The following is a 576,716-nucleotide window of genomic DNA, read 5'->3' on the forward strand; positions in this document are numbered from 1 at the left end:
GACCGCCACCGCTCTTCCAAGGGGCATTTAAACCGTCTTCTTAAGCTACTGCGACCTGCATGTCTCTTCCAAGGGGCATTTAAACCGTCTTGAAAGCTACTGCGACCTGCATGTCTCTTCCAAGGGGCATTTATACCGTCTTGTTAAGCTACTGCGACTAGCACGTCTTTTCCAAGGGGCATTTAACCCGTTTTGTTAAGCTACTGCGACGTGCACGTCTTTTGCAAGCGATCATTTAAACCATCTTGTTAAGCTACTGCGACCTCCACCGCTCTTCCAAGGGGCATTTTAACCGTCTTATTAAGCTACTGCGACCTGCGCGTATCTTTCAAGGGGCATTTAAACTGACTTGTTAAGCTACTGCGACCTTCACCGCTCTTCCAAGGGGCATTTAAACCGTCTTTTTAAGCTACTGCGACCTGCATGTCTCTTCCAAGGGGCATTTAAACCGTCTTGTTAAGCTACTGCGACTTGCACGTCTTTTCCAAGGGGCATTTTAACCGTCTTGTTAAGCTACTGCGACCTGCACGTCTCTTTCAAGAGGCATTTAAACCGTCTTGTTAAGCTACTGCGACTTGCACGTCTCTTCCAAGGGGCATTTAAACCATCTTGTTAAGCTACTGCGACCTCCACCGCTCTTCCAAGGGCATATAAACCGTCTTGTTAAGCTACTACGACCTGCACGTCTCTTCCAAGGGGCATTTAAACAGTCTTGTTAAGCTACTGCGACTTGCACGACTTTTCCAAGGGGCATTTTAACCGTCTTGTTAAGCTACTGCGACCTGCACGTCTCTTTCAAGAGGCATTTAAACCATCTTGTTAAGCTACTGCGACGTGCACGTCTCTTCCAAGGGGCATTTAAACCATCTTGTTAAGCTACTGCGACCTCCTCCGCTCTTCCAAGGGGCATTTAAGCCGTCTTGTTATGCTACTGCGACTTGCATGTCTCTTCCAAGGGGCATTTAAACCATCTTGTTAAGCTACTGCGACCTCCACCGCTCTTCCAAGAGGCATTTAAACCGTCTTCTTAAGCTACTGCGACCTGCATGTCTCTTCCAAAGGGCATTTAAACCGTCTTGAAAGCTACTGCGACCTGCACGTCTCTTCCAAGGGGCATTTATACCGTCTTGTTAAGCTACTGCGACTTGCACGTCTTTTCCAAGAGGCATTTAAACCGTCTTGTTAAGCTACTGCGACCTCCACCACTCTTCCAAGGGGCATTTAAACCGTCTTGTTAAGCTACTGCGACCTGCGCGTCTCTTCCAAGGGGAATTTAAACCATATTGTTAAGCTACTGCTACCGCCGCCTCTCTTCCAAGGGGCATTTTAACCGTCTTGTTAAGCTACTGCGACCTGCACGTCTCTTTCAACGGGCATTTAAACAGTCTTGTTAAGGTACTGCGACTTGCACGTGTTTTCCAAGGGGCATTTAAACCGTCTTGTTAAGCTACTGCGACCTTTACCGCTCTTCCAAGGGGTATTTAAACCGTCTTGTTAAGCTACTGCGACCTGCATGTCTCTTCCAAGTGGCATTTAAACCGTCTTGTTAAGCTACTGCGACCTGCACGTCTCTTCCAAGGGGCATTTAAACCATCTTGTTAAGCTACTGCTACCGCTACCGCTCTTCCAAGGGGCATTTTAACCGTCTTGTTAAGCTACTGCGACCTCCACGTCTCTTTCAACGGGCATTTAAACCGTCTTGTTAAGCTACTGTAACCTCCACCTCCTTTCCAAGGGGCATTTAAACCGTCTTGTTAAGCTACTGCAACCTGCACGTCTCTTCCAAGGTGCATTTAAACCGTCTTGTTAAGCTACTGCGACCTGCATGTCTCTTCCAAGTGGCATTTAAACCGTCTTGTTAAGCTACTGCGACCTGCACGTCTCTTCCAAGGGGCATTTAAACTGTCTTGTTAAGCTGCTGCGACCTGCATGTCTCTTCCAAGGGGCATTTAAACCGTCCTGTTAAGCTTCTGCGACCTCCAAGTCTCTTTCAAGGGGCATTTAAACCGCCTTGTTAAGCTACTGCGACCTGCACTTCTCTTCCAAGGCGCATTTAAACCGTCTTTTTAAGCTACTGCGACTTCCACGTCTCTTCCAAGGGGCATCTAAACCGTCTTGTTAAGCTACTGTAACCTCCGTCACTTTTCCAAGGGGCATTTAAACCGTCTTGTTAAGCTAATGCGACCTGCACGTCTCTTCAATGGGGCATTTAAACCGTCTTGTTAAGCTACTGCGGCCTGCATGTCTCTACCAAGGGGCATTTAAACCGTCTTGTTAAGCTACTGCGACGTGCACGTCTCTTCCAAGGGGCATTTAAACCATCTTGTTAAGCTACTGCGACCTCCTCCGCTCTTCCAAGGGGCATTTAAGCCGTCTTGTTATGCTACTGCGACTTGCATGTCTCTTCCAAGGGGCATTTAAACCATCTTGTTAAGCTACTGCGACCTCCACCGCTCTTCCAAGAGGCATTTAAACCTTCTTCTTAAGCTACTGCGACCTGCATGTCTCTTCCAAAGGGCATTTAAACCGTCTTGAAAGCTACTGCGACCTGCACGTCTCTTCCAAGGGGCATTTATACCATCTTGTTAAGCTAGTGCGACTTGCACGTCTTTTCCAAGGGGCATTTAAACCGTCTTGTTAAGCTACTGCGACCTCCACCGCTCTTCCAAGGGGCATTTAAACCGTCTTGTTAAGCTACTGCGACCTGCGCGTCTCTTCCAAGGGGCATTTAAACCATATTGTTAAGCTACTGCTACCGCCGCCTCTCTTCCAAGGGGCATTTTAACCGTCTTGTTAAGCTACTGCGACCTGCACGTCTCTTTCAACGGGCATTTAAACAATCTTGTTAAGGTACTGCTACTTGCACGTGTTTTCCAAGGGGCATTTAAACCGTCTTGTTAAGCTACTGCGACCTTTTCCGCTCTTCCAAGGGGCATTTAAACCGTCTTGTTAAGCTACTGCGACCTGCATGTCTCTTCCAAGTGGCATTTAAACCGTCTTGTTAAGCTACTGCGACCTGCACGTCTCTTCCAAGGGGCATTTAAACCATCTTGTTAAGCTACTGCTACCGCCACCGCTCTTCCAAGGGGCATTTTAACCGTCTTGTTAAGCTACTGCGACCTCCACGTCTCTTTCAACGGGCATTTAAACCGTCTTGTTAAGCTACTGTAACCTCCACCTCTTTTCCAAGGGGCATTTAAACCGTCTTGTTAAGCTACTGCAACCTGCACGTCTCTTCCAAGGTGCATTTAAACCGTCTTGTTAAGCTACTGCGACCTGCATGTCTCTTCCAAGGGGCATTTAAACCGTCTTGTTAAGCTACTGCGACCTGCACGTCTCTTCCAAGGGGCATTTAAACTTTCTTGTTAAGCTGCTGCAACCTGCATGTGTCTTCCAAGGGGCATTTAAATCGTCTTGTTAAGCTTCTGCGACCTCCAAGTCTCTTTCAAGGGGCATTTAAACCGCCTTGTTAAGCTACTGTAACCTCCGTCACTTTTCCAAGGGGCATTTAAACCGTCTTGTTAAGCTAATGCGACCTGCACGTCTCTTCAATGGGGCATTTAAACCGTCTTGTTAAGCTACTGCGACCTGCACGTCTCTTCCAAGGGGCATTTAAACTTTCTTGTTAAGCTGCTGCGACCTGCATGTGTCTTCCAAGGGGCATTTAAATCGTCTTTTTAAGCTACTGCGACTTCCACGTCTCTTCCAAGCGGCATCTAAACCGTCTTGTTAAGCTACTGTAACCTCCGTCACTTTTCCAAGGGGCATTTAAACCGTCTTGTTAAGCTAATGCGACCTGCACGTCTCTTCAATGGGGCATTTAAACCGTCTTGTTAAGCTACTGCGGCCTGCATGTCTCTACCAAGGGGCATTTAAACCGTCTTGTTAAGCTACTGCGACGTGCACGTCTCTTCCAAGGGGCATTTAAACCATCTTGTTAAGCTACTGCGACCTCCTCCGCTCTTCCAAGGGGCATTTAAGCCGTCTTGTTATGCTACTGCGACTTGCATGTCTCTTCCAAGGGGCATTTAAACCATCTTGTTAAGCTACTGCGACCTCCACCGCTCTTCCAAGAAGCATTTAAACCTTCTTCTTAAGCTACTGCGAAGTGCATGTCTCTTCCAAAGGGCATTTAAACCGTCTTGAAAGCTACTGCGACCTGCACGTCTCTTCCAAGGGGCATTTAAACCGTCTTGTTAAGCTACTGCTACAGCCACCGCTCTTCCAAGGGACATTTTAACCGTGTTGTTAAGCTACTGCGACCTGCACGTCTCTTTCAGCGGGCATTTAAACAGTCTTGTTAAGCTACTGCGCCTTGCACGTCTTTTCCAAGGGGCATTTAAACCGTCTTGTTAAGCTACTGCGACCTTTACCGCTCTTCCAAGGGGCATTTAAACCGTCTTGTTAAGCTATTGCGACCTGCACGTCTCTTCCAAGGGGCATTTAAACAATCTTGTTAAGCTACTGCTACCGCCACCGCTCTTCCAAGGGGCATTTAAACCATCTTGTTAAGCTACTGCGACCTGCACGTCTCTTCCAAGGGGCATTTAAACCCTCTTGTTAAGCTACTGCAACCTGCATGTCTCTTCCATGGGGCATTTAAACCGTCTTGTTAAACTATTGCGAACTCCACGTCTTTTCCAAGGTGCATTTAAGCCGTCTTGTTAAGCTACTGCTACCGCCACCGCTCTTCCAAGGGGCATTTTAACCGTCTTGTTAAGCTACTGCGACCTGCACATCTCTTCCTAGGGGCATTTAAACTGTCTTGTTAAGCTGCTGCGATCTGCATGTCTCTTCCAAGGGGCATTTAAACCGTCTTGTTAAGCTACTGCGACCTCCACCGCTCTTACAAGGGGCATTTAAACGGTCTTGTTAAGCTACTGCGACCTGCACGTCTCTTCCAAGGGGCATTTAAACCGTCTTGTTAAGCTACTGCGACCTGCATGTCTCTTCCAAGTGGCATTTAAACCATCTAGTTAAGCTACTGCGACCTGCACGTCTCTTCCAAGGGGCATTTAAACCATCTTGTTAAGCTACTGCTACCGCCACCGCTCTTCAAAGGGGCATTTTAACCGTCTTGTTAAGCTACTGCGACCTGCACATCTCTTCCTAGGGGCATTTAAACCGTCTTGTTAAGCTGCTGCGATCTGCATGTCTCTTCCAAGGGGCATTTAAACCGTCTTGTTAAGCTACTGCGACCTCCACCGCTCTTACAAGGGGCATTTAAACCATCTTGTTAAGCTACTGAGACCTGCACGTCTCTTCCAAGGGGCATTTAAACCCTCCTGTTAAGCTACTGCAACCTGCATGTCTCTTCCAAGGGACATTTAAACCGTCTTGTTAGGCTATTGCGAACTCCACGTCTCTTCCAAGGTGCATTTAAACCGTCTTGTTAAGTTACTGAAACCTGCACATCTCTTCCAAGGGGCATTTAAACCTTCTTGTTAAGCTACTGCGACCTGCACGTCTCTTCCAAGGGGCATTTAAACAGTCTTGTTAAGCTACTGCGACCTCCACCGCTCTTTCAAGGGGCATTTAAACCGTCTTGTTAAGCTAATGCGACCTGCACGTCTCTTCAATGGGGCATTTAAACCGTCTTGTTATCTACTGCGGCCTGCATGTCTCTACCAAGGGGCATTTAAACCGTCTTGTTAAGCTACTGCGACGTGCACGTCTCTTCCAAGGGGCATTTAAACCATCTTGTTAAGCTACTGCGACCTCCTCCGCTCTTCCAAGGGGCATTTAAGCCGTCTTGTTATGCTACTGCGACTTGCATGTCTCTTCCAAGGGGCATTTAAACCATCTTGTTAAGCTACTGCGACCTCCACCGCTCTTCCAAGAGGCATTTAAACCTTCTTCTTAAGCTACTGCGAAGTGCATGTCTCTTCCAAAGGGCATTTAAACCGTCTTGAAAGCTACTGCGACCTGCACGTCTCTTCCAAGGGGCATTTAAACCGTCTTGTTAAGCTACTGCTACAGCCACCGCTCTTCCAAGGGACATTTTAACCGTGTTGTTAAGCTACTGCGACCTGCACGTCTCTTTCAGCGGGCATTTAAACAGTCTTGTTAAGCTACTGCGCCTTGCACGTCTTTTCCAAGGGGCATTTAAACCGTCTTGTTAAGCTACTGCGACCTTTACCGCTCTTCCAAGGGGCATTTAAACCGTCTTGTTAAGCTATTGCGACCTGCACGTCTCTTCCAAGGGGCATTTAAACAATCTTGTTAAGCTACTGCTACCGCCACCGCTCTTCCAAGGGGCATTTAAACCATCTTGTTAAGCTACTGCGACCTGCACGTCTCTTCCAAGGGGCATTTAAACCCTCTTGTTAAGCTACTGCAACCTGCATGTCTCTTCCATGGGGCATTTAAACCGTCTTGTTAAACTATTGCGAACTCCACGTCTTTTCCAAGGTGCATTTAAGCCGTCTTGTTAAGCTACTGCTACCGCCACCGCTCTTCCAAGGGGCATTTTAACCGTCTTGTTAAGCTACTGCGACCTGCACATCTCTTCCTAGGGGCATTTAAACTGTCTTGTTAAGCTGCTGCGATCTGCATGTCTCTTCCAAGGGGCATTTAAACCGTCTTGTTAAGCTACTGCGACCTCCACCGCTCTTACAAGGGGCATTTAAACGGTCTTGTTAAGCTACTGCGACCTGCACGTCTCTTCCAAGGGGCATTTAAACCGTCTTGTTAAGCTACTGCGACCTGCATGTCTCTTCCAAGTGGCATTTAAACCATCTAGTTAAGCTACTGCGACCTGCACGTCTCTTCCAAGGGGCATTTAAACCATCTTGTTAAGCTACTGCTACCGCCACCGCTCTTCAAAGGGGCATTTTAACCGTCTTGTTAAGCTACTGCGACCTGCACATCTCTTCCTAGGGGCATTTAAACCGTCTTGTTAAGCTGCAGCGATCTGCATGTCTCTTCCAAGGGGCATTTAAACCGTCTTGTTAAGCTACTGCGACCTCCACCGCTCTTACAAGGGGCATTTAAACCATCTTGTTAAGCTACTGAGACCTGCACGTCTCTTCCAAGGGGCATTTAAACCCTCCTGTTAAGCTACTGCAACCTGCATGTCTCTTCCAAGGGACATTTAAACCGTCTTGTTAGGCTATTGCGAACTCCACGTCTCTTCCAAGGTGCATTTAAACCGTCTTGTTAAGTTACTGAAACCTGCACATCTCTTCCAAGGGGCATTTAAACCTTCTTGTTAAGCTACTGCGACCTGCACGTCTCTTCCAAGGGGCATTTAAACAGTCTTGTTAAGCTACTGCGACCTCCACCGCTCTTTCAAGGGGCATTTAAACCGTCTTGTTAAGCTACTGCGACCTGCACGTCTCTTCAAATGGGCATTTAAACTGTCTTGTTAGGCTACTGCTACCGCCACCGCACTTCCAAGGGGCACTTTAACCGTCTTGTTAAGCTACTGCGACCTGCACGTCTCTTTCAAGGGGCATTTAAACTGTCTTGTTAAGCTACTGCGACCGCCACCGCTCTTCCAAGGGGCATTTAAACCGTCTTCTTAAGCTACTGCGACCTGCATGTCTCTTCCAAGGGGCATTTAAACCGTCTTGAAAGCTACTGCGACCTGCATGTCTCTTCCAAGGGGCATTTATACCGTCTTGTTAAGCTACTGCGACTAGCACGTCTTTTCCAAGGGGCATTTAACCCGTTTTGTTAAGCTACTGCGACGTGCACGTCTTTTGCAAGCGATCATTTAAACCGTCTTGTTAAGCTACTGCGACCTCCACCGCTCTTCCAAGGGGCATTTTAACCGTCTTATTAAGCTACTGCGACCTGCGCGTATCTTTCAAGGGGCATTTAAACTGACTTGTTAAGCTACTGCGACCTTCACCGCTCTTCCAAGGGGCATTTAAACCGTCTTTTTAAGCTACTGCGACCTGCATGTCTCTTCCAAGGGGCATTTAAACCGTCTTGTTAAGCTACTGCGACCTGCACGTCTCTTTCAAGAGGCATTTAAACCGTCTTGTTAAGCTACTGCGACTTGCACGTCTCTTCCAAGGGGCATTTAAACCATCTTGTTAAGCTACTGCGACCTCCACCGCTCTTCCAAGGGCATATAAACCGTCTTGTTAAGCTACTACGACCTGCACGTCTCTTCCAAGGGGCATTTAAACAGTCTTGTTAAGCTACTGCGACTTGCACGACTTTTCCAAGGGGCATTTTAACCGTCTTGTTAAGCTACTGCGACCTGCACGTCTCTTTCAAGAGGCATTTAAACCATCTTGTTAAGCTACTGCGACGTGCACGTCTCTTCCAAGGGGCATTTAAACCATCTTGTTAAGCTACTGCGACCTCCTCCGCTCTTCCAAGGGGCATTTAAGCCGTCTTGTTATGCTACTGCGACTTGCATGTCTCTTCCAAGGGGCATTTAAACCATCTTGTTAAGCTACTGCGACCTCCACCGCTCTTCCAAGAGGCATTTAAACCGTCTTCTTAAGCTACTGCGACCTGCATGTCTCTTCCAAAGGGCATTTAAACCGTCTTGAAAGCTACTGCGACCTGCACGTCTCTTCCAAGGGGCATTTATACCGTCTTGTTAAGCTACTGCGACTTGCACGTCTTTTCCAAGAGGCATTTAAACCGTCTTGTTAAGCTACTGCGACCTCCACCACTCTTCCAAGGGGCATTTAAACCGTCTTGTTAAGCTACTGCGACCTGCGCGTCTCTTCCAAGGGGCATTTAAACCATATTGTTAAGCTACTGCTACCGCCGCCTCTCTTCCAAGGGGCATTTTAACCGTCTTGTTAAGCTACTGCGACCTGCACGTCTCTTTCAACGGGCATTTAAACAGTCTTGTTAAGGTACTGCGACTTGCACGTGTTTTCCAAGGGGCATTTAAACCGTCTTGTTAAGCTACTGCGACCTTTACCGCTCTTCCAAGGGGTATTTAAACCGTCTTGTTAAGCTACTGCGACCTGCATGTCTCTTCCAAGTGGCATTTAAACCGTCTTGTTAAGCTACTGCGACCTGCACGTCTCTTCCAAGGGGCATTTAAACCATCTTGTTAAGCTACTGCTACCGCTACCGCTCTTCCAAGGGGCATTTTAACCGTCTTGTTAAGCTACTGCGACCTCCACGTCTCTTTCAACGGGCATTTAAACCGTCTTGTTAAGCTACTGTAACCTCCACCTCCTTTCCAAGGGGCATTTAAACCGTCTTGTTAAGCTACTGCAACCTGCACGTCTCTTCCAAGGTGCATTTAAACCGTCTTGTTAAGCTACTGCGACCTGCATGTCTCTTCCAAGTGGCATTTAAACCGTCTTGTTAAGCTACTGCGACCTGCACGTCTCTTCCAAGGGGCATTTAAACTGTCTTGTTAAGCTGCTGCGACCTGCATGTCTCTTCCAAGGGGCATTTAAACCGTCCTGTTAAGCTTCTGCGACCTCCAAGTCTCTTTCAAGGGGCATTTAAACCACCTTGTTAAGCTACTGCGACCTGCACTTCTCTTCCAAGGCGCATTTAAACCGTCTTTTTAAGCTACTGCGACTTCCACGTCTCTTCCAAGGGGCATCTAAACCGTCTTGTTAAGCTACTGTAACCTCCGTCACTTTTCCAAGGGGCATTTAAACCGTCTTGTTAAGCTAATGCGACCTGCACGTCTCTTCAATGGGGCATTTAAACCGTCTTGTTAAGCTACTGCGGCCTGCATGTCTCTACCAAGGGGCATTTAAACCGTCTTGTTAAGCTACTGCGACGTGCACGTCTCTTCCAAGGGGCATTTAAACCATCTTGTTAAGCTACTGCGACCTCCTCCGCTCTTCCAAGGGGCATTTAAGCCGTCTTGTTATGCTACTGCGACTTGCATGTCTCTTCCAAGGGGCATTTAAACCATCTTGTTAAGCTACTGCGACCTCCACCGCTCTTCCAAGAGGCATTTAAACCTTCTTCTTAAGCTACTGCGACCTGCATGTCTCTTCCAAAGGGCATTTAAACCGTCTTGAAAGCTACTGCGACCTGCACGTCTCTTCCAAGGGGCATTTATACCATCTTGTTAAGCTAGTGCGACTTGCACGTCTTTTCCAAGGGGCATTTAAACCGTCTTGTTAAGCTACTGCGACCTCCACCGCTCTTCCAAGGGGCATTTAAACCGTCTTGTTAAGCTACTGCGACCTGCGCGTCTCTTCCAAGGGGCATTTAAACCATATTGTTAAGCTACTGCTACCGCCGCCTCTCTTCCAAGGGGCATTTTAACCGTCTTGTTAAGCTACTGCGACCTGCACGTCTCTTTCAACGGGCATTTAAACAATCTTGTTAAGGTACTGCTACTTGCACGTGTTTTCCAAGGGGCATTTAAACCGTCTTGTTAAGCTACTGCGACCTTTTCCGCTCTTCCAAGGGGCATTTAAACCGTCTTGTTAAGCTACTGCGACCTGCATGTCTCTTCCAAGTGGCATTTAAACCGTCTTGTTAAGCTACTGCGACCTGCACGTCTCTTCCAAGGGGCATTTAAACCATCTTGTTAAGCTACTGCTACCGCCACCGCTCTTCCAAGGGGCATTTTAACCGTCTTGTTAAGCTACTGCGACCTCCACGTCTCTTTCAACGGGCATTTAAACCGTCTTGTAAAGCTACTGTAACCTCCACCTCTTTTCCAAGGGGCATTTAAACCGTCTTGTTAAGCTACTGCAACCTGCACGTCTCTTCCAAGGTGCATTTAAACCGTCTTGTTAAGCTACTGCGACCTGCATGTCTCTTCCAAGGGGCATTTAAACCGTCTTGTTAAGCTACTGCGACCTGCACGTCTCTTCCAAGGGGCATTTAAACTTTCTTGTTAAGCTGCTGCGACCTGCATGTGTCTTCCAAGGGGCATTTAAATCGTCTTGTTAAGCTTCTGCGACCTCCAAGTCTCTTTCAAGGGGCATTTAAACCGCCTTGTTAAGCTACTGTAACCTCCGTCACTTTTCCAAGGGGCATTTAAACCGTCTTGTTAAGCTAATGCGACCTGCACGTCTCTTCAATGGGGCATTTAAACCGTCTTGTTAAGCTACTGCGACCTGCACGTCTCTTCCAAGGGGCATTTAAACTTTCTTGTTAAGCTGCTGCGACCTGCATGTGTCTTCCAAGGGGCATTTAAATCGTCTTTTTAAGCTACTGCGACTTCCACGTCTCTTCCAAGGGGCATCTAAACCGTCTTGTTAAGCTACTGTAACCTCCGTCACTTTTCCAAGGGGCATTTAAACCGTCTTGTTAAGCTAATGCGACCTGCACGTCTCTTCAATGGGGCATTTAAACCGTCTTGTTAAGCTACTGCGGCCTGCATGTCTCTACCAAGGGGCATTTAAACCGTCTTGTTAAGCTACTGCGACGTGCACGTCTCTTCCAAGGGGCATTTAAACCATCTTGTTAAGCTACTGCGACCTCCTCCGCTCTTCCAAGGGGCATTTAAGCCGTCTTGTTATGCTACTGCGACTTGCATGTCTCTTCCAAGGGGCATTTAAACCATCTTGTTAAGCTACTGCGACCTCCACCGCTCTTCCAAGAAGCATTTAAACCTTCTTCTTAAGCTACTGCGAAGTGCATGTCTCTTCCAAAGGGCATTTAAACCGTCTTGAAAGCTACTGCGACCTGCACGTCTCTTCCAAGGGGCATTTAAACCGTCTTGTTAAGCTACTGCTACAGCCACCGCTCTTCCAAGGGACATTTTAACCGTGTTGTTAAGCTACTGCGACCTGCACGTCTCTTTCAGCGGGCATTTAAACAGTCTTGTTAAGCTACTGCGCCTTGCACGTCTTTTCCAAGGGGCATTTAAACCGTCTTGTTAAGCTACTGCGACCTTTACCGCTCTTCCAAGGGGCATTTAAACCGTCTTGTTAAGCTATTGCGACCTGCACGTCTCTTCCAAGGGGCATTTAAACAATCTTGTTAAGCTACTGCTACCGCCACCGCTCTTCCAAGGGGCATTTAAACCATCTTGTTAAGCTACTGCGACCTGCACGTCTCTTCCAAGGGGCATTTAAACCCTCTTGTTAAGCTACTGCAACCTGCATGTCTCTTCCATGGGGCATTTAAACCGTCTTGTTAAACTATTGCGAACTCCACGTCTTTTCCAAGGTGCATTTAAGCCGTCTTGTTAAGCTACTGCTACCGCCACCGCTCTTCCAAGGGGCATTTTAACCGTCTTGTTAAGCTACTGCGACCTGCACATCTCTTCCTAGGGGCATTTAAACTGTCTTGTTAAGCTGCTGCGATCTGCATGTCTCTTCCAAGGGGCATTTAAACCGTCTTGTTAAGCTACTGCGACCTCCACCGCTCTTACAAGGGGCATTTAAACGGTCTTGTTAAGCTACTGCGACCTGCACGTCTCTTCCAAGGGGCATTTAAACCGTCTTGTTAAGCTACTGCGACCTGCATGTCTCTTCCAAGTGGCATTTAAACCATCTAGTTAAGCTACTGCGACCTGCACGTCTCTTCCAAGGGGCATTTAAACCATCTTGTTAAGCTACTGCTACCGCCACCGCTCTTCAAAGGGGCATTTTAACCGTCTTGTTAAGCTACTGCGACCTGCACATCTCTTCCTAGGGGCATTTAAACCGTCTTGTTAAGCTGCTGCGATCTGCATGTCTCTTCCAAGGGGCATTTAAACCGTCTTGTTAAGCTACTGCGACCTCCACCGCTCTTACAAGGGGCATTTAAACCATCTTGTTAAGCTACTGAGACCTGCACGTCTCTTCCAAGGGGCATTTAAACCCTCCTGTTAAGCTACTGCAACCTGCATGTCTCTTCCAAGGGACATTTAAACCGTCTTGTTAGGCTATTGCGAACTCCACGTCTCTTCCAAGGTGCATTTAAACCGTCTTGTTAAGTTACTGAAACCTGCACATCTCTTCCAAGGGGCATTTAAACCTTCTTGTTAAGCTACTGCGACCTGCACGTCTCTTCCAAGGGGCATTTAAACAGTCTTGTTAAGCTACTGCGACCTCCACCGCTCTTTCAAGGGGCATTTAAACCGTCTTGTTAAGCTACTGCGACCTGCACGTCTCTTCAAATGGGCATTTAAACTGTCTTGTTAGGCTACTGCTACCGCCATCGCACTTCCAAGGGGCACTTTAACCGTCTTGTTAAGCTACTGCGACCTGCACGTCTCTTTCAAGGGGCATTTAAACTGTCTTGTTAAGCTACTGCGACCGCCACCGCTCTTCCAAGGGGCATTTAAACCGTCTTCTTAAGCTACTGCGACCTGCATGTCTCTTCCAAGGGGCATTTAAACCGTCTTGAAAGCTACTGCGACCTGCATGTCTCTTCCAAGGGGCATTTATACCGTCTTGTTAAGCTACTGCGACTAGCACGTCTTTTCCAAGGGGCATTTAACCCGTTTTGTTAAGCTACTGCGACGTGCACGTCTTTTGCAAGCGATCATTTAAACCGTCTTGTTAAGCTACTGCGACCTCCACCGCTCTTCCAAGGGGCATTTTAACCGTCTTATTAAGCTACTGCGACCTGCGCTTATCTTTCAAGGGGCATTTAAACTGACTTGTTAAGCTACTGCGACCTTCACCGCTCTTCCAAGGGGCATTTAAACCGTCTTTTTAAGCTACTGCGACCTGCATGTCTCTTCCAAGGGGCATTTAAACCGTCTTGTTAAACTACTGCGACTTGCACGTCTTTTCCAAGGGGCATTTTAACCGTCTTGTTAAGCTACTGCGACCTGCACGTCTCTTTCAAGAGGCATTTAAACCGTCTTGTTAAGCTACTGCGACTTGCACGTCTCTTCCAAGGGGCATTTAAACCATCTTGTTAAGCTACTGCGACCTCCACCGCTCTTACAAGGGGCATATAAACCGTCTTGTTAAGCTACTACGACCTGCACGTCTCTTCCAATGGGCATTTAAACAGTCTTGTTAAGCTACTGCGACTTGCACGACTTTTCCAAGGGGCATTTTAACCGTCTTGTTAAGCTACTGCGACCTGCACGTCTCTTTCAAGAGGCATTTAAACCATCTTGTTAAGCTACTGCGACGTGTACGTCTCTTCCAAGGGGCATTTAAACCATCTTGTTAAGCTACTGCGACCTCCTCCGCTCTTCCAAGGGGCATTTAAGCCGTCTTGTTATGCTACTGCGACTTGCATGTCTCTTCCAAGGGGCATTTAAACCATCTTGTTAAGCTACTGCGACCTCCACCGCTCTTCCAAGAGGCATTTAAACCGTCTTCTTAAGCTACTGCGACCTGCATGTCTCTTCCAAAGGGCATTTAAACCGTCTTGAAAGCTACTGCGACCTGCACGTCTCTTCCAAGGGGCATTTATACCGTCTTGTTAAGCTACTGCGACTTGCACGTCTTTTCCAAGGGGCATTTAAACCGTCTTGTTAAGCTACTGCGACCTCCACCGCTCTTCCAAGGGGCATTTAAACCGTCTTGTTAAGCTACTGCGACCTGCGCGTCTCTTCCAAGGGGCATTTAAACCATATTGTTAAGCTACTGCTACCGCCGCCTCTCTTCCAAGGGGCATTTAAACCATCTTGTTAAGCTACTGCTACCGCTACCGCTCTTCCAAGGGGCATTTTAACCGTCTTGTTAAGCTACTGCGACCTCCACGTCTCTTTCAACGGGCATTTAAACCGTCTTGTTAATCTACTGTAACCTCCACCTCCTTTCCAAGGGGCATTTAAACCGTCTTGTTAAGCTACTGCAACCTGCACGTCTCTTCCAAGGTGCATTTAAACCGTCTTGTTAAGCTACTGCGACCTGCATGTCTCTTCCAAGTGGCATTTAAACCGTCTTGTTAAGCTACTGCGACCTGCACGTCTCTTCCAAGGGGCATTTAAACTGTCTTGTTAAGCTGCTGCGACCTGCATGTCTCTTCCAAGGGGCATTTAAACCGTCCTGTTAAGCTTCTGCGACCTCCAAGTCTCTTTCAAGGGGCATTTAAACCGCCTTGTTAAGCTACTGCGACCTGCACTTCTCTTCAAAGGCGCATTTAAACCGTCTTTTTAAGCTACTGCGACTTCCACGTCTCTTCCAAGGGGCATCTAAACCGTCTTGTTAAGCTACTGTAACCTCCGTCACTTTTCCAAGGGGCATTTAAACCGTCTTGTTAAGCTAATGCGACCTGCACGTCTCTTCAATGGGGCATTTAAACCGTCTTGTTAAGCTACTGCGGCCTGCATGTCTCTACCAAGGGGCATTTAAACCGTCTTGTTAAGCTACTGCGACGTGCACGTCTCTTCCAAGGGGCATTTAAACCATCTTGTTAAGCTACTGCGACCTCCTCCGCTCTTCCAAGGGGCATTTAAGCCGTCTTGTTATGCTACTGCGACTTGCATGTCTCTTCCAAGGGGCATTTAAACCATCTTGTTAAGCTACTGCGACCTCCACCGCTCTTCCAAGAGGCATTTAAACCTTCTTCTTAAGCTACTGCGACCTGCATGTCTCTTCCAAAGGGCATTTAAACCGTCTTGAAAGCTACTGCGACCTGCACGTCTCTTCCAAGGGGCATTTATACCATCTTGTTAAGCTATTGCGACTTGCACGTCTTTTCCAAGGGGCATTTAAACCGTCTTGTTAAGCTACTGCGACCTCCACCGCTCTTCCAAGGGGCATTTAAACCGTCTTGTTAAGCTACTGCGACCTGCGCGTCTCTTCCAAGGGGCATTTAAACCATATTGTTAAGCTACTGCTACCGCCGCCTCTCTTCCAAGGGGCATTTTAACCGTCTTGTTAAGCTACTGCGACCTGCACGTCTCTTTCAACGGGCATTTAAACAATCTTGTTAAGGTACTGCTACTTGCACGTGTTTTCCAAGGGGCATTTAAACCGTCTTGTTAAGCTACTGCGACCTTTTCCGCTCTTCCAAGGGGCATTTAAACCGTCTTGTTAAGCTACTGCGACCTGCATGTCTCTTCCAAGTGGCATTTAAACCGTCTTGTTAAGCTACTGCGACCTGCACGTCTCTTCCAAGGGGCATTTAAACCATCTTGTTAAGCTACTGCTACCGCCACCGCTCTTCCAAGGGGCATTTTAACCGTCTTGTTAAGCTACTGCGACCTCCACGTCTCTTTCAACGGGCATTTAAACCGTCTTGTTAAGCTACTGTAACCTCCACCTCTTTTCCAAGGGGCATTTAAACCGTCTTGTTAAGCTACTGCAACCTGCACGTCTCTTCCAAGGTGCATTTAAACCGTCTTGTTAAGCTACTGCGACCTGCATGTCTCTTCCAAGGGGCATTTAAACCGTCTTGTTAAGCTACTGCGACCTGCACGTCTCTTCCAAGGGGCATTTAAACTTTCTTGTTAAGCTGCTGCGACCTGCATGTCTCTTCCAAGGGGCATTTAAATCGTCTTGTTAAGCTTCTGCGACCTCCAAGTCTCTTTCAAGGGGCATTTAAACCGCCTTGTTAAGCTACTGCGACCTGCACTTCTCTTCCAAGGCGCATTTAAACCGTCTTTTTAAGCTACTGCGACTTCCACGTCTCTTCCAAGGGGCATCTAAACCGTCTTGTTAAGCTACTGTAACCTCCGTCACTTTTCCAAGGGGCATTTAAACCGTCTTGTTAAGCTAATGCGACCTGCACGTCTCTTCAATGGGGCATTTAAACCGTCTTGTTAAGCTACTGCGGCCTGCATGTCTCTACCAAGGGGCATTTAAACCATCTTGTTAAGCTACTGCGACCTGCACGTCTCTTCCAAGGGGCATTTAAACCGTCTTGTTAAGCTACTGCTACTGCCACCGCTCTTCCAAGGTACATTTTAACCGTGTTGTTAAGCTACTGCGACCTGCACGTCTCTTTCAGCGGGCATTTAAACCGTCTTGTTAAGCTACTGCGCCTTGCACGTCTTTTCCAAGGGGCATTTAAACCGTCTTGTTAAGCTACTGCGACCTTTACCGCTCTTCCAAGGGGCATTTAAACCGTCTTGTTAAGCTACTGCGACCTGCACGTCTCTTCCAAGGGGCATTGAAACCATCTTGTTAAGCTACTGCTACCGCCACCGCTCTTCCCAGGGGCATTTTAACCGTCTTGTTAAGCTACTGCGACCTGCACATCTCTTCCTAGGGGCATTTAAACCGTCTTGTTAAGCTGCTGCGATCTGCATGTCTCTTCCAAGGGGCATTTAAACCGTCTTGTTAAGCTACTGCGACCTCCACCGCTCTTACAAGGGGCATTTAAACCCTCTTGTTAAGTTACTGAAACCTGCACATCTCTTCCAAGGGGCATTTAAACCGTCTTTTTAAGCTACTGTGACCTGCGCGTCTCTTTCAAGGGGCATTTAAACTGACTTGTTAAGCTACTGCGACCTTCACCGCTCTTCCAGGGGGCATTTAAACCGTCTTTTTAAGCTACTGCGACCTGCATGTCTCTTCCAAGTGGCATTTAAACCATCTTTTTAAGCTACTGCGACCTGCACGTCTCTTCCAAGGGGCATTTAAACCGTCTTGTTAAGCTACTGCGACCTGCACATCTCTTCCTAGGGGCATTTAAACCATCTTGTTAAGCTACTGCGACCTCCACCGCTCTTACAAGGGGCATTTAAACCATCTTGTTAAGCTACTGCGACCTGCACATCTCTTCCAAGGGGCATTTAAACCGTCTTGTTAAGCTACTGTGACCTGCGCGTCTCTTTCAAGGGGCATTTAAACTGACTTGTTAAGCTACTGCGACCTTCACCGCTCTTCCAAGGGGCATTTAAACAGTCTTTTTAAGCTACTGCGACCTGCACGTCTCTTCCAAGGGGCATTTAAACCGTCTTGTTAAGCTACTGCGACCTGCACATCTCTTCCTAGGGGCATTTAAACCGTCTTGTTAAGCTGCTGCGATCTGCATGTCTCTTCCAAGGGGCATTTAAACCGTCTTGTTAAGCTACTGCGACCTCCACCGCTCTTACAAGGGGCATTTAAACCATCTTGTTAAGCTACTGCGACCTGCACGTCTCTTCCAAGGGGCATTTTTAAACCCTCTTGTTAAGCTACTGCAACCTGCATGTCTCTTCCAAGGGGCATTTACACCATCTTGTTAAGCTGCTGCGACCTGCATGTCTCAACCAAGGGCCATTTAAACCGTCTTCTTAAGCGACTGCGACCTCCACCGCTCTTCCAAGGGGCGTTTAAACCGTCTTTTTAAGCTACTGCGACCTGCATGTCTCTTCCAAGTGGCATTTAAACCATCTTTTTAAGCTACTGCGACCTGCACGTCTCTTCCAAGGGGCATTTAAACCGTCTTGTTAAGCTGCTGCGACCTGCATGTCTCAACCAAGGGCCATTTAAACCGTCTTCTTAAGCTACTGCGACCTCCTCCGCTCTTCCAAGGGGCATTTAAACCATCTTGTTAAGCTACTGCGACCTGCACGTCTCTTCCAAGGGGCATTTAAACCGTCTTGTTAAGCTACTGCTACTGCCACCGCTCTTCCAAGGGACATTTTAACCGTGTTGTTAAGCTACTGCGACCTGCACGTCTCTTTCAGCGGGCATTTAAACCGTCTTGTTAAGCTACTGCGCCTTGCACGTCTTTTCCAAGGGGCATTTAAACCGTCTTGTTAAGCTACTGCGACCTTTACCGCTCTTCCAAGGGGCATTTAAACCGTCTTGTTAAGCTACTGCGACCTGCACGTCTCTTCCAAGGGGCATTGAAACCATCTTGTTAAGCTACTGCTACCACCACCGCTCTTCCAAGGGGCATTTTAACCGTCTTGTTAAGCTACTGCGACCTGCACATCTCTTCCTAGGGGCATTTAAACCGTCTTGTTAAGCTGCTGCGATCTGCATGTCTCTTCCAAGGGGCATTTAAACCGTCTTGTTAATGTACTGCGACCTCCACCGCTCTTACAAGGGGCATTTAAACCCTCTTGTTAAGTTACTGAAACCTGCACATCTCTTCCAAGGGGCATTTAAACCGTCTTGTTAAGCTACTGTGACCTGCGCGTCTCTTTCAAGGGGCATTTAAACTGACTTGTTAAGCTACTGCGACCTTCACCGCTCTTCCAAGGGGCATTTAAACCGTCTTTTTAAGCTACTGCGACATGCATGTCTCTTCCAAGTGGCATTTAAACCATCTTTTTAAGCTACTGCGACCTGCACGTCTCTTCCAAGGGGCATTTAAACCGTCTTGTTAAGCTGCTGCGACCTGCATGTCTCAATCAAGGGCCATTTAAACCGTCTTCTTAAGCTACTGCGACCTCCACCGCTCTTCCAAAGTGCATTTAAACCATCTTCTTAAGCTACTGCGACCTGCACGTCTCTTCCAAGGGGCATTTAAACCGTCTTGTTAAGCTACTTCGACCTGCACGCCTCTTTCATCGGGCATTTAAACTGTCTTGTTAAGCTACTGCGACCTGCATGTCTCTTCCAAGGGGCATTTAAACCGTCTTGTTATGCTACTGCGACCTGCACGTTTCTTACAAGGGGCATTTAAACCGTCTTGTTAAGCTACTGCTACCGCCATCGCTCTTCCCAGGGGCATTTTAACCGTCTTGTTAAGCTACTGCGACCTGCACGTCTCTTTCAACGGGCATTTAAACTGTCTTGTTAAGCTACTGTAACCTCCACCTCTTTTCCAAGGGGCATTTAAAACGTCTTGTTAAGCTACTGCGACTTCTACCGCTCTTCCAAGTGGCATTTAAACCGTCTTGTTAAGCTACTGCGACCTGCACGTCTCTTCCAAGGGGCATTTAAACTTTCTTGTTAAGCTACTGCTACAGCCACCGCTCTTCCAAGGGACATTTTAACCGTGTTGTTAAGCTACTGCGAACTGCACGTCTCTTTCAGCGGGCATTTAAACCGTCATGTTAAGCTACTGCGCCTTGCACGTCTTTTTCAAGGGGCATTTAAACCGTCTTGTTAAGCTACTGCGACCTTTACCGCTCTTCCAAGGGGCATTTAAACCGTCTTGTTAAGCTACTGCGACCTGCACGTCTCTTCCAAGGGGCATTTAAACAATCTTGTTAAGCTACTGCTACCGCCACCGCTCTTCCAAGGGGCATTTAAACCATCTTGCTAAGCTACTGCAACCTGCACGTCTCTTCCAAGGGGCATTTAAACCCTCTTGTTAAGCTACTGCAACCTGCATGTCTCTTCCAAGGGGCATTTAAACCGTCTTGTTAAACTATTGCGAACTCCACGTCTCTTCCAAGGTGCATTTAAGCCGTCTTGTTAAGTTACTGAAACCTGCACATCTCTTCCAAGGGGCATTTAAACCTTCTTGTTAAGCTACTGCGACCTGCACGTCTCTTCCAAGGGGCATTTAAACAGTCTTGTTAAGCTACTGCGACCTCCACCGCTCTTTCAAGGGGCATTTAAACCGTCTTGTTAAGCTACTGCGACCTGCATGTCTCTTCCAAGGGGCATTTAAACTGTGTTGTTAACCTACTGCTACCGCCACCGCACTTCCAAGGGGCACTTTAACCGTTTTGTTAAGCTACTGCGACCTGCACGTCTCTTTCAGCGGGCATTTAAACTGTCTTGTTAAGCTACTGCGACCGCCACCGCTCTTCCAAGGGGCATTTAAACCGTCTTGTTAAGCTACTGCGACCTGCATGTCTCTTCCAAGGGGCATTTAAACCGTCTTGAAAGCTACTGCGACCTGCACGTCTCTTCCAAGGGGCAATTATTCCGTCTTGTTAAGCTACTGCGACTTGCACGTCTTTTCCAAGGGGCATTTAAACCGTTTTGTTAAGCTACTGCGACGTGCACGTCTTTTCCAAGGGGCATTTTAACCATCTTGTTAAGCTACTGTGACCTGCGCGTCTCTTTCAAGGGGCATTTAAACTGACTTGTTAAGCTACTGCGACCTTCACCGCTCTTCCAAGGGGCATTTAAACCGTCTTTTTAAGTTACTGCGACCTGCATGTCTCTTCCAAGTGGCATTTAAACCATCTTTTTAAGCTACTGCGACCTGCACGTCTCTTCCAAGGGGCATTTAAACCGTCTTGTTAAGCTGCTGCGACCTGCATGTCTCAATCAAGGGCTATTTAAACCGTCTTCTTAAGCTACTGCGACCTCCACCGCTCTTCCAAGGGGCATTTAAACCGTCTTGTTAAGGTACTGCCACCTGCACGTCTCTTCCAAGGGGCATTTAAACCATCTTGTTAAGCTACTGCTACTGCCACCGCTCTTCCAAGGGACATTTTAACCGTGTTGTTAAGCTACTGCGACCTGCACGTCTCTTTCAGCGGGCATTTAAACCGTCTTGTTAAGCTATTGCGCCTTGCACGTCTTTTCCAAGGGGCATTTAAACCGTCTTGTTAAGCTACTGCGACCTTTACCGCTCTTTCAAAGGGCATTTAAACCATCTTGTTAAGCTACTGCGACCTGCATGTCTCTTCCAAGGGGCATTTAAACCGTCTTGTTAAGCTACTGCGACCTGCACGTCTCTTCCAAGGGGCATTTAAACCGTCTTGTTAAGCTACTACTACCGCCACCGCTCTTCCAAGGGGCATTTTAACCGTCTTGTTAAGCTACTGCGACCTGCACGTCTCTTTCAACGGGCATTTAAACCGTCTTGTTAAGCTACTGTAACCGCCACCTCTTTTCCAAGGGGCATTTAAAACATCTTGTTAAGCTACTGCAACCTGCACGTCTCTTCCAAGTGGCATTTAAACCGTCTTGTTAAGCTACTGCGACCTGCAAGTCTCTTCAAAGGGACATTTAAACAGTCTTGATAAGCTGATGCGACCTGCATGTCTCTTCCAAGGGGCATTTAAACCGTCTTGTTAAGCTACTGCGACCTCCAACGCTCTTCCAAGGGGCATATAAACCGTCTTGTTAAGCTACTACGACCTGCACGTCTCTTCCAAGGGGCATTTAAACCGTCTTGTTAAGCTACTGCGACTTGCACGTCTTTTCCAAGGGGCATTTTAACCGTCTTGTTAAGCTACTGCGACCTGCACGTCTCTTTCAAGAGGCATTTAAACCGTCTTGTTAAGCTACTGCGACTTGCACGTCTCTTCCAAGGGGCATTTAAACCATCTTGTTAAGCTACTGCGACCTCCTCCGCTCTTCCAAGGGGCATTTAAGCCGTCTAGTTAAGCTATTGCGACCTGTATGTCTCTTCCAAGGGGCATTTAAACCATCTTGTTAAGCTACTGTGATCTGCACGTCTCTTCCAAGGGGCATTTAAACCGTCTTGTTATGTTGCTGCGACCTGCATGTCTCAACCAAGGGGCATTTAAACCGTTTTCTTAAGCTACTGCGACCTTCACCGCTCTTCCAAGGGGCATTTAAACCATCTTGTTAAGCTCCTGCGACCTGCACGTCTCTTCCAAGGGGCATTTAAACCGTCTTGTTAAGCTACTGCTACTGCCACCGCTCTTCCAAGGTACATTTTAACCGTGTTATTAAGCTACTGCGACCTGCACGTCTCTTTCAGCGGGCATTTAAACCGTCTTGTTAAGCTACTGCGCCTTGCACGTCTTTTCCAAGGGGCATTTAAACCGTCTTCTTAAGCTACTGCGACCTTTACTGCTCTTCCAAGGGGCATTTTAACCGTCTTGTTAAGCTACTGCGACCTGCACATCTCTTCCTAGGGGCATTTAAACTGTCTTGTTAAGCTGCTGCGATCTGCATGTCTCTTCCAAGGGGCATTTAAACCGTCTTGTTAAGCTACTGCGACCTCCACCGCTCTTACAAGGGGCATTTAAACCCTCTTGTTAAGTTACTGAAACCTGCACATCTCTTCCAAGGGGCATTTAAACCGTCTTGTTAAGCTACTGTGACCTGCGCGACTCTTTCAAGGGGCATTTAAACTGACTTGTTAAGCTACTGCGACCTTCACCGCTCTTCCAAGGGGCATTTAAACCGTCTTTTTAAGCTACTGCGACCTGCATGTCTCTTCCAAGTGGCATTTAAACCATCTTTTTAAGCTACTGCGACCTGCACGTCTCTTCCAAGGGGCATTTAAACCGTCTTGTTAAGCTACTGCGACCTGCACATCTCTTCCTAGGGGCATTTAAACCGTCTTGTTAAGCTACTGCGACCTCCACCGCTCTTACAAGGGGCATTTAAACCATCTTGTTAAGCTACTGCGACCTGCACATCTCTTCCAAGGGGCATTTAAACCGTCTTGTTAAGCTACTGTGACCTGCGCGTCTCTTTCAAGGGGCATTTAAACCGTCTTTTTAAGCTACTGCGACCTGCACGTCTCTTCCAAGGGGCATTTAAACCGTCTTGTTAAGCTACTGCGACCTGCACATCTCTTCCTAGGGGCATTTAAACCGTCTTGTTAAGCTGCTGCGATCTGCATGTCTCTTCCAAGGGGCATTTAAACCGTCTTGTTAAGCTACTGCGACCTCCACCGCTCTTACAAGGGGCATTTAAACCATCTTGTTAAGCTACCGCGACCTGCACGTCTCTTCCAAGGGGCATTTAAACCCTCTTGATAAGCTACTGCAACCTGCATGTCTCTTCCAAGGGGCATTTAAACCATCTTGTTAAGCTGCTGCGACCTGCATGTCTCAACCAAGGGCCATTTAAACCGTCTTCTTAAGCGACTGCGACCTCCACCGCTCTTCCAAGGGGCGTTTAAACCGTCTTTTTAAGCTACTGCGACCTGCATGTCTCTTCCAAGTGGCATTTAAACCGTCTTGTTAAGCTGCTGCGACCTGCATGTCTCAACCAAGGGCCATTTAAACCATCTTCTTAAGCTACTGCGACCTCCACCGCTCTTCCAAGGGGCATTTAAACCATCTTGTTAAGCTACTGCGACCTGCACGTCTCTTCCAAGGGGCATTTAAACCGTCTTGTTAAGCTACTGCTACTGCCACCGCTCTTCCAAGGGACATTTTAACCGTGTTGTTAAGCTACTGCGACCTGCACGTCTCTTTCAGCGGGCATTTAAACCGTCTTGTTAAGCTACTGCGCCTTGCACGTCTTTTCCAAGGGGCATTTAAACCGTCTTGTTAAGCTACTGCGACCTTTACCGCTCTTCCAAGGGGCATTTAAACCGTCTTGTTAAGCTACTGCGACCTGCACGTCTCTTCCAAGGGGCATTGAAACCATCTTGTTAAGCTACTGCTACCGCCACCGCTCTTCCAAGGGGCATTTTAACCGTCTTGTTAAGCTACTGCGACCTGCACATCTCTTCCTAGGGGCATTTAAACCGTCTTGTTAAGCTGCTGCGATCTGCATGTCTCTTCCAAGGGGCATTTAAACCGTCTTGTTAAGCTACTGCGACCTCCACCGCTCTTACAAGGGGCATTTAAACCCTCTTCTTAAGTTACTGAAACCTGCACATCTCTTCCAAGGGGCATTTAAACCGTCTTGTTAAGCTACTGTGACCTGCGCGTCTCTTTCAAGGGGCATTTAAACTGACTTGTTAAGCTACTGCGACCTTCACCGCTCTTCCAAGGGGCATTGAAACCGTCTTTTTAAGCTACTGCGACCTGCATGTCTCTTCCAAGTGGCATGTAAACCATCTTTTTAAGCTACTGCGACCTGCACGTCTCTTCCAAGGGGCATTTAAACCGTCTTGTTAAGCTGCTGCGACCTGCATGTCTCAATCAAGGGCCATTTAAACCGTCTTCTTAAGCTACTGCGACCTCCACCGCTCTTCCAAAGGGCATTTAAACCATCTTGTTAAGCTACTGCGACCTGCACGTCTCTTCCAAGGGGCATTTAAACCGTCTTGTTAAGCTACTGCTACTGCCACCGCTCTTCCAAGGGACATTTTAACCGTGTTGTTAAGCTACTGCGACCTGCACGTCTCTTTCAGCGGGCATTTAAACCATCTTGTTAAGCTACTGCGACCTGCACGTCTCTTCCAAGGGGCATTTAAACCGTCTTGTCAAGCTACTGCTACTGCCACCGCTCTTCCAAGGGACATTTTAACCGTGTTGTTAAGCTACTGCGACCTGCACGTCTCTTTCAGCGGGCATTTAAACCATCTTGTTAAGCTACTGCGACCTGCATGTCTCTTCCAAGGGGCATTTAAACCGTCTTCTTAAGTTACTGAAACCTGCACATCTCTTCCAAGGGGCATTTAAACCGTCTTGTTAAGCTACTGTGACCTGCGCGTCTCTTTCAAGGGGCATTTAAACTGACTTGTTAAGCTACTGCGACCTTCACCGCTCTTCCAAGGGGCATTGAAACCGTCTTTTTAAGCTACTGCGACCTGCATGTCTCTTCCAAGTGGCATGTAAACCATCTTTTTAAGCTACTGCGACCTGCACGTCTCTTCCAAGGGGCATTTAAACCGTCTTGTTAAGCTGCTGCGACCTGCATGTCTCAATCAAGGGCCATTTAAACCGTCTTCTTAAGCTACTGCGACCTCCACCGCTCTTCCAAAGGGCATTTAAACCATCTTGTTAAGCTACTGCGACCTGCACGTCTCTTCCAAGGGGCATTTAAACCGTCTTGTTAAGCTACTGCTACTGCCACCGCTCTTCCAAGGGACATTTTAACCGTGTTGTTAAGCTACTGCGACCTGCACGTCTCTTTCAGCGGGCATTTAAACCATCTTGTTAAGCTACTGCGGCCTGCACGTCTCTTCCAAGGGGCATTTAAACCGTCTTGTCAAGCTACTGCTACTGCCACCGCTCTTCCAAGGGACATTTTAACCGTGTTGTTAAGCTACTGCGACCTGCACGTCTCTTTCAGCGGGCATTTAAACCATCTTGTTAAGCTACTGCGACCTGCATGTCTCTTCCAAGGGGCATTTAAACCGTCTTGTTATGCTACTGCGACCTGAACGTTTCTTACAAGGGCATTTAAACCATCTTGTTAAGCTACTGCGACCTGCACGTCTCTTCCAAGGGGCATTTAAACCGTCTTGTTAAGCTACTGCTACCGCCATCGCTCTTCCAAGGGGCATTTTAACCGTCTTGTTAAGCTACTGCGACCTGCACGTCTCTTTCAACGGGCATTTAAACTGTCTTGTTAAGCTACTGTAACCTCCACCTCTTTTCCAAGGGGCATTTAAAACGTCTTGTTAAGCTACTGCGACCTGCACGTCTCTTTCAACGGGCATTTAAAATGTCTTGTTAAGCTACTGTAACCTCCACCTCTTTTCCAAGGGGCATTTAAAACATCTTGTTAAGCTACTGCGACCTCTACCGCTCTTCCAAGGGGCATTTAAACCGTCTTGTTAAGCTACTGCGACCTGCACGTCTCTTCCAAGGGGCATGTAAACCGTCTTGTTAAGCTACTGCTACAGCCACCGCTCTTCCAAGGGACATTTTAACCGTGTTGTTAAGCTACTGCGACCTACACGTCTCTTTCAGCGGGCATTTAAACCGTCATGTTAAGCTACTGCGCCTTGCACGTCTTTTTCAAGGGGCATTTAAACCGTCTTGTTAATCTACTGCGACCTTTACCGCTCTTCAAAGGGGCATTTAAACCGTCTTGTTAAGCTACTGCGACCTGCACGTCTCTTCCAAGGGGCATTTAAACAATCTTGTTAAGCTACTGCTACCGCCACCGCTCTTCCAAGGGGCATTTAAACCATCTTGTTAAGCTACTGCGACCTGCACGTCTCTTCCAATGGGCATTTAAACCCTCTTGTTAAGCTACTGCAACCTGCGTGTCTCTTCCAAGGGGCATTTAAACCGTCTTGTTAAACTATTGCGAACTCCACGTCTCTTCCAAGGTGCATTTAAGCCATCTTGTTAAGTTACTGAAACCTGCACATCTCTTCCAAGGGGCATTTAAACCTTCTTGTTAAGCTACTGCGACCTGCACGTCTCTTCCAAGGGGCATTTAAACAGTCTTGTTAAGCTACTGCGACCTCCACCGCTCTTTCAAGGGGCATTTAAACCGTCTTGTTAAGCTACTGCGACCTGCATGTCTCTTCCAAGGGGTATTTAAACTGTCTTGTTAACCTACTGCTACCGCCACCGCACTTCCAAGGGGCACTTTAACCGTTTTGTTAAGCTACTGCGACCTGCACGTCTCTTTCAGCGGGCATTTAAACTGTCTTGTTAAGCTACTGCGACCGCCACCGATCTTCCAAGGGGCATTTAAACCGTCTTGTTAAGCTACTGCGACCTGCATGTCTCTTCCAAGGGGCATTTAAACCGTCTTGAAAGCTACTGCGACCTGCACGTCTCTACCAAGGGGCAATTATTCCGTCTTGTTAAGCTACTGCGACTTGCACGTCTTTTCCAAGGGGCATTTAAACCGTTTTGTTAAGCTACTGCGACGTGCACGTCTTTTCCAAGGGGCATTTTAACCGTCTTGTTAAGCTACTGTGACCTCCTCGTCTCTTTCAAGGGGCATTTAAACTGACTTGTTAAGCTACTGCGACCTTCACCGCTCTTTCAAGGGGCATTTAAACCGTCTTTTTAAGCTACTGCGACCTGCATGTCTCTTCCAAGTGGCATTTAAACCATCTTTTTAAGCTACTGCGACCTGCACGTCTCTTCCAAGGGGCATTTAAACCGTCTTGTTAAGCTGCTGCGACCTGCATGTCTCAATCAAGGGCCATTTAAACCGTCTTCTTAAGCTACTGCGACCTCCTCCGCTCTTCCAAGGGGCATTTAAACCGTCTTGTTAAGCTACTGCTACTGCCACCGCTCTTCCAAGGGACATTTTAACCGTGTTGTTAAGCTACTGCGACCTGCACGTCTCTTTCAGCGGGCATTTAAACCGTCTTGTTAAGCTACTGCGCCTTGCACGTCTTTTCCAAGGGGCATTTAAACCGTCTTGTTAAGCTACTGCGACCTTTACCGCTCTTTCAAAGGGCATTTAAACCATCTTGTTAAGCTACTGCGACCTGCATGTCTCTTCCAAGGGGCATTTAAACCGTCTTGTTAAGCTACTGCGACCTGCACGTCTCTTCCAAGGGGCATTTAAACCGTCTTGTTAAGCTACTACTACCGCCACCGCTCTTCCAAGGGGCATTTTAACCGTCTTGTTAAGCTACTGCGACCTGCACGTCTCTTTCAACGGGCATTTAAACCGTCTTGTTAAGCTACTGTAACCTCCACCTCTTTTCCAAGGGGCATTTAAAACATCTTGTTAAGCTACTGCAACCTGCACGTCTCTTCCAAGTGGCATTTAAACCGTCTTGTTAAGCTACTGCGACCTGCAAGTCTCTTCAAAGGGACATTTAAACAGTCTTGATAAGCTGATGCGACCTGCATGTCTCTTCCAAGGGGCATTTAAACCGTCTTGTTAAGCTACTGCGACCTCCAACGCTCTTCCAAGGGGCATATAAACCGTCTTGTTAAGCTACTACGACCTGCACGTCTCTTCCAAGGGGCATTTAAACCGTCTTGTTAAGCTACTGCGACTTGCACGTCTTTTCCAAGGGGCATTTTAACCGTCTTGTTAAGATACTGCGACCTGCACGTCTCTTTCAAGAGGCATTTAAACCGTCTTGTTAAGCTACTGCGACTTGCACGTCTCTTCCAAGGGGCATTTAAACCATCTTGTTAAGCTACTGCGACCTCCTCCGCTCTTCCAAGGGGCATTTAAACCATCTTGTTAAGCTACTGCGACCTGCACGTCTCTTCCAAGGGGCATTTAAACCGTCTTGTTAAGCTACTGCTACTGCCACCGCTCTTCCAAGGGACATTTTAACCGTGTTGTTAAGCTACTGCGACCTGCACGTCTCTTTCAGCGGGCATTTAAACCGTCTTGTTAAGCTACTGCGCCTTGCACGTCTTTTCCAAGGGGCATTTAAACCGTCTTGTTAAGCTACTGCGACCTTTACCGCTCTTCCAAGGGGCATTTAAACCGTCTTGTTAAGCTACTGCGACCTGCACGTCTCTTCCAAGGGGCATTGAAACCATCTTGTTAAGCTACTGCTACCGCCACCGCTCTTCCAAGGGGCATTTTAACCGTCTTGTTAAGCTACTGCGACCTGCACATCTCTTCCTAGGGGCATTTAAACCGTCTTGTTAAGCTGCTGCGATCTGCATGTCTCTTCCAAGGGGCATTTAAACCGTCTTGTTAAGCTACTGCGACCTCCACCGCTCTTACAAGGGGCATTTAAACCCTCTTCTTAAGTTACTGAAACCTGCACATCTCTTCCAAGGGGCATTTAAACCGTCTTGTTAAGCTACTGTGACCTGCGCGTCTCTTTCAAGGGGCATTTAAACTGACTTGTTAAGCTACTGCGACCTTCACCGCTCTTCCAAGGGGCATTGAAACCGTCTTTTTAAGCTACTGCGACCTGCATGTCTCTTCCAAGTGGCATGTAAACCATCTTTTTAAGCTACTGCGACCTGCACGTCTCTTCCAAGGGGCATTTAAACCGTCTTGTTAAGCTGCTGCGACCTGCATGTCTCAATCAAGGGCCATTTAAACCGTCTTCTTAAGCTACTGCGACCTCCACCGCTCTTCCAAAGGGCATTTAAACCATCTTGTTAAGCTACTGCGACCTGCACGTCTCTTCCAAGGGGCATTCAAACCGTCTTGTTAAGCTACTGCTACTGCCACCGCTCTTCCAAGGGACATTTTAACCGTGTTGTTAAGCTACTGCGACCTGCACGTCTCTTTCAGCGGGCATTTAAACCATCTTGTTAAGCTACTGCGACCTGCACGTCTCTTCCAAGGGGCATTTAAACCGTCTTGTCAAGCTACTGCTACTGCCACCGCTCTTCCAAGGGACATTTTAACCGTGTTGTTAAGCTACTGCGACCTGCACGTCTCTTTCAGCGGGCATTTAAACCATCTTGTTAAGCTACTGCGACCTGCATGTCTCTTCCAAGGGGCATTTAAACCGTCTTCTTAAGTTACTGAAACCTGCACATCTCTTCCAAGGGGCATTTAAACCGTCTTGTTAAGCTACTGTGACCTGCGCGTCTCTTTCAAGGGGCATTTAAACTGACTTGTTAAGCTACTGCGACCTTCACCGCTCTTCCAAGGGGCATTGAAACCGTCTTTTTAAGCTACTGCGACCTGCATGTCTCTTCCAAGTGGCATGTAAACCATCTTTTTAAGCTACTGCGACCTGCACGTCTCTTCCAAGGGGCATTTAAACCGTCTTGTTAAGCTGCTGCGACCTGCATGTCTCAATCAAGGGCCATTTAAACCGTCTTCTTAAGCTACTGCGACCTCCACCGCTCTTCCAAAGGGCATTTAAACCATCTTGTTAAGCTACTGCGACCTGCACGTCTCTTCCAAGGGGCATTTAAACCGTCTTTTTAAGCTACTGCTACTGCCACCGCTCTTCCAAGGGACATTTTAACCGTGTTGTTAAGCTACTGCGACCTGCACGTCTCTTTCAGCGGGCATTTAAACCATCTTGTTAAGCTACTGCGACCTGCACGTCTCTTCCAAGGGGCATTTAAACCGTCTTGTCAAGCTACTGCTACTGCCACCGCTCTTCCAAGGGACATTTTAACCGTGTTGTTAAGCTACTGCGACCTGCACGTCTCTTTCAGCGGGCATTTAAACCATCTTGTTAAGCTACTGCGACCTGCATGTCTCTTCCAAGGGGCATTTAAACCGTCTTGTTATGCTACTGCGACCTGCACGTTTCTTACAAGGGCATTTAAACCATCTTGTTAAGCTACTGCGACCTGCACGTCTCTTCCAAGGGGCATTTAAACCATCTTGTTAAGCTACTGCTACCGCCATCGCTCTTCCAAGGGGCATTTTAACCGTCTTGTTAAGCTACTGCGACCTGCACGTCTCTTTCAACGGGCATTTAAACTGTCTTGTTAAGCTACTGTAACCTCCACCTCTTTTCCAAGGGGCATTTAAAACGTCTTGTTAAGCTACTGCGACCTGCACGTCTCTTTCAACGGGCATTTAAAATGTCTTGTTAAGCTACTGTAACCTCCACCTCTTTTCCAAGGGGCATTTAAAACATCTTGTTAAGCTACTGCGACCTCTACCGCTCTTCCAAGGGGCATTTAAACCGTCTTGTTAAGCTACTGCGACCTGCACGTCTCTTCCAAGGGGCATGTAAACCGTCTTGTTAAGCTACTGCTACAGCCACCGCTCTTCCAAGGGACATTTTAACCGTGTTGTTAAGCTACTGCGACCTACACGTCACTTTCAGCGGGCATTTAAACCGTCATGTTAAGCTACTGCGCCTTGCACGTCTTTTTCAAGGGGCATTTAAACCGTCTTGTTAATCTACTGCGACCTTTACCGCTCTTCAAAGGGGCATTTAAACCGTCTTGTTAAGCTACTGCGACCTGCACGTCTCTTCCAAGGGGCATTTAAACAATCTTGTTAAGCTACTGCTACCGCCACCGCTCTTCCAAGGGGCATTTAAACCATCTTGTTAAGCTACTGCGACCTGCACGTCTCTTCCAATGGGCATTTAAACCCTCTTGTTAAGCTACTGCAACCTGCGTGTCTCTTCCAAGGGGCATTTAAACCGTCTTGTTAAACTATTGCGAACTCCACGTCTCTTCCAAGGTGCATTTAAGCCATCTTGTTAAGTTACTGAAACCTGCACATCTCTTCCAAGGGGCATTTAAACCTTCTTGTTAAGCTACTGCGACCTGCACGTCTCTTCCAAGGGGCATTTAAACAGTCTTGTTAAGCTACTGCGACCTCCACCGCTCTTTCAAGGGGCATTTAAACCGTCTTGTTAAGCTACTGCGACCGGCATGTCTCTTCCAAGGGGTATTTAAACTGTCTTGTTAACCTACTGCTACCGCCACCGCACTTCCAAGGGGCACTTTAACCGTTTTGTTAAGCTACTGCGACCTGCACGTCTCTTTCAGCGGGCATTTAAACTGTCTTGTTAAGCTACTGCGACCGCCACCGATCTTCCAAGGGGCATTTAAACCGTCTTGTTAAGCTACTGCGACCTGCATGTCTCTTCCAAGGGGCATTTAAACCGTCTTGAAAGCTACTGCGACCTGCACGTCTCTTCCAAGGGGCAATTATTCCGTCTTGTTAAGCTACTGCGACTTGCACGTCTTTTCCAAGGGGCATTTAAACCGTTTTGTTAAGCTACTGCGACGTGCACGTCTTTTCCAAGGGGCATTTTAACCGTCTTGTTAAGCTACTGTGACCTCCTCGTCTCTTTCAAGGGGCATTTAAACTGACTTGTTAAGCTACTGCGACCTTCACCGCTCTTTCAAGGGGCATTTAAACCGTCTTTTTAAGCTACTGCGACCTGCATGTCTCTTCCAAGTGGCATTTAAACCATCTTTTTAAGCTACTGCGACCTGCACGTCTCTTCCAAGGGGCATTTAAACCGTCTTGTTAAGCTGCTGCGACCTGCATGTCTCAATCAAGGGCCATTTAAACCGTCTTCTTAAGCTACTGCGACCTCCTCCGCTCTTCCAAGGGGCATTTAAACCGTCTTGTTAAGCTACTGCTACTGCCACCGCTCTTCCAAGGGACATTTAACCGTGTTGTTAAGCTACTGCGACCTGCACGTCTCTTTCAGCGGGCATTTAAACCGTCTTGTTAAGCTACTGCGCCTTGCACGTCTTTTCCAAGGGGCATTTAAACCGTCTTGTTAAGCTACTGCGACCTTTACCGCTCTTTCAAAGGGCATTTAAACCATCTTGTTAAGCTACTGCGACCTGCATGTCTCTTCCAAGGGGCATTTAAACCGTCTTGTTAAGCTACTGCGACCTGCACGTCTCTTCCAAGGGGCATTTAAACCGTCTTGTTAAGCTACTACTACCGCCACCGCTCTTCCAAGGGGCATTTTAACCGTCTTGTTAAGCTACTGCGACCTGCACGTCTCTTTCAACGGGCATTTAAACCGTCTTGTTAAGCTACTGTAACCTCCACCTCTTTTCCAAGGGGCATTTAAAACATCTTGTTAAGCTACTGCAACCTGCACGTCTCTTCCAAGTGGCATTTAAACCGTCTTGTTAAGCTACTGCGACCTGCAAGTCTCTTCAAAGGGACATTTAAACAGTCTTGATAAGCTGATGCGACCTGCATGTCTCTTCCAAGGGGCATTTAAACCGTCTTGTTAAGCTACTGCGACCTCCAACGCTCTTCCAAGGGGCATATAAACCGTCTTGTTAAGCTACTACGACCTGCACGTCTCTTCCAAGGGGCATTTAAACCGTCTTGTTAAGCTACTGCGACTTGCACGTCTTTTCCAAGGGGCATTTTAACCGTCTTGTTAAGATACTGCGACCTGCACGTCTCTTTCAAGAGGCATTTAAACCGTCTTGTTAAGCTACTGCGACTTGCACGTCTCTTCCAAGGGGCATTTAAACCATCTTGTTAAGCTACTGCGACCTCCTCCGCTCTTCCAATGGGCATTTAAGCCGTCTTGTTAAGCTATTGCGACCTGTATGTCTCTTCCAAGGGGCATTTAAACCATCTTGTTAAGCTACTGTGATCTGCACGTCTCTTCCAAGGGGCATTTAAACCGTCTTGTTAAGCTGCTGCGACCTGCATGTCTCAACCAAGGGGCATTTAAACCGTCTTGTTAAGCTACTGCGACCTCCACCGCTCTTCCAAGGGGCATTTAAACCGTCTTGTTAAGCTACTGCGACCTGCACGTCTCTTCCAAGAGGCATTTAAACCATCTTGTTAAGCTACTGCTACCGCCATGCTCTTCCAAGGGGCATTTTAACCATCTTGTTAAGCTACTGCGACCTGCACGTCTCTTTCAACGGGCATTTAAACCGTCTTGTTAAGGTACTGCGCCTTGCACGTGTTTTCCAAGGGGCATTTAAACCGTCTTGCTAAGCTGCTGCGACCTTTACCGCTCTTCCAAGTGCCATTTAAACCGTCTTATTAAGCTACTGCGACCTGCACGTCTCTTCCAAGGGGCATTTAAACCGTCTTGTTAAGCTACTGCTACCGCCACCGCTCTTCCAAGGGGCATTTTAGCCGTCTTGTTAAGCTACTGCGACCTCCACGTCTCTTTCAACGGGCATTTAAACCATCTTGTTAAGCTACTGTAACCTCCACCTCTTTTCCAAGGGGCATTTAAACCGTCTTGTTAAGCTACTGCAACCTGCACGTCTCTTCCAAGGTGCATTTAAACCGTCTTGTTAAGCTACTGCGACCTGCATGTCTCTTCCAAGGGTCATTTAAACCGTCTTGTTAAGCTACTGCGACCTGCACAGCTCTTCCAAAGGGCATTGATATTGTCTTTTTATTCCACTGCGACATCCACCACTCTTGCAAGGGGCATTAAAACCAACTTGTTAAGCTACTGTGACCTCCTCATCTCTTCCACGGATCATTGATATTGTTTTTTTAATCCACTGTAACCTCCACCACTCTTTCAATGGGCATCGATATTGTCTTTTTATTCCAATTCGACCTCCACCATTGTTCCAAGGGTCATTGATATTGTCTTTTTAATCCACTGTGTCCTCCACCACTCTTCCAAGGGGCATTAAAACTATCTTTTTAAGCTATTGTGACCACCATATCTCTTCCACGGGGCATTGATATTCTCTTTTTATTCCACTGTAACCTCCAACACTCTTCCAAGGGGCATGGATATTGTCTTTTTATTCAACTGCAACCTCCACAACTCTTCCAAGGGGCATTGATATTGTCTTTTTAATGCACTGAAACCTCCACCACTCTTCCAAAGAGCATTAAAACCAACTTATTAAGCCACTGTGACCTCCACGTCTCTTCCAAGGAGCATTAAAACTTTATGGTTAAACCAAAGTGAACTCCACATCTCTTCCAATTGGCATTGATATTGTCTTTTTATTCCACTGTACCCTCCACCACTCTTCCAAAGGGCATTGAAATGGTCTTTTTATTCCACTGCGACCTCCACCACTCTTCCAAGGGGCATTGATATTGTCTTTTTATTCCACTGCGACCTCCACTACTCGTCCAAGAGTCATTGATATTGTCTTTTTATTCCACTGTAGCCTCCACCACTCTTCCAAGGGGCATTGATATAATCTTTTTAATCCACTGCGACCTCCACCACTCTTCCAAGGGGCATTAAAACCATCTGGTAAAACCACTCTGAACTCCACAGCTCTTCCAAAGGGCAATGATATTGTCTTTCTATTCCACTGCGACCTCCACCACTCTTCCAAGGGGCATTAAAACCAACTTGTTAAGCTACTGTAACCTCCACATCTCTTACACGGGGCATTGATATTGTCTTTTTATTCCACTGTAACCTCCACCACTCTTTCAATGGGCATTGATATTGTCTTTTCATTCCACTGTGACCTCCACCATTATTCCAAGGGACATTGATATTGTCTTTTTAGTCCACTGCGACCTTCACCAGTCTTCCAAGGGGCATTAAAACCGTCTTTTTAAGATATTGTGACCTCCACATCTCTTCCACGGGGCATTGATATTGTCTTTTTTTTCCACTGTAACCTCCAGCACTCTTCCATGGTGCATTGATATTGTCTTTTTTATTCCACTGCGACCTCTACCACTCTTCCAAGGGGCATTGATATTGTCTTTTTAATCCTATGCGACCTCCACCACTCTTCCAAGGGGCATTAAAACCATTTTGTTAAGGTAGTGTGACCTCCAAGTCTCTTCCTAAGGGCATTAAAACCGTCAATTTAAACCAATCTGAACTTCACAGCTCTTGCAAGGGGCATTGATATTGTCTTTTTATTCCACTGTAAGCTCCAACACTTTTCCAAGTGGCATTGATATTGTCTTTTTATTCCACTGCGACTTCCACCTCTCTTCCAAGGCGCATTAAATCCGTCTTGTTAAGCTACTGTGACCTCCACGTCTTGTTCACGGGGTATTGATATTGTCTTTTTATTCCAATGTAACCACCAACACTCTTCCAAGGGGCATTGATATTGTCTTTTTATTCCACTGCGACCTCCACCAATCTTCTAAGGGGCATTAAAACCATTTTGTTAAGGTAGTGTGACCTCCAGGTCTCTTCCTAAGGGCATTAAAACCGTCAATTTAAACCACTCTGTACTCCACAGCTCTTGCAAGGGGCATTGATATTGTCTTTTTATTCCACTGTAGCCTCCACCACTCTTCCAAGGGGCATTGATATTGTCTTTTTAATCCACTGAGACCTCCACCACCCTTCCAAGGAGCATTAAAACCGTCTTGTTAAGATATTGTGATCTCCACATCTCTTCCACGGGGCATTGATATTGTCTTTTTATTTAACTGTATCCTCCACCACTATTCCAAGGGGCATTGATATTTTTTTTTTATTCCACTGTAAACTCCACCACTCTTCCAAGGGGCATTGATATTGTCATTTTATTCCACTGTAACCTCCACCACTCTTTCAAGGGGCATTGATATTGTCTTCTTATTCCACTGCAACCTCCACCACTCTTTTAAGGGGCATTGATATTGTCTTTTTAATCCACTGCAACCTCCACCACTCTTCCAAGGGTTATTAAAACCGTCTTGTTAAGCTACTGTGACCTCCAAGTCTTTTCCATGGGGCATTGATATTGTCTTTTTATTCCACTGCGACCTCCACCACTCTTACAACGGTCATTAAAACAGTCTTGTTAAGCCACTGTGACCTCCACGTCTCTTCCAAGGGGCATTAAAACCGTCAGGTTAAACCACTCTGAACTCCACAGCTCTTCCAAAGGGCATTGGTATTGTCTTTTTATTCCACTGCGACCTCCACCACTCTTCCAAGGGGCATTAATATTGTCTTTTTAACACATTGTGACCTCCACCACTCTTCTAAGGGGCATTAAAACCGTCTTGTTAAGCTATTGTGACCTCCACATCTCTTCCACGGGGCATTGAAATTGTCTTTTTATTCCACTGTAACCTCCACCACTAGTCCAAGGGTCACTGATATTGTCTTTTTTATTCCACTACGACTTCCACCTCTCTTCCACGGGGCATTTAAACCGTCTTGTTAAGCTACTGTGGCCTCCACGTCTCTTTCACTTGGCATTGATATTGTCATTTTTTTCCACTCTTACCTCCACCACTCTTCCAAGGGGCATTGATATTGTCTTTTTATTCCACTGGTACCTCCACCACTTTTCCAAGGGGCATAGATATTGTCTTTTTATTCCACTGCGACCTCCACCACTGTTCCAAGGGACACTAAAACTGTCTTGTTAAGCTACAGTGACCTCCAATTCTTTTCCACGGGGCATTGATATTGTCTTTTTATTCCACACAGACCTCCACCACTCTTCCAAGGGGCATTGATATTCTCTTTTTAATCCACTGTGACCTCCACCACTCCTCCAAGGGGCATTAAAACCGTCTTGTTAAGCTATTGTAACCTCCACATCTCTTCCACGGGGCATTGATATTGTCTTTTTATTCCACACCGACCTCCACCACTCTTCCAAGGGGCATTGATATTGTCTTTTTAATCCACTGTGACCTCCACCGCTCTTCCAAGGGGCATAAAAACCATCTTGTTAAGCTATTGTGACCTCCATATCTCTTCCACGGGGCAGTGATATTGTCTTTTTATTCCACTGTAACCACCACCACTCTTCCACGGGGCATTGATATTGTCTTTTTAATCCACTGTGACCTCCACCGCTCTTCCAAGGGGCATAAAAACCATCTTGTTAAGCTATTGTGACCTCCATATCTCTTCCACGGGGCAGTGATATTGTCTTTTTATTCCACTGTAACCACCACCACTCTTCCACGGGGCATTGATATTGTCTTTTTATTCCACTGCGACCTCCACCACTCTTCCAAGTGGCATTAATATTGTCTTTTTAATCCACTGCGACCTCCATCACACTACCAAGGGGCATTAAAACCATCTTGTTAAGCTACTGTGAACTCCACGTCTCTTCCAAGGGTCAATAAAATCGTCTGGTTAAACCTCTTTGAAATCCACAGTTCTTCCAAGTGGCATTGATATTGTCTTTTTATTCCAATGTAACCTGCACCACTCTTCCAAGGGGCACTGATATTGTCTTTTTATTCCACTGAGACCTCCACCACTTTTCCAAGGGGCATTGATATTGTCTTTTTAATCCTCTGCGACCTCCACCACTCTACCAAAGGGCATCGAAACCATCGTGTTAAGCTACTTTGACCTCCACGTCTCTTCCTAGGGGCATTAAAACCTTCAATTTAAACCACTTCGAACTCCACAGCTCTTGCAAGGGGCATTGATATTGTCGTTTTATTCCACTGTAACCTCCAGCACTAGTCCAAGGGGCATTGATATTTTCTTTTTATTCCACTACAACTTCCACCTCTCTTCCAAGGGGCATTTAAACCGTCTTGTTAATCTACTGTGACCTCCACGTCTCTTTCAAGGGGCATTAATATTGTCTTTCATTTCAACTGTAACCTCCACCACTCTTCCAACGGGCATTGATATTGTCTATTTATTCTACTGCGAACTCCACCACTGTTCCAAGAGACATTAAAACTGTCTTGTTAAGCTACAGTGACATCCAATTCTCTTCCTCGGGGCATTGATATTGTCTTTTTATTCCACTGCAACCTCCACCACTCTACCAAGGGGCATTGATATTGTCTTTTTAATCCACTGTGACCTCCACCACTCTTCCAAGGGGCATTAAAAGCGTCTTGTAAAGCTACTGTGACCTCCACGTCTCTTCAATGGGTATTAAAACCATCTGGTTTAACCTCTCTGAACTCCACAGCTCTTCCAAGGGGCATTGATATTGTCTTTTTATTCCACTGCGACCTCCACCACTCTTCCAAGGGGCATTAAAACTGTCTTGTTAAGTTACTGTGATCTCCACATCTCTTCCACGGGGCATTGATATTGTCTTTTTATTCCACTGTAACCTACACCACTCTTCCAAGGGGCATTGATTTTGTCTTTTTATTTCACTGCGACTTCCACCACTCTTCCAAGGGGCATTGATTTTGTCTTTTTAATCCATTGCGACCTCCATTACTTTTCCAAGGGGCATTAAAACTGTCTTGTTAAGATACTGTGACCTCCTCATCTCTTCCAAGGGGCATTGAATCCTTCTGGTTAAACCATTCTGAACTCCACAGATCTTCCAAGGGGTATTGATATTATCTTTTTATTCCACTGAGACCTCCACCACTCTTCCAAGGAGCATTGATATTGTATTTTTATTCCATTGCGTCTTCCACCACTCTCCCAAGGGGCATTAAAACTGTCTTGTTAAGCTGCTGTAACCTCCATGTATATTCCACAGGGCATTGATATTGTCTTTTTATTCCAATGTAACCTCCACCACTCTTCTAAGGGGCATTGATATTGTCTTTTTAAACCACTGCGACCTCCACCACTCTGCCAAGGGGCATTAAAACAGTCTTGATAAGCTACTGTGACCTCTACGTCTCTTCCAAGGGGCAATAAAACTGTCTGGTTAAACCATTCTGTACTCCACAGTTCTTCCAAGGAGCATTGATATTGTCTTTTTATTCAACTGTATCTTCCTCCACTCTACCAAGGGGCATTGATATTGACTTTTTATTTAACTGCGACCGAGACCACTATTCCAAGGGGCATTGATATTGTCTTTTTAATCCACTGCGACCTCCACCACTCTTCCAAGTGGCATTAAAACCATCTTGTTTAGCTACTGAGACCTCCACGTCGCTTCCACGGGTCATTGATATTGTATTTTAATTCCACTGCGACCTCCACAACTCTTCCAAAGGGCATTGATATTGTCTTTTTAATCCACTGCGACCTCCACCACTTCTCCAAGGGGCATTAAAACAGTCTTGTTAAGCTACTGTGACCTCCACGTCTCTTCCAAGGGGCAATAAAACCGTCTGGTTAAAACACGCTGAACTCCGCAGCTCTTCCAAGGGGCATTGGTATTGTCTTTTTATTCCACTGTAACCTCCACCACTTTTCCAAGGGGCAATGACATTGTCTTTTTATTCCACTGTGAACTCCACAATTCTTCCAAGGGGCATTAAAACTGTCTTGTTAACCTGCAGTGACCTCCACATCTCTTCCACTGGGCATTGATATTGTCTTTTTATTCCATTGTAACCTCCACCACTCTACCAAGGGGCATTGATATTGTATTTTTATTCCACTACGACCTCCACCACTCTTCCAAGGGGCATTGATATTGTCTTTTTAATCCTCTGCGAACTCCACCACTTTTCCAAGGGGCATTAAAACCGTCTTGTTAAGCCACTGTGACCTTCACATCTCTTCCACGGTGCATTGATATTGCCTTTTTATTCCACTGTAGCTTCCACCACTCTTCCAAGGGGCATTGATTTGTCTTTTTATTCCACTGTGACCTCCACCACTCTTCCAAGGAGCATTGATATTGTATTCTTAATCTTCTGCGACCATCACCACTCTTCCATGGGGCATTAAAACCGTCTTGTTAAGGAACGGTGACCTCCTTGTCTCTTCCAAGAGACATTAAAACCGTCTGGTTAAACCACGCTGAACTCCACAACTCTACCAAGGAGCATTGATATTGTCTTTTTATTCCACTCTAACCTCCACCACTCTTCCAAGGGGCATTGATATTGTCTTTTTATTCCACTGCGACCTCCACCACTCCTCCAAGGGGCATTGATATTGTCTTTTTATTCCACTGCGACCTACACCACTCTTTCAAAGGGCATTGATATTGTCTTTTTATTCCACTGTAACCTCCACCACTCTTCCAAGGGGCATTGATATTGTCTTTTTAATCCACTGCGACCTTGGCCATTCTTCCAAGGGGCATTAAAACCATCTGGTTAAACCACTGTGAACTCCACAGCTCTTCCAAAGGGCATTGATATTGTATTTTAATTCCATTGTAACCTGCACCTCTCTTCCAAGTAGCATTGATATTGTCATTTTATTCCACTGCGATCTCCACCACTCTTCCAAGGGGCATTAAAATCATCTTGTTAAGCTACTGTGACCTTCAAGTCTCTTCCAAGGGGCATTAAAACCGTCTGGTTAAACCACTCTGAGCTCCGCAGCTCTTCCAAGGAGCATTGATATTGTCTTTTTATTCCACTGTAACCTCCACCACTCTTCCAATGGGCATTCATACTGTATTTTTATTCCACTGTGACCTCCACCACTTTTCCAAGGGGCATTTAAACTTTCTTGTTAAGCTACTGTGACCTCCAAGGCTCTTCCACGGGGCATTGATATTGTCTTTTTATTCCTCTGCGACCGCCACCTCTTTTCCAAAGGGCATTGATATTGTCTTTTTAATCCACTGCGACCTCCACGTCTCTTCCAAGGGGCATTAAAACCGTCTGGTTGAACCACTCTAAACAACACAGCTCTTCCAAGGTGCATTGATATTGTCTTTTTATACCACTGTAATCTTCACCACTCTTCCAAGGGGCATTGATATTGTCTTTTTATTCCACTGCGACCTCCACCACTCTTCCAAAGGGCATTGATATTGTCTTTTTAATGCACTTCGACCTCCATCACTCTTCTAAGGGGCATTAAAACCGTCTTGTTAAGCTAATGTGACCTCAATGTCTCTTCCAAGGGGCATTAAAATCGTCTGGTTAAACTACTCTGAACTAGACAGCTCTTCCAAAAAGCATTGATAAAGTCTTTTTATTCCTCTGTAACCTCCACCACTCTTCCAAGGGGCATTGATATTTTCTTTTTATTCCACTGTAACCTTCACCACTCTTCCAAAGGGCATTGATATTGTCTTTTTATACACTGTTACCTCCACCACTCTTCCAAGGGGCATTGATATTGTCTTTTTATTCCACTGTGACCTCCACCACTCTTCCTAGCGGCATTGATATTGTCTTTTTAATCCACTGCGACCTCCACCACTCTTCCAAGGGCATTACAACCATCATTTTAAGCTACTATGACCTCCACGTCTCTTCCAAGGGGCATTAAAACCGTCTGGTTAAACCACTCTGAGCTCCACAGCTCTTCCAAGGAGCATAGATATAGTCTTTTTATTCCTCCGTAACCTCCACCACTCTTCCAAGGGGCATTGATATTGTCTTTTTATTCCACTCCGACCTCCACCACTTTTCCAAGGGGCATTAAAACAGTCTTGTTAAGCTACTGTGACCTCCACATCTCTTCCACGGGGCATTGATGTTGTCTTTTTATTCCACTGTAAGCTCCACCACTCTTCCAAGGGGCATTGATATTGTCTTTTTATTCCACTGCGACCTCCACCACTCTTCCAAGGGGCATTAAAACCGTCTTGTTAAGCTAGTGTAACCTCCACGTCTCTTTCACGGGGCATTGATATTGTCTTTTTATTCCACTGTAACCTCCACCACTCTTCGAAGGGGCATTAAAACAGTCAATTTAAACCACTCTGAACTCCACAGCTCTTGCAAGGGGCATTGATATTGTCTTTTTATTCCACTGCGACCTCCACCACTCTTCCAAAGGGCATTAAAACCGTCTTGTTAAGCTAATGTGACCTAGACGACTTTCCCAAGGGGCATTAAAACCGTCTGGTTAAACCACTCTGGCGTCCACGTCTCTTCCACTGGGCATTGATATTGTCTTTTTATTCCATTGAAACCTACACCACTCTTCCAAGGGGCATTTGTATTGTCTTTTTATTCCACTGCGACCTCCACCACTCTTCCAAGGGGCACTGATATTGTCTTTTTAATCCACTGCGACATCCACCACTCTTCCAAGGGGCATTAAAACCATCTTGTTAAGCTAATGTGACCTCCACGTCACTACCAAGGGGCATAAAACCGTCTGGTTAAACCACTCTGAACTCCACAGCTCTTCCAAGGGGCATTGACATTGTATTCTTTTTCCACTGGGACCTCCACAACTCTTCCAAGGGGCATTCATATTGTCATTTTATTCCACTGCAACCTCCGCCACTCTTTCAAGGGGCATTGATATTGTCTTTTTAATCCACTGCGACCTACACCACTCTTCCAAGGGGCATTAAACTGTGTTGTTAAGCTACTGTGACCTCAACGTCAATTCCATGGGGCATTGATATTGTCTTTTCATACTACTGCGACCTCCACCACTCTTCCAAGGGGCATTGATATTGTCTTTTTAATCCACTTCGACCTCCATCACTCTTCCAAGGGGAATTAAAACAGTGTGGCTAAACCACTCTGAACTCCACAGCTCTTCAAAGGGGCAGTGATATTGTCTTTTTTTTCCACTGTAACCTTCACCACTCTTCCAAGGGGCATTGATATTGTCTTTTTAATCCACTTCGACCTCCATCACTCTTCCAAGGGGCATTAAAACCGTCTGGTTAAACCACTCTGAACTCCACAGCTCTTCAAAGGGGCAGTGATATTGTCTTTTTTTTCCACTGTAACCTTCAGCACTCTTCCAAGGGGCATTGATATTGTCTTTTTATTCCACTGCGACCTACACCACTCTTTCAAAGGGCATTGATATTGTCTTTTTATTCCACTGTAACCTCCACCACTCTTCCAAGGGGCATTGATATTGTCTTTTTAATCCACTGCGACCTTGGCCATTCTTCCAAGGGGCATTAAAACCATCTGGTTAAACCACTGTGAACTCCACAGCTCTTCCAAAGGGCATTGATATTGTATTTTCATTCCATTGTAACCTGCACCTCTCTTCCAAGTAGCATTGATATTGTCATTTTATTCCACTGCGATCTCCACCACTCTTCCAAGGGGCATTAAAATCATCTTGTTAAGCTACTGTGACCTTCAAGTCTCTTCCAAGGGGCATTAAAACCGTCTGGTTAAACCACTCTGAGCTCCGCAGCTCTTCCAAGGAGCATTGATATTGTCTTTTTATTCCACTGTAACCTCCACCACTCTTCCAATGGGCATTCATACTGTATTTTTATTCCACTGCGACCTCCACCACTTTTCCAAGGAGCATTTAAACCGTCTTGTTAAGCTACTGTGACCTCCAAGGCTCTTCCACGGGGCATTGATATTGTCTTTTTATTCCACTGCGACCGCCACCTCTTTTACAAAGGGCATTGATATTGTCTTTTTAATCCACTGCGACCTCCACGTCTCTTCCAAGGGGCATTAAAACCGTCAATTTAAACCACTCTGAACTCCACTGTTTTTCCAAGGAGCACAGGTATTGTGTTTTTATTCCACTCTAACCTCCACCACTCTTCCAAGGGGCATTGACATCGTCTATTTATTCCACTGTGACCTCCACAACTCTACCATGGGGCATTGATATTGTCTTTTTATTCCACTTTAACCTCCACCACTCTTCAATCGGGCATTGATTTTGTCTTTTTATTCAACTGCGACCTCCACCACTCTTCTAAGGGGCATTGATATTGTATTTTTATTCCACAAGGACCTCCACAACTCTTCCAAGGGGCATTCATATTGTCATTTTATTCCACTGCAACCTCCGCCACTCTTTCAAGGGGCATTGATATTGTCTTTTTAATCCACTTCGACCTCCATCACTCTTCCAAGGGGCATTAAAACCGTCTGGTTAAACCACTCTGAACTCCACAGCTCTTCAAACGGGCAGTGATATTGTCTTTTTTTTCCACTGTAACCTTCACCACTCTTCCAAGGGGCATTGATATTGTCATTTTATCCACTGTAACCTCCACCACTCTTCCAAGGGGCATTGATATTGTCTTTTTATTCCACTGCGACCTCCACCACTCTTCCAAAGGGCATTGATATTGTCTTTTTAATTCACTGCAACCTCCACCACTCTTCCAAGTGCATTACAACCATCTTGTTAAGCTACTGTGACCTCCACATCTCTTCCAAGGGGCATTAAAACCGTCTGATTAAACCAATCTGAACTCCACAGCTCTTGCAAGGAGCATTGATATTGTCTTTTCATTCCAATTAAACCTCCACCACTCTTCCAAGGGGCATTGATATTGTCTTTTTATTCCACTGCGACTTCCACCACTCTTCCAAGGGGCATTAAACTGTCTTGTTAATCTACTTTGACCTCCACGTCTCTTCCACGGGGCATTGATATTGTCTTTTTAATCCACTGCGACCTCCACCACTCTTCCAACGGGCGTTAAAATCATCTTGTTAAGCTACTGTGACCTCCATGTCTCTTCCACGGGGCAATGATATTGTCTTTTTATTCCACTGCGACCTCCACAAATCTTCCAAGGGGCATTGATATTGTCTTTTTATTCCACTGCGACCTCCAGCACTCTTCCCATGGGCATTGATATTGTCTATTTAATCCACTGCAACCTCCACTACTCTTCCAAGGGGCATTAAAACTGTGTTTTTAAGCTACTATGACCTCATCGTCAATTCCATGGGGCATTGATATTGTCTTTTTATTCCACTGCGACCTCCACCACTCTTCCAAAGGGTATTGATATTGTCTTTTTAATGCACTTCGACCTCCATCACTCTTCCAAGGGGCATTAAAACCGTCTTGTTAAGCTAATGTGACCTCAATTTCTCTTCAAAGGGGCATTAAAACCGTCTGGTTAAACTACTCTGAGCTAGACAGCTCTTCCAAGGAGCATTGATATAGTCTTTTTATTCCTCTGTAACCTCCACCACTCTTCCAAGGGGTATTGATATTTTCTTTTTATTCCACTGTAACCTTCACCACTCTTCCAAAGGGCATTGATATTGTCTTTTTATGCACTGTTACCTCCACCACTCTTCCAAGGTGCATTGATATTGTCTTTTAATTCCACTGCGACCTCCACCACTCTTCCTAGCGACATTGATATTGTCTTTTTAATCCACTGCGACCTCCACAACTCTTCCAAGGGCATTACAACCATCATTTTAAGCTACTATGACCTCCACGTCTCTTCCAAGGGGCATTAAAACAGTCTGGGTAAACCACTCTGAGCTCCACAGCTCTTCCAAGGAGCATAGATATAGTCTTTTTATTCCTCTGTAACCTCCACCACTCTTCCAAGGGGCATTGATATTGTCTTTTTATTCCAGTGCGACCTACACCACTTTTCCAAAGGGCATTGATATTGTCTTTTTAATCCACTGCGACCTCGACGCCTCTACCACGGGGCAATGATATTGTCTTTTTATTCCACTGCGACCTCCACCCCTCTTCCAAGGGGCAATTATATTGTCTTTTTTTTCCACTGTAACCTCCCCCACTCTTCCAAGGGGCATTGATATTGTCTTTTTAATCCGCTGCGACCTTCGCCATTCTTCCAAGGGGCATTAAAACCATTTTGTTAAGCTACTGTGACCTCCACGTCTCTTCTAAGGGCATTAAAACCGTCTGGTTAAACCATGCTGAACTCCCCAGCTCTTTCAAAGGGCATTGATATTGTCTTTTTATTTCACTGTAACGTCCACCACTCTTCAAACGGGCATAAATATTGTATTTTTATTCCACTGCGACCTCCACCACTCTACCAAGGAGCATTAAAACTGTCTTGTTAAGCTACTGTGACCTCCACGTCTCTTCCTCGGGGCATTGATATTGTCTTTTTATTCCACTGCGACCTCCACCACTTTTCCAAAGGGCATTGATATTGTCTTTTTAATCCACTGCGACCTCCACCACTCTTCCAAGTGGCATTAAAACCGTCTTGTTAAGCTACTGTGGCCTCTATGTATCTTCCACCGGGCAATGATATAGACTTTTTATTCCACTGCGACCTCCACCATTCTTCCAAGGAGCATTGATATTGTCTTTTAAATCCACTGTGACCTCCACCATTTTTCCAAGTTGCATTAAACCCGTGTTGTTGAGCTACTGTGACCTCCACGTCTCTTCCACGGGGCATTGATATTGTCTTGTTATTCCACTGCGACCTCCCCAACTCTTCCAAGGGGATTTGATATTGTCTTTTTAATCCACTGCGATCTCCACCACTCTTCCAAGGGGCATTAAAACCGTCTTGTTAAACTACTGTGACCTCCACGTCTTTTCCAAGGGGCATTAAAACGATCTGGTTAAACCACACTGAACTCCACATCTCTTCCATGGGGCATTGAAATTGTTTTTTTGTTCCACTGTAACCTCCACCACTCTTCCAAGGGGCATTGATATTGTCTTTTTATTCCACTGCGAACTCCACCACTTTTCCAAGGGGCATTAAAACCGTCTTGTTAAGCCACTGTGACCTTCACATCTCTTCCACGGTGCATTGATATTGTCTTTTTATTCCACTGTAGCTTCCACCACTCTTCCAAGGGGCATTGATTTGTCTTTTTATTCCACTGCGACCTCCACCACTCTTCCAAGGAGCATTGATATTGTATTCTTAATCTACTGCGACCACCACCACTCTTCCATGGGGCATTAAAACCGTCTTGTTAAGGAACGGTGACCTCCATGTCTCTTCCAAGAGACATTAAAACCGTCTGGTTAAACCACGCTGAACTCCACAGCTCTACCAAGGAGCATTGATATTGTCGTTTTATTCCACTCTAACTTCCACCACTCTTCCAAGGGGCATTGATATTGTCTTTTTATTCCACTGCGACCTCCACCACTCCTCCAAGGGGCATTGATATTGTCTTTTTATTCCACTGCGACCTACACCACTCTTTCAAAGGGCATTGATATTGTCTTCTTATTCCACTGTAACCTCCACCACTCTTCCAAGGGGCATTGATATTGTCATTTTAATCGACTGCGACCTTGGCCATTCTTCCAAGGGGCATTAAAACCATCTGGTTAAACCACTGTGAACTCCACAGCTCTTCCAAAGAGCATTGATATTGTATTTTCATTCCATTGTAACCTGCACCTCTATTCCAAGTAGCATTGATATTGTCATTTTATTCCACTGCGATCTCCACCACTCTTCCAAGGGGCATTAAAATCATCGTGTTAAGCTACTGTGACCTTCAAGTCTCTTCCAAGGGGCATTAAAACCGTCTGGTTAAACCACTCTGAGCTCCGCAGCTCTTCCAAGGAGCATTGATATTGTCTTTTTATTCCACTGTAACCTCCACCACTCTTCCAATGGGCATCCATACTGTATTTTTATTCCACAGCGACCTCCACCACTTTTCCAAGGGGCATATAAACCATCTTGTTAAGCTACTGTGACCTCCAAGGCTCTTCCACGGGGCATTGATATTGTCTTTTTATTCCACTGCGACCGCCACCTCTTTTCCAAAGGGCATTGATATTGTCTTTTTAATCCACTGCGACCTCCACGTCTCTTCCAAGGGGCATTAAAACCGTCTGGTTGAACCACTCTAAACAACACAGCTCTTCCAAGGTGCATTGATATTGTCTTTTTATACCACTGTAATCTTCACCACTCTTCCAAGGGGCATTGATATTGTCTTTTTATTCCACTGTGACCTCCACCATGCTTCCAAGTGGCATTAAAACCGACTTGTTAAGCTACTGTGACCACCATGTCTTTTCCACAGGACACTGATATTGTCTTTTTATTCCACTGCGACCTCCACCACTCTTCCAAGGGGCATTGATATTGTCTTTTTAATCCACTGCAACCTCCACCACTCTTCCAAAGGGCATTAAAACCGTCTTGTTAAACCACTCTGACCTCCACGTCTCTTCCACTGGGCATTGATATTATCTTTTTATTCCATTGAAACCTCCACCACTCTTCCAAGGGGCAATGAAATTGTCTTTTTATTGCACTGTGACCTCCACCACTCTTCCAAGGGGCACTGATATTGTCTTTTTAATCCACTGCGACATCCACCACTCTTCCAAGGGGCATTAAAACCATCTTTTTAAGCTAATGTGACCTCCACGTCACTACCAAGGGACATAAAACCGTCTGGTTAAACCACTCTGAACTCCACAGCTCATCCAAGGGGCATTGATATTGTATTTTTATTCCACTGGGACCTCCACAACTCTTCCAAGGGGCATTGATATTGTCATTTTATTCCGCTGCAACCTCCACCACTCTTTCAAGGGGCATTGATATTGTCTTTTTAATCCACTGCGACCTCCACCACTCTTCCAAGGGGCATTAAACTGTGTTGTTAAGCTACTGTGACCTCAACGTCAATTCCATGGGGTATTGATATTGTCTTTTTATACCACTGCGACCTCCACCACTCTTCCAAGGGACATTGATATTGTCTTTTTAATCCACTTTGACCTCCATCACTCTTCCAAGGGGCATTAAAACCATCTTGTTAAGCTAATGTGACCTCAACTTCTCTTCCAAGGGCCATTAAAACCATCTGGTTAAACCACTATGAACTCCAAAGCTCTTCAAAGGGGCAGTGATATTGTCTTTTTATTCCACTGTAACCTTCACCACTCTTCCAAGGCTCATTGATATTGTCATTTTATCCACTGTAACCTCCACCACTCTTCCAAGGTGCATTGATATTGTCTTTTTATTCCACTGCGACCTCCACCACTCTTCCAAGGGGCATTGATATTGTCTTTTCAATTCACTGCGACCTCCAACACTCTTCCAAGTGCATTACATCCATCCTTTTAAGCTACTGTGAACTCCACATCTCTTCCAAGGGGCATTAAAACCGTCTGATTAAACCACTTTGAACTCCACAGCTCTTCGAAGGAGCATTGATATTGTCTTTTTATTCCAATTAAACCTCCACCACTCTTCCAAGGGGCATTGATATTGTCTTTTTATTCCACTGCGACCTCCACTACTCTTCCAAGGGGCATTAAAGCCGTTTTGTTAATCTTCTTTGACCTCCACGTCTCTTCCACGGGGCATTAATATTGTCTTTTTATTCCCCTGCGATCTCCACCACTTTTCCAAAGGGCATTGATATTGTCTTTTTAATCCACTGCGACCTCCACCACTCTTCCAACGGGCATTAAAACCATCTTGTTAAGCTACTGTGACCTCCACGTCTCTTCCACGGGGCAATGATATTGTCTTTTTATTCCACTGCGACCTCCACAAACCTTCCAAGGGGCATTGATATTGTCTTTTTAATCCACTGCGACCTCCACCACTCTTCCAAGGGGCATTAAAACTATGTTGATAAGCTACTGTGACCTCAACGTCAATTCCAAGGGGCATTGATATTGTCTTTTAATTCCAATGCGACCTCCACCACTCTTCCAAGGTACATTGATATTGTCTTTTTAATGCACTTCGACCTCCATCAATCTTCCAAGGGGCATTAAAAGCGTCTTGTTAAGTTAATGTGACCTCAATGTCTCTTCCAAGGGGCATTAAAACGGTCTGGTTAAACCACTCTGAGATCCACAGCTCTTCCTAGGAGCATTGATATAGTCTTTTTATTCTTCTGTAACCTCCACCACTCTTCCAAGGGGTATTGATATTATCTTTTTATTCCACTGTAACCTTCACCACTCTTCCAAAGGGCATTGATATTGTCTTTTTATACACTGTTACCTCCACCACTCTTCCAAGGGGCATTGATATTGTCTTTTTATTCCACTGCGACCTCCACCACTCTTCCTAGGGGCATTGAATTTGTCTTTTTAATCCACTGCGACCTCCACCACTCTTCCAAGGGCATTACAACCATCATTTTAAGCTACTGTGACCTCTACGTCTCTTCAAAGGGGAATTAAAACCGTCTGGTTAAACCACTCTGAGATCCACAGCTCTTCCAAGGAGCATTGATATAGTCTTTTTATTCCTCTGTAACCTCCACAACTCTTCCAAGGGGCATTGATATTGTCTTTTTATTCCAGTGCGACCTACACCACTTTTCCAAAGGGCATTGATATTGTCTTTTTAATCCACTTCGACATCGACGTCTCTACCATAGGGCAATGATATTGTCTTTTTATTCCATTGCGACCTCCACCACTCTTCCAAGGGGCATTGATATTGTCTTTTTTTTCCACTGTAACCTCTCCCACTCTTCCAAGGGGCATTGATATTGTACTTTTAATCCACTACGACCTTAGCCATTCTTCCAAGGGGCATTAAAACCGTTTTGTTAAGCTACTGTGACCTCCACGTCTCTTCCAAGGGCATTAAAACCGTCTGGCTAAACCATGCTGAACTCCCCAGCTCTTTCAAATGGCATTGATATTGTCTTTTTATTTCACTGTAACGTCCACTACTCTCCAAACGGGCATTGATATTGTCTTTTTATTCCACTGCGACCTTCACCACTCTTCCAAGGAGCATTAAAACTGTCTGGTTCAGCTACTGTGACCTCCACGTCTCTTCCACGGGGCATTGATATTGTCTTTTTATTCCACTGCGACCTCCACCTCTTTTCCAAAGGGCATTGATATTGTCTTTTTAATCCACTGCGACCTCCACCACTCTTCCAAGGGGCATTGATATTGTCTTTTTATTCCACTGTGACCTCCACCACTGTTCCAAAGGGCATTGATATTGGAACAGAAGGAGAGAGTTGAAAGTGTTAAATAGCTGTTTAGGGTTGTGAGATAGGGAGGATATGAGAGATGAGAAGTAGGTTTGTTTTGCTGTAGTTAGTGCGGACTTGAAATTAGTGAGGGATTGCTTGAATGCGATGAAGTGTTCGATGGAGTGAGACCTTTTCCATCTCCGCTCCGCAACCCTGCAGGCCCGGCGCAGTTCTTTAGTAAGTTTAGTGTGCCAGGGTTGCCTGTTGAATGTGCGAGATGTGGAGTGTGTGAGAGAGGCGATCGAGTCTAGAGCTGCAGCTATTGTGGTGTTATATGAAGCAGCAGTAATGTCTGCATCGTGTAAGGAATTTATGTCTGTAAGAGGGAGGAGGGATTCAGAGAGTGAGTGTAAGTCAAGATGTTTGAGATTTCTGCGAGGGTATGCAAGTTTGTGGAGTGGGGATTGTTGCCCCGGGGAGGAGAGAGAAGAGAATGTAAGTAGGCTGTGATCAGAGAGAGGGATGGGTGAGTTAGAGAGGTTAGATAGGGAACAGAGGCGGGTGAAGATGAGGTCCAGTGTGTGGCCATCCTTGTGGGTGGGTGTGGAAGACCATTGAGTGAGTCCGAAGGAGGAAGTGAGAGATAGGAACTTAGAGACAGACGAGTGGGAAGTGTTAATGGGGATGTTGAAGTCACCCATTATGATAGTGGGGATGTCAGTGGAGAGGAAGTGAAGCAACCAGGTGGTGAAGTGGTCTAAGAAGGTGGTGGCTTGCCCTGGGGGTCGGTAAACGACGGCCAGTTGGAGGTTGGAGGGGGAATAGATGCGCACACAGTGCACCTCAAAAGAGGGGAGTGTAACGGAGGGTGGCAGTGGGATTTGGGTGAAAGCGCAGTGTTCTGATAGGAGAAAACCTACGCCTCCGCCATGTTTGCCGTTGGGGCGGGGTGTGTGGGAAAGGTGGAATCCGCCATATGAGAGTGCAGCTGGGGAGGCTGTGTCAGAGGGGGTGAGCCAGGTTTCAGTGATGGCGAGGAAGGAAAGTTTGTTTGCAATGAAAAGATCGTGGATGAAGGAAAGTTTGTTGCAGACAGAGCGAGCGTTCCATAGAGCTCCTGTTAGAGCAACTAAGGGAGTGGGGATTGGTTGGATGGGTATGAGGTTAGAAGGGTTGCGACAGTTTGTGGAAGGTCGTGGATAGGAGGAAGAAGTAACTGTGGGGATATGGCGAGGAGGACCAGGATTTGGAGAGATATCTCCAGCAATGAGGAGGAGCAGAGAAAGTGTTAGCAGGTGGGAGCAAGAGAGAGCATGAGGTGGCTGTCTGTGTTTGGAGATCTAGGATTGAATGTTTAGGAATAATTTGGAGGAGGAGGTGAGATGAATGGGGAGGATGGAGGGAGATATGAAGAGTTTCTTACTAGATGTAGGGATTTGAGTGGTTACTAGAAAGTGGAGGACTATAGAGGAAAAAGTGAGAGCTAACAGAAACATAGTTAAAAGAGAGTAAGTGGTCAAAGTGTTGGTTACCTGACTCCTGCCCTGACTAACTGCCTCTGAAATAACTGCCACTTATCTCCGAAGCCACTTTGCACAAGAAGACGCGTGCACACCCCAGCACAGGTGCACCCGTTACAGAGCTTCTAAATATATAGGGCACATTAAACTATCTGGTGAAGGGCATTGTGGGAGCTGCATATGGCTAAATTAGCAGCGGGTCGTCTCACCAGGAGATGGTTGGGTAATCAAACACAGAGCTAGGACTCTAGTCTCTGCAGTTTAGCACCTCTAAAAATCAGATAAGATCTATAGTGGGGAAGGGACAGACATATGTGAGTATTGAATGGAGTCGGACAGATAATGCAGAGAAGTTATGCAGAGCATGTACCAGTGAGGTGAATCAGCAAAGCAGAGCATTAGATTACAGCAGACACAGCAAGCAGAGAAGTTATGCAGAGCATGTACCAGTGAGGTGAATCAGCAAAGCAGAGCATTAGATTACAGCAGACACAGCAAGCAGAGAAGTTATGCAGAGCATGTACCAGTGAGGTTATTCCACTGCGACCTCCACCACTCTTCCAAGAGGCATTAAAACCGTCTTGTTAAGCTACTATGACCTCCACGTCCCTTCCACGGGGCATGGATATTGTCTTTTTATTCCACTGCGACCTCCACCACTCTTCCTAGGGGCATTGATATTGTCTTTTTAATCCACTGCGACCTCCACCACTCTTCCATGGGACATTGATATTGTCTTTTTATCCCACTGCGACCTTCACCACTCTTCCAAGGAACATTGATATTGTCTTTTTTTTCCACTGTAACCTCCACCACTCTTCAAAGGAGCATTGATATTTTCTTTTAATCCACTGCGACCTCCACCACTCTTCCAAGGGGCATTGATATTGTCTTTTTATTCCACTGCGACCTCCACCACTCTTCCAAGGGGCATTGATATTGTCTTTTTAATCCACTGCGACCTCCACCACTCTTCCATGGGGCATTGATATTGTCTTTTTAATCCACTGTGACCTCCACGTCTCTTCCAAGGGGCATTAAAACCGTAAATTTAAACCACTATGAACTCCACAGCTCTTCCAAGGAGCACTGGAATTGTCTTTTTATTCCACTCTAACCTCCACCACTCTTCCAAGGGGCATTGACATTGTCTATTTATTCAACTGCGACCTCCACCACTCTTCCAAGTGGCATGAAGACCATCTTGCTAAGCCACAGTGACCTCCACAACTCTTCCATGGGGTATTGATATTGTCTTTTTATTCCACTGTATCCTCCACAACTCTTTCAAGGGGCATTGATTTGTCTTTTTATTCCACTGCGACCTCTACCACTCTTCCAATGGGCATTGATATTGTCTTTTTAATCCACTGCAACCTCCACCACTCTTCCAAGGGGCATTAAAGCCGTCTTGTTAAGCTACTGTCAAGTCCTTGTCTATTCCACTGGGCATTGATATTGTCTTTTTATTCCAATGTAACCTCCACCACTCTTCCAAGTGGCATTGACATTGTCTTTTTATTCCACTGCGACTTCCACCTCTCTTCTAAGGGGCATTGATATTGTCTTTTTAATCCACTGCGACCTCCACCACTCTTCCAAGGGGCATTAAAACCGTCTTGTTAAGCTACTGTGACCTCCACGTCCCTTCAACGGTGCACTGTTATTGTCTTTTTATTCCACTGCGACCTCCACCACTCTTCCAAGGGGCATTGATATTGTCTTTTTAATCCACTGCGACCTCCACCACTCTTCCAATGGGCATTAAAACATTATTGTTAAGCTGCTGTGACCTCCACGTCTCTTCCAATGTGCATTAAAATCGTAAATTTAAACCACTTTGAACTCCACAGCTCTTGCAAGAGGCATTGATATTATCTTTTTACTCCACTGTAACCTACAGCACTGTTTCAAGGGGCATTGATATTGTCTTTTTATTTCACTACGACTTCCACCACTCTCCCAAGGTGCATTAAAAACATCTTGTTTAGCTACTTTAACGTCCATGTCTAATCCACGGAGCATTGATATTGTCTTTTTATTCCACTGTATCCTCCACCACTCTACCAAGGGGTATTGATATTGTCTTTTTATTCCACTGCGACTTCCACCTCTCTTCTAGGGGGCATTGATATTGTCTTTTTAATCCACTGCGACCTCCACCACTCTTCCAAGGGGCATTAAAACAGTCTTGTTAATCTACTGTGACCTCCACGTCTCTTCAAAGGGGCATTAAAACCATCTTGTTAATCTACTGTGACCTCCACGTCTCTTCCAAGGGGCAATAAAACCATCTGGTTAAACCACTCTGAACTCCACAGCTCTTCCAAGGGGCATTGGTATTGTCTTTTTATTACACTCTAACCTCCACCACTCTTCCAAGGGGCATTGACATTGTCTTTTTATTCCACTTCGACCTGCATCATTCTTCCAAGGGGCATTTATATTGTCTTTTTATTCCACTGCGACCTCCACCACTCTTCCAAGGGGCATTGATATTATCTTTTTATTCCACTGAGATTTCAACCACTCCTTCAAGGAGCATTGACATTGTCTTTTTAATCCACTTTGACCTCCACCACTCTTCCAAGGGGCATTAAAACAGTTTGTTAATCTACTGTGACCTCCACATCTCTTCCAAGGGGCATTAAAACGGTCCATTTAAACCACTCTCAACTCCACAGCTCTTGCAAGGGGCTTTCATATTGTTTTTTATTCCACTGTAACCTCCAGCACTCTTACAAAGGGCATTGATATTGTCTTTTTATTCCACTGCGACTTTCACCTCTCTTCCAAGGGACATTAAAACCGTCTTGTTAAGTTACTGTGACATCCACGTCTCTTTCACGGGGCATTGATATTGTCTTTTTATTCCACTGTAAACTCCACCACTCTTCCAAGGGGCATTGATATTGTCCTTTTTTCTACTGCCACCTCCACCACTCTTCCAAGGGGCATTGATATTGTATTTTTAATCCACTGCGACCTCCACCACATTTCCAAGGGGCATTAAAAATGTCTTTTTAAGCTACTGTGACCTCCACGTCACTTGCAATGGGCAATAAAAACGTCTGGTTTAACTACTCTGAAATCCACTGCTCTTCCAAGGGGAATTGATATTGTCTTTTTAATCCACTGTTACCTCCACCACTCTTTCATGGGGCATTGATATTGTTTTTTTATTCCACTGCGACCTCCACTACTCTTGCAAGGGGCATTGATATTGTCTTTTTATAACAATGTAACCTCCAGTACTCGTCCAAGGGGCATTGATATTGTCTTTTTATTCCACTGCAACTTCCACCTCTCTTCCAAGGGGCATTAAAACCGTCTTGTTAAGCTACTGTGACCTCCACGTCTCTTTCACGGGGCATTGATATTGTCTTTTTATTCCACTGTAACCTCCACCACTCTTCCAAGGGGCATTGATATTGTATTTTTATTCCACTGGGACCTTCACCACTCTTCCAAGTGGCATTGATATTGTCTTTTTAATCCACTGCGACCTCCACCACTCTTCCAAGGGGCATTAAAACCGTATTGTTAAGCTACTGTGACTTCCACGTCTCTTTCAAGGTGCATTAAAAGCGTCAAATTAAACCACTCTGAACTCCACAGCTCTTGCAAGAGGCATTGATATTGTCTTTATATTCCACTGTAACCTACAGCACTCTTTCAAGGGGCATTGATAATGTCTTTTTATTCCACTACGACTTCCACCACTCTCCCAAGGTGCATTAAAAATATCTTGTTTAGCTACTGTAACGTCCATGTCTATTCCACGGGGCATTGATATTGCCTTTTTATTCCACTGTATCCTCCACCACTCTTCCAAGGGGTATTGATATTGTCTTTTTATTCCACTGTGACTTCCACCTCTCTTCTAAGGGGCATTGATATTGTCTTTTTAATCCACTGCGACCTCCACCACTCTTCCAAGAAGCATTAAAACAGTCTTGTTAAGCTACTCTGACCCCCACATCTCTTCCAAGGGGCATTAAAACCGTCCGGTTAAACCACTCTGATCACAACTCTTCCAAGGGGCATTGATATTGTCTTTTTATTCCACTGTAACCTCCACCATTCTTCCAAGGGGTATTGATATTGTCTTTTTAATGCACTGCGACCTCTACCACTCTTCCAAGGGGCATTATTACCATCTGGTTAAACCACTCTGAACTCCATAGCTCTTTCAAGAGACATTGATATTGTCTTTTTATTTCACTGTAACCTACACCACTCTTTCAAGGGGCATTGATATTGTTTTTTTATTCCACTGCGACCTCCACCACTCTTCCAAGGGCCATTAAAACTGTCTTGTTAAACTACTGTGACCTCCACGTGTTTCCCACGGGCATTGATATTGTCTTTTTAATCCACTGTGACCTCCACCACTTTTCCAAGGGGCATTAAAACTGTCTTGTTAATCTACTGTGATCTCCACTTCTCTTCCAAGGGGCAATAAAACCATCTGGTTAAACCACTCTGAACTCCACAGCTCTTCCAAGGGGCATTGGTATTGTCTTTTTATTCCACTCTAACCTCCACAACTCTTCCAAGGGGCATTGACTTTGTCTTTTTATTCCACTGCGACCTCCATCATTCTTCCAAGGGTCATTGATATTGTCTTTTTATTCCACTGCCACCTCCACCACTCTTCTAAGGGGCATTGATATTGTCTTTTTATTCCACTGCTACCTCCACCAGTCTTCCAAGGGGCATTGATATTGTCTTTTTAATCCACTGCGACCTCCACCCCTTTCCAAGAGGCATTAAAAACGTCTTTTTAAGCTACAGTGACCTCCACATCTCTTCCAATGGGCATGGATATTGTGTTTAAATTCCACTGTAACCTCCACCACTCTACCAAGGGGCATTGATATTGTATTTTTATTCCACTGCGACCTCCACCACTCTTTCAAAGGGCATTAAAACCATCTTGTTAAGCTACTGTGAACTCCACGTCTCTTCCACGGGGCATTGATATTGTCTTTTTATTCCACTGCGACCTCCACCACTCTTCCTCGGGGCATTGATATTGTCTTTTTAATCCACTGCAACCTCCACCACTCTTCCATGTGGCATTAAAACCGTCTTGTTAAGTTGCTGTGACCTCCACGTCTCTTCCAAGAGGTATTAAAACCGTATGGTTAAGCCATGTGAACTACACAGAACTTCCAAGGGACATTTATATTGTCTTTTTATTCCACTGCGACCTCCACCACTCTTCCAAGGGGCATTGATATTATCTTTTTATTCCACTGAGATTTCAACCACTCCTTCAAGGAGCATTGACATTGTCTTTTTAATCCACTTTGACCTCCACCACTCTTCCAAGGGGCATTAAAACAGTTTGTTAATCTACTGTGACCTCCACATCTCTTCCAAGGGGCATTAAAACGGTCCATTTAAACCACTCTCAACTCCACAGCTCTTGCAAGGGGCTTTCATATTGTTTTTTATTCCACTGTAACCTCCAGCACTCTTACAAAGGGCATTGATATTGTCTTTTTATTCCACTGCGACTTTCACCTCTCTTCCAAGGGACATTAAAACCGTCTTGTTAAGTTACTGTGACATCCACGTCTCTTTCACGGGGCATTGATATTGTCTTTTTATTCCACTGTAAACTCCACCACTCTTCCAAGGGGCATTGATATTGTCCTTTTTTCTACTGCCACCTCCACCACTCTTCCAAGGGGCATTGATATTGTATTTTTAATCCACTGCGACCTCCACCACATTTCCAAGGGGCATTAAAAATGTCTTTTTAAGCTACTGTGACCTCCACGTCACTTGCAATGGGCAATAAAAACGTCTGGTTTAACTACTCTGAAATCCACTGCTCTTCCAAGGGGAATTGATATTGTCTTTTTAATCCACTGTTACCTCCACCACTCTTTCATGGGGCATTGATATTGTTTTTTTATTCCACTGCGACCTCCACTACTCTTGCAAGGGGCATTGATATTGTCTTTTTATAACAATGTAACCTCCAGTACTCGTCCAAGGGGCATTGATATTGTCTTTTTATTCCACTGCAACTTCCACCTCTCTTCCAAGGGGCATTAAAACCGTCTTGTTAAGCTACTGTGACCTCCACGTCTCTTTCACGGGGCATTGATATTGTCTTTTTATTCCACTGTAACCTCCACCACTCTTCCAAGGGGCATTGATATTGTATTTTTATTCCACTGGGACCTTCACCACTCTTCCAAGTGGCATTGATATTGTCTTTTTAATCCACTGCGACCTCCACCACTCTTCCAAGGGGCATTAAAACCGTATTGTTAAGCTACTGTGACTTCCACGTCTCTTTCAAGGTGCATTAAAAGCGTCAAATTAAACCACTCTGAACTCCACAGCTCTTGCAAGAGGCATTGATATTGTCTTTATATTCCACTGTAACCTACAGCACTCTTTCAAGGGGCATTGATAATGTCTTTTTATTCCACTACGACTTCCACCACTCTCCCAAGGTGCATTAAAAATATCTTGTTTAGCTACTGTAACGTCCATGTCTATTCCACGGGGCATTGATATTGCCTTTTTATTCCACTGTATCCTCCACCACTCTTCCAAGGGGTATTGATATTGTCTTTTTATTCCACTGTGACTTCCACCTCTCTTCTAAGGGGCATTGATATTGTCTTTTTAATCCACTGCGACCTCCACCACTCTTCCAAGAAGCATTAAAACAGTCTTGTTAAGCTACTCTGACCCCCACATCTCTTCCAAGGGGCATTAAAACCGTCCGGTTAAACCACTCTGATCACAACTCTTCCAAGGGGCATTGATATTGTCTTTTTATTCCACTGTAACCTCCACCATTCTTCCAAGGGGTATTGATATTGTCTTTTTAATGCACTGCGACCTCTACCACTCTTCCAAGGGGCATTATTACCATCTGGTTAAACCACTCTGAACTCCATAGCTCTTTCAAGAGACATTGATATTGTCTTTTTATTTCACTGTAACCTACACCACTCTTTCAAGGGGCATTGATATTGTTTTTTTATTCCACTGCGACCTCCACCACTCTTCCAAGGGCCATTAAAACTGTCTTGTTAAACTACTGTGACCTCCACGTGTTTCCCACGGGCATTGATATTGTCTTTTTAATCCACTGTGACCTCCACCACTTTTCCAAGGGGCATTAAAACTGTCTTGTTAATCTACTGTGATCTCCACTTCTCTTCCAAGGGGCAATAAAACCATCTGGTTAAACCACTCTGAACTCCACAGCTCTTCCAAGGGGCATTGGTATTGTCTTTTTATTCCACTCTAACCTCCACAACTCTTCCAAGGGGCATTGACTTTGTCTTTTTATTCCACTGCGACCTCCATCATTCTTCCAAGGGTCATTGATATTGTCTTTTTATTCCACTGCCACCTCCACCACTCTTCTAAGGGGCATTGATATTGTCTTTTTAATCAACTGCGACCTCCACCACTTTTCAAAGGGGCATTAAAAACATCTTTTTAAGCTACTGTGACCTCCACGTCACTTCCAATGGGCATTAAAACAGTCTGGTTAAACCACTCTGAACTCCACAGCTCTTCCAAGGGACATTGGTATTGTCTTTTTATTCCACTCTAACCTCCACCACTCTTCCACGGGGCATTGAAATTGTCTTTTTATTCCACTGCGACCTCCACCATTCTTCCAAGGGGCATTAAAACTGTCTTGTTAAGCTACAGTGACCTCCACATCTCTTCCACGGGGCACTGATATTGTCTTTAAATTCCACTGTAACCTCCACCACTCTACCAAGGGGCATTGATAATGTATTTTTATTCCACTGCTACCTCCACCATTCTTCCAAAGGGAATTGATATTGTCTTTTTAATCCACTGCAACCTCCACCAGTCTTCCAAAGGGCATTAAAACCATCTTGTTAAGCACTGTGACCTCCACGTCTCTTCCACGGTGCATTGATATTGCCTTTTTATTCCACTGCAACCTCCACCACTCTTCCATGTGGCATGAAAAAACCGTCTTGTTAAGCTACTGTGACCTCCACATCTCTTCCAATGGGCATTAAAACCGTATGGTTAAACCAATCTGAACTCCACAGATCTTCCAAGGGGCATTGATATTGTCTTTTTATTCCACTGTATCCTCCACCACTCTTCCAAGGGGCATTTATATTGTCTTTTTATTCCACAGCGACCTCCACCACTCTTTCAATGGGCATTAAAACCATCTTGTTAAGCTACTGTGACCTCTACGTCTCTTCCACGGGGCATTGAAATTGTCTTTTTATTCCACTGCAACCTCCACCACTCTTCCACGGGGCTTTGATATTTTCTTTTTATTCCACTGCGACCTCCACCACTCTTTCAAGGGGCATTAAAACCGTCTTGTTAAGCTATTGTGAACCTCCACGTCTCTTCTACCGGGTATTGATATTGTCTTTTTATTCCACTGTAACCTCCACAACTCTTCCAAGGGGCATTGATATTGTCTTTTTCTTCCACCGTAACTTCCACCACTCTTCCAAGGGGCATTGATATTGCCTTTTTATTAAAATGTTACCTCCACCACTCTTCCACGGGTGCAATAAAACCGTCTTGTTAAGCTACTGTGACCTCCACGTCTCTTCAAGCGGCATTAAAACTGTCTAGCAAAACCACTCTGAACTCCACAGCTCTTCCAAGGGGCATTGATATTGTCTTTTTATTCCACTGTAACCTCCACCACTGTTCCAAGGGGCATTGATATTGTCTTTTTATTCCACTGTAACCTCCACCACTCTTCCAAGGGGCAATGATATTGTCTTTTTACACCACTGTAACCTCCACTACTGGTGTTGAGCGATACCTTCCGATATCAGGAAATATCGGATCGGATTGGATCGGGCCGATACCCAAAAAGTATCGGATATCGCCGATTCCGATACCGGAAACCAATGCAAGTCAATGGGACACAAATATCGGTATGAAAATAAACCCTTTCTTTCCCTGTAGGTTAATTCTACATGAAGGAAAACAACTAACAATAAAGTAGAATGTATTGGTGGAGGTGGTTGCCCCAATCGATGGGAACAGTGCTCACAGTGAAACATGAAAAGCCGGCAATGCACCAGCGGCATACACCGGTACCCGACAATTTAGAACAGAAAGAATAGAGCTTCACACATAGATTAGATAGATAGAAACATGTCAGTCACATATATATGAAGTACAGTGACAATGTTGCTTACTGTACTTGTCATTTAGTGTAAAGGATTTATTTAAAAAAATAACAGTGTTTTCATGCACCGTCTCTTTAAAAAAGCCGGCCGGCAATTCAGCAGCGGTACCCGATAATTTATAACAGAAAGAATAGAGCATCACACATAGATTAGATAGATAGAAACATGTCAGTAACATATATATGAAGTACAGTGACAGTGTTGCTTACTGTACTTGTTATTTAGTGTTAAAATAAAGGATTTATTAAAAAAAAAATTGGCGTGGGGTTCCCCATAATTTTAGGCTCTAGCGGCGGTTAAGCAGACTGCTGGGGCAGGTGTTTGAAGCCTGGGAAGGGGGTAATACCCACGGAGCTTCCCAGGCTACTAATATCAGCCCCCAGCTGAATACCTAGCCTTTACTAGCTATTAAAATGGGGGACCCCCGCAAAAAAATGACTTGGGGTCCCCCCTATTTTAATAGCTAGCAAAGGCTAGTCAGACAGCTGGGGGCTGATATTAATAGCCCAGGAAGGGTGCCATGAATATTGGCCCCCTCCCAGTCTAGAAACACCAGCCATCAGCTGCCCCAGAAATGGCGCATCCATAGGATGCGCCAATTCTGGCACTTAGCCTCGCTCTTCCCATTGCCCTGTAGCAGTGGCAGTGGGGTAATAGGCCTGGGGTTGATGTCAGCTTATAATGCCAGCTGACATCAAGCCCAGGTTAGTAATGGAGAGGCGTCTATAAGACACCCCCATTACTAACCCCATAGTCAAAGTTAAAAAAAAAACACAAACACCCAGAATAAAGTCCTTTAATTGAAATAAAGACACAATTCTTTATTGTTCTAAATTAAACCATACTTACCATCACGCCCATTCCAGCTGAAGCCAACGATCTCCTGCAATAAAAGAAAAATAATAAAGCAACCTCATCCTTACCTTTCCATGGTTCCCAGGACAGCTTCAGCTCTGCTACATCGAGATGACAGGCTGGACCGCAGCAGAAAGCTGCCATCCAGCCTGTCATCCCGCAGACACTGCGAAGCGCAGGCATGCTTGCGCTCCTCAGTGTCTGGCTTTGACGGCATCCAGATAAGCCGACAATGAACTCAGCTCACCTCATGCACGTCACTGACAGCGTGGGAGAATTCTCCTGCGCATGAGGTGAGCGTGAGAGACTCGGCTCATCTGGATGCCGTGACAGCCTGACACTGAGGAGCGCAAGCATGCCTGCGCTTCTCAGTGTCTGCGGGATGACAGGCTGGATGGCAGCTCGATGGTATAGCTCCCCATAGGTGGAGCTAGGTCTCAGGGCAGCGTATGCAGGGGGAATGCAGGACAGGCGAGACCCAGCTGGGTCAGAGCAAGAACGGAAACGGACACAGTAGTCACTTCAGTACCTTTTACTGGAGGAAATTCAGGCACATCCTGGAGCACTGTAGGGTGAAGGTTGCATATCAGGATCCTCCCCAATGAGCGGGTGTAGGGCCTCCTGTTTCTTGCCTCTGCGCAGTAAGTTTCTGACCTGCCTGGAGCTAGGCCTAACTTTGTCTCTGTCCTGCGCTGGCTGACCTTGTGGTAGGGCCTTCTCTTGAAGTTCACGCTCCCAGTATGCGGGGCCTAAGCGTCTCCTGGCTCTGTTACGTATCAGCACCTTAGCGATCCTGGGACTTGTAGTTCTCCAGGGATTCCGGTTATGCCTTACTGGGTCATAGAGATCCCGGTAAGCTCGGATCCGGTGTCCGGTAAATGCTTCGGGGTGAGCTGGTTAAGCTCCTCTGCCCCTTATGTACTAACTCGCCACTCGCCTTCGGCCTACTCGGGCCCTCAATAGGCTATACACACTAACGGCAGCTTGCCGCGCTTCACCGATCTTATGACGCCGGCACACCTTAAGCTCTATCTGGGCTCCCTGAATCTAGCTAGCAGGAGCCTCGTGCTCCACTGCTGAACTATTAACTGAGTTCTCTAGACTAGACTGAGCTCCACTGCAGACTGACCTCTCTTAGGCTTCTCTACTGCAGGAACTCTTCAGAGGAACTGAACTGCCTAGCTCCACCTTCCCTATTTATATCCCTAACGGGCTCCCTCTGCTGGTCTGAGGTGGAAGGTGGAGATGTGTGAATGTTTATGGGGGCCTCTTGTGGAGGATTCCATCAATACACTCTTCTAGGATCTGTGATACCAAGCGCAGCGGGGCGTCACAGATGCTATTGACGACGAGGTTAGGTTGCGCCTTCCTGGACAGAGACGGAGTACTGGAAGCACGTCAACAACTGCATCCTCAACCACAACTCCGCCTCTAACCACAAGTCGTAGTGGCTCTTCAGGTCGCATGGGCTCTAAGCCTTGCATAGCCTGGGCATTTATTCAGATCGATAAGGATGACCCAACTCGTGTTATCTGTAATATTTGTCACCAAAAGCTAAGTAGAGGCCAAAAAATCCATAGTTTGAGTACTTCATGCATGTACCGTCACATGGATATGAAGCATAAGTTGCAGTGGGAAGCTCACTGTGCTACAATGTGGCCTAGCAGGCTGGGCCAACCACCGTCTGCCCCATCTTGTGCATCCGCGGCCTCTTCATCCTCTGTGACTGGGGGGACAGCAGTCACACATGTTTTTGGACGCAGACCTGCCACCTCTTTACCTGCAACAGCCAGTGTGATTGGCAGGTCGTCAGTTCATTGGGAAGTGGAAACACCTGCTGGTGTTGAGAGCTCTCTTGCAAGGGGCATTGATATTGTCGTTTTATTCTACTGTTTCCTCCAGCACTAGTCCAAGGGGCATTGATATTTTCTTTTTATTCCACTACGACTTCCACCTCTCTTCCAAGGGGCATTAAAACCGTCTTGCTAAACTACTGTGACCTCAAAGTCTCTTCCACGGGCCATTGATATTGTCTTTTTATTCCACTGAAACCTCCACTACTCATCCAAGGGGCATTGATATTGTCTTTTTTTTCCAATGTAACCTCCACCACTCTTCCAAGGGCCATTGATATTGTCTTTTTATTCCACTGCGACCTCCACTACTCGTACAAGGGTCATTGATATTGTCTTTTTATTCCACTGTAGCCTCCACCATTCTTCCAAGGGGCATTGATATTGTCTTTTTAATCCACTGCGACCTCCACCACTCTTCCAAAGGGCATAAAAACCATCTGGTTAAACCACTCTGAACTCCACAGCTCTTCCAAAGGGCATTGATATTGTCTTTTTATTCCACTGCGACATCCACCACTCTTGCAAGGGGCATTAAAACCAACTTGTTAAGCTACTGTGACCTCCTCATCTCTTCCACGGATCATTGATATTGTTTTTTTAATCCACTGTAACCTCCACCACTCTTTCAATGGGCATCGATATTGTCTTTTTATTCCAATTCGACCTCCACCATTGTTCCAAGGGTCATTGATATTGTCTTTTTAATCCACTGTGTCCTCCACCACTCTTCCAAGGGGCATTAAAACTATCTTTTTAAGCTATTGTGACCACCATATCTCTTCCACGGGGCATTGATATTCTCTTTTTATTCCACTGTAACCTCCAACACTCTTCCAAGGGGCATGGATATTGTCTTTTTATTCAACTGCAACCTCCACAACTCTTCCAAGGGGCATTGATATTGTCTTTTTAATGCACTGAAACCTCCACCACTCTTCCAAAGAGCATTAAAACCAACTTATTAAGCCACTGTGACCTCCACGTCTCTTCCAAGGAGCATTAAAACTTTATGGTTAAACCAAAGTGAACTCCACATCTCTTCCAATTGGCATTGATATTGTCTTTTTATTCCACTGTACCCTCCACCACTCTTCCAAAGGGCATTGAAATGGTCTTTTTATTCCACTGCGACCTCCACCACTCTTCCAAGGGGCATTGATATTGTCTTTTTATTCCACTGCGACCTCCACTACTCGTCCAAGAGTCATTGATATTGTCTTTTTATTCCACTGTAGCCTCCACCACTCTTCCAAGGGGCATTGATATAATCTTTTTAATCCACTGCGACCTCCACCACTCTTCCAAGGGGCATTAAAACCATCTGGTAAAACCACTCTGAACTCCACAGCTCTTCCAAAGGGCAATGATATTGTCTTTCTATTCCACTGCGACCTCCACCACTCTTCCAAGGGGCATTAAAACCAACTTGTTAAGCTACTGTAACCTCCACATCTCTTACACGGGGCATTGATATTGTCTTTTTATTCCACTGTAACCTCCACCACTCTTTCAATGGGCATTGATATTGTCTTTTCATTCCACTGTGACCTCCACCATTATTCCAAGGGACATTGATATTGTCTTTTTAGTCCACTGCGACCTTCACCAGTCTTCCAAGGGGCATTAAAACCGTCTTTTTAAGATATTGTGACCTCCACATCTCTTCCACGGGGCATTGATATTGTCTTTTTTTTCCACTGTAACCTCCAGCACTCTTCCATGGTGCATTGATATTGTCTTTTTTATTCCACTGCGACCTCTACCACTCTTCCAAGGGGCATTGATATTGTCTTTTTAATCCTATGCGACCTCCACCACTCTTCCAAGGGGCATTAAAACCATTTTGTTAAGGTAGTGTGACCTCCAAGTCTCTTCCTAAGGGCATTAAAACCGTCAATTTAAACCAATCTGAACTTCACAGCTCTTGCAAGGGGCATTGATATTGTCTTTTTATTCCACTGTAAGCTCCAACACTTTTCCAAGTGGCATTGATATTGTCTTTTTATTCCACTGCGACTTCCACCTCTCTTCCAAGGCGCATTAAATCCGTCTTGTTAAGCTACTGTGACCTCCACGTCTTGTTCACGGGGTATTGATATTGTCTTTTTATTCCAATGTAACCACCAACACTCTTCCAAGGGGCATTGATATTGTCTTTTTATTCCACTGCGACCTCCACCAATCTTCTAAGGGGCATTAAAACCATTTTGTTAAGGTAGTGTGACCTCCAGGTCTCTTCCTAAGGGCATTAAAACCGTCAATTTAAACCACTCTGTACTCCACAGCTCTTGCAAGGGGCATTGATATTGTCTTTTTATTCCACTGTAGCCTCCACCACTCTTCCAAGGGGCATTGATATTGTCTTTTTAATCCACTGAGACCTCCACCACCCTTCCAAGGAGCATTAAAACCGTCTTGTTAAGATATTGTGATCTCCACATCTCTTCCACGGGGCATTGATATTGTCTTTTTATTTAACTGTATCCTCCACCACTATTCCAAGGGGCATTGATATTTTTTTTTTATTCCACTGTAAACTCCACCACTCTTCCAAGGGGCATTGATATTGTCATTTTATTCCACTGTAACCTCCACCACTCTTTCAAGGGGCATTGATATTGTCTTCTTATTCCACTGCAACCTCCACCACTCTTTTAAGGGGCATTGATATTGTCTTTTTAATCCACTGCAACCTCCACCACTCTTCCAAGGGTTATTAAAACCGTCTTGTTAAGCTACTGTGACCTCCAAGTCTTTTCCATGGGGCATTGATATTGTCTTTTTATTCCACTGCGACCTCCACCACTCTTACAACGGTCATTAAAACAGTCTTGTTAAGCCACTGTGACCTCCACGTCTCTTCCAAGGGGCATTAAAACCGTCAGGTTAAACCACTCTGAACTCCACAGCTCTTCCAAAGGGCATTGGTATTGTCTTTTTATTCCACTGCGACCTCCACCACTCTTCCAAGGGGCATTAATATTGTCTTTTTAACACATTGTGACCTCCACCACTCTTCTAAGGGGCATTAAAACCGTCTTGTTAAGCTATTGTGACCTCCACATCTCTTCCACGGGGCATTGAAATTGTCTTTTTATTCCACTGTAACCTCCACCACTAGTCCAAGGGTCACTGATATTGTCTTTTTTATTCCACTACGACTTCCACCTCTCTTCCACGGGGCATTTAAACCGTCTTGTTAAGCTACTGTGGCCTCCACGTCTCTTTCACTTGGCATTGATATTGTCATTTTTTTCCACTCTTACCTCCACCACTCTTCCAAGGGGCATTGATATTGTCTTTTTATTCCACTGGTACCTCCACCACTTTTCCAAGGGGCATAGATATTGTCTTTTTATTCCACTGCGACCTCCACCACTGTTCCAAGGGACACTAAAACTGTCTTGTTAAGCTACAGTGACCTCCAATTCTTTTCCACGGGGCATTGATATTGTCTTTTTATTCCATACAGACCTCCACCACTCTTCCAAGGGGCATTGATATTCTCTTTTTAATCCACTGTGACCTCCACCACTCCTCCAAGGGGCATTAAAACCGTCTTGTTAAGCTATTGTAACCTCCACATCTCTTCCACGGGGCATTGATATTGTCTTTTTATTCCACACCGACCTCCACCACTCTTCCAAGGGGCATTGATATTGTCTTTTTAATCCACTGTGACCTCCACCGCTCTTCCAAGGGGCATAAAAACCATCTTGTTAAGCTATTGTGACCTCCATATCTCTTCCACGGGGCAGTGATATTGTCTTTTTATTCCACTGTAACCACCACCACTCTTCCACGGGGCATTGATATTGTCTTTTTAATCCACTGTGACCTCCACCGCTCTTCCAAGGGGCATAAAAACCATCTTGTTAAGCTATTGTGACCTCCATATCTCTTCCACGGGGCAGTGATATTGTCTTTTTATTCCACTGTAACCACCACCACTCTTCCACGGGGCATTGATATTGTCTTTTTATTCCACTGCGACCTCCACCACTCTTCCAAGTGGCATTAATATTGTCTTTTTAATCCACTGCGACCTCCATCACACTACCAAGGGGCATTAAAACCATCTTGTTAAGCTACTGTGAACTCCACGTCTCTTCCAAGGGTCAATAAAATCGTCTGGTTAAACCTCTTTGAAATCCACAGTTCTTCCAAGTGGCATTGATATTGTCTTTTTATTCCAATGTAACCTGCACCACTCTTCCAAGGGGCACTGATATTGTCTTTTTATTCCACTGAGACCTCCACCACTTTTCCAAGGGGCATTGATATTGTCTTTTTAATCCTCTGCGACCTCCACCACTCTACCAAAGGGCATCGAAACCATCGTGTTAAGCTACTTTGACCTCCACGTCTCTTCCTAGGGGCATTAAAACCTTCAATTTAAACCACTTCGAACTCCACAGCTCTTGCAAGGGGCATTGATATTGTCGTTTTATTCCACTGTAACCTCCAGCACTAGTCCAAGGGGCATTGATATTTTCTTTTTATTCCACTACAACTTCCACCTCTCTTCCAAGGGGCATTTAAACCGTCTTGTTAATCTACTGTGACCTCCACGTCTCTTTCAAGGGGCATTAATATTGTCTTTCATTTCAACTGTAACCTCCACCACTCTTCCAACGGGCATTGATATTGTCTATTTATTCTACTGCGAACTCCACCACTGTTCCAAGAGACATTAAAACTGTCTTGTTAAGCTACAGTGACATCCAATTCTCTTCCTCGGGGCATTGATATTGTCTTTTTATTCCACTGCAACCTCCACCACTCTACCAAGGGGCATTGATATTGTCTTTTTAATCCACTGTGACCTCCACCACTCTTCCAAGGGGCATTAAAAGCGTCTTGTAAAGCTACTGTGACCTCCACGTCTCTTCAATGGGTATTAAAACCATCTGGTTTAACCTCTCTGAACTCCACAGCTCTTCCAAGGGGCATTGATATTGTCTTTTTATTCCACTGTGACCTCCACCACTCTTCCAAGGGGCATTAAAACTGTCTTGTTAAGTTACTGTGATCTCCACATCTCTTCCACGGGGCATTGATATTGTCTTTTTATTCCACTGTAACCTACACCACTCTTCCAAGGGGCATTGATTTTGTCTTTTTATTTCACTGCGACTTCCACCACTCTTCCAAGGGGCATTGATTTTGTCTTTTTAATCCATTGCGACCTCCATTACTTTTCCAAGGGGCATTAAAACTGTCTTGTTAAGATACTGTGACCTCCTCATCTCTTCCAAGGGGCATTGAATCCTTCTGGTTAAACCATTCTGAACTCCACAGATCTTCCAAGGGGTATTGATATTATCTTTTTATTCCACTGAGACCTCCACCACTCTTCCAAGGAGCATTGATATTGTATTTTTATTCCATTGCGTCTTCCACCACTCTCCCAAGGGGCATTAAAACTGTCTTGTTAAGCTGCTGTAACCTCCATGTATATTCCACAGGGCATTGATATTGTCTTTTTATTCCAATGTAACCTCCACCACTCTTCTAAGGGGCATTGATATTGTCTTTTTAAACCACTGCGACCTCCACCACTCTGCCAAGGGGCATTAAAACAGTATTGATAAGCTACTGTGACCTCTACGTCTCTTCCAAGGGGCAATAAAACTGTCTGGTTAAACCATTCTGTACTCCACAGTTCTTCCAAGGAGCATTGATATTGTCTTTTTATTCAACTGTATCTTCCTCCACTCTACCAAGGGGCATTGATATTGACTTTTTATTTAACTGCGACCGAGACCACTATTCCAAGGGGCATTGATATTGTCTTTTTAATCCACTGCGACCTCCACCACTCTTCCAAGTGGCATTAAAACCATCTTGTTTAGCTACTGAGACCTCCACGTCGCTTCCACGGGTCATTGATATTGTATTTTAATTCCACTGCGACCTCCACAACTCTTCCAAAGGGCATTGATATTGTCTTTTTAATCCACTGCGACCTCCACCACTTCTCCAAGGGGCATTAAAACAGTCTTGTTAAGCTACTGTGACCTCCACGTCTCTTCCAAGGGGCAATAAAACCGTCTGGTTAAAACACGCTGAACTCCGCAGCTCTTCCAAGGGGCATTGGTATTGTCTTTTTATTCCACTGTAACCTCCACCACTTTTCCAAGGGGCAATGACATTGTCTTTTTATTCCACTGTGAACTCCACAATTCTTCCAAGGGGCATTAAAACTGTCTTGTTAACCTGCAGTGACCTCCACATCTCTTCCACTGGGCATTGATATTGTCTTTTTATTCCATTGTAACCTCCACCACTCTACCAAGGGGCATTGATATTGTATTTTTATTCCACTACGACCTCCACCACTCTTCCAAGGGGCATTGATATTGTCTTTTTAATCCTCTGCGAACTCCACCACTTTTCCAAGGGGCATTAAAACCGTCTTGTTAAGCCACTGTGACCTTCACATCTCTTCCACGGTGCATTGATATTGCCTTTTTATTCCACTGTAGCTTCCACCACTCTTCCAAGGGGCATTGATTTGTCTTTTTATTCCACTGCGACCTCCACCACTCTTCCAAGGAGCATTGATATTGTATTCTTAATCTTCTGCGACCATCACCACTCTTCCATGGGGCATTAAAACCGTCTTGTTAAGGAACGGTGACCTCCTTGTCTCTTCCAAGAGACATTAAAACCGTCTGGTTAAACCACGCTGAACTCCACAACTCTACCAAGGAGCATTGATATTGTCTTTTTATTCCACTCTAACCTCCACCACTCTTCCAAGGGGCATTGATATTGTCTTTTTATTCCACTGCGACCTCCACCACTCCTCCAAGGGGCATTGATATTGTCTTTTTATTCCACTGCGACCTACACCACTCTTTCAAAGGGCATTGATATTGTCTTTTTATTCCACTGTAACCTCCACCACTCTTCCAAGGGGCATTGATATTGTCTTTTTAATCCACTGCGACCTTGGCCATTCTTCCAAGGGGCATTAAAACCATCTGGTTAAACCACTGTGAACTCCACAGCTCTTCCAAAGGGCATTGATATTGTATTTTAATTCCATTGTAACCTGCACCTCTCTTCCAAGTAGCATTGATATTGTCATTTTATTCCACTGCGATCTCCACCACTCTTCCAAGGGGCATTAAAATCATCTTGTTAAGCTACTGTGACCTTCAAGTCTCTTCCAAGGGGCATTAAAACCGTCTGGTTAAACCACTCTGAGCTCCGCAGCTCTTCCAAGGAGCATTGATATTGTCTTTTTATTCCACTGTAACCTCCACCACTCTTCCAATGGGCATTCATACTGTATTTTTATTCCACTGTGACCTCCACCACTTTTCCAAGGGGCATTTAAACTTTCTTGTTAAGCTACTGTGACCTCCAAGGCTCTTCCACGGGGCATTGATATTGTCTTTTTATTCCTCTGCGACCGCCACCTCTTTTCCAAAGGGCATTGATATTGTCTTTTTAATCCACTGCGACCTCCACGTCTCTTCCAAGGGGCATTAAAACCGTCTGGTTGAACCACTCTAAACAACACAGCTCTTCCAAGGTGCATTGATATTGTCTTTTTATACCACTGTAATCTTCACCACTCTTCCAAGGGGCATTGATATTGTCTTTTTATTCCACTGCGACCTCCACCACTCTTCCAAAGGGCATTGATATTGTCTTTTTAATGCACTTCGACCTCCATCACTCTTCTAAGGGGCATTAAAACCGTCTTGTTAAGCTAATGTGACCTCAATGTCTCTTCCAAGGGGCATTAAAATCGTCTGGTTAAACTACTCTGAGCTAGACAGCTCTTCCAAAAAGCATTGATAAAGTCTTTTTATTCCTCTGTAACCTCCACCACTCTTCCAAGGGGCATTGATATTTTCTTTTTATTCCACTGTAACCTTCACCACTCTTCCAAAGGGCATTGATATTGTCTTTTTATACACTGTTACCTCCACCACTCTTCCAAGGGGCATTGATATTGTCTTTTTATTCCACTGTGACCTCCACCACTCTTCCTAGCGGCATTGATATTGTCTTTTTAATCCACTGCGACCTCCACCACTCTTCCAAGGGCATTACAACCATCATTTTAAGCTACTATGACCTCCACGTCTCTTCCAAGGGGCATTAAAACCGTCTGGTTAAACCACTCTGAGCTCCACAGCTCTTCCAAGGAGCATAGATATAGTCTTTTTATTCCTCCGTAACCTCCACCACTCTTCCAAGGGGCATTGATATTGTCTTTTTATTCCACTCCGACCTCCACCACTTTTCCAAGGGGCATTAAAACAGTCTTGTTAAGCTACTGTGACCTCCACATCTCTTCCACGGGGCATTGATGTTGTCTTTTTATTCCACTGTAAGCTCCACCACTCTTCCAAGGGGCATTGATATTGTCTTTTTATTCCACTGCAACCTCCACCACTCTTCCAAGGGGCATTAAAACCGTCTTGTTAAGCTAGTGTAACCTCCACGTCTCTTTCACGGGGCATTGATATTGTCTTTTTATTCCACTGTAACCTCCACCACTCTTCGAAGGGGCATTAAAACAGTCAATTTAAACCACTCTGAACTCCACAGCTCTTGCAAGGGGCATTGATATTGTCTTTTTATTCCACTGCGACCTCCACCACTCTTCCAAAGGGCATTAAAACCGTCTTGTTAAGCTAATGTGACCTAGACGACTTTCCCAAGGGGCATTAAAACCGTCTGGTTAAACCACTCTGGCGTCCACGTCTCTTCCACTGGGCATTGATATTGTCTTTTTATTCCATTGAAACCTACACCACTCTTCCAAGGGGCATTTGTATTGTCTTTTTATTCCACTGCGACCTCCACCACTCTTCCAAGGGGCACTGATATTGTCTTTTTAATCCACTGCGACATCCACCACTCTTCCAAGGGGCATTAAAACCATCTTGTTAAGCTAATGTGACCTCCACGTCACTACCAAGGGGCATAAAACCGTCTGGTTAAACCACTCTGAACTCCACAGCTCTTCCAAGGGGCATTGACATTGTATTTTTTTTCCACTGGGACCTCCACAACTCTTCCAAGGGGCATTCATATTGTCATTTTATTCCACTGCAACCTCCGCCACTCTTTCAAGGGGCATTGATATTGTCTTTTTAATCCACTGCGACCTACACCACTCTTCCAAGGGGCATTAAACTGTGTTGTTAAGCTACTGTGACCTCAACGTCAATTCCATGGGGCATTGATATTGTCTTTTCATACTACTGCGACCTCCACCACTCTTCCAAGGGGCATTGATATTGTCTTTTTAATCCACTTCGACCTCCATCACTCTTCCAAGGGGAATTAAAACAGTGTGGCTAAACCACTCTGAACTCCACAGCTCTTCAAAGGGGCAGTGATATTGTCTTTTTTTTCCACTGTAACCTTCACCACTCTTCCAAGGGGCATTGATATTGTCTTTTTAATCCACTTCGACCTCCATCACTCTTCCAAGGGGCATTAAAACCGTCTGGTTAAACCACTCTGAACTCCACAGCTCTTCAAAGGGGCAGTGATATTGTCTTTTTTTTCCACTGTAACCTTCAGCACTCTTCCAAGGGGCATTGATATTGTCTTTTTATTCCACTGCGACCTACACCACTCTTTCAAAGGGCATTGATATTGTCTTTTTATTCCACTGTAACCTCCACCACTCTTCCAAGGGGCATTGATATTGTCTTTTTAATCCACTGCGACCTTGGCCATTCTTCCAAGGGGCATTAAAACCATCTGGTTAAACCACTGTGAACTCCACAGCTCTTCCAAAGGGCATTGATATTGTATTTTCATTCCATTGTAACCTGCACCTCTCTTCCAAGTAGCATTGATATTGTCATTTTATTCCACTGCGATCTCCACCACTCTTCCAAGGGGCATTAAAATCATCTTGTTAAGCTACTGTGACCTTCAAGTCTCTTCCAAGGGGCATTAAAACCGTCTGGTTAAACCACTCTGAGCTCCGCAGCTCTTCCAAGGAGCATTGATATTGTCTTTTTATTCCACTGTAACCTCCACCACTCTTCCAATGGGCATTCATACTGTATTTTTATTCCACTGCGACCTCCACCACTTTTCCAAGGAGCATTTAAACCGTCTTGTTAAGCTACTGTGACCTCCAAGGCTCTTCCACGGGGCATTGATATTGTCTTTTTATTCCACTGCGACCGCCACCTCTTTTACAAAGGGCATTGATATTGTCTTTTTAATCCACTGCGACCTCCACGTCTCTTCCAAGGGGCATTAAAACCGTCAATTTAAACCACTCTGAACTCCACTGTTTTTCCAAGGAGCACAGGTATTGTGTTTTTATTCCACTCTAACCTCCACCACTCTTCCAAGGGGCATTGACATCGTCTATTTATTCCACTGTGACCTCCACAACTCTACCATGGGGCATTGATATTGTCTTTTTATTCCACTTTAACCTCCACCACTCTTCAATCGGGCATTGATTTTGTCTTTTTATTCAACTGCGACCTCCACCACTCTTCTAAGGGGCATTGATATTGTATTTTTATTCCACAAGGACCTCCACAACTCTTCCAAGGGGCATTCATATTGTCATTTTATTCCACTGCAACCTCCGCCACTCTTTCAAGGGGCATTGATATTGTCTTTTTAATCCACTTCGACCTCCATCACTCTTCCAAGGGGCATTAAAACCGTCTGGTTAAACCACTCTGAACTCCACAGCTCTTCAAACGGGCAGTGATATTGTCTTTTTTTTCCACTGTAACCTTCACCACTCTTCCAAGGGGCATTGATATTGTCATTTTATCCACTGTAACCTCCACCACTCTTCCAAGGGGCATTGATATTGTCTTTTTATTCCACTGCGACCTCCACCACTCTTCCAAAGGGCATTGATATTGTCTTTTTAATTCACTGCAACCTCCACCACTCTTCCAAGTGCATTACAACCATCTTGTTAAGCTACTGTGACCTCCACATCTCTTCCAAGGGGCATTAAAACCGTCTGATTAAACCAATCTGAACTCCACAGCTCTTGCAAGGAGCATTGATATTGTCTTTTCATTCCAATTAAACCTCCACCACTCTTCCAAGGGGCATTGATATTGTCTTTTTATTCCACTGCGACTTCCACCACTCTTCCAAGGGGCATTAAACTGTCTTGTTAATCTACTTTGACCTCCACGTCTCTTCCACGGGGCATTGATATTGTCTTTTTAATCCACTGCGACCTCCACCACTCTTCCAACGGGCGTTAAAATCATCTTGTTAAGCTACTGTGACCTCCATGTCTCTTCCACGGGGCAATGATATTGTCTTTTTATTCCACTGCGACCTCCACAAATCTTCCAAGGGGCATTGATATTGTCTTTTTATTCCACTGCGACCTCCAGCACTCTTCCCATGGGCATTGATATTGTCTATTTAATCCACTGCAACCTCCACTACTCTTCCAAGGGGCATTAAAACTGTGTTTTTAAGCTACTATGACCTCATCGTCAATTCCATGGGGCATTGATATTGTCTTTTTATTCCACTGCGACCTCCACCACTCTTCCAAAGGGTATTGATATTGTCTTTTTAATGCACTTCGACCTCCATCACTCTTCCAAGGGGCATTAAAACCGTCTTGTTAAGCTAATGTGACCTCAATTTCTCTTCAAAGGGGCATTAAAACCGTCTGGTTAAACTACTCTGAGCTAGACAGCTCTTCCAAGGAGCATTGATATAGTCTTTTTATTCCTCTGTAACCTCCACCACTCTTCCAAGGGGTATTGATATTTTCTTTTTATTCCACTGTAACCTTCACCACTCTTCCAAAGGGCATTGATATTGTCTTTTTATGCACTGTTACCTCCACCACTCTTCCAAGGTGCATTGATATTGTCTTTTTATTCCACTGCGACCTCCACCACTCTTCCTAGCGACATTGATATTGTCTTTTTAATCCACTGCGACCTCCACAACTCTTCCAAGGGCATTACAACCATCATTTTAAGCTACTATGACCTCCACGTCTCTTCCAAGGGGCATTAAAACAGTCTGGGTAAACCACTCTGAGCTCCACAGCTCTTCCAAGGAGCATAGATATAGTCTTTTTATTCCTCTGTAACCTCCACCACTCTTCCAAGGGGCATTGATATTGTCTTTTTATTCCAGTGCGACCTACACCACTTTTCCAAAGGGCATTGATATTGTCTTTTTAATCCACTGCGACCTCGACGCCTCTACCACGGGGCAATGATATTGTCTTTTTATTCCACTGCGACCTCCACCCCTCTTCCAAGGGGCAATTATATTGTCTTTTTTTTCCACTGTAACCTCCCCCACTCTTCCAAGGGGCATTGATATTGTCTTTTTAATCCGCTGCGACCTTCGCCATTCTTCCAAGGGGCATTAAAACCATTTTGTTAAGCTACTGTGACCTCCACGTCTCTTCTAAGGGCATTAAAACCGTCTGGTTAAACCATGCTGAACTCCCCAGCTCTTTCAAAGGGCATTGATATTGTCTTTTTATTTCACTGTAACGTCCACCACTCTTCAAACGGGCATAAATATTGTATTTTTATTCCACTGCGACCTCCACCACTCTACCAAGGAGCATTAAAACTGTCTTGTTAAGCTACTGTGACCTCCACGTCTCTTCCTCGGGGCATTGATATTGTCTTTTTATTCCACTGCGACCTCCACCACTTTTCCAAAGGGCATTGATATTGTCTTTTTAATCCACTGCGACCTCCACCACTCTTCCAAGTGGCATTAAAACCGTCTTGTTAAGCTACTGTGGCCTCTATGTATCTTCCACCGGGCAATGATATAGACTTTTTATTCCACTGCGACCTCCACCATTCTTCCAAGGAGCATTGATATTGTCTTTTAAATCCACTGTGACCTCCACCATTTTTCCAAGTTGCATTAAACCCGTGTTGTTGAGCTACTGTGACCTCCACGTCTCTTCCACGGGGCATTGATATTGTCTTGTTATTCCACTGCGACCTCCCCAACTCTTCCAAGGGGATTTGATATTGTCTTTTTAATCCACTGCGATCTCCACCACTCTTCCAAGGGGCATTAAAACCGTCTTGTTAAACTACTGTGACCTCCACGTCTTTTCCAAGGGGCATTAAAACGATCTGGTTAAACCACACTGAACTCCACATCTCTTCCATGGGGCATTGAAATTGTTTTTTTGTTCCACTGTAACCTCCACCACTCTTCCAAGGGGCATTGATATTGTCTTTTTATTCCACTGCGAACTCCACCACTTTTCCAAGGGGCATTAAAACCGTCTTGTTAAGCCACTGTGACCTTCACATCTCTTCCACGGTGCATTGATATTGTCTTTTTATTCCACTGTAGCTTCCACCACTCTTCCAAGGGGCATTGATTTGTCTTTTTATTCCACTGCGACCTCCACCACTCTTCCAAGGAGCATTGATATTGTATTCTTAATCTACTGCGACCACCACCACTCTTCCATGGGGCATTAAAACCGTCTTGTTAAGGAACGGTGACCTCCATGTCTCTTCCAAGAGACATTAAAACCGTCTGGTTAAACCACGCTGAACTCCACAGCTCTACCAAGGAGCATTGATATTGTCGTTTTATTCCACTCTAACTTCCACCACTCTTCCAAGGGGCATTGATATTGTCTTTTTATTCCACTGCGACCTCCACCACTCCTCCAAGGGGCATTGATATTGTCTTTTTATTCCACTGCGACCTACACCACTCTTTCAAAGGGCATTGATATTGTCTTCTTATTCCACTGTAACCTCCACCACTCTTCCAAGGGGCATTGATATTGTCATTTTAATCGACTGCGACCTTGGCCATTCTTCCAAGGGGCATTAAAACCATCTGGTTAAACCACTGTGAACTCCACAGCTCTTCCAAAGAGCATTGATATTGTATTTTCATTCCATTGTAACCTGCACCTCTATTCCAAGTAGCATTGATATTGTCATTTTATTCCACTGCGATCTCCACCACTCTTCCAAGGGGCATTAAAATCATCGTGTTAAGCTACTGTGACCTTCAAGTCTCTTCCAAGGGGCATTAAAACCGTCTGGTTAAACCACTCTGAGCTCCGCAGCTCTTCCAAGGAGCATTGATATTGTCTTTTTATTCCACTGTAACCTCCACCACTCTTCCAATGGGCATCCATACTGTATTTTTATTCCACAGCGACCTCCACCACTTTTCCAAGGGGCATATAAACCATCTTGTTAAGCTACTGTGACCTCCAAGGCTCTTCCACGGGGCATTGATATTGTCTTTTTATTCCACTGCGACCGCCACCTCTTTTCCAAAGGGCATTGATATTGTCTTTTTAATCCACTGCGACCTCCACGTCTCTTCCAAGGGGCATTAAAACCGTCTGGTTGAACCACTCTAAACAACACAGCTCTTCCAAGGTGCATTGATATTGTCTTTTTATACCACTGTAATCTTCACCACTCTTCCAAGGGGCATTGATATTGTCTTTTTATTCCACTGTGACCTCCACCATGCTTCCAAGTGGCATTAAAACCGACTTGTTAAGCTACTGTGACCACCATGTCTTTTCCACAGGACACTGATATTGTCTTTTTATTCCACTGCGACCTCCACCACTCTTCCAAGGGGCATTGATATTGTCTTTTTAATCCACTGCAACCTCCACCACTCTTCCAAAGGGCATTAAAACCGTCTTGTTAAACCACTCTGACCTCCACGTCTCTTCCACTGGGCATTGATATTATCTTTTTATTCCATTGAAACCTCCACCACTCTTCCAAGGGGCAATGAAATTGTCTTTTTATTGCACTGTGACCTCCACCACTCTTCCAAGGGGCACTGATATTGTCTTTTTAATCCACTGCGACATCCACCACTCTTCCAAGGGGCATTAAAACCATCTTTTTAAGCTAATGTGACCTCCACGTCACTACCAAGGGGCATAAAACCGTCTGGTTAAACCACTCTGAACTCCACAGCTCATCCAAGGGGCATTGATATTGTATTTTTATTCCACTGGGACCTCCACAACTCTTCCAAGGGGCATTGATATTGTCATTTTATTCCGCTGCAACCTCCACCACTCTTTCAAGGGGCATTGATATTGTCTTTTTAATCCACTGCGACCTCCACCACTCTTCCAAGGGGCATTAAACTGTGTTGTTAAGCTACTGTGACCTCAACGTCAATTCCATGGGGTATTGATATTGTCTTTTTATACCACTGCGACCTCCACCACTCTTCCAAGGGACATTGATATTGTCTTTTTAATCCACTTTGACCTCCATCACTCTTCCAAGGGGCATTAAAACCATCTTGTTAAGCTAATGTGACCTCAACTTCTCTTCCAAGGGCCATTAAAACCATCTGGTTAAACCACTATGAACTCCAAAGCTCTTCAAAGGGGCAGTGATATTGTCTTTTTATTCCACTGTAACCTTCACCACTCTTCCAAGGCTCATTGATATTGTCATTTTATCCACTGTAACCTCCACCACTCTTCCAAGGTGCATTGATATTGTCTTTTTATTCCACTGCGACCTCCACCACTCTTCCAAGGGGCATTGATATTGTCTTTTCAATTCACTGCGACCTCCAACACTCTTCCAAGTGCATTACATCCATCCTTTTAAGCTACTGTGAACTCCACATCTCTTCCAAGGGGCATTAAAACCGTCTGATTAAACCACTTTGAACTCCACAGCTCTTCGAAGGAGCATTGATATTGTCTTTTTATTCCAATTAAACCTCCACCACTCTTCCAAGGGGCATTGATATTGTCTTTTTATTCCACTGCGACCTCCACTACTCTTCCAAGGGGCATTATAGCCGTTTTGTTAATCTTCTTTGACCTCCACGTCTCTTCCACGGGGCATTAATATTGTCTTTTTATTCCCCTGCGATCTCCACCACTTTTCCAAAGGGCATTGATATTGTCTTTTTAATCCACTGCGACCTCCACCACTCTTCCAACGGGCATTAAAACCATCTTGTTAAGCTACTGTGACCTCCACGTCTCTTCCACGGGGCAATGATATTGTCTTTTTATTCCACTGCGACCTCCACAAACCTTCCAAGGGGCATTGATATTGTCTTTTTATTCCACTGCGACCTCCACCACTCTTCCAAGGGGCATTGATATTGTCTTTTTAATCCACTGCGACCTCCACCACTCTTCCAAGGGGCATTAAAACTATGTTGATAAGCTACTGTGACCTCAACGTCAATTCCAAGGGGCATTGATATTGTCTTTTAATTCCAATGCGACCTCCACCACTCTTCCAAGGTACATTGATATTGTCTTTTTAATGCACTTCGACCTCCATCAATCTTCCAAGGGGCATTAAAAGCGTCTTGTTAAGTTAATGTGACCTCAATGTCTCTTCCAAGGGGCATTAAAACGGTCTGGTTAAACCACTCTGAGATCCACAGCTCTTCCTAGGAGCATTGATATAGTCTTTTTATTCTTCTGTAACCTCCACCACTCTTCCAAGGGGTATTGATATTATCTTTTTATTCCACTGTAACCTTCACCACTCTTCCAAAGGGCATTGATATTGTCTTTTTATACACTGTTACCTCCACCACTCTTCCAAGGGGCATTGATATTGTCTTTTTATTCCACTGCGACCTCCACCACTCTTCCTAGGGGCATTGAATTTGTCTTTTTAATCCACTGCGACCTCCACCACTCTTCCAAGGGCATTACAACCATCATTTTAAGCTACTGTGACCTCTACGTCTCTTCAAAGGGGAATTAAAACCGTCTGGTTAAACCACTCTGAGATCCACAGCTCTTCCAAGGAGCATTGATATAGTCTTTTTATTCCTCTGTAACCTCCACAACTCTTCCAAGGGGCATTGATATTGTCTTTTTATTCCAGTGCGACCTACACCACTTTTCCAAAGGGCATTGATATTGTCTTTTTAATCCACTTCGACATCGACGTCTCTACCATAGGGCAATGATATTGTCTTTTTATTCCATTGCGACCTCCACCACTCTTCCAAGGGGCATTGATATTGTCTTTTTTTTCCACTGTAACCTCTCCCACTCTTCCAAGGGGCATTGATATTGTACTTTTAATCCACTACGACCTTCGCCATTCTTCCAAGGGGCATTAAAACCGTTTTGTTAAGCTACTGTGACCTCCACGTCTCTTCCAAGGGCATTAAAACCGTCTGGCTAAACCATGCTGAACTCCCCAGCTCTTTCAAATGGCATTGATATTGTCTTTTTATTTCACTGTAACGTCCACTACTCTCCAAACGGGCATTGATATTGTCTTTTTATTCCACTGCGACCTTCACCACTCTTCCAAGGAGCATTAAAACTGTCTGGTTCAGCTACTGTGACCTCCACGTCTCTTCCACGGGGCATTGATATTGTCTTTTTATTCCACTGCGACCTCCACCTCTTTTCCAAAGGGCATTGATATTGTCTTTTTAATCCACTGCGACCTCCACCACTCTTCCAAGGGGCATTGATATTGTCTTTTTATTCCACTGTGACCTCCACCACTGTTCCAAAGGGCATTGATATTGGAACAGAAGGAGAGAGTTGAAAGTGTTAAATAGCTGTTTAGGGTTGTGAGATAGGGAGGATATGAGAGATGAGAAGTAGGTTTGTTTTGCTGTAGTTAGTGCGGACTTGAAATTAGTGAGGGATTGCTTGAATGCGATGAAGTGTTCGATGGAGTGAGACCTTTTCCATCTCCGCTCCGCAACCCTGCAGGCCCGGCGCAGTTCTTTAGTAAGTTTAGTGTGCCAGGGTTGCCTGTTGAATGTGCGAGATGTGGAGTGTGTGAGAGAGGCGATCGAGTCTAGAGCTGCAGCTATTGTGGTGTTATATGAAGCAGCAGTAATGTCTGCATCGTGTAAGGAATTTATGTCTGTAAGAGGGAGGAGGGATTCAGAGAGTGAGTGTAAGTCAAGATGTTTGAGATTTCTGCGAGGGTATGCAAGTTTGTGGAGTGGGGATTGTTGCCCCGGGGAGGAGAGAGAAGAGAATGTAAGTAGGCTGTGATCAGAGAGAGGGATGGGTGAGTTAGAGAGGTTAGATAGGGAACAGAGGCGGGTGAAGATGAGGTCCAGTGTGTGGCCATCCTTGTGGGTGGGTGTGGAAGACCATTGAGTGAGTCCGAAGGAGGAAGTGAGAGATAGGAACTTAGAGACAGACGAGTGGGAAGTGTTAATGGGGATGTTGAAGTCACCCATTATGATAGTGGGGATGTCAGTGGAGAGGAAGTGAAGCAACCAGGTGGTGAAGTGGTCTAAGAAGGTGGTGGCTTGCCCTGGGGGTCGGTAAACGACGGCCAGTTGGAGGTTGGAGGGGGAATAGATGCGCACACAGTGCACCTCAAAAGAGGGGAGTGTAACGGAGGGTGGCAGTGGGATTTGGGTGAAAGCGCAGTGTTCTGATAGGAGAAAACCTACGCCTCCGCCATGTTTGCCGTTGGGGCGGGGTGTGTGGGAAAGGTGGAATCCGCCATATGAGAGTGCAGCTGGGGAGGCTGTGTCAGAGGGGGTGAGCCAGGTTTCAGTGATGGCGAGGAAGGAAAGTTTGTTTGCAATGAAAAGATCGTGGATGAAGGAAAGTTTGTTGCAGACAGAGCGAGCGTTCCATAGAGCTCCTGTTAGAGCAACTAAGGGAGTGGGGATTGGTTGGATGGGTATGAGGTTAGAAGGGTTGCGACAGTTTGTGGAAGGTCGTGGATAGGAGGAAGAAGTAACTGTGGGGATATGGCGAGGAGGACCAGGATTTGGAGAGATATCTCCAGCAATGAGGAGGAGCAGAGAAAGTGTTAGCAGGTGGGAGCAAGAGAGAGCATGAGGTGGCTGTCTGTGTTTGGAGATCTAGGATTGAATGTTTAGGAATAATTTGGAGGAGGAGGTGAGATGAATGGGGAGGATGGAGGGAGATATGAAGAGTTTCTTACTAGATGTAGGGATTTGAGTGGTTACTAGAAAGTGGAGGACTATAGAGGAAAAAGTGAGAGCTAACAGAAACATAGTTAAAAGAGAGTAAGTGGTCAAAGTGTTGGTTACCTGACTCCTGCCCTGACTAACTGCCTCTGAAATAACTGCCACTTATCTCCGAAGCCACTTTGCACAAGAAGACGCGTGCACACCCCAGCACAGGTGCACCCGTTACAGAGCTTCTAAATATATAGGGCACATTAAACTATCTGGTGAAGGGCATTGTGGGAGCTGCATATGGCTAAATTAGCAGCGGGTCGTCTCACCAGGAGATGGTTGGGTAATCAAACACAGAGCTAGGACTCTAGTCTCTGCAGTTTAGCACCTCTAAAAATCAGATAAGATCTATAGTGGGGAAGGGACAGACATATGTGAGTATTGAATGGAGTCGGACAGATAATGCAGAGAAGTTATGCAGAGCATGTACCAGTGAGGTGAATCAGCAAAGCAGAGCATTAGATTACAGCAGACACAGCAAGCAGAGAAGTTATGCAGAGCATGTACCAGTGAGGTGAATCAGCAAAGCAGAGCATTAGATTACAGCAGACACAGCAAGCAGAGAAGTTATGCAGAGCATGTACCAGTGAGGTTATTCCACTGCGACCTCCACCACTCTTCCAAGAGGCATTAAAACCGTCTTGTTAAGCTACTATGACCTCCACGTCCCTTCCACGGGGCATGGATATTGTCTTTTTATTCCACTGCGACCTCCACCACTCTTCCTAGGGGCATTGATATTGTCTTTTTAATCCACTGCGACCTCCACCACTCTTCCATGGGACATTGATATTGTCTTTTTATCCCACTGCGACCTTCACCACTCTTCCAAGGAACATTGATATTGTCTTTTTTTTCCACTGTAACCTCCACCACTCTTCAAAGGAGCATTGATATTTTCTTTTAATCCACTGCGACCTCCACCACTCTTCCAAGGGGCATTGATATTGTCTTTTTATTCCACTGCGACCTCCACCACTCTTCCAAGGGGCATTGATATTGTCTTTTTAATCCACTGCGACCTCCACCACTCTTCCATGGGGCATTGATATTGTCTTTTTAATCCACTGTGACCTCCACGTCTCTTCCAAGGGGCATTAAAACCGTAAATTTAAACCACTATGAACTCCACAGCTCTTCCAAGGAGCACTGGAATTGTCTTTTTATTCCACTCTAACCTCCACCACTCTTCCAAGGGGCATTGACATTGTCTATTTATTCAACTGCGACCTCCACCACTCTTCCAAGTGGCATGAAGACCATCTTGCTAAGCCACAGTGACCTCCACAACTCTTCCATGGGGTATTGATATTGTCTTTTTATTCCACTGTATCCTCCACAACTCTTTCAAGGGGCATTGATTTGTCTTTTTATTCCACTGCGACCTCTACCACTCTTCCAATGGGCATTGATATTGTCTTTTTAATCCACTGCAACCTCCACCACTCTTCCAAGGGGCATTAAAGCCGTCTTGTTAAGCTACTGTCAAGTCCTTGTCTATTCCACTGGGCATTGATATTGTCTTTTTATTCCAATGTAACCTCCACCACTCTTCCAAGTGGCATTGACATTGTCTTTTTATTCCACTGCGACTTCCACCTCTCTTCTAAGGGGCATTGATATTGTCTTTTTAATCCACTGCGACCTCCACCACTCTTCCAAGGGGCATTAAAACCGTCTTGTTAAGCTACTGTGACCTCCACGTCCCTTCAACGGTGCACTGTTATTGTCTTTTTATTCCACTGCGACCTCCACCACTCTTCCAAGGGGCATTGATATTGTCTTTTTAATCCACTGCGACCTCCACCACTCTTCCAATGGGCATTAAAACATTATTGTTAAGCTGCTGTGACCTCCACGTCTCTTCCAATGTGCATTAAAATCGTAAATTTAAACCACTTTGAACTCCACAGCTCTTGCAAGAGGCATTGATATTATCTTTTTACTCCACTGTAACCTACAGCACTGTTTCAAGGGGCATTGATATTGTCTTTTTATTTCACTACGACTTCCACCACTCTCCCAAGGTGCATTAAAAACATCTTGTTTAGCTACTTTAACGTCCATGTCTAATCCACGGAGCATTGATATTGTCTTTTTATTCCACTGTATCCTCCACCACTCTACCAAGGGGTATTGATATTGTCTTTTTATTCCACTGCGACTTCCACCTCTCTTCTAGGGGGCATTGATATTGTCTTTTTAATCCACTGCGACCTCCACCACTCTTCCAAGGGGCATTAAAACAGTCTTGTTAATCTACTGTGACCTCCACGTCTCTTCAAAGGGGCATTAAAACCATCTTGTTAATCTACTGTGACCTCCACGTCTCTTCCAAGGGGCAATAAAACCATCTGGTTAAACCACTCTGAACTCCACAGCTCTTCCAAGGGGCATTGGTATTGTCTTTTTATTACACTCTAACCTCCACCACTCTTCCAAGGGGCATTGACATTGTCTTTTTATTCCACTTCGACCTGCATCATTCTTCCAAGGGGCATTGATATTGTCTTTTTATTCCACTGCTACCTCCACCAGTCTTCCAAGGGGCATTGATATTGTCTTTTTAATCCACTGCGACCTCCACCCCTTTCCAAGAGGCATTAAAAACGTCTTTTTAAGCTACAGTGACCTCCACATCTCTTCCAATGGGCATGGATATTGTGTTTAAATTCCACTGTAACCTCCACCACTCTACCAAGGGGCATTGATATTGTATTTTTATTCCACTGCGACCTCCACCACTCTTTCAAAGGGCATTAAAACCATCTTGTTAAGCTACTGTGAACTCCACGTCTCTTCCACGGGGCATTGATATTGTCTTTTTATTCCACTGCGACCTCCACCACTCTTCCTCGGGGCATTGATATTGTCTTTTTAATCCACTGCAACCTCCACCACTCTTCCATGTGGCATTAAAACCGTCTTGTTAAGTTGCTGTGACCTCCACGTCTCTTCCAAGAGGTATTAAAACCGTATGGTTAAGCCATGTGAACTACACAGAACTTCCAAGGGGCATTTATATTGTCTTTTTATTCCACTGCGACCTCCACCACTCTTCCAAGGGGCATTGATATTATCTTTTTATTCCACTGAGATTTCAACCACTCCTTCAAGGAGCATTGACATTGTCTTTTTAATCCACTTTGACCTCCACCACTCTTCCAAGGGGCATTAAAACAGTTTGTTAATCTACTGTGACCTCCACATCTCTTCCAAGGGGCATTAAAACGGTCCATTTAAACCACTCTCAACTCCACAGCTCTTGCAAGGGGCTTTCATATTGTTTTTTATTCCACTGTAACCTCCAGCACTCTTACAAAGGGCATTGATATTGTCTTTTTATTCCACTGCGACTTTCACCTCTCTTCCAAGGGACATTAAAACCGTCTTGTTAAGTTACTGTGACATCCACGTCTCTTTCACGGGGCATTGATATTGTCTTTTTATTCCACTGTAAACTCCACCACTCTTCCAAGGGGCATTGATATTGTCCTTTTTTCTACTGCCACCTCCACCACTCTTCCAAGGGGCATTGATATTGTATTTTTAATCCACTGCGACCTCCACCACATTTCCAAGGGGCATTAAAAATGTCTTTTTAAGCTACTGTGACCTCCACGTCACTTGCAATGGGCAATAAAAACGTCTGGTTTAACTACTCTGAAATCCACTGCTCTTCCAAGGGGAATTGATATTGTCTTTTTAATCCACTGTTACCTCCACCACTCTTTCATGGGGCATTGATATTGTTTTTTTATTCCACTGCGACCTCCACTACTCTTGCAAGGGGCATTGATATTGTCTTTTTATAACAATGTAACCTCCAGTACTCGTCCAAGGGGCATTGATATTGTCTTTTTATTCCACTGCAACTTCCACCTCTCTTCCAAGGGGCATTAAAACCGTCTTGTTAAGCTACTGTGACCTCCACGTCTCTTTCACGGGGCATTGATATTGTCTTTTTATTCCACTGTAACCTCCACCACTCTTCCAAGGGGCATTGATATTGTATTTTTATTCCACTGGGACCTTCACCACTCTTCCAAGTGGCATTGATATTGTCTTTTTAATCCACTGCGACCTCCACCACTCTTCCAAGGGGCATTAAAACCGTATTGTTAAGCTACTGTGACTTCCACGTCTCTTTCAAGGTGCATTAAAAGCGTCAAATTAAACCACTCTGAACTCCACAGCTCTTGCAAGAGGCATTGATATTGTCTTTATATTCCACTGTAACCTACAGCACTCTTTCAAGGGGCATTGATAATGTCTTTTTATTCCACTACGACTTCCACCACTCTCCCAAGGTGCATTAAAAATATCTTGTTTAGCTACTGTAACGTCCATGTCTATTCCACGGGGCATTGATATTGCCTTTTTATTCCACTGTATCCTCCACCACTCTTCCAAGGGGTATTGATATTGTCTTTTTATTCCACTGTGACTTCCACCTCTCTTCTAAGGGGCATTGATATTGTCTTTTTAATCCACTGCGACCTCCACCACTCTTCCAAGAAGCATTAAAACAGTCTTGTTAAGCTACTCTGACCCCCACATCTCTTCCAAGGGGCATTAAAACCGTCCGGTTAAACCACTCTGATCACAACTCTTCCAAGGGGCATTGATATTGTCTTTTTATTCCACTGTAACCTCCACCATTCTTCCAAGGGGTATTGATATTGTCTTTTTAATGCACTGCGACCTCTACCACTCTTCCAAGGGGCATTATTACCATCTGGTTAAACCACTCTGAACTCCATAGCTCTTTCAAGAGACATTGATATTGTCTTTTTATTTCACTGTAACCTACACCACTCTTTCAAGGGGCATTGATATTGTTTTTTTATTCCACTGCGACCTCCACCACTCTTCCAAGGGCCATTAAAACTGTCTTGTTAAACTACTGTGACCTCCACGTGTTTCCCACGGGCATTGATATTGTCTTTTTAATCCACTGTGACCTCCACCACTTTTCCAAGGGGCATTAAAACTGTCTTGTTAATCTACTGTGATCTCCACTTCTCTTCCAAGGGGCAATAAAACCATCTGGTTAAACCACTCTGAACTCCACAGCTCTTCCAAGGGGCATTGGTATTGTCTTTTTATTCCACTCTAACCTCCACAACTCTTCCAAGGGGCATTGACTTTGTCTTTTTATTCCACTGCGACCTCCATCATTCTTCCAAGGGTCATTGATATTGTCTTTTTATTCCACTGCCACCTCCACCACTCTTCTAAGGGGCATTGATATTGTCTTTTTAATCAACTGCGACCTCCACCACTTTTCAAAGGGGCATTAAAAACATCTTTTTAAGCTACTGTGACCTCCACGTCACTTCCAATGGGCATTAAAACAGTCTGGTTAAACCACTCTGAACTCCACAGCTCTTCCAAGGGACATTGGTATTGTCTTTTTATTCCACTCTAACCTCCACCACTCTTCCACGGGGCATTGAAATTGTCTTTTTATTCCACTGCGACCTCCACCATTCTTCCAAGGGGCATTAAAACTGTCTTGTTAAGCTACAGTGACCTCCACATCTCTTCCACGGGGCACTGATATTGTCTTTAAATTCCACTGTAACCTCCACCACTCTACCAAGGGGCATTGATAATGTATTTTTATTCCACTGCTACCTCCACCATTCTTCCAAAGGGAATTGATATTGTCTTTTTAATCCACTGCAACCTCCACCAGTCTTCCAAAGGGCATTAAAACCATCTTGTTAAGCACTGTGACCTCCACGTCTCTTCCACGGTGCATTGATATTGCCTTTTTATTCCACTGCAACCTCCACCACTCTTCCATGTGGCATGAAAAAACCGTCTTGTTAAGCTACTGTGACCTCCACATCTCTTCCAATGGGCATTAAAACCGTATGGTTAAACCAATCTGAACTCCACAGATCTTCCAAGGGGCATTGATATTGTCTTTTTATTCCACTGTATCCTCCACCACTCTTCCAAGGGGCATTTATATTGTCTTTTTATTCCACAGCGACCTCCACCACTCTTTCAATGGGCATTAAAACCATCTTGTTAAGCTACTGTGACCTCTACGTCTCTTCCACGGGGCATTGAAATTGTCTTTTTATTCCACTGCAACCTCCACCACTCTTCCACGGGGCTTTGATATTTTCTTTTTATTCCACTGCGACCTCCACCACTCTTTCAAGGGGCATTAAAACCATCTTGTTAAGCTATTGTGAACCTCCACGTCTCTTCTACCGGGTATTGATATTGTCTTTTTATTCCACTGTAACCTCCACAACTCTTCCAAGGGGCATTGATATTGTCTTTTTCTTCCACCGTAACTTCCACCACTCTTCCAAGGGGCATTGATATTGCCTTTTTATTAAAATGTTACCTCCACCACTCTTCCACGGGTGCAATAAAACCGTCTTGTTAAGCTACTGTGACCTCCACGTCTCTTCAAGCGGCATTAAAACTGTCTAGCAAAACCACTCTGAACTCCACAGCTCTTCCAAGGGGCATTGATATTGTCTTTTTATTCCACTGTAACCTCCACCACTGTTCCAAGGGGCATTGATATTGTCTTTTTATTCCACTGTAACCTCCACCACTCTTCCAAGGGGCAATGATATTGTCTTTTTACACCACTGTAACCTCCACTACTGGTGTTGAGCGATACCTTCCGATATCAGGAAATATCGGATCGGATTGGATCGGGCCGATACCCAAAAAGTATCGGATATCGCCGATTCCGATACCGGAAACCAATGCAAGTCAATGGGACACAAATATCGGTATGAAAATAAACCCTTTCTTTCCCTGTAGGTTAATTCTACATGAAGGAAAACAACTAACAATAAAGTAGAATGTATTGGTGGAGGTGGTTGCCCCAATCGATGGGAACAGTGCTCACAGTGAAACATGAAAAGCCGGCAATGCACCAGCGGCATACACCGGTACCCGACAATTTAGAACAGAAAGAATAGAGCTTCACACATAGATTAGATAGATAGAAACATGTCAGTCACATATATATGAAGTACAGTGACAATGTTGCTTACTGTACTTGTCATTTAGTGTAAAGGATTTATTTAAAAAAATAACAGTGTTTTCATGCACCGTCTCTTTAAAAAAGCCGGCCGGCAATTCAGCAGCGGTACCCGATAATTTATAACAGAAAGAATAGAGCATCACACATAGATTAGATAGATAGAAACATGTCAGTAACATATATATGAAGTACAGTGACAGTGTTGCTTACTGTACTTGTTATTTAGTGTTAAAATAAAGGATTTATTAAAAAAAAAATTGGCGTGGGGTTCCCCATAATTTTAGGCTCTAGCGGCGGTTAAGCAGACTGCTGGGGCAGGTGTTTGAAGCCTGGGAAGGGGGTAATACCCACGGAGCTTCCCAGGCTACTAATATCAGCCCCCAGCTGAATACCTAGCCTTTACTAGCTATTAAAATGGGGGACCCCCGCAAAAAAATGACTTGGGGTCCCCCCTATTTTAATAGCTAGCAAAGGCTAGTCAGACAGCTGGGGGCTGATATTAATAGCCCAGGAAGGGTGCCATGAATATTGGCCCCCTCCCAGTCTAGAAACACCAGCCATCAGCTGCCCCAGAAATGGCGCATCCATAGGATGCGCCAATTCTGGCACTTAGCCTCGCTCTTCCCATTGCCCTGTAGCAGTGGCAGTGGGGTAATAGGCCTGGGGTTGATGTCAGCTTATAATGCCAGCTGACATCAAGCCCAGGTTAGTAATGGAGAGGCGTCTATAAGACACCCCCATTACTAACCCCATAGTCAAAGTTAAAAAAAAAACACAAACACCCAGAATAAAGTCCTTTAATTGAAATAAAGACACAATTCTTTATTGTTCTAAATTAAACCATACTTACCATCACGCCCATTCCAGCTGAAGCCAACGATCTCCTGCAATAAAAGAAAAATAATAAAGCAACCTCATCCTTACCTTTCCATGGTTCCCAGGACAGCTTCAGCTCTGCTACATCGAGATGACAGGCTGGACCGCAGCAGAAAGCTGCCATCCAGCCTGTCATCCCGCAGACACTGCGAAGCGCAGGCATGCTTGCGCTCCTCAGTGTCTGGCTTTGACGGCATCCAGATAAGCCGACAATGAACTCAGCTCACCTCATGCACGTCACTGACAGCGTGGGAGAATTCTCCTGCGCATGAGGTGAGCGTGAGAGACTCGGCTCATCTGGATGCCGTGACAGCCTGACACTGAGGAGCGCAAGCATGCCTGCGCTTCTCAGTGTCTGCGGGATGACAGGCTGGATGGCAGCTCGATGGTATAGCTCCCCATAGGTGGAGCTAGGTCTCAGGGCAGCGTATGCAGGGGGAATGCAGGACAGGCGAGACCCAGCTGGGTCAGAGCAAGAACGGAAACGGACACAGTAGTCACTTCAGTACCTTTTACTGGAGGAAATTCAGGCACATCCTGGAGCACTGTAGGGTGAAGGTTGCATATCAGGATCCTCCCCAATGAGCGGGTGTAGGGCCTCCTGTTTCTTGCCTCTGCGCAGTAAGTTTCTGACCTGCCTGGAGCTAGGCCTAACTTTGTCTCTGTCCTGCGCTGGCTGACCTTGTGGTAGGGCCTTCTCTTGAAGTTCACGCTCCCAGTATGCGGGGCCTAAGCGTCTCCTGGCTCTGTTACGTATCAGCACCTTAGCGATCCTGGGACTTGTAGTTCTCCAGGGATTCCGGTTATGCCTTACTGGGTCATAGAGATCCCGGTAAGCTCGGATCCGGTGTCCGGTAAATGCTTCGGGGTGAGCTGGTTAAGCTCCTCTGCCCCTTATGTACTAACTCGCCACTCGCCTTCGGCCTACTCGGGCCCTCAATAGGCTATACACACTAACGGCAGCTTGCCGCGCTTCACCGATCTTATGACGCCGGCACACCTTAAGCTCTATCTGGGCTCCCTGAATCTAGCTAGCAGGAGCCTCGTGCTCCACTGCTGAACTATTAACTGAGTTCTCTAGACTAGACTGAGCTCCACTGCAGACTGACCTCTCTTAGGCTTCTCTACTGCAGGAACTCTTCAGAGGAACTGAACTGCCTAGCTCCACCTTCCCTATTTATATCCCTAACGGGCTCCCTCTGCTGGTCTGAGGTGGAAGGTGGAGATGTGTGAATGTTTATGGGGGCCTCTTGTGGAGGATTCCATCAATACACTCTTCTAGGATCTGTGATACCAAGCGCAGCGGGGCGTCACAGATGCTATTGACGACGAGGTTAGGTTGCGCCTTCCTGGACAGAGACGGAGTACTGGAAGCACGTCAACAACTGCATCCTCAACCACAACTCCGCCTCTAACCACAAGTCGTAGTGGCTCTTCAGGTCGCATGGGCTCTAAGCCTTGCATAGCCTGGGCATTTATTCAGATCGATAAGGATGACCCAACTCGTGTTATCTGTAATATTTGTCACCAAAAGCTAAGTAGAGGCCAAAAAATCCATAGTTTGAGTACTTCATGCATGTACCGTCACATGGATATGAAGCATAAGTTGCAGTGGGAAGCTCACTGTGCTACAATGTGGCCTAGCAGGCTGGGCCAACCACCGTCTGCCCCATCTTGTGCATCCGCGGCCTCTTCATCCTCTGTGACTGGGGGGACAGCAGTCACACATGTTTTTGGACGCAGACCTGCCACCTCTTTACCTGCAACAGCCAGTGTGATTGGCAGGTCGTCAGTTCATTGGGAAGTGGAAACACCTGCTGGTGTTGAGAGCTCTCTTGCAAGGGGCATTGATATTGTCGTTTTATTCTACTGTTTCCTCCAGCACTAGTCCAAGGGGCATTGATATTTTCTTTTTATTCCACTACGACTTCCACCTCTCTTCCAAGGGGCATTAAAACCGTCTTGCTAAACTACTGTGACCTCAAAGTCTCTTCCACGGGCCATTGATATTGTCTTTTTATTCCACTGAAACCTCCACTACTCATCCAAGGGGCATTGATATTGTCTTTTTTTTCCAATGTAACCTCCACCACTCTTCCAAGGGCCATTGATATTGTCTTTTTATTCCACTGCGACCTCCACTACTCGTACAAGGGTCATTGATATTGTCTTTTTATTCCACTGTAGCCTCCACCATTCTTCCAAGGGGCATTGATATTGTCTTTTTAATCCACTGCGACCTCCACCACTCTTCCAAAGGGCATAAAAACCATCTGGTTAAACCACTCTGAACTCCACAGCTCTTCCAAAGGGCATTGATATTGTCTTTTTATTCCACTGCGACATCCACCACTCTTGCAAGGGGCATTAAAACCAACTTGTTAAGCTACTGTGACCTCCTCATCTCTTCCACGGATCATTGATATTGTTTTTTTAATCCACTGTAACCTCCACCACTCTTTCAATGGGCATCGATATTGTCTTTTTATTCCAATTCGACCTCCACCATTGTTCCAAGGGTCATTGATATTGTCTTTTTAATCCACTGTGTCCTCCACCACTCTTCCAAGGGGCATTAAAACTATCTTTTTAAGCTATTGTGACCACCATATCTCTTCCACGGGGCATTGATATTCTCTTTTTATTCCACTGTAACCTCCAACACTCTTCCAAGGGGCATGGATATTGTCTTTTTATTCAACTGCAACCTCCACAACTCTTCCAAGGGGCATTGATATTGTCTTTTTAATGCACTGAAACCTCCACCACTCTTCCAAAGAGCATTAAAACCAACTTATTAAGCCACTGTGACCTCCACGTCTCTTCCAAGGAGCATTAAAACTTTATGGTTAAACCAAAGTGAACTCCACATCTCTTCCAATTGGCATTGATATTGTCTTTTTATTCCACTGTACCCTCCACCACTCTTCCAAAGGGCATTGAAATGGTCTTTTTATTCCACTGCGACCTCCACCACTCTTCCAAGGGGCATTGATATTGTCTTTTTATTCCACTGCGACCTCCACTACTCGTCCAAGAGTCATTGATATTGTCTTTTTATTCCACTGTAGCCTCCACCACTCTTCCAAGGGGCATTGATATAATCTTTTTAATCCACTGCGACCTCCACCACTCTTCCAAGGGGCATTAAAACCATCTGGTAAAACCACTCTGAACTCCACAGCTCTTCCAAAGGGCAATGATATTGTCTTTCTATTCCACTGCGACCTCCACCACTCTTCCAAGGGGCATTAAAACCAACTTGTTAAGCTACTGTAACCTCCACATCTCTTACACGGGGCATTGATATTGTCTTTTTATTCCACTGTAACCTCCACCACTCTTTCAATGGGCATTGATATTGTCTTTTCATTCCACTGTGACCTCCACCATTATTCCAAGGGACATTGATATTGTCTTTTTAGTCCACTGCGACCTTCACCAGTCTTCCAAGGGGCATTAAAACCGTCTTTTTAAGATATTGTGACCTCCACATCTCTTCCACGGGGCATTGATATTGTCTTTTTTTTCCACTGTAACCTCCAGCACTCTTCCATGGTGCATTGATATTGTCTTTTTTATTCCACTGCGACCTCTACCACTCTTCCAAGGGGCATTGATATTGTCTTTTTAATCCTATGCGACCTCCACCACTCTTCCAAGGGGCATTAAAACCATTTTGTTAAGGTAGTGTGACCTCCAAGTCTCTTCCTAAGGGCATTAAAACCGTCAATTTAAACCAATCTGAACTTCACAGCTCTTGCAAGGGGCATTGATATTGTCTTTTTATTCCACTGTAAGCTCCAACACTTTTCCAAGTGGCATTGATATTGTCTTTTTATTCCACTGCGACTTCCACCTCTCTTCCAAGGCGCATTAAATCCGTCTTGTTAAGCTACTGTGACCTCCACGTCTTGTTCACGGGGTATTGATATTGTCTTTTTATTCCAATGTAACCACCAACACTCTTCCAAGGGGCATTGATATTGTCTTTTTATTCCACTGCGACCTCCACCAATCTTCTAAGGGGCATTAAAACCATTTTGTTAAGGTAGTGTGACCTCCAGGTCTCTTCCTAAGGGCATTAAAACCGTCAATTTAAACCACTCTGTACTCCACAGCTCTTGCAAGGGGCATTGATATTGTCTTTTTATTCCACTGTAGCCTCCACCACTCTTCCAAGGGGCATTGATATTGTCTTTTTAATCCACTGAGACCTCCACCACCCTTCCAAGGAGCATTAAAACCGTCTTGTTAAGATATTGTGATCTCCACATCTCTTCCACGGGGCATTGATATTGTCTTTTTATTTAACTGTATCCTCCACCACTATTCCAAGGGGCATTGATATTTTTTTTTTATTCCACTGTAAACTCCACCACTCTTCCAAGGGGCATTGATATTGTCATTTTATTCCACTGTAACCTCCACCACTCTTTCAAGGGGCATTGATATTGTCTTCTTATTCCACTGCAACCTCCACCACTCTTTTAAGGGGCATTGATATTGTCTTTTTAATCCACTGCAACCTCCACCACTCTTCCAAGGGTTATTAAAACCGTCTTGTTAAGCTACTGTGACCTCCAAGTCTTTTCCATGGGGCATTGATATTGTCTTTTTATTCCACTGCGACCTCCACCACTCTTACAACGGTCATTAAAACAGTCTTGTTAAGCCACTGTGACCTCCACGTCTCTTCCAAGGGGCATTAAAACCGTCAGGTTAAACCACTCTGAACTCCACAGCTCTTCCAAAGGGCATTGGTATTGTCTTTTTATTCCACTGCGACCTCCACCACTCTTCCAAGGGGCATTAATATTGTCTTTTTAACACATTGTGACCTCCACCACTCTTCTAAGGGGCATTAAAACCGTCTTGTTAAGCTATTGTGACCTCCACATCTCTTCCACGGGGCATTGAAATTGTCTTTTTATTCCACTGTAACCTCCACCACTAGTCCAAGGGTCACTGATATTGTCTTTTTTATTCCACTACGACTTCCACCTCTCTTCCACGGGGCATTTAAACCGTCTTGTTAAGCTACTGTGGCCTCCACGTCTCTTTCACTTGGCATTGATATTGTCATTTTTTTCCACTCTTACCTCCACCACTCTTCCAAGGGGCATTGATATTGTCTTTTTATTCCACTGGTACCTCCACCACTTTTCCAAGGGGCATAGATATTGTCTTTTTATTCCACTGCGACCTCCACCACTGTTCCAAGGGACACTAAAACTGTCTTGTTAAGCTACAGTGACCTCCAATTCTTTTCCACGGGGCATTGATATTGTCTTTTTATTCCACACAGACCTCCACCACTCTTCCAAGGGGCATTGATATTCTCTTTTTAATCCACTGTGACCTCCACCACTCCTCCAAGGGGCATTAAAACCGTCTTGTTAAGCTATTGTAACCTCCACATCTCTTCCACGGGGCATTGATATTGTCTTTTTATTCCACACCGACCTCCACCACTCTTCCAAGGGGCATTGATATTGTCTTTTTAATCCACTGTGACCTCCACCGCTCTTCCAAGGGGCATAAAAACCATCTTGTTAAGCTATTGTGACCTCCATATCTCTTCCACGGGGCAGTGATATTGTCTTTTTATTCCACTGTAACCACCACCACTCTTCCACGGGGCATTGATATTGTCTTTTTAATCCACTGTGACCTCCACCGCTCTTCCAAGGGGCATAAAAACCATCTTGTTAAGCTATTGTGACCTCCATATCTCTTCCACGGGGCAGTGATATTGTCTTTTTATTCCACTGTAACCACCACCACTCTTCCACGGGGCATTGATATTGTCTTTTTATTCCACTGCGACCTCCACCACTCTTCCAAGTGGCATTAATATTGTCTTTTTAATCCACTGCGACCTCCATCACACTACCAAGGGGCATTAAAACCATCTTGTTAAGCTACTGTGAACTCCACGTCTCTTCCAAGGGTCAATAAAATCGTCTGGTTAAACCTCTTTGAAATCCACAGTTCTTCCAAGTGGCATTGATATTGTCTTTTTATTCCAATGTAACCTGCACCACTCTTCCAAGGGGCACTGATATTGTCTTTTTATTCCACTGAGACCTCCACCACTTTTCCAAGGGGCATTGATATTGTCTTTTTAATCCTCTGCGACCTCCACCACTCTACCAAAGGGCATCGAAACCATCGTGTTAAGCTACTTTGACCTCCACGTCTCTTCCTAGGGGCATTAAAACCTTCAATTTAAACCACTTCGAACTCCACAGCTCTTGCAAGGGGCATTGATATTGTCGTTTTATTCCACTGTAACCTCCAGCACTAGTCCAAGGGGCATTGATATTTTCTTTTTATTCCACTACAACTTCCACCTCTCTTCCAAGGGGCATTTAAACCGTCTTGTTAATCTACTGTGACCTCCACGTCTCTTTCAAGGGGCATTAATATTGTCTTTCATTTCAACTGTAACCTCCACCACTCTTCCAACGGGCATTGATATTGTCTATTTATTCTACTGCGAACTCCACCACTGTTCCAAGAGACATTAAAACTGTCTTGTTAAGCTACAGTGACATCCAATTCTCTTCCTCGGGGCATTGATATTGTCTTTTTATTCCACTGCAACCTCCACCACTCTACCAAGGGGCATTGATATTGTCTTTTTAATCCACTGTGACCTCCACCACTCTTCCAAGGGGCATTAAAAGCGTCTTGTAAAGCTACTGTGACCTCCACGTCTCTTCAATGGGTATTAAAACCATCTGGTTTAACCTCTCTGAACTCCACAGCTCTTCCAAGGGGCATTGATATTGTCTTTTTATTCCACTGCGACCTCCACCACTCTTCCAAGGGGCATTAAAACTGTCTTGTTAAGTTACTGTGATCTCCACATCTCTTCCACGGGGCATTGATATTGTCTTTTTATTCCACTGTAACCTACACCACTCTTCCAAGGGGCATTGATTTTGTCTTTTTATTTCACTGCGACTTCCACCACTCTTCCAAGGGGCATTGATTTTGTCTTTTTAATCCATTGCGACCTCCATTACTTTTCCAAGGGGCATTAAAACTGTCTTGTTAAGATACTGTGACCTCCTCATCTCTTCCAAGGGGCATTGAATCCTTCTGGTTAAACCATTCTGAACTCCACAGATCTTCCAAGGGGTATTGATATTATCTTTTTATTCCACTGAGACCTCCACCACTCTTCCAAGGAGCATTGATATTGTATTTTTATTCCATTGCGTCTTCCACCACTCTCCCAAGGGGCATTAAAACTGTCTTGTTAAGCTGCTGTAACCTCCATGTATATTCCACAGGGCATTGATATTGTCTTTTTATTCCAATGTAACCTCCACCACTCTTCTAAGGGGCATTGATATTGTCTTTTTAAACCACTGCGACCTCCACCACTCTGCCAAGGGGCATTAAAACAGTCTTGATAAGCTACTGTGACCTCTACGTCTCTTCCAAGGGGCAATAAAACTGTCTGGTTAAACCATTCTGTACTCCACAGTTCTTCCAAGGAGCATTGATATTGTCTTTTTATTCAACTGTATCTTCCTCCACTCTACCAAGGGGCATTGATATTGACTTTTTATTTAACTGCGACCGAGACCACTATTCCAAGGGGCATTGATATTGTCTTTTTAATCCACTGCGACCTCCACCACTCTTCCAAGTGGCATTAAAACCATCTTGTTTAGCTACTGAGACCTCCACGTCGCTTCCACGGGTCATTGATATTGTATTTTAATTCCACTGCGACCTCCACAACTCTTCCAAAGGGCATTGATATTGTCTTTTTAATCCACTGCGACCTCCACCACTTCTCCAAGGGGCATTAAAACAGTCTTGTTAAGCTACTGTGACCTCCACGTCTCTTCCAAGGGGCAATAAAACCGTCTGGTTAAAACACGCTGAACTCCGCAGCTCTTCCAAGGGGCATTGGTATTGTCTTTTTATTCCACTGTAACCTCCACCACTTTTCCAAGGGGCAATGACATTGTCTTTTTATTCCACTGTGAACTCCACAATTCTTCCAAGGGGCATTAAAACTGTCTTGTTAACCTGCAGTGACCTCCACATCTCTTCCACTGGGCATTGATATTGTCTTTTTATTCCATTGTAACCTCCACCACTCTACCAAGGGGCATTGATATTGTATTTTTATTCCACTACGACCTCCACCACTCTTCCAAGGGGCATTGATATTGTCTTTTTAATCCTCTGCGAACTCCACCACTTTTCCAAGGGGCATTAAAACCGTCTTGTTAAGCCACTGTGACCTTCACATCTCTTCCACGGTGCATTGATATTGCCTTTTTATTCCACTGTAGCTTCCACCACTCTTCCAAGGGGCATTGATTTGTCTTTTTATTCCACTGCGACCTCCACCACTCTTCCAAGGAGCATTGATATTGTATTCTTAATCTTCTGCGACCATCACCACTCTTCCATGGGGCATTAAAACCGTCTTGTTAAGGAACGGTGACCTCCTTGTCTCTTCCAAGAGACATTAAAACCGTCTGGTTAAACCACGCTGAACTCCACAACTCTACCAAGGAGCATTGATATTGTCTTTTTATTCCACTCTAACCTCCACCACTCTTCCAAGGGGCATTGATATTGTCTTTTTATTCCACTGCGACCTCCACCACTCCTCCAAGGGGCATTGATATTGTCTTTTTATTCCACTGCGACCTACACCACTCTTTCAAAGGGCATTGATATTGTCTTTTTATTCCACTGTAACCTCCACCACTCTTCCAAGGGGCATTGATATTGTCTTTTTAATCCACTGCGACCTTGGCCATTCTTCCAAGGGGCATTAAAACCATCTGGTTAAACCACTGTGAACTCCACAGCTCTTCCAAAGGGCATTGATATTGTATTTTAATTCCATTGTAACCTGCACCTCTCTTCCAAGTAGCATTGATATTGTCATTTTATTCCACTGCGATCTCCACCACTCTTCCAAGGGGCATTAAAATCATCTTGTTAAGCTACTGTGACCTTCAAGTCTCTTCCAAGGGGCATTAAAACCGTCTGGTTAAACCACTCTGAGCTCCGCAGCTCTTCCAAGGAGCATTGATATTGTCTTTTTATTCCACTGTAACCTCCACCACTCTTCCAATGGGCATTCATACTGTATTTTTATTCCACTGTGACCTCCACCACTTTTCCAAGGGGCATTTAAACTTTCTTGTTAAGCTACTGTGACCTCCAAGGCTCTTCCACGGGGCATTGATATTGTCTTTTTATTCCTCTGCGACCGCCACCTCTTTTCCAAAGGGCATTGATATTGTCTTTTTAATCCACTGCGACCTCCACGTCTCTTCCAAGGGGCATTAAAACCGTCTGGTTGAACCACTCTAAACAACACAGCTCTTCCAAGGTGCATTGATATTGTCTTTTTATACCACTGTAATCTTCACCACTCTTCCAAGGGGCATTGATATTGTCTTTTTATTCCACTGCGACCTCCACCACTCTTCCAAAGGGCATTGATATTGTCTTTTTAATGCACTTCGACCTCCATCACTCTTCTAAGGGGCATTAAAACCGTCTTGTTAAGCTAATGTGACCTCAATGTCTCTTCCAAGGGGCATTAAAATCGTCTGGTTAAACTACTCTGAGCTAGACAGCTCTTCCAAAAAGCATTGATAAAGTCTTTTTATTCCTCTGTAACCTCCACCACTCTTCCAAGGGGCATTGATATTTTCTTTTTATTCCACTGTAACCTTCACCACTCTTCCAAAGGGCATTGATATTGTCTTTTTATACACTGTTACCTCCACCACTCTTCCAAGGGGCATTGATATTGTCTTTTTATTCCACTGTGACCTCCACCACTCTTCCTAGCGGCATTGATATTGTCTTTTTAATCCACTGCGACCTCCACCACTCTTCCAAGGGCATTACAACCATCATTTTAAGCTACTATGACCTCCACGTCTCTTCCAAGGGGCATTAAAACCGTCTGGTTAAACCACTCTGAGCTCCACAGCTCTTCCAAGGAGCATAGATATAGTCTTTTTATTCCTCCGTAACCTCCACCACTCTTCCAAGGGGCATTGATATTGTCTTTTTATTCCACTCCGACCTCCACCACTTTTCCAAGGGGCATTAAAACAGTCTTGTTAAGCTACTGTGACCTCCACATCTCTTCCACGGGGCATTGATGTTGTCTTTTTATTCCACTGTAAGCTCCACCACTCTTCCAAGGGGCATTGATATTGTCTTTTTATTCCACTGCGACCTCCACCACTCTTCCAAGGGGCATTAAAACCGTCTTGTTAAGCTAGTGTAACCTCCACGTCTCTTTCACGGGGCATTGATATTGTCTTTTTATTCCACTGTAACCTCCACCACTCTTCGAAGGGGCATTAAAACAGTCAATTTAAACCACTCTGAACTCCACAGCTCTTGCAAGGGGCATTGATATTGTCTTTTTATTCCACTGCGACCTCCACCACTCTTCCAAAGGGCATTAAAACCGTCTTGTTAAGCTAATGTGACCTAGACGACTTTCCCAAGGGGCATTAAAACCGTCTGGTTAAACCACTCTGGCGTCCACGTCTCTTCCACTGGGCATTGATATTGTCTTTTTATTCCATTGAAACCTACACCACTCTTCCAAGGGGCATTTGTATTGTCTTTTTATTCCACTGCGACCTCCACCACTCTTCCAAGGGGCACTGATATTGTCTTTTTAATCCACTGCGACATCCACCACTCTTCCAAGGGGCATTAAAACCATCTTGTTAAGCTAATGTGACCTCCACGTCACTACCAAGGGGCATAAAACCGTCTGGTTAAACCACTCTGAACTCCACAGCTCTTCCAAGGGGCATTGACATTGTATTTTTTTTCCACTGGGACCTCCACAACTCTTCCAAGGGGCATTCATATTGTCATTTTATTCCACTGCAACCTCCACCACTCTTTCAAGGGGCATTGATATTGTCTTTTTAATCCACTGCGACCTACACCACTCTTCCAAGGGGCATTAAACTGTGTTGTTAAGCTACTGTGACCTCAACGTCAATTCCATGGGGCATTGATATTGTCTTTTCATACTACTGCGACCTCCACCACTCTTCCAAGGGGCATTGATATTGTCTTTTTAATCCACTTCGACCTCCATCACTCTTCCAAGGGGAATTAAAACAGTGTGGCTAAACCACTCTGAACTCCACAGCTCTTCAAAGGGGCAGTGATATTGTCTTTTTTTTCCACTGTAACCTTCACCACTCTTCCAAGGGGCATTGATATTGTCTTTTTAATCCACTTCGACCTCCATCACTCTTCCAAGGGGCATTAAAACCGTCTGGTTAAACCACTCTGAACTCCACAGCTCTTCAAAGGGGCAGTGATATTGTCTTTTTTTTCCACTGTAACCTTCAGCACTCTTCCAAGGGGCATTGATATTGTCTTTTTATTCCACTGCGACCTACACCACTCTTTCAAAGGGCATTGATATTGTCTTTTTATTCCACTGTAACCTCCACCACTCTTCCAAGGGGCATTGATATTGTCTTTTTAATCCACTGCGACCTTGGCCATTCTTCCAAGGGGCATTAAAACCATCTGGTTAAACCACTGTGAACTCCACAGCTCTTCCAAAGGGCATTGATATTGTATTTTCATTCCATTGTAACCTGCACCTCTCTTCCAAGTAGCATTGATATTGTCATTTTATTCCACTGCGATCTCCACCACTCTTCCAAGGGGCATTAAAATCATCTTGTTAAGCTACTGTGACCTTCAAGTCTCTTCCAAGGGGCATTAAAACCGTCTGGTTAAACCACTCTGAGCTCCGCAGCTCTTCCAAGGAGCATTGATATTGTCTTTTTATTCCACTGTAACCTCCACCACTCTTCCAATGGGCATTCATACTGTATTTTTATTCCACTGCGACCTCCACCACTTTTCCAAGGAGCATTTAAACCGTCTTGTTAAGCTACTGTGACCTCCAAGGCTCTTCCACGGGGCATTGATATTGTCTTTTTATTCCACTGCGACCGCCACCTCTTTTACAAAGGGCATTGATATTGTCTTTTTAATCCACTGCGACCTCCACGTCTCTTCCAAGGGGCATTAAAACCGTCAATTTAAACCACTCTGAACTCCACTGTTTTTCCAAGGAGCACAGGTATTGTGTTTTTATTCCACTCTAACCTCCACCACTCTTCCAAGGGGCATTGACATCGTCTATTTATTCCACTGTGACCTCCACAACTCTACCATGGGGCATTGATATTGTCTTTTTATTCCACTTTAACCTCCACCACTCTTCAATCGGGCATTGATTTTGTCTTTTTATTCAACTGCGACCTCCACCACTCTTCTAAGGGGCATTGATATTGTATTTTTATTCCACAAGGACCTCCACAACTCTTCCAAGGGGCATTCATATTGTCATTTTATTCCACTGCAACCTCCGCCACTCTTTCAAGGGGCATTGATATTGTCTTTTTAATCCACTTCGACCTCCATCACTCTTCCAAGGGGCATTAAAACCGTCTGGTTAAACCACTCTGAACTCCACAGCTCTTCAAATGGGCAGTGATATTGTCTTTTTTTTCCACTGTAACCTTCACCACTCTTCCAAGGGGCATTGATATTGTCATTTTATCCACTGTAACCTCCACCACTCTTCCAAGGGGCATTGATATTGTCTTTTTATTCCACTGCGACCTCCACCACTCTTCCAAAGGGCATTGATATTGTCTTTTTAATTCACTGCAACCTCCACCACTCTTCCAAGTGCATTACAACCATCTTGTTAAGCTACTGTGACCTCCACATCTCTTCCAAGGGGCATTAAAACCGTCTGATTAAACCAATCTGAACTCCACAGCTCTTGCAAGGAGCATTGATATTGTCTTTTCATTCCAATTAAACCTCCACCACTCTTCCAAGGGGCATTGATATTGTCTTTTTATTCCACTGCGACTTCCACCACTCTTCCAAGGGGCATTAAACTGTCTTGTTAATCTACTTTGACCTCCACGTCTCTTCCACGGGGCATTGATATTGTCTTTTTAATCCACTGCGACCTCCACCACTCTTCCAACGGGCGTTAAAATCATCTTGTTAAGCTACTGTGACCTCCATGTCTCTTCCACGGGGCAATGATATTGTCTTTTTATTCCACTGCGACCTCCACAAATCTTCCAAGGGGCATTGATATTGTCTTTTTATTCCACTGCGACCTCCAGCACTCTTCCCATGGGCATTGATATTGTCTATTTAATCCACTGCAACCTCCACTACTCTTCCAAGGGGCATTAAAACTGTGTTTTTAAGCTACTATGACCTCATCGTCAATTCCATGGGGCATTGATATTGTCTTTTTATTCCACTGCGACCTCCACCACTCTTCCAAAGGGTATTGATATTGTCTTTTTAATGCACTTCGACCTCCATCACTCTTCCAAGGGGCATTAAAACCGTCTTGTTAAGCTAATGTGACCTCAATTTCTCTTCAAAGGGGCATTAAAACCGTCTGGTTAAACTACTCTGAGCTAGACAGCTCTTCCAAGGAGCATTGATATAGTCTTTTTATTCCTCTGTAACCTCCACCACTCTTCCAAGGGGTATTGATATTTTCTTTTTATTCCACTGTAACCTTCACCACTCTTCCAAAGGGCATTGATATTGTCTTTTTATGCACTGTTACCTCCACCACTCTTCCAAGGTGCATTGATATTGTCTTTTTATTCCACTGCGACCTCCACCACTCTTCCTAGCGACATTGATATTGTCTTTTTAATTCACTGCGACCTCCACAACTCTTCCAAGGGCATTACAACCATCATTTTAAGCTACTATGACCTCCACGTCTCTTCCAAGGGGCATTAAAACAGTCTGGGTAAACCACTCTGAGCTCCACAGCTCTTCCAAGGAGCATAGATATAGTCTTTTTATTCCTCTGTAACCTCCACCACTCTTCCAAGGGGCATTGATATTGTCTTTTTATTCCAGTGCGACCTACACCACTTTTCCAAAGGGCATTGATATTGTCTTTTTAATCCACTGCGACCTCGACGCCTCTACCACGGGGCAATGATATTGTCTTTTTATTCCACTGCGACCTCCACCCCTCTTCCAAGGGGCAATTATATTGTCTTTTTTTTCCACTGTAACCTCCCCCACTCTTCCAAGGGGCATTGATATTGTCTTTTTAATCCGCTGCGACCTTCGCCATTCTTCCAAGGGGCATTAAAACCATTTTGTTAAGCTACTGTGACCTCCACGTCTCTTCTAAGGGCATTAAAACCGTCTGGTTAAACCATGCTGAACTCCCCAGCTCTTTCAAAGGGCATTGATATTGTCTTTTTATTTCACTGTAACGTCCACCACTCTTCAAACGGGCATAAATATTGTATTTTTATTCCACTGCGACCTCCACCACTCTACCAAGGAGCATTAAAACTGTCTTGTTAAGCTACTGTGACCTCCACGTCTCTTCCTCGGGGCATTGATATTGTCTTTTTATTCCACTGCGACCTCCACCACTTTTCCAAAGGGCATTGATATTGTCTTTTTAATCCACTGCGACCTCCACCACTCTTCCAAGTGGCATTAAAACCGTCTTGTTAAGCTACTGTGGCCTCTATGTATCTTCCACCGGGCAATGATATAGACTTTTTATTCCACTGCGACCTCCACCATTCTTCCAAGGAGCATTGATATTGTCTTTTAAATCCACTGTGACCTCCACCATTTTTCCAAGTTGCATTAAACCCGTGTTGTTGAGCTACTGTGACCTCCACGTCTCTTCCACGGGGCATTGATATTGTCTTGTTATTCCACTGCGACCTCCCCAACTCTTCCAAGGGGATTTGATATTGTCTTTTTAATCCACTGCGATCTCCACCACTCTTCCAAGGGGCATTAAAACCGTCTTGTTAAACTACTGTGACCTCCACGTCTTTTCCAAGGGGCATTAAAACGATCTGGTTAAACCACACTGAACTCCACATCTCTTCCATGGGGCATTGAAATTGTTTTTTTGTTCCACTGTAACCTCCACCACTCTTCCAAGGGGCATTGATATTGTCTTTTTATTCCACTGCGAACTCCACCACTTTTCCAAGGGGCATTAAAACCGTCTTGTTAAGCCACTGTGACCTTCACATCTCTTCCACGGTGCATTGATATTGTCTTTTTATTCCACTGTAGCTTCCACCACTCTTCCAAGGGGCATTGATTTGTCTTTTTATTCCACTGCGACCTCCACCACTCTTCCAAGGAGCATTGATATTGTATTCTTAATCTACTGCGACCACCACCACTCTTCCATGGGGCATTAAAACCGTCTTGTTAAGGAACGGTGACCTCCATGTCTCTTCCAAGAGACATTAAAACCGTCTGGTTAAACCACGCTGAACTCCACAGCTCTACCAAGGAGCATTGATATTGTCGTTTTATTCCACTCTAACTTCCACCACTCTTCCAAGGGGCATTGATATTGTCTTTTTATTCCACTGCGACCTCCACCACTCCTCCAAGGGGCATTGATATTGTCTTTTTATTCCACTGCGACCTACACCACTCTTTCAAAGGGCATTGATATTGTCTTCTTATTCCACTGTAACCTCCACCACTCTTCCAAGGGGCATTGATATTGTCATTTTAATCGACTGCGACCTTGGCCATTCTTCCAAGGGGCATTAAAACCATCTGGTTAAACCACTGTGAACTCCACAGCTCTTCCAAAGAGCATTGATATTGTATTTTCATTCCATTGTAACCTGCACCTCTATTCCAAGTAGCATTGATATTGTCATTTTATTCCACTGCGATCTCCACCACTCTTCCAAGGGGCATTAAAATCATCGTGTTAAGCTACTGTGACCTTCAAGTCTCTTCCAAGGGGCATTAAAACCGTCTGGTTAAACCACTCTGAGCTCCGCAGCTCTTCCAAGGAGCATTGATATTGTCTTTTTATTCCACTGTAACCTCCACCACTCTTCCAATGGGCATCCATACTGTATTTTTATTCCACAGCGACCTCCACCACTTTTCCAAGGGGCATATAAACCATCTTGTTAAGCTACTGTGACCTCCAAGGCTCTTCCACGGGGCATTGATATTGTCTTTTTAATCCACTGCGACCTCCACGTCTCTTCCAAGGGGCATTAAAACCGTCTGGTTGAACCACTCTAAACAACACAGCTCTTCCAAGGTGCATTGATATTGTCTTTTTATACCACTGTAATCTTCACCACTCTTCCAAGGGGCATTGATATTGTCTTTTTATTCCACTGTGACCTCCACCATGCTTCCAAGTGGCATTAAAACCGACTTGTTAAGCTACTGTGACCACCATGTCTTTTCCACAGGACACTGATATTGTCTTTTTATTCCACTGCGACCTCCACCACTCTTCCAAGGGGCATTGATATTGTCTTTTTAATCCACTGCAACCTCCACCACTCTTCCAAAGGGCATTAAAACCGTCTTGTTAAACCACTCTGACCTCCACGTCTCTTCCACTGGGCATTGATATTATCTTTTTATTCCATTGAAACCTCCACCACTCTTCCAAGGGGAAATGAAATTGTCTTTTTATTGCACTGTGACCTCCACCACTCTTCCAAGGGGCACTGATATTGTCTTTTTAATCCACTGCGACATCCACCACTCTTCCAAGGGGCATTAAAACCATCTTTTTAAGCTAATGTGACCTCCACGTCACTACCAAGGGGCATAAAACCGTCTGGTTAAACCACTCTGAACTCCACAGCTCATCCAAGGGGCATTGATATTGTATTTTTATTCCACTGGGACCTCCACAACTCTTCCAAGGGGCATTGATATTGTCATTTTATTCCGCTGCAACCTCCACCACTCTTTCAAGGGGCATTGATATTGTCTTTTTAATCCACTGCGACCTCCACCACTCTTCCAAGGGGCATTAAACTGTGTTGTTAAGCTACTGTGACCTCAACGTCAATTCCATGGGGTATTGATATTGTCTTTTTATACCACTGCGACCTCCACCACTCTTCCAAGGGACATTGATATTGTCTTTTTAATCCACTTTGACCTCCATCACTCTTCCAAGGGGCATTAAAACCATCTTGTTAAGCTAATGTGACCTCAACTTCTCTTCCAAGGGCCATTAAAACCATCTGGTTAAACCACTATGAACTCCAAAGCTCTTCAAAGGGGCAGTGATATTGTCTTTTTATTCCACTGTAACCTTCACCACTCTTCCAAGGCTCATTGATATTGTCATTTTATCCACTGTAACCTCCACCACTCTTCCAAGGTGCATTGATATTGTCTTTTTATTCCACTGCGACCTCCACCACTCTTCCAAGGGGCATTGATATTGTCTTTTCAATTCACTGCGACCTCCAACACTCTTCCAAGTGCATTACATCCATCCTTTTAAGCTACTGTGAACTCCACATCTCTTCCAAGGGGCATTAAAACCGTCTGATTAAACCACTTTGAACTCCACAGCTCTTCGAAGGAGCATTGATATTGTCTTTTTATTCCAATTAAACCTCCACCACTCTTCCAAGGGGCATTGATATTGTCTTTTTATTCCACTGCGACCTCCACTACTCTTCCAAGGGGCATTAAAGCCGTTTTGTTAATCTTCTTTGACCTCCACGTCTCTTCCACGGGGCATTAATATTGTCTTTTTATTCCCCTGCGATCTCCACCACTTTTCCAAAGGGCATTGATATTGTCTTTTTAATCCACTGCGACCTCCACCACTCTTCCAACGGGCATTAAAACCATCTTGTTAAGCTACTGTGACCTCCACGTCTCTTCCACGGGGCAATGATATTGTCTTTTTATTCCACTGCGACCTCCACAAACCTTCCAAGGGGCATTGATATTGTCTTTTTATTCCACTGCGACCTCCACCACTCTTCCAAGGGGCATTGATATTGTCTTTTTAATCCACTGCGACCTCCACCACTCTTCCAAGGGGCATTAAAACTATGTTGATAAGCTACTGTGACCTCAACGTCAATTCCAAGGGGCATTGATATTGTCTTTTAATTCCAATGCGACCTCCACCACTCTTACAAGGTACATTGATATTGTCTTTTTAATGCACTTCGACCTCCATCAATCTTCCAAGGGGCATTAAAAGCGTCTTGTTAAGTTAATGTGACCTCAATGTCTCTTCCAAGGGGCATTAAAACGGTCTGGTTAAACCACTCTGAGATCCACAGCTCTTCCTAGGAGCATTGATATAGTCTTTTTATTCTTCTGTAACCTCCACCACTCTTCCAAGGGGTATTGATATTATCTTTTTATTCCACTGTAACCTTCACCACTCTTCCAAAGGGCATTGATATTGTCTTTTTATACACTGTTACCTCCACCACTCTTCCAAGGGGCATTGATATTGTCTTTTTATTCCACTGCGACCTCCACCACTCTTCCTAGGGGCATTGAATTTGTCTTTTTAATCCACTGCGACCTCCACCACTCTTCCAAGGGCATTACAACCATCATTTTAAGCTACTGTGACCTCTACGTCTCTTCAAAGGGGAATTAAAACCGTCTGGTTAAACCACTCTGAGATCCACAGCTCTTCCAAGGAGCATTGATATAGTCTTTTTATTCCTCTGTAACCTCCACAACTCTTCCAAGGGGCATTGATATTGTCTTTTTATTCCAGTGCGACCTACACCACTTTTCCAAAGGGCATTGATATTGTCTTTTTAATCCACTTCGACATCGACGTCTCTACCATAGGGCAATGATATTGTCTTTTTATTCCATTGCGACCTCCACCACTCTTCCAAGGGGCATTGATATTGTCTTTTTTTTCCACTGTAACCTCTCCCACTCTTCCAAGGGGCATTGATATTGTACTTTTAATCCACTACGACCTTCGCCATTCTTCCAAGGGGCATTAAAACCGTTTTGTTAAGCTACTGTGACCTCCACGTCTCTTCCAAGGGCATTAAAACCGTCTGGCTAAACCATGCTGAACTCCCCAGCTCTTTCAAATGGCATTGATATTGTCTTTTTATTTCACTGTAACGTCCACTACTCTCCAAACGGGCATTGATATTGTCTTTTTATTCCACTGCGACCTTCACCACTCTTCCAAGGAGCATTAAAACTGTCTGGTTCAGCTACTGTGACCTCCACGTCTCTTCCACGGGGCATTGATATTGTCTTTTTATTCCACTGCGACCTCCACCTCTTTTCCAAAGGGCATTGATATTGTCTTTTTAATCCACTGCGACCTCCACCACTCTTCCAAGGGGCATTGATATTGTCTTTTTATTCCACTGTGACCTCCACCACTGTTCCAAAGGGCATTGATATTGGAACAGAAGGAGAGAGTTGAAAGTGTTAAATAGCTGTTTAGGGTTGTGAGATAGGGAGGATATGAGAGATGAGAAGTAGGTTTGTTTTGCTGTAGTTAGTGCGGACTTGAAATTAGTGAGGGATTGCTTGAATGCGATGAAGTGTTCGATGGAGTGAGACCTTTTCCATCTCCGCTCCGCAACCCTGCAGGCCCGGCGCAGTTCTTTAGTAAGTTTAGTGTGCCAGGGTTGCCTGTTGAATGTGCGAGATGTGGAGTGTGTGAGAGAGGCGATCGAGTCTAGAGCTGCAGCTATTGTGGTGTTATATGAAGCAGCAGTAATGTCTGCATCGTGTAAGGAATTTATGTCTGTAAGAGGGAGGAGGGATTCAGAGAGTGAGTGTAAGTCAAGATGTTTGAGATTTCTGCGAGGGTATGCAAGTTTGTGGAGTGGGGATTGTTGCCCCGGGGAGGAGAGAGAAGAGAATGTAAGTAGGCTGTGATCAGAGAGAGGGATGGGTGAGTTAGAGAGGTTAGATAGGGAACAGAGGCGGGTGAAGATGAGGTCCAGTGTGTGGCCATCCTTGTGGGTGGGTGTGGAAGACCATTGAGTGAGTCCGAAGGAGGAAGTGAGAGATAGGAACTTAGAGACAGACGAGTGGGAAGTGTTAATGGGGATGTTGAAGTCACCCATTATGATAGTGGGGATGTCAGTGGAGAGGAAGTGAAGCAACCAGGTGGTGAAGTGGTCTAAGAAGGTGGTGGCTTGCCCTGGGGGTCGGTAAACGACGGCCAGTTGGAGGTTGGAGGGGGAATAGATGCGCACACAGTGCACCTCAAAAGAGGGGAGTGTAACGGAGGGTGGCAGTGGGATTTGGGTGAAAGCGCAGTGTTCTGATAGGAGAAAACCTACGCCTCCGCCATGTTTGCCGTTGGGGCGGGGTGTGTGGGAAAGGTGGAATCCGCCATATGAGAGTGCAGCTGGGGAGGCTGTGTCAGAGGGGGTGAGCCAGGTTTCAGTGATGGCGAGGAAGGAAAGTTTGTTTGCAATGAAAAGATCGTGGATGAAGGAAAGTTTGTTGCAGACAGAGCGAGCGTTCCATAGAGCTCCTGTTAGAGCAACTAAGGGAGTGGGGATTGGTTGGATGGGTATGAGGTTAGAAGGGTTGCGACAGTTTGTGGAAGGTCGTGGATAGGAGGAAGAAGTAACTGTGGGGATATGGCGAGGAGGACCAGGATTTGGAGAGATATCTCCAGCAATGAGGAGGAGCAGAGAAAGTGTTAGCAGGTGGGAGCAAGAGAGAGCATGAGGTGGCTGTCTGTGTTTGGAGATCTAGGATTGAATGTTTAGGAATAATTTGGAGGAGGAGGTGAGATGAATGGGGAGGATGGAGGGAGATATGAAGAGTTTCTTACTAGATGTAGGGATTTGAGTGGTTACTAGAAAGTGGAGGACTATAGAGGAAAAAGTGAGAGCTAACAGAAACATAGTTAAAAGAGAGTAAGTGGTCAAAGTGTTGGTTACCTGACTCCTGCCCTGACTAACTGCCTCTGAAATAACTGCCACTTATCTCCGAAGCCACTTTGCACAAGAAGACGCGTGCACACCCCAGCACAGGTGCACCCGTTACAGAGCTTCTAAATATATAGGGCACATTAAACTATCTGGTGAAGGGCATTGTGGGAGCTGCATATGGCTAAATTAGCAGCGGGTCGTCTCACCAGGAGATGGTTGGGTAATCAAACACAGAGCTAGGACTCTAGTCTCTGCAGTTTAGCACCTCTAAAAATCAGATAAGATCTATAGTGGGGAAGGGACAGACATATGTGAGTATTGAATGGAGTCGGACAGATAATGCAGAGAAGTTATGCAGAGCATGTACCAGTGAGGTGAATCAGCAAAGCAGAGCATTAGATTACAGCAGACACAGCAAGCAGAGAAGTTATGCAGAGCATGTACCAGTGAGGTGAATCAGCAAAGCAGAGCATTAGATTACAGCAGACACAGCAAGCAGAGAAGTTATGCAGAGCATGTACCAGTGAGGTTATTCCACTGCGACCTCCACCACTCTTCCAAGAGGCATTAAAACCGTCTTGTTAAGCTACTATGACCTCCACGTCCCTTCCACGGGGCATGGATATTGTCTTTTTATTCCACTGCGACCTCCACCACTCTTCCTAGGGGCATTGATATTGTCTTTTTAATCCACTGCGACCTCCACCACTCTTCCATGGGACATTGATATTGTCTTTTTATCCCACTGCGACCTTCACCACTCTTCCAAGGAACATTGATATTGTCTTTTTTTTCCACTGTAACCTCCACCACTCTTCAAAGGAGCATTGATATTTTCTTTTAATCCACTGCGACCTCCACCACTCTTCCAAGGGGCATTGATATTGTCTTTTTATTCCACTGCGACCTCCACCACTCTTCCAAGGGGCATTGATATTGTCTTTTTAATCCACTGCGACCTCCACCACTCTTCCATGGGGCATTGATATTGTCTTTTTAATCCACTGTGACCTCCACGTCTCTTCCAAGGGGCATTAAAACCGTAAATTTAAACCACTATGAACTCCACAGCTCTTCCAAGGAGCACTGGAATTGTCTTTTTATTCCACTCTAACCTCCACCACTCTTCCAAGGGGCATTGACATTGTCTATTTATTCAACTGCGACCTCCACCACTCTTCCAAGTGGCATGAAGACCATCTTGCTAAGCCACAGTGACCTCCACAACTCTTCCATGGGGTATTGATATTGTCTTTTTATTCCACTGTATCCTCCACAACTCTTTCAAGGGGCATTGATTTGTCTTTTTATTCCACTGCGACCTCTACCACTCTTCCAATGGGCATTGATATTGTCTTTTTAATCCACTGCAACCTCCACCACTCTTCCAAGGGGCATTAAAGCCGTCTTGTTAAGCTACTGTCAAGTCCTTGTCTATTCCACTGGGCATTGATATTGTCTTTTTATTCCAATGTAACCTCCACCACTCTTCCAAGTGGCATTGACATTGTCTTTTTATTCCACTGCGACTTCCACCTCTCTTCTAAGGGGCATTGATATTGTCTTTTTAATCCACTGCGACCTCCACCACTCTTCCAAGGGGCATTAAAACCGTCTTGTTAAGCTACTGTGACCTCCACGTCCCTTCAACGGTGCACTGTTATTGTCTTTTTATTCCACTGCGACCTCCACCACTCTTCCAAGGGGCATTGATATTGTCTTTTTAATCCACTGCGACCTCCACCACTCTTCCAATGGGCATTAAAACATTATTGTTAAGCTGCTGTGACCTCCACGTCTCTTCCAATGTGCATTAAAATCGTAAATTTAAACCACTTTGAACTCCACAGCTCTTGCAAGAGGCATTGATATTATCTTTTTACTCCACTGTAACCTACAGCACTGTTTCAAGGGGCATTGATATTGTCTTTTTATTTCACTACGACTTCCACCACTCTCCCAAGGTGCATTAAAAACATCTTGTTTAGCTACTTTAACGTCCATGTCTAATCCACGGAGCATTGATATTGTCTTTTTATTCCACTGTATCCTCCACCACTCTACCAAGGGGTATTGATATTGTCTTTTTATTCCACTGCGACTTCCACCTCTCTTCTAGGGGGCATTGATATTGTCTTTTTAATCCACTGCGACCTCCACCACTCTTCCAAGGGGCATTAAAACAGTCTTGTTAATCTACTGTGACCTCCACGTCTCTTCAAAGGGGCATTAAAACCATCTTGTTAATCTACTGTGACCTCCACGTCTCTTCCAAGGGGCAATAAAACCATCTGGTTAAACCACTCTGAACTCCACAGCTCTTCCAAGGGGCATTGGTATTGTCTTTTTATTACACTCTAACCTCCACCACTCTTCCAAGGGGCATTGACATTGTCTTTTTATTCCACTTCGACCTGCATCATTCTTCCAAGGGGCATTGATATTGTCTTTTTATTCCACTGCTACCTCCACCAGTCTTCCAAGGGGCATTGATATTGTCTTTTTAATCCACTGCGACCTCCACCCCTTTCCAAGAGGCATTAAAAACGTCTTTTTAAGCTACAGTGACCTCCACATCTCTTCCAATGGGCATGGATATTGTGTTTAAATTCCACTGTAACCTCCACCACTCTACCAAGGGGCATTGATATTGTATTTTTATTCCACTGCGACCTCCACCACTCTTTCAAAGGGCATTAAAACCATCTTGTTAAGCTACTGTGAACTCCACGTCTCTTCCACGGGGCATTGATATTGTCTTTTTATTCCACTGCGACCTCCACCACTCTTCCTCGGGGCATTGATATTGTCTTTTTAATCCACTGCAACCTCCACCACTCTTCCATGTGGCATTAAAACCGTCTTGTTAAGTTGCTGTGACCTCCACGTCTCTTCCAAGAGGTATTAAAACCGTATGGTTAAGCCATGTGAACTACACAGAACTTCCAAGGGGCATTTATATTGTCTTTTTATTCCACTGCGACCTCCACCACTCTTCCAAGGGGCATTGATATTATCTTTTTATTCCACTGAGATTTCAACCACTCCTTCAAGGAGCATTGACATTGTCTTTTTAATCCACTTTGACCTCCACCACTCTTCCAAGGGGCATTAAAACAGTTTGTTAATCTACTGTGACCTCCACATCTCTTCCAAGGGGCATTAAAACGGTCCATTTAAACCACTCTCAACTCCACAGCTCTTGCAAGGGGCTTTCATATTGTTTTTTATTCCACTGTAACCTCCAGCACTCTTACAAAGGGCATTGATATTGTCTTTTTATTCCACTGCGACTTTCACCTCTCTTCCAAGGGACATTAAAACCGTCTTGTTAAGTTACTGTGACATCCACGTCTCTTTCACGGGGCATTGATATTGTCTTTTTATTCCACTGTAAACTCCACCACTCTTCCAAGGGGCATTGATATTGTCCTTTTTTCTACTGCCACCTCCACCACTCTTCCAAGGGGCATTGATATTGTATTTTTAATCCACTGCGACCTCCACCACATTTCCAAGGGGCATTAAAAATGTCTTTTTAAGCTACTGTGACCTCCACGTCACTTGCAATGGGCAATAAAAACGTCTGGTTTAACTACTCTGAAATCCACTGCTCTTCCAAGGGGAATTGATATTGTCTTTTTAATCCACTGTTACCTCCACCACTCTTTCATGGGGCATTGATATTGTTTTTTTATTCCACTGCGACCTCCACTACTCTTGCAAGGGGCATTGATATTGTCTTTTTATAACAATGTAACCTCCAGTACTCGTCCAAGGGGCATTGATATTGTCTTTTTATTCCACTGCAACTTCCACCTCTCTTCCAAGGGGCATTAAAACCGTCTTGTTAAGCTACTGTGACCTCCACGTCTCTTTCACGGGGCATTGATATTGTCTTTTTATTCCACTGTAACCTCCACCACTCTTCCAAGGGGCATTGATATTGTATTTTTATTCCACTGGGACCTTCACCACTCTTCCAAGTGGCATTGATATTGTCTTTTTAATCCACTGCGACCTCCACCACTCTTCCAAGGGGCATTAAAACCGTATTGTTAAGCTACTGTGACTTCCACGTCTCTTTCAAGGTGCATTAAAAGCGTCAAATTAAACCACTCTGAACTCCACAGCTCTTGCAAGAGGCATTGATATTGTCTTTATATTCCACTGTAACCTACAGCACTCTTTCAAGGGGCATTGATAATGTCTTTTTATTCCACTACGACTTCCACCACTCTCCCAAGGTGCATTAAAAATATCTTGTTTAGCTACTGTAACGTCCATGTCTATTCCACGGGGCATTGATATTGCCTTTTTATTCCACTGTATCCTCCACCACTCTTCCAAGGGGTATTGATATTGTCTTTTTATTCCACTGTGACTTCCACCTCTCTTCTAAGGGGCATTGATATTGTCTTTTTAATCCACTGCGACCTCCACCACTCTTCCAAGAAGCATTAAAACAGTCTTGTTAAGCTACTCTGACCCCCACATCTCTTCCAAGGGGCATTAAAACCGTCCGGTTAAACCACTCTGATCACAACTCTTCCAAGGGGCATTGATATTGTCTTTTTATTCCACTGTAACCTCCACCATTCTTCCAAGGGGTATTGATATTGTCTTTTTAATGCACTGCGACCTCTACCACTCTTCCAAGGGGCATTATTACCATCTGGTTAAACCACTCTGAACTCCATAGCTCTTTCAAGAGACATTGATATTGTCTTTTTATTTCACTGTAACCTACACCACTCTTTCAAGGGGCATTGATATTGTTTTTTTATTCCACTGCGACCTCCACCACTCTTCCAAGGGCCATTAAAACTGTCTTGTTAAACTACTGTGACCTCCACGTGTTTCCCACGGGCATTGATATTGTCTTTTTAATCCACTGTGACCTCCACCACTTTTCCAAGGGGCATTAAAACTGTCTTGTTAATCTACTGTGATCTCCACTTCTCTTCCAAGGGGCAATAAAACCATCTGGTTAAACCACTCTGAACTCCACAGCTCTTCCAAGGGGCATTGGTATTGTCTTTTTATTCCACTCTAACCTCCACAACTCTTCCAAGGGGCATTGACTTTGTCTTTTTATTCCACTGCGACCTCCATCATTCTTCCAAGGGTCATTGATATTGTCTTTTTATTCCACTGCCACCTCCACCACTCTTCTAAGGGGCATTGATATTGTCTTTTTAATCAACTGCGACCTCCACCACTTTTCAAAGGGGCATTAAAAACATCTTTTTAAGCTACTGTGACCTCCACGTCACTTCCAATGGGCATTAAAACAGTCTGGTTAAACCACTCTGAACTCCACAGCTCTTCCAAGGGACATTGGTATTGTCTTTTTATTCCACTCTAACCTCCACCACTCTTCCACGGGGCATTGAAATTGTCTTTTTATTCCACTGCGACCTCCACCATTCTTCCAAGGGGCATTAAAACTGTCTTGTTAAGCTACAGTGACCTCCACATCTCTTCCACGGGGCACTGATATTGTCTTTAAATTCCACTGTAACCTCCACCACTCTACCAAGGGGCATTGATAATGTATTTTTATTCCACTGCTACCTCCACCATTCTTCCAAAGGGAATTGATATTGTCTTTTTAATCCACTGCAACCTCCACCAGTCTTCCAAAGGGCATTAAAACCATCTTGTTAAGCACTGTGACCTCCACGTCTCTTCCACGGTGCATTGATATTGCCTTTTTATTCCACTGCAACCTCCACCACTCTTCCATGTGGCATGAAAAAACCGTCTTGTTAAGCTACTGTGACCTCCACATCTCTTCCAATGGGCATTAAAACCGTATGGTTAAACCAATCTGAACTCCACAGATCTTCCAAGGGGCATTGATATTGTCTTTTTATTCCACTGTATCCTCCACCACTCTTCCAAGGGGCATTTATATTGTCTTTTTATTCCACAGCGACCTCCACCACTCTTTCAATGGGCATTAAAACCATCTTGTTAAGCTACTGTGACCTCTACGTCTCTTCCACGGGGCATTGAAATTGTCTTTTTATTCCACTGCAACCTCCACCACTCTTCCACGGGGCTTTGATATTTTCTTTTTATTCCACTGCGACCTCCACCACTCTTTCAAGGGGCATTAAAACCGTCTTGTTAAGCTATTGTGAACCTCCACGTTTCTTCTACCGGGTATTGATATTGTCTTTTTATTCCACTGTAACCTCCACAACTCTTCCAAGGGGCATTGATATTGTCTTTTTCTTCCACCGTAACTTCCACCACTCTTCCAAGGGGCATTGATATTGCCTTTTTATTAAAATGTTACCTCCACCACTCTTCCACGGGTGCAATAAAACCATCTTGTTAAGCTACTGTGACCTCCACGTCTCTTCAAGCGGCATTAAAACTGTCTAGCAAAACCACTCTGAACTCCACAGCTCTTCCAAGGGGCATTGATATTGTCTTTTTATTCCACTGTAACCTCCACCACTGTTCCAAGGGGCATTGATATTGTCTTTTTATTCCACTGTAACCTCCACCACTCTTCCAAGGGGCAATGATATTGTCTTTTTACACCACTGTAACCTCCACTACTGGTGTTGAGCGATACCTTCCGATATCAGGAAATATCGGATCGGATTGGATCGGGCCGATACCCAAAAAGTATCGGATATCGCCGATTCCGATACCGGAAACCAATGCAAGTCAATGGGACACAAATATCGGTATGAAAATAAACCCTTTCTTTCCCTGTAGGTTAATTCTACATGAAGGAAAACAACTAACAATAAAGTAGAATGTATTGGTGGAGGTGGTTGCCCCAATCGATGGGAACAGTGCTCACAGTGAAACATGAAAAGCCGGCAATGCACCAGCGGCATACACCGGTACCCGACAATTTAGAACAGAAAGAATAGAGCTTCACACATAGATTAGATAGATAGAAACATGTCAGTCACATATATATGAAGTACAGTGACAATGTTGCTTACTGTACTTGTCATTTAGTGTAAAGGATTTATTTAAAAAAATAACAGTGTTTTCATGCACCGTCTCTTTAAAAAAGCCGGCCGGCAATTCAGCAGCGGTACCCGATAATTTATAACAGAAAGAATAGAGCATCACACATAGATTAGATAGATAGAAACATGTCAGTAACATATATATGAAGTACAGTGACAGTGTTGCTTACTGTACTTGTTATTTAGTGTTAAAATAAAGGATTTATTAAAAAAAAAATTGGCGTGGGGTTCCCCATAATTTTAGGCTCTAGCGGCGGTTAAGCAGACTGCTGGGGCAGGTGTTTGAAGCCTGGGAAGGGGGTAATACCCACGGAGCTTCCCAGGCTACTAATATCAGCCCCCAGCTGAATACCTAGCCTTTACTAGCTATTAAAATGGGGGACCCCCGCAAAAAAATGACTTGGGGTCCCCCCTATTTTAATAGCTAGCAAAGGCTAGTCAGACAGCTGGGGGCTGATATTAATAGCCCAGGAAGGGTGCCATGAATATTGGCCCCCTCCCAGTCTAGAAACACCAGCCATCAGCTGCCCCAGAAATGGCGCATCCATAGGATGCGCCAATTCTGGCACTTAGCCTCGCTCTTCCCATTGCCCTGTAGCAGTGGCAGTGGGGTAATAGGCCTGGGGTTGATGTCAGCTTATAATGCCAGCTGACATCAAGCCCAGGTTAGTAATGGAGAGGCGTCTATAAGACACCCCCATTACTAACCCCATAGTCAAAGTTAAAAAAAAAACACAAACACCCAGAATAAAGTCCTTTAATTGAAATAAAGACACAATTCTTTATTGTTCTAAATTAAACCATACTTACCATCACGCCCATTCCAGCTGAAGCCAACGATCTCCTGCAATAAAAGAAAAATAATAAAGCAACCTCATCCTTACCTTTCCATGGTTCCCAGGACAGCTTCAGCTCTGCTACATCGAGATGACAGGCTGGACCGCAGCAGAAAGCTGCCATCCAGCCTGTCATCCCGCAGACACTGCGAAGCGCAGGCATGCTTGCGCTCCTCAGTGTCTGGCTTTGACGGCATCCAGATAAGCCGACAATGAACTCAGCTCACCTCATGCACGTCACTGACAGCGTGGGAGAATTCTCCTGCGCATGAGGTGAGCGTGAGAGACTCGGCTCATCTGGATGCCGTGACAGCCTGACACTGAGGAGCGCAAGCATGCCTGCGCTTCTCAGTGTCTGCGGGATGACAGGCTGGATGGCAGCTTTCTGCTGCGATCCAGCCTGTCATCTCGATATAGCAGAGCTGGAGCTGTCCTGGAAACCATCGAAAGGTAAGGATGATATTGCTTTATTATTTTTCTTTTATTGCAGGAGATCGTTGGCTTCAGCTGGAATGGGCGTGATGGTAAGTATGGTTTAATTTATAACAATAAAGAATTGTGTGTTTATTTCAATTAAAGGACTTTATTCTGGGTGTTGTGTTTTTTTTTAAATACTTTACTATAAATTTATGGCGGTCATGTCTAATATTGGCGTGACCCCATGAATTTCGGACTTAGGGCCAGCTGATAATGCCAAGCTGGCCCTAACCCCTTTGTTACCCAGTGAGCCACCGCACCAGGGCCCTGGATGAGTTGGGTACAGCGCCAGAAGATGGCGCTTCTATGAATGCGCCATTTTCTGGGGTGGCTGCGGACTGCAATTTGTAGCGGGTGGAGCCCAGAAAGCTTGGGCCTCCCTGCGCTGCAGATTCCAGCCCCCAGCTGCCTAGTTGTACCTGGCTGGACACAAAAATAGGGCGAAGCCCCACGTTTTTTTTTTTTTTTTATTATTTCATGAAATAATTAAGAAAAAAAGGGCTTCCCTATATTGTTGTGTCCAACCAGGTACAAATAGGCAGCTGGTGGTTGGGTGCAGCCCGTTGCTGCCTGCTGTACCTGGCTGGACACAAATATAGTGCGAAGCCCCAAGTCAATTTTTTTTAATTATTTCATGAATTACCTGAAATAATTAAAAAAAAATTGAAGTGCACCCAACCACCAGCTGCCTATTTGTACCTGGCCGGACACAACAATATAGGGAAGCCCTTTTTTTCTTTATTATTTCATGAATTTCATGAAATAATTTAAAAAAAAAATACTTGGGGCTTCGCCCTATTTTTGTGTCCAGCCAGGTACAACTAGGCAGCTGGGGGCTGGAATCCGCAGCACTGGGAGGCCCAAGCTTTCTGCCCCCCCCCCTGCTGCAAATTGCAGTCCGCAGCCACCCTGGAAAATGGCGCGTTCATAGAAGCGCCATCTTCTGGCGCTGTACCCAACTCATCCAGGGACCTGGTGCGGTGGCTCACTGGGTAATAAAGGGGATAGGGCCAGCTTGGTATTATATGCTGGCCCTAAGCCCGAAATTCATGGGGTCACGCCAATATTAGACATGACCGCCATGAATTTATAGTAAAGTATTTAAAAAAAACACAACACCCAGAATAAAGTCCTTTAATTGAAATAAACACACAATTCTTTATTGTTCTAAATTAAACCATACTTACCATCACGCCCATTCCAGTTGAAGCCAACGATCTCCTGGAATAAAAGAAAAATAATAAATAAACATCATCCTTACCTTTCCATGGTTCCCAGGACAGCTCCAGCTCTGCTACATCGAGATGACAGGCTGGATCGCAGCAGAAAGCTGCCATATAGCCTGTCATCCCGCAGACACTGAGAAGCGCAGGCATGCTTGCGCTCCTCAGTGTCAGGCTGTGACGGCATCCAGATGATCCGAGTCTCTCACGCTCACCGCATGCACTGGAGAATTCTCCCACGCTGTCAGTGACATGCATGAGGTGAGCTGAGTTCATTGTCAGCTCATCTGGATGCCGTCACAGCCAGACACTGAGGAGTATAAGCATGCCTGCGCTTCTCAGTGTCTGTGGGATGACAGGCTGGATGGCAGCTTTCTGCTGCGATCAAGCCTGTCATCTCGATGTAGCAGAGCTGAAGCTGTCCTGGGGACCATGGAAAGGTAAGGATGATGTTGCTTTATTATTTTACTTTTATTGCAGGAGATCGTTGGCTTCAGCTGGAATGGGCGTGACGGTAAGTAGAGTTTAATTTAGAACAATAAAGAATTGTGTGTTTATTTCGATTAATGGACTTTATTGTGGGTGTTTGTGTTTTTTTTAAATACTTTACTATAAATTCATGGCGGTCATGTCTAATATTAACGTGACCCCATGAATTTCGGGCTTAGGGCCAGCTGATAATACAAAGCTGGCCCTAACCCCTTTATTACCCAGTGAGCCACCGCACCAGGGCCCTGGATGAGCTGGATACAGCGCCAGAAGATGGCGCTTCTATGAACGCAACATTTTCTGGGGTGGCTGCGGACTGCAGTTCGCAGCAGGGGGGGGCCCACAAAGCTTGGGCCACCCTGCACTGTGGATTCCAGCCCCCAGCTGCTTAGTTGTACCTGGCTGGACACAAAAATAGGGTGAAGCCCCACGTATTTTTTTTTACTAATTTCATGAAATTCATGAAATAATTAAAAAAAAGGGCTTCCCTATATTGTTGTGTTCGGCCAGGTACAAATAGGCAGCTGGGAGTTGGGGGCAGCCCGTTCCTGGATGCTGTACCTGTCTGGCATACAAAAATATGGCAAAGCCCACGTCAAAATTTTTGGGAAAAATTAATTAAAAAATAAATAATAATTTAGGGACTGCATCTTTATTAACCCCTCAAGTGTCACTTAGTGTTAAAATAAAGGATTTATTAAAAAAAAATTGGCTTGGGATCCCCCATAATTTTAGTCTCTAGCGGAGGTTAAGCAGACGGCTGGGGCAGATGTTTGAAGCCTGGGAAGGGGGTAATACCCACGGAGCTTCCCAGGCTACTAATATCAGCCCCCAGCTGAATACCTAGCCTTTACTAGCTATTAAAATGGGGAGACAGCCCAAAAAAATTGACGTGGGGTCCCCCCTATTTTAATAGCTAGCAAAGGCTAGGCAGACAGCTGGGGGCTGATATTAATAGCCCAGGAAGGGTGCCATGAATATTGGCCCCCTCCCAGGCTAGAAACACCAGCCCTCAGCCGCCCCAGAAAAGGCGCATCCATAGGATGCGCCAATTCTGGCACTTAGCCTCGCTCTTCCACGCTGCCCTGGTGCGGTGGCAGGGGGTAATAGTGGTGGGGTTCATGTCAGCGCCAGCTGCCGTGAAGTCCAGGTTAGTAATGATGGGCGTCTATAAGACACCCCCATTACTAACCTAAAAAGTGTTAAAAAGAAAAAACACACACTACACCCAGAAAAAAATAATTTATTTGAAATAAAACACACCATTTTATTTAATTCTTAGTTTACTAAAAAAAAATAGTTACCTGTCCACGTTCCTGCGCTGATCTCCCATGCACAGCTGTCACATCTGGAGATGGTGACAGCTGTGCATGGCTGCTGTAAGCTCACACTTGCGGGAACACGTCCGCTCCCGGCAGCGGGAGCCACTGACTGAGGTCACCGGAGTGCATTCAGTCAGCGCAGCTCCGGAAACCTCCTTTACGGCACTGCTGTACCGTGGGAATTTCTCATGGTACAGCAGGGCCGTAAAGGAGCTGACCGGAGCAGCGCTGCCTGAACTCCGGCGAACCCGCTTATGCAATGACGGGGCTGCTTTAAGGCCCCGTTATTGTAGCGGCGGCAGCGGTTTAGAGCGGTCACATTTTATGTGGCTGCTCTAAACTGGAGATCTTCGTGGGACACTTGTGGACTACTACGGAGGGGTAAGGATAAGGTTGTGGTTTATCATTTTATATTTTATTACAGGAGATCAATGGCTTCGGGGAATTAGGTGTCTAGGTGAGTATAGGTGTAGTTTTTTATTTTTTACTTTATTTTAGGTGGCGATCGGCGGGGACAGGTAATGTATAAACTAATTTATTTTAGGTAACCACTGGCCACCAATGAAATGTATTTAAAATTTATTGGGGACCAACAACCCCCCCAAAAAAATATGGGGGCCTAAATAAAACATGTATAGGGGCAAAAATAGAAAACTATGGGGGACAAAATAACATATGGGCCAGTTTAAAGGGCAATTTAAATAGCAGGATCAGGCTGATGGGAACTACTGCTCCCATCAAGCTGATCCTGCTGGCACGAGTGGACGGGGGACAGACATAGGCCGATGGGAGTAGTAGTGTCACATCGACCTATGTCTGCCTGCGCACACAAATCGCGCACACATCACGCACACATCGCGCACTCATCGCGCACACATCGTGCAGACACCGCGCAGACACCAATCATGACCGGTCTGATGGTCTGGGAGGTGAGGCTGACCTGTGCGGCCGTGGGAAAGTTCATGTGAGTTCATGCAATGCAGTCAAGGATGAACTCACACGAACACTCTGAGGGCACCGCGGCTACTTCAAATGAACAGCCGATCAGCATCACCTGATACCTCAGCTGTTCACTTGAAATAACCGGCGGGAGAGCGCTGCACAGAACGGGACAGCCGGCGGTGAAGTCTTTTCACTGCCCACTTCCCGGCCCGGATCCTTCGCTCCCCGCTCCCTGGTGCTGCGCTCCCCGCCCAGTCCTAACTTACGATCGGGATGGGAGGTGGCGAGGGGAGCGGAGGATCGGGGTGGTAGGCTGCGGGGAAGCAGTATGGGGCTGTGTGATTGTTTAAAAGCCGGCGGCTATTTACCGCCCGCCGGCTTTTAAACAATCAGGAGAAATCTGGGATGGCATTCTGATGACAGGCTGGATCGCAGCTGAGCGCTGATATCCAGCTTGTCATCCTTCAGAGACAATGCAGAGCGCAGGCATTATGGATACTTCCGATTCTGGTATTCGATATTGTAAAAATATCGGAACTCAGTATCGGAACTCCGATACCGCGAATATCGGCCGATAACCGATATTACAGTATCGGAAAGCTCAACACTATCCACAATTCTTCCAAGGGACATTGATATTGTCTTTTTATTCCACTGTAACCTTCACCACTTTTCCAACAGGCATTAAAACCGTCTTGTTAAGCTACTGTGACCTCCACGTCTCTTCCACGGGGCATTGATATTGACTTTTCATTCCACTGCGACCTCCACCACTCTTCCAAGGGGCATTGATATGGTCTTTTTAATTCTCTGCGACCTCCACCACTCTTCCAAGGGGAGTTAAAACGTCTTGATAACCTACTGTGACCTCGACGGCTCTTCCACGGGGCATTGATATTATGTTTTTATTCCACTGCGACCTCCACCACTCTTCCAAAGGGCATGGATATTATCTTTTTTAATCCACTGCGACCTCCACCACTCTACCAAGGGGCATCAAAACCATCTTGTTAAGCTGCTGTGACCTCCACGTCTCTTCCAAGGGACATTAAAACCGTCTGGTTAAACCACTCTAAACTCCACTGCTCTTCCAAGGGGCATTGATATTGTCTTTTTATTCCACTATAACCTCCACCACTCTTCCAAGGGGCATTGATATTGTCTTTTTATTCCACTGCAACCTCCACCACTCTACCAAGGGGCATTAAAACAGTCTTGTTAAGCTACTGTGACCACCACGTCTCTTCAACGGGGCATTGATATTGTCTTTTTAATTCACTGTAACCTCCACCACTCTTCCACGGGGCATTGATATTGTCTTTGTAATCCACTGCGACCTCCACCACTCTTCCAAGGGGCATTAAAACCATCTTGTTAAGCTATTGTGACCTCCACGTCTCTTCTACAGGGCATTGATATTGTCTTTTTATTCCACTGTAACCTCCACCACTCTTCCAAGGGGCATTGATATTGCCTTTTTATTAAAATGTAACCTCCACCACTCTTCCAAGGGGCAATAAAACCATCTTGTTAAGCTACTATGACCTCCACGTCTCTTCCAAGCGGCATTAAAACTGTCTGGTAAAACCACTCTGAACTTCACAGCTCTTCCAAGGGGCATTGATATTGTCTTTTTATTCCACAGCGAACTCCACCACTCTTCCAAGGGGCATTGATATTGTCTTTTTATTTCACTGTAACTTCCACCACTCTTTCAAGGGGAATTGATAGTATCTTTTTTAATCCACTGCGACCTCCACCTCTCTTCCAAGGGGTATTAAAACCATCTTGTTAAGCTACTGTGACCTCCAAGTCTCTTCCACGAGGCACTGATATTGTCTTTTTATTCCACTGCGACCTCCACATCTCTTTCAAGTGGAATTGATATTGTCTTTTTATTCCACTGCGACCTCCACCACTCTTCTAAGGGGCATTGATATTGTCTTTTTAATCCACTGCGACCTCCACCACTCTTCCAAGGGGCATTAAAACAGTCTTGTTAAGCTACTGTGACCTCCTCGTCTCTTACAAGGGGCATTAAAACAGTCTGGTTAAACACTCTGAACTCCACAGCTCTTATAAGAGGCATTGATATTGTCTTTTTATTCGACTGTAACATCCACCACTCTTCCAAGCGGCATTGATATTGTCTTTTTATTCCACAGCGACCTCCACCACTCTTCCAAGGGGCATTGATATTGTCTTTTTAATCAACTGCGACATCCACCTCTCCTCCAAGGGTCATTAAAACTGTCTTGTGAAGCTACTGTGACCTCCACGTCCCTTCCACGGGGCATTGATATTGTCTTTTTATTCCACTGCGACCTCCACCACTCTTATAAGGGGCATTGATATTGTCTTTTGAATCCACTGCGTCCTCCATCACTCTTCCAAGGGGCATTGATATTGTCTTTTTAATCCACTGTGACCTCCACGTCTCTTGCAAAGGGCATTAAAACCGTCAATTTAAACCACTCTGAAATCCACAGATCTTCCAAGGAGCACTGGCATTTTCTTTTTATTCCACTCTAACCTCCACCACTCTTCCAAGGGGCATTGACATTGACTATTTATTCCACTGCGACCTCCACCACTCTTCCAAGGGGCGTTAAGACCACCTTGTTAAACTACAGTGACCTCCACAACTCTTCATTGGTGCATTAATATTGTCTTTTTATTCCACTGTAACCTCCACCACTCTTCCAAGGGGCATTGATTTTGTGTTTTAGTTCCACTGCGACCTCTACCACTCTTCCAATGGGCATTGATATTGTCTTTTTAATCCACTGAAACCTCCACCACTCTTCCAAGGGGCATTAAAGCGGTCTTGTTAAGCTACTGTCACGTTCATGTCTTTTCCACGGGGCATTGATATTGTATTTTTATTCCACTGTAACCTCCACCACTCTTCCAAGTGGCATTGACAATGTCTTTTTATTCCACTGCGACTTCCACCTCTCTTCTAAGGGGCATTGATATTGTCTATTTAATAGAGATGAGCATTGTTCGACTCGAACTGTTCGCCAATCTCAAATTCGAGCTGTTTTGGGCGATGTTCGAGCCGTTCGGCGAACACGAACGATTTGAGAAAAATTCGGCTGTTCGAGGGTATGTTCGATAACTGTTCGTGCACCAAAATCATAACTGGATTTTTTCTCAGTAATGATGAAAATTAAAGTTAATACGCAGTTTGAGTGTACAGCGGGGTGGGGGGAGGGGCAGGGGATAGATCTCTGCAGGAATAATGAAGATCTCCATTTTTTTTTCTCTTTCCCGCATTTGCAGTGGGGAGGTGCAGTCTGTCAGCCTATCAGCAGCGCACACACGGAGCGAACTGCTGTTTTTCACAAAAGCAAGGGCATGTGTCATTGGCAGTGTATGTCACATGTCCTTGCCCTATAAGACCAAGCCATTTTCCCCGTCGCCACCATTTTCTCACTGCTGCAGCTGCGTGTTAGACGGCACCGCTGTTGCTGTGTGCGCTATACCTTGTTAATTTCAAGCCAATTTTCGCACAAATCTACAGATAGCTTGGGAGTAGGGAATAGTTGTGATTGCAGTCCTTTTAAGGATGAGGTTACAGCATTTCCTATGACTTTTATCAGGCAGGTCTGTGCTCTTAAATAGATAGGTTGTGGGAGTAAAGACTAATTGTAATTGCAGTCTTTTTCTGGACTAGGTTACATCAGTTCCTATCAGTTTTTGCCAGGCAGGTCTGTGCCAGTGCTGTGCAAGTTTTTTTCACAGCATTTGGCTGAATCTAGCAAAGCTAATCCTTTTTGGCCTATTGCAGAGTGTGTTAGTCAGTGGAGTAGCCTATCTGTGTTGCAAGATATACCACCTGTGTGTAGAATACCAATTTTTTTACTGCAGCTAGTGAAGTAAAATCTTTTGGGCATAGCATCATTCTATTAGTCCATCTATACTGACCTCCATCAGGTTGCAAATTGAATATAATTTTTTTCTGCATCTAGCTCTGAAAAAATATTTGGCCTTCTAGAAGTGTGTGGGACTTTCTCTATTAGTCCACCTATACTGACCTCCATCAGGTTGCAAATTCAAAATAATTTTTTGTCTGCATCTAGCTCTGAAAAAATATTTGGCCTTCTAGCAGTGTGTGGGACTTTCTCTATTAGTCCATCTATACTGACCTCCATCAGGTTGCAAATTAAAAATAATTTATATCTGCATCTAGCTCTGAAAAAATATTTGGCCTTCTAGCAGTGTGTGGGACTTTCTCTATTAGTCCATCTATACTGACCTCCATCAGGTTGCAAATTAAAAATAATTTATATCTGCATCTAGCTCTGAAAAAATATTGGCCTTCTAGCTGTGTGTGGGACTTTCTCTATTAGTCCATCTATACTGACCTCCATCAGGTTGCAAACTGAATATATATTTTTTCTGCATCTACCTCTGAAAAAATATTGGGCTTCTAGCTGTGTGTGGGTCTTGTTCTATTAATCCATCTATACTGACCTCCATCAGGTTGCAAACTGAATATAATTTTTTTCTGCATCTACCTCTGAAAAAATATTTGGGCTTCTAGATGTGTGTGGGACTTGTTATATTAGTCCATCTATACTGACCTCCATCAGGTTGCAAACTGAATATAATTTTTTTCTGCATCTAGCTCTGAAAAAATATTTGGCCTTCTAGCTGTGTGTGGGACTTTCTCTATTAGTCCATCTATACTGACCTCCATCAGGTTGCAAATTCAAAATAATTTTTTGTCTGCATCTAGCTCTGAAAAAATATTTGGCCTTCTAGCAGTGTGTGGGACTTTCTCTATTAGTCCATCTATACTGACCTCCATCAGGCTGCAAATTAAAAATAATTTTTATCTGCATCTACCTCTGAAAAAATATTTGGCCTTCTAGCTGTGTGTGGGACTTGGTCTATTAGTCCATCTATACTGACCTCCATCAGGTTGCAAACTGAATATAATTTTTTTCTGCATCTAGCTCTGAATCGCTACAAATTCCAGATGAGGCACAAAAACAGCAGGTGCTTCAACGGATATCAAGTGCTCCTTTAAGTGGGCTCTCCTCCACATCAACTTCAACATCACAAATACTCCAGTCCTCAAAGGTGTCACCCCAATCGCACTTGCTTCCTCACAGCTCCCAAATCTCCAGCTGCCCGTCTGAGTATGAGGTAGAACAGATGGTTGAGTCTGCAGAGCTGTTTACTCATACTATAGCCTGGGAATCAGAGGTCGACTCCAGCGCTTCTGTGAATCCAGACGAGGAAATGATCTGCACTGATGCCCAGAATCTTTATGAGTCGGATCCAGGACCAGACTCAGAAGGTTCTGACCATAATGTAGACCCTCATTCCCAAACTGTAACTCCTGTTGGTGGAGACAATGAGGAAGACGATGATGAGACTCAAATACCTGATTGGAGCGACAACTTTAGTTTTTTGTCAGGGCAGGAACAGGTTGGCTCTGAGGACGACGGGTGTGATAACGCACAGGGTGATGATGATGAGGTTGGAGATCCCACTTACTGTCAACCCACAGTCAGCCAAGAGATGAGGTCAGCAGAGGAGGTGGAGGAAGATGCTAGTGACGACGAGGTCAGGTTGCGCCTTCCTGGACAGAGACGTAGTACTGGAAGCACGTCAACAACTGCATCCTCAAACACAACTCTGCCTCTCACCACAAGTCGTGGTGGCTCTTCAGGTCGCATGGGTGCTAAGCCTTGCATAGCCTGGGCATTTTTTCAGATCGATAAAGATGACCCAACTCGTGTTATCTGTAACATTTGTCAGCAAAAGCTAAGTAGAGGCCAAAAAATACATAGTTTGAGTACTTCATGCATGAACGGACACATGGACATGAAGCATAAGTTGCAGTGGGAAGCTCAGTGTGCTACAATGCGGCCTAGCCGGCCGGGCCAACCGCTGTCTGCCATATCTTGTGCATCCGCGGCCTCTTCATCCTCTGTGACTGGGGGGACAGCAGTCACACCTGTTTTGGGGCGCAGACCTGCCACCTCTTTACCCGCAACAGCCAGCGTGATTGGCAGGTCATCATTTTCTTTGGAGGTGGTAACACCAGCTGGTGTTGAGCGCTGTCCGACATCGATAGCACCATCTTTGGATCAAGGCAACCTAACATGTCCGCCTGCATCTTCCTCACAGACCGGCAGTTTGCCGGGGACACCCTTATCAACCCCGTCTAAGCACAACAGCCAGCCCTCGGTCCCTCAGATGTGGACAAGTAAAAGACCATTTCCTCCTAGCCATGAGAAAGCTTGGAGGTTGAATTTCACCATCTGCAAGCTCTTGGCTACAGAAATACTGCCTTTCCGCCTGGTGGACACAGAGGATTTTCGAGACCTTATGTCCGTCGCAGTGCCCCAGTACCAGATGCCCAGTCGTCACTACTTCTCAAAGAAAGGTGTGCCTGCACTCCACCAGCATGTCGCACACAACATCACCGCTTCTTTGAGAAACTCTGTGTGTGACAGGGTGCATTTCACTACAGACACTTGGACGAGTAGGCATGGACAGGGGCGTTACATGTCGCTGACTGGGCACTGGGTAACTATGGTGACAGCAGGACAAGGGGCTGCTGTCCAAGTCTTGCCGTCCCCACGAGTTTTGCGTCAATCCTCTTTATGTCAAAGTTCCTCCACTGCTTCTGCCTCCTTAACCTCCTCTCGGTCTTCCACCTGCACCCAAAGCCTGTCTGGTCATGCCACAAGCTTTCTAACTGTGCAGAAGGGATCCTGCACACCTCCTTACTATGCTGGCAGTAGGGCTCAACGTCATCAGGCGGTTTTTACTTTGAAATGTCTGGGAAATGTGAGTCACACAGCTGAGGAGTTGTGGTCAGCTCTGGGGAACCAATTTCATGAATGGTTGTCTCCACTGGACCTGAAACCAGGGAAGGCCGTGTGCGACAATGCTGCAAACCTGGGTGCGGCCCTTCGCCGGGGCAATGTCACACACGTGCCTTGTATGGCTCACGTGTTGAACCTGGTTGTCCAGCAATTTTTAGCCCACTATCCCAGACTAGATGGCCTTCTGCAGAGGGCACGGTCGCTGTGTGCTCACTTCCGCCGTTCGCATCCCGCAGCTCAGCGACTTACATCTCTACAGAAGTCGTTGGGCCTGCCACTTCACCGGCTAAAATGCGACGTGCCTACCCGGTGGAATTCAACTCTGCACATGTTGCAGCGACTGTGGCAGCACCGAAAAGCCCTGGTGCAATACGTTCTGACGTATAGCCTGGGCCAACGAGATCCAGAGGTGGGGCAAATCACGCTGGAGGAGTGGTCTCAGATCAGGGACCTATGCACCCTTCTGCATAGTTTTGAAATGGCGACGAAGATGTTTAGTGCTGACGATGCCATTATCAGCATGACTATTCCGGTGATTTACATGCTGGAGCACATGTTAAACAGAATTCGGAGTCAGGTGGTGGCACCAGAGGAGGTGGAGGAAGTAGAGGAGGAGGAGTTGTATGCGGAAGGGCTAACATCTGCAAGGTCCAGACGGTCGGCAGCACCAAGGAGGCAGGCATGTGAGGGTGGGGGAGATGGTTTTACCAGGGCGCATGGTAGCAGCCAAACTAGTGAGGAAGGTGCAGGAGCCCAGGAAGGAGTGGAGGACGAACTGATGGAAGACTCATCAGACGAGGGAGACCTTGATCACATTTCTGTTGTGCGAGGTTGGGGGGAGAGGACAGAGGAAGGAAGCATGATTGTTACCTCGCCACCAACACAACAGGGACTTGGTGCTCCTGGATGCGCAACACACTTGAGTGCCTTCTTGCTGCACTACCTGCAACATGACCCTCGAATTGTGAGAATTAGAAATAATCCTGACTACTGGGTTGCCACACTGTTAGATCCCCGGTACAAAAGTAAATTTGCAGAAATTATTCCTGCCATAGAAAGGGATGCACGCATGCAGGAGTATCAGCAGAGACTGTTGCAGAATCTTACATGTGCTTTTCCACAAAACACCAGTGGTGCACGTAGTGAATCTCACAGTTCCAACTTGCCAACCGTGGGACCGTCAAGTGTTCAGCACTCAAACCGTAACAGAACCACAGTATCTGCTGGTAACATCAATTTTGCGGAATCATTTCACCACTTTTTTAGCCCATCCTTTGCAAGGCCACAGGAGACAAGAAGTCTGACACATAGTCAACGCCTAGAGACGATGGTACAGGAGTATCTCCAAGTAAACATTGAAGCCATGACTGTGTCACTGGACCCTTGCTCTTTTTGGGCTTCCAATCTGGATAAATGGCCGGAGCTAGCCACTTACGCCTTGGAGATCTTGTCATGCCCCGCAGCCAGCGTTCTGTCTGAACGTGTGTTCAGCGCTGCTGGTGGTGTGCTGACAGATAAGCGCACGCGGCTCTCCACTGATAATGTAGACAGACTCACGTTCATAAAGTTGAACAAATCATGGATCCGAAATGACTTTTCTACCCCTGTGTCATCCTGGGGAGAGTAAAAGCTTGATGATTGGTTAAAATCACCCTACCAACCGTTTTAAGCTTTCAAATTACTAATCATGTTTATCTGTATCTTGGCTGGAAAATAATTTGGGCTTTGTAGCAGTGTGCAGCACTGATTCTATTAGGCCATCTATAATAAGCTCCACCAGATTTAAAATTACTAATCATGTTTATCTGTATCTTGACTGGAAAATAATTTGGGCTTTGTAGCAGTGTGCAGCACTGATCCTATTAGGCCATCTATACTAAGCTCCACCAGATTTAAAATTAATAATAATTTTTAGCTGCATCTAGCCCGGAAAATAATTTTGGGGCTCCGAGATGCGCAAGACACATAAGTGCCTTCTTGCTGCACTACCTGCAACATGACCCTCATATTGTCAGAATTTGAAGTAATCATGACTACTGGGTTGCCACACTCTTAGATCCCCCAAACTTTTCGATCAACCTTTTCATTTTAATAAAGACCAAAAAAATGGTCATTTTTGAAATTATAAGCATTAGCAGGTTATTAGAAACTGAAATCAAACAGTTTTCAACTCAAAACTTTATTCTAGGTGATGTTACATTTTCACATAGGACCCCTTGTTCAAAAGGAGCTTCTGAACTCTCTCGTCCATTGAATTTGTCAGGTTTTGAATGGTTTCTGCTTCAATTGTTTTGCATGAGGACAGAATACCCTCCCAGAGCTGTTGCTTAGATGTGAACTGCCTCCCGTCATCATAGACACTCCTTTTGATGATGCTCCAGAGGTTCTGAATGGGGTAGAGGTCAGGGGAGCATGGGGGTCACACCATAAGTTTGTCCCCTTTTATGCCCATATCAGCCAGAGATGCAGATGTTTTATGTGCAGCATGAGATGGTGCATTATCATGCAAAAAAATGATCTTGCTGTGAAATACACGGTTCTTCTTCTTGAACCATGGCAGGAAGTGCTGTTTGAGAAAATCCACATACATTATGGAGTTCATCTTTAGCGCCTTCAGGGATCCTAAAGGGGCCGACAATCTCTCTCCCCATGATTCCAGCCCAAAACATTACTCCACCTCCTCCTTGTTGGCGCTGTAGCCGTGTTTGCGTGGGGTGTCCATCAACCAGCCATCCTCCTCCACTCCATCCATCTGGACCATCGAGCGCTGCACGGCACTCATCCGTGAACAAAACAGTTTTGAAATCAGTCTTCATGTAATGTTTGGCCCACTGGAGCTGTTTCTGCTTGTGTGAAGTGGATAGAGGAGGTCGACAGGATGGCGTATGCACAGCTGCAAACCTCTGAAGGACCCTGCATCTTGTTGTTCGGGGGACGTTGGAGGCACCAGCAGCTTCAAAAACTTGTCTGCTGCTATGACAAGGCTTTTTTGCCGCTGCTCTTTTAACCTGACGTAATTGCCTGTAGGAAAGAGTCCTCAATTTGCCCTTATCAGCACGCACACGTGTGTACTGTGAATCAGCTACATACTTCTTGATTGCCAAGACACTTCATCCTGATCATCGCACAATGTTGATTGTAGTCATGCCTTGACCTAAACACTCCACAATTTGTTGCTTCTCAGCAGCCGACACATCCTTTTTCTTTCCCATTTTGGCAGAAAATGTAGGCTGCTTAATAATGTGAGACAGCCTTCTTAAGTAGTCTTGCCTTTCATTGGACACACCTGCCAAACTAATTAGCCCAGGTGTCTGCAATTGCTTACAGTGATATAAAGAGCCCTGACACACATCACCATCAATGAGTTTAACTGACAAACAAACAAATTCTTCCCTTATCACTCCTAAACACTTTTTGCATAATAATTTGGAACACAGTGTACATGTGCTTTTCCACAAAACACCAGTGGTTCACGTAGTGAATCTTACAGTTCTAACTTGCCAACCGTGGTCTGTATGGAGTTGTTCAATAAAGGGCCCAAAATTAAGATAACATAGATGGGAGAGGTCTCTATGAATAGGAATTCCTAAGTATTTGATACCCTGTGAGGGCCAGGCAAAGGGAAAGTTAGACTGGATGGAATCCTATATGGATTTGGGGAGGGAGACATCGAGGGCCTCAGACTTGATTGATTTTAAAATTTGACCATGTAACAAAGTGATCTATTTCAGCCATAACAGCATGGATGGATATATGTGATTGAGTGATATATACTAGGACATCATCAGCAAATAGAGAGCACTTGTACTCGGTGCCTCCCACCTCAATCCACCTAATATTGGGGTTATGGCGAATTGATGAGAGCAGGTGCTCCGTCACTAGGATGTATAAGTGAGGGGACAGAGGACATCCCTGCCTTGTCCCATTGGTGATTGTGAAAGGTGATGAAAATGTTCTGACACACCCCCTGGGCCTTGGGACACCTGGAGCCGGACCCTTTTTGGTGGATGCTGGTGGTTGTAGTCTTCGTGGCGGCGACCCGGTTCCGTGGCTCAGGGTGGTCAAACCAGTGGCGGAACTATTTATGTGGTTTTGATGTTTAAATGTCCGACTACGCCACCCGTGGATTGCGGTCAGAGTGAACCGCCACTGCAGGGCAGACCGCTGAGGCTGGTGTTGTGGGTGCAGCAGAGCGTAGCATAACTCCCCACGGGAGGAGTATAGCCTCAGGGCAGTGTATGCGGAGGATGGGGGTGATGGTGCAGGGCAGCAGCAGTAACGACACGGAGTCAGTGATGCAGTCCAGGGCCTTTACTCACAGTTCTTATTATCCAGACCACGTCTGCAGGTAATGGCTGCCCACGTCGTACTGTGCTCACCAGGTGAGGGGCTCAGACAACTCCCAGATAACTTTGGAGCGCTTCACAGGACCCCCTTTGTGTGTCCTTTGTCTGGCCTTTCTTACCAACGCTTCTGTCCGGCTGCCTTGGGCCTCCTCTTGGTAAACTTGGCACCAGTTTCCCTGACCCTATGTGGTGCCTTCCTAGCGGGTGTAAATGTCACAGCCTCCGGTTTCTAGCTGAGGGTCGTTTCCCGCCTCCACTAGTTTCAGGGACCGGTCTCCCCCTTTGGCCTGACCCCTCTACGCAGGTGGATTCGGGCGTGCGGTGGCGACTCGCCCGTCCGCACCCCTGAGATCCCTTCGTTCCTCGTTCCTGGAGCCTTCTCCGCTCCTCTTCCTTCCTTCTCCCTCTTCCAGGCCTGGGCCTGTGTTACTAGGCCCGCCTCCGGAGCAGAGCTCATGCAGAGCCCCTGCTCCCTGTCACTTCTGCTCAGACTTCTCTGCTCTGAACTAATATGGTGCCCACCTTTTATACTCCCTTATCAATGCACCCAGGAACTGCTTCCTCCCTGCTCCTGCACTACAGGGTTCCCCTTCCTCAGTGTTCCCTCCCCCCACTCCAGCCAGGGTCAGTGACTGTCGTGCCCATCTCAGGGGCATATTGGTCTCCCTGCCCCACGGCAATGTGGTGTAATGCATGCAGGTGTCGGGGTCCTGATCCACACTCCATCCTTACCTGAGAGTGAGATATCACACCTCTGGGTGAGGTGCAATACCTCTGTAGCAAACGAGCCCTCATTTATCTTCAGCCTAGGTGACGTATTGTGATACAGGGCCGTGATTTTGGCTATAAAAGGGTCCCCTAGACCCCTACCCCAAGCTTTTTAAGAGAATCATATATGGCGTGCCAGGAGACTCTATGAAATGCTTTCTCAGCATCCAACGAGAGTATATAATTACAAATTTTTAACTGCATCTAGCCCAGGAAATACTTTGTGCCTAGTAGCAGTGTCTGCTAGTCAGCGGATTATCCCGGCTGTTAAGCAAGCTACACCACCTGTAGTTTGGACACTTAATTTTTTCAAAGGAAATGCTTCGGGACCACGGGATACTCAGTGAAGAGCATCAGGAGGCACCCCAAGGCATAGGGGCTGGGACTGGCAGTAGGATGTCTTGCGGTGGACAGCCGAGCTCGATCCTTATAAAAGCTTTTTAACTGCAGCAGCTTTAGTGGACGCTACTGGAGCTGGAATTACGCGGCTGCTGGCATGAGACTTGCCCTCCAATAGATCCTTGTAAATGGATTTAAAGTGTATTCATTCAAATTAGAGAGACAATTTAAATTAAAAAGCTTAGAGCTGCCTCCACCACAGGGGGGCTCGCTCGACCCACCAGCGGACAGGCACCAGTATTGGGAGAGGGGGGCTGGCCGTGAGGGTTCACCACGGCTCTGGCACAAACCCGGCGACACGGAGGTGGCACGGGCAGGAGCGGACTGAACGTGTCGGCTTCTCACTTTTTGGATTTTAGAAGCGCATGACATGCCTATATCTGTGTCTCCCCCTCCTTTTACTCCTCCACCTCTTTTCTTTTCGCATGACTATATGTACTTGTCACTTTTCCATGTGTTAGTTGTGTCTTCTGAGCAGTTTGTCAGCTTTTGGACACCTTTGAAGGTGTTTTCTATGTGTTTCTATGTGTTTTTGTTTGCCTGCCATTGGTTTTAACGGTGTTCGAAGGTGTTCGACGAACAGTTCGATGAACAGTTCGGCGAACCGAACCGAACTCGAACACTAGGGGGTGGCTCAACACTACTATTTAATCCACTGCGACCTCCACCACTCTTCCAAGGGGCTTTAAAACAGTCTTGTTAAGCTACTGTGACCTCCACTTCTCTTCCAAGGGGTATTAAAACCGTCTGGTTAAACCACTCTGAACTCCACAGCTCTTCCAAGGGGCATTGATATTGTCTTTTTATTCCACTACGACCTTCACCACTCTGCCAAGGGGCATTAAACCGTCTTGTTAAGCTACTGTGATGTCCACGTCTCTTACACGGGGCATTGATATTGTCTTTTTATTCCAATGTAACCTCCACCACTCATCCAAGAGGCATTGATATTGTCTTTTAATTCCACTGTAACCTCCACCACTCTACCAAGGGGCATTGATATTGTCTTTTTATTCCACTGCGACCTCCACCACTCTTCCAAGGTTCATTGTTATTGTCTTTTTATTCAACTGTAACCTCCACCTCTCTTCCAAGAAGCATTTATACCGTCTTGTTAAGCTACTGTGACCTCCACGTCTATTCCACGATGCATTAAAAACTTTCTGGTTAAACCACTGTGAACTCCACAGCTCTTCCAAGAGGCATTGATATTGTCTTTTTATTCGACTGTAACCTCCACCAGTCTTCCAAGGGGCATTGATTTTGTCTTTTTAATCCACTGCGACCTCCATTACTCTTCCAAGAAGCATTAATACCATCTTGTTTAGCTACTGTAAACTCCACATCTATTCCACGGTGCCTTAAAACCTTCTGGTTAAACCACTGTGAACTCCACAGATCTTCCAAGGGGCATTGATATTGTCTTTTTATTCCACTGTAACCTCCACCACTCTTCCAAGGGGCATTGATATTGTCTTTTTATTTTACTGCGACCTCCACCACTCTTCCAAGGGGCATTAATATTGTCTTTTTATTCCACTGCGACCTCCACCACTCTTCCAAGGGTCATTGATATTGTCTTTTTATTCCACTGTAAACTCCACCACTCTTCCAAGGGGCATTGATATTGTCTTTTTATTCCACTGCAACCTCCACCTCTCTTCCAAGGGTCATTAAAACCATCTTGTTAAGCTACTGTGACCTCCAAGTCTGTTCCACGAGGCATTGATATGGTCTTTTTATTCCACTGCGACCTCCACATCTCTTCCAAGGGGAATTTATATTGTCTTTTTATTCCACTGCGACCTCCACCACTCTTCTAAGGGGCATTGATATTGTCTTTTAATCCACTGCGACCTCCACAACTCTTTCAATGGGCATTAAAACAGTCTTGATAAGCTACTGTGACCTCCACGTCTCTACCAAGGGGCATTAAACCATCTGATTAAACCACTCTGTACTCCACAGCTCTTCCAAGAGACATTGATATTGTCTTTTTATTCGAGTGTAACCTCTACCACTCTTCCATGTGCATTGATATTGTCTCTGTTTTCCACTGCGACCTCCACCACTCTTGCAAGGGGCTTTGATATTGTCTTTTTTATCCACTGCGACCTCAACCACTCTTCCAAGGGGCATTAAAACCATCTTGTTAAGCCACTGTGACCTTCAAGTCTCTTCCAAGGGGCATTAAAACAGTCTGGTTAAACCACTCTGAGCTCCACAGCTCTTCCAAGGGGCATTGACAATGTCTTTTTATTCCATTGTAACCTTCTGCACTCTTCCAAGTGCATTGTTATTGTCTTTTTATTCCTCTGCGACGTCCACGACTCTTCCAAGGTGCATTAAAACCGTCTTGTTAAGCTACTGTGACCTCCAAGTTTCTTACACAGGGCATTGATATTGTCTTTTTATTCCAGTGTAACCTCCACCCCTCTTACAAGGGGCATTGATATTGTCTTTTTATTCCACTGTAACCTCCACCAATCTTCCAAGTGGCATTGATATTGTCTTTTTATTCCACTGCGACGTCCACCACTTTTCTAAGGGGCATTGATATTGTCTTTTAAATCCACAACTATCTCCACCACTCCTCCAAGGGGCATTAAAACAGTCTCGTTAAGCTACTGTGACCTCCTCGTCTCTTCCAAGGGGCATTAAAACAGTCTGGTTAAACACTCTGAACTCCACAGCTCTTACAAGAGGCATTGATATTGTCTTTTTATTCAACTGTAACATCCACCACTCTTCCAAGCGGCATTGGTATTGTCTTTTTATTCCACTGCGACCTCCACCACTCTTCCAAGGGGCATTGATATTGTCTTTTTAATCAACTGCAACCTTCACCTTTCTTCCAAGGGGCATTAAAACCGTCTTGTGAAGCTACTGTGACCTCCACGTCCCTTCCACGGGGCATTGATATTGTCTTTTTATTCCACTGCGACCTCCACCACTCTTCCAAGGGGCATTGATATTGTCTTTTTAATCCACTGCGACCTCCACCACTCTTTCAAGGGGCATTGATATTGTCTTTTTAATCCACTGTGACCTCCACGTCTCTTCCAAGGGGCATTATAAACGTCAATTTAAACCACTCTGAACTCCACAGCTCTTCCAAGGAGCACTGGTATTGTCTTTTTATTCCACTCTAACCTCCACCAATCTTCCAAGGGGCATTGACATTGTATATTTATTCCACTGCGACCTCCACCACTCTTCCAAGGGGCATTAAGACAATCTTGTTAAGCTACAGTGACCTCCACAACTCTTCCATGGGGCATTGATATTGTCTTTTTATTCCACTGTAACCTCCACCACTCTTCCAAGGGGCATTGATTTTGTCTTTTTATTCCACTGTGACCTCTCCCACTCTTCCAATGGGCATTGATACTGTCTTTTTAATCCACTGCAACCTCCACCACTCTTCCAAGGGGCATTAAAGCCGTCTTGTTAAGCTACTGTCACGTCCATGTCTATTCCACGTGGCATTGATATTGTCTTTTTATTCCACTGTAACCTACACCACTCTTCCAAGTGGCATTGACATTGCCTTTTTATTCCACTGCGACTTCCACCTCTCTTCTAAGGGGCATTGATATTGTCTTTTAAATCCACAACTATCTCCACCACTCTTCCAAGGGGCATTAAAACAGTTTCGTTAAGCTACTGTGACCTCCTCGTCTCTTCCAAGGGGCATTAAAACCGTTTGGTTAAACACTCTGAGCTCCACAGCTCTTACAAGAGGCATTGATATTGTCTTTTTATTCGACTGTAACATCCACCACTCTTCCAAGCGGCATTGATATTGTCTTTTTATTCCCTGCGACCTCCGACACTCTTCCAAGGGGCATTGATATTGTCTTTTTAATCAACTGCGACCTCCACCTCTCTTCCAAGGGGCATTAAAACCGTCTTGTGAAGCTACTGTGACCTACACGTCCCTTCCTTGGGGCATTGATATTGTCTTTTTATTCCACTGCGACCTCCACCACTCTTCCAAGGGGCATTGATATTGTCTTTTTAATCCACTGCGACCTCCACCACTCTTCCAAGGCTCATTAAAACAGTCTTGTTAAGCTACTGTGACCTCCAAGTCTCTTCCAAGGGGCATTGATATTTTCTTTTTATTCCACTGTAACCTCCACCACTCTTCCAAGGGGCATTGATTTTGTCTTTTTATTCCACTGCGACCTCCACCACTCTTCCAATGGGCATTGTTATTGTCTTTTTAATCCCCTGCAACCTCCACCACTTTTCCAAGGGGCATTAAAACCGTCTTGATAAGCTACTGTGACCTCCACGTCCCTTCCACGGGGCATTGATATTGTCTTTTTATTCCACTGCGACCTCCACCACTCTTCCAAGGGTCATTGATATTGTCTTTTTAATCCACTGCGAACTCCACCACTCTTCCAAGGGTCATTAAAACCGTCTTGTTATGCTACTGTGACGTCGACATATCTTCCAAGGGGCAATAAAACGATCTGTTTAAACCACTCTGAACTCCACAGCTCTTCCAAGGGGCATTTGTTTTGTCTTTTTATTCCACTCTAACATCCAACACTCTTGCAAGGGGCATTGCCATTGTCTTTTTATTCCACTGCAACTTCCACCTCTCTTCCAAGAGGAATTAAAAGCTACTGTGACCTCCACGTCTCTTTCACGGGGCATTGATATTGTCTTTTTATTCCACTGTAACCTCCACCACTCTTCCAAGGGGCATTAATATTGTCTTTTTATTCCACTGGGACCTTCACCACTCTTCCAAGTGGCATTGATATTGTCTTTTTAATCCACTGCGACCTCCACCACTCTTCCAAGGGGCATTAATACTGTATTGTTAAGCTACTGTGACCTCCACGTCTCTTCCAAGGTGCATTAAAACCGTCAATTTAAACTACTCTGAACTCCACAGCTCTTGCAAGAGGCATTGATATTTTCTTTTTACTCCACTGTAACCTTCATCACTCTTCCAAGAAGCATTAAAACCGTCTTGTTTAGCTACTGTGACCTCCATGTCTATTCCTCGGTGCCTTTAAACCTTCTGGTTAAACCACTGTGAACTCCACAGCTCTTCCAAGGGGCATTGATATTGTCTTTTTATTCCACTGTAACCTCCACCACTCTTCCAATGGGCATTGATATTGTCTTTTTATTTTACTGCGACCTCCACCACTCTACCAAGGGGCATTAAAATTGTCTTTTTATTCCACTGCGACCTCCACCACTCTTCCAAGGGTCATTGATATTGTCTTTTTATTCCACTGTAACCTCCACCACTCTTCCAAGGGGCATTGATATTGTCTTTTTATTCCACTGCGACCTCCACCTCAATTCCAAGGGGCATTGATATTGTCTCTGTTTTCCACTGCGACCTCCACCACTCTTCCAAGGGGCTTTGATATTGTCTTTTTATTCCACTGCGACCTCCACATCTCTTCCAAGTAGAATTGATATTGTCTTTTTATTCCACTGCGACCTCCACCACTCTTCTAAGGGGCATTGATATTGTCTTTTTAATACACTGCGACCTCCACCACTCTTCCAAGTGGCATTAAAACAGTCTTGATAAGCTACTGTGACCTCCACGTCTCTTCCAAGGGGCATTAAACTGTCTGATAAGACCACTCTGTACACCACAGCTCATCAAAGGGGCATTGATATTGTATTTTTGTTCCACTGTAACCTCCACCACTTTTCCTATGGGAATTGATATTGTCTTTTTATTTTTATTATTATTATTTATTATTATAGCGCCATTTATTCCATGACGCTTTACATGTGATAGGGATATACATAACAAAAGCATTTACATAATCTTAACAAAACGAGTCAGCGACTGGTACAGGAGGAGTGAGGACCCTGCCCGCGAGGGCTCACATTCTAAAAGGGATGGGTGAGGATACATTAGGTGAGGGTAGAGCTGGTCGTGCAGCGGTGGTTACAGCAGGTTGTAGGCTTGTCGGAAGAGGTTGGTCTTCAGGTTTCTTTTGAAGGTTTCCACTGTCGGCGAGAGTCTGATATGTTGGGGTAGAGAGTTCCAGAGTAGGGGTGATGCACGGGAGAAATCTTGTATACGATTGTGGGAGCAGGAGATAAGAGGGGAGTAGAGAAGGAGATCTTGTGAGGATCGGAGGTTGCGTGCAGGTTATTACCGGGAGACTTGGTCACAGATGTATGGGGGAGACAGGTTGTGGATGGTTTTGTATGCCATGGTTAGAGTTTTGAACTGGATTCTCTGGTCAATGGGGAGCCAGTGAAGAGATTGACAGAGAGGAGAGGCCGGGGAATAGCGGGGGGACAGGTGAATTAGTCGAGCAGCAGAGTTTAGGATAGATTGGAGAGGCGCAAGAGTGTTGTAAGGGAGGCCACGGAGCAGGAGGTTGCAGTAGTCGAGGCGGGATATGATGAGGTCATGCACTAGTGTTTTTGCAGAGTCTTTGCTGAGGAATGCACGGATCCGGGAGATGTTTTTGAGTTGGAGTCAGCAGGAAGTGGAAAGGGCTTTTGATATGTGGCTTGAAGGAGAGATCAGAGTCCAGGGTTACTCCAAGGCAGCGAGCTTGTGGGACTGGGGAGAGTGAACAGCCATTGACGTTGATGGCTAGGTCAGATGGAGGATGTGAATGAGAGGGTGGAAATATGATGAACTCTGTTTTATCCATGTTGAGTTTTAGAAATCTGTCAGAGAAGAAGGATGACATGGCGGACAGACATTGTGGGATTTGGGTTAGTAGGGAGGAGATATCGGGTCCAGAGAGGTAGATCTGTGTGTCGTCAGCATAGAGGTGATACTGAAAACCGTGAGACTCTATGAGCTGTCCCAGGCCAAAGGTGTAGATGGAGAAGAGCAGAGGTCCTACAACTGAACCTTGGGGACACCGACAGATAGGGGGCGATATGAGGAGGTGGTGCGTGAGTGGGAGACGCTGAATGTCCTATCTGTTAAGTATGAAGAGATCCAAGATAGAGCCAAGTCCGTGATGCCAAGAGATGAGAGAATCTGGAGTAAGAGGGAATGGTCCACTGTGTCAAAAGCAGATGACAGGTCCAGAAGGAGGAGGATGGAGTAGTGTCGCTTGGATTTGGCATTTAGTAGGTCGTTGGTGACTTTGGTCAGGGCAGTTTCAGTCGAGTGATGCGGTCGGAAGCCAGATTGCAGGCGGTCGAAGAGGGAGCAGGAGGAGAGGTGGGAGGACAGTTCAAGGTGGACATGTTGTTCTAGTAGTTTTGAGGCAAAGGGGAGGAGTGATATGGGACGGTAGCTAGTCAGAGAGGAAGGGTCAAGGGAGGGCTTTTTGAGGATGGGTGTGATTGCGGCATGTTTGAAACATGAGGGGAAGACACTGGTTGTTAGTGACAGATTGAAGAGGTGGGTAAGGGTTGGGATGAAGACTGTGGTGAGGTTAGTGATGAGGTGGGATGGGATTGGGTCAAGTGCGCAGGTGGTGAGGTGTGATTTGGAGAGTAAAGAGGAGACTTGACCTTTTGTAATGGTGGAGAAGTGGGGTTTGGAGGATGAGGGTTGAATAGATATGAGGAGGGGTTGTGTGGACTTTAGGCAAAAGTTTTTTCTGATGGTGTCAATCTTCTGTTTGAAGAATGAGGTAAAGTCGTCGGCTGAGATGAGAGAAGAGGGAGGAGGTGCTGGGGGACGAAGGAGAGAGTTGAAAGTGTTAAATAGCTGTTTAGGGTTGTGAGATAGGGAGGATATGAGAGATGAGAAGTTGGTTTGTTTTGCTGTAGTGAGTGCGGACTTGAAATTAGTGAGGGATTGCTTGAATGCGATGAAGTGCTCGATGGAGTGAGACCTTTTCCATCTCCGCTCCACAACCCTGGAGGCCCGGCGCAGTTCTTTAGTAAGTTTAGTGTGCCAGGGTTGCCTGTTGAATGTGCGAGATGTGGTGTGTGTGAGAGGGGCGATTGAGTCTAGAGCTGCAGCTATTGTGGTGTTATATGAAGCAGCAGTAACGTCTGCATCGTGTAAGGAATTTATGTCTGTAATAGGGAGGAGGGATTCAGAGAGTGATTGTAAGTCAAGGTATTTGAGATTTCTGTGAGGGTACGCAAGTTTGTGGAGTGGGGATTGTTGCCCCGGGGAGGAGAGAGAAGAGAATGTAAGTAGGCTGTGATCAGAGAGAGGGAGAGGTGAGTTAGAGAGGTTAGATAGGGAACAGAGGCGGGTGAAGATGAGGTCCAGTGTGTGGCCATCTTTGTGGGTGGGTGTGGAAGACCATTGAGTGAGTCCGAAGGAGGAAGTGAGAGATAGAAACTTAGAGACAGACGAGTGGGAAGTGTTAATGGGGATGTTGAAGTCACCCATTATGATAGTGGGGATGTCAGTGGAGAGGAAGTGAAGCAGCCAGGTGGTGAAGTGGTCTAAGAAGGTGGTGGCTTGCCCTGGGGGTCGGTAAACGACGGCGAGTTGGAGGTTGGAGGGGGAATAGATGCGCACACAGTGCACCTCAAAAGATGGGAGTGTAACGGAGGGTGGCAGTAGGATTTGGGTGAAAGCACAGTGTTCTGATTGGAGAAAACCTACGCCTCCGCCATGTTTGCCGTTGGGGGGGCGGTGTGGGAAAGGTGGAATCCGCCATATGAAAGTGCAGCTGGGGAGGCTGTGTCAGAGGGGGTGAGCCAGGTTTCAATGATGGCGAGGTAGGAAAGTTTGTTTGTAATGAAAAGATCGTGGATGAAGGAAAGTTTGTTGCAGACAGAGCAAGCGTTAACATAGTTAAAAGAGAGTAAGTGGTCAAAGTGTTGGTTACCTGACTCCTGCCCTGACTTACTGCCTCTGAAATAATTGCCACTTATCTCAGAAGCCACTTTGCACAAGAAGACGCGTGCACACCCCAGCACAAGTGCACCCCTTACAGAGCTTCTAAATATATAGGGCACATTAAACTATCAGGTGAAGGGCATTGTGGGAGCTGCATATGGCTAAATTAGCAGTGGGTCGTCTCACCAGGAGATGGCTGGGTGATCAAACACAGAGCTAGGACTCTAGTCTCTGCAGTTTAGCACCTCTAAAAATCAGATAAGATCTATAGTGGGGAAGGGACAGACATATGTGGGTATTGAATGGATTGGGACAGATAAAGCAGAAAAGTTATGCAGAGAATGTACCAATGAGGTGAATCAGCAAAGCAGAGCATTAGATTGCAGCAGACACAGCAAGCAGAGAAGTTATGCAGAGCATGTACCAGTGAGGTGAATCAGCAAAGCAGAGCATTAGATTACAGCAGACACAGCAAGCAGAGAAGTTATGCAGAGCATGTACCAGTGAGGTGAATCAGCAAAGCAGAGCATTAGATTACAGCAGACACAGCAAGCAGAGAAGTTATGCAGAGCATGTTCCAGTGAGGTGAATCAGCAAAGCAGTGCATTAGATTACAGCAGACACAGCAAGCAGAGAAGTTATGCAGAGCATGTACCAGTGAGGTGAATCAGCCAAGCAGAGCATTAGATTACAGCAGACAAGGCAAGCAGATAAGTTATGCAGAGCATGTACCAGTGAGGTTATTCCACTGCGACCTCTACCACTCTTCCAAAGGTATTGATATTGTCTTTTATTCCACTGTAACCTCCACCATAGTTCTAAGAGGCATTAAAACCGTCTTGTTAAGCTACTGTGACCTCCACGTCTCTTCCACAGGGCATTGTTATTGTCTTTTTATTCCACTGTGACCTCCACCACTCTGCCAAGGGGCATTAAAACCGTCTTGTTAAGCTACTGTGATGTCCACGTCTCTTCCACGGGGCATTGATATTGTCTTTTTATTCCACTGTAACCTCCATCACTCTTGCAAGAGGCATTGATATTGTCTTTTTGTTCCACTGTAACCTCCACCACTCTTCCAAGGGGCATTGATATTGTCTTTTTATTCCACTGCGACCTCCATCACTCTTCCAAGGTTCATTGATATTGTCTTTTTAATTCACTGCGACCTCCACCACTCTTCCAAGGGGCATTAAAACCGTCTTGCTAAGCTACTGTGACCTCCACGTCTCTTCCCAGGGGGCTCTAAAACCGTTTGGTTAAACCGCTCTGAGCTCCACAGCTCTTCCAAGGGGCATTGACAATGTCTTTTTATTCCATTGTAACCTTCTACACTCTTCCAAGTGCATTGATATTGTCTTTTTATTCCTCTGCGACGTTCACGACTCTACCAAGGGGCATTAAAACCGTGTTGTTAAGCCACTGTGACCTCCAAGTTTCTTACACAGGGCATTGATATTGTCTTTTTATTCCACTGTAACCTCCGCAACTCTTCCAAGGGGCATTGATATTGTCTTTTAAATACACTGCGACCTCCAACACTCTTTCAAGAAGCATTGAAACCGTCTTGTTAAGCTACTGTGACCTCCACGTCTATTCCATGGTGCATTAAAACTTTCTGGTTAAACCACTGTGAACACCACAACTCTTCCAAGGGGCATTGATATTGTCTTTTTATTCAACTCTAACCTCCACAACTCTTCCAAGGGGCATAGATATTGTCTTTTTATTTTACTGCGACCTCCACCGCTCTTCCAAGTGGCATTACTATTGTCTTTTTATTCCACTGTGATCTCCACGTCTCTTCCAAGGGGTATTGACATTGTCTTTTTATTTAATTGGAAACTCCACCACTCTTACAAGGGGCATTGATATTGTCTTTTTATTCCACTGTAACCTCCACCATTCTTCCAAGGGACATTGATATTGTCTTTTAATTCCACTGTAACCTCCACCACTCTTCCAAGGGGCATTGATATTGTCTTTTTATTCCACTGCGACCTCTACCACTCCTCCAAGGGGCTTTAAAACAGTCTTGATAAGCTTCTGTGACCTCCACGTCTCTTCCAAGGGGCATTAAAACCGCATGGTTAAACCACTCTGAACTCCACAGCTCTTCCAAGAGGCATTGATATTGTCTTTTTATTCAACTGTAACCTCCACCGCTCTTCCAAGGGGCATTAAAACCGTCTTGTTAAGTTGCTGTGACCTCCACGTCCCTTCCACGGGGCATTGATATTGTCTTTTTATTCCACTGCGACCTCCACCACTCTTCCAAGGGGCATTGATATTGTCTTTTTAATCCACTGCAACCTCCACCACTCTTCCAAGGGACATTGATATTGTCTTTTTATTCCACTGCGACCTTCACCCCTCTTCCAAGGAAGATTGATATTGTCTTTTTTTTCCACTGTAACCTCCATAAACTCTTCTAAGGGGCATTGATATTTTCTTTTTATTCCACTGCGATCTCCACCACTCTTCCAAGGGGCAACGATAATGTCTTTTTAATCTACTGCGACCTCCACCACTCTTCCAAGGGGCATTAAAACCGTGTGGTTAAGCTACTGTGACCTCCACGTCTCTTCCAAGGGGTATTAAAACAGTGAATTTAAACCATTGTGAACTCCACAGCTCTTCCAAGGGGCATTGATATTGTTTTTTTTTCCACTGCTAACTCCACCACTCTTCCAAGGGGCATTAAGACAGTCTTGATAAGCTACTGTGACCTCCACGTCTCTTCCAAGGGGCATTAAACCGTCTGGTTAAACCACTCTGTACTGCACAGCTCTTCCAAGGTGCATTGATATTGTCTCTGTTTTCCCCTGCGACCTCCACCACTCTTCCAAGGGGCTTTGATATTGTCTTTTTTATCCACTGCGACCTCCACCACTCTTCCAATGGGCATTAAAACCGTCTTGTTATGCTACTGTGACCTCCACGTCCCTTGCACACGGCATTGATGTTGTCTTTTTATTCCATTGTGACCTCCACCACTCTTCCAAAGGGCATTAAAACCATCTTGTTAAGCTACTGTGACCTCCAAGTCTCTACCAAGGTGCATTAAAACCGTCTGGTTAAACCGCTCTGAGCTCCACAGCTTTTCCAAGGGGCATTGACAATGTCTTTTTATTCCATTGTAACCTTCTGCACTCTTCCAAGTGCATTGATATTGTCTTTTTATTCCTCTGTGACATCCTCGACTCTTCCAAGGGGCATTAAAACCATCTTGTTAAGCTACTGTGACCTCCAAGTTTCTTACACAGGGCATTGATATTGTCTTTTTATTCCACTGTAACCTCCACAACTCTTCCAAGGGGGATTGATATTGTCTTTTTATTCCACTCTAACCTCCACCAATCTTCCAAGAGGCATGGATATTGTCTTTTTATTCCATTGCGACCTCCACCAGTCTTCTAAGGGGCATTGATATTGTCTTTTAAATCCACAACGATCTCCACCACTCTTCCAAGGGGTATTAAAACAGTGTTGTTAAGCTACTGTGACCTCCACGTCTATTCCAAGGGGTATTAAAACCGCATGGTTAAACCACTCTGAACTCCACAGCTCTTCCAAGATGTATTGATATTGTCTTTTTATTCAACTGTGACCTCCACGTCTCTTCCAAGGGGCAATGATATTGTCTTTTTATTTAATTGGAACCTCCACCACTCTTCCAAGGGGCATTGATATTGCCTTTTTATTCCACTGTAACCTCCACCATTCTTCCAAGGGACATTAATATTGTCTTTTTATTCCACTCTAACCTCCACCACTCTTCCAAGGGGTATTGACATTGTCTTTTTATTCCACTGTGACCTCCACCACTCCTCCACGCGGCATTAAGACCATCTTGTTAAGCTACAGTGACCTCCACAACTCTTCCACGGGGCATTGATATTGTCTTTTTATTCCACTGCGACCTTCACCACTCTTCCAAATGGCATTGATATTGTCTTCTTAATCCACTGCGACCTCCACCACTCTACCAAGGTCATTGATATTGTCTTTTTATTCCACTGCGACCTCCACCACTCTTCCAAGGGGCATTGATATTGTCTTTTTAATCAACTGCGACCTCCACCTCTCTTCCAAGGTGCATTAAAACCTTCTTGCGAAGCTACTGTGACCTCCACGTCCCTTCCACGGGGCATTGATATTGTCTTTTTATTCCACTGCGACCTCCACCACTCTTCCAAGGGGCATTGATATTGTCTTTTTAATCCACTGCGACCTACACCACTCCTCCAAGGGGTATTGATATTGTCTTTTTAATCCACTGTGACCTCCTCGTCTCTTCCAAGGGGCATTAAAACCCTCAATTTAAACCACTCTGAACTCCACAGCTCTTCCAAGGAGCACTGGTATTGTCTATTTATTCCACTCTAACCTCCACCACTCTTCCAAAGGGTATTGACATAGTCTTTTTATTCCACTGCGACCTCCACCACTCTTCCAAGCGGCATTAAGACCATCTTGTTAAGCTACAGTGACCTCCACAACTCTTCCACGGGGCATTGATATTTTCTTTTATTCCTCTGCAACCTCCACCACTCTTCCAAGCGGCATTGATATTGTCTTTTTAATCCACTGCGACCTCCACCACTCTTAGAAAGGGCATTGATAATGTCTTTTTAATCCACTGCGACCTCCCCCACTCTTCCAATGGCATTAAAACAGTCTTGTTAAGCTACTGTGACCGCCACGTCTCTTCCAAGGGGCTTTAAAACCGTGTGGTAAAACCACTCTGAATTCCACATCTCTTCCAAGGGGCATTGATCTTGTTTTTTTTTTCCACTGCAACCTCCAAAACTCTTTCACTCTTCCAAGGGGCATTGATTTTGTCTTTTCATTCTACTGCGACCTTAACCCCTCTTCCAATGGGCATTGATATTGTCTTTTTAATCCACTGCGACCTTCACCACTCTTCCAAGGGGCAATAAAACCGTCTTGTTAAGCTACTGTCACGTCAATGTCTATTCCACGGGGCATTGATATTGTCTTCTTTTTCCACTGTAACCTCCACCACTCTTCCAAGGGGCATTGATATTGTGTTTTTAATCCACTGCGACCTCCATCACTCTTCCAAGAAGCATTGAATCCATCTTGTTAAGCTCCTGTGACTTCCATGTCTATTCCACTTTGCATTAAAACTTTCTGGTTAAACCACTGTGAACTCCACAGCTCTTCCAAGAGGCATTGATATTGTCTTTTTATTCCACTCTAACCTCCACCACTCTTCCAAGGGGCATTGATATTGTCTTTTTACTTTACTGCGACCTCCACCACTCTTCCAAGGGGCATTAATATTGTCTTTTTATTCCACTGTGACCTCCACGTCTCTTCCAAGGGGCAATGATATTGTCTTTTTATTTAATTGGAATCTCCACCACTCTTCCAAGGGGCATTGATATTGCCTTTTTATTCCACTGTAACCTCCACCATTCTTCCAAGGGACATTAATATTGTCTTTTTATTCCACTGTAACCTCCACCACTCTTCCAAGGGGCATTGATATTGTCTTTTTATTCCACTGTAACCTCCACCACTCTTCCAAGGGGCTTTAAAACAGTCTTGATAAGCCTCTGTGACCTCCATGTCTCTTCCAAGGGGCATTACAACCGCATGGTTAAACCACTCTGAACTCCACAGCTCTTCCAAGAGGCATTGATATTGTCTTTTTATTCAACTGTAACTTCCACCACTCTTCCAAGGGGCATTGATATTGTCTTTTTTTTCCACTGCAAGCTCCACCACTCTTCCAAGAGGCATTAGAACCGTCTTGTTAAGCTACTGTGATCTCCACGTCCCTTCCACGGGCATTGATATTGTCTTTTTATTCCACTGCGACCTCCACTACTCTTCCAAGGGGCAGTGATATTGTCTTTTTAATCCACTGCGACCTCCACCACTCTTCCAAGGGACATTGATATTGTCTTTTTTTTCCACTGCGACCTTCACCCCTCTTCCAAGGAACATTGATATTGTCTTTTTTTACCACTGTAACCTCCACCACTCTTCTAAGGGACGTTGATATTTTCTTCTTATTCCACTGCGACCTCCACCACTCTTCCAAGGGGAATCGATAATGTCTTTTTAATGCACTGCAAACTCCACCACTTTTCCAAGGGGCATTAAAACCATCTTTTTAAGCTATTGTGACCTCCACGTCTCTTCCAAGGGGCATTAAAACCGTCAATTTAAACCACTCTGAACTCCACAGCTCTTGCAAGAGGCATTGACATTGTCTTTTTATTCCACTCTAACCTCCACCACTCTTCCAAGGGGCATTGATTTTGTCTTTTTAATCCACTGCGACCTCCATCTCTGTTCCAAGAAGCATTAAAACCGTCTTGTTTAGCTACTGTGACCTCCACGTCTATTCCACGGAGCCTTAAAACCTTCTGGTTAAACCACTGTGAACTCCACAGCTCATCCAAGGGCAATTGATATTGTCTTTTTATTCCACTGTAACCTGCACCACTCTTCCAAGGGGCATTGATATTGTCTTTTTAATTTACTGCGACCTCCACCAATCTTCCAAGGGGCATTAATATTGTCTTTTTATTCCACTGCGACCTCCACCACTCTTCCAAGGGTCATTGATATTGTCTTTTTATTCCACTGTAACCTCCACTACTCTTCCAAGGGGCATTGATATTGTCTTTTTATTCCACTGCGACCTCCACCTCTCTTCCAAGGGGCATTAAAACCATATTGTTAAGCTACTGTGACCTCCACGTCTCTTCCACTAGGCATTGATATTGTCTTTTTATTCCACTGCGACCTCCACATCTCTTCCAAGTGGAATTGATATTGTCTTTATATTCCACTGCGACCTCCACCACTCTTCCAAGGGGCATTAAAACAGTTTTGATAAACTACTGTGGCCTCCACGTCTCTTCCAAGGGGCATTAAAACCTTCTGGTTAAACCACTCTGAACTCCGCAGCTCTTCCAAGAGGCATTGATATTGTCTTTTTATTCGACTGTAACCTCCACCACTCTTCCAAGGGGCATTAAACCATCTGGTTAAACCACTCTGTACTCCACAGCTCTTCCAAGAGGCGTTGATATTGTCTTTTTATTCGACTGTAACCTCCAAAACTCTTCCAAGGGGCATTGAAATTGTCTCTGTTTTCCACTGCGACCTCCACCACTCTTCCAATGGGCATTGATATTGTCTTTTTTATCCACTGTGACCTCCACCACTCTTCCGATGGGCATTAAAACCGTCTTGTTATGCTACTGTGACCTCCACGTCCCTTCCACGGGGCATTGATATTGTCTTTTTATTCCATTGCGACCTCCACCACTCTTCCAAGGGACATTAAAACCGTCTTGTTAAGCCACTGTGACCTCCAAGTCTCTTTCAAGGGGCATTAAAACTGTCTGGTTAAACCGCTCTGAGCACCACAGCTCTTCCAAGGGGCATTGACAATGTCTTTTTATTCCATTGTAACCTTCTGCACTTTTCCAAGTGCAAAGACATTGCCTTTTTATTCCTCTGCGACGTCCACGACTCTTCCAAGGGGCATTAAAACCGTCTTGTTAAGCTACTGTGACCTCCAAGTTTCTTACACAGGGCATTGATATTGTCTTTTTATTCCACTGTAACCTCCACCACTCTTCCAAAGGGGATTGATATTGTCTTTTTATTCCACTCTAACCTCCACCAATCTTCCAAGAGGCATGGATATTGTCTTTTTATTCCACTGCGACCTCCACCAGTCTTCTAAGGGGCATTGATATTGTTTTTAAATCCACAACGATCTCCACCACTCTTCCAAGGGGTATTAAAACAGTTTTGTTAAGCTACTGTGACCTCCACATCTATTTCACGGTGCATTAAAACTTTCTGGTTAAACCACTGTGAACTCCACAGCTCTTCCAAGGTGCATTGATATTGTCTTTTTATTCTACTCTAACCTCCACCACTCTTCCAAGGGGCATTGATATTGCCTTTTTATTTTACTGCGACCTCCACCACTCTTCCAAGGGGCATTAATAATGTTTTTTTATTCCACTGTGACCTCCACGTCTCTTCCAAGGGGTATTGATATTGTCTTTTTATTTATTTGGAACCTCCACCACTCTTCCAAAGGGCATTGATATTGTCTTTTTATTTCACTTTAATCTCCACCATTCTTCCAAGGGATATTGATATTGTCTCTTTATTCCACTGTATCCTCCACCACTCTTCCACGGGGCATTGATATTGTCTTTTTATTCCACTGTAACCTCCACCACTCTTCCAAGGGGCATTGATATTGTCTTTTTAATCCACTGGGACCTCTACCACTCCTCCAAGTGGCTTTAAAACAGTCTTGATAAGCTTCTGTGACCTCCACGTCTCTTCCAAGGGGCATTAAAACCGCATGGTTAAACCACTCTGAACTCCACAGATCTTCCAAGAGGCATTGATATTGTCTTTTTTTTCAACTGTAACCTCCACTACTCTTCCAAGGGGCATTGATATTGTCTTTTTTTTCCACTGCGACCTCCACCACTCTACCAAGGGGCATTAAAACCGTCTTGTTAAGCTACTGTAACCTCCACCTCCCTTCCACGGGTCATTGATATTGTCTTTTTATTCCACTGCGACCTCCACCACTCTTCCAAGGGGCATTGATTTTGTCTTTTTAATCCACTGCGACCTCCACCACTCTTCCAAGGGGCATTGATAATGTCATTTTAATCCACTGCGACCTCCACCACTCTTCCAAGGGGCATTAAATCCGTCTTGTTAAGCTACTGTGACCTCCACGTCTCTTCCAAGTGGCATTAAACTGTCAATTTAAACCACTCTGAACTCCACAGCTCTTGCAAGAGGCATTGATATTGTCTTTTTATTCCACTGTAACCTCCATCACTCTTCCAAGGGGCATTGATTTTGTCTTTTTAATCCACTGCGACCTCCACCACTCTTCCAAGGGGCATTGATATTGTATTTTTAATCAACTGCGACCTCCACCTCTCTTCCAAGGGGCATTAAAACCGTCTTGTGAAGCTACTGTGACCTTCACATCCCTTCCACTGGGCATTGATATTGTCTATTTATAACACTGCGACCTCCACCACTCTTCCAAGGGGCATTGATATTGTCTTTTTAATCCACTGCGACCTCCACCACTCTTCCAAGGGGCATTGATATTGTCTTTTTTTTCCACTGCGACCTCCACCCCTCTTCCAAGGGGCATTAAAACAGTTTTGATAAACTACTGTGGCCTCCACGTCTCTTCCAAGGGGCATTAAAACCTTCTGGTTAAAGCACTCTGAACTCCGCAGCTCTTCCAAGAGGCATTGATATTGTCTTTTTATTCGACTGTAACCTCCACCACTCTTCCAAGGGGCATTAAACCATCTGGTTAAACCACTCTGTACTCCACAGCTCTTCCAAGAGGCGTTGATATTGTCTTTTTATTCGACTGTAACCTCCACCACTCTTCCAAGGGGCATTGAAATTGTCTCTGTTTTCCACTGCGACCTCCACCACTCTTCCAAGGGGCATTGATATTGTCTTTTTTATCCACTGTGACCTCCACCACTCTTCCGATGGGCATTAAAACCGTCTTGTTATGCTACTGTGACCTCCACGTCCCTTCCACGGGGCATTGATATTGTCTTTTTATTCCATTGCGACCTCCACCACTCTTCCAAGGGACATTAAAACCGTCTTGTTAAGCCACTGTGACCTCCAAGTCTCTTTCAAGGGGCATTAAAACTGTCTGGTTAAACCGCTCTGAGCACCACAGCTCTTCCAAGGGGCATTGACAATGTCTTTTTATTCCATTGTAACCTTCTGCACTTTTCCAAGTGCAAAGACATTGCCTTTTTATTCCTCTGCGACGTCCACGACTCTTCCAAGGGGCATTAAAACCGTCTTGTTAAGCTACTGTGACCTCCAAGTTTCTTACACAGGGCATTGATATTGTCTTTTTATTCCACTGTAACCTCCACCACTCTTCCAAGGGGGATTGATATTGTCTTTTTATTCCACTCTAACCTCCACCAATCTTCCAAGAGGCATGGATATTGTCTTTTTATTCCACTGCGACTTCCACCAGTCTTCTAAGGGGCATTGATATTGTTTTTAAATCCACAACGATCTCCACCACTCTTCCAAGGGGTATTAAAACAGTTTTGTTAAGCTACTGTGACCTCCACGTCTATTTCACGGTGCATTAAAACTTTCTGGTTAAACCACTGTGAACTCCACAGCTCTTCCAAGGTGCATTGATATTGTCTTTTTATTCTACTCTAACCTCCACCACTCTTCCAGGGGCATTGATATTGCCTTTTTATTTTACTGCGACCTCCACCACTCTTCCAAGGGGCATTAATAATGTTTTTTTATTCCACTGTGACCTCCACGTCTCTTCCAAGGGGTATTGATATTGTCTTTTTATTTATTTGGAACCTCCACCACTCTTCCAAAGGGCATTGATATTGTCTTTTTATTTCACTTTAACCTCCACCATTCTTCCAAGGGATATTGATATTGTCTCTTTATTCCACTGTATCCTCCACCACTCTTCCACGGGGCATTGATATTGTCTTTTTATTCCACTGTAACCTCCACCACTCTTCCAAGGGGCATTGATATTGTCTTTTTAATCCACTGGGACCTCTACCACTCCTCCAAGTGGCTTTAAAACAGTCTTGATAAGCTTCTGTGACCTCCACGTCTCTTCCAAGGGGCATTAAAACCGCATGGTTAAACCACTCTGAACTCCACTACTCTTCCAAGGGGCATTGATATTGTCTTTTTTTTCCACTGCGACCTCCACCACTCTACCAAGGGGCATTAAAACCGTCTTGTTAAGCTACTGTAACCTCCACCTCCCTTCCACGGGTCATTGATATTGTCTTTTTATTCCACTGCGACCTCCACCACTCTTCCAAGGGGCATTGATTTTGTCTTTTTAATCCACTGCGACCTCCACCACTCTTCTAAGGGACATTGATATTGTCTTTTTTTACCACTGTAACCTCCACCACTCTTCTAAGGGGCATTGATATTTTCTTTTTATTCCACTGCGACCTCCACCACTCTTCCAAGGGGCATTGATAATGTCATTTTAATCCACTGCGACCTCCACCACTCTTCCAAGGGGCATTAAAACCGTCTTGTTAAGCTACTGTGACCTCCTCGTCTCTTCCAAGTGGCATTAAACTGTCAATTTAAACCACTCTGAACTCCACAGCTCTTGCAAGAGGCATTGATATTGTCTTTTTATTCCACTGTAACCTCCATCACTCTTCCAAGGGGCATTGATTTTGTCTTTTTAATCCACTGCGACCTCCACCACTCTTCCAAGGGGCATTGATATTGTCTTTTTAATCAACTGCGACCTCCACCTCTCTTCCAAGGGGCATTAAAACCGTCTTGTGAAGCTACTGTGACCTTCACATCCCTTCCACTGGGCATTGATATTGTCTTTTTATAACACTGCGACCTCCACCACTCTTCCAAGGGGCATTGATATTGTCTTTTTAATCCACTGCGACCTCCACCACTCTTCCAAGGGGCATTAATATTGGCTTTTTTTTCCACTGCGACCTCCACCCCTCTTCCAAGGGGCATTAAAACCGTCTTGTTAAGCTACTGTAACCTCCACCTCCCTTCCACGGGTCATTGATATTGTCTTTTTATTCCACTGCGACCTCCACCACTCTTCCAAGGGGCATTGATATTGTCTTTTTAATCCACTGCGACCTCCACCACTCTTCTAAGGGACATTGATATTGTCTTTTTTTTCCACTGTAACCTCCACCACTCTTCTAAGGGGCATTGATATTTTCTTTTTATTCCACTGCGACCTCCACCACTCTTCCAAGGGGCATTGATAATGTCATTTTAATCCACTGCGACCTCCACCACTCTTCCAAGGGGCATTAAAACCGTCTTGTTAAGCTACTGTGACCTCCACGTCTCTTCCAAGTGGCATTAAAGCGTCAATTTAAACGACTCTGAACTCCACAGCTCTTGCAAGAGGCATTGATATTGTCTTTTTATTCCACTGTAACCTCCACCACTCTTCCAAGGGGCATTGATTTTGTCTTTTTAATCCACTGCGACCTCCACCACTCTTCCAAGGGGCATTGATATTGTATTTTTAATCAACTGCGACCTCCACCTCTCTTCCAAGGGGCATTAAAACCGTCTTGTGAAGCTACTGTGACCTTCACATCCCTTCCACTGGGCATTGATATTGTCTTTTTATAACACTGCGACCTCCACCACTCTTCCAAGGTGCACTGATATTGTCTTTTTAATCCACTGCGACCTCCACCACTCTTCCAAGGGGCATTGATATTGTCTTTTTAATCCACTGTGACCTCCACGTCTCTTCCAAAGGGCATTAAAATCGTCAATTTAAACCACTCTGAACTCCACAGCTCTTGCAAGATGCATTGATATTGTCTTTTTATTCCACTGTAACCTCCACCACTCTTCCAAGGGGCATTGATTTTGTCTTTTTAATCCACTGCGATCTCCACCACTCCTCCAAGGGGCATTGATATTGTCTTTTTAATCAACTGCGACCTCCACCTCTCTTCCAAGGGGCATTAAAACCGTCTTGTGAAGCTACTGTGACCTTCACATCCCTTCCACTGGGCATTGATATTGTCTTTTTATAACACTGCGACCTCCACCACTCTTCCAAGGTGCACTGATATTGTCTTTTTAATCCACTGCGACCTCCACCACTCTTCCAAGGGGCATTGATATTGTCTTTTTAATCCACTGTGACCTCCACGTCTCTTCCAAAGGGCATTAAAATCGTCAATTTAAACCACTCTGAACTCCACAGCTCTTGCAAGATGCATTGATATTGTCTTTTTATTCCACTGTAACCTCCACCACTCTTCCAAGGGGCATTGATTTTGTCTTTTTAATCCACTGAGATCTCCACCACTCCTCCAAGGGGCATTGATATTGTCTTTTTAATCAACTGCGACCTCCACCTCTCTTCCAAGGGTCATTAAAACCGTCTTGTGAAGCTACTGTGACCTTCACATCCCTTCCACGGGGCATTGATTTTGACTTCTTATTCCATTGCGGCATCTACCACTCTTCCAATGGGCATTGATATTGTCTTTTTAATCCTCTGCAACCTCCACCACTCTTCCAAGGGGCATTAAAACAGTCTTGTTAAGCTACTGTGACCTCCACGTCTCTTCCAAGGGGCATTAAAACCGTCTGGTTAAACCACTCTGAACTCCACAGCTCTTCCAAGGGGCATTGATATTGTCTTTTTATTCCACTGTAACCTCCACCACTCTTCCAAGGGGCATTGATTTTGTCTTTTTTTTCCACTGCGAACTTCAACACTCTTCCAATGGGCATTGATATTGTCTTTTTAATCCCCTGCAACCTCCACCACTCTTCCAAGGGGCATTAAAACCGCCTTGTTAAGCTATTGTGACCTCCTCGTCAATTTCACGGGGCATTGATATTGTCTTTTTATTCCACTGCGACCTCCACCACTCTTCCAAGGGGCATTGATATTGTCTTTTTAATCCACTGCGAACTCCATCACTCTTCCAAGGGGCATTAAAACCGTCTTGTTATTCTACTGTGACGTCGACTTCTCCTCCAAGGGGCATTAAAACTATCTGGTTAAACAACTCTGAACTCCACAGCTCTTCCAAGGGGCATTTGTATCGTCATTTTATTCCACTCTTACCTCCACCACTCTTACAAGGGGCATTGACATTGTCTTTTTATTCCACTGCGACCTCCACCACTCTTCCAAGGGGCATTGATATTGTGTTTTTATTCCACTGCGACCTCCACCACACTTCTAAGGGGCATTGATATTGTCTTTTTAATCCACTGCGACCTCCACCGCTCTTCCAAGGGGCATTAAAACAGTTTTGATAAGCTACTGCGACTTCCACATCTCTTCCAAGGGGCATTAAAACCGTCTGGTTAAACCACTCTGAACTCTACTGCTCTTCCAAGAGGCATTGATATTGTCTTTTTATTCGATTGTAACCTCCACCACTCTTCTACGGGGCATTAAAACCGTCTTGTTAAGCTACTGTGACCTCCACGTCTCTTCCAAGGGGCATTGATATTGTCTTTTTATTCCACTGTAACCTCCACAACTCTTCCAAGGGGCATTGATATTGTCTTTTTATTCCACTGTAACCTCCACCACTTTTCCAAGGGTCATTGATATTGTCTTTTTATTCCACTGTAACCTCCACCACTCTTCCAAGGGGCATTGATATTGTCTTTTTATTCCACTGCGACCTCCACCTCTCTTCCAAGGGGCATTAAAACCATCTTGTTAAGCTACTGTGACCTCCACGTCTCTTCCACTAGGCATTGATATTGTCTTTTTATTCTACTGCGACCTCCACATCCCTTCCAAGTGGAATTGATATTGTCTTTTTATTCCACTGCGACCTCCACCACTCTTCCAAGGGGCATTCAAACAGTTTCGATAAGCTACTGTGACCTCCTCGTCTCTTCCAAGGGGCATTTAAACCGTCTGGTTAAACCACTCTGATCTCCACAGCTCTTCCAAGAGGCAATGATATTGTCTTTTTATTCGACTGTAACCTCCACTACTCTTCCAAGGGGCATTAAACCATCTGGTTAACCTACTCTGTACTCCATAGCTCTTCCAAGAGGCGTTGATATTGTCTTTTTATTCGACTGTAACCTCAACCACTCTTCCAAGGGGCATTGAAATTGTCTCTGTTTTCCACTGCGACCCCCACCACTCTTCCAAGGGGCTTTGATATTGTCTTTTTTATCCACTGTGACGTCCACGACTCTTCCGATGGGCATTAAAACCGTCTTGTTATGCTACTGTGACCTCCACGTCCCTTCCACGGGGCATTGATATTGTCTTTTTATTCCACTGTGACCTCCACCACTCTTCCAAGGGGCATTAAAACATCTGGTTAAACCACTCTGTACTCCACAGCTGTTCCAAGAGGCGTTGATATTGTCTTTTTATTCGACTGTAGCCTCCACCACTCTTCCAAGGGGCATTGAAATTGTCTCTGTTTTCCACTGCGACCTCCACCACTCTTCCAAGGGGCTTTGATATTGTCTTTTTTATCCACTGTGACCTCCACCACTCTTCCGATGGGCATTAAAACCGTCTTGTTATGCTACTGTGACCTCCACGTCCCTTCCTCGGGGCATTGATATTGTCTTTTCATTCGACTGCGACTTCCACCACTCTTCCAAGGGGCATTAAACCATCTTGTTAAGCTACTGTGACCTCCAAGTCTCTTTCAGGGGGCATTAAAACTGTCTGGTTAAACCGCTCTGAGCTCCACAGCTCTTCCAAGGGGCATTGACAATGTCTTTTTATTCCATTGTAACCTTCTGCACTCTTCCAAGTTCATAGATATTGCCTTTTTATTCCTCTGCGACGTCCACGACTCTTCCAAGGGGCATTCAAACAGTCTTGTTAAGCTACTGTGACCTCCAAGTTTCTTACACAGGGCATTGATATTGTCTTTTTATTCCACTGTAACCTCCACCACTCTTGCAAGGGGGAGTGATATTGTCTATTTATTCCACTCTAACCTCCACCAATCTTCCAAGGGGCATGGATATTGTCTTTTTATTCCACTGCGACCTCCACCAGTCTTCTAAGGGGCATTGATATTGTCTTTTAAATCCACAACGATCTCCACCACTCTTCCAAGGTGTATTAAAACAGTTTTGTTAAGCTACTGTGACCTCCACGTCTATTCCACGGTGCATTAAAACTTTCTGGTTAAACCACTGTGAACTCCACAGCTCTTCCAAGGGGCATTGATATTGTCTTTTTATTCCATTCTAACATCCACCACTCTTCCAAAGGACATTGATATTGTCTTTTTATTTTACTGCGACTTCCACCACTCTTCCAAGGGGCATTAATATTGTTTTTTTATTCCACTGTGACCTCCACGTCTCTTCCAAGGGGTATTGATATTGTCTTTTTATTTAATTGGAACCTCCACCACTCTTCCAAGGGGCATTGATATTGTCTTTTTATTCCACTTTAACCTCCACCATTCTTCCAAGCTACATTGATATTGTCTCTTTTTTCCAATGTAACCTCCACCACTCTTCCAAGGGGCATTGATATTGTCTTTTTATTCCACTGTAACCTCCATCACTCTTCCAAGGTGCATTGATATTGTCTTTTTAATCCACTGGGACCTCTACCACTCCTCCAAGGGGCTTTAAAACAGTCTTGATAAGCTTCTGTGACCTCCACGTCTCTTCCAACGGGCATTAAAACTGCATGGTTAAACCACTCTGAACTCCACAGCTCTTCCAAGAGGCATTGATATTGTCTTTTTTTTCAACTGTAACCTCCACTACTCTTCCAAGGGGCATTGATAATGTCTTTCTTTCCACTGCGACCTCCACCACTCTTCCAAGGGGATTTGATAGTCTTTTTATTCCACTGCGACCTCCACCACTCTTCCAAGGGGCATTAAAACCGTCCTGTTAAGCTACTGTGACCTCCACGTTCCTTCCACGGGGCATTGATATTGTCTTTTTAATCCACTGCGACTTCTACCACTCTTCCAAGGGGCATTGATATTGTCTTTTTAATCCACTGCGACCTACACCACTCTTCTAAGGGACATTGATATTGTCTTTTTTTTCCACTGTAACCTCCACCATTCTTCTAAGGGGCATTGATATTTTCTTTTTATTCCACTGCGACCTCCACCACTCTTTCAAGGGGCATTGATAATGTCTTTTTAATCCACTGCGACCTCCACCAATCTTCCAAGGGGCATTAAAACCGTCTTGTTAAGCTACTGTGACCTCCACGTCTCTTCCAAGTGGCATTAAAACCGTTAATTTAAACCACTCTGAACTCCACAGCTCTTGCAAGAGGCATTGATATTTTCTTTTTATTCCACTGTAACCTCTACCACTATTCCAAGGGGCATTGATTTTGTCTTTTTAATCCACTGCGACCTCCACCACTCTTCCAAGGGGCATTGATATTGCCTTTTTAATCAACTGCGACCTCCACCTCTCTTCCAAGGGGCATTTAAACCATCTTGTGAAGCTACTGTGAACTTCACATCCTTTCCACGGTGCATTGATATTGTCTTTTTATAACACTGCGACCTCCACCACTCTTCCAAGGGGCATTGATATTGTCTTTTTAATCCACTGCGACCTCCAACACTCTTCCAAGGGTCATTGATATTGTCTTTTTAATCCACTGTGACCTCCACGTCTCTTCCAAGGGGCATTAAAACCGTCAATTGAAACCACTCTGAACTCCACAGCTCTTCCAAGGAGCACTGGTATTGTCTTTTTATTCCACTCTAACTTTCACTACTCTTCCAAGGGGCATTGACATTGTCTATTCATTCCACTGCGTCCTCCACCACTCTTCCAAGGGGCATTACGACCATCTTGTTAAGCTACAGTGACCTCCACAACTCTTCCATGGGGCATTGATATTGTCTATTTTTTCCACTGTAACCTCCACCACTCTTCCAAAGGGCATTGATTTTGTCTTCTTATTCCATTGCGACCTCTACCACTCTTCCAATGGGCATTGATATTGTCTTTTTAATCCACTGCAACCTCCACCACTCTTCCAAGGGGCATTAAAACAATCTTGTTAAGCTACTGTGACCTCCACGCCTCTTCCAAGGGGCATTAAAACCATCTGGTTAAACCACTCTGAACTCCACATCTCTTCCAAGGGGCATTGATATTGTCTTATAATTCCACTGCGAACTTCACCACTCTTCCAATGGGCATTGATATTGTCTTTTTAATCCCCTGCAACCTCCACCACTCTTCCAAGGGGCATTAAAACCGCCTTGTTAAGCTACTGTGACCTCCACGTGAATTCTACGGGGCATTGATATTGTCTTTTTATTCCACTGCGACCTCCACCACTCTTCCAAGGGGCATTGATATTTTCTTTTTAATCCACTGCGAACTCCACCACTCTTCCAACGGGCAATAAAACCGTCTTGTTATGCTACTGTGACGTAGACTTCTCCTCCAAGGGGCATTAAAACCATCTGGTTAAACAACTCTGAACTCCACCACTCTTCCAAGGGGCATTGACATTGTCTTTTTATTCCACTGCGACCTCCACCACTCTTCCAAGGGGCATTAAAACCATATTGTTAAGCTACAGTGACCTCCACATTTCTTCCCCGGAGCATTGATATTGTCGTTTTATTCCACTGTAACCTCCACCAATCTTCCAAGGGGCATTGATATTGTTTTTTTATTCCACTGCGACCTCCTCCACTCTTCCAAGGGGCATTAAAACCGTCTTGTTAAGTTACTGTGACCTCCACATCTCTTCCAAGGAGCGTTAAAACCGTCTGGTTATACCACTCTGAACTCCACAGCTCTTTCAAGGGGCACTATTATTGTCTTTTTATTCCACTGCGACCTCCACCACTCTTCCAAGGGGCATTGATAATGTCTTTTTATTCCACTGCGACCTCCACCACTCTTCCAAGGCTCATTGATATTGTCTTTTTAATCCACTGCGACCTCCACCACTCTTCCAAGGGGCATTAAAACCATCTTTTTAAGCTATTGTGACGTCCACATCTCTTCCATGGGGCATTGATATTGTCTTTTTATTCCACTCTAACCTCCATCACTCTTCCAAGGGGCATTGATATTGTCTTTTTATTCCACTGTAAACTCCATCACTCTTCCAAGGGGCATTGATATTGTCTTTTTATTCAACTGTAACCTCCACCACTCTTCTAAGGGGTATTGATATTGTCTATTTATTCCACTGTGGCCTCCACCACTCTTCCAAGGGGCATTCATATTGTCTTTTTAATCCACTGCGACCTCCAAAACTCTTCCAAGTGGAATTGATATTGTCTTTTTATTCCACTGCGACCTCCACCACTCTTCCAAGGGGCATTAAAACAGTTTTGATAAGCTACTGTGACCTCCTCGTCTCTTCCAAGGGGCATTAAAACCATCTGGTTAAACCACTCTGAACTCCACAGCTCTTCCAAGAGGCATTGATATTGTCTTTTTATTCAACTGTAACCTCCAACACCCTTCCAAGGGGCATTAAACCATCTGTTTAAACCACTCTGTACTACACAGCTCTCCAAGAGGCTTAGATATTGTCTTTTTATTCGACTGTAACCTCCACCACTCTTCCAAGGGGCATTGAAATTGTCTCTGTTTTCCACTGCGACCTCCACCACTCTTCCAAGGGGCTTTGATATTGTCTTTTTTATCAACTGTGACCTCCACCACTCTTCCGATGGGCATTAAAACCGTCTTGTTATGCTACTGTGACCTCCACGTCCCTTCCACGGGGCATTGATATTGTCTTTTTTTTCCATTGCGACCTCCACCACTCTTCCAAGGGGCATTAAAACCATCTTGTTAAGCTACTGTGACCTCCAAGTCTCTTTCAAGGGGCATTAAAACTGTCTGGTTAAACCGCTCTGAGCTCCACAGCTCTTCCAAGGGGCATTGACAATGTCTTTTTATTCCATTGTAACCTTCTGCACTCTTCCACGTGCATTGATATTGCCTTTTTATTCCTCTGCGACGTTCACGACTCTTCCAAGGGGCATTAAAACCGTCTTGTTAAGCTACTGTGACCTCCAAGTTTAGTACACAGGGCATTGATATTTTTAATCCACTGTAACCTCCACCACTCTTCCAAGGGGGATTGATATTGTCTTTTTATTCCACTGTAACTTCCACCAATCTTCCAAGGGGCATGGATATTGTCTTTTTATTCCACTGCGACCTCCACCACTCTTGTAAGATGCATTGATATTGTCTTTTAAATCCACAACGATCTCCACCACTCTTCCAAGGGGTATTAAAACATTTTTGTTAAGCTACTGTGACCTCCACGTCTATTCTATGGTACATTAAGACTTTCTGGTTAAACCACTGTGAACTCCCCAGCTCTTCCAAGGGGCATTGATATTGTCTTTTTATTCTACTCTAACCTCCACCACTCTTCCGAGGGGCATTAATAATGTTTTTTTATTCCACTGTGACCTCCACGTCTCTTCCAAGGGGTATTGATATTGTATTTTTATTTAATTGGAACCTCCACCACTCTTTCAAGGGGCATTAAAATTGTCTTTTTATTCCACTGTAACCTCCACCATTCTTCCAAGGGACATTGATATTGTCTCTTTATTCCACTGTAACCTCCACCACTCTTCCAAGGGGCATTGATATTGTCTTTTTATTCCACTGTAACCTCCACCACTCTTCCAAGGTCATTGATATTGTCTTTTTAATTAACTGGGACCTCTACCACTCCTCCAAGGGGCTTTAAAACAGTCTCGATAAGTTTCTGTGACCTCCACTTCTCTTCCAAGGGACATTAAAACCACATTGTTAAACCACTCTGAACTACACAGCTCTTCCAAGAGGCATTGATATTGTCTTTTTTTTCAATTGTAACCTTCAACACTCTTCCAAGGGGCATTGATATTGTCTTTTTTTTCCACTGCGACCTCCACCACTCTTCCAAGGGGATTTGATAGTCTTTTTAATCCACTGCGACCTCTACCACTCTTCCAAGGGGCATTAAAATGGTCTTGTTAAGCTACAGTGACCTCCACAACCCTTCCACGGGGCATTGATATTGTCTTTTTATTCCACTGTGACCTCTACCACTCTTCCAAGGGGCATTGATATTGTCTTTTTAATCCACTGCGACCTCCACCACTCTTCTAAGGGAAATTGATATAGTCCTTTTTTTCCACTTTAACCTCCACCACTCTTCTAAGGGGCATTGATATTTTCTTTTTATTCCACTGCGACCTCCACCACTCTTCCAAGGGGCTTTGATAATGACTTTTTAATCCACTGCGACCTCCACCACTCTTCCAAGGGGCATTAACACCGTCTTGCTAAGCTACTGTGACCTCCACGTCTCTTCCAAGTGGCATTAAAACCGTCAATTTAAACCACTCTGAACTCCACAGCTCTTGCAAGAGTCATTGATATTGTCTTTTTATTCCACTGTAACCTCCACCACTCTTCCAAGGGGCATTGATTTTGTCCTTTTAATCCACTGCGACCTCCATCTCTCTACAAAGAAGCATTAAAACAGTCTTGTTAAGCTACTGTGACCTCCTCGTCTCTTCCAAGGGCCATTAAAACCGTCTGGTTAAACACTCTGAACTCCACAGCTCTTACAAGAGCATTGATATTGTCTTTTTATTCGCCCATAACATCCACCACTATTCCAAGCGGCATTGATATTGTCTTTTTATTCCACTGCGACCTCCACCACTCTTCCAAGGGTCATTGATATTGTCTTTTTAGTCAACTGCGACCTCCACCTCTTTTCCAAGGGGTATTAAAACCGTCTTGTGAAACTACTGTGATCTTCACATCCCTTCCACGGGGCATTGATATTGTCTTTTTATAACACTGCGACCTCCACCACTCTTCCAAGGGGCATTGATATTGTCTTTTTAATCCACTGCGACCTCCACCACTCTTCCAAGGAGCATTGATATTGTCTTTTTAATCCACTGTGACCTCCACGTCTCTTCAAAGGGGCATTAAAACCGTCAATTGAAACCACTCTGAGCTCAACAGCTCTTCCAAGGAGCACTGGTATTGTCTTTTTATTCCACTCTAACTTCCACCACTCTTCCAAGGGGCATTGACATTGTCTATTTATTCCACTGCGACCTCCACAACTCTTCCAAGGGGCATTAAGACCATCTTGTTAAGCTACAGTGACCTCCACAACTCTTCCATGGGGCATTGATATTGTCTTTTTATTCCACTGTAACCTCCACCACTCTTCCAAGGGGCATTGATTTTGTCTTTTTTTTCCATTGCGACCTCTACCACTCTTCCAATGGGCATTGATATTGTCTTATTAATCCACTGCAACCTCCACCACTCTTCCAAGGGGCATTAAAACAGTCTTGTTAAGCTACTGTGACCTCCACGTCAATTCCACGGGGCATTGATATTGTCTTTTTATTCCACTGCGACCTCCACCACTCTTCCAAGGGGCATTGATATTGTCTTTTTAATCCACTGCGAACTCCACCACTCTTCCAAGGGGCATTAAAACCGTCTTGTTATGCTACTCTGACGTCGACTTCTCCTCCAAGGGGCATTAAAACCATCTGGTTAAACAACTCTGAACTCCACAGCTCTTCCAAGGGGCATTTGTATTGTCTTTTTATTCCACTCTAGCCTCCACCACTCTTCCAAGGGGCATTAACATTGTCTTTTTATTCCACTGCGACCTCCACCACTCTTCCAAGGGGCATTAAAACCATATTGTTAAGATACAGTGACCTCCACATTTCTTCCACGGGGCATTGATATTGTCTTTTTATTCCACTGTAACCTCCACCAATCTTCCAAGGGGCCTTGATATTGTTTTTTTATTCCACTGCGACCTCCACCACTCTTCCAAGGGGCATTAAAACCGTCTTGCTAAGTTACTGTGACCTCCACGTCTCTTCCAAGCAGCGTTAAAATCGTCTGGTTTTACCACTCTGAACTCTACAGCTCTTCCAAGGGGCACTGTTATTGTCTTTTTATTCCACTGTAACCTCCACCACTCTTCCAAGGGGCATTGATATTGTCTTTTTATTCCACTGCGACCTCCTCCAGTCCTCCAAGAGGCATTAAAACCGTCTTGTTAAGCTACTGTGACCTCCACGTCTCTTCCACGGGGCATTGAAATTGTCTTTTTATTCCACTGTAACCTCCACCACTCGTCCAAGGGGCATTGATATTGTCTTTTTATTCCACTGCGACCTCCACCACTCTTCCAAGGGGCATTGATAATGTATTTTTATTCTACTGCGAGCTCCACCACTCTTCCAAGGCTCATTGATATTGTCTTTTTAATCCACTGTAACCTCCACCACTCTTCTAAGGGGCATTGATATTTTCTTTTTATTCCACTGCGACCTCCACCACTCTTCCATGGGGCATCGATAATGTTTTTTTAATCCACTGCGACCTCCACCACTCTTCCAAGGGGCATTAAAACCGTCTTGTTTAGCTACTGTGACCTCCAAGTTTCTTCCAAGGGGCAATAAAAACGTCTGGTTAAACCGCTCTGAGCTCCACAGCTCTTCCAAGGGGTATTGACAAGGTCTTTTTATTCCATTGTAACCTCCACCACTCTTCCAAGGGGCATTGATATTGTCTTTTTATTCCACTGTGACCTCCACCTCTCTTCCAAGGGGCATTAAAACCATCTTGTTAAGCTACTGTGACCTCCAAGTCTCTTCCACGAGGCATTGATATTGTCTTTTTATTCCACTGCGACCTCCACATCTCTTCCAAGTGGAATTGATATTGTCTTTTTATTCCACTGCGACCTCCACCACTCTTCCAAGGGGCATTAAAACAGTTTTGATAAGCTACTGTGACCTCCACGTCTCTTCCAAGGAGCATTAAAACCGTCTGGTTAAATCACTCTGAACTCCACAGCTCTTGCACGGGGAATTGATATTGTCTTTTTATTCCACTGTAACGTCCACCACTCTTCCAAGGGGCATTTATTTTGTCTTTTTAATCCACTGCGACCTCCATCACTCTTCCAAGGGGCATTAAAACCATCTTGTTAAGCTACTGTGACCTCCAAGTCTCTTTCAAGGGGCATTAAAACTGTCTGGTTAAACCGCTCTGAGCTCCACAGCTCTTCCAAGGGGCATTGACAATGTCTTTTTATTCCATTGTAACCTTCTGCACTCTTCCACGTGCATTGATATTGCCTTTTTATTCCTCTGCGACGTTCACGACTCTTCCAAGGGGCATTAAAACCGTCTTGTTAAGCTACTGTGACCTCCAAGTTTAGTACACAGGGCATTGATATTTTTAATCCACTGTAACCTCCACCACTCTTCCAAGGGGGATTGATATTGTCTTTTTATTCCACTGTAACTTCCACCAATCTTCCAAGGGGCATGGATATTGTCTTTTTATTCCACTGCGACCTCCACCACTCTTGTAAGATGCATTGATATTGTCTTTTAAATCCACAACGATCTCCACCACTCTTCCAAGGGGTATTAAAACATTTTTGTTAAGCTACTGTGACCTCCACGTCTATTCTATGGTACATTAAAACTTTCTGGTTAAACCACTGTGAACTCCCCAGCTCTTCCAAGGGGCATTGATATTGTCTTTTTATTCCACTCTAACCTCCACCACTCTTCCGAGGGGCATTAATAATGTTTTTTTATTCCACTGTGACCTCCACGTCTCTTCCAAGGGGTATTGATATTGTATTTTTATTTAATTGGAACCTCCACCACTCTTTCAAGGGGCATTAAAATTGTCTTTTTATTCCACTGTAACCTCCACCATTCTTCCAAGGGACATTGATATTGTCTCTTTATTCCACTGTAACCTCCACCACTCTTCCAAGGGGCATTGATATTGTCTTTTTATTCCACTGTAACCTCCACCACTCTTCCAAGGTAATTGATATTGTCTTTTTAATTAACTGGGACCTCTACCACTCCTCCAAGGGGCTTTAAAACAGTCTCGATAAGTTTCTGTGACCTCCACTTCTCTTCCAAGGGACATTAAAACCACATTGTTAAACCACTCTGAACTACACAGCTCTTCCAAGAGGCATTGATATTGTCTTTTTTTTCAATTGTAACCTTCAACACTCTTCCAAGGGGCATTGATATTGTCTTTTTTTTCCACTGCGACCTCCACCACTCTTCCAAGGGGATTTGATAGTCTTTTTAATCCACTGCGACCTCTACCACTCTTCCAAGGGGCATTAAAATGGTCTTGTTAAGCTACAATGACCTCCACAACCCTTCCACGGGGCATTGATATTGTCTTTTTATTCCACTGTGACCTCTACCACTCTTCCAAGGGGCATTGATATTGTCTTTTTAATCCACTGCGACCTCCACCACTCTTCTAAGGGAAATTGATATAGTCCTTTTTTTCCACTTTAACCTCCACCACTCTTCTAAGGGGCATTGATATTTTCTTTTTATTCCACTGCGACCTCCACCACTCTTCCAAGGGGCTTTGATAATGACTTTTTAATCCACTGCGACCTCCACCACTCTTCCAAGGGGCATTAACACCGTCTTGCTAAGCTACTGTGACCTCCACGTCTCTTCCAAGTGGCATTAAAACCGTCAATTTAAACCACTCTGAACTCCACAGCTCTTGCAAGAGTCATTGATATTGTCTTTTTATTCCACTGTAACCTCCACCACTCTTCCAAGGGGCATTGATTTTGTCCTTTTAATCCACTGCGACCTCCATCTCTCTACAAAGAAGCATTAAAACAGTCTTGTTAAGCTACTGTGACCTCCTCGTCTCTTCCAAGGGCCATTAAAACCGTCTGGTTAAACACTCTGAACTCCACAGCTCTTACAAGAGCATTGATATTGTCTTTTTATTCGCCCATAACATCCACCACTATTCCAAGCGGCATTGATATTGTCTTTTTATTCCACTGCGACCTCCACCACTCTTCCAAGGGTCATTGATATTGTCTTTTTAGTCAACTGCGACCTCCACCTCTTTTCCAAGGGGTATTAAAACCGTCTTGTGAAACTACTGTGATCTTCACATCCCTTCCACGGGGCATTGATATTGTCTTTTTATAACACTGCGACCTCCACCACTCTTCCAAGGGGCATTGATATTGTCTTTTTAATCCACTGCGACCTCCACCACTCTTCCAAGGAGCATTGATATTGTCTTTTTAATCCACTGTGACCTCCACGTCTCTTCAAAGGGGCATTAAAACCGTCAATTGAAACCACTCTGAGCTCAACAGCTCTTCCAAGGAGCACTGGTATTGTCTTTTTATTCCACTCTAACTTCCACCACTCTTCCAAGGGGCATTGACATTGTCTATTTATTCCACTGCGACCTCCACAACTCTTCCAAGGGGCATTAAGACCATCTTGTTAAGCTACAGTGACCTCCACAACTCTTCCATGGGGCATTGATATTGTCTTTTTATTCCACTGTAACCTCCACCACTCTTCCAAGGGGCATTGATTTTGTCTTTTTTTTCCATTGCGACCTCTACCACTCTTCCAATGGGCATTGATATTGTCTTATTAATCCACTGCAACCTCCACCACTCTTCCAAGGGGCATTAAAACAGTCTTGTTAAGCTACTGTGACCTCCACGTCAATTCCACGGGGCATTGATATTGTCTTTTTATTCCACTGCGACCTCCACCACTCTTCCAAGGGGCATTGATATTGTCTTTTTAATCCACTGCGAACTCCACCACTCTTCCAAGGGGCATTAAAACCGTCTTGTTATGCTACTCTGACGTCGACTTCTCCTCCAAGGGGCATTAAAACCATCTGGTTAAACAACTCTGAACTCCACAGCTCTTCCAAGGGGCATTTGTATTGTCTTTTTATTCCACTCTAGCCTCCACCACTCTTCCAAGGGGCATTAACATTGTCTTTTTATTCCACTGCGACCTCCACCACTCTTCCAAGGGGCATTAAAACCATATTGTTAAGATACAGTGACCTCCACATTTCTTCCACGGGGCATTGATATTGTCTTTTTATTCCACTGTAACCTCCACCAATCTTCCAAGGGGCCTTGATATTGTTTTTTTATTCCACTGCGACCTCCACCACTCTTCCAAGGGGCATTAAAACCGTCTTGCTAAGTTACTGTGACCTCCACGTCTCTTCCAAGCAGCGTTAAAATCGTCTGGTTTTACCACTCTGAACTCTACAGCTCTTCCAAGGGGCACTGTTATTGTCTTTTTATTCCACTGTAACCTCCACCACTCTTCCAAGGGGCATTGATATTGTCTTTTTATTCCACTGCGACCTCCTCCAGTCCTCCAAGAGGCATTAAAACCGTCTTGTTAAGCTACTGTGACCTCCACGTCTCTTCCACGGGGCATTGAAATTGTCTTTTTATTCCACTGTAACCTCCACCACTCGTCCAAGGGGCATTGATATTGTCTTTTTATTCCACTGCGACCTCCACCACTCTTCCAAGGGGCATTGATAATGTATTTTTATTCTACTGCGAGCTCCACCACTCTTCCAAGGCTCATTGATATTGTCTTTTTAATCCACTGTAACCTCCACCACTCTTCTAAGGGGCATTGATATTTTCTTTTTATTCCACTGCGACCTCCACCACTCTTCCATGGGGCATCGATAATGTTTTTTTAATCCACTGCGACCTCCACCACTCTTCCAAGGGGCATTAAAACCGTCTTGTTTAGCTACTGTGACCTCCAAGTTTCTTCCAAGGGGCAATAAAAACGTCTGGTTAAACCGCTCTGAGCTCCACAGCTCTTCCAAGGGGTATTGACAAGGTCTTTTTATTCCATTGTAACCTCCACCACTCTTCCAAGGGGCATTGATATTGTCTTTTTATTCCACTGTGACCTCCACCTCTCTTCCAAGGGGCATTAAAACCATCTTGTTAAGCTACTGTGACCTCCAAGTCTCTTCCACGAGGCATTGATATTGTCTTTTTATTCCACTGCGACCTCCACATCTCTTCCAAGTGGAATTGATATTGTCTTTTTATTCCACTGCGACCTCCACCACTCTTCCAAGGGGCATTAAAACAGTTTTGATAAGCTACTGTGACCTCCACGTCTCTTCCAAGGAGCATTAAAACCGTCTGGTTAAATCACTCTGAACTCCACAGCTCTTGCACGGGGAATTGATATTGTCTTTTTATTCCACTGTAACGTCCACCACTCTTCCAAGGGGCATTTATTTTGTCTTTTTAATCCACTGCGACCTCCATCACTCTTCCAAGAAGCATTAAAACTATCTTTTTTAGCTGCTGTGACCTCCACGTCTATTCCAGAAAGAAATGCTTATTAAATGGAAAGAGGGAGGCATATCTAAAGAAGATTATAATGCAGTCTGCAGATCCTGCAGGGCACGTATCAGGTTAGCTAAAGCTGACAATGAATTAAGGCTTGCAAGAGATGTCAAAAGCAATAAAAAAGGATTTTGGGGGTATGTCAAAAGTAAAAGAAAAGTCAAAGATGCTATAGGATTTTTACAGGATGAAAATGGAGAAATGGTAAGAGAGGATGTTGAGAAGGCCGAACTTTTTAATTCCTATTTTGCATCTGTTTTCTCTCAGAAAGAAAATGTAACATCAACTGATCTTCACTGTCCTTTTAAAGGAATAGAGGAATCCAAGTTATCTGTAAACAGAAAGATTGTGAGGGAATATTTAGCTAACATAAATGAGTTCAAGTCACCAGGTCCAGATGAATTACACCCCAGAGTACTGAAGGAGATCGTAGAAGAAATTTTAGAACCACTCTCCATAATCTTTGAAAATTCTTGGAGAACAGGAGAAGTCCCAGAAGACTGGAGAAGAGCAAATGTTGTTCCTATCTTCAAAAAGGGGAAGAAGGTGGACCCAGGGAACTATAGGCCGGTGAGTCTGACTTCTATACCAGGAAAGATCTTTGAACAAATTATTAAACAACATGTATGTAAGTACCTGGATAAGAATGAAGTGATTAACCAGAGTCAGCATGGGTTTGTAACTAACAAGTCATGTCAGACTAACTTAATTTCCTTCTATGACAGAATCACTGACTGGGTGGATCAGGGAAATGCTGTAGATATAGTATATCTTGACTTCAGCAAAGCATTTGACAAAGTATCTCACACCATCCTTATTGAAAAAATGACCAAATATGCAATGGACCAGGCAACTGTTAGGTGGATTCATAACTGGCTTAGTGATCGGACTCAAAGGGTGGTTGTAAATGGCTTCACATCCAGCTGGATGAATGTCTCAAGTGGGGTACCACAGGGCTCCGTCCTGGGACCTGTATTGTTCAACATCTTTATCAATGATTTAGATGGAGGAATTGAGGGTAAACTGATTAAATTTGCTGATGACACAAAGCTAGGAGGGATAGCTAATACTAGAGAAGAGAGAGAGAGGATTCAAAAAGACCTAAATAAACTGGAGCAGTGGGCAGCAACCAACAGAATGGTTTTTAACAGGGAAAAATGCAAAGTACTACATCTGGGCAATAAAAATGAAAAAAGCATATACAGAATGGGAGGAATAGAGCTAAGCAACAGTACATGTGAAAAAGACTTAGGTATACTAATAGATCATAGACTGAACATGAGTCAACAGTGTGATGCAGCAGCAAAAAAGGCAAATACAATTCTGGGATGTATTAACAGAAGCATACAGTCTAGATCACGTGAAGTCATTATGGGTCTTTACTCCTCTTTGGTCAGACCTCATCTGGAATACTGTGTACAGTTTTGGGCACCACATTTTAAAAAAGACATAGACAAACTGGAGCAAGTTCAGAGAAGAGCGACCAGAATGGTGACTGGTCTGCAAACCATGTCCTATGAGGAACGGTTGCAGGATTTGGGAATGTTTAGCTTGCAAAAAAGAAGACTGAGAGGAGACTTAATAGCTGTCTACAAATATGTCAAGGGCTGTCACATTGTAGAAGGATCATCTTTATTCTCATTTGCACAAGGAAAGACTAGAAGCAATGGGATGAAACTAAATAGGAGGAGACACAGATTAGATATTAGAAAAAACTTTTTGACAGTTAGGGTGATTAATGAGTGGAACAGGCTGCCACGAGAGGTGGTGAGTTCCCCTTCAATGGACGTCTTCAAACAGAGGCTGGACAGACATCTGTCTGAGATGATCTAGTGAATCCTGCTTTGAGCAGGGGGTTGGACTAGATGACCCAGGAGGTCCCTTCCAACTCTACCATTCTATGATTCTATGATTCTATGATTCTATGATTCCACGGTGCCTTAAAACCTTCTAGTTAAACCACTGTGAACTCCACAGGTCTTCCAAGGGACATTGATATTGTCTTTTTATTCCACTGTAACCTCCACCACTCTTCCAAGGGGCATTGATATTGTCTTTTTATTTTACTGCGACCTCCACCACTCTTCCAAGGGGCATTAATATTGTCTTTTTATTCCACTGCGACCTCCACCACTCTTCCAAGGGGCATTGATATTGTATTTTTATTCCACAGCGACCTCCACCTCTCTTCCAAGGGGCATTAAAACCATCTTGTTAAGCTACTGTGACCTCCAAGTCTGTTCCACGAAGCATTGATATTGTGTTTTTATTCCACTGCGACCTCCACATCTCTTCCAAGGGGAATTGATATTGTCTTTTTATTCCACTGCGACCTCCACCACTCTTCGAAGGGGCATTAAAACAGTCTTGATAAGCTACTGTGACCTCCACGTCTCTTCCAAGGGGCATTACACCGTCTGGTTAAACCACTCTGTACTCCACAGCTCTTCCAAGAGGCAATGATATTGTCTTTTTTATCCACTGCGACCTCCACCACTCTTCCAATGGGCATTAAAACCGTCTTGTTATGCTACTGTGACCTCCACGTCCCTTTCACGGGGCACTGATATTGTCTTTTTATTCCATTGCGACCTCCACCACTCTTCCAAGGGGCATTAAACCAGTCTTGTTAAACCGCTCTGAGCTCCACAGCTCTTCCAAGGGGCATTGACAATGTCTTTTTATTCCATTGTAACCTTCTGCACTCTTCCAAGTGCATTGATATTGTCTTTTTATTCCTCTGCGACCTCCACGACTCTTCCAAGGGGCATTAAAACCATCTTGTTAAGCTACTGTGACCTCCAAGTTTCTTACACAGGGCATTGATATTGTCTTTTTATTCCACTGTAGCCTCCACCACTCTTCCAAGGGGCATTGATATTGTTTTTCATTCCACTGTAACCTCCACCAATCTTCCAAGGGGCATTGATATTGTCTTTTTATTCCACTGCGACCTCCACCACTCATCTAAGGTGCTTTGATATTGTCTTTTAAATCCACAACGATCTCCACCACTCTACCAAGGGGCATTAAAACAGTCTTGTTAAGCTACTGTGACCTCCTTGTCTCTACCAAGGGGCATTAAAACCGTCTGGTTAAATACTCTGAACTCCACAGCTCTTACAAGATGCATTGATATTGTCTTTTTATTCCACTGTAACCTCCACCACTCTTCCAAGGGGCATTGATTTTGTCTTTTTATTCCACTGCGAACTCCACCACTCTTCCAATGGGCATTGTTATTGTCTTTTTAATCCCCTGCAACCTCCAATACTCTTCCAAGGGGCATTAAAACCACCTTGTTAAGCTACTGTGGCCTCCACGTCAATTCACGGGGAATTGATATTGTCTTTTTATTCCACTGCGACCTCCACCACTCTTCCAAGGGGCATTGATATTGTCTTTTTAATCCACTGCGAACTCCACCACTCTTCAAAGGGGCATTAAAACCGTCTTGTTATGCTACTGTGACGTCGACTTCTCCTCCAAGGGGCATTAAAACCATCTGGTTAAACAACTCTGATCTCCACAGCTCTTGTCTTTTTATTCCACTCTAACGTCCACCACTCTTCCAAGGGGCATTGACATTGTCTTTTTATTCCACTGCGACCTCCACCACTCTTCCAAGGGGCATTGAAACCATATTGTTAAGCTACAGTGACCTCCACATTGCTTCCACGGGGCATTGATATTGTCTTTTTATTCCACTGTAACCTCCACCAATTTTCCAAGGTGCATTGATATTGTTTTTTTATTCCACTGCGACCTCCACCACTCTTCCAAGGGGCATTAAAACCGTCTTGTTAAGTTAATTTGACCTCCACGTCTCTTCCAAGGAGCATTAAAACCATCTGGTTATACCACTCTGAACTCCACAGTTCTTCCAAGGGGCACTATTATTGTCTTTTTATTCCACTGTAACCTCAACCACTCTTCCAAGGGGCATTGATATTGTCTTTTTATTCCACTGCGACCTCCACCAGTCCTCCAAAATGCATTAAAACAGTCTTATTAAGCTACTGTGACCTCCACGTCTCTTCCACGGGCATGGAAATTGTCTTTTTATTCCACTGTAACCTCCACCACTCGTCCAAGGGGCATTGATATTGTCTTTTTATTCCACTGCGACCTCCACCACTCTTCCTTGGGGCATTGATAATGTTGTTTTATTCCACTGCGACCTCCACCACTTTGGAAGTGCATTGAGGTGAAGGGTACATTGCTGGAAAAGGAAAAAAAAAAAAAACTCTTTAAATCTTAGTTTACGATTGTGAACGAGCTGCGTATGTCCGGAGCTTAAGTGCGAACGAAAGTAAGTGTGTGACTTGTTTTTCTGTGAAGAGGTATTGGGAATCCTGCAGAAAATACCTCTGTGAATTGCGGTGAGTGCTGCATTGTGACCTGCTGAGTGCTTTTCTACCTGTTTAGATTTATTGGGCTTTTTAACACCTATTTTCTCACTACAGTTTTAGTTTCTTAGTTTACTACCTGTGTATTTAAGGGTTAACTACATTGCACTAAAATCCTGAGGTGTAGATTTACTCACAAGGGGTTAATTAAGGGGAAGGGGTCATAATTAGGGTTTATAAGGGGCAGCTTGTTGGGCATCAAGTCCTTTGGAAGTGCATTGAGGTGAAGGGTACATTGCTGGAAAAGGAAAAAAAAAAAAAAACTCTTTAAATCTCTTAGTTTGCGAGTGTGAACGAGCTGCGTGTGTCCAGAGCGTAAGTGCGAACGAAAGTAAGTGTGTGACTTGTTTTTCAGTGACTTTGGATTCAGGGAGTTTGGAAGGGAGGACTTAGGACTGAATTGCTGACTTTATTTCATTCTTTCTTTACTTTACTTTTTACTTAATTAATCCACCTGACCTACTTAGCTGATTTCCCCGTCCATACTTGATAATTAATTGATCCCCCGTCCATACTTAACTGATCCCCCGTCGATATCTAATTGATACACTTGCACATCCCTAATTGATCCCCGTCCATACACCTATATATAAATAATTGCGTTTTGTACTTGTATATATATACTGACTGTATCCCCATATTTAGAATGACGTCCATGTTGGCCGGAGCCGTGCAGTGTACATCTTGCGCAATGTATGCATTCTGTGAGCAACCGCTCGAGGATCCATACTGCTGCGAGAGATGTGAGCATACCATGCACTTGGAAGCCCAAATTCTGGATCTAAGTGCTCAGATAGTGATACTGAGGAGCATCGACAACATGGAACGAAGTTTTCTGCTCACCGAGCAGACACTCAATGGGTCAATACTGGGGGTGGAGCATAGAGGGGAAGTGCAGGCTGGACAGGCAGGGAGCTGGATAACAGTTAGGAGGGATAGAGGGAAGAAGTATAGGAAGGCTGGTTCAGAACCGGCATTATTGGAGCACGACAGATCCTCTGACCGCCGGGGGAGTGTATGCTCCAGTAATGAGGGGGAGGGGGGAAGTGTAGGGCAGGCAAGACAGGTTCTGGTAGTGGGTGACTCTATTATTAGGGGGACAGACAGGGCAATCTGTCACAAAGACCGGGATCGCCGAACGGTGTGCTGCCTCCCTGGCGCTCGAGTTCGGCACATCGTGGATCGGGTTGACAGGTTACTGGGTGGGGCTGGCGAAGACCGAGCGGTCATGGTCCACATCGGCACCAATGACAAAGTGAGTGGTAGATGGAGGGTCCTTAAAAATGATTTCAGGGACCTAGGTAGGAAGCTTAGGGCAAGGACCTCCAAGGTAGTTTTCTCAGAAATACTACCAATCCCGCGAGCCACACAGGAGCGCCAATGGGAAGTTAGGGAGGTGAATAAGTGGCTAAAGAGTTGGTGCAAGGCAGAAGGGTTTGGGTTCATGGAGAACTGGGCCGACTTCGCGGTCGGCTACAAGCTCTACCGTAGGGACGGGCTGCACCTCAATGGGGAGGGTGCAGCGGTGCTGGGGAAGAAGATGGCTAATAGGTTGGAGGAGTTTTTAAACTAGAGACGGGGGGGGGAAACCAAGGAAATAGGTGGGATGTGAGGCAAGCAAGGGGGAAGGGGAGAAGTGAATATAATGAGGGTGGAGAGGGGGGTGGGGATAGTACAGTTAGATCGTTAGAGAAGAATAGGATGCTAAATAACCCCAAAGTTTTATCTTGCATGCTGACCAATGCAAGAGGCCTGACCAATAAGGCGGATGAGCTGCGGGCGCTTATATCGGAGGAGAGGTATGACATCGTAGGTATAACAGAGACTTGGCTAGATGATAGCTACGACTGGGCGGTAAATTTATTAGATTATAGTTTATTTAGAAGGGACCGGAAACAGGGGAAAGGCGGAGGAGTCTGCTTATATGTAAAGTCATGTCTAAAACCCAGACTAAGGGAAGATATAGGAGAGGGAGAAGAGGGGGTCGAGTCCATGTGGGTAGAGATAAAGGGGGCAAAAAATAATAATAAAATATTACTGGGGGTCTGCTATAAGCCACCAAATATAACAGAGGAGAATGAGAAACTGCTATTAGGACAAATAGACAAAGTAGCAAAAAATAATGAAGTGATTGTAATGGGGGATTTCAACTACCCGGATATTGACTGGGAAACTGAAACCTGTAGATCTCAGAAAGGAAAAAGGTTCTTGACAAATATTAAGGATAATTATCTCTCCCAACTAGTGCAGGAACCAACGAGAGGGAAGGCCGTGTTGGACTTAATATTGACTAATAGGCCTGATAGAATAACTGAGGTACAGATAGGGGGGCACCTAGGTAATAGCGATCATAATATTATCAATTTCAAAATGCCCTTCAGTAGGGTTATCAATAAGGGAACAACTAAAACATTAAACTTTAGGAGGGCGAAGTTTGATCAGCTGATAGAAAACCTTCAACTTATTGACTGGGACAAAGTACTTAATCAATGGATACGAATAGTAAATGGGAAACCTTCAAAAGAATTCTGAATACTCAGTGCGAGAGGTATATACCGTATGGGAATAAAAGGGCCAGAAATAAGAGGAAACCAATATGGTTGAACAAGAACGTAAAAGGGGCGTTAAATAGCAAAAAAGAGGCATTCAAGAGATTAAAACAGGAAAACAGTAAGGAGGCACTAATGTGTTACAAGGAAAAAACGAGAACCTGTAAAAAACAAATAAAAATAGCGAAGGAGGAAACAGAGAAACGTATTGCTAGGGATAGTAGATCAAATCCCAAACTGTTCTTTACGTATATAAATAGTAAAAGGATTAAATCGGATAATATTGGACCGATAAAAAGTGATGAAGGCAAAATCATAGAGAAAGATGAGGATAAAGCTAATCTATTAAATAATTTTTTTTCGACAACATTCACAAAGGAAATAGAACTAACAGGAGAAATGAGAAGTGACAAGCTTAATCCTCCACTAAGTATGACAAATCTAACCCAAGTTGAGGTACAGAAACGCCTCAGTAACATTAAAATAAACAAATCACCAGGACCTGATGGCATACACCCACGGGTACTAAGGGAACTAAGTAATGTGATAGACAGACCGTTATATCTTATATTTAAGGACTCTGTTGAGACTGGGTCTGTACCACTTGATTGGCGACAGGCGAATGTAGTGCCAATGTTCAAAAAGGGAGCGAAAAGTGACACCGGAAACTATCGGCCGGTGAGTCTGACGTCCGTTGTGGGCAAAATTTTTGAAAGCTTCATTAAAGAGGCAATTACGGAGCATCTTGATGCTAATAATCTTTTAATCCCGAACCAACATGGATTCATGAGGAATCGCTCCTGCCAAACAAACCTGATTGACTTCTACGAGGAGGTTAGCTCTCGAGTAGATCAGGGGGAACCAGTGGATGTCATGTATCTCGACTTCTCAAAAGCGTTCGATAGCGTGCCACATAATAGGTTGGTATACAAAATGAGAATGATGGGGCTGGGGGAAAATGTCTGCAAGTGGGTAGCTAACTGGCTAAAGGATAGAAGGCAGAGGGTGGTTATAAATGGAATATTCTCAGAATGGGTAAGCGTCACTAGTGGGGTACCACAGGGGTCTGTACTAGGCCCAATGTTATTTAATATCTTTATTAACGACATAGTCAACGGGATAAATAGTAAAATATCAATATTTGCAGATGACACAAAGTTATGTAAAACAATTAATACAAAAGAGGACAGTGCAGACCTACAGAGGGATTTGGATAAGCTGGGTAGGTGGAGCATTAAATGGCAAATGAGGTTTAACGAGGAGAAATGTAAGGTCATACATATGGGAAGGAAAAATGGAAGTCACCAGTACTCACTGAATGGGAAATCATTGGGGAATTCAGAGATGGAGAAGGACTTGGGCATCTTGATTGATAGCAAACTAAATTGGAGTGCCCAAAGTCAGGCCGCTGCTGTAAGGGCAAACAGGGTAATGGGATGTATCAGAAGAGGTATAGCTGCAAAGGATGAGAACATTGTTCTTCCACTGTACAAAGCACTGGTCAGACCACACTTGGAATACTGTGCTCAGTTATGGGCCCCAATATATAGAAAGGATATAAATGAGCTTGAAAAGGTACAAAGGAGGGCAACAAAATTAATAAAGGGAATGGAGGGACTGCAATACCTAGAGAGGTTGGCAAAACTAGGACTATTCAGCCTGGAAAAGAGAAGGTTGAGGGGGGACAAAATAAATGTGTACAAATATGTTAGGGGACAGTATAGAGATCTTTCCCGGGATTTGTTCAAAAGGAGGGATATTACGGTAACAAGAGGGCACTCACTAAGACTGGAAGAGAAAAGGTTTCAGCACCAGCATAGGAAGGGGTTCTTTACGGTAAGAGCAGTGAGAATATGGAATTCACTGAGTGAGGAGACGGTAATGTCGGATTCACTACACCAGTTCAAGCGGGGACTGGATGCATTTCTAGATACCAGGCAGATTTCAGCATATACTTATAAATAAAATAAAATAGTAGGTTGATACAGGGATTTATTCTGACTGCTGGTTTCAGAGTCGGGAGGGAATTTTTCCTCAGGTGGAGATTGGCTAAATCATTTGGGGTTTTTGCCCTCCTCTGGATCAACTTTAGCAATTACAGAACTAACAGGTCGAACTTGATGGACGCAAGTCTTTATTCGGCTTTACTAACTATGTAACTATGTAACTATATAAAACCTTCTGGTTCAACCACTGTGAACTCCACAGCTCTTCCAAGGGGCAATGATATTGTCTTTTTATTTTACTGCGACCTCCACCACTCTTCCAAGGGGCATTGATATTGTCTTTTTATTCCATTGCGACCTCTACCACCCTTCCAAGGGGCATGAAAACCGTCTTGCTATGCTACTGTGACGTCGACTTCTCTTCCAATGGGCATTAAAACCATCTGGTTAAACCACTCTGAACTCCACAGCTCTTCCAAGGGGCATTTGTAGTCTTTTTATTCCACTCTAACCTCCACCACTCTTCCAAGGGGCATTGACATTGTCTTTTTATTTCACTGCGACCTCCACCACTCTTCCAAGGGGCATTAAAACCATATTGTTAAGCTACAGTGACCTCCACATCTCTTCCACGGGGCATTGATATTGTCTTTTTATTCCACTGTGACCTCCACCACTCTTCCAAGAGGCATTAAAACCGTCTTGTTAAGTTACTGTGACCTCCACGTCTCTTCCAAGGAGCGTTAAAACCGTCTGGTTATACCACTCTGAACTCCACAGCTCTTCCAAGGGGCATTGTTATTGTCTTATTATTCCACTGTAACCTCCACCACTCTTCCAAGGGGCATTGATATTGTCTTTTTATTCCACAACGACCTCCACCAGTCCTCCAAGAGGCATTAAAAACGTCTTGTTAAGCTACTGTGACCTCCACGTCTCTTCCACGGGGCATTGAAATTGTCTTTTTATTCCACTGTAACATCCACCTCTCGTCCAAGGGGCATTGATATTGTCTTTTTATTCCACTACGACCTCTACCACTCTTCCAAGGTGCATTGATAATATCTTTTTATTCCACTGCTACCTCCACCACTCTTTCAAGGCTCATTGATATTGTCTTTTTAATCCACTGCGACCTCCACCACTCTTCCAAGGGGCATTAAAACCGTCAATTTAAACAACTCTCAACTCCACAGCTCTTGCAAGGGGCTTTGATATTATTTTTTATTCCACTGTAACCTCCAGCACTCTTCCTAGGGGCATTGATAGTACCTTTTTAATCCACTGCGACCTCCACCACTCTTCCAAGGGACATTGATATTGTCTTTTTATTCCACTGCAACCTTCACCCCTCTTCCAAGGATCATTGATATTGTCCTTTTTTTCCACTGTAACCTACACCACTCTTCTAAGGGGCATTGGTATTTTCTTTTTATTCCACTGCGACCTCCAACACTCTTCCATGGGGCATCGATAATGTTTTTTTAATCCACTGCGACCTCCACCACTCTTCCAAGGGGCATTAAAACCGTCTTGTTTAGCTACTGTGACCTCCAAGTTTCTTCCAAGGGGCAATAAAACCGTCTGGTTAAACCGCTCTGAGCTCCACAGCTCTTCCAAGGGGTATTGACAAGGTCTTTTTATTCCACTGCTACCTCCACCACTCTTCCAAGGGTCATTGATATTGTCTTTTTATTCCACTGTAACCTCCACCACTCTTCCAAGTGGCATTGATATTGTCTTTTTATTCCGTTGCGACCTCCACCACTCTTCCAAGGGGCATTAAACCCTCTTGTTATGGTACGGTGACCTCCAAGTCTCTTCCAAGGGGCATTAAAACCATCTGGTTAAACCGCTCTGAGCTCCACAGCTCTTCCAAGGGGCATTGACAATGTCTTTTTTTCCATTGTAACCTTCTGCACTCTTCCAAGTGCATTGATATTGTCTTTTTATTCCTCTGCGATGTCCACGACTCTTCCAAGGGGCATTTAAACCATCTTGTTAAGCTACTGTGACCTCCAAGTTTCTTACACAGGGTATTGATATTGTCTTTTTATTCCACTGTAACCTCCACCACTCTTCCAAGGGGCATTGATATTGTTTTTTCATTCCACTGTAACCTCCACCAATCTTCCAAGGGGCATTGATATTGTCTTTTTATTCCACTGCGACCTCCACCACTCATCTAAGGGGCTTTGATATTGTCTTTTAAATCCACAACGATCTCCACCACTCTTCCAAGGGGCATTAAAACAGTCTTGTTAAGCTACTGTGACCTCCTCGTCTCTACCAAGGGGCATTAAAACCGTCTGGTTAAATACTCTGAACTCCACAGCTCTTACAAGAGGCATTGATATTGTCTTTTTAATCCACTGCGACCTCCACCTCTCTTCCAAGGGCCATTAAAACCATCTTGTGAAGCTACTATGACCTCCACGTCCCTTCCACGGGGCATTCATATTGTCTTTTAATTCCACTGCGACCTCCACCACTCTTCCAAAGGGCATTGATATTGTCTTTTTAATCCACTGCGACATCCACCACTCTTCCAAGGGGCATTGATATTGTCTTTTTAATCCACTATGACCTCCACGTCTCTTCCAAGGGCATTAAAACCGTCAATTTAAACCACTCTGAACTCCACAGCTCTTCCAAGGAGCACTGGTATTGTCTTTTTTTTCCACTCTAACCTCCACCACTCTTCCAAGGGGCATTGACGTTGTCTATTTAGTCCACTGCGACCTCCACCACTCTTCCAAAGATCATTAAGACCATCTTGTTAAGCTACAGTGACCTCCACAACTCTTCCATGGGGCACTGATAATGTCTTTTTATTCCACTGTAACCTCCACCACTCTTCCAGGGGGCATTGATTTTGTCCTTTTATTCCACTGCGACCTCTACCACTCTTCCAATGGGCATTGATATTGTCTTTTTAATCCACTGCAACCTCCACCACTCTTCCAAGGGGCATTAAAGCCGTCTTGTTAAGCTACTGTCACGTCCATGTTTATTCCATGGGGCATTGATTTTATCTTTTTATTCTACTGTAACCTCCACCACTCTTCCAAGTGGCATTGACATTGTCTTCTTATTCCACTGCGACTTCCACCTTTCTTCTAAGGGGCATTGATATTGTCTTTTTAATCCACTGCGACCTCCACCATTCTTCAAAGTGGCATTAAAACAGTCTTGTTAAGCTACTGTGACCTCCTTGTCTCTTCCAAGGGGTATTAAAACCGTCTGGTTAAACCACTCCGAACACCACAGCTCTTCCAAGGGGCATTGATATTGTCTTTTTATTCCATTTTAACCTCCACCACTCTTCCAAGGGGCATAGATTTTGTCTTTTTATTCCACTGCGACCTCCACCACTCTTCCAGTGTGCATTGTTATTGTCTTTTTAATCCCCTGCAACCTCCACCACTCTTCCAAGGGGCATTAAAACCGTCTTGTTAAGCTACTGTTACCTCAACGTCCCTTACACGAGGCATTGATATTGTCTTTTTATTCCACTGCGACCTCCACCACTCTTCCAAGAGGCATTGATATTGTCTTTTTAATCCACTGCGAACTCCACCACTCTTCCAAGGGGCATTAAAACCGTCTTGTTATGCTACTGTGATGTCTACTTCTCTTCCAAGGGGCATTAAAACCATCTGGTTAAACCACTTCTCTTCCAAGGGGCATTTGTATTGTCTTTTTATTCCACTCTAACCTCCACCACACTTCCAAGGGGCATTGACCTTGTCTTTTTATTCCATTGCGACCTCCACCACTCTTCCAAGGGGCATTAAAATCATATTGTTAAGCTACAGTGATCTCCACATCTCTTCCACGGGGCATTGATATTGTCTTTTTATTCCACTGTTACCTCCACCAATCTTCCAAGGGGCATTGATATTGTTTTTTTATTCCACTGTGACCTCCACCACTCTTCAAGGGGCATTAAAACCGCCTTGTGAAGTTACTGTGACCTCCACGCCTCTTCCAAGAAGCGTTAAAACCATCTGGTTATACCACTCTGAACTCCACAGCTCTTCCAAAGGGCATTATTATTGTCTTTTTATTCCACTCCAACCTCCACCACTCTTCTAAGGGGCATTGATAGTGTCTTTTTATTCCACTGCGACCTCCACCAGTCCTCCAAGAGGCATTAAAACCGTCTTGTTAAGCTACTGTGACCTCCACGTCTCTTCCACGCGGCATTGAAATTGTCTTTTTATTCCACTGTAACCTCCACCACTCGTCCAAGGGGCATTGATATTGTCTTTTTATTCCACTGCGACCTCCACCACTCTTCCAAGGGGCATTGATAATGTCTTTTTATTCCACTGCGACCTTCACCACTCTACCAAGGCTCATTGATATTGTCTTTTTAATCCACTGCGACCTCCACCACTCTTCCAAGGGGCATTAAAACCGTCTTGTTAAGCTATTGTGACCTCCACATCTCTTCCACGGGGCATTGATATTGCCTTTTTATTTAACTATAACCTCCACCACTGTTCCAAGGGGCATTGATATTGTCTTTTTATTCCACTGTAACCTCCATCACTCTTCCAAGGGGCATTAAAACCGTCAATATAAACCACTCTGAACTCCACAGCTCTTGCAAGGGGCATTGATATTGTCTTTTTTTTCCAATGTAACCTCCAGCACTCTTCCAAGGGGCATTGATATTGTCTTTTTATTCCACTGCAACTTCCACCTCTCTTCCAAGGGGCATTAAAACCGTCTTGTTAAGCTATTGTGACCTCCACGTCTATTTCACTGGGCATTGATATTGTCTTTTTATTCCACTGTAACCTCCACCACTCTTCCAAGGGGCATTGATATTGTCTTTTTATTCCACTGGGACCTTCACCACTCTACCAAGTGGCATTGATATTGTCTTTTTAATCCACTGCGACCTCCACCACTCTTCCAAGGGGCATTAAAACCGTATTGTTAAGCTACTGTGACCTCCACGTCTCTTCCAAGGTGCATTAAAACCGTAAATTTAAACCACTCTGAACTCCACAGCTCTTGCAAGAGGCATTGATATTGTCATTTTATTTCACTGTAACCTACAGCACTCTTTCAAGGGGCATTGATATTGTCTTTTTATTCCACTACGACTTCCACCACTCTCCCAAGGTGCATTAAAAGCATCTTGTTTAGCTACTGTAACGTCCATGTCTGTTCCACGGGGTATTGATATTGTCTTTTTATTCCACTGTATCCTCCACCACTCTTCCAAGGGGTATTGATATTGTCTTTTTATTCCAATAAGACTTCCACCCCTCTTCTAAGGGGCATTGATATTGTCTTTTTAATCCACTGCGACCTCCACCACTCTTCCAAGAGGCATTAAAACAGTCTTGTTAAGCTACTGTGACCTCCACATCTCTTCCAAGCGGAATTAAAACCGTCTGGATAAACCACTCTGAACTCCACAGCTCTTCCAAGGAGCATTGATATTGTCTTTTTATTCCACTGTAACCTCCACCATTCTTCCAAGGGGCATTAAAACCATCTGGTTAAACCACTCTGAACTCCATAGCTCTTTCAAGAAGTATTGATATTATGTTTTTATTTCACTGTAACCTCCACCACTCTTTCAAGGGGCATTGATATTGTCTTTTTATTCCACTGAGACCTCCACCACTCTTCTAAGGGGCATTAAAACTGTATTGTTAAGCTACTGTGACCTCCACGTGTCTTCCACCGGTCATTGATATTGTCTTTTTAATCCACTGTGACCTCCACCACTTTTCCAAGGGGCATTAAAACCATCTTGTTAATCTACGGTGACCTCCACGTCTCTTCCAATGGGCAATAAAACCATCTGGTTAAACCACTCTGAACTCCACAGCTCTTCCAAGGGGCATTGCTATTGTCTTTTTATTCCACTCTAACTTCCACCACTCTTCCAAGGGGCATTGACATTGTCTTTTTATTCCACTGCCACCTCCCTCCTTCTTCCAGGGGCATTGATATTGTCTTTTTATTCCACTGCCACCTCCACCACTCTTCCAAGCGGCATTGATATTGTCTTTTTTATCCACTGCAACCTCCACCACATTTCCAAGGGGCATTAAAAACATCTTTTTAAGCTACTGTGACCTCCACGTCACTTCCAATGGGCATTAAAACCGTCTGGTGAAACCTCTCTGAACTCCACAGCTCTTCCAAGGGTCATTGGTATTGTCTTTTTATTCCACTCTAACCTCCATCACTCTTCCAAGGGGCATTGACATTGTCTTTTTATTCCACTGCGACCTCCACCATTTTTCCAAGGGGCATTAAAACTGTCTTGTTAAGCTACAGTGACCTCCACATCTCTTCCACCAGGCATTAATATTGTCTTTAAATTCCACTGTAACCTCCACCACTCTACCAAGGGGCATTGATATTGTATTTTTATTCCACTGCGACCTATACCACTCTTCCAAAGGGCATTAAAACCATCTTGTTAAGCTACTGTGACCTCATCTTCTCTTCCACGGGGCATTGATATTGTCTTTTTAATCCTCTGCAACCTCCACCACTCTTCCATGTGGCAATAAAACCATCTTGTTAAGCTACTGTCACCTCCACGTCTCTTCCAAGGGGCATTAAAACCGTATGGTTAAACCAATCTGAACTCCACAGATCTTCCAAGGGGCATTGATATTGTCTTTTTATTCCACTGTATCCTCCACCACTCTTCCAAGGGGCATTGATATTGTCTTTTTATTCCACTGCGACCTCCACCACTCTTCCATGGTGCATTAAAACCGTCTTGTGAATCTACTGTGACCTCCACTTCTCTTTCAAGGGGCATTGATATTGTCTTTTTATTCCTCTGTAAACTCCACCACTCTTCCAAGGGGCATTGATATTGTCTTTTTATTCCACTGCCACCTCCAATACTGTTCCAAGGGGCATTGATATTGTCTTTTTAATCCACTTCGACCTCCACCACTTTTCCAAGGGGCATTAAAAACGTCTTTTTAAGCTACTGTGACCTCCACGTCACTTCCAGTGGGCATTAAAACCGTCTGGTTTAACTACTCTGAACTCCACTGCTCTTCCAAGGGGGCATTGATATTGTCTTTTTAATCCACTGTTCCCTCCACCACTCTTCCAAGGGGCATTGATATGTTTTTTTTATTCCACTGCGAACTCCACTACTCTTCCAAGCGGCATTGATATTGTCTTTTTAATCAACTGCGACCTCCACCACTCTTTCTTTCAAGGGCCATTAAAACCGTGTTGTTAAGCTACTTTGACCTCCACGTCAATTCCACAGGGCATTAAAAGCGTCAATTTAAACCACTCTGAACTCCACAGCTCTTGCAAGGGGCATTGATATTGTCTTTTTATTCCACTGTAACCTCCAGCACTCTTCCAAGGGGCATTGATATTGTCTTTTTATTCCACTGCAACTTCTACCTCTCTTCCAAGGGGCATTAAAACCATCTTGATAAGCTACTGTGACCTCCACGGCTCTTTCACTGGGCATTGATATTGTCTTTTTATTCCACTGTAACCTCCACCACTCTTCCAAGGGGCATTGATATTGTCTTTTTATTCCACTGGGACCTTCACCACTCCTTCAAGTGGCATTGATATTGTCTTTTTAATCCACTGCGACCTCCACCACTATTCCAAGTGGCATTAAAACCGTATTGTTAAGCTACTGTGACCTCCAAGTCTCTTCCAAGGTGCATTAAAACCGTCAATTTAAACCACTCTGAACTCCACAGCTCTTGCAAGAGGCATTGATATTGTCATTTTATTCCACTGTAACCTCCACCACTCTTTCAAGGGGCATTGATATTGTTTATTTATTCCACTGCGACCTCCACCACTCTTCCAAGGTGCATTAAAACTGTCTTGTTAAGCTACTGTGACCTCCACGTGTCTTCCACGTTGCATTGATATTGTCTTTTTAATCCACTGTGACCTCCACCACTTTTCCAAGGGGCATTAAAAACGTCTTGGTAATTTACTGTGACCTTCACGTCTCTTCCAAGGGGCAATAAAACCATCTGGTTAAACCATTCTGAACTCCACAGCTCTTCCAAGGGGCATTGGTATTGTCTTTTTATTCCACTCTAACCTCCACCACTCTTCCAAGGGGCATTGACATTGTCTTTTCATTCCAGTGCGACCTCCATCATTCTTTCAAGGGGCATTGATATTGTCTTTTTATTCCACTGCCACCTCCACCACTCTTCCAAGCGGCATTGATATTGTCTTTTTAATCCACTTCGACCTCCACCACTTTTCCAAGGGGCATTAAAAACGTCTTTTTAAGCTACAGTGACCCCACCTCACTTCCAATTTGCATTAAAACCATCTGGTTAAACCATTTTGAACTCCACAGCTCTTCCAAGGGGCATTGATATTGTCTTTTTATTCCACTCTATCCTCCACCACTCTTCCAAGGGGCATTGACATTGTCTTTTTATTAAACTGCGACCTCCACCATTTTTCCAAGGGGCATTAAAACTGTCTTGTTAAGCTACAGTGATCTCCACATCTCTTCCACGGGGCATTGATATTGTCTTTAAATTCCACTGTAACCTCCACCACTCTACCAAGGGGCATTGATATTGTATTTTTATTCCACTACGACCTCCACCACTCTTCCAAAGGGCATTGATATTGTCTTTTTAATCCACTGCGACCTCTGCCACTCTTCCAAAGGTCATTAAAACCTTCTTGTTAAGCTACTGTGACCTCCTCATCTCTTCCACAGGGCATTGATATTGTCTTTTTATTCCACTGCAACCTCCACCACTCTTCCATGTGGCATTAAAACTGTCTTGTTAAGCTACTGTGACCTCCATGTCTCTTTCACAGGGTATTGATATTGTCTTTTTATTCCACTTGAACCTCCAACATTCTTCCAAGGGGCATTGATATTGTCTTTTTATTCCACTGAGACTTCAACCACTACTTCAAGGAGCATTGACATTGTCGTTTTAATCCACTTCGACCTCCACCACTCTTCCAAGGGGCATTAAAACACTCTTGTTAATCTTCTGTGACCTCCACGTCTCTTCCAAGGGGCATTAAAACCGTCAATTTAAACCACTCTCAACCCCACAGCTCTGGCAAGGCGCTTTGATATTGCTTTTTATTCCACTGTAACCTCCAGCACTCTTCCAAGGGGCATTGATATTGTCTTTTTATTCCACTGCGACTTTCACCTCTCTTCCAAGGGACATTAAAACCGTCTTGTTAAGCTACGGTGACATCCACATCTCTTTCACGGTTCATTTATATTGTCTTTTTATTCCACTGTAAACTTCACCACTCTTCCAAGGGGCATAGATATTGTCTTTTTATTCCACTGCCACCTCCACCACTCTTCCAAGGCGCATTGATATTGTCTTTTTAATCCACTGTGACCTCCACCAATTTTCCAAGGGGCATTAAAAACGTCTTTTTAAGCTACTGTGACCTCCACGTCACTTCCAATGGGCATTGATATCGTCTTTTTATTCCACTCTAACCTCCACCACTCTTCCAAGGGGCATTGATATTGTCTTTTTATTTTACGGGGACCTCCACCACTCTTCCAAGGGGCATTAATATTGTCTTTTTATTCCACTGTGACCTCCACGTCTCTTCAAGGGGCATTGATATTGTCTTTTTATTCAACTGTAACCTCCACCACTCTTCCAAGGGGCATTGATATTGTGTTTTTATTTTACTGCGACCTCCACCACTCTTCCAAGGGGCATTAATATTGTCTTTTTATTCCACTGCGACCTCCACCACTCTTCCAAGGGTCATTGATATTGTCTTTTTATTCCACTGTAACCTCCACCTCTCTTCCAAATGGCATTAAAACAGCATGGTTAAACCACTCTGAACTCCACAGCTCTTCCAAGGGGCTTTGATATTGTCTTTTTATTCCACTGTAACCTCCACCACTCTTCCAAGGGGCATTGATATTGTCTTTTTATTTTACTGCGACCTCCACCACTCTTCCAAGGGGCATTAATATTGTCTTTTTACGCCACTGCGACCTCCAAAACTCTTCCAAGGGTCATTGATATTCTCTTTTTATTCCACTGTATCCTCCACCAGTCTTCTAAGGGTCATTGATATTGTCTTTTTAATCCACTGCGACCTCCACCACTTTTCCAAGGGCCATTAAAACCGTCTTGTTAAGCTACTGTGACCTCCACGTCCCTTCCACGGGGCATTGATATCGTCTTTTCATTCCACTGCGACTTCCACCACTTATCCAATGGGCATTGATATTGTCTTTTTAATCCACTGCGACCTCCACAACTCTTCCAAGGGACATTGATATTGTCTTTTTATTCTACTGCGACCTTCACCCCTCTTCCAAGGAACATTGATATTGTCTTTTTTTTCCACTGTAACCTCCACCACTTTTCTAAGTGGCATTGATATTTTCTTTTTATTCCACTGCGACCTCCACCACTCTTCCAAGGGACATCCATAATGTCTTTTTAATCCACTGCGACCTCCGCCATTCTTCCAAGGGGCATTAAAACCATCTTGTTAAGCTACTGTGACCTAGACGTCTCTTCCAAGGGGCATTAAAACCGTTAATTTAAACCACTCTGAACTACACAGCTCTTGCAAGAGGCATTGATATTGTCTTTTTATTCCACTGTGACCTCCACCACTCTTCCAAGGTGCATTAAAACTGTCTTGTTAAGCTACTGTGACCTCCACGTGTCTTCCACGTTGCATTGATATTGTCTTTTTAATCCACTGTGACCTCCACCACTTTTCCAAGGGGCATTAAAAACGTCTTGGTAATTTACTGTGACCTTCACGTCTCTTCCAAGGGGCAATAAAACCATCTGGTTAAACCACTCTGAACTCCACAGCTCTTCCAAGGGGCATTGGTATTGTCTTTTTATTCCACTCTAACCTCCACCACTCTTCCAAGGGGCATTGACATTGTCTTTTCATTCCAGTGCGACCTCCATCATTCTTTCAAGGGGCATTGATATTGTCTTTTTATTCCACTGCCATCTCCACCACTCTTCCAAGCGGCATTGATATTGTCTTTTTAATCCACTTCGACCTCCACCACTTTTCCAAGGGGCATTAAAAACGTCTTTTTAAGCTACAGTGACCCCACCTCACTTCCAATTTGCATTAAAACCATCCGGTTAAACCACTCTGAACTCCACAGTTCTTCCAAGGGGCATTGATATTGTCTTTTTATTCCACTCTATCCTCCACCACTCTTCCAAGGGGCATTGACATTGTCTTTTTATTAAACTGCGACCTCCACCATTTTTCCAAGGGGCATTAAAACTGTCTTGTTAAGCTACAGTGATCTCCACATCTCTTCCACGGGGCATTGATATTGTCTTTAAATTCCACTGTAACCTCCACCACTCTACCAAGGGGCATTGATATTGTATTTTTATTCCACTACGACCTCCACCACTCTTCCAAAGGGCATTGATATTGTCTTTTTAATCCACTGCGACCTCTGCCACTCTTCCAAAGGTCATTAAAACCTTCTTGTTAAGCTACTGTGACCTCCTCATCTCTTCCACAGGGCATTGATATTGTCTTTTTATTCCACTGCAACCTCCACCACTCTTCCATGTGGCATTAAAACTGTCTTGTTAAGCTACTGTGACCTCCATGTCTCTTTCACAGGGCATTGATATTGTCTTTTTATTTCACTTGAACCTCCAACATTCTTCCAAGGGGCATTGATATTGTCTTTTTATTCCACTGAGACTTCAACCACTACTTCAAGGAGCATTGACATTGTCGTTTTAATCCACTTCGACCTCCACCACTCTTCCAAGGGGCATTAAAACACTCTTGTTAATCTTCTGTGACCTCCACGTCTCTTCCAAGGGGCATTAAAACCGTCAATTTAAACCACTCTCAACCCCACAGCTCTGGCAAGGCGCTTTGATATTGCTTTTTATTCCACTGTAACCTCCAGCACTCTTCCAAGGGGCATTGATATTGTCTTTTTATTCCACTGCGACTTTCACCTCTCTTCCAAGGGACATTAAAACCGTCTTGTTAAGCTACGGTGACATCCACATCTCTTTCACGGTTCATTTATATTGTCTTTTTATTCCACTGTAAACTTCACCACTCTTTCAAGGGGCATAGATATTGTCTTTTTATTCCACTGCCACCTCCACCACTCTTCCAAAGGGCATTGATATTGTCTTTTTAATCCACTGCGACCTCCACCAATTTTCCAAGGGGCATTAAAAACGTCTTTTTAAGCTACTGTGACCTCCACGTCACTTCCAATGGGCATTGATATCGTCTTTTTATTCCACTCTAACCTCCACCACTCTTCCAAGGGGCATTGATATTGTCTTTTTATTTTACTGCGACCTCCACCACTCTTCCAAGGGGCATTAATATTGTCTTTTTATTCCACTGTGACCTCCACGTCTCTTCAAGGGGCATTGATATTGTCTTTTTATTCAACTGTAACCTCCACCACTCTTCCAAGGGGCATTGATATTGTGTTTTTATTTTACTGCGACCTCCACCACTCTTCCAAGGGGCATTAATATTGTCTTTTTATTCCACTGCGACCTCCACCACTCTTCCAAGGGTCATTGATATTGTCTTTTTATTCCACTGTAACCTCCACCACTGTTCCAAGGGGCATTGATATTGTCTTTTTAATCCACGGCGACCTCTACCACTCCTCCAAGGGGCTTTAAAACAGTCTTGATAAGCTTCTATGACCTCCACGTCTCTTCCAAATGGCATTAAAACAGCATGGTTAAACCACTCTGAACTCCACAGCTCTTCCAAGTGGCTTTGATATTGTATTTTTATTCCACTGTAACCTCCACCACTCTTCCAAGGGGCATTGATATTGTCTTTTTATTTTACTGCGACCTCCACCACTCTTCCAAGGGGCATTAATATTGTCTTTTTACGCCACTGCAACCTCCACCACTCTTCCAAGGGTCATTGATATTCTCTTTTTATTCCACTGTAACCTCCACCAGTCTTCTAAGGGTCATTGATATTGTCTTTTTAATCCACTGCGACGTCCACCACTCTTCCAAGGGTCATTAAAACCGTCTTGTTAAGCTACTGTGACCTCCACGTCCCTTCCACGGGGCATTGATATTGTCTTTTCATTCCACTGCGACTTCCACCACTTATCCAATGGGCATTGATATTGTCTTTTTAATCCACTGCGACCTCCACAACTCTTCCAAGGGACATTGATATTGTCTTTTTATTCTACTGCGACCTTCACCCCTCTTCCAAGGAACATTGATATTGTCTTTTTTTTCCACTGTAACCTCCACCACTTTTCTAAGGGGCATTGATATTTTCTTTTTATTCCACTGCGACCTCCACCACTCTTCCAAGGGACATCCATAATGTCTTTTTAATCCACTGCGACCTCCGCCACTCTTCCAAGGGGCATTAAAACCATCTTGTTAAGCTACTGTGACCTAGACGTCTCTTCCAAGGGGCATTAAAACCGTCAATTTAAACCACTCTGAACTACACAGCTCTTGCAAGAGGCATTGATATTGTCTTTTTATTCCACTGTGACCTCCACCACTCTTCCAAGGTGCATTAAAACTGTCTTGTTAAGCTACTGTGACCTCCACGTGTCTTCCATGTTGCATTGATATTGTCTTTTTAATCCACTGTGACCTCCACCACTTTTCCAAGGGGCATTAAAAACGTCTTGGTAATTTACTGTGACCTTCACGTCTCTTCCAAGGGGCAATAAAACCATCTGGTTAAACCACTCTGAACTCCACAGCTCTTCCAAGGGGCATTGGTATTGTCTTTTTATTCCACTCTAACCTCCACCACTCTTCCAAGGGGCATTGACATTGTCTTTTCATTCCAGTGCGACCTCCATCATTCTTTCAAGGGGCATTGATATTGTCTTTTTATTCCACTGCCACCTCCACCACTCTTCCAAGCGGCATTGATATTGTCTTTTTAATCCACTTCGACCTCCACCACTTTTCCAAGGGGCATTAAAAGCGTCTTTTTAAGCTACAGTGACCCCACCTCACTTCCAATTTGCATTAAAACCATCTGGTTAAACCACTCTGAACTCCACAGCTCTTCCAAGGGGCATTGATATTGTCTTTTTATTCCACTCTATCCTCCACCACTCTTCCAAGGGGCATTGACATTGTCTTTTTATTAAACTGCGACCTCCACCATTTTTCCAAGGGGCATTAAAACTGTCTTGTTAAGCTACAGTGATCTCCACATCTCTTCCACGGGGCATTGATATTGTCTTTAAATTCCACTGTAACCTCCACCACTCTACCAAGGGGCATTGATATTGTATTTTTATTCCACTACGACCTCCACCACTCTTCCAAAGGGCATTGATATTGTCTTTTTAATCCACTGCGACCTCTGCCACTCTTCCAAAGGTCATTAAAACCTTCTTGTTAAGCTACTGTGACCTCCTCATCTCTTCCACAGGGCATTGATATTGTCTTTTTATTCCACTGCAACCTCCACCACTCTTCCATGTGGCATTAAAACTGTCTTGTTAAGCTACTGTGACCTCCATGTCTCTTTCACAGGGCATTGATATTGTCTTTTTATTCCACTTGAACCTCCAACATTCTTCCAAGGGGCATTGATATTGTCTTTTTATTCCACTGAGACTTCAACCACTACTTCAAGGAGCATTGACATTGTCGTTTTAATCCACTTCGACCTCCACCACTCTTCCATGGGGCATTAAAACACTCTTGTTAATCTTCTGTGACCTCCACGTCTCTTCCAAGGGGCATTAAAACCGTCAATTTAAACCACTCTCAACCCCACAGCTCTGGCAAGGCGCTTTGATATTGCTTTTTATTCCACTGTAACCTCCAGCACTCTTCCAAGGGGCATTGATATTGTCTTTTTATTCCACTGCGACTTTCACCTCTCTTCCAAGGGACATTAAAACCGTCTTGATAAGCTACGGTGACATCCACATCTCTTTCACGGTTCATTTATATTGTCTTTTTATTCCACTGTAAACTTCACCACTCTTCCAAGGGGCATTGATATTGTCTTTTTATTCCACTGCCACCTCCACCACTCTTCCAAGGGGCATTGATATTGTCTTTTTAATCCACTGCGATCTCCACCAATTTTCCAAGGGGCATTAAAAACGTCTTTTTAAGCTACTGTGACCTCCACGTCACTTCCAATGGGCATTGATATCGTCTTTTTATTCCACTCTAACCTCCACCACTCTTCCAAGGGGCATTGATATTGTCTTTTTATTTTACTGCGACCTCCACCACTCTTCCAAGGGGCATTAATATTGTCTTTTTATTCCACTGTGACCTCCACGTCTCTTCAAGGGGCATTGATATTGTCTGTTTATTCAACTGTAACCTCCACCACTCTTCCAAGGGGCATTGATATTGTGTTTTCATTTTACTGCGACCTCTACCACTCCTCCAAGGGGCTTTAAAACAGTCTTGATAAGCTTCTGTGACCTCCACGTCTCTTCCAAATGGCATTAAAACAGCATGGTTAAACCACTCTGAACTCCACAGCTCTTCCAAGGGGCTTTGATATTGTCTTTTTATTCCACTGTAACCTCCACCACTCTTCCAAGGGGCATTGATATTGTCTTTTTATTTTACTGCGACCTCCACCACTCTTCCAAGGGGCATTAATATTGTCTTTTTACGCCACTGCGACCTCCACCACTCTTCCAAGGGTCATTGATATTCTCTTTTTATTCCACTGTAACCTCCACCAGTCTTCTAAGGGTCATTGATATTGTCTTTTTAATCCACTGCGACCTCCACCACTCTTCCAAGGGCCATTAAAACCATCTTGTTAAGCTACTGTGACCTCCACGTCCCTTTCACGGTGCATTGATATTGTCTTTTCATTCCACTCTAACCTCCTCCACTCTTCCAAGGGGCATTGATATTGTCTTTTTATTTTACTGCGACCTCCACCACTCTTCCAAGGGCATTAATATTATCTTTTTATTCCACCGCGACCTCCACCACTCTTCCAAGGGTCATTGATATTGTCTTTTTATTCCACTGTAACCTGCACCACTCTTCCAGGGGCATTGATATTGTCTTTTTATTCCACTGCGACCTCCACCACTCTTCCATGGTGCATTAAAACCGTCTTGTGAATCTACTGTGACCTCCACGTCTCTTTCAAGGGGCATTGATATTGTCTTTTTATTCTTCTGTAAACTCCACCACTCTTCCAAGGGGCATTGATATTGTCTTTTTATTCCACTGCCACCTCCAACACTCTTCCAAGGGACATTAAAACCGTCTTGTTAAGCTACGGTGACATCCACATCTCTTTCACGGTTCATTTATATTGTCTTTTTATTCCACTGTAAACTTCACCACTCTTCCAAGGGGCATTGATATTGTCTTTTTATTCCACTGCCACCTCCACCACTCTTCCAAGGGGCATTGATATTGTCTTTTTAATCCACTGCGACCTCCACCAATTTTCCAAGGGGCATTTAAACCTTGTTTTTAAGCTCCTGCGACTTGATCGTCCCTTTCGATGGGCATTTAAACCATCTTGTTAAGCTAGTGTAACCTCCACCACTTTTCCAAGCGGCATTTAAACCATCTTATTAAGCTACTGCAACCTGCACGTCTCTTCCAAGGGGAATTTAAACTGTCTTGTTAAGCTACTGCGACCTCCACCTCTCATCCAAGGGGCATTTAAAGCGTCTTGTTAAGCTTCTGCGACCTGCTCGTCTCTTCCAAGGGGCATTTAAACCGTCTTGTTAAGCTTCTGTAACCTCCACCACTTTTCCAAGGGGCATCTAAATCGTCTTGTTAAGCTACTGCGACCTGCATGTCTCTTCCAAGGGGCATTTAAACCATCTTGTTAAGCTACTGCGACCTGCACGTCTCTTCCAAGGGGCATTTAAACTGTCTTGTTAAGCATCTGCGACCTGCTCGTCTCTTCCAATTGGCATTTAAACCGTCTTGTTAAGCTACTGCGACCTGCAAGTCTCTTCCAAGGGGCATTTAAACTGTCTTGTTAAGCTACTGCAACCTCCACCACACTTCCAAGGGGCATTAAAAGCGTCTTGTTAAGCTTCTGCGACCTGCACGTCTCTTCCAAGGGGCATTTAAACCGTCTTGTTAAGCTACTACGACCTGCAAGTCTCTTCCAAGGCGCATTTAAACCGTCTTTTTAAGCTACTGCGACTTGAACGTCTCTTCCAAGGGGCATTTAAACAGTCTTGTTAAGCTACTGTAACCTCCACCACTTTTCCAAGGGGCATCTAATCCGTCTTGTTAAGCTACTGCGACCAGCACGTCTCTTCCAAGGGGCATTTAAACAGACTTGTTAAGCTACTGCGACCTGCATGTCTCTTCCAAGGGGCATTTAAACCGTCTTGTTAAGCTACTGCGACCTGCACTTCTCTTCCAAGGGGCATTTAAACCATCTTGTTAAGCTGCTGCGACCTGCATGTCTCTTCCAAGGGGCATTTAAACCGTCTTGTTAAGCTACTGTGACCTCCACCGCACCTCCAAGGGGCATTTAAACCGTCTAGTTAAGCTACTGCGTCCTGCACGTCTCTTCCAAGGGGCATTTAAACTGTCTTGTTAAGCTACTGCGACCTCCACCTCTCATCCAAGGGGCATTTAAAGCGTCTTGTTAAGCTTCTGCGACCTGCTCGTCTCTTCCAAGCGGCATTTAAACCGTCTTGTTAAACTTCTGTAACCTCCTCCACTTTTCCAAGGGGCATCTAAATCGTCTTGTTAAGCTACTGCGACCTGCATGTCTCTTCCAAGGGGCATTTAAACCATCTTGTTAAGCTACTGCGACCTGCACGTCTCTTCCAAGGGGCATTTAAACTGTCTTGTTAAGCATCTGCGACCTGCTCGTCTCTTCCAATTGGCATTTAAACTGTCTTGTTAAGCTACTGCGACCTGCAAGTCTCTTCCAAGGGGCATTTAAACTGTCTTGTTAAGCTACTGCAACCTCCACCACACTTCCAAGGGGCATTTAAAGCGTCTTGTTAAGCTTCTGCGACCTGCACGTCTCTTCCAAGGGGCATTTAAACCGTCTTGTTAAGCTACTGCGACCTGCAAGTCTCTTCCAAGGCGCATTTAAACCGTCTTTTTAAGCTACTGTGACTTGAACGTCTCTTCCAAGGGGCATTTAAACCGTCTTGTTAAGCTACTGTAACCTCCACCACTATTCCAAGGGGCATCTCAACAATCTTGTTAAGCTACTGCGACCTGCAAGTCTCTTCCAAGGGTCATTTAAACCCTCTTGTTAAGCTCCTGCGACATGCACGTCTCTTGAAAGGGGCTTTTAAACTGTCTTGTTATGCTACTGCGACCTCCACCTCTCTTCCAAGGGGCATTTAAACCGTCTTATTAAGCTACTGCAACCTGCACATCTCTTCCAAGTCGCATTTAAATCATCTTTTTAAGCTACTGTGACTTGAACTTCTCTTCCAAGGGGCATTTAAACTGTCTTGTTAAGCTACTGTAACCTCCACCACTTTTCCAAGGGGAATCTCAACAGTCTTGTTAAGCTACTGCTACCTGCACGTCTCTTCCAAGGGGCATTTCAACAGTCTTGTTAAGCTACTGCGACCTGCATGTCTCTTCCAAGGGGCATTTAAACCCTCTTGTTAAGCTCCTGCGACCTGCACGTCTCTTGAAAGGGGCAATTAAACCCTCTTGTTAAGCTACTGCGACCTGCACGTCTCTTCCAAGGGGCATTTAAACTGTCTGGTTAAGCTACTGCGACCTCCAACTCTATTCCAAGGGGCATTTAAAGCGTCTTGTTAAGCTTCTGCGACCTGCACTTCTCTTCCAAGTCGCATTTAAACCTTCTTTTTAAGCTCCTGCGACTTGATCGTCTCTTCCAAGGGGCATTTAAACCATCTTGTTAAGCTACTGTAACCTCCACCACTTTTCCAAGGGGCATTTAAACCGTCTTTTAAGCTACTGCGACTTGCACTTCTCTTCCAAGGGGCTTTTAAACTGTCTTGTTAAGCTACGGCGACCTGCATGCCTCTTCCAAGGGGCATTTAAACCGTTTTGTTAAGCCTCTGCGACCTGCACGTCTCTTCCAAGGGGCATTTAAACCGTCTTTTTAAGCTGCTGCGACCTGCATGTCTCTTCCAAGGGGCATTTAAACCATCGTGTTAAGCTACTGCGACCTCCACCGCTCTTCCAAGGGGCATTTAAACCATCTTGTTAAGCTACTGCGACCTGCACGTCTCTTCCAAGGGGGATTTAAACCGTCTTGTTAAGCTACTGTGACCTGCACGTCTCTTCCAAGGGCCATTTAAACTGTCTTGTTAAGCTACTGCGACCTGCACGTCTCTTCAGGGGGGCATTTAAACCGTCTAGTTAAGCTACTGCGACCTGCACGTCTCTTCCAAGGCGCATTTAAACCGTCTTTTTAAGCTACTGCAACTTGCACGTCTCTTCCAAGGGGCATTTAAACTGTCTTGTTAAGCTACTGCGACCTGCAAGCCTATTCTAAGGGGCATTTAAACCCTCTTGTTAAGATACTGCGACGTGCACTTCTCTTCCAAGGGGGATTTAAACCGTCTTGTTAAGCAACTGCGACCTGCTCGTCTCTTCCAAGGGGCATTTAAACCGTCTTGTTAAGCAACTGTGACCTGCATGTCTCTTACAAGGCCAATTTAAACCGTCTTGTTAAGCTACTGCGACCTGCTCGTCTCTTCCAAGGGGCATGTAAACCTTCTTTTTAAGCTACTGCGACCTGCATGTCTCTTCTAAGGGGGATTTAAACTGTCTTGTTAAGCTACTGCGACCTGCACGTCTCTTCCAAGGGGCATTTAAACCGTCTTGTTAAGCTACTGCTACCTGCACGTCTCTTCCAAGGCGCATTTAAACCGTCTTGTTAAGCTACTGCAACCTGCACGTCTCTTCCAAGGGGCATTTAAACCGTCTTGTTAAGCTACTGCTACCTGCACGTCTCTTCCAAGGGGCATTTAAACCGTCTTGTTAAGCTACTGCGACCTGCAAGTCTCTTCCAAGGGACATTTAAATTGTCTTGTTAAGCTACTGCAACCTCCACCACACTTCCAAGGGGCATTTAAAGTGTCTTGTTAAGCTTCTGCGACCTCCTGGTCTCTTCCAAGGGGCATTTAAACCGTCTTGTTAAGCTACTGCGACCTGCAAGTCTCTTCCAAGGCGCATTTAAACCGTCTTTTTAAGCTACTGTGACTTGAACGTCTCTTCCAAGGGGCATTTAAACCGTCTTGTTAAGCTACTGTAACCTCCACCACTATTCCAAGGGGCATCTCAACAATCTTGTTAAGCTACTGCGACCTGCAAGTCTCTTCCAAGGGTCATTTAAACCCTCTTGTTAAGCTCCTGCGACATGCACGTCTCTTGAAAGGGGCATTTATACCCTCTTGTTAAGCTACTGTGACCTGCACGTCTCTTCCAAGGGGCATTTAAACTGTCTTGTTATGCTACTGCGACCTCCACCTCTCTTCCAAGGGGCATTTAAACCGTCTTATTAAGCTACTGCGACCTGCACATCTCTTCCAAGGCGCATTTAAATCGTCTTTTTAAGCTACTGTGACTTGAACTTCTCTTCCAAGGGGCATTTAAACTGTCTTGTTAAGCTACTGTAACCTCCACCACTTTTCCAAGGGGCATCTCAACAGTCTTGTTAAGCTACTGCTACCTGCACGTCTCTTCCAAGGGGCATTTAAACAGTCTTGTTAAGCTACTGCTACCTGCATGTCTCTTCCAAGGGGCATTTAATCCGTCTTGTTAAGCTACTGCGACCTCCACCGCTCTTCCAAGGGGCATTTAAACCATCTTGTTAAGCTATTGCGACCTGCATGTCTCTTCCAAGGGGCATTTAAACCGTCTTGTTAAGCTACTGCGACCTGCACTTCTCTTCCAAGGGGCATTTAAACCATCTTGTTAAGCTGCTGCGACCTGCATGTCTCTTCCAAGGGGCATTTAAACCGTCTTGTTAAGCTACTGTGACCTCCACCGCACCTCCAAGGGGCATTTAAACCGTCTAGTTAAGCTACTGCGTCCTGCACGTCTCTTCCAAGGGGCATTTAAACTGTCTTGTTAAGCTACTGCGACCTCCACCTCTCATCCAAGGGGCATTTAAAGCGTCTTGTTAAGCTTCTGCGACCTGCTCGTCTCTTCCAAGGGGCATTTAAACCGTCTTGTTAAGCTTCTGTAACCTCCACCACTTTTCCAAGTGGCATCTAAATCGTCTTGTTAAGCTACTGTGACTTGAACGTCTCTTCCAAGGGGCATTTAAACCGTCTTGTTAAGCTACTGTAACCTCCACCACTATTCTAAGGGGCATCTCAACAATCTTGTTAAGCTACTGCGACCTGCAAGTCTCTTCCAAGGGTCATTTAAACCCTCTTGTTAAGCTCCTGCGACATGTACGTCTCTTGAAAGGGGCATTTAAACTGTCTTGTTATGCTACTGCGACCTCCACCTCTCTTCCAAGGGGCATGTAAACCGTTTTATTAAGCTACTGCGACCTGCACATCTCTTCCAAGGCGCATTTAAATCATCTTTTTAAGCTACTGTGACTTGAACTTCTCTTCCAAGGGGCATTTAAACTGTCTTGTTAAGCTACTGTAACCTCCACCACTTTTCCAAGGGGAATCTCAACAGTCTTGTTAAGCTACTGCTACCTGCACGTCTCTTCCAAGGGGCATTTAAACAGTCTTGTTAAGCTACTGCGACCTGCATGTCTCTTCCAAGGGGCATGTAAACCGTCTTGTTAAGCTACTGCGACCTCCACCGCTCTTCCAAGGGGCATTTAAACCCTCTTGTTAAGCTCCTGCGACCTGCACGTCTCTTGAAAGGGGCAATTAAACCCTCTTGTTAAGCTACTGCGACCTGCACGTCTCTTCCAAGGGGCATTTAAACTGTCGTGTTAAGCTACTGCGACCTCCAACTCTATTCCAAGGGGCATTTAAAGCGTCTTGTTAAGCTTCTGCGACCTGCACTTCTCTTCCAAGTCGCATTTAAATCTTCTTTTTAAGCTCCTGCGACTTGATCGTCTCTTCCAAGGGGCATTTAAACCATCTTGTTAAGCTACTGTAACCTCCACCACTTTTCCAAGGGGCATTTAAACCGTCTTTTAAGCTACTGCGACTTGCACTTCTCTTCCAAGGGGCTTTTAAACTGTCTTGTTAAGCTACGGCGACCTGCATGCCTCTTCCAAGGGGCATTTAAACCGTTTTGTTAAGCCTCTGCGACCTGCACGTCTCTTCCAAGGGGCATTTAAACCGTCTTTTTAAGCTGCTGCGACCTGCATGTCTCTTCCAAGGGGCATTTAAACCATCGTGTTAAGCTACTGCGACCTCCACCGCTCTTCCAAGGGGCATTTAAACCATCTTGTTAAGCTACTGCGACCTGCACGTCTCTTCCAAGGGGGATTTAAACCGTCTTGTTAAGCTACTGTGACCTGCACGTCTCTTCCAAGGGGCATTCAAACCGTCTTGTTAAGCTACTGCGACCTGCACGTCTCTTCAGAGGGGCATTTAAACCGTCTAGTTAAGCTACTGCGACCTGCACGTCTCTTCGAAGGCGCATTTAAACCGTCTTTTTAAGCTACTGCAACTTGCACGTCTCTTCCAAGGGGCATTTAAACTGTCTTGTTAAGCTACTGCGACCTGCAAGCCTATTCTAAGGGGCATTTAAACCCTCTTGTTAAGATACTGCGACCTGCACTTCTCTTCCAAGGGGGATTTAAACCGTCTTGTTAAGCAACTGCGATCTGCTCGTCTCTTCCAAGGGGCATTTAAACCGTCTAGTTAAGCAACTGTGACCTGCATGTCTCTTCCAAGGACAATTTAAACCGTCTTCTTAAGCTACTGCGACCTGCTCGTCTCTTCCAAGGGGCATGTAAACCTTCTTTTTAAGCTACTGCGACCTGCATATCTCTTCCAAGGGGGATTTAAACCGTCTTGTTAAGCTACTGCGACCTGCACGTCTCTTCCAAGGGGCATTTAAACCGTCTTGTTAAGCTACTGCTACCTGCACGTCTCTTCCAAGGGGCATTTAAACAGTCTTGTTAAGCTACTGCTACCTGCACGTCTCTTCCAAGGGGCATTTAAACCGTCTTGTTAAGCTACTGCTACCTGCACGTCTCTTCCAAGGGGCATTTAAACCGTCTTGTTAAGCTACTGCGACCTGCAAGTCTCTTCCAAGGGGCATTTAAACTGTCTTGTTAAGCTACTGCAACCTCCACCACACTTCCAAGGGGCATTTAAAGCGTCTTGTTAAGCTTCTGCGACCTGCTGGTCTCTTCCAAGGGGCATTTAAACCGTCTTGTTAAGCTACTGCGACCTGCAAGTCTCTTCCAAGGCGCATTTAAACCGTCTTTTTAAGCTACTGTGACTTGAACGTCTCTTCCAAGGGGCATTTAAACCGTCTTGTTAAGCTACTGTAACCTCCACCACTATTCCAAGGGGCATCTCAACAATCTTGTTAAGCTACTGCAACCTGCAAGTCTCTTCCAAGGGTCATTTAAACCCTCTTGTTAAGCTCCTGCGACATGCACGTCTCTTGAAAGGGGCATTTATACCCTCTTGTTAAGCTACTGTGACCTGCACGTCTCTTCCAAGGGGCATTTAAACTGTCTTGTTATGCTACTGCGACCTCCACCTCTCTTCCAAGGGGCATTTAAACCGTCTTATTAAGCTACTGCGACCTGCACATCTCTTCCAAGGCGCATTTAAATCGTCTTTTTAAGCTACTGTGACTTGAACTTCTCTTCCAAGGGGCATTTAAACTGTCTTGTTAAGCTACTGTAACCTCCACCACTTTTCCAAGGGGCATCTCAACAGTCTTGTTAAGCTACTGCTACCTGCACGTCTCTTCCAAGGGGCATTTAAACAGTCTTGTTAAGCTACTGCTACCTGCATGTCTCTTCCAAGGGGCATTTAATCCGTCTTGTTAAACTACTGCGACCTCCACCGCTCTTCCAAGGGGCATTTAAACCATCTTGTTAAGCTATTGCGACCTGCACGTCTGTTCCAAGGGGCATTTAAACCCTCTTGTTAAGCTCCTGCGACCTGCACGTCTCTTGAAAGGGGCAATTAAACCCTCTTGTTAAGCTACTGCGACCTGCACGTCTCTTCCAAGGGGCATTTAAACTGTCTTGTTAAGCTACTGCGACCTCCACCTCTATTCCAAGGGGCATTTAAAGCGTCTTGTTAAGCTTCTGCGACTTGCACTTCTCTTACAAGGCGCATTTAAACCTTCTTTTTAATCTCCTGCGACTTGATCGTCTCTTTCGATGGGCATTTAAACCATCTTGTTAAGCTACTGTAACCTCCACCACTTTTCCAAGGGGCATTTAAACCGTCTTTTAAGCTACTGCGACTTGCAATTCTCTTCCAAGGGGCTTTTAAACTGTCTTGTTAAGCTACGGCGACCTGCACGTCTCTTCCAAGGGGCATTTAAACCGTCTTTTTAAGCTGCTGCGACCTGCATGTCTCTTCCAAGGGGCATTTAAACCATCGTGTTAAGCTACTGCGACCTCCAACGCTCTTCCAAGGGGCATTTAAACCATCTTGTTAAGCTACTGCGACCTGCACGTCTCTTCCAAGGGGGATTTAAACCGTCTTGTTAAGCTACTGCGACCTGCACGTCTCTTCCAAGGGGCATTTAAACCGTCTTGTTAAGCTACTGCGACCTGCACGTCTCTTCGAAGGCGCATTTAAACCGTCTTTTTAAGCTACTGCGACTTGCATGTCTCTTCCAAGGGGCATTTAAACTGTCTTGTTAAGCTACTGCGACCTGCAAGCCTATTCTAAGGGGCATTTAAACCCTCTTGTTAAGATCCTGCGACCTGCACTTCTCTTCCAAGGGGTATTTAAACCGTCTTGTTAAGCAACTGCGACCTGCTCGTCTCTTCCAAGGGGTTTTTAAACCATCTTGTTAAGCAACTGTGACCTGCATGTCTCTTCCAAGGCCAATTTAAACCGTCTTGTTAAGCTACTGCGACCTGCTCGTCTCTTCCAAGGGGCATTTAAACCTTCTTTTTAAGCTACTGTGACCTGCATGTCTCTTCCAAGGGGGATTTAAACCGTCTTGTTAAGCTACTGCGACCTGCACGTCTCTTCCAAGGGGCATTTAAACCGTCTTGTTAAGCTACTGCTACCTGCATGTCTCTTCCAAGTGGCATTTAAACCGTCTTGTTAAGCTACTGCTACCTGCACGTCTCTTCCAAGGGGCATTTAAACCGTCTTGTTAAGCTACTGCGACCTGCATGTTTCTTCCAAGGGGAATTTAAACAATCTTGTTATGCTCCTGCGACCTGCAGTTCTCTTCCATGGCGCATTTAAACCTTCTTTTTAAGATCCTGCGACTTGATCGTCTCTTCCAAGGGGCATTTAAACCATCTTGTTAAGCTACTGTAACCTCCACCACTTTTCCAAGGGGCATTTAAACCGTCTTGTTAAGCTACTGCGACTTGCACGTCTCTTCCAAGGGGCTTACAAACTGTCTTGTTAAGCTACTGTGACCTGCATGTCTATTCCAAGGGGCATTTAAACCGTCTTGTTAAGCCTCGGCGACCTGCACGTCTCTTCCAAGTGGCATTTAAACCGTCTTTTTAAGCTGCTGCAGCCTGCACGTCTCTTGAAAGGGGCATTTAAAGCCTCTTGTTAAGCTACTGCGACCTGCACGTCTCTTCCAAGGGGCTTTTAAACCGTCTTGTTAAGCTACTGCGACCTGCATGTCTCTTCCAAGGTGAATTTAAAGCGTCTTGTTAAGCCTCGGCGACCTGCACGTCTCTTCCAAGTGGCATTTAAACCGTCTTTTTAAGCTGCTGCAACCTGCATGTCTCTTCCAAGGGGCATTTAAACCATCTTGTTAAGCTACTGCGACCTGCACATCTCTTCAAAGGGGCATTTAATCCGTCTTCTTAAGCTACTGTAACTTGAAAGTCTCTGCCAAGGGGTCATTTAAACCATCTTGTTAAGCTAATGTAACCTCCACCACTTTTCCACGGCGCATTTAAACCGTCTTGTTAAGCTACTGCGACTTGCACGTCTCTTCCAAGGGGCATTTAAACCGTCTTGTTAAGCTACTGCGACCTGCATGTCTCTTCCAAGGGGCATTTAAACCGTCTTGTTAAGCCTCTGTGACCTGCACGTCTTTTCCTAGGGGCATTTAAACAGTCTTGTTAAGCTGCTTCGACCTGCATGTTTCTTCCAAGTGGCATTTAAACTGTCTTGTTAAGCTACTGCGACCTCCACCGCTCTTCCAAGGAGCATTTACACTGTCTTGTTAAGCTACTGCGACCTGCATGTCTCTTCCAAGGGGCATTTAAAACCTCTTGTTAAGCTCCTGCGACCTGCACGTCTCTTGAAAGGGGCATTTAAACCCTCTTGTTAAGCTACTGCGACCTGCACGTCTCTTCCAAGGGTCATTTAAATTGTCTTGTTAAGCTACTGCGACCTCCACCTCTCTTCCAAGGGGCATTTAAAGCGTCTTGTTAAGCTTCTGCGACCTGCACGTCTCTTCCAAGGTGCATTTAAACAGTCTTTTTACGCTACTGTGACTTGAACGTCTCTTCCAAGGGGCATTTAACCCTCTTATTAAGCTCCTGCGACCTGCTCGTCTCTTGAAAGGGTCATTTAAACCCTCTTGTTAAGCTACTGCGACCTGCACATCTCTTCCAAGGGGCATTTAAACTGTCTTGTTAAGCTACTGCGACCTCCACCTCTCTTCCAAGGGGCATTTAAACCGTCTTTTTAAGCTACTGCGACCTGCACGTCTCTTCCAAGGGGCATTTAAACTGTCTTGTTAAGCTACTGCGACCTGCATGTCTCTTCCAAGGGGCATTTAAAACCTCTTGTTAAGCTCCTGCGACCTGCACGTCTCTTGAAAGGGGCATTTAAACCCTCTTGTTAAGCTACTGCGACCTGCACGTCTCTTCCAAGGGTCATTTAAATTGTCTTGTTAAGCTACTGCGACCTCCACCTCTCTTCCAAGGGGCATTTAAAGCGTCTTGTTAAGCTTCTGCGACCTGCACGTCTCTTCCAAGGTGCATTTAAACAGTCTTTTTACGCTACTGTGACTTGAACGTCTCTTCCAAGGGGCATTTAAACCCTCTTATTAAGCTCCTGCGACCTGCTCGTCTCTTGAAAGGGTCATTTAAACCCTCTTGTTAAGCTACTGCGACCTGCACATCTCTTCCAAGGGGCATTTAAACTGTCTTGTTAAGCTACTGCGACCTCCACCTCTCTTCCAAGGGGCATTTAAACCGTCTTTTTAAGCTACTGCGACCTGCACGTCTCTTCCAAGGGGCATTTAAACTGTCTTGTTAAGCTACTGCGACCTCCATCTCTCTTCCAAGGGGCATTTAAACCATCTTATTAAGCTACTGCGACCTGCACATCTCTTCCAAAGGGCATTTAAACCGTCTTATTAAGCTACTGCGACCTGCACGTCTCTTCCAAGGGGCATTTAAACTGTCTTGTTAAGCTACTGCGAACTGCACGTCTCTTCCAAGGGGCATTTAAACTGTCTTGTTAAGCCACTGCGACCTCCACCGCTCTTCCTAGGGGCATTTAAACAGTCTTATAAAGCTACTGCGACCTGCAAGCCTATTCCAAGGGGCATTTAAACACTCTTGTTAAGCTACTGCGACCTGCACGTCTCTTCCAAGGGGTATTTAAACTTTCTTGTTAAGCTACTACGACCTGCATGTCTCTTCCAAGGTGCATTTAAACCATCTTGTTAAGCTACTGTGACATACTCGTCTCTTCCAAGGGGCATTTAAACCGTCTTGTTAAGCTACTGTAACCTCCACCACTTTTCCAAGGGGCATTTAAACCGTCTTGTTAAGCTACTGCGACCTGCACGTCTCTTCCAAGGGGCATTTAAACCGTCTTGGTAAGCTACTGCGACCAGCAAACCTATTCCAAGGGGCATTTAAACCCTCTTTTTAAGCTACTGCGACCTCCACCGCACTTCCAAGGGGCATTTAAACCGTCTTGTTAAGCTACTGCGACCTGCACATCTTTGTCAAGGGGCATTTAAACTGTCTTGTTAAGCTACTGCGACCTGCACGTCTCTTCCAAGGTGGATTTAAACCGTCTTGTTAAGCTACTGCTACCTGCACGTCTCTTCCAAGGGGTATTTAAACCATCGTGTTAAGCTACTGCGACCTCCACCGCTCTTCCAAGGGGCATTTAAACCATCTTGTTAAGCTACTGCGACCTGCACATCTCTTCCAAGGGGCATTTAAACCATCTTGATAAGATACTGTAACTTGCACGTCTCTTCCAAGGGGCATTTAAACTGTCTTGTTAAGCTACTGTATCCTCCACCACTATTCCACGGGGAATTTAAACCGTCTTGTTAAGCTACTGCGACCTGCACGTCTCTTACAAGGTGCATTTAAACCGTCTTGTTAAGCTACTGCAACCTGCATGTCTCTTCCAAGGGGCATTTAAACCGTCTTGTTAAGCCTCTGCGACCTGCACTTCTTTTCCTAGGGGCATTTAAACAGTCTTCTTAAGCTGCTTCGACCTGCATGTTTCTTCCAAGTGGCATTTAAACTGTCTTGTTAAGCTACTGCTACCTCCAGCGCTCTTCCAAGGGGCATTTAAACTGTCTGGTTAATCTACTGCGACCTGCACGTCTTTTCCAAGGGGCATTTAAACCGTCTTGGTAAGCTACTGCGACCAGCAAGACTATTCCAAGGGGCATTTAAACCTTCTTGTTAAGCTACTGCGACCTGCACACCTCTTCCAAGGGGGATTTAAACCGTATTGTTAAGCTACTGCGACCTGCTCGTCTCTTCCAAGGGGCATTTAAACCGTCTTATTAAGCTACTGCGACCTGCACGTCTCTTCCACGGGGCATTTAAACTGTATTGTTAAGCTACTGCGACCTGCAAACCTATTCTAAGGGGCATTTAAACCCTCTTGTTAAGATCCTGCGACCTGCATGTCTCTTCCAAGGGGGATTTAAACCGTCTTGTTAAGCTAATGCTACCTGCACGTCTCTTCCAAGGGGCATTTAAACCTTCTTGTTAAGATCCTGCGACCTGCATGTCTCTTCCAAGAGGGATTTAAACCGTCTTGTTAAGCTACTGCTACCTGCTCGTCTCTTCCAAGGGGCATTTAAACCGTCTTGTTAAGCTACTGCGACCTGCTCGTCTCTTCCATGGGCATTTAAACCTTCTTTTTAAGCTCCTGCGACTTGATCGTCTCTTCCAAGGGGCATTTAAACCATCTTGTTAAGCTACTGTAACCTCCACCACTTTTCCAAGGGGCATTTAAACCGCCTTGTTAAGCTACTGCGACTTGCACGTCTCTTCCAACGGCTTTTAAACCGTCTTGTTAAGCTACTGCGACCTGCATGTCTCTTCCAGGGGGCATTTAAACCGTCTTGTTAAGCCTCTGCGACCTACACGTCTCTTCCAAGGGTCATTTAAACCGTCTTTTTAAGCTGCTGCGACCTGCATGTCTCTTCCAAGGGGCATTTAAACCATCGTGATAAGCTACTGCGACCTCCACCGTTCTTCCAAGGGGCATTTAAACCATCTTGTTAAGCTACGGTGACCTGCACATCTCTTCCAAGGGGCATTTAAACCGTCTTGTTAAGCTACTGTAACTTGCCCTTCTCTTCCATGGGGCATTTAAACCATCTTGATAAGCTACTGTAACCTCCACCACTTTTCCACGGGGCATTTAAACCGTCTTGTTAAGCTACTGCGACCTGCATGTCTCTTCCAAGGGGCATTTAAACTGTCTATTTAAGCTACTGCGACCTGCAAGCCTATTCTAAGGGGCATTTAAACCCTATAGTTAAGATCCTGCGACCTGCCTGTCTCTTCCAAGGGGGATTTAAACCATCTTGTTAAGCTACTGTAACCTCCACCACTTTTCCAAGGGGCTTTTAAACCGTCTTGTTAAGCTACTGCGACTTGCACTTCTCTTCCAAGGGGCTTTTAAACTGTCTTGTTAAGCTACTGCGACCTGCAAGTCTCTTCCAAGGGGCATTTAAACAGTCTTGTTAAGCCTCTACGACATGCACGTCTCTTCCAAGGGGCATTTAAACTGTCTTTTTAAGCTGCTGCGACCTGCATGTCTCTTCCAAGGGGCATTTAAACCATCTTGTTAAGCTACTGCGACCTCCACCGCTCTTCCAAGGGGCATTTAAACCATCTTGTTAAGCTACTGCGACCTGCACATCTCTTCCAAGGGGCATTTAAACCATCTTGTTAAGCTACTGTAACTTGCACGTCTCTTCAAAGGGGCATTTAAACCGTCTTGTTAAGCTACTGCGACCTGCACGTCTCTTCCAAAGTGCATTTAAAAAGTCTTGTTAAGCTAATGCGACCTGCATGTCTCTTCCAATGGGCATTTAAACCATCTTGTTAAGCCTCTGCGACCTGCACGTCTTTTACTAGGGGCATTTAAACTGTCTTGTTAAGCTACTGCGACCTCCACCGCTCCTCCAAGGGGCATTTAAACTGTCTTGTTAAGCTACTGCGACCTGCACGTCTCTTCCAAGGGGCATTTAAACCGTCTTGGTAAGCTACTACGACCAACAAGCCTATTCCAAGGGGCATTTAAACCCTCTTGTTAAGATACTGCGACCTGCACATCTCTTCCAAGGGGGATTTAAACCGTCTTGTTAAGCTACTGCGACCTGCACGTCTCTTCCAAGGGGCATTTAAACCGTCTTGTTAAGCTACTGCGACCTGGTCGTCTCTTCCAAGGGGCATTTAAACCGTTTTGTTAAGCTACTGCGACCTGCACTTCTCTTCCAAGGTGCATTTAAACCGTCTTTTTAAGCTACTGCGACCTGCACGTCTTTGCCAAGGTGCATTTAAACCGTCTTGTTAATCTACTGCGACCTGCACGTCTCTTCCAAGGGGCATTTAAACCCTCTTGTTAAGCCACTGCGACCTGCACGTCTCTTCCAAGGGGCATTTAAACCGTCTTGTTAAGCTGCTGCGACCTGCATGTCTCTACCAAGGGGCAATTAAACCATCTTGTTAAGCTACTGCGACCTCCACCGCACTCCCAAGGGCCATTTAAACCATCTTTTTAAGCTACTGCGACCTCCACCGCTCTTCCAAGGGGCATTTAAACCATCTTATTAAGCTACTGCGACCTGCACGTCTCTTCCACGGGGCATTTAAACTGTATTGTTAAGCTACTGCAACCTGCAAGCCTATTCTAAGGGGCATTTAAATCCTCTTGTTAAGACACTGCGACCTGCATGTCTCTTCCAAGGGGTATGTAAACCGTCTTGTTAAGCTACTGCTACCTGCACGTCTCTTCCAAGGGGTCATTTAAACCGTCTTGTTAAGCTACTGTGACTTGCACGTCTCTTCCATGGGGCATTTAAACCGTCTTCTTAAGCTACTGTAACCTCCACCACTTTTCCAAGGGGCATTTAAACCGTCTTGTTAAGATACTGCGACCTCCACAGCACTTCCAAGGGGCATTTAAAACGATTTGTTAAGCTACTGCGACCTGCATGTCTCTTCCAAGGGGCATTTAAACCGTCTTGTTAAGCTACTGCGACCTCCACGTTTCTTCCAAGTGGCATTTATACCGTCTTGTTAAGGTGCTGTGACCTGCATGTCTCTTCCAAGGGGCATTTAAACCGTCTTGTTAAGCTACTGCGATCTCCACCGCACTTCCAAGGGGCATTTAAACCGTCTTGTTTAGCTACTGCTACCTGCTCGTCTCTTTTAAGGGGCATTTAAACCTTCTTTTTAAGCTACTGCGACCTGCATGTCTCTTCCAAGGGGGATTTAAACCGTCTTGTTTAGCCATTGCGACCTGCACGTCTGTTCCAAAGGGCATTTAAACCGTCTTATTTAGCTGCTGCGACCTGCATGTCTCTTCCAAGGGGTATTTAAGCCATCTTGTTAAGCTACTGCGACCTGCATGTCTCTTCCAAGGGGCATTTAAAGTGTCTTGTTAATCTACTGCTACCTGCACGTCTCTTCCAAGCGGAATTTAAAGTGTCTTGTTAAGCTACTGCTACCTGCACTTCTCTTCCAAGGGGCATTTAAACCTTCTTTTTAAGCTACTGCGACCTGCACGTCTCTTCCAAGGGGCATTTAAACCATCTTGTTAAGCTACTGTAACCTCCTCCACTTTTCCAAGGGGCATTTAAACCATCTTTAAAGCTACTGCGACTTGCACTTCTCTTCCAAGGGGCTTTTAAACCGTCTTGTTAAGCTACTGCGACCTGCATGCCTCTTCGAAGGGGCATTTAAACCGTCTTGTTAAGCCTCTGCGACCTGCACGTCTCTTCCAAGGGGCATTTAAACCGTCTTTTTAAGCTGCTGCGACCTGCATGTCTCTTCCAAGGGGCATTTAAACCATCGTGTTAAGCTACTGCGACCTCCACCGCTCTTCCAAGGGGCATTTAAACCATCTTGTTAAGCTACTGCGACCTGCACGTCTCTTCCAAGGGGGATTTAAAACGCCTGGTTAAGCTACTGTGACCTGCACGTCTCTTCCAAGGACCATTTAAACCGTCTTGTTAAGCTACTGCGACCTACTCGTCTCTTCCAAGGGGCATTTAAACCGTCTTGTTAAGCTACTGCGACCTGCACGTCTCTTCCAAGGGGCATTTAAACCGTCTTTTTAAGCTACTGCGACTTGCACGTCTCTTCCAAGGGGCATTTAAACTGTCTTGTTAAGCTACTGCGACCTGCAAGCCTATTCTAAGGGGCATTTAAACTCTCTTGTTAAGATCCTGCGACCTGCATGTCTTTTCCAAGGGGCTTTTAATCCATCTTGTTAAGCTACTGCTACCTGCACGTCTCTTCCAAGGGGAATTTAAACCGTCTTGTTAAGCTACTGCGACCTGCTCGTCTCTTCCAAGGGGCATTTAAACCTTCTTTTTAAGCTACTGCGACCTGCATGTCTCTTCCAAGGGGGATTTAAACCGCCTTGTTAAGCTACTGCTACCTGCACGTCTCTTCCAAGGGGCATTTAAACCGTCTTTTTAAGTTACTGCGACCTGCACGTCTCTTCCAAGGGGCATTTAAACCATCTTGTTAAGCTGCTGCGACCAGCAAGCCTATTCCAAGGGGCATTTAAACCATCTTGTTAAGCTACTGCGAACTGCACATCTCTTCCAAGAGGGATTTAAACCGTCTTGTTAAGCTACTGTGACCTGCACGTCTCTTCCAAGGGGTATTTAAACCGTCTTGTTAATCTACTGCGACCTGCACGTATCTTCCAAGGTGCATTAAAACTGTCTTTTTAAGCTACTGCGACCTGCACGTCTCTTCCAAGGTGCATTTAAACCGTCTTGTTAATCTACTGAAACCTCCACCACTTTTCCAAGGGGCATTTAAACCGTCTTTTTAAGCTGCTGCGACCTGCATGTCTCTTCCAAGGGGCATTTAAACCATCGTGTTAAGCTACTGCGACCTCCACCGCTCTTCCAAGGGGTATTTAAACCATCTTGTTAAGCTACTGAGACCTGTATGTCTCTTCCAAGGGGCATTTAAACCGTCTTGTTAAGCTACTGCGACCTCCACCACTTTTCCACGGGGCATTTAAACCGTCTTGATAAGCTACTGCGACCTACACGTCTCTTCCAAGGGGCATTTAAACTGTCTTGTTAAGCTACTGCGACCTGCAAGCCTATTCTAAGGGGCATTTAAACCCTCTTGTTAAGATCCTGTGACCTGCATGTCTCTTCCAAGGGAGATTTAAACCGTCTTGTTAAACTACTGCTACCTTCACGTCTCTTCCAAGGGGCATTTAAACCGTCTTGTTAAGCTACTGCGACCTGCTCGTCTCTTCCAAGGGGCATTTAAACCGTCTTGTTATGCTACTGCGACCTGCACTTCTCTTCCAAGGCGCATTTAAACCTTCTTTTTAAGCTCCTGATACTTGATCGTCTCTTCCAAGGGGCATTTAAACCATCTTGTTAAGCTACTGTAACCTCCACCACTTTTCCAAGGGGCATTTAAAACGTCTTGTTAAGCTACTGCGACTTGCATGTCTCTTCCAAGGGGCATTTAAACCGTTTTTTTAAGCTACTGCGACCTGCACGTCTCTTCCAAGGGGCATTTAAACCATCGTGTTAAGCTACTGTAACCTCCACCACTTTTCCAAGGGGCATTTAAACCGTCTTTTAAGCTACTGCGACTTGCACTTCTCTTCCAAGGGGCTTTTAAACCGTCTTGTTAAGCTACTGCGACCTGCATGCCTCTTCCAAGGGGCATTTAAATCGTCTTTTTAAGCTGCTGCGACCTGCATGTCTCTTCCAAGGGGCATTATATCATCGTGTTAAGCTACTGCGACCTTCACCGCTCTTCCAACGGGCATTTAAACCATCTTGTTAAGCTACTGCGACCTGCACGTCTCTTCCAAGGGGGATTTAAACCGTCTTGTTAAGCTACTGTGATCTGCACGTCTCTACCAAGGGCCATTTAAACCGTCTTGTTAAGCTACTGTGACCTGCTCGTCTATTCCAAGGGGCATTTAAACCGTCTTGTTAAGCTACTGCGACCTGCACGTCTCTTCCAAGGCGCATTTAAACCGTCTTTTTAAGATACTGCGACTTGCACGTCTCTTCCAAGGGGCATTTAAACTGTCTTGTTAAGCTACTGCGACCTGCATGTCTCTTCCAAGGGGCATTTAAACCGTCTTGTTAAGCTACTGCGACCTCCACGTCTGTTCCAAGGGGCATTTAAACCGTCTTGTTAAGCAACTGTGACCTGCATGTCTCTTCCAAGGCCAATTTAAACCGTCTTGTTAAGCTACTGCGACCTGCTCGTCTCTTCCAAGGGGCATTTAAACCTTCTTTTTAAGCTACTGCGACCTGCATGTCTCTTCCAAGGGGGATTTAAACCGTCTTGTTAAGCTACTGCTACCTGCACGTCTCTTCCAAGGGGCATTTAAAACGTCTTGTTAAGCTACTGCGACCTGCATGTCTCTTCCAAGGTGCATTTAAACCGTCTTGTTAATCTACTGAAACCTCCACCACTTTTCCAAGGGGCATTTAAACCGTCTTTTTAAGCTACTGCGACTTGCACGTCTCTTCCAAGGGGCATTTAAACTGTCTTGTTAAGCTACTGCGACCTGCAAGCCTATTCTAAGGGGCATTTAAACTCTCTTGTTAAGATCCTGCGACCTGCATGTCTTTTCCAAGGGGCTTTTAAACCATCTTGTTAAGCTACTGCTACCTGCACGTCTCTTCCAAGGGGAATTTAAACCGTCTTGTTAAGCTACTGCGACCTGCTCGTCTCTTCCAAGGGGCATTTAAACCTTCTTTTTAAGCTACTGCGACCTGCATGTCTCTTCCAAGGGGGATTTAAACCGCCTTGTTAAGCTACTGCTACCTGCACGTCTCTTCCAAGGGGCATTTAAACCGTCTTTTTAAGTTACTGCGACCTGCACGTCTCTTCTAAGGGGCATTTAAACCATCTTGTTAAGCTGCTGCGACCAGCAAGCCTATTCCAAGGGGCATTTAAACCATCTTGTTAAGCTACTGCGAACTGCACATCTCTTCCAAGAGGGATTTAAACCGTCTTGTTAAGCTACTGTGACCTGCACGTCTCTTCCAAGGGGTATTTAAACCGTCTTGTTAATCTACTGCGACCTGCACGTCTCTTCCAAGGTGCATTAAAACTGTCTTTTTAAGCTACTGCGACCTGCACGTCTCTTCCAAGGTGCATTTAAACCGTCTTGTTAATCTACTGAAACCTCCACCACTTTTCCAAGGGGCATTTAAACCGTCTTTTTAAGCTGCTGCGACCTGCATGTCTCTTCCAAGGGGCATTTAAACCATCGTGTTAAGCTACTGCGACCTCCACCGGTCTTCCAAGGGGTATTTAAACCATCTTGTTAAGCTACTGAGACCTGTATGTCTCTTCCAAGGGGCATTTAAACCGTCTTGTTAAGCTACTGAGACCTCCAACACTTTTCCACGGGGCATTTAAACCGTCTTGATAAGCTACTGCGACCTAAACGTCTCTTCCAAGGGGCATTTAAACTGTCTTGTTAAGCTACTGCGACCTGCAAGCCTATTCTAAGGGGCATTTAAACCCTCTTGTTAAGATCCTGTGACCTGCATGTCTCTTCCAAGGGGGATTTAAACCGTCTTGTTAAACTACTGCTACCTTCACGTCTCTTCCAAGGGGCATTTAAACCGTCTTGTTAAGCTACTGCGACCTGCTCGTCTCTTCCAAGGGGCATTTAAACCGTCTTGTTATGCTACTGCGACCTGCACTTCTCTTCCAAGGCGCATTTAAACCTTCTTTTTAAGCTCCTGATACTTGATCGTCTCTTCCAAGGGGCATTTAAACCATCTTGTTAAGCTACTGTAACCTCCACCACTTTTCCAAGGGGCATTTAAAACGTCTTGTTAAGCTACTGCGACTTGCATGTCTCTTCCAAGGGGCATTTAAACCGTTTTTTTAAGCTACTGCGACCTGCACGTCTCTTCCAAGGGGCATTTAAACCATCGTGTTAAGCTACTGTAACCTCCACCACTTTTCCAAGGGGCATTTAAACCGTCTTTTAAGCTACTGCGACTTGCACTTCTCTTCCAAGGGGCTTTTAAACCGTCTTGTTAAGCTACTGCGACCTGCATGCCTCTTCCAAGGGGCATTTAAATCGTCTTTTTAAGCTGCTGCGACCTGCATGTCTCTTCCAAGGGGCATTATATCATCGTGTTAAGCTACTGCGACCTTCACCGCTCTTCCAACGGGCATTTAAACCATCTTGTTAAGCTACTGCGACCTGCACGTCTCTTCCAAGGGGTATTTAAACCGTCTTGTTAAGCTACTGTGATCTGCACGTCTCTACCAAGGGCCATTTAAACCGTCTTGTTAAGCTACTGTGACCTGCTCGTCTATTCCAAGGGGCATTTAAACCGTCTTGTTAAGCTACTGCGACCTGCACTTCTCTTCCAAGGCGCATTTAAACCGTCTTTTTAAGATACTGCGACTTGCACGTCTCTTCCAAGGGGCATTTAAACTGTCTTGTTAAGCTACTGCGACCTGCATGTCTCTTCCAAGGGGCATTTAAACCGTCTTGTTAAGCTACTGCGACCTCCACGTCTGTTCCAAGGGGCATTTAAACCGTCTTGTTAAGCAACTGTGACCTGCATGTCTCTTCCAAGGCCAATTTAAACCGTCTTGTTAAGCTACTGCGACCTGCTCGTCTCTTCCAAGGGGCATTTAAACCTTCTTTTTAAGCTACTGCGACCTGCATGTCTCTTCCAAGGGGGATTTAAACCGTCTTGTTAAGCTACTGCTACCTGCACGTCTCTTCCAAGGGGCATTTAAAACGTCTTGTTAAGCTACTGCGACCTGCATGTCTCTTCCAAGGTGCATTTAAACTGTCTTGTTAATCTACTGAAACCTCCACCACTTTTCCAAGGGGCATTTAAACCGTCTTTTTAAGCTACTGCGACTTGCACGTCTCTTCCAAGGGGCATTTAAACTGTCTTGTTAAGCTACTGCGACCTGCAAGCCTATTCTAAGGGGCATTTAAACTCTCTTGTTAAGATCCTGCGACCTGCATGTCTTTTCCAAGGGGCTTTTAAACCATCTTGTTAAGCTACTGCTACCTGCACGTCTCTTCCAAGGGGAATTTAAACCGTCTTGTTAAGCTACTGCGACCTGCTCGTCTCTTCCAAGGGGCATTTAAACCTTCTTTTTAAGCTACTGCGACCTGCATGTCTCTTCCAAGGGGGATTTAAACCGCCTTGTTAAGCTACTGCTACCTGCACGTCTCTTCCAAGGGGCATTTAAACCGTCTTTTTAAGTTAATGCGACCTGCACGTCTCTTCCAAGGGGCATTTAAACCATCTTGTTAAGCTGCTGCGACCAGCAAGCCTATTCCAAGGGGCATTTAAACCATCTTGTTAAGCTACTGCGAACTGCACATCTCTTCCAAGAGGGATTTAAACCGTCTTGGTAAGCTACTGTGACCTGCACGTCTCTTCCAAGGGGTATTTAAACCGTCTTGTTAATCTACTGCGACCTGCACGTCTCTTCCAAGGTGCATTAAAACTGTCTTTTTAAGCTACTGCGACCTGCACGTCTCTTCCAAGGTGCATTTAAACCGTCTTGTTAATCTACTGAAACCTCCACCACTTTTCCAAGGGGCATTTAAACCGTCTTTTTAAGCTGCTGCGACCTGCATGTCTCTTCCAAGGGGCATTTAAACCATCGTGTTAAGCTACTGCGACCTCCACCGCTCTTCCAAGGGGTATTTAAACCATCTTGTTAAGCTACTGAGACCTGTATGTCTCTTCCAAGGGGCATTTAAACCGTCTTGTTAAGCTACTGCGACCTCCACCACTTTTCCACGGGGCATTTAAACCGTCTTGATAAGCTACTGCGACCTACACGTCTCTTCCAAGGGGCATTTAAACTGTCTTGTTAAGCTACTGCGACCTGCAAGCCTATTCTAAGGGGCATTTAAACCCTCTTGTTAAGATCCTGTGACCTGCATGTCTCTTCCAAGGGGGATTTAAACCGTCTTGTTAAACTACTGCTACCTTCACGTCTCTTCCAAGGGGCATTTAAACCGTCTTGTTAAGCTACTGCGACCTGCTCGTCTCTTCCAAGGGGCATTTAAACCGTCTTGTTATGCTACTGCGACCTGCACTTCTCTTCCAAGGCGCATTTAAACCTTCTTTTTAAGCTCCTGATACTTGATCGTCTCTTCCAAGGGGCATTTAAACCATCTTGTTAAGCTACTGTAACCTCCACCACTTTTCCAAGGGGCATTTAAAACGTCTTGTTAAGCTACTGCGACTTGCATGTCTCTTCCAAGGGGCATTTAAACCGTTTTTTTAAGCTACTGCGACCTGCACGTCTCTTCCAAGGGGCATTTAAACCATCGTGTTAAGCTACTGTAACCTCCACCACTTTTCCAAGGGGCATTTAAACCGTCTTTTAAGCTACTGCGACTTGCACTTCTCTTCCAAGGGGCTTTTAAACCGTCTTGTTAAGCTACTGCGACCTGCATGCCTCTTCCAAGGGGCATTTAAATCGTCTTTTTAAGCTGCTGCGACCTGCATGTCTCTTCCAAGGGGCATTATATCATCGTGTTAAGCTACTGCGACCTTCACCGCTCTTCCAACGGGCATTTAAACCATCTTGTTAAGCTACTGCGACCTGCACGTCTCTTCCAAGGGGGATTTAAACCGTCTTGTTAAGCTACTGTGATCTGCACGTCTCTACCAAGGGCCATTTAAACCGTCTTGTTAAGCTACTGTGACCTGCTCGTCTATTCCAAGGGGCATTTAAACCGTCTTGTTAAGCTACTGCGACCTGCACGTCTCTTCCAAGGCGCATTTAAACCGTCTTTTTAAGATACTGCGACTTGCACGTCTCTTCCAAGGGGCATTTAAACTGTCTTGTTAAGCTACTGCGACCTGCATGTCTCTTCCAAGGGGCATTTAAACCGTCTTGTTAAGCTACTGCGACCTCCACGTCTGTTCCAAGGGGCATTTAAACCGTCTTCTTAAGCAACTGTGACCTGCATGTCTCTTCCAAGGCCAATTTAAACCGTCTTGTTAAGCTACTGCGACCTGCTCGTCTCTTCCAAGGGGCATTTAAACCTTCTTTTTAAGCTACTGCGACCTGCATGTCTCTTCCAAGGGGGATTTAAACCGTCTTGTTAAGCTACTGCTACCTGCACGTCTCTTCCAAGGGGCATTTAAAACGTCTTGTTAAGCTACTGCGACCTGCATGTCTCTTCCAAGGGGAATTTAAACCGTCTTGTTATGCTACTGCGACCTGCAGTTCTCTTCCATGGCGCATTTAAACCTTCTTTTTAAGCTCCTGCGACTTGATCGTCTCTTCCAAGGGGCATTTAAACCATCTTGTTAAGCTACTGTAACCTCCACCACTTTTCCAAGGGGCCTTTAAACCGTCTTGTTAAGCTACTGCGACTTGCACGTCTCTTCCAAGGGGCATTTAATCCGTCTTGTTAAGCTACTGTAATTTGCAAGTCTCTGCCAAGGGGCATTTAAACCATCTTGTTAAGCTACTGTAACCTCCACCACTTTTCCACGGGGCATTTAAACCGTCTTGTTAAGCTACTGCGACCTGCACGTCTCTTCCAAGTGGCATTTAAACCGTCTTTTTAAGCTGCTGCAACCTGCATGTCTCTTCCAAGGGGCATTTAAACCATCGTGTTAAGCTTCTGCGACCTCCACCGCTCTTCCAAGGGGCATTTAAACCAACTTGTTAAGCTACTGCGACCTGCACATCTCTTCCAAGGGGCATTTAATCCATCTTGTTAAGCTACTGTAACTTGCAAGTCTCTGCCAAGGGGCATTTAAACCATCTGGTTAAGCTACTGTAACCTCCACCACTTTTCCACGGGGCATTTAATACGTCTTGTTAAGCTACTGCGACCTGCACGTCTCTTCCAAGGGGCATTTAAACCGTCTTGTTAAGCTACTGCGACCTGCATGTCTCTTCCAAGGGGCATTTAAACCGTCTTGTTAAGCCTCTGCGACCTGCACGTCTTTTCCTAGGGGCATTTAAACAGTCTTGTTAAGCGGCTTCGACCTGCATGTTTCTTCCAAGTGGGATTTAAACTATCTTGTTAAGCTACTGCGACCTCCACCGCTCTTCCCAGAAGCATTTATACTGTCTTGTTAAGCTACTGCGACCTGCACGTCTCTTCCAAGGGGCATTTAAAACCTCTTGTTAAGCTCCTGCGACCTGCACGTCTCTTGAAAGGGGCATTTAAACCGTCTTGTTAAGCTACTGCGACCTGCACGTCTCTTCCAAGGGGCATTTAAATTGTCTTGTTAAGCTATTGCGACCTCCACCTCTCTTCCAAGGGGCATTTAAAGCGTCTTGTTAAGCTTCTGCGACCTGCACGTCTCTTCCAAGGCGCATTTAAACAGTCTTTTTACGCTACTGTGACTTGAACGTCTCTTCCAAGGGGCATTTAAACCCTCTTATTAAGCTCCTGCGACCTGCATGTCTCTTCCAAGGGGCATTTAAACAGTCTCGTTAAGCTACTGCGACCTGCATGTCTCTTCCAAGGGGCATTTAAACAGTCTTGTAAAGCTACTGCGACCTCCACCGCTCTTCCAAGGGGCATTTAAACCATCTTGTTAAGCTACTGCGACCTGCACGTCTCTTCCAAGGGGCATTTAAACCGTCTTATTAAGCTACTGCGACCTGCACGTCTCTTCCAAGGGGCATTTAAACCGTCTTATTAAGCTACTGCAACCTGCACGTCTCTTCCACGGGGCATTTAAACTGTATTGTTAAGCTACTGCGACCTGCAAGCCTATTCTAAGGGGCATTTAAACCCTCTTTTTAAGCTCCTGCGATTTGATCGTCTCTTCCAAGGGGCATTTAAACTGTCTTGTTAAGCTACTGTAACCTCCACCACTTTTCCAAGGGGCATTTAAACCGTCTTGTTAAGCTACTGCGACTTGCACGTCTCTTCCAAGGGGCTTTTAAACCGTCTTGTTAAGCTACTGCGACCTGCATGTCTCTTCCAAGAGGCATTTAAACCATCTTGTTAAGCCTCTGCGACATGCACGTCTCTTCCAAGGGTCATTTAAACCGTGTTTTTAAGCTGCTGCGACCTGCATGTCTCTTCCAAGGGGCATTTAAACCATCTTGTTAAGCTACTGCGACCTGCACATCTCTTCCAAGGGGCATTTAAACCGTCTTGTTAAGCTACTGCGACCTGCACGTCTCTTCCAAAGGGCATTTAAATTGTCTTGTTAAGCTATTGCGACCTCCACCTCTCTTCCAAGGGGAATTTAAAGCGTCTTGTTAAGCTTCTGCGACCTGCACGTCTCTTCCAAGGTGCATTTAAACAGTCTTTTTACGCTACTGTGACTTGAACGTCTCTTCCAAGGGGCATTTAAACCCTCTTATTAAGCTCCTGCGACCTGCACGTCTCTTCCAAGGGGCATTTAAACAGTCTCGTTAAGCTACTGCGACCTGCATGTCTCTTCCAAGGGGCATTTAAACAGTCTTGTTAAGCTACTGCGACCTCCACCACTTTTCCACGGGGCATTTAAACCGTCTTGATAAGCTACTGCGACCTACACGTCTCTTCCAAGGGGCATTTAAACTGTCTTGTTAAGCTACTGCGACCTGCAAGCCTATTCTAAGGGGCATTTAAACCCTCTTGTTAAGATCCTGTGACCTGCATGTCTCTTCCAAGGGGGATTTAAACCGTCTTGTTAAGCGACTGCTACCTGCACGTCTCTTCTAAGGGGCATTTAAACCATCTTGTTAAGCTACTGCGACCTGCTCGTCTCTTCCAAGGGGCATTTAAACCGTCTTGTTATGCTACTGCTACCTGCACTTCTCTTCCAAGGCGCATTTAAACCTTCTTTTTAAGCTCCTGATACTTGATCGTCTCTTCCAAGGGGCATTTAAACCGTCTTGTTAAGCTACTGCGACCTGCACGTCTCTTCCAAGTGGCATTTAAACCATCGTGTTAAGCTACTGTAACCTCCACCCCTTTTCCAAGGGGCATTTAAACCGTCTTTTAAGCTACTGCGACTTACACTTCTCTTCCAAGGGGCTTTTAAACCGTCTTGTTAAGCTACTGCGACCTGCATGCCTCTTCCAAGGGGCATTTAAATCGTTTTGTTAAGCCTCTACGACCTGCACGTCTCTTCCAAGGGGCATTTAAACCATCGTGTTAAGCTACTGCGACCTCCACCGCTCTTCCAAGGGGCATTTATACCATCTTGTTAAGCTACTGCGACCTGCACGTCTCTTCCAAGGGGGATTTAAACCGTCTTGTTAAGCTACTGTGATCTGCACGTCTCTTCCAAGGGCCATTTAAACCGTCTTGTTAAGCTACTGCGACCTGCTCGTCTCTTCCAAGGGGCATTTAAACCGTCTTGTGAAGCTACTGCGACCTGCACATCTCTTCCAAGGCGCATTTAAACCGTCTTTTTAAGCTATTGCGACTTGCACGTCTCTTCCAAGGGGCATTTAAACTGTCTTGTTAAGCTACTGCGACCTGCAAGCCTATTTTAAGGGGCATTTAAACCCTCTTGTAAAGATCCTGCGACCTGCACTTCTCTTCCAAGGGGGATTTAAACCGTCTTGTTAAGCAATTGCGACCTGCTCGTCTCTTCCAAGGGGCATTTAAACCTTCTTTTTAAGCTACTGCGACCTGCATGTCTCTTCCAAGGGGGATTTAAACCGTCTTGTTAAGCTACTGCTACCTCCACGTCTCTTCCAAGGGGCATTTAAACCATCTTGTTAAGCTACTGTAACCTCCACCACTTTTCCAAGGGGCATTTAAACCGTCTTGTTAAGCTACTGCGACTTGCACGTCTCTTCCAAGGGGCATTTAATCCGTATTGTTAAGCTACTGTAATTTGCAAGTCTCTGCCAAGGGGCATTTAAACCATCTTGTTAAGCTACTGTAACCTCCACCACTTTTCCACGGGGCATTTAAACCATCTTGTTAAGCTACTGCGACCTGCACGTCTCTTCCAAGTGGCATTTAAACCGTCTTTTTAAGCTGCTGCAACCTGCATGTCTCTTCCAAGGGGCATTTAAACCATCGTGTTAAGCTTCTGCGACCTCCACCGCTCTTCCAAGGGGCATTTAAACCATCTTTTTAAGCTACTGCGACCTGCACATCTCTTCCAAGGGGCATTTAATCCGTCTTGTTAAGCTACTGTAACTTGCAAGTCTCTGCCAAGGGGCATTTAAAACATCTTGTTAAGCTACTGTAACCTCCACCACTTTTCCACGGGGCATTTAATCCGTCTTGTTAAGCTACTGCGACCTGCACGTCTCTTCCAAGGGGCATTTAAACCGTCTTGTTAAGCTACTGCGACCTGCATGTCTCTTCCAAGGGGTATTTAAACCGTCTTGTTAAGCCTCTCCGACCTGCACGTCTTTTCCTAGGGGCATTTAAACAGTCTTGTTAAGCTGCTTCGACCTGCATGTTTCTTCCAAGTGGCATTTAAACTGTCTTGTTAAGCTACTGCGACCTCCACCGATCTTCCAAGGAGCCTTTAAACTGTCTTGTTAAGCTACTGCGACCTGCACGTCTCTTCCAAGGGGCATTTAAAACCTCTTGTTAAGCTACTGCGACCTGCACGTCTCTTCCAAGGGGCATTTAAATGGTCTTGTTAAGCTACTGCGACCTCCACCTCTCTTCCAAGGGGCATTTAAAGCGTCTTGTTAAGCTTCTGCGACCTGCACGTCTCTTCCAAGGCGCATTTAAACAGTCTTTTTACGCTACTCTGACTTGAACGTCTCTTCCAAGGGGCATTTAAACCCTCTTATTAAGCTCCTGCGACCTGCTCGTCTCTTAAAAGGGGCATTTAAACCCTCTAGTTAAGCTACTGCGACTTGCACGTCTCTTCCAAGGGGCATTTAATCCGTATTGTTAAGCTACTGTAATTTGCAAGTCTCTGCCAAGGGGCATTTAAACCATCTTGTTAAGCTACTGTAACCTCCACCACTTTTCCACGGGGCATTTAAACCGTCTTGTTAAGCTACTGCGACCTGCACTTCTCTTCCAAGTGGCATTTAAACCGTCTTTTTAAGCTGCTGCAACCTGCATGTCTCTTCCAAGGGGCATTTAAACCATCGTGTTAAGCTTCTGCGACCTCCACCGCTCTTCCAAGGGGCATTTAAACCATCTTTTTAAGCTACTGCGACCTGCACATCTCTTCCAAGGGGCATTTAATCCGTCTTGTTAAGCTACTGTAACTTGCAAGTCTCTGCCAAGGGGCATTTAAAACATCTTGTTAAGCTACTGTAACCTCCACCACTTTTCCACGGGGCATTTAATCCGTCTTGTTAAGCTACTGCGACCTGCACGTCTCTGCCAAGGGGCATTTAAACCGTCTTGTTAAGCTACTGCGACCTGCATGTCTCTTCCAAGGGGTATTTAAACCGTCTTGTTAAGCCTCTGCGACCTGCACGTCTTTTCCTAGGGGCATTTAAACAGTCTTGTTAAGCTGCTTCGACCTGCATGTTTCTTCCAAGTGGCATTTAAACTGTCTTGTTAAGCTACTGCGACCTCCACCGATCTTCCAAGGAGCCTTTAAACTGTCTTGTTAAGCTACTGCGACCTGCACGTCTCTTCCAAGGGGCATTTAAAGCGTCTTGTTAAGCTTCTGCGACCTGCACGTCTCTTCCAAGGCGCATTTAAACAGTCTTTTTACGCTACTGTGACTTGAACGTCTCTTCCAAGGGGCATTTAAACCCTCTTATTAAGCTCCTGCGACCTGCTCGTCTCTTAAAAGGGGCATTTAAACCCTCTTGTTAAGCTACTGCGACCTGCACGTCTCTTCCAAGTTGCATTTAAACAGTCTTGTTAAGCTACTGCAACCTGCATGTCTCTTCCAAGGGGCAATTAAACAGTCTTGTTAAGCTACTGCGACCTCCACCGCTCTTCCATGGGGCATTTAAACCATCTTGTTAAGCTACTGCGACCTGCACGTCTCTTCCAAGGGGCATTTAAACCCTCTTGTTAAGCTCCTGCGACCTGCATGTTTCTTCCAAGGGGCATTTATCATGTCTTGTTAAGCTACTGCAACCTGCACTTCTCTTCCAAGGGGCATTTAAACCCTCTTGTTAAGATCCTGTGACCTGCATGTCTCTTCCAAGGGGGATTTAAACAGTCTTGTTAAGCTACTGCTACCTGCACGTCTCTTCCAAGGTGCATTTAACCGTCTTGTTAAGCTACTGCGACCTGCTCGTCTCTTCCAAGGGGCATTTAAACCGTCTTGTTAAGCTACTGCGACTTGCATGTCTCTTCCAAGGGGCATTTAAACCATTTTTTTAAGCTACTGCGACCTGCACGTCTCTTCCAAGGGGCATTTAAACCATCGTGTTAAGCTACTGTAACCTCCACCACTTTTCCAAGGGGAATTTAAACCGTCTTTTAAGCTACTGCGACTTGCACTTCTCTTCCAAGGGGCTTTTAAACCGTCTTGTTAAGCTACTGCGACCTGCATACCTCTTCCAAGGGGCATTTAAATCGTCTTTTTAAGCTGCTGCGACCTGCATGTCTCTTCCAAGGGGCATTATATCATCGTGTTAAGCTACTGCGACCTTCACCGCTCTTCCAACGGGCATTTAAACCATCTTGTTAAGCTACTGCGACCTGCACGTCTCTTCCAAGGGGGATTTAAACCGTCTTGTTAAGCTACTGTGATCTGCACGTCTCTACCAAGGGCCATTTAAACCGTCTTGTTAAGCTACTGTGACCTGCTCGTCTATTCCAAGGGGCATTTAAACCGTCTTGTTAAGCTACTGCGACCTGCACGTCTCTTCCAAGGCGCATTTAAACCGTCTTTTTAAGATACTGCGACTTGCACGTCTCTTCCAAGGGGCATTTAAACTGTCTTGTTAAGCTACTGCGACCTGCATGTCTCTTCCAAGGGGCATTTAAACCGTCTTGTTAAGCTACTGCGACCTCCACGTCTGTTCCAAGGGGCATTTAAACCGTCTTGTTAAGCAACTGTGACCTGCATGTCTCTTCCAAGGCCAATTTAAACCGTCTTGTTAAGCTACTGCGACCTGCTCGTCTCTTCCAAGGGGCATTTAAACCTTCTTTTTAAGCTACTGCGACCTGCATGTCTCTTCCAAGGGGGATTTAAACCGTCTTGTTAAGCTACTGCTACCTGCACGTCTCTTCCAAGGGGCATTTAAAACGTCTTGTTAAGCTACTGCGACCTGCATGTCTCTTCCAAGGGGAATTTAAACCGTCTTGTTATGCTACTGCGACCTGCAGTTCTCTTCCATGGCGCATTTAAACCTTCTTTTTAAGCTCCTGCGACTTGATCGTCTCTTCCAAGGGGCATTTAAACCATCTTGTTAAGCTACTGTAACCTCCACCACTTTTCCAAGGGGCCTTTAAACCGTCTTGTTAAGCTACTGCGACTTGCACGTCTCTTCCAAGGGGCATTTAATCCGTCTTGTTAAGCTACTGTAATTTGCAAGTCTCTGCCAAGGGGCATTTAAACCATCTTGTTAAGCTACTGTAACCTCCACCACTTTTCCACGGGGCATTTAAACCGTCTTGTTAAGCTACTGCGACCTGCACGTCTCTTCCAAGTGGCATTTAAACCGTCTTTTTAAGCTGCTGCAACCTGCATGTCTCTTCCAAGGGGCATTTAAACCATCGTGTTAAGCTTCTGCGACCTCCACCGCTCTTCCAAGGGGCATTTAAACCAACTTGTTAAGCTACTGCGACCTGCACATCTCTTCCAAGGGGCATTTAATCCATCTTGTTAAGCTACTGTAACTTGCAAGTCTCTGCCAAGGGGCATTTAAACCATCTGGTTAAGCTACTGTAACCTCCACCACTTTTCCACGGGGCATTTAATACGTCTTGTTAAGCTACTGCGACCTGCACGTCTCTTCCAAGGGGCATTTAAACCGTCTTGTTAAGCTACTGCGACCTGCATGTCTCTTCCAAGGGGCATTTAAACCGTCTTGTTAAGCCTCTGCGACCTGCACGTCTTTTCCTAGGGGCATTTAAACAGTCTTGTTAAGCGGCTTCGACCTGCATGTTTCTTCCAAGTGGGATTTAAACTATCTTGTTAAGCTACTGCGACCTCCACCGCTCTTCCCAGGAGCATTTATACTGTCTTGTTAAGCTACTGCGACCTGCACGTCTCTTCCAAGGGGCATTTAAAACCTCTTGTTAAGCTCCTGCGACCTGCACGTCTCTTGAAAGGGGCATTTAAACCGTCTTGTTAAGCTACTGCGACCTGCACGTCTCTTCCAAGGGGCATTTAAATTGTCTTGTTAAGCTATTGCGACCTCCACCTCTCTTCCAAGGGGCATTTAAAGCGTCTTGTTAAGCTTCTGCGACCTGCACGTCTCTTCCAAGGCGCATTTAAACAGTCTTTTTACGCTACTGTGACTTGAACGTCTCTTCCAAGGGGCATTTAAACCCTCTTATTAAGCTCCTGCGACCTGCATGTCTCTTCCAAGGGGCATTTAAACAGTCTCGTTAAGCTACTGCGACCTGCATGTCTCTTCCAAGGGGCATTTAAACAGTCTTGTAAAGCTACTGCGACCTCCACCGCTTTTCCAAGGGGCATTTAAACCATCTTGTTAAGCTACTGCGACCTGCACGTCTCTTCCAAGGGGCATTTAAACCGTCTTATTAAGCTACTGCGACCTGCACGTCTCTTCCAAGGGGCATTTAAACCGTCTTATTAAGCTACTGCAACCTGCACGTCTCTTCCACGGGGCATTTAAACTGTATTGTTAAGCTACTGCGACCTGCAAGCCTATTCTAAGGGGCATTTAAACCCTCTTTTTAAGCTCCTGCGATTTGATCGTCTCTTCCAAGGGGCATTTAAACTGTCTTGTTAAGCTACTGTAACCTCCACCACTTTTCCAAGGGGCATTTAAACCGTCTTGTTAAGCTACTGCGACTTGCACGTCTCTTCCAAGGGGCTTTTAAACCGTCTTGTTAAGCTACTGCGACCTGCATGTCTCTTCCAAGAGGCATTTAAACCATCTTGTTAAGCCTCTGCGACATGCACGTCTCTTCCAAGGGTCATTTAAACCGTGTTTTTAAGCTGCTGCGACCTGCATGTCTCTTCCAAGGGGCATTTAAACCATCTTGTTAAGCTACTGCGACCTGCACATCTCTTCCAAGGGGCATTTAAACCGTCTTGTTAAGCTACTGCGACCTGCACGTCTCTTCCAAAGGGCATTTAAATTGTCTTGTTAAGCTATTGCGACCTCCACCTCTCTTCCAAGGGGAATTTAAAGCGTCTTGTTAAGCTTCTGCGACCTGCACGTCTCTTCCAAGGTGCATTTAAACAGTCTTTTTACGCTACTGTGACTTGAACGTCTCTTCCAAGGGGCATTTAAACCCTCTTATTAAGCTCCTGCGACCTGCACGTCTCTTCCAAGGGGCATTTAAACAGTCTCGTTAAGCTACTGCGACCTGCATGTCTCTTCCAAGGGGCATTTAAACAGTCTTGTTAAGCTACTGCGACCTCCACCACTTTTCCACGGGGCATTTAAACCGTCTTGATAAGCTACTGCGACCTACACGTCTCTTCCAAGGGGCATTTAAACTGTCTTGTTAAGCTACTGCGACCTGCAAGCCTATTCTAAGGGGCATTTAAACCCTCTTGTTAAGATCCTGTGACCTGCATGTCTCTTCCAAGGAGGATTTAAACCGTCTTGTTAAGCTACTGCTACCTGCACGTCTCTTCTAAGGGGCATTTAAACCATCTTGTTAAGCTACTGCGACCTGCTCGTCTCTTCCAAGGGGCATTTAAACCGTCTTGTTATGCTACTGCTACCTGCACTTCTCTTCCAAGGCGCATTTAAACCTTCTTTTTAAGCTCCTGATACTTGATCGTCTCTTCCAAGGGGCATTTAAACCGTCTTGTTAAGCTACTGCGACCTGCACGTCTCTTCCAAGTGGCATTTAAACCATCGTGTTAAGCTACTGTAACCTCCACCCCTTTTCCAAGGGGCATTTAAACCGTCTTTTAAGCTACTGCGACTTACACTTCTCTTCCAAGGGGCTTTTAAACCGTCTTGTTAAGCTACTGCGACCTGCATGCCTCTTCCAAGGGGCATTTAAATCGTTTTGTTAAGCCTCTACGACCTGCACGTCTCTTCCAAGGGGCATTTAAACCATCGTGTTAAGCTACTGCGACCTCCACCGCTCTTCCAAGGGGCATTTATACCATCTTGTTAAGCTACTGCGACCTGCACGTCTCTTCCAAGGGGGATTTAAACCGTCTTGTTAAGCTACTGTGATCTGCACGTCTCTTCCAAGGGCCATTTAAACCGTCTTGTTAAGCTACTGCGACCTGCTCGTCTCTTCCAAGGGGCATTTAAACCGTCTTGTGAAGCTACTGCGACCTGCACGTCTCTTCCAAGGCGCATTTAAACCGTCTTTTTAAGCTATTGCGACTTGCACGTCTCTTCCAAGGGGCATTTAAACTGTCTTGTTAAGCTACTGCGACCTGCAAGCCTATTTTAAGGGGCATTTAAACCCTCTTGTAAAGATCCTGCGACCTGCACTTCTCTTCCAAGGGGGATTTAAACCGTCTTGTTAAGCAATTGCGACTTGCTCGTCTCTTCCAAGGGGCATTTAAACCTTCTTTTTAAGCTACTGCGACCTGCATGTCTCTTCCAAGGGGGATTTAAACCGTCTTGTTAAGCTACTGCTACCTGCACGTCTCTTCCAAGGGGCATTTAAACCGTCTTGTTAAGCTACTGCTACCTGCAGGTCTCTTCCAAGGGGCATTTAAACCGTCTTGTTAAGCTACTGCGACTTGCACATCTCTTCCAAGGGGCATTTAAACTGTCTTGTTAAGCTACTGTAACTTGCACTTCTCTTCCAAGTGGCATTTAAACCGTCTTGTTACGCTACTGCGACCTGCACTTCTCTTCCAAGGCGCATTTAAACCTTCTTTTTAAGCTCCTGATACTTGATCGTCTCTTCCAAGGGGCATTTAAACCATCTTTTTAAGCTACTGCGACCTGCATGTCTCTTCCAAGGGGCATTTAAACCGTCTTGTTAAGCTACTGCGACCTGCACGTCTCTTCCAAGGGGCATTTAAACCATCGTGTTAAGCTACTGTAACCTCCACCACTTTTCCAAGGGGCATTTAAACCGTCTTTTAAGCTACTGCGACTTGCACTTCTCTTCCAAGGGGCTTTTAAACCGTCTTGTTAAGCTACTGCGACCTGTATGCCTCTTTCAAGGGGCATTTAAATCGTTTTGTTAAGCCTCTACGACCTGCACGTCTCTTCCAAGGGGCATTTAAACCGTCTTTTTAAGCTGCTGCGACCTGCATGTCTCTTCCAAGGGGCATTTAAACCATCTTGTTAAGCTACTGCGACCTCCACCGCTCTTCCAAGGGGCATTTAAACCATCTTGTTAAGCTACTGCGACCTGCACGTCTCTTCCAAGGGGGATTTAAACCGTCTTGTTAAGCTACTGTGATCTGCACGTCTCTTCCAAGGGCCATTTAAACCGTCTTGTTAAGCTACTGCGACCTGCTCGTCTCTTCCAAGGTGCATTTAAACCGTCTTGTTAAGCTACTGCGACCTGCACGTCTCTTCCAAGGCGCATTTAAACCGTCTTTTTAAGCTACTGCGACTTGCACGTCTCTTCCAAGGGGCATTTAAACTGTCTTGTTAAGCTACTGCGACCTGCAAGCCTATTCTAAGGGGCATTTAAACCCTCTTGTTAAGATCCTGCGACCTGCACTTCTCTTCCAAGAGGGATTTAAACCGTCTTGATAAGCAACGGCGACCTGCTCGTCTCTTCCAAGGGGCATTTAAACCGTCTTGTTAAGCAACTGTGACCTGCATGTCTCTTCCAAGGCCAATTTAAACCGTCTTTTTAAGCTACTGCGACCTGCTCGTCTCTTCCAAGGGGCATTTAAACCTTCTTTTTAAGCTACTGCGACCTGCATGTCTCTTCCAAGGGGGATTTAAACCGTCTTGTTAAGCTACTGCTACCTGCACGTCTCTTCCAAGGGGCATTTAAACCGTCTTGTTAAGCTACTGCTACCTGCAGGTCTCTTCCAAGGGGCATTTAAACCGTCTTGTTAAGCTACTGCTACCTGCACGTCTCTTCCAAGGGCCATTTAAACCGTCTTGTTAAGCTACTGCGACCTGCATGTCTCTTCCAAGGGGAATTTAAACCGTCTTGTTATGCTACTGCGACCTGCAGTTCTCTTCCATGGCGCATTTAAACCTTCTTTTTAAGCTCCTGCGACTTGATCTTCTCTTCCAAGGGGCATTTAAACCATCTTGTTAAGCTACTGTAACCTCCACCACTTTTCCAAGGGGCATTTAAACCGTCTTGTTAAGCTACTGCGACTTGCACGTCTCTTCCAAGGGGCATTTAATCCGTATTGTTAAGCTACTGTAATTTGCAAGTCTCTGCCAAGGGGCATTTAAACCATCTTGTTAAGCTACTGTAACCTCCACCACTTTTCCACGGGGCATTTAAACCATCTTGTTAAGCTACTGCGACCTGCACGTCTCTTCCAAGTGGCATTTAAACCGTCTTTTTAAGCTGCTGCAACCTGCATGTCTCTTCCAAGGGGCATTTAAACCATCGTGTTAAGCTTCTGCGACCTCCACCGCTCTTCCAAGGGGCATTTAAACCATCTTTTTAAGCTACTGCGACCTGCACATCTCTTCCAAGGGGCATTTAATCCGTCTTGTTAAGCTACTGTAACTTGCAAGTCTCTGCCAAGGGGCATTTAAAACATCTTGTTAAGCTACTGTAACCTCCACCACTTTTCCACGGGGCATTTAATCCGTCTTGTTAAGCTACTGCGACCTGCACGTCTCTTCCAAGGGGCATTTAAACCGTCTTGTTAAGCTACTGCGACCTGCATGTCTCTTCCAAGGGGTATTTAAACCGTCTTGTTAAGCCTCTCCGACCTGCACGTCTTTTCCTAGGGGCATTTAAACAGTCTTGTTAAGCTGCTTCGACCTGCATGTTTCTTCCAAGTGGCATTTAAACTGTCTTGTTAAGCTACTGCGACCTCCACCGATCTTCCAAGGAGCCTTTAAACTGTCTTGTTAAGCTACTGCGACCTGCACGTCTCTTCCAAGGGGCATTTAAAACCTCTTGTTAAGCTACTGCGACCTGCACGTCTCTTCCAAGGGGCATTTAAATGGTCTTGTTAAGCTACTGCGACCTCCACCTCTCTTCCAAGGGGCATTTAAAGCGTCTTGTTAAGCTTCTGCGACCTGCACGTCTCTTCCAAGGCGCATTTAAACAGTCTTTTTACGCTACTCTGACTTGAACGTCTCTTCCAAGGGGCATTTAAACCCTCTTATTAAGCTCCTGCGACCTGCTCGTCTCTTAAAAGGGGCATTTAAACCCTCTAGTTAAGCTACTGCGACTTGCACGTCTCTTCCAAGGGGCATTTAATCCGTATTGTTAAGCTACTGTAATTTGCAAGTCTCTGCCAAGGGGCATTTAAACCATCTTGTTAAGCTACTGTAACCTCCACCACTTTTCCACGGGGCATTTAAACCGTCTTGTTAAGCTACTGCGACCTGCACGTCTCTTCCAAGTGGCATTTAAACCGTCTTTTTAAGCTGCTGCAACCTGCATGTCTCTTCCAAGGGGCATTTAAACCATCGTGTTAAGCTTCTGCGACCTCCACCGCTCTTCCAAGGGGCATTTAAACCATCTTTTTAAGCTACTGCGACCTGCACATCTCTTCCAAGGGGCATTTAATCCGTCTTGTTAAGCTACTGTAACTTGCAAGTCTCTGCCAAGGGGCATTTAAAACATCTTGTTAAGCTACTGTAACCTCCACCACTTTTCCACGGGGCATTTAATCCGTCTTGTTAAGCTACTGCGACCTGCACGTCTCTGCCAAGGGGCATTTAAACCGTCTTGTTAAGCTACTGCGACCTGCATGTCTCTTCCAAGGGGTATTTAAACCGTCTTGTTAAGCCTCTGCGACCTGCACGTCTTTTCCTAGGGGCATTTAAACAGTCTTGTTAAGCTGCTTCGACCTGCATGTTTCTTCCAAGTGGCATTTAAACTGTCTTGTTAAGCTACTGCGACCTCCACCGATCTTCCAAGGAGCCTTTAAACTGTCTTGTTAAGCTACTGCGACCTGCACGTCTCTTCCAAGGGGCATTTAAAACCTCTTGTTAAGCTACTGCGACCTGCACGTCTCTTCCAAGGGGCATTTAAATGGTCTTGTTAAGCTACTGCGACCTCCACCTCTCTTCCAAGGGGCATTTAAAGCGTCTTGTTAAGCTTCTGCGACCTGCACGTCTCTTCCAAGGCGCATTTAAACAGTCTTTTTACGCTACTGTGACTTGAACGTCTCTTCCAAGGGGCATTTAAACCCTCTTATTAAGCTCCTGCGACCTGCTCGTCTCTTAAAAGGGGCATTTAAACCCTCTTGTTAAGCTACTGCGACCTGCACGTCTCTTCCAAGGGGCATTTAAACAGTCTTGTTAAGCTACTGCGACCTCCACCGCTCTTCCATGGGGCATTTAAACCATCTTGTTAAGCTACTGCGACCTGCACGTCTCTTCCAAGGGGCATTTAAACCCTCTTGTTAAGCTCCTGCGACCTGCATGTTTCTTCCAAGGGGCATTTATCATGTCTTGTTAAGCTACTGCAACCTGCACTTCTCTTCCAAGGGGCATTTAAACCCTCTTGTTAAGATCCTGTGACCTGCATGTCTCTTCCAAGGGGGATTTAAACAGTCTTGTTAAGCTACTGCTACCTGCACGTCTCTTCCAAGGTGCATTTAACCGTCTTGTTAAGCTACTGCGACCTGCTCGTCTCTTCCAAGGGGCATTTAAACCGTCTTGTTATGCTACTGCGACCTGCACTTCTCTTCCAAGGGGGATGTAAACCTTCTTTTTAAGCTCCTGATACTTGATCGTCTCTTCCAAGGGGCATTTAAACCATCGTGTTAAGCTACTGCGACCTCAACCGCTCTTCCAAGGGGCATTTAAACCATCTTGTTAAGCTACTGCGACCTGCACATCTCTTCCAAGGGGCATTTAAACCATCATTGTTAAGCTACTGTAACCTGCACCACTTTTCCACGAGGCATTTAAACCGTCTTGTTAAGCTACTGCGACCTGCATGTCTCTTCCAAGGGGCATTTAAACTGTCTTGTTAACCTACTGCGACCTCCACCGCTCTTCCAAGGGGCATTTAAACTGTCTTGTTAATCTACTGCGACCTGCACGTCTCTTCCAAGGGGCATTTAAATCGTCTTGGTAAGCTACTGCGACCAGCAAGCCTATTTCAAGGGGCATTTAAACCCTCTTGTTAAGCTACTGCGACCTGCACATCTCTTCCAAGGGGATTTAAACTGTCTTGTTAAGCTACTGCGACCTGCACGTCTCTTCCAAGGGGCATTTAAACCGTCCTGTTAAGCTACTGCGACATGCTCGCCTCTTCCAAGGGGCATTTAAACCATCTTATTAAGCTACTGCGACCTGCACGTCTCTTCCAAGGGGCATTTAAACTGTATTGTTAAGCTACTGCGACCTGCAAGCCTATTCTAAGGGGCATTTAAACCCTCTTGTTAAGATCCTGCGACCTGCATGTCTCTTCCAAGGGGCATTTAAACCATCGTGATAAGCTTCTGCGACCTCCACCGCTCTTCCAAGGGGCATTTAAACCATCTTGTTAAGCTACTGCGACCTGCACATCTCTTCCAAGGTGCATTTAAACCGTCTTGTTAAGCTACTGTAACTTGCACTTCTCTTCCAAGGGGCATTTAAACCGTCTTGATAATCTACTGTAACCTCCACCACTTTTCCAAGGGGCATTTAAACCGTCTTGTTAAGCTACTGCGACCTACACGTCTCTTCCAAGGGGCATTTAAACTGTCTTGTTAAGCTACTGCGACTTGCAAGCCTATTCTAAGGGGCATTTAAAACCTCTTGTTAAGAACCTGCGACCTGCATGTCTCTTCCAAGGGGGATTTAAACCGTCTTGTTAAGCTACTGCTACCTGCACGTCTCTTCCAAGGGGCATTTAAACCGTCTTGTTAAGCTACTGCGACCTGCTCGTCTCTTCCAAGGGGCATTTAAACCGTCTTGTTATGCTACTGCGACCTGCAGTTCTCTTCCAAGGCGCATTTAAACCTTCTTTTTAAGCTTCTGATACTTGATCGTCTCTTCCAAGGGGCATTTAAACCATCTTGTTAAGCTACTGTAACCTCCACTACTTTTCCAAGGGGCTTTTAAACCATCTTGTTAAACTACTGCGACCTGATAGTCTCTTCCAAGGGGCATTTAAACCGTCTTGTTAAGCCTCTACGACATGCACGTCTCTTCCAAGGGGCATTTAAACCGTCTTTTTAAGCTGTTGCGACCTGCATGTCTCTTCCAAGGGGCATTTAAATCATCGTTTTAAGCTACTGCGACCTGCACATCTCTTCCAAGGGGCATTTAAACCATCTTGCTAAGCTACTGCGACCTGCACATCTCTTCCAAGGGGCATTTAAACCATCTTGTTAAGCTACAGTAACTTGCACGTCTCTTCCAAGGGGCATTTAAACCGTCTGGTTAAGCTACTGTAACCTCCACCACTTTTCCACGGGGCATTTAAACCGTCTTGTTAAGCTACTGCGACCTGCACGTCTCTTCCAAGGTGCATTTAAACCGTCTTGTTAAGCTACTGCGACCTGCATGTCTCTTCAGAGGGGCATTTAAAGCGTCTTGTTAAGCCTCTACGACCTGCACGTCTTTTCCTAGGGGCATTTAAACAGTCTTGTTAAGCTGCTTCGACCTGCATGTTTCTTCCAAGTGGCATTTAAACTGTCTTGTTAAGCTACTGCAACCTCCACCGCTCTTCCAAGGTTCATTTAAACTGTCTTGTTAAGCTACTGCGACCTGCACGTCTCTTCCAAGGGGCATTTAAACCGTCTTGTTAAGCTACTGCGACCAGCAAGCCTATTTCAAGGGGCATTTAAACCCTCTTGTTAACCTACTGCGACCTGCACATCTCTTCCAAGGGGGATTTAAACCGTCTTGTTAAGCTACTGCGACCTGCACGTCTCTTCCAAGGGGCATTTAAACCGTCTTGTTAAGCTACTGCGAGCTGCTCGTCTCTTCCAAGGGGCATTTAAACCGTCTTGTTAAGCTACTGCGACCTGCACGTCTCTTCCAAGGTGCATTTAAACCGTCTTTTTAAGCTACTGCGACCTGCACGTCTAGTCCAAGGTGCATTAAAACCGTCTTGTTAATCTACTGCGACCTGCACGTCTCTTCCAAGGGGCATTTAAACCCTCTTGTTAAGGCACTGCGACCTGCACGTTTCTTCCAAGGGGCATTTAAACCGTCTTGTTAAGCAGCTGCGACCTGCATGTCTCTTCCAAGGGGCATTTAAACCATCTTGTTAAGCTACTGCGACCTCCACCGCACTTCCAAGGGGCATTTAAATCGTCTTGTTAAGCTACTGCGACCTCCACCTCTCTTCCAAGGGGCATTTAAACCGTCTTATTAAGCTACTGCGACCTGCACGTCTCTTCCACGGGGCATTTAAACTGTATTGTTAAGCTACTGCGACCTGCAAGACTATTCTAAGGGGCATTTAAACCCTCTTGTTAAGATACTGCGACCTGCATGTCTCTTCCAATGGGGATTTAAACCGTCTTGTTAAGCTACTGCTACCTGCACTTCTCTTCCAAGGGGCATTTAAACCGTCTTGTTAAGCTACTGCGACCTGCTCGTCTCTTCCAAGGGGCATTTAAACTGTCTTGTTAAGCTACTGCGACCTGCACTTCTCTTCCAAGGCGCATTTAACGCTTCTTTTTAAGCTCCTGCGACTTGATCGTCTCTTCCAAGGGGCATTTAAACCATCTTGTTAACCTACTGTAACCTCCACCACTTTTCCAAGGGGCATTTAAACCGTCTTGTTAAGCTACTGCGACTTGCACGTCTCTTCCAAGGGGCTTTTAAACCGTCTTGTTAAGCTACTGCGACCTGCATGTCTCTTCAAAGGGGCATTTAAACCGTCTTGTTAAGCCTCTGCGACCTGCACGTCTCTTCCAAGGGTCATTTAAACCATCGTGATAAGCTACTGCGACCTCCACCGCTCTTCCAAGGGGCATTTAAACCATCTTGTTAAGCTACTGCGACCTGCACATCTCTTCCAAGGGGCATTTAAACCGTCTTTTTAAGCTACTGTAACCTCCACCACTTTTCCATGGGGCATTTAAACCATCTTGTTAAGCTACTGCGACCTGCAAGCCTATTCTAAGGGGCATTTAAACCCTCTTGTTAAGATCCTGCGACCTGCTCGTCTCTTCCAAGGGGCATTTAAACCGTCTTGTTATGCTACTGCGACCTGCAAGCCTATTCTAAGGGACATTTAAACCCTCTTGTTAAGATCCTGCGACCTGCTCGTCTCTACCAAGGGGGATTTAAACCGTCTTGTTAAGCTACTGCTACCTGCAGGTCTCTTCCAAGGGGCATTTAAACGATCTTGTTAAGCTACTGCGACCTGCTCGTCTCTTCCAAGGGGCATTTAAACCGTCTTGTTATGCTACTGCGACCTGCATTTCTCTTCCAAGGCGCATTTAAACCTTCTTTTTTAACTCCTGATACTTGATCGTCTCTTCCAAGGGGCATTTAAACCATCATGTTAATCTACTGTAACCTCCACCACTTTTCCAAGGGCATTTAAAACGTCTTGTTAAGCTACTGCGACTTGCATGTCTCTTCCAAGAGGCATTTAAACCGTCTTGTTAAGCCTCTACGACATGCACTTCTCTTCCAAGGGGCATTTAAACCATCTTTTTATGCTGCTGCGAACTGCATGTCTCTTCCAAGTGGCATTTAAACCATCGTGTTAAGCGACTGCGACCTCCACCGCTCTTCCAATGGGCATTTAAACCATCTTGTTAAGCTACTGCGACCTGCACATCTCTTCCAAGGGTCATTTAAACTGTCTTGTTAAGCTACTGTAACTTGCACGTCTCTTCCAAGGGGCATTTAAACCGTCTTGCTAAGCTACTGTAACCTCCACCACTTTTCCACGGGGCATTTAAACCGTCTTGTTAAGCTACTGCAACCTGCACTTCTCTTCCAAGGTGCATTTAAACCTTCTTGTTAAGCTACTGCGACCTGCATGTCTCTTCCAAGGGGCATTTAAACTGTCTTGTTAAGCCTTTGCGACCTGCACGTCTTTTACTAGGGGCATTTAAACAGTCTTGTTAAGCTGCTTCGACCTGCATGTTTCTTCCAAGTGGCATTTAAACTGTCTTGTTAAGCTACTGCGACCTCCACCGCTCTTCCAAGGGGCATTTAAACTGTCTTGTTAAGCTACTGCGACCTGCACGTCTCTTCCAAGGGTCATTTAAATCGTCTTGGTAAGCTACTGCGACCTGCGAGCCTCTTCCAAGGGGCATTTAAACTGTCTTCTTTAGCTACTGCGACCTCCACCGCTCTTCCAAGGGGCATTTAAACCATCTTGTTAAGCTACTGCGACCTGCACGTCTCTTCCAAGGGGCATTTAAACTGTCTTGTTTAGCTTCTGCGACCTGCATGTCTCTTCCAAGGGGCATTTAAACCATCTTGTTAAGCTACTGCGACCTCCACGTCTCTTCCAAGGGGCATTTAAACTGTCTTGTTAAGCTGATGTGACCTGCATGTCTCTTCCAAGGGGCATTTCAACCGTCTTGTTAAGCTACTGCGACCTCCACCACACTTCTATGGGGCATTTAAACAGTCTTGTTAAGCTACTGCAACTTGCACATCTCTTCCATGGGGCATTTAAACCGTCTTCTTAAGCTACTGTAACCTCCACCACTTTTCCAAGGGGCATTTAAACCGTCTTGTTAAGCTACTGCGACCTGCATGTCTCTTTCAAGAGGGCATTTAAACCGTCTTGTTAAGCTACTGCGACCTCCACGTCTCTTCCAAGGGGCATTTAAACCGTCTTGTTAAGCTGCTGTGACCTGCATGTCTATTACAAGGGGCATTTAAACCGTCTTGTTAAACTACTGCGACCTCCACCGCACTTCCAAGGGGCATTTAAACCGTCTTGTTAAGCTACTGCGACCTGCACGTCTCTTCCAAGGGGGATTTAAACCGTCTTGTTAAGCTACTGTGATCTGCACGTCTCTTCCAAGGGCCATTTAAACCGTCTTGTTAAGCTACTGCGACCTGCTCGTCTCTTCCAAGGGGCATTTAAACCGTCTTGTTAAGCTACTGCGACCTGCAGGTCTCTTCCAAGGCGCATTTAAACCGTCTTTTTAAGCTACTGCGACTTGCACGTCTCTTCCAAGGGGCATTTAAACTGTCTTGTTAAGCTACTGCGACCTGCAAGCCTATTCTAAGGGCTATTTAAACCCTCTTGTTAAGATTCTGAGACCTGCACTTCTCTTCCAAGAGGGATTTAAACCGTCTTGATAAGCAACGGCGACCTGCTTGTCTCTTCGAAGGGGCATTTAAACCGTCTTGTTAAGCAACTGTGACCTGCATGTCTCTTCCAAGGCCAATTTAAACCGTCTTGTTAAGCTACTGCGACCTGCTCGTCTCTTCCAAGGGGCATTTAAACCTTCTTTCTAAGCTACTGCAACCTGCATGTCTCTTCCAAGGGGGATTTAAAACGTCTTGTTAAGCTAATTCTACCTGCATGTCTCTTCCAAGGGGCATTTAAACCGTCTTGTTAAGCTACTGCTACCTGCAGGTCTCTTCCAAGGGGCATTTAAACCGTCTTGTTAAGCTACTGATACCTGCACGTCTCTTCCAAGGGCCATTTAAACCGTGTTGTTAAGCTACTGCCACCTGCATGTCTCTTCCAAGAGGAATTTAAACCGTCTTGTTATGCTACTGCGACCTGCAGTTCTCTTCCATGGCGCATTTAAACCTTCTTTTTAAGCTCCTGCGACTTGATCGTCTCTTCCAAGGGGCATTTAAACCATCTTGTTAAGCTACTGTAACCTCCACCACTTTTCCAAGGGGCATTTAACCGTCTTGTTAAGCTACTGCGACTTGAACGTCTCTTCCAAGGGGCATTTAATCCGTATTGTTAAGCTACTGTAATTTGCAAGTCTCTGCCAAGAGGCATTTAAACCATCTTGTTAAGCTACTGTAACCTCCACCACTTTTCCACGGGGCATTCAAACCGTCTTGTTAAGCTACAGCGACCTGCACGTCTCTTCCAAGTGGCATTTAAACCGTCTTTTTAAGCTGCTGCAACCTGCATGTCTCTTCCAAGGGGCATTTAAACCATCGTGTTAAGCTTCTGCGACCTCCACCGCTCTTCCAAGGGGCATTTAAACCATCTTGTTAAGCTACTGCGACCTGCACATCTCTTCCAAGGGGCATTTAATCCGTCTTGTTAAGCTACTGTAACTTGGAAGTCTCTGCCAAGGGGCATTTAAACCATCTTGTTAAGCTACTGTAACCTCCACCACTTTTCCACGGGGCATTTAATCCGTCTTGTTAAGCTACTGCGACCTGCACAACTCTTCCAAGGGGCATTTAAACCGTCTTGTTAAGCTCCTGCGACCTGCATGTCTCTTCCAAGGGGTATATAAACCGTCTCGTTAAGCCTCTGCGACCTGCACGTCTTTTCCTAGGGGCATTTAAACAGTCTTGTTAAGCTGCTTCGACCTGCATGTTTCTTCCAAGTGGCATTTAAACTGTCTTGTTAAGCTACTGCGACCTCCACCGATCTTCCAAGGAGCCTTTAAACTGTCTTGTTAAGCTACTGCGACCTGCTCGTCTCTTCCAAGGGGCATTTAAAACCTCTTGTTAAGCTCCTGCGACCTGCACATCTCTTGAAAGGGACATTTAAATCCTCTTTTTAAGCTACTGCGACCTGCACGTCTCTTCCAAGGGGCATTTAAATTGTCTTGTTAAGCTACTGCGACCTCCACGTCTCTTCCAAGGGGCATTTAAAGCGTCTTGTTAAGCTTCTGCGACCTGCACGTCTCTTCCAAGGCGCATTTAAACAGTCTTTTTACGCTACTGTGACTTGAACGTCTCTTCCAAGGGGCATTTAAACTCTCTTATTAAGCTCCTGCGACCTGCTCGTCTCTTGAAAGGGTCATTTAAACCCTCTTGTTAAGCTACTGCGACCTGCACGTCTCATCCAAGGTGCATTTAAACAGTCTCGTTAAGCTACTGCGACCTGCATGTCTCATCCAAGGGGCATTTAAACAGTCTTGTTAAGCTACTGCGACCTCCACCGCTCTTCCAAGGGGCATTTAAACCATCTTGTTAAGCTACTGCGACCTGCACGTCTCTTCCAAGGGGCATTTAAACCCTCTTGTTTAGCTCCTGCGACCTGCATGTTTCTTCCAAGGGGCATTTAAACTGTCTTGTTAAGCTACTGCAACCTGCACGTCTCTTCCAAGGGGCATTTAAACCCTCTTGTTAAGATCCTGTGACCTGCATGTCTCTTCCAAGGGGGATTTAAACCGTCTTGTTAAGCTACTGCTACCTGCACGTCTCTTCCAAGGGGCATTTAAACCGTCTTGTTAAGCTACTGCGACCTGCTCGTCTCTTCCAAGGGGCATTTAAACCGTCTTGTTATGCTACTGTGACCTGCACTTCTCTTCCATGGGGGATTTAAACCTTCTTTTTAAGCTCCTGATACTTGATCGTCTCTTCCAAGGGGCATTTAAACCATCTTGTTAAGCTACTGTAACCTCCACCACTTTTCCAAGGGGCATTTAAAACGTCTTGTTAAGCTACTGCGACTTGCATGTCTCTTCCAAGGGGCATTTAAACCGTCTTGTTAAGCTACTATAACTTGCACTTCTCTTCCAAGGGGCATTTAAACCGTCTTGTTAAGCTGCTGCGACCTGCATAACTCTTCCAAGGGGCATTTAAACCATCGTGTTAAGCTACTGCGACCTCCACCGCTCTTCCAAGGGGCATTTAAACCATCTTGTTAAGCTACTGCGACCTGCACATCTCTTCCAAGGGGCATTTAAACCGTCTTGTTAAGCTACTGTAACCTCCAGCACTTTTCCACGAGGCATTTAAACCGTCTTGTTAAGCTACTGCGACCTGCATGTCTCTTCCAAGGGGCATTTAAACTGTCTTGTTAAGCTACTGCGACCTCCACCGCTCTTCCAAGGGGCATTTAAACTGTCTTGTTAATCTACTGCGACTTGCACGTCTCTTCCAAGGGGCATTTAAATCGTCTTGGTAAGCTACTGCGACCAGCAAGCCTATTTCAAGGGGCATTTAAACCCTCTTGTTAAGCTACTGCGACCTGCACATCTCTTCCAAGGGGGATTTAAACCGTCTTGTTAAGCTACTGCGACCTGCACGTCTCTTCCAAGGGGCATTTAAACCGTCTTGTTAAGCTACTGCGACCTGCTCGCCTCTTCCAAGGGGCATTTAAACCATCTTATTAAGCTACTGCGACCTGCACGTCTCTTCCAAGGGGCATTTAAACTGTATTGTTAAGCTACTGCGACCTGCAAGCCTATTCTAAGGGGCATTTAAACCCTCTTGTTAAGATCCTGCGACCTGCATGTCTCTTCCAAGGGGCATTTAAACCATCGTGATAAGCTACTGCGACCTCCACCGCTCTTCCAAGGGGCATTTAAACCATCTTGTTAAGCTACTGCGACCTGCACATCTCTTCCAAGGGGCATTTAAACCGTCTTGTTAAGCTACTGTAACTTGCACTTCTCTTCCAAGGGGCATATAAACCGTCTTGATAATCTACTGTAACCTACACCACTTTTCCACGGGGCATTTAAACCGTCTTGTTAAGCTACTGCGACCTGCACGTCTCTTCCAAGGAGCATTTAAACTGTCTTGTTAAGCTACTGCGACCTGCAAGCCTATTCTAAGGGGCATTTAAAACCTCTTGTTAAGATCCTGTGACCTGCATGTCTCTTCCAAGGGGGATTTAAACCGTCTTGTTAAGCTACTGCTACCTGCACGTCTCTTCCAAGGGGCATTTAAACCGTCTTGTTAAGCTACTGCGACCTGCTCGTCTCTTCCAAGGGGCATTTAAACCGTCTTGTTATGCTACTGCGACCTGCACTTCTCTTCCAAGTCGCATTTAAACCTTCTTTTTAAGCTCCTGATACTTGATCGTCTCTTCCAAGGGGCATTTAAACCATCTTGTTAAGCTACTGTAACCTCCACCTCTTTTCCAAGGGGCTTTTAAACCGTCTTGTTAAGCAACTGCGACCTGTAAGTCTCTTCCAAGGGGCATTTAAACCGTCTTGTTAAGCCTCTACGACATGCACGTCTCTTCCAAGGGGCATTTAAACTGTCTTTTTAAGCTGCTGCGACCTGCATGTCTCTTCCAAGGGGCATTTAAATCATCGTGTTAAGCTACTGCGACCTGCACATCTCTTCCAAGGAGCATTTAAACCATCTTGTTAAGCTACTGCGACCTGCACATCTCTTCCAAGGGGCATTTAAACCATCTTGTTAAGCTACTGTAACTTGCACGTCTCTTCCAAGGGGCATTTAAACCGTCTGGTTAAGCTACTGTAACCTCCACCACTTTTCCACTGGGCATTTAAACCGTCTTGTTAAGCTACTGCGACCTGCACGTCTCTTCCAAGGTGCATTTAAACCGTCTTGTTAAGCTACTGCGACCTGCATGTCTCTTCAGAGGGGCATTTAAACCGTCTTACTAAGCTGCTTCGACCTGCATGTTTCTTCCAAGTGGCATTTAAACTGTCTTGTTAAGCTACTGCAACCTCCACCGCTCTTCCAAGGTTCATTTAAACTGTCTTGTTAAGCTACTGCGACCTGCACGTCTCTTCCAAGGGGCATTTAAACCGTCTTGCTAAGCTACTGCGACCAGCAAGCCTATTTCAAGGGGCATTTAAACCCTCTTGTTAATCTACTGCGACCTGCACATCTCTTCCAAGGGTGATTTAAACCGTCTTGTTAAGCTACTGCGACCTGCACGTCTCTTCCAAGGGGCATTTAAACCGTCTTGTTAAGCTACTGCGACCTGCTCGTCTCTTCCAAGGGGCATTTAAACCGTCTTGTTAAGCTACTGCGACCTGCACGTCTCTTCCAAGGTGCATTTAAACCGTCTTTTTAAGCTACTGCGACCTGCACGTCTAGTCCAAGTTGCATTTAAACCGTCTTGTTAATCTACTGCGACCTGCATGTCTCTTCCAAGGGGCATTTAAACCCTCTTGTTAAGACACTGCGACCTACACGTCTCTTCCAAGGGGCATTTAAACTGTCTTGTTAAGCTACTGCGACCTGCATGTCTCTTCCAAGGGGCATTTAACCTGTCTTGTTAAGCTACTGCGACCTGCACGTCTCTTCCAAGGGGCATTTAAACCGTCTTGTTAAGCAGCTGTGACCTGCATGTCTCTTCCAAGGGGCATTTAAACCATCTTGTTAAGCTACTGCGACCTCCACCACACTTCCAAGGGGCATTTAAACCGTATTGTTAAGCTACTGCGACCTCCACCTCTCTTCCAAGGGGCATTTAAACCGTCTTATTAAGCTACTGCGACCTGCACGTCTCTTCCACGGGGCATTTAAACTGTATTGTTAAGCTACTGCGACCTGCAAGCCTATTCTAAGGGGCATTTAAACCCTCTTGTTAAGATACTGCGACCTGCATGTCTCTTCCAAGGGGGATTTAAACCGTCTTGTTAAGCTACTGCTACCTGCACTTCTCTTCCAAGGGGCATTTAAACCGACTTGTTAAGCTACTGCGACCTGCTCGTCTCTTCCAAGGGGCATTTAAACTGTCTTGTTAAGCTACTGCGACCTGCTCGTCTCTTCCAAGGGGCATTTAAACCGTCTTGTTATGCTACTGCGACCTGCACTTCTCTTCCAAGTCGCATTTAAACCTTCTTTTTAAGCTCCTGATACTTGATCGTCTCTTCCAAGGGGCATTTAAACCATCTTGTTAAGCTACTGTAACCTCCACCTCTTTTCCAAGGGGCTTTTAAACCGTCTTGTTAAGCAACTGCGACCTGTAAGTCTCTTCCAAGGAGCATTTAAACTGTCTTGTTAAGCTACTGCGACCTGCAAGCCTATTCTAAGGGGCATTTAAAACCTCTTGTTAAGATCCTGTGACCTGCATGTCTCTTCCAAGGGGGATTTAAACCGTCTTGTTAAGCTACTGCTACCTGCACGTCTCTTCCAAGGGGCATTTAAACCGTCTTGTTAAGCTACTGCGACCTGCTCGTCTCTTCCAAGGGGCATTTAAACCGTCTTGTTATGCTACTGCGACCTGCACTTCTCTTCCAAGTCGCATTTAAACTTTCTTTTTAAGCTCCTGATACTTGATCGTCTCTTCCAAGGGGCATTTAAACCATCTTGTTAAGCTACTGTAACCTCCACCTCTTTTCCAAGGGGCTTTTAAACCGTCTTGTTAAGCAACTGCGACCTGTAAGTCTCTTCCAAGGGGCATTTAAACCGTCTTGTTAAGCCTCTACGACATGCACGTCTCTTCCAAGGGGCATTTAAACTGTCTTTTTAAGCTGCTGCGACCTGCATGTCTCTTCCAAGGGGCATTTAAATCATCGTGTTAAGCTACTGCGACCTGCACATCTCTTCCAAGGAGCATTTAAACCATCTTGTTAAGCTACTGCGACCTGCACATCTCTTCCAAGGGGCATTTAAACCATCTTGTTAAGCTACTGTAACTTGCACGTCTCTTCCAAGGGGCATTTAAACCGTCTGGTTAAGCTACTGTAACCTCCACCACTTTTCCACTGGGCATTTAAACCGTCTTGTTAAGCTACTGCGACCTGCACGTCTCTTCCAAGGTGCATTTAAACCGTCTTGTTAAGCTACTGCGACCTGCATGTCTCTTCAGAGGGGCATTTAAACCGTCTTACTAAGCTGCTTCGACCTGCATGTTTCTTCCAAGTGGCATTTAAACTGTCTTGTTAAGCTACTGCAACCTCCACCGCTCTTCCAAGGTTCATTTAAACTGTCTTGTTAAGCTACTGCGACCTGCACGTCTCTTCCAAGGGGCATTTAAACCGTCTTGCTAAGCTACTGCGACCAGCAAGCCTATTTCAAGGGGCATTTAAACCCTCTTGTTAATCTACTGCGACCTGCACATCTCTTCCAAGGGTGATTTAAACCGTCTTGTTAAGCTACTGCGACCTGCACGTCTCTTCCAAGGGGCATTTAAACCGTCTTGTTAAGCTACTGCGACCTGCTCGTCTCTTCCAAGGGGCATTTAAACCGTCTTGTTAAGCTACTGCGACCTGCACGTCTCTTCCAAGGTGCATTTAAACCCTCTTTTTAAGCTACTGCGACCTGCACGTCTAGTCCAAGTTGCATTTAAACCGTCTTGTTAATCTACTGCGACCTGCATGTCTCTTCCAAGGGGCATTTAAACCCTCTTGTTAAGACACTGCGACCTACACGTCTCTTCCAAGGGGCATTTAAACTGTCTTGTTAAGCTACTGCGACCTGCATGTCTCTTCCAAGGGGCATTTAACCTGTCTTGTTAAGCCACTGCGACCTGCACGTCTCTTCCAAGGGGCATTTAAACCGTCTTGTTAAGCAGCTGTGACCTGCATGTCTCTTCCAAGGGGCATTTAAACCATCTTGTTAAGCTACTGCGACCTCCACCACACTTCCAAGGGGCATTTAAACCGTATTGTTAAGCTACTGCGACCTCCACCTCTCTTCCAAGGGGCATTTAAACCGTCTTATTAAGCTACTGCGACCTGCACGTCTCTTCCACGGGGCATTTAAACTGTATTGTTAAGCTACTGCGACCTGCAAGCCTATTCTAAGGGGCATTTAAACCCTCTTGTTAAGATACTGCGACCTGCATGTCTCTTCCAAGGGGGATTTAAACCGTCTTGTTAAGCTACTGCTACCTGCACTTCTCTTCCAAGGGGCATTTAAACCGACTTGTTAAGCTACTGCGACCTGCTCGTCTCTTCCAAGGGGCATTTAAACTGTCTTGTTAAGCTACTGCGACCTGCACTTCTCTTCCAAGGTGCATTTAAACCTTCTTTTTAAGCTCCTGCGACTTGATCGTCTCTTCCAAGGGGCATTTAAACCATCTTGTTAAGCTACTGCGACTTGCACGTCTCTTCCAAGGGGCTTTTAAACCGTCTTGTTAAGCTATTGCGACCTGCATGTCTCTTCAAAGTGGCATTTAAACCGTCTTGTTAAGCCTCTGCGACCTGCAAGTCTCTTCCAAGGGTCATTTAAACCATCGTGATAAGCTACTGCGACCTACACCGCTCTTCCAAGGGGCATTTAAACCATCTTGTTAAGCTACTGCGACCTGCACATCTCTTCCACGGGGCATTTAAACAGTCTTGTTAAGCTACTGTAACTTGCACTTCTCTTCCAAGGGGCATTTAAACCGTCTTGTTAAGCTACTGTAACCTCCACCACTTTTCCATGGGGCATTTAAACCATCTTGTTAAGCTACTGCGACCTGCAAGCCTATTCTAAGGGGCATTTAAACCCTCTTTTTAAGATCCTGCGACCTGCTCGTCTCTTCCAAGGGGCATTTAAACCGTCTTGTTATGCTACTGCGACCTGCAAGCCTATTCTAAGGGACATTTAAACCCTCTTGTTAAGATCCTGCGACCTGCTCGTCTCTACCAAGGGGGATTTAAACCGTCTTGTTAAGCTACTGCTACCTGCAGGTCTCTTCCAAGGGGCATTTAAACCATCTTGTTAAGCTACTGCGACCTGCTCGTCTCTTCCAAGGGGCATTTAAACCGTCTTGTTATGCTACTGCGACCTGCACGTCTCTTCCAAGGCGCATTTAAACCTTCTTTTTTAACTCCTGATACTTGATCGTCTCTTCCAAGGGGCATTTAAACCATCATGTTAATCTACTGTAACCTCCACCACTTTTCCAAGGGCATTTAAACCATCTTGTTAAGCTACTGCGACCTCCACCGCTCTTCCAGGGGGCATTTAAACCATCTTGTTAAGCTACTGCGACCTGCACATCTCTTCCAAGGGGCATTTAAACTGTCTTGTTAAGCTGCTGTAACTAGCACGTCTCTTCCAAGGGGCATTTTAACCGTCTTGTTAAGCTACTGTAACCTCCACCACTTTTCCACGGGGCATTTAAACTGTCTTGTTAAGCTACTGCAACCTGCCCTTCTCTTCCAAGGTGCATTTAAACCTTCTTGTTAAGCTACTGCGACCTGCATGTCTCTTCCAAGGGGCATTTAAACTGTCTTGTTAAGCCTCTGCGACCTGCACGTCTTTTACTAGGGGCATTTAAACAGTCTTGTTAAGCTGCTTCGACCTGCATATTTCTTCCAAGTGGCATTTAAACTGTCTTGTTAAGCTACTGCGACCTCCACCGCTCTTCCAAGGGGCAGTTAAACTGTCTTGTTAAGCTACTGCGACCTGCGCGTCTCTTCCAAGGGTCATTTAAATCGTCTTGGTAAGCTACTGTGACCTGCAAGCCTCTTCCAAGGGGCATTTAAACCCTCTTTTTAAGCTACTGCGACCTGCATGTCTCTTCCAAGGGGCATTTAAACTGTCTTCTTTAGCTACTGCGACCTCCACCGCTCTTCCAAGGGGCATTTAAACCATCTTGTTAAGCTACTGCGACCTGCACGTCTCTTCCAAGGGGCATTTAAACTGTCTTGTTTAGCTTCTGCGACCTGCACGTCTCTTCCAAGGGGCATTTAAACCGTCTTGTTAAGCTACTGCGACCTCCACGTCTCTTCCAAGGGGCATTTAAACCGTCTTGTTAAGCTGATGTGACCTGCATGTCTCTTCCATGGGGCATTTCAACCGTCTTGTTAAGCTACTGCGACCTCCACCGCACTTCCATGGGGCATTTAAACAGTCTTGTTAAGCTACTGCGACTTGCACATCTCTTCCATGGGGCATTTAAACCGTCTTCTTAAGCTACTGTAACCTCCACCACTTTTCCAAGGGGCATTTAAACCGTCTTGTTAAGCTACTGCGACCTGCATGTCTCTTTCAAGGGGGCATTTAAACCGTCTTGTTAAGCTACTGCGACCTCCACGTCTCTTCCAAGGGGCATTTAAACCGTCTTGTTAAGCTGCTGTGACCTGCATGTCTATTACAAGGGGCATTTAAACCGTCTTGTTAAACTACTGCGACCTCCACCGCACTTCCAAGGGGCATTTAAACCGTCTTGTTAAGCTACTGCGACCTGTACGTCTTTTTCAAGAGGCATTTAAACTGTCTTGTTAAGCTACTGCGACCTCCACCGTTCTTCCAAGGGGCATTTAAACCGTCTTGTTAAGCTGCTGTGACCTGCATGTCTCTTTCAAGGGGCATTTAAACTGTCTTGTTAAGCTACTGCGACCTGCATGTCTCTTCCAAGGGGCATTTAAACCGTCTTGTTAAGCTACTGCGACCTTCACGTCTCTTCCAAGGGGCATTTAAACCGTCTTGTTAAGCTGCTGTGACCTGCATGTCTATTCCAAGGGGCATTTAAACCGTCTTGTTAAGCTACTGCGACCTGCACGTCTCTTTCAAGAGGCATTTAAACTGTCTTTTTAAGCTACTGCGACCTGCACGTCTCTTCCAAGTGGCATTTAAAGCGTTTTGTTAAGCTACTGCGACCTGCACATCTCTTTCAAGGGGCATTTAAACTGTCTTGTTAAGCTACTGCGACCTCCACCGCTCTTCCAAGGGTCATTTAAACCGTCTTGTTAAGCTACTGCGACCTCCACGTCTCTTCCAAGGGGCATTTAAACCGTCTTGTTAAGCGGCTGTGACCTGCATGTGTATTCCAAGGGGCATTTAAACCGTCTTGTTAAGCTACTGCGACCTGCACGTCTCTTCCAAGGGGCATTTAAATTGTCTTGTTAAGCTACTGCGTCCTCCACCTCTCTTCCAAGGGGCATTTAAACCGTCTTATTAAGCTACTGCGACCTGCACATCTCTTCCAAGGGGCATTTAAACCGTCTTATTTTGCTACTGCGACCTGCATGTCTCTTCCAAGGGTCATTTAAACTGTCTTGTTAAGCTACTGCGACCTCCACCTCTCTTCCAAGCGGAATTTAAACCGTGTTGTTAAGCTACTGCGACCTGCAAGTCTCTTCCAAGGGGCATTTAAACCGTCTTGTTAAGCTACTGCGACCTGCACGTCTCTTCCAAGGGGCATTTAAACCGTCTTGTTAAGCTACTGCGACATGCTCGTCTATTCCAAGGGGCATTTAAACCGTCTTGTTAAGCTACTGCGACCTGCACGTCTCTTCCAAGGGGCATTTAAACTGTCTTGTTAAGCTAATGCGACCTCCACCGCTCTTCCAAGGGGCATTTAAACCATCTTGTTAAGCTACTACGACATGCACCGCTCTTCCAAGGGGCATTTAAACCGTCTTGTTAAGCCTCTGCGACCTGCACGTCTCTTCCAAGTGGCATTTAAACCGTCTTTTTAAGCTGCTGCGTCCTGCATGTCTCTTCCAAGGGTCATTTAAACCATCTTGTTAAGCTACTGCGACCTGCACATCTCTTCCACGGGGCATTTAAACAGTCTTGTTAAGCTACTGTAACTTGCACTTCTCTTCCAAGGGGCATTTAAACCGTCTTGTTAAGCTACTGTAACCTCCACCACTTTTCCATGGGGCATTTAAACCATCTTGTTAAGCTACTGCGACCTGCAAGCCTATTCTAAGGGGCATTTAAACCCTCTTGTTAAGATCCTGCGACCTGCTCGTCTCTTCCAAGGGGCATTTAAACCGTCTTGTTATGCTACTGCGACCTGCAAGCCTATTCTAAGGGACATTTAAACCCTCTTGTTAAGATCCTGCGACCTGCTCGTCTCTACCAAGGGGGATTTAAACCGTCTTGTTAAGCTACTGCTACCTGCAGGTCTCTTCCAAGGGGCATTTAAACCATCTTGTTAAGCTACTGCGACCTGCTCGTCTCTTCCAAGGGGCATTTAAACCGTCTTGTTATGCTACTGCGACCTGCACGTCTCTTCCAAGGCGCATTTAAACCTTCTTTTTTAACTCCTGATACTTGATCGTCTCTTCCAAGGGGCATTTAAACCATCATGTTAATCTACTGTAACCTCCACCACTTTTCCAAGGGCATTTAAACCATCTTGTTAAGCTACTGCGACCTCCACCGCTCTTCCAAGGGGGATTTAAACCATCTTGTTAAGCTACTGCGACCTGCACATCTCTTCCAAGGGGCATTTAAACTGTCTTGTTAAGCTGCTGTAACTTGCACGTCTCTTCCAAGGGGCATTTTAACCGTCTTGTTAAGCTACTGTAACCTCCACCACTTTTCCATGGGGCATTTAAACCGTCTTGTTAAGCTACTGCAACCTGCCCTTCTCTTCCAAGGTGCATTTAAACCTTCTTGTTAAGCTACTGCGACCTGCATGTCTCTTCCAAGGGGCATTTAAACTGTCTTGTTAAGCCTCTGCGACCTGCACGTCTTTTACTAGGGGCATTTAAACAGTCTTGTTAAGCTGCTTCGACCTGCATATTTCTTCCAAGTGGCATTTAAACTGTCTTGTTAAGCTACTGCGACCTCCACCGCTCTTCCAAGGGGCAGTTAAACTGTCTTTTTAAGCTACTGCGACCTGCACGTCTCTTCCAAGGGTCATTTAAATCGTCTTGGTAAGCTACTGCGACCTGCAAGCCTCTTCCAAGGGGCATTTAAACCCTCTTGTTAAGCTACTGCGACCTGCATGTCTCTTCCAAGGGGCATTTAAACTGTCTTCTTTAGCTACTGCGACCTCCACCGCTCTTCCAAGGGGCATTTAAACCATCTTGTTAAGCTACTGCGACCTGCACGTCTCTTCCAAGGGGCATTTAAACCGTCTTGTTAAGCTACTGCGACCTCCACGTCTCTTCCAAGGGGCATTTAAACCGTCTTGTTAAGCTGATGTGACCTGCATGTCTCTTCCATGGGGCATTTCAACCGTCTTGTTAAGCTACTGCGACCTCCACCGCACTTCCATGGGGCATTTAAACAGTCTTGTTAAGCTACTGCGACTTGCACATCTCTTCCAAGGGGCATTTAAACCGTCTTATTAAGCTACTGCGACCTGCACATCTCTTCCAAGGGGCATTTAAACCGTCTTATTATGCTACTGCGACCTGCATGTCTCTTCCAAGGGTCATTTAAACTGTCTTGTTAAGCTACTGCGACCTCCACGTCTCTTCCAAGGGGCATTTAAACCGTCTTGTTAAGCGGCTGTGACCTGCATGTGTATTCCAAGGGGCATTTAAACCGTCTTGTTAAGCTACTGCGACCTGCATGTCTCTTCCAAGAGGCATTTAAACTGTCTTGTTAAGCTACTGCGACCTCCACCGTTCTTCCAAGGGGCATTTAAACCGTCTTGTTAAGCTGCTGTGACCTGCATGTCTCTTTCAAGGGGCATTTAAACTGTCTTGTTAAGCTACTGCGACCTGCATGTCTCTTCCAAGGGGCATTTAAACCGTCTTGTTAAGCTACTGCGACCTTCACGTCTCTTCCAAGGGGCATTTAAACCGTCTTGTTAAGCTGCTGTGACCTGCATGTCTATTCCAAGGGGCATTTAAACCGTCTTGTTAAGCTACTGCGACCTGCACGTCTCTTTCAAGAGGCATTTAAACTGTCTTTTTAAGCTACTGCGACCTGCACGTCTCTTCCAAGTGGCATTTAAAGCGTTTTGTTAAGCTACTGCGACCTGCACATCTCTTTCAAGGGGCATTTAAACTGTCTTGTTAAGCTACTGCGACCTCCACCGCTCTTCCAAGGGTCATTTAAACCGTCTTGTTAAGCTACTGCGACCTCCACGTCTCTTCCAAGGGGCATTTAAACCGTCTTGTTAAGCGGCTGTGACCTGCATGTGTATTCCAAGGGGCATTTAAACCGTCTTGTTAAGCTACTGCGACCTGCACGTCTCTTCCAAGGGGCATTTAAATTGTCTTGTTAAGCTACTGCGTCCTCCACCTCTCTTCCAAGGGGCATTTAAACCGTCTTATTAAGCTACTGCGACCTGCACATCTCTTCCAAGGGGCATTTAAACCGTCTTATTTTGCTACTGCGACCTGCATGTCTCTTCCAAGGGTCATTTAAACTGTCTTGTTAAGCTACTGCGACCTCCACCTCTCTTCCAAGCGGAATTTAAACCGTGTTGTTAAGCTACTGCGACCTGCAAGTCTCTTCCAAGGGGCATTTAAACCGTCTTGTTAAGCTACTGCGACCTGCACGTCTCTTCCAAGGGGCATTTAAACCGTCTTGTTAAGCTACTGCGACATGCTCGTCTATTCCAAGGGGCATTTAAACCGTCTTGTTAAGCTACTGCGACCTGCACGTCTCTTCCAAGGGGCATTTAAACTGTCTTGTTAAGCTAATGCGACCTCCACCGCTCTTCCAAGGGGCATTTAAACCATCTTGTTAAGCTACTACGACATGCACCGCTCTTCCAAGGGGCATTTAAACCGTCTTGTTAAGCCTCTGCGACCTGCACGTCTCTTCCAAGTGGCATTTAAACCGTCTTTTTAAGCTGCTGCGTCCTGCATGTCTCTTCCAAGGGTCATTTAAACCATCTTGTTAAGCTACTGCGACCTGCACATCTCTTCCACGGGGCATTTAAACAGTCTTGTTAAGCTACTGTAACTTGCACTTCTCTTCCAAGGGGCATTTAAACCGTCTTGTTAAGCTACTGTAACCTCCACCACTTTTCCATGGGGCATTTAAACCATCTTGTTAAGCTACTGCGACCTGCAAGCCTATTCTAAGGGGCATTTAAACCCTCTTGTTAAGATCCTGCGACCTGCTCGTCTCTTCCAAGGGGCATTTAAACCGTCTTGTTATGCTACTGCGACCTGCAAGCCTATTCTAAGGGACATTTAAACCCTCTTGTTAAGATCCTGCGACCTGCTCGTCTCTACCAAGGGGGATTTAAACCGTCTTGTTAAGCTACTGCTACCTGCAGGTCTCTTCCAAGGGGCATTTAAACCATCTTGTTAAGCTACTGCGACCTGCTCGTCTCTTCCAAGGGGCATTTAAACCGTCTTGTTATGCTACTGCGACCTGCACGTCTCTTCCAAGGCGCATTTAAACCTTCTTTTTTAACTCCTGATACTTGATCGTCTCTTCCAAGGGGCATTTAAACCATCATGTTAATCTACTGTAACCTCCACCACTTTTCCAAGGGCATTTAAACCATCTTGTTAAGCTACTGCGACCTCCACCGCTCTTCCAAGGGGGATTTAAACCATCTTGTTAAGCTACTGCGACCTGCACATCTCTTCCAAGGGGCATTTAAACTGTCTTGTTAAGCTGCTGTAACTTGCACGTCTCTTCCAAGGGGCATTTTAACCGTCTTGTTAAGCTACTGTAACCTCCACCACTTTTCCATGGGGCATTTAAACCGTCTTGTTAAGCTACTGCAACCTGCCCTTCTCTTCCAAGGTGCATTTAAACCTTCTTGTTAAGCTACTGCGACCTGCATGTCTCTTCCAAGGGGCATTTAAACTGTCTTGTTAAGCCTCTGCGACCTGCACGTCTTTTACTAGGGGCATTTAAACAGTCTTGTTAAGCTGCTTCGACCTGCATATTTCTTCCAAGTGGCATTTAAACTGTCTTGTTAAGCTACTGCGACCTCCACCGCTCTTCCAAGGGGCAGTTAAACTGTCTTTTTAAGCTACTGCGACCTGCACGTCTCTTCCAAGGGTCATTTAAATCGTCTTGGTAAGCTACTGCGACCTGCAAGCCTCTTCCAAGGGGCATTTAAACCCTCTTGTTAAGCTACTGCGACCTGCATGTCTCTTCCAAGGGGCATTTAAACTGTCTTCTTTAGCTACTGCGACCTCCACCGCTCTTCCAAGGGGCATTTAAACCATCTTGTTAAGCTACTGCGACCTGCACGTCTCTTCCAAGGGGCATTTAAACTGTCTTGTTTAGCTTCTGCGACCTGCACGTCTCTTCCAAGGGGCATTTAAACCGTCTTGTTAAGCTACTGCGACCTCCACGTCTCTTCCAAGGGGCATTTAAACCGTCTTGTTAAGCTGATGTGACCTGCATGTCTCTTCCATGGGGCATTTCAACCGTCTTGTTAAGCTACTGCGACCTCCACCGCACTTCCATGGGGCATTTAAACAGTCTTGTTAAGCTACTGCGACTTGCACATCTCTTCCAAGGGGCATTTAAACCGTCTTATTAAGCTACTGCGACCTGCACATCTCTTCCAAGGGGCATTTAAACCGTCTTATTATGCTACTGCGACCTGCATGTCTCTTCCAAGGGTCATTTAAACTGTCTTGTTAAGCTACTGCGACCTCCACCTCTCTTCCAAGCGGAATTGAAACCGTGTTGTTAAGCTACTGCGACCTGCAAGTCTCTTCCAAGGGGCATTTAAACCGTCTTGTTAAGCTACTGCGACCTGCAAGCCTATTCCAAGGGGCATTTAAACCCTCTTGTTAAGCTGCTGCGACCTGCTCGTCTATTCCAAGGGGCATTTAAACCGTCTTGTTAAGCTACTGCGACCTGCACGTCTCTTCCAAGGGGCATTTAAACTGTCTTGTTAAGCTAATGCGACCTCCACCGCTCTTCCAATGGGCATTTAAACCATCATGTTAAGCTACTACGACATGCACCGCTCTTCCAAGGGGCAATTAAACCGTCTTGTTAAGCCTCTGCGGCCTGCACGTCTCTTCCAAGTGGCATTTAAAACGTCTTTTTAAGCTGCTGCGTCCTGCATGTCTCTTCCAAGGGTCATTTAAACCATCTTGATAAGCTACTGCGACCTCCACCGCTCTTCCAAGGGGCATTTAAACCATTTTGTTAAGCTACTGCGACCTACACATCTCTTCCAAGGGGCTTTTAAACCGTCTTGTTAAGCTACTGTAACTTGCACGTCTCTTATAAGGGGCATTTAAACCGTCTTGTTAAGCTACTGCGACATGCAAGCCTATTCCAAGGGGGCATTTAAACCGTCTTGTTAAGCTACTGCGACCTGCACGTCTCTTCCAAGGGGCATTTAAACCGTCTTGTTAAGCTACTGCGACCTGCACGTCCCATCCAAGGGGAATTAAATCGTCTTGGTAAGCTACTGCGACCTGCAAGCCTATTCCACGGGGCATTTAAACGTCTTATTCAGCTACTGCAACCTGCACATCTCTTCCATGGGGCATTTAAACTGTCTTCTTAAGCTACTGCGACCTCCACCGCTCTTCCAAGGGGCATTTAAACCATCTTGTTAAGCTACTGCGACCTGCACGTCTCTTCCAAGGGGCATTTAAAATGTCTTTTGTTTAGCTTCTGCCACCTGCACGTCTCTTCTAAGGGGCATTTAAACAGTCTTGTTAAGCTACTGCGACTTGCACATCTCTACCAAGGGGCATTTAAACCGTCTTCTTAAGCTACTGTAAATTCCACCACTTTTCCAAGGGGCATTTAAACAGTCTTGTTAAGCTACTGCGACCTCCACGTCTCTTCCAAGGGGCATTTAAACCGTCTTGTTAAGCTGCTGCGACCTGCATGTCTCTTCCAAGGGGCATTTAAACCGTCTTGTTAAGCTTCAGTGACCTGCACGTCTCTTCTAAGGGGCATTTAAACAGTCTTGTTAAGCTACTGCGACTTGCACGTCTCCTCCAAGGGGCATTTAAACCGTCTTGTTAGGCTACTGCGACCTCCACCGCTCTTCCAAGGGGCATTTAAACCGTCTTCTTAAGCTACTGCGACCTGCATGTCTCTTCCAAGGGGCATTTATACCGTCTTGTTAAGCTACTGCGACCTCCATGTCTCTTCCAAGGGGCATTTAAACCGTCTTGTTAAGCTCCTGCGACCTGCATGTCTCTTCCAATGGGCATTTAAACAGTCTTGTTAAGCTACTGCGACCTGCACGTCTCTTTCAAGGGGCATTTAAACCGTCTTGTTAAGCTACTGCGACCTTCACCGCTCTTCCAAGGGGCATTTAAAACGTCTTGTTAAGCTACTGCGACTTGCACATCTCTTCCAAAGGGCATTTAAACCGTCTTATTAAGCTACTGCGACCTCCACCACTCTTCCAAGGGGCATTTAAACCGTCTTGTTAAGCTACTGCGACCTGCAAGCCTTTTCCAAGGGGCATTTAAACCGTCTTGGTAAGCTACTGCGACCTGCAAGCCTATTCCAAGGGGCATTTAAACCCTCTTGTTAAGCTGCTGCGACCTCCACGTCTCTTCCAAGGGGCATTTAAACTGTCTTGTTAAGCTGCTGCGACCTGCATGTCTCTTCCAAGGGGCATTTAAACCGTCTTGTTAAGCTTCTGTGACCTGCACGTCTCTTCTAAGGGGCATTTAAACAGTCTTGTTAAGCTACAGCGACTTGCACGTCTCCTCCAAGGGGCATTTAAACCGTCTTCTTAATCTACTGTAACCTCCACGACTTTTCCAAGGGGCATTTAAACCGTCTTCTTAAGCTACTGCGACCTGCATGTCTCTTCCAAGGGGCATTTAAACCATCTTGTTAAGCTACTGCGACCTCCATGTCTCTTCCAAGGGGCATTTAAACCGTCTTGTTAAGCTCCTGCGACCTGCATGTCTCTTCCAATGGGCATTTAAACAGTCTTGTTAAGCTACTGTGACCTGCACGTCTCTTTCAAGGGGCATTTAAACCGTCTTGTTAAGCTACTGCGACCTCCAAAGCTCTTCCAAGGGGCATTTAAACCGTCTTGTTAAGCTACTGCGACTTGCACGTCTCTTCCAAGTGGCATTTAAACCGTCTTGTTAAGCTGCTGCGACCTGCACGTATCTTCCAAGGGGCATTTAAACTGTCTTGTTAAGCTACTGCGACCTCCACCTCTCTTCCAAGGGGCATTTAAACCGTCTTATTAAGCTACTGCGACCTGCACATCTCTTCCAAAGGGCATTTAAACCGTCTTATTAAGCTACTGCGACCTCCACCACTCTTCCAAGGGGCATTTAAACCGTCTTGTTAAGCTACTGCGACCTTCAAGCCTTTTCCAAGGGGCATTTAAACCGTCTTGGTAAGCCACTGCGACCTGCAAGCCTATTTCAAGGGGCATTTAAACCCTCTTGTTAAGCTGCTGCGACCTGCACGTCTCTTCCAAGGGGGATTTAAACCATCTTTTTAAGCTAGTGCGACCTGCATGTCTCTACCAAGGGACATTTAAAACGTCTTGTTAAGGTGCTGCGACCTGCATGTCTCTTCCAAGGGGCATTTAAACTGTCTTGTTAAGCTATACTGCGAGCTACACGTCTCTTCCAAGGGACATTTAAACCGTCTTGTTAAGCTACTGCGACCTGCAAGAATCTTCCAAGGGGCATATAAACTGTCTTGTTAAGCTACTGCGACCTGCATGTCTCTTCCAAGGGGCATTTAAATCGTCTTGTTAAGCTACTGCGACCTGCACGTCTCTTCCAAGGGGCATTTAAACTGTCTTCTTAAGCTACTGCGACCTCCACCGCTCTTCCAATGGGCTATTAAACCATCTTGTTAAGCTACTGCGACATGCACGTCTCTTCCAAGGGGCATTTAAACAGTCTTGTTGAGCTTCTGCGACCTGCACGTCTCTTCCAAGGGGCATTTAAACTGTCTTGTTTAGCTTCTGTGACCTGCACGTCTCTTCTAAGGGGCATTTAAACAGTCTTGTTAAGCTACTGCGACTTGCACGTCTCTTCCAAGGGGCATTTAAACCTTCTTCTTTAGCTACTGTAACCTCCACCACTTTTCCAAGGGGCATTTAAACCGTCTTCTTAAGCTACTGCGACCTGCACGTCTCTTTCAAGGGGAATTTAAAACGCTTTGTTAAGCTACTGCGACCTGCATGTCTCTTCCAAGGGGCATTTAAACCGTCTTGTTAAGCTACTGCGACATGCAAGCCTATTCCAAGGGGGCATTTAAACCGTCTTGTTAAGCTACTGCGACCTGCACGTCTCTTCCAAGGGGCATTTAAACCGTCTTGTTAAGCTACTGCGACCTGCACGTCCCATCCAAGGGGAATTAAATCGTCTTGGTAAGCTACTGCGACCTGCAAGCCTATTCCACGGGGCATTTAAACGTCTTATTCAGCTACTGCAACCTGCACATCTCTTCCATGGGGCATTTAAACTGTCTTCTTAAGCTACTGCGACCTCCACCGCTCTTCCAAGGGGCATTTAAACCATCTTGTTAAGCTACTGCGACCTGCACGTCTCTTCCAAGGGGCATTTAAAATGTCTTTTGTTTAGCTTCTGCCACCTGCACGTCTCTTCTAAGGGGCATTTAAACAGTCTTGTTAAGCTACTGCGACTTGCACATCTCTACCAAGGGGCATTTAAACCGTCTTCTTAAGCTACTGTAAATTCCACCACTTTTCCAAGGGGCATTTAAACAGTCTTGTTAAGCTACTGCGACCTCCACGTCTCTTCCAAGGGGCATTTAAACCGTCTTGTTAAGCTGCTGCGACCTGCATGTCTCTTCCAAGGGGCATTTAAACCGTCTTGTTAAGCTTCAGTGACCTGCACGTCTCTTCTAAGGGGCATTTAAACAGTCTTGTTAAGCTACTGCGACTTGCACGTCTCCTCCAAGGGGCATTTAAACCGTCTTGTTAGGCTACTGCGACCTCCACCGCTCTTCCAAGGGGCATTTAAACCGTCTTGTTAAGCTCCTGCGACCTGCATGTCTCTTCCAATGGGCATTTAAACAGTCTTGTTAAGCTACTGCGACCTGCACGTCTCTTTCAAGGGGCATTTAAACCGTCTTGTTAAGCTACTGCGACCTCCACCGCTCTTCCAAGGGGCATTTAAAACGTCTTGTTAAGCTACTGCGACTTGCACATCTCTTCCAAAGGGCATTTAAACCGTCTTATTAAGCTACTGCGACCTCCACCACTCTTCCAAGGGGCATTTAAACCGTCTTGTTAAGCTACTGCGACCTGCAAGCCTTTTCCAAGGGGCATTTAAACCGTCTTGGTAAGCTACTGCGACCTGCAAGCCTATTCCAAGGGGCATTTAAACCCTCTTGTTAAGCTGCTGCGACCTCCACGTCTCTTCCAAGGGGCATTTAAACTGTCTTGTTAAGCTGCTGCGACCTGCATGTCTCTTCCAAGGGGCATTTAAACCGTCTTGTTAAGCTTCTGTGACCTGCACGTCTCTTCTAAGGGGCATTTAAACAGTCTTGTTAAGCTACAGCGACTTGCACGTCTCCTCCAAGGGGCATTTAAACCGTCTTCTTAATCTACTGTAACCTCCACGACTTTTCCAAGGGGCATTTAAACCGTCTTCTTAAGCTACTGCGACCTGCATGTCTCTTCCAAGGGGCATTTAAACCATCTTGTTAAGCTACTGCGACCTCCATGTCTCTTCCAAGGGGCATTTAAACCGTCTTGTTAAGCTCCTGCGACCTGCATGTCTCTTCCAATGGGCATTTAAACAGTCTTGTTAAGCTACTGTGACCTGCACGTCTCTTTCAAGGGGCATTTAAACCGTCTTGTTAAGCTACTGCGACCTCCAAAGCTCTTCCAAGGGGCATTTAAACCGTCTTGTTAAGCTACTGCGACTTGCACGTCTCTTCCAAGTGGCATTTAAACCGTCTTGTTAAGCTGCTGCGACCTGCACGTATCTTCCAAGGGGCATTTAAACTGTCTTGTTAAGCTACTGCGACCTCCACCTCTCTTCCAAGGGGCATTTAAACCGTCTTATTAAGCTACTGCGACCTGCACATCTCTTCCAAAGGGCATTTAAACCGTCTTATTAAGCTACTGCGACCTCCACCACTCTTCCAAGGGGCATTTAAACCGTCTTGTTAAGCTACTGCGACCTGCAAGCCTTTTCCAAGGGGCATTTAAACCGTCTTGGTAAGCCACTGCGACCTGCAAGCCTATTTCAAGGGGCATTTAAACCCTCTTGTTAAGCTGCTGCGACCTGCACGTCTCTTCCAAGGGGGATTTAAACCATCTTTTTAAGCTAGTGCGACCTGCATGTCTCTACCAAGGGACATTTAAAACGTCTTGTTAAGGTGCTGCGACCTGCATGTCTCTTCCAAGGGGCATTTAAACTGTCTTGTTAAGCTATACTGCGAGCTACACGTCTCTTCCAAGGGACATTTAAACCGTCTTGTTAAGCTACTGCGACCTGCAAGAATCTTCCAAGGGGCATATAAACTGTCTTGTTAAGCTACTGCGACCTGCATGTCTCTTCCAAGGGGCATTTAAATCGTCTTGTTAAGCTACTGCGACCTGCACGTCTCTTCCAAGGGGCATTTAAACTGTCTTCTTAAGCTACTGCGACCTCCACCGCTCTTCCAATGGGCTATTAAACCATCTTGTTAAGCTACTGCGACATGCACGTCTCTTCCAAGGGGCATTTAAACAGTCTTGTTGAGCTTCTGCGACCTGCACGTCTCTTCCAAGGGGCATTTAAACTGTCTTGTTTAGCTTCTGTGACCTGCACGTCTCTTCTAAGGGGCATTTAAACAGTCTTGTTAAGCTACTGCGACTTGCACGTCTCTTCCAAGGGGCATTTAAACCTTCTTCTTTAGCTACTGTAACCTCCACCACTTTTCCAAGGGGCATTTAAACCGTCTTCTTAAGCTACTGCGACCTGCACGTCTCTTTCAAGGGGAATTTAAAACGCTTTGTTAAGCTACTGCGACCTGCATGTCTCTTCCAAGGGGCATTTAAACCGTCTTGTTAAGCTACTGCGACCTCCACGTCTGTTCCAAGGGTTATTTAAACCATCTTGTTAAGCTGCTGCGACCTGCATGTCTCTTCTAAGGGGCATTTAAAACGTCTTGTTAAGCTACTGCGACCTCCACCACACTTCCAATGGCCATTTAAACCGTCTTGTTAAGCTTCTGCGACCTACACGTCTCTTCTAAGGGGCATTTAAACAGTCTTGTTAAGCTACTGCGACCTCCTCCACTCTTCCAAGGGACATTTAAACCGTCTTGTTAAGCTGCTGTGACCTTCACGTCTCTTCCAAGGGGCATTTAAACCGTCTTGTTAAGCGTCTGCGACTTGCACGTCTCTTCCAAGGGGCATTCAAACTGTCTTGTTAAGCTACTGCGACCTCCTCCACTCTTCCAAGGGACATTTAAACCGTCTTGTTAAGCTACTGCGACCTGCACGTCTCTTCCAAGTGGCATTTAAACCGTCTTGTTAAGCGTCTGCGACTCGCACGTCTCTTCCAAGGGGCATTTAAATTGTCTTGTTAAGCTACTGCGACCTCCACCTCTCTTCCAGTGGGCATTTAAACCGTCTTGTTAAGCTACTTCGACCTGCACGTCTCTTCCAAGGGTCAATTAAACCGTCTTGTTAAGCTACTGCGGCCTGCACGTCTCTTCCAAGGCGCATTTAAACCTTCTTTTTAAGCTACTGCGACTTGCGTGTCTCATCCAAGGGGCATTTAAACTGACTTGTTAAGCTACTGCGACATGCATGTCTCTTCCAAGGGGCATTTAAACCATCTTGTTAAGCCACTGCTACCTGCACGTCTCTTCCAAGGGGCATTTAAACCATCTTGTTAAGCTGCTGCGACCTGCAAGTCTCTTCCAAGGGGCATTTAAACCGTCTTGTTAAGCTACTGCGACATCCACCGCACTTCCAATGGTCATTTAAACGGTCTTGTTAAGCTACTGCGGCCTGCACGTCTCTTTCAAGGGGCATTTAAGCTGTCTTCTTAAGCTACTGCGACCTCCACCGCTCTTCCAAGGGGCATTTAAACCGTCTTTTTAAGCTACTGAGACCTGCACGTCTCTTCCAAGGCGCATTTAAACCGTCTTTTTAAGCTACTGCGACTTGCACGTCTCTTCCAAGGGGCATTTAAACCGTTTTCTTAAGCTACTGTAACCTCCACCACTTTTACAAGGGGCATTTAAACAGTCTTGTTAAGCTACTGCTACCTGCACGTCTCTTCCAAGGGGCATTTAAACCATCTTGTTAAGCTACTGCGACCTCCATCGCTCTTCCAAGGGGCATTTAAACCAACTTGTTAAGCTACTGCGACCTGCACGTCTCTTCCAAGGGGCATTTAAACCGTCTTGGTAAGATACTGCGACCTGCAAGCCTCTTCCAAGGGGCATTTAAACCGTCTTTTTAAGCTGCTGCGAACTGCTTGTCTCTTCCAAGGGGCATTTAAACCATCTTTTTAAGCTACTGCGACCTCCACCGCTCTTCCAAGGGGCATTTACACTGTCTTGTTAAGCTACTGCGACCTGCACGTCTCTTCCAAGGGGCATTTAAACTGTCTTGTTAAGCTACTGCGACCTCCAACGCTCTTCCAAGGGGCATTTAAACCATCTTGCTAAGCTACTGCGACTTGCACGTCTCTTCCATGGGGGATTTAAACTGTCTTGTTAAGCTACTGCGACCTGCACGTCTCTTCCAAGGGGCATTTAAACCGTCTTGTTAAGCTACTGCGACCTGCTCGTCTTTCCCAAGGTGCATTTAAACTATCTTGTTAAGCTTCTGCGACTTGCACGTCTCTTCCATGGCGCATTTAAACCGTTTTTTAAGCTACTGCGACTGGCACGTCTCTTCCAAGGGACATTGAAACCGTCTTGTTAAACTACTGCGACCTGCATGTCTCTACCAAGGGACATTTAAACCGTCTTATTAAGCTATTGCGACCTGCATGTCTCTTCCAAGGGGCATTTAAACAATCTTGTTAAGATGCTGTGACCTGCATGTCTCTTCCAAGGGGCATTTAAACTGTCTTATTAAGCTACTGCGACCTCCAACGCTCTTCCAAGGGGCATTTCATCTGTCTTGTAAAGCTACTGCGACCTCCACCGCACTTCGAAGGGGCATTTAAACCGTCTTGTTAAGCTACTGCGACCTGCACATCTCTTTCAAGGGGCATTTAAACCGTCTTCTTAAGCTACTGCGACCTCCACCGCTCTTCCAAGGGGCATTTAAACCATCTTGTTAAGCTACTGCGACCTGCACGTCTCTTCCAAGTGGCATTTAAACCGTCTTGTTAAGCTACTGCGACCTGCATGTCTCTTCCAAGGGGCATTGAAACTGTCTTGTTAAGCTACTGCGACCTCCACAACTCTTCCAAGGGGCATTTAACCGTCTTGTTAAGCTACTGCGACCTGCAAGCCTCTTCGAAGGGGCATTTAAACCGTCTTGGTAAGCTACTGCGAACTGCAAGCCTATTCCAAGGGGCATTTAAACCTTCTTGTTAAGCTGCTGCGACCTGCACGTCTCTTCCAAGGGGGATTTAAGCCATCTTGTTAAGCTACTGCGACCTGCATGTCTCTACCAAGGGACATTTAAAACGTCTTTTAAGCTACTGCGACCTGCACGTCTCTTCCAAGGGGCATTTAAACCGTCTTGGTAAGCTACTGCGACCTGCAAGCCTCTTCCAAGGGGCATTTTAACCGTCTTTATAAGCTGCTGCGAACTGCATGTCTCTTCCAAGGGGCATTTAAACCATCTTGTTAAGCTACTGCGACCTCCACCGCTCTTCCAAGGGGCATTTAAACCATCTTGTTAAGCTACTGCGACCTGCACGTCTCTTCCAAGGGGCATTTAAACCGTCTTGTTTAGCTACTGCGACCTGCACTTCTCTTCCAAGGGGCATTTAAACTGTCTTGTTAAGCTACTGCGACCTGCACTTCTCTTCCAAGGGGCATTTAAACCATCTTGTTAAGCTACTGCGACCTGCACGTCTCTTCCAAGGGGCATTTAAACCGTCTTGTTAAGCTACTGCGACCTGCACGTCTCTTCCAAGGAGCATTTAAACTGTCTTGTTAAGCTACTGCGACTTGCACGTCTCTTCCAAGGCGCATTTAAACCGTCTTTTTAAGCTTCTGCGACTTGCACGTCTCTTCAAAGGGTCATTTAAACCGTTTTGTTAAGCTACTGCGACCTGCACAACTCTTCCATGGGGCATTTAAACCGTCTTGTTAAGCTACTGCGACCTGCATGTCTCTAGCAAGGGACATTTAAACCGTCTTGTTAAGCGACTGCGACCTGCACGTCTCTTCCAAGGGGCATTTAAACAATCTTGTTAAGCTACTGCGACCTCCACCGCTCTTCCAATGGGCATTTCAACTGTCTTGTTAAGCTACTGCGACCTGCATGTCTCTTCCAAGGGGCATTTAAACCATCTTGTTAAACTACTGCAACCTGCACGTCTTTTCCAAGGGGCATTTACACCTTCTTGTTAAGCTACTGCGACCTGCACGTCTTTTCCAAGGGGCATTTACACCGTCTTGTTAAGCTACTGCGACTTGCACGTCTCTTCCAAGGGGCATTTAAACCGTCTTGTTAAGCTACTGCGACCTGCTCGTCTTTCCCAAGGGGCATTTAAACTGTCTTGTTAAGCTACTGCGACTTGCACGTCTCTTCCAAGGCGCATTTAAACCGTTTTTTAAGCTACTGCGACTGGCACGTCTCTTCCAAGGGACATTTAAACCGTCTTGTTAAGCTACTGCGACCTGCACGTCTCTTCCATGGGGCATTTAAACCGTCTTGTTAAGCTACTGCGACCTGCATGTCTCTACCAAGGGACATTTGAACCGTCTTGTTAAGCTATTGCGACCTGCACGTCTCTTCCAAGTGGCAGTTAAACAATCTTGTTAAGATGCTGTGACCTGCATTTCTCTTCCAAGGGGCATTTAAACTGTCTTATTAAGCTACTGCGACCTCCAACGCTCTTCCAAGGGGCATTTCATCTGTCTTGTAAAGCTACTGCGACCTCCACCGCACTTCGAAGGGGCATTTAAACATTCTTGTTAAGCTACTGCGACCTCCACCGCTCTTCCAAGGGGCATTTAAATCATCTTGTTAAGCTACTGCGACCTGCACGTCTCTTCCAAGTGGCATTTAAACCGTATTTTTAAGCTACTGCGACCTGCACGTCTCTTCCAAGGGGCATTTAAACTGTCTTGCTAAGCTTCTGCGACCTCCACCTCTCTTCCAAGGGGCATTTAAATCGTCTTATTAAGCTACTGCGACCTGCACATCTCTTCCAAGGGGCATTTAAACCGTCTTATTAAGCTACTGCGAACTGCATGTCTTTTCCAAGGGGCATTGAAACTGTCTTGTTAAGATACTGCGACCTCCACCACTCTTCCAAGGGGCATTTAAACCGTCTTGTTAAGCTACTGCGACCTGCAAGCCTCTTCCAAGGGGCATTTAAACCGTCTTGGTAAGCGACTGCGACCTGCAAGCCTATTCCAAGGGGCATTTAAACTCACTTGTTAAGCTGCTGCGACCTGCACGTTTCTTCCAAGGGGGATTTAAGCCATCTTGTTAAGCTACTGCGACCTGCATGTCTCTACCAAGGGACATTTAAAACGTTTTTTAAGCTACTGCGACCTGCACGTCTCTTCCAAGGGATATTTAAACAGTCTTGTTAAGGTGCTGCGACCTGCACGTCTCTTCTAAGGGGCATTTAAACCGTCTTGTTATGCTACTGCGACTTTCACGTCTCTTCCAAGGGGCATTTAAATCGTCTTGTTAAGTTACTGTAACCTCCACCACTTTAACAAGGGGCATTTAAACCGTTTTGTTAAGATACTGCGACCAGCACGTCTCTTCCAAAGGGCATTTAAAACGCTTTGTTAAGCTACTGCAACCTGCATGTCTTTTCCAAGGTGCATTTAAACCGTCTTGTTAAGCTACTGCGACCTGCATGTCTCTTCCAAGGGGCATTTATACGGTCTTGTTAAGCTGCTGCGGCCTGCATGTCTCTTCCAAGGGGCATTTAAACCGTCTTGTTAAGCTACTGCGACCTCCACCGCACTTCCAAGTGGCATTTAAACCATCTTGTTAAACTACTGCGACCTGCACGTCTCTTCCAAGGGGCATTTAAACCATCTTGTTAAGCTTCTGCGACCTGCACGTCTCTTCCAAGGGGCATTTAAACAGTCTTGTTAAGCTTCTGCGACTTTCACTTCACTTCCAAGGGGCATTTAAACCGTCTTGTTAATCTACTGTAACCTCCACCACTTTTCCAAGGGGCATTTAAACCGTCTTGTTAAGCTACTGCGACCTGCACATCTCTTCCAAGGGGCATTTTAACGGTCTTGTTAAGCTGCTGCGACCTGCATGTTTCTTCCAAGGGGCATTTAAACCGTCTTGTTAAGCTACTGCGACCTCCACCGCACTTCCAAGGGGCATTTAAACCGTCTTGTTAAGTTACTGCGACCATTACGTCACTTCCAAGGGGCATTTAAAGCGTCTTGTTAAGCTAATGCGACCTCCACCGCACTTCCAAGGGGCATTTAAACCGTCTTGTTAAGCTACTTCGACCTCCACCTCTCTTCCAAGGGGCATTTAAACCATCTTGTTAAGCTACTGCGACCTGCACGTCTCTTCCAAGGCGCATTTAAACCGTCTTTTTAAGCTACTGTGACCTGTACGTCTCTTCCAAGGGGCATTTAAACCGTCTTGTTAAGCTACTTCCACCTCCACCTCTCTTCCAAGGGTCATTTAAACCATCTTGTTAAGCTACTGCGACCTGCACGTCTCTTCTAAGGGGCATTTAAACTCTCTTGTTAAGCTACTGCGACTTGCACGTCTCTTCCAAAGGGCAATTAAAGCGTCTTGTTAAGCCACTGTAACCTCCACCACTTTTCCAAGGGGCATATAAACCATCTTGTTAAGCTACTGCGACCTGCCCGTCTCTTCCAAGGGGCATTTAAAACTGTCTTGTTAAGCTTCTGTGAACTGCACGTCTCTTCCAAGGGGCATTTAAACTGTCTTGTTAAGCTTCTGTGACCTGCACGTCTCTTCCAAGGGGCATTTAAACTGCATTGTTAAGCTACTGTGACCTGCACGTCTCTTTCAATGGATATTTAAACTGTCTTGTTTAGCTTCTGTGACCTGCACGTCTCTTCTAAGGGGCATTTAAACTGTCTTGTTAAGCTACTGCGACTTGCACGTCTCTTCCAAGGGGCAATTAAACCGTCTTCTAAAGCTACAGTAACCTCCACCACTTTTCCAAGGGGCATATAAACCGTCTTGTTAAGCTACTGTGACCTGCATGTCTCTTCCAAGGGGCTTTTAAAACGCTTTGTTAAGCTACTGCGACCTGCATGTCTCTTCCAAGGGGCATTTAAACCGTCTTGTTAAGCTACTGCGACCTGCACGTCTCTTCCAAGGGGCATTTAAACCATCTTGTTAAGCTGCTGCGACCTGCGTGTCTCTTCCAACGGGCATTGAAACCGTCTTTTTAAGCTACTGCGACCTCCTCCGCACTTCCAAGGGGCATTTAAACGGTCTTGTTAAGCTACTGCGACCTGCACGTCTCTTCCAAATGGCATTTAAACCATCTTGTTAAGCTACTGCGACATGCTCGTCTCTTCCAAGGGGCATTTAAACTGTCTTGTTTATCTACTGCGTCCTCCACATATCTTCCAAGGGGCATTTAAACCGTCTTATTAAGCTACTGCGACCTGCACGTCTCTTCCAAGGGGTATTTAAACCGTCTTGTTCAGCTTCTGCGACCTCCACCGCTCTTCCAATGGACATGTAAACCGTCTTGTTAAGCTACTGCTACCTGCACGGCTCTTCCAAGGGGCATTTAAACCGTATTGGTAAGCTACTGCGACCTGCAAGCCTATTCCAAAGGGCATTTAAACCCTCTTGTTAAGCTACTGCGACCTGCACGTCTTTTCCTAGGGGGATTTAAACCGACTTGTTAAGCTTCTGCGTCCTGCACGTTTCTTCCAAGGGGCATTTAAACAGTCTTGTTAAGCTTCTGCGACCTGCACGTCTCTTCCAAGGGGCATTTAAACTGTCTTTTTAAGATACTGTAACCTACACCACTTTTCCAAGGGGCATTTAAACCGTCTTGGTAAGCTAATGCGGCCTGCAAGCCTATTCCAAGGGGCATTTAAACACTCTTGTTAACTACTGCGACCTGCACGTCTCTTCCAAGGGGGATTTAAACCGTCTTGTTAAGCTACTGCGACCTGCACTTCTCTTCCGAGGGGCATTTAAACCGTCTTGTTAAGCTACTGCGACCTGCTCGTCTCTTCCAAGGGGCATTTAAACCGTCTTGTTAAGCTACTGCGACCTGCACGTCTCTTCCAAGGGGCACTTAAACCGTCTTGTTAAGCTACTGCGACCTGCATGTTTCTTCCAAGTGGCATTTAAACTGTCTTGTTAAGCTACTGCGACCTCCACCGCTCTTCCAAGGGGCATTTAAACTGTCTTGTTTAGCTTCTGCCACCTGCATGTCTCTTCCAAGGGGCATTTAAACAGTCTTGTTAAGCTTCTGCGACCTGCACGTCTCTTCCAAGGGGCATTTAAACTGTCTTTTTAAGATACTGTAACCTACACCACTTTTCCAGGGGGCATTTAAACCGTCTTGGTAAGCTAATGCGGCCTGCAAGCCTATTCCAAGGGGCATTTAAACACTCTTGTTAACTACTGCGACCTGCACGTCTCTTCCAAGGGGGATTTAAACCGTCTTGTTAAGCTACTGCGACCTGCACGTCTCTTCCGAGGGGCATTTAAACCGTCTTGTTAAGCTACTGCGACCTGCTCGTCTCTTCCAAGGGGCATTTAAACCGTCTTGTTAAGCTACTGCGACCTGCACGTCTCTTCCAAGGGGCACTTAAACCATCTTGTTAAGCTACTGCGACCTGCATGTTTCTTCCAAGTGGCATTTAAACTGTCTTGTTAAGCTACTGCGACCTCCACCGCTCTTCCAAGGGGCATTTAAACTGTCTTGTTTAGCTTCTGCCACCTGCATGTCTCTTCCAAGGGGCATTTAAACAGTCTTGTTAAGCTTCTGCGACCTGCACGTCTCTTCCAAGGGGCATTTAAACTGTCTTTTTAAGATACTGTAACCTACACCACTTTTCCAAGGGGCATTTAAACCGTCTTGGTAAGCTAATGCGGCCTGCAAGCCTATTCCAAGGGGCATTTAAACACTCTTGTTAACTACTGCGACCTGCACGTCTTTTCCAAGGGGGATTTAAACCGTCTTGTTAAGCTACTGCGACCTGCACGTCTCTTCCGAGGGGCATTTAAACCGTCTTGTTAAGCTACTGCGACCTGCTCGTCTCTTCCAAGGGGCATTTAAACCGTCTTGTTAAGCTACTGCGACCTGCACGTCTCTTCCAAGGGGCACTTAAACCGTCTTGTTAAGCTACTGCGACCTGCATGTTTCTTCCAAGTGGCATTTAAACTGTCTTGTTAAGCTACTGCGACCTCCACCGCTCTTCCAAGGGGCATTTAAACTGTCTTGTTTAGCTTCTGCCACCTGCATGTCTCTTCCAAGGGGCATTTAAACAGTCTTGTTAAGCTACTGCGACTTGCACGCCTCTTCCAAGGAGCATTTAAACCGTCTTCTTAAGCTACTGTAAATTCCACCACTTTTCCAATGGGCATTTAAACCATCTTATTAAGCTACTGCGACCTGCATGTCTCTTCCAAGGGGCATTTAAACAGTCTTGTTAAGCTACTGCGACCTGCACATCTCTTCCAAGGGGCATTTAAACCGTCTTATTAAGCTACTGCGACCTCCACCACTCTTCCAATGGGCATTTAAACCGTCTTGTTAAGCTATTGGGACCTGCACGTCTCTTCCAAGGGGCATTTAAACAATCTTGTTAAGATGCTGTGACCTGCACATCTCTTCCAAGGGGCATTTAAACCGTCTTATTAAGCTACTGCGAACTGCATGTCTTTTCCAAGGGGCATTGAAACTGTCTTGTTAAGATACTGCGACCTCCACCACTCTTCCAAGGGGCATTTAAACCGTCTTGTTAAGCTACTGCCACCTGCAAGCTTCTTCCAAGGGGCATTTAATCCGTCTTGGTAAGCGACTGCGACCTGCAAGCCTATTCCAAGGGGCATTTAAACTCTCTGGTTAAGCTGCTGCGACCTGCACGTTTCTTCCAAGGGGGATTTAAGCCATCTTGTTAAGCTACTGCGACCTGCATGTCTCTACCAAGGGACATTTAAAACGTTTTTTAAGCTACTGCGACCTGCACGTCTCTTCCAAGGGATATTTAAACAGTCTTGTTAAGGTGCTGCGACCTGCATGTCTCTTCCAAGGGGCATTTAAACTGTCTTGTTAAGCTACTGCGACCTCCACTGCTCTTCCAAGGGGCATATAAACTGTCTTGTTAAGCTACTGCGAGCTGCACGTCTCTTCCAAGCGGCATTTAAATCGTCTTGTTCAGCTTCTGCGACCTCCACCGCTCTTCCAATGGACATTTAAACCGTCTTGTTAAGCTACTGCGACCTGCACGGCTCTTCCAAGGGGCATTTAAACCGTATTGGTAAGCTACTGCGACCTACAAGCCTATTCCAAAGGGCATTTAAACCCTCTTGTTAAGCTACTGCGACCTGCATGTCTCTTCCTATTGGGATTTAAACCGACTTGTTAAGCTTCTGCGTCCTGCACGTCTCTTCCAAGGGGCATTTAAACAGTCTTGTTAAGCTTCTGCGACCTGCACGTCTCTTCCAAGGGGCATTTAAACTGTCTTTTTAAGATACTGTAACCTACACCACTTTTCCAAGGGGCATTTAAACCATCTTGGTAAGCTAATGCGGCCTGCAAGCCTATTCCAAGGGGCATTTAAACACTCTTGTTAACTACTGCGACCTGCACGTCTCTTCCAAGGGGGATTTAAACCGTATTGTTAAGCTACTGCGACCTGCACGTCTCTTCCGAGGGGCATTTAAACCGTCTTGTTAAGCTACTGCGACCTGCTCGTCTCTTCCAAGGGGCATTTAAACTGTCTTGTTAAGCTACTGCGACCGGCACGTCTCTTCCAAGGGGCATGTAAACCGTGTTGTTAAGCCTCTGCGACCTGCACGTCTTTTCCTAGGGGCATTTAAACAGTCTTGTTAAGCTGCTTCGACCTGCATGTTTCTTCCAATTGGCATTTAAACTGTTTTGTTAAGCTACTGCGACCTCCACCGCTCTTCCAAGGGACATTTAAACTGTCTTGTTAAGCTACTGCGACCTGCATGTCTCTTCCAAGGGGCATTTAAACCGTCTTGTTAAGCCTCTGCGACCTGCACATCTTTTCCTAGGGGCATTTAAACAGTCTTGTTAAGCTGCTTCGACCTGCATGTTTCTTCCAAGTGGCATTTAAACTGTCTTGTTAAGCTACTGCGACCTGCACGTCTCTTGAAAGGGGCATTTAAACCCTCTTGTTAAGCTACTGCGACCTGCACGTCTCTTCCAAGGGGCATTTAAACTGTCTTGTTAAGCTACTGTGACCTGCACGTCTCTTACAAGGCGCATTTAAACCGTCTTTTTACGCTACTGTGACTTGTACGTCTCTTCCAAGGGGCATTTAAACCCTCTTATTAAGCTCCTGCGACCTGCTCGTCTCTTCCAAGGAGCATTTAAACCCTCTTGTTAAGCTACTGCGACCTGCACGTCTCTTCCAAGGGGCATTTAAACCGTCTTATTAAGCTACTGCGAACTGCACATCTCTTCCACTGCGCATTTAAACCGTCTTTTTAAGCTACTGTGAGTTGAACGTCTCTTCCAAGGAGCATTTAAACCGTCTTGTTAAGTTTCTGTAACCTCCACCACTTTTCCAAGGGGCATCTCAACAGTCTTGTTAAGCTACTGCGACCTGCATGTCTCTTCCAAGGGGCATTTAAACCATCTTGTTAAGCTACTGCGACCTGCACGTCTCTTCCAAGGGGCATTTAAACCCTCTTGTTAAGCTCCTGCGACCTACACGTCTCTTGAAAGGGGCATTTAAACCCTCTTGTTTAGCTACTGCGACCTGCACTTCTCTCTTAAGGGGCATTTAAACTGTCTTGTTAAGCTACTGCGACCTGCACATCTCTTCCAAGGGGCATTTAAACCGTCTTATTAAGCTACTGCGACCTGCTCGTCTCTTCCAAGGGACATTTAAACTGTCTTGTTAAGCTACTGCGACCTGCACGTCTCTTCCAAGGGGCATTTAAACCATCTGGTTAAGCTACTGCGACCTGCAAGCCTATTCCAAGGGGCATTTAAACACTCTTGTTAAGCTACTGCGACCTGCACGTCTCTTCCAAGGGGGATTTAAACCGTCTTGTTAAGCTACTGTGACCTGCTCGTCTCTTCCAAGGGGCATTTAAACCGTCTTGTTAAGCTACTGTAACCTCCACCACTTTTCCAAGGGGCTTTTAAACCGTCTTGTTAAGCTACTGCGACCTGCACGTCTCTTCCAAGGGGCATTTAGCCGTCTTGTTAAGCTACTGCGACCTGCATGTCTCTTCCAAGGGGCATTTAAACCATCTTGTTAAGCTGCTGCGACTTGCACGTGTCTTCCAAGGGGCATTTAAACCGTCTTCTTAAGCTACTGTAACCTCCACCACTCTTCCAAGTGGCATTTAAACCGTCTTGTTAAGCTACTGCGACCTCCACCGCACTACCAAGGGTCTTTTAAAATGTTTTGTTAAGCTACTGCGACCTCTATGTCTCTTCCACGGGGCATTTAAACCGTCTTGTTAAGCTACTGCCACCTCCACGTCTCTTCCAAGGGGCATTTAAACCGTCTTGTTAAGCTGCTGTGACCTGCATGTCTCTTCCAAGTGGCATTTAAACCATCTTGTTAAGCTACTGCGACCTCCACCGCACTTCCAAGGGGCATTTAAACTGTCTTGTTAAGCTGCTGCCACCTGCACGTCTCTTTCAAGGGGCATTTAAACTGTCTTGTTAAGCTACTGCGACCTCCACCGCTCTTCCAAGGGGCATTTAAACCGTTTTGTTTAGCTACTGCGACCTGCACGTCTCTTCCAAGGGGCATTTAAACCGTCTTGTTAAGCTACTGCGACCTGCACGTCTCTTCCAAGGGGCATTTAAACTGTCTTGTTAAGCCACTGCGACCTCCACCTCTCTTCCAAGGGGTATTTAAACCGTCTTATTAAGCTACTGCGACCTGCATGTCTCATCCAAGGGGCATTTAAACTCTCTTGTTAAGCTCCTGCGACCTCCACCACTCTTCCAATGGGCATTTTAACCGTCTTGTTAAACTACTGCGACCTGCACGTAACTTTCAAGGGGCATTTAATCTGTCTTGTTAAGCTACTGCGACCTCCACCGCTCTTCCAAGGGGCATTTAAACCGTCTTGTTAAGCTACTGCGACCTGCACGTCTCTTCCAAGTAGCATTTAAACCGTCTTGTTAAGCTACTGCGACCTGCACGTCTCTTCCAAGGGGCATTTAAACTGTCCTGTTAAGCTACTGCGACCTCCACCTCTCTTCCAAGGGGCATTTAAACCATCTTGTTAAGCTACTGCGACCTGCACGTCTCTTCCAAGGGGCATTTAAACCCTCTTGTTTAGCTCCTGCGACCTGCACGTCTCTTGAAAGGGGCATTTAAACCCTCTTGTTTAGCTACTGCGACCTGCACTTCTCTTTTAAGCGGAATTTAAACTGTCTTGTTAAGCTACTGCGACCTGCACATCTCTTCCAAGGGGCATTTAAACCGTCTTATTAAGCTACTGCGACCTGCACGTCTCTTCCAAGGGACATTTAAACTGTCTTGTTAAGCTACTGCGACCTGCACGTCTCTTCCAAGGGGCATTTAAACCATCTGGTTAAGCTACTGCTGCCTGCAAGCCTATTCCAAGGGGCATTTAAACACTCTTGTTAAGCTACTGCGACCTGCACGTCTCTTCCAAGGGGGATTTAAACCGTCTTGTTAAGCTACTGTGACCTGCTCGTCTCTTCCAAGGGGCATTTAAACCGTCTTGTTAAGCTACTGTAACCTCCACCACTTTTCCAAGGGGCTTTTAAACCGTCTTGTTAAGCTACTGCGACCTGCACGTCTCTTCCAAGGGGCATTTAGCCGTCTTGTTAAGCTACTGCGACCTGCATGTCTCTTCCAAGGGGCATTTAAACCGTCTTGTTAAGCTGCTGCGACCTGCATGTCTCTTCCAAGGGGCATTTAAACCATCTTGTTAAGCTTCTGCGACCTCCACCGCACTTCCAAGGGGCATTTAAACCGTCTTGTTAAGCTACTGCGACCTACACATCTCTGTCAAGGGGCTTTTAAACTGTCTTGTTAAGCTATTGCGACCTCCACCTCTCTTCCAAGGGGCATTTAAACCTTCTTGTTAAGCTACTGCGACCTCCACCTCTCTTCCAAGGGGCATTTAAACCGTCTTGTTAAGCTGCTGTGACCTGCATGTCTCTTCCAAGTGGCATTTAAACCATCTTGTTAAGCTACTGCGACCTCCACCGCACTTCCAAGGGGCATTTAAACTGTCTTGTTAAGCTGCTGCCACCTGCACGTCTCTTTCAAGGGGCATTTAAACTGTCTTGTTAAGCTACTGCGACCTCCACCGCTCTTCCAAGGGGCATTTAAACCGTTTTGTTTAGCTACTGCGACCTGCACGTCTCTTCCAAGGGGCATTTAAACCGTCTTGTTAAGCTACTGCGACCTGCACGTCTCTTCCAAGGGGCATTTAAACTGTCTTGTTAAGCCACTGCGACCTCCACCTCTCTTCCAAGGGGTATTTAAACCGTCTTATTAAGCTACTGCGACCTGCATGTCTCATCCAAGGGGCATTTAAACTCTCTTGTTAAGCTCCTGCGACCTCCACCACTCTTCCAATGGGCATTTTAACCGTCTTGTTAAACTACTGCGACCTGCACGTAACTTTCAAGGGGCATTTAATCTGTCTTGTTAAGCTACTGCGACCTCCACCGCTCTTCCAAGGGGCATTTAAACCGTCTTGTTAAGCTACTGCGACCTGCACGTCTCTTCCAAGTAGCATTTAAACCGTCTTGTTAAGCTACTGCGACCTGCACGTCTCTTCCAAGGGGCATTTAAACTGTCCTGTTAAGCTACTGCGACCTCCACCTCTCTTCCAAGGGGCATTTAAACCATCTTGTTAAGCTACTGCGACCTGCACGTCTCTTCCAAGGGGCATTTAAACCCTCTTGTTTAGCTCCTGCGACCTGCACGTCTCTTGAAAGGGGCCTTTAAACCCTCTTGTTTAGCTACTGCGACCTGCACTTCTCTTTTAAGCGGAATTTAAACTGTCTTGTTAAGCTACTGCGACCTGCACATCTCTTCCAAGGGGCATTTAAACCGTCTTATTAAGCTACTGCGACCTGCACGTCTCTTCCAAGGGACATTTAAACTGTCTTGTTAAGCTACTGCGACCTGCACGTCTCTTCCAAGGGGCATTTAAACCATCTGGTTAAGCTACTGCTGCCTGCAAGCCTATTCCAAGGGGCATTTAAACACTCTTGTTAAGCTACTGCGACCTGCACGTCTCTTCCAAGGGGGATTTAAACCGTCTTGTTAAGCTACTGTGACCTGCTCGTCTCTTCCAAGGGGCATTTAAACCGTCTTGTTAAGCTACTGTAACCTCCACCACTTTTCCAAGGGGCTTTTAAACCGTCTTGTTAAGCTACTGCGACCTGCACGTCTCTTCCAAGGGGCATTTAGCCGTCTTGTTAAGCTACTGCGACCTGCATGTCTCTTCCAAGGGGCATTTAAACCGTCTTGTTAAGCTGCTGCGACCTGCATGTCTCTTCCAAGGGGCATTTAAACCATCTTGTTAAGCTTCTGCGACCTCCACCGCACTTCCAAGGGGCATTTAAACCGTCTTGTTAAGCTACTGCGACCTACACATCTCTGTCAAGGGGCTTTTAAACTGTCTTGTTAAGCTATTGCGACCTCCACCTCTCTTCCAAGGGGCATTTAAACCTTCTTGTTAAGCTACTGCGACCTCCACCTCTCTTCCAAGGGGCATTTAAACCGTCTTGTTAAGCTGCTGTGACCTGCATGTCTCTTCCAAGTGGCATTTAAACCATCTTGTTAAGCTACTGCGACCTCCACCGCACTTCCAAGGGGCATTTAAACTGTCTTGTTAAGCTGCTGCCACCTGCACGTCTCTTTCAAGGGGCATTTAAACTGTCTTGTTAAGCTACTGCGACCTCCACCGCTCTTCCAAGGGGCATTTAAACCGTTTTGTTTAGCTACTGCGACCTGCACGTCTCTTCCAAGGGGCATTTAAACCGTCTTGTTAAGCTACTGCGACCTGCACGTCTCTTCCAAGGGGCATTTAAACTGTCTTGTTAAGCCACTGCGACCTCCACCTCTCTTCCAAGGGGTATTTAAACCGTCTTATTAAGCTACTGCGACCTGCATGTCTCATCCAAGGGGCATTTAAACTCTCTTGTTAAGCTCCTGCGACCTCCACCACTCTTCCAATGGGCATTTTAACCGTCTTGTTAAACTACTGCGACCTGCACGTAACTTTCAAGGGGCATTTAATCTGTCTTGTTAAGCTACTGCGACCTCCACCGCTCTTCCAAGGGGCATTTAAACCGTCTTGTTAAGCTACTGCGACCTGCACGTCTCTTCCAAGTAGCATTTAAACCGTCTTGTTAAGCTACTGCGACCTGCACGTCTCTTCCAAGGGGCATTTAAACTGTCCTGTTAAGCTACTGCGACCTCCACCTCTCTTCCAAGGGGCATTTAAACCATCTTGTTAAGCTACTGCGACCTGCACGTCTCTTCCAAGGGGCATTTAAACCCTCTTGTTTAGCTCCTGCGACCTGCACGTCTCTTGAAAGGGGCATTTAAACCCTCTTGTTTAGCTACTGCGACCTGCACTTCTCTTTTAAGCGGAATTTAAACTGTCTTGTTAAGCTACTGCGACCTGCACATCTCTTCCAAGGGGCATTTAAACCGTCTTATTAAGCTACTGCGACCTGCACGTCTCTTCCAAGGGACATTTAAACTGTCTTGTTAAGCTACTGCGACCTGCACGTCTCTTCCAAGGGGCATTTAAACCATCTGGTTAAGCTACTGCTGCCTGCAAGCCTATTCCAAGGGGCATTTAAACACTCTTGTTAAGCTACTGCGACCTGCACGTCTCTTCCAAGGGGGATTTAAACCGTCTTGTTAAGCTACTGTGACCTGCTCGTCTCTTCCAAGGGGCATTTAAACCGTCTTGTTAAGCTACTGTAACCTCCACCACTTTTCCAAGGGGCTTTTAAACCGTCTTGTTAAGCTACTGCGACCTGCACGTCTCTTCCAAGGGGCATTTAGCCGTCTTGTTAAGCTACTGCGACCTGCATGTCTCTTCCAAGGGGCATTTAAACCGTCTTGTTAAGCTGCTGCGACCTGCATGTCTCTTCCAAGGGGCATTTAAACCATCTTGTTAAGCTTCTGCGACCTCCACCGCACTTCCAAGGGGCATTTAAAACGTCTTGTTAAGCTACTGCGACCTACACATCTCTGTCAAGGGGCTTTTAAACTGTCTTGTTAAGCTATTGCGACCTCCACCTCTCTTCCAAGGGGCATTTAAACCTTCTTGTTAAGCTACTGCGACCTCCACCTCTCTTCCAAGGGGCATTTAAACCGTCTTATTAAGCTACTGCGACCTGCACGTCTCTTCCAAGGGGCATTTAAACTGTCTTGTTAAGCTACTGCGACCTCCACCTCTCTTCCAAGGGGCATTTAAACCGTCTTATTAAGCTACTGCGACCTGCACGTCTCTTCCAAGGGGCATTTAAACTGTATTGTTAAGCTACTGCCACCTGCAAGTCTATTCTAAGGTGCATTTAAACCATCTTGTTAAGCTACTGCGACCTGCACATCTCTTCCAAGGGAAATTTAAACCGTCTTGATAAGATACTGCGACCTGCACGTCTCTTCCAAGGGGCATTTAAACAGTCTTGTTAAGATGCTGCGACCTGCACGTCTCTTCCAAGGGGCATTTAAAACATCTTGTTAAGCTACTGCGACCTGCATGTCTTTTCCACGGGACATTTAAAACGTCTTATTAAGCTACTGCGACCTGCACGTCTCTTCCAAGGGGCATTTAAACTGTCTTGTTAAGCTACTGCGACCTGCATGTCTCTTCCAAGGGGCATTTAAACCGTCTTGTTATGCTACTGCGACCTGCACTTCTCTTCCAAGGCGCAATTAAACCTTCTTTTTAAGCTCCTGCGACTTGCACGTCTCTTCCATGGGGCTTTTAAACCGTCTTGTTAAGCTACTGCGACCTGCATGTCTCTTCTAAGGGGCATTTAAACAATCTTGTTTAGCTTCTGCGACCTGCACGTCTCTTCTAAGGGGTATTTAAACAGTCTTGTTAAGCTACTGCAACTTACACGTCTCTTCCAAGGGGCATTTAAACCGTCTTCTTAAGCTACTGTAACCTCCACCACTCTTCCAAGGGGCATTTAAACCGTCTTGTTAAGCTACTGCAACCTCCACCGCACTACCAAGGGGCTTTTAAAATGCTTTGTTAAGCTACTGAGACCTGCATGTCTCTTCCAAGGGGCATTTAAACCGTCTTGTTAAGCTACTGTGACCTCCACGTCTCTTCCAAGGGGCATTTAAACCGTCTTGTTAAGCTGCTGTGACCTGCATGTCTCTTCCAAGGGGCATTTAAACCATCTTGTTAAGCTACTGCGACCTCCACCGCACTTCCAAGGGGCATTTAAACTGTCTTGTTAAGCTGCTGCCACCTGCACGTCTCTTTCAAGGGGCATTTAAACTGTCTTGTGAAGCTACTGCGACCTCCACCGCTCTTCCAAGGGGCATTTAAACCGTCTTGTTTAGCTACTGCGACCTGCACGTCTCTTCCAAGGGGCATTTAAACTGTCTTGTTAAGCCACTGGGACCTCCACCTCTCTTCCAAGGGGTATTTAAACCGTCTTATTAAGCTACTGCGACCTGCATGTCTCATCCAAGGGGCATTTAAACTCTCTTGTTAAGCTCCTGCGACCTCCACCACTCTTCCAATGGGCATTTGAACCGTCTTGTTAAACTACTGCGACCTGCACGTAACTTTCAAGGGGCATTTAATCTGTCTTGTTAAGCTACTGCGACCTCCACCGCTCTTCCAAGGGGCATTTAAACCGTCTTGTTAAGCTACTGCGAACTGCACGTCTCTTCCAAGTGGCATTTAAACCGTCTTGTTAAGCTACTGCGACCTGCACGTCTCTTCCAAGGGGCATTTAAACTGTCCTGTTAAGCTACTGCGACCTCCACCTCTCTTCCAAGGGGCATTTAAACCATCTTATTAAGCTACTGTGACCTGCACATCTCTTCCAAGGGGCATTTAAACTGTCTTTTTATGCTATTGCGACCTGCATGTCTCTTCCAAGGGGCATTTAAACTGTCTTATTATGCTACTGCGACCTGCATGTCTCTTCCAAGGGGCATTTAAACTGTTTTGGTAAGCTACTGCGACCGGCACGTCTCTTCCAAGGGGCATTCAAACCGTCTTGGTAACTTCTGCGACCTGCAAGCCTATTCCAAGGGGCATTTAAACCCTCTTGTTAAGCTGCTGCGACCTGCACGTCTCTGCCAAGGGGGATTTAAACCGTCTTGTTAAGCCACTGAGACCTGCACGTCTCTTCCTAGGGGCATTTAAACCATCTTGTTAAGCTACTGCGACCTGCTCGTCTATTCTAAGGGGAATTTAAACCGTCTTGTTAAGCTTCTGCGACCTGCACGTCTCTTCCAAGGCGCATTTAAACCGTCTTTTTAAGCTACTGCGACTTGCATGTCTCTTCCAAGGGGCATTCAAACTTTCTTGTTAAGCTACTGTAACCTCCACCACTTTTCCAAAGGGCATTTAAACTGTCTTGTTAAGCTACTGCGACCTGCGCGTCTCTTCCAAGGGGCATTTAAACCGTCTTGTTAAGCCACTGCTACCTGCACGTCTCTTCCAAGGGGATTTAAACCATCTTGTTAAGCTGCTGCGACCTGCATGTCTCTTCCAAGGGGCATTTAAACCGTCTTGTTAAGCTACTGCGACCTCGACCGCACTTCCAAGGGGCATTTAAACCGTCTTGTTAAGCTACCGCGACCTGCACGTCTCTTTCAAGGGGCATTCAAACTGTCTTGTTAAGCTACTGCGACCTCCACCGCTCTTCCAAGGGGCATTTAAACCGTCTTGTTAAGCTACTGCGACCTGCACGTCTCGTCCAAGGGGCATTTAAACCGTCTTGGTAAGCTACTGCGACCTGCAAGCCTATTCCAAGGGGGCATTTAAACCCTCTTGTTAAGCTACTGCGACCTGCACGTCTCTTCCAAGGGGGATTTAAACCGTCTTGTTAAGCTACTGCGACCTGCACGTCTCTTCCAAGGGCCATTTAAACCATCTTGTTAAGCTACTGTGACCTGCTCGTCTCTTCCAAGGGGCATTTAAACCGTCTTGTTAAGCTACTGCGACCTGCACGTCTCTTCCAAGGCGCATTTATACCGTCTTTTTAAGCTACTGCGACCTGCATGTCTCTACCAAGGGGCATTTAAACTGTCTTTTAAGCTACTGTAACCACGACCACTTTTACAAGGGGCATTTAAACCGTCTTGTTAAGCTACTGCGACCTGCAAGTTTCTTCCAAGGGGCATTTAAACCATCTTGTTAAGTACTGCGACCTGCCTGTCTCTTCCAGGGAGCATTTAAACCGTCTTGTTAAGCCACTGCGGCCTGCACGTCTCTTCCAAGGGGCATTTAAACCATCTTTTTAAGCTGCTGCGAACTGCATGTCTCTTCCAAGGGGCATTTAAACCATCTTGCTAAGCTACTGCGACCTCCACGTCTCTTCCAAGGGGCATTTAAACAATATTGTTAAGATACTGCGACCTGCACGTCTCTTCCAAGGGGCATTTAAACTGTCTTGGTAAGCTACTGCGACCTGCAAGCCTGTTTCAAGGGGCATTTAAACCATCTTGCTAAGCTACTGCGACCTGCACGTCTCTTCCAAGGGGCATTTAAACAATATTGTTAAGCTATTGCGACCTGCATGTCTCTTCCAAAGGGCATTTAAACTGTCTTGTTAAGCTACTGCGACCTCCACCGCTCTTCCAAGGGGCATTTAAACCATCTTGTTAAGCCTCTGCGACCTGCACGTCTCTTCCAAGGGGCATTTAAACCGTCTTTTTAAGCTGCTGCGACCTGCATGTCTCTTTCAAAGAGCACTTAAACCATCTTGTTAAGCTACTGCGACCTGCGCATCTCTTCCAAGGGGCATTTAAACCGTCTTGTTAAGCTACTGTAACTTGCACGTCTCTTATAAGGGGCATTTAAACCGTCTTGTTAAGCTACTGTAACCTCCACCACTTTTCCACGGGGCATTTAAACCGTCTTGTTAAGCTACTGCGACCGGCACGTCTCTTCCAAGGGGTATGTAAACCGTCTTGTTAAGCCTCTGCGACCTGCACGTCTTTTCCTAGGGGCATTTAAACAGTCTTGTTAAGCTGCTTCGACCTGCATGTTTCTTCCAATTGGCATACTGTTTTGTTAAGCTACTGCGACCTCCACCGCTCTTCCAAGGGACATTTAAACTGTCTTGTTAAGCTACTGAGACCTGCACGTCTCTTCCAAGGGGCATTTAAATCATCTTGGTAAGCTACTGCGACCTGCAAGCCTCTTCCAAGGGGCATTTAAACCCTCTTGTTAAGCTACTGCGACCTGCCCGTCTCTTCCAAGGGGCATTTAAACTGTCTTCTTAAGCTACTACGACCTCCACCGCTCTTCCAAGGGGCATTTAAACCATCTTGTTAAGCTACTGCGACTTGCACGTCTCTTCCAAGGGGCATTTAAACTGTCTTGTTTAGCTTCTGCGACCTGCACGTCTCTTCTAAGGGGCAATTAAACAGTCTTGTAAAGCTACTGCGACTTGCACATCTCTTCCAAGTGGCATTTAAACCGTCTTCTTAAGCTACTGTAAACTCCACCACTTTTCCAAGGGGCATTTAAACCGTCTTGTTAAGCTACTGCGACCTGCACGTCTCTTACAAGGGGCATTTAAAACGCTTTGTTAAGCTACTGCGACCTGCATGTCTCTTCCAACGGACATTTAAACAGTCTTGTAAAGCTACTGCGACCTCCACGTCTCTTCCAAGGGGCATTTAAACCGTCTTATTAAGCTACTGCGACCTGCACGTCTCTTCCAAGGGGCATTTAAACTGTCTTCTTCAGCTACTACGACCTCCACCGCTCTTCCAAGGGGCATTTAAACCATCTTGTTAAGCTACTGCGACATGCACGTCTCTTCCAAGGGGCATTTAAACTGTCTTGTTAAGCTTCTGCGACCTCCACCGCTCTTCCAAGGGGCATTTAAACCATCTTGTTAAGCTACTGCGACATGCACCGCTCTTCCAAGGGGCATTTAAACCATCTTGTTAAGCCTCTGCGACCTGCACGTCTCTTCCAAGGGGCATTTAAACCGTCTTTTTAAGCTGCTGCGACCTGCATGTCTCTTCCAAAGAGCACTTAAACCATCTTGTTAAGCTACTGCTACCTGCGCATCTCTTCCAAGGGGCATTTAAACCGTCTTGTTAAGCTACTGTAACTTGCACGTCTCTTATAAGGGGCATTTAAACCGTCTTATTAAGCTACTGTAACCTCCACCACTTTTCCACGGGGCATTTAAACCGTCTTGTTAAGCTACTGCGACCGGCACGTCTCTTCCAAGGGGCATGTAAACCGTCTTGTTAAGCCTCTGCGACCTGCACGTCTTTTCCTAGGGGCATTTAAACAGTCTTGTTAAGCTGCTTCGACCTGCAAGTTTCTTCCAATTGGCATTTAAACTGTTTTGTTAAGCTACTGCGAACTCCACCGCTCTTCCAAGGGACATTTAAACTGTCTTGTTAAGCTACTGAGACCTGCACGTCTCTTCCAAGGGGCATTTAAATCATCTTGGTAAGCTACTGCGACCTGCAAGCCTCTTCTAAGGGGCATTTAAACCCTCTTGTTAAGCTACTGCGACCTGTACGTCTCTTCCAAGGGGCATTTAAACTGTCTTCTTAAGCTACTACGACCTCCACCGCTCTTCCAAGGGGCATTTAAACCATCTTGTTAAGCTACTGCGACATGCACGTCTCTTCCAAGGGGCATTTAAACTGTCTTGTTTAGCTTCTGCGACCTGCACGTCTCTTCTAAGGGGCAATTAAACAGTCTTGTAAAGCTACTGCGACTTGCACATTTCTTCCAAGTGGTATTTAAACTGTCTTCTTAAGCTACTGTAACCTCCACCACTTTTCCAAGGGGCATTTAAACCGTCTTGTTAAGCTACTGCGACCTGCACGTCTCTTCCAAGGGGCATTTAAAACGCTTTGTTAAGCTACTGCGACCTGCATGATTCTTCCAAGGGACATTTAAACAGTCTTGTTAAGCTACTGCGACATGCACGTCTCTTCCAAGGGGCATTTAAACTGTCTTGTTAAGCTTCTGCGACCTCCACCGCACTTTCAAGGGGCATTTAAACCGTCTTGTTAAGCTACTGCGACCTGCACATCTCTGTCAAGGGGCATTTAAACTGTCTTGTTAAGCTACTGAGACCTCCACCTCTCTTCCAAGGTGCATTTAAACCGTCTTGTTAAGCTACTGCGACTTGCATGTCTCTTCCAAGGGGCATTTAAACCTTCTTGTTAAGCTGCTTCGACATGCATGTTTCTTCCAAGTGGCATTTAAACTGTCTTGTTAAGCTACTGCGACCTCCACCGCTCTTTCAAGGGGCATTTAAACTGTCTTGTTAAGCTACTGCGACCTGCACGTCTCTTCCAAGGGGCATTTAAATCGTCTTGGTAAGCTACTGCGACCTGCAAGCCTCTTCCAATGGGCATTTAAACCCTCTTGTTAAGCTACTGCGACCTGCATGTCTCTTCCAAGGGGCATTTAAACTGTCTTCTTAAGCTACTGCGACCTCCACCGCTCTTCCAAGGGGCATTTAAACCATCTTGTTAAGCTACTGCGACCTGCACGTCTCTTCTAAGGGGCATTTAAACAGTCTTGTTAAGCTACTGCGACTTGCACTTCTCTTCCAAGGGACATTTAAACCGTCTTCTTAAGCTACTGTAACCTCCACCACTTTTCCAAGGGGCATTTAAACCGTCTTGTTAAGCTACTGCGACCTCCACCGCACTACCAAGGGGCATTTAAAACGCTTTGTTAAGCTACTGCGACCTGCATGTCTCTTCCAAGGGGCATTTAAACCGTCTTGTTAAGCTACTGCGACCTCCACGTCTCTTCCAAGGGGCATTTAAACTGTCTTGTTAAGCTGCTGTGACCTGCATGTCTCTACCAAGGGGCATTTAAACTATCTTGTTAAGCTACTGCGACCTCCACCGCACTTCCAAGGGGCATTTAAACCGTCTTGTTAAGCTGCTGCGACCTGCACGTCTCTTTCAAGGGGCATTTAAACTGTCTTGTTAAGCTACTGCGACCTCCACCGCTCTTCCAAGGGGCATTTAAACCATCTTGTTAAGCTACTGCGACCTGCACGTCTCTTCCAAGGGGCATTTAAACTGTCTTGTTAAGCCACTGCGACCTCCACCTCTCTTCCAAGGGGTATTTAAACCGTCTTATTAAGCTACTGCGACCTGCATGTCTCATCCAAGGGACATTTAAACTCTCTTGTTAAGCTCCTGCGACCTCCACCACTCTTCCAATGGGCATTTGAACCGTCTTGTTAAACTACTGCGACCTGCACGTAACTTTCAAGGGGCATTTAAACTGTCTTGTCAAGCTACTGCGACCTCCACCGTTCTACCAAGGGGCATTTAAACCGTCTTGTTAAGCTACTGCGACCTGCACGTCTCTTCCAAGTGGCATTTAAACCATCTTGTTAAGCTACTGCGACCTGCACGTCCCTTCCAAGGGGCATTTAAACTGTCCTGTTAAGCTACTGCGACCTCCACCTCTCTTCCAAGGGGCATTTAAACCATCTTATTAAGCTACTGCGACCTGCACATCTCTTCCAAGGGGCATTTAAACTGTCTTATTATGCTACTGCGACCTGCATGTCTCTTCCAAGGGGCATTTAAACTGTCTTATTATGCTACTGCGACCTGCATGTCTCTTCCAAGGGGCATTCAAACCGTCTTGGAAAGCTTCTGCGACCTGCAAGCCTATTCCAAGGGGCATTTAAACCCTCTTGTTAAGCTGCTGCGACCTGCACGTCTCTGCCAAGGGGGATTTAAACCGTCTTGTTAAGCTACTGAGACCTGCACGTCTCTTCCAAGGGGCATTTAAACCATCTTGTTAAGCTACTGCGACCTGCTCGTCTATTCCAAGGGGCATTTAAACCGTCTTGTTAAGCTTCTGCGACCTGCACGTCTCTTCCAAGGCGCATTTAAACCGTCTTTTTAAGCTACTGCGACTTGCATGTCTCTTCCAAGGGGCATTTAAACTTTCTTGTTAAGCTACTGTAACCTCCACCACTTTTCCAAAGGGCATTTAAACTGTCTTGTTAAGCTACTGCTAACTGCACGTCTCTTCCAAGGGGCATTTAAACTGTCTTGTTAAGCTACTGCGACCTGCGCATCTATTCCAAGGGGCATTTAAACTGTCTTGTTAAGCTACCGCGACCTGCACGTCTCTTTCAAGGGGCATTCAAACTGTCTTGTTAAGCTACTGCGACCTCCACCGCTCTTCCAAGGGGCATTTAAACCGTCTTGTTAAGCCACTGCGACCTGCACGTCTCGTCCAAGGGGCATTTAAACCGTCTTGGTAAGCTACTGAGACCTGCAAGCCTATTCCAAGGGGGCATTTAAACCCTCTTGTTAAGCTACTGCGACCTGCACGTCTCTTCCAAGGGGGATTTAAACCGTCTTGTTAAGCTACTGCGACCTGCACGTCTCTTCCAAGGGCCATTTAAACCATCTTGTTAAGCTACTGCGACCTGCATGTCTCTTCCAGGGGGCATTTAAACCGTCTTGTTAAGCCACTGCGGCCTGCACGTCTCTTCCAAGGGGCATTTAAACCATCTTTTTAAGCTGCTGCGAACTGCATGTCTCTTCCAAGGGGCATTTAAACCATCTTGATAAGCTACTGCGACCTCCACGTCTCTTCCAAGGGGCATTTAAACAATATTGTTAAGATACTGCGACCTGCACGTCTCTTCCAAAGGGCATTTAAACTGTCTTGGTAAGCTACTGCAACCTGCAAGCCTGTTTCAAGTGGCATTTAAACCATCTTGCTAAGCTACTGCGACCTCCACCTCTCTTCCAAGGGGCATTTAAACAATATTGTTAAGCTATTGCGACCTGCATGTCTCTTCCAAGGGGCATTTAAACTGTCTTGTTAAGCTACTGCGACCTCCACCGCTCTTCCAAGGGGCATTTAAACCATCTTGTTAAGCTACTGCGACATGCACCGCTCTTCCAAGGGGCATTTAAACCATCTTGTTAAGCCTCTGCGACCTGCACGTCTCTTCCAAGGGGCATTTAAACCGTCTTTTTAAGCTGCTGCGACCTGCATGTCTCTTCCAAAGAGCACTTAAACCATCTTGTTAAGCTACTGCGACCTGCGCATCTCTTCCAAGGGGCATTTAAACCGTCTTGTTAAGCAACTGTAACTTGCACGTCTCTTATAAGGGGCATTTAAAACGTCTTGTTAAGCTACTGTAACCTCCACCACTTTTCCAGGGGGCATTTAAACCGTCTTGTTAAGCTACTGCGACCGGCACGTCTCTTCCAAGGGGCATGTAAACCGTCTTGTTAAGCCTCTGCGACCTGCACGTCTTTTCCTAGGGGCATTTAAACAGTCTTGTTAAGCTGCTTCGACCTGCAAGTTTCTTCCAATTGGCATTTAAACTGTTTTGTTAAGCTACTGCGACCTCCACCGCTCTTCCAAGGGACATTTAAACTGTCTTGTTAAGCTACTGAGACCTGCACGTCTCTTCCAAGGGGCATTTAAATCATCTTGGTAAGCTACTGCGACCTGCAAGCCTCTTCTAAGGGGCATTTAAACCCTCTTGTTAAGCTACTGCGACCTGTACGTCTCTTCCAAGGGGCATTTAAACTGTCTTCTTAAGCTACTACGACCTCCACCGCTCTTCCAAGGGGCATTTAAAACATCTTGTTAAGCTACTGCGACATGCACGTCTCTTCCAAGGGGCATTTAAACTGTCTTGTTTAGCTTCTGCGACCTGCACGTCTCTTCTATGGGGCAATTAAACAGTGTTGTAAAGCTACTGCGACTTGCACATCTCTTCCAAGTGGCATTTAAACCGTCTTCTTAAGCTACTGTAACCTCCACCACTTTTCCAAGGGGCATTTAAACCGTCTTGTTAAGCTACTGCGACCTGCACGTCTCTTCCAAGGGGCATTTAAAACGCTTTGTTAAGCTACTGCGACCTGCATGATTCTTCCAAGGGACATTTAAACAGTCTTGTTAAGCTACTGCGACATGCACGTCTCTTCCAAGGGGCATTTAAACTGTCTTGTTAAGCTTCTGCGACCTCCACCGCACTTCCAAGGGGCATTTAAACCGTCTTGTTAAGCTACTGCGACCTGCACATCTTTGTCAAGGGGCATTTAAACTGTCTTGTTAAGCTACTGAGACCTCCACCTCCCTTCCAAGGGGCATTTAAACCGTCTTGTTAACCTACTGCGACCTGCACGTCTCTTCCAAGGGGCATTTAAACTGTATTGTTAAGCTACTGCGACCTGCAAGTCTATTCTAAGGTGCATTTAAACCATCTTGTTAAGCTACTGCGACCTGCACATCTCTGTCAAGGGGCATTTAAACCGTCTTGTTAAGCTATTGCGACCTGCACATCTCTTCCAAGGGAAATTTAAACCGTCTTGTTAAGATACTGCGACCTGCACTTCTCTTCCAAGGGGCATTTAAACAGTCTTGTTAAGATACTGCGACCTGCACGTCTCTTCCAAGGGGCATTTAAACTGTCTTGTTAAGCTACTGCGAACTGCATGTCTCTTCCAAGGGGCATTTAAACCGTCTTGTTATGCTACTGCGACCTGCACTTCTCTTCCAAGGCGCAATTAAACCTTCTTTTTAAGCTCCTGCGACTTGCATGTCTCTTCCCAGGGGGCTTTTAAACCGTCTTGTTAAGCTACTGCGACCTGCATGTCTCTTCCAAGGGGCATTTAAACCGTCTTGTTAAGCTACTGCGACCTGCATGTCTATTCCAAGGGGCATTTAAACCTTCGTGTTAAGCTACTGCGACCTCCACCGCTTTTCCAAGGGGCATTTAAACCGTTTTTTTATGCTACTGCGACCTGCACTTCTCTTCCAAGGCGCATTTAAACCTTCTTTTTAAGCTCCTGCGACCTGCACGTCTTTTCCTAGGGGCATTTAAACAGTCTTGTTAAGCTGCTTCGACATGCATGTTTCTTCCAAGTGGCATTTAAACTGTCTTGTTAAGCTAGTGCGACCTGCACGTCTCTTCCAAGGTACATTTAAACCGTCTTGTTAAGCTACTGCGACCTGCATGTCTCTTCCAAGGGGCATTTAAACCGTCTTGTTAAGCTGCTTCGACATGCATGTTTCTTCCAAGTGGCATTTAAACTGTCTTGTTAAGCTACTGCGACCTCCACCGCTCTTTCAAGGGGCATTTAAACTGTCTTGTTAAGCTACTGCGACCTGCACGTCTCTTCCAAGGGGCATTTAAATCGTCTTGGTAAGCTACTGCGACCTGCAAGCCTCTTCCAATGGGCATTTAAAGCCTCTTGTTAAGCTACTGCGACCTGCATGTCTCTTCCAAGGGGCATTTAAACTGTCTTCTTAAGCTACTGCGACCTCCACCGCTCTTCCAAGAGGCATTTAAACCATCTTGTTAAGCTACTGCGACCTGCACGTCTCTTCCAAGGGGCATTTAAACTGTCTTGTTTAGCTTGTGCGACCTGCACGTCTCTTCTAAGGGGCATTTAAACTGTCTTCTTAAGCTACTGTAACCTCCACCACTTTTCCAAGGGGCATTTAAATCGTCTTGTTAAGCTACTGCGACCTCCTCCGCACTACCAAGGGGCTTTTAAAACGCTTTGTTTAGCTACTGCGACCTGCATGTCTCTTCCAAGGGGCATTTAAACCTTCTTGTTAAGCTACTGCGACCTCCTCGTCTCTTCCAAGGGGCATTTAAACCGTCTTGTTAAGCTGCTGTGACCTGCATGTCTCTTCCAAGGGGCATTTAAACCATCTTGTTAAGCTACTGCGACCTCCACCGCACTTCCAAGGGGCATTTAAACCGTCTTGTTAAGCTGCTGCGACCTGCACGTCTCTTTCAAGGGGCATTTAAACTGTCTTGTTAAGCTACTGCGACCTCCACCGCTCTTCCAAGGGGCATTTAAACCGTCTTGTTTAGCTACTGCGACCTGCACGTCTCTTCCAAGGGGCATTTAAACCATCTTGTTAAGCTACTGCGACCTGCACGTCTCTTCCAAGGGGCATTTAAACTGTCTTGTTAAGCCACTGCGACCTCCACCTCTCTTCCAAGGGGTATTTAAACCGTCTTATTAGCTACTGCGACCTGCATGTCTCATCCAAGGGGCATTTAAACTCTCTTGTTAAGCTCCTGCGACCTCCACCACTCTTCCAATGGGCATTTGAACCGTCTTGTTAAACTACAGCGACCTGCACGTAACTTTCAAGGGGCATTTAAACTGTCTTGTTAAGCTACTGCAACCTCCACCGCTCTTCCAAGGGGCATTTAAACCGTCTTGTTAAGCTACTGCGACCTGCACATCTCTTCCAAGTGGCATTTAAACCGTCTTGTTAAGCTACTGCGAACTGCACGTCTCTTCCAAGGGGCATTTAAACTGTCCTGTTAAGCTACTGCGACCTCCACCTCTCTTCCAAGGGGCATTTAAAGCATCTTATTAAGCTACTGCGACCTGCACATCTCTTCCAAGGGGCATTTAAACTGTCTTATTATGCTACTGCGACCTGCATGTCTCTTCCAAGGGGCATTTAAACTGTCTTATTATGCTACTGCGACCTGCATATCTCTTCCAAGGGGCATTTAAACTGTCTTGGTAAGCTACTGCGACCTGCACGTCTCTTCCAAGGGGCATTCAAACCGTCTTGGTAAGCTTCTGCGACCTGCAAGCCTATTCCAAGGGGCATTTAAACCCTCTTGTTAAGCTGCTGCGACTTGCACGTCTCTGCCAAGGGGGATTTAAACCGTCTTGTTAAGCTACTGAGACCTGCACGTCTCTTCCAAGGGGCATTTAAACCATCTTGTTAAGCTACTGCGACCTGCTCGTCTATTCCAAGGGGCATTTAAACCATCTTGTTAAGCTTCTGCGACCTGCACGTCTCTTCCAAGGCGCATTTAAACTGTCTTGTTAAGCTAGTGCGACCTGCACGTCTCTTCCAAGGTGCATTTAAACCGTCTTGTTAAGCTACTGCGACTTGCATGTCTCTTCCAAGGGGCATTTAAACCGTCTTGTTAAGCTGCTTCGACATGCATGTTTCTTCCAAGTGGCATTTAAACTGTCTTGTTAAGCTAGTGCGACCTGCACGTCTCTTCCAAGGTACATTTAAACCGTCTTGTTAAGCTACTGCGACCTGCATGTCTCTTCCAAGGGGCATTTAAACCGTCTTGTTAAGCTGCTTCGACATGCATGTTTCTTCCAAGTGGCATTTAAACTGTCTTGTTAAGCTACTGCGACCTCCACCGCTCTTTCAAGGGGCATTTAAACTGTCTTGTTAAGCTACTGCGACCTGCACGTCTCTTCCAAGGGGCATTTAAATCGTCTTGGAAAGCTACTGCGACCTGCAAGCCTCTTCCAATGGGCATTTAAAGCCTCTTGTTAAGCTACTGCGACCTGCATGTCTCTTCCAAGGGGCATTTAAACTGTCTTCTTAAGCTACTGCGACCTCCACCGCTCTTCCAAGAGGCATTTAAACCATCTTGTTAAGCTACTGCGACCTGCACGTCTCTTCCAAGGGGCATTTAAACTGTCTTGTTTAGCTTGTGCGACCTGCACGTCTCTTCTAAGGGGCATTTAAACTGTCTTCTTAAGCTACTGTAACCTCCACCACTTTTCCAAGGGGCATTTAAATCGTCTTGTTAAGCTACTGCGACCTCCTCCGCACTACCAAGGGGCTTTTAAAACGCTTTGTTTAGCTACTGCGACCTGCATGTCTCTTCCAAGGGGCATTTAAACCTTCTTGTTAAGCTACTGCGACCTCCTCGTCTCTTCCAAGGGGCATTTAAACCGTCTTGTTAAGCTGCTGTGACCTGCATGTCTCTTCCAAGGGGCATTTAAACCATCTTGTTAAGCTACTGCGACCTCCACCGCACTTCCAAGGGGCATTTAAACCGTCTTGTTAAGCTGCTGCGACCTGCACGTCTCTTTCAAGGGGCATTTAAACTGTCTTGTTAAGCTACTGCGACCTCCACCGCTCTTCCAAGGGGCATTTAAACCGTCTTGTTTAGCTACTGCGACCTGCACGTCTCTTCCAAGGGGCATTTAAACCATCTTGTTAAGCTACTGCGACCTGCACGTCTCTTCCAAGGGGCATTTAAACTGTCTTGTTAAGCCACTGCGACCTCCACCTCTCTTCCAAGGGGTATTTAAACCGTCTTATTAGCTACTGCGACCTGCATGTCTCATCCAAGGGGCATTTAAACTCTCTTGTTAAGCTCCTGCGACCTCCACCACTCTTCCAATGGGCATTTGAACCGTCTTGTTAAACTACAGCGACCTGCACGTAACTTTCAAGGGGCATTTAAACTGTCTTGTTAAGCTACTGCAACCTCCACCGCTCTTATAGGGGCATTTAAACCGTCTTGTTAAGCTACTGCGACCTGCACATCTCTTCCAAGTGGCATTTAAACCGTCTTGTTAAGCTACTGCGAACTGCACGTCTCTTCCAAGGGGCATTTAAACTGTCCTGTTAAGCTACTGCGACCTCCACCTCTCTTCCAAGGGGCATTTAAAGCATCTTATTAAGCTACTGCGACCTGCACATCTCTTCCAAGGGGCATTTAAACTGTCTTATTATGCTACTGCGACCTGCATGTCTCTTCCAAGGGGCATTTAAACTGTCTTATTATGCTACTGCGACCTGCATATCTCTTCCAAGGGGCATTTAAACTGTCTTGGTAAGCTACTGCGACCTGCACGTCTCTTCCAAGGGGCATTCAAACCGTCTTGGTAAGCTTCTGCGACCTGCAAGCCTATTCCAAGGGGCATTTAAACCCTCTTGTTAAGCTGCTGCGACTTGCACGTCTCTGCCAAGGGGGATTTAAACCGTCTTGTTAAGCTACTGAGACCTGCACGTCTCTTCCAAGGGGCATTTAAACCATCTTGTTAAGCTACTGCGACCTGCTCGTCTATTCCAAGGGGCATTTAAACCATCTTGTTAAGCTTCTGCGACCTGCACGTCTCTTCCAAGGCGCATTTAAACTGTCTTGTTAAGCTAGTGCGACCTGCACGTCTCTTCCAAGGTGCATTTAAACCGTCTTGTTAAGCTACTGCGACTTGCATGTCTCTTCCAAGGGGCATTTAAACCGTCTTGTTAAGCTGCTTCGACATGCATGTTTCTTCCAAGTGGCATTTAAACTGTCTTGTTAAGCTACTGCGACCTCCACCGCTCTTTCAAGGTCCATTTAAACTGTCTTGTTAAGCTACTGCGACCTGCACGTCTCTTCCAAGGGGCATTTAAATCGTCTTGGTAAGCTACTGCGACCTGCAAGCCTCTTCCAATGGGCATTTAAACCCTCTTGTTAAGCTACTGCGACCTGCATGTCTCTTCCAAGGGGCTTTAAACTGTCTTCTTAAGCTACTGCGACCTCAATCGCTCTTCCAATGGGCATTTAAACCATCTTGTTAAGCTACTGCGACCTGCACGTCTCTTCCAAGGGGCATTTAAACTGTCTTGTTTAGCTTCTGCGACCTGCACGTCTCTTCTAAGGGGCATTTAAACAGTCTTGTTAAGCTACTGCGACTTGCACTTCTCTTCCAAGGGGCATTTAAACCGTCTTCTTAAGCTACTGTAACCTCCACCACTTTTCCAAGGGGCATTTAAACCGTCTTGTTAAGCTACTGCGACCTCCACCGCACTACCAAGGGGCTTTTAAAACGATTTGTTAAGCTACTGCGACCTGCATGTCTCTTCCAAGGGGCATTTAAACCGTCTTGTTAAGCTACTGCGACCTCCACGTCTCTTCCAAGGGGCATTTAAACCATCTTGTTAAGCTACTGCGACCTCCACGTCTCTTCCAAGGGGCATTTAAACCGTCTTGTTAAGCTGCTGCGACCTGCACGTCTCTTTCAAAGGGCATTTAAACTGTCTTGTTAAGCTACTGCGACCTCCACCGCTCTTCCAAGGGGCATTTAAACCGTCTTGTTAAGCTACTGCGACCTGCACGTCTCTTCCAAGGGGCATTTAAACTGTCTTTTTAAGCCACTGCGACCTCCACCTCTCTTCCAAGGGGTATTTAAACCGTCTTATTAAGCTACTGCGACCTGCATGTCTCATCCAAGGGGCATTTAAACTCTCTTGTTAAGCTCCTGCGACCTCCACCACTCTTCCAATGGGCATTTGAACCGTCTTGTTAAACTACTGCGACCTGCACGTAACTTTCAAGGGGCATTTAAACTGTCTTGTCAAGCTACTGCGACCTCCACCGTTCTTCCAAGGGGCATTTAAACCGTCTTGTTAAGCTACTGCGACCTGCACGTCTCTTCCAAGTGGCATTTAAACGATCTTGTTAAGCTACTGCGACCTGCACGTCCCTTCCAAGGGGCATTTAAACTGTCCTGTTAAGCTACTGCGACCTCCACCTCTCTTCCAAGGGGCATTTAAACCATCTTATTAAGCTACTGCGACCTGCACATCTCTTCCAAGGGGCATTTAAACTGTCTTATTATGCTACTGCGACCTGCATTTCTCTTCCAAGGGGCATTTAAACTGTCTTATAATGCTACTGCGACCTGCATGTCTCTTCCAAGGGGCATTTAAACTGTCTTGGTAAGCTACTGCGACCTGCACGTCTCTTCCAAGGGGCATTCAAACCGTCTTGGAAAGCTTCTGCGACCTGCAAGCCTATTCCAAGGGGCATTTAAACCCTCTTGTTAAGCTACTGCGACCTGCACGTCTCTGCCAAGGGGGATTTAAACCGTCTTGTTAAGCTACTGAGACCTGCACGTCTCTTCCAAGGGGCATTTAAACCATCTTGTTAAGCTACTGCGACCTGCTCGTCTATTCCAAGGGGCATTTAAAACATTTTGTTAAGCTTCTGCGACCTGCATGTCTCTTCCAAGGCACATTTAAACCGTCTTTTTAAGCTACTGCGACTTGCATGTCTCTTCCAAGGGGCATTTAAACTTTCTTGTTAAGCTACTGTAACTTGCACGTCTCTTATAAGGGGCATTTAAACCGTCTTGTTAAGCTACTGTATCCTCCACCACTTTTCCACGGGGCATTTAAACCGTCTTATTAAGCTACTGCGACCGTCACGTCTCTTCCAAGGGGCATGTAAACCGTCTTGTTAAGCCTCTGCGACCTGCAAGTCTTTTCCTAGGTGCATTTAAATAGTCTTGTTAAGCTGCTTCGACTTGCAAGTTTCTTCCAATTGACATTTAAACTGTCTTGTTAAGCTACTGAGACCTGCATGTCTCTTCCAAGGGGCATTTAAAATGTCTTGGTAAGCTACTGCGACCTGCACGTCTCTTCCAAGGGGCATTCAAACCGTCTTGGAAAGCTTCTGCGACCTGCAAGCCTATTCCAAGGGGCATTTAAACCCTCTTGTTAAGCTGCTGCGACCTGCACGTCTCTGCCAAGGGGGATTTAAACCGTCTTGTTAAGCTACTGAGACCTGCACGTCTCTTCCAAGGGGCATTTAAACCATCTTGTTAAGCTACTGCGACCTGCTCGTCTATTCCAAGGGGCATTTAAAACATTTTGTTAAGCTTCTGCGACCTGCATGTCTCTTCCAAGGCGCATTTAAACCGTCTTTTTAAGCTACTGCGACTTGCATGTCTCTTCCAAGGGGCATTTAAACTTTCTTGTTAAGCTACTGTAACCTCCACCACTTTTCCAAAGGGCATTTAAACTGTCTTGTTAAGCTACTGCTAACTGCACGTCTCTTCCAAGGGGCATTTAAACTGTCTTGTTAAGCTACCGCGACCTGCGCTTCTCTTCCAAGGGGCATTTAAAACGTCTTGTTAAGCTACCGTGACCTGCACGTCTCTTTCAAGGGACATTCAAACTGTCTTGTTAAGCTACTGCAACCTCCACCGCTCTTCCAAGGGGCATTTAAACCGTCTTGTTAAGCTACTGCGAACTGCACGTCTCGTCCAAGGGGCATTTAAACCGTCTTGGTAAGCTACTGCGACCTGCAAGCCTATTCCAAGGGGGCATTTAAACCCTCTTGTTAAGCTACTGCGACCTGCACGTCTCTTCCAAGGGGGATTTAAACCGTCTTGTTAAGCTACTGCGACCTGCACGTCTCTTCCAATGGCCATTTAAACCATCTTGTTAAGCTACTGCGACCTGCATGTCTCTTCCAGGGGGCATTTAAACCGTCTTGTTAAGCCACTGCGGCCTTCACGTCTCTTCCAAGGGGCATTTAAACCATCTTTTTAAGCTGCTGCGAACTGCATGTCTCTTCCAAGGGGCATTTAAACCATCTTGATAAGCTACTGCGACCTCCACGTCTCTTCCAAGGGGCATTTAAACAATATTGTTAAGATACTGCGACCTGCACGTCTCTTCCAAAGGGCATTTAAACTGTCTTGGTAAGCTACTGCGACCTGCAAGCCTGTTTCAAGGGGCATTTAAACCATCTTGCTAAGCTACTGCGACCTCCACGTCTTTTCCAAGGGGCATTTAAACAATATTGTTAAGCTATTGCGACCTGCATTTCTCTTCCAAGGGGCATTTAAACTGTCTTGTTAAGCTACTGCGACCTCCAACACTCTACCAAGGGGCATTTAAACCATCTTGTTAAGCTACTGCGACATGCACCGCTCTTCCAAGGGGCATTTAAACCATCTTGTTAAGCCTCTGCGACCTGCACGTCTCTTCCAAGGGGCATTTAAACCGTCTTTTTAAGCTGCTGCGACCTGCATGTCTCTTCCAAAGAGCAATTAAACCATCTTGTTAAGCTACTGCGACCTGCGCATCTCTTCCAAGGGGCATTTAAACCGTCTTGTTAAGCTACTGTAACTTGCACGTCTCTTATAAGGGGCATTTAAACCGTCTTGTTAAGCTACTGTATCCTCCACCACTTTTCCACGGGGCATTTAAACCGTCTTATTAAGCTACTGCGACCGTCACGTCTCTTCCAAGGGGCATGTAAACCGTCTTGTTAAGCCTCTGCGACCTGCACGTCTTTTCCTAGGGGCATTTAAACAGTCTTGTTAAGCTGCTTCGACTTGCAAGTTTCTTCCAATTGGCATTTAAACTGTTTTGTTAAGCTACTGCGACCTCCACCGCTCTTCCAAGGGACATTTAAACTGTCTTGTTAAGCTACTGAGACCTGCATGACTCTTCCAAAGGGCATTTAAATCATCTTGGTAAGCTACTGCGACCTGCAAGCCTCTTCTAAGGGGCATTTAAACCCTCTTGTTAAGCTACTGCGACCTGCACGTCTCTTCCAAGTGGCATTTAAACTGTCTTCTTAAGCTACTACGACCTCCACCGCTCTTCCAAGGGGCATTTAAACCATCTTGTTAAGCTACTGCGACATGCACGTCTCTTCCAACAGGCATTTAAACTGTCTTGTTTAGCTTCTGCGACCTGCACGTCTCTTCTAAGGGGCAATTAAACAGTCTTGTACAGCTACTGCGACTTGCACATCTCTTCCAAGTGGCATTTAAACCGTCTTCTTAAGCTACTGTAACCTCCACCACTTTTCCAAGGGGCATTTAAACCGTCTTGTTAAGCTACTGCGACCTGCACGTCTCTTCCAAGGGGCATTTAAAACGCTTTGTTAAGCTACTGCGACCTGCATGATTCTTCCAAGGGACATTTAAACAGTCTTGTTAAGCTACTGCGACATGCACGTCTCTTCCAAGGGGCATTTAAACTGTCTTGTTAAGCTTCTGCGACCTCCACCGCACTTCCAAGGGGCATTTAAACCGTCTTATTAAGCTACTGCGACCTGCACATCTCTGTCAAGGGGCATTTAAACTGTCTTGTTAAGCTACTGCGACCTCCACCTCTCTTCCAAGGGGCATTTAAACCGTCTTGTTAACCTACTGCGACCTGCACGTCTCTTCCAAGTGGCATTTAAACTGTCTTGTTAAGCTACTGCGACCTGCACGTCTCTTCCAAGGGGCATTTAAACTGTCTTGTTAAGCTACTGCGACCTCCACCTCTCTTCCAAGGGGCATTTAAACCGTCTTATTAAGCTACTGCGATCTGCACGTCTCTTCCAAGGGGCATTTAAACTGTATTGTTAAGCAACTGCGACCTGCAAGTCTATTCTAAGGTGCATTTAAACCATCTTGTTAAGCTACTGCGACCTGCACATCTCTGTCAAGGGGCATTTAAACCATCTTGTTAAGCTATTACGACCTGCACATCTCTTCCAAGGGAAATTTAAACCGTCTTGTTAAGATACTGCGACCTGCACTTCTCTTCCAAGGGGCATTTAAACAGTCTTGTTAAGATACTGCGACCTGCACGTCTCTTCCAAGGGGCATTTGAAACATCTTGTTAAGCTACTGTTACCTGCATGTCTCTTCCAAGGGACATTTAAAACGTCTTATTAAGCTACTGCGACCTGCACGTCTCTTCCAAGGGGCATTTAAACTGTCTTGTTAAGCTACTGCGACCTGCATGTCTCTTCCAAGGGGCATTTAAACCGTCTTGTTATGCTACTGCGACCTGCACTTCTCTTCCAAGGCGCAATTAAACCTTCTTTTTAAGCTCCTGCGACTTGCACGTCTCTTCCCAGGGGGCTTTTAAACCGTCTTGTTAAGCTACTGCGACCTGCATTTCTCTTCCAAGGGGCATTTAAACCGTCTTGTTAAGCTACTGCGACCTGCATGTCTATTCCAAGGGGCATTTAAACCTTCGTGTTAAGCTACTGCGACCTCCACCGCTTTTCCAGGGGGCATTTAAACCGTTTTTTTATGCTACTGCGACCTGCACTTCTCTTCCAAGGCGCATTTAAACCTTCTTTTTAAGCTCCTGCGACCTGCACGTCTTTTCCTAGGGGCATTTAAACAGTCTTGTTAAGCTGCTTCGATATGCATGTTTCTTCCAAGTGGCATTTAAACTGTCTTGTTAAGCTACTGCGACCTCCATCGCTCTTTCAAGGGGCATTTAAACTGTCTTGTTAAGCTACTGCGAACTGCACGTCTCTTCCAAGGGGCATTTAAATCGTCTTGGTAAGCTACTGCGACCTGCAAGCCTCTTCCAATGGGCATTTAAAGCCTCTTGTTAAGCTACTGCGACCTGCATGTCTCTTCCAAGGGGCATTTAAACTGTCTTCTTAAGCTACTGCGACCTCCACCGCTCTTCCAAGGGGCATTTAAACCATCTTGTTAAGCTACTGCGACCTGCACGTCTCTTCCAAGGGGCATTTAAACTGTCTTATTTAGCTTGTGCGACCTGCACGTCTCTTCTAAGGGGCATTTAAACTGTCTTCTTAAGCTACTGTAACCTCCACCACTTTTCCAAGGGGCATTTAAATCGTCTTGTTAAGCTACTGCGACCTCCACCGCACTACCAAGGGGCTTTTAAAACGCTTTGTTAAGCTACTGCGACCTGCATGTCTCTTCCAAGGGGCATTTAAACCTTCTTGTTAAGCTACTGCGACCTCCTCGTCTCTTCCAAGGGGCATTTAAACCGTCTTGTTAAGCTGCTGTGACCTGCATGTCTCTTCCAAGGGGCATTTAAACCATCTTGTTAAGCTACTGCGACCTCCACCGCACTTCCAAGGGGCATTTAAACCGTCTTGTTAAGCTGCTGCGACCTGCACGTCTCTTTCAAGGGGCATTTAAACTGTCTTGTTAACTACTGCGACCTCCACTGCTCTTCCAAGGGGCATTTAAACCGTCTTGTTTAGCTACTGCGACCTGCACGTCTCTTCCAAGGGGCATTTAAACCGTCTTGTTAAGCTACTGCGACCTGCACGTCTCTTCCAAGGGGCATTTAAACTGTCTTCTTAAGCCACTGCGACCTTCACCTCTCTTCCAAGGGGTATTTAAACCGTCTTATTAGCTACTGCGACCTGCATGTCTCATCCAAGGGGCATTTAAACTCTCTTGTTAAGCTCCTGCGACCTCCACCACTCTTCCAATGGGCATTTGAACCGTCTTGTTAAACTACAGCGACCTGCACGTAACTTTCAAGGGGCATTTAAACTGTCTTGTTAAGCTACTGCAACCTCCACCGCTCTTCCAAGGGGCATTTAAACCGTCTTGTTAAGCTACTGCCACCTGCACATCTCTTACAAGTGGCATTTAAACCGTCTTGTTAAGCTACTGCGACCTGCACGTCTCTACCAAGGGGCATTTAAACTGTCCTGTTAAGCTACTGCGACCTCCATCTCTCTTCCAAGGGGCATTTAAAGCATCTTATTAAGCTACTGCGACCTGCACATCTTTTCCAAGGGGCATTTAAACTGTCTTATTATGCTACTGCGACCTGCATGTCTCTTCCAAGGGGCATTTAAACTGTCTTATTATGCTACTGCGACCTGCATATCTCTTCCAAGGGGCATTTAAACTGTCTTGGTAAGCTACTGCGATCTGCACGTCTCTTCCAAGGGGCATTCAAACCATCTTGGTAAGCTTCTGCGACCTGCAAGCCTATTCCAAGGGGCATTTAAACCCTCTTGTTAAGCTGCTGCGACTTGCACGTCTCTGCCAAGGGGGATTTAAACCGTCTTGTTAAACTACTGAGACCTGCACGTCTCTTCCAAGGGGCATTTAAACCATCTTGTTAAGCTACTGCGACCTGCTCGTCTATTCCAAGGGGCATTTAAACCATCTTGTTAAGCTTCTGCGACCTGCACGTCTCTTCCAAGGCGCATTTAAACTGTCTTGTTAAGCTAGTGCGACCTGCATGTCTTTTCCAAGGTGCATTTAAACCGTCTTGTTAAGCTACTGCGACTTGCATGTCTCTTCCAAGGGGCATTTAAACCGTCTTGTTAAGCTGCTTCGACATGCATGTTTCTTCCAAGTGGCATTTAAACTGTCTTGTTAAGCTACTGCGACCTCCACCACTCTTTCAAGGGGCATTTAAACTGTCTTGTTAAGCTACTGCGACCTGCACGTCTCTTCCAAGGGGCATTTAAATCGTCTTGGTAAGCTACTGCGACCTGCAAGCCTCTTCCAATGGGCATTTAAACCCTCTTGTTAAGCTACTGCGACCTGCATGTCTCTTCCAAGGGGCATTTAAACTGTCTTCTTAAGCTATTGCGACCTCCACCGCTCTTCCAAGGGGCATTTAAACCATCTTGTTAAGCTACTGCGACCTGCACGTCTCTTCCAAGGGGCATTTAAACTGTCTTGTTTAGCTTCTGCGACCTGCACGTCTCTACTAAGGGGCATTTAAACAGTCTTGTTAAGCTACTGCGACTTGCACTTCTCTTCCAAGGGGCATTTAAACCGTCTTCTTAAGCTACTGTAACCTCCACCACTTTTCCAAGGGGCATTTAAACCGTCTTGTTAAGCTACTGCGACCTCCACCGCACTACCAAGGGGCTTTTAAAACGCTTTGTTAAGCTACTGCGACCTGCATGTCTCTTCCAAGGGGCATTTAAACCGTCTTGTTAAGCTACTGCGACCTCCACGTCTCTTCCAAGGGGCATTTAAACTGTCTTGCTAAGCTGCTGTGACCTGCATGTCTCTACCAAGGGGCATTTAAACCATCTTGTTAAGCTACTGCGACCTCCACCGCACTTCCAAGGGGCATTTAAACCGTCTTGTTAAGCTGCTGCGACCTGCACGTCTCTTTCAAGGGGCATTTAAACTGTCTTGTTAAGCTACTGCGACCTCCACCGCTCTTCCAAGGGGCATTTAAACCGTCTTGTTAAGCTACTGCGACCTGCACGTCTCTTCCAAGGGGCATTTAAACTGTCTTGTTAAGCCACTGCGACCTCCACCTCTCTTCCAAGGGGTATTTAAACTGTGTTATTAAGCTACTGCGACCTGCATGTCTCATCCAAGGGGCATTTAAACTCTCTTGTTAAGCTCCTGAGACCTCCACCACTCTTCCAATGGGCATTTGAACCGTCTTGTTAAACTACTGCGACCTGCACGTAACTTTCAAGGGGCATTTAAACAGTCTTGTCAAGCTACTGCGACCTCCACCGTTCTTCCAAGGGACATTTAAACCGTCTTGTTAAGCTACTGCGACCTGCACGTCTCTTCCAAGTGGCATTTAAACCATCTTGTTAAGCTACTGCGACCTGCACGTCCCTTCCAAGGGGCATTTAAACTGTCCTGTTAAGCTACTGCGACCTCCACCTCTCTTCCAAGGGGCATTTAAACCATCTTATTAAGCTACTGCGACCTGCACATCTCTTCCAAGGGGCATTTAAATTGTCTTATTATGCTACTGCGACCTGCATGTCTCTTCCAAGGGGCATTTAAACTGTCTTATTATGCTACTGCGACCTGCATGTCTCTTCCAAGGGGCATTTAAACTGTCTTGGTAAGCTACTGCGACCTGCACGTCTCTTCCAAGGGGCATTCAAACAGTCTTGGAAAGCTTCTGCGACCTGCAAGCCTATTCCAAGGGGCATTTAAAACCTCTTGTTAAGCTGCTGCGACCTGCACGTCTCTGCCAAGGGGGATTTAAACCGTCTTGTTAAGCTACTGAGACTTGCACGTCTTTTCCAAGGGGCATTTAAACCATCTTGTTAAGCTACTGCGACCTGCTCGTCTATTCCAAGGGGCATTTAAACCGTCTTGTTAAGCTTCTGCGACCTGCACGTCTCTTCCAAGGCGCATTTAAACCGTCTTTTTAAGCTACTGCGACTTGCATGTCTCTTCCAAGGGGCATTTAAACTTTCTTGTTAAGCTACTGTAACCTCCACCACTTTTCCAAAGGGCATTTAAACTGTCTTGTTAAGCTACTGCTAAATGCACGTCTCTTCCAAGGGGCATTTAAACTGTCTTGTTAAGCTACTGCGACCTGCGCTTCTCTTCCAAGGGGCATTTAAACCGTCTTGTTAAGCTACCGCGACCTGCACGTCTCTTTCAAGGGGCATTCAAACTGTCTTGTTAAGCTACTGCGACCTCCACCGCTCTTCCAAGGGGCATTTAAACCGTCTTGTTAAACTACTGCGACCTGAACGTCTCGTCCAAGGGGCATTTAAACCGTCTTGGTAAGCTACTGCGACCTGCAAGCCTATTCCAAGGGGGCATTTAAACCCTCTTGTTAAGCTACTGCGACCTGCACGTCTCTTCCAAGGGGAATTTAAACCGTCTTGTTAAGCTACTGCGACCTGCACGTCTCTTCCAAGGGCCATTTAAACCATCTTGTTAAGCTACTGCGACCTGCATGTCTCTTCCAGGGGGCATTTAAACCGTCTTGTTAAGAGACTGCGGCCGGCACGTCTCTTCCAAGGGGCATTTAAACCATCTTTTTAAGCTGCTGCGAACTGCATGTCTCTTTCAAGGGTCATTTAAACCATCTTGATAAGCTACTGTGACCTCCACGTCTCTTCCAAGGGGCATTTAAAGAATATTGTTAAGATACTGCGACCTGCACGTCTGTTCCAAAGGGCATTTAAACTGTCTTGGTAAGCTACTGCGACCTGCAAGCCTGTTTCAAGGGGCATTTAAACCATCTTGCTAAGCTACTGCGACCTCCACGTCTCTTCCAAGGGGCATTTAAACAATATTGTTAAGCTATTGCGACCTGCATGTCTCTTCCAAGGGGCATTTAAACTGTCTTGTTAAGCTACTGTGACCTCCACCGCTCTTCCAAGGGGCATTTAAACCATCTTGTTAAGCTACTGCGACATGCACCGCTCTTCGAAGGGGCATTTAAACCATCTTGTTAAGCCTCTGCGAACTGCACGTCTCTTCCAAGGGGCATTTAAACCGTCTTTTTAAGCTGCTGCGACCTGCATGTCTCTTCCAAAGAGCACTTAAACCATCTTTTTAAGCTACTGCGACCTGCGCATCTCTTCCAAGGGGCATTTAAACCGTCTTGTTAAGCTACTGTAACTTGCACGTCTCTTATAAGGGGCATTTAAACCGTCTTGTTAAGCTACTGCGACCGGCACGTCTCTTCCAAGGGGCATGTAAACCGTCTTGTTAAGCCTCTGCGACCTGCACGTCTTTTCCTAGGGTCATTTAAACAGTCTTGTTAAGCTGCTTCGACCTGCAAGTTTCTTCCAATTGGCATTTAAACTGTTTTGTTAAGCTACTGCGACCTCCACCGCTCTTCCGAGGGACATTTAAACTGTCTTGTTAAGCTACTGAGACCTGCACCTCTCTTCCAAGGGGCATTTAAATCATCTTGGTAAGCTACTGCGACCTGCAAGCCTCTTCTAAGGGGCATTTAAACCCTCTTGTTAAGCTACTGCGACCTGCACGTCTCTTCCAAGGGGCATTTAAACTGTCTTCTTAAGCTACTACGACCTCCACCGCTCTTCCAAGGGGCATTTAAACCATCTTGTTAAGCTACTGCGACATGCACGTCTCTTCCAAGGGGCATTTAAACTGTCTTGTTTAGCTTCTGCGACCTGCACGTCTCTTCTAAGGGGCAATTAAACAGTCTTGTAAAGCTACTGCGACTTGCACATCTCTTCCAAGTGGCATTTAAACCGTCTTCTTAAGCTACTGTAACCTCGACCACTTTTCCAAGGGGCATTTAAACCGTCTTGTTAAGCTACTGCGACCTGCACGTCTCTTCCAAGGGGCATTTAAAACGCTTTGTTAAGCTACTGCGACCTGCATGATTCTTCCAAGGGACATTTAAACAGTCTTGTTAAGCTACTGCGACATGCACGTCTCTTCCAAGGGGCATTTAAACTGTCTTGTTAAGCTTCTGCGACCTCCACCGCACTTCCAAGGGGCATTTAAACCGTCTTGTTAAGCTACTGCGACCTGCACATCTCTGTCAAGGGGCATTTAAACTGTCTTGTTAAGCTACTGCGACCTCCACCTCTCTTCCAAGGGGCATTTAAACCGTCTTGTTAACCTACTGCGACCTGCACGTCTCTTCCAAGTGGCATTTAAACTGTCTTGTTAAGCTACTGCGACCTGCACGTCTCTTCCAAGGGGCATTTAAACTGTCTTGTTAAGCTACTGCGACCTCCACCTCTCTTCCAAGGGGCATTTAAACCGTCTTATTAAGCTACTGCGACCTGCACGTCTCTTCCAAGGGGCATTTAAACTGTATTGTTAAGCTACTGCGACCTGCAAGTCTATTCTAAGGTGCATTTAAACCATCTTGTTAAGCTACTGCGACCTGCACATCTCTGCCAAGGGGCATCTAAACCGTCTTGTTAAGCTATTGCGACCTGCACATCTCTTCCAAGGGAAATTTAAACCGTCTTGTTAAGATACTGCGACCTGCACGTCTCTTCCAAGGGGCATTTAAACAGTCTTGTTAAGATACTGCGACCTGCACGTCTCTTCCAAGGGGCATTTGAAACATCTTGTTAAGCTACTGTTACCTGCATGTCTCTTCCAAGGGACATTTAAAACGTCTTATTAAGCTACTGCGACCTGCACGTCTCTTCCAAGGGGCATTTAAACTGTGTTGTTAAGCTACTGCGACCTGCATGTCTCTTCCAAGGGGCATTTAAACCCTCTTGTTATGCTACTGCGACCTGCACTTCTCTTCCAAGGCGCAATTAAACCTTCTTTTTAAGCTCCTGCGACTTACACGTCTCTTCCAAGGGGCTTTTAAACCGTCTTGTTAAGCTACTGCGACCTGCATGTCCCTTCCAAGGGGCATTTAAACCGTCTTGTTAAGCTACTGCGACCTGCATGTCTATTCCAAGGGACATTTAAACCTTCGTGTTAAGCTACTGCGACCTCCACCGCTTTTCCAAGGGGCATTTAAACCGTTTTTTTATGCTACTGCGACCTGCACTTCTCTTCCAAGGCGCATTTAAACCTTCTTTTTAAGCTCCTGCGACCTGCACGTCTTTTCCTAGGGGCATTTAAACAGTCTTGTTAAGCTGCTTCGACATGCATGTTTCTTCCAAGTGCCATTTAAACTGTCTTGTTAAGCTAGTGCAACCTGCACGTTTCTTCCAAGGTGCATTTAAACCGTCTTGTTAAGCTACTGCGACCTGCATGTCTCTTCCAAGGGGCATTTAAACCGTCTTGTTAAGCTGCTTCGACATGCATGTTTCTTCCAAGTGGCATTTAAACTGTCTTGTTAAGCTACTGCGACCTCCACCGCTCTTTCAAGGGGCATTTAAACTGTCCTGTTAAGCTACTGCGACCTGCACGTCTCTTCTAAGGGGCATTTAAATCGTCTTGGTAAGCTACTGCGACCTGCAAGCCTCTTCCAATGGGCATTTAAAGCCTCTTGTTAAGCTACTGCGACCTGCATGTCTCTTCCAAGGGGCATTTAAACTGTCTTCTTAAGCTACTGCGACCTCCACCGCTCTTCCAAGGGGCATTTAAACCATCTTGTTAAGCTACTGCGACCTGCACGTCTCTTCCAAGGGGCATTTAAACTGTCTTGTTTAGCTTCTGCGACCTGCACGTCTCTTCTAAGGGGCATTTAAACTGTCTTCTTAAGCTACTGTAACCTCCACCACTTTTCCAAGGGGCATTTAAATCGTCTTGTTAAGCTACTGCGACCTCCACCGCACTACCAAGGGGCTTTTAAAACGCTTTGTTAAGCTACTGCGACCTGCATGTCTCTTCCAAGGGGCATTTAAACCGTCTTGTTAAGCTACTGCGACCTCCACGTCTCTTCCAAGGGGCATTTAAACTGTCTTGTTAAGCTGCTGTGACCTGCATTTCTCTTCCAAGTGGCATTTAAACCATCTTGTTAAGCTACTGCGACCTCCACCGCACTTCCAAGGGGCATTTAAACCGTCTTGTTAAGCTGCTGCGACCTGCACGTCTCTTTCAAGGTGCATTTAAACTGTCTTGTTAAGCTACTGCGACCTCCACCGCTCTTCCAAGGGGCATTTAAACCATCTTGTTTAGCTACTGCGACCTGCACGTCTCTTCCAAGGGGCATTTAAACAGTCTTGTTAAGCTACTGCGACCTGCACGTCTCTTCCAAGAGGCATTTAAACTGTCTTGTTAAGCCACTGCGACCTCCACCTCTCTTCCAAGGGGTATTTAAACCGTCTTATTAGCTACTGCGACCTGCATGTCTCATCCAAGGGGCATTTAAACTCTCTTGTTAAGCTCCTGCGACCTCCACCACTCTTCCAATGGGCATTTGAACCGTCTTGTTAAACTACTGCGACCTGCACGTAACTTTCAAGGGGCATTTAAACTGTCTTGTTAAGCTACTGCAACCTCCACCGCTCTTCCAAGGGGCATTTAAACCGTCTTGTTAAGCTACTGCGACCTGCACATCTCTTCCAAGTGGCATTTAAACCGTCTTGTTAAGCTACTGCGACCTGCACGTCTCTTCCAAGGGGCATTTAAACTGTCCTGTTAAGCTACTGCGACCTCCACCTCTCTTCCAAGGGGCATTTAAAGCATCTTATTAAGCTACTGCGACCTGCACATCTCTTCCAAGGGGCATTTAAACTGTCTTATTATGCTACTGCGACCTGCATGTCTCTTCCAAGGGGCATTTAAACTGTCTTATTATGCTACTGCGACCTGCATGTCTCTTCCAAGGGGCATTTAAACTGTCTTGGTAAGCTACTGCGACCTGCACGTCTCTTCCAAGGGGCATTCAAACCGTCTTGGTAAGCTTCTGCGACCTGAAAGCCTATTCCAAGGGGCATTTAAACCCTCTTGTTAAGCTGCTGCGACTTGCACGTCTCTGCCAAGGGGGATTTAAACCTTCTTGTTAAGCTACTGAGACCTGCACGTCTCTTCCAAGGGGCATTTAAACCATCTTGTTAAGCTACTGCGACCTGCTCGCCTATTCCAAGGGGCATTTAAACCATCTTGTTAAGCTTCTGCGACCTGCACGTCTCTTCCAAGGTGCATTTAAACCGTCTTTTTAAGCTACTGCGACTTGCATGTCTCTTCCAAGGGGCATTTAAACTTTCTTGTTAAGCTACTGTAACCTCCACCACTTTTCCAAAGGGCATTTAAACTGTCTTGTTAAGCTACTGCTAACTGCACGTCTCTTCCAAGGGGCATTTAAACTGTCTTTTTAAGCTACTGCGACCTGCGCGTCTCTTCCAAGGGCCATTTAAACCATCTTGTTAAGCCACTGCTACCTGCACGTCTCTTCCAAGGGGATTTAAACCATCTTGTTAAGCTGCTGCGACCTGCATGTCTCTTCCAAGGGGCATTTAAACTGTCTTGTTAAGCTACTGCGACCTGCACGTCTCTTTCAAGGGGTATTCAAACTGTCTTGTTAAGCTACTGCGACCTCCACCGCTCTTCCAAGGGGCATTTAAACCGTCTTGTTAAGCTACTGCGACCTGCACGTCTCGTCCAAGGGGCATTTAAACCGTCTTGGTAAGCTACTGCGACCTGCAAGCCTATTCCAAGGGGGCATTTAAACCCTCTTGTTAAGCTACTGCGACCTGCACGTCTCTTCCAAGGGGGATTTAAACCGTCTTGTTAAGCTACTGCGACCTGCACGTCTCTTCCAAGGGCCATTTAAACCATCTTGTTAAGCTACTGTTACCTGCTCGTCTCTTCCAAGGGGCATTTAAACCGTCTTGTTAAGCTACTGCGACCTGCACGTCTCTTCCAAGGCGCATTTATACCGTCTTTTTAAGCTACTGCGAACTGCATGTCTCTTCTAAGGGGCATTTAAACTGTCTTTTAAGCTACTGTAACCACGACCACTTTTACAAGGGGCATTTAAACCGTCTTGTTAAGCTACTGCGACCTGCAGGTTTCTTCCAAGGGGCTTTTAAACCATCTTGTTAAGCTACTGCGACCTGCATGTCTCTTCCAGGGGGCAATTAAACCGTCTTGTTAAGCCACTGCGGCCTGCACGTCTCTTCCAAGGGGCATTTAAACCATCTTTTTAAGCTGCTGCGAACTGCATGTCTCTTCAAAGGGGCATTTAAACCATCTTTCTAAGCTACTGCGACCTCCACGTCTCTTCCAAGGGGCATTTAAACTGTCTTATTATGCTACTGCGACCTGCATGTCTCTTCCAAGGGGCATTTAAACTGTCTTATTATGCTACTGCGACCTGCATGTCTCTTCCAAGGGGCATTTAAACTGTCTTGGTAAGCTACTGCGACCTGCACGTCTCTTCCAAGGGGCATTCAAACCGTCTTGGTAAGCTTCTGCGACCTGAAAGCCTATTCCAAGGGGCATTTAAACCCTCTTGTTAAGCTGCTGCGACTTGCACGTCTCTGCCAAGGGGGATTTAAACCTTCTTGTTAAGCTACTGAGACCTGCACGTCTCTTCCAAGGGGCATTTAAACCATCTTGTTAAGCTACTGCGACCTGCTCGCCTATTCCAAGGGGCATTTAAACCATCTTGTTAAGCTTCTGCGACCTGCACGTCTCTTCCAAGGTGCATTTAAACCGTCTTTTTAAGCTACTGCGACTTGCATGTCTCTTCCAAGGGGCATTTAAACTTTCTTGTTAAGCTACTGTAACCTCCACCACTTTTCCAAAGGGCATTTAAACTGTCTTGTTAAGCTACTGCTAACTGCACGTCTCTTCCAAGGGGCATTTAAACTGTCTTTTTAAGCTACTGCGACCTGCGCGTCTCTTCCAAGGGCCATTTAAACCATCTTGTTAAGCCACTGCTACCTGCACGTCTCTTCCAAGGGGATTTAAACCATCTTGTTAAGCTGCTGCGACCTGCATGTCTCTTCCAAGGGGCATTTAAACTGTCTTGTTAAGCTACTGCGACCTGCACGTCTCTTTCAAGGGGTATTCAAACTGTCTTGTTAAGCTACTGCGACCTCCACCGCTCTTCCAAGGGGCATTTAAACCGTCTTGTTAAGCTACTGCGACCTGCACGTCTCGTCCAAGGGGCATTTAAACCGTCTTGGTAAGCTACTGCGACCTGCAAGCCTATTCCAAGGGGGCATTTAAACCCTCTTGTTAAGCTACTGCGACCTGCACGTCTCTTCCAAGGGGGATTTAAACCGTCTTGTTAAGCTACTGCGACCTGCACGTCTCTTCCAAGGGCCATTTAAACCATCTTGTTAAGCTACTGTTACCTGCTCGTCTCTTCCAAGGGGCATTTAAACCGTCTTGTTAAGCTACTGCGACCTGCACGTCTCTTCCAAGGCGCATTTATACCGTCTTTTTAAGCTACTGCGAACTGCATGTCTCTTCTAAGGGGCATTTAAACTGTCTTTTAAGCTACTGTAACCACGACCACTTTTACAAGGGGCATTTAAACCGTCTTGTTAAGCTACTGCGACCTGCAGGTTTCTTCCAAGGGGCTTTTAAACCATCTTGTTAAGCTACTGCGACCTGCATGTCTCTTCCAGGGGGCATTTAAACCGTCTTGTTAAGCCACTGCGGCCTGCACGTCTCTTCCAAGGGGCATTTAAACCATCTTTTTAAGCTGCTGCGAACTGCATGTCTCTTCAAAGGGGCATTTAAACCATCTTTCTAAGCTACTGCGACCTCCACGTCTCTTCCAAGGGGCATTTAAACAATATTGTTAAGATACTGCGACCTGCACGTCTCTTCCAAGGGGCATTTAAACTGTCTTGGTTAGCTACTGCGACCTGCAAGCCTGTTTCAAGGGGCATTTAAACCATCTTGCTAAGTTACTGCGACCTCCACGTCTCTTCCAAGGGGCAATTAAACAATATTGTTAAGCTATTGCGACCTGCATGTCTCTTCCAAGGGGCATTTAAACTGTGTTGTTAAGCTACTGCGACCTCCACCGCTCTTCCAAGGGGCATTTAAACCATCTTGTTAAGCTACTGCGACATGCACCACTCTTCCAAGGGGCATTTAAACCATCTTGTTAAGCCTCTGCGACCTGCACGTCTCTTCCAAGGGGCATTTAAACCGTATTTTTAAGCTGCTGCGACCTGCATGTCTCTTCCAAAGAGCACTTAAACCATCTTGTTAAGCTACTGCGACCTGCGCATCTCTTCCAAGGGGCATTTAAACCGTCTTGTTAAGCTACTGTAACTTGCACGTCTCTTATAAGGGGCATTTAAACCGTCTTGTTAAGCTACTGTAACCTCCACCACTTTTCCACGGGGCATTTAAACCGTCTTGTTAAGCTACTGCGACCTGCATGTTTCTTCAATGCGGCATTTAAACTGTCTTGTTTAGCTTCTGCGACCTGCACGTCTCTTCTAAGGGGCAATTAAACAGTCTTGTAAAGCTACTGCGACTTGCACATCTCTTCCAAGAGGCATTTAAACCGTCTTCTTAAGCTACTGTAACCTCCACCACTTTTCCAAGGGGCATTTAAACCGTCTTGTTAAGCTACTGCGACCTGCACGTCTCTTCCAAGGGGCATTTAAAACGCTTTGTTAAGCTACTGCGACCTGCATGTCTCTTCCAAGGGACATTTAAACAGTCTTGTTAAGCTACTGCGACCTCCACGTCTCTTCCAAGGGGCATTTAAACCGTCTTGTTAAGCTGCTGCGACCTTCATTTCTCTTCCAAGGTGCATTTAAACCATCTTGTTAAGCTACTGCGACCTCCACCGCACTTCCAAGAGTCATTTAATCCGTCTTGTTAAGCTTCTGCGACCTGCACGTCTCTTCTAAGGGGCATTTAAACAGTCTTTTTAAGCTACTGCGACTTGCACGTCTCTTCCAAGGGACATTTAAACCGTCTTCTTAAGCCACTGTAACCTCCACCGCTCTTCCAAGGGGCATTTAAACCGTCTTGTTAAGCTACTGCGACCTGCACGTCTCTTCCAAGGGGCATTTAAATCGTCTTGGTAAGCTACTGCGTCCTGCATGCCTATTCCAAGGGGCATTTAAACACTCTTGTTAAGCTACTGCGACCTGCACGTCTCTTCCAAGGGGGATTTAAACCGTCTTGTTAAGCTACTGCGACCTGCACGTCTCTTCTAAGGGGCATTTAAACCGTCTTGTTAAGCTACTGCGACCTGATCGTCTCTTCCAAGGCGCATTTAAACCGTCTTTTTAAGCTACTGCGACTTGCAAGTCTCTTCCTAGGGGCATTTAAACCATCTTGTTAAGCTCCTGTAAGCTCCACCACTTTTCCAAGGGGCATTTAAACCGTCTTGTTAAGCTACTGCGACCTGCACGTCTCTTCCAAGGGGCATTTAAACCTTCTTGTTAAGCTACTGCGACCTGCACGTCTCTTCCAAGGGGCAATTAAACCGTCTTGGTAAGCTTCTACGACCTGCAAGTCTCTTCCAAGGGGCATTTACACCCTCTTGTTAAGCTACTGCGACCTGCACGTCTCTTCCAAGGGGGATTTAAACTGTCTTTTTAAGCTACTGCGACCTACACGTCTCTTCCAAGGGGCATTTAAACCATCTTTGTAAGCTACTGTAACCTGCTCGTCTCTTCCAAGGGGCATTTAAACCGTCTTGTTAAGCTACTGCAACCTGCACGTCTCTTCAAAGGGGCATTTAAACCATCTTGGTAAGCTACTGCTAATTGCAAGACTCTTCCAAGGGTCATTTAAACACTCTTGTTAAGCTACTGCGACCTGCACGTCTCTTCCAAGGGGGATTTAAATTGTCTTGTTAAGCCTCTGCGACTTGCACGTCTCTTACAAGCGGCATTTAAACAATCTTGGTAAGCTACTGCGACCTGCACGTCTCTTCCAAGGGGCATTTAAACCGTCTTTTTAAGCTACTGCGACTTGCACGTCTCTTCCAAGGGACATTTAAACGGTCTTGTTAAGCTACTGTGACCTGCAGTCTCCTCCATGGGGCATTTAAACCGTCTTGTTACGCTGCTGCGACCTGCATGTCTCTACCAAGGGACATTTAAACCGTCTTGTTAAGCTACTGCGACCTGCACGTCTCTTCCAAGGGGCATTTAAACCGTCTTGTTAAGCTACTGTTACCTGCTCGTCTCTTCCAAGGGGCATTTAAACCGTCTTGTTAAGCTACTGCGACCTGCACGTCTCTTCCAAGGCGCATTTATACTGTCTTTTTAAGCTACTGCGAACTGCATGTCTCTTCTAAGGGGCATTTAAACTGTCTTTTAAGCTACTGTAACCACGACCACTTTTACAAGGGGCATTTAAACCGTCTTGTTAAGCTACTGCGACCTGCAGGTTTCTTCCAAGGGGCATTTAAACCATCTTGTTAAGCTACTGCGACCTGCATGTCTCTTCCAGGGGGCATTTAAACCGTCTTGTTAAGCCACTGCGGCCTGCACGTCTCTTCCAAGGGGCATTTAAACCATCTTTTTAAGCTGCTGAGAACTGCATGTCTCTTCAAAGGGGCATTTAAACCATCTTCCTAAGCTACTGCGACCTCCACGTCTCTTCCAAGGGGCATTTAAACAATATTGTTAAGATACTGCGACCTGCACGTCTCTTCCAAGGGGCATTTAAACTGTCTTGGTTAGCTACTGCGACCTGCAAGCCTGTTTCAAGGGGCATTTAAACCATCTTGCTAAGTTACTGCGACCTCCACGTCTCTTCCAAGGGGCAATTAAACAATATTGTTAAGCTATTGCGACCTGCATGTCTCTTCCAAGGGGCATTTAAACTCTGTTGTTAAGCTACTGCGACCTCCACCGCTCTTCCAAGGGGCATTTAAACCATCTTGTTAAGCTACTGCGACATGCACCACTCTTCCAAGGGGCATTTAAACCATCTTGTTAAGCCTCTGCGACCTGCACGTCTCTTCCAAGGGGCATTTAAACCGTATTTTTAAGCTGCTGCGACCTGCATGTCTCTTCCAAAGAGCACTTAAACCATCTTGTTAAGCTACTGCGACCTGCGCATCTCTTCCAAGAGGCATTTAAACCGTCTTGTTAAGCTACTGTAACTTGCACGTCTCTTATAAGGGGCATTTAAACCGTCTTGTTAAGCTACTGTAACCTCCACCACTTTTCCACGGGGCATTTAAACCGTCTTGTTAAGCTACTGCGACCTGCATGTTTCTTCAATGCGGCATTTAAACTGTCTTGTTTAGCTTCTGCGACCTGCACGTCTCTTCTAAGGGGCAATTAAACAGTCTTGTAAAGCTACTGCGACTTGCACATCTCTTCCAAGAGGCATTTAAACCGTCTTCTTAAGCTACTGTAACCTCCACCACTTTTCCAAGGGGCATTTAAACCGTCTTGTTAAGCTACTGCGACCTGCACGTCTCTTCCAAGGGGCATTTAAAACGCTTTGTTAAGCTACTGCGACCTGCATGTCTCTTCCAAGGGACATTTAAACAGTCTTGTTAAGCTACTGCGACCTCCACGTCTCTTCCAAGGGGCATTTAAACCGTCTTGTTAAGCTGCTGCGACCTTCATTTCTCTTCCAAGGTGCATTTAAACCATCTTGTTAAGCTACTGCGACCTCCACCGCACTTCCAAGAGTCATTTAATCCGTCTTGTTAAGCTTCTGCGACCTGCACGTCTCTTCTAAGGGGCATTTAAACAGTCTTTTTAAGCTACTGCGACTTGCACGTCTCTTCCAAGGGACATTTAAACCGTCTTCTTAAGCTACTGTAACCTCCACCGCTCTTCCAAGGGGCATTTAAACCGTCTTGTTAAGCTACTGCGACCTGCACGTCTCTTCCAAGGGGCATTTAAATCGTCTTGGTAAGCTACTGCGTCCTGCATGCCTATTCCAAGGGGCATTTAAACACTCTTGTTAAGCTACTGCGACCTGCACGTCTCTTCCAAGGGGGATTTAAACCGTCTTGTTAAGCTACTGCGACCTGCACGTCTCTTCTAAGGGGCATTTAAACCGTCTTGTTAAGCTACTGCGACCTGATCGTCTCTTCCAAGGCGCATTTAAACCGTCTTTTTAAGCTACTGCGACTTGCAAGTCTCTTCCTAGGGGCATTTAAACCATCTTGTTAAGCTCCTGTAAGCTCCACCACTTTTCCAAGGGGCATTTAAACCGTCTTGTTAAGCTACTGCGACCTGCACGTCTCTTCCAAGGGGCATATAAACCTTCTTGTTAAGCTACTGCGACCTGCACGTCTCTTCCAAGGGGCAATTAAACCGTCTTGGTAAGCTTCTACGACCTGCAAGTCTCTTCCAAGGGGCATTTACACCCTCTTGTTAAGCTACTGCGACCTGCACGTCTCTTCCAAGGGGGATTTAAACTGTCTTTTTAAGCTACTGCGACCTACACGTCTCTTCCAAGGGGCATTTAAACCATCTTTGTAAGCTACTGTAACCTGCTCGTCTCTTCCAAGGGGCATTTAAACCGTCTTGTTAAGCTACTGCAACCTGCACGTCTCTTCAAAGGGGCATTTAAACCATCTTGGTAAGCTACTGCTAATTGCAAGACTCTTCCAAGGGTCATTTAAACACTCTTGTTAAGCTACTGCGACCTGCACGTCTCTTCCAAGGGGGATTTAAATTGTCTTGTTAAGCCTCTGCGACTTGCACGTCTCTTACAAGCGGCATTTAAACAATCTTGGTAAGCTACTGCGACCTGCACGTCTCTTCCAAGGGGCATTTAAACCGTCTTTTTAAGCTACTGCGACTTGCACGTCTCTTCCAAGGGACATTTAAACGGACTTGTTAAGCTACTGTGACCTGCAGTCTCCTCCATGGGGCATTTAAACCGTCTTGTTACGCTGCTGCGACCTGCATGTCTCTACCAAGGGACATTTAAACCGTCTTGTTAAGCTACTGCGACCTGCACGTCTCTTCCAAGGGGCATTTAAACCGTCTTGTTAAGCTACTGCGACCTGCAAGTCTCTTCCAAGGGGGATTTAAACAGTCTTGTTAAGCTGCTGCGACCTGCATGTCTCTTCCAAGGGGCATTTAAACAGTCTTGTTAAGCTGCTGTGACCTGCATGTCTCTTCCAAGGGGCATTTAAACTGTCTAGTTAAGCTACTGCGACCTGCACGTCTCTTTCAAGGGGCATTTAAACTGTCTTGATAAGCTACTGCGACCTGCACGTCTCTTCCAAGGGGCATTTAAACCATGTTGTTAAGCTACTGCGACCTGCTAGTCTATTCCAAGGGGCATTTAAACCATCTTGTTAAGCTACTGCGACCTGCACGTCTCTTCCAAGGCGCATTTAAACAGTCTTTTTAAACTACTGCGACCTGCACGTCTCTTCCAAGGGGCATTTAAACTGTCTTGTTAAGCTACTGTAACCTCCACCACTTTTCCAAGGGGCATTTAAACTGTCTTGGTAAGCTAATGCGACCTGCAAGCCTATTCCAAGGGGCATTTAAACACTCTTGTTAAGCTACTGCGACCTGCACTTCTCTTCCAAGGGGCATTTAAACCGTCTTGTTAAGATACTGCGACCTGATCGTCTCTTCCAAGGCGCATTTAAACCGTCTTTTTAAGCTACTGCGACTTGCACGTCTCTTCCTAGGGGCATTTAAACCCTTGTTAATCTCCTGTAAGCTCCACCACTTTTCCAAGGGGCATTTAAACCATCTTGTTAAGCTACTGAGACCTGCACGTCTCTTCCAAGGGGCATTTAAACCTTCTTGTTAAGCTACTGCGACCTGCACGTCTCTTCCAAGGGGCAATTAAACCGTCTTGGTAAGCTTCTACGACCTGCAAGTCTCTTCCAAGGGGCATTTACACTCTCTTGTTAAGCTTCTGCGACCTGCACGTCTCTTCCAAGGGGGATTTAAACTGTCTTGTTAAGCTACTGCGACCTACACGTCTCTTCCAAGGGGCATTTAAACCATCTTTGTAAGCTACTGTGACCTGCTCGTCTCTTCCAAGGGGCATTTAAACCGTCTTGTTAAGCTACTGCGACCTGCACGTCTCTTCAAAGGGGCATTTAAACCGTCTTGTTAAGCTACTGCTAACTGCAAGACTCTTCCAAGGGTCATTTAAACACTCTTGTTAAGCTACTGCGACCTGCACGTCTCTTCCAAGGGGGATTTAAACTGTCTTGTTAAGCCTCTGCGACTTGCACGTCTCTTACAAGCGGCATTTAAACAATCTTGGTAAGCTACTGCGACCTGCACGTCTCTTCCAAGGCGCATTTAAACCGTCTTTTTAAGCTACTGCGACTTGCACGTCTCTTCCAAGGGACATTTAAACGGTCTTGTTAAGCTACTGTGACCTGCACGTCTCCTCAATGGGGCATTTAAACCGTCTTGTTACGCTCCTGCGACCTGCATGTCTCTACCAAGGGACATTTAAACCGTCTTGTTAAGCTACTGCGACCTGCACGTCTCTTCCAAGGGGCATTTAAACCGTCTTGTTAAGCTACTGCGACCTGCAAGTCTCTTTCAAGGGGCATTTAAACAGTCTTGTTAAGCTGCTGCGACCTGCATGTCTCTTCCAAGGGGCATTTAAACCGTCTTGTTAAGCTGCTGCGACCTGCATGTCTCTTCCAAGGGGCATTTAAACTGTCTAGTTAAACTACTGCGACCTGCACGTCTCTTTCAAGGGGCATTTAAACTGTCTTGATAAGCTACTGCGACCTGCACGTCTCTTCCAAGGGGCATTTAAACCATGTTGCTAAGATACTGCGACCTGCTAGTCTATTCCAAGGGGCATTTAAACCGTCTTGTTAAGCTACTGCGACCTGCACATCTCTTCCAAGGCGCATTTAAACAGTCTTTTTAAACTACTGCGAACTGCACGTCTCTTCCAAGGGGCATTTAAACTGTCTTGTTAAGCTGCTGTAACCTCCACCACTTTTCCAAGGGGCATTTAAACTGTCTTGGTAAGCTACTGCGACCTGCACGTCTCTTCCAAAGCGCATTTAAACCGTCTTTTTAAGCTACTGCGACTTGCACGTCTCTTCCAAGGGACATTTAAACGGTCTTGTTAAGCTACTGTGACCTGCACGTCTCCTCCATGGGGCATTTAAATCGTCTTGTTACGCTGCTGCGACCTGCATGTCTCTACCAAGGGACATTTAAACCGTCTTGTTAAGCTACTGCGACCTGCACGTCTCTTCCAAGGGGCATTTAAACTGTCTTGTTAAGCTGCTGCCACCTGCATGTCTCTTCCAAGGGGCATTTAAACTGTCTTGTTAAGCTACTGCGACATCCACCGCTCTTTCAAGGGGCATTTAAACTGTCTTGGTAGCTACTGCGACCTGCAATCCTCTTCCAAGGGGCATTTAAACCTTCTTTTTAAGCTACTGCGACCTCCACCGCTCTTCCAAGGGCCACTTAAACTGTCTTGTTAAGCTCCTGCGACCTGCAAGCCTCTTCCAAGGGGCATTTAAACAGTCTTGTTAAGCTGCTGCGACCTGCATGTCTCTTCCAAGGGGCATTTAAGCTGTCTTGTTATGCTACTGCGACCTCCACCGCTCTTCCAAGGGGCATTTAAACTGTCTTATTAAGGTACTGCGACCTGCTCGTCTCTTCCAAGGGGCATTTAAACCATCTTGTTAAGCTACTGTAACCTCCACCACTTTTCCAAGTGGCATTTAAACCGTCTTGCTAAGCTACTCCGAGCTGCACTTCTCTTCCAAGGCGCGTTTAAACCGTCTTTTTAATCTACTGCGACTTGCACGTCTCTTCCAAGGGACATTTAAACCGTCTTGTTAAGCTACTGCGACATGCACGTCTCTTCCAAGGGGCATTTAAACAGTCTTGTTAAGCTGCTGCGACCTGCATGTGTCTTCCAAGGGGCATTTAAACTGTCTTGTTAAGCTACTGAGACCTCCACGGCTCTTCCAAGGGGCATTTAAAATGTCTTGTTAAGCTACTGTGACCTGCACGTCTCTTCCAAGGGGCATTTAAACCATCTTGTTAAGCTACTGTGACCTGCTCGTCTCTTCCAAGGGGCATTTAAACCGTCTTTTTAAGCTACTGCGACATGCACGTCTCTTACAAGGCGCATTTAAACCGACTTTTTAAGCTACTGCGACTTGCACGTCTCTTCCAAGGGTCATTTAAACCGTCTTGTTAAGCTACTGCGACCTGCAAGTCTCTTCCAAGGGGCATTTAAACATTCTTGTTAAGCTGCTGCGACCTGCATGTCTCTTCCAAGGGGCATTTAAACTGTCTTGTTAAGCTACTGCGACATCCACCGCTCTTTCAAGGGGCATTTAAACTATCTTGATAAGCTACTGTGACATGCACGTCTCTTCCACGGGACATTTAAACCGTCTTGTTAAGCTACTGTGACCTGCACGTCTCTACCAAGGGGCATTTAAACGGTCTTGTAAAGCTACTGCGACCTGCAAGACTAGTTCAAGGGGCATTTAAACCCTCTGTTAAGATACTGCGACCTGCACGTCTCTTCCAAGGGGCATTTAACCTGTCTTGTTAACCTACTGCGACCTCCACCGCTCTTCCAAGTGGCATTTAAACGATCTTGTTAAGCTACTGCGACCTGCACGTCTCTTCCAAGAGGCATTTAAACAGTCTTGGTAAGCTACTGCGACCTGCAAGCCTATTCCAAGGGGCATTTAAACCATCTTGTTAAGCAACTGCGACCTTCATAACTCTTCCAAGGGGGATTTAAACAGTCTTGTTAAGCTACTGCGACCTGCACGTCTCTTCCAAGGGTTTTTTAAACCGTCTTATTAAGCTACTGCGATCTGCACGTCTCTTCTAAGCGTCATTTAAACTGTCATGGTAAGCTACTGCGACCTCCACCGCTCTTCCAAGTGGCAATTAAACCATCTTGTTAAGCTACTGCGACCTGAACATCTCTTCCAAGGGACATTTAAACCGTCTTATTAAGCTACTGCGACCTGCATGTCTCTTCCAAGGGGCATTTAAACCGTCTTGTTAAGCTACTGCGACCTGCACGTCTCTTCCAAGGCGCATTTAAACCGTCTTTTTAAGCTACTGCGACCTCCACCGCTCTTCCAAGGGGTATTTAAACCGTCTTGTTAAGCTACTGCGACCTGCACGTCTCTTCCAAGGGGCATTTAAACCGTCTTTTTAAGCTACTACGACCTGCAAGTCTCTTCCAAGGGGCATTTAACCGTCTCGTTAAGCTACTGAGACCTGCACGTGTCTTCCAAGGGGCATTTAAACAGTCTTGTTAAGCCACTGAGACCTGCACGTCTTTTCCAAGGAGCATTTAAACAGTCTTTTTAAGCTGCTGCGACCTGCATGTCTCTTCCAAGGGGCATTTAAACTGTCTTGTTAAACTACTGCGACCTCCACCGCTCTTCCAAGGGGCATTTAAACCGTCTTGTTAAGCTACTGCGACCTGCACATCTCTTCCAAGGGACATTTAAACCGTCTTTTTAAGCTACTGCGACCTGCATATCTCTTCCAAGGGGGTTTTAAACAGTCTTGTTAAGCTACTGCGACCTGCACGTCTCTTCCAAGGGGCATTTAAACTGTCTTGTTAAGCTACTGCGACTTGCACGTCTCTTCCAAGGGGCATTTAAACCTTCTTGTTTAGCTACTGTAATCTCCACCACTTTTCCTAGGGGCATTTAAACCGTCTTTTTAAGCTACTGCGACCTGCATGTCTCTTCCAAGGGGCATTTAAACCGTCTTATTAAGCTACTGCGACCTCCACCCCTCTTCCAAGTGGCATTTAAACCGTCTTGTTAAGCTACTGCAAACTGCACGTCTCTTCCAAGGGGCATTTAAACCATCTTGTTAAGCTACTGCGACCTGCACGTCTCTTCCAAGGGGCATTTAAACCGTCTTATTAAGCTACTGCGACCTGCACGTCTCTTCCAAGAGGCATTTAAACTGTCTTGTTAAGCTACTGCGACTTGCACGTCTCTTCCAAGGGGCATTTAAACGTTCTTGTTTAGCTACTGTAACCTCCACCACTTTTCCTAGGGGCATTTAAACCGTCTTTTTAAGCTACTGCGACCTGCATGTCTCTTCCAAGGGGCATTTAAACCGTCTTATTAAGCTACTGCGACCTGCACGTCTCTTCGAAGGGGCATTTAAACTGTCTTGTTAAGCTACTGCGACCTCCACCGCTCTTCCAAGTGGCATTTAAACCATCTTGTTAAGCTACTGCGACCTGCACGTTTCTTCCAAGGGGCATTTAACTTTCTTGTTAAGCTACTGCGACCTCCACCGCTCTTCCAAGGGGCATTTAAACCGTCTTGTTAAGCTACTGCGACCTGCATGTCTCTTCCAAGGGGCATTTAAACCGTCTTGGTAAGCTACTGTGACCTGCTCGTCTCTTCAAAGGGGCATTTAAACCGTCTTGTTAAGCTACTGTGACCTGCACGTCTCTTCCATGCGGCATTTAAACCGCTTTGTTAAGCTAATGCGACCTGCATTTCTCTACTAAGGGGCATTTAATCCATCTTGTTAAGCTACTGCGACCTGCACGTCTCTTCCAAGGGGCATTTAAACAGTCTTGTTAAGCTGCTGCGACCTGCACGTCTCTTCCAAGGGGCATTTAAACTGTCTTGTTAAGCTACTGCGACCTCCACCGCTCTTACAAGGGGCATTTAAACCACCTTGTTAAGCTACTGCGACCTCCACCGCTCTTCCAAGGGGCATTTAATCCATCTTGTTAAGCTACTGCGACCTCCACCGCTCTTCCAAGGGGCATTTAAACCGTCTTATTAAGCTACTGCGACCTACACGTCTCTTCCAAGGGGCATTTAAACCATCTTTGTAAGCTACTGTAACCTGCTCGTCTCTTCCAAGGGGCATTTAAACCGTCTTGTTAAGCTACTGCAACCTGCACGTCTCTTCAAAGGGGCATTTAAACCATCTTGGTAAGCTACTGCTAATTGCAAGACTCTTCCAAGGGTCATTTAAACACTCTTGTTAAGCTACTGCGACCTGCACGTCTCTTCCAAGGGGGATTTAAATTGTCTTGTTAAGCCTCTGCGACTTGCACGTCTCTTACAAGCGGCATTTAAACAATCTTGGTAAGCTACTGCGACCTGCACGTCTCTTCCAAGGGGCATTTAAACCGTCTTTTTAAGCTACTGCGACTTGCACGTCTCTTCCAAGGGACATTTAAACGGTCTTGTTAAGCTACTGTGACCTGCAGTCTCCTCCATGGGGCATTTAAACCGTCTTGTTACGCTGCTGCGACCTGCATGTCTCTACCAAGGGACATTTAAACCGTCTTGTTAAGCTACTGCGACCTGCACGTCTCTTCCAAGGGGCATTTAAACCGTCTTGTTAAGCTACTGTTACCTGCTCGTCTCTTCCAAGGGGCATTTAAACCGTCTTGTTAAGCTACTGCGACCTGCACGTCTCTTCCAAGGCGCATTTATACTGTCTTTTTAAGCTACTGCGAACTGCATGTCTCTTCTAAGGGGCATTTAAACTGTCTTTTAAGCTACTGTAACCACGACCACTTTTACAAGGGGCATTTAAACCGTCTTGTTAAGCTACTGCGACCTGCAGGTTTCTTCCAAGGGGCATTTAAACCATCTTGTTAAGCTACTGCGACCTGCATGTCTCTTCCAGGGGGCATTTAAACCGTCTTGTTAAGCCACTGCGGCCTGCACGTCTCTTCCAAGGGGCATTTAAACCATCTTTTTAAGCTGCTGAGAACTGCATGTCTCTTCAAAGGGGCATTTAAACCATCTTCCTAAGCTACTGCGACCTCCACGTCTCTTCCAAGGGGCATTTAAACAATATTGTTAAGATACTGCGACCTGCACGTCTCTTCCAAGGGGCATTTAAACTGTCTTGGTTAGCTACTGCGACCTGCAAGCCTGTTTCAAGGGGCATTTAAACCATCTTGCTAAGTTACTGCGACCTCCACGTCTCTTCCAAGGGGCAATTAAACAATATTGTTAAGCTATTGCGACCTGCATGTCTCTTCCAAGGGGCATTTAAACTCTGTTGTTAAGCTACTGCGACCTCCACCGCTCTTCCAAGGGGCATTTAAACCATCTTGTTAAGCTACTGCGACATGCACCACTCTTCCAAGGGGCATTTAAACCATCTTGTTAAGCCTCTGCGACCTGCACGTCTCTTCCAAGGGGCATTTAAACCGTATTTTTAAGCTGCTGCGACCTGCATGTCTCTTCCAAAGAGCACTTAAACCATCTTGTTAAGCTACTGCGACCTGCGCATCTCTTCCAAGAGGCATTTAAACCGTCTTGTTAAGCTACTGTAACTTGCACGTCTCTTATAAGGGGCATTTAAACCGTCTTGTTAAGCTACTGTAACCTCCACCACTTTTCCACGGGGCATTTAAACCGTCTTGTTAAGCTACTGCGACCTGCATGTTTCTTCAATGCGGCATTTAAACTGTCTTGTTTAGCTTCTGCGACCTGCACGTCTCTTCTAAGGGGCAATTAAACAGTCTTGTAAAGCTACTGCGACTTGCACATCTCTTCCAAGAGGCATTTAAACCGTCTTCTTAAGCTACTGTAACCTCCACCACTTTTCCAAGGGGCATTTAAACCGTCTTGTTAAGCTACTGCGACCTGCACGTCTCTTCCAAGGGGCATTTAAAACGCTTTGTTAAGCTACTGCGACCTGCATGTCTCTTCCAAGGGACATTTAAACAGTCTTGTTAAGCTACTGCGACCTCCACGTCTCTTCCAAGGGGCATTTAAACCGTCTTGTTAAGCTGCTGCGACCTTCATTTCTCTTCCAAGGTGCATTTAAACCATCTTGTTAAGCTACTGCGACCTCCACCGCACTTCCAAGAGTCATTTAATCCGTCTTGTTAAGCTTCTGCGACCTGCACGTCTCTTCTAAGGGGCATTTAAACAGTCTTTTTAAGCTACTGCGACTTGCACGTCTCTTCCAAGGGACATTTAAACCGTCTTCTTAAGCTACTGTAACCTCCACCGCTCTTCCAAGGGGCATTTAAACCGTCTTGTTAAGCTACTGCGACCTGCACGTCTCTTCCAAGGGGCATTTAAATCGTCTTGGTAAGCTACTGCGTCCTGCATGCCTATTCCAAGGGGCATTTAAACACTCTTGTTAAGCTACTGCGACCTGCACGTCTCTTCCAAGGGGGATTTAAACCGTCTTGTTAAGCTACTGCGACCTGCACGTCTCTTCTAAGGGGCATTTAAACCGTCTTGTTAAGCTACTGCGACCTGATCGTCTCTTCCAAGGCGCATTTAAACCGTCTTTTTAAGCTACTGCGACTTGCAAGTCTCTTCCTAGGGGCATTTAAACCATCTTGTTAAGCTCCTGTAAGCTCCACCACTTTTCCAAGGGGCATTTAAACCGTCTTGTTAAGCTACTGCGACCTGCACGTCTCTTCCAAGGGGCATATAAACCTTCTTGTTAAGCTACTGCGACCTGCACGTCTCTTCCAAGGGGCAATTAAACCGTCTTGGTAAGCTTCTACGACCTGCAAGTCTCTTCCAAGGGGCATTTACACCCTCTTGTTAAGCTACTGCGACCTGCACGTCTCTTCCAAGGGGGATTTAAACTGTCTTTTTAAGCTACTGCGACCTACACGTCTCTTCCAAGGGGCATTTAAACCATCTTTGTAAGCTACTGTAACCTGCTCGTCTCTTCCAAGGGGCATTTAAACCGTCTTGTTAAGCTACTGCAACCTGCACGTCTCTTCAAAGGGGCATTTAAACCATCTTGGTAAGCTACTGCTAATTGCAAGACTCTTCCAAGGGTCATTTAAACACTCTTGTTAAGCTACTGCGACCTGCACGTCTCTTCCAAGGGGGATTTAAATTGTCTTGTTAAGCCTCTGCGACTTGCACGTCTCTTACAAGCGGCATTTAAACAATCTTGGTAAGCTACTGCGACCTGCACGTCTCTTCCAAGGGGCATTTAAACCGTCTTTTTAAGCTACTGCGACTTGCACGTCTCTTCCAAGGGACATTTAAACGGACTTGTTAAGCTACTGTGACCTGCAGTCTCCTCCATGGGGCATTTAAACCGTCTTGTTACGCTGCTGCGACCTGCATGTCTCTACCAAGGGACATTTAAACCGTCTTGTTAAGCTACTGCGACCTGCACGTCTCTTCCAAGGGGCATTTAAACCGTCTTGTTAAGCTACTGCGACCTGCAAGTCTCTTCCAAGGGGGATTTAAACAGTCTTGTTAAGCTGCTGCGACCTGCATGTCTCTTCCAAGGGGCATTTAAACAGTCTTGTTAAGCTGCTGTGACCTGCATGTCTCTTCCAAGGGGCATTTAAACTGTCTAGTTAAGCTACTGCGACCTGCACGTCTCTTTCAAGGGGCATTTAAACTGTCTTGATAAGCTACTGCGACCTGCACGTCTCTTCCAAGGGGCATTTAAACCATGTTGTTAAGCTACTGCGACCTGCTAGTCTATTCCAAGGGGCATTTAAACCATCTTGTTAAGCTACTGCGACCTGCACGTCTCTTCCAAGGCGCATTTAAACAGTCTTTTTAAACTACTGCGACCTGCACGTCTCTTCCAAGGGGCATTTAAACTGTCTTGTTAAGCTACTGTAACCTCCACCACTTTTCCAAGGGGCATTTAAACTGTCTTGGTAAGCTAATGCGACCTGCAAGCCTATTCCAAGGGGCATTTAAACACTCTTGTTAAGCTACTGCGACCTGCACTTCTCTTCCAAGGGGCATTTAAACCGTCTTGTTAAGATACTGCGACCTGATCGTCTCTTCCAAGGCGCATTTAAACCGTCTTTTTAAGCTACTGCGACTTGCACGTCTCTTCCTAGGGGCATTTAAACCCTTGTTAATCTCCTGTAAGCTCCACCACTTTTCCAAGGGGCATTTAAACCATCTTGTTAAGCTACTGAGACCTGCACGTCTCTTCCAAGGGGCATTTAAACCTTCTTGTTAAGCTACTGCGACCTGCACGTCTCTTCCAAGGGGCAATTAAACCGTCTTGGTAAGCTTCTACGACCTGCAAGTCTCTTCCAAGGGGCATTTACACTCTCTTGTTAAGCTTCTGCGACCTGCACGTCTCTTCCAAGGGGGATTTAAACTGTCTTGTTAAGCTACTGCGACCTACACGTCTCTTCCAAGGGGCATTTAAACCATCTTTGTAAGCTACTGTGACCTGCTCGTCTCTTCCAAGGGGCATTTAAACCGTCTTGTTAAGCTACTGCGACCTGCACGTCTCTTCAAAGGGGCATTTAAACCGTCTTGTTAAGCTACTGCTAACTGCAAGACTCTTCCAAGGGTCATTTAAACACTCTTGTTAAGCTACTGCGACCTGCACGTCTCTTCCAAGGGGGATTTAAACTGTCTTGTTAAGCCTCTGCGACTTGCACGTCTCTTACAAGCGGCATTTAAACAATCTTGGTAAGCTACTGCGACCTGCACGTCTCTTCCAAGGCGCATTTAAACCGTCTTTTTAAGCTACTGCGACTTGCACGTCTCTTCCAAGGGACATTTAAACGGTCTTGTTAAGCTACTGTGACCTGCACGTCTCCTCAATGGGGCATTTAAACCGTCTTGTTACGCTCCTGCGACCTGCATGTCTCTACCAAGGGACATTTAAACCGTCTTGTTAAGCTACTGCGACCTGCACGTCTCTTCCAAGGGGCATTTAAACCGTCTTGTTAAGCTACTGCGACCTGCAAGTCTCTTTCAAGGGGCATTTAAACAGTCTTGTTAAGCTGCTGCGACCTGCATGTCTCTTCCAAGGGGCATTTAAACCGTCTTGTTAAGCTGCTGCGACCTGCATGTCTCTTCCAAGGGGCATTTAAACTGTCTAGTTAAACTACTGCGACCTGCACGTCTCTTTCAAGGGGCATTTAAACTGTCTTGATAAGCTACTGCGACCTGCACGTCTCTTCCAAGGGGCATTTAAACCATGTTGCTAAGATACTGCGACCTGCTAGTCTATTCCAAGGGGCATTTAAACCGTCTTGTTAAGCTACTGCGACCTGCACATCTCTTCCAAGGCGCATTTAAACAGTCTTTTTAAACTACTGCGAACTGCACGTCTCTTCCAAGGGGCATTTAAACTGTCTTGTTAAGCTGCTGTAACCTCCACCACTTTTCCAAGGGGCATTTAAACTGTCTTGGTAAGCTACTGCGACCTGCACGTCTCTTCCAAAGCGCATTTAAACCGTCTTTTTAAGCTACTGCGACTTGCACGTCTCTTCCAAGGGACATTTAAACGGTCTTGTTAAGCTACTGTGACCTGCACGTCTCCTCCATGGGGCATTTAAATCGTCTTGTTACGCTGCTGCGACCTGCATGTCTCTACCAAGGGACATTTAAACCGTCTTGTTAAGCTACTGCGACCTGCACGTCTCTTCCAAGGGGCATTTAAACTGTCTTGTTAAGCTGCTGCCACCTGCATGTCTCTTCCAAGGGGCATTTAAACTGTCTTGTTAAGCTACTGCGACATCCACCGCTCTTTCAAGGGGCATTTAAACTGTCTTGGTAGCTACTGCGACCTGCAATCCTCTTCCAAGGGGCATTTAAACCTTCTTTTTAAGCTACTGCGACCTCCACCGCTCTTCCAAGGGCCACTTAAACTGTCTTGTTAAGCTCCTGCGACCTGCAAGCCTCTTCCAAGGGGCATTTAAACAGTCTTGTTAAGCTGCTGCGACCTGCATGTCTCTTCCAAGGGGCATTTAAGCTGTCTTGTTATGCTACTGCGACCTCCACCGCTCTTCCAAGGGGCATTTAAACTGTCTTATTAAGGTACTGCGACCTGCTCGTCTCTTCCAAGGGGCATTTAAACCATCTTGTTAAGCTACTGTAACCTCCACCACTTTTCCAAGTGGCATTTAAACCGTCTTGCTAAGCTACTCCGAGCTGCACTTCTCTTCCAAGGCGCGTTTAAACCGTCTTTTTAATCTACTGCGACTTGCACGTCTCTTCCAAGGGACATTTAAACCGTCTTGTTAAGCTACTGCGACATGCACGTCTCTTCCAAGGGGCATTTAAACAGTCTTGTTAAGCTGCTGCGACCTGCATGTGTCTTCCAAGGGGCATTTAAACTGTCTTGTTAAGCTACTGAGACCTCCACGGCTCTTCCAAGGGGCATTTAAAATGTCTTGTTAAGCTACTGTGACCTGCACGTCTCTTCCAAGGGGCATTTAAACCATCTTGTTAAGCTACTGTGACCTGCTCGTCTCTTCCAAGGGGCATTTAAACCGTCTTTTTAAGCTACTGCGACATGCACGTCTCTTACAAGGCGCATTTAAACCGACTTTTTAAGCTACTGCGACTTGCACGTCTCTTCCAAGGGTCATTTAAACCGTCTTGTTAAGCTACTGCGACCTGCAAGTCTCTTCCAAGGGGCATTTAAACATTCTTGTTAAGCTGCTGCGACCTGCATGTCTCTTCCAAGGGGCATTTAAACTGTCTTGTTAAGCTACTGCGACATCCACCGCTCTTTCAAGGGGCATTTAAACTATCTTGATAAGCTACTGTGACATGCACGTCTCTTCCACGGGACATTTAAACCGTCTTGTTAAGCTACTGTGACCTGCACGTCTCTACCAAGGGGCATTTAAACGGTCTTGTAAAGCTACTGCGACCTGCAAGACTAGTTCAAGGGGCATTTAAACCCTCTGTTAAGATACTGCGACCTGCACGTCTCTTCCAAGGGGCATTTAACCTGTCTTGTTAACCTACTGCGACCTCCACCGCTCTTCCAAGTGGCATTTAAACGATCTTGTTAAGCTACTGCGACCTGCACGTCTCTTCCAAGAGGCATTTAAACAGTCTTGGTAAGCTACTGCGACCTGCAAGCCTATTCCAAGGGGCATTTAAACCATCTTGTTAAGCAACTGCGACCTTCATAACTCTTCCAAGGGGGATTTAAACAGTCTTGTTAAGCTACTGCGACCTGCACGTCTCTTCCAAGGGTTTTTTAAACCGTCTTATTAAGCTACTGCGATCTGCACGTCTCTTCTAAGCGTCATTTAAACTGTCATGGTAAGCTACTGCGACCTCCACCGCTCTTCCAAGTGGCAATTAAACCATCTTGTTAAGCTACTGCGACCTGAACATCTCTTCCAAGGGACATTTAAACCGTCTTATTAAGCTACTGCGACCTGCATGTCTCTTCCAAGGGGCATTTAAACCGTCTTGTTAAGCTACTGCGACCTGCACGTCTCTTCCAAGGCGCATTTAAACCGTCTTTTTAAGCTACTGCGACCTCCACCGCTCTTCCAAGGGGTATTTAAACCGTCTTGTTAAGCTACTGCGACCTGCACGTCTCTTCCAAGGGGCATTTAAACCGTCTTTTTAAGCTACTACGACCTGCAAGTCTCTTCCAAGGGGCATTTAACCGTCTCGTTAAGCTACTGAGACCTGCACGTGTCTTCCAAGGGGCATTTAAACAGTCTTGTTAAGCCACTGAGACCTGCACGTCTTTTCCAAGGAGCATTTAAACAGTCTTTTTAAGCTGCTGCGACCTGCATGTCTCTTCCAAGGGGCATTTAAACTGTCTTGTTAAACTACTGCGACCTCCACCGCTCTTCCAAGGGGCATTTAAACCGTCTTGTTAAGCTACTGCGACCTGCACATCTCTTCCAAGGGACATTTAAACCGTCTTTTTAAGCTACTGCGACCTGCATATCTCTTCCAAGGGGGTTTTAAACAGTCTTGTTAAGCTACTGCGACCTGCACGTCTCTTCCAAGGGGCATTTAAACTGTCTTGTTAAGCTACTGCGACTTGCACGTCTCTTCCAAGGGGCATTTAAACCTTCTTGTTTAGCTACTGTAATCTCCACCACTTTTCCTAGGGGCATTTAAACCGTCTTTTTAAGCTACTGCGACCTGCATGTCTCTTCCAAGGGGCATTTAAACCGTCTTATTAAGCTACTGCGACCTCCACCCCTCTTCCAAGTGGCATTTAAACCGTCTTGTTAAGCTACTGCAAACTGCACGTCTCTTCCAAGGGGCATTTAAACCATCTTGTTAAGCTACTGCGACCTGCACGTCTCTTCCAAGGGGCATTTAAACCGTCTTATTAAGCTACTGCGACCTGCACGTCTCTTCCAAGAGGCATTTAAACTGTCTTGTTAAGCTACTGCGACTTGCACGTCTCTTCCAAGGGGCATTTAAACGTTCTTGTTTAGCTACTGTAACCTCCACCACTTTTCCTAGGGGCATTTAAACCGTCTTTTTAAGCTACTGCGACCTGCATGTCTCTTCCAAGGGGCATTTAAACCGTCTTATTAAGCTACTGCGACCTGCACGTCTCTTCGAAGGGGCATTTAAACTGTCTTGTTAAGCTACTGCGACCTCCACCGCTCTTCCAAGTGGCATTTAAACCATCTTGTTAAGCTACTGCGACCTGCACGTTTCTTCCAAGGGGCATTTAACTTTCTTGTTAAGCTACTGCGACCTCCACCGCTCTTCCAAGGGGCATTTAAACCGTCTTGTTAAGCTACTGCGACCTGCATGTCTCTTCCAAGGGGCATTTAAACCGTCTTGGTAAGCTACTGTGACCTGCTCGTCTCTTCAAAGGGGCATTTAAACCGTCTTGTTAAGCTACTGTGACCTGCACGTCTCTTCCATGCGGCATTTAAACCGCTTTGTTAAGCTAATGCGACCTGCATTTCTCTACTAAGGGGCATTTAATCCATCTTGTTAAGCTACTGCGACCTGCACGTCTCTTCCAAGGGGCATTTAAACAGTCTTGTTAAGCTGCTGCGACCTGCACGTCTCTTCCAAGGGGCATTTAAACTGTCTTGTTAAGCTACTGCGACCTCCACCGCTCTTACAAGGGGCATTTAAACCACCTTGTTAAGCTACTGCGACCTCCACCGCTCTTCCAAGGGGCATTTAATCCATCTTGTTAAGCTACTGCGACCTCCACCGCTCTTCCAAGGGGCATTTAAACCGTCTTATTAAGCTACTGCGACCTGCACGTCTCTTCCAAGGGGAAATTAAACTGTCTTGTTAAGCTACTGCGACCTCCACCGCTCTTCCAAGGGGCATTTAAACCATCTTGTTAAGCTAATGCGACCTGCACGTCTCTTCCAAGGGGCATTTAAACAGTCTTGTTAAGCTAGTGCGACCTGCACATCTCTTCCAAGGGGCATTTAAACTGTCTTGTTAAGCTACTGCAACCTCCAGCGCTCTTCCAAGCAGCATGTAAACTGTGTTGTTAAGCTACTGCGACCTCCACCGCTCTTCCAAGGGGCATTTAAACCGTCTTGTTAAGCTACTGCGACTTGCACGTCTCTTCCAAGGGACATTTAAACCGTCTTGTGAAGCTGCTGCGACCTGCACGTCTCTACCAAGGGGCATTTAATCAGTCTTGATAAGCTATTACGACCTCCACCGCTCTTCCAGGGGGCATTTAAACCGTCTTGCTAAGCTACTGCAAACTGCACGTCTCTTCCAAGGGGCAATTAAACCGTCTTGTTAAGCTACTGCGACCTGCACGTTTCTTCCAAGGGGCATTTAAGCTGTCTTGCTAAGCTTCTGTGACCTGCACGTCTCTTGCAAGGGGCATTTAAACCGTTTTGTTATGCTACTGCGACCTGCACGTCTCTTCCAAGGGGCATTTAAACCATCTTGTTAAGCTACTGGGACCTGCACGTCTCTTCCAAGGCGCATTTAAACCGTCTTATTAAGCTACTGTGACCTGCACGTCTCTTCCAAGGGGCAATTAAATCGTCTTGATAAGCTACTGCGACCTCCACCGCTCTTCCAAAGGGCATTTTAACCGTCTTGTTAAGCTACTGTGACCTGCACGTCTCTACCAAGGGGCATTTAAACGGTCTTGTAAAGCTACTGCGACCTGCAAGACTAGTTCAAGGGGCATTTAAACCCTCTGTTAAGCTACTGCGACCTGCACGTCTCTTCCAAGGGGCATTTAACCTGTCTTGTTGAACTACTGCGACCTCCACCGCTCTTCCAAGGGGCATTTAAACGATCTTGTTAAGCTACTGCGACCTGCACGTCTCTTCCAAGAGGCATTTAAACAGTCTTGGTAAGCTACTGCGACCTGCAAGCCTATTTCAAGGGGCATTTAAACCATCTTGTTAAGCAACTGCGACCTTCATAACTCTTCCAAGGGGGATTTAAACAGTCTTGTTAAGCTACTGCGACCTGCACGTCTCTTCCAAGGGACATTTAAACCGTCTTTTTAAGCTACTGCGACCTTCATGTCTCTTCCAAGGGGCATTTAAACTGTCTTGTTAAGCTACTGCGACCTCCACCGCTCTTCCAAGGGGCATTTAAAACATCTTGTTAAGCTACTGCGACCTGCACGTCTCTTCCAAGGGGCATTTAAACTGTCTTGTTAAGCTACTGCGACTTTCACGTCTCTTCCAAGGGGCATTTAAACCATCTTTTTAAGCTACTGAAACCTCCACCACTTTTCCAAGTGGCATTTAAAGTGTCTTGTTAAGCTACTGCGATCTGCACGTCTCTTCTAAGTGCATTTAAACCATCTTGTTAAGCTACTGCGACTTGCACGTCTCTTCCAAGGGACATTTAAACCGTCTTGTTAAGATACTGCAACCTGCACTTCACCTCCATGGGGCATTTAAATTTTCTTTTTAAGCTACTGCGACCTGCACGTCTCTTCCAAGGGGCAGTTAAACAGTCTTGTTAAGCTGCTGCGACCAGCATGTGTCTTCCAAGGGGCATTTAAACTGTCTTGTTAAGTTACTGAGACCTCCACAGCTCTTCCAAGGGGCATTTAAACTGTCTTGTTAAGCTACTGCGACCTGCATGTCTCTTCCAAGGGGCATTTAAACCATCTTGTTAAGCTACTGTGACCTGCACGTCTCTTCCAAGGGGCATTTAAACCATCTTGGTAAGCTACTGTGACCTGCTCGTCTCTTCCAAGGGGCATTTAAACCGTCTTTTGTTAAGCTACTGCGAATTGCACGTCTCTTTCAAGGGACATTTAAACCGTCTTGTTAAGCTACTGCGACCTGCACCTCTCCTCCATGGGGCATTTAAACCGTCTTGTTAAGCTACTGCGACCTGCATGTCTCTACCAAGGGACATTTAAAACCGTCTTGTTAAGCTACTGCGACCTGCATTTCTCTTCCAAGGGGCATTTAAACTGTCTTGTTAAGCAACTGTGACCTGCTCGTATCCTCCAAGGGGCATTTAAATCGTCTTGGTAAGCTACTGACACCTGCAAGCCTCTTTCAAGGGGCATTTAAACCGTCTTTTTAAGCTACTGCGACCTGCAAGCCTCTTTCAAGGGGCATTTAAACCGTCTTGGTAAGCTACTGTGACCTGCTCGTCTCTTCCAAGGGGCATTTAAACCGTCTTGTTAAGCTACTGCGACCTGCACATCTCTTCCAAGGGGCATTTAAACCGTCTTGTTAAGCTACTGCGACCTGCACGTCTCTTCCAAGGGGCATTTAAACCATCTTGGTAAGCTACTGCGACCTGCAAGCCTCTTCCAAGGGTCATTTAAAGACTCTTTTTAAGCTACTGCGACCTGCACGTCTCTTCCAAGGGGGATTTAAACTGTCTTGTTAAGCTACTGCTACCTGCACGTCTCTTCCATGGGGCATTTAAACAGTCTTGTTAAGCTACTGCGACCTCCACCTCTCTTCCAAGGGGCATTTAAACCATCTTGTTAAGCTACTGCGACCTGCACGTCTCTTCCAAGGGGCATTTAAACTGTCTTATTAAGCTACTGCGATCTGCACGTCTTTTCTAAGGGGCATTTAAACCATCTTGTTAAGCTACTGCGACTTTCACGTCTCCTCCAAGGGGCAAATAAACCGTCTTTGTAAGCTACTGCGACGTGCAAGCCTCTTCCAAGGGGCATTTAAAAACTCTTGTTAAGCTACTGCGACCTGCACTTCTCTTTCAAGGGGCATTTAAACCGTCTTGGTAAGCTACTGTGACCTGCTTGTCTCCACCAAGGGGCATTTAAACCGTCTTGTTAAGCTACTGCGACCTGCATGTCTCTTCCAAGGGGCATTTAAACCGTCTTGGTAAGCTACTGTGACCTGGTCGTCTCTTCCAAGGGGCATTTAAACCGTCTTGTTAAGCTACTGCGACCTGCACATCTCTTCCAAGGGGCATTTAAACCGTCTTGTTAAGCTACTGCGACCTGCACGTCTCTTCCAAGGGGCATTTAAACCATCTTGGTAAGCTACTGCGACCTGCAAGCCTCTTCCAAGGGTCATTTAAACACTCTTTTTAAGCTACTGCGACCTGCACGTCTCTTCCAAGGGGGATTTAAACTGTCTTGTTAAGCTACTGCTACCTGCACGTCTCTTCCAAGGGGCATTTAAACAGTCTTGTTAAGCTACTGCGACCTCCACCTCTCTTCCAAGGGGCATTTAAACCATCTTGTTAAGCTACTGCGACCTGCACGTCTCTTCCAAGGGGCATTTAAACTGTCTTATTAAGCTACTGCGATCTGCACGTCTTTTCTAAGGGGCATTTAAACCATCTTGTTAAGCTACTGCGACTTTCACGTCTCCTCCAAGGGGCAAATAAACCGTCTTTGTAAGCTACTGCGACGTGCAAGCCTCTTCCAAGGGGCATTTAAAAACTCTTGTTAAGCTACTGCGACCTGCACTTCTCTTTCAAGGGGCATTTAAACCGTCTTGGTAAGCTACTGTGACCTGCTTGTCTCCACCAAAGGGCATTTAAACCGTCTTGTTAAGCTACTGCGACCTGCATGTCTCTTACAAGGGGCATTTAAACCGTCTTGGTAAGCTACTGTGACCTGGTCGTCTCTTCCAAGGGGCATTTAAACCGTCTTGTTAAGCTACTGCGACCTGCACATCTCTTCCAAGGGGCATTTAAACCGTCTTGTTAAGCTACTGCGACCTGCACGTCTCTTCCAAGGGGCATTTAAACCATCTTGGTAAGCTACTGCGACCTGCAAGCCTCTTCCAAGGGTCATTTAAACACTCTTTTTAAGCTACTGCGACCTGCACGTCTCTTCCAAGGGGGATTTAAACTGTCTTGTTAAGCTACTGCTACCTGCACGTCTCTTCCAAGGGGCATTTAAACAGTCTTGTTAAGCTACTGCGACCTCCACCTCTCTTCCAAGGGGCATTTAAACCATCTTGTTAAGCTACTGCGACCTGCACGTCTCTTCCAAGGGGCATTTAAACTGTCTTATTAAGCTACTGCGATCTGCACGTCTTTTCTAAGGGGCATTTAAACCATCTTGTTAAGCTACTGCGACTTTCACGTCTCCTCCAAGGGGCAAATAAACCGTCTTTGTAAGCTACTGCGACGTGCAAGCCTCTTCCAAGGGGCATTTAAAAACTCTTGTTAAGCTACTGCGACCTGCACTTCTCTTTCAAGGGGCATTTAAACCGTCTTGGTAAGCTACTGTGACCTGCTTGTCTCCACCAAGGGGCATTTAAACCGTCTTGTTAAGCTACTGCGACCTGCATGTCTCTTCCAAGGGGCATTTAAACCGTCTTGGTAAGCTACTGTGACCTGCTCGTCTCTTCAAAGGGGCATTTAAACCGTCTTGTTAAGCTACTGTGACCTGCACGTCTCTTCCATGCGGCATTTAAACCGCTTTGTTAAGCTAATGCGACCTGCATTTCTCTACTAAGGGGCATTTAATCCATCTTGTTAAGCTACTGCGACCTGCACGTCTCTTCCAAGGGGCATTTAAACAGTCTTGTTAAGCTGCTGCGACCTGCACGTCTCTTCCAAGGGGCATTTAAACCACCTTGTTAAGCTACTGCGACTTCCACCGCTCTTCCAAGGGGCATTTAAACCACCTTGTTAAGCTACTGCGACCTCCACCGCTCTTCCAAGCGGCATTTAATCCATCTTGTTAAGCTACTGCGACCTCCACCGCTCTTCCAAGGGGCATTTAAACCATCTTGTTAAGCTAATGCGACCTGCACGTCTCTTCCAAGGGGCATTTAAACAGTCTTGTTAAGCTAGTGCGACCTGCACATCTCTTCCAAGGGGCATTTAAACTGTCTTGTTAAGCTACTGCAACCTCCAGCGCTCTTCCAAGCAGCATGTAAACCGTGTTGTTAAGCTACTGCGACCTCCACCGCTCTTCCAAGGGGCATGTAAACCGTCTTGTTAAGCTACTGTGACCTGCACGTCTCTTCCAAGGGGCATTTAATCCATCTTGTTAATCTACTGCGACTTCCACCGATTTTCCAAGGGGCATTTAAACCGTCTTGTTAAGCTACTGCGACTTGCACGTCTCTTCCAAGGGACATTTAAACCGTCTTGTGAAGCTGCTGCGACCTGCACGTCTCTACCAAGGGGCATTTAATCAGTCTTGATAAGCTATTACGACCTCCACCGCTCTTCCAGGGGGCATTTAAACCGTCTTGCTAAGCTACTGCAAACTGCACGTCTCTTCCAAGGGGCAATTAAACCGTCTTGTTAAGCTACTGCGACCTGCACGTTTCTTCCAATTGGCATTTAAATTGTCTTGCTAAGCTTCTGTGACCTGCACGTCTCTTGCAAGGGGCATTTAAACCGTTTTGTTATGCTACTGCGACCTGCACGTCTCTTCCAAGGGGCATTTAAACCATCTTGTTAAGCTACTCGGACCTGCACGTCTCTTCCAAGGCGCATTTAAACCATCTTATTAAGCTACTGTGACCTGCACGTCTCTTCCAAGGGGCAATTAAATCGTCTTGATAAGCTACTGCGACCTCCACCGCTCTTCCAAAGGGCATTTTAACCGTCTTGTTAAGCTACTGTGACCTGCACGTCTCTACCAAGGGGCATTTAAACGGTCTTGTAAAGCTACTGCGACCTGCAAGACTAGTTCAAGGGGCATTTAAACCCTCTGTTAAGCTACTGCGACCTGCACGTCTCTTCCAAGGGGCATTTAACCTGTCTTGTTAAACTACTGCGACCTCCACCGCTCTTCCAAGGGGCATTTAAACGATCTTGTTAAGCTACTGCGACCTGCACGTCTCTTCCAAGAGGCATTTAAACAGTCTTGGTAAGCTACTGCGACCTGCAAGACTATTTCAAGGGGCATTTAAACCATCTTGTTAAGCAACTGCGACCTTCATAACTCTTCCAAGGGGGATTTAAACAGTCTTGTTAAGCTACTGCGACCTGCACGTCTCTTCCAAGGGACATTTAAACCGTCTTGTTAAGCTACTGCGACCTGCACGTCTCTTCCAAGGGGCATTTAAACCGTCTTATTAAGCTACTGCGATCTGCACGTCTCTTCTAAGCGTCATTTAAACTGTCATGTTAAGCTACTGCGACCTCCACCGCTCTTCCAAGTGGCAATTAAACCATCTTGTTAAGCTACTGCGACCTGAACATCTCTTCCAAGGGACATTTAAACCGTCTTATTAAGCTACTGCAACCTGCACGTCTCTTCCAAGGGGTATTTAAACTGTCTTGTTAAGCTACTGCGACCTCCACCGCTCTTCCAAGGGGTATTTAAACCGTCTTGTTAAGCTACTGCGACCTGCACGTCTCTTCCAAGGGGCATTTAAACCGTCTTTTTAAGCTACTACGACCTGTAAGTCTCTTCCAAGGGGCATTTAACCGTCTCGTTAAGCTACTGAGACCTGCACGTCTCTTCCAAGGGGCAATTAAACAGTCTTGTTAAGCCACTGAGACCTGCACGTCTTTTCCAAGGGGCATTTAAACAGTCTTTTTAAGCTGCTGCGACCTGCATGTCTCTTCCAAGGGGCATTTAAACTGTCTTGTTAAACTACTGCGACCTCCACCGCTCTTCCAAGGGGCATTTAAACCGTCTTGTTAAGCTACTGCGACCTGCACATCTCTTCCAAGGGACATTTAAACCGTCTTGTTAAGCTACTGCGACCTGCATATCTCTTCCAAGGGGGTTTTAAACAGTCTTGTTAAGCTACTGCGACCTGCACGTCTCTTCCAAGGGGCATTTAAACTGTCTTGTTAAGCTACTGGGACCTGCACGTCTCTTCCAAGGCGCATTTAAACCATCTTATTAAGCTACTGTGACCTGCACGTCTCTTCCAAGGGGCAATTAAATCGTCTTGATAAGCTACTGCGACCTCCACCGCTCTTCCAAAGGGCATTTTAACCGTCTTGTTAAGCTACTGTGACCTGCACGTCTCTACCAAGGGGCATTTAAACGGTCTTGTAAAGCTACTGCGACCTGCAAGACTAGTTCAAGGGGCATTTAAACCCTCTGTTAAGCTACTGCGACCTGCACGTCTCTTCCAAGGGGCATTTAACCTGTCTTGTTAAACTACTGCGACCTCCACCGCTCTTCCAAGGGGCATTTAAACGATCTTGTTAAGCTACTGCGACCTGCACGTCTCTTCCAAGAGGCATTTAAACAGTCTTGGTAAGCTACTGCGACCTGCAAGACTATTTCAAGGGGCATTTAAACCATCTTGTTAAGCAACTGCGACCTTCATAACTCTTCCAAGGGGGATTTAAACAGTCTTGTTAAGCTACTGCGACCTGCACGTCTCTTCCAAGGGACATTTAAACCGTCTTGTTAAGCTACTGCGACCTGCACGTCTCTTCCAAGGGGCATTTAAACAGTCTTGTTAAGCTACTGCGACCTCCACCTCTCTTCCAAGGGGCATTTAAACCATCTTGTTAAGCTACTGCGACCTGCACGTCTCTTCCAAGGGGCATTTAAACTGTCTTATTAAGCTACTGCGATCTGCACGTCTTTTCTAAGGGGCATTTAAACCATCTTGTTAAGCTACTGCGACTTTCACGTCTCCTCCAAGGGGCAAATAAACCGTCTTTGTAAGCTACTGCGACGTGCAAGCCTCTTCCAAGGGGCATTTAAAAACTCTTGTTAAGCTACTGCGACCTGCACTTCTCTTTCAAGGGGCATTTAAACCGTCTTGGTAAGCTACTGTGACCTGCTTGTCTCCACCAAGGGGCATTTAAACCGTCTTGTTAAGCTACTGCGACCTGCATGTCTCTTCCAAGGGGCATTTAAACCGTCTTGGTAAGCTACTGTGACCTGCTCGTCTCTTCAAAGGGGCATTTAAACCGTCTTGTTAAGCTACTGTGACCTGCACGTCTCTTCCATGCGGCATTTAAACCGCTTTGTTAAGCTAATGCGACCTGCATTTCTCTACTAAGGGGCATTTAATCCATCTTGTTAAGCTACTGCGACCTGCACGTCTCTTCCAAGGGGCATTTAAACAGTCTTGTTAAGCTGCTGCGACCTGCACGTCTCTTCCAAGGGGCATTTAAACCACCTTGTTAAGCTACTGCGACTTCCACCGCTCTTCCAAGGGGCATTTAAACCACCTTGTTAAGCTACTGCGACCTCCACCGCTCTTCCAAGCGGCATTTAATCCATCTTGTTAAGCTACTGCGACCTCCACCGCTCTTCCAAGGGGCATTTAAACCATCTTGTTAAGCTAATGCGACCTGCACGTCTCTTCCAAGGGGCATTTAAACAGTCTTGTTAAGCTAGTGCGACCTGCACATCTCTTCCAAGGGGCATTTAAACTGTCTTGTTAAGCTACTGCAACCTCCAGCGCTCTTCCAAGCAGCATGTAAACCGTGTTGTTAAGCTACTGCGACCTCCACCGCTCTTCCAAGGGGCATGTAAACCGTCTTGTTAAGCTACTGTGACCTGCACGTCTCTTCCAAGGGGCATTTAATCCATCTTGTTAATCTACTGCGACTTCCACCGATTTTCCAAGGGGCATTTAAACCGTCTTGTTAAGCTACTGCGACTTGCACGTCTCTTCCAAGGGACATTTAAACCGTCTTGTGAAGCTGCTGCGACCTGCACGTCTCTACCAAGGGGCATTTAATCAGTCTTGATAAGCTATTACGACCTCCACCGCTCTTCCAGGGGGCATTTAAACCGTCTTGCTAAGCTACTGCAAACTGCACGTCTCTTCCAAGGGGCAATTAAACCGTCTTGTTAAGCTACTGCGACCTGCACGTTTCTTCCAATTGGCATTTAAATTGTCTTGCTAAGCTTCTGTGACCTGCACGTCTCTTGCAAGGGGCATTTAAACCGTTTTGTTATGCTACTGCGACCTGCACGTCTCTTCCAAGGGGCATTTAAACCATCTTGTTAAGCTACTGGGACCTGCACGTCTCTTCCAAGGCGCATTTAAACCATCTTATTAAGCTACTGTGACCTGCACGTCTCTTCCAAGGGGCAATTAAATCGTCTTGATAAGCTACTGCGACCTCCACCGCTCTTCCAAAGGGCATTTTAACCGTCTTGTTAAGCTACTGTGACCTGCACGTCTCTACCAAGGGGCATTTAAACGGTCTTGTAAAGCTACTGCGACCTGCAAGACTAGTTCAAGGGGCATTTAAACCCTCTGTTAAGCTACTGCGACCTGCACGTCTCTTCCAAGGGGCATTTAACCTGTCTTGTTAAACTACTGCGACCTCCACCGCTCTTCCAAGGGGCATTTAAACGATCTTGTTAAGCTACTGCGACCTGCACGTCTCTTCCAAGAGGCATTTAAACAGTCTTGGTAAGCTACTGCGACCTGCAAGACTATTTCAAGGGGCATTTAAACCATCTTGTTAAGCAACTGCGACCTTCATAACTCTTCCAAGGGGGATTTAAACAGTCTTGTTAAGCTACTGCGACCTGCACGTCTCTTCCAAGGGACATTTAAACCGTCTTGTTAAGCTACTGCGACCTGCACGTCTCTTCCAAGGGGCATTTAAACCGTCTTATTAAGCTACTGCGATCTGCACGTCTCTTCTAAGCGTCATTTAAACTGTCATGTTAAGCTACTGCGACCTCCACCGCTCTTCCAAGTGGCAATTAAACCATCTTGTTAAGCTACTGCGACCTGAACATCTCTTCCAAGGGACATTTAAACCATCTTATTAAGCTACTGCAACCTGCACGTCTCTTCCAAGGGGTATTTAAACTGTCTTGTTAAGCTACTGCGACCTCCACCGCTCTTCCAAGGGGTATTTAAACCGTCTTGTTAAGCTACTGCGACCTGCACGTCTCTTCCAAGGGGCATTTAAACCGTCTTTTTAAGCTACTACGACCTGTAAGTCTCTTCCAAGGGGCATTTAACCGTCTCGTTAAGCTACTGAGACCTGCACGTCTCTTCCAAGGGGCATTTAAACAGTCTTGTTAAGCCACTGAGACCTGCACGTCTTTTCCAAGGGGCATTTAAACAGTCTTTTTAAGCTGCTGCGACCTGCATGTCTCTTCCAAGGGGCATTTAAACTGTCTTGTTAAACTACTGCGACCTCCACCGCTCTTCCAAGGGGCATTTAAACCGTCTTGTTAAGCTACTGCGACCTGCACATCTCTTCCAAGGGACATTTAAACCGTCTTGTTAAGCTACTGCGACCTGCATATCTCTTCCAAGGGGGTTTTAAACAGTCTTGTTAAGCTACTGCGACCTGCACGTCTCTTCCAAGGGGCATTTAAACTGTCTTGTTAAGCTACTGCGACTTGCACGTCTCTTCCAAGGGGCATTTAAACCTTCTTGTTTAGCTACTGTAATCTCCACCACTTTTCCTAGGGGCATTTAAACCGTCTTTTTAAGCTACTGCGACCTGCATGTCTCTTCCAAGGGGCATTTAAACCATCTTATTAAGCTACTGCGACCTCCACCCCTCTTCCAAGTGGCATTTAAACCGTCTTGTTAAGCTACTGCAAACTGCACGTCTCTTCCAAGGGGCATTTAAACCGTCTTGTTAAGCTACTGCGACCTGCACGTCTCTTCCAAGGGGCATTTAAACCGTCTTATAAAGCTACTGCGACCTGCACGTCTCTTCCAAGAGGCATTTAAACTGTCTTGTTAAGCTACTGCGACTTGCACGTCTCTTCCAAGGGGCATTTAAACGTTCTTGTTTAGCTACTGTAACCTCCACCACTTTTCCTAGGGGCATTTAAACCGTCTTTTTAAGCTACTGCGACCTGCATGTCTCTTCCAAGGGGCATTAAAACCGTCTTATTAAGCTACTGCCACCTGCACGTCTCTTCGAAGGGGCATTTAAACTGTCTTGTTAAGCTACTGCGACCTCCACCGCTCTTCCAAGTGGCATTTAAACCGTCTTGTTAAGCTACTGCGACCTGCACGTTTCTTCCAAGGGGCATTTAACTTTCTTGTTAAGCTACTGCGACCTCCACCGCTCTTCCAAGGGGCATTTAAACCGTCTTGTTAAGCTACTGCGACCTGCACGTCTCTTCCAAGGGGCATTTAAACCGTCTTGTTAAGCTACTGCGACCTGCACGTCTCTTCCAAGTTGCATCTAAACTGGCTTGTTAAGATACTGCGACCTCCACCGCTCTTCCAAGGGGCATTTAAACCCTCTTGTTAAGCTACTGCGACCTGCTGGTGTCTTCCAAGGGGCATTTAAACCGTCTTGTTAAGCTACTGAGACCTTCACGTCTCTTCCAAGGCTCATTTAATCCGTCTTTTTAAGCTACTGTGACTTGCACGTCTCTTCCAAGGGGCATTTAAACCGTCCTGTTAAGCTACTGCGACCTGCACATCTCTTCCAAGGGGCATTTAAACAGTCTTGTTAAGCTACTGCGACCTGCATGCCTCTTCCAAGGGCCATTTAAACTGTCTTGTTAAGCCACTGAGACCTGCACGTCTTTTCCAAGGGGCATTTAAACAGTCTTTTTAAGCTGCTGCGACCTGCATGTCTCTTCCAAGGGGCACTTAAACTGTCTTGTTAAACTACTGTGACCTCCACCGCTCTTCCAAGGGGCATTTAAACCATCTTGTAAAGCTACTGCGACCTGCACGTCTCTTCCAAGGGGCATTTAAACCGTCTTGGTAAGCTACTGCGACCTGCAAGCCTATTCCAAGGGGCATTTAAACCATCTTGTTAAGCCACTGCGACCTGCATAACTCTTCCAAGGGGCATTTAAACCATCTTGTTAAGCTACTGCGACCAGCGCGTCTCTTCCAAGGGGCATTTAAACCGTCTTGTTAAGGTACTGTGACCAGCACGTCTCTTCCAAGGTGCATTTAAACCGTCTTGTTAAGCTACTGTAACCTCCACCACTTTTCCAAGGGGCATTTAAACCGTCTTGTTAAGCTACTGCAACCTGCACGTCTCTTCCAAGGGGCATTTAGACTGTCTTGTTAAGCTACTGCGACCTCCACCGCTCTTCCAAGGGGCATTTAAACCCTCTTGTTAAGCTACTGCGACCTGCTCGTGTCTTCCAAGGGGCATTTAAACCATCTTGTTAAGCTACTGCGACCTGCACGTCTTTTCCAAGGCGCATTTAAACCGTCTCGTTAAGCTACTGTAATCTCCACCACTTTTCCAAGGGGCATTTAAACCGTCTTGTTATGCTACTGCAACCTGCACGTCTCTTCCAAGGGGCATTTAAACCGTCTTGTTAAGCTACTGCGACCTGCATGTCTCTTCCAAGGGGCATTTAAACCGTCTTGTTAAGCTACTGCGACCTGCATCTCTTTTCCAAGGGGCACTTAAACCATCTTGTTAAGCTACTGCGACCTGCACGTCTCTTCCAAGGGGCATTTAAACCATCTTGGTAAGGTACTGCGACCTGCAAGCCTATTCCAAGGGGCATTTAAACCCTCTTGTTAAGCTACTGTGACCTGCACATTTCTTCCAAGGGGGATTTAAACTGTCTTGTTAAGCTACTGCGACCTCCACCGCTCTTCCAAGGGGCATTTAAACCGTCTTCTTAAGCTACTGCGCCCTCCTCCACTCTTCCAAGGGGCATGTAAACCGTCTTGTTAAGCTACTGTGACTTGAACGTCTCTTCCAAGGGGCATTTAATCCATCTTGTTAATCTACTGCGACCTCCACCACTTTTCCAAGTGGCATTTAAACCGTCTTGTTAAGCTACTGCGACCTGCACGTCTCTTACAAGGGGCATTTAAACCGTCTTGTTAATCTACTGCAACATGTATGTCTCTTCCAAGGGGCATTTAAACCGTCTTGTTAAGCTACTGCGACCTGCACGTCTCTTCCAAGGGGCATTTAAATTGTCTTGTTAAGCTACTGGACCTCCACCGCTGTTCCAAGGGGCATTTAAACCCTCTTGTTAAGCTACTGCGACCTGCTCATGTCTTCCAAGGGGCATTTAAACCGTCTTGTTAAGCTACTGCGACCTGCACATCTGTTCCAAGGCGCATTTAAACCGTCTTTTTAAGCTACTGCGACTTGCACTTCTCTTCCAAGGGGCATTTAAACCGTCTTGTTAAGCTACTGTAACCTCCACCACTTTTCCAAGGGGCACTTATTCTGTCTTTTTAAGCTACTGCGACCTGCACGTCTCTTCCAAGGGGCATTTAAACCGTCTTGTTAAGCTACTGCGACCTGCATGTCTCTTCCAAGGGGCATTTAAACTGTCTTGTTAAACCACTGCGACCTGCATGTCTCTTCCAAGGGGCATTTAAACCGTCTTGTTAAGCTACTGCGACCTGCATCTCTCTTCCAAGGGGCACTTAAACCATCTTGTTAAGCTACTGCGACCTGCACGTCTCTTCCAAGGGGCATTTAAACCATCTTGGTAAGCTACTGCGACCTGCAAGCCTATTCCAAGGGGCATTTAAACCCTCTTGTTAAGCTAATGCGACCTGCACATCTCTTCTAAGGGGGATTTAAACTGTCTTGATAAGCTACTGCGACCTCCACCGCTCTTCCAAGGGGCATTTAAACTGTCTTCTTAAGCTACTGCGCCCTCCACCACTCTTCCAAGGGGCATGTAAACCGTGTTGTTAAGCTACTGCGACTTGCACGTCTCTTCCAAGGGGCATTTAATCCATCTTGTTAATCTAATGCGACCTCCACCGCTTTTCCAATTGGCATTTAAACCGTCTTGTTAAGCTACTGCGACCTGCACGTCTCTTCCAAGGGGCATTTAAACCGTCTTGTTAATCTACTGCAACATGCATGTCTCTTCCAAGGGGCATTTAAACCGTCTTGTTAAGCTACTGCGACCTGTACGTCTCTTCCAAGGGGCATGTAAACTATCTTGTTAAGCTACTGCGACCTCCACCGCTGTTCCAAGGGGCATTTAAACCCTCTTGTTAAGCTACTTCGACCTGCTCGTGTCTTCCAAGGGGCATTTAAACCGTCTTGTTAAGCTACTGCGACCTGCACGTCTCTTCCAAGGTGCATTTAAACCGTCTTTTTAAGCTACTGCGACTTGCACGTCCCTTCCAAGGGGCATTTAAACTGTCTTGTTAAGCTACTGTAACCTCCACCACTTTTCGAAGGGGCATTTAAACCGTCTTGTTAAGCTTCTGCGACCTTTACGTCTCTTCCAAGGGGTATTTAAACCGTCTTGTTAAGCTACTGCGACCTGCAAGTCTCTTCCAAGGGGCATTTAAACTGTCTTGTTATGCCACTGCGACCTGCACGTCTCTTCCAAGGGGCATGTAAACAGTCTTTTTAAGCTGCTTTGACCTGCATGTCTCTCACCAAGGGGCATTTAAACCGTCTTGTTAAGCTACTGCCACCTCCACCGCTCTTCCAGGGGCATTTAAACCATCTTGTTAAGCTACTGCGACCTGCACGTCTCTTCCAAGGGGCATTTAAACCGACTTGGTAAGCTATTGCGACCAGCAAGCCTATTCCAAGGGGCATTTAAACCATCTTGTTAAGCTACTGCGACCTGCACATCTCTTCCAAGGGGGATTTAAACAGTCTTGTTAAGCTACTGCCACCTGCACGTCTCTTCCAAGGGGCATTTAAACGGTCTTATTAAGCTACTGCGACCTGCACGTCTCTTCCAAGGGGCATTTAAACTGTCTTGTTAAGCTACTGCGACCTCCACCGCTCTTTCAAGTGGCATTTAAACCGACTTGTTAAGCTACTGCGACCTGCACGTCTCTTCCAAGGGGCATTTAAACCGTCTTGTTAAGCTACTGCGACCTGCACGTCTCTTCCAACTGACATTTAAACTGTCTTATTAAGCAACTGCGACCTGCACGTCTCTTCCAAGGGGTATTTAAACTGTCTTGTTAAGCTGCTGCGACCTGCAAGTCTCTTCCAAGGGGCATTTACACCGTCTTTTTAAGCTACTGCGACCTGCACGTCTCTTCCAGGGGGCATTTAAACCGTCTTGTTAAGCTACTGCGACTTGCACGTTTCTTCCAAGGGGCATTTAAACCGTCTTGTTAAGCTACTGTAACCTCCACCACTTTTCCAAGGGGCATTTAAACCGTCTTTTTAAGCTACTGCGACCTGCACTTCTCTTCCAAGGGGCATTTAAACCGTTTTGTTAACCTACTGCGACCTGCATGTCTCTACCAAGGGACATTTAAACCGTCTTGTTAAGCTACTGCGACCTACACGTCTCTTCCAAGGGGCATTTAAACAGTCTTGCTAAGCTGCTGCGACCTGCATGTCTCTTCCAAGGGGCAATTAAACTGTCTTGTTAAGCTACTGCGACCTCCACCGCTTTTCCAAGTGACATTTAAACCATCTTGTTAAGCTACTGCGACCTCCACTACTCTTCCAATGGGCATGTAAACCGTCTTGTTAAGCTACTGCGACTTGCACGTCTCTTCCAAGGGTCATTTAATCCATCTTGTTAATCTACTGCGACCTCCACCGCTCTTCCAAGGGGCATTTAAACCGTCTTGTTTAGCTACTGCGACCTGCAAGTCTCTACCAAGGGGCATTTAAACCGTCTTGTTAATCTACTGCGACTAGCATGTCTCTTCCAAGGGGCACTTAAACCGTCTTGTTAAGGTACTTTGACCAGCACCTCTCTTCCAAGGTGCATTTAAACCGTCTTGTTAAGCTACTGTAACCTCCACCACTTTTCCAAGGGGCATTTAAACCGTCTTGTTAAGCTACTGCAATCTGCACGTCTCTTCCAAGGGGCATTTAGACTGTCTTGTTAAGCTACTGCGACCTCCACCGCTCTTCCAAGGGGCATTTAAACCCTCTTGTTAAGCTACTGCGACCTGCTCGTGTCTTCCAAGGGGCATTTAAACCGCCTTGATAAGCTGCTGCGACCCGCACGTCTTTTCCAAGGCACATTTAAACCGTCTTTTTAAGCTACTGCGACTTGCACGTCTCTTCCAAGGGGCATTTAAACCGTCTTTTTAAGCTACTGTAACCTCCACCACTTTTCCAAGGGGCATTTAAACCGTCTTGTTAAGCTACTGCGACCTGCACGTCTCTTCCAAGGGGCATTTAAACCGTCTTGTTAAGCTAATGCGACCTGCATGTCTTTTCCAAGGGGCATTTAAACTGTCTTGTTAAACCACTGCGACCTGCATGCCTCTTCCAAGGGGCATTTAAACCGTCTTGTTAAGCTACTGCGACCTGCATCTCTCTTCCAAGGGGCACTTAAACCATCTTGTTAAGCTACTGCGACCTGCACGTCTCTTCCAAGGGGCATTTAAACCATCTTGGTAAGCTACTGCGACCTGCAAGCCTATTCGAAGGGGCATTTAAACCCTCTTGTTAAGCTACTGCGACCTGCACATCTCTTCCAAGGGGGATTTAAACTGTCTTGTTAAGCTACTGCGACCTCCACCGCTCTTCTAAGGGGCATTTAAACCGTCTTCTTAAGCTACTGCGCCCTACTCCACTCTTCCAAGGGGCATGTAAACCGTCTTGTTAAGCTACTGCGACTTGAACGTCTCCTCCAAGGGGCATTTAATCCATCTTGTTAATCTACTGCGACCTCCACCGCTTTTCCAAGTGGCATTTAAACCGTCTTGTTAAGCTACTGCGACCTGCACGTCTCTTCCAAGGGGCATTTAAACCGTCTTGTTGATCTACTGCAACATGCATGTCTCTTCCAAGGGGCATTTAAACCGTCTTGTTAAGCTACTGCGACCTGCACGTCTCTTCCAAGGGGCATTTAAACTGTCTTGTTAAGCTACTGGACCTCCACTGCTGTTTCAATGGGCATTTAAACCCTCTTGTTAAGCTACTGCGACCTGCTCGTGTCTTCCAAGGGGCATTTAAACCGTCTTGTTAAGCTACTGCGACCTGCACGTCTGTTCCAAGGCGCATTTAAACCGTCTTTTTAAGCTACTGCGACTTGCACGTCTCTTCCAAGGGGCATTTAAACCGTCTTGTTAAGCTACTGTAACCTCCACCACTTTTCCAAGGGGCATTTAAACCGTCTTTTTAAGCTACTGCGCCCTGCATGTCTCTTCCAAGGGGCATTTAAACCGTCTTGTTAAGCTACTGCGACCTGCATGTCTCTTCCAAGGGGCATTTAAACTGTCTTGTTAAACCACTGCGACCTGCATGTCTCTTCCAAGGGGCATTTAAACCCTCTTGTTAAGCTACTGCGACCTGCATCTCTCTTCCAAGGGGCACTTAAACCATCTTGTTAAGCTACTGCGACCTGCACGTCTCTTCCAAGGGGCATTTAAACCATCTTGGTAAGCTACTGCGACGTGCAAGCCTATTCCAAGGGGCATTTAAACTCTCTTGTTAAGCTATTGAGACCTGCACATCTCTTCCAAGGGGGATTTAAACTGTCTTGTTAAGCTACTGCGACCTCCACCGCTCTTCCAAGGGGCATTTAAACCGTCTTCTTAAGCTACTGCGCCCTCCTACACTCTTCCAAGGGGCATGTAAACCGTCTTGTTAAGCTACTGCGACTTGAACGTCTCTTCCAAGGGGCATTTAATCCATCTTGTTAATCTACTGCGACCTCCACCGCTTTTCCAAGTGGCATTAAAACCGTCTTGTTAAGCTACCGCGACTTGCACGTCTCTTCCAAGGGGCATTTAAACCGTCTTGTTAATCTACTGCAACATGCATGTCTCTTCCAAGGGGCATTTAAACCGTCTTGTTAAGCTACTGCGACCTGCATGTCTCTTCCAAGGGGCATTTAAACTGTCTTGTTAAGCTACTGGACCTCCACCGCTGTTCCATGGGGCATTTAAACCCTCTTGTTAAGCTACTGCGACCTGCTCGTGTCTTCCAAGGGGCATTTAAACAGTCTTGTTAAGCTACTGCGACCTGCACGTCCTTTCCAAGGCGCATTTTAAACGTCTTTATAAGCTACTGCGACTTGCACGTCTCTTCCAAGGGGCATTTAAACCGTCTTGTTAAGCTACTGTAACCTCCACCACTTTTCCAAGGGGCATTTAAACCGTCTTTTTAAGCTACTGCGACCTGCACGTCTCTTCCAAGGGGCATTTAAACCGTCTTGGTAAGCTACTGCGACCTGCATGTCTCTTCCAAGGGGCATTTAAACCGTCTTGTTAAGCTACTGCGACCTGCATCTCTCTTCCAAGGGGCACTTAGACCATCTTGTTAAGCTACTGCGACCTGCACGTCTCTTCCAAGGGGCATTTAAACCATCTTGGTAAGCTACTGCGACCTGCAAGCCTATTCCAAGGGGCATTTAAACCCTCTTTTTAAGCTACTGCGACGTGCACATCTCTTCCAAGGGGGATTTAAACTGTCTTGTTAAGCTACTGCGACCTCCACCGCTCTTCCAAGCGGCATTTAAACCGTATTCTTAAGCTACTGTGCCCTCCTCCACTCTTCCAAGGGGCACGTAAACCGTCTTGTTTAGCTACTGCGACTTGCAAGTCTCTTCCAAGGGGCATTTAATCCATCTTGTTAATCTACTGCGATCTCCACCGCTTTTCCAAGTGGCATTTAAACCGTCTTGTTAAGCTACTGCGACCTGCACGTCTCTTCCAAGGGGCATTTAAACCGTCTTGTTAATCTACTGCAACATGCATGTCTCTTCCAAGGGGCATTTAAACCATCTTGTTAAGCTACTTCGACCTGCTCGTGTCTTCCAAGGGGCATTTAAACCGTCTTGTTAAGCTACTGCGACCTGCACGTCTCTTCCAAGGTGCATTTAAACCGTCTTTTTAAGCTACAGCGACTTGCACGTCCCTTCCAAGGGATATTTAAACTGTCTTGTTAAGCTACTGTAACCTCCACCACTTTTCGAAGGGGCATTTAAACCGTCTTGTTAAGCTTCTGTGACCTGCAAGTCTCTTCCAAGGGGCATGTAAACTGTCTTGTTATGCCACTGCGACCTGCACGTCTCTTCCAAGGGGCATTTAAACAGTCTTTTCAAGCTGCTGCGACCTGCATGTCTCTCACCAAGGGGCATTTAAACCGTCTTGTTAAGCTAATGCGACCTGCATGTCTTTTCCAAGGGGCATTTAAACTGTCTTGTTAAACCACTGCGACCTGCATGCCTCTTCCAAGGGGCATTTAAACCGTCTTGTTAAGCTACTGCGACCTGCATCTCTCTTCCAAGGGGCACTTAAACCATCTTGTTAAGCTACTGCGACCTGCACGTCTCTTCCAAGGGGCATTTAAACCATCTTGGTAAGCTACTGCGACCTGCAAGCCTATTCCAAGGGGCATTTAAACCCTCTTGTTAAGCTACTGCGACCTGCAGATCTCTTCCAAGGGGGATTTAAACTGTCTTGTTAAGCTACTGCGACCTCCACCGCTCTTCTAAGGGGCATTTAAACCGTCTTCTTAAGCTACTGCGCCCTACTCCACTCTTCCAAGGGGCATGTAAACCGTCTTGTTAAGCTACTGCGACTTGAACGTCTCCTCCAAGGGGCATTTAATCCATCTTGTTAATCTACTGCGACCTCCACCGCTTTTCCAAGTGGCATTTAAACCGTCTTGTTAAGCTACTGCGACCTGCACGTCTCTTCCAAGGGGCATTTAAACCGTCTTGTTGATCTACTGCAACATGCATGTCTCTTCCAAGGGGCATTTAAACCGTCTTGTTAAGCTACTGCGACCTGCACGTCTCTTCCAAGGGGCATTTAAACTGTCTTGTTAAGCTACTGGACCTGCACCGCTGTTTCAATGGGCATTTAAACCCTCTTGTTAAGCTACTGCGACCTGCTCGTGTCTTCCAAGGGGCATTTAAACCGTCTTGTTAAGCTACTGCGACCTGCACGTCTGTTCCAAGGCGCATTTAAACCGTCTTTTTAAGCTACTGCGACTTGCACGTCTCTTCCAAGGGGCATTTAAACCGTCTTGTTAAGCTACTGTAACCTCCACCACTTTTCCAAGGGGCATTTAAACCGTCTTTTTAAGCTACTGCGCCCTGCATGTCTCTTCCAAGGGGCATTTAAACCGTCTTGTTAAGCTACTGCGACCTGCATGTCTCTTCCAAGGGGCATTTAAACTGTCTTGTTAAACAACTGCGACCTGCATGTCTCTTCCAAGGGGCATTTAAACCCTCTTGTTAAGCTACTGCGACCTGCATCTCTCTTCCAAGGGGCACTTAAACCATCTTGTTAAGCTACTGCGACCTGCACGTCTCTTCCAAGGGGCATTTAAACCATCTTGGTAAGCTACTGCGACGTGCAAGCCTATTCCAAGGGGCATTTAAACTCTCTTGTTAAGCTACTGAGACCTGCACATCTCTTCCAAGGGGGATTTAAACCGTCTTGTTAATCTACTGCAACATGCATGTCTCTTCCAAGGGGCATTTAAACCGTCTTGTTAAGCTACTGCGACCTGCATGTCTCTTCCAAGGGGCATTTAAACTGTCTTGTTAAGCTACTGGACCTCCACCGCTGTTCCATGGGGCATTTAAACCCTCTTGTTAAGCTACTGCGACCTGCTCGTGTCTTCCAAGGGGCATTTAAACAGTCTTGTTAAGCTACTGCGACCTGCACGTCCTTTCCAAGGCGCATTTTAAACGTCTTTATAAGCTACTGCGACTTGCACGTCTCTTCCAAGGGGCATTTAAACCGTCTTGTTAAGCTACTGTAACCTCCACCACTTTTCCAAGGGGCATTTAAACCGTCTTTTTAAGCTACTGCGACCTGCACGTCTCTTCCAAGGGGCATTTAAACCGTCTTGGTAAGCTACTGCGACCTGCATGTCTCTTCCAAGGGGCATTTAAACTGTCTTGTTAAACCACTGCGACCTGCATGTCTCTTCCAAGGGACATTTAAACCGTCTTGTTAAGCTACTGCGACCTGCATCTCTCTTCCAAGGGGCACTTAAACCATCTTGTTAAGCTACTGCGACCTGCACGTCTCTTCCAAGGGGCATTTAAACCATCTTGGTAAGCTACTGCGACCTGCAAGCCTATTCCAAGGGGCATTTAAACCCTCTTTTTAAGCTACTGCGACCTGCACATCTCTTCCAAGGGGGATTTAAACTGTCTTGTTAAGCTACTGCGACCTCCACCGCTCTTCCAAGCGGCATTTAAACCGTATTCTTAAGCTACTGTGCCCTCCTCCACTCTTCCAAGGGGCACGTAAACCGTCTTGTTTAGCTTCTGCGACTTGCAAGTCTCTTCCAAGGGGCATTTAATCCATCTTGTTAATCTACTGCGATCTCCACCGCTTTTCCAAGTGGCATTTAAACCGTCTTGTTAAGCTACTGCGACCTGCACGTCTCTTCCAAGGGGCATTTAAACCGTCTTGCTAATCTACTGCAACATGCATGTCTCTTCCAAGGGGCATTTAAACCATCTTGTTAAGCTACTTCGACCTGCTCGTGTCTTCCAAGGGGCATTTAAACCGTCTTGTTAAGCTACTGCGACCTGCACGTCTCTTCCAAGGTGCATTTAAACCGTCTTTTTAAGCTACAGCGACTTGCACATCCCTTCCAAGGGATATTTAAACTGTCTTGTTAAGCTACTGTAACCTCCACCACTTTTCGAAGGGGCATTTAAACCGTCTTGTTAAGCTTCTGTGACCTGCAAGTCTCTTCCAAGGGGCATGTAAACTGTCTTGTTATGCCACTGCGACCTGCACGTCTCTTCCAAGGGGCATTTAAACAGTCTTTTCAAGCTGCTGCGACCTGCATGTCTCTCACCAAGGGGCATTTAAACCGTCTTGTTAAGCTACTGCCACCTCCACCGCTCTTCCAAGGGGCATTTAAACCATCTTGTTAAGCTACTGCGACCTGCACGTCTCTTCCAAGGGGCATTTAAACCGACTTGGTAAGCTATTGCGACCTGCAAGCCTATTCCAAGGGGCATTTAAACCATCTTGTTAAGCTACTGCGACCTGCACATCTCTTCCAAGGGGGATTTAAACAGTCTTGTTAAGCTACTGCGACTTGCACGTCTCTTCGAAGGGGCATTTAAACCGTCTTATTAAGCTACTGCGACCTGCACGTCTCTTCCAAGGGGAATTTAAACTGTCTTGTTAAGCTACTGCGACCTCCACCGCTCTTCCAAGTGGCATTTAAACCGACTTGTTAAGCTACTGCGACCTGCACGTCTCTTCGAAGGGGCATTTAAGCCGTCTTATTAAGCTACTGCGACCTGCACGTCTCTTCCAAGGGGCATTTAAACTGTCTTGTTAAGCTACTGCGCCCTCCTCCACTCTTCCAAGGGTCATGTAAACCGTCTTGTTAAGCTACTGCGACTTGCACTTCTCTTCCTAGGGGCATTTAAACCGTCTTGTTAATCTACTGCAACATGCATGTCTCTTCCAAGGAGCATTTAAACCGTCTTGTTAAGCTACTTCGACCTGCTCGTGTCTTCCAAGGGGAATTTAAACCGTCTTGTTAAGCTACTGCCACCTCCACCGCTCTTCCAAGGGGCATTTAAACCATCTTGTTAAGCTACTGCGACCTGCACGTCTCTTCCAAGGGGCATTTAAACCGACTTGTTAAGCTATTGCGACCTGCAAGCCTATTCCAAGGGGCATTTAAACCATCTTGTTAAGCTACTGCGACCTGCACATCTCTTCCAAGGGGGATTTAAACAGTCTTGTTAAGCTACTGCGACCTGCACGTCTCTTCCAAGGGGCATTTAAACCGTCTTATTAAGCTACTGCGACCTGCACGTCTCTTCCAAGGGGCATTTAAACTGTCTTGTTAAGCTACTGCGACCTCCACCGCTCTTCCAAGTGGCATTTAAACCGACTTGTTAAGCTACTGCGACCTGCACGTCTCTTCCAAGGGGCATTTAAACCGTCTTGTTAAGCTACTGCGACCTGCACGTCTCTTCCAAGGGGCATTTAAATCGTCTTTGTAAGCTACTGCGACCTGCCAGCCTCTTCCAAGGGGCATTTAAAACGTCTTGTTAAGCTACTGCGACCTGCACGTCACTTCCAAGGGGCATTTAAACTGTCTTGTTAAGATTCTGCGACCTCCACCGCTCTTCCAAGGGGCATTTAAAACATCTTGTTAAGCTACTGCGACCTCCACCACTCTTCCAATGGGCATGTAAACCATCTTGTTAAGCAACTGCGACTTGCAGGTCTCTTCCAAGGGTCATTTAATCCATCTTGTTAATCTACTGCGACCTCCACCGATTTTCCAAGGGGCATTTAAACCGTCTTGTTAAGCTGCTGCGACCTGCACGTCTCTACCAAGGGGCATTTAATCAGTCTTGATAAGCTACTACGACCTCCATCGCTCTTCCAAGGGTCATTTAAACCGTCTTGTTAAGCTACTGCGACCTGCACGTCTCTTCCAAGGGGCATTTAAACCGTCTTGTTAAGCTACTGCGACCTGCACGTTTCTTCCAATGGGCATTTACACCGTCTTGTTAAGCTGCTGTGACCTGCACATCTCTTGCAAGGAGTATTTAAACCGTCTTTTTAAGCTGCTGCGACCTGCATGTCTCTCACCAAGGGGCATTTAAACCGTCTTGTTAAGCTACTGCCACCTCCACCGCTCTTCCAAGGGGCATTTAAACCATCTTGTTAAGCTACTGCGACCTGCACGTCTCTTCCAAGGGGCATTTAAACCGACTTGGTAAGCTATTGCGACCTGCACGTCTCTTCCAAGGGGCATTTAAACCGACTTGGTAAGCTATTGCGACCTGCAAGCCTATTCCAAGGGGCATTTAAACCAACTTGTTAAGCTACTGCGACCTGCACATCTCTTCCAAGGGGGATTTAAACAGTCTTGTTAAGCTACTGCGACCTGCACGTCTCTTCCAAGGGGCATTTAAACCGTCTTATTAAGCTACTGCGACCTGCACATCTCTTTCAAGGGGCATTTAAACTGTCTTGTTAAGCTACTGCGACCTCCACCGCTCTTCCAAGTGGCATTTAAACCGACTTTTTAAGCAACTGCGACCTGCACGTCTCTTCCAAGGGTCATTTAAACCGTCTTGTTAAGCTGCTGCGACCTGCACGTCTCTTCCAACTGACATTTAAACTGTCTTATTAAGCAACTGCGACCTGCACGACTCTTCCAAGGGGTATTTAAACTGTCTTGTTAAGCTACTGCGACCTCCACCGCTCTTCCAAGCGGCATTTAAACCGTATTCTTAAGTTCCTGCGTCCTCCTCCACTCTTCCAAGGGGCATGTAAACCGTCTTGTTAAGCTACTGAGACTTGCACGTCTCTTCCAAGGGGCATTTAATCCATCTTGTTAATCTACTGCGACCTCCACCGCTTTTCCAAGTGGCATTTAAACCGTCTTGTTAAGCTACTGCGACCTGCACGTCTCTTCCAAGGGGCATTTAAACCGTCTTGTTAATCTACTGCAACATGCATGTCTCTTCCAAGGGGCATTTAAACCGTCTTTGTAAGCTACTGCAACCTGCCAGCCTCTTCCAAGGGGCATTTAAAACGTCTTGTTAAGCTACTGCGACCTGCACGTCACTTCCAAGGGGCATTTAAACTGTCTTGTTAAGATTCTGCGACCTCCACCGCTCTTCCAAGGGGCATTTAAACCATCTTGTTAAGCTACTGCGACCTCAACCACTCTTCCAATGGGCATGTAAACCATCTTGTTAAGCAACTGCGACTTGCACGTCTCTTCCAAGGGTCATGTAATCCATCTTGTTAATCTACTGCGACCTCCACCGATTTTCCAAGGGGCATTTAAACAGTCTTGTTAATCTACTGCAACATGCATGTCTCTTCCAAGGGACATTTAAACCGTCTTGTTAAGCTACTTCGACCTGCTCGTGTCTTCCAAGGGGCATTTAAACCGTCTTGTTAAGCTACTGCGACCTGCACGTCTCTTCCAAGGTGCATTTAAACCGTCTTTTTAAGCTACAGCGACTTGCACGTCCCTTCCAAGGGATATTTAAACTGTCTTGTTAAGCTACTGTAACCTCCACACTTTTCGAAGGGGCATTTAAACCGTCTTTTTAAGCTTCTGCGACCTGCACGTCTCTTCCAAGGGGCATTTAAACCGTCTTGTTAAGCTACTGCGACCTGCAAGTCTCTTCCAAGGGGCATGTAAACTGTCTTGTTATGCCACTGCGACCTGCACGTCTCTTCCAAGGGGCATTTAAACAGTCTTTTTAAGCTGCTGCGACCTGCATGTCTCTCACCTAGGGGCATTTAAACCGTCTTGTTAAGCTACTGCCACCTCCACCGTTCTTCCAAGGGGCATTTAAACCATCTTGTTAAGCTACTGCGACCTGCACGTCTCTTCCACGGGGCATTTAAACCGACTTGGTAAGGTATTGCGACCTGCAAGCCTATTCCAAGGGGCATTTAAACCATCTTGTTAAGCTACTGCGACCTGCACATCTCTTCCAAGGGGGATTTAAACAGTCTTGTTAAGCTACTGCGACCTGCACGTCTCTTCGAAGGGGCATCTAAACCGTCTTATTAAGCTACTGCGACCTGCACGCCTCTTCCAAGGGGCAGTTAAACTGCCTTGTTAAGCTACTGCGACCTCCACCGCTCTTCCAAGTGGCATTTAAACCGACTTGTTAAGCTACTGCGACCTGCACGTCTCTTCGAAGGGGCATTTAAACCGTCTTATTAAGCTACTGCGACCTGCACGTCTCTTCCAAGGGGCATTTAAACTGTCTTGTTAAGCTACTGTGCCCTCCTCCACTCTTCCAAGGGTCATGTAAACCGTCTTGTTAAGCTACTGCGACTTGCACGTCTCTTCCAAGGGGCATTTAATCCATCTTGTTAATCTACTGCGACCTCCACCGCTTTTCCAAATGGCATTTAAACCGCCTTGTTAAGCTACTGCGACCTGCACGTCTCTTCCAAGGGGCATTTAAACCGTCTTGTTAATCTACTGCAACATGCATGTCTCTTCCAAGGAGCATTTAAACCGTCTTGTTAAGCTACGTCGACCTGCTCCTGTCTTCCAAGGGGCATTTAAACCGTCTTGTTAAGCTACTGCCACCTCCACCGCTCTTCCAAGGGGCATTTAAACCATCTTGTTAAGCTACTGCGACCTGCACGTCTCTTCCAAGGGGCATTTAAACCGACTTGGTAAGCTATTGCGACCTGCAAGCCTATTCCAAGGGGTATTTAAACCATCTTGTTAAGCTACTGCGACCTGCACATCTCTTCCAAGGGGGATTTAAACAGTCTTGTTAAGCTACTGCGACCTGCACGCCTCTTCCAAGGGGCATTTAAACCGTCTTATTAAGCTACTGCGACCTGCACGTCTCTTCCAAGGGGCATTTAAACTGTCTTGTTAAGCTACTGCGACCTCCACCGCTCTTCCAAGTGGCATTTAAACCGACTTTTTAAGCTACTGCGACCTCCACGTCTCTTCCAAGGGGCATTTAAACCGTCTTGTTAAGCTACTGCGACCTGCACGTCTCTTCCAAGGGGCATTTAAATCGTCTTTGTAAGCTACTGCGACCTGCCAGCCTCTTCCAAGGGGCATTTAAAACGTCTTGTTAAGCTACTGCGACCTGCACGTCACTTCCAAGGGGCATTTAAACTGTCTTGTTAAGATTCTGCGACCTCCACCGCTCTTCCAAGGGGCATTTAAACCATCTTGTTAAGCTACTGCGACTTGCACGTCTCTTCCAAGGGTCATTTAATCCATCTTGTTAATCTACTGCGACCTCTACCGATTTTCCAAGGGGCATTTAAACCGTCTTGTTAAGCTGCTGCGACCTGCACGTCTCTACCAAGGGGCATTTAATCAGTCTTGATAAGCTACTACGACCTCCATCGCTCTTCCAAGGTTCATTTAAACCGTCTTGTTAAGCTACTGCGACCTGCACGTCTTTTCCAAGGGGCATTTAAACCGTCTTGTTAAGCTACTGCGACCTGCACGTTTCTTCCAAGGGGCATTTACACCGTCTTGTTAAGCTGCTGTGACCTGCACGTCTCTTGCAAGGTGTATTTAAACCGTCTTTTAAAGCTGCTGCGACCTGCATGTCTCTCACCAAGGGGCATTTAAACCGTCTTGTTAAGCTACTGCCACCTCCACCGCTCTTCCAAGGGGCATTTAAACCATCTTGTTAAGCTACTGCGACCTGCACGTCTCTTCCAAGGGGCATTTAAACCGACTTGGTAAGCTATTGCGACCTGCAAGCCTATTCCAAGGGGCATTTAAACCATCTTGTTAAGCTACTGCGACCTGCACATCTCTTCCAAGGGGGATTTAAACAGTCTTGTTAAGCTACTGCGACCTGCACGTATCTTCCAAGGGGCATTTAAACCGTCTTAGTAAGCTACTGCGACCTGCACGTCTCTTCCAAGGGGCATTTAAACTGTCTTGTTAAGCTACTGCGACCTCCACCGCTCTTCCAAGTGGCATTTAAACCGACTTGTTAAGCTACTGCGACCTGCACGTCTCTTCCAAATGTCATTTAAACCGTCTTGTTAAGCTGCTGCGACCTGCACGTCTCTTCCAACTGACATTTAAACTGTCTTATTATGCAACTGCGACCTGCACGTCTCTTCCAAGGGGTATTTAAACTGTCTTGTTAAGCTACTGCGAGCACCACCGCTCTTCCAAAGGGCATTTAAACCGTCTTGTTAAGCTGCTGCGACCTGCACGTCTCTTCCAAGGGGCATTTACACCGTCTTTTTAAGCTACCGCGACCTACACGTCTCTTCCAAGGGTCATTTAAACCGTCTTGTTAAGCTACTGTAACCTCCACCACTTTTCCAAGGGGCATTTAAACCGTCTTGTTAAGCTACTGCGACCTGCACGTCTCTTCCAAGGGGCATTTAAACCGTCTTATTAAGCTACTGCGACCTGCACGACTCTTCCAAGGGGCATTTAAACTGTCTTGTTAAGCTACTGCGACCTCCACCGCCCTTCCAAGTCTCATTTAAACCGACTTGTTAAGCTACTGCGACCTGCACGTCTCTTCCAAGGGGCATTTAAACCGTCTTGTTAAGCTACTGCGACCTGCACGTCTCTTCCAAGGGGCATTTAAATCGTCTTTGTAAGCTACTGCGACCTGCCAGCCTCTTCCAAGGGGCATTTAAAACGTCTTGTTAAGCTACTGCGACCTGCACGTCACTTCCAAGGGGCATTTAAACTGTCTTGTTAAGATTCTGCGACCTCCACCGCTCTTCCAAGGGGCATTTAAACCATCTTGTTAAGCTACTGCGACCTCCACCACTCTTCCAATGGGCATGTAAACCATCTTGTTAAGCAACTGCGACTTGCACGTCTCTTCCAAGGGTCATTTAATCCATCTTATTAATCTACTGCGACCTCCACCGATTTTCCAAGGGGCATTTAAACCGTCTTGTTAAGCTGCTGCGACCTGCACGTCTCTTCCAAGGGGCATTTAAACCGTCTTGTTAAGCTACTGCGACCTGCACGTTTCTTCCAAGGGGCATTTACACCGTCTTGTTAAGCTGCTGTGACCTGCACGTCTCTTGCAAGGAGTATTTAAACCGTCTTTTTAAGCTGCTGCGACCTGCATGTCTCTCACCAAGGGGCATTTAAACCGTCTTGTTAAGCTACTGCCACCTCCACCGCTCTTCCAAGGGGCATTTAAACCATCTTGTTAAGCTACTGCGACCTGCACATCTCTTCCAAGGGGGATTTAAACAGTCTTGTTAAGCTACTGCGACCTGCACGTCTCTTCCAAGGGGCATTTAAACCGTCTTATTAAGCTACTGCGACCTGCACGTCTCTTCCAAGGGGCATTTAAACTGTCTTGTTAAGCTACTGCGACCTCCACCGCTCTTCCAAGTGGCATTTAAACCGACTTGTTAAGCTATTGCGACCTGCACGTCTCTTCCAAGGGGCATTTAAACCGTCTTATTAAGCTACTGCGACCTGCACGTCTCTTCCAAGGGGCATTTAAACCGACTTGGTAAGCTATTGCGACCTGCAAGCCTATTCCAAGGGGCATTTAAACCATCTTGTTAAGCTACTGCGACCTGCACATCTCTTCCAAGGGGGATTTAAACAGTCTTGTTAAGCTACTGCGACCTGCACGTCTCTTCCAAGGGGCATTTAAACCGTCTTATTAAGCTACTGCGACCTGCACGTCTCTTCCAAGGGGCATTTAAACTGTCTTGTTAAGCTACTGCGACCTCCACCGCTCTTCCAAGTGGCATTTAAACCGACTTGTTAAGCTACTGCGACCTCCACGTCTCTTCCAAGGGGCATTTAAACCGTCTTGTTAAGCTACTGTGACCTGCACGTCTCTTCCAAGGGGCATTTAAATCGTCTTTGTAAGCTACTGTGACCTGCCAGCCTCTTCCAAGGGGCATTTAAAACGTCTTGTTAAGCTACTGCGACCTGCACGTCACTTCCAAGGGGCATTTAAACTGTCTTGTTAAGATTCTGCGACCTCCACCGCTCTTCCAAGGGGCATTTAAACCATCTTGTTAATCTACTGCGACCTCCACCGATTTTCCAAGGGGCATTTAAACCGTCTTGTTAAGCTGCTGCGACCTGCACGTCTCTACCAATGGGCATTTAATCAGTCTTGATAAGCTACTACGACCTCCATCGCTCTTCCAAGGTTCATTTAAACCGTCTTGTTAAGCTACTGCGACCTGCACGTCTTTTCCAAGGGGCATTTAAACCGTCTTGTTAAGCTACTGCGACCTGCACGTTTCTTCCAAGGGGCATTTACACCGTCTTGTTAAGCTGCTGTGACCTGCACGTCTCTTGCAAGGAGTATTTAAACCGTCTTTTAAAGCTGCTGCAACCTGCATGTCTCTCACCAAGGGGCAATTAAACCGTCTTGTTAAGCTACTGCCACCTCCACCGCTCTTCCAAGGGGCATTTAAACCATCTTTTTAAGCTACTGCGACCTGCACGTCTCTTCCAAGGGGCATTTAAACCGACTTGGTAAGCTATTGCGACCTGCAAGCCTATTCCAAGGGGCATTTAAACCATCTTGTTAAGCTACTGCGACCTGCACATCTCTTCCAAGGGGGATTTAAACAGTCTTGTTAAGCTACTGCGACCTGCACGTCTCTTCCAAGGGGCATTTAAACCGTCTTAGTAAGCTACTGCGACCTGCACGTCTCTTCCAAGGGGCATTTAAACTGTCTTGTTAAGCTACTGCGACCTCCACCGCTCTTCCAAGTGGCATTTAAACCGACTTGTTAAGCTACTGCGACCTGCACGTCTCTTCCAAATGTCATTTAAACCGTCTTGTTAAGCTGCTGCGACCTGCACGTCTCTTCCAACTGACATTTAAACTGTCTTATTAAGCAACTGCGACCTGCACGTCTCTTCCAAGGGGTATTTAAACTCTCTTGTTAAGCTACTGCGACCACCACCGCTCTTCCAAGGGGCATTTAAACCGTCTTGTTAAGCTGCTGCGACCTGCACGTCTCTTCCAAGGGGCATTTACACCGTCTTTTTAAGCTACCGCGACCTGCACGTCTCTTCCAAGTGTCATTTAAACCGTCTTGTTAAGCTACTGTAACCTCCACCACTTTTCCAAGGGGCATTTAAACCGTCTTGTTAAGCTACTGCGACCTGCACGTCTCTTCCAAGGGGCATTTAAACCGTCTTTTTAAGCTACTGCGACCTGCACGACTCTTCCAAGGGGCATTTAAACTGTCTTGTTAAGCTACTGCGACCTCCACCGCTCTTCCAAGTCTCATTTAAACCGACTTGTTAAGCTACTGCGACCTGCACGTCTCTTCCAAGGGGCATTTAAACCGTCTTGTTAAGCTACTGCGACCTGCACGTCTCTTCCAAGGGGCATTTAAATCGTCTTTGTAAGCTACTGCGACCTGCCAGCCTCTTCCAAGGGGCATTTAAAACGTCTTGTTAAGCTACTGCGACCTGCACGTCACTTCCAAGGGGCATTTAAACTGTCTTGTTAAGATTCTGCGACCTCCACCGCTCTTCCAAGGGGCATTTAAACCATCTTGTTAAGCTACTGCGACCTCCACCACTCTTCCAATGGGCATGTAAACCATCTTGTTAAGCAACTGCGACTTGCACGTCTCTTCGAAGGGTCATTTAATCCATCTTGTTAATCTACTGCGACCTCCACCGATTTTCCAAGGGGCATTTAAACCGTCTTGTTAAGCTGCTGCGACCTGCACGTCTCTACCAAGGGGCATTTAATCAGTCTTGATAAGCTACTACGACCTCCATCGCTCTTCCAAGGGTCATTTAAACCGTCTTGTTAAGCTACTGCGACCTGCACGTCTCTTCCAAGGGGCATTTAAACCGTCTTGTTAAGCTACTGCGACCTGCACGTTTCTTCCAAGGGGCATTTACACCGTCTTGTTAAGCTGCTGTGACCTGCACGTCTCTTGCAAGGAGTATTTAAACCGTCTTTTTAAGCTGCTGCGACCTGCATGTCTCTCACCAAGGGGCACTTAAACCGTCTTGTTAAGCTACTGCCACCTCCACCGCTCTTCCAAGGGGCATTTAAACCATCTTGTTAAGCTACTGCGACCTGCACATCTCTTCCAAGGGGGATTTAAACAGTCTTGTTAAGCTACTGCGACCTGCACGTCTCTTCCAAGGGGCATTTAAACCGTCTTATTAAGCTACTGCGACCTGCACGTCTCTTCCAAGGGGCATTTAAACTGTCTTGTTAAGCTACTGCGACCTCCACCGCTCTTCCAAGTGGCATTTAAACCGACTTGTTAAGCTATTGCGACCTGCATGTCTCTTCCAAAGGTCATTTAAACCGTCTTGTTAAGCTGCTGCGACCTGCATGTCTCTTCCAACTGACATTTAAACTGTCTTATTAAGCAACTGCGACCTGCACGTCTCTTCCAAGGGGTATTTAAACTGTCTTGTTAAGCTACTGCGACCTCCACCGCTCTTCCAAGGGGCATTTAAACCGTCTTGTTAAGCTGCTGCGACCTGCATGTCTCTTCCAAGGGTCATTTAAACTGTCTTGTTAAGCTGCTGCGACCTGCACGTCTCTTCCAAGGGGCATTTAAACCGTCTTGTTAAGCTACTGTAACCTCCACCACTTTTCCAAGGGGCATTTAAACCGTCTCGTTAAGCCACTGCGACCTGCACGTCTCTTCCATGGGGCATTTAAACCGTGTTGTTAAGCTACTGCGACCTGCATGTCTCTACCAAGGGGCATTTAAACCGTCTTGTTAAGCTACTGCGACCTGCACGTCTCTTCCAAGGGGCAATTAAACAGTCTTGTTAAGCTGCTGCGACCTGCATGTCTCTTCCAAGGGGCAATTAAACTGTCTTGTTAAGCTACTGCGACCTCCACCGCTTTTCCAAGTGGCATTTAAACCATCTTGCTAAGTTACTGCGACCTGCACGTCTCTTCCAAAGGGCATTTAAAAAGTCTTGTTAAGCTACTGCGACCTGCACGTCTCTTCCAAGGGGCATTTAAACTGTCTTGATAAGCTACTGCGACATCCACCGCTCTTCCAAGGGGCATTTAAACCCTCTTGTTAAGCTACTGCGACCTGCTCGTGTCTTCCAAGGGGCATTTAAACCGTCTTGTTAAGCTACTGCGACCTGCACGTCTTTTCCAAGGGGCATTTAAACCGTCTTGTTAAGCTACTGCGACCTGTACATCTTTTCCAAGGGGCATTTAAAAAGTCTTGTTAAGCTACTGCGACCTGCACGTCTCTTCCAAGGGGCATTTAAACTGTCTTGATAAGCTACTGCCACCTCCACCACTTTTCCAAGGGGTATTTAAACCGTCTTGTTAAGCTACTGCCACCTGCGCGTCTCTTCCAAGGGGCATTTAAACCGTCTTGTTAAGCTACTGCGACCTGCATGTTTCTTCCAAGGGGCATTTAAACTGTCTTGTTAAGCCAATGCGACCTGCACGTGTCTTCCAAGGGGCATTTAAAGAGTCTTTTTAAGCTGCTGCGACCTGCATGTCTCTTTCAAGGGGCATTTGAACCGTCTTGTTAAGCTACTGCGAACTCCACCACTCTTCCAAGGGGCATTTAAACCATCTTGTTAAGCTACTGCGACCTGCACATCTCTTCCAAGGGGCATTTAAAACGTCTTGGTAAACTACTGCGACCTGCAAGCCTATTCCAAGGGGCATTTAAACCATCTTGTTAAGCTTCTGCGACCTGCACATCTCTTCCAAGGGGGATTTAAACTGTCTAGTTAAGCTACTGCGAACTCCACCGCTCTTCCAAGGGGCATTTAAACCGTCTTGTTAAGCTTCTGCGACCTCCACCACTCTTCCAAGGGGCATGTAAACCGTCTTGTTAAGCTACTGCGACTTGCATGTCTCTTCCAAGGGGCATTTAATCCATCTTGTTAATCTACTGCGACCTCCACCGCTTTTCCAAGGGGCATTTTAACCATCTTGTTAAGCTACTGCGATCTGCATGTCTCTTCCAAGGGACATTTAATCCGTCTTGTTAAGCTGCTGCGACCTGCACGTCTCTACCAAGGGGCATTTAATCCATCTTGTTAAGCTTCTACGACCTCCACCGCTCTTCCAAGGGGCATTTAAACCGTCTTGTTAAGCTACTGCGACCTGCACGTCTCTTCCAAGGGGCATTTGAACCGTCTTGTTAAGCTACTGCGACCTGCACGCTTCTTCCAAGGGGCATTTAAACTGTCTTGTTAAGCTACTGCGACCTGCACGTTTCTTCCAAGGGGCATTTAAACCGTCTTGTTAAGCTGCTGCGAACTGCAAGTCTCTTCCAAGTGTCATTTAAACCGTCTTGTTAACCTACTGCGAACTCCACCGCTCTTCCATGGGGCATTTAAACCGTCTTGTTAAGCTACTGCGACTTGCACGTCTTTTCCAAGGGGAATTTCAACCGTCTTGTTAAGCTACTGTAACCTCCACCACTTTTCCAAGGGGCATTTAAACCATCTTGTTAAGCTACTGCGACCTGCACGTCTCTTCCAAGGGCCATTTAAACCGTCTTGTTAAGCTACGGCGAACTGCACGTCTCTTCCAAGGGGCATCTAAACTGTCTTGTTAAGCTACTGCGACCTCCACCGCTCTTCCAAGGGGCATTTAAGCCCTCTCGTTAAGCTACTGCGACCTGCTCGTGTCTTTCAAGGGGCATTTAAACCGTCTTGTTAAGCTACTGCGACCTGCACGTCTCTTCCAAAGCTCATTTAAATCGTCTTTTTAAGCTACTGAGACTTGCACGTCTCTTCCAAGGGGCATTTAAACAGTCTTGTTAAGCTACTGCGACCTGCACGTCTCTTCCAAGGGGCATTTAAACCGTCTTGTTAAGCTACTGCGACCTGCACGTCTCTTCCAAGGGGCATTTAAACTGTCTTGTTAAGCCACTGAGACCTGCACGTCTTTTCCAAGGGGCATTTAAACAGTCTTTTTAAGCTGCTGCGACCTGCATGTCTCTTCCAAGGGGCATTTAAACCATCTTGTTAAGCTACTGCGACCTCCACTGCTCTTCCAAGGGGCATTTAAACCATCTTGTTAAGCTGCTGCGACCTGCACGTCTCTACCAAGGGGTATTTAAACTGTCTTGTTAAGCTACTGCGACCTGCACGTCTCTTCCAAGGGGCATTTAAACCATCTTATTTAGCTACTGCGACCTGCACGTCTCTTCCAAGGGGCATTTAAACCGTCTTGTTAAGCTACTGCGACCTGCACGTCTCTTCCAATGGGCATTTAAACTGTCTTGTTAAGCTACTGCGACCTCCACCGCTCTTCCAAGTGGCATTTAAACCGTCTTGTTAAGCTACTGCGACCTGCACATCTCTTCCAAGGGACATTTACACCGTCTTATTAAGCTACTGCGACCTGCACGTCTCTTCCAAGGGGTATTTAAACTGTCTTGTTAAGCTACTGCGACCTCCACAGCTCTTCCAAGGGGCATTTAAACCGTCTTGTTAAGCTACTGCGACCTGCACGTCACTTCCAAGGGGCATTTAATCCGTCTTTTTAGGCTACTGCGACCTGCACGTCTCTTCCTAGGGGCATTTAAACCGTCTTGTTAAGCTACTGCAACTTGCACGTCTCTTCCAAGGGGCATTTAAACCGTCTTGTTAAGCTACTGTAACCTCCACCACTTTTCCAAGGGGCATTTAAACCATCTTGTTAAGCTTCTGCGACCTGCACTTCTCTTCCATGGGGCATTTAAACCATTTTGTTAAGCTACTGCGACATACATGTCTCTACCAAGGGGCATTTAATCCGTCTTGTTAAGCTACTGAGACCTGCACGTCTCTTCCAAGGGGCATTTAAACAGTCTTGTTAAGCTGCTGCGACCTGCATGTCTCTTCCAAGGGGCAATTGAACTGTCTTGTTAAGCCACTGCGACCTCCACTGCTCTTCCAAGGGGCATTTAAACCATCTTGTTAAGCTTCTGCGACCTGCACGTCTCTTCCAAAGGGCATTTAAACCGTCTTGTTAAGCTACTGCGACCTCCACCGCTTTTCCAAGGGGCATTTAAACCATATTGTTAAGCTACTGCGACCTCCACCGCTCTTCCAAGGGGCATGTAAACCGTCTTGTTAAGCTGCTGCGACCTCCAATGCTCTTCCAAGGGGCATTTAAACCATCTTGTTAATCTACTGCGACCTCCACCAATTTTCCAAGGGGCATTTAAACAGTCTTGTTAAGCTTCTGCGACCTGCACTTCTCTTCCATAGGGCATTTAAACCATTTTGTTAAGCTACTGCGACCTGCACGTCTCTTCCAAGGGGTATTTAAACAGTCTTGTTAAGCTACTGCGACCTGCACGTCTCTTCCAAGGGGCATTTAAACCGTCTTGTTAAGCTACTGCGACCTGCACGTCTCTTCCAAGGGGCATTTAAACTGTCTTGTTAAGCTACTGTGACTTGCACGTCTCTTCCAAGGGGCATTTAAACCTTCTTGTTTAGCTACTGTAACCTCCACCACTTTTCCAAGGGGCATTTATATTGTCTTGTTAAGCTACTGCGACCAGCATGTCTCTTCCAAGGGGCATTTAAACCATCTTGTTAAGCTGCTGCGACCTGCATGTCTCTTCCAAGAGGCATTTAAACCGTCTTGTTAAACATCTGCGACCTCCACTGCTCTTCCAAGGGGCATTTAAACCGTCTTGTTAAGCTACACGACCTGCACTTCTCTACCAAAGGTCATTTAAACCGTCTTGTTACGGTACTGCAACCTGCACGTCTCTTCCAAGGGGCATTTAAACCGTCTTGGTAAGCTATTGCGACCTGTAAGCCTATTCCAAGAGACATTTAAACCATCTTATTAAGATACTGCGATCTGCACATCTCTTCCAAGGGGGATTTAAACAGTCTTGTTAAGCTACTGCGACCTGCACGTCTCTTCCAAGGGGCATTTAAACCGTCTTGTTAAGCTACTACGACCTGTACGTCTCTTCCAAGGGGCATTTAAACTGTCTTGTTAAGCTACTGCGACCTCCACCGCTCTTCCAAGTGGCATTTAAACCGTCTTATTAAGCTACCGCGACCTGCACGTCTCTACCAACTGACATTTAAACCGTCTTATTAAGCTACTGCTACCTGCACGTCTCTTCCAAGGGGCATTTAAACAGTCTTTTTAAGCTACTGCGACCTGCACGTCTCTTCCAAGGGGCATTTAAACCGTCTTGTTAAGCTGCTGCGACTTGCACGTCTCTTCCAAGGGGCATTTAAACCGTCTTGTTAAGCTACTGCGACCTGCACGTCTCTTCCAAGGGGCATTTAAACTGTCTTGTTAAGCTACTGTGACTTGCACGTCTCTTCCAAGGGGCATTTAAACATTCTTGTTTAGCTACTGTAACCTCCACCACTTTTCCAAGGGGCATTTATATTGTCTTGTTAAGCTACTGCGACCAGCATGTCTCTTCCAAGGGGCATTTAAACCATCTTGTTAAGCTGCTGCGACCTGCATGTCTCTTCCAAGAGGCATTTAAACCGTCTTGTTAAACATCTGCGACCTCCACTGCTCTTCCAAGGGGCATTTAAACCGTCTTGTTAAGCTACACGACCTGCACTTCTCTACCAAAGGTCATTTAAACCGTCTTGTTACGGTACTGCAACCTGCACGTCTCTTCCAAGGGGCATTTAAACCGTCTTGGTAAGCTATTGCGACCTGTAAGCCTATTCCAAGAGGCATTTAAACCATCTTGTTAAGCTACTGCGATCTGCACATCTCTTCCAAGGGGGATTTAAACAGTCTTGTTAAGCTACTGCGACCTGCACGTCTCTTCCAAGGGGCATTTAAACCGTCTTGTTAAGCTACTACGACCTGTACGTCTCTTCCAAGGGGCATTTAAACTGTCTTGTTAAGCTACTGCGACCTCCACCGCACTTCCAAGTGGCATTTAAACCGTCTTATTAAGCTACCGCGACCTGCACGTCTCTACCAACTGACATTTAAACCGTCTTATTAAGCTACTGCTACCTGCACGTCTCTTCCAAGGGGCATTTAAACAGTCTTTTTAAGCTACTGCGACCTGCACGTCTCTTCCAAGGGGCATTTAAACCGTCTTGTTAAGCTGCTGCGACTTGCACGTCTCTTCCAAGGGGCATTTAAACCGTCTTGTTAAGCTAATGTAACCTCCACCACTTTTCCAAGGGGCATTTAAACCTTCTTGTTAAGCTACTGCGACCTGCACGTCTCTTCCATGGGGCATTTAAACCGTTTTGTTAAGCTACTGCGACCTGCATGTCTCTACCAAGGGGCATTTAAACCGTCTTTTTAAGCTACTGCGACCTGCCAGCCTCTTCCAAGGGGCATTTAAACCGTCTTGTTAAGCTACTGCGACCTGCACGTCACTTCCAAGGGGCATTTAAACTGTCTTGTTAAGATTCTGCGACCTCCACCGCTCTTCCAAGGGGCATTTAAACCATCTTGTTAAGCTACTGCGACCTCCACCACTCTTCCAATGGGCATGTAAACCGTCTTGTTAAGCTACTGCGACTTGCACGTCTCTTCCAAGGGTCATTTAATCCATCTTGTTAATCTACTGCGACCTCCACCGATTTTCCAAGGGGCATTTACACCGTCTTGTTAAGCTGCTGCGACCTGCACGTCTCTACCAAGGGGCATTTCATCAGTCTTGATAAGCTACTACGACCTCCACCGCTCTTCCAAGGGTCATTTAAACCGTCTTGTTAAGCTACTGCGACCTGCACGTCTCTTCCAACGGGCATTTAAACCGTCTTGTTAAGCTACTGCGACCTGCACGTTTCTTCCAAGGGGCATTTAAACCGTCTTGTTAAGCTACTGTGACCTGCACGTCTCTTGCAAGGGGTATTTAAACCGTTTTGTTAAGCTACTGCGACCTGCACATCTCTTCCAAGGGGCAGTTAAACCGTCTTGTTAAGCTACTGCGACCTCCACCGCTCTTCATAGGGGCTTTTAAACCGTCTTGTTAAGCTACTGTAACCTACACCACTTTTCCAAGGGGCATTTAAACCATCTTGTTAAGCTTCTGCGACCTGCACTTCTCTTCCATGGGGCATTTAAACCATTTTGTTAAGCTACTGCGACATGCATGTCTCTACCAAGGGGCATTTAATCCGTCTTGTTAAGCTACTGAGACCTGCACGTCTCTTCCAAGGGGCATTTAAACAGTCTTGTTAAGCTGCTGCGATCTGCATGTCTCTTCCAAGGGGCAATTGAACTGTCTTGTTAAGCCACTGCGACCTCCACTGCTCTTCCAAGGGGCATTTAAACCATCTTGTTAAGCTTCTGCGACCTGCACGTCTCTTCCAAAGGGCATTTAAACCGTCTTGTTAAGCTACTGCGACCTCCACCGCTTTTCCAAGGGGCATTTAAACCATATTGTTAAGCTACTGCGACCTCCACCGCTCTTCCAAGGGGCATGTAAACCGTCTTGTTAAGCTGCTGCGACCTCCAATGCTCTTCCAAGGGGCATTTAAACCATCTTGTTAATCTACTGCGACCTCCACCAATTTTCCAAGGGGCATTTAAACAGTCTTGTTAAGCTTCTGCGACCTGCACTTCTCTTCCATAGGGCATTTAAACCATTTTGTTAAGCTACTGCGACCTGCACGTCTCTTCCAAGGGGTATTTAAACAGTCTTGTTAAGCTACTGCGACCTGCACGTCTCTTCCAAGGGGCATTTAAACCGTCTTGTTTAGCTACTGCTACCTGCACGTCTCTTCCAAGGGGCATTTAAACTGTCTTGTTAAGCTATTGTGACTAGCACGTCTCTTCCAAGGTGCATTTAAACCGTCTTGTAAAGCTACTGTAACCTCCACCACTTTTCCAAGGGGCATTTAAACCGTCTTGTTAAGCTACTGTGACCAGCACGTCTCTTCCAAGGTGCATTTAAACCATCTTGTTAAGCTACTGCGACCTGTACGTCTCTTCCAAGGGGCATTTAGACTCTCTTGTTAAGCTACTGCGACCTCCACCGCTCTTCCAAGGGGCATTTAAACCCTCTTGTTAAGCTACTGCGACCTGCATGTCTTTTCCAAGGTGCATTTAAACCGTCTTTTTAAGCTACTGCGACTTGCACGTCTCTTTCAAGGGGCATTTAAACTGTCTTGTTAAGCTACTGTAACCTCCACCACTTTTCCAAGGGGCATTTAAACCGTCTTGTTAAGCTACTGCGACCTGCAAGTCTCTTCCAAGGGGCATTTAAACCGTCTTGTTAAGCTATTGCGACCTGCATGTCTCTTCCAAGGGGTATTTAAACTGTCTTGTTAAGCCACTGCGACCTGCATGTCTCTTCCAAGGGGCATTTAAACCGTCTTGTTAAGCTACTGCGACCTGCATGTCTCTTCCAATGGGCACTTAAACCATCTTGATAAGCTACATTGACCTGCACGTTTCTTCCAAGGGGCATTTAAACCCTCTTGTTAAGCTACTGTGACCTGCACGTCTCTTGCAAGGGGTATTTAAAACGTTTTGTTAAGCTACTGCGGCCTGCACGTCTCTTCCAAGTGGCATTTAAACCGTCTTGTTAAGCTACTACGACCTGCACCTCTCTTCCAAGGCTCATTTAAACCGTCTTTTTAAGCTACTGCGACTTGCACGTCTCTTCCAAGGGGCATTTAAACCGTCTTGTTAAGCCACTGCGACCTGCACGTCTCTTCCAAGGGGCATTTAAACCGTCTTTTTAAGCTACTGCGACTTGCTTGTCTCTTCCAAGGGGCATTTAAACTGTCTTGTTAAGCCACTGCGACCTGCAGGTCTTTTCCAAGGGGCATTTAAACAGTCTTTTTAAGCTGCTGCGACCTGCATGTCTCTTCCAAGGGGCATTTAAACCGTCTTTTTAAGCTACTGCGAGCTGCATGTCTTTTCCAAGGGGCATTTAAACCGTCTTGTTAAGCTACTGCGACCATCACGTCTCTTCCAAGGGGCATTTAAACCATCTTGTTAAGCTACTGTGACCTGCACGTCTCTTTCAAGGGGCATTTAAACCATCTTGTTAAGCTTCTGTGACCTGCACGTCTCTTACAAGGGGCATTTAAACCATCTTGTTAAGCTACTGCGACTTGAACATCTCTTCCAAGGGGCATTTAAAACGTCTTGTTAAGCTTCTGTAACCTCCACCACTTTTCCAAGGGGCATTTAAACCGTCTTGTTAAGCTACTGCGACCTGCACTTCTCTTCCATGGGGCATTTAAACCGTTTTGTTAAGCTACTGCGACCTGCATGTCTCTACCAAGGGGCATTTAATCCGTCTTGTTAAGCTACTTCGACCTGCACGTCTCTTCCAAGGGGCATTTAAACAGTCTTGTTAAGCTACTGCGACCTGCATGTCTCTTCCAAGGGGCAATTAAACTGTCTTGTTAAGCTACTGCGACCTCCACCGCTCTTACATAGGGCATTTAAACCATCTTGTTAAGCTTCTGCGCACAGCACGTCTCTTCGAAGGGGTCATGTAAACCGTCTTGTTAAGCAACGGCGACCTGCACATCTCTTCCATGGGGCATTTAAACTGTCTTGTTAAGCTACTGCGACCTCCACCGCTCTTCCAAGGGGCATTTAAACCATCTTGTTAAGCTACTGCGACCTCCACCGCTCTTTCAAGGGGCATGTAAACCGTGTTGTTAAGCTACTGCGACCTGCACATCTCTTCCAAGGGGCATTTAAACCGTCTTGTTAAGCTACTGTGACCTGCACGTCTCTTGCAAGGGGCATTTAAACCGTTTTGTTAAGCTACTGCGGCCTGCACGTCTCTTCCAAGGGGCATTTAAACCGTCTTGTTAAGCTACTACGACCTGCACCTCTCTTCCAAGGCTCATTTAAACCGTCTTTTTAAGATACTGCGACTTGCACGTATCTTCCAAGGGACATTTAAGCCGTCTTGTTAAGCTGATGTTACCTGCACGTCTCTACCAAGGGGCATTTAATCAGTCTTGATAAGCTACTACGACCTCCACCGCTCTTCCAAGGGGCATTTAAACTGTCTTGTTAAGCTACTGCGACCTGCACGTCTCTTGCAAGGGGCATTTAAACCGTCTTGTCAAGCTACTGCGACCTGCACGTTTCTTCCAAGGGGCATTTAAACCATCTTGTTAAGCTACTGTGACCTGCACGTCTCTTGCAAGGGGTATTTAAACCATTTTGTTAAGCTACTGCGACCTGCATGTCTCTTCCAAGGGGCATTTATACCGTCTTGTTAAGCTACTGCGACCTCCACCGCTTTTCATAGGGGCATTTAAACCATGTTATTAAGCTACTGTGACCTGCACGTCTCTTCCAAGGGGCAATTAAATCGTCTTGTTAAGCTACTGCGACCTCCACTGCTCTTCCAAAGGTCATTTTAACTGTCTTGTTAAGCTACTGTGACCTGCATGTCTCTTCTAAGGGGCATTTAAACCGTCTTGTTAAGCTCCTGCGACTGGTACGTCTCTACCAATGGGCATTTAAACCGTCTTGGTAAGCTACTGCGACCTGCAAGCCTATTTCAAGGGGCATTTAAACCCTTTTGTTAAGCTACTGCAACCTGCACGTCTCTTCCAAGTGGTATTTAAACAGTCTTGTTAAGCTACTGCGACCTGCACGTCCCTTTCAAGGGGCATTTAAACCGTCTTATTAAGCTACTGCGACCTGCACGTCTCTTCTAAGGAACATTTAAACTGTCTTATTAAGCTACTGCGACCTGCACGTCTCTTCCAAGGGGCATTTAAACTGTCTTGTTAAGCTACTGTGACTTGCACGTCTCTTCTAAGGGGTATTTAAACCTTCTTGTTTAGCTACTGTAGCCTGCACCACTTTTCCAAGGGGCATTTAAATCGTCTTGTTAAGCTACTGCGACCTGCATGTCTCTTCCAAGGGGCAGTTAAACCATCTTGTTAAGCTACTGGGACCTGCACGTCTCTTCCAAGGGGCATTTAAACCGTCTTGTTAAGCTACTGTGTCCTGCACGTCTCTTGCAAGGGGTATTTAAACCGTTTTGTTAAGCTACTGCGACCTGCATGTCTCTTCCAAGGGGCAGTTAAACCGTCTTGTTAAGCTACTGCGAACTCCACCGCTTTTCATAGGGGCTTTTAAACCATCTTGTTAAGCTACTGGAACCTGCACGTCTCTTCCAAGGCGCATTTAAACCATCTTATTAAGCTACTGTGACCTGCACGTCTCTTCCAAGGGGCAATTAAATCGTCTTGTTAAGCTACTGCCACCTCCGCCGCTCTTCCAAGGGACATTTAAACCGTCTTGTTTAGCTACTGCGACCTGTACGTCTCTACCAAGGGGCATTTAAACCATCTTGTTAATCTACTGCGACCTGCACGTCTCTTCCAAGGGGCATTTAAACCATCTTGTTAAGCTACTGCGACCTCCACTGCTCTTCAAAAGGTCATTTTAACCGTCTTGTTAAGCTACTGTGACCTGCATGTCTCTTCCAAGGGGCATTTAAACCGTCTTGTTAAGCTCCTGCGACTGGTACGTCTCTACCAATGGGCATTTAAACCGTCTTGGTAAGCTACTGCGACCTGCAAGCCTATTTCAAGGGGCATTTAAACCCTTTTGTTAAGCTACTGCGACCTGCACATCTCTTCCAAGTGGTATTTAAACAGTCTTGTTAAGCTACTGCGACCTGCACGTCTCTTCCAAGGGGCATTTAAACCGTCTTATTAAGCTACTGCGACTTGAGCGTCTCTTCTAAGGGGCATTTAAACCGTCTTGTTAAGCTGCTGCAACCTGCATGTCTCTTCCAAGGGGCAATTAAACTGTCTTGTTAAGCTACTGCGACCTACACTGCTTTTCCAAGTGGCATTTAAACCATGTTTTTAAGCTACTGCGACCTGCACGTCTCTTGCAAGGGGCATTTGCATCGTCTTGTTAAGCTACTGCGACCTGCCAGCCTCTTCCAAGGGGCATTTAAACTGTCTTGTTAAGCTTCTGCGACCTCCACCGCTCTTCCATGGGGCATTTAAACCATCGTGTTAAGCTACTGCGCCCTCCACCACTCTTCCAATAGGCATGTAAACCGTCTTGTTAAGCTGCTGCGACCTGCACGTCTCTACCAAGGGGCATTTAATCAGTCTTGATAAGCTACTACGACCTCCACCGCTCTTCCAAGGGGCATTTAAACCGTCTTGTTAAGCTACTGCGACCTGCACGTCTCTTCCAAGGGGTATTTAAACCGTTTTGTTAAGCTACTGCGACCTGCACATTTCTCCCAAGGGGCAGTTAAACCGTCTTGTTAAGCTACTGCGACCTCCACCGCTTTTCATAGGGGCTTTTAAACCATCTTGTTAAGCTACTGGAACCTGCAAGTCTCTTCCAAGGCGCATTTAAACCTTCTTATTAACCTACTGTGACCTGCACGTATCTTCCAAGGGGCAATTAAATCGTCTTGTTAAGCTACTGCGACCTCCGCCTCTCTTCCAAGGGGTATTTAAACCGTCTTGTTTAGCTACAGCGACCTGCACGTCTCTACCAAGGGGCATTGAAACCATCTTGTTAATCTACTGCGACTTGCACGTCTTTACCAAGGGGCATTTAAACCATCTTGGTAAGTTTCTGCGACCTGCAAGCTCATTCCAAGGGGCATTTAAACACTCTTGTTAAGCTACTGCGACATGCACGTCTCTTCCAAGGGGTATTTAAACAGTCTTGTTAAGCTGCTGCGACCTGCACGTCTCTTCCAAGTGCCATTTAAACCGTCTTATTAAGCTAATGTGAACAGCATGTCTCTACCAATGCGCAATTAAATCGTCTTGCTAAGCTACTGCGACCTCCACCACTTTTCCAAGGGGCATTTAAACCGTCTTGTTAAGCTACTGCGACCTGTATTTCTCTTCCAAGGGGCATTTAAACCGTCTTGTTTAGCTACTGCGACTTGCACGTCTCTTCCAAGGGGCATTTAAACCGTCTTATTAAGCTACTGTGAACTGCATGTCTCTTCCAAGGGGCAATTAAATCGTCTGGTTAAGCTGCTGTGACCTGTACGTCTCTTCCAAGGGGCATTTAAACCGTCTTGCTAAGCTACTGCGACTTGCACGTCTCTTCCAAGGGGCATTTAAACTGTCTTGTTAAGCTACTGCGACCTCCACCGCTTTTCATAGAGGCTTTTAAACCATCTTGTTAAGCCACTGGGACCTGCACGTCTCTTCCAAGGCGCATTTAAACCGTCTTATTAAGCTACTGTGAACTGCACGTCTCTTCCAAGGGGCAATTAAATTGTCTTGTTAAGCTGCTGCGACCTCCGCCGCTCTTCCAAGGGTATTTAAACCGTCTTGTTAAGCTACTGCTACCTGTTCTTCTCTACCAAGGGGCATTTAAACCGTCTTGGTAATTTTCTGCGACCTGCACGTCTCTTCAAAGGGGTTTTTAAACAGTCATGTTAATCTACTGCGACTTGCACGTCTCTTCCAAGGGGCCTTTAAACCGTCTTTTTAAGCTACTGCGACCAGCACGTCTCTTCCAAGGGGCATTTAAACCGTCTTGTTAAGCTACTGTAACCTCCACCACTTTTCCAAGGGGCATTTAAGCCATCTTGTTAAGCTACTGCGACCTGTACGTCTTTTCCATGGGGCATTTAAACCGTCTTGTTAAGCTACTGCGACCTGCACCGCTCTTCCAAGGGGCATTTAAACCTTCTTGTTAAGTTACTGCGACCTGTACGTCTCTTCCAAGGGGCATTTAAACCGTCTTGTTAAGCTACTGCGACGTGCACGTCTCTTGCAAGGGGTATTTAAACCGTCTTGTTAAGCTACTACGACCTGCACGTCTCTTCCAAGTGGCATTTAAACCATGTTATTAAGCTACTGTGACCTGCATGTCTCTACCAATGGGCAATTAAATCGACATATTAAGCTACTGCGACCTCCACGTCTCTTCCAAGGGGCATTTAAACTGTCTTTTGTTTATCTACTGCGACCTGCACGTCTGTTCCAAGGGGCATTTAAACCGTCTTGTTAAGCTACTGCGACTTCTACCGCTCTTCCAAGGGGCATTTAAACCGTCTTGTTAAGCTACTGCGACCTCCAACTCTCTTCCAAGGGGCATTTAAACCGACTTGTTAAGGTACTGCGACCTGCACGTCTTTTCCAAGGGGCATTTAAATCGTCTTGTTAAGCTACTGTAACCTCCACCACTTTTCCAAGGGGCATTTAAACCGTCTAGTTAAGCTACTGCGACTTGCACGTCTCTACAATGGGGCATTTAAACCGTCTTGTTAAGCTACTGCAATCTCCACCACTTTTCCAAGCGGTATTTAAACTGTCTTGTTAAGCTACTGCGAACTGCACGTCTCTTCCAAGGGGCATTTAAACCGTCTTGTTAAGCTACTGCGACCTGCATGTCTCTACCAAGGGGCATTTAAACCGTCTTGTTAAGCTACTGCGACCTGCAAGCCTCTTCCAAGGGGCATTTATAGCGTCTTGTTAAGCTACTGCGACCTGCACGTGTCTTCCAAGGTGCATTTAAACCGTCTTGTTAAGCTACTGCGACCTGCACTTCTCTTCCAAGGGGCATTTAAACAGTCTTGTTAAGCTACTGCGACCTGCACGTCTCTTACAAGGGGCATTTAAACAGTCTTGTTATGCTACTGCGACCTGCACATCTCTTCCAAGGGGCATTTAAACTGTCTTGTTAAGCTACTGCGACCTCCACCTCTCTTCCAAGGGGCATTTAAACCGTCTTGTTAAGCTACTGCAACCTGCACGTCTCTTCCACGGGGCATTTAAACCGTCTTGTTAAGCTACTGCGACCTGCACGTCTCTTCCAAGGGGCATTTAAATCATCTTGTTAAGCTACTGCGACTTGCATGCCTCTTCCAAGGGGCATTTAAACCGTCTTGTTAAGCTACTGCGACCTGCACGTCTCTTCCAAGGGGCATTTAAACAGTCTTGTTAAGCTACTGCGCCCTGCACATCTCTTCCAAGGGGCATTTAAACTGTCTTGTTAAGCTACTGCGACCTCCACCTCTCTTCCAAGGGGCATTTCAACCGTCTTGTTAAGCTACTGCGACCTGCACGTCTCTTCCAAGGGGCATTTAAACCGTCTTGTTAAGCTACTGCGACCTGCACGTCTCTTCCAAGGGGCATTTAAATCATCTTGTTAAGCTACTGCGACTTGCATGCCTCTTCCAAGGGGCATTTAAACCGTCTAGTTAAGCTACTGCGACCTGCACGTCTCTTCAATGGGGCATTAAAATCGTCTTGTTAAGCTACTGCGACCTGCATGTCTCTACCAAGGGGCATTTAAACCATCTTGTTAAGCTACTGCGACCTGCACGTCTCTTCCAAGGGGCCTTTAAACAATCTTGTTAAGCTGCTGCGACCTGCACGTCTCTTCCAAGGGGCATTTAATCCATTTTGTTAAGCTACTACGACCTCCACCGCTCTTCCAAAGGACATTTAAACCTTCTTGTTAAGTTTCTGCGACCTGTACGTCTCTTCCAAGGGGCATTTAAACCGTCTTGTTAAGCTACTGCGACGTGCACGTCTCTTGCAAGGGGTATTTAAACCGTCTTGTTAAGCTACTGCGACCTGCACGTCTCTTCCAAGTGGCATTTAAACCGTCTTATTAAGCTACTGTGACCTGCATGTCTCTGCCAATGGGCAATTAAATCGACTTATTAAGCTACTGCGACCTCCACTGCTCTTCCAAAGGGAATTTAAACCGTCTTGTTTAGCTACTGCGACCTGCACGTCTCTACCAAGGGGCATTTAAACCGTCATGTTAATCTACTGCCACTTGCACGTCTCTTCCAAGGGGCATTTAAACCGTCTTGTTAAGCTACTGAGACCAGCACGTCTCTTCCAAGGGGCATTTAAACCGTCTTGTTAAGCTACTGCGACCTGCACGTCTCTTCCAAGGGGCATTTAGACCATCTTGTTAAGCTACTGCGACCTGCATAACTCTTCCAAGGGGGATTTAAACAGTCTTGTTAATCTACTGCGACCTGCAAGCCTATTCCAAGGGGCATTTAAACCATCTTGTTCAGCTACTGCGACCTGCATAACTCTACCAAGTTCCAAGGGGCCTTTAAATTGTCTTGTTAAGCTACTGCGACCTGCACGTCTTTTCCAAGGCGCATTTAAACCGTCTTTTTAAGCTACTGCGACTTGCACGTCTCTTCCAAGGGGCATTTAAACCATCTTGTTAAGCTACTGTAACCTCCACCGCTCTTCCAAGGAGCATTTATACCCTCTTGTTAAGCTACTGCGACCTGCTCCTGTCTTCCAAGGGGCATTTAAACCGTCTTGTTAAGATACTGCCACCTGCACGTCTCTACCAAGGGGCATTTCAACCGTCTTGTTAAGCTACTGCGACCTGCATGTCTCTTTCAAGGGGCATTTAAACTGTCTTGCTAAGCCACTGCGACCTGCACGTCTCTTCCAAGGGGCATTTAAAGAATCTTTTTAAGCTGCTGCTATCTGCATGTCTCTTCCAAGGGGCATTTAAACCATCTTGTTAAGCTACTGCGACCTCCACCGCTCTTCCAAGGGGCATTTAAACCATCTTGTTAAGCTACTGCGACCTGCACGTCTCTTCCAAGGGGCATTTAATCCGTTTTGGTAAGCTACTGCGACCTGCAAGCCTATTCCAAGGCGCATTTAAACCATCTTGTTAAGCTACTGCGACCTGCACATCTCTTCCAAGGGGGATTTAAACTGTCTTGTTAAGCTACTGCCACCTCCACCGCTCTTTCAAGGGGCATTTAAACCGTCTTGTTAATTTACTGCGACTTGCACATCTCTTCCAAGGGGCATTTAAACCCTCTTGTTAAGCTACTGCGACCTGCTCGTGTTCCAAGGGGCATTTAAACCGTCTTGTTAAGCTACTGCGACCTGCACGTCTCTTCCAAGGCTCATTTAAACAGTCTTTTTAAGCTACTGCGACTTGCTCGTCTCTTCCAAGGGGCATTTAAACCGTCTTGTTAAGCTACTGCGACCTGCACTTCTCTTCCAAGGGGCATTTAAACCGTCTTGTTAAGCTACTGCGACCTGTACGTCTCTTCCAAGGGGCATTTAAACCGTCTTATTAAGCTACTCTGAACTGCACGTCTCTTCCAAGGGGCAATTAAATCATCTTGTTAAGCTGCTGTGACCTGTACGTCTCTTCCAAGGGGCATTTAAACCGTCTTGCTAAGCTACTGCGACCTGCACGTCTCTTCCAAGGGGCATTTAAACTGTCTTGTTAAGCTACTGCGACCTCCACCGCTTTTCATAGAGGCTTTTAAACCATCTTGTTAAGCTACTGGGACTTGCACGTCTCTTCCAAGGCGCATTTAAACCATCTTATTAAGCTACTGTGAACTGCACGTCTCTTCCAAGGGGCAATTAAATCGTCTTGTTTAGCTGCTGCGACCTTCTCCGCTCTTCCAAGGGGTATTTAAACCGTCTTGTTAAGCTACTGCTACCTTTTCTTCTCTACCAAGGGGCATTTAAACCGTCTTGGTAAGTTTCTGCGACCTGCACGTCTTTTCCAAGGGGTTTTTAAACAGTCATGTTAATCTACAGCGACTTGCACGTCTCTTCCAAGGGGCATTTAAACCGTCTTGTTAAGCTACTGCGACCTGCACGTCTCTTCCAAGGGGCATTTAAACCGTCTTGCTAAGCTACTGTAACCTCCACCACTTTTCCAAGGGGCATTTAAGCCATCTTGTTAAGCTACTGCGACCTGTACGTCTTTTCCAAGGGGCATTTAAACCGTCTTGTTAAGCTACTGCGACCTGCACCGCTCTTCCAAGGGGCATTTAAACCTTCTTGTTAAGTTACTGCGACCTGTACGTCTCTTCCAAGGGGCATTTAAAACGTCTTGTTAAGCTACTGAGACCTGCACATCTCTTGCAAGGGGTATTTAAACCATCTTGTTAAGCTACTGCGACCTGCACGTCTCTTCCAAGTGGCATTTAAACCGTCTTATTAAGCTACTGTGACCTGCATGTCTCTACCAATGGGCAATTAAATCGACTTATTAAGCTACTGCGACCTCCACGTCTCTTCCAAGGGGCATTTAAACTTTCTTTTGTTTATCTACTGCGACCTGCACGTCTGTTCCAAGGGGCATTTAAACCGTCTTGTTAAGCTACTGCGACTTCCACCGCTCTTCCAAGGGGCATTTAAACCGTCTTGTTAAGCTACTGCGACCTCCACCTCTCTTCCAAGGGGCATTTAAACCGTCTTGTTAAGCTACTGCGACCTGCACGTCTCTTCCAAGGGGCATTTAAATCGTCTTGTTAGGCTACTGCGACCTGCACGTCTCTTCCAAGGCGCATTTAAATCGTCTTGTTAAGCTACTGTAACCTCCACCACTTTTCCAAGGGGCATTTAAACCGTCTAGTTAAGCTACTGCGACCTGCACGTCTCTACAATGGGGCATTTAAACCGTCTTGTTAAGCTACTGCGACCTGCACGTCTCTTCCAAGGGGCATTTAAATCATCTTGTTAAGCTACTGCGACTTGCATGCCTCTTCCAAGGGGCATTTAAACCGTCTAGTTAAGCTACTGCGACCTGCACGTCTCTTCAATGGGGCATTAAAATCGTCTTGTTAAGCTACTGCGACCTGCATGTCTCTACCAAGGGGCATTTAAACCATCTTGTTAAGCTACTGCGACCTGCACGTCTCTTCCAAGGGGCCTTTAAACAATCTTGTTAAGCTGCTGCGACCTGCACGTCTCTTCCAAGGGGCATTTAATCCATTTTGTTAAGCTACTACGACCTCCACCGCTCTTCCAAAGGACATTTAAACCTTCTTGTTAAGTTTCTGCGACCTGTACGTCTCTTCCAAGGGGCATTTAAACCGTCTTGTTAAGCTACTGCGACGTGCACGTCTCTTGCAAGGGGTATTTAAACCGTCTTGTTAAGCTACTGCGACCTGCACGTCTCTTCCAAGTGGCATTTAAACCGTCTTATTAAGCTACTGTGACCTGCATGTCTCTGCCAATGGGCAATTAAATCGACTTATTAAGCTACTGCGACCTCCACTGCTCTTCCAAAGGGAATTTAAACCGTCTTGTTTAGCTACTGCGACCTGCACGTCTCTACCAAGGGGCATTTAAACCGTCATGTTAATCTACTGCCACTTGCACGTCTCTTCCAAGGGGCATTTAAACCGTCTTGTTAAGCTACTGAGACCAGCACGTCTCTTCCAAGGGGCATTTAAACCGTCTTGTTAAGCTACTGCGACCTGCACGTCTCTTCCAAGGGGCATTTAGACCATCTTGTTAAGCTACTGCGACTTCCACCGCTCTTCCAAGGGGCATTTAAACCGTCTTGTTAAGCTACTGCGACCTCCACCTCTCTTCCAAGGGGCATTTAAACCGTCTTGTTAAGCTACTGCGACCTGCACGTCTCTTCCAAGGGGCATTTAAATCGTCTTGTTAGGCTACTGCGACCTGCACGTCTCTTCCAAGGCGCATTTAAATCGTCTTGTTAAGCTACTGTAACCTCCACCACTTTTCCAAGGGGCATTTAAACCGTCTAGTTAAGCTACTGCGACCTGCACGTCTCTACAATGGGGCATTTAAACTGTCTTGTTAAGCTACTGCGACCTGCATGTCTCTACGAAGGGGCATTTAAACCATTTTGTTAAGATACTGCGACCAGCACGTCTCTTCCAAGGGCCATTTAAACCGTCTTGTTAAGCTACTGTAATCTCCACCACTTTTCCAAGCGGTATTTAAACTGTCTTGTTAAGCTACTGCGAACTGCACGTCTCTTCCAAGGGGCATTTAAACCGTCTTGTTAAGCTACTGTGACCTGCATGTCTCTACCAAGGGGCATTCAAACCGTCTTGTTAAGCTACTGTGACCTGCACGTCTCTTCTAAGGAACATTTAAACCGTCTTATTAAGCTACTGCGACCTGCAAGCCTCTTCCAAGGGGCATTTATAGCGTCTTGTTAAGCTACTGCGACCTGCACGTGTCTTCCAAGGTGCATTTAAACCGTCTTGTTAAGCTACTGCGACCTGCACTTCTCTTCCAAGGGGCATTTAAACAGTCTTGTTAAGCTACTGTGACCTGGACTTCTCTTCCAAGGGGCATTTAAACAGTCTTGTTAAGCTACTGCGACCTGCACATCTCTTCCAAGGGGCATTTAAACTGTCTTGTTAAGCTACTGCGACCTCCACCTCTCTTCCAAGGGGCATTTCAACCGTCTTGTTAAGCTACTGCGACCTGCACGTCTCTCCAAGGGGCATTTAAACCGTCTTGTTAAGCTTCTGCGACCTGCATGTCTCTTCCAAGGGGCATTTAAATCATTTGTTAAGCTACTGCGACTTGCATGCCTCTTCCAAGGGGCATTTAAACCGTCTTGTTAAGCTACTGCGACCTGCACGTCTCTTCCAAGGGGCATTTAAAAAGTCTTGTTACGCTACTGCGACCTGCACATCTCTTCCAAGGGGCATTTAAACTGTCTTGTTAAGCTACTGCGACCTCCACCTCTCTTCCAAGGGGCATTTCAACCGTCTTGTTAAGCTACTGCGACCTACACGTCTCTTCCAAGGGGCATTTAAACCGTCTTGTTAAGCTACTGCGACCTGCACGTCTCTTAAATGGGGCATTAAAATCGTCTTGTTAAGCTACTGCGACCTGCATGTCTCTACCAAGGGGCATTTAAACCGTCATGTTAATCTACTGCCACTTGCACGTCTCTTCCAAGGGGCATTTAAACCGTCTTGTTAAGCTACTGAGACCAGCACGTCTCTTCCAAGGGGCATTTAAACCATCTTGTTAAGCTATTGCGACCTGCATGTCTCTTCCAAGGGGCATTTAAACCATCTTGTTAAGCTACTGCGACCTGCATAACTCTTCCAAGGGGGATTGAAACAGTCTTGTTAATCTACTGCGACCTGCAAGCCTATTCCAAGGGGCATTTAAACCATCTTGTTAAGCTACTGCGACCTACATAACTCTTCCAAGTTCCAAGTGGCCTTTAAACTGTCTTGTTAAGCTACTGCGACCTGCACGTCTTTTCCAAGGCGCATTTAAACCGTCTTTTTAAGCTACTGCGACCTGCACGTCTCTTCCAAGGGGCATTTAAACCATCTTGTTAAGCTACTGTAACCTCCACCGCTCTTCCAAGGAGCATTTATACTCTCTTGTTAAGCTGCTGCGACCTGCTCCTGTCTTCCAAGGGGCATTTAAACCGTCTTGTTAAGCTACTGCGACCTGTACGTCTTTTCCAAGGCGCATTTAAACCGTCTTTTTAAGCTACAGCGACCTGCACGTCTCTTCCAAGGGGCATTTAAACCGTCTTGTTAAGCTACTTTAACCTCCACAATTTTTCCAAGGGGCATTTAAACCGTCTTGTTAACATACTGCCACCTGCACGTCTCTTCCAAGGGGCATTTCAACCGTCTTGTTAAGCTACTGCGACCTGCATGTCTCTTTCAAGGGGCATTTAAACTGTCTTGCTAAGCCACTGCGACCTGCATGTCTCTTCCAAGGGGCATTTAAAGAGTCTTTTTAAGCTGCAGCGACCTGCATGTCTCTTCCAAGGGGCATTTAAACCATCTTGTTAAGCTACTGCGACCTCCACCGCTCTTCCAAGGGGCATTTAAACCATCTTGTTAAGCTACTGCAACCTGCACGTCTCTTCCAAGGGGCATTTAAACCGTTTTGGTAAGCTACTGCGACCTGCAAGCCTTTTCCAAGGCGCATTTAAACCATCTTGTTAAGCTACTGCGACCTGCACATCTCTTCCAAGGGGGATTTAAACTGACTTGTTAAGCTACTGCCACCTCCACCGCTCTTTCAAGGGGCATTTAAACCGTCTTGTTAAGTTACTGCGACTTGCACGTCTCTTCCAAGGGGCATTTAATCCATCTTGTTAAGCTACTGCGACCTGCACGTCTCTTCCAAGGCTCATTTAAACCGTATTTTTAAGCTACTGCGACTTGCTCGTCTCTTCCAAGGGGCATTTAAACCGTCTTGTTAAGCTACTGCGCCCTGCACTTCTCTTCCAAGGGGCATTTAAACCGTCTTGTTAAGCTACTGCGACCTGTACGTCTCTTCCAAGGGGCATTTAAACCGTCTTGTTAAGCTACTGCGCCCTGCACTTCTCTTCCAAGGGGCATTTAAACCGTCTTGTTAAGCTACTGCGACCTGTACGTCTCTTCCAAGGGGCATTTAAACCGTCTTGTTTAGCTACTGCGACTTGCACGTCTCTTCCAAGGGGCATTTAAACCGTCTTATTAAGCTACTGTGAACTGAACGTCTCTTCCAAGGGGCAAGTAAATCGTCTTGTTAAGCTGCTGTGACCTGTACGTCTCTTCCAAGGGGCATTTAAACCGTCTTGCTAAGCTACTGCGACCTGCACGTCTCTTCCAAGGGGCATTTAAGCTGTCTTGTTAAGCTACTGCGACCTCCACCGCTTTTCATAGAGGCTTTTAAACCATCTTGTTAAGCTACTGGGACCTGCACGTCTCTTCCAAGGTGCATTTAAACCGTCTTATTAAGCTACTGCGACCTGCACGTCTCTTCCAAGGGGCATTTAAATCGTCTTATTAAGCTACTGCGACCTGCACGTCTCTTCCAAGAGGCATTTAAACTGTCTTGTTAAGCTACTGCGACCTCCACCGCTCTTTCAAGTGGCATTTAAACCGTCTTGTTAAGCTACTGCGACCTACACGTCTCTTCCAAGGGGCATTTAAACCGTCTTGTTATGCTACTGCGACCTGCACATCTCTTCCAAGGGACATTTAAACCGTCTTATTAAGCTACTGCGACCTGCACGTCTCTTCCAAGGGGCATTTAAACCGTCTCGTTAAGCTACTGCGACCTACACGTCTCTTCCAAGGGGCATTTAAACCGTCTTTTTTAGCTGCTGCGACCTGCACGTCTCTTCCAACGGGCATTTAAACCATCTTGTTAAGCTACTGCGACTTGCACGTCTCTTCCAAGGGGCATTTAAACCGTCTTGTTAAGCTACTGCGACCTCCACCACTTTTCCAAGGGGCATTTAAACCGTCTTGTTAAGCTACTGCGACATGCACTTCTCTTCCATGGGGCATTTAAACCATTTTGTTAAGCTACTGCGACCTGCACGTCTCTTCCAAGGGGCATTTAAATCGTCTTTTTAAGCTACTGCGACTTGCACGTCTCTTCCAAGGGGCATTTAAACCGTCTTGTTAAGCTACTGTAACCTCCACCACTTTTCCAAGGGGCATTTAAACAGTCTTGTTAAGCTACTGCGACCTGCACGTCTCTTCCAAGGGGTATTTAAACCGTCTTGTTAAGCTGCTGCGACCTGCATATCTCTTCCAAGGGGCAATTAAACTGTCTTGTTAAGCTACTGCGACCTCCACCGCTCTTCCAAGGGGCATTTAAACCATCTTGTTAAGCTTCTTCGACCTGCACGTCTCTTCCTAGGGGCATTTAAACCGTCTTTTTAAGCTACTGCGCCCTCCACCGCTCCTCCAAGGGGCATTTAAACCATCTTGTTATGCTACTGCGACCTCCACCGCTCTTCAAAGGGGCATGTAAACCGTGTTGTTAATCTACTACGACCTGCCCATCTCTTCCAAGGGGCATTTAAAATGTCTTGTTAAGCTACTGCGACCTCCACCGCTCTTCCAAGGGGCATTTAAACCATCTTGTTAAGCTACTGCGTCCTCCACCGCTCTTCCAAGGGGCATGTAAACCGTGTTGTTAAGCTACTGCGACTTGCACGTCTCTTCCAAAGGGCATTTAATCCATCTTGTTAATCTACTGCGACCTCCACCGATTTTCCAAGGGGCATTTAAACCGTATTGTTAAGCTACTGCGACCTGCACGTCTCATCCAACGGGCATTTAAACCATCTAGTTAAGCTACTGCGACTTGCACGTCTCTTCCAAGGGGCATTTAAACCGTCTTGTTAAGCTACTGCGACCTCCACCACTTTTCCAAGGGGCATTTAAACCGTCTTGTTAAGATACTGCGACCTGTACTTCTCTTCCATGGGGCATTTAAACCATTTTGTTAAGCTACTGCGACCTGCAAGTCTCTTCCAAGGGGCATTTAAATCATCTTTTTAAGCTACTGCGACTTGCACGTCTCTTCCAAGGGGCATTTAAACCGTCTTGTTAAGCTACTGTAACCTCCACCACTATTCAAAGGGGCATTTAAACCGTCTTGTTAAGCTGCTGCGACCTGCATGTCTCTTCCAAGGGGCAATTAAACTGTCTTGTTAAGCTACTGCGACCTCCACCGCTCTTCCAAGGGGCATTTAAACCATCTTGTTAAGCTTCTGCGACCTGCACGTCTCTTTCAAGGGGCATTTAAACCGTCTTTTTAAGCTACTGCGACCTCCCCCGCTCCTCCAAGGGGCATTTAAACCATCTTGTTAAGCTACTGCGACCTCCACCGCTCTTCCAAGAGGCATGTAAATCGTGTTGTTAATCTACTGCGACCTGCACATCTCTTCCAAGGGGCATTTTAACTGTCTTGTTAAGCTACTGCGACCTCCACCGCTCTTCCAAGGGGCATTTAAACCATCTTGTTAAGCTACTGCGACCTCCACCGCTCTTCCAAGGGGCATGTAAACCGTGTTGTTAAGCTACTGCGACTTGCACGTCTCTTCCAAGGGGCATTTAATCCATCTTGTTAATCTACTGCGACCTCCACCGATTTTCCAAGGGGCATTTAAACCGTCTTGTTAAGCTACTGCGACTTGCACGTCTCTTCCAAGGGACATTTAAACCGTCTTGTTAAGCTGATGCGACCTGAACGTCTCTATCAAGGGGCATTTAATCAGTCTTGATAAGCTACTACTACCTCCACCGCTCTTCCAAGGGGCATTTAAACCGTCTTGTTAAGCTACTGTGACCTGCACGTCTCTTGCAAGGGGCATTTAAACCGTCTTGCTAAGCTACTGTGACCTGCACGTCTCTTGCAAGGGGTATTTAAACCGTTTTGTTAAGCTACTGCGACCTGCACGTCTCTTCCAAGGGGCATTTAAATCGTCTTGTTAAGCTACTGCGACCTGCACGTCTCTTTCAAGGGGCATTTAAACCGTCTTTTTAAGCTACTGCGACCTCCCCCGCTCCTCCAAGGGGCATTTAAACCATCTTGTTAAGCTACTGCGACCTCCACCGCTCTTCCAAGAGGCATGTAAATCGTGCTGTTAATCTACTGCGACCTTCACCGATTTTCCAAGGGGCATTTAAACCGTCTTGTTAAGCTACTGCGACTTGCACGTCTCTTCCAAGGGACATTTAAACCGTCTTGTTAAGCTGATGCGACCTGCACGTCTCTATCAAGGGGCATTTAATCAGTCTTGATAAGCTACTACTACCTCCACCGCTCTTCCAAGGGGCATTTAAACCGTCTTGTTAAGCTACTGTGACCTGCACGTCTCTTCCAAGGGGCATTTAAACCGTCTTGTTAAGCTACTGTGACCTGCACGTCTCTTGCAAGGGGTATTTAAACCGTTTTGTTAAGCTACTGCGACCTGCACGTCTCTTCCAAGAGGCATTTAAATCGTCTTGTTAAGCTACTGCGACCTGCACCTCTCTTCCAAGGCTCATTTAAACCGTCTTTTTAAGCTACTGCGACCTGCACGTCTCTTCCAAGGGGCATTTAAACCGTCGTGTTAAGCTACTGCGACCTGCACGTCTCTTCCAAGGGGCATTTAAACCGTCTTTTTAAGCTACTGCGACCTGCACGTCTCTTCCAAGGGGCATTTAAACCGTCTTGTTAAGCTACTGCGACCTGCACGTTTCTTCCAAGGGGCATTAAAACTGTCTTGTTAAGCTACTACGACCTCCACCACTCTTCCAAGGGGCATTTAAACCGTTTTGTTAAGCTACTGCGACTTGCACGTCTCTTCCACGGGGCATTTAAACTGTCTTGTTAAGCCACTGCGACCTGCACGTCTTTTCCAATGGGCATTTAAACAGTCTTTTTAAGCTGCTGCGACCTGCATGTCTCTTCCAAGGGGCATATAAACCGTCTTTTTAAGCTACTGCGACCTGCACGTCTCTTCCAAGGGGCATTTAAACCGTCTTGTTAAGCTACTGCGACCTGCATGTTTCTTCCAAGGGGCCTTTAAACTGTCTTGTTAAGCTACTGCGACCTCCACCGCTCTTCCAAGGGGCATTTAAACTGTCTTGTTAAGCTACTGCGACCTCCACCGCTCTTCCAAGGGGCATGTAAACCGTGTTGTTAAGCTACTGCGACTTGCACGTCTCTTCCAAGGGACATTTAAACCGTCTTGTTAAGCTGATGCGACCTGCATGTCTCTACCAAGGGGCATTTAATCAGTCTTGATAAGCTACTACTACCTCCACCGCTCTTCCAATGGGCATTTAAACCGTCTTGTTAAGCTACTGCGACCTGCACGTCTCTTCCAAGGGGCATTTAAACCGTCTTGTTAAGCTACTGTGACCTGCACTTCTCTTGCAAGGGGTATTTAAACCGTTTTGTTAAGCTACTGCGACCTGCACGTCTCTTCCAAGGGGCATTTAAATCGTCTTGTTAAGCTACTGCAAACTGCACGTCTCTTCCAAGGGGCATTTAAACCGTCTTTTTAAACTACTGCGACCTGCACGTCTCTTCCAAGGGGCATTTAAACCGTCTTGTTAAGCTACTGCGACCTGCACGTTTCTTCCAAGGGGCATTTAAACCGTCTTGTTAAGCTACTGCGACCTGCACGTCTCTTCCAAGGGGCATTTAAACCGTCTTGTTAAGCTACGGCGACCTGCACGTCTCTTCCAAGGGGCATCTAAACTGTCTTGTTAAGCTACTACGACCTCCACCGCTCTTCCAAGGGGCATTTAAACCCTCTTGTTAAGCTACTGCGACCTGCTCGTGTCTTCCAAGGGGCATTTAAACCCTCTTGTTAAGCTACTGCGACCTGCAAGTCTCTTCCGAGGCTCATTTAAACCGTCATTTTAAGCTACTGCGACTTGCTCGCCTCTTCCAAGGGGCATTTAAACCGTCTTGTTAAGCTACTGCGACCTGCACGTCTCTTCCAAGGGGCATTTAAACCGTCTTGTTAATCTACTGCGACCTGCACGTCTCTTCCAATGCTCATTTAAACCGTCATTTTAAGCTACTGAGACTTGCTTGTCTCTTCCAAGGGGCATTTAAAGCGTCTTGTTAAGCTACTGCGACCTGCACGTCTCTTCCAAGGGGCATTTAAACCGTCTTTTTTAGCTGCTGCGACCTGCACGTCTCTTCCAACGGGCATTTAAACCATCTAGTTAAGCTACTGCGACTTGCACGTCTCTTCCAAGGGGCATTTAAACCGTCTTGTTAAGCTACTGCGACCTCCACCACTTTTCCAAGGGGCATTTAAACCGTCTTGTTAAGCTACTGCGAACTGTACTTCTCTTCCATGGGGCATTTAAACCATTTTGTTAAGCTACTGCGACCTGCACGTCTCTTCCAAGGGGCATTTAAATCGTCTTTTTAAGCTACTGCGACTTGCACGTCTCTTCCAAGGGGCATTTAAACCGTCTTGTTAAGCTACTGTAACCTCCACCACTTTTCAAAGCGGCATTTAAACCGTCTTGTTATGCTACTGCGACCTGCACGTCTCTTCCAAGGGGAATTTAAACCGTCTTGTTAAGCTACTGCGACCTGCATGTCTCTTCCAAGGGTCAATTAAACTGTCTTGTTAAGCTACTGCGACCTCCACCACTCTTCCAAGGGGCATTTAAACCATCTTGTTAAGCTTCTGCGACCTGCACGTCTCTTCCAAGGGGCATTTAAACCGTCTTGTTGAGCTACTGTGACCTGCACGTCTCTTGAAAGGGGTATTTAAACCGTTTTGTTATGCTACTGCGACCTGCATATCTCTTCCAAGGGGCATTTAAATCGTCTTGTTAAGCTACTGCGACCTGCACCTCTCTTCCAAGGCTCATTTAAACCGGATTTTTAAGCTACTGCGACTTGCACGTCTCTTCCAAGGGGCATTTAAACCGTCGTGTTGAGCTACTGCGACCTGCACGTCTCTTCCAAGGGGCATTTAAACCGTCTTTTTAAGCTACTGCGACCTGCACGTTTCTTCCAAGGGGCATTAAAACTGCCTTGTTAAGCTACTGCGGCCTCCACCGCTCTTCCAAGGGGCATTTAAACCGTCTTGTTAAGCTACTGCGACCTGCACGTCTCTTCCAAGGGGCATTTAAACTGTCTTGTTAAGCCACTGCGACCTGCACGTCTTTTCCAAGGGGCATTTAAACAGTCTTTTTAAGCTGCTGCGACCTGCATGTCTCTTCCAAGGGGCATTTAAACCGTCTTTTTAAGCTACTGCGACCTGCATGTCTCTTCCAAGGGGCATTTAAACTGTCATGTTAATCTACTGCGACTTGCACGTCTCTTCCAAGGGGCATTTAAACCGTCTTGTTAAGCTACTGAGACCAGCACGTCTCTTCCAAGGGGCATTTAACACGTCTTGTTAAGCTACTGTAACCTCCACTACTTTTCCAAGGGGCATTTAAGCCATCTTGTTTAGCTACTGCGACCTGTACGTCTCTTCCAAGGGGCCTTTAAACTGTCTTGTTAAGCTACTGCGACTTGCACGTCTTTTCCAAGGCGCATTTAAATCGTCTTTTTAAGCTACTGCGACTTGCACGTCTCTTCCAAGGGGCATTTCAACCGTCTTGTTAAGCTACTGCGACCTGCATGTCTCTTTCAAGGGGCATTTAAACTGTCTTGTTAAGCCACTGCGACCTGCACGTCTCTTCCAAGGGGCATTTAAAGAGTCTTTTTAAGCTGCTGCGACCTGCACGTCTCTTCCAAGGGGCATTTAAACCATCTTGTTAAGCTACTGAGACCTGCATAACTCTTCCAAGGGGAATTTAAACAGTCTTGTTAAGCTACTGCGACCTGCACGTCTCTTCCAAGGGGCATTTAAACTGTCTTGGTAAGCTACTGTGACCTCCACTGCTCTTCCAAGGGGCATTTAAACCGTCTTGTTAAGCTACTGCGACCTCCACCACTCTTCCAAGGGGCATTTAAACAGTCTTGTTAAGCTACTGCGACCTGCACGTCTCTTTCAAGGGACATTTAAACTATCTTGTTAAGCTACTGCGACCTGCATAACTCTTCCAAGGGGAATTTAAACAGTCTTGTTAAGCTACTGCAACCTGCAAGCCTATTCCAAGGGGCATTTAAACCATCTTGTTAAGCTACTGCGACCTGCATAACTCTTCCAAGTTCCAAGGGGGATTTAAACAGTCTTGTTAAGCTACTGCGACCTGCACGTCTCTTCCAAGGGGCATTTAAACCGTCTTGTTAAGCTACTGCGACCTGCACGTCTGTTCCAAGAGGCATTTAAACTGTCTTGTTAAGCTACTGCGACCTCCACCGCTCTTCCAAGTGGCATTTAAACCGTCTTGTTAAGCTACTGCGACCTGCACGTCTCTTTCAAGGGGCATTTAAACCGTCTTGTTAAGCTACTGCGACCTGCACATCTCTTCCAAGGGGCATTTAAACCGTCTCGTTAAGCTACTACGACCTACACGTCTCTTCCAAGGGGCATTTAAACCGTCTTTTTTAGCTGTTGCGACCTGCATGTCTCTTCCAACGGGCATTTAAGCCATCTTGTTTAGCTACTGCGACCTGTACGTCTCTTCCAAGGGGCCTTTAAACTGTCTTGTTAAGCTACTGCGACCTGCACGTCTTTTCCAAGGCGCATTTAAACCGTCTTTTTAAGCTACTGCGACTTGCACGTCTCTTCCAAGGGGCATTTAAACCATCTTGTTAAGCTACTGTAACCTCCACCGCTCTTCCAAGGAGCATTTATACCCTCTTGTTAAGCTACTGCTACCTGCTCGTGTCTTCCAAGGGGCATTTAAACCGTCTTGTTAAGCTACTGCGACCTGCACGTCTTTTCCAAGGCGCATTTAAACCGTCTTTTTAAGCTACTGCGACCTGCACGTCTCTTTCAAGGGGCATTTAAACCATCTTGTTAAGCTACTGCAACCTGCATAACTCTTCCAAGGGGAATTTAAACAGTCTTGTTAAGCTACTGCGACCTGCACGTCTCTTCCAAGGGGCATTTAAACCGTCTTGTTAAGCTACTGCGACCTGCACGTCTGTTCCAAGAGGCATTTAAACTGTCTTGTTAAGCTACTGCGACCTCCACCGCTCTTCCAAGTGGCATTTAAACCGTCTTGTTAAGCTACTGCGACCTGCACGTCTCTTCCAAGGGGCATTTAAACAGTCTTGTTAAGCTACTGCGACCTGCACATCTCTTCCAAGGGACATTTAAACCGTCTTATTAAGCTACTGCGACCTGCACGTCTCTTCCAAGGGGCATTTAAACCATCTCGTTAAGCTACTACGACCTACACGTCTCTTCCAAGGGGCATTTAAACCGTCTTTTTTAGCTGCTGCGACCTGCACGTCTCTTCCAACGGGCATTTAAACCATCTTGTTAAGCTACTGCGACTTGCACGTCTCTTCCAAGGGGCATTTAAACCATCTAGTTAAGCTACTGCGACCTCCACCACTTTTCCAAGGGGCATTTAAACCGTCTTGTTAAGCTACTGCGACCTGCACTTCTCTTCCATGGGGCATTTAAACCATTTTGTTAAGCTACTGCGACCTGCACGTCTCTTCCAAGGGGCATTTAAATCATCTTTTTAAGCTACTGCGACCTGCACTTCTCTTCCAGGGGGCAATTAAACTGTCTTGTTAAGCTACTGCGACCTGCACGTCTCTTCCAAGGGGCATTTAAACCGTCTTGTTAAGCTACTGCGACCTGCACGTCTCTTCCAAGTTGAATCTAAACTGGCTTGTTAAGATACTGCGACCTCCACCGCTCTTCCAAGGGGCATTTAAACCCTCTTGTTAAGCTACTGCGACCTGCTGGTGTCTTCCAAGGGGCATTTAAACCGTCTTGTTAAGCTACTGAGACTTGCACGTCTCTTCCAAGGCTCATTTAATCCGTCTTTTTAAGCTACTGTGACTTGCACGTCTCTTCCAAGGGGCATTTAATCCATCTTGTTAATCTACTGCGACCTCCACCAATTTTCCAAGGGGCATTTAAACCGTCTTGTTAAGCTACTGCGACTTGCACGTCTCTTCCAAGGGGCATTTAAACCGTCTTTTTTAGCCGCTGCGACCTGCACGTCTCTTCCAACGGGCATTTAAACCATCTAGTTAAGCTACTGCGACTTGCACGTCTCTTCCAAGGGCCATTTAAACCGTCTTGTTAAGCTACTGCGACCTCCACCACTTTTCCAAGGGGCATTTATACCATCTTGTTAAGCTACTGCGACCTGTACTTCTCTTCCATGGGGCATTTAAACCATTTTGTTAAGCTACTGCGACCTGCACGTCTCTTCCAAGGGGCATTTAAATCGTCTTTTTAAGCTACTGCGACTTGCACGTCTCTTCCAAGGGGCATTTAAACCGTCTTGTTAAGCTACTGTTACCTCCACCACTTTTCAAAGGGGCATTTAAACCGTCCTGTTAAGCTACTGCGACCTGCACGTCTCTTCCAAGGGGAATTTAAACCGTCTTGTTAAGCTGCTGCGACCTGCATGTCTCTTCCAAGGCGCAATTAAACTGTCTTGTTAAGCTACTGCGACCTCCACCGCTCTTCCAAGGGGCATTTAAACCATCTTGTTAAGCTTCTGCGACCTGCACGTCTCTTCCAAGGGGCATTTAAACCGTCTTTTTAAGCTACTGCGACCTCCACCGCTCTTCCATGGGGCATGTAAACCGTGTTGTTAATCTACTGCGACCTGCACATCTCTTCCAAGGGGCATTTAAACTGTCTTGTTAAGCGACTGCGACCTCCACCGCTCTTCCAAGGGGCATTTAAACCATCTTGTTAAGCTACTGCGACCTCCACCACTCTTCCAAGGGGCATGTAAACCGTGTTGTTAAGCTACTGCGACTTGCACGTCTCTTCCAAGGGACATTTAAACCGTCTTGTTAAGCTGATGCGACCTGCACGTCTCTACCAAGGGGCATTTAATCAGTCTTGATAAGCTACTACTACCTCCACCGCTCTTCCAAGGGGCATTTAAACCGTCTTGTTAAGCTACTGCGACCTGCACGCCTCTTCCAAGGGGCATTTAAACTGACTTGTTAAGCTACTGTGACCTGCACGTCTCTTGCAAGGGGTATTTAAACCGTTTTGTTAAGCTACTGAGACCTGCACGTCTCTTCCAAGGGGCATTTAAACCATCTTGTTAAGCTACTGCGACCTGCACGTTTCTTCCAAGGGGCATTAAAACTGTCTTGTTAAGCTACTACGACCTCCACCGCTCTTCCAAGGGGCATATAAACCGTCTTGTTAAGCTACTGCGACATGCACGTCTCTTCCAAGGGGCATTTAAACTGTCTTTTTAAGCCACTGCGACCTGCACGTCTTTTCCAAGTGGCATTTAAACAGTCTTTTTAAGCTGCTGCGACCTGCATGTCTCTTCCAAGGGGCATTTAAACCGTCTTTTTAAGCTACTGCGACCTGCACGTCTCTTCCAAGGGGCATTTAAACCGTCTTGTCAAGCTACTGCGACCTGCACGTTTCTTCCAAGGGGCATTTAAACTGTCTTGTTAAGCTACTGCGACCTCCACCGCTCTTCCATGTGGCATTTAAACCGTCTTGTTAAGCTACTGCGACCTGCATGTCTCTTCCAACGGGCATTTAAACCGTCTTGTTAAGCTACTGCGACCTCCACCGCTCTTCCAAGGGGCATTTAAACCCTCTTGTTAAGCTACTGCGACCTACTCGTGTCTTCCATGGGGCATTTACACCGTCTTGTTAAACTACTGCGACCTGCCCGTCTCTTCCAAGTCGCATTTAAACCGTCTTTTTAAGCTACTGCGACTTGCACATCTTTTCCAAGGGGCATTTAAACCGTCTTGTTAAGCTACTACGACCTGCACGTCTCTTCCAAGGGGCATTTAAACCATCTTGTTAAGCTACGGCGACCTGCACGTCTCTTCCAAGGGGCATCTAAACTGTTTTGTTAAGCTACTGCGACCCCCACCGCTCTTCCAAGGGGCATTTAAACCCTCTTGTTAAGCTACTGCGACCTCCTCCGCTCTTCCAAGGGGCATTTAAACCGTCTTGTTAAGCTACTGCGACCTGCTCGTGTCTTCCAAGGGGCATTTAAACCATCTTGTTAAGCTACTGCGACCTGCACGTTTCTTCCGAGGCTCATTTAAACCATCATTTTAAGCTACTGCGATTTGCTCGTCTCTTCCAAGGGGCATTTAAACCGTCTTGTTAAGCTACTGCGACCTGCACGTCTCTTCCAAGGGGAATTTAAACCGTCTTGTTTATCTACTGCGACCTGCACGTCTCTTCCAAGGCTCATTTAAACCGTCATTTTAAGCTACTGAGACTTGCTCGTCTCTTCCAAGGGGCATTTAAAGCTTCTTGTTAAGCTACTGCGACCTGCACGTCTCTTCCAAGGGGCATTTAAACCGTCTTGTTAAGCTACTGCGACCTGCACGTCTCTTCCAAGGGACATTTAATACGTCTTGTTAAGCTGATGCGACCTGCACGTCTCTACCAAGGGGCATTTAATCAGTCTTGATAAGCTACTACGACCTCAACCACTCTTCCAAGGGGCATTTAAACCGTCTTGTTAAGCTACTGCGACCTGCACGTCTCTTCCAAGGGGCATTTAAACCGTCTTGTTAAGCTACTGTGACCTGCACGTCTCTTGCAAGGGGTATTTAAACCGTTTTGTTAAGCTACTGCGACCTGCACGTCTCTTCCAAGGGGCATTTAAATCGTCTTGTTAAGCTACTGCGACCTGCACCTCTCTTCCAAGGCTCATTTAAACCATCTTTTTAAGCTACTGCGACTTGCACATCTCTTCCAAGGGGCATTTAAACCGTCGTGTTGAGCTACTGCGACCTGCACGTCTCTTCCAAGGGGCATTTAAACTGTCTTTTTAAGCTACTGTGACCTGCATGTTTCTTCCAAGGGGCATTAAAACTGTCTTGTTAAGCTACTGCGGCCTCCACCGCTTTTCCAAGGGGCATTTAAACCGTCTTGTTAAGCTATTGCGACCTGCACGTCTCTTCCAAGGGGCATTTAAACTGTCTTGTTAAGCTACTGCGACCTGCCCGTCTCTTCGAAAGCGCATTTAAACAGTCTTTTTAAGCTACTGCGACCTGCACGTCTCTTCCAAGGGGCATTTAAACTGTCTTGGTAAACTACTGCGACCTCCACTGCTCTTCCAAGGGGCATTTAAACCGTCTTGTTAAGCTACTGCGAGCTCCACCACTCTTCCAAGGGGCATTTAAACCGTCTTGTTAAGCTACTGCGACTTGCACGTCTTTTCCAAGGGGCATTTAAACCGTCTTGTTGAGCTACTGCGACCTGCACGTCTCTTCCAAGGGGCATTTAAACCGTCTTGTTAAGCTACGGCGACCTGCACGTCTCTTCCAAGGGGCATCTAAACTGTCTTGTTAAGCTACTGCGACCTCCACCGCTCTTCCAAGGGGTATTTAAACCCTCTTGTTAAGCTACTGCGACCTGCTCGTGTCTTCCAAGGGGCATTTAACCGTCTTGTTAAGCAACTGCGACCTGCACGTCTCTTCCAAGGCTCATTTAAACTGTCTTTTTAAGCTACTGCGACTTGCTCGTCTCTTCCAAGGGGCATTTAAACCGTCTTGTTAAGCTACTGCGACCTGCACGTCTCTTCCAAGGGGCATTTAAACCGTCTTGTTAAGCTACTGCGACCTGCACATCTCTTCCAAGGGGCATTTAAACCGTCTTGTTAAGCTACTGCGACCTGCACATCTCTTCCAAGGGGCATTTAAACTGTCTTGTTAAGCGACTGCGACATCCTCCGCTCTTCCAAGGGGCATTTAAACCCTCTTGTTAAGCTACTGCGACCTGCTCGTGTCTTCCATGGGGCATTTAAACCGTCTTGTTAAGCTACTGCGACCTGCCCGTCTCTTCCAAGTCGCATTTAAACCGTCTTTTTAAGCTACTGCGACTTGCACGTCTTTTCCAAGAGGCATTTAAACCGTCTTGTTAAGCTACTACGACCTGCACGTCTCTTCCAAGGGGCATTTAAACCGTCTTGTTAAGCTACGGCGACCTGCACGTCTCTTCCAAGGGGCATCTAAACTGTCTTGATAAGCTACTGCGACCTGCACGTCTCTTCCAAGGGGCATTTAAACTGACTTGTTAAGCTACTGTGACCTGCACGTCTCTTGCAAGGGGTATTTTAACCGTTTTGTTAAGCTACTGCGACCTGCACGTCTCTTCCAAGGGGCATTTAAATCGTCTTGTTAAGCTACTGCGACCTGCACCTCTCTTCCAAGGCTCATTTAAACCGTCTTTTTAAGCTACTGCAACTTGCACGTCTCTTCCAAGGGGCATTTAAACCGTCGTGTTAAGCTACTGCGACCTGCACGTCTCTTCCAAGGGGCATTTAAACCATCTTGTTAAGCTACTGCGACCTGCACGTTTCTTCCAAGGGGCATTAAAACTGTCTTGTTAAGCTACTACGACCTCCACCGCTCTTCCAAGGGGCATATAAACCGTCTTGTTAAGCTACTGCGACATGCACGTCTCTTCCAAGGGGCATTTAAACTGTCTTGTTAAGCCACTGCGACCTGCACGTCTTTTCCAAGGGGCATTTAAACAGTCTTTTTAAGCTGCTGCGACCTGCATGTCTCTTCCAAGGGGCATTTAAACCGTCTTTTTAAGCTACTGCGACCTGCACATCTCTTCCAAGGGGCATTTAAACCGTCTTGTCAAGCTACTGCGACCTGCACTTTTCTTCCAAGGGGCATTTAAACAGTCTTTTTAAGCTGCTGCGACCTGCATGTCTCTTCCAAGGGGCATTTAAACCGTCTTTTTAAGCTACTGCGACCTGCACATCTCTTCCAAGGGGCATTTAAACCGTCTTGTCAAGCTACTGCGACCTGCACTTTTCTTCCAAGGGGCATTTAAACTGTCTTGTTAAGCTACTGCGACCTCCACCGCTCTTCCAAGTGGCATTTAAACCGTCTTGTTAAGCTACTGCGACCTGCATGTCTCTTCCAACGGGCATTTAAACCGTCTTGTTAAGCTACTGCGACCTCCACCGCTCTTCCAAGGGGCATTTAAACCCTCTTGTTAAGCTACTGCGACCTACTCGTGTCTTCCATGGGGCATTTAAACCGTCTTGTTAAACTACTGCGACCTGCCCGTCTCTTCCAAGTCGCATTTAAACCGTCTTTTTAAGCTACTGCGACTTGCACGTCTTTTCCAAGGGGCATTTAAACCGTCTTGTTAAGCTACTACGACCTGCACGTCTCTTCCAAGGGGCAATTAAACCGTCTTGTTAAGCTACGGCGACCTGCACGTCTCTTCCAAGGGGCATCTAAACTGTCTTGTTAAGCTACTGCGACCTCCACCGCTCTTCCAAGGGGCATTTAAACCCTCTTGTTAAGCTACTGCGACCTCCTCCGCTCTTCCAAGGGGCATTTAAACCGTCTTGTTAAGCTACTGCGACCTGCTCGTGTCTTCCAAGGGGCATTTAAACCATCTTGTTAAGCTACTGCGACCTGCACGTCTCTTCCGAGGCTCATTTAAACCATCATTTTAAGCTACTGCGATTTGCTCGTCTCTTCCAAGGGGCATTTAAACCGTCTTGTTAAGCTACTGCGACCTGCACGTCTCTTCCAAGGGGCATTAAAACCGTCTTGTTAATCTACTGCGACCTGCACGTCTCTTCCAAGGCTCATTTAAACCGTAATTTTAAGCTACTGAGACTTGCTCGTCTCTTCCAAGGGGCATTTAAAGCTTCTTGTTAAGCTACTGCGACCTGCACGTCTCTTCCAAGGGGCATTTAAACCGTCTTGTTAAGCTACTGCGACCTGCACGTCTCTTCCAAGGGACATTTAATCCGTCTTGTTAAGCTGATGCGACCTGCACGTCTCTACCAAGGGGAATTTAATCAGTCTTGATAAGCTACTACGACCTCCGCCGCTCTTCCAAGGGGCATTTAAACCGTCTTGTTAAGCTACTGTGACCTGCACGTCTCTTACAAGGGGTATTTAAACCGTTTTGTTAAGCTACTGTGACCTGCACGTTTCTTCCAAGGGGCATTAAAACTGTCTTGTTAAGCTACTGCGACCTGTACTTCTCTTCCATGGGGCATTTAAACCATTTTGTTAAGCTACTGCGACCTGCACGTCTCTTCCAAGGGGCATTTAAATCGTCTTTTTAAGCTACTGCGACTTGCACGTCTCTTCCAAGGGGCATTTAAACCGTCTTGTTAAGCTACTGTAACCTCCACCACTTTTCAAAGGGGCATTTAAACCGTCTTGTTAAGCTACTGCGACCTGCACGTCTCTTCCAAGGGGAATTTAAACCGTCTTGTTAAGCTGCTGCGACCTGCATGTCTCTTCCAAGGGGCAATTAAACTGTCTTGTTAAGCTATTGCGACCTCCACCGCTCTTCCAAGGGGCATTTAAACCATCTTGTTAAGCTTCTGCGACCTGCACGTCTCTTCCAAGGGGCATTTAAACCGTCTTTTTAAGCTACTGCGACCTCCACCGCTTTTCCAAGGGGCATGTAAACCGTGTTGTTAATCTACTGCGACCTGCACATCTCTTCCAAGGGGCATTTAAACTGTCTTGCTAAGCTACTGCGACCTCCACCGCTCTTCCAAGGGGCATTTAAACCATCTTGTTAAGCTACTGCGACCTCCACCGCTCTTCGAAGGGGCATGTAAACCGTGTTGTTAAGCTACTGCGACTTGCAAGTCTCTTCCAAGGGACATTTAAACCGTCTTGTTAAGCTGATGCGACCTGCACGTCTCTACCAAGGGGCATTTAATCAGTCTTGATAAGCTACTACTACCTCCACCGCTCTTCCAAGGGGCATTTAAACCGTCTTGTTAAGCTACTGCGACCTGCACGTCTCTTCCAAGGGGCATTTAAACTGACTTGTTAAGCTACTGTGACCTGCACGTCTCTTGCAAGGGGTATTTAAACCGTTTTGTTAAGCTACTGCGACCTGCACGTCTCTTCCAAGGGGCATTTAAAACGTCTTGTTAAGCTACTGCGACCTGCACCTCTCTTCCAAGGCTCATTTAAACCGTCTTTTTAAGCTACTGCAACTTGCACGTCTCTTCCAAGGGGCATTTAAACCGTCGTGTTAAGCTACTGCGACCTGCATGTCTCTTCCAAGGGGCATTTAAAACATCTTGTTAAGCTACTGCGACCTGCACGTTTCTTCCAAGGGGCATTAAAACTGTCTTGTTAAGCTACTACGACCTCCACCGCTCTTCCAAGGGGCATATAAACCGTCTTGTTAAGATACTGCGACATGCACGTCTCTTCCAAGGGGCATTTAAACTGTCTTGTTAAGCCACTGCGACCTGCACGTCTTTTCCAAGGGGCATTTAAACAGTCTTTTTAAGCTGCTGCGACCTGCATGTCTCTTCTAAGGGGCATTTAAACCGTCTTTTTAAGCTACTGCGACCTGCACGTCTGTTCCAAGGGGCATTTAAACCGTCTTGTCAAGCTACTGCGACCTGCATGTTTCTTCCAAGGGGCATTTAAACTGTCTTGTTAAGCTACTGCGACCTCCACCGCTCTTCCAAGTGGTATTTAAACCGTCTTGTTAAGCTACTGCGACCTGCATGTCTCTTCCAAAGGCATTTAAACCGTCTTGTTAAGCTACTGCGACCTCCACCGCTCTTCCAAGGGGCATTTAAACCCTCTTGTTAAGCTACTGCGACCTGCTCGTGTCTTCCATGGGGCATTTAAACCGTCTTGTTAAAATACTGCGACCTGCCCGTCTCTTCCAAGTAGCATTTAAACCGTCTTTTTAAGCTACTGCGACTTGCACGTCTTTTCCAAGGGGCATTTAAACCATCTTGTTAAGCTACTACGACCTGCACATCTCTTCCAAGGGGCATTTAAACCGTCTTGTTAAGCTATGGCGACCTGCACGTCTCTTCCACGGGGCATCTAAACTGTTTTGTTAAGCTACTGCGACCTCCACCGCTCTTCCAAGGGGCATTTAAACCCTCTTGTTAAGCTACTGCGACCTCCTCCGCTCTTCCAAGGGGCATTTAAACCGTCTTGTTAAGCTACTGCGACCTGCTCGTGTCTTCCAAGGGGCATTTAAACCATCTTGTTAAGCTACTGCGACCTGCACGTCTCTTCCGAGGCTCATTTAAACCATCATTTTAAGCTACTGCGATTTGCTCGTCTCTTCCAAGGGGCATTTAAACCGTCTTGTTAAGCTACTGCGACCTGCACGTCTCTTCCAAGGGGCATTTAAACCGTCTTGTTAATCTACTGCGACCTGCACGTCTCTTCCAAGGCTCATTTAAACCGTCATTTTAAGCTACTGAGACTTGCTCGTCTCTTCCAAGGGGCATTTAAAGCTTCTTGTTAAGCTACTGCGACCTGCACGTCTCTTCCAAGGGGCATTTAAACCGTCTTTTTAAGCTACTGCGACCTGCACGTCTGTTCCAAGGGGCATTTAAACCGTCTTGTCAAGCTACTGCGACCTGCACGTTTCTTCCAAGGGGCATTTAAACTGTCTTGTTAAGCTACTGCGACCTCCACCGCTCTTCCAAGTGGCATTTAAACCGTCTTGTTAAGCTACTGCGACCTGCATGTCTCTTCCAACGGGCATTTAAACCGTCTTGTTAAGCTACTGCGACCTCCACCGCTCTTCCAAGGGGCATTTAAACCCTCTTGTTAAGCTACTGCGACCTGCTCGTGTCTTCCATGGGGCATTTAAACCGTCTTGTTAAACTACTGCGACCTGCCCGTCTCTTCCAAGTAGCATTTAAACCGTCTTTTTAAGCTACTGCGACTTGCACGTCTTTTCCAAGGGGCATTTAAACCGTCTTGTTAAGCTACGGCGACCTGCACGTCTCTTCCAAGGGGCATCTAAACTGTTTTGTTAAGCTACTGCGACCTCCACCGCTCTTCCAAGGGGCATTTAAACCCTCTTGTTAAGCTACTGCGACCTCCTCCGCTCTTCCAAGGGGCATTTAAACCCTCTTGTTAAGCTACTGCGACCTGCTCGTGTCTTCCAAGGGGCATTTAAACCATCTTGTTAAGCTACTGCGACCTGCACGTCTCTTCCGAGGCTCATTTAAACCATCATTTTAAGCTACTGCGATTTGCTCGTCTCTTCCAAGGGGTCATTTAAATCGTCTTGTTAAGCTACTGCGACCTGCACGTCTCTTCCAAGGGGCATTTAAACCGTCTTGTTAATCTACTGCGACTTGCACGTCTCTTCCAAGGCTCATTTAAACCGTCATTTTAAGCTACTGAGACTTGCTCGTCTCTTCCAAGGGGCATTTAAAGCTTCTTGTTAAGCTACTGCGACCTGCACGTCTCTTCCAAGGGTCATTTAAACCGTCTTGTTAAGCTACTGCGACCTGCTCGTGTTTTCCAAGGGGCATTTAAACCATCTTGTTAAGCTACTGCGACCTGCACGTTTCTTCCGAGGCTCATTTAAACCATCATTTTAAGCTACTGCGATTTGCTCGTCTCTTCCAAGGGGCATTTAAACCGTCTTGTTAAGCTACTGCGACCTGCACGTCTCTTCCAAGGGGCATTAAAACCGTCTTGTTAATCTACTGCGACCTGCACGTCTCTTCCAAGGCTCATTTAAACCGTAATTTTAAGCTACTGAGACTTGCTCGTCTCTTCCAAGGGGCATTTAAAGCTTCTTGTTAAGCTACTGCGACCTGCACGTCTCTTCCAAGGGGCATTTAAACCGTCTTGTTAAGCTACTGCGACCTGCACGTCTCTTCCAAGGGACATTTAATCCGTCTTGTTAAGCTGATGCGACCTGCACGTCTCTACCAAGGGGAATTTAATCAGTCTTGATAAGCTACTACGACCTCCGCCGCTCTTCCAAGGGGCATTTAAACCGTCTTGTTAAGCTACTGCGACCTGCACGTCTCTTCCAAGGGGCATTTAAACCGTCTTGTTAAGCTACTGTGACCTGCCCGTCTCTTGCAAGGGGTATTTAAACCGTTTTGTTAAGCTACTGAGACCTGCACGTCTCTTCCAAGGGGCATTTAAATCGTCTTGTTAAGCTACTGCGACCTGCACCTCTCTTCCAAGGCTCATTTAAACAATCTTTTTAAGCTACTGCGACTTGCACGTCTCTTCCAAGGGGCATTTAAACCGTCGTGTTGAGCTACTGCGACCTGCACGTCTCTTCCAAGGGGCATTTAAACTGTCTTTTTAATATACTGTGACCTGCACGTTTCTTCCAAGGGGCATTAAAACTGTCTTGTTAAGCTACTGCGACCTGTACTTCTCTTCCATGGGGCATTTAAACCATTTTGTTAAGCTACTGCTACCTGCACGTCTCTTCCAAGGGGCATTTAAATCGTCTTTTTAAGCTACTGCGACTTGCACGTCTCTTCCAAGGGGCATTTAAACCGTCTTGTTAAGCTACTGTAACCTCCACCACTTTTCAAAGGGGCATTTAAACCGTCTTGTTAAGCTACTGCGACCTGCACGTCTCTTCCAAGGGGAATTTAAACCGTATTGTTAAGCTGCTGCGACCTGCATGTCTCTTCCAAGGGGCAATTAAACTGTCTTGTTAAGATATTGCGACCTCCACCGCTCTTCCAAGGGGCATTTAAACCATCTTGTTAAGCTTCTGCGACTTGCACGTCTCTTCCAAGGGGCACTTAAACCGTCTTTTTAAGCTACTGCGACCTCCACCGCTCTTCCAAGGGGCATGTAAACCGTGTTGTTAATCTACTACGACCTGCACATCTCTTCCAAGGGGCATTTAAACTGTCTTGTTAAGCTACTGCGACCTCCACCGCTCTTCCAAGGGGCATTTAAACCATCTTGTTAAGCTACTGCGACCTCCACCGCTCTTCGAAGGGGCATGTAAACCGTGTTGTTAAGCTACTGCGACTTGCACGTCTCTTCCAAGGGACATTTATACCGTCTTGTTAAGCTGATGCGACCTGCACGTCTCTACCAAAGGGCATTTAATCAGTCTTGATAAGCTACTACTACCTCCACCGCTCTTCCAAGGGGCATTTAAACCGTCTTGTTAAGCTACTGCGACCTGCACGTCTCTTCCAAGGGGCATTTAAACTGACTTGTTAAGCTACTGTGACCTGCACGTTTCTTGCAAGGGGTATTTAAACCGTTTGGTTAAGCTACTGCGACCTGCACGTCTCTTCCAAGGGGCATTTAAATCGTCTTGTTAAGCTACTGCGACCTGCACCTCTCTTCCAAGGCTCATTTAAACCGTCTTTTTAAGCTACTGCAACTTGCACGTCTCTTCCAAGGGGCATTTAAACCGTCGTGTTAAGCTACTGCGACCTGCACGTCTCTTCCAAGGGGCATTTAAAACATCTTGTTAAGCTACTGCGACCTGCACGTTTCTTCCAAGGGGCATTAAAACTGTCTTGTTAAGCTACTACGACCTCCACCTCTCTTCCAAGGGGCATTAAAACTGTCTTGTTAAGCTACTGCGACATGCACGTCTCTTCCAAGGGGCATATAAACCGTCTTGTTAAGCTACTGCGACATGCACGTCTCTTCCAAGGGGCATTTAAACTGTCTTGTTAAGCCACTGCGACCTGCACGTCTTTTCCAAGGGGCATTTAAACAGTCTTTTTAAGCTGCTGCGACCTGCATGTCTCTTCCAAGGGGCATTTAAACCGTCTTTTTAAGCTACTGCGACCTGCACGTCTGTTCCAAGGGGCATTTAAACCGTCTTGTCAAGCTACTGCGACCTGCACGTTTCTTCCAAGGGGCATTTAAACTGTCTTGTTAAGCTACTGCGACCTCCACCGCTCTTCCAAGTGGCATTTAAACCGTCTTGTTAAGCTACTGCGACCTGCATGTCTCTTCCAACGGGCATTTAAACCGTCTTGTTAAGCTACTGCGACCTCCACCGCTCTTCCAAGGGGCATTTAAACCCTCTTGTTAAGCTACTGCGACCTGCTCGTGTCTTCCATGGGGCATTTAAACCGTCTTGTTAAAATACTGCGACCTGCCCGTCTCTTCCAAGTAGCATTTAAACCGTCTTTTTAAGCTACTGCGACTTGCACGTCTTTTCCAAGGGGCATTTAAACCGTCTTGTTAAGCTACTACGACCTGCACATCTCTTCCAAGGGGCATTTAAACCGTCTTGTTAAGCTACGGCGACCTGCACGTCTCTTCCAAGGGACATCTAAACTGTTTTGTTAAGCTACTGCGACCTCCACCGCTCTTCCAAGGGGCATTTAAACCCTCTTGTTAAGCTACTGCGACCTCCTCCGCTCTTCCAAGGGGCATTTAAACCGTCTTGTTAAGCTACTGCGACCTGCTCGTGTCTTCCAAGGGGCATTTAAACCATCTTTTTAAGCTACTGCGACCTGCACGTCTCTTCCGAGGCTCATTTAAACCATCATTTTAAGCTACTGCGATTTGCTCGACTCTTCCAAGGGGCATTTAAACCGTCTTGTTAAGCTACTGCGACCTGCACGTCTCTTCCAAGGGGCATTTAAACAGTCTTGTTAATCTACTGCGACCTGCACGTCTCTTCCAAGGCTCATTTAAACCGTCATTTTAAGTTACTGAGACTTGCTCGTCTCTTCCAAGGGGCATTTAAAGCTTCTTGTTAAGCTACTGCGACCTGCACGTCTCTTCCAAGGGGCATTTAAACCGTCTTTTTAAGCTACTGCGACCTGCACGTCTGTTCCAAGGGGCATTTAAACCGTCTTGTCAAGCTACTGCGACCTGCACGTTTCTTCCAAGGGGCATTTAAACTGTCTTGTTAAGCTACTGCGACCTCCACCGCTCTTCCAAGTGGCATTTAAACCGCCTTGTTAAGCTATTGCGACCTGCATGTCTCTTCCAACGGGCATTTAAACCGTCTTGTTAAGCTACTGCGACCTCCACCGCTCTTCCAAGGGGCATTTAAACCCTCTTGTTAAGCTACTGCGACCTGCTCGTGTCTTCCATGGGGCATTTAAACCGTCTTGTTAAACTACTGCGACCTGCCCGTCTCTTCCAAGTAGCATTTAAACCGTCTTTTTAAGCTACTGCGACTTGCACGTCTTTTCCAAGGGGCATTTAAACCGTCTTGTTAAGCTACTACGACCTGCACGTCTCTTCCAAGGGGCATTTAAACCGTCTTGTTAAGCTACGGCGACCTGCACGTCTCTTCCAAGGGGCATCTAAACTGTTTTGTTAAGCTACTGCGACCTCCACCGCTCTTCCAAGGGGCATTTAAACCCTCTTGTTAAGCTACTGCGACCTCCTCCGCTCTTCCAAGGGGCATTTAAACCCTCTTGTTAAGCTAATGCGACCTGCTCGTGTCTTCCAAGGGGCATTTAAACCATCTTGTTAAGCTACTGCGACCTGCACGTCTCTTCCGAGTCTCATTTAAACCATCATTTTAAGCTACTGCGATTTGCTCGTCTCTTCCAAGGGGCATTTAAATCATCTTGTTAAGCTACTGCGACCTGCACGTCTCTTCCAAGGGGCATTTAAACCGTCTTGTTAATCTACTGTGACTTGCACGTTTCTTCCAAGGCTCATTTAAACCGTCATTTTAAGCTACTGAGACTTGCTCGTCTCTTCCAAGGGGCATTTAAAGCTTCTTGTTAAGCTACTGCGACCTGCACGTCTCTACCAAGGGGTATTTAATCAGTCTTGATAAGCTACTACGACCTCCACCGCTCTTCCAAGGGGCATTTAAACCGTCTTGTTAAGCTACTGCGACCTGCACGTCTCTTCCAAGGGGCATTTAAACCGTCTTGTTAAGCTACTGTGACCTGCACGTCTCTTGCAAGGGGTATTTAAACCGTTTTGTTAAGCTACTGCGACCTGCACGTCTCTTCCAAGGGGCATTTAAATCGTCTTGTTAAGCTACTGCGACCTGCACCTCTCTTCCAAGGCTCATTTAAACCATCTTTTTAAGCTACTGCGACTTGCACGTCTCTTCCAAGGGGCATTTAAACCGTCGTGTTGAGCTACTGCGACCTGCACGTCTCTTCCAAGGGGCATTTAAACTGTCTTTTTAAGCTACTGTGACCTGCATGTTTCTTCCAAGGGGCATTAAAACTGTCTTGTTAAGCTACTGCGGCCTCCACCGCTCTTCCAAGGGGCATTTAAACCGTCTTGTTAAGCTATTGCGACCTGCAAGTCTCTTCCAAGGGGCATTTAAACTGTCTTGTTAAGCTACTGCGACCTGCCCGTCTCTTCCAAAGCGCATTTAAACAGTCTTTTTAAGCTACTGCGACCTGCACGTCTCTTCCAAGGGGCATTTAAACCGTCTTGTTAAGCTACGGCGACCTGCACGTCTCTTCCAAGGGGCATCTAAACTGTCTTGTTAAGCTAATGCGACCTCCACCGCTCTTCCAAGGGGCATTTAAACCCTCTTGTTAAGCTACTGCGACCTGCTCGTGTCTTCCAAGGGGCATTTAACCGTCTTGTTAAGCTACTGCGACCTGCACGTCTCTTCCAAGGCTCATTTAAACCGTCTTTTTAAGCTACTGCGACTTGCTCGTCTCTTCCAAGGGGCATTTAAACCGTCTTGTTAAGCTACTGCGACCTGCACGTCTCTTCCAAGGGGCATTTTAACCGTCTTGTTAAGCTACTGCGACCTGCACGTCTCTTCCAAGGGGCATTTAAACCGTCTTTTTAAGCTACTGCGAACTGCACATCTCTTCCAAGGGGCATTTAAACTGTCTTGTTAAGCTACTGCGACATCCTCCGCTCTTCCAAGGGGCATTTAAACCCACTTGTTAAGCTACTGCGACCTGCTCGTGTCTTCCATGGGGCATTTAAACCGTCTTGTTAAGCTACTGCGACCTGCCCGTCTCTTCCAAGGGGCATTTTAACCGTCTTGTTAAGCTACTGCGACCTGCACGTCTCTTCCAAGGGGCATTTAAACTGTCTTCTTAAGCCACTGCGACCTGCACGTCTCTTCCAAGGGGCATTTAAACTGTCTTCTTAAGCCACTGCGACCTGCACTTTTTTTCCAAGGGGCATTTAAACAGTTTTTTTAAGCTGCTGCGACCTGCATGTCTCTTCCAAGGGGCATTTAAACTGTCTTTTTAAGCTACTGCGACCTGCACGTCTCTTCTAAGGGGCATTTGAACCGTCTTGTTAAGCTACTGCGACCTGCACGTCTCTTCCAAGGGGCATTTAAACTGTCTTGTTAAGCTACTGCGACATCCTCCGCTCTTCCAAGGGGCATTTAAACCCTCTTGTTAAGCTACTGTGACCTGCTCGTGTCTTCCATGGGGCATTTCAACCATCTTGTTAAGCTACTGCGACCTGCCTGTCTCTTCCAAGGCGCATTTAAACCGTCTTTTTAAGCTACTGCGACCTGCACGTCTCTTCCAAGGGGCATTTAAACTGTCTTGGTAAGCTACTGCGACCTCCACTGCTCTTCCAAGGGGCATTTAAACCGTCTTGTTAAGCTACTACGAGCTCCACCACTCTTCCCAGGGGCATTTAAACCGTCTTGTTAAGCTACTGCGACTTGGACGTCTTTTCCAAGGGGCATTTAAACCGTCTTGTTAAGCTACGGCGACCTGCACGTCTCTTCCAAGGGGCATCTAAACTGTCTTGTTAAGCTACTGCGACCTCCACCGCTCTTCCAAGGGGCATTTAAACCCTCTTGTTAAGCTACTGCGACCTGCTCGTGTCTTCCAAGGGGCATTTAAACCGTCTTGTTAAGCTACTGCAACCTGCACGTCTCTTCCAAGGCTCATTTAAACCGTCTTTTTAAGCTACTGCGACTTGCTCGTCTCTTCCAAGGGGCATTTTAACCTTCTTGTTAAGCTACTGCGACCTGCACGTCTCTTCCAAGGGGCATTTAAACTGTCTTGGTAAGCTACTGCAACCTCCACTGCTCTTCCAAGGGGCATTTAAACCGTCTTGTTAAGCTACTGCGAGCTCCACCACTCTTCCAAGGGGCATGTAACCCGTCTTGTTAAGCTACTGCGACCTGCACGTCTCTTCCAAGGCTCATTTAAACCGTCTTTTTAAGCTACTGCGAACTGCACATCTCTTCCAAGGGGCATTTAAACTGTCTTGTTAAGCTACTGCGACATCCTCCGCTCTTCCAAGGGGCATTTAAACCCACTTGTTAAGCTACTGCGACCTGCTCGTGTCTTCCATGGGGCATTTAAACCGTCTTGTTAAGCTACTGCGACCTGCCCGTCTCTTCCAAGTCGCATTTAAACCGTCTTTTTAAGCTACTGCGACTTGCACGTCTTTTCCAAGGGGCATTTAAACCGTCTTGTTAAGCTACTACGACCTGCACGTCTCTTCCAAGGGGCATTTAAACCGTCTTGTTTAGCTACGGCGACCTGCACGTCTCTTCCAAGGGGCATCTAAACTGTCTTGTTAAGCTACTGCGACCTCCACCGCTCTTCCAAGGGGCATTTAAACCCTCTTGTTAAGCTACTGCGGCCTGCTCGTGTCTTCCAAGGGGCATTTAAACCATCTTGTTAAGCTACTGCGACCTGCACGTCTCTTCCGAGGCTCATTAAAACCGTCATTTTAAGCTACTGCGACTTGCTCGTCTCTTCCAAGGGGCATTTAAACCGTCTTGTTAAGCTACTGCGACCTGCACGTCTCTTCCAAGGGGCATTTAAACCGTCTTGTTAATCTACTGGGACCTGCACGTCTCTTCCAAGGCTCATTTAAACCGTCATTTTAAGCTACTGAGACTTGCTCGTCTCTTCCAAGGGGCATTTAAACCGTCTTGTTAAGCTGATGCGACCTGCACGTCTCTACCAAGAGGCATTTAATCAGTCTTGATAAGCTACTACGACCTCCACCGCTCTTCCAAGGGGCATTTAAACCGTCTTGATAAGCTACTGCGACCTGCACGTCTCTTCCAAGGGGCATTTAAACCGTCTTGTTAAGCTACTGCGACCTGCACGTCTCTTCCAAGGGGCATTTAAACCGTCTTTTTAAGCTACTGCGACCTGCACGTCTGTTCCAAGGGGCATTTAAACCGTCTTGTCAAGCTACTGCGACCTGCACGTTTCTTCCAAGGGGCATTTAAACTGTCTTGTTAAGCTACTGCGACCTCCACCGCTCTTCCAAGTGGCATTTAAACCGTCTTGTTAAGCTATTGCGACCTGCATGTCTCTTCCAACGGGCATTTAAACCGTCTTGTTAAGCTACTGCGACCTCCACCGCTCTTCCAAGGGGCATTTAAACCCTCTTGTTAAGCTACTGCGACCTGCTCGTGTCTTCCATGGGGCATTTAAACCGTCTTGTTAAACTACTGCGACCTGCCCGTCTCTTCCAAGTAGCATTTAAACCGTCTTTTTAAGCTACTGCGACTTGCACGTCTTTTCCAAGGGGCATTTAAACCGTCTTGTTAAGCTACTACGACCTGCACGTCTCTTCCAAGGGGCATTTAAACCGTCTTGTTAATCTACGGCGACCTGCACGTCTCTTCCAAGGGGCATCTAAACTGTTTTGTTAAGCTACTGCGACCTCCACCGCTCTTCCAAGGGGCATTTAAACCCTCTTGTTAAGCTACTGCGACCTCCTCCGCTCTTCCAAGGGCATTTAAACCCTCTTGTTAAGCTAATGCGACCTGCTCGTGTCTTCCAAGGGGCATTTAAACCATCTTGTTAAGCTACTGCGACCTGCACGTCTCTTCCGAGGCTCATTTAAACCATCATTTTAAGCTACTGCGATTTGCTCGTCTCTTCCAAGGGGCATTTAAATCATCTTGTTAAGCTACTGCGACCTGCACGTCTCTTCCAAGGGGCATTTAAACCGTCTTGTTAATCTACTGCGACTTGCACGTCTCTTCCAAGGCTCATTTAAACCGTCATTTTAAGCTACTGAGACTTGCTCGTCTCTTCCAAGGGGCATTTAAAGCTTCTTGTTAAGCTACTGCGACCTGCACGTCTTTACCAAGGGGTATTTAATCAGTCTTGATAAGCTACTACGACCTCCACCGCTCTTCCAAGGGGCATTTAAACCGTCTTGTTAAGCTACTGCGACCTGCACGTCTCTTCCAAGGGGCATTTAAACCGTCTTGTTAAGCTACTGTGACCTGCACGTCTCTTGCAAGGGGTATTTAAACCGTTTTGTTAAGCTACTGCGACCTGCACGTCTCTTCCAAGGGGCATTTAAATCGTCTTGTTAAGCTACTGCGACCTGCACCTCTCTTCCAAGGCTCATTTAAACCATCTTTTTAAGCTACTGCGACTTGCACGTCTCTTCCAAGGGGCATTTAAACCGTCGTGTTGAGCTACTGCGACCTGCACGTCTCTTCCAAGGGGCATTTAAACTGTCTTTTTAAGCTACTGTGACCTGCATGTTTCTTCCAAGGGGCATTAAAACTGTCTTGTTAAGCTACTGCGGCCTCCACCGCTCTTCCAAGGGGCATTTAAACCGTCTTGTTAAGCTATTGCGACCTGCAAGTCTCTTCCAAGGGGCATTTAAACTGTCTTGTTAAGCTACTGCGACCTGCCCGTCTCTTCCAAAGCGCATTTAAACAGTCTTTTTAAGCTACTGCGACCTGCACGTCTCTTCCAAGGGGCATTTAAACCGTCTTGTTAAGCTACGGCGACCTGCACGTCTCTTCCAAGGGGCATCTAAACTGTCTTGTTAAGCTAATGCGACCTCCACCGCTCTTCCAAGGGGCATTTAAACCCTCTTGTTAAGCTACTGCGACCTGCTCGTGTCTTCCAAGGGGCATTTAACCGTCTTGTTAAGCTACTGCGACCTGCACGTCTCTTCCAAGGCTCATTTAAACCGTCTTTTTAAGCTACTGCGACTTGCTCGTCTCTTCCAAGGGGCATTTAAACCGTCTTGTTAAGCTACTGCGACCTGCACGTCTCTTCCAAGGGGCATTTAAACCGTCTTGTTAAGCTACTGCGACCTGCACGTCTCTTCCAAGGGGCATTTAAACCGTCTTGTTAAGCTACTGCGAACTGCACATCTCTTCCAAGGGGCATTTAAACTGTCTTGTTAAGCTACTGCGACATCCTCCGCTCTTCCAAGGGGCATTTAAACCCACTTGTTAAGCTACTGCGACCTGCTCGTGTCTTCCATGGGGCATTTAAACCGTCTTGTTAAGCTACTGCGACCTGCCCGTCTCTTCCAAGTCGCATTTAAACCGTCTTTTTAAGCTACTGCGACTTGCACGTCTTTTCCAAGGGGCATTTAAACCGTCTTGTTAAGCTACTACGACCTGCACGTCTCTTCCAAGGGGCATTTAAACCGTCTTGTTTAGCTACGGCGACCTGCACGTCTCTTCCAAGGGGCATCTAAACTGTCTTGTTAAGCTACTGCGACCTCCACCGCTCTTCCAAGGGGCATTTAAACCCTCTTGTTAAGCTACTGCGGCCTGCTCGTGTCTTCCAAGGGGCATTTAAACCATCTTGTTAAGCTACTGCGACCTGCACGTCTCTTCCGAGGCTCATTAAAACCGTCATTTTAAGCTACTGCGACTTGCTCGTCTCTTCCAAGGGGCATTTAAACCGTCTTGTTAAGCTACTGCGACCTGCACGTCTCTTCCAAGGGGCATTTAAACCGTCTTGTTAATCTACTGGGACCTGCACGTCTCTTCCAAGGCTCATTTAAACCGTCATTTTAAGCTACTGAGACTTGCTCGTCTCTTCCAAGGGGCATTTAAACCGTCTTGTTAAGCTGATGCGACCTGCACGTCTCTACCAAGAGGCATTTAATCAGTCTTGATAAGCTACTACGACCTCCACCGCTCTTCCAAGGGGCATTTAAACCGTCTTGATAAGCTACTGCGACCTGCACGTCTCTTCCAAGGGGCATTTAAACCGTTTTGTTAAGCTACTGTGACCTGCACGTCTCTTGCAAGGGGTATTTAAACCGTTTTGTTAAGCTACTGCGACCTGCACGTCTCTTCCAAGGGGCATTTAAATCGTCTTGTTAAGCTACTGCGACCTGCACCTCTCTTCCAAGGCTCATTTAAACCGTCTTTTTAAGCTACTGCGACTTGCACGTCTCTTCCAAGGGGCATTTAAAGCGTCGTGTTGAGCTACTGCGACCTGCACGTCTCTTACAAGGGGCATTTAAACCTTCTTTTTAAGCTACTGCGACCTGCACGTTTCTTCCAAGGGGCATTTAAACCGTCTTGTGAAGCTACTGCGACCTGCACGTCTCTTCCAAGGGGCATTTAAACTGTCTTCTTAAGCCACTGCGACCTGCACGTCTCTTCCAAGGGGCATTTAAACTGTCTTCTTAAGCCACTGCGACCTGCACTTTTTTTCCAAGGGGCATTTAAACAGTTTTTTTAAGCTGCTGCGACCTGCATGTCTCTTCCAAGGGGCATTTAAACTGTCTTTTTAAGCTACTGCGACCTGCACGTCTCTTCTAAGGGGCATTTGAACCGTCTTGTTAAGCTACTGCGACCTGCACGTCTCTTCCAAGGGGCATTTAAACTGTCTTGTTAAGCTACTGCGACATCCTCCGCTCTTCCAAGGGGCATTTAAACCCTCTTGTTAAGCTACTGTGACCTGCTCGTGTCTTCCATGGGGCATTTCAACCATCTTGTTAAGCTACTGCGACCTGCCTGTCTCTTCCAAGGCGCATTTAAACCGTCTTTTTAAGCTACTGCGACCTGCACGTCTCTTCCAAGGGGCATTTAAACTGTCTTGGTAAGCTACTGCGACCTCCACTGCTCTTCCAAGGGGCATTTAAACCGTCTTGTTAAGCTACTACGAGCTCCACCACTCTTCCCAGGGGCATTTAAACCGTCTTGTTAAGCTACTGCGACTTGGACGTCTTTTCCAAGGGGCATTTAAACCGTCTTGTTAAGCTACGGCGACCTGCACGTCTCTTCCAAGGGGCATCTAAACTGTCTTGTTAAGCTACTGCGACCTCCACCGCTCTTCCAAGGGGCATTTAAACCCTCTTGTTAAGCTACTGCGACCTGCTCGTGTCTTCCAAGGGGCATTTAAACCGTCTTGTTAAGCTACTGCAACCTGCACGTCTCTTCCAAGGCTCATTTAAACCGTCTTTTTAAGCTACTGCGACTTGCTCGTCTCTTCCAAGGGGCATTTAAACCTTCTTGTTAAGCTACTGCGACCTGCACGTCTCTTCCAAGGGGCATTTAAACTGTCTTGGTAAGCTACTGCAACCTCCACTGCTCTTCCAAGGGGCATTTAAACCGTCTTGTTAAGCTACTGCGAGCTCCACCACTCTTCCAAGGGGCATGTAACCCGTCTTGTTAAGCTACTGCGACCTGCACGTCTCTTCCAAGGCTCATTTAAACCGTCTTTTTAAGCTACTGCGACCTGCACGTCTCTTCCAAGGGGCATTTAAACCGTCTTGTTAAGCTACTGCGAACTGCACATCTCTTCCAAGGGGCATTTAAACTGTCTTGTTAAGCTACTGCGACATCCTCCGCTCTTCCAAGGGGCATTTAAACCCTCTTGTTAAGCTACTGCGACCTGCTCGTGTCTTCCATGGGGCATTTAAACCGTCTTGTTAAGCTACTGCGACCTGCCCGTCTCTTCCAAGTCGCATTTAAACCGTCTTTTTAAGCTACTGCGACTTGCACGTCTTTTCCAAGGGGCATTTAAACCGTCTTGTTAAGCTACTACGACCTGCACGTCTCTTCCAAGGGGCATTTAAACCGTCTTGTTTAGCTACGGCGACCTGCACGTCTCTTCCAAGGGGCATCTAAACTGTCTTGTTAAGCTACTGCGACCTCCACCGCTCTTCCAAGGGGCATTTAAACCCTCTTGTTAAGCTACTGCGGCCTGCTCGTGTCTTCCAAGGGGCATTTAAACCATCTTGTTAAGCTACTGCGACCTGCACGTCTCTTCCGAGGCTCATTAAAACCGTCATTTTAAGCTACTGCGACTTGCTCGTCTCTTCCAAGGGGCATTTAAACCGTCTTGTTAAGCTACTGCGACCTGCACGTCTCTTCCAAGGGGCATTTAAACCGTCTTGTTAATCTACTGGGACCTGCACGTCTCTTCCAAGGCTCATTTAAACCGTCATTTTAAGCTACTGAGACTTGCTCGTCTCTTCCAAGGGGCATTTAAACCGTCTTGTTAAGCTGATGCGACCTGCACGTCTCTACCAAGAGGCATTTAATCAGTCTTGATAAGCTACTACGACCTCCACCGCTCTTCCAAGGGGCATTTAAACCGTCTTGATAAGCTACTGCGACCTGCACGTCTCTTCCAAGGGGCATTTAAACCGTCTTGTTAAGCTACTGCGACCTGCACGTCTCTTCCAAGGGGCATTTAAACCGTCTTTTTAAGCTACTGCGACCTGCACGTCTGTTCCAAGGGGCATTTAAACCGTCTTGTCAAGCTACTGCGACCTGCACGTTTCTTCCAAGGGGCATTTAAACTGTCTTGTTAAGCTACTGCGACCTCCACCGCTCTTCCAAGTGGCATTTAAACCGTCTTGTTAAGCTATTGCGACCTGCATGTCTCTTCCAACGGGCATTTAAACCGTCTTGTTAAGCTACTGCGACCTCCACCGCTCTTCCAAGGGGCATTTAAACCCTCTTGTTAAGCTACTGCGACCTGCTCGTGTCTTCCATGGGGCATTTAAACCGTCTTGTTAAACTACTGCGACCTGCCCGTCTCTTCCAAGTAGCATTTAAACCGTCTTTTTAAGCTACTGCGACTTGCACGTCTTTTCCAAGGGGCATTTAAACCGTCTTGTTAAGCTACTACGACCTGCACGTCTCTTCCAAGGGGCATTTAAACCGTCTTGTTAATCTACGGCGACCTGCACGTCTCTTCCAAGGGGCATCTAAACTGTTTTGTTAAGCTACTGCGACCTCCACCGCTCTTCCAAGGGGCATTTAAACCCTCTTGTTAAGCTACTGCGACCTCCTCCGCTCTTCCAAGGGGCATTTAAACCCTCTTGTTAAGCTAATGCGACCTGCTCGTGTCTTCCAAGGGGCATTTAAACCATCTTGTTAAGCTACTGCGACCTGCACGTCTCTTCCGAGGCTCATTTAAACCATCATTTTAAGCTACTGCGATTTGCTCGTCTCTTCCAAGGGGCATTTAAATCATCTTGTTAAGCTACTGCGACCTGCACGTCTCTTCCAAGGGCCATTTAAACCGTCTTGTTAATCTACTGCGACTTGCACGTCTCTTCCAAGGCTCATTTAAACCGTCATTTTAAGCTACTGAGACTTGCTCGTCTCTTCCAAGGGGCATTTAAAGCTTCTTGTTAAGCTACTGCGACCTGCACGTCTTTACCAAGGGGTATTTAATCAGTCTTGATAAGCTACTACGACCTCCACCGCTCTTCCAAGGGGCATTTAAACCGTCTTGTTAAGCTACTGCGACCTGCACGTCTCTTCCAAGGGGCATTTAAACCGTCTTGTTAAGCTACTGTGACCTGCACGTCTCTTGCAAGGGGTATTTAAACCGTTTTGTTAAGCTACTGCGACCTGCACGTCTCTTCCAAGGGGCATTTAAATCGTCTTGTTAAGCTACTGCGACCTGCACCTCTCTTCCAAGGCTCATTTAAACCATCTTTTTAAGCTACTGCGACTTGCACGTCTCTTCCAAGGGGCATTTAAACCGTCGTGTTGAGCTACTGCGACCTGCACGTCTCTTCCAAGGGGCATTTAAACTGTCTTTTTAAGCTACTGTGACCTGCATGTTTCTTCCAAGGGGCATTAAAACTGTCTTGTTAAGCTACTGCGGCCTCCACCGCTCTTCCAAGGGGCATTTAAACCGTCTTGTTAAGCTATTGCGACCTGCAAGTCTCTTCCAAGGGGCATTTAAACTGTCTTGTTAAGCTACTGCGACCTGCCCGTCTCTTCCAAAGCGCATTTAAACAGTCTTTTTAAGCTACTGCGACCTGCACGTCTCTTCCAAGGGGCATTTAAACCGTCTTGTTAAGCTACGGCGACCTGCACGTCTCTTCCAAGGGGCATCTAAACTGTCTTGTTAAGCTAATGCGACCTCCACCGCTCTTCCAAGGGGCATTTAAACCCTCTTGTTAAGCTACTGCGACCTGCTCGTGTCTTCCAAGGGGCATTTAACCGTCTTGTTAAGCTACTGCGACCTGCACGTCTCTTCCAAGGCTAATTTAAACCGTCTTTTTAAGCTACTGCGACTTGCTCGTCTCTTCCAAGGGGCATTTAAACCGTCTTGTTAAGCTACTGCGACCTGCACGTCTCTTCCAAGGGGCATTTAAACCGTCTTGTTAAGCTACTGCGACCTGCACGTCTCTTCCAAGGGGCATTTAAACCGTCTTGTTAAGCTACTGCGAACTGCACATCTCTTCCAAGGGGCATTTAAACTGTCTTGTTAAGCTACTGCGACATCCTCCGCTCTTCCAAGGGGCATTTAAACCCACTTGTTAAGCTACTGCGACCTGCTCGTGTCTTCCATGGGGCATTTAAACCGTCTTGTTAAGCTACTGCGACCTGCCCGTCTCTTCCAAGTCGCATTTAAACCGTCTTTTTAAGCTACTGCGACTTGCACGTCTTTTCCAAGGGGCATTTAAACCGTCTTGTTAAGCTACTACGACCTGCACGTCTCTTCCAAGGGGCATTTAAACCGTCTTGTTTAGCTACGGCGACCTGCACGTCTCTTCCAAGGGGCATCTAAACTGTCTTGTTAAGCTACTGCGACCTCCACCGCTCTTCCAAGGGGCATTTAAACCCTCTTGTTAAGCTACTGCGGCCTGCTCGTGTCTTCCAAGGGGCATTTAAACCATCTTGTTAAGCTACTGCGACCTGCACGTCTCTTCCGAGGCTCATTAAAACCGTCATTTTAAGCTACTGCGACTTGCTCGTCTCTTCCAAGGGGCATTTAAACCGTCTTGTTAAGCTACTGCGACCTGCACGTCTCTTCCAAGGGGCATTTAAACCGTCTTGTTAATCTACTGGGACCTGCACGTCTCTTCCAAGGCTCATTTAAACCGTCATTTTAAGCTACTGAGACTTGCTCGTCTCTTCCAAGGGGCATTTAAACCGTCTTGTTAAGCTGATGCGACCTGCACGTCTCTACCAAGAGGCATTTAATCAGTCTTGATAAGCTACTACGACCTCCACCGCTCTTCCAAGGGGCATTTAAACCGTCTTGATAAGCTACTGCGACCTGCACGTCTCTTCCAAGGGGCATTTAAACCGTTTTGTTAAGCTACTGTGACCTGCACGTCTCTTGCAAGGGGTATTTAAACCGTTTTGTTAAGCTACTGCGACCTGCACGTCTCTTCCAAGGGGCATTTAAATCGTCTTGTTAAGCTACTGCGACCTGCACCTCTCTTCCAAGGCTCATTTAAACCGTCTTTTTAAGCTACTGCGACTTGCACGTCTCTTCCAAGGGGCATTTAAAGCGTCGTGTTGAGCTACTGCGACCTGCACGTCTCTTACAAGGGGCATTTAAACCGTCTTTTTAAGCTACTGCGACCTGCACGTTTCTTCCAAGGGGCATTTAAACCGTCTTGTGAAGCTACTGCGACCTGCACGTCTCTTCCAAGGGGCATTTAAACTGTCTTCTTAAGCCACTGCGACCTGCACGTCTCTTCCAAGGGGCATTTAAACTGTCTTCTTAAGCCACTGCGACCTGCACTTTTTTTCCAAGGGGCATTTAAACAGTTTTTTTAAGCTGCTGCGACCTGCATGTCTCTTCCAAGGGGCATTTAAACTGTCTTTTTAAGCTACTGCGACCTGCACGTCTCTTCTAAGGGGCATTTGAACCGTCTTGTTAAGCTACTGCGACCTGCACGTCTCTTCCAAGGGGCATTTAAACTGTCTTGTTAAGCTACTGCGACATCCTCCGCTCTTCCAAGGGGCATTTAAACCCTCTGGTTAAGCTACTGTGACCTGCTCGTGTCTTCCATGGGGCATTTCAACCATCTTGTTAAGCTACTGCGACCTGCCTGTCTCTTCCAAGGCGCATTTAAACCGTCTTTTTAAGCTACTGCGACCTGCACGTCTCTTCCAAGGGGCATTTAAACTGTCTTGGTAAGCTACTGCGACCTCCACTGCTCTTCCAAGGGGCATTTAAACCGTCTTGTTAAGCTACTACGAGCTCCACCACTCTTCCCAGGGGCATTTAAACCGTCTTGTTAAGCTACTGCGACTTGGACGTCTTTTCCAAGGGGCATTTAAACCGTCTTGTTAAGCTACGGCGACCTGCACGTCTCTTCCAAGGGGCATCTAAACTGTCTTGTTAAGCTACTGCGACCTCCACCGCTCTTCCAAGGGGCATTTAAACCCTCTTGTTAAGCTACTGCGACCTGCTCGTGTCTTCCAAGGGGCATTTAAACCGTCTTGTTAAGCTACTGCAACCTGCACGTCTCTTCCAAGGCTCATTTAAACCGTCTTTTTAAGCTACTGCGACTTGCTCGTCTCTTCCAAGGGGCATTTAAACCTTCTTGTTAAGCTACTGCGACCTGCACGTCTCTTCCAAGGGGCATTTAAACTGTCTTGGTAAGCTACTGCAACCTCCACTGCTCTTCCAAGGGGCATTTAAACCGTCTTGTTAAGCTACTGCGAGCTCCACCACTCTTCCAAGGGGCATGTAACCCGTCTTGTTAAGCTACTGCGACCTGCACGTCTCTTCCAAGGCTCATTTAAACCGTCTTTTTAAGCTACTGCGACCTGCACGTCTCTTCCAAGGGGCATTTAAACCGTCTTGTTAAGCTACTGCGAACTGCACATCTCTTCCAAGGGGCATTTAAACTGTCTTGTTAAGCTACTGCGACATCCTCCGCTCTTCCAAGGGGCATTTAAACCCTCTTGTTAAGCTACTGCGACCTGCTCGTGTCTTCCATGGGGCATTTAAACCGTCTTGTTAAGCTACTGCGACCTGCCCGTCTCTTCCAAGTCGCATTTAAACCGTCTTTTTAAGCTACTGCGACTTGCACGTCTTTTCCAAGGGGCATTTAAACCGTCTTGTTAAGCTACTACGACCTGCACGTCTCTTCCAAGGGGCATTTAAACCGTCTTGTTTAGCTACGGCGACCTGCACGTCTCTTCCAAGGGGCATCTAAACTGTCTTGTTAAGCTACTGCGACCTCCACCGCTCTTCCAAGGGGCATTTAAACCCTCTTGTTAAGCTACTGCGGCCTGCTCGTGTCTTCCAAGGGGCATTTAAACCATCTTGTTAAGCTACTGCGACCTGCACGTCTCTTCCGAGGCTCATTTAAACCATCATTTTAAGCTACTGCGATTTGCTCGTCTCTTCCAAGGGGCATTTAAATCATCTTGTTAAGCTACTGCGACCTGCACGTCTCTTCCAAGGGGCATTTAAACCGTCTTGTTAATCTACTGCGACTTGCACGTCTCTTCCAAGGCTCATTTAAACCGTCATTTTAAGCTACTGAGACTTGCTCGTCTCTTCCAAGGGGCATTTAAAGCTTCTTGTTAAGCTACTGCGACCTGCACGTCTTTACCAAGGGGTATTTAATCAGTCTTGATAAGCTACTACGACCTCCACCGCTCTTCCAAGGGGCATTTAAACCGTCTTGTTAAGCTACTGCGACCTGCACGTCTCTTCCAAGGGGCATTTAAACCGTCTTGTTAAGCTACTGTGACCTGCACGTCTCTTGCAAGGGGTATTTAAACCGTTTTGTTAAGCTACTGCGACCTGCACGTCTCTTCCAAGGGGCATTTAAATCGTCTTGTTAAGCTACTGCGACCTGCACCTCTCTTCCAAGGCTCATTTAAACCATCTTTTTAAGCTACTGCGACTTGCACGTCTCTTCCAAGGGGCATTTAAACCGTCGTGTTGAGCTACTGCGACCTGCACGTCTCTTCCAAGGGGCATTTAAACTGTCTTTTTAAGCTACTGTGACCTGCATGTTTCTTCCAAGGGGCATTAAAACTGTCTTGTTAAGCTACTGCGGCCTCCACCGCTCTTCCAAGGGGCATTTAAACCGTCTTGTTAAGCTATTGCGACCTGCAAGTCTCTTCCAAGGGGCATTTAAACTGTCTTGTTAAGCTACTGCGACCTGCCCGTCTCTTCCAAAGCGCATTTAAACAGTCTTTTTAAGCTACTGCGACCTGCACGTCTCTTCCAAGGGGCATTTAAACCGTCTTGTTAAGCTACGGCGACCTGCACGTCTCTTCCAAGGGGCATCTAAACTGTCTTGTTAAGCTAATGCGACCTCCACCGCTCTTCCAAGGGGCATTTAAACCCTCTTGTTAAGCTACTGCGACCTGCTCGTGTCTTCCAAGGGGCATTTAACCGTCTTGTTAAGCTACTGCGACCTGCACGTCTCTTCCAAGGCTCATTTAAACCGTCTTTTTAAGCTACTGCGACTTGCTCGTCTCTTCCAAGGGGCATTTAAACCGTCTTGTTAAGCTACTGCGACCTGCACGTCTCTTCCAAGGGGCATTTAAACCGTCTTGTTAAGCTACTGCGACCTGCACGTCTCTTCCAAGGGGCATTTAAACCGTCTTGTTAAGCTACTGCGAACTGCACATCTCTTCCAAGGGGCATTTAAACTGTCTTGTTAAGCTACTGCGACATCCTCCGCTCTTCCAAGGGGCATTTAAACCCACTTGTTAAGCTACTGCGACCTGCTCGTGTCTTCCATGGGGCATTTAAACCGTCTTGTTAAGCTACTGCGACCTGCCCGTCTCTTCCAAGTCGCATTTAAACCGTCTTTTTAAGCTACTGCGACTTGCACGTCTTTTCCAAGGGGCATTTAAACCGTCTTGTTAAGCTACTACGACCTGCACGTCTCTTCCAAGGGGCATTTAAACCGTCTTGTTTAGCTACGGCGACCTGCACGTCTCTTCCAAGGGGCATCTAAACTGTCTTGTTAAGCTACTGCGACCTCCACCGCTCTTCCAAGGGGCATTTAAACCCTCTTGTTAAGCTACTGCGGCCTGCTCGTGTCTTCCAAGGGGCATTTAAACCATCTTGTTAAGCTACTGCGACCTGCACGTCTCTTCCGAGGCTCATTAAAACCGTCATTTTAAGCTACTGCGACTTGCTCGTCTCTTCCAAGGGGCATTTAAACCGTCTTGTTAAGCTACTGCGACCTGCACGTCTCTTCCAAGGGGCATTTAAACCGTCTTGTTAATCTACTGGGACCTGCACGTCTCTTCCAAGGCTCATTTAAACCGTCATTTTAAGCTACTGAGACTTGCTCGTCTCTTCCAAGGGGCATTTAAACCGTCTTGTTAAGCTGATGCGACCTGCACGTCTCTACCAAGAGGCATTTAATCAGTCTTGATAAGCTACTACGACCTCCACCGCTCTTCCAAGGGGCATTTAAACCGTCTTGATAAGCTACTGCGACCTGCACGTCTCTTCCAAGGGGCATTTAAACCGTTTTGTTAAGCTACTGTGACCTGCACGTCTCTTGCAAGGGGTATTTAAACCGTTTTGTTAAGCTACTGCGACCTGCACGTCTCTTCCAAGGGGCATTTAAATCGTCTTGTTAAGCTACTGCGACCTGCACCTCTCTTCCAAGGCTCATTTAAACCGTCTTTTTAAGCTACTGCGACTTGCACGTCTCTTCCAAGGGGCATTTAAAGCGTCGTGTTGAGCTACTGCGACCTGCACGTCTCTTACAAGGGGCATTTAAACCGTCTTTTTAAGCTACTGCGACCTGCACGTTTCTTCCAAGGGGCATTTAAACCGTCTTGTGAAGCTACTGCGACCTGCACGTCTCTTCCAAGGGGCATTTAAACTGTCTTCTTAAGCCACTGCGACCTGCACGTCTCTTCCAAGGGGCATTTAAACTGTCTTCTTAAGCCACTGCGACCTGCACTTTTTTTCCAAGGGGCATTTAAACAGTTTTTTTAAGCTGCTGCGACCTGCATGTCTCTTCCAAGGGGCATTTAAACTGTCTTTTTAAGCTACTGCGACCTGCACGTCTCTTCTAAGGGGCATTTGAACCGTCTTGTTAAGCTACTGCGACCTGCACGTCTCTTCCAAGGGGCATTTAAACTGTCTTGTTAAGCTACTGCGACATCCTCCGCTCTTCCAAGGGGCATTTAAACCCTCTTGTTAAGCTACTGTGACCTGCTCGTGTCTTCCATGGGGCATTTCAACCATCTTGTTAAGCTACTGCGACCTGCCTGTCTCTTCCAAGGCGCATTTAAACCGTCTTTTTAAGCTACTGCGACCTGCACGTCTCTTCCAAGGGGCATTTAAACTGTCTTGGTAAGCTACTGCGACCTCCACTGCTCTTCCAAGGGGCATTTAAACCGTCTTGTTAAGCTACTACGAGCTCCACCACTCTTCCCAGGGGCATTTAAACCGTCTTGTTAAGCTACTGCGACTTGGACGTCTTTTCCAAGGGGCATTTAAACCGTCTTGTTAAGCTACGGCGACCTGCACGTCTCTTCCAAGGGGCATCTAAACTGTCTTGTTAAGCTACTGCGACCTCCACCGCTCTTCCAAGGGGCATTTAAACCCTCTTGTTAAGCTACTGCGACCTGCTCGTGTCTTCCAAGGGGCATTTAAACCGTCTTGTTAAGCTACTGCAACCTGCACGTCTCTTCCAAGGCTCATTTAAACCGTCTTTTTAAGCTACTGCGACTTGCTCGTCTCTTCCAAGGGGCATTTAAACCTTCTTGTTAAGCTACTGCGACCTGCACGTCTCTTCCAAGGGGCATTTAAACTGTCTTGGTAAGCTACTGCAACCTCCACTGCTCTTCCAAGGGGCATTTAAACCGTCTTGTTAAGCTACTGCGAGCTCCACCACTCTTCCAAGGGGCATGTAACCCGTCTTGTTAAGCTACTGCGACCTGCACGTCTCTTCCAAGGCTCATTTAAACCGTCTTTTTAAGCTACTGCGACCTGCACGTCTCTTCCAAGGGGCATTTAAACCGTCTTGTTAAGCTACTGCGAACTGCACATCTCTTCCAAGGGGCATTTAAACTGTCTTGTTAAGCTACTGCGACATCCTCCGCTCTTCCAAGGGGCATTTAAACCCTCTTGTTAAGCTACTGCGACCTGCTCGTGTCTTCCATGGGGCATTTAAACCGTCTTGTTAAGCTACTGCGACCTGCCCGTCTCTTCCAAGTCGCATTTAAACCGTCTTTTTAAGCTACTGCGACTTGCACGTCTTTTCCAAGGGGCATTTAAACCGTCTTGTTAAGCTACTACGACCTGCACGTCTCTTCCAAGGGGCATTTAAACCGTCTTGTTTAGCTACGGCGACCTGCACGTCTCTTCCAAGGGGCATCTAAACTGTCTTGTTAAGCTACTGCGACCTCCACCGCTCTTCCAAGGGGCATTTAAACCCTCTTGTTAAGCTACTGCGGCCTGCTCGTGTCTTCCAAGGGGCATTTAAACCATCTTGTTAAGCTACTGCGACCTGCACGTCTCTTCCGAGGCTCATTAAAACCGTCATTTTAAGCTACTGCGACTTGCTCGTCTCTTCCAAGGGGCATTTAAACCGTCTTGTTAAGCTACTGCGACCTGCACGTCTCTTCCAAGGGGCATTTAAACCGTCTTGTTAATCTACTGGGACCTGCACGTCTCTTCCAAGGCTCATTTAAACCGTCATTTTAAGCTACTGAGACTTGCTCGTCTCTTCCAAGGGGCATTTAAACCGTCTTGTTAAGCTGATGCGACCTGCACGTCTCTACCAAGAGGCATTTAATCAGTCTTGATAAGCTACTACGACCTCCACCGCTCTTCCAAGGGGCATTTAAACCGTCTTGATAAGCTACTGCGACCTGCACGTCTCTTCCAAGGGGCATTTAAACCGTCTTGTTAAGCTACTGCGACCTGCACGTCTCTTCCAAGGGGCATTTAAACCGTCTTTTTAAGCTACTGCGACCTGCACGTCTGTTCCAAGGGGCATTTAAACCGTCTTGTCAAGCTACTGCGACCTGCACGTTTCTTCCAAGGGGCATTTAAACTGTCTTGTTAAGCTACTGCGACCTCCACCGCTCTTCCAAGTGGCATTTAAACCGTCTTGTTAAGCTATTGCGACCTGCATGTCTCTTCCAACGGGCATTTAAACCGTCTTGTTAAGCTACTGCGACCTCCACCGCTCTTCCAAGGGGCATTTAAACCCTCTTGTTAAGCTACTGCGACCTGCTCGTGTCTTCCATGGGGCATTTAAACCGTCTTGTTAAACTACTGCGACCTGCCCGTCTCTTCCAAGTAGCATTTAAACCGTCTTTTTAAGCTACTGCGACTTGCACGTCTTTTCCAAGGGGCATTTAAACCGTCTTGTTAAGCTACTACGACCTGCACGTCTCTTCCAAGGGGCATTTAAACCGTCTTGTTAATCTACGGCGACCTGCACGTCTCTTCCAAGGGGCATCTAAACTGTTTTGTTAAGCTACTGCGACCTCCACCGCTCTTCCAAGGGGCATTTAAACCCTCTTGTTAAGCTACTGCGACCTCCTCCGCTCTTCCAAGGGGCATTTAAACCCTCTTGTTAAGCTAATGCGACCTGCTCGTGTCTTCCAAGGGGCATTTAAACCATCTTGTTAAGCTACTGCGACCTGCACGTCTCTTCCGAGGCTCATTTAAACCATCATTTTAAGCTACTGCGATTTGCTCGTCTCTTCCAAGGGGCATTTAAATCATCTTGTTAAGCTACTGCGACCTGCACGTCTCTTCCAAGGGGCATTTAAACCGTCTTGTTAATCTACTGCGACTTGCACGTCTCTTCCAAGGCTCATTTAAACCGTCATTTTAAGCTACTGAGACTTGCTCGTCTCTTCCAAGGGGCATTTAAAGCTTCTTGTTAAGCTACTGCGACCTGCACGTCTTTACCAAGGGGTATTTAATCAGTCTTGATAAGCTACTACGACCTCCACCGCTCTTCCAAGGGGCATTTAAACCGTCTTGTTAAGCTACTGCGACCTGCACGTCTCTTCCAAGGGGCATTTAAACCGTCTTGTTAAGCTACTGTGACCTGCACGTCTCTTGCAAGGGGTATTTAAACCGTTTTGTTAAGCTACTGCGACCTGCACGTCTCTTCCAAGGGGCATTTAAATCGTCTTGTTAAGCTACTGCGACCTGCACCTCTCTTCCAAGGCTCATTTAAACCATCTTTTTAAGCTACTGCGACTTGCACGTCTCTTCCAAGGGGCATTTAAACCGTCGTGTTGAGCTACTGCGACCTGCACGTCTCTTCCAAGGGGCATTTAAACTGTCTTTTTAAGCTACTGTGACCTGCATGTTTCTTCCAAGGGGCATTAAAACTGTCTTGTTAAGCTACTGCGGCCTCCACCGCTCTTCCAAGGGGCATTTAAACCGTCTTGTTAAGCTGTTGCGACCTGCAAGTCTCTTCCAAGGGGCATTTAAACTGTCTTGTTAAGCTACTGCGACCTGCCCGTCTCTTCCAAAGCGCATTTAAACAGTCTTTTTAAGCTACTGCGACCTGCACGTCTCTTCCAAGGGGCATTTAAACCGTCTTGTTAAGCTACGGCGACCTGCACGTCTCTTCCAAGGGGCATCTAAACTGTCTTGTTAAGCTAATGCGACCTCCACCGCTCTTCCAAGGGGCATTTAAACCCTCTTGTTAAGCTACTGCGACCTGCTCGTGTCTTCCAAGGGGCATTTAACCGTCTTGTTAAGCTACTGCGACCTGCACGTCTCTTCCAAGGCTAATTTAAACCGTCTTTTTAAGCTACTGCGACTTGCTCGTCTCTTCCAAGGGGCATTTAAACCGTCTTGTTAAGCTACTGCGACCTGCACGTCTCTTCCAAGGGGCATTTAAACCGTCTTGTTAAGCTACTGCGACCTGCACGTCTCTTCCAAGGGGCATTTAAACCGTCTTGTTAAGCTACTGCGAACTGCACATCTCTTCCAAGGGGCATTTAAACTGTCTTGTTAAGCTACTGCGACATCCTCCGCTCTTCCAAGGGGCATTTAAACCCACTTGTTAAGCTACTGCGACCTGCTCGTGTCTTCCATGGGGCATTTAAACCGTCTTGTTAAGCTACTGCGACCTGCCCGTCTCTTCCAAGTCGCATTTAAACCGTCTTTTTAAGCTACTGCGACTTGCACGTCTTTTCCAAGGGGCATTTAAACCGTCTTGTTAAGCTACTACGACCTGCACGTCTCTTCCAAGGGGCATTTAAACCGTCTTGTTTAGCTACGGCGACCTGCACGTCTCTTCCAAGGGGCATCTAAACTGTCTTGTTAAGCTACTGCGACCTCCACCGCTCTTCCAAGGGGCATTTAAACCCTCTTGTTAAGCTACTGCGGCCTGCTCGTGTCTTCCAAGGGGCATTTAAACCATCTTGTTAAGCTACTGCGACCTGCACGTCTCTTCCGAGGCTCATTAAAACCGTCATTTTAAGCTACTGCGACTTGCTCGTCTCTTCCAAGGGGCATTTAAACCGTCTTGTTAAGCTACTGCGACCTGCACGTCTCTTCCAAGGGGCATTTAAACCGTCTTGTTAATCTACTGGGACCTGCACGTCTCTTCCAAGGCTCATTTAAACCGTCATTTTAAGCTACTGAGACTTGCTCGTCTCTTCCAAGGGGCATTTAAACCGTCTTGTTAAGCTGATGCGACCTGCACGTCTCTACCAAGAGGCATTTAATCAGTCTTGATAAGCTACTACGACCTCCACCGCTCTTCCAAGGGGCATTTAAACCGTCTTGATAAGCTACTGCGACCTGCACGTCTCTTCCAAGGGGCATTTAAACCGTTTTGTTAAGCTACTGTGACCTGCACGTCTCTTGCAAGGGGTATTTAAACCGTTTTGTTAAGCTACTGCGACCTGCACGTCTCTTCCAAGGGGCATTTAAATCGTCTTGTTAAGCTACTGCGACCTGCACCTCTCTTCCAAGGCTCATTTAAACCGTCTTTTTAAGCTACTGCGACTTGCACGTCTCTTCCAAGGGGCATTTAAAGCGTCGTGTTGAGCTACTGCGACCTGCACGTCTCTTACAAGGGGCATTTAAACCGTCTTTTTAAGCTACTGCGACCTGCACGTTTCTTCCAAGGGGCATTTAAACCGTCTTGTGAAGCTACTGCGACCTGCACGTCTCTTCCAAGGGGCATTTAAACTGTCTTCTTAAGCCACTGCGACCTGCACGTCTCTTCCAAGGGGCATTTAAACTGTCTTCTTAAGCCACTGCGACCTGCACTTTTTTTCCAAGGGGCATTTAAACAGTTTTTTTAAGCTGCTGCGACCTGCATGTCTCTTCCAAGGGGCATTTAAACTGTCTTTTTAAGCTACTGCGACCTGCACGTCTCTTCTAAGGGGCATTTGAACCGTCTTGTTAAGCTACTGCGACCTGCACGTCTCTTCCAAGGGGCATTTAAACTGTCTTGTTAAGCTACTGCGACATCCTCCGCTCTTCCAAGGGGCATTTAAACCCTCTGGTTAAGCTACTGTGACCTGCTCGTGTCTTCCATGGGGCATTTCAACCATCTTGTTAAGCTACTGCGACCTGCCTGTCTCTTCCAAGGCGCATTTAAACCGTCTTTTTAAGCTACTGCGACCTGCACGTCTCTTCCAAGGGGCATTTAAACTGTCTTGGTAAGCTACTGCGACCTCCACTGCTCTTCCAAGGGGCATTTAAACCGTCTTGTTAAGCTACTACGAGCTCCACCACTCTTCCCAGGGGCATTTAAACCGTCTTGTTAAGCTACTGCGACTTGGACGTCTTTTCCAAGGGGCATTTAAACCGTCTTGTTAAGCTACGGCGACCTGCACGTCTCTTCCAAGGGGCATCTAAACTGTCTTGTTAAGCTACTGCGACCTCCACCGCTCTTCCAAGGGGCATTTAAACCCTCTTGTTAAGCTACTGCGACCTGCTCGTGTCTTCCAAGGGGCATTTAAACCGTCTTGTTAAGCTACTGCAACCTGCACGTCTCTTCCAAGGCTCATTTAAACCGTCTTTTTAAGCTACTGCGACTTGCTCGTCTCTTCCAAGGGGCATTTAAACCTTCTTGTTAAGCTACTGCGACCTGCACGTCTCTTCCAAGGGGCATTTAAACTGTCTTGGTAAGCTACTGCAACCTCCACTGCTCTTCCAAGGGGCATTTAAACCGTCTTGTTAAGCTACTGCGAGCTCCACCACTCTTCCAAGGGGCATGTAACCCGTCTTGTTAAGCTACTGCGACCTGCACGTCTCTTCCAAGGCTCATTTAAACCGTCTTTTTAAGCTACTGCGACCTGCACGTCTCTTCCAAGGGGCATTTAAACCGTCTTGTTAAGCTACTGCGAACTGCACATCTCTTCCAAGGGGCATTTAAACTGTCTTGTTAAGCTACTGCGACATCCTCCGCTCTTCCAAGGGGCATTTAAACCCTCTTGTTAAGCTACTGCGACCTGCTCGTGTCTTCCATGGGGCATTTAAACCGTCTTGTTAAGCTACTGCGACCTGCCCGTCTCTTCCAAGTCGCATTTAAACCGTCTTTTTAAGCTACTGCGACTTGCACGTCTTTTCCAAGGGGCATTTAAACCGTCTTGTTAAGCTACTACGACCTGCACGTCTCTTCCAAGGGGCATTTAAACCGTCTTGTTTAGCTACGGCGACCTGCACGTCTCTTCCAAGGGGCATCTAAACTGTCTTGTTAAGCTACTGCGACCTCCACCGCTCTTCCAAGGGGCATTTAAACCCTCTTGTTAAGCTACTGCGGCCTGCTCGTGTCTTCCAAGGGGCATTTAAACCATCTTGTTAAGCTACTGCGACCTGCACGTCTCTTCCGAGGCTCATTAAAACCGTCATTTTAAGCTACTGCGACTTGCTCGTCTCTTCCAAGGGGCATTTAAACCGTCTTGTTAAGCTACTGCGACCTGCACGTCTCTTCCAAGGGGCATTTAAACCGTCTTGCTAATCTACTGGGACCTGCACGTCTCTTCCAAGGCTCATTTAAACCGTCATTTTAAGCTACTGAGACTTGCTCGTCTCTTCCAAGGGGCATTTAAACCATCTTGTTAAGCTACTGCGACCTGCACATCTCTTCCAAGGGACATTTAAACCGTCTTGTTAAGCTGATGAGACCTGCACGTCTCTACCAAGGGGCATTTAATCAGTCTTGATAAGCTACTACGACCTCCACCGCTCTTCCAAGGGGCATTTAAACCGTCTTGTTAAGCTACTGCGACCTGCATGTCTCTTCCAACGGGCATTTAAACCGTCTTGTCAAGCTACTGCGACCTGCACGTTTCTTCCAAGGGGCATTTAAACTGTCTTGTTAAGCTACTGCGACCTCCACCGCTCTTCCAAGTGGCATTTAAACTGTCTTGTTAAGCTACTGCTACCTGCATGTCTCTTCCAACGGGCATTTAAATCGTCTTGTTAAGCTACTGCGACCTCCACCGCTCTTCCAAGGGGCATTTAAACCCTCTTGTTAAGCTACTGCGACCTGCTCGTGTCTTCCATGGGGCATTTAAACCGTCTTGTTAAAATACTGCGACCTGCCCGTCTCTTCCAAGTAGCATTTAAACCGTCTTTTTAAGCTACTGCGACTTGCACGTCTTTTCCAAGGGGCATTTAAACCGTCTTGTTAAGCTACTACGACCTGCACATCTCTTCCAAGGGGCATTTAAACCGTCTTGTTAAGCTACGGCGACCTGCACGTCTTTTCCAAGGGACATCTAAACTGTTTTGTTAAGCTACTGCGACCTCCACCGCTCTTCCAAGGGGCATTTAAACCCTCTTGTTAAGCTACTGCGACCTCCTCCGCTCTTCCAAGGGGCATTTAAACCGTCTTGTTAAGCTACTGCGACCTGCTCGTGTCTTCCAAGGGGCATTTAAACCATCTTGTTAAGCTACTGCGACCTGCACGTCTCTTCCGAGGCTCATTTAAACCATCATTTTAAGCTACTGCGATTTGCTCGTCTCTTCCAAGGGGCATTTAAACCGTCTTGTTAAGCTACTGCGACCTGCACGTCTCTTCCAAGGGGCATTTAAACAGTCTTGTTAATCTACTGCGACCTGCACGTCTCTTCCAAGGCTCATTTAAACCGTCATTTTAAGCTACTGAGACTTGCTCGTCTCTTCCAAGGGGCATTTAAAGCTTCTTGTTAAGCTACTGCGACCTGCACGTCTCTTCCAAGGGGCATTTAAACCGTCTTTTTAAGTTACTGCGACCTGCACGTCTGTTCCAAGGGGCATTTAAACCGTCTTGTCAAGCTACTGCGACCTGCACGTTTCTTCCAAGGGGCATTTAAACTGTCTTGTTAAGCTACTGCGACCTCCACCGCTCTTCCAAGTGGCATTTAAACCGTCTTGTTAAGCTACTGCGACCTGCATGTCTCTTCCAACGGGCATTTAAACCGTCTTGTTAAGCTACTGCGACCTCCACCGCTCTTCCAAGGGGCATTTAAACCCTCTTGTTAAGCTACTGCGACCTGCTCGTGTCTTCCATGGGGCATTTAAACCGTCTTGTTAAACTACTGCGACCTGCCCGTCTCTTCCAAGTAGCATTTAAACCGTCTTTTTAAGCTACTGCGACTTGCACGTCTTTTCCAAGGAGCATTTAAACCGTCTTGTTAAGCTACTACGACCTGCACGTCTCTTCCAAGGGGCATTTAAACCGTCTTGTTAAGCTACGGCGACCTGCACGTCTCTTCCAAGGGGCATCTAAACTGTTTTGTTAAGCTACTGCGACCTCCACCGCTCTTCCAAGGGGCATTTAAACCCTCTTGTTAAGCTACTGCGACCTCCTCCGCTCTTCCAAGGGGCATTTAAACCCTCTTGTTAAGCTAATGCGACCTGCTCGTGTCTTCCAAGGGGCATTTAAACCATCTTGTTAAGCTACTGCGAACTGCACGTCTCTTCCGAGGCTCATTTAAACCATCATTTTAAGCTACTGCGATTTGCTCGACTCTTCCAAGGGGCATTTAAATCGTCTTGTTAAGCTACTGCGACCTGCACGTCTCTTCCAAGGGGCATTTAAACCGTCTTGTTAATCTACTGCGACTTGCACGTCTCTTCCAAGGCTCATTTAAACCGTCATTTTAAGCTACTGAGACTTGCTCGTCTCTTCCAACGGGCATTTAAAGCTTCTTGTTAAGCTACTGCGACCTGCACGTCTCTTCCAAGGGGCATTTAAACCGTCTTGTTAAGCTACTGCGACCTGCACGTCTCTTCCAAGGGACATTTAATCCGTCTTGTTAAGCTGATGCGACCTGCACGTCTCTACCAAGGGGTATTTAATCAGTCTTGATAAGCTACTACGACCTCCACAGCTCTTCCAAGGGGCATTTAAACCATCTTGTTAAGCTACTGCGACCTGCACGTCTCTTCCAAGGGGCATTTAAACCGTCTTGTTAAGCTACTGTGACCTGCACGTCTCTTGCAAGGGGTATTTAAACCGTTTTGTTAAGCTACTGCGACCTGCACGTCTCTTCCAAGGGGCATTTAAATCGTCTTGTTAAGCTACTGCGACCTGCACCTCTCTTCCAAGGCTCATTTAAACCATCTTTTTAAGCTACTGCGACTTGCACGTCTCTTCCAAGGGGCATTTAAACCGTCGTGTTGAGCTACTGCGACCTGCACGTCTCTTCCAAGGGGCATTTAAACTGTCTTTTTAAGCTACTGTGACCTGCATGTTTCTTCCAAGGGGCATTAAAACTGTCTTGTTAAGCTACTGCGGCCTCCACCGCTCTTCCAAGGGGCATTTAAACCGTCTTGTTAAGCTATTGCGACCTGCACGTCTCTTCCAAGGGGCATTTAAACTGTCTTGTTAAGCTACTGCGACATGCCCGTCTCTTCCAAAGCGCATTTAAACAGTCTTTTTAAGCTACTGCGACCTACACGTCTCTTCCAAGGGGCATTTAAACCGTCTTGTTAAGCTACGGCGACCTGCACGTCTCTTCCAAGGGGCATCTAAACTGTCTTGTTAAGCTAATGCAACCTCCACCGCTATTCCAAGGGGCATTTAAACCCTCTTGTTAAGCTACTGCGACCTGCTCGTGTCTTCCAAGGGGCATTTAACCATCTTGTTAAGCTACTGCGACCTGCACGTCTCTTCCAAGGCTCATTTAAACCGTCTTTTTAAGCTACTGCGACTTGCTCGTCTCTTCCAAGGGGCATTTAAACCGTCTTGTTAAGTTACTGCGACCTACACGTCTCTTCCAAGGGGCATTTAAACCGTCTTGTTAAGCTACTGCGACCTCCACTGCTCTTCCAAGGGGCATTTAAACCGTCTTGTTAAGCTACTACGAGCTCCACCACTCTTCCCAGGGGCATTTAAACCGTCTTGTTAAGCTACTGTGACTTGGACGTCTTTTCCAAGGGGCATTTAAACCGTCTTGTTAAGCTACGGCGACCTGCACGTCTCTTCCAAGGGGCATCTAAACTGTCTTGTTAAGCTACTGCGACCTCCACCGCTCTTCCAAGGGGCATTTAAACCCTCTTGTTAAGCTACTGCGACCTGCTCGTGTCTTCCAAGGGGCATTTAAACCGTCTTGTTAAGCTACTGCGACCTGCACGTCTCTTCCAAGGCTCATTTAAACCGTCTTTTTAAGCTACTGCGACTTGCTCGTCTCTTCCAAGGGGCATTTAAACCTTCTTGTTAAGCTACTGCGACCTGCACGTCTCTTCCAAGGGGCATTTAAACTGTCTTGGTAAGCTACTGCAACCTCCACTGCTCTTCCAAGGGGCATTTAAACCGTCTTGTTAAGCTACTGCGAGCTCCACCACTCTTCCAAGGGGCATGTAACCCGTCTTGTTAAGCTACTGCAACTTGCACGTCTCTTCCAAGGGGCATTTAATCCATCTTGTTAATCTACTGCGACCTCCACCGCTTTTCCAAGGGGCATTTAAACCGTCTTGTTAAGCTACTGCGACCTGCACGTTTCTTCCAAGGGGCATTTAAACTGTCTTGTTAAGCTACTGCGATCTCCACCGCTCTTCCAAGGGGCATTTAAACCGTCTTGTTAAGCTACTGCGACCTGCACTTCTCTTCCAAGGGACATTTAAACTGTCTTGTTAAGCTACTGCAACCTCCACCGCTCTTCCACGGGGCATTTAAACCCTCTTGTTAAGCTACTGCGACCTGCTCGTGTCTTCTAAGGGGCATTTAAATTGTCTTGTTAAGCTACTGCGACCTGCACGTCTCTTCCAAGGCTCATTTAAATCGTCTTTTTAAGCTACTGCGACTTGCTCGTCTCTTCCAAGTGGCATTTAAACCGTCTTGTCAAGCTACTGCGACCTGCACGTCTCTTCCAAGGGGCATTTAAACCGTCTTGTTAAGCTACTGCGACCTGCACGTCTCTTCCAAGGGGCATTTAAACTGTCTTGGTAAGCTACTGTGACCTCCACTGCTCTTCCAAGGGGCATTTAAACCGTCTTGTTAAGCTACTGCGACCTGCATAACTCTTCCAAGGGGGATTTAAACAGTCTTGTTAAGCTACTGCGACCTGCACGTCTCTTCCAAGGGGCATTTAAACCATCTTGTTAAGCTACTACGACCTGCATAACTCTTCCAAGGGGGATTTAAACAGTCTTGTTAAGCTACTGCGACCTGCAAGCCTTTTCCAAGGGGCATTTAAACCATCTTGTTAAGCTACTGTGAACTGCATAACTCTTCCAAGTTCCAAGGGGGAATTAAACAGTCTTGTTAAGCTACTGCGACCTGCACGTCTCTTCCAAGGGGCATTTAAACCGTCTTGTTAAGCTACTGCGACCTGCACGTCTCTTCCAAGGGGCATTTAAACCGTCTTATTAAGCTACTGCGACCTGCACGTCTCTTCCAAGAGGCATTTAAACTGTTTTGTTAAGCTACTGCGACCTCCACCGCTCTTCCATGTGGCATTTAAACCGTCTTGTTAAGCTACTGCGACCTGCACATCTCTTCCAAGGGACATTTAAACCGTCTTATTAAGCTACTGCGACCTGCACGTCTCTTCCAAGGGGTATTTAAACTGTCTTGTTAAGCTACTGAGACCTCCACCGCTCTTAAAAGGGGCATTTAAACCGTCTTGTTAAGCTACTGCGACCTGCACGTCTCTTCCAAGGGGCATTTAAATCGTCTTGTTAAGCTACTGCGACCTCCACCACTTTTCCAAGGGGCATTTAAACCGTCTTTTTAAGCTACTGCGACCTGCACGTCTCTTCCAAGGGGCATTTAAATCGTCTTCTTAAGCTACTGCGACCTGCACGTCTCTTCCAAGGGGCATTTAAACCATCTTGTTAAGCTACTGCGACTTGCACGTCTCTTCCAAGGGGCATTTAAACCGTCTTGTTAAGCTACTGCGACCTCCACCACTTTTCCAAGGGGCATTTAAACTGTCTTGGTAAGCTACTGCGACCTCCACTGCTCTTCCAAGGGGCATTTAAACCGTCTTGTTAAGCTACTGCGAGCTCCACCACTCTTCCAAGGGGCATTTAAACCGTCTTGTTAAGCTACTGCGACTTGCACGTCTTTTCCAAGGGGCATTTAAACCGTCTTGTTAAGCTACTGTAAACTCCACGACTTTTCCAAGGGGCATTTAAACCATCTTGTTAAGCTACTGCGACCTGCACGTCTCTTCCAAGGGGCATTTAACCTTCTTGTTAAGCTACTGCGACCTGCACGTCTCTTCCAAGGCGCATTTAAACCGTCTTTTTAAGCTACTGCGACTTGCTCGTCTCTTCCAAGGGGCATTTAAACCGTCTTGTTAAGCTACTGCGACCTACACGTCTCTTCCAAGGGGCATTTAAACCGTCTTGTTAAGCTACTGCGACCTGCACGTCTCTTCCAAGGGGCATTTAAACCGTCTTGTTAAGCTACTGCGAACTGCACATCTCTTCCAAGGGGCATTTAAACTGTCTTGTTAAGCTACTGCGACATCCTCCGCTCTTCCAAGAGGCATTTAAACCCTCTTGTTAAGCTACTGCGACCTGCTCGTGTCTTCCATGGGGCATTTAAACCGTCTTGTTAAGCTACTGCGACCTGCCCGTCTCTTCTAAGTCGCATTTAAACCGTCTTTTTAAGCTACTGCGACTTGCACGTCTTTTCCAAGGGGCATTTAAACCGTCTTGTTAAGCTACTACGACCTGCACGTCTCTTCCAAGGGGCATTTAAACCATCTTGTTTAGCTACGGCGAACTGCACGTCTCTTCCAAGGGGCATCTAAACTGTCTTGTTAAGCTACTGCGACCTCCACCGCTCTTCCAAGGGGAATTTAAACCCTCTTGTTAAGCTACTGCGGCCTGCTCGTGTCTTCCAAGGGGCATTTAAACCATCTTGTTAAGCTACTGCGACCTGCACGTCTCTTCCGAGGCTCATTAAAACCGTCATTTTAAGCTACTGCGACTTGCTCGTCTCTTCCAAGGGGCATTTAAACCGTCTTGTTAAGCTACTGCGACCTGCACGTCTCTTCCAAGGGGCATTTAAACCGTCTTGTTAATCTACTGGGACCTGCACGTCTCTTCCAAGGCTCATTTAAACCGTCATTTTAACCTACTGAGACTTGCTCGTCTCTTCCAAGGGGCATTTAAACCGTCTTGTTAAGCTACTGCGACCTGCACGTCTCTTCCAAGGGACATTTAAACCGTCTTGTTAAGCTGATGCGACCTGCACGTCTCTACCAAGGGGCATTTAATCAGTCTTGATAAGCTACTACGATCTCCACCGCTCTTCCAAGGGGCATTTAAACCGTCTTGTTAAGCTACTGCGACCTGCACGTCTCTTCCAAGGGGCATTTAAACCGTTTTGTTAAGCTACTGTGACCTGCACGTCTCTTGCAAGGGGTATTTAAACCGTTTTGTTAAGCTACTGCGACCTGCACGTCTCTACCAAGGGGCATTTAAATCGTCTTGTTAAGCTACTGCGACCTGCACCTCTCTTCCAAGGCTCATTTAAACCGTCTTTTTAAGCTACTGCGACTTGCACTTCTCTTCCAAGGGGCATTTAAAGCGTCGTGTTGAGCTACTGCGACCTGCACGTCTCTTACAAGGGGCATTTAAACCGTCTTTTTAAGCTACTGCGACCTGCACGTTTCTTCCAAGGGGCATTTAAACCGTCTTGTGAAGCTACTGCGACCTGCACGTCTCTTCCAAGGGGCATTTAAACTGTCTTCTTAAGCCACTGCGACCTGCACTTTTTTTCCAAGGGGCATTTAAACAGTTTTTTTAAGCTGCTGCGACCTGCATGTCTCTTCCAAGGGGCATTTAAACTGTCTTTTTAAGCTACTGCGACCTGCACGTCTCTTCTAAAGGGCATTTGAACCGTCTTGTTAAGCTACTGCGACCTGCACGTCTCTTCCAAGGGGCATTTAAACTGTCTTGTTAAGCTACTGCGACATCCTCCGCTCTTCCAAGGGGCATTTAAACCCTCTTGTTAAGCTACTGTGACCTGCTCGTGTCTTCCATGGGGCATTTCAACCGTCTTGTTAAGCTACTGCGACCTGCCTGTCTCTTCCAAGGCGCATTTAAACCGTCTTTTTAAGCTACTGCGACCTGCATGTCTCTTCCAAGGGGCATTTAAACTGTCTTGGTAAGCTACTGCGACCTCCACTGCTCTTCCAAGGGGCATTTAAACCGTCTTGTTAAGCTACTACGAGCTCCACCACTCTTCCCAGGGGCATTTAAACCGTCTTGTTAAGCTACTGCGACTTGGACGTCTTTTCCAAGGGGCATTTAAACCGTCTTGTTAAGCTACGGCGACCTGCACGTCTCTTCCAAGGGGCATCTAAACTGTCTTGTTAAGCTACTGCGACCTCCACCGCTCTTCCAAGGGGCATTTAAACCCTCTTGTTAAGCTACTGCGACCTGCTCGTGTCTTCCAAGGGGCATTTAAACCGTCTTGTTAAGCTACTGCGACCTGCACGTCTCTTCCAAGGCTCATTTAAACCGTCTTTTTAAGCTACTGCGACTTGCTCGTCTCTTCCAAGGGGCATTTAAACCTTCTTGTTAAGCTACTGCGACCTGCACGTCTCTTCCAAGGGGCATTTAAACTGTCTTGGTAAGCTACTGCAACCTCCACTGCTCTTCCAAGGGGCATTTAAACCGTCTTGTTAAGCTACTGCGAGCTCCACCACTCTTCCAAGGGGCATGTAACCCGTCTTGTTAAGCTACTGCGACCTGCACGTCTCTTCCAAGGCTCATTTAAACCGTCTTTTTAAGCTACTGCGACCTGCACGTCTCTTCCAAGGGGCATTTAAAACGTCTTGTTAAGCTACTGCGAACTGCACATCTATTCCAAGGGGCATTTAAACTGTCTTGTTAAGCTACTGCGACATCCTCCGCTCTTCCAAGGGGCATTTAAACCCTCTTGTTAAGCTACTGCGACCTGCTCGTGTCTTCCATGGGGCATTTAAACCGTCTTGTTAAGCTACTGCGACCTGCCCGTCTCTTCCAAGTCGCATTTAAACCGTCTTTTTAAGCTACTGCGACTTGCACGTCTTTTCCAAGGGGCATTTAAACCGTCTTGTTAAGCTACTACGACCTGCACGTCTCTTCCAAGGGGCATTTAAACCGTCTTGTTTAGCTACGGCGACCTGCACGTCTCTTCCAAGGGGCATCTAAACTGTCTTGTTAAGCTACTGCGACCTCCACCGCTCTTCCAAGGGGCATTTAAACCCCCTTGTTAAGCTACTGCGGCCTGCTCGTGTCTTCCAAGGGGCATTTAAACCATCTTGTTAAGCTACTGCGACCTGCACGTCTCTTCCGAGGCTCATTAAAACCGTCATTTTAAGCTACTGCGACTTGCTCGTCTCTTCAAGGGGCATTTAAACCGTCTTGTTAAGCTACTGCGACCTGCACGTCTCTTCCAAGGGGCATTTAAACCGTCTTGTTAATCTACTGGGACCTGCACGTCTCTTCCAAGGCTCATTTAAACCGTCATTTTAAGCTACTGAGACTTGCTCGTCTCTTCCAAGGGGCATTTAAACCGTCTTGTTAAGCTACTGCGACCTGCACGTCTCTTCCAAGGGACATTTAAACCGTCTTGTTAAGCTGATGCGACCTGCACGTCTCTACCAAGGGGCATTTAATCAGTCTTGATAAGCTACTACGACCTCCACCGCTCTTCCAATGGGCATTTAAACCGTCTTGTTAAGCTACTGCGACCTGCACGTCTCTTCCAAGGGGCATTTAAACCGTTTTGTTAAGCTACTGTGACCTGCACGTCTCTTGCAAGGGGTATTTAAACCGTTTTGTTAAGCTACTGCGACCTGCACGTCTCTTCCAAGGGGCATTTAAATCGTCTTGTTAAGCTACTGCGACCTGCACCTCTCTTCCAAGGCTCATTTAAACCGTCTTTTTAAGCTACTGCGACTTGCACGTCTCTTCCAAGGGGCATTTAAAGCGTCGTGTTGAGCTACTGCGACCTGCACGTCTCTTACATGGGGCATTTAAACCGTCTTTTTAAGCTACTGCGACCTGCACGTTTCTTCCAAGGGGCATTTAAACCGTCTTGTGAAGCTACTGCGACCTGCACGTCTCTTCCAAGGGGCATTTAAACTGTCTTCTTAAGCTACTGCGACCTGCACTTTTTTTCCAAGGGGCATTTAAACAGTTTTTTTAAGCTTCTGCGACCTGCATGTCTCTTCCAAGGGGCATTTAAACTGTCTTTTAAAGCTACTGCGACCTGCACGTCTCTTCTAAGGGGCATTTGAACCGTCTTGTTAAGCTACTGCGACCTGCACGTCTCTTCCAAGGGGCATTTAAACTGTCTTGTTAAGCTACTGCGACATCCTCCGCTCTTCCAAGGGGCATTTAAACCCTCTTGTTAAGCTACTGTGACCTGCTCGTGTCTTCCATGGGGCATTTCAACCGTCTTGTTAAGCTACTGCGACCTGCCTGTCTCTTCCAAGGCGCATTTAAACCGTCTTTTTAAGCTACTGCGACCTGCACGTCTCTTCCAAGGGGCATTTAAACTGTCTTGGTAAGCTACTGCGACCTCCACTGCTCTTCCAAGGGGCATTTAAACCGTCTTGTTAAGCTACTACGAGCTCCACCACTCTTCCCAGGGGCATTTAAACCGTCTTGTTAAGCTACTGCGACTTGGACGTCTTTTCCAAGGGGCATTTAAACCGTCTTGTTAAGCTACGGCGACCTGCACGTCTCTTCCAAGGGGCATCTAAACTGTCTTGTTAAGCTACTGCGACCTCCACCGCTCTTCCAAGGGGCATTTAAACCCTCTTGTTAAGCTACTGCGACCTGCTCGTGTCTTCCAAGGGGCATTTAAACCGTCTTGTTAAGCTACTGCGACCTGCACGTCTCTTCCAAGGCTCATTTAAACCGTCTTTTTAAGCTACTGCGACTTGCTCGTCTCTTCCAAGGGGCATTTAAACCTTCTTGTTAAGCTACTGCGACCTGCACGTCTCTTCCAAGGGGCATTTAAACTGTCTTGGTAAGCTACTGCAACCTCCACTGCTCTTCCAAGGGGCATTTAAACCGTCTTGTTAAGCTACTGCGAGCTCCACCACTCTTCCAAGGGGCATGTAACCCGTCTTGTTAAGCTACTGCAACTTGCACGTCTCTTCCAAGGGGCATTTAATCCATCTTGTTAATCTACTGCGACCTCCACCGCTTTTCCAAGGGGCATTTAAACCGTCTTGTTAAGCTACTGCGACCTGCACGTTTCTTCCAAGGGGCATTTAAACTGTCTTTTTAAGCTACTGCGATCTCCACCGCTCTTCCAAGGGGCATTTAAACCGTCTTGTTAAGCTACTGCGACCTGCACTTCTCTTCCAAGGGACATTTAAACTGTCTTGTTAAGCTACTGCGACCTCCACCGCTCTTCCACGGGGCATTTAAACCCTCTTGTTAAGCTACTGCGACCTGCTCGTGTCTTCTAAGGGGCATTTAAATCGTCTTGTTAAGCTACTGCGACCTGCACGTCTCTTCCAAGGCTCATTTAAATCGTCTTTTTAAGCTACTGCGACTTGCTCGTCTCTTCCAAGGGGCATTTAAACCGTCTTGTCAAGCTACTGCGACCTGCACGTCTCTTCCAAGGGGCATTTAAACCGTCTTGTTAAGCTACTGCGACCTGCACGTCTCTTCCAAGGGGCATTTAAACTGTCTTGGTAAGCTACTGTGACCTCCACTGCTCTTCCAAGGGGCATTTAAACCGTCTTGTTAAGCTACTGCGACCTGCATAACTCTTCCAAGGGGGATTTAAACAGTCTTGTTAAGCTACTGCGACCTGCAAGCCTTTTCCAAGGGGCATTTAAACCATCTTGTTAAGCTACTGTGAACTGCATAACTCTTCCAATTTCCAAGGGGGAATTAAACAGTCTTGTTAAGCTACTGCGACCTGCACGTCTCTTCCAAGGGGCATTTAAACCATCTTGTTAAGCTACTGCGACCTGCACGTCTCTTCCAAGGGGCATTTAAACCGTCTTATTAAGCTACTGCGACCTGCACGTCTCTTCCAAGAGGCATTTAAACTGTCTTGTTAAGCTACTGCGACCTCCACCGCTCTTCCATGTGGCATTTAAACCGTCTTGTTAAGCTACTGCGACCTGCACGTCTCTTCCAAGGCGCATTTAAACCGTCTTGTTAATCTACTGCGACCTGCACATCTCTTCCAAGGGACATTTAAACCGTCTTATTAAGCTACTGCGACCTGCACGTCTCTTCCAAGGGGTATTTAAACTGTCTTGTTAAGCTACTGTGACCTCCACCGCTCTTAAAAGGGGCATTTAAACCGTCTTGTTAAGCTACTGCGACCTGCACGTCTCTTCCAAGGGGCATTTAAATCGTCTTGTTAAGCTACTGCGACCTCCACCACTTTTCCAAGGGGCATTTAAACCGTCTTTTTAAGCTACTGCGACCTGCACGTCTCTTCCAAGGGGCATTTAAATCGTCTTCTTAAGCTACTGCGACCTGCACGTCTCTTCCAAGGGGCATTTAAACCATCTTGTTAAGCTACTGCGACTTGCACGTCTCTTCCAAGGGGCATTTAAACCGTCTTGTTAAGCTACTGCGACCTCCACCACTTTTCCAAGGGGCATTTAAACTGTCTTGGTAAGCTACTGCGACCTCCACTGCTCTTCCAAGGGGCATTTAAACCGTCTTGTTAGGCTACTGCAAGCTCCACCACTCTTCCAAGGGGCATTTAAACCGTCTTGTTAAGCTACTGCGACTTGCACGTCTTTTCCAAGGGGCATTTAAACCGTCTTGTTAAGCTACTGTAAACTCCACGACTTTTCCAAGGGGCATTTAAACCATCTTGTTAAGCTACTGCGACCTGCACGTCTCTTCCAAGGGGCATTTAAACCGTCTTGTTAAGCTGCGGCGACCTGCACGTCTCTTCCAAGGGGCATCTAAACTGTCTTGTTAAGCTACTGCGACCTCCACCGCTCTTCCAAGGGGCATTTAAACCCTCTTGTTAAGCTACTGCGACCTGTTCATGTCTTCCAAGGGGCATTTAAACCGTCTTTTTAAGCTACTGCGACCTGCACGTCTCTTCCAAGGCTCATTTAAACCGTCTTTTTAAGCTACTGCGACTTGCTCGTCTCTTCCAAGGGGCATTTAAACCGTCTTTTTAAGCTACTGCGACCTGCACGTCTCTTCCAAGGGGCATTTAAACCGTCTTGTTAAGCTACTGCGAACTGCACGTCTCTTCCAAGGGGCATTTAAACTGTCTTGGTAAGCTACTACAACCTCCACTGCTCTTCCAAGCGGCATTTAAACAGTCTTGTTAAGCTACTGCGAGCTCCACCACTCTTCCAAGGGGCATGTAAACCGTCTTGTTAAGCTACTGCAACTTGCACGTCTCTTCCAAGGGGCATTTAAACCGTCTTGTTAAGTTACTGCGACCTCCACCTCTCTTCCAAGGGGCATTTCAACCGTCTTGTTAAGCTACTGCGACTTGCACGTCTCTTCCAAGGGGCATTTAAACCGTCTTGTTAAGCTACTGCGACCTCCACCTCTCTTCCAAGGGGCATTTCAACCGTCTTGTTAATCTGCTGCGACCTGCACGTCTCTTCCAAGGGGCATTTAAACCGTCTTGTTAAGCTACTGCGATTTGCACATCTCTTCCAAGGGGTATTTAATCCATCTTGTTAAGCTACTGCGACCTGCACATCTCTTCCAAGGGGCATTCATACTGTCTTGTTAAGCTACTGCGACCTGCACGTCTCTTCCAAGGGGCATTTAAACTGTCTTGTTAAGCTACTGCGACATCCTCCGCTCTTCCAAGGGGCATTTAAACCCTCTTGTTAAGCTACTGTGACCTGCTCGTGTCTTCCATGGGGCATTTAAACCGTCTTGTTAAGCTACTGCGACCTGCCCGTCTCTTCCAAGGCGCATTTAAACCGTCTTTTTAAGCGAATGCGACCTGCACGTTTCTTCCAAGGGGCATTTAAACTGTCTTGGTAAGCTACTGCGACCTCCACTGCTCTTCCAAGGGGCATTTAAACCGTCTTGTTAAGCTACTGCGAGCTCCACCACTCTTCCAAGGGGCATTTAAACCGTCTTGTTAAGCTACTGCGACTTGCACGTCTTTTCCAAGGGGCATTTAAACCATCTTGTTAAGCTACTGTAAACTCCACGACTTTTCCAAGGGGCATCTAAACTGTCTTGTTAAGCTACTGCGACCTCCACCGCTCTTCCAAGGGGCATTTAAACCCTCTTGTTAAGCTACTGCGACCTGCTCGTGTCTTCCAAGGGGCATTTAAACCGTCTTGTTAAGCTACTGCGACCTGCACGTCTCTTCCAAGGCTCATTTATTCCATCTTTTTAAGCTACTGCGACTTGCTCGTCTCTTCCAAGGGGCATTTAAACCGTCTTGTTAAGCTACTGAGACCTGCACGTCTCTTCCAAGGGGCATTTAAACCGTTTTATTAAGCTACTGCGACCTGCACTTCTCTTCCAAGGGGCATTTAAACTGTTTTCTTAAGCTACTGCGAGCTCCACCACTCTTCCAAGGGGCATGTAAACCGTCTTGTTAAGCTACTGCAACTTGCACATCTCTTCCAAGGGGCATTTAATCCATCTTGTTAATCTACTGCGACCTCCACCGCTTTTCTAAGGGGCATTTAAACCGTCTTGTTAAGCTACTGCGACCTGCACGTTTCTTCCAAGGGGCATTTAAACTGTCTTGTTAAGCTACTGCGACCTCCACCGCTCTTCCAAGGGGCATTTAAACCGTCTTGTTAAGCTACTGCGACCTGCACGTCTCTTCCAAGGGGCATTTAAACTGTCTTGTTAAGCTACTGCGACCTCCACCGATCTTCCACGGGGCATTTAAACCCTCTTGTTAAGCTACTGCGACCTGCTCGTGTCTTCCAAGGGGCATTTAAATCGTCTTGTTAAGCTACTGCGACCTGCACGTCTCTTCCAAGGCTCATTTAAACCGTCTTTTTAAGCTACTGCGACTTGCTCGTCTCTTCCAAGGGGCATTTAAACCGTCTTGCTAAGCTACTGCGACCTGCACGTCTCTTCCAAGGGGCATATAAACCATCTTGTTAAGCTACTGCGACCTGCATAACTCTTCCAAGGGGGATTTAAACAGTTTTGTTAACCTAATGCGACCTGCACGTCTCTACCAAGGGGCATTTAATCAGTCTTGATAAGCTACTACGACCTCCACCGCTCTTCCAAGGGGCATTTAAACCTTCTTGATAAGCTACTGCGACCTGCACGTCTCTTCCAAGGGGCATTTAAACCGTCTTTTTAAGCTACTGCGACCTGCACGTCTCTTCCAAGGGGCATTTAAACCGTCTTGTTAAGCTACTGCGACCTGCACGTTTCTTCCAAGGGGCATTAAAACTGTCTTGTTAAGCTACTGCGACCTCCACCGCTCTTCCAAGGGGCATTTAAACCGTCTTGTTAAGCTACTACGACCTGCACGTCTATTTCAAGGGGCATTTAAACTGTCTTGTTAAGCCACTGCGACCTGCACGTCTTTTCCAAGGGGCATTTAAACAGTCTTTTTAAGCTGCTGCGACCTGCATGTCTCTTCCAAGGGGCATTTAAACCGTCTTTTTAAGCTACTGCGACCTGCACGTCTCTTCCAAGGGGCATTTAAACCGTCTTGTTAAGCTACTGCGACCTGCACGTTTCTTCCAAGGGGCATTTAAACTGTCTTGTTAAGCTACTGCGACCTCCACCGCTCTTCCAAGTGGCATTTAAACCGTCTTGTTAAGCTACTGCGACCTGCACGTCTCTTCCAATGGGCATTTAAACTGTCTTGTTAAGCTACTGCGACATCCTCCGCTCTTCCAAGGGGCATTTAAACCCTCTTGTTAAGCTACTGCGACCTGCTCGTGTCTTCCATGGGGCATTTAAACCGTCTTGTTAAGCTACTGCGACCTGCCCGTCTCTTCCAAGGCGCATTTAAACCGTCTTTTTATGCTACTGCGACTTGCACGACTTTTCCATGGGGCATTTAAACCATCTTGTTAAGCTACTGCGACCTGCACGTCTCTTCCAAGGGGCATTTAAACCGTCTTGTTAAGCTACGGCGACCTGCACGTCTCTTCCAAGGGGCATCTAAACTGTCTTGTTAAGCTACTGCGACCTCCACCGCTCTTCCAAGGGGCATTTAAACCATCTTGTTAAGCTACTGCGACCTGCTCATGTCTTCCAAGGGGCATTAAATCCGTCTTGTTAAGCTACTGCGACCTGCACGTCTCTTCGAAGGCTCATTTAAACCATCTTGTTAAGCTACTGCGACCTGCTCGTGTCTTCCAAGGGGCATTTAAACCCTCTTGTTAAGCTACTGCGACTTGCTCTTCTCTTCCAAGGGGCATTTAAACCATCTTGTTAAGCTACTGCGACCTGCACGTCTCTTCCAAGGGGCATTTAAACCGTCTTGTTAAGCTACTGCGACCTGCACGTCTCTTCCAAGGGACATTTAAACCTCCTTGTTAAGCTGATGCGACCTGCACGTCTCTACCAAGGGGCATTTAATCAGTCTTGATAAGCTACTACGACCTCCACCGCTCTTCCAAGGGGCATTTAAACCGTCTTGTTAAGCTACTGCGACCTGCACGTCTCTTCCAAGGGGCATTTAAACCGTCTTGTTGAGCTACTATGACCTGCACTTCTCTTGCAAGGGGTATTTAAACCATTTTGTTAAGCTACTGCGACCTTCACGTCTCTTCCAAGGGGCATTAAAACTGTCTTGTTAAGCTACTGCGACCTCCACCGCTCTTCCAAGGGGCATTTAAACCGTCTTGTTAAGCTACTGCGACTTGCACGTCTCTTCCAAGGGGCATTTAAACCGTCGTGTTAAGCTACTGCGACCTGCACGTCTCTTCCAAGGGGCATTAAAACTGTCTTGTTAAGCTACTGCGACCTGCATTTCTCTTCCAAGGGGCATTTAAACCGTCTTTTTAAGCTACTGCGACCTGCACGTCTCTTCCAAGGGGCATTTAAACCGTCTTGTTAAGCTACTGCGACCTGCACGTTTCTTCCAAGGGGCATTTAAACTGTCTTGTTAAGCTACTGCGACCTCCACCGCTCTTTCAAGGGGCATTTAAACCGTCTTGTTAAGCTACTGCGTCCTGCACGTCTCTTCCAAGGGGCATTTAAACTGTCTTGTTAAGCTACTGCGACATCCTCCGCTCTTCCAAGGGGCATTTAAACCCTCTTGTTAAGCTACTGCGACCTGCTTGTGTCTTCCATGGGGCATTTAAACCGTCTTGTTAAGCTACTGCGACCTGCCCGTCTCTTCCAAGGCGCATTTAAACTGTCTTTTTAAGCTACTGCGACCTGCACGTCTCTTCCAAGGGGCATTTAAACTGTCTTGGTAAGCTACTGCGACCTCCACTGCACTTACAAGGGGCATTTAAACCGTCTTGTTAAGCTACTGCGAGCTCCACCACTCTTCCAAGTGGCATTTAAACCGTCTTGTTAAGCTACTGCGACTTGCACGTCTCTTCCCAGGGGCATTTAATCCATCTTGTTAATCTACTGCGACCTCCACCGCTTTTCCAAGGGGCACTTAAACCGTCTTGTTAAGCTACTGCGACCTGCACATCTCTTCCAAGGGGCATTTAAACCATCTTGTTAAGCTACTGCGACCTGCACGTTTCTTCCAAGGGGCATTTAAACTGTCTTGTTAAGCTACTGCGATCTCCACCGCTCTTCCAAGGGGCATTTAAACCGTCTTGTTAAGCTGCTGCGACCTGCATGTCTCTTCCAAGGGGTAATTAAACCGTCTTGTTAAGCTACTGTGACCTCCTCCTCTCTTCCAAGGGGCATTTAAACCGTCTTTTTAAGCTACTGCAACCTCCACCGCTCTTCCAAGGGGCATTTAAACCATCTTGTTAAGCTACTGCGACCTCCACCGCTCTTCCAAGGGGCATGTAAACCGTGTTGTTAATCTTCTGCGACCTACACATCTCTTCGAAGGGGCATTTAAACTGTCTTGTTAAGCTACTGCGACCTCCACCGCTCCTCCAAGGGGCATTTAAACCATCTTGTTAAGCTACTGCGACCTCCACCGCTCTTCCAAGGGGCATGTAAACCATGTTGTTAAGCTACTGCGACTTGCATGTCTCTTCCAAGGGGCATTTAATCCATCTTGTTAATCTACTGCGACCTCCACCGATTTTCCAAGGGGCATTTAAACCATCTTGTTAAGCTACTGCGACCTGCTCATGTCTTCCAAGGGGCATTAAATCCGTCTTGTTAAGCTACTGCGACCTGCACGTCTCTTCGAAGGCTCATTTAAACCATCTTGTTAAGCTACTGCGACCTGCTCGTGTCTTCCAAGGGGCATTTAAACCCTCTTGTTAAGCTACTGCGACTTGCTCTTCTCTTCCAAGGGGCATTTAAACCATCTTGTTAAGCTACTGCGACCTGCACGTCTCTTCCAAGGGGCATTTAAACCGTCTTGTTAAGCTACTGCGACCTGCACGTCTCTTCCAAGGGACATTTAAACCTCCTTGTTAAGCTGATGCGACCTGCACGTCTCTACCAAGGGGCATTTAATCAGTCTTGATAAGCTACTACGACCTCCACCGCTCTTCCAAGGGGCATTTAAACCGTCTTGTTAAGCTACTGCGACCTGCACGTCTCTTCCAAGGGGCATTTAAACCGTCTTGTTGAGCTACTATGACCTGCACTTCTCTTGCAAGGGGTATTTAAACCATTTTGTTAAGCTACTGCGACCTTCACGTCTCTTCCAAGGGGCATTAAAACTGTCTTGTTAAGCTACTGCGACCTCCACCGCTCTTCCAAGGGGCATTTAAACCGTCTTGTTAAGCTACTGCGACTTGCACGTCTCTTCCAAGGGGCATTTAAACCGTCGTGTTAAGCTACTGCGACCTGCACGTCTCTTCCAAGGGGCATTAAAACTGTCTTGTTAAGCTACTGCGACCTGCATTTCTCTTCCAAGGGGCATTTAAACCGTCTTTTTAAGCTACTGCGACCTGCACGTCTCTTCCAAGGGGCATTTAAACCGTCTTGTTAAGCTACTGCGACCTGCACGTTTCTTCCAAGGGGCATTTAAACTGTCTTGTTAAGCTACTGCGACCTCCACCGCTCTTTCAAGGGGCATTTAAACCGTCTTGTTAAGCTACTGCGTCCTGCACGTCTCTTCCAAGGGGCATTTAAACTGTCTTGTTAAGCTACTGCGACATCCTCCGCTCTTCCAAGGGGCATTTAAACCCTCTTGTTAAGCTACTGCGACCTGCTTGTGTCTTCCATGGGGCATTTAAACCGTCTTGTTAAGCTACTGCGACCTGCCCGTCTCTTCCAAGGCGCATTTAAACTGTCTTTTTAAGCTACTGCGACCTGCACGTCTCTTCCAAGGGGCATTTAAACTGTCTTGGTAAGCTACTGCGACCTCCACTGCACTTACAAGGGGCATTTAAACCGTCTTGTTAAGCTACTGCGAGCTCCACCACTCTTCCAAGTGGCATTTAAACCGTCTTGTTAAGCTACTGCGACTTGCACGTCTCTTCCCAGGGGCATTTAATCCATCTTGTTAATCTACTGCGACCTCCACCGCTTTTCCAAGGGGCACTTAAACCGTCTTGTTAAGCTACTGCGACCTGCACATCTCTTCCAAGGGGCATTTAAACCATCTTGTTAAGCTACTGCGACCTGCACGTTTCTTCCAAGGGGCATTTAAACTGTCTTGTTAAGCTACTGCGATCTCCACCGCTCTTCCAAGGGGCATTTAAACCGTCTTGTTAAGCTGCTGCGACCTGCATGTCTCTTCCAAGGGGTAATTAAACCGTCTTGTTAAGCTACTGTGACCTCCTCCTCTCTTCCAAGGGGCATTTAAACCGTCTTTTTAAGCTACTGCAACCTCCACCGCTCTTCCAAGGGGCATTTAAACCATCTTGTTAAGCTACTGCGACCTCCACCGCTCTTCCAAGGGGCATGTAAACCGTGTTGTTAATCTTCTGCGACCTACACATCTCTTCGAAGGGGCATTTAAACTGTCTTGTTAAGCTACTGCGACCTCCACCGCTCCTCCAAGGGGCATTTAAACCATCTTGTTAAGCTACTGCGACCTCCACCGCTCTTCCAAGGGGCATGTAAACCATGTTGTTAAGCTACTGCGACTTGCATGTCTCTTCCAAGGGGCATTTAATCCATCTTGTTAATCTACTGCGACCTCCACCGATTTTCCAAGGGGCATTTAAACCGTCTTGTTAAGCTACTGCGACTTGCACGTCTCTTCCAAGGGGCATTTAAACCGTCTTGTTAAGCTGATGCGACCTGCACGTCTCTACCAAGGGGCTTTTAATCAGTCTTTATAAGCTACTACGACCTCCACCGCTCTTCCAAGGGGCATTTAAACCATCTTGTTAAGCTACTGCGACCTGCACGTCTCTTCCAAGGGGCATTTAAACCGTCTTGTTAAGCTACTGTGACCCGCACGTCCCTTGCAAGGGGTATTTAAACCGTTTTGTTAAGCTACTGCGACCTGCACGTCTCTTCCAATGGGCATTTAAATCGTATTGTTAAGCTACTGCGACCTGCATGTCTCTTCCAAGGCTCATTTAAACCGTCTTGTTAAGCTACTGTGACCTGCACCTCTCTTCCAGGGCTCATTTAAACCGTCTTTTTAAGCTACTGCGACTTGCACGTCTCTTCCAAGGTGCATTTAAACCGTCTTGTTAAGCTACTGCGACCTGCACGTCTCTTCCAAGGGGCATTTAAACCGTCTTGTTAAGCTACTGCGACCTCCACCTCTCTTCCAAGGGGCATTTCAACCGTCTTGTTAAGCTGCTGCGACTTGCAAGTCTCTTCCAAGGGGCATTTAAACCGTCTTGTTAAGCTACTGCGACCTCCACCTCTCTTCCAAGGGGCATTTCAACCGTCTTGTTAAGCTGTTGCGACCTGCACGTCTCTTCCAAGGAGCATTTAAACCGTCTTGTTAAGCTACTGCGATTTGCACATCTCTTCCAAGGGGTATTTAATCCATCTTGTTAAGCTACTGCGACCTGCACATCTCTTCCAAGGGGCATTTAAACTGTCTTGTTAAGCTACTGCGACATCGACCGCTCTTCCAAGGGGCAATTAAACCGTCTTGTTAAGCTACTGCGACCTGCATGTCTCTTCCAAGGGACATTTAAACCATCTTGTTAAGCTGATGCGACCTGCACGTCTCTACCAAGGGGCATTTAATCAGTCTTGATAAGCTATTACGACCTCCAGCGCTCTTCCAAAGGGCATTTAAACCGTCTTATTAAGCTACTGCGACCTGCACGTCTCTTCCAAGGGGCATTTAAACCGTCTTGTTAAGCTACTGCGACCTGCACGTTTCTTCCAAGGGGCATTTAAACCGTCTTGTTAAGCTACTGTGACCTGCACGTCTCTTGCAAGGGGTATTTAAACCATTTTGTTAAGCTACTGGGACCTGCACGTCTCTTCCAAGGTGCATTTAAACCATCTTATTAAGCTACTGTGACCTGCACGTCTCTTCCAAGGGGCAATTAAATCGTCTTGTTAAGCTACTGCGACCCCGCCGCTCTTCCAAGGGGCATTTAAACCGTCTTGTTTAGCTATTGCGACCTGCACGTCTCTACCAAGGGGCATTTAAACCGTCTTGTTAATCTACTGTGACATGCATGTCTCTTCCAAGGGGCATTTAAACCATCTTGTTAAGCTACTGCGACCTGCACGTCTCTTCCAAAGGGCATTTAAACCGTCTTGTTAAGCTACTGCGACCTCCACCGCTCTTAATAAGGTCATTTTAACGGTCTTGTTAAACTACTGTGACCTGTTCGTCTCTACCAAGGGGCATTTACACCGTCTTGGTAAGCTACTGCGACCTGCAAGCCTATTTCAAGGGGCATTTAAACCCTTTTGTTAAGCTACTGCGACCTGCATGTCTCTGCCAAGGGGCATTTAAACCGTCTTGTTAAGCTACTGCGACCTGTACGTCTCTACCAAGGGGCATTTAAAACGTCTTATTATGTTACAGCGACCTGCATGTCTCTTCCAAGGGGCATTTAAACCGTCTTGTTAAGCTACTGCGACCTGCATGTTTCTTCCAAGGGACATTTAAACTGTCTTATTAAGCTACTGCCACCTGCACGTTTCTTCCAAGGGGCATTTAAACTGTCTTGTTCAGCTACTGTGACTTGCACGTCTATTCCAATGGGCATTTAAACCTTCTATTTTAGCTACTGTAACCTCCACCACTTTTCCAAGGGGCATTTAAATCGTCTTGTTAAGCTACTGCGACCTGCATGTCTCTTCCAAGGGGCATTTAATCCATCTTGTTAAGCTACTGGGACCTGCACGTCTCTTCCAAGGGGCATTTAAACCGTCTTGTTAAGCTACTGCGACCTCCACCTCTCTTCCAAGGGGCATTTCAACCGTCTTGTTAAGCTGCTGCGACCTGCACGTCTCTTCCAAGGAGCATTTAAACCGTCTTGTTAAGCTACTGTGATTTGCACATCTCTTCCAAGGGGTACTTAATCCATCTTGTTAAGCTACTGCGACCTGCACATCTCTTCCAAGGGGCATTTATACTGTCTTGTTAAGCTACTGCGACATCGACCGCTCTTCCAAGGGGCAATGAAACCGTCTTGTTAAGCTACTGCGACCTGCATGTCTCTTTCAAGGGACATTTAAACCATCTTGTTAAGCTGATGCGACCTGCACGTCTCTACCAAGGGGCATTTAATCAGTCTTGATAAGCTATTACGACCTCCAGCGCTATTCCAAAGGGCATTTAAACCGTCTTATTAAGCTACTGCGACCTGCACGTCTCTTCCAAGGGGCATTTAAACCGTCTTGTTAAGCTACTGCGACCTGCACGTTTCTTCCAAGAGGCATTTAAACCGTCTTGTTAAGCTACTGTGACCTGCACGTCTCTTGCAAGGGGTATTTAAACCATTTTGTTAAGCTACTGGGACCTGCACGTCTCTTCCAAGGTGCATTTAAACCATCTTATTAAGCTACTGTGACCTGCACGTCTCTTCCAAGGGGCAATTAAATCATCTTGTTAAGCTACTGCGACCCCGCCGCTCTTCCAAGGGGCATTTAAACTGTCTTGTTTAGCTATTGCGACCTGCACGTCTCTACCAAGGGGCATTTAAACCGTCTTGTTAATCTACTGTGACATGCACGTCTCTTCCAAGGGGCATTTAAACCATCTTGTTAAGCTACTGCGACCTGCACGTCTCTTCCAAAGGGCATTTAAACCGTCTTGTTAAGCTACTGCGACCTCCACCGCTCTTCCAAAGGTGATTTTAACTGTCTTGTTAAACTACTGTGACCTGTACGTCTCTACCAAGGGGCATTTACACTGTCTTGGTAAGCTACTGCGACCTGCAAGCCTATTTCAAGGGGCATTTAAACCCTTTTGTTAAGCTACTGCGACCTGCATGTCTCTGCCAAGGGGCATTTAAACCGTCTTGTTAAGCTACTGCGACCTGTACGTCTCTACCAAGGGGCATTAAAACGTCTTATTAACCTACAGCGACCTGCACGTCTCTTCCAAGGGGCATTTAAACCGTCTTGTTAAGCTACTGCGACCTGCATGTCTCTTCCAAGGGACATTTAAACTGTCTTATTAAGCTACTGCCACCTGCACGTCTCTTCCAAGGGGCATTTAAACTGTCTTGTTCAGCTACTGTGACTTGCACGTCTCTTCCAATGGGCATTTAAACCTTCTTGTTTAGCTACTGTAACCTCCACCACTTTTCCAAGGGGCATTTAAATCGTCTTGTTAAGCTACTGCGACCTGCATGTCTCTTCCAAGGGGCATTTAATCCATCTTGTTAAGCTACTGGGACCTGCACGTCTCTTCCAAGGGGCATTTAAACCATCTTGTTAAGCTGCTGCGACCTGCATGTCTCTTCCAAGAGGCTTTTAAACCGTCTTGTTAAACTTCTGCGACCTCCACCGCTCTTCCAAGGGGCATTTAAACCGTCTTGTTAAGCTACTGCGACCTGCACTTCTCTACCAAAGGTCATTTAAACCGTCTTGTTACGCTACTGCAACCTGCACGTCTCTTCCAAGAGGCATTTAAACCGTCTTGGTAAGTTATTGCGACCTGCAAGACTATTCCAAGGGGTCATTTAAACCATCTTGTTAAGCTACTGCGACCTGCACGTCTCTTCGAAGGGGCATTTAAACCGTCTTTTTAAGCTATTGCGACCTGCACGTCTCTTCCAAGGTGCATTTAAACCGTCTTGTTAAGCTACTGTGACTTGCACGTCTCTTCCAAGGGGCATTTAAACAGTCTTGTTAAGCTACTGTAACCTCCACCACTTTTCCAAGGGGCATTTAAAACGTCTTGTTAAGCTACTGCGACCTGCACGTCTCTTCCATGGGGCATTTAAACCGTTTTGTTAAGCTACTGCAACCTGTACGTCTCTAACAAGGGGCATTTAAACCATCTTTTTAAGCTACTGCGACCTGCACGTCTCTTCCAAGGGGCATTTAAACAGTCTTTTTAAGCTGCTGCGACCTGCATGTCTCTTCCAAGGGACAATTAAACTGTCATGTTAAGCTACTGCGACGTCCACCCCTTTTCCAAGGGGCATTTAAACGATCTTGTTAAGCTACTGCGACCTGCACGTCTCTTCCAAGGTGCATTTAAATCGTTTTGGTAAGCTACTGCGACCTGCATGTCTCTTCCAAGAGGCATTTAAACCGTCTTGTTAAACTTCTGCGACCTCCACCGCTCTTCCAAGGGGCATTTAAACCGTCTTATTAAGCTACTGCGACCTGCACTTCTCAACCAAAGGTCATTTAAACCTTCTTGTTACGCTACTGCAACCTGCACGTCTCTTCCAAGAGGCATTTAAACCGTCTTAGTAAGCTATTGCGACCTGCAATCCTATTCCAAGGGGCATTTAAACCATCTTGTTAAGCTACTGCGACTTGCACGTCTCTTCCAAGGGGCATTTAAACCGTCTTGTTAAGCTACTGCGACCTCCACCTCTCTTCCAAGGGGCATTTCAACCGTCTTGTTAAGCTGCTGCGACCTGCACGTCTCTTCCAAGGGGCATTTAAACCGTCTTGTTAAGCTACTGCGATTTGCACATCTTTTCCAAGGGGTATTTAATCCATCTTGTTAAGCTACTGCGACCTGCACATCTCTTCCAAGGGGCATTTAAACTGTCTTGTTAAGCTACTGCGACATCCACCGCTCTTCCAAGGGGCAATTAAACCGTCTTGTTAAGCTACTGCGACCTGCACGTCTCTTCCAAGGGACATTTAAACCGTCTTGTTAAGCTGATGCGACCTGCACATCTCTACCAAGGGGCATTTAATCAGTCTTGATAAGCGATTACGACCTCCAGCGCTCTTCCAAAGGGCATTTAAACCGTCTTGTTAAGCTACTGCGACCTGCACGTCTCTTCCAAGGGGCATTTAAACCGTCTTGTTAAGCTACTGCGACCTGCACGTTTCTTCCAAGGGGCATTTAAACCGTCTTGTTAAGCTACTGTGACCTGCACGTCTCTTGCAAGGGGTATTTAAACCATTTTGTTAAGCTACTGGGACCTGCACGTCTCTACCAAGGGGCATTTAAACCATCTTGTTAATCTACTGTGACATGCACGTCTCTTCCAAGGGGCATTTAAACCATCTTGTTAAGCTTCTGTAACCTCCACCGCTCTTCCAAAGGTCATTTTAACCGTCTTGTTAAGCTACTGTGACCTGTACGTCTCTACCAAGGGGCATTTAAACTGTCTTGGTAAGCTACTGCGACCTGCAAGCCTATTTCAAGGGGCATTTAAAACCTTTTGTTAAGCTACTGCGACCTGCGTGTCTCTGCCAAGGGGCATTTAAGCCGTCTTGTTAAGCTACTGCGACCTGCACGTCTCTTCCAAGGGGCATTTAAACCGTCTTAATAAGCTACAACGACCTGCACGTCTCTTCCAAGGGGCATTTAAACCATCTTGTTAAGCTACTGCGACCTGCATGTCTCTTCCAAGGGGCATTTAAACTGTCTTGTTAAGCTACTGGGACCTGCACGTCTCTTCCAATGGGCATTTAAACCTTCTTGTTTAGCTACTGTAACCTCCACCACTTTTCCAAGGGGCATTTAAATCGTCTTGTTAAGCTACTGCGACCTGCATGTCTCTTCCAAGGGGCATTTAAACCATCTTGTTAAGCTACTGGGACCTGCACGTCTCTTCCAAGGGGCATTTAAACTGTCTTGTTAAGCTGCTGCGAGCTGAATGTCTCTTCCAAGAGTCATTTAAACCGTCTTGGTAAGCTATTGCGACCTGCAAGCCTATTCCAAGGGGCATTTAAACCATCTTGTTAAGCTACTGCGACCTGCACGTCTCTTCGAAGGGGCATTTAAACCGTCTTAATAAGCTACTATGACCTGCACGTCTCTTCCAACTGACATTTAAACCGTCTTATAAAGCTAATGCGACCTGCACGTCTCTTCCAAGGGGCATTTAAACAGTCTTGTTAAGTTACTGTAACCTCCACCACTTTTCCAAGGTGCATTTAAACCGATTGTTAAGCTACTGCGACCTGCACGTCTCTTCCAAGGGGCATTTAAACCGTCTTGTTAAGCTACTGCGACTTGCACGTCTCTTCCTAGGGGCATTTAAACAGTCTTGTTAAGCTACTGTAACCTCCACCACTTTTCCAAGGGACATTTAAAACGTCTTGTTAAGCTACTGCGACATGCATGTCTCTACCAAGGGGCATTTAAACCATCTTTTTAAGCTACTGCGACCTGCACGTCTCTTCCAAGGGGCATTTAAACAGTCTTGTTAAGCTGCTGCGACCTGCATGTCTCTTCCAAGGGGCAATTAAACTGTCATGTTAAGCTACTGCGAAATCCACCCCTTTTCCAAGGGGCATTTAAACGATCTTGTTAAGCTACTGCGACCAGCACGTCTCTTCCAAGGGGCATTTAAATCGTCTTGGTAAGCTACTGCGACCTGCATGTCTCTTCCAAGAGGAATTTAAACCGTCTTGTTAAACTTCTGCGACCTCCACCGCTCTTCCAAGGGGCATTTAAACCGTCTTGTTAAGCTACTACGACCTGCACTTCTCTACCAAAGGTCATTTAAACCGTCTTGTTACGCTACTGCAACCTGCACCTCTCTTCCAAGGGGCATTTAAACCATCTTGTTAAGCTAATGCGACCTGCACGTCTCTTCGAAGGGGCATTTAAACCGTCTTAATAAGCTACTACGACCTGCACGTCTCTTCCAACTGACATTTAAACCGTCTTATTAAGCTACTGCGATCTGCACATCTCTTGCAAGGGGGATTTAAACAGCCTTGTTAAGCTACTGCAACCTGCACGTCTATTCCAAGGGGCATTTAAACCGTCTTTTTAAGCTCCTGCGACCTGCACGTCTCTTCCAAGGGGCATTTAAACCGTATTATTAAGCTACTGCGACCTGCACGTCTCTTCCAAGGGGCATTTAAAACGTCTTGTTAAGCTACTGTAACCTCCACCACTTTTCCAAGGGGCATTTAAACCGTCTTATTAAGCTACTGCACCCTGCACGTCTCTTCCAACTGACATTTAAACCGTCGTGTTAAGCTACTTCGACCTGCACGTCTCTTCCATGGGGCATTTAAACCGTTTTGTTAAGCTACTGCGACCTGCATGTCTCTTCCAAGGGGCATTTAAACAGTCTTGTTAAGCTACTGCGACCTGCACGTTTCTTCCAAGGGGCATTTAAACCGTCTTGTTAAGCTACTGTGACCTGCACGTCTCTTGCAAGGGGTATTTAAACCATTTTGTTAAGCTACTGGGACCTGCACGTCTCTACCAAGGGGCATTTAAACCATCTTGTTAATCTACTGTGACATGCACGTCTCTTCCAAGGGGCATTTAAACCATCTTGTTAAGCTTCTGTAACCTCCACCGCTCTTCCAAAGGTCATTTTAACCGTCTTGTTAAGCTACTGTGACCTGTACGTCTCTACCAAGGGGCATTTAAACTGTCTTGGTAAGCTACTGCGACCTGCAAGCCTATTTCAAGGGGCATTTAAAACCTTTTGTTAAGCTACTGCGACCTGCGTGTCTCTGCCAAGGGGCATTTAAGCCGTCTTGTTAAGCTACTGCGACCTGCACGTCTCTTCCAAGGGGCATTTAAACCGTCTTATTAAGCTACAACGACCTGCACGTCTCTTCCAAGGGGCATTTAAACCATCTTGTTAAGCTACTGCGACCTGCATGTCTCTTCCAAGGGGCATTTAAACTGTCTTGTTAAGCTACTGGGACCTGCACGTCTCTTCCAATGGGCATTTAAACCTTCTTGTTTAGCTACTGTAACCTCCACCACTTTTCCAAGGGGCATTTAAATCGTCTTGTTAAGCTACTGCGACCTGCATGTCTCTTCCAAGGGGCATTTAAACCATCTTGTTAAGCTACTGGGACCTGCACGTCTCTTCCAAGGGGCATTTAAACCGTCTTGTTAAGCTGCTGCGAGCTGAATGTCTCTTCCAAGAGTCATTTAAACCGTCTTGGTAAGCTATTGCGACCTGCAAGCCTATTCCAAGGGGCATTTAAACCATCTTGTTAAGCTACTGCGACCTGCACGTCTCTTCGAAGGGGCATTTAAACCGTCTTAATAAGCTACTATGACCTGCACGTCTCTTCCAACTGACATTTAAACCGTCTTATAAAGCTAATGCGACCTGCACGTCTCTTCCAAGGGGCATTTAAACAGTCTTGTTAAGTTACTGTAACCTCCACCACTTTTCCAAGGTGCATTTAAACCGATTGTTAAGCTACTGCGACCTGCACGTCTCTTCCAAGGGGCATTTAAACCGTCTTGTTAAGCTACTGCGACTTGCACGTCTCTTCCTAGGGGCATTTAAACAGTCTTGTTAAGCTACTGTAACCTCCACCACTTTTCCAAGGGACATTTAAAACGTCTTGTTAAGCTACTGCGACATGCATGTCTCTACCAAGGGGCATTTAAACCATCTTTTTAAGCTACTGCGACCTGCACGTCTCTTCCAAGGGGCATTTAAACAGTCTTGTTAAGCTGCTGCGACCTGCATGTCTCTTCCAAGGGGCAATTAAACTGTCATGTTAAGCTATTGCGAAATCCACCCCTTTTCCAAGGGGCATTTAAACGATCTTGTTAAGCTACTGCGACCTGCACGTCTCTTCCAAGGGGCATTTAAATCGTCTTGGTAAGCTACTGCGACCTGCATGTCTCTTCCAAGAGGAATTTAAACCGTCTTGTTAAACTTCTGCGACCTCCACCGCTCTTCCAAGGGGCATTTAAACCGTCTTGTTAAGCTACTACGACCTGCACTTCTCTACCAAAGGTCATTTAAACCGTCTTGTTACGCTACTGCAACCTGCACCTCTCTTCCAAGGGGCATTTAAACCATCTTGTTAAGCTAATGCGACCTGCACGTCTCTTCGAAGGGGCATTTAAATCGTCTTAATAAGCTACTACGACCTGCACGTCTCTTCCAACTGACATTTAAACCGTCTTATTAAGCTACTGCGATCTGCACATCTCTTGCAAGGGGGATTTAAACAGCCTTGTTAAGCTACTGCAACCTGCACGTCTATTCCAAGGGGCATTTAAACCGTCTTTTTAAGCTCCTGCGACCTGCACGTCTCTTCCAAGGGGCATTTAAACCGTATTATTAAGCTACTGCATCCTGCACGTCTCTTCCAACTGACATTTAAACCGTCTTATTAAGCTACTGCGACCTGCACGTCTCTTCCAAGGGGCATTTAAAACGTCTTGTTAAGCTACTGTAACCTCCACCACTTTTCCAAGGGGCATTTAAACCGTCTTATTAAGCTACTGCACCCTGCACGTCTCTTCCAACTGACATTTAAACCGTCGTGTTAAGCTACTTCGACCTGCACGTCTCTTCCATGGGGCATTTAAACCGTTTTGTTAAGCTACTGCGACCTGCATGTCTCTTCCAAGGGGCATTTAAACAGTCTTGTTAAGCTACTGCGACCTACACGTCTCTTCCAAGGGGCATTTAAACAGTCTTGTTAAGCTGCTGCGACCTGCATGTCACTTCCAAGGGGCAATTAAACTGTCATGTTAAGCTACTGCGAACTCCACCCCTTTTCCAAGGGGCATTTATACGATCTTGTTAAGCTACTGCGACCTGCACGGTTCTTCCAAGGGGCATTTAAATCGTCTTGGTAAGCTACTGCGACCTGCCAGACTCTACCAAGGGGCATTTCAACCGTCTAGTTAAGCTACTGCGACCTTCATGTCTCTTCCAAGGGGCATTTAAACTGTCTTGTTAAGCTACTGCGACCTCCACCACTCTTCCAATGGGCATGTAAACCGTCTTGTTAAGCTACTACGACTTGCACGTCTCTTCCAAAGGGCATTTAATCCTTCTTGTTAATCTACTGCGACCTCCACCGATTTTCCAAGGGGCATTTAAACCGTCTTGTTAAGCTGCTGCGACCTGCACGTCTCTACCAAGGGGCATTTAATCAGTCTTGATAAGCTACTACGACCTCCACCGCTCTTCCAGGGGGCATTTAAACCGTATTGTTAAGATACTGCGACCTGCACGTTTCTTCCAAAGCGCATTTAAACCGTCTTATTAAGCGACTGTGACCTGCACGTCTCTTCCAAGGGGCAATTAAATCGTCTTGTTAAGCTACTGCGACCTGCACGTCTCTACCAAGGGGCATTTAAACCGTCTTGTTAGGCTGCTGCGACCTGCACGACTCTTCCAAGGGGCATTTAATCCGTTTTGTTAAGCTACTACGACCTCCACCGCTCTTCCAAAGGGCATTTAAACCGTCTTGTTAAGTTACTGCGACCTGTACGTCTCTTCCAAGGGGCATTTAAACCGTCTTGTTAAGCTACTGCGACCTCCACCGCTTTTCATAGGGGCATTTAAACCATCTTGTTAAGCTACTGTGACCTGCACGTCTCTTCCAAGGCGCATTTAAACCATCTTATTAAGCTACTGTGACCTGCACGTCTCTTCCAAGGGGCAATTAAATCGTCTTGTTAAGCTACTGAAACCTCCGCCGCTCTTCCAAGGGGCATTTAAACAGTCTTGTTTAGCTACTGCGACCTGCACGTCTCTTCCAAAGGGCATTTAAACAGTCTTGTTAAGCTACTGCGACCTGTACGTCTCTACCAAGGGGCATTTAAACCGTCTTGGTAAGCTACTGCGACCTGCAAGCCTATTTCAAGGGGCATTTAAACCCTTTTGTTAAGCTACTGCGACCTGCACGTCTCTTCCAAGGGGTATTTAAACAGTCTTGTTAAGCTGCTGCGACCTGCATGTCTCTTCCAAGGGGCATTTAAACCGTCTTTTTAAGCTCCTGCGACCTGCACGTCTCTTCCAAGGGGCATTTAAACCGTCTTATTAAGCTACTGCATCCTGCTTATCTCTTCCAACTGACATTTAAACCGTCTTATTAAGCTACTGCGACCTGCACGTCTCTTCCAAGGGGCATTTAAACCGTCTTGTTAAGCTACTGTAACCTCCACCACTTTTCCAAGGGGCATTTAAACCGTCTTATTAAGCTACTGCACCCTGCACGTCTCTTCCAACTGACATTTAAACCGTCGTGTTAAGCTACTTCGACCTGCACGTCTCTTCCATGGGGCATTTAAACCGTTTTGTTAAGCTACTGCGACCTGCATGTCTCTTCCAAGGGGCATTTAAACAGTCTTGTTAAGCTACTGCGACCTGCACGTCTCTTCCAAGGGGCATTTAAACAGTCTTGTTAAGCTGCTGCGACCTGCATGTCTCTTCCAAGGGGTAATTAAACTGTCATGTTAAGCTCCTGCGAACTCCACCCCTTTTCCAAGGGGCATTTATACGATCTTGTTAAGCTACTGCGACCTGCACGGTTCTTCCAAGGGGCATTTAAATCGTCTTGGTAAGCTACTGCGACCTGCCAGACTCTACCAAGGGGCATTTCAACCGTCTTGTTCAGCTACTGCGACCTTCATGTCTCTTCCAACGGGCATTTAAACTGTCTTGTTAAGCTACTGCGACCTCCACCACTCTTCCAATGGGCATGTAAACCGTCTTGTTAAGCTACTACGTCTTGCACGTCTCTTCCAAGGGGCATTTAATCCATCTTGTTAATCTACTGCGACCTCCACCGATTTTCCAAGGGGCATTTAAACCGTCTTGTTAAGCTGCTGCGACTTGCACGTCTCTACCAAGGGGCATTTAAGAAGTCTTGATAAGCTACTACGACCTCCACCGCTCTTCCAAGGTGAATTTAAACCGTATTGTTAAGATACTGCGACCTGCACGTTTCTTCCAAGGGGCATTTAAACCGTCTTGTTAAGCTACTGCGACCTGCACATTTCTTCCAAGGGGCATTTAAACCGTCTTGTTAAGCTACTGTGACCTGCACGTCTCTTGCAAGGGGTATTTAAACCGTTTTGTTAAGCTACTGCGACCTGCTCATCTCCTCCAAGGGGCAGTTAAACCATCTTGTTAAGCTACTGCGACCTCCACCGCTTTTCATAGTGGCTTTTAAACCATCTTGTTAAGCTACTGGGACCTGCACGTCTCTTCCAAGGCGCATTTAAACCGTCTTATTAAGCTACTGTGACCTGCACATCTCTTCCAAGGGGCAATTAAATCGTCTTGTTAAGCTACTGCGACCTGCACGTCTCTACCAAGGGGCATTTAAACCGTCTTGTTAGGCTGCTGCGACCTGCACGACTCTTCCAAGGGGCATTTAATCCGTTTTGTTAAGCTACTACGACCTCCACCGCTCTTCCAAAGGGCATTTAAACCATCTTGTTAAGTTACTGCGACCTGTACGTCTCTTCCAAGGGGCATTTAAACCGTCTTGTTAAGCTACTGCGACCTCCACCGCTTTTCATAGGGGCATTTAAACCATCTTGTTAAGCTACTGTGACCTGCACGTCTCTTCCAAGGCGCATTTAAACCATCTTATTAAGCTACTGTGACCTGCACGTCTCTTCCAAGGGGCAATTAAATCGTCTTGTTAAGCTACTGAAACCTCCGCCGCTCTTCCAAGGGGCATTTAAACAGTCTTGTTTAGCTACTGCGACCTGCACGTCTCTTCCAAAGGCCATTTAAACAGTCTTGTTAAGCTACTGCGACCTGTACGTCTCTACCAAGGGGCATTTAAACCGTCTTGGTAAGCTACTGCGACCTGCAAGCCTATTTCAAGGGGCATTTAAACCCTTTTGTTAAGCTACTGCGACCTGCACGTCTCTTCCAAGGGGTATTTAAACAGTCTTGTTAAGCTGCTGCGACCTGCATGTCTCTTCCAAGGGGCATTTAAACCGTCTTATTTAGCTACTGCGACCTGCACGTCTCTTCCAAGGGGCATTTAAACCGTCTTGTTTAGCTGCTGCGACCTGCACGTCTCTTCCAAGGGCCATTTAAACTGTCTTATTAAGCTACTGCGACCTGCACGTCTCTTCCAAGGGGCATTTAAATCGTCTTGTTAAGCTACTGCGACCAGCATGTCTCTTCCAAGGGGTCATTTAAACCATCTTGTTAAGCTACTGGGACCTGCACGTCTCTTCCAAGGGGCATTTAAACCATCTTGTTAAGCTGCTGCGACCTGCATGTCTCTTCCAAGAGGCATTTAAACCATCTTGTTAAGCTACTGCGACCTGCACTTCTCTACCAAGGGTCATTTAAACCGTCTTGTTACGCTACTGCAACATGCGCGTCACTTCCAAGGGGCATTTAAACAGTCTTGGTAAGCTATTGCGACCTGCAAGCCTATTCCAAGGGGCATTTAAACCATCTTGTTAAGCTACTGCGACCTGCACGCATCTTCGAAGGGGCATTTAAACCATCTTATTAAGCTACTGTGACCTGCACGTCTCTTCCAAGGGGCAATTAAATCGTCTTGTTAAGCTACTGCGACCTCCGCCGCTCTTCCAAGGGGCATTTAAACAGTCTTGTTTAGCTACTGCGACCTGCACGTCTCTTCCAAGGGGCATTTAAACCATCTTGTTAATCTACTGTGACATGCACGTCTCTTCCAAGGGGCATTTAAACCATCTTGTTAAGCTACTGCGACCTGCACGTTTCTTCCAAAGGGCATTTAAACAGTCTTGTTAATCTACTGCGACCTATACGTCTCAACCAAGGGGCATTTAAACCGTCTTGGTAAGCTACTGCGACCTGCAAGCCTATTTCAAGGGGCATTTAAACCCTTTTTTAAGCTACTGCGACCTGCACGTCTCTTCCAAGGGGTATTTAAACAGTCTTGTTAAGCTACTGCGACCTGCATGTCTCTTCCAAGGGGCATTTAAACCGTCTTATAAAGCTACTGCGACCTGCACGTCTCTTCCAAGGGGCATTTAAACCGTCTTGTTAAGCTACTGCGACCTGCACGTCTCTTCCAAGGGACATTTAAACTGTCTTAATAAGCTACTGCGACCTGCACGTCTCTTCCAAGGGGCATTTAAATCGTCTTGTTAAGCTACTGCGACCTGCATGTCTCTTCCAAGGGGCATTTAAACCATCTTGTTAAGCTACTGGGACCTGCACGTCTCTTCCAAGGGGCATTTAAACCGTCTTGTTAAGCTGCTGCGACCTGCATGTCTCTTCCAAGAGGCATTTAAACCATCTTGTTAAACTTCTGCGACCTCCACCGCTCTTCCAAGGGGCATTTAAACCGTCTTGTTAAGCTACTGCGACCTGCACTTCTCTACCAAAGGTCTTTTAAACCGTCTTGTTAAGCTACTGCAACCTGCACGTCTCTTCCAAGGGGCATTTAAACCGTCTTGGTAAGCTATTGCGACCTGCAAGACTATTCCAAGGGGCATTTAAACTATCTTGTTAAGCTACTGCGACTTGTACGTATGTTCAAAAGGGCATTTAAACATTCTTAATAAGCTACTACGACCTGCACGTCTCTTCCAACTGACATTTAAACCGTCTTATTAAGCTACTGCGATCTGCACATCTCTTCCAAGGGGGATTTAAACAGTCTTGTTAAGCTACTGCGACCTGAACGTCTCTCCCAGGGGGCATTTAAACCGTCTTGTAAAGCTCCTGCGACCTGCACGTCTCTTCCAAGGGGCATTTAAACCGTTTTATTAAGCTACTGCGACCTGCACGTCTCTTCCAACTGACATTTAAACCGTCTTATTAAGCTACTGCAATCTGCACGTCTCTTCCAAGGGGCATTTAAACCGTCTTTTTAAGCTACTGCGACCAGCACGTCTCTTCCAAGGTGCATTTAAACCGTCTTGTTAAGCTACTGCGACTTGCACGTCTCTTCCAAGGGGCATTTAAACCATCTTTTTAAGCTACTGCGACCTGCACGTCTCTTCCAAGGTGCATTTAAACCGTCTTGTTAAGCTACTGCGACTTGCACGTCTCTTCCAAGGGGCATTTAAACCGTCTTGTTAAGCTACTGTAACCTCCACCACTTTTCCAAGGGGCATTTAAAACGTCTTGTTAAGCTACTGCCACATGCATGTCTCTACCAAGGGGCATTTAAACCATCTTTTTAAGCTACTGCGACTTGCACGTCTCTTCCAAGGGGCATTTAAACAGTCTTGTTAAGCTGCTGCGACCTGCATGTCTCTTCCAAGGGGCAATTAAACTGTCATGTTAAGCTACTGCGACCTCCACCCCTTTTCCTAGGGGCATTTAAACGATCTTGTTAAGCTACTGCGACCTGCACGTCTCTTCCTAGGGGCATTTAAATCGTCTTGGTAAGCTACTGCGACTTGCCAGACTCTTCCAAGGGGCATTTAAACCTTCTTGTTAAGCTACTGCGACCTGCACGTCTCTTCCAAGGGGCATTTAAACTGTATTGTTAAGCTACTGTGACCTCCACCGCTCTTCCAAGGGGCATTTAAACCGTCTTGTTAAGTTACTGCGACCTCCACCACTCATCCATTGGGCATGTAAACCGTCTTGTTAAGCTACTGCGACTTGCACGTCTCTTCCAAGGGGCATTTAATCCATCTTGTTAATCTACTGCGACCTCCACCGATTTTCCAAGTGGCATTTAAACCGTCTTGTTATGCGGCTGCGACCTGCACGTCTCTACCAAGGGGCATTTAATCAGTCTTGATAAGCTACTACGACCTCCACCGCTCTTCCAAGGGGCATTTAAACCGTCTTGTTAATCTACTGCGACCTGTACATTTCTTCCAAGGGGCATTTAAACCGTCTTGTTAAGCCACTGCGACCTGCACGTTTCTTCCAAGGGGCATTTAAACCGTCTTGTTAAGCTACTGTGACCTGCATGTCTATTCGAAGGGGCATTTAAACCGTCTTGTTAAGCTACTGCGACCTGCACATCTCCTCCAAGGGGCAGTTAAACCGTCTTCTTAAGCTACTGCGACATCCACCACTTTTCATAGGGGCTTTTAAACCATCCTGTTAAGCTACTGGGACCTGCACGTCTCTTCCAAGGCGCATTTAAACCGTCTTGTTAAGTTACTGCGACCTGTACGTCTCTTCCAAGGGGCATTTAAACCGTCTTGTTAAGCTACTGTGACCTGCACGTCTCTTGCAAGGGGTATTTAAACCATTTTGTTAAGCTACTGGGACCTGCACGTCTCTTCCAAGGCGCATTTAAACCATCTTATTAAGCTACTGTGACCTTCACGTCTCTTCCAAGGGGCAATTAAATCGTCTTGTTAAGCTACTGCGACCTGCACATCTCTTCCAAGGTAGATTTAAACCGTCTTGTTTTGCTATTGCGACCTGCACGTCTTTACCAAGGGGCATTTAAACCATCTTGTTAAGCTACTGCGACCTGCACGTCTCTTCCATAGGGCATTTTAACCGTCTTGTTAAGCTACTGTGACCTGTACGTCTCTACCAAGGGGCATTTAAACCGTCTTGGTAAGCTACTGCGACCTGCAAGCCTATTTCAAGGGGCATTTAAACCCTTTTGTTAAGCTACTGCGACCTGCATGTCTCTGCCAAGGGGCATTTACACCATCTTGTTAAGCTACTGCGACCTGTACGTCTCTACCAAGGGGCATTTAAAACGTCTTATTAAGCTACAGCGACCTGCACATCTCTTCCAAGGGGCATTTAAACCGTCTTGTTAAGCTACTGCGACCTGAATGTGTCTTCCAAGGGATATTTAAACTGTCTTATTAAGCTACTGCGACCTGCACGTCTCTTCCAAGGGGCATTTAAACCGTCTTGTTAAGCTACTGCGACCTGCACATCTCTACCAAAGGTCATTTAAACCGTCTTGTTACGCTACTGCAACCTGCACGTCTCTTCCAAGAGGCATTTAAACTGTCTTGGTAAGCTATTGCGACCTGCAAGCCTATTCCAAGGGGCATTTAAACCATCTTGTTAAGCTACTGCGACCTGCACGTCTCTTCGAAGGGGCATTTATACCGTCTTAATAAGCTACTACGACCTGCACGCCTCTTCCAACTGACATTTAAACCGTCTTATTAAGCTACTGCGACCTGCACGTCTCGTCCAAGGGACATTTAAACCTTCTTTTTAAGCTACTGCGACCTGCACGTCTCTTCCAAGGTGCATTTAAACCGTCTTGTTAAGCTACTGCGACTTGCACGTCTCTTCCAAGGGGCATTTAAACAGTCTTGTTAAGCTACTGTAACCTCCACCACTTTTCCAAGGGGCATTTAAAACGTCTTGTTAAGCTACTGCGACCTGCACGTGTCTTCCATGGGGCATTTAAACCGTTTTGTTAAGCTACTGCGACCTGCACGTTCCTTCCAAGGGGCATTTAAACCGTCTTGTTAAGCTACTGCGACTTGCACGTCGCTTCCAAGGGGCATTTAAACAGTCTTGTTAAGCTACTGTAACCTCAACCACTTTTCCAAGGGGCATTTAAAACGTCTTGTTAAGCTACTGCGACATGCATGTCTCTACCAAGGGGCATTTAAACCATCTTTTTAAGCTACTGCGACCTGCACATCTCTTCCAAGGGGCATTTAAACAGTCTTGTTAAGCTGCTGCGACCTGCATGTCTCTTCCAAGGGGCAATTAAACTGTCATGTTAAGCTACTGCGACCTCCACCCCTTTTCCATGGGGCATTTAAACGATCTTGTTAAGCTACTGCGACCTGCACGTCTCTTCCAAGGGGCATTTAAATCGTCTTGGTAAGCTACTGCGACCTGCATATCTCTTCCAAGAGGCATTTAAACCTTCTTGTTAAACTTCTGCGACCTCCACATCTCTTCCAAGGGGCATTTAAACCGTCTTGTTAAACTACTGCGACCTGCACATCTCCTCCAAGGGGCAGTTAAACCGTCTTGTTAAGCTACTGCGACATCCACCGCTTTTCATAGGGGCTTTTAAACCATCTTGTTAAGCTACTGGGACCTGCACGTCTCTTCCAAGGCGCATTTAAACCGTCTTATTAAGCTACATTGACCTGCACGTCTCTTCCAAGGGGCAATTAAATGGTCTTGTTAAGCTACTGCGACCTGCACGTCTCTACCAAGGGGCATTTAAACCGTCTTGTTAAGCTGCAGCGACCTGCACGTCTCTTCCAAGGGGCATTTAATCCGTTTTGTTAAGCTACTACGACCTGTACGTCTCTTCCAAGGGGCATTTAAACCGTCTTGTTAAGCTACTGTGACCTGCACGTCTCTTGCAAGGGGTATTTAAACCATTTTGTTAAGCTACTGTGACCTGCACGTCTCTTCCAAGGGGCAATTAAATCGTCTTGTTAAGCTACTGCGACCTGCACGTCTCTTCCAAGGGAGATTTAAACCGTCTTGTTTAGCTATTGCGACCTGCACGTCTTTACCAAGGGGCATTTAAACCGTCTTGTTAATCTACTGTGACATGCACGTCTCTTCCAAGGGGCATTTAAACCATCTTGTTAAGCTACTGCGACCTGCACGTCTCTTCCATAGGGCATTTAAACCGTCTTGTTAAGCTACTGCGACCTCCACCGCTCTTCCAAAGGTCATTTTAACCGTCTTGTTAAGCTACTGTGACCTGTACGTCTCTACCAAGGGGCATTTAAACCGTCTTGGTAAGCTACTGCGACCTGCAAGCCTATTTCAAGGGGCATTTAAACCCTTTTGTTAAGCTACTGCGACCTGCATGTCTCTGCCAAGGGGCATTTAAATCGTCTTGTTAAGCTACTGCGACCTGTACGTCTCTACCAAGAGGCATTTAAAACGTCTTATTAAGCTACAGCGACCTGCACGTCTCTTCCAAGGGGCATTTAAACTGTCTTGTTAAGCTACTGCGACCTGAATGTCTCTTGCAAGGGACATTTAAACTGTCTTATTAAGCTACTGCGACCTGCACGTCTCTTCCAAGGGGCATTTAAACTGTCTTGTTCAGCGACTGTGACTTGCACGTCTCTTCCAATGGGCATTTAAACCTTCTTGTTTAGCTACTGTAACCTCCACCACTTTTCCAAGGGGCATTTAAATCGTCTTTTAAGCTCCTGTGACCTGCACGTCTCTTCCAAGGGGCATTTAAACCATCTTGTTAAGCTGCTGCGACCTGCATGTCTCTTCCAAGAGGCATTTAAATCGTCTTGTTAAACTTCTACGACCTCCACCGCTCTTCCAAGGGGCATTTAAAACCGTCTTGTTAAGCTACTGCGACCTGCACTTCTCTACCAAAGGTCATTTAAACCGTCTTGTTACGCTACTGAAACCTGCACGTCTCTTCCAAGAGGCATTTAAACCGTCTTGGTAAGCTATTGCGACCTGCAAGCCTATTCCAAGGGGCATTTAAACCATCTTGTTAAGCTACTGCGACCTGCACGTCTCTTCGAAGGGGCATTTAAACCGTCTTAATAAGCTACTACGACCTGCACGCCTCTTCCAACTGACATTTAAACCGTCTTATTAAGCTACTGCGACCTGCACGTCTCTTCCAAGGGGCATTTAAACCGTCTTTTTAAGCTACTGCGACCTGCACGTCTCTTCCAAGGTGCATTTAAACCGTCTTGTTAAGCTACTGCGACTTGCACGTCTCTTCCAAGGGGCATTTAAACAGTCTTGTTAAGCTACTGTAACCTCCACCACTTTTCCAAGGGGCATTTAAAACGTCTTGTTAAGCTACTGCGACCTGCACGTCTCTTCCATGGGGCATTTAAACCGTTTTGTTAAGCTACTGCGACCTGCACTTTCCTTCCAAGGGGCATTTAAACCGTCTTGTTAAGCTACTGCGACTTGCACGTCTCTTCCAAGGGGCATTTAAACAGTCTTGTTAAGCTACTGTAACCTCCACCACTTTTCCAAGGGGCATTTAAAACGTCTTGTTAAGCTACTGCGACATGCATGTCTCTACCAAGAGGCATTTAAACCATCTTTTTAAGCTACTGCGACCTGCACATCTCTTCCAAGGGGCATTTAAACAGTCTTGTTAAGCTGCTGCGACCTGCATGTCTCTTCCAAGGGGCAATTAAACTGTCATGTTAAGCTACTGCGACCTCCACCCCTTTTCCATGGGGCATTTAAACGATCTTGTTCAGCTACTGCGACCTGCACGTCTCTTCCAAGGGGCATTTAAATCGTCTTGGTAAGCTACTGCGACCTGCATGTCTCTTCCAAGAGGCATTTAAACCTTCTTGTTAAACTTCTGCGACCTCCACCTCTCTTCCAAGGGGCATTTAAACCGTCTTGTTAAGCTACTGCGACCTGCACTTCTCTACCAAAGGTCATTTAAACCGTCTTGTTACGCTACTGCAACCTGCACGTCTCTTCCAAGAGGCATTTAAACCGTCTTGGTAAGCTATTGCGACCTGCAAGCCTATTCCAAGGGGCATTTAAACCATCTTGTTAAGCTACTGCGACTTGCACGTCTCTTCCAAGGGGCATTTAAACCGTCTTGTTAAGCTACTGTGACCTCCACCTCTCTTCCAAGGGGCATTTCAACCGTCTTGTTAAGCTGCTGCGACCTGCACGTCTCTTCCAAGGGGCATTTAAACCGTCTTGTTAAGCTACTGCTATTTGCACATCTCTTCCAAGGGGTATTTAATCCATCTTGTTAAGCTACTGCGACCTGCACATCTCTTCCAAGGGGCATTTAAACTGTCTTGTTAAGCTACTGCGACATCCACCTCTCTTCCAAGGGGCAATTAAACCGTCTTGTTAAGCTACTGCGACCTGCACGTCTCTTCCAAGGGACACTTAAACCGTCTTGTTAAGCTGATGCGACCTGCACATCTCTGCCAAGGGGCATTTAATCAGTCTTGATAAGCTATTACGACCTCCAGCGCTCTTCCAAAGGGCATTTAAACCGTCTTGTTAAGCTACTGCGACCTGCACGTCTCTTCCAAGGGGCATTTAAACCGTCTTGTTAAGCTACTGAGACCTGCACGTTTCTTCCAAGGGGCATTTAAACAGTCTTGTTAAGCTACTGTGACCTGCATGTCTCTTGCAAGGGGTATTTAAACCATTTTGTTAAGCTACTGGGACCTGCACGTCTCTTCCAAGGCGCATTTAAACCATTTTATTAAGCTACTGTGACCTGCACGTCTCTTCCAAGGGGTATTTAAACCGTCTTATTAATCTACTGTAATATGCACGTCGCTTCCAAGGGGCATTTAAACCATCTTGTTAAGCTACTGCGACTTGCACGTCTCTTCCAAAGGCATTTAAACCGTCTTGTTAAGCTACTGCGACCTCCACCGCTCTTCCAAAGGTCATTTTAACCGTCTTGTTAAGCTACTGTGACCTGTACGTCTCTACCAAGGGGCATTTAAACCGTCTTGGTAAGCTACTGCGACCTGCAAGCCTATTTCAAGGGGCATTTAAACCCTTTTGTTAAGCTACTGCGACCTGCATGTCTCTGCTAAGGGGCATTTAAACCGTCTTGTTAAGCTACTGCAACCTGTACGTCTCTACCAAGGGGCATTTAAACCGTCTTATTAAGCTACAGCGACCTGCACGTCTCTTCGAAGGGGCATTTAAACCGTCTTATTAAGCTACAGCGACCTGCACGTCTCTTCCAAGGGGCATTTAAACCGTCTTGTTAAGGTACTGCGACCTGCATGTCTCTTCCAAGGGGCATTTAAACTGTCTTGTTCAGCTACTGTGACTTGCACGTCTCTTCCAATGGGCATTTAAACCTTCTTGTTTAGCTACTGTAACCTCCACCACTTTTCCAAGGGGCATTTAAATCGTCTTGTTAAGCTACTGCGACCTGCATGTCTCTTCCAATGGGCATTTAAACCATCTTGTTAAGCTACTGGGACCTGCACGTCTCTTCCAAGGGGCATTTAAACCATCTTGTTAAGCTGCTGCGACCTGCATGTCTCTTCCAAGAGGCATTTAAACCGTCTTGTTAAACTTCTGCGACCTCCACCACTCTTCCAAGGGGCATTTAAACCGTCTTGTTAAGCTACTGCGACCTGCACTTCTCTACCAACGCTCTTTTAAACTGTCTTGTTATGCTACTGCAACCTGCACGTCTCTTCCAAGAGGCATTTAAACCGTCTTGGTAAGCTATTGCGACCTGCAAGCCTATTACAAGGGGCATTTAAACCATCTTGTTAAGCTACTGCGACCTGGATCGTCTCTTCGAAGGGGCATTTAAACCGTCTTAATAAGCTACTACGACCTACACGTCTCTTCCAAATGACCTTTAAACCGTCTTATTAAGCTACTGCGACCTGCACGTCTCTTCCAAGGGGCATTTAAACCGTATTGTTAAGCTACTGCGACTTGCACATCTCTTCCAAGGGGCATTTAAACAGTCTTGTTAAGCTACTGTAACCTCCAACACTTTTCCAAGGGGCATTTAAAACGTCTTGTTAAGCTACTGCGACCTGCACGTCTCTTCCATGGGGCATTTAAACCGATTGTTAAGCTACTGCGACCTGCACGTCTCTTCCAAGGGGCATTTAAACCGTCTTGTTAAGCTACTGTAACTTCCACGTCTCTTCCAAGGGGCATTTAAACAGTCTTGTTAAGCTACTGTAACCTCAACCACTTTTCCAAGGGGCATTTAAACCATCTTTTTAAGCTACTGCGACCTGCACGTCTCTTCCAAGGGGCATTTAAACAGTCTTGTTAAGCTGCTGCGACCTGCATGTCTCTTCCAAGGGGCAATTAAACTGTCATGTTAAGCTACTGCGACCTCCACCCCTTTTCCAAGGGGCATTTAAACGATCTTGTTGAGCTACTGCGACCTGCACGTCTCTTCCAAAGGGCATTTGAATCGTTTGGAAAGCTACTGCGACCTGCATGTCTCTTCCAAGAGGCATTTAAACCGTCTTGTTAAACTTCTGCGACCTCCACCGCTCTTCCAAGGGGCATTTAAACCGTCTTGTTAAGCTACTGCGACCTGCACTTCTCTACCAAAGGTCATTTAAACCGTCTTGTTACGCTACTGCAACCTGCACGTCTCTTCCAAGAGGCATTTAAACCGTCTTGGTAAGCTATTGCGACCTGCAAGCCTTTTCCAAGGGGCATTTAAACCATCTTGTTAAGCTACTGCGACCTGCACGTCTCTTCGAAGGGGCACTTAATCCGTCTTAATAAGCTACTACGACCTACACGTCTCTTCCAACTGACATTTAAACCGTCTTATTAAGCTACTGCGATCTGCACATCTCTTCCAAGGGGGATTTAAACAGTCTTGTTAAGCTACTGCGACCTGCACGTCTCTTCCAAGGGGCATTTAAACCGTCTTGTTAAGCTCCTGCGACCTGCACGTCTCTTCCAAGGGGCATTTAAACCGTCTTATTAAGCTACTGCAACCTGCACGTCTCTTCCAACTGACATTTAAACCGTCTTATTAAGCTACTGCGACCTGCACGTCTCTTCCAAGGGGCATTTAAAACGTCTTGTTAAGCTACTGTAACCTCCACCACTTTTCCAAGGGGCATTTAAACCGTCTTATTAAGCTACTGCACCCTGCACGTCTCTTCCAACTGACATTTAAACCGTCTTGTTAAGCTACTTCGACCTGCACGTCTCTTCCATGGGGCATTTAAACCGTTTTGTTAAGCTACTGCCACCTGCATGTCTCTACCAAGGGGCATTTAAACCGTCTTTTTAAGCTACTGCGACCTGCACGTCTCATCCAAGGGGCATTTAAACAGTCTTGTTAAGCTGCTGCGACCTGCATGTCTCTTCCAAGGGGCAATTAAACTGTCATGTTAAGCTACTGCGACCTCCACCCCTTTTCCAAGGGGCATTTATACGATCCTGTTAAGCTACTGCGACCTGCACGTCTCTTCCAAGGGGCATTTAAATCGTCTTGGTAAGCTATTGCGACCTGCCAGACTCTTCCAAGGGGCATTTAAACCGTCTTGTTAAGCTACTGCGACCTGCATGTCTCTTCCAAGGGGCATTTAAACTGTCTTGTTAAGCTACTGCGACCTCCACCACTCTTCCAATGGGCATGTAAACCGTCTTGTTAAGCTACTGCGACTTGCACGTCTCTTCCAAGGGGCATTTAATCCATCTGGTTAATCTACTGCGACCTCCACCGATTTTACAAGGGGCATTTAAACCGTCTTGTTAATCTGCTGCGACCTGCACGTCTCTACCAAGGGGCATTTAATCAGTCTTGATAAGCTACTACGACCTCCACCGCTCTTCCAAGGGGCATTTAAACCGTCTTGTTAAGCTACTGCGACCTGCACTTTTCTTCCAAGGGGCATTTAAACCGTCTTGTTAAGCTACTGTGACCTGCACGTCTCTTGCAAGGGGTATTTAAACCGTTTTGTTAAGCTACTGCGACCTGCTCATCTCCTCCAAGGGGCAGTTAAACCATCTTGTTAAGCTACTGCGACCTCCACCGCTTTTCATAGTGGCTTTTAAACCATCTTATTAAGCTACTGTGACCTGCACGTCTCTTCCAAGGGGCAATTAAATCGTCTTGTTAAGCTACTGCGACCTGCACGACTCTACCAAGGGGCATTTAAACCGTCTTGTTAGGCTGCTGCGACCTGCACGACTCTTCCAAGGGGCATTTAATCCGTTTTGTTAAGCTGCTACGACCTCCACCGCTCTTCCAAAGGGCATTTAAACCGTCTTGTTAAGTTACTGCGACCTGTGCGTCTCTTCCAAGGGGTATTTAAACCGTCTTGTTAAGCTACTGCGACCTCCACCGCTTTTCATAGGGGCATTTAAGCCATCTTGTTAAGCTACTGTGACCTGCACGTCTCTTCCAAGGCGCATTTAAACCATCTTATTAAGCTACTGTGACCTGCACGTCTCTTCCAAGGGGCAATTAAATCGTCTTGTTAAGCTACTGCGACCTCCGCCGCTCTTTCAAGGGGCATTTAAACAGTCTTGTTTAGCTGCTGCGACCTGCACGTCTCTTCCAAAGGGCATTTAAACAGTCTTGTTAAGCTACTGCGACCTGTACGTCTCTACCAAGGGGCATTTAAACCGTCTTGGTAAGCTACTGCGACCTGCAAGCCTATTTCAAGGGGCATTTAAACCCTTTTGTTAAGCTACTGCGACCTGCACGTCTCTTCCAAGGGGTATTTAAACAGTCTTGTTAAGCTACTGCGACCTGCATGTCTCTTCCAAGGGGCATTTAAAACTGTCTTATTAAGCTACTGCGACCTGCACGTCTCTTCCAAGGGGCATTTAAACCGTCTTGTTAAGCTACTGCAACCTGCACGTCTCTTCCAAGGGACATTTAAACTGTCTTATTAAGCTACTGCGACCTGCACGTCTCTTCCAAGGGGCATTTAAATCTTCTTGTTAAGCTACTGCGACCAGCATGTCTCTTCCAAGGGGTCATTTAAACCATCTTGTTAAGCTACTGGGACCTGCACGTCTCTTCCAAGGGGCATTTAAACCATGTTGTTAAGCTGCTGCGACCTGCATGTCTCTTCCAAGAGGCATTTAAACCGTGTGGTTAAACTTCTGCGACCTCCACTGCTCATCCAAGGGGCATTTAAACCGTCTTGTTAAGCTACTGCGACCTGCACTTCTCTACCAAGGGTCATTTAAACCGTCTTGTTACGCTACTGCAACCTGCACGTGTCTTCCAAGGGGCATTTAAACAGTCTTGGTAAGCTATTGCGACCTGCTAGCCTATTCCAAGGGGCATTTAAACCATCTTGTTAAGCTACTGCGACCTGCACGTATCTTCGAAGGGGCATTTAAACCATCTTATTAAGCTACTGTGACCTGCACGTCTCTTCCAAGGGGCAATTAAATCGTCTTGTTAAGCTACTGCGACCTACGCCGATTTTACAAGGGGCATTTAAACCGTCTTGTTAAGCTGCTGCGACCTGCACGTCTGTACCAAGGGGCATTTAATCAGTCTTGATAAGCTACTACGACCTCCACCGCTCTTCCAAGGAGCATTTAAACCGTGTTGTTAAGCTACTGCGACCTGCACGTTTCTTCCAAGGGGCATTTAAACCGTCTTGTTAAGCTACTGCGACCTGCACGTCTCTTCCAAGGGGCATTTAAACCGTCTTGTTAATCTACTGCGACCTGCACTCTCTTCCACAGGGCATTTAAACAGTCTTGTTAAGCTACTGCGACCTGTACGTCTCTACCAAGGGGCATTTAAACCATCTTGGTAAGCTACTGCGACCTGCAAGCCTATTTCAAGGGGCATTTAAACCCTTTTGTTAAGCTACTGCGACCTGCACGTCTCTTCCAAGGGGTATTTAATCAGTCTTGTTAAGCTACTGCGACCTGCATGTCTCTTCCAAGGGGCATTTAAACCGTCTTATAAAGCTACTGCGACCTGCACGTCTCTTCCAAGGGGCATTTAAACCGTCTTGTTAAGCTACTGCGACCTGCACGTCTCTTCCAAGGGACATTTATACTGTCTTATTAAGCTACTGCGACCTGCACGTCTCTTCCAAGGGGCATTTAAATCGTCTTGTTAAGCTACTGCGACCTGCATGTCTCTTCCAAGGGGCATTTAAACCATCTTGTTAAGATACTGGGACCTGCACGTCTCTTCCAAGGGGCATTTAAACCATCTTGTTAACCGGCTGCGACCGGCATGTCTCTTCCAAGAGGCATTTAAACCGTCTTGTTAAACTTCTGCGACCTCGACCGATCTTCCAAGGGGCATTTAAACCGTCTTGTTAAGCTACTGCGACCTGCATTTCTCTACCAAAGGTCATTTAAACTGTCTTGTTAAGCTATTGCGACCTGCAAGCCTATTCCAAAGGGCATTTAAACCATCTGGTTAAGCTACTGCGACCTGTACGTATGTTCGAAAGGGCATTTAAACCGTCTTAATAAGCTACTGCGATCTGCACATCTCTTCCAAGGGGCATTTAAACCGTCTTATTAAGCTACTGCGATCTGCACATCTCTTCCAAGGGGCATTTAAACCATCTTATTAAGCTACTGCGAGCTGCACGTCTCTTCCAAGGGGCATTTAAACCGTCTTGTAAAGCTACTGCGACCTGCAAGTCTCTTCCAAGGGGCATTTAAACCGTCTTATTAAGCTACTGCGACCTGCACGTCTCTTCCAACTGACATTTAAACTGTCTTATTAAGCTACTGCGACCTGCACGCCTCTTCCAAGGGGCATTTAAACCGTCTTTTTAAGCTACTGCGACCTGCACGTCTCTTCCAATGTGCATTTAAACCGTCTTGTTAAGCTACTGCGACTTGCACTTCTCTTCCAAGGGGCTTTTAAACCGTCTTGTTAAGCTACTGTAACCTCCACCACTTTTCCAAGGGGCATTTAAAACGTCTTGTTAAGCTACTGCGACATGCATGTCTCTACCAAGGGGCATTTAAAGCATCTTTTTAAGCTACGGCGACCTGCACGTCTCTTCCAAGGGGCATTTAAACAGTCTTGTTAAGCTGCTGCGACCTGCATGTCTCTTCCAAGGGGCAATTAAACTGTCATGTTAAGCTACTACGACCTCCACCCCTTTTCCAAGGGGCATTTAAACAATCTTGTTAAGCTACTGCGACCTGCACGTCTCTTCCTAGGGGCATTTAAATCGTCTTGGTAAGCTACTGCGACCTGCCAGACTCTTCCAAGGGGCATTTAAACCTTCTTGTTAAGCTACTGTGACCTGCACGTCTCTTCCAAGGGGCATTTAAACTGTATTGTAAAGCTAATGTGACCTCCACCGTTCTTCCAAGGGGCATTTAAACCATCTTGTTAAGCTACTGCGACCTCCACCACTCATCCATTGGGTATGTAAACCGTCTTGTTAAGCTACTGCGACTTGCACGTCTCTTCCAAGGGGCATTTAATCCATCTTGTTAATCTACTGCGACCTCCACCGATTTTCCAAGTGGCATTTAAACCGTCTTGTTAAGCTGCTGCGACCTGCACGTCTCTACCAAGGGGCATTTAATCAGTCTTGATAAGCTACTACGACCTCCACCGCTCTTTCAAGGGGCATTTAAACCGTCCTGTTAATCTACTGCGACCTGCACGTTTCTTCCAAGGGGCATTTAAACCGTCTTGTTAAGCCACTGCGACCTGCACATTTCTTCCAAGGGGCATTTAAACCGTCTTGTTAAGCTACTGTGACCTGCATGTCTATTCGAAGGGGCATTTAAACCGTCTTGTTAAGCTACTGCGACCTTCACATCTCCTCCAAGGGGCATTTAAAACGTCTTGTTAAGCTACTGCGACCTGCACGTCTCTTCCATGGGGCATTTAAACCGATTGTTAAGCTACTGCGACCTGCACGTCTCTTCCAAGGGGCATTTAAACCGTCTTTTTAAGCTACTGTAACTTCCACGTCTCTTCCAAGGGGCATTTAAACAGTCTTGTTAAGCTACTGTAACCTCAACCACTTTTCCAAGGGGCATTTAAAACGTCTTGTTAAGCTACTGCGACATGCATGTCTCTACCAAGGGGCATTTAAACCATCTTTTTAAGCTACTGCGACCTGCACGTCTCTTCCAAGGGGCATTTAAACAGTCTTGTTAAGCTGCTGCGACCTGCATGTCTCTTCCAAGGGGCAATTAAACTGTCATGTTAAGCTACTGCGACCTCCACCCCTTTTCCAAGGGGCATTTAAACGATCTTGTTGAGCTACTGCGACCTGCACGTCTCTTCCAAAGGGCATTTAAATCGTTTGGAAAGCTACTGCGACCTGCATGTCTCTTCCAAGAGGCATTTAAACCGTCTTGTTAAACTTCTGCGACCTCCACCGCTCTTCCAAGGGGCATTTAAACTGTCTTGTTAAGCTACTGCGACCTGCACTTCTCTACCAAAGGTCATTTAAACCGTCTTGTTACGCTACTGCAACCTGCACGTCTCTTCCAAGAGGCATTTAAACCGTCTTGGTAAGCTATTGCGACCTGCAAGCCTTTTCCAAGGGGCATTTAAACCATCTTGTTAAGCTACTGCGACCTGCACGTCTCTTCGAAGGGGCACTTAATCCGTCTTAATAAGCTACTACGACCTGCACGTCTCTTCCAACTGACATTTAAACCGTCTTATTAAGCTACTGCGATCTGCACATCTCTTCCAAGGGGGATTTAAACAGTCTTGTTAAGCTACTGCGACCTGCACGTCTCTTCCAAGGGGCATTTAAACCGTCTTGTTAAGCTCCTGCGACCTGCACGTCTCTTCCAAGGGGCATTTAAACCGTCTTATTAAGCTACTGCAACCTGCACGTCTCTTCCAACTGACATTTAAACCGTCTTATTAAGCTACTGCGACCTGCACGTCTCTTCCAAGGGGCATTTAAAACGTCTTGTTAAGCTACTGTAACCTCCACCACTTTTCCAAGGGGCATTTAAACCGTCTTATTAAGCTACTGCACCCTGCACGTCTCTTCCAACTGACATTTAAACCGTCTTGTTAAGCTTCTTCGACCTGCACGTCTCTTCCATGGGGCATTTAAACCGTTTTGTTAAGCTACTGCGACCTGCATGTCTCTACCAAGGGGCATTTAAACCGTCTTTTTAAGCTACTGCGACCTGCACGTCTCTTCCAAGGGGCATTTAAACAGTCTTGTTAAGCTGCTGCGACCTGCATGTCTCTTCCAAGGGGCAATTAAACTGTCATGTTAAGCTACTGCGACCTCCACCCCTTTTCCAAGGGGCATTTATACGATCCTGTTAAGCTACTGCGACCTGCACGTCTCTTCCAAGGGGCATTTAAATCATCTTGGTAAGCTATTGCGACCTGCCAGACTCTTCCAAGGGGCATTTAAACCGTCTTGTTAAGCTACTGCGACCTGCATGTCTCTTCCAAGGGGCATTTAAACTGTCTTGTTAAGCTACTGCGACCTCCACCACTCTTCCAATGGGCATGTAAACCGTCTTGTTAAGCTACTGCGACTTGCACGTCTCTTCCAAGGGGCATTTAATCCATCTGGTTAATCTACTGCGACCTCCACCGATTTTACAAGTGGCATTTAAACCGTCTTGTTAATCTGCTGCGACCTGCACGTCTCTACCAAGGGGCATTTAATCAGTCTTGATAAGCTACTACGACCTCCACCGCTCTTCCAAGGGGCATTTAAACCGTCTTGTTAAGCTACTGCGACCTGCACTTTTCTTCCAAGGGGCATTTAAACCGTCTTGTTAAGCTACTGTGACCTGCACGTCTCTTGCAAGGGGTATTTAAACCGTTTTGTTAAGCTACTGCGACATGCTCATCTCCTCCAAGGGGCAGTTAAACCATCTTGTTAAGCTACTGCGACCTCCACCGCTTTTCATAGTGGCTTTTAAACCATCTTATTAAGCTACTGTGACCTGCACGTCTCTTCCAAGGGGCAAGTAAATCGTCTTGTTAAGCTACTGCGACCTGCACGACTCTACCAAGGGGCATTTAAACCGTCTTGTTAGGCTGCTGCGACCTGCACGACTCTTCCAAGGGGCATTTAATCCGTTTTGTTAAGATGCTACGACCTCCACCGCTCTTCCAAAGGGCATTTAAACCGTCTTGTTAAGTTACTGCGACCTGTACGTCTCTTCCAAGGGGCATTTAAACCGTCTTGTTAAGCTACTGCGACCTCCACCGCTTTTCATAGGGGCATTTAAACCATCTTGTTAAGCTACTGTGACCTGCACGTCTCTTCCAAGGCGCATTTAAACCATCTTATTAAGCTACTGTGACCTGCATGTCTCTTCCAAGGGGCAATTAAATCGTCTTGTTAAGCTACTGCGACCTCCGCCGCTCTTTCAAGGGGCATTTAAACAGTCTTGGTTAGCTGCTGCGACCTGCACGTCTCTTCCAAAGGGCATTTAAACAGTCTTGTTAAGCTACTGCGACCTGTACGTCTCTACCAAGGGGCATTTAAACTGTCTTGGTAAGCTACTGCGACCTGCAAGCCTATTTCAAGGGGCATTTAAACCCTTTTGTTAAGCTACTGCGACCTGCACGTCTCTTCCAAGGGGTATTTAAACAGTCTTGTTAAGCTACTGCGACCTGCATGTCTCTTCCAAGGGGCATTTAAAACTGTCTTATTAAGCTACTGCGACCTGCACGTCTCTTCCAAGGGGCATTTAAACCGTCTTGTTAAGCTACTGCGACCTGCACGTCTCTTCCAAGGGACATTTAAACTGTCTTATTAAGCTACTGCGACCTGCACGTCTCTTCCAAGGGGCATTTAAATCTTCTTGTTAAGCTACTGCGACCAGCATGTCTCTTCCAAGGGGTCATTTAAACCATCTTGTTAAGCTACTGGGACCTGCACGTCTCTTCCAAGGGGCATTTAAACCATGTTGTTAAGCTGCTGCGACCTGCATGTCTCTTCCAAGAGGCATTTAAACCGTCTTGTTAAACTTCTGCGACCTCCACTGCTCATCCAAGGGGCATTTAAACCATCTTGTTAAGCTACTGCGACCTGCACTTCTCTACCAAGGGTCATTTAAACCGTCTTGTTACGCTACTGCAACCTGCACGTGTCTTCCAAGGGGCATTTAAACAGTCTTGGTAAGCTATTGCGACCTGCTAGCCTATTCCAAGGGGCATTTAAACCATCTTGTTAAGCTACTGCGACCTGCACGTATCTTCGAAGGGGCATTTAAACCATCTTATTAAGCTACTGTGACCTGCACGTCTCTTCCAAGGGGCAATTAAATCGTCTTGTTAAGCTACTGCGACCTCCGTCGATTTTACAAGGGGCATTTAAACCGTCTTGTTAAGCTGCTGCGACCTGCACGTCTCTACCAAGGGGCATTTAATCAGTCTTGATAAGCTACTACGACCTCCACCGCTCTTCCAAGGAGCATTTAAACCGTCTTGTTAAGCTACTGCGAATTGCACGTTTCTTCCAAGGGGCATTTAAACCGTCTTGTTAAGCTACTGCGACCTGCACGTCTCTTCCAAGGGGCATTTAAACCGTCTTGTTAATCTACTGCGACCTGCACTCTCTTCCAAAGGGCATTTAAACAGTCTTGTTAAGCTACTGCGACCTGTACGTCTCTACCAAGGGGCATTTAAACCATCTTGGTAAGCTACTGCGACCTGCAAGCCTATTTCAAGGGGCATTTAAACCCTTTTGTTAAGCTACTGCGACCTGCACGTCTCTTCCAAGGGGTATTTAATCAGTCTTGTTAAGCTACTGCGACCTGCATGTCTCTTCCAGGGGGCATTTAAACCGTCTTATAAAGCTACTGCGACCTGCACGTCTCTTCCAAGGGGCATTTAAACCGTCTTGTTAAGCTACTGCGACCTGCACGTCTCTTCCAAGGGACATTTATACTGTCTTATTAAGCTACTGCGACCTGCACGTCTCTTCCAAGGGGCATTTAAATCGTCTTGTTAAGCTACTGCGACCTGCATGTCTCTTCCAAGGGGCATTTAAACCATCTTGTTAAGATACTGGGACCTGCACGTCTCTTCCAAGGGGCATTTAAACCGTCTTGTTAACCGGCTGCGACCGGCATGTCTCTTCCAAGAGGCATTTAAACCGTCATGTTAAACTTCTGCGACCTCGACCGATCTTCCAAGGGGCATTTAAACTGTCTTGTTAAGCTACTGCGACCTGCATTTCACTACCAAAGGTCATTTAAACTGTCTTGTTAAGCTATTGCGACCTGCAAGCCTATTCCAAAGGGCATTTAAAGCATCTGGTTAAGCTACTGCGACCTGTACGTATGTTCGAAAGGGCATTTAAACCGTCTTAATAAGCTACTGCGATCTGCACATCTCTTCCAAGGGGCATTTAAACCGTCTTATTAAGCTACTGCGATCTGCACATCTCTTCCAAGGAGCATTTAAACCATCTTATTAAGCTACTGCGAGCTGCACGTCTCTTCCAAGGGGCATTTAAACCGTCTTGTAAAGCTACTGCGACCTGCAAGTCTCTTCCAAGGGGCATTTAATCCGTCTTATTAAGCTACTGCGACCTGCACGTCTCTTCCAACTGACATTTAAACTGTCTTATTAAGCTACTGCGACCTGCACGCCTCTTCCAAGGGGCATTTAAACCGTCTTTTTAAGCTACTGCGACCTGCACGTCTCTTCCAAGGTGCATTTAATCCGTCTTGTTAAGCTACTGCGACTTGCACTTCTCTTCCAAGGGGCTTTTAAACCGTCTTGTTAAGCTACTGTAACCTCCACCACTTTTCCAAGGGGCATTTAAAACATCTTGTTAAGCTACTGCGACATGCATGTCTCTACCAAGGGGCATTTAAAGCATCTTTTTAAGCTACTGCGACCTGCACGTCTCTTCCAAGGGGCATTTAAACAGTCTTGTTAAGCTGCTGCGACCTGCATGTCTCTTCCAAGGGGCAATTAAACTGTCATGTTAAGCTACTGCGAAATCCACCCCTTTTCCAAGGGGCATTTAAACGATCTTGTTAAGCTACTGCGACCTGCACGTCTCTTCCTAGGGGCATTTAAATCGTCTTGGTAAGCTACTGCGACCTGCCAGACTCTTCCAAGGGGCATTTAAACCTTCTTGTTAAGCTACTGCGACCTGCACGTCTCTTCCAAGGGGCATTTAAACTGTATTGTTAAGCTAATGTGACCTCCACCGTTCTTCCAAGGGGCATTTACACCATCTTGTTAAGCTACTGCGACCTCCACCACTCATCCATTGGGTATGTAAACCGTCTTGTTAAGCTACTGCGACTTGCACGTCTCTTCCAAGGGGCATTTAATCCATCTTGTTAATCTACTGCGACCTCCACCGATTTTCCAAGTGGCATTTAAACCGTCTTGTTAAGCTGCTGCGACCTGCACGTCTCTACCAAGGGGCATTTAATCAGTCTTGATAAGCTACTACGACCTCCACCGCTCTTTCAAGGGGCATTTAAACCGTCTTGTTAATCTACTGCGACCTGCACGTTTCTTCCAAGGGGCATTTAAACCATCTTGTTAAGCCACTGCGACCTGCACATTTCTTCCAAGGGGCATTTAAACCGTCTTGTTAAGCTACTGTGACCTGCATGTCTATTCGAAGGGGCATTTAAACCGTCTTGTTAAGCTACTGCGACCTTCACATCTCCTCCAAGGGGCATTTAAAACGTCTTGTTAAGCTACTGCGACCTGCACGTCTCTTCCATGGGGCATTTAAACCGATTGTTAAGCTACTGCGACCTGCACGTCTCTTCCAAGGGGCATTTAAACCGTCTTGTTAAGCTACTGTAACTTCCACGTCTCTTCCAAGGGGCATTTAAACAGTCTTGTTAAGCTACTGTAACCTCAACCACTTTTCCAAGGGGCATTTAAAACGTCTTGTTAAGCTACTGCGACATGCATGTCTCTACCAAGGGGCATTTAAACCATCTTTTTAAGCTACTGCGACCTGCACGTCTCTTCCAAGGGGCATTTAAACAGTCTTGTTAAGCTGCTGCGACCTGCATGTCTCTTCCAAGGGGCAATTAAACTGTCATGTTAAGCTACTGCGACCTCCACCCCTTTTCCAAGGGGCATTTAAACGATCTTGTTGAGCTACTGCGACCTGCACGTCTCTTCCAAAGGGCATTTAAATCGTTTGGAAAGCTACTGCGACCTGCATGTCTCTTCCAAGAGGCATTTAAACCGTCTTGTTAAACTTCTGCGACCTCCACCGCTCTTCCAAGGGGAATTTAAACCGTCTTGTTAAGCTACTGCGACCTGCACTTCTCTACCAAAGGTCATTTAAACCGTCTTGTTACGCTACTGCAACCTGCACGTCTCTTCCAAGAGGCATTTAAACAGTCTTGGTAAGCTATTGCGACCTGCAAGCCTTTTCCAAGGGGCATTTAAACCATCTTGTTAAGCTACTGCGACCTGCACGTCTCTTCGAAGGGGCACTTAATCCGTCTTAATAAGCTACTACGACCTGCACGTCTCTTCCAACTGACATTTAAACCGTCTTATTAAGCTACTGCGATCTGCACATCTCTTCCAAGGGGGATTTAAACAGTCTTGTTAAGCTACTGCGACCTGCACGTCTCTTCCAAGGGGCATTTAAACCGTCTTGTTAAGCTCCTGCGACCTGCACGTCTCTTCCAAGGGGCATTTAAACCGTCTTATTAAGCTACTGCAACCTGCACGTCTCTTCCAACTGACATTTAAACCGTCTTATTAAGCTACTGCGACCTGCACGTCTCTTCCAAGGGGCATTTAAAACGTCTTGTTAAGCTACTGTAACCTCCACCACTTTTCCAAGGGGCATTTAAACCGTCTTATTAAGCTACTGCACCCTGCACGTCTCTTCCAACTGACATTTAAACCGTCTTGTTAAGCTACTTCGACCTGCACGTCTCTTCCATGGGGCATTTAAACCGTTTTGTTAAGCTACTGCGACCTGCATGTCTCTACCAAGGGGCATTTAAACCGTCTTTTTAAGCTACTGCGACCTGCACGTCTCTTGCAAGGGGCATTTAAACAGTCTTGTTAAGCTGCTGCGACCTGCATGTCTCTTCCAAGGGGCAATTAAACTGTCATGTTAAGCTACTGCGACCTCCACCCCTTTTCCAAGGGGCATTGATACGATCCTGTTAAGCTACTGCGACCTGCACGTCTCTTCCAAGGGGCATTTAAATCGTCTTGGTAAGCTATTGCGACCTGCCAGACTCTTCCAAGGGACATTTAAACCGTCTTGTTAAGCTACTGCGACCTGCATGTCTCTTACAAGGGGCATTTAAACTGTCTTGTTAAGCTACTGCGACCTCCACCACTCTTCCAATGGGCATTTAAACCGTCTTGTTAAGCTACTGCGACTTGCACGTCTCTTCCAAGGCGAATTTAATCCATCTGGTTAATCTACTGCGACCTCCACCGATTTTACAAGGGGCATTTAAACCGTCTTGTTAATCTGCTGCGACCTGCACGTCTCTACCAAGGGGCATTTAATCAGTCTTGATAAGCTACTACGACCTCCACCGCTCTTCCAAGGGGCATTTAAACAGTCTTGTTAAGCTACTGCGACCTGCACTTTTCTTCCAAGGGGCATTTAAACCGTCTTGTTAAGCTACTGTGACCTGCACGTCTCTTGCAAGGGGTATTTAAACCGTTTTGTTAAGCTACTGCGACCTGCTCATCTCCTCCAAGGGGCAGTTAAACCATCTTGTTAAGCTACTGCGACCTCCATCGCTTTTCATAGTGGCTTTTAAACCATCTTATTAAGCTACTGTGACCTGCACGTCTCTTCCAAGGGGCAATTAAATCGTCTTGTTAAGCTACTGCGACCTGCACGACTCTACCAAGGGGCATTTAAACCGTCTTGTTAGGCTGCTGCGACCTGCACGACTCTTCCAAGGGGCATTTAATCCGTTTTGTTAAGCTGCTACGACCTCCACCGCTCTTCCAAAGGGCATTTAAACCGTCTTGTTAAGTTACTGCGACCTGTACGTCTCTTCCAAGGGGCATTTAAACCGTCTTGTTAAGCTACTGCGACCTCCACCGCTTTTCATAGGGGCATTTAAACCATCTTGTTAAGCTACTGTGACCTGCACGTCTCTTCCAAGGCGCATTTAAACCATCTTATTAAGCTACTGTGACCTGCACGTCTCTTCAAAGGGGCAATTAAATCGTCTTGTTAAGCTACTGCGACCTCCGCCGCTCTTTCAAGGGGCATTTAAACAGTCTTGTTTAGCTGCTGCGACCTGCACGTCTCTTCCAAAGGGCATTTAAACAGTCTTGTTAAGCTACTGCGACCTGTACGTCTCTACCAAGGGGCATTTAAACCGTCTTGGTAAGCTACTGCGACCTGCAAGCCTATTTCAAGGGGCATTTAAACCATTTTGTTAAGCTACTGCGACCTGCACGTCTCTTCCAAGGGGTATTTAAACAGTCTTGTTAAGCTACTGCGACCTGCATGTCTCTTCCAAGGGGCATTTAAAACTGTCTTATTAAGCTACTGCGACCTGCACGTCTCTTCCAAGGGGCATTTAAACCGTCTTGTTAAGCTACTGCGACCTGCACGTCTCTTCCAAGGGACATTTAAACTGTATTATTAAGCTACTGCGACCTGCACCTCTCTTCCAAGGGGCATTTAAATCTTCTTGTTAAGCTACTGCGACCAGCATGTCTCTTCCAAGGGGTCATTTAAACCATCTTGTTAAGCTACTGGGACCTGCACGTCTCTTCCAAGGGGCATTTAAACCATGTTGTTAAGCTGCTGCGACCTGCATGTCTCTTCCAAGAGGCATTTAAACCGTCTTGTTAAACTTCTGCGACCTCCACTGCTCATCCAAGGGGCATTTAAACCATCTTGTTAAGCTACTGCGACCTGCACTTCTCTACCAAGGGTCATTTAAACCGTCTTGTTACGCTACTGCAACCTGCACGTCTCTTCCAAGGGGCATTTAAACAGTCTTGGTAAGCTATTGCGACCTGCTAGCCTATTCCAAGGGGCATTTAAACCATCTTGTTAAGCTACTGCGACCTGCACGTCTCTTCGAAGGGGCATTTAAACCATCTTATTAAGCTACTGTGACCTGCACGTCTCTTCCAAGGGGCAATTAAATCGTCTTGTTAAGCTACTGCGACCTCCGCCGATTTTACAAGGGGCATTTAAACCGTCTTGTTAAGCTGCTGCGACCTGCAGGTCTCTACCAAGGGGCATTTAATCAGTCTTGATAAGCTACTACGACCTCCACCGCTCTTCCAAGGAGCATTTAAACCGTCTTGTTAAGCTACTGCGACCTGCACTCTCTTCCAAAGGGCATTTAAACAGTCTTGTTAAGCTACTGCGACCTGTACGTCTCTACCAAGGGGCATTTAAACCGTCTTGGTAAGCTACTGCGACCTGCAAGCCTATTTCAAGGGGCATTTAAACCCTTTTGTTAAGCTACTGCGACCTGCACGTCTCTTCCAAGGGGTATTTAAACAGTCTTGTTAAGCTACTGCGACCTGCATATCTCTTCCAAGGGGCATTTAAACCGTCTTATAAAGCTACTGCGACCTGCACGTCTCTTCCAAGGGGCATTTAAACCGTCTTGTTAAGCTACTGCGACCTGCACGTCTCTTCCAAGGGACATTTAAACTGTCTTATTAAGCTACTGCGACCTGCACGTCTCTTCCAAGGGGCATTTAAATCGTCTTGTTAAGCTACTGCGACCTGCATGTCTCTTCCAAGGGGCATTTAAACCATCTTGTTAAGATACTGGGACCTGCACGTCTCTTCCAAGGGGCATTTAAACCGTCTTGTTAACCGGCTGCGACCGGCATGTCTCTTCCAAGAGGCATTTAAACCGTCTTGTTAAACTTCTGCGACCTCGACCGATCTTCCAAGGGGCATTTAAACCGTCTTGTTAAGCTACTGCGACCTGCATTTCTCTACCAAAGGTCATTTAAACTGTCTTGTTAAGCTATTGCGACCTGCAAGCCTATTCCAAAGGGCATTTAAACCATCTGGTTAAGCTACTGCGACCTGTACGTATGTTCGAAAGGGCATTTAAACCGTCTTAATAAGCTACTGCGATCTGCACATCTCTTCCAAGGGGCATTTAAACCGTCTTATTAAGCTACTGCGATCTGCACATCTCTTCCAAGGGGCATTTAAACCGTCTTATTAAGCTACTGCGAGCTGCACGACTCTTCCAAGGGGCATTTAAACTGTCTTGTAAAGCTACTGCGACCTGCAAGTCTCTTCCAAGGGGCATTTAAACCATCTTATTAAGCTACTGCGACCTGCACGTCTCTTCCAACTGACATTTAAACTGTCTTATTAAGCTACTGCGACCTGCACGCCTCTTCCAAGGGGCATTTAAACCGTCTTTTTTAAGCTACTGCGACCTGCACGTCTCTTCCAAGGTGCATTTAAACCGTCTTGTTAAGCTACTGCGACTTGCACTTCTCTTCCAAGGGGCTTTTAAACCGTCTTGTTAAGCTACTGTAACCTCCACCACTTTTCCAAGGGGCATTTAAAACGTCTTGTTAAGCTACTGCGACATGCATGTCTCTACCAAGGGGCATTTAAAGCATCTTTTTAAGCTACTGCGACCTGCACGTCTCTTCCAAGGGGCATTTAAACAGTCTTGTTAAGCTGCTGCGACCTGCATGTCTCTTCCAAGGGGCAATTAAACTGTCATGTTAAGCTACTGCGACCTCCACCCCTTTTCCAAGGGGCATTTAAACGATCTTGTTAAGCTACTGCGACCTGCACGTCTCTTCCTAGGGGCATTTAAATCGTCTTGGTAAGCTACTGCGACCTGCCAGACTCTTCCAAGGGGCATTTAAACCTTCTTGTTAAGCTACTGCGACCTGCACGTCTCTTCCAAGGGGCATTTAAACTGTATTGTTAAGCTAATGTGACCTCCACCGTTCTTCCAAGGGGCATTTAAACCATCTTGTTAAGCTACTGCGACCTCCACCACTCATCCATTGGGTATGTAAACCGTCTTGTTAAGCTACTGCGACTTGCACGTCTCTTCCAAGGGGCATTTAATCCATCTTGTTAATCTACTGCGACCTCCACCGATTTTCCAAGTGGCATTTAAACCGTCTTGTTAAGCTGCTGCGACCTGCACGTCTCTACCAAGGGGCATTTAATCAGTCTTGATAATCTACTACGACCTCCACCGCTCTTTCAAGGGGCATTTAAACCGTCTTGTTAATCTACTGCGACCTGCACGTTTCTTCCAAGGGGCATTTAAACCGTCTTGTTAAGCCACTGCGACCTGCACATTTCTTCCAAGGGGCATTTAAACCGTCTTGTTAAGCTACTGTGACCTGCATGTCTATTCGAAGGGGCATTTAAACCGTCTTGTTAAGCTACTGCGACCTTCACATCTCCTCCAAGGGGCAGTTAAACCGTCTTGTTAAGCTACTACGACCTCCACCGCTCTTCCAAAGGGCATTTAAACCGTCTTGTTAAGTTACTGCGACCTGTACGTCTCTTCCAAGGGGCATTTAAAACGTCTTGTTAAGCTACTGCGACCTGCACGTTTCTTCCAAGGGTCATTTAAACCGTCTTGTTAAGCTACTGCAACCTGCACGTCTCTTCCAAGTGGCATTTAAACCGTTTTATTAAGCTACTGTGACCTGCATGTCTCTAACAAGGGGCAATTAAATCGTCTTGTTAAGCTACTGCGACCTCCACCGCTCTTCCAAGGGGCATTTAAACCGTCTTGTTTAGCTACTGCGACCTGCACGTCTCTACCAAGGGGCATTTAAACCGTCTTGTTAATCTACTGCGACTTGCACGTCTCTTCCAAGGAGCATTTAAACCGTCTTGTTAAGCTACTGCGACCAGCACGTCTCTTCCAATGAGCATTTAAGACGTCTTGTTAAGCTTCTGTAACCTCCACCACTTTTCCAAGGGGCATTTAAAATGTCTTGTTAAGCTACTGCGACCTGTACGTCTCTTCCAAGGGGCATTTAAACAGTCTTGTTAAGCTACTGCGATCTGCACGTCTCTTCCAAGGGGCACTTAAACTGTCTTGTTAAGCTACTGCGACCTCCACCGCTCTTCCAAGGGGCATTTACACCCTCTTGTTAAGCTACTGCGAACTGCTCGTGTCTTCCAAGGGGCATTTAAGCCGTCTTGTTAAGCCACTGCAACCTGCACGTCTCTTTCAAGGGGCATTTAAACAGTCTTTTTAAGTTGCTGCGACCTGCACTTCTCTTCCAAGGGGCATTTAAACCGTCTTGTTAAGCTACTGCGACCTCCACCGATCTTGCAAGGGGCATTTAAACCATCTTGTTAAGCTACTGCGATCTGCACGTCTCTTCCAGGGGGCATTTAAACCGTCTTGGTAAGCTACTGCGGCCTGCAAGCCTATTCCAAGGGACATTTAAACCATCTTGTTAAGCTACTGCGACCTGCACATCTCTTCCAAGGGGAATTTAAACAGTCTTGTTAAGCTACTGCGACCTGCACGTCTCTTCCAAGGGGCATTTAAACCGTCTTGTTAAGCTACTGCGACCTGCATGTCTCTTCCAAGGGGCATTTAAACTGTCTTATTAAGCTACTGCGATCTACACGTCTCTTCCAAGGGGCATTTAAACAGTCTTGTTAAGCTACTGCGACCAGCACGTCTCTTCCAAGGGGCATTTAAACCGTCTTGTTAAGCTACTGCGACCTGCATGTCTCTTCCAAGGGGCATTTAAACTGTCTTATTAAGCTACTGCGATCTACACATCTCTTCCAAGGGGCATTTAAACAGTCTTGTTAAGCTACTGCGACCAGCACGTCTCTTCCAAGGGGCATTTAAATCGTCTTGTTAAGCTACTGCGACCTGCACGTCTCTTCCAAGGGACATTTAAACCGTCGTATTAAGCTACTGCGACCTGCGTGTCTCTTCCTAGGGGTATTTAAACTGTCTTGTTAAGCTACTGCGACCTCCACCGCTCTTCCAAGGGGCATTTAAACCGTCTTTTTAAGCTACTGCGACCTGCACGTTTCTTCTAAGGAGCATTTAAACCGTTTTGTTAAGCTACTGTAACCTCCACCACTTTTCCAAGGGGCAGTTAAAACGTCTTGTTAAGCTACTGCGACCTGCACGTCTCTTCCATGGGGCATTTAATCCATTTTGTTAAGCTACTGCGACCTGCATGTCTCCACCAAGGGGCATTTAATCTGTCTTGTTAAGCTACTGCGACCTGCATGTTTCTTCCAAGGGGCATTTAAACAGTTTTGTTAAGCTGCTGCGACCTGCACGTCTCTTCCAAGGAGCAATTAAACTGTCTTGTAAAGCTACTGCGACCTCCACCGCTCTTCGAAGGGGCATTTAAACCATCTTGTTAAGCTACTGTGACCTGCACGTCTCTTCCAAGGGGCATTAAAATCGTCTTTTTAAGCTAGTGCGACCTGCCAGCCTCTTTCAAGGGGCATTTAAACTGTCTTGTTAAGCTGCTGCGACCTGCATGTCTCTTCCAAGAGGCATTTCAACCATCTTGTTAAACTACTGCGACCTCCACCGCTCTTCCAAGGGGCATTTAAACCGTCTTGTTAAGCTACTGCGACCTGCACTTCTCTACCAAAGGGCATTTAAACCGTCTTGTTACGCTACTGCAACCTGCATGTCTCTTCCAAGGGGTATTTATACCGTCTTGTTAAGCTACTGCGACCTACCCGTCTCTTCCAAGGGGCATGGAAACCATCTTTTTATTCTACTGCGACCTCCTCCACTCTTCCAAGGGGCATTTAAACCGTCTTGTTAAGCTACTGCGACCTGCACGTCTATTCCAAGGGGCATTTAAACCATCTTGTTAACCTACTGCGACCTCCACCGCTCTTCCAAGGGGTAATTAAACCATCTTGTTAAGCTACTGCGACCTACACGTCTCTTCCAAGGGGCATGGAAACCATCTTTTTAATCTATTGCGACCTCCTCCACTCTTCCAAGTGGCATTTAAACCGTCTTGTTATGCTACTTCGACCTGCACGTCTCTTCCAAGCGGCATTTAAACCGTCTTATTAAGCTACTGTGACCTGCATTTCTCTACCAAGGGGCAATTAAATCGTCTTGTTAAGCTACTGCGACCTCCACCGCTCTTCCAAGGGGCATTTAAACCATCTTGTTTAGCTACTGCGACCTGCACGTCTCTACCAAGGGGCATTTAAACCGTCTTGTTAAGCTACTGCGACCAGCACGTCTCTTCCAAGCGGCATCAAAACCGTCTTGTTAAGCTACTGCGACCTCCACCGCTCTTCCAAAGGGCATTTTAACCGTCTTGTTAAGCTACTGCGACTTGCACGTCTTTTCCAAGCGGCATTTAATCCATCTTGTTAATCTACTGCGACCTCCACCGATTTTACAAGGGGCATTTAAACCGTCTTGTTAAGCTGCTGCGACCTGAACGTCTCTACCAAGGGGCATTTAATCAGTCTTGATAAGCTACTACGACCTCCAGCGCTCCTCCAAGGGGCATGTAAACCGTCTTGTTAAGCTACTGCGACCTGCACGTTTCTTCCAAGGGGCATTTAAACCGTCTTGTTAAGCTACTGTGACCTGCACGTCTCTTGTAAGGGGTATTTAAACCGTTTTGTTAAGCTACTGCGACCTGCTCATCTCCTCCAAGGGGCAGTTAAACCATCTTGTTAAGCTACTGCGACCTCCACCGCTTTTCATAGTGGCTTTTAAACCATCTTGTTAAGCTACTGGGACCTGCACGTCTCTTCCAAGGCGCATTTAAACCGTCTTATTAAGCTACTGTGACCTGCACGTCTCTTCCAAGGGGCAATTAAATCGTCTTGTTAAGCTACTGCGACCTGCACGTCTCTACCAAGGGGCATTTAAACCGTCTCGTTAGGCTGCTGCGACCTGCACGACTCTTCCAAGGGGCATTTAATCCGTTTTGTTAAGCTGCTACGACCTCCAGCGCTCTTCCAAACGGCATTTAAACCGTCTTGTTAAGTTACTGCGACCTGTACGTCTCTTCCAAGGGGCATTTAAACCGTCTTGTTAAGCTACTGCGACCTGCACGTTTCTTCCAAGGGGCTTTTAAACCGTCTTGTTAAGCTACTGCGACCTCCACCGCTTTTCATAGGGGCATTTAAATCATCTTGTTAAGCTACTGTGACCTGCACGTCTCTTCCAAGGCGCATTTAAACCATCTTATTAAGCTGCTGTGACCTGCACGTCTCTTCCAAGGGGCAATTAAATCGTCTTGTTAAGCTACTGCGACCTCCGCCGCTCTTCCAAAGGGCATTTAAACAGTCTTGTTTAGCTACTGCGACCTGCACGTCTCTTCCAAAGGGCATTTAAACAGTCTTGTTAAACTACTGCGACCTGTACGTCTCTACCAAGGGGCATTTAAACCGTCTTGGTAAGCTACTGCGACCTGCAAGCCTATTTCAAGGGGCATTTAAACCCTTTTGTTAAGCTACTGCGACCTGCACGTCTCTTCCAAGGGGTATTTAAACAGTCTTGTTAAGCTACTGCGACCTGCATGTCTCTTCCAAGGGGCATTTAAACCGTCTTATTAAGCTACTGCGACCTGCACGTCTCTTCCAAGGGGAATTGAAACCGTCTTATTAAGCTACTGCGACCTGCACGTCTCTTCCAAGGGGCATTTAAACCGTCTTATTAAGCTACTGCGACCAGCATGTCTCTTCCAAGGGGTCATTTAAACCATCTTGTTAAGCTACTGGGACCTGCACGTCTCTTCCAAGGGGCATTTAAACCATCTTGTTAAGCTGCTGCGACCTGCATGTCTCTTCCAAGAGGCATTTAAACCGTCTTGTTAAACTTCTGTGACCTCCACTGCTCTTGCAAGGGGCATTTAAACCGTCTTGTTAAGCTACTGCGACCTGCACTTCTCTACCAAGGGTCATTTAAACCGTCTTGTTACGCTACTGCAACCTGCGCGTCTCTTCCAAGGGGCATTTAAACAGTCTTGGTAAGCTATTGCGACCTGCTAGCCTATTCCAAGGGGCATTTAAACCATCTTGTTAAGCTACTGCGACCTGCACGTATCTTCGAAGGGGCATTTAAACCATCTTATTAAGCTACTGTGACCTGCACGTCTCTTCCAAGGGGCAAATAAATCGTCTTGTTAAGCTATTGCGACCTCCGCCGCTCTTCCAAGGTGCATTTAAACAGTCTTGTTTAGCTACTGCGACCTGCACGTCTCTTCCAAGGGGCATTTAAACCATCTTGTTAATCTACTGTGACATGCACGTCTCTTCCAAGGGGCATTTAAACCATCTTGTTAAGCTACTGCGACCTGCACGTCTCTTCCAAAGGGCATTTAAACAGTCTTGTTAAGCTACTGCGACCTGTACGTCTCTACCAAGGGGCATTTAAACCGTCTTGGTAAGCTGCTGCGACCTGCAAGCCTATTTCAAGGGGCATTTAAACCTTTTTGTTAAGCTACTGCGACCTGCACGTCTCTTCCAAGGGGTATTTAAACAGTCTTGTTAAGCTACTGCGATCTGCATGTCTCTTCCAAGGGGCATTTAAACCGTCTTATAAAGCTACTGCGACCTGCACGTCTCTTCCAAGGGGCATTTAAACCGTCTTGTTAAGCTACTGCGACCTGCACGTCTCTTCCAAGGGACATTTAAACTGTCTTATTAAGCTACTGCGACCTGCACGTCTCTTCCAAGGGGCATTTAAATCGTCTTGTTAAGCTACTGCGACCTGCATGTCTCTTCCAAGGGGCATTTAAACCGTCTTGTTAACCTGCTGCGACCTGCATGTCTCTTCCAAGAGGCATTAAAACCGTCTTGTTAAACATCTGCGACCTCCACCGCTCTTCCAAGGGGCATTTAAACCATCTTGTTAAGCTACTGCGACCTGCATTTCTCTACCAAAGGTCATTTAAACCGTCTTGTTACGCTACTGCAACCTGCACGTCTCTTCCAAGGGGCATTTAAACCGTCTTGGTAAGCTATTGCGACCTGCAAGCCTATTCCAAAGGGCATTTAAACCATCTTGTTAAGCTACTGCGACCTGTACGTATGTTCGAAAGGGCATTTAAACCGTCTTAATAAGCTACTACAACCTGCACGTCTCTTCCAACTGACATTTAAACCGTCTTATTAAGCTACTGCGATCTGCACATCTCTTCCAAGGGGGACTTAAACAGTCTTGTTAAGCTACTGCGAGCTGCACGTCTCTTCCAAGGGGCATTTAAACCGTCTTGTAAAGCTCCTGCGACCTGCACGTCTCTTCCAAGGGGCATTTAAACCGTCTTATAAAGCTACTGCGACCTGCACGTCTCTTCCAACTGACATTTAAACCGTCTTATTAAGCTACTGCGACCTGCACGCCTCTTCCAAGGGGCATTTAAACCGTCTTTTTAAGCTACTGAGACCTGCACGTCTCTTCCAATGTGCATTTAAACCGTCTTGTTAAGCTGCTGCGACTTGCACGTCTCTTCCAAGGGGCATTTAAACCGTCTTGTTAAGCTACTGTAACCTCCACCACTTTTCCAAGGGGCATTTAAAACGTCTTGTTAAGCTACTGCGACATGCATGTCTCTACCAAGGGGCATTTAAACCATCTTTTTAAGCTACTGCGACCTGCACGTCTCTTCCAAGGAGCATTTAAACAGTCTTGTTAAGCTGCTGCGACCTGCATGTCTCTTCCAAGGGGCAATTAAACTGTCATGTTAAGCTACTGCGACCTCCACCCCTTTTCCAAGGGGCATTTAAACGATCTTGTTAAGCTACTTCGAACTGCACGTCTCTTCCAAGGGGCATTTAAACAGTCTTGTTAAGCTGCTGCGACCTGCATGTCTCTTCCAAGGGGCATTTAAACTGTATTGTTAAGCTACTGTGACCTCCACCGCTCTTCCAAGGGGCATTTAAACCGTCTTGTTAAGCTACTGCGAACTTCACCACTCATCCATTGGGCATGTAAACCGTCTTGTTAAGCTACTGCGACTTGCACGTCTCTACCAAGGAGCATTTAATCCATCTTGTTAATCTACTGCGACCTCCACCGATTTTCCAAGTGGCATTTAAACCGTCTTGTTAAGCTGCTGCGACCTGCACGTCTCTACCAAGGGGCATTTAATCAGTCTTGATAAGCAACTACGACCTCCACCGCTCTTCCAAGGGGCATTTAAACCGTCTTGTTAAGCCACTGCGACCTGCACGTTTCTTCCAAGGGGCATATAAACCGTCTTGTTAAGCTACTGTGACCTGCATGTCTTTTCGAAGGGGCATTTAAACCGTCTTGTTAAGCTACTGCGACCTGCACATCTCCTCCAAGGGGCAGTTAAACCGTCTTGTTAAGCTACTACGATCTCCACCGCTCTTCCAAAGGGCATTTAAACCGTCTTGTTAAGTTATTGCGACCTGTACGTCTCTTCCAAGGGGCATTTAAACCGTCTTGATAAGCTACTGCGACCAGCACGTTTCTTCCAAGGGGCATTTAAACCGTCTTGTTAAGCTACTACGACCTGTACGTCTCTTGCAAGGGGCATTTAAGCCGCCTTGTTAAGCCACTGCAACCTGCACGTCTCTTTCAAGGGGCATTTAAACAGTCTTTTTAAGTTGCTGCGACCTGCACTTCTCTTCCAAGGGGCATTTAAACCGTCTTGTTAAGCTACTGCGACCTCCACCGCTCTTGCAAGGGGCATTTAAACCATCTTGTTAAGCTGCTGCGATCTGCACGTCTCTTCCAGGGGGCATTTAAACCGTCTTGGTAAGCTACTGCGACCTGCAAGCCTATTCCAAGGGACATTTAAACTATCTTGTTAAGCTACTGCGACCTGCACATCTCTTCCAAGGGGGATTTAAACAGTCTTGTTAAGCTACTGCGACCTGCACGTCTCTTCCAAGGGGCATTTAAACCGTCTTGTTAAGCTACTGCGACCTGCATGTCTCTTCCAAGGGGCATTTAAACTGTCTTATTAAGCTACTGCGATCTACACGTCTCTTCCAAGGGGCATTTAAACAGTCTTGTTAAGCTACTGCGACCAGCACGTCTCTTCCAAGGGGCATTTAAACCGTCTTGTTAAGCTACTGCGACCTGCATGTCTCTTCCAAGGGGCATTTAAACTGTCTTATTAAGCTACTGCGATCTACACGTCTCTTCCAAGGGGCATTTAAACAGTCTTGTTAAGCTACTGCGACCAGCACGTCTCTTCCAAGGGGCATTTAAATCGTCTTGTTAAGCTACTGCGACCTGCACGTCTCTTCCAAGGGACATTTAAACCGTCGTATTAAGCTACTGCGACCTGCGCGTCTCTTCCTAGGGGTATTTAAACTGTCTTGTTAAGCTACTGCGACCTCCACCGCTCTTCCAAGGGGCATTTAAACCGTTTTTTTAAGCTACTGCGACCTGCACGTTTCTTCTAAGGAGCATTTAAACCATTTTGTTAAGCTACTGTAACCTCCACCACTTTTCCAATGGGCACTTAAAACGTCTTGTTAAGCTACTGCGACCTGCACGTCTCTTCCATGGGGCATTTAATCCGTTTTGTTAAGCTACTGCGACCTGCATGTCTCCACCAAGGGGCATTTAATCTGTCTTGTTAAGCTACTGCGACCTGCATGTTTCTTCCAAGGGGCATTTAAACAGTTTTGTTAAGCTGCTGCGACCTGCACGTCTCTTCCAAGGAGCAATTAAACTGTCTTGTAAAGCTACTGCGACCTCCACCGCTCTTCGAAGGGGCATTTAAACCATCTTGTTAAGCTACTGCGACCTGCACGTCTCTTCCAAAGGGCATTAAAATCGTCTTTTTAAGCTAGTGCGACCTGCCAGCCTCTTTCAAGGGGCATTTAAACTGTCTTGTTAAGCTGCTGCGACCTGCACGTCTCTTCCAAGGAGCAATTAAACTGTCTTGTAAAGCTACTGCGACCTCCACCGCTCTTCGAAGGGGCATTTAAACCATCTTGTTAAGCTACTGCGACCTGCACGTCTCTTCCAAGGGGCATTAAAATCGTCTTTTTAAGCTAGTGCGACCTGCCAGCCTCTTTCAAGGGGCATTTAAACTGTCTTGTTAAGCTGCTGCGACCTGCATGTCTCTTCCAAGAGGCATTTCAACCATCTTGTTAAACTACTGCGACCTCCACCGCTCTTCCAAGGGGCATTTAAACCGTCTTGTTAAGCTACTGCGACCTGCACTTCTCTACCAAAGGGCATTTAAACCGTCTTGTTACGCTACTGCAACCTGCATGTCTCTTCCAAGGGGTATTTATACCGTCTTGTTAAGCTACTGCGACCTACCCGTCTCTTCTAAGGGGCATGGAAACCATCTTTTTATTCTACTGCGACCTCCTCCACTCTTCCAAGGGGCATTTAAACCATCTTGTTAAGCTACTGCGACCTGCACGTCTATTCCAAGGGGCATTTAAACCATCTTGTTAACCTACTGCGACCTCCACCGCTCTTCCAAGGGGTAATTAAACCATCTTGTTAAGCTACTGCGACCTACACGTCTCTTCCAAGGGGCATGGAAACCATCTTTTTAATCTATTGCGACCTCCTCCACTCTTCCAAGTGTCATTTAAACCGTCTTGTTATGCTACTTCGACCTGCACGTCTCTTCCAAGCGGCATTTAAACCGTCTTATTAAGCTACTGTGACCTGCATTTCTCTACCAAGGGGCAATTAAATCGTCTTGTTAAGCTACTGCGACCTCCACCGCTCTTCCAAGGGGCATTTAAACCATCTTGTTTAGCTACTGCGACCTGCACGTCTCTACCAAGGGGCATTTAAACCGTCTTGTTAAGCTACTGCGACCAGCACGTCTCTTCCAAGCGGCATCAAAACCGTCTTGTTAAGCTACTGCGACCTCCACCGCTCTTCCAAAGGGCATTTTAACCGTCTTGTTAAGCTACTGCGACTTGCACGTCTCTTCCAAGGGGCATTTAATCCATCTAGTTAATCTACTGCGACCTCCACCGATTTTACAAGGGGCATTTAAACCGTCTTGTTAAGCTGCTACGACCTGAACGTCTCTACCAAGGGGCATTTAATCAGTCTTGATAAGCTACTACGACCTACAGCGCTCTTCCAAGGGGCATGTAAACCGTCTTGTTAAACTACTTCGACCTGCACGTTTCTTCCAAGGGGCATTTAAACCGTCTTGTTAAGCTACTGTGACCTGCACGTCTCTTGCAAGGGGTATTTAAACCGTTTTGTTAAGCTACTGCGACCTACTCATCTCCTCCAAGGGGCAGTTAAACCATCTTGTTAAGCTACTGCGACCTCCACCGCTTTTCATAGTGGCTTTTAAACCATCTTGTTAAGCTACTGGGACCTGCACGTCTCTTCCAAGGCGCATTTAAACCGTCTTATTAAGCAACTGTGACCTGCACGTCTCTTCCAAGGGGCAATTAAATCGTCTTGTTAAGCTACTGCGACCTGCACGTCTCTACCAAGGGGCATTTAAACCGTCTCGTTAGGCTGCTGCGACCTGCACGACTCTTCCAAGGGGCATTTAATCCGTTTTGTTAAGCTGCTACGACCTCCAGCGCTCTTCCAAACGGCATTTAAACCGTCTTGTTAAGTTACTGCGACCTGTACGTCTCTTCCAAGGGGCATTTAAACCGTCTTGTTAAGCTACTGCGACCTCCACCGCTTTTCATAGGGGCATTTAAATCATCTTGTTAAGCTACTGTGACCTGCACGTCTCTTCCAAGGCGCATTTAAACCATCTTATTAAGCTGCTGTGACCTGCACGTCTCTTCCAAGGGGCAATTAAATCGTCTTGTTAAGCTACTGCGACCTCCGCCGCTCTTCCAAAGGGCATTTAAACAGTCTTGTTTAGCTACTGCGACCTGCACGTCTCTTCCAAAGGGCATTTAAACAGTCTTGTTAAACTACTGCGACCTGTACGTCTCTACCAAGGGGCATTTAAACCGTCTTGGTAAGCTACTGCGACCTGCAAGCCTATTTCAAGGGGCATTTAAACCCTTTTGTTAAGCTACTGCGACCTGCACGTCTCTTCCAAGGGGTATTTAAACAGTCTTGTTAAGCTACTGCGACCTGCATGTCTCTTCCAAGGGGCATTTAAACCGTCTTATTAAGCTACTGCGACCTGCACGTCTCTTCCAAGGGGCATTGAAACCGTCTTATTAAGCTACTGCGACCTGCACGTCTCTTCCAAGGGGCATTTAAACCGTCTTATTAAGCTACTGCGACCAGCATGTCTCTTCCAAGGGGTCATTTAAACCATCTTGTTAAGCTACTGGGACCTGCACGTCTCTTCCAAGGGGCATTTAAACCATCTTGTTAAGCTGCTGCGACCGGCATGTCTCTTCCAAGAGGCATTTAAACCGTCTTGTTAAACTTCTGCGACCTCCACTGCTCTTCCAAGGGGCATTTAAACCGTCTTGTTAAGCTACTGCGACCTGCACTTCTCTACCAAGGGTCATTTAAACCGTCTTGTTACGCTACTGCAACCTGCGCGTCTCTTCCAAGGGGCATTTAAACAGTCTTGGTAAGCTATTGCGAACTGCTAGCCTATTCCAAGGGGCATTTAAACCATCTTGTTAAGCTACTGCGACCTGCACGTATCTTCGAAGGGGCATTTAAACCATCTTATTAAGCTACTGTGACCTGCACGTCTCTTCCAAGGGGCAAATAAATTGTCTTGTTAAGCTACTGCGACCTCCGCCGCTCTTCCAAGGGGCATTTAAACAGTCTTGTTTAGCTACTGCGACCTGCACGTCTCTTCCAAGGGGCATTTAAACCATCTTGTTAATCTACTGTGACATGCACGTCTCTTCCAAGGGGCATTTAAACCATCTTGTTAAGCTACTGCGACCTGCACGTCTCTTCCAAAGGGCATTTAAACAGTCTTGTTAAGCTACTGCGACCTGTACGTCTCTACCAAGGGGCATTTAAACCGTCTTGGTAAGCTGCTGCGACCTGCAAGCCTATTTCAAGGGGCATTTAAACCCTTTTGTTAAGCTACTGCGACCTGCACGTCTCTTCCAAGGGGTATTTAAACAGTCTTGTTAAGCTACTGCGATCTGCATGTCTCTTCCAAGGGGCATTTAAACCGTCTTATAAAGCTACTGCGACCTGCACGTCTCTTCCAAGGGGCATTTAAACCGTCTTGTTAAGCTACTGCGACCTGCACGTCTCTTCCAAGGGACATTTAAACTGTCTTATTAAGCTACTGCGACCTGCACGTCTCTTCCAAGGGGCATTTAAATCGTCTTGTTAAGCTACTGCGACCTGCATGTCTCTTCCAAGGGGCATTTAAACCATGTTGTTAAGCTACTGGGACCTGCACGTCTCTTCCAAGGGGCATTTAAACCGTCTTGTTAACCTGCTGCGACCTGCATGTCTCTTCCAAGAGGCATTAAAACCGTCTTGTTAAACATCTGCGACCTCCACCGCTCTTCCAAGGGGCATTTAAACCATCTTGTTAAGCTACTGCGACCTGCATTTCTCTACCAAAGGTCATTTAAACCGTCTTGTTACGCTACTGCAACCTGCACGTCTCTTCCAAGGGGCATTTAAACCGTCTTGGTAAGCTATTGCGACCTGCAAGCCTATTCCAAAGGGCATTTAAACCATATTGTTAAGCTACTGCGACCTGTACGTATGTTCGAAAGAGCATTTAAATCGTCTTAATAAGCTACTACAACCTGCACGTCTCTTCCAACTGACATTTAAACCGTCTTATTAAGCTACTGCGATCTGCACATCTCTTCCAAGGGGGACTTAAACAGTCTTGTTAAGCTACTGCGAGCTGCACGTCTCTTCCAAGGGGCATTTAAATCGTCTTGTAAAGCTCCTGCGACCTGCACGTCTCTTCCAAGGGGCATTTAAACCGTCTTATAAAGCTACTGCGACCTGCACGTCTCTTCCAACTGACATTTAAACCGTCTTATTAAGCTACTGCGACCTGCACGCCTCTTCCAAGGGGCATTTAAACCGTCTTTTTAAGCTACTGAGACCTGCACGTTTCTTCCAAGGTGCATTTAAACCGTCTTGTTAAGCTGCTGAGACTTGCACGTCTCTTCCAAGGGGCATTTAAACCGTCTTGTTAAGCTACTGTAACCGCCACCACTTTTCCAAGGGGCATTTAAAACGTCTTGTTAAGCTACTGCGACATGCATGTCTCTACCAAGGGGCATTTAAACCATCTTTTTAAGCTACTGCGACCTGCACGTCTCTTCCAAGGAGCATTTAAACAGTCTTGTTAAGCTGCTGCGACCTGCATGTCTCTTCCAAGGGGCAATTAAACTGTCATGTTAAGCTACTGCGACCTCCACCCCTTTTCCAAGGGGCATTTAAACGATCTTGTTAAGCTACTTCGAACTGCACGTCTCTTCCAAGGGGCATTTAAACAGTCTTGTTAAGCTGCTGCGACCTGCATGTCTCTTCCAAGGGGCATTTAAACTGTATTGTTAAGCGACTGTGACCTCCACCGCTCTTCCAAGGGGCATTTAAACCATCTTGTTAAGCTACTGCGAACTTCACCACTCATCCATTGGGCATGTAAACCGTCTTGTTAAGCTACTGCGACTTGCACGTCTCTACCAAGGGGCATTTAATCCATCTTGTTAATCTACTGCGACCTCCACCGATTTTCCAAGTGGCATTTAAACCGTCTTGTTAAGCTGCTGCGACCTGCACGTCTCTACCAAGGGGCATTTAATCAGTCTTGATAAGCAACTACGACCTCCACCGCTCTTCCAAGGGGCATTTAAACCGTCTTGTTAAGCCACTGCGACCTGCACGTTTTTTCCAAGGGGCATATAAACCGTCTTGTTAAGCTACTGTGACCTGCATGTCTATTCGAAGGGGCATTTAAACCGTCTTGTTAAGCTACTGCGACCTGCACATCTCCTCCAAGGGGCAGTTAAACCGTCTTGTTAAGCTACTACGACCTCCACCGCTCTTCCAAAGGGCATTTAAACCGTCTTGTTAAGGTACTGCGACCTGTACGTCTCTTCCAAGGGGCATTTAAACCGTCTTGATAAGCTACTGCGACCAGCACGTTTCTTCCAAGGGGCATTTAAACCGTCTTGTTAAGCTACTACGACCTGTACGTCTCTTGCAAGGGGTATTTAAACCGTCTTGTTAAGCTACTGCGACTTTCACGTTTCTTCCAAGGGGCATTTAAACCGTCTTGATAAGCTACTGCGACCTGCACGTCTCTTCCAAGGGGCATTTAAACCGTCTAGATAAGCTACTGCGACTTTCACGTTTCTTCCAAGGGGCATTTAAACTGTCTTGTTAAGCTACTGCGACCTGCACGTCTCTTCCAAGGGGCATTTAAACCGTCTTGATAAGCTACTGCGACTTTCACGTTTCTTCCAAGGGGCATTTAAACCGACTTGTTAAGCTACTACAACCTGCACGTCTCTTTCAAGGGGCATTTAAACTGTCTTGTTAAGCTACTGCGACCTCCACCCGCTCTTCCAAGGGGCATTTAAACCGTGTTTTTAAGCTACTGCGACCTTCACGTCTCTTCCAAGGGGCATTTAAACCGTCTTGTTAAGCTACTGCAATCTGCATGTCTCTTCCAAGGGGCATTTAAACCGTCTTGTTAAGCTACTGCAACCTGCATGTCTCTTCCAATGGGCATTTAAACCGTCTTGTTAAGCTACTGCGACCTCCACAGCTCTTCCAAGGGGCATTTAAACCATCTTGTTAAGCTACTGCGACCTGCACGTCTCTTCCAAGTGGCATTTAAACCGTCTTGTTAAGCTACTGCGACCTCCACAGCTCTTCCAAGGGACATTTAAACCATCTTGTTAAGCTACTGTGACCTGCACGTTTCTGCCAAGGGTCATTTAAACCGTCTTATTAAGCTACTGCGACCTGCACGTCTCTTGCAAGGGGCATTTTAACCGTCTTATTAAGCTATTGCGACCTGCACGTCTCTTCCAAGGGGCATTTAAACTGTCTTGTTAAGACACTGCGACCTGCACGTCTCTTCCAAAGGGAATTTAAACCGTCTTGTTAATCTACTGCGACCTGCACGTCCCTTCCAAGGGGCATTTAAACCATCTTGTTAAGCTACTGCGACCTGCACTTGTATTCCAAGGGGCATTTAAACCGTCTTGTTAACCTACTGCGACCTCCACTGCTCTTCCAAGGGGCATTTAAGCCGTCTTGTTAAGCTACTGCGACCTGCACGTCTCTTCCAAGGGGCATTTAAACAGTCTTGTTAAGCTTCTGCGACCTGTACGTCTCTTCCAAGGGGCATTTATTCCGTTTTGTTAAGCTACTACGACCTCCACCGCTCTTCCAAGGGGAATTTAAACCATCTTGTTAAGCTACTGCGACCTGTACGTCTCTTCCAAGGGGCATTTAAACAGTCTTGTTAAGCTACTGCGACCTGGACATTTCTTCCAAGGGTCATTTAAATCATCTTGTTAAGCAACTGCGACCTGAACGTCTCTTCCAAGCGGCATTTAAACCGTCTTATTAAGCTACTGTGACCTGCATTTCTCTACCAAGGGGCAATTAAATCATCCTGTTAAGCTACTGCGACCTCCACCGCTCTTCCAAGGGGCATTTAAACCATCTTGTTTAGCTACTGCGACCTGCACGTCTCTACCAAGGGGCATTTAAACCGTCTTGTTAATCTACTGCGACATGCACGTCTCTTCCAAGGGGCATTTAAACCGTCTTGTTAAGCTACTTCGACCAGCACGTCTCTTCCAAGCGGCATCAAAACCGTCTTGTTAACCTACTGCGACCTCCACCGCTCTTCCAAAGGGCATTTTAACCATCTTGTTAAGCTACTGTGACCTGCACGTCTCTACCAATGGGCATTTAAACCGTCTTGTTAAGCTACTGCGACCTGCACATCTCTTCCAAGGGGCATTTAAACCGTCTTGTTAAGCTACTGCGAACTCCACTGCTCTTCCAAGGGGCATTTAATCCGTCTTGTTAAGCTACTGCGACCTGCAGGTCTCTTCCAAGGGGCATGTAAACCGTCTTGTTAAGCTACTGCGAACTGCACGTCTCTTCCAAGGGGCATTTAAACTGTCTTGTTAAGCTTCTGCGACATGCACGTCTCTTCCAAGGGGCATTTAAACTGTCTTGTTAAGCTACTGCGACCTGCATGTCTCTACCAAGGGGCATTTAAACTGTCTTGTTAAGCTACTGCGAACCGCACGTCTCTTACAAGGGGCATTTAAACCATCTTGTTAAGCTTCTGCGACATGCACGTCTCTTCCAAGGGGCATTTAAACTGTCTTGTTAAGCTACTGCGACCTGCATGTCTCTTCCAAGGGGCATTTAAACTGTCTTGTTAAGTTACTGCGACCTCCACCACTCTGCCAAGGGGCATTTAAACCGTCTTGGTAAGCTACTGCGACCAGCACGTCTCTTCCAAGGGGCATTAAAACTGTCTTGTTAAGCTACTGAGACCTCCACCGCTCTCCCAAGGGGCATTTAAACCATCTTTTTAAGCTACTGCGACCTGCACGACTCTTCCAAGGGGCATTTAAACCGTCTTGTTAAGCTACTGCGACCTGCACGTCTCTTCCAAGGGGCATTTAAACCGTCTTGATAAGCTACTGTGACTTTCACGTTTCTTCCAAGGGGCATTTAAACAGTCTTGTTAAGCTACGGCGACCTCCACCGCACTTACAAGGGGCATTTAAACAGTCTTGTTAAGCTACTACGACCTGCACATCTCTTTCATGGGGCATTTAAACTGTCTTGTTAAGCTACTGCGACCTGCATGTCTCTTCCAAGGGGCATTTAAACTGTCTTGTTAAGCTACTGCGAACTCCATCACTCTGCCAAGGGGCATTTAAACCGTCTTGTTAAGCTACTGTGACCTGCATGTCTCTTCCAAGGGGCATTTAAACCGTCTTATTAAGCTACTGCGACCTGCACGACTCTTCCAAGGGGCATTTAAACCGTTTTGTTAAGCTACTGCGACCTGCATGTCTCTTCCAAGGGGCATTTAAACCGTCTTATTAAGCTACTGCGACCTGCACGACTCTTCCAAGGGGCATTTAAACCGTTTTGTTAAGCTACTGCGACCTGCATGTCTCTTCCAAAGGGCATTTAAACTGTCTTGTTAAGCTACTGCGACCTGCACGTCTCTTCTAAGGGGCATTTAAACCGTCTTGTTAAGCTACTGCGACCGGCACGTCTCTTCCAAGGGCCATTTAAAACGTCTTGGTTTGCTACTGCGACCTGCAAGCCTCGTCCAAGGGGCATTTAACCTGTCTTGTTAAGCTACTGCGACCTGCACGTCTCTTCCAAGGGGCATTTAAACAATCTTGTTAAGCTACTGCGAACTTCACGTCTTTTCCAATGGGCATTTAAACCGTCTTGTTAAGCTACTGCGACCTCCACCGCTCTTCCAAGGGGCATTTAAATCATCTTGTTAAGCTACTGCGACCTGCACGTCTTTTCCAAGGGGCATTTAAACCATCTTATTAAGCTACTGTGACCTGCACGTCTCTTCCAAAGGGCATTTAAACCATCTTATTAAGCTACTGTGACCTGCACGTTTCATCCAAGAGGCATTTAAACTGTCTTGTTAAGCTACTGCGACCTACTCCGCTCTTCCAAGGGGCATTTAAACCGTCTTTTAAGCTACTGCGACCTGCACGTCTTTTCCAAGGGGCATTTAAACTGTCTTGTTAAGCTACTGCGACCTACACCGCTCTTCCAAGGGGCATTTAAACCGTCTTTTAAGCTACTGCGACCTGCACGTCTTTTCCAAGGGGCATTTAAACTGTCTTATTAAGCTACTGCGACCTGCACGTCTTCTCCAATGGGTATTTAAACCGTCTTGTTAAGCTACTGCGACCTCCACCGCTCTTCCAAGAGGCATTTAAACCATCTTTTTAAGCTACTGCGTCCTGCACGTCTCTTCCAAGTGGCATTTAAACCGTCTTGTTAAGCTACTGTGACCTGCACGTTTCTACCAAGGGGCATTTAAATCGTCTTATTAAGCTACTGCGACCTGCACGTCTCTTGCAAGGGGCATTTAAACCGTCTTATTAAGCTACTGCGACCTGCACGTCTCTTCTAAGGGGCATTTCAACTGTCTTGTTAAGCTACTGCGACCTGCACGTCTCTTCCAAAAGGCATTTAAATTGTCTTGTTAAGCTACTGCGACCTGCACGTCTCTTCCAAGGGGCATTTAAACCGTCTTGTTAAGCTACTGTGACCTGCATGTCCCTTCTAAGGTGCATTTAAACCGTCTTGTTAAGCTACTGCGACCTCCACCGCTCTTCCAAGGGGCATTTAAACCGTCTTGTTAAGCTACTGCGACCAGCACGTCTCTTCCAAGGGCCATTTAAAACGTCTTGGTTTGCTACTGCGACCTGCAAACCTCGTCCAAGGGGCATTTAACCTGTCTTGTTAAGCTACTGCGACCTGCACGTCTCTTCCAAGGGGCATTTAAACAATCTTGTTAAGCTACTGCGACCTTCACGTCTTTTCCAAGGGGCATTTAAACCGTCTTGTTAAGCTACTGTGACCTCCACCGCTCCTCCAAGGGGCATTTAAATCATCTTGTTAAGCTACTGCGACCTGCACGTCTTTTCCAAGGGGCATTTAAACCATCTTGGTAAGCTACTGCGACCTGCAAGCCTCTTCTAAGGGGCATTTAAACCGTCTTGTTAAGCTACTGCGACCTGCACGTCTCTTCAAAGGGGCATTTAAACCGTCTTGTTAAGCTACTGCGACCTGCACGTCTCTTCCAAGGGGCATTTAAACCATCTTATTAAGCTACTGCAACCTGCACGTCTCTTCCAAGGGGCATTTAAACCGTCTTGTTAAGCTACTGCGACCTGCACGTCTCTTCCAAGGGACATTTAAACCGTCTTATTAAGCTCCTGTGACCTGCACGGCTCTTCCAAGGGGCATTTAAACTGTCTTGTTAAGCTTCTGCGACCTCCACCGCTCTTCCAAGAGGCATTTAAACCATCTTGTTAAGCTACTAAGACCGGCACGTCTCTTCCAAGTGGCATTTAAACCGTCTTGTTAAGCTACTGTGACCTGCACGTTTCTACCAAGGGGCATTTAAACCGTCTTATTAAGCTACTGCGACCTGCACGTCTATTGCAAGGGGCATTTAAACCGTCTTATTAAGCTACTGCGACCTGCACGTCTCTTCCAAGGGGCATTTAAACTGTCTTGTTAAGATACTGCGACCTGCATGTCTCTGCCAAAGGGCATTTAAACCGTCTGGTTAATCTACTGAGACCTGCACGTCCCTTCCAAGGGGCATTTAAACCATCTTGTTAAGCTACTGCGACCTGCACGTCTCTTCCAAGGGGCATTTAAACCGTCTTGCTAAGCTACTGTGACCTGCATGTCTCTTCCAAGGGGCATTTAAACAGTCTTGTTAAGCTACTGCGACCTCCACCACTCTTCCAAGGGGCATTTAAACCGTCTTGGTAAGCTACTGCGACCTGCAAGCCTCTTCCAAGGGGCATTTAAACTGTCTTGTTAAGCCACTGCGACCTGCACGTCTCTTCCAAGGGGCATTTTAACAATCTTGTTAAGCTACTGCGACCTTCACGTATTTTCCAAGGGGCATTTAAACCGTCTTGTTAAGCTACTGCGACCTCCACCGCTCTTCCAAGGGGCATTAAAACCATCTTGTTAAGCTACTGCGACCTGCACGTCTTTTCCTAGGGGCATTTAAACCGTCTTGGTAAGCTACTGCGACCTGCAAGCCTCTTCCAAGGGGCATTTAAACTGTCTTGTTAAGCTACTGCGACCTGCACGTCTCTTCCAAGGGGCATTTTAACAATCTTGTTAAGCTACTGCGACCTTCACGTATTTTCCAAGGGGCATTTAAACCGTCTTGTTAAGCTACTGCGACCTCCACCGCTCTTCCAAGGGGCATTAAAACCATCTTGTTAACCTACTGCGACCTGCACGTCTTTTCCTAGGGGCATTTAAACCATCTTGGTAAGCTACTGCGACCTGCAAGCCTCTTCTAAGGGGCATTTAAACCGTCTTGTTAAGCTACTGCGACCTCCACCGCTCTTCCAAGGAGCATTTAAACCATCTTATTAAGCTACTGCGACCTGCAGGTCTCTTCCAATGGGCACTTAAACCGTCTTGTTAAGCTACTGCGACCTACACCGCTCTTCCAAGGGCATTTAAACCATCTTGTTAAGCTACTGCGACCTGCACGTCTCTTCCAAGTGGCATTTAAACCGTCTTGTTAAGCTACTGTAACCTGCATGTTTCTACCAAGGGGCATTTAAACCGTCTTATTAAGCTACTGCGACCTGCACGTCTCTTGCAAGGGGCATTTAAACCGACTTATTAAGCTACTGCGACCTGCACGTCTCTTCCAAGGGGCATTTAAACTGTCTTGTTAAGCTACTGCGACCAGCACGTCTCTTCCAAAGGGCGTTTAAACTGTCTTGTTAAGCTACTGCGACCTGCACGTCTCTTCCAAGGGGCATTTAAACCATCTTGTTAAGCTACTGTGACCTGCATGTCTCTTCCAAGGGGCATTTAAACCGTCTTGTTAAGCTACTGCGACCTCCACCGCTCTTCCAAGGGGCATTTAAACCGTCTTGTTAAGCTACTGCGACCGGCACGTCTCTTCCAAGGGCCATTTAAACCGTCTTGGTAAGCTACTGCGACCTGCAAGACTCTTCCAACGGGCATTTAAACTGTCTTGTTAAGCTACTGCAACCTGCACGTCTCTTCCAAGGGGCATTTAAACAATCTTGTTAAGCTACTGCGACCTTCACGTCTTTTCAAAGGGGCATTTAAACCGTCTTGTTAAGCTACTGCGACCTCCACCGCTCTTCCAAGGGGCATTTAAACCATCTTGTTAAGCTACTGCGACCTGCACGTCTTTTCCAAGGGGCATTTAAACCATCTTGGTAAGCTACTGCGACCTGCAAGCCTCTTCTAAGGGGCATTTAACCCGTCTTGTTAAGCTACTGCAACCTGCACGTCTCTTCAAAGGGGCATTTAAACCGTCTTGTTAAGCTACTGCGACCTGCACGTCTCTTCCAAGGGGCATTTAAACCATCTTATTAAGCTACCGCAACCTGCACGTCTCTTCCAAGGGGCATTTAAACCGTCTTGTTAAGCTACTGCGACCTGCACGTCTCTTCCAAGGGACATTTAAACCATCTTATTAAGCTCCTGTGACCTGCACGGCTCTTCCAAGGGGCATTTAAACTGTCTTGTTAAGCTTCTGCGACCTCCACCGCTCTTCCAAGAGGCATTTAAACCATCTTGTTAAGCTACTACGACCGGCATGTCTCTTCCAAGTGGCATTTAAACCGTCTTGTTAAGCTACTGTGACCTGCACGTTTCTACCAAGGGGCATTTAAACCGTCTTATTAAGCTACTGCGACCTGCACGTCTATTGCAAGGGGCATTTAAACCGTCTTATTAAGCTACTGCGACCTGCACGTCTCTTCCAAGGGGCATTTAAACTGTCTTGCTAAGATACTGCGACCTGCATGTCTCTGCCAAAGGGCATTTAAACCGTCTTGTTAATCTACTGCGACCTGCACGTCCCTTCCAAGGGGCATTTAAACCATCTTGTTAAGCTACTGCGACCTGCACGTCTCTTCCAAGGGGCATTTAAATCGTCTTGCTAAGCTACTGTGACCTGCATGTCTCTTCCAAGGGGCATTTAAACCGTCTTGTTAAGCTACTGCGACCTCCACCACTCTTCCAAGGGGCATTTAAACCGTCTTGGTAAGCTACTGCGACCTGCAAGCCTCTTCCAAGGGGCATTTAAACTGTCTTGTTAAGCTACTGCGACCTGCACGTCTCTTCCAAGGGGCATTTTAACAATCTTGTTAAGCTACTGCGACCTTCACGTATTTTCCAAGGGGCATTTAAACCGTCTTGTTAAGCTACTGCGACCTCCACCGCTCTTCCAAGGGGCATTAAAACCATCTTGTTAAGATACTGCGACCTGCACGTCTTTTCCTAGGGGCATTTAAACCATCTTGGTAAGCTACTGCGACCTGCAAGCCTCTTCTAAGGGGCATTTAAACCGTCTTGTTAAGCTACTGCGACCTGCACGTCTCTTCCAAGGTCATTTAAACCGTCTTGTTAAGCTACTGCGACCTCCACCGCTATTCCAAGTGGCATTTAAACCATCTTATTAAGCTACTGCGACCTGCAGGTCTCTTCCAATGGGCACTTAAACCGTCTTGTTAAGCTACTGCGACCTACACCGCTCTTCCAAGGGCATTTAAACCATCTTGTTAAGCTACTGCGACCTGCACGTCTCTTCCAAGTGGCATTTAAACCGTCTTGTTAAGCTACTGTAACCTCCATGTTTCTACCAAGGGGCATTTAAATCGTCTTATTAAGCTACTGCGACCTGCACGTCTCTTGCAAGGGGCATTTAAACCGACTTATTAAGCTACTGCGACCTGCACGTCTCTTCCAAGGGGCATTTAAACTGTCTTGTTAAGCTACTGCGACCAGCACGTCTCTTCCAAAGGGCATTTAAACTGTCTTGTTAAGCTACTGCGACCTGCACGTCTCTTCCAAGGGGCATTTAAACCATCTTGTTAAGCTACTGTGACCTGCATGTCTCTTCCAAGGGGCATTTAAACCGTCTTGTTAAGCTACTGCGACCTCCACCGCTCTTCCAAGGGGCATTTAAACCGTCTTGTTAAGCTACTGCGACCGGCACGTCTCTTCCAAGGGCCATTTAAACCGTCTTGGTAAGCTACTGCGACCTGCAAGACTCTTCCAACGGGCATTTAAACTGTCTTGTTAAGCTACTGCAACCTGCACGTCTCTTCCAAGGGGCATTTAAACAATCTTGTTAAGCTACTGCGACCTTCACGTCTTTTCAAAGGGGCATTTAAACCGTCTTGTTAAGCTACTGCGACCTCCACCGCTCTTCCAAGGGGCATTTAAACCGTCTTGTTAAGCTACTGCGACCGGCACGTCTCTTCCAAGGGCCATTTAAACCGTCTTGGTAAGCTACTGCGACCTGCAAGACTCTTCCAACGGGCATTTAAACTGTCCTGTTAAGCTACTGCAACCTGCACGTCTCTTCCAACGGGCATTTAAACAATCTTGTTAAGCTACTGCGACCTTCACGTCTTTTCAAAGGGGCATTTAAACCGTCTTGTTAAGCTACTGCGACCTCCACCGCTCTTCCAAGGGGCATTAAAACCATCTTGTTAAGCTACTGCGACCTGCACGTCTTTTCCTAGGGGCATTTAAACCATCTTGGTAAGCTACTGCGACCTGCAAGCCTCTTCTAAGGGGCATTTAAACCGTCTTGTTAAGCTACTGCGACCTCCACCGCTCTTCCAAGGAGCATTTAAACCATCTTATTAAGCTACTGCGACCTGCAGGTCTCTTCCAATGGGCACTTAAACCGTCTTGTTAAGCTACTGCGACCTACACCGCTCTTCCAAGGGCATTTAAACCATCTTGTTAAGCTACTGCGACCTGCACGTCTCTTCCAAGTGGCATTTAAACCGTCTTGTTAAGCTACTGTAACCTGCATGTTTCTACCAAGGGGCATTTAAACCGTCTTATTAAGCTACTGCGACCTGCACGTCTCTTGCAAGGGGCATTTAAACCGACTTATTAAGCTACTGCGACCTGCACGTCTCTTCCAAGGGGCATTTAAACTGTCTTGTTAAGCTACTGCGACCAGCACGTCTCTTCCAAAGGGCATTTAAACTGTCTTGTTAAGCTACTGCGACCTGCACGTCTCTTCCAAGGGGCATTTAAACCATCTTGTTAAGCTACTGTGACCTGCATGTCTCTTCCAAGGGGCATTTAAACCGTCTTGTTAAGCTACTGCGACCTCCACCGCTCTTCCAAGGGGCATTTAAACCGTCTTGTTAAGCTACTGCGACCGGCACGTCTCTTCCAAGGGCCATTTAAACCGTCTTGGTAAGCTACTGCGACCTGCAAGACTCTTCCAACGGGCATTTAAACTGTCTTGTTAAGCTACTGCAACCTGCACGTCTCTTCCAAGGGGCATTTAAACAATGTTGTTAAGCTACTGCGACCTTCACGTCTTTTCAAAGGGGCATTTAAACCGTCTTGTTAAGCTACTGCGACCTCCACCGCTCTTCCAAGGGGCATTTAAACCATCTTGTTAAGCTACTGCGACCTGCACGTCTTTTCCAAGGGGCATTTAAACCATCTTGGTAAGCTACTGCGACCTGCAAGCCTCTTCTAAGGGGCATTTAACCCGTCTTGTTAAGCTACTGCAACCTGCACGTCTCTTCAAAGGGGCATTTAAACCGTCTTGTTAAGCTACTGCGACCTGCACGTCTCTTCCAAGGGGCATTTAAACCATCTTATTAAGCTACCGCAACCTGCACGTCTCTTCCAAGGGGCATTTAAACCGTCTTGTTAAGCTACTGCGACCTGCACGTCTCTTCCAAGGGACATTTAAACCATCTTATTAAGCTCCTGTGACCTGCACGGCTCTTCCAAGGGGCATTTAAACTGTCTTGTTAAGCTTCTGCGACCTCCACCGCTCTTCCAAGAGGCATTTAAACCATCTTGTTAAGCTACTACGACCAGCATGTCTCTTCCAAGTGGCATTTAAACCGTCTTGTTAAGCTACTGTGACCTGCACGTTTCTACCAAGGGGCATTTAAACCGTCTTATTAAGCTACTGCGACCTGCACGTCTATTGCAAGGGGCATTTAAACCGTCTTATTAAGCTACTGCGACCTGCACGTCTCTTCCAAGGGGCATTTAAACTGTCTTGCTAAGATACTGCGACCTGCATGTCTCTGCCAAAGGGCATTTAAACCGTCTTATTAATCTACTGCGACCTGCACGTCCCTTCCAAGGGGCATTTAAACCATCTTGTTAAGCTACTGCGACCTGCACGTCTCTTCCAAGGGGCATTTAAACCGTCTTGCTAAGCTACTGTGACCTGCATGTCTCTTCCAAGGGGCATTTAAACCGTCTTGTTAAGCTACTGCGACCTCCACCACTCTTCCAAGGGGCATTTAAACCGTCTTGGTAAGCTACTGCGACCTGCAAGCCTCTTCCAAGGGGCATTTAAACTGTCTTGTTAAGCTACTGCGACCTGCACGTCTCTTCCAAGGGGCATTTTAACAATCTTGTTAAGCTACTGCGACCTTCACGTATTTTCCAAGGGGCATTTAAACCGTCTTGTTAAGCTACTGCGACCTCCACCGCTCTTCCAAGGGGCATTAAAACCATCTTGTTAAGATACTGCGACCTGCACGTCTTTTCCTAGGGGCATTTAAACCATCTTGGTAAGCTACTGCGACCTGCAAGCCTCTTCTAAGGGGCATTTAAACCGTCTTGTTAAGCTACTGCGACCTGCACGTCTCTTCCAAGGTCATTTAAACCGTCTTGTTAAGCTACTGCGACCTCCACCGCTATTCCAAGTGGCATTTAAACCATCTTATTAAGCTACTGCGACCTGCAGGTCTCTTCCAATGGGCACTTAAACCGTCTTGTTAAGCTACTGCGACCTACACCGCTCTTCCAAGGGCATTTAAACCATCTTGTTAAGCTACTGCGACCTGCACGTCTCTTCCAAGTGGCATTTAAACCGTCTTGTTAAGCTACTGTAACCTCCATGTTTCTACCAAGGGGCATTTAAATCGTCTTATTAAGCTACTGCGACCTGCACGTCTCTTGCAAGGGGCATTTAAACCGACTTATTAAGCTACTGCGACCTGCACGTCTCTTCCAAGGGGCATTTAAACTGTCTTGTTAAGCTACTGCGACCAGCACGTCTCTTCCAAAGGGCATTTAAACTGTCTTGTTAAGCTACTGCGACCTGCACGTCTCTTCCAAGGGGCATTTAAACCATCTTGTTAAGCTACTGTGACCTGCATGTCTCTTCCAAGGGGCATTTAAACCGTCTTGTTAAGCTACTGCGACCTCCACCGCTCTTCCAAGGGGCATTTAAACCGTCTTGTTAAGCTACTGCGACCGGCACGTCTCTTCCAAGGGCCATTTAAACCGTCTTGGTAAGCTACTGCGACCTGCAAGACTCTTCCAACGGGCATTTAAACTGTCTTGTTAAGCTACTGCAACCTGCACGTCTCTTCCAAGGGGCATTTAAACAATCTTGTTAAGCTACTGCGACCTTCACGTCTTTTCAAAGGGGCATTTAAACCGTCTTGTTAAGCTACTGCGACCTCCACCGCTCTTCCAAGGGGCATTTAAACCGTCTTGTTAAGCTACTGCGACCGGCACGTCTCTTCCAAGGGCCATTTAAACCGTCTTGGTAAGCTACTGCGACCTGCAAGACTCTTCCAACGGGCATTTAAACTGTCTTGTTAAGCTACTGCAACCTGCACGTCTCTTCCAACGGGCATTTAAACAATCTTGTTAAGCTACTGCGACCTTCACGTCTTTTCAAAGGGGCATTTAAACCGTCTTGTTAAGCTACTGCGACCTCCACCGCTCTTCCAAGGGGCATTTAAACCATCTTGTTAAGCTACTGCGACCTGCACGTCTTTTCCAAGGGGCATTTAAACCATCTTGGTAAGCTACTGCGACCTGCAAGCCTCTTCTAAGGGGCATTTAACCCGTCTTGTTAAGCTACTGCGACCTGCACGTCTCTTCAAAGGGGCATTTAAACCGTCCTTTTAAGCTACTGCGACCTGCACGTCTCTTCCAAGGGGCATTTAAACCATCTTATTAAGCTACTGTGACCTGCACGTTTCATCCAAAGGGCATTTAAACTGTCTTGTTAAGCTACTGCGACCTGCACGTCTCTTCCAAGGGGCATTTAAACTGTCTTGTTAAGCTACTGCGACCTACACTGCTCTTCCATGGGGCATTTAAACCGTCTTTTAAGCTACTGCAACCTACACGTCTTTTCCAAGGGGCATTTAAACTGTCTTATTAAGCTACTGCGACCTGCAGGTCTCTTCCAATGGGCATTTAAACCGTCTTGTTAAGCTACTGCGACCTCCACCGCTCTTCCAAGGGGCATTTAAACCATCTTGTTAAGCTACTGCGTCCTGCACGTCTATTCCAAGTGGCATTTAAACCATCTTGTTAAGCTACTGTGACCTGCACGTTTCTACCAAGGGGCATTTAAACCGTCTTATTAAGCTACTGTGACCAGCACGTCTCTTGCAAGGGGCATTTAAACCGTCTTATTAAGCTACTGCGACCTGCACGTCTCTTCCAAGGGGCATTTAAACTGTCTTGTTAAGCTACTGCGACCTGCACGTCTCTTCCAAAGGGCATTTAAACTGTCTTGTTAAGCTACTGCGACCTGCACGTCTCTTCCAAGGGGCATTTAAACCGTCTTGTTAAGCTACTGTGACCTGCATGTCTCTTCTAAGGGGCATTTAAACCGTCTTGTTAAGCTATTGCGACCTCCACCGCTCTTCCAAGGGGCATTTTAACCATCTTGTTAAGCTACTGCGACCGGCACGTCTATTCCAAGGGCCATTTAAAACGTCTTGGTAAGCTACTGCGACCTGCAAGCCTCGTCTAAGGGGCATTTAAACTGTCTTGTTAAGCTACTGCGACCTGCACGTCTCTTCCAAGGGGCATTTAAACAATCTTGTTAAGCTACTGCGACCTTCACGTCTTTTCAAAGGGGCATTTAAACCGTCTTGTTAAGCTACTGCGACCTCCACCGCTCTTCCAAGGGGCGTTTAAACCATCTTGTTAAGCTTCTGCGACCTGCAGGTCTTTTCCAAGGGGCATTTAAACCATCTTGGTAAGCTACTGCGACCTGCAAGCCTCTTCTAAGGGGCATTTAAACCGTCTTGTTAAGCTACTGCGACCTGCACGTCTCTTCAAAGGGGCATTTAAACCTTCTTGTTAAGCTACTGCGACCTGCACGTCTCTTCCAAGGGGCATTTAAACCATCTTATTAAGCTACTATGACCTGCGCGTTTCTTCCAAGGGGCATTTAAAATGTCTTGTTAAGCTACTGCGACCTGCACGTCTCTTCCAAGGGGCATTTAAACTGTCTTGTTAAGCTACTGCGACCTACATCGCTCTTCCAAGGGCATTAAACAGTCTTTTAAGCTACTGCGACCTGCACGTCTCTTCCAAGGGGCATTTAAACCGTCTTGTTAAGCTACTGCGACCTGCACGTTTCTTCCAAGGGACATTTAAACCGTCTTATTAAGCTCCTGTGACCTGCACGGCTCTTCCAAGGGGCATTTAAACTGTCTTGTTAAGCTTCTGCGACCTCCATCGCTCTTCCAAGAGGCATTTAAACCATCCTGTTAAGCTACTGCGACCTGCACGTCTCTTCGAAGGGGAATTTAAACCATCTTATTAAGCTACTGCGACCTGCACGTCTCTTCCAAGGGGCATTTAAACTGTCTTATTAAGCTACTGCGACCTGCAGGTCTCTTCCAATGGGCATTTAAACCATCTTGTTAAGCTACTGCGACCTCCACCACTCTTCCAAGGGGCATTTAAACCATCTTGTTAAGCTACTGCGACCTGCACGTCTCTTCCAAGGGGCATTTAAACCGTCTTGTTAAACTACTGCGACCTGCACGTCTCTTCCAAGGGACATTTAAACTGTCTTATTAAGACGGTGGAGGCGGATCCTGCCGTGTGCTGCAAGAGTTGTGCTGTGTGTGGAGAGAGCTCCTGGGAAGGGAGGAGAGCCTGGCGGAGGTGACCGAGCGGACCGGGAGGACCAGATGGAGGCGACCGGAGGGACGAGCGCAAGAGAGCGCTGTGGCAGCGTGCAGTGCCGGCCAGCGGAGGGTGCCAGGTGGTGGTGACCAGGAGGTGATCAGGAGGACCGGTAAGAGGCGACCGGAGGGACAAGCGCGCTGTGATAGCGTGCAGCGTCCCTAGAGGAGGTGAGTGAGGGGCAGGAGGCCGCGATAAGCGGCCCTACTGAACCCAAGTGTGTACTGTACTGTATTGTATTTGTATCTATATTGTAATTGTATTGTATTCCCTAGTCCATATTTAATTGATTACCCCCCCGTCCATATTTAATTGATCACCCCCGTCCATATTTAAATTGATTCCCCTGAACACCCCCGTCCATATTTAACTGATCCCTCTGACCACATTAAATTGACCCCCCCGTCCTCATTTAATTGATCCCCGACCACCCCGCGTCCATATTAAAGTGATCCCCCTGACCACATTTAAATGATTGACCCCCCCAGCCCATAATTGATTGATCCCCCTTGTCCTATTTAATAGATTCCCCTTGTCCACTTTTACTCATCCCCAGTCCCTATCTATTTGCCTTATCCCCCACCATATTTAATTAACCCCTGTCCATAATTAATTGATTGATTCCCCAGACCACAATTAATTATTTCCCCAGTCCATATTTATTGATATTATTGATACTTATTGATCCCCAGTCCTTAGTTAATTGACCCACCGTCCATACCTATTTATTTGCTTTACCCCCCATCCTATTTAATTAAACCCCCTGTCAATAATTAATTGATTGATTCCCTAGTCCACAATTAATTATTTCCCCAGTCCATACTTATTGATCCCAGTCCATAGTTAATTGACACACCGTCCATATTTAATTAATCCACCTGACCCACTCAGCTGATCCCCCGTCCATACTTAATTGATACTTAATTGATCCCCCGTCCATACTTAACTGATCCCGCGCCGATATCTAATCGATACACTTGCACATCCCTAATTGATCCCCGTCCATACACCTATATATAAATAATTGTGTTTTGTACTTGTACATATATACTGACTGTATCCCCATATTTAGAATGACGTCCATGTTGGCCGGAGCCGTGCAGTGTACATCTTGCGCAATGTATGCATTCCCTGAGCTACCTCTCAGGGATCCATACTGCTGCGAGAGATGTGAGCATATCGTGCACTTGGAAGCCCAAATCCTGGATCTAAGTGCTCAGATAGCGGTACTGAGGAGCATCGACAACATGGAACGGAGTTTGCTGCTCACCGAGCAGACACTCAATGGGTCAACACTGGGGGTGGAGCTTAGTGGGGAAGCGCAGGCTGAACAGGCAGGGAGCTGGGTAACAGTAAGAAGGGATAGAGGGAAGAAGTATAGGAAGGCTGGTTCAGAACCGGCATTATTGGAGCATGACAGATCCTCTGACCGCCGGGGGAGTGTATGCTCCAGTAATGAGGGGGAGGGGGGAAGTGTAGGGCAGGCTAGACAGGTCCTGGTAGTGGGTGACTCTATTATTAGGGGGACAGACAGGGCAATCTGTCACAAAGACGGGATCGCCGAACGGTGTGCTGCCTCCCTGGCGCTCGAGACCGGCACATCGCGGATCGGGTTGACAGGTTACTGGGTGGGGCTGGCGAAGACCCAGCGGTCATGGTCCACATTGGCACCAATGACAAAGTGAGTGGTAGATGGAGGGTCCTTAAAAATGATTTCAGGGATCTAGGTAGGAAGCTTAGGGCAAGGACCTCCAAGGTAGTTTTCTCAGAAATACTACCAATCCCGCGAGCCACACAGGAGCGCCAACGGGAGGTTAGGGAGGTGAATAAGTGGCTAAAGAGTTGGTGCAAGGCAGAAGGGTTTGGGTTCATGGAGAACTGGGCCGACTGTCGGCTACAGGCTCTACCGTAGGGACGGGCTGCACCTCAATGGGGAGGGTGCAGCGGTGCTGGGGAAGAAGATGGCTAATAGGTTGGAGGAGTTTTTAAACTAGAGACGGGGGGGAAACCAAGGAAATAGGTGGGATGTGAGGCAAGCAAGGGGGAAGGGGAGAAGTGAATATAATGAGGGTGGAGAGGGGGGTGGGGATAGTACAGTTAGATTGTTAGAGAAGAATAGGATACTAAATAACCCCAAAGTTTTATCTTGCATGCTGACCAACGCAAGAAGCCTGACCAATAAGGCGGATGAGCTGCGGGCGCTTATATCGGAGGAGAGGTATGACATCGTAGGTATAACAGAGACTTGGCTAGACGATAGCTACGACTGGGCGGTAAATTTAACAGATTATAGTTTATTTAGAAGGGACCGGAAACAGGGGAAGGGCGGAGGAGTCTGCTTATATGTAAGGTCACGTCTAAAGCCCAGACTAGGGGAAGATATAGGAGAGGGAGAAGAGGGGGTCGAGTCCATGTGGGTAGAGATAGAGGGGGCAAAAAATAATAATAAAATATTACTGGGGGTCTGCTATAAGCCACCTAATATAACAGAGGAGAATGAGAAACTGCTATTAGGACAAATAGACAAAGTAGCAAAACATAATGAGGTGATTGTAATGGGGGACTTCAACTACCCGGATATTGACTGGGAAACAGAAACCTGTAGATCGCAGAAAGGAAAAAGGTTCTTGACAAATATCAAGGATAATTATCTCTCCCAACTAGTGCAGGAACCAACGAGAGGGAAGGCAGTGTTGGACTTAATATTGACTAATAGGCCTGATAGAATAACTGAGGTACAGATAGGGGGGCACCTAGGTAATAGCGATCATAATATTATCAATTTCAAAATGCCCTTCAGTAGGGTTATCAATAAGGGAACAACTAAAACATTAAACTTTAGAAGGGCGAAGTTTGATCAGCTGAAAGAAAACCTTCAACTTATTGACTGGGACAAAGTTCTTAATCAAGGAAATACGAATAGTAAATGGGAAACCTTCAAAAGAATTCTGAATACTCAGTGTGAGAGGTATATACCGTATGGGAATAAAAGGGCCAGAAATAAGAGGAAACCAATATGGTTGAATAAGAACGTAAAAGGGGCGTTAAATAGCAAAAAAGAGGCATTCAAGAGATTAAAACAGGAAAACAGCAAGGAGGCACTAATGTGTTACAAGGAAAAAACGAGAACCTGCAAAAAACAAATAAAAATAGCAAAGGAGGAAACAGAGAGACGTATTGCTAGGAAAAGTAGATCAAATCCCAAACTGTTCTTTACGTATATAAATAGTAAAAGGATTAAATCGAATAATATTGGACCGATAAAAAGTGATGAAGGCAAAATCATAGAGAAAGATGAGGATAAAGCTAATCTATTAAATTAATTTTTTTCGTCAACTTTCACAAAGGAAAAAGAACTAACAGGCGAAATGAGAAGTGACAAACTTAATCCTCCACTAAGTATGACAAATCTAACCCAAGCTGGGGTACAGAAACGCCTCAGTAACATTAAAATAAACAAATCACCAGGACCTGATGGCATACACCCACGGGTACTAAGGGAACTAAGTAATGTGATAGACAGACCGTTATATCTTATATTTAAGGACTCTGTTGAGACTGGGTCTGTACCACTTAATTGGCGACAGGCGAATGTAGTGCCAATATTCAAAAAGGGAGCAAAAAGTAACACCGGAAACTATCGGCCGGTGAGTCTGACGTCCGTTGTGGGCAAAATTTTTGAAGGCTTTATTAATGAGGCAATCATGGAGCATCTTGATGCTAATAATCTATTAACCCCGAACCAACATGGATTCATGAGGAATCGCTCCTGCCAAACAAACCTGATTGACTTCTACGAGGAGGTTAGCTCTCGAGTAGATCAGGGGGAACCAGTGGATGTCGTGTATCTCGACTTCTCAAAAGCGTTCGATAGCGTGCCACATAATAGGTTGGTATACAAAATGAGAATGATGGGGCTGGGGGAAAATGTCTGCAAGTGGGTAGCTAACTGGCTAAAGGATAGAAGGCAGAGGGTGGTTATAAATGGAATATACTCAGATTGGGTAAGCGTCACTAGTGGGGTACCACAGGGGTCTGTACTAGGCCCAATGTTATTTAATATCTTTATTAACGACATAGTCAACGGGATAAATAGTAAAATATCAATATTTGCAGATGACACAAAGTTATGTAAAACAATTAATACAAAAGAGGATAGTGAAGACCTACAGAGGGATTTGGATAAGCTGGGTAGGTGGAGCATTAAATGGCAAATGAGGTTTAACGAGGAGAAATGTAAGGTCATACATATGGGAAGGAAAAATGGAAGTCACCAGTACTCACTGAATGGAAAACCATTGGGGAATTCAGAGATGGAGAAGGACTTGGGCATCTTGATTGATAGCAAACTAAATTGGAGTGCCCAAAGTCAGGCCGCTGCTGTAAGGGCAAACAGGGTAATGGGATGTATCAGAAGAGGTATAGCTGCAAAGGATGAGAACATTGTTCTTCCACTGTACAAAGCACTGGTCAGACCACACTTGGAATACTGTGCTCAGTTATGGGCCCCAATATATAGAAAGGATATAAATGAGCTTGAAAAGGTACAAAGGAGGGCAACAAAATTAATAAGGGGAATGGAGGGACTGCAATACCCAGAGAGGTTGGCAAAACTAGGACTATTCAGCCTGGAAAAGAGAAGGTTGAGGGGGGACATAATAAATGTGTACAAATATGTTAGGGGACAGTATAGAGACCTTGCCCGGGATTTGTTCAAAAGGAGGGATATTACGGTAACAAGAGGGCACTCACTAAGACTGGAAGAGAAAAGGTTTCAGCACCAGCATAGGAAGGGGTTCTTTACGGTAAGAGCAGTGAGAATATGGAATTCACTGAGTGAGGAGACGGTAATGTCGGATTCACTAAACCAGTTCAAGCGGGGACTGGATGCTTTTCTAGATACCAGGCAGATTTCTGCATATACTTAAAAATAGAATAAAATAGTAGGTTGATACAGGGATTTATTCTGACTGCTGGTTTCAGAGTCGGGAGGGAATTTTTCCTCAGGTGAAGATTGGCTAAATCATTTGGGGTTTTTGCCCTCCTCTGGATCAACTTTAGCAATTATAGAACTAACAGGTCGAACTTGATGGACGCAAGTCTTTATTCGGCTTTACTAACTATGTAACTATGTACTGCGACCTGCATGTCTCTTCCAAGGGGCATTTAAACCGTCTTATTAAGCTACTGCGACCTGCACCTCTCTTCCAATGGGCATTTAAACCGTCTTGTTAAGCTACTGCGACCTGCACGTCTCTTCCAAGTGGCATTTAAACTGTCTTGTTAAGCTACTGTGATCTGCACGTCTCTTGCAAGGGGCATTTAAACCGTCTTAATAAGCTACTGCGACCTGCACGTCTCTTCCAAGGGGCATTTAAACCGTCTTGTTAAGCTACTGTGACCTGCACGTCTCTTGCAAGGGGCATTTAAACCATCTTATTAAGTTACTGCGACCTGCACGTCTCTTCCAAGGGACATTTAAACCGTCTTGTTAAGCTACTGCGACCTGCACGTCTCTTCCAAGTGGCATTTAAACAGTCTTGTTAAGCTACTGCGACCTCCAACGCTCTTCCAAGGGGCATTTAAACCATCTTGTTAAGCTACTGCGACCTGCATGTCTCTTCCAAGGGGCATTTAAACCGTCTTATTAAGCTACTGCGACCTCCAACGCTCTTCCAAGGGGCATTTAAACCATCTTGTTAAGCTACTGCGACCTGCACGTCTCTTCCAAGTGGCATTTAAACAGTCTTGTTAAGCTACTGCGACCTGCATGTCTCTTCCAAGGGGCATTTAAACCGTCTTATTAAGCTACTGCGACCTCCAACGCTCTTCCAAGGGGCATTTAAACCATCTTGTTAAGCTACTGCGACCTGCACGTCTCTTCCAAGTGGCATTTAAACCGTCTTGTTAAGCTACTGTGATCTGCACGTCTCTTGCAAGGGGCATTTAAAGCGTCTTATTAAGCTACTGCGACCTGCACGTCTCTTCAAAGGGGCATTTAAACCGTCTTTTTAAGTTACTGTGACCTGCATGTCTATTCCAAGGGGCATTTAAACCATCTTGTTAAGCTACTGCGACCTGCACATCTCTTCCAAGGGACATTTAAAACGTCTTGGTAAGCTACTGCGACCTGCAAGCCTCGTACAAGGGGCATTTAAACTGTCTTGTTAAGCTACTGCGACCTGCACGTCTCTTCCAAGGGGCATTTAAACAATCTTGTTAAGCTACTGCGACCTTCACGTCTTTTCCAAGGGGCATTTAAACCGTCTTGTTAAGCTACTGCGACCTCCACCGCTCTTCCAAGGGGCGTTTAAACCATCTTGTTAAGCTACTGCGAACTGCAGGTCTTTTCCAATGGGCATTTAAACCATCTTGGTAACCTACTGCGACCTGCAAGCCTCTTCTAAGGGGCATTTAAACCGTCTTGTTAAGCTACTGCGACCTGCACGTCTCTTCAAAGGGGCATTTAAACCGTCTTGTTAAGCTACTGCGACCTGCACGTCTCTTCCAAGGGGCATTTAAACCATCTTATTAAGCTACTATGACCTGCACGTTTCTTCCAAGGGGCATTTAAAATGTCTTGTTAAGCTACTGCGACCTGCACGTCTCTTCCAAGGGGCATTTAAACTGTCTTGTTAAGCTACTGCGACTTACACCTCTCTTCCAAGGGGCATTTAAACCGTCTTAATAAGCTACTGCGACCTGCACGTCTCTTCCAAGGGGCATTTAAACCGTCTTGTTAAGCTACTGTGACCTGCACGTCTCTTGCAAGGGGCATTTAAACCATCTTGTTAAGTTACTGCGACCTGCACGTCTCTTCCAAGGGACATTTAAACCGTCTTGTTAAGCTACTGCGACCTCCAACGCTCTTCCAAGGGGCATTTAAACCATCTTGTTAAGCTACTGCGACCTGCACGTCTCTTCCAAGTGGCATTTAAACAGTCTTGTTAAGCTACTGCGACCTCCAACGCTCTTCCAAGGGGCATTTAAACCATCTTGTTAAGCTACTGCGACCTGCATGTCTCTTCCAAGGGGCATTTAAACCGTCTTATTAAGCTACTGCGACCTCCAACGCTCTTCCAAGGGGCATTTAAACCATCTTGTTAAGCTACTGCGACCTGCACGTCTCTTCCAAGTGGCATTTAAACAGTCTTGTTAAGCTACTGCGACCTGCATGTCTCTTCCAAGGGGCATTTAAACCGTCTTATTAAGCTACTGCGACCTCCAACGCTCTTCCAAGGGGCATTTAAACCATCTTGTTAAGCTACTGCGACCTGCACGTCTCTTCCAAGTGGCATTTAAACCGTCTTGTTAAGCTACTGTGATCTGCACGTCTCTTGCAAGGGGCATTTAAAGCGTCTTATTAAGCTACTGCGACCTGCACGTCTCTTCAAAGGGGCATTTAAACCGTCTTTTTAAGTTACTGTGACCTGCATGTCTATTCCAAGGGGCATTTAAACCATCTTGTTAAGCTACTGCGACCTGCACATCTCTTCCAAGGGACATTTAAAACGTCTTGGTAAGCTACTGCGACCTGCAAGCCTCGTACAAGGGGCATTTAAACTGTCTTGTTAAGCTACTGCGACCTGCACGTCTCTTCCAAGGGGCATTTAAACAATCTTGTTAAGCTACTGCGACCTTCACGTCTTTTCCAAGGGGCATTTAAACCGTCTTGTTAAGCTACTGCGACCTCCACCGCTCTTCCAAGGGGCGTTTAAACCATCTTGTTAAGCTACTGCGAACTGCAGGTCTTTTCCAATGGGCATTTAAACCATCTTGGTAACCTACTGCGACCTGCAAGCCTCTTCTAAGGGGCATTTAAACCGTCTTGTTAAGCTACTGCGACCTGCACGTCTCTTCAAAGGGGCATTTAAACCGTCTTGTTAAGCTACTGCGACCTGCACGTCTCTTCCAAGGGGCATTTAAACCATCTTATTAAGCTACTATGACCTGCACGTTTCTTCCAAGGGGCATTTAAAATGTCTTGTTAAGCTACTGCGACCTGCACGTCTCTTCCAAGGGGCATTTAAACTGTCTTGTTAAGCTACTGCGACTTACACCTCTCTTCCAAGGGGCATTTAAACAGTCTTTTAAGCCACTGCGACCTGCACGTCTCTTCCAAGGGGCATTTAAACCGTCGTGTTAAGCTACTGCGACCTGCACGTTTCTTCCAAGGGACATTTAAACCGTCTTATTAAGCTCCTGTGACCTGCACGGCTCTTCCAAGGGGCATTTAAACTGTCTTGTTAAGCTTCTGCGACCTCCACTGCTCTTCCAAGAAGCATTTAAACCATCTTGTTAAGCTACTGGGACCGGCACGTCTCTTCCAAGGGGCATTTAAACCGTCTTGTTAAGCTACTGCGACCTGCACGTCTCTTCCAAGGGGCATTTAAACTGTCTTATTAAGCTCCTGTGACCTGCACGGCTCTTCCAAGGGGCATTTAAACTGTCTTGTTAAGCTTCTGCGACCTCCACTGCTCTTCCAAGAGGCATTTAAACCATCTTGTTAAGCTACTGGGACCGGCACGTCTCTTCCAAGGGGCATTTAAACCGTCTTGTTAAGCTACTGCGACCTGCACGTCTCTTCCAAGGGGCATTTAAACTGTCTTATTAAGCTACTGCAACCTGCAGGTCTCTTCCAATGGGCATTTAAACCGTCTTGTTAAGCTACTGCGATCTCTACCGCTCTTCCAAGGGGCATTTAAACCATCTTGTTAAGCTACTGCGACCTGCACGTCTCTTCCAAGGGGCATTTAAACCGTCTTGTTAAACTACTGCGACCTGCACATCTCTTCCAAGGGACATTTAAACCGTCTTATTAAGCTACTGCGACCTGCACGTCTCTTCCAAGTGGTATTTAAACTGTCTTGTTAAGCTACTGTGATCTGCACGTCTCTTGCAAGGGGCATTTAAACCGTCTTAATAAGCTACTGCGACCTGCACGTCTCTTCCAAGGGGCATTTAAACCGTCTTGTTAAGCTACTGTGACCTACACGTCTCTTGCAAGGGGCATTTAAACCGTCTTATTAAGTTACTGCGACCTGCACGTCTCTTCCAAGGGACATTTAAACCGTCTGGTTAAGCTACTGCGACCTCCAACGCTCTTCCAAGGGGCATTTAAACCATCTTGTTAAGCTACTGCGACCTGCACGTCTCTTCCAAGTGGCATTTAAACAGTCTTGTTAAGCTACTGCGACCTCCAACGCTCTTCCAAGGGGCATTTAAACCATCTTGTTAAGCTACTGCGACCTGCATGTCTCTTCCAAGGGGCATTTAAACCGTCTTATTAAGCTACTGCGACCTCCAACGCTCTTCCAAGGGGCATTTAAACCATCTTGTTAAGCTACTGCGACCTGCACGTCTCTTCCAAGTGGCATTTAAACAGTCTTGTTAAGCTACTGCGACCTGCATGTCTCTTCCAAGGGGCATTTAAACCGTCTTATTAAGCTACTGCGACCTCCAACGCTCTTCCAAGGGGCATTTAAACCATCTTGTTAAGCTACTGCGACCTGCACGTCTCTTCCAAGTGGCATTTAAACCATCTTTTTAAGCTACTGTGATCTGCACGTCTCTTACAAGGGGCATTTAAAGCGTCTTATTAAGCTACTGCGACCTGCACGTCTCTTCAAAGGGGCATTTAAACTGTCTTGTTAAGTTACTGTGACCTGCATGTCTATTCCAAGGGGCATTTAAACCGTCTTGTTAAGCTACTGCGACCTCCACCGCTCTTCCAAGAGGCATTTAAACCGTCTTGTTAAGCTACTGTGACCTGCACGTCTCTTCCAACGGCCATTTAAACCGTCTTGGTAAGCTGCTGCGACCTGCACGTCTCTTCCAAGGGACATTTAAACCGTCTAACTAAGATCCTTTGACCTGCACGTCTCTTCCAAGGGGCATTTAAACTGTCTTGTTAAGCTTCTGCGACCTCCACCGCTCTTCCAAGGGATATTTAAACCGTCTTGTTAACCTACTGTGACCTGCACGTCTCTTCCAAGGGGCATTTAAACCGTCTTGTTAAGCTACTGCGACCTGCACGTCTCTTCCAAGGGGCATTTAAACCATCTTATTAAGCTACTGCGACCTGCACGTCTCTTCCAAGGGGCATTTAAACTGTCTTATTAAGCTACTGCGACCTGCAGGTCTCTTCCAATGGGCATTTAAACCGTCTTGTTAAGCTACTGCGACCTCTACCTCTCTTCCAAGGGGCATTTAACCCATCTTGTTAATCTACTGTGACCTGCACATCTCTTCCAAGTGGCATTTAAACCGTCTTGTTAAGCTACTGTGACCTGCACGTTTCTACCAAGGGGCATTTAAAGCGTCTTATTAAGCTACTGCAACCTGCACGTCTCTTGCAAGGGGCATTTAACCGTCGTATTAAGCTACTTCGACCTGCACGTCTCTTCCAAGGGGCATTTAAACTGTCTTGGTAAGCTACTGCGACCTGCACGTCTCTTCCAAAGGGCATTTAAACCGTCTTGTTAATCTACTGCGACCTGCATGTCCCTTCCAAGGGGTATTTAAACCATCTTGTTAAGCTACTGCGACCTGCACGTCTCTTCCAAGGGGCAATTAAACCGTCTTGTTAAGCTACTGCGACCTGCAAGCCTCTTCCAAGGGGCATTTAAACTGTCTTGTTAAGCTACTGCGACCTGCACGTCTCTTCCAAGGGGCATTTAAACAATCATGTTAAGCTACTGCGACCTTCACGTCTTTTCCAAGGGGCATTTAAACCGTCTTGTTAAGCTACTGCGACCTCCACCGCTCTTCCAAGGGGCATTTAAACCATCTTGTTAAGCTACTGCGACCTGCACGTCTTTTCCAAGGGGCATTTAAACCATCTTGGTAAGCTACTGCGACCTGCAAGCCTCTTCTAAGGGGCATTTAAACCGTCTTGTTAAGCTACTGCGACCTGCACGTCTCTTCAAAGGGGCATTTAAACCGTCTTTTTAAGCTACTGCGACCTGCACGTTTCTTCCAAGGGGCATTTAAACTGTCTTGTTAAGCTACTGCGACCTGCACGTCTCTTCCAAGGGGTATTTAAACTGTCTTGTTAAGCTACTGCGACCTCCACCGCTCTTCCAAGAGGCATTTAAACCGTCTTGTTAAGCTACTGCGACCTGCACGTCTCTTTCAAGGGGCATTTAAACCGTCTTGTTAAGCTACTGCGACCGGCACGTCTTTTCTAAGGGACATTTAAACCGTCTTATTAAGCTCCTGTGACCTGCACGTCTCTTCCAAGGGGCATTTAAACTGTCTCGTTAAGCTTCTGCGACCTCCACCGCTCTTCCAAGGGGCATTTAAACCATCTTGTTAAGCTACTGCGACCGGCACGTCTCTTCCAAGGGCCATTTAAACCGTCTTGGTAAGCTACTGCGAACTGCAAGCCTCTTCCAAGGGGCAGTTAAACCATCTTGTTAAGCTACTGCGACCGGCACGTCTCTTCCAAGGGCCATTTAAACCGTCTTGGTAAGCTACTGCGAACTGCAAGCCTCTTCCAAGGGGCAGTTAAACCATCTTGTTAAGCTACTGCGACCTGCACGTCTCTTCCAAGGGCCATTTAAACCGTCTTGGTAAGCTACTGCGACCTGCAAGCCTCTTCCAAGGGGCAGTTAAACTGTCTTGTTAAGCTACTGTGACCTTCACGTCTTTTCCAAGGGGCATATAAACCATCTTGTTAAGCCACTGCGACCTGCACGTCTCTTCAAAGGGGCATTTAAACCCTCTTGTTAAGCTACTGCGAACTGCACGTCTCTTCCAAGGGGCATTTAAACCATCTTATTAAGCTACTGCGACCTGCAGGTTTCTTCCAAGGGGCATTTAAACTGTCTTGTTAAGCTACTGCGACCTGCACGTCTCTTCCAAGGGGCATTTAAACTATCTTGTTAAGCTACTGCGACCTGCAAGTTTCTTCCAAGGGGCATTTAAACTGTCTTGTTAAGCTACTGCGACCTGAATGTCTCTTCCAATGGGCATTTAAACCATCTTGTTAAGCTACTGCGACCTCCACCGCTCTTCCAAGGGGCATTTAAAGCATCTTGTTAAGCTACTGCGTCCTGCACGTCTCTTCCAAGTGGCATTTAAACCATCTTGTTAAGCTACTGTGACCTGCACTTTTCTACCAAGGGGCATTTACACCATCTTATTAAGCTACTGCGACCAGCACGTCTCTTGCAAGGGGCATTTAAACCGTCTTATTAAGCTACTGCGACCTGCACGTCTCTTCCAAGGGGCATTTAAACCGTCTTGTTAAGCTACTGCGACCTGCACGTCTCTTCCAAAGGGCATTTAAACTGTCTTGTTAAGCTACTGCGACCTGCACGTCTCTTCCAAGGGGCATTTAAACCGTCTTGTTAAGCTACTGTGACCTGCATGTCTCTTCTAAGGGGCATTTAAACCGTCTTGTTAAGCTACTGCGACCTCCACCGCTCTTCCAAGGGGCATTTAAACCATCTTGTTAAGCTACTGCGACAGGCACGTCTCTTCCAAGGGCCATTTAAAACGTCTTGGTAAGCTACTGCGACCTGCAAGCCTCGTCCAAGGGGCATTTAAACTGTCTTTTTAAGCTACTGCGACCTGCACGTCTCTTCCAAGGGGCATTTAAACAATCTTGTTAAGCTACTGCGACCTTCACGTCTTTTCCAAGGGGCATTTAAACCGTCTTGTTAAGCTACTGCGACCTCCACCGCTCTTCCAAGGGGCGTTTAAACCATCTTGTTAAGCTACTGCGACCTGCACGTCTCTTCAAAGGGGCATTTAAACCCTCTTGTTAAGTTACTGTGACCTGCATGTCTATTACAAGGGGCATTTAAACCATCTTGTTAAGCTACTGCGACCTCCACCGCTCTTCCAAGGGGCATTTAAATCGTCTTGTTAAGCTACTGCGACCTGCACTTCTCTTCCAAGGGCCATTTAAACCGTCTTGTTAAGCTACTGCGACGTGCACGTCTCTTCCAACGGGCATTTAAACCATCTTATTAAGCTACTGCGACCTGCACGTCTCTTCCAAGGGGCATTTAAACTGTCTTATTAAGCTTCTTCGACCTGCAGGTCTCTTCCAATGGGCATTTAAACCGTCTTGTTAAGCTACTGCGACCTCTACCGCTCTTCCAAGGGGCATTTAAACCATCTTGTTAATCTACTGCGACCTGCACATCTCTTCCAAGTGGCAATTAAACCGTCTTGTTAAGCTACTGTGACCTGCACGTTTCTACCAAGGGCCATTTAAACCGTCTTATTAAGCTACTGCAACCTGCACGTCTCTTGCATGGGGCATTTAAACCGTCTTATTAAGCTACTTTGACCTGCACGTCTCTTCCAAGGGGCATTTAAGCTGTCTTGCTAAGCTACTGCGACCTGCACGTCTCTTCCAAAGGGCATTTAAACCGTCTTGTTAATCTACTGCGACCTGCACGTCCCTTCCAAGGGGCATTTAAACCATCTTGTTAAGCTACTGCGACCTGCACGTCTCTTCCAAGGGGCAATTAAAACGTCTTGTTAAGCTACTGCGACCTGCAAGCCTCTTCCAAGGGGCATTTAAACTGTCTTGTTAAGCTACTGCGACCTGTACGTCTTTTCCAAGGGGCATTTAAACAATCATGTTAAGCTACTGCGACCTTCACGTCTTTTCCAAGGGGCATTTAAACCGTCTTGTTAAGCTACTGCGACCTCCACCGCTCTTCCAAGGGGCATTTAAACCATCTTGTTAAGCTACTGCGACCTGCACGTCTTTTCCAAGGGGCATTTAAACCATCTTGGTAAGCTACTGCGACCTGCACTTCTCTTCCAAAAGGCATTTAAACTGTCTTGTTAAGCTACTGCGACCTGCAAGCCTCTTCTAAGGGGCATTTAAACCGTCTTGTTAAGCTACTGCGACCTGCACGTCTCTTCAAAGGGGCATTTAAATCGTCTTGTTAAGCTACTGCGACCTGTACGTCTCTTCCAAGGGGCATTTAAACCATCTTATTAAGCTGCTGTGACCTGCACGTTTCTTCCAAGGGGCATTTAAACTGTCTTGTTAAGCTACTGCGACCTGCACGTCTCTTCCAAGGGGCATTTAAACTGTCTTGTAAAGCTACTGCGACCTACACCGCTCTTCCAAGGGGCATTTAAACAGTCTTTTAAGCTACTGCGACCTGCACGTCTCTTCCAAGGGGCATTTCAACCGTCTTATTAAGATCCTGTGACCTGCACGGCTCTTCCAAGGGGCATTTAAACTGTCTTGTTAAGCTTCTGCGACCTCCACCGCTCTTCCAAGAGGCATTTAAACCATCTTGTTAAGCTACTGCGACCGGCACGTCTCTTCCAAGGGGCATTTAAACCGTCTTGTTAAGCTACTGCGACCTGCACGTCTCTTCCAAGGGGAATTTAAACCATCTTATTAAGCTACTGCGACTTGCACGTCTCTTCCAAGGGGCATTTAAACTGTCTTATTAAGCTACTGCGACCTGCAGGTCTCTTCCAATGGGCATTTAAACCGTCTTGTTAAGCTACTGCGACCTCCACCGCTCTTCCAAGGGGCATTTAAACCATCTTGGTAAGCTACTGCGACCTGCACGTCTTTTCCAAGGGGCATTTAAACCATCTTGGTAAGCTACTGTGACCTGCAAGCCTCGTCTAAGGGGCATTTAAACCGTCTTGTTAAGCTACTGCGACCTGCACGTCTCTTCACAGGGGCATTTAAACCCTCTTGTTAAGCTACTGCGACCTGCACTTCTCTTCCAAGGGGCATTTAAACCATCTTATTAAGCTACTGCGACCTGCACGTTTCTTCCAAGGGGCAATTAAACTGTCTTGTTAAGCTACTGCGACCTGCACGTCTCTTCCAAGGGGCATTTAAACTGTCTTGTTAAGCTACTGCGACCTACACCGCTCTTCCAAGGGGCATTTAAACCGTCTTGTTAAGCTACTGCGACCTGCACGTCTCTTCCAAGTGGCATTTAAACCGTCTTGTTAAACTACTGCGACCTGCACGTCTCTTCCAAGGGACATTTAAACCGTCTTATTAAGCTCCTGTGACCTGCACGTCTCTTCCAAGGGGCATTTAAACTGTCTTGTTAAGCTTCTGCGACCTCCACCGCTCTTCCAAGGGGCATTTAAACCATATTTTTAAGCTACTGCGACCTGCACGTCCCTTCCAAGGGGCATTTAAACCATCTTGTTAAGCTACTGCGACCTGCACGTCTCTTCCAAGGGGCATTTAAATTGTCTTGTTAAGCTACTGCGACTTGCACGTCTCTTCCAAGGGGCATTTAAAACGTCTTGTTAAGCTACTGCGACCTGCACGTCTCTTCAATGGGGCATTTAAACCGTCTTGTTAAACTACTGCGACCTGCATGTCTCTACCAAGGTGCATTTAAACCGTCTTGTTAAGCTACTGCGACCTGCACGTCTCTTCCAAGGGGCATTTAAACAGTCTTGTTAAGCTGCTGCGACCTGCATGTCTCTTCCAAAGGGCATTTAAACCGTCTTTTTAAGCTACTGCGACCTGCTCGTCTCTTCCAAGGGGCATTTAAATCGTCTTATTAAGCTACTGCGACCTGCACCTCTCTTCCAATGGGCATTTAAACCGTCTTGTTAAGCTACTGCGACCTGCACGTCTCTTGCAAGTGGCATTTAAACTGTCTTGTTAAGCTACTGTGATCTGCACGTCTCTTGCAAGGGGCATTTAAACCGTCTTAATAAGCTACTGCGACCTGCACGTCTCTTCCAAGGGGCATTTAAACCGTCTTGATAAGCTACTGTGACCTGCACGTCTCTTGCAAGGGGCATTTAAACCGTCTTATTAAGCTACTGCGACCTGCACGTCTCTTCCAAGGGACATTTAAACCGTCTTGTTAAGCAACTGCGACCTGCATGTCTCTTCCAAGGGGCATTTAAACCGTCTTATTAAGCTAATGCGACCTCCAACGCTCTTCCAAGGGTCATTTAAACCATCTTGTTAAGCTACTTCGACCTGCACATCTCTTCCAAGTGGCATTTAAACCGTCTTGTTAAGCTACTGCGAACTGCATGTCTCTTCCAAGGGGCATTTAAACAGTCTTATTAAGCTACTGCGACCTCCAACGCTCTTCCATGGCGCATTTAAACCATCTTGTTAAGCTACTGCGACCTGCACGTCTCTTCCAAGTGGCATTTAAACCGTCTTGTTAAGCTACTGTGATCTGCACGTCTCTTGCAAGGGGCATTTAAACCGTCTTATTAAGCTACTGCGACCTGCACGTCTCTTCAAAGGGGCATTTAAACCGTCTTGTTAAGTTACTGTGACCTGCATGTCTATTCCAAGGGGCATTTAAACCGTCTTGTTAAGCTACTGCGACCTCCACCGCTCTTCCAAGGGGCATTTAAACCGCCTTGTTAAGCTACTGCGACCTGCACATCTCTTCCAAGGGCCATTTAAACCGTCTTGTTAAGCTACTGTGATCTGCACATCTCTTGCAAGGGGCATTTAAACCGTCTTATTAAGCTACTGCGACCTGCACGTCTCTTCAAAGGGGCATTTAAACCGTCTTGTTAAGTTACTGTGACCTGCATGTCTATTCCAAGGGGCATTTAAACCGTCTTGTTAAGCTACTGCGACCTCCACCGCTCTTCCAAGGGGCATTTAAACTGTCTTGTTAAGCTTCTGCGACCTCCACCGCTCTTCCAAGGGATATTTAAACCGTCTTCTTAAGCTACTGTCACCTGCACGTCTCTTCCAAGGGGCATTTAAAGCGTCTAGTTAAGCTACTGCGACCTGCACGTCTCTTCCAAGGGGCATTTAAACCATCTTATTAAGCTACTGCGACCTGCACATCTCTTCCAAGGGGCATTTAAACTGTATTATTAAGCTACTGCGACCTGCAGGTCTCTTGAAATGGGCATTTAAACCGTCTTGTTAAGCTACTGCGACCTCTACCGCTCTTCCAAGGGGCATTTAAACCACCTTGTTAATCTACTGCGACCTGCACATCTCTTCCAAGTGGCATTTAAACCGTCTTGTTAAGCTACTGTGACCTGCACGTTTCTACCAAGGGGCATTTAAACCGTCTTATTAAGCTACTGCAACCTGCACGTCTCTTCAAAGGGGCATTTAAACCGTCTTGTTAAGTTACTGTGACCTGCATGTCTATTCCAAGGGGCATTTAAACCGTCTTGTTAAGCTACTGCGACCTCCACCGCTCTTCCAAGGGGCATTTAAACCGCCTTGTTAAGCTACTGCGACCTGCACATCTCTTCCAAGGGCCATTTAAACCATCTTGTTAAGCTACTGTGATCTGCACGTCTCTTGCAAGGGGCATTTAAACCGTCTTATTAAGCTACTGCGACCTGCACGTCTCTTCAAAGGGGCATTTAAACCGTCTTGTTAAGTTACTGTGACCTGCATGTCTATTCCAAGGGGCATTTAAACCGTCTTGTTAAGCTACTGCGACCTCCACCGCTCTTCCAAGGGGCATTTAAACTGTCTTGTTAAGCTTCTGCGACCTCCACCGCTCTTCCAAGGGATATTTAAACCGTCTTGTTAAGCTACTGTGACCTGCACGTCTCTTCCAAGGGGCATTTAAAGCGTCTTGTTAAGCTACTGCGACCTGCACGTCTCTTCCAAGGGGCATTTAAACCATCTTATTAAGCTACTGCGACCTGCACATCTCTTCCAAGGGGCATTTAAACTGTATTATTAAGCTACTGCGACCTGCAGGTCTCTTCCAATGGGCATTTAAACCGTCTTGTTAAGCTACTGCGACCTCTACTGCTCTTTCAAGGGGCATTTAAACCACCTTGTTAATCTACTGCGACCTGCACATCTCTTCCAAGTGGCATTTAAACCGTCTTGTTAAGCTACTGTGACCTGCACGTTTCTACCAAGGGGCATTTAAACCGTCTTATTAAGCTACTGCAACCTGCACGGCTCTTGCAAGGGGCATTTAAACCGTCTTATTAAGCTACTTCGACCTGCACGTCTCTTCCAAGGGGCATTTAAACTGTCTTGGTAAGCTACTGCGACCTGCACGTCTCTTCCAAAGGGCATTTAAACCGTCTTGTTAAGCTACTGCGACCTCCACCGCTCTTCCAAGTGGCATTTAAACCATGTTGTTAAGCTACTGCGACCTGCACGTCTTTTCCAAGGGGCATTTAAACCATCTTGGTAAGCCTCTGCGACCTGCAAGCCTCTTCTAAGGGGCATTTAAACCGTCTTATTAAGCTACTGCGACCTGTACGTCTCTTCAAAGGGGCATTTAAACCATCTTGTTAAGCTGCTGCGAACTGCACGTCTCTTCCAAGGGGCATTTAAACCATCTTAATAAGCTACTGCGACCTGCACGTTTCTTCCAAGGGGCATTTAAACTGTCTTGTTCAGCTACTGCGACCTGCATGTCTCTTCCAAAGGGCATTTAAACTGTCTTTTTATGCTACTGCGACCTGCACGTTTCTTCCAAGGGGCATTTAAACTGTCTTGTTAAGCTACTGCGACCTGCACGTCTCTTCCAAGGGGTATTTAAACTGTCTTTTTAAGCTACTGCGACCTCCACCGCTCTTCCAAGGGGCATTTAAACCGTCTTTTTAAGCTACTGCGACCGGCACGTCTCTTCTAAGGGTCATTTAAACCGTCTTATTAAGCTCCTGTGACCTGCACATTTCTTCCAAGGGGCATTTAAACTGTCTCGTTAAGCTTCTGCGACCTCCACCGCTCTTCCAAGGGGCATTTAAACCATCTTGTTAAGCTACTGCGACCGGCACGTCTCTTCCAAGGGCCATTTAAACCGTCTTGGTAAGCTACTGCGACCTGCAAGCCTCTTCCAAGGGGCAGTTAAACCATCTTGTTAAGCTATTGCGACCTGCACGTCTCTTCCAAGGGCCATTTAAACCGTCTTGGTAAGCTACTGCGACCTGCAAGCCTCTTCCAAGGGGCAGTTAAACTGTCTTGTTAAGCTACTGCGACCTCCACCGCTCTTCCAAGGGGCATTTAAACCATCTTGTTAAGCTACTGCGACCTGCACATCTTTTCCAAGGGGCATTTAAACCATCTTGGTAAGCTACTGCGACCTGCAAGCCTCTTCTAAGGGGCATTTAAACCGTCTTGTTAAGCCACTGCGACCTGCACGTCTCTTCAAAGGGGCATTTAAACCCTCTTGTTAAGCTACTGCGAACTGCACGTCTCTTCCAAGGGGCATTTAAACCATCTTATTAAGCTACTGCGACCTGCAGGTTTCTTCCAAGGGGCATTTAAACTGTCTTGTTAAGCTACTGCGACCTGCACGTCTCTTCCAAGGGGCATTTAAACTGTCTTGTTAAGCTACTGCGACCTGCAAGTTTCTTCCAAGGGGCATTTAAACCGTCTTGTTAAGCTACTGCTACCTGCACGACTCTTTCAAGGGGCATTTAAACTGTCTTGTTAAGCTACTGCGACCTGCACGTCTCTTCCAAGGGGCATTTAAACTGTCTTGTTAAGCTTCTGCGACCTCCACCGCTCTTCCAAGGGGCATTTAAACCATCTTTTTAAGCTACTGCGACCTGCACGTCCCTTCCAAGGGGCATTTAAACCGTCTTCTTACGCTACTGCGACCTGCATGTCTCTTGCAAGGGGCATATAAACTGTCTTATTAAGCTACTGCGACCTGCACCTCTATTCCAATGGGCATTTAAACCGTCTTGTTAAGCTATTGCGACCTCCAACGCTATTCCAAGGGGCATTTAAACCATCTTGTTAAGCTACTGCGACCTGCACGTCTCTTCCAAGTGGCATTTAAACCGTCTTGTTAAGCTACTGTGACCTGCACGTCTCTTGCAAGGGGCATTTACACCGTCTTATTAAGCTATTGCGACCTGCACGTCTCTTCAAACGGGCATTTAAAACATCTTGTTAAGCTACTGTGACCAGCATGTCTATTCCAAGGGATATTTAAACCGTCTTGTTAAGCTACTGCGATCTCCACCGCTCTTACAAGGGGCATTTAAACCATCTTGTTAAGCTACTGCGACTTGCACGTCTCTTCCAAGGGCCATTTAAACCGTCTTGGTAAGCTACTGCGACCTGCACGTCTCTTCCAAGGGACATTTAAACCGTCTTTCTAAGATTCTTTGAACCTGCACGTCTCTTCCAAGGGGCATTTAAAGCGTCTTGTTAAGCTACTGCGACCTCCACCGCTCTTCCAAGGGGCATTTAAACCGTCTTGTTAAGCTACTGCGACCGGCACGTCTCTTCCAAGTGCCATTTAAACCGTCTTGGTAAGCTACTGCGACCTCCACCGCTCTTCCAACGGGCATTTAAACTGTCTTGTTAAGCTACTGCAACCTGCACGTCTCTTCAAAGGGGCATTTAAACAATCTTGTTAAGCTACTGCGACCTTCACGTCTTTTCAAAGGGGCATTTAAACCGTCTTGTTAAGCTACTGCGACCTCCACCGCTCTTCCAAGGGGCATTTAAACCATCTTGTTAAGCTACTGCGACCTGCACGTCTTTTCCAAGGGGCATTTAAACCATCTTGGTAAGCTACTGTGACCTGCAAGCCTCTTCTAAGGGGCATTTAACCAGTCTTGTTAAGCTACTGCGACCTGCACGTCTCTTTAAAGGGGCATTTAAACCGTCCTGTTAAGTTACTGCGACCTGCACGTCTCTTCCAAGGGGCATTTAAACCTTCTTGTTAAGCTACTGTGACCTGCACGTTTCATCCAAAGGGCATTTAAACTGTCTTGTTAAGCTACTGCGACCTGCACGTCTCTTCCAAGGGGCATTTAAACTGTCTTGTTAAGCTACTGCGACCTACAGGTCTCTTCCAATGGGCATTTAAACAGTCTTGTTAAGCTACTGCGACCTACACCGCTCTTCCATGGGGCATTTAAGCCGTCTTTTAAGCTACTGCGACCTACACGTCTTTTCCAAGGGGCATTTAAACTGTCTTATTAAGCTGCTGCGACCTGCAGGTCTCTTCCAATGGGCATTTAAACAGTCTTGTTAAGCTACTGCGACCTGCACCGCTCTTCCAAGGGGCATTTAAACCATCTTGTTAAGCTACTGCGTCCTGCACGTCTCTTCCAAGTGGCATTTAAACCATCTTGTTAAGCTACTGTGACCTGCACGTTTCTTCCAAGGGGCATTTAAACCGTCTTATTAAGCTACTGCGACCAGCACGTCTCTAGCAAGGGGCATTTAAACCGTCTTATTAAGCTACTGCGACCTGCACGTCTCTTCCAAGGGGCATTTAAACTGTCTTGTTAAGCTACTGCGACCTGCACGTCTCTTCCAAAGGGCATTTAAACTGTCTTGTTAAGCTATTGCGACCTGCACGTCTCTTCCAAGGGGCATTTAAACCGTCTTGTTAAGCTACTGTGACCTGCATGTCTCTTCTAAGGGGCATTTAAACCGTCTTGTTAAGCTACTGCGACATCCACCGCTCTTCCAAGGGGCATTTAAACCATCTTGTTAAGCTACTGCGACCGGCACGTCTATTCCAAGGGCCATTTAAAACGTCTTGGTAAGCTACTGAGACCTGCAAGCCTCGTCCAAGGGGCATTTAAACTGTCTTGTTAAGCTACTGCGACCTGCAAGTCTCTTCCAAGGGGCATTTAAACAATCTTGTTAAGCTACTGCGACCTTCACGTCTTTTCCAAGGGGCATTTAAACCGTCTTGTTAAGCTACTGCAACCTCCACCGCTCTTCCAAGGGGCTTTTAAACCATCTTGTTAAGCTACTGCGACCTGCAGGTCTTTTCCAAGGGGCATTTAAACCATCTTGGTAAGCTACTGCGACCTGCAAGCCTCTTCTAAGGGGCATTTAAACCGTCTTGTTAAGCTACTGCGACCTGCACGTCTCTTCCAAAGGGCATTTAAACTGTCTTGTTAAGCTATTGCGACCTGCACGTCTCTTCCAAGGGGCATTTAAACCGTCTTGTTAAGCTACTGTGACCTGCATGTCTCTTCTAAGGGGCATTTAAACCGTCTTGTTAAGCTACTGCGACCTCCACCGCTCTTCCAAGGGGCATTTAAACCATCTTGTTAAGCTACTGCGACCGGCACGTCTATTCCAAGGGCCATTTAAAACGTCTTGGTAAGCTACTGAGACCTGCAAGCCTCGTCCAAGGGGCATTTAAACTGACTTGTTAAGCTACTGCGACCTGCACGTCTCTTCCAAGGGGCATTTAAACAATCTTGTTAAGCTACTGCGACCTTCACGTCTTTTCCAAGGGGCATTTAAACCGTCTTGTTAAGCTACTGCGACCTCCACCGCTCTTCCAAGGGGCATTTAAACCGTCTTGTTAAGCTACTGCGACCGGCACGTCTCTTCCAAGTGCCATTTAAACCGTCTTGGTAAGCTACTGCGACCTCCACCGCTCTTCCAACGGGCATTTAAACTGTCTTGTTAAGCTACTGCAACCTGCACGTCTCTTCCAAGGGGCATTTAAACAATCTTGTTAAGCTACTGCGACCTTCACGTCTTTTCAAAGGGGCATTTAAACCGTCTTGTTAAGCTACTGCGACCTCCACCGCTCTTCCAAGGGGCATTTAAACCATCTTGTTAAGCTACTGCGACCTGCACGTCTTTTCCAAGGGGCATTTAAACCATCTTGGTAAGCTACTGTGACCTGCAAGCCTCTTCTAAGGGGCATTTAACCAGTCTTGTTAAGCTACTGCGACCTGCACGTCTCTTCAAAGGGGCATTTAAACCGTCCTGTTAAGTTACTGCGACCTGCACGTCTCTTCCAAGGGGCATTTAAACCTTCTTGTTAAGCTACTGTGACCTGCACGTTTCATCCAAAGGGCATTTAAACTGTCTTGTTAAGCTACTGCGACCTGCACGTCTCTTCCAAGGGGCATTTAAACTGTCTTGTTAAGCTACTGCGACCTACAGGTCTCTTCCAATGGGCATTTAAACAGTCTTGTTAAGCTACTGCGACCTACACCGCTCTTCCATGGGGCATTTAAGCCGTCTTTTAAGCTACTGCGACCTACACGTCTTTTCCAAGGGGCATTTAAACTGTCTTATTAAGCTGCTGCGACCTGCAGGTCTCTTCCAATGGGCATTTAAACAGTCTTGTTAAGCTACTGCGACCTGCACCGCTCTTCCAAGGGGCATTTAAACCATCTTGTTAAGCTACTGCGTCCTGCACGTCTCTTCCAAGTGGCATTTAAACCATCTTGTTAAGCTACTGTGACCTGCACGTTTCTTCCAAGGGGCATTTAAACCGTCTTATTAAGCTACTGCGACCAGCACGTCTCTAGCAAGGGGCATTTAAACCGTCTTATTAAGCTACTGCAACCTGCACGTCTCTTCCAAGGGGCATTTAAACTGTCTTGTTAAGCTACTGCGACCTGCACGTCTCTTCCAAATGGCATTTAAACTGTCTTGTTAAGCTATTGCGACCTGCACGTCTCTTCCAAGGGGCATTTAAACCGTCTTGTTAAGCTACTGTGACCTGCATGTCTCTTCTAAGGGGCATTTAAACCGTCTTGTTAAGCTACTGCGACATCCACCGCTCTTCCAAGGGGCATTTAAACCATCTTGTTAAGCTACTGCGACCGGCACGTCTATTCCAAGGGCCATTTAAAACGTCTTGGTAAGCTACTGAGACCTGCAAGCCTCGTCCAAGGGGCATTTAAACTGTCTTGTTAAGCTACTGCGACCTGCAAGTCTCTTCCAAGGGGCATTTAAACAATCTTGTTAAGCTACTGCGACCTTCACGTCTTTTCCAAGGGGCATTTAAACCGTCTTGTTAAGCTACTGCAACCTCCACCGCTCTTCCAAGGGGCTTTTAAACCATCTTGTTAAGCTACTGCGACCTGCAGGTCTTTTCCAAGGGGCATTTAAACCATCTTGGTAAGCTACTGCGACCTGCAAGCCTCTTCTAAGGGGCATTTAAACCGTCTTGTTAAGCTACTGCGACCTGCACGTCTCTTCCAAAGGGCATTTAAACTGTCTTGTTAAGCTATTGCGACCTGCACGTCTCTTCCAAGGGGCATTTAAACCGTCTTGTTAAGCTACTGTGACCTGCATGTCTCTTCTAAGGGGCATTTAAACCGTCTTGTTAAGCTACTGCGACCTCCACCGCTCTTCCAAGGGGCATTTAAACCATCTTGTTAAGCTACTGCGACCGGCACGTCTATTCCAAGGGCCATTTAAAACGTCTTGGTAAGCTACTGAGACCTGCAAGCCTCGTCCAAGGGGCATTTAAACTGTCTTGTTAAGCTACTGCGACCTGCACGTCTCTTCCAAGGGGCATTTAAACAATCTTGTTAAGCTACTGCGACCTTCACGTCTTTTCCAAGGGGCATTTAAACCGTCTTGTTAAGCTACTGCGACCTCCACCGCTCTTCCAAGGGGCTTTTAAACCATCTTGTTAAGCTACTGCGACCTGCAGGTCTTTTCCAAGGGGCATTTAAACCATCTTGGTAAGCTACTGCGACCTGCAAGCCTCTTCTAAGGGGCATTTAAACCGTCTTGTTAAGCTACTGCGACCTGCACGTCTCTTCAAAGGGGCATTTAAACCGTCTTGTTAAGCTACTGCGACCTGCACGTCTCTTCCAAGGGGCATTTAAACCATCTTATTAAGCTACTATGACCTGCACGTTTCTTCCAAGAGGCATTTAAACTGTCTTGTTAAGCTACTGCAACCTGCACGTCTCTTCCAAGGGGCATTTAAACTGTCTTGTTAAGCTACTGCGACCTACACCGCTCTTCCAAGGGGCATTTAAACAGTCTTTTAAGCTACTGCGACCTGCACGTTTCTTCCAAGGGACATTTAAACCGTCTTATTAAGCTCCTGTGACCTGCACGTCTCTTCCAAGGGACATTTAAACCGTCTTATTAAGCTACTGCGACCTGCATGTCTCTTCCAAGGGGCATTTAAACCGTCTTATTAAGCTCCTGTGACCTGCACGTCTCTTCCAAGGGACATTTAAACCGTCTTGTTAAGCTACTGCGACCTGCACGTCTCTTCCAAGTGGCATTTAAACTGTCTTGTAAAGCTACTGTGATCTGCACGTCTCTTGCAAGGGGCATTTAAACCGTCTTAATAAGCTACTGCGACCTGCACGTCTCTTCCAAGGGGCATTTAAACCGTCTTAATAAGTTACTGCGACCTGCACGTCTCTTCCAAGGGACATTTAAACCGTCTTGTTAAGCTACTGCGACCTGCACGTCTCTTCCAAGTGGCACTTAAACCGTCTTTTTAAGCTACTGTGATCTGCACGTCTCTTGCAAGGGGCATTTAAAGCGTCTTATTAAGCTACTGCGACCTGCACGTCTCTTCAAAGGGGCATTTAAACCGTCTTGTTAAGTTACTGTGACCTGCATGTCTATTCCAAGGGGCATTTAAACCGTCTTGGTAAGCTACTGCGACCTGCACGTCTCTTCCAAGGGCCATTTAAACCGTCTTGGTAAGCTACTGCGACCTGCACGTCTCTTCCAAGGGACATTTAAACCGTCTTACTAAGATCCTTTGACCTGCACGTCTCTTCCAAGGGGCATTTAAACTGTCTTGTTAAGCTTCTGCGACCTCCACCGCTCTTCCAAGGGATATTTAAACCGTCTTGTTAACCTACTGTGACCTGCACGTCTCTTCCAAGGGGCATTTAAACCGTCTTGTTAAGCTACTGCGACCTGCACGTCTCTTCCAAGGGGCATTTAAACCATCTTATTAAGCTACTGCGACCTGCACGTCTCTTCCAAGGGGCATTTAAACTGTCTTATTAAGCTACTGCGACCTGCAGGTCTCTTCCAATGGGCAATTAAACCGTCTTGTTAAGCTACTGCGACCTCTACTTCTCTTCCAAGGGGCATTTAACCCATCTTGTTAATCTACTGCGACCTGCACATCTCTTCCAAGTGGCATTTAAACCGTCTTGTTAAGCTACTGTGACCTGCACGTTTCTACCAAGGGGCATTTAAACCGTCTTATTAAGCTACTGCAACCTGCACGTCTCTTGCAAGGGGCATTTAACCGTCTTATTAAGCTACTTCGACCTGCACGTCTCTTCCAAGGGGCATTTAAACTGTCTTGGTAAGCTACTGCGACCTGCACGTCTCTTCCAAAGGGCATTTAAACCGTCTTGTTAATCTACTGCGACCTGCACGTCCCTTCCAAGGGGCATTTAAACTATCTTGTTAAGCTACTGCGACCTGCACGTCTCTTCCAAGGGGCAATTAAACCGTCTTGTTAAGCTACTGCGACCTGCAAGCCTCTTCCAAGGGGCATTTAAACTGTCTTGTTAAGCTACTGCGACCTGCACGTCTCTTCCAAGGAGCATTTAAACAATCATGTTAAACTACTGCGACCTTCACTTTTTTTCCAAGGGGCATTTAAACCGTCTTGCTAAGCTACTGCGACCTCCACCGCTCTTCCAAGGGGCATTTAAACCATCTTGTTAAGCTACTGCGACCTGCACGTCTTTTCCAAGGGGCATTTAAACCATCTTCGTAAGCTACTGCGACCTGCAAGCCTCTTCTAAGGGGCATTTAAACCGTCTTGTTAAGCTACTGCGACCTGCACGTCTCTTCAAAGGGGCATTTAAACCGTCTTTTTAAGCTACTGCGACCTGCACGTTTCTTCCAAGGGGCATTTAAACTGTCTTGTTAAGCTACTGCGACCTGCACGTCTCTTCCAAGGGGTATTTAAACTGTCTTGTTAAGCTACTGCGACCTCCACCGCTCTTCCAAGAGGCATTTAAACCGTCTTGTTAAGCTACTGCGACCTGCACGTCTCTTCCAAGGGGCATTTAAACCGTTTTGTTAAGCTACTGCGACCGTCACTTCTCTTCTAAGGGACATTTAAACCGTCTTATTAAGCTCCTGTGACCTGCACGTCTCTTCCAAGGGGCATTTAAACTGTCTCGTTAAGCTTCTGCGACCTCCACCGCTCTTCCAAGGGACATTTAAACCATCTTGTTAAGCTACTGCGACCGGCACGTCTCTTCCAAGGGCCATTTAAACCGTCTTGGTAAGCTACTGCGAACTGCAAGCCTCTTCCAAGGGGCAGTTAAACCGTCTTGGTAAGCTACTGCGACCTGCAAGCCTCTTCTAAGGGGCATTTAAACCGTCTTGTTAAGCCACTGCGACCTGCACGTCTCTTCAAAGGGGCATTTAAACCCTCTTGTTAAGCTACTGCGAACTGCACGTCTCTTCCAAGGGGCATTTAAACCATCTTATTAAGCTACTGCGACCTGCAGGTTTCTTCCAAGTGGCATTTAAACTGTCTTGTTAAGCTACTGCGACCTGCACGTCTCTTCCAAGGGGCATTTAAACTATCTTGTTAAGCTACTGCGACCTGCAAGTTTCTTCCAATTGGCATTTAAACTGTCTTGTTAAGCTCCTGCGACCTGCATGTCTCTTCCAATGGGCATTTAAACCATCTTGTTAAGCTACTGCGACCTCCACCGCTCTTCCAAGGGGCATTTAAACCATCTTGTTAAGCTACTGCGTCCTGCACGTCTCTTCCAAGTGGCATTTAAACCATCTTGTTAAGCTACTGTGACCTGCACTTTTCTACCAAGGGGCATTTACACCATCTTATTAAGCTACTGCGACCAGCACGTCTCTTGCAAGGGGCATTTAAACCTTCTTATTAAGCTACTGCGACCTGCACGTCTCTTCCAAGGGGCATTTAAACCTTCTTGTTAAGCTACTGCGACCTGCACGTCTCTTCCAAAGGGCATTTAAACTGTCTTGTTAAGCTACTGCGACCTGCACGTCTCTTCCAAGGGCATTTAAACCGTCTTGTTAAGCTACTGTGACCTGCATGTCTCTTCTAAGGGGCATTTAAACCATCTTCTTAAGCTACTGCGACCTCCACCGCTCTTCCAAGGGGCATTTAAACCATCTTGTTAAGCTACTGCGACCGGTACGTCTCTTCCAAGGGCCATTTAAAACGTCTTGGTAAGCTACTGCGACCTGCAAGCCTCGTCCAAGGGGCATTTAAACAATCTTGTTAAGCTACTGCGACCTTCACGTCTTTTCCAAGGGGCATTTAAACCGTCTTGTTAAGCTACTGCGACCTACACCGCTCTTCCAAGGGGCGTTTAAACCATCTTGTTAAGCTACTGCGACCTGCACATCTTTTCCAAGGGGCATTTAAACCATCTTGGTAAGCTACTGCGACCTGCAAGCCTCTTCTAAGGGGCATTTAAACCGTCTTGTTAAGCTACTGCGACCTGCACGTCTCTTCAAAGGGGCATTTAAACCGTCTTGTTAAGCTACTGCGACCTGCACGTCTCTTCCAAGGGGCATTTAAACCATCTTATTAAGCTACTGTGACCTGCACGTTTCTTCCAAGGGGCACTTAAACTGTCTTGTTAAGCTACTACGACCTGCACGTCTCTTCCAAGGGGCATTTAAACTGTCTTGTTAAGCTACTGCGACCTACACCGCTCTTCCAAGGGGCATTTAAATAGTCTTTTAAGCTACTGCGACCTGCACGTCTCTTCCAAGGGGCATTTAAACCGTCTTGTTAAGCTACTGCGACCTGCACGTCTCTTCCAAGGGACATTTAAACCGTCTTATTAAGATCCTGTGACCTGCACGGCTCTTCCAAGGGGCATTTAAACTGTCTTGTTAAGCTTCTGCGACCTCCACCGCTCTTCCAAGAGGCATTTAAACCATCTTGTTAAGCTACTGCGACCGGCACGTCTCTTCCAAGGGGCATTTAAACCGTCTTGTTAAGCTACTGCGACCTGCACGTCTCTTCGAAGGGGAATTTAAACCATCTTATTAAGCTACTGAGACCTGCACGTCTCTTCCAAGGGGCATTTAAACTGTCTTATTAAGCTACTGCGACCTGCAGGTCTCTTCCAATGGGCATTTAAACCGTCTTGTTAAGCTACTGCGACCTCCACCGCTCTTCCAAGGGGCATTTAAACCATCTTGTTAAGCTACTGCGACCTGCACGTCTTTTCCAAGGGGCATTTAAACCATCTTGGTAAGCTACTGTGACCTGCAAGCCTCTTCTAAGGGGCATTTAAACCGTCTTGTTAAGCTACTGCGACCTGCACGTCTCTTCACAGGGGCATTTAAACCCTCTTGTTAAGCTACTGCGACCTGCACTTCTCTTCCAAGGGGCATTTAAACCATCTTATTAAGCTACTGCGACCTGCACGTTTCTTCCAAGGGGCAATTAAACTGTCTTGTTAAGCTACTGCGACCTGCACGTCTTTTCCAAGGGGCATTTAAACCATCTTGGTAAGCTACTGTGACCTGCAAGCCTCTTCTAAGGGGCATTTAAACCGTCTTGTTAAGCTACTGCGACCTGCACGTCTCTTCACAGGGGCATTTAAACCCTCTTGTTAAGCTACTGCGACCTGCACTTCTCTTCCAAGGGGCATTTAAACCATCTTATTAAGCTACTGCGACCTGCACGTTTCTTCCAAGGGGCAATTAAACTGTCTTGTTAAGCTACTGCGACCTGCACGTCTCTTCCAAGGCGCATTTAAACTGTCTTGTTAAGCCACTGCGACCTACACCGCTCTTCCAAGGAGCATTTAAACCGTCTTGTTAAGCTACTGCGACCTGCACGTCTCTTCCAATTGGCATTTATACCGTCTTGTTAAACTACTGCGACCTGCACGTCTCTTCCAAGGGACATTTAAACTGTCTTTTTAAGCTTCTGCGACCTCCACCGCTCTTCCAATCGGCATTTAAACCATCTTTTTAAGCTACTGCGACCTGCACGTCCCTTCCAAGGGGCATTTAAAACATCGTGTTAAGCTACTGTGACCTGCACGTCTCTTCCAAGGGGAATTTAAATTGTCTTGTTAAGCTACTGCGACTTGCATGTTTCTTCCAAGGGGCATTTAAACCGTCTTGTTAAGCTACTGCGACCTGCACGTCTCTTCAATGGAGCATTTAAACCGTCTTGTTAAACTACTGCGACCTGCATGTCTCTACCAAGGTGCATTTAAACCGTCTTGTTAAGCTACTGCGACCTGCACGTCTCTTCCAAGGGGCATTTAAACAGTCTTGTTAAGCTGCTGAGACCTGCATGTCTCTTCCAAAGGGCATTTAAACCATCTTTTTAAGCTACTGCGACCTGCTCGTCTCTTCCAAGGGGCATTTAAATCGTCTTATTAAGCTACTGCGACCTGCACCTCTCTTCCAATGGGCATTTAAACTGTCTTGTTAAGCTACTGCGACCTGCACGTCTCTTCCAAGTGGCATTTAAACTATCTTGTTAAGCTACTGTGAACTGCACGTCTCTTGCAAGGCGCATTTAAACCGTCTTAATAAGCTACTGCGACCTGCACGTCTCTTCCAAGGGGCATTTAAACCGTCTTGATAAGCTACTGTGACCTGCACGTCTCTTGCAAGGGGCATTTAAACCGTCTTATTAAGCTACTGCGACCTGCACGTCTCTTCCAAGGGACATTTAAACCGTCTTGTTAAGCAACTGCGACCTGCATGTCTCTTCCAAGGGGCAATTAAACCGTCTTATTAAGCTACTGCGACCTCCAACGCTCTTCCAAGGGGCATTTAAACCATCTTGTTAAGCTACTGCGACCTGCACGTCTCTTCCAAGTGGCATTTAAACCGTCTTGTTAAGCTACTGCGAACTGCATGTCTCTTCCAAGGGGCATTTAAACCGTCTTATTAAGCTACTGCGACCTCCAACGCTCTTCCAAGGGGCATTTAAACCATCTTGTTAAGCTACTGCGACCTGCACGTCTCTTCCAAGTGGCATTTAAACCGTCTTGTTAAGCTACTGTGATCTGCATGTCTCTTGCAAGGGGCATTTAAACCGTCTTATTAAGCTACTGCGACCTGCACGTCTCTTCAAAGGGGCATTTAAACCGTCTTGTTAAGTTACTGTGACCTGCATGTCTATTCCAAGGGGCATTTAAACCGTCTTGTTAAGCTACTGCGACCTCCACCGCTCTTCCAAGGGGCATTTAAACCACCTTGTTAAGCTACTGCGACCTGCACATCTCTTCCAAGGGCCATTTAAACCGTCTTGGTAAGCTACTGCGACCTGCACGTCTCTTCCAAGGGACATTTAAACCGTCTTACTAAGATCCTTTGACCTGCACGTCTCTTCCAAGGGGCATTTAAACTGTCTTGTTAAGCTTCTGCGACCTCCACCGCTCTTCCAAGGGATATTTAAACCGTCTTGTTAAGCTACTGCTACCTGCACGTCTCTTGCATGGGGCATTTAAAGCATCTTATTAAGCTACTGCGACCTGCACGTTTCTACCAAGGGGCATTTAAACCGTCTTGTTAAGCTACTGTGACCTGCACGTTTCTACCAAGGGGCATTTAAACCGTCTTATTAAGCTACTGCAACCTGCACGTCTCTTGCAAGGGGCATTTAAACCGTCTTATTAAGCTACTTCGACCTGCACGTCTCTTCCAAGGGGCATTTAAACTGTCTTGGTAAGCTACTGCGACCTGCACGTCTCTTCCAAAGGGCATTTAAACCGTCTTGTTAATCTACTGCGAGCTGCACGTCCCTTCCAAGGGGCATTTAAACCAACTTGTTAAGCTACTGTGACCTGCACGTCTCTTCCAAGGGGCAATTAAACCGTCTTGTTAAGCTACTGCGACCTGCAAGCCTCTTCCAAGGGGCATTTAAACTGTCTTGTTAAGCTACTGCGACCTGCACGTCTCTTCCAAGGGGCATTTAAACAATCATGTTAAGCTACTGCGACCTTCACGTCTTTTCCAAGGGGCATTTAAACTGTCTTGTTAAGCTACTGCGACCTCCACCGCTCTTCCAAGGGGCATTTAAACCATCTTGTTAAGCTACTGCGACCTGCACGTCTTTTCCAAGGGGCATTTAAACCATCTTGGTAAGCTACTGCGACCTGCAAGCCTCTTCTAAGAGGCATTTAAACCGTCTTATTAAGCTACTGCGACCTGCACGTCTCTTCAAAGGGGCATTTAAACCATCTTGTTAAGCTGCTGCGAACTGCACGTCTCTTCCAAGGGGCATTTAAACCATCTTAATAAGCTACTGCGACCTGCACGTTTCTTCCAAGGGGCATTTAAACTGTCTTGTTAAGCTACTGCGACCTGCATGTCTCTTCCAAAGGGCATTTAAACCGTCTTTTTAAGCTACTGCGACCTGCACGTTTCTTCCAAGGGGCATTTAAACTGTCTTGTTAAGCTACTGCGACCTGCACGTCTCTTCCAAGGGGTATTTAAACTGTCTTGTTAAGCTACTGCGACCTCCACCGCTCTTCCAAGGGGCATTTAAACCGTCTTGTTAAGCTACTGCGACCTGCACGTCTCTTCCAAGGGGCATTTAAACCGTCTTGTTAAGCTACTGCGACCGGCACGTCTCTTCTAAGGGTCATTTAAACCGTCTTATTAAGCTCCTGTGACCTGCACGTTTCTTCCAAAGGTCATTTAAACTGTCTCGTTAAGCTTCTGCGACCTCCACCGCTCTTCCAAGGGGCATTTAAACCATCTTGTTAAGCTACTGCGACCGGCACGTCTCTTCCAAGGGCCATTTAAACCGTCTTGGTAAGCTACTGCGACCTGCAAGCCTCTTCCAAGGGGCAGTTAAACCATCTTGTTAAGCTATTGCGACCTGCCCGTCTCTTCCAAGGGCCCTTTAAACCGTCTTGGTAAGCTACTGCGACCTGCAAGCCTCTTCCAAGGGGCAGTTAAACTGTCTTGTTAAGCTACTGCGACCTCCACCGCTCTTCCAAGGGGCATTTAAACCATCTTGTTAAGCTACTGCAACCTGCACATCTTTTCCAAGGGGCATTTAAACCATCTTGCTAAGCTACTGCGACCTGCAAGCCTCTTCTAAGGGGCATTTAAACCGTCTTTTTAAGCCACTGCGACCTGCACGTCTCTTCAAAGGGGCATTTAAACCCTCTTGTTAAGCTACTGCGAACTGCACGTCTCTTCCAAGGGGCATTTAAACCGTCTTGTTAAGCTACTGCGACCTGCACGTCTCTTCAATGGGGCATTTAAACCGTCTTGTTAAACTACTGCGACCTGCATGTCTCTACCAAGGTGCATTTAAACCGTCTTGTTAAGCTACTGAGACCTGCACGTCTCTTCAATGGGGCATTTAAACCGTCTTGTTAAGCTACTGCGACCTGCACGTCTCTTCCAAGGGGCATTTAAACAGTCTTGTTAAGCTGCTGAGACCAGCATGTCTCTTCCAATGTGCATTTAAACCGTCTTTTTAAGCTACTGCGACCTGCTCGTCTCTTCCAAGGGGCATTTAAATCGTCTTATTAAGCTACTGCGACCTGCACCTCTCTTCCAATGGGCATTTAAACCGTCCTGTTAAGCTACTGCGACCTGCACGTCTCTTCCAAGTGGCATTTAAACTGTCTTGTTAAGCTACTGTGATCTGCACGTCTCTTGCAAGGCGCATTTAAACCGTGTTAATAAGCTACTGCGACCTGCACGTCTCTTCCAAGGGGCATTTAAACCGTCTTGATAAGCTACTGTGACCTGCACGTCTCTTGCAAGGGGCATTTAAACAATCATGTTAAGCTACTGCGACCTTCACGTCTTTTCCAAGGGGCATTTAAACCGTCTTGTTAAGCTACTGCGACCTCCACCGCTCTTCCAAGGGGCATTTAAACCATCTTGTTAAGCTACTGCGACCTGCACGTCTTTTCCAAGGGGCATTTAAACCATCTTGGTAAGCTACTGCGACCTGCACGTCTCTTCAAAGGGGCATTTAAACCATCTTGTTAAGCTGCTGCGAACTGCACGTCTCTTCCAAGGGGCATTTAAACCATCTTAATAAGCTACTGCGACCTGCACGTTTCTTCCAAGGGGCATTTAAACTGTCTTGTTAAGCTACTGCGACCTGCATGTCTCTTCCAAAGGGCATTTAAACCGTCTTTTTAAGCTACTGCGACCTGCACGTTTCTTCCAAGGGGCATTTAAACTGTCTTGTTAAGCTACTGCGACCTGCACATCTCTTCCAAGGGGTATTTAAACTGTCTTGTTAAGCTACTGCGACCTCCACCGCTCTTCCAAGGGGCATTTAAACCGTCTTGTTAAGCTACTGCGACCTGCACGTCTCTTCCAAGGGGCATTTAAACCGTCTTGTTAAGCTACTGCGACAGGCACGTCTCTTCTAAGGGTCATTTAAACCGTCTTATTAAGCTCCTGTGACCTGCACGTTTCTTCCAAAGGTCATTTAAACTGTCTCGTTAAGCTTCTGCGACCTCCACCGCTCTTCCAAGGGGCATTTAAACCATCTTGTTAAGCTACTGCGACCCGCACGTCTCTTCCAAGTGCCATTTAAACCGTCTTGGTAAGCTACTGCGACCTGCAAGCCTCTTCCAAGGGGCAGTTAAACCATCTTGTTAAGCTATTGCGACCTGCCCGTCTCTTCCAAGGGACATTTAAACCGTCTTATTAAGCTCCTGTGACCTGCACGTCTCTTCCAAGGGGCATTTAAACTGTCTTTTTAAGCTTCTGCGACCTCCACCGCTCTTCCAAGGGGCATTTAAACCATCTTTTTAAGCTACTGCGACCTGCACGTCCCTTCCAAGGGGCATTTAAAACATCGTGTTAAGCTACTGTGACCTGCACGTCTCTTCCAAGGGGAATTTAAATTGTCTTGTTAAGCTACTGCGACTTGCATGTTTCTTCCAAGGGGCATTTAAACCGTCTTGTTAAGCTACTGCGACCTGCACGTCTCTTCAATGGGGCATTTAAACCGTCTTGTTAAACTACTGCGACCTGCATGTCTCTACCAAGGTGCATTTAAACCGTCTTGTTAAGCTACTGCGACCTGCACGTCTCTTCCAAGGGGCATTTAAACAGTCTTGTTAAGCTGCTGAGACCTGCATGTCTCTTCCAAAGGGCATTTAAACCATCTTTTTAAGCTACTGCGACCTGCTCGTCTCTTCCAAGGGGCATTTAAATCGTCTTATTAAGCTACTGCGACCTGCACCTCTCTTCCAATGGGCATTTAAACTGTCTTGTTAAGCTACTGCGACCTGCACGTCTCTTCCAAGTGGCATTTAAACTATCTTGTTAAGCTACTGTGAACTGCACGTCTCTTGCAAGGCGCATTTAAACCGTCTTAATAAGCTACTGCGACCTGCACGTCTCTTCCAAGGGGCATTTAAACCGTCTTGATAAGCTACTGTGACCTGCACGTCTCTTGCAAGGGGCATTTAAACCGTCTTATTAAGCTACTGCGACCTGCACGTCTCTTCCAAGGGACATTTAAACCGTCTTGTTAAGCAACTGCGACCTGCATGTCTCTTCCAAGGGGCAATTAAACCGTCTTATTAAGCTACTGCGACCTCCAACGCTCTTCCAAGGGGCATTTAAACCATCTTGTTAAGCTACTGCGACCTGCACGTCTCTTCCAAGTGGCATTTAAACCGTCTTGTTAAGCTACTGCGAACTGCATGTCTCTTCCAAGGGGCATTTAAACCGTCTTATTAAGCTACTGCGACCTCCAACGCTCTTCCAAGGGGCATTTAAACCATCTTGTTAAGCTACTGCGACCTGCACGTCTCTTCCAAGTGGCATTTAAACCGTCTTGTTAAGCTACTGTGATCTGCATGTCTCTTGCAAGGGGCATTTAAACCGTCTTATTAAGCTACTGCGACCTGCACGTCTCTTCAAAGGGGCATTTAAACCGTCTTGTTAAGTTACTGTGACCTGCATGTCTATTCCAAGGGGCATTTAAACCGTCTTGTTAAGCTACTGCGACCTCCACCGCTCTTCCAAGGGGCATTTAAACTACCTTGTTAAGCTACTGCGACCTGCACATCTCTTCCAAGGGCCATTTAAACCGTCTTGGTAAGCTACTGCGACCTGCACGTCTCTTCCAAGGGACATTTAAACCGTCTTACTAAGATCCTTTGACCTGCACGTCTCTTCCAAGGGGCATTTAAACTGTCTTGTTAAGCTTCTGCGACCTCCACCGCTCTTCCAAGGGATATTTAAACCGTCTTGTTAAGCTACTGCTACCTGCACGTCTCTTCCAAGGGGCATTTAAAGCATCTTATTAAGCTACTGCGACCTGCACGTTTCTACCAAGGGGCATTTAAACCGTCTTGTTAAGCTACTGTGACCTGCACGTTTCTACCAAGGGGCATTTAAACCGTCTTATTAAGCTACTGCAACCTGCACGTCTCTTGCAAGGGGCATTTAAACCGTCTTATTAAGCTACTTCGACCTGCACGTCTCTTCCAAGGGGCATTTAAACTGTCTTGGTAAGCTACTGCGACCTGCACGTCTCTTCCAAAGGGCATTTAAACTGTCTTGTTAATCTACTGCGAGCTGCACGTCCCTTCCAAGGGGCATTTAAACCAACTTGTTAAGCTACTGTGACCTGCACGTCTCTTCCAAGGGGCAATTAAACCGTCTTGTTAAGCTACTGCGACCTGCAAGCCTCTTCCAAGGGGCATTTAAACTGTCTTGTTAAGCTACTGCGACCTGCACGTCTCTTCCAAGGGGCATTTAAACAATCATGTTAAGCTACTGCGACCTTCACGTCTTTTCCAAGGGGCATTTAAACCGTCTTGTTAAGCTACTGCGACCTCCACCGCTCTTCCAAGGGGCATTTAAACCATCTTGTTAAGCTACTGCGACCTGCACGTCTTTTCCAAGGGGCATTTAAACCATCTTGGTAAGCTACTGCGACCTGCAAGCCTCTTCTAAGAGGCATTTAAACCGTCTTATTAAGCTACTGCGACATGCACGTCTCTTCAAAGGGGCATTTAAACCATCTTGTTAAGCTGCTGCGAACTGCACGTCTCTTCCAAGGGGCATTTAAACCATCTTAATAAGCTACTGCGACCTGCACCTCTCTTCCAATGGGCATTTAAACTGTCTTGTTAAGCTACTGCGACCTGCACGTCTCTTCCAAGTGGCATTTAAACTATCTTGTTAAGCTACTGTGAACTGCACGTCTCTTGCAAGGCGCATTTAAACCGTCTTAATAAGCTACTGCGACCTGCACGTCTCTTCCAAGGGGCATTTAAACCGTCTTGATAAGCTACTGTGACCTGCACGTCTCTTGCAAGGGGCATTTAAACCGTCTTATTAAGCTACTGCGACCTGCACGTCTCTTCCAAGGGACATTTAAACCGTCTTGTTAAGCAACTGCGACCTGCATGTCTCTTCCAAGGGGCAATTAAACCGTCTTATTAAGCTACTGCGACCTCCAACGCTCTTCCAAGGGGCATTTAAACCATCTTGTTAAGCTACTGCGACCTGCACGTCTCTTCCAAGTGGCATTTAAACCGTCTTGTTAAGCTACTGCGAACTGCATGTCTCTTCCAAGGGGCATTTAAACCGTCTTATTAAGCTACTGCGACCTCCAACGCTCTTCCAAGGGGCATTTAAACCATCTTGTTAAGCTACTGCGACCTGCACGTCTCTTCCAAGTGGCATTTAAACCGTCTTGTTAAGCTACTGTGATCTGCATGTCTCTTGCAAGGGGCATTTAAACCGTCTTATTAAGCTACTGCGACCTGCACGTCTCTTCAAAGGGGCATTTAAACCGTCTTGTTAAGTTACTGTGACCTGCATGTCTATTCCAAGGGGCATTTAAACCGTCTTGTTAAGCTACTGCGACCTCCACCGCTCTTCCAAGGGGCATTTAAACTACCTTGTTAAGCTACTGCGACCTGCACATCTCTTCCAAGGGCCATTTAAACCGTCTTGGTAAGCTACTGCGACCTGCATGTCTCTTCCAAGGGACATTTAAACCGTCTTACTAAGATCCTTTGACCTGCACGTCTCTTCCAAGGGGCATTTAAACTGTCTTGTTAAGCTTCTGCGACCTCCACCGCTCTTCCAAGGGATATTTAAACCGTCTTGTTAAGCTACTGCTACCTGCACGTCCCTTCCAAGGGGCATTTAAAGCATCTTATTAAGCTACTGCGACCTGCACGTTTCTACCAAGGGGCATTTAAACCGTCTTGTTAAGCTACTGTGACCTGCACGTTTCTACCAAGGGGCATTTAAACCGTCTTATTAAGCTACTGCAACCTGCACGTCTCTTGCAAGGGGCATTTAAACCGTCTTATTAAGCTACTTCGACCTGCACGTCTCTTCCAAGGGGCATTTAAACTGTCTTGGTAAGCTACTGCGACCTGCACGTCTCTTCCAAAGGGCATTTAAACTGTCTTGTTAATCTACTGCGAGCTGCACGTCCCTTCCAAGGGGCATTTAAACCAACTTGTTAAGCTACTGTGACCTGCACGTCTCTTCCAAGGGGCAATTAAACCGTCTTGTTAAGCTACTGCGACCTGCAAGCCTCTTCCAAGGGGCATTTAAACTGTCTTGTTAAGCTACTGCGACCTGCACGTCTCTTCCAAGGGGCATTTAAACAATCATGTTAAGCTACTGCGACCTTCACGTCTTTTCCAAGGGGCATTTAAACCGTCTTGTTAAGCTACTGCGACCTCCACCGCTCTTCCAAGGGGCATTTAAACCATCTTGTTAAGCTACTGCGACCTGCACGTCTTTTCCAAGGGGCATTTAAACCATCTTGGTAAGCTACTGCGACCTGCAAGCCTCTTCTAAGAGGCATTTAAACCGTCTTATTAAGCTACTGCGACCTGCACGTCTCTTCAAAGGGGCATTTAAACCATCTTGTTAAGCTGCTGCGAACTGCACGTCTCTTCCAAGGGGCATTTAAACCATCTTAATAAGCTACTGCGACCTGCACGTTTCTTCCAAGGGGCATTTAAACTGTCTTGTTAAGCTACTGCGACCTGCATGTCTCTTCCAAAGGGCATTTAAACCGTCTTTTTAAGCTACTGCGACCTGCACGTTTCTTCCAAGGGGCATTTAAACTGTCTTGTTAAGCTACTGCGACCTGCACGTCTCTTCCAAGGGGTATTTAAACTGTCTTGTTAAGCTACTGCGACCTCCACCGCTCTTCCAAGGGGCATTTAAACCGTCTTGTTAAGCTACTGCGACCTGCACGTCTCTTCCAAGGGGCATTTAAACCGTCTTGTTAAGCTACTGCGACCGGCACGTCTCTTCTAAGGGTCATTTAAACCGTCTTATTAAGCTCCTGTGACCTGCACGTTTCTTCCAAAGGTCATTTAAACTGTCTCGTTAAGCTTCTGCGACCTCCACCGCTCTTCCAAGGGGCATTTAAACCATCTTGTTAAGCTACTGCGACCGGCACGTCTCTTCCAAGGGCCATTTAAACCGTCTTGGTAAGCTACTGCGACCTGCAAGCCTCTTCCAAGGGGCAGTTAAACCATCTTGTTAAGCTATTGCGACCTGCCCGTCTCTTCCAAGGGCCCTTTAAACCGTCTTGGTAAGCTACTGCGACCTGCAAGCCTCTTCCAAGGGGCAGTTAAACTGTCTTGTTAAGCTACTGCGACCTCCACCGCTCTTCCAAGGGGCATTTAAACCATCTTGTTAAGCTACTGCAACCTGCACATCTTTTCCAAGGGGCATTTAAACCATCTTGCTAAGCTACTGCGACCTGCAAGCCTCTTCTAAGGGGCATTTAAACCGTCTTTTTAAGCCACTGCGACCTGCACGTCTCTTCAAATGGGCATTTAAACCGTCTTGTTAAGCTACTGCGAACTGCACGTCTCTTCCAAGGGGCATTTAAACCGTCTTGTTAAGCTACTGCGACCTGCACGTCTCTTCAATGGGGCATTTAAACCGTCTTGTTAAACTACTGCGACCTGCATGTCTCTACCAAGGTGCATTTAAACCGTCTTGTTAAGCTACTGAGACCTGCACGTCTCTTCAATGGGGCATTTAAACCGTCTTGTTAAGCTACTGCGACCTGCACGTCTCTTCCAAGGGGCATTTAAACAGTCTTGTTAAGCTGCTGAGACCAGCATGTCTCTTCCAATGTGCATTTAAACCGTCTTTTTAAGCTACTGCGACCTGCTCGTCTCTTCCAAGGGGCATTTAAATCGTCTTATTAAGCTACTGCGACCTGCACCTCTCTTCCAATGGGCATTTAAACCGTCCTGTTAAGCTACTGCGACCTGCACGTCTCTTCCAAGTGGCATTTAAACTGTCTTGTTAAGCTACTGTGATCTGCACGTCTCTTGCAAGGCGCATTTAAACCGTCTTAATAAGCTACTGCGACCTGCACGTCTCTTCCAAGGGGCATTTAAACCGTCTTGATAAGCTACTGTGACCTGCACGTCTCTTGCAAGGGGCATTTAAACAATCATGTTAAGCTACTGCGACCTTCACGTCTTTTCCAAGGGGCATTTAAACCATCTTGGTAAGCTACTGCGACCTGCACGTCTCTTCAAAGGGGCATTTAAACCATCTTGTTAAGCTGCTGAGAACTGCACGTCTCTTCCAAGGGGCATTTAAACCATCTTAATAAGCTACTGCGACCTGCACGTTTCTTCCAAGGGGCATTTAAACTGTCTTGTTAAGCTACTGCGACCTGCATGTCTCTTCCAAAGGGCATTTAAACCGTCTTTTTAAGCTACTGCGACCTGCACGTTTCTTCCAAGGGGCATTTAAACTGTCTTGTTAAGCTACTGCGACCTGCACATCTCTTCCAAGGGGTATTTAAACTGTCTTGTTAAGCTACTGCGACCTCCACCGCTCTTCCAAGGGGCATTTAAACCGTCTTGTTAAGCTACTGCGACCTGCACGTCTCTTCCAAGGGGCATTTAAACCGTCTTGTTAAGCTACTGCGACAGGCACGTCTCTTCTAAGGGGCATTTAAACCATCTTAATAAGCTACTGCGACCTGCACGTTTCTTCCAAGGGGCATTTAAACTGTCTTGTTAAGCTGCTGAGACCAGCATGTCTCTTCCAAAGTGCATTTAAACCGTCTTTTTAAGCTACTGCGACCTGCTCGTCTCTTCCAAGGGGCATTTAAATCGTCTTATTAAGCTACTGCGACCTGCACCTCTCTTCCAATGGGCATTTAAACCGTCTTGTTAAGCTACTGCGGCCTGCACGTCTCTTCCAAGTAGCATTTAAACTGTCTTGTTAAGCTACTGTGATCTGCACGTCTCTTGCAAGGCGCATTTAAACCGTCTTAATAAGCTACTGCGACCTGCACGTCTCTTCCAAGGGGCATTTAAACCGTCTTGATAAGCTACTGTGACCTGCACGTCTCTTGCAAGGGGCATTTAAACCGTCTTATTAAGCTACTGCGACCTGCACGTCTCTTCCAAGGGACATTTAAACCATCTTGTTTAGCAACTGCGACCTGCATGTCTCTTCCAAGGGGCAATTAAACCGTCTTATTAAGCTACTGCGACCTCCAACGCTCTTCCAAGGGGCATTTAAACCATCTTGTTAAGCTACTGCGACCTGCACATCTCTTCCAAGTGGCATTTAAACCGTCTTGTTAAGCTACTGCGAACTGCATGTCTCTTCCAAGGGGCATTTAAACCGTCTTATTAAGCTACTGCGACCTGCACGTCTCTTCAAAGGGGCATTTAAACCGTCTTGTTAAGTTACTGTGACCTGCATGTCTATTCCAAGGGGCATTTAAACCGTCTTGTTAAGCTACTGCGACCTCCACCGCTCTTCCAAGGGGCATTTAAACCGCCTTGTTAAGCTACTGCGACCTGCACATCTCTTCCAAGGGCCATTTAAACCGTCTTGGTAAGCTACTGCGACCTGCACGTCTCTTCCAAGGGACATTTAAACCGTCTTACTAAGATCCTTTGACCTGCACGTCTCTTCCAAGGGGCATTTAAACTGTCTTGTTAAGCTTCTGCGACCTCCACCGCTCTTCCAAGGGATATTTAAACCGTCTTGTTAAGCTACTGTGACCTGCACGTCTCTTCCAAGGGGCATTTCAACCGTCTTGTTAAGCTACTGCTACCTGCACGTCTCTTCCAAGGGGCATTTAAACCATCTTATTAAGCTACTGCGACCTGCACGTCTCTTCCAAGGGGCATTTAAACTGTATTTTTAAGCTACTGCGACCTGCAGGTCTCTTCCAATGGGCATTTAAACCGTCTTGTTAAGCTACTGCGACCTGCACGTCTCTTCCAAGTGGCATTTAAACCTTCTTGTTAAGCTACTGCGAACTGCATGTCTCTTCCAAGGGGCATTTAAACCATCTTGTTAAGCTACTGCGACCTGCACGTCTCTTCCAAGTGGCATTTAAACCGTCTTGTTAAGCTACAGTGATCTGCACGTCTCTTGCAAGGGGCATTTAAACCGTCTTATTAAGCTACTGCGACCTGCACGTCTCTTCAAAGGGGCATTTAAACCGTCTTGTTAAGTTACTGTGACCTGCATGTCTATTCCAAGGGGCATTTAAACCGTCTTGTTAAGCTACTGCGACCTCCACCGCTCTTCCAAGGGGCATTTAAACCGCCTTGTTAAGCTACTGCGACCTGCACATCTCTTCCAAGGGCCATTTAAACCGTCTTGGTAAGCTACTGCGACCTGCACGTCTCTTCCAAGGGACATTTAAACCGTCTTACTAAGATCCTTTGACCTGCACGTCTCTTCCAAGGGGCATTTAAACTGTCTTGTTAAGCTTCTGCGACCTCCACCGCTCTTCCAAGGGATATTTAAACCGTCTTGTTAAGCTACTGTGACCTGCACGTCTCTTCCAAGGGGCATTTAAACCGTCTTGTTAAGCTACTGCTACCTGCACGTCTCTTCCAAGGGGCATTTAAACCATCTTATTAAGCTACTGCGACCTGCACGTCTCTTCCAAGGGGCATTTAAACTGTATTTTTAAGCTACTGCGACCTGCAGGTCTCTTCCAATGGGCATTTAAACCGTCTTGTTAAGCTACTGCGACCTCTACCGCTCTTCCAAGGGGCATTTAAACCACCTTGTTAAGCTACTGAGACCTGCACATCTCTTCCAAGTGGCATTTAAACCGTCTTGTTAAGCTACTGTGACCTGCACGTTTCTACCAAGGGGCATTTACACCGTCTTATTAAGCTACTGCAACCTGCACGTCTCTTGCAAGGGGCATTTAAACCGTCTTATTAAGCTACTTCGACCTGCACGTCTCTTCCAAGGGGCATTTAAACTGTCTTGGTAAGCTACTGCGACCTGCACGTCTCTTCCATAGGGCATTTAAACCGTCTTGTTAATCTACTGCGAGATGCACGTCCCTTCCAAGGGGCATTTAAACCATCTTGTTATGCTACTGTGACCTGCACGTCTCTTCCAAGGGGCAATTAAACCGTCTTGTTAAGCTACTGCGACCTGCAAGCCTCTTCCAAGGGGCATTTAAACTGTCTTGTTAAGCTACTGCGACCTGCACGTCTCTTCCAAGGGACATTTAAACAATCATGTTAAGCTACTGCGACCTTCACGTCTTTTCCAAGGGGCATTTAAACCGTCTTGTTAAGCTACTGCGACCTCCACCGCTCTTCCAAGGGGCATTTAAACCATCTTGTTAAGCTACTGCGACCTGCACGTCTTTTCCAAGGGGCATTTAAACCATCTTGGTAAGCTACTTCGACCTGCAAGCCTCTTCTAAGGGGCATTTAAACCGTCTTATTAAGCTACTGCGACCTGCACGTCTCTTCAAAGGGGCATTTAAACCATCTTGTTAAGCTGCTGCGAACTGCACGTCTCTTCCAAGGGGCATTTAAACCATCTTAATAAGCTACTGCGACCTGCACGTTTCTTCCAAGGGGCATTTAAACTGTCTTGTTAAGCTACTGCGACCTGCATGTCTCTTCCAAAGGGCATTTAAACCGTCTTTTTAAGCTACTGCGACCTGCACGTTTCTTCCAAGGGGCATTTAAACTGTCTTGTTAAGCTACTGCGACCTGCACGTCTCTTCAAAGGGGTATTTAAACTGTCTTGTTAAGCTACTGCGACCTCCACCGCTCTTCCAAGGGGCATTTAAACCGTCTTGTTAAGCTACTGCGACCTGCACGTCTCTTCCAAGGGGCATTTAAACCGTCTTGTTAAGCTACTGCGACCGGCACGTCTCTTCTAAGGGTCATTTAAACCGTCTTATTAAGCTCCTGTGACCTGCACGTTTCTTCCAAAGGTCATTTAAAATGTCTCATTAAGCTTCTGCGACCTCCACCGCTCTTCCAAGGGGCATTTAAACCATCTTGTTAAGCTACTGCGACCGGCACGTCTCTTCCAAGGGCCATTTAAACCGTCTTGGTAAGCTACTGCGACCTGCAAGCCTCTTCCAAGGGGCAGTTAAACCATCTTGTTAAGCTATTGCGACCTGCCCGTCTCTTCCAAGGGCCCTTTAAACCATCTTGGTAAGCTACTGCGACCTGCAAGCCTCTTCCAAGGGGCAGTTAAACTGTCTTGTTAAGCTACTGCGACCTCCACCGCTCTTCCAAGGGGCATTTAAACCATCTTGTTAAGCTACTGCGACCTGCACATCTTTTCCAAGGGGCATTTAAACCATCTTGCTAAGCTACTGCGACCTGCAAGCCTCTTCTAAGGGGCATTTAAACCGTCTTTTTAAGCCACTGCGACCTGCACGTCTCTTCAAAGGGGCATTTAAACCCTCTTGTTAAGCTACTGCGACCTGCACGTCTCTTCCAAGGGGCATTTAAACTGTCTTGTTAAGCTACTGCGACCTGCAAGTTTCTTCCAAGGGGCATTTAAACCGTCTTGTTAAGCTACTGCGACCTGCACGTCTCTTTCAAGGGGCATTTAAACCATCTTGTTAAGCTACTGCGACCTGCACGTCTCTTCAAAGGGGCATTTAAACCCTCTTGTTAAGCTACTGCGAACTGCACGTCTCTTCCAAGGGGCATTTAAACCATCTTATTAAGCTACTGCGACCTGCAGGTTTCTTCCAAGGGGCATTTAAACTGTCTTGTTAAGCTACTGCGACCTGCACGTCTCTTCCAAGGGGCATTTAAACTGTCTTTTTAAGCTACTGCGACCTGCAAGTTTCTTCCAAGGGGCATTTAACCTGTCTTGTTAAGCTACTGCGACCTGTACGTCTCTTCCAAGGGGCATTTAAACCATCTTGTTAAGCTACTGCGACCTCCACCGTTCTTCCAAGGGGCATTTAAACCATCTTGTTAAGCTACTGCGTCCTGCACGTCTCATCCAAGTGGCATTTAAACCATCTTGTTAAGCTACTGTGACCTGCACGTTTCTACCAAGGGGCATTTAAACCGTCTTATTAAGCTACTGCGACCAGCACGTCTCTTGCAAGGGGCATTTCAACCGTCTTATTAAGCTAATGCGACCTGCACGTCTCTTCCAAGGGGCATTTTAACTGTCTTGTTAAACTACTGCGACCTGCACGTCTCTTCCAAAAGGCATTTAAACTGTCTTGTTAAGCTACTGCGACCTGCACGTCTCTTCCAAGGGGCATTTAAACCGTCTTGTTAAGCTACTGTGACCTGCATGTCTCTTCTAAGGGGCATTTAAACCGTCTTGTTAAGCTACTGCGAATTCCACCGCTCTTCCAAGGGGCATTTAAACCATCTTGTTAAGCTACTGCGACCGGCACGTCTCTTCCAAGGGCCATTTAAAACGTCTTGGTAAGCTACTGCGACCTGCAAGACTCGTTCAAGGGGCATTTAAACTGTCTTGTTAAGCTACTGCGACCTGCACGTCTCTTCCAAGGGGCATTTAAACAATCTTGTTAAGCTAGTGCTACCTTCACGTCTTTTCCATGGGGCATTTAAACCGTCTTGTTAAGCTACTGCGACCTCCACCGCTCTTCCAAGGAGCATTTAAACCATCTTGTTAAGCTACTGCGACCTGCACGTCTTTTCCAAGGGGCATTTAAGCCATCTTGGTAAGCTACTGCGACCTGCAAGCCTCTTCTAAGGGGCATTTAAACCGTTTTGTTAAGCTACTGCGACCTGCACGTCTCTTCAAAGGGGCATTTAAACCGTCTTGTTAAGCTACTGCGACCTGCACGTCTCTTCCAAGGGGCATTTAAACCATCTTATTAAGCTACTGTGACCTGCACGTTTCTTCCAAGGGGCATTTAAACTGTCTTGTTAAGCTACTGTGACCTGCACGTCTCTTCCAAGGGGCATTTAAACTGTCTTGTTAAGCTACTGCGACCTACACCGCTCTTCCAAGGGGCATTTAAACAGTCTTTTAAGCTACTGCGACCTGCACGTCTCTTCCAAGAGGCATTTAAACCGTCTTGTTAAGCTACTGCGACCTGCACGTCTCTTCCAAGGAACATTTAAACCATCTTATTAAGCTCCTGTGACCTGCACAGCTCTTCCAAGGGGCATTTAAACTGTCTTGTTAAGCTTCTGCGACCTCCACCGCTCTTCCAAGAGGCAATTAAACCATCTTGTTAAGCTACTGCGACCGGCACGTCTCTTCCAAGGGGCATTTAAACCGTCTTGTTAAGCTACTGCGACCTGCACATCTCTTCGAAGGGGAATTTAAACCATCTTATTAAGCTACTGCGACCTGCACGTCTCTTCCAAGTGGCATTTAAACTGTCTTATTAAGCTACTGCGACCTGCAGGTCTCTTCCAATGGGCATTTAAACCGTCTTGTTAAGCTACTGCGACCTCCACCGCTCTTCCAAGGGGCATTTAAACCACCTTGTTAAGCTACTGCGACCTGCACGTCTTTTCCAAGGGGCATTTAAACCATCTTGGTAAGCTACTGCGACCTGCAAGCCTCTTCTAAGGGGCATTTAAACCGCCTTGTTAAGCTACTGCGACCTGCACGTCTCTTCACAGGGGCATTTAAACCCTCTTGTTAAGCTACTGCGACCTGCACTTCTCTTCCAAGGGGCATTTAAACCATCTTATTAAGCTACTGCGACCTGCACGTTTCTTCCAAGGGGCAATTAAACTGTCTTGTTAAGCTACTGCGACCTGCACGTCTCTTCCAAGGGGCATTTAAACTGTCTTGTTAAGCTACTGCGACCTACACCGCTCTTCCAAGGGGCATTTAAACCGTCTTGTTAAGCTACTGCGACCTGCACGTCTCTTCCAAGGGGCATTTAAATCGTCTTGTTAAACTACTGCGACCTGCACGTCTCTTCCACGGGACATTTAAACCGTCTTATTAAGCTCCTGTGACCTGCACGTCTCTTCCAAGGGGCATTTAAACTGTCTTGTTAAGCTTCTGCGACCTCCACCGCTCTTCCAAGGGGCATTTAAACCATCTTTTTAAGCTACTGCGACCTGCACGTCCCTTCCAAGGGGCATTTAAACCGTCTTGTTAAGCTACTGCGACCTGCACGTCTCTTCCAAGGGGCATTTAAATTGTCTTGTTAAGCTACTGCGACTTGCACGTCTCTTCCAAGGGGCATTTAAACCGTCTTGTTAAGCTACTGCGACCTGCACGTCTCTTCAATGGGGCATTTAAACCGTCTTGTTAAACTACTGCGACCTGCATGTCTCTACCAACGTGCATTTAAACCGTCTTGTTAAGCTACTGCGACCTGCACGTCTCTTCCAAGGGGCATTTAAACAGTCTTGTTAAGCTGCTGCGACCTGCATGTCTCTTTCAAAGGGCATTTAAACCGTCTTTTTAAGCTACTGCGACCTGCACGTCTCTTCCAAGGGGCATTTAAACCGTCTTCTTAAGCTACTGCGACCTGCATGTCTCTTCCAAGGGGCATTTAAACCGTCTTATTAAGCTACTGCGACCTGCACCTCTCTTAGAATGGGCATTTAAACCGTCTTGTTAAGCTACTGCGACCTTCACGTCTCTTCCACGGGGCATTTAAACTGTCTTGTTAAGCTACTGTGATCTGCACGTCTCTTGCAAGGGGCATTTAAACCGTCTTAATAAGCTACTGCGACCTGCACGTCTCTTCCAAGGGGCATTTAAACCGTCTTGATAAGCTACTGTGACCTGCACGTCTCTTGCAAGGGGCATTTAAACCGTCTTATTAAGCTACTGCGACCTGCACGTCTCTTCCAAGGGACATTTAAACCGTCTTGTTAAGCAACTGCGACCTGCATGTCTCTTCCAAGGGGCATTTAAACCGTCTTATTAAGCTACTGCGACCTCCAACGCTCTTCCAAGGGGCATTTAAACCATCTTGTTAAGCTACTGCGACCTGCACGTCTCTTCCAAGTGGCATTTAAACCGTCTTGTTAAGCTACTGCGAACTGCATGTCTCTTCCAAGGGGCATTTATACCGTCTTATTAAGCTACTGCGACCTCCAACGCTCTTCCAAGGGGCATTTAAACCATCTTGTTAAGCTACTGCGACCTGCACGTCTTTTCCAAGTGGCATTTAAACCGTCTTGTTAAGCTACTGTGATCTGCACGTCTCTTACAAGGGGCATTTAAACCGTTTTATTAAGCTACTGCGACCTGCACGTCTCTTCAAAGGGGCATTTAAACCGTCTTGTTAAGTTACTGTGATCTGCATGTCTATTCCAAGGGGCATTTAAACCGTCTTGTTAAGCTACTGCGACCTCCACCGCTCTTCCAAGGAGCATTTAAACCGCCTTGTTAAGCTACTGCGACCTGCACATCTCTTCCAAGGGCCATTTAAACCGTCTTGGTAAGCTACTGCGACCTGCACGTTTCTTCCAAGGGACATTTAAACCGTCTTACTAAGATCCTTTGACCTGCACGTCTCTTCCAAGGGGCATTTAAACTGTCTTGTTAAGCTTCTGCGACCTCCACCGCTCTTCCAAGGGATATTTAAACCGTCTTGTTAAGCTACTGTGACCTGCACGTCTCTTCCAAGGGGCATTTAAACCGTCTTGTTAAGCTACTGCTACCTGCACGTCTCTTCCAAGGGGCATTTAAACCATCTTATTAAGCTACTGCGACCTGCACGTCTCTTCCAAGGGGCATTTAAACTGTATTTTTAAGCTACTGCGACCTGCAGGTCTCTTCCAATGGGCATTTAAACCGTCTTGTTAAGCTACTGCGACCTGCACGTCTCTTCCAAGTGGCATTTAAACCTTCTTGTTAAGCTACTGCGAACTGCATGTCTCTTCCAAGGGGCATTTAAACCATCTTGTTAAGCTACTGCGACCTGCACGTCTCTTCCAAGTGGCATTTAAACCGTCTTGTTAAGCTACAGTGATCTGCACGTCTCTTGCAAGGGGCATTTAAACCGTCTTATTAAGCTACTGCGACCTGCACGTCTCTTCAAAGGGGCATTTAAACCGTCTTGTTAAGTTACTGTGACCTGCATGTCTATTCCAAGGGGCATTTAAACCGTCTTGTTAAGCTACTGCGACCTCCACCGCTCTTCCAAGGGGCATTTAAACCGCCTTGTTAAGCTACTGCGACCTGCACATCTCTTCCAAGGGCCATTTAAACCGTCTTGGTAAGCTACTGCGACCTGCACGTCTCTTCCAAGGGACATTTAAACCGTCTTACTAAGATCCTTTGACCTGCACGTCTCTTCCAAGGGGCATTTAAACTGTCTTGTTAAGCTTCTGCGACCTCCACCGCTCTTCCAAGGGATATTTAAACCGTCTTGTTAAGCTACTGTGACCTGCACGTCTCTTCCAAGGGGCATTTAAACCGTCTTGTTAAGCTACTGCTACCTGCACGTCTCTTCCAAGGGGCATTTAAACCATCTTATTAAGCTACTGCGACCTGCACGTCTCTTCCAAGGGGCATTTAAACTGTATTTTTAAGCTACTGCGACCTGCAGGTCTCTTCCAATGGGCATTTAAACCGTCTTGTTAAGCTACTGCGACCTCTACCGCTCTTCCAAGGGGCATTTAAACCACCTTGTTAAGCTACTGAGACCTGCACATCTCTTCCAAGTGGCATTTAAACCGTCTTGTTAAGCTACTGTGACCTGCACGTTTCTACCAAGGGGCATTTACACCGTCTTATTAAGCTACTGCAACCTGCACGTCTCTTGCAAGGGGCATTTAAACCGTCTTATTAAGCTACTTCGACCTGCACGTCTCTTCCAAGGGGCATTTAAACTGTCTTGGTAAGCTACTGCGACCTGCACGTCTCTTCCAAAGGGCATTTAAACCGTCTTGTTAATCTACTGCGAGATGCACGTCCCTTCCAAGGGGCATTTAAACCATCTTGTTATGCTACTGTGACCTGCACGTCTCTTCCAAGGGGCAATTAAACCGTCTTGTTAAGCTACTGCGACCTGCAAGCCTCTTCCAAGGGGCATTTAAACTGTCTTGTTAAGCTACTGCGACCTGCACGTCTCTTCCAAGGGACATTTAAACAATCATGTTAAGCTACTGAGACCTGCACATCTCTTCCAAGTGGCATTTAAACCGTCTTGTTAAGCTACTGTGACCTGCACTTTTCTACCAAGGGGCATTTAAACCGTCTTATTAAGCTACTGCGACCAGCACGTCTCTTGCAAGGGGCATTTCAACCGTCTTATTAAGCTAATGCGACCTGCACGTCTCTTCCAAGGGGCATTTAAACTGTCTTGTTAAGCTACTGCGACCTGCACGTCTCTTCCAAGGGGCATTTAAACAATCTTGTTAAGCTAGTGCGACCTTCACGTCTTTTCCATGGGGCATTTAAACCGTCTTGTTAAGCTACTGCGACCTCCACCGCTCTTCCAAGGAGCGTTTAAACCATCTTGCTAAGCTACTGCGACCTGCACGTCTTTTCCAAGGGGCATTTAAGCCATCTTGGTAAGCTACTGCGACCTGAAAGCCTCTTCTAAGGGGCATTTAAACCGTTTTGTTAAGCTACTGCGACCTGCACGTCTCTTGCAAGGGGCATTTAAACCGTTTTGTTAAGCTACTGTGACCTGCACGTTTCTACCAAGGGGCATTTAAACCGTCTTATTAAGCTACTGCGACCAGCACGTCTCTTGCAAGGGGCATTTCAACCGTCTTATTAAGCTAATGCGACCTGCACGTCTCTTCCAAGGGGCATTTTAACTGTCTTGTTAAACTACTGCGACCTGCACGTCTCTTCCAAAAGGCATTTAAACTGTCTTGTTAAGCTACTGCGACCTGCACGTCTCTTCCAAGGGGCATTTAAACCGTCTTGTTAAGCTACTGCGAATTCCACCGCTCTTCCAAGGGGCATTTAAACCATCTTGTTAAGCTACTGCGACCGGCACGTCTCTTCCAAGGGCCATTTAAAACGTCTTGGTAAGCTACTGCGACCTGCAAGACTCGTCCAAGGGGCATTTAAACTGTCTTGTTAAGCTACTGCGACCTGCACGTCTCTTCCAAGGGGCATTTAAACAATCTTGTTAAGCTAGTGCTACCTTCACGTCTTTTCCATGGGGCATTTAAACCGTCTTGTTAAGCTACTGCGACCTCCACCGCTCTTCCAAGGAGCATTTAAACCATTTTGTTAAGCTACTGCGACCTACACCGCTCTTCCAAGGGGCATTTAAACAGTCTTTTAAGCTACTGCAACCTGCACGTCTCTTCCAAGAGGCATTTAAACCGTCTTGTTAAGCTACTGCGACCTGCACGTCTCTTCCAAGGAACATTTAAACCATCTTATTAAGCTCCTGTGACCTGCACGGCTCTTCCAAGGGGCATTTAAACTGTCTTGTTAAGCTTCTGCGACCTCCACCGCTCTTCCAAGAGGCAATTAAACCATCTTGTTAAGCTACTGCGACCGGCACGTCTCTTCCAAGGGGCATTTAAACCGTCTTGTTAAGCTACTGCGACCTGCACATCTCTTCGAAGGGGAATTTAAACCATCTTATTAAGCTACTGCGACCTGCACGTCTCTTCCAAGTGGCATTTAAACTGTCTTATTAAGCTACTGCGACCTGCAGGTCTCTTCCAATGGGCATTTAAACCATCTTGTTAAGCTACTGCGACCTCCACCGCTCTTCCAAGGGGCATTTAAACCACCTTGTTAAGCTACTGCGACCTGCACGTCTTTTCCAAGGGGCATTTAAACCATCTTGGTAAGCTACTGCGACCTGCAAGCCTCTTCTAAGGGGCATTTAAACCGCCTTGTTAAGCTACTGCGACCTGCACGTCTCTTCACAGGGGCATTTAAACCCTCTTGTTAAGCTACTGCGACCTGCACTTCTCTTCCAAGGGGCATTTAAACCATCTTATTAAGCTACTGCGACCTGCACGTTTCTTCCAAGGGGCAATTAAACTGTCTTGTTAAGCTACTGCGACCTGCACGTCTCTTCCAAGGGGCATTTAAACTGTCTTGTTAAGCTACTGCGACCTACACCGCTCTTCCAAGGGGCATTTAAACCGTCTTGTTAAGCTACTGCGACCTGCACGTCTCTTCCAAGGGGCATTTAAATCATCTTGTTAAACTACTGCGACCTGCACGTCTCTTCCACGGGACATTTAAACCGTCTTATTAAGCTCCTGTGACCTGCACGTCTCTTCCAAGGGGCATTTAAACTGTCTTGTTAAGCTTCTGCGACCTCCACCGCTCTTCCAAGGGGCATTTAAACCATCTTTTTTAGCTACTGCGACCTGCACGTCCCTTCCAAGGGGCATTTAAACCGTCTTGTTAAGCTACTGCGACCTGCACGTCTCTTCCAAGGGGCATTTAAATTGTCTTGTTAAGCTACTGCGACTTGCACGTCTCTTCCAAGGGGCATTTAAACCGTCTTGTTAAGCTACTGCGACCTGCACGTCTCTTCAATGGGGCATTTAAACCGTCTTGTTAAACTACTGCGACCTGCATGTCTCTACCAACGTGCATTTAAACCGTCTTGTTAAGCTACTGCGACCTGCACGTCTCTTCCAAGGGGCATTTAAACAGTCTTGTTAAGCTGCTGCGACCTGCATGTCTCTTTCAAAGGGCATTTAAACCGTCTTTTTAAGCTACTGCGACCTGCACGTCTCTTCCAAGGGGCATTTAAACCGTCTTCTTAAGCTACTGCGACCTGCATGTCTCTTCCAAGGGGCATTTAAACCGTCTTATTAAGCTACTGCGACCTGCACCTCTCTTAGAATGGGCATTTAAACCGTCTTGTTAAGCTACTGCGACCTTCACGTCTCTTCCACGGGGCATTTAAACTGTCTTGTTAAGCTACTGTGATCTGCACGTCTCTTACAAGGGGCATTTAAACCGTCTTAATAAGCTACTGCGACCTGCACGTCTCTTCCAAGGGGCATTTAAACCGTCTTGATAAGCTACTGTGACCTGCACGTCTCTTGCAAGGGGCATTTAAACCGTCTTATTAAGCTACTGCGACCTGCACGTCTCTTCCAAGGGACATTTAAACCGTCTTGTTAAGCAACTGCGACCTGCATGTCTCTTCCAAGGGGCATTTAAACCGTCTTATTAAGCTACTGCGACCTCCAACGCTCTTCCAAGGGGCATTTAAACCATCTTGTTAAGCTACTGCGACCTGCACGTCTCTTCCAAGTGGCATTTAAACCGTCTTGTTAAGCTACTGCGAACTGCATGTCTCTTCCAAGGGGCATTTATACCGTCTTATTAAGCTACTGCGACCTCCAACGCTCTTCCAAGGGGCATTTAAACCATCTTGTTAAGCTACTGCGACCTGCACGTCTTTTCCAAGTGGCATTTAAACCGTCTTGTTAAGCTACTGTGATCTGCACGTCTCTTACAAGGGGCATTTAAACCGTTTTATTAAGCTACTGCGACCTGCACGTCTCTTCAAAGGGGCATTTAAACCGTCTTGTTAAGTTACTGTGATCTGCATGTCTATTCCAAGGGGCATTTAAACCGTCTTGTTAAGCTACTGCGACCTCCACCGCTCTTCCAAGGGGCATTTAAACCGTCTTGTTAAGCTACTGCGACCTGCACCTCTCTTCCAAGGGCCATTTGAACCGTCTTGGTAAGATACTGCGACCTGCACGTCTCTTCCAAGGGACATTTAAACCTTCTTACTAAGATCCTTTGACCTGCACGTCTCTTCCAGGGGGGATTTAAACTGTCTTGTTAAGCTACTGCGACCTGCACATCTTTTCCAAGGGGCATTTAAACCATCTTGCTAAGCTACTGCGACCTGCAAGCCTCTTCTAAGGGGCATTTAAACCGTCTTTTTAAGCCACTGCGACCTGCACGTCTCTTCAAAGGGGCATTTAAACCCTTTTGTTAATCTACTGCGAACTGCACGTCTCTTCCAAGGGGCATTTAAACCATCTTATTAAGCTACTGCGACCTGCAGGTTTCTTCCAAGGGGCATTTAAACTGTCTTGTTAAGCTCCTGCGACCTGCACGTCTCTTCAAAGGGGCATTTAAACTGTCTTGTTAAGCTACTGCGACCTTCAAGTTTCTTCCAAGGGGCATTTAAACCGTCTTGTTAAGCTACTGCGACCTGCACGTCTCTTTCAAGGGGCATTTAAACCATCTTGTTAAGCTACTGTGACCTGCACGTCTCTTCCAAGTGTCATTTAAACCGTCTTACTAAGCTCCTGTGACCTGCACGTCTCTTCCAAGGGGCATTTAAACTGTCTCGTTAAGCTTCTGCAACCTCCACCGCTCTTCCAAGGGGCATTTAAACCATCTTGTTAAGCTACTGCGACCGGAACGTCTCTTCCAAGGGCCATTTAAACCGTCTTGGTAAGCTACTGCGACCTGCAAGCCTCTTCCAAGGGGCAGATAAACCATCTTGTTAAGCTACTGCGACCTGCACGTCTCTTCCAAGGGCCATTTAAACCGTCTTGGTAAGCTACTGCGACCTCCACCGCTCTTCCAAGGGGCATTTAAACCATCTTGTTAAGCTACTGCGACCTGCACATCTTTTCCAAGGGGCATTTAAACCATCTTGGTAAGCTACTGCGACCTGCAACCCTCTTCTAAGGGGCATTTAAACCGTCTTGTTAAGCCACTGCGACCTGCACGTCTCTTCAAAGGGGCATTTAAACCCTCTTGTTAAGCTACTGCGAACTGCACGTCTCTTCCAAGGGGCATTTAAACCATCTTATTAAGCTACTGCGACCTGCAGGTTTCTTCCAAGGGGCATTTAAACTGTCTTGTTAAGCTACTGCGACCTGCACGTCTCTTCCAAGGGGCATTTAAACTGTATTTTTAAGCTACTGCGACCTGCAAGTTTCTTCCAAGGGGCACTTAACCTGTCTTGTTAAGCTACTGCGACCTGCACGTCTCTTCCAAGGGGCATTTAAACCATCTTGTTAAGCTACTGCAACCTCCACCGTTCTTCCAAGGGGCATTTACACCATCTTGTTAAGCTACTGCGTCCAGCACGTCTCATCCAAGTGGCATTTAAACCATCTTGTTAAGCTACTGTGACCTGCACTTTTCTACCAAGGGGCATTTAAACCGTCTTATTAAGCTACTGCGACCAGCACGTCTCTTGCAAGGGGCATTTCAACCGTCTTATTAAGCTAATGCGACCTGCACGTCTCTTCCAAGGGGCATTTAAACTGTCTTGTTAAGCTACTGCGACCTGCACGTCTCTTCCAAAAGGCATTTAAACTGTCTTGTTAAGCTACTGCGACCTGCACGTCTCTTCCAAGGGGCATTTAAACCGTCTTCTTAAGCTACTGTGACCTGCACGTCTCTTCTAAGGGGCATTTAAACCGTTTTGTTAAGCTACTGCGACCTCCACCGCTCTTTCAAGGGGCATTTAAACCATCTTGTTAAGCTACTGCGACCGGCACGTCTCTTCCAAGGGCCATTTAAAACGTCTTGGTAAGCTACTGCGACCTGCAAGACTCGTCCAAGGGGCATTTAAACTGTCTTGTTAAGCTACTGCGACCTGCACGTCTCTTCCAAGGGGCATTTAAACAATCTTGTTAAGCTAGTGCGACCTTCACGTCTTTTCCATGGGGCATTTAAACCGTCTTGTTAAGCTACTGCGACCTCCACCGCTCTTCCAAGGAGCGTTTAAACCATCTTGCTAAGCTACTGCGACCTGCACGTCTTTTCCAAGGGGCATTTAAGCCATCTTGGTAAGCTACTGCGACCTGAAAGCCTCTTCTAAGGGGCATTTAAACCGTTTTGTTAAGCTACTGCGACCTGCACGTCTCTTCAAAGGGGCATTTAAACCGTCTTGTTAAGCTACTGCGACCTGCACGTCTCTTCCAAGGGGCATTTAAACCATCTTATTAAGCTACTGTGACCTGCACGTCTCTTCCAAGGGGCATTTAAACTGTCTTGTTAAGCTACTGCGACCTACACCGCTCTTCCAAGGGGCATTTAAACAGTCTTTTAAGCTACTGCGACCTGCACGTCTCTTCCAAGAGGCATTTAAACCGTCTTGTTAAGCTACTGCGACCTGCACGTCTCTTCCAAGGGACATTTAAACCGTCTCATTAAGCTCCTGTGACCTGCACGGCTCTTCCAAGGGGCATTTAAACTGTCTTGTTAAGCTTCTGCGACCTCCACCGCTCTTCCAAGAGGCAATTAAACCATCTTGTTAAGCTACTGCGACCGGCACGTCTCTTCCAAGGGGCATTTAAACCATCTTGTTAAGCTACTGCGACCTGCACGTCTCTTCGAAGGGGAATTTAAACCATCTTATTAAGCTACTGCGACCTGCACGTCTCTTCCAAGTGGCATTTAAACTGTCTTATTAAGCTACTGCGACCTGCAGGTCTCTTCCAATGGGCATTTAAACCGTCTTGTTAAGCTACTGCGACCTCCAGCGCTCTTCCAAGGGGCATTTAAACCACCTTGTTAAGCTACTGCGACCTGCACGTCTTTTCCAAGGGGCATTTAAACCATCTTGGTAAGCTACTGCGACCTGCAAGCCTCTTCTAAGGGGCATTTAAACCGCCTTGTTACGCTACTGCGACCTGCACGTCTCTTCACAGGGGCATTTAAACCCTCTTGTTAAGCTACTGCGACCTGCACTTCTCTTCCAAGGGGCATTTAAACCATCTTATTAAGCTACTGCGACCTGCACGTTTCTTCCAAGGGGCAATTAAACTGTCTTGTTAAGCTACTGCGACCTGCACGTCTCTTCCAAGGGGCATTTAAACTGTCTTGTTAAGCTACTGCGACCTACACCGCTCTTCCAAGGGGCATTTAAACCGTCTTGTTAAGCTACTGCGACCTGCACGTCTCTTCCAAGGGGCATTTAAATCGTCTTGTTAAACTACTGCGACCTGCACGTCTCTTCCACGGGACATTTAAACCGTCTTATTAAGCTCCTGTGACCTGCACGTCTCTTCCAAGGGGCATTTAAACTGTCTTGTTAAGCTTCTGCGACCTCCACCGCTCTTCCAAGGGGCATTTAAACCATCTTTTTAAGCTACTACGACCTGCACGTCCCTTCCAAGGGGCATTTAAACCGTCTTGTTAAGCTACTGCGACCTGCACGTCTCTTCCAAGGGGCATTTAAATTGTCTTGTTAAGCTACTGCGACTTGCACGTCTCTTCCAAGGGGCATTTAAGCCGTCTTGTTAAGCTACTGCGACCTGCACGTCTCTTCAATGGGGCATTTAAACCGTCTTGTTAAACTACTGCGACCTGCATGTCTCTACCAACGTGCATTTAAACCGTCTTGTTAAGCTACTGCGACCTGCACGTCTCTTCCAAGGGGCATTTAAACAGTCTTGTTAAGTTGCTGCGACCTGCATGTCTCTTTCAAAGGGCATTTAAACCGTCTTTTTAAGCTACTGCGACCTGCACGTCTCTTCCAAGGGGCATTTAAACCGTCTTCTTAAGCTACTGCGACCTGCATGTCTCTTCCAAGGGGCATTTAAACCGTCTTATTAAGCTACTGCGACCTGCACCTCTCTTAGAATGGGCATTTAAACCGTCTTGTTAAGCTACTGCGACCTGCACGTCTCTTCCACGGGGCATTTAAACTGTCTTGTTAAGCTAC

This window comes from Phyllobates terribilis, unplaced genomic scaffold (genome assembly GCF_046119375.1).
Source record: "Phyllobates terribilis strain yellow unplaced genomic scaffold, ASM4611937v1 Scaffold_164__1_contigs__length_4228542, whole genome shotgun sequence".
Classification (NCBI taxonomy): Eukaryota; Metazoa; Chordata; class Amphibia; order Anura; family Dendrobatidae; genus Phyllobates; species Phyllobates terribilis.